We start from the raw sequence: 576,716 nt of genomic DNA on the forward strand, positions 1-576,716 counted from the left end.
TTTTCTTTTCTTCCCCTATTTCTCTCATTCTTTTCCTCCCTCCCTTCTTTTCTTTTTTCCTCCCTTCTTTTCTTCACTTAAAACGACAAAAATTAATTCTCTCACAGTTCTGAAAGCTAGACATCTGGAATCAAGGGGCATCAGCAGGCCCATATTCCCTCTGAAGCCTGTAGGGGAAAATTCTTCCTTGCTTTTTCCTAGTTTGGGGCCTCCCAGAAATCCTTAGTGCTTCTTGGCTTGTGGACTGCATTACTCCCATCTCTCCCTATATTGTCATATTTTCCTCCCTGTGTGTCTTCCCCTGATGTATCCAAGTTTTCCTCTTCTCTATTTATTCTGGTAAAGTATACAAAACATAAAATTTATCATTTTAACTATTTTAAGCATATGGTTCAGTGGCATTAAGTGCATTCATATTGTTGCCCAACCATCACCAAACTGATCTCCAGAATTCTTTCCATCTTGCATCACCAAAACTGTACCCCTTAACATTAATTCCCCATCTCCTCCTTCCTCAGCCCCTGACAGCCATCAGGGGAATCATACAGACCTTTAGCGGCTAGCTTATTTCACTTGCTATAACGTCATTTTATAGTATATGTCAGAATCTCCTTCCCTTTTAAGACTAAATAATATTCTGTTGCATGTTGTATTAGTTTTCTAGGGCTACTATTATACAATAATGCAGGCTGGAGGGTTTAAACAACAGAAATGTATGTTCTCATGGTTCCAGAAGTTAAAAATCCAAGATCAAGGTGTTAGCAGGTTTGAATTCTCCGTGAGGCCTATTTCCTTGACTTTCAGAAGGTCACCTTCTCACTATGCTCTCACATAGTTATCTGTCAGTCTGTGTTGTCATTGTGTTAATCTCTTTTCATAAGAACATTAGTTATGGGCAGCCCCTGTGGTGCAGCGGTTTAGCGTGGCCTGCAGCCTGGGGTGTGATCCTGGAGGCCCGGGATCGAGACCCACGTCAGGCTCCCTGCGTGGAGCCTGCTTCTCCCTCTGCCTGTGTCTCTGCCTCTCTCTCTGTGTCTCTATGAATAAATAAATAAAAATCTTAAAAAAATAAAGTTTAAAAAAAAAAGAACATTAGTTATATGGAATTAGGGCCCACCTATATGAACTCATTTTACCTTAATCACCTCTTTAAAGGTTCTATCCTCGTATGATCACATTCAGAGGTACTGAGGTGTTAGGATTTAGGATTTTTTTGAGGATGGGGGACACAATTCAGCCCAGAACACCCATGGTAGTGATCAAAACCAGGAAATTAATATTGGTACAATTCTATTAGGTATTTTACAGACCTTGTTCATATTTTGCCAGTTATCCCAGGTATGTCATCTCCTGACTGAGGATCCAAACCAGGATCATATACTGTATTTAGTTGTCTTGTCTGTTCAGTCTCTTTTGCTCTGGAACAGTTCCTCAGTCTTTCTGTCTTTCGTGATCTTAACATTTTGAAGAGTACTGTTCAGTTATTTTAGACAATGCCCCTTAATTTGTAGTATGTTTCCCTGTGATTAAATTCAGGTTATGAGTGTTTTTTAAGAATGCCACAGAAGTGATGTTGTGTCCCTCTCAGGGCATCATATTAGGAGGTATACAGTATTGATTTGACCCATTGATGATGGTGTTATCTTTGACTATTTGATAAAGGTGCTATCTGCTAGGCTCCTCCACTGTATTTTTTTCCTTTGTAGTAAATAAATATCTTATGGGGAGAAACTTTGAAACAATTATCTTTTTTCTCATCACACTTGTCTACTAATTTTAACTTCAATTGATGATTCTTGCCTAACAACTATTACTTTGATGTTTGTTAAATGATAATTTTCTATTTCCAGTATTCCTTCTACATTTATTATTTCTAGTCTAATTCAAGGGAGATATTTCTTTTCCCCACCCTTTGTGTATCCATTCAATTACTTATTTATATCTGTGTGGACTCACAGATTTTACTTTTTGAGTTATAAGCCAACATTATAATTATTTATTTTTATGGCCAAATTGTTCTGGATTTGGTCACTGGGAGCTCACTTCACTGGCTCCATCATCTTTTTGATATGAGCATTTTTCTCCTTTCATAATTTGAGCATATCCTAATCCCTGATCCCACAAGATGTTACAAGTTTATCTTATATTTTTCCTACCCAGGCCTTGAAATGTGACCTTTGTTTGAGGAGCCCTGGTTCCTGTTTTCAAGAGTGGTAGTTTATTTTTTTAATTTAATTTAATTTAATTTAAATTCAACTAATTAACATATAGTGTGTCATTATTTTCAGAGGTAGAGTTTAGTGATTCATCAGTTGTACGTAACACCCAGTGCTCATTACATCACATGCCCTCCTTAATGCCCATCTCCCCAACCCCCCCTTCCAGCAACCTTCAGTTTGTTTCCTATAGTTAAGAGTCTCTTCTGGTTTATATTCCTCTCTGATTTCATCTTATTTTATTTTTCCCTCCTTTTCCCTATGATCCTCTCTTTTCCTTTTGTTTGTTTCTTAAATTCCACAAATGAGTGAGATCATATAATTATCTTTCTCTGATTTATTTGGCTTAGAATAAAACCCTTCATTCCATCCTTGTCTTTGCAAATGGTAAGATTTCATTTTTGAAGACTAAGTAATATTCTATTGTGTGTATACCTATAGGTATTTGTATATCTATCTACGCATATACATTTGTAACTCCTTGAGCTTATACTGATGCCTCAAATTTCAGTCCAAGTCCACAAGAGTTATTCCAGCTTTCTTCCTTCCCTAATTCACAACCCCTTTCTCTGGCAAAGAGCAACCTAATTCTCATTATCCATAATATATTTGCTGGCTCATCACATACACATAAAGCAGTTTCAGAATAACCCGTAATCTGTGGGAAATAAACCTACTGATTAAAGTACAATATTTGTATTTTTTTCTTTTTTTTTTCATTCAGTCTTAGAGTATGTAGTCAAAGTTTTCCAAAGTAACTTTGGTTAGTTATTCACCACTACTACCCCTTCGGCGTGGTTATGTTATTAGTAACAGAGTTTGAGTCCTCCTTTACTTTGTACCTTGCATTTGGGGTCATTTTTCCAACCATTCATTTTAATTTATAGTTAATTCATAATTCTATTCTTTGAGTATGTGAGATATTAGCATCATTCTAAGTCGAAACCATATATACGTATATATACTTATATATGTAAATTTCTTTATTCAAGAAGTGTCACTCTCCTAATCCCTTCTACCACATTTCCGTTTCCACCAACTAGTATATTTTCTATACTAGAAAATCTTAGTATTTTCTGGTTTATCCTTTCTGTTTTCTTTTTTCATAAATGAGTACATTTATGTATATTTTCTTCTTTTTCTTCTTTTGCACTCAAAATAGCATACTGTAGACACTCTTATGAAGGTTGCTTCTATTGTCCTAATGCTATACCCTAAAATTTAGTCTATATTAGTTCACAAATAACTTCCTCATTCTTATTATTTATAGTATAAATATAGTATGCTATGCTATTTATAGTATTGCATTGGGTGGATGTACCATAGTTTATTCAACCACTTTGCTATATTTAAATTATTCCCAATATTGTGCAATTATAAATAATTCTGCAATGAATAATCTTCTGTATGCATATATTTTACACTGCTGAGAATGTATCTTTGAGATAAACTCCTCAAACTTCTAAAAATTGTTTTGGCTCTTTTGCTAGATCAATAGATAAATGCATATATATTTTTATTATATAATCTTAAATTCTCCTCTAAAAGAATTGTACGAGTTTGTATTCCCACCAACAGTATATGAGAGTATCTGTTTCTATATAGCATTACTAACAAAATATGAAGGGTTTCTTTTGATGTTGTTTGTTTTGTTTGTTCTCTTAGTTTTCACTAATATATAAGAGGAAGTATCTCAATATTATTTAATATGCATTAACTTAATTTTTATGAATTGTAATTGAGATTGAACATCTTTTCATATGTTTGAGGGCCATTTTAAGTATATTTTTTTGAATTGTCTATTTTACCTATCTTTTTATCAGATTTTTAGGCCTTCTATTCTTAATTTTTATGAATTGTTTACATATTATGGATGTTAGCTTTTATCTGTGATATGTCTTTCAAATATTTTCTTCTGGTTTACCAGTTTCCATAACTTAGGTTATGGTGGCTCTTGCCCTACAAATTCTTTTTTTGTACTCAAATTATCAGAAAGATAGATGGTTTCAAAACTTTGTCCAATGAGATGGTTGAGTTTCCAGCAAAGAGCCTGTGGTAGAGTATAATCACTAATTTTTATATATTTGAATGAATGCTATGTGAAAGAGGGGTAGACTTATTCTCTGTTTCTCTGAGGTTAAGAATTAGGTTAAATGACTTGAATATAAAGGAAGCAACCTTTGCCACAATGCAGCAAAGGACTGCCTGGTGATGCACACACCTTGCTTTCACAAGTGGCTTATTCTATATCACTAGAAGGTTAAACCAAAAGTTCCTGTCACAGTGTATGTTATTCCAAAGGTCAAATATTAGCCTTTGGTACAAAGTGAGATACCAAGTTAAGCTGGAGTAGTGAATCCAAACTGTTGTTAAGGCCAGCATTAGAGGAAATTTAACATGGAGTAACTGAGCCAAGCTAAGGTTGGAAAACCAAGGAAGTCAAGATTTACACAAAGCTAATCAGAATGTATAAACAAGAAAGGAATGTGGCCAGTTTTGAAATCGTAGATTAGTATCCTTAATGATTTTTATGAGTTCTTGTTACATGTTCAAAGTAAATTGAGTCAGCATAAACCATACCAATGAATACCTTGATTAATTTGCATGTTCTATAAATATTTATTGAGTTTGGGCCTTGACACTATCTAGGTGTTCCAAATATAGCAGAACAAAAAAGACATTTTCCTGATTTTACAAGGCACACAGTCTTGGCAGTTGTTCCTTGCCAGCTGTGACTGCTTACTGGAACTTTGTTCTAAGCCAAATTACTTTACCTAGCACATAAGAATATCAAGAAATATCATCTCTCTGAAATTCAGGCAACTTATTTGGCCAGGCTGAACTGAACCAATTATAATATTGCCCATATCTTTCCTTCCATATACTTACAACATTTTATACAATGTAATCATCATGACTGTCCTAGGAGAAGTGTTTTTAGTATCCCCATGGTAATTTCAGAGGGACAAATAGAAGTAATAAGGTAGAGAATGGGTGAATCAGCAAAGGTCCAAAGCAGGACAAAAGACCTAACTAACATTCTCAGAATCTCTACTCAGTGACTAGACCCCATAGCATGAAAATTTGGCGTTTTCATGCTTTTTTTGCCCTAACAACATACAAAGATCTCCATAAAATAGTAAAAAATTGCTTGAGATGTCAGGCTAAGGTTTACCCTAAATATTTGCTTTTCTCTCAAACCTTGAATCTAAGCTAGTGGACTTCTGCAGTGTGGAATAATTAGATGTCATAGATCCTTTCAACCTCAGAGCTAAAAGCTTCCTTGCAGTCAACCTATTTAAGCTCCCATACTACAATGACCTAGAGAGGTTAGGTCTTCCCACTATCACAGCTGGTTAATGGTTTTTTTTTGGGGGGCGGGTTGGTTTTTTTTTAATGTCTTCTACATCGTGGTTCCTGTGTACCTCATCTTCATCTAAGACTATTTCCCTGTTCTCTATACTCTAGTTGGTCTGAACTTCCTTTAATTTCTCATAGATATGATCGTCTTGCCTCTAAGCCTTTGCACTTGCTTTCCCCACTGTTTGGCTTAATTCTCCATTATCTTTCCCTGAAGAACTCTCAATTTTCTTTCTGAGCTTATCCCTCAGACTGAATAAAAGCCTTCTATGTTCCCATAGAACCCTTTATATCATCTGTGGGAATGCTTCTCACATTTGCAGTTACATATTTAATGCTTATTTTCCCCAATAAATTAGTAAGTTATACTTGTCTTATTTCCCACTATTATCTCCATATGCTAGCCCAGCATTTTGGGGCATAGTGGTTGCTCAATATATATCTACTGGATTAAATGGAAACCAGGGCTCAAATTTTATTTTTCTGGTTTCCAGGGTGACACTATTTCACATTATAGTCTTGCCTCCTGACTAAACATTATTTTCCTATGAAGATGTTAGGGGATCGAGTATTTTTTCTGAAGATCATATGATAACTTGTGGTATTTTAAAAGTATCTGATGAAATAAGGATATCTGAATGATTAGAGTAACTCAAACTAGATGGATGGAGCCCTATATGTGATAACAATGTCAGCAGGAAAATTTTTCAATTTATAGGACAAAAATACACATTTGGTTTGGTCAAATTCTATATCATGGCAAATTTTATCCTGGATTATCTAGCCAACAGAATCAGCTCATCGGTTCTGGTATTTAATGATGTGATAGTTTGCCTTTATAGCTAAGGGTTCTTGTGAATTCAAGAATACTTCGGGAAAGTCAAACAAAGTTTAATTTATTTATAGGAATAACAAATAAGTCAAATATTCTTGCCTAACACTAATAAATGGTTAAGCTAGACAATGAATTTTAAGTAGCATATTTATTAATATATTTTCCTATTTGTTTTTCAATTATATAGAAGTCATAAATGATGTAAATTAATAAGAATATATCTTAGAGATCATTTTTTCATTATGCATTTTATTTTTTTATGCATGCATTTTAAAGTAGATTGAAACAAGGTAAAAAAAAAAAAAAAGAAACAAGGTCCTGAATAATTAAGTAACTTTGCATATGGTCACATAGATAGTGGTCAAATTATGCTATTTGTCTTTTGCTTCAAAATGCTACCAGCGTGATGTGCTTGTGTGTGTAGGAATGTGAAGAAGGGCAAAATCTTAAAAAGGGAGTGTAACATTTAGATACATAGACACATACTCATACATGAAAAATAAATAGACAACATCTGTGGCTCCAGAATAACATGGGCCATTTGACTTGTCAGAATTATCAGAGAAAAAGCTAATGTCATAAATGGTGCTTTGTCACCCATTAGATTCTTTGGGAGAAATGTTCAAGTAACAAAATTGGGAAGCATAGCATGTTCAGGTTGGAAATTATGGTGGATTCTGTTTTCCTTAGGGAAAAAAAATCCACTTTATTTCCTTCCGAAATTTTTCTCAAAATGCTCTGATTAACTTGATTCTGCTAGGTTGGAGGCATGGAGAATTTTTATGACTCCCACAGGGAATCTTTCAGTCATACTGACAGTCATTGGCCCTAATCATAATTTAAATAATATTAAATATTTCCAAAAGGATTTTTTCAGGGATCCCAGGACTACATGGATTAGGAATTTGTTTCAACAAGCCCTGAGGTTTACCTTTGATTTACAAACTCTCCCTTCATGGAGAACATAATTCAAGAGTGCTAATAAGATTTCTGAGGGGGTATCAGTCCAGAAGTCAGGATAATCTGTTGATTTATTTTCATAGTACCATAAGCAGATAAATAATACAAATATTTTCAGTGTTGAGGAAGGTAGCATTGTTATTAAATTAGCAAAGATTCCCCTTGTCTCCAGATTTCTGCTATAGACACAAGTAGGACTGTGCTACCCATTGGCCACTTAATTGTTTAACTTTAGGCATTATTTCTAATTGACACTTAAACCTATAAAATTTGCCCTAATCCTTAGAAGCACCATTCTCCCCTCTATCTGGGCCTCCTGAGCCTTCATCTCATTTAGAAAATGACTGCCAAATTCACCGCAGAAGGGCTAGACCAGCACTGTTGAATAGAATCTTCTTTGATGAAGGAAATGTTTTATATCTTTACCATTTTGTATGATAGCCACTAGATTTAGGACTATTGAGCACTTGAAATACAGTGTGACTGAGAAACTGAATTTTTTAAAATTTAAACTTAGTGGTCATGAGGCACCGGAGTGGCTCAGTGGTTGAGCATCTTCCTTTGGCTCAGGACATTATCCAGGGTCCTGGGATTGAGTCCCACATCGGGCTCCCTGCGAGGAGCCTGCTTCTCCCTCTGCCTGTGACTCTGCCTCTCTGTGTGTGTCTCTCATGAAAAAATAAATAAAATCTTTACCTCATTGTGGTTTTGATTTGTATTTCCCTGAAGGCAAGTGATGCAGAGCATTTTCTCATGTGCGTGTTGGCCATGTCTATGTCTTCCTCTGTGAGATCAAAACCGCAATAAGATACCACCTCACACCAGTGAGAATGGGGAAAATTAACAAGGCAGGAAACCACAAATGTTGGAGAGGATGCGGAGAAAAGGGAACCCTCTTACACTGTTGGTGAGAATGTGAAATGGTGCAGCCCCTCTGGAAAACTGTGTGGAGGTTCCTCAAAGAGTTAAAAATAGACCTGCCCTACTACCCAGCAATTGCACTGTTGGGAATTTACCCCAAAGATTCAGATGCAATGAAACGCCGGGACACCTGCACCCCGATGTTTATAGCAGCAATGGCCACAAATAGCCAAACTGTGGAAGGAGCCTCGGTGTCCATCGAAAGATGAATGGATAAAGAAGATGTGGTTTATGTATACGATGGAATATTACTCAGCCATTAGAAACGACAAATACCCACCATTTGCTTCAACGTGGATGGAACTGGAGTGTATTATGCTGAGTGAAATAAGTCAGTCGGAGAAGGACAAACATTATATGTTCTCTTTCATTTGGGGAATATAAATAATAGTGAAAGGGAATAGAAGGGAAGGGAGAAGAAATGGGTAGGAAATATCAGAAAGGGAGACAGAACATGAAGACTCCTAACTCTGGGAAACGAACTAGGGGTGGTGGAAGGGGAGGAGGGCGGAGGGTGGGGGTGAATGGGTGACGGGCACTGAGGGGGGCACTTGACGGGATGAGCACTGGGTGTTATTCTGTATGTTGGCAAATTGAACACCAATAAAAAATAAATTTATTATTAAAAAACTAAATAAATAAAAATAAATAAATTTAGTGGTCATATTATCAGACAGCACAGAGGCTATGCATGATCACTTCTATCCACATCCCACTGGCCAGAACTCATTCTTATTGTTCCAGCCTAATTGCAAATTATACTGGGAAATGTAGTCTCCCATGGGCTCAAGAAGAAGAAAGCAGAATTGGTAAACATCTAGCAAGCCTATTCCATAGACTGTCCATCTCATCATAAAGGTCTTTTTCACTCTTGTTTTACATACAACACGTACTTACCACTCAAGGCTCCACTCAGTCCCTGCATCTTGCTTAAAGCTCAGAAACCCTGGAGTTGTGCAGTCTTTTCTGTCGCGTCTAGATAGCTTTTCTTAGCTTGGCAATTGATGAAATAAAAAGAAATATATGTTCTTCTCCTTGTCTGCCTTCCCTCCCCTCAGTAATATACATTGATGGAACAGGGCTGGGATAACCATGATGAATACCCCTTCAGAAATGAGAAGAGTGGAGACACTGTACAGACACCTCTCTGGAGCAGTTTTGGAATCCTATTTAGGTGGGTGTTATAAAGGCACCCATCCTTGAGGTGGGATGATTCCTTGATTATATCCTGGTTCTGGAAGCAGTTCTCTTATGCATTGTTCTCTGTGCCTCCTGGTTCCTCAAGGAACACCCCCCACCCCATGTGTAATTTTTCTTAATTATGCATGAAGTGTGTCTCTTTGGGAGAATTGTACAGCTTTTGAAGCCTGCCCTGCTCATGGAAATTTTAAGGATTGTTTTAAGTTTTGAACAGTCAAAGCTATTTTTTAGTCCAGATTCATGGTTTCTTAGGCAATATAATCGCCTCAAAAATGTAGTGGGTTCCTAATCTATTTTCAGTCTATTTCATATGCCAGTAACCACACCCACTTTCTTCTAACACTTTAGAGTTAGAAGCAGTCCGATTTTACAATCCTGCAAAGCCCTGAATTTCTGGATTCTCTATTCATTTCATTTCTGCTTACAAGCAAGCTGATTTTTTTTTCTGAATTTATCTCTTTCTTGTAATACCTTATCAAATGCAACCAATAGTTAGCCAGACATGCTACTAGCATCCTGCTTTCTGCATTCTTCCCCTAAAACTCTGAGGTCCTTAGCCATGTGATCTCTGACATCCAAGTTACAGGATTGTATTTCAAGTTCTAGTGTTTCATCAAAATCATAGAACTGTTTAATATGTATCGTGATCTTTTTGTAGCCTCCAACATTGGTTTGCTTGCCACTCAGTGCTGCTTTTTAGGCACTGGCATAAATTCTAGACTTTTGCTTTCAGCAGATTCCCAATTCAAGATACCAATTTCTGTGCTAGAAGAATTTCTGCTAGCTGCTCTAACCACCACTTGCAAGGCTCAGTAGCTCAGCATCACATAGGTTTATTTCTTGCTTACACCCTATGCAGTGCAGGTTAGCGACTCTCCTTGAGGGCTCTCTGTTTGTCAGTGACCCCGCGGTTCAGTATTCTTATAATCTGTGAAACTGTCATTTAAACATATGGCTTCCATGAGCACATTAAAAGGGAATAGAGAGAAGTGATAATTGTGCAGGGAATTTTATGGCCAAGACTGGGAGTGATGTGTGTCACTTCTACCTCACATCCTATTAGCCAGAATGTGGAGACCTCAATCTGATTTCAAAGGAGGCTTTTCTCTGTGCATAAGAAATTGGATTGATGATCATCTAGCCCACCTCTGCCACACTAAGGATGTTCTAGGCTCTTTATCATTGTTATCTCATTCACTCCTCACAGCAATCCTATGTGAAAGGTATCATTATCCCTGTTGTACAGGGAGAGATTGGAAAGAACTTTTAGTCACACCATATTGTGCTGCCACAAATTGAGTCCTCATCATAAAGCAGCATCAAGGAAGGTGATCTGACTGGCTGTCATTTAACCAGGTGATTTACCTCAGTGCAGGCTTTGGTCATCAGTTTTGAGCACCAGAAAGTGATTTTGGTTTACTGAGAGTGAGTTGGTTACTCAAGGTAGCTAAACTCACAGGAATTGCTGTGTTCATCATTTTGATAATTTACTAACTTATGAAAATATAATTGTCATGTGTACTAGAATTTCAGGTGGGTGTGATGTACTCATTTTAAAAAGTCTGGTGGTATTCAGGGATGGGTGACAGGTGTGGGGTATCAGGGATCACCTGGAGAGCATTTCAGTATATACATGGCTGCTTACCTTCTCCATCATGGTGTTCCCACACCTTGTAGAAAGTACACTAGGTGATTCTGAGATGATACTTCTATCCTCCAAGCTCTTTATCCTTGTGGACCACATCTATCATAAAGAAGCAGAGCTCTCTGGAAAGCTAAGTGCTTCAGGAACAGGTGAACAGAAAAAAAAGGCATTTATTTAGATAAGGTTCTACTCTCCATAAGAAGGCTTAAAATCCTTTAGTGACTATAGAAAGGATTTTACCAGTAAGGGCTTGAAAGTATACAGTTCTCTTACTGTATACTTTCTGCTATACACTTTTACGTAGTTTAAGTCATCCCTCTGAATCATCATTTTCTAAGGTTTTTTTTTTTTAACTGATCAATCCAATCATGACTGTTAAACGCTTTCTTGAGTTGTACTTATATATCCTTTTGGGTTACAGTCAAACTTTGCTATATTTTAAGATGATTTTGCATATCTCTCCTATAACCTATTATGCGCTGAGTCACAATTCTATAAGGCAAATTTGCTACCTTTCCAAATTCTGGATAGCGTCATATTTTTGCCTCTAAGTATCCCCTGTAAATTATAAAAGATAAAGTATGGCAGGAAAGAAGTAAACACATTCACTCTGCTTTAAGGTTTCTCCTTATTTCTTCTCCCTTAAAGCTGTATTAATTATCAAACCTAGGAAGACCCAAGAGAAGTGGATTCATTTAAGGGAAAGATGATAGATTTGTAGTATTAGCAGTCAGTTGCCTCTCCTGTGTCCATGGCAGGTGTCAGCCATGGATCATGGCTTCTGAACTTCACAACTTGCATGAAACTTTCCTATCTCTTTTTAAGTTTGTTGTAGTTGGTAAAGACATAAATTCTCAACATATTTAAGGAGTATCAGAGTCATAATTTTCCTTGGGTATTCCGTGATTATAGAAGATAGAGAAACTGAGTTAAAGAGTGAGAAAGAAATCTCTGAATTCAAGGGGATGTTGAGATTGAACTGTGGGGGAGACCACTGTCCTAGGTGGAAGGTAAGACTGTGATCCTCAAGAGCTCTTCCAACTCTGATGTTCTGGCAGCTTCAGGGTTCTTCTTAGGCTCCTCAGACACTATTTTTTAGGTCTGGAAGCTGCTCCAGGTTTTCTTTTTGCCACTGGACTCCCTGCACCTTCCACTGAAATTCCCTTCCCACTGAGAACTGGCTCTCACTTGGAATCTGTGTATATCATCTTAATAAATGTCCTAGGTGGAATAGCATCCTGAAATTTAGGAACTTTTTTTTTTTTTTGCATTTTATTGTTCTTATTCTCTTAGTGCTTCTATAGGAGATGTTATGTTTCTGAGTTGCCTATATAAAAATAATGGGCCAGGGGTCAAGAAGAGGATCACTCAAGGCTGTCTACTGTTTACTCAGACCATATAAGAATGGCCGGTGGTAAAACCTCAAGAGGACCTGAATGGGCTTTGTTAAAGAATTCCCTCTCCCTGCCCTCGGCTTAGTCAGTCCTAGGAACTCAGGGGTATATGAAAGTTGGTTGGCTTTGGCTCATGTAAACCAGTTGTTTGCTTCTTCATTTTTGAGTGTAGTTGACACACAATGTTATGTTAGTTGCAGGTGTGCAAGGTAGTGATTCAACATCTCTAGATGTTATGCTATGATCAACACAACTGTAGCTACCATCTGTCACCATACATATAATATCACTGACTACATTTTCTATGCTGTGCCTTTTATTTCAATGACTTATTCCATTCCATAACTGACCTGTATCTCCAACTCCTTCACCCATTTTGCTCCGCCCCCACCTCCTTTCCTTCTGGTAACCGTCAGTTCTCTGTATTCATAGGTCCAATTCTGCTTTTTGTTTATTCATCTGTTTTGTTTCTTAGATTCCATATATGAGTGAAATCATATGGTATGTGTCTTTCTCAGTCTGACTTATTTCATTTCCCCTCCAGGTGCATCCATGTCGTCACAAATGGCAAGCCAATTGTTCCTATCTTTTCCCAAGCCCCACATTCAGAAACTTCATATTGGTAGCTTGAAATTGGATATCGTGGGAATATATAAACCATGGAAATTGACAAATGCTACAAATTAAAGAGTTTGTTTTGTTTTTTCTTGAAGAGCCAGTTGATAAACATTTAGCACCAAACCATTGTCCAATGGTCATGGCATTGTGTTAGCTTAATGAGGTCAAAGGATACTGAGAATAGAGATCTAGTCACCTGTATATTTCAGGGAAAACTTAGAGCTTTTAAATTAAATCCCATTGTATTATAAGTGCATAATAATAATTGAGAATATAAGCATGGTCTAAATACAGTATTTATATACCATCCTTCTATATTCCTATGATATCTGTTTTTTAAACATTTTTAATATTTGAGATTTTATGAACTTTTAACACCAATTAAATAATTTATGAAACCTCTTTATTTTGGCCAGACATTTAAATAAAATGCCATTAACATAGTGGATGTTTAGGCTTCTCAAATTTCTGAAATGATATGTTAATTTTTTTCTTTAAATAAAATGTAACATAAGGGAGCTTCCACACCAAAGATCATAACAGTTGATTGTTATCAGAACATTGGCACTCCAGTTTTCATTAGAGAATCAGAAACTATATCTGCAACAACTAAGAAATAATGGGAAAATTGCAAAAATTATTTTTTAAGATCTCAGAGAAATGTGGAAGAGATAGGACTAGACAAACTAGATCAAAGATTCTGGAGGAAGAAGACCTCTCCCTGTGTGAGCTGATAATGGAATCATTTTATTTCCTGAGAGTATTTTACAAATCAGGAAAAGGACTAGGAATCAGGTTGAGCTCAGGCAGGGACTGGACACTGGGGAAAACTGAAACTGGTCTTTGGTCTTCAGCAGGTTAACTCTGTGTGCTTCAGTTGACTGTCTTTGTATTTATACTGTTTGGAGTTGGATTCCCAACCATTATCTCTCCATTTATCATTTCAGCCCCAATCTCTCCCCCTCCTTCTTCTGGGACTTATAAACATGCTATACCTTTATTTTTATTGTCTTTCAAGATTGACTGGTTGATTGATTTTAGAGAAAGAATGAAAGCATGGGGGAGGGGCAGAGGGAGAGAGAGAATCCCAAGCGGACTCCCCAGTGAGTTTAGAGCTGACATGCGCTTGATCTCAGGACCCTGAGGTCATGACCTGAGCTGAAACCAAGAGTTGGACACTCAACCAACTAAGCTACCCAGGCAGCCTGACATATTTTTATTTTAACCTATATTCCATGCATCTATTACTGTCTTCTTTTTAAAAAATCTTTTTAATTCTGCTTCTATTTTTTGAGTATTTTCTTCTGATATATCTTTACTTCACCAATTCTTTCTTCTCCATCCAGTCTGCTGTTGATACTGTTCTATGAGCTTTTAATTTCAATGAAGCTGAGGAGAAAAATAGAAGAAAATCTTTAATGGTTTGGTGGTAAAATACATATAATATAAAATTTACTATGTTAAGCAATTTTTAAGTGTACACTCAGTGGGATTAAGTATATTCTTATTGTGGTGCAAACATCAACACCACCAATGGAACTGTGTACATTAAACAATAACTCCTGATTACCTCTTCCTCCAGCCTCTGCAACCACCACTGTACTCTCTGTCTCTGATTGTGATGACTCCAAGTACCTCATGTAAATGGAATCATACAGTATTTATTTTTTGTGGCTGGCTTATTTCACTTAGGATAATGTACTCAAGGTTCATTCATGTGGTAGCACATGTCAGAATTTCTTTCCTTTTTAAGGCTGGATAACATTCTGTTGTATATACATATATGTCACATTTGGTTTATTCATTCATCTGTCAGTGGACACTTGGGTTGCTTCCACTTTTTAGCTTTTGTGAATATTGCTGTGAACATAGTATACATGTATCTCTTTGAGACCCCCCTTTTAATTATTTTGAGTATATACCCAAAAGTATAATTCCTGGATTTTATGGTAATTCTATTTTTAATTTTTTAAAGATCCACTATAATGTTTTCCACAGTGACTATAACCATTTTCCCTTCCATTGAACAGTGCACTTAGGATTCCAATTTTTCAAAATTCCAGTTGGTTAGTATATAGTGTAATGTCAGTTTCGGGAGTAGAGTTTACTGATTCATCACTTATGTATAGTACCCAGTGCTGGGGATCCCTGGGTGGCTCAGCGGTTTGGCGCCTGCCTTTGGCCCAGGGCGCGATCCTGGAGTTCCGGGACCGAGTCCCACGTCTGGCTCCCTGCGTGGAGCCTGCTTCTCCCTCTGCCTGTGTCTCTGCCACTCTCTCTCTCTCTCTATGCCTATCATGAATAAATAAATAAATAAATCTTTAAAAAAAAAACCCAGTTCTCATCACAACTGCCCTCCTTAGTACATTAGCCATTTAACCAATCCCCCTGCCCACATTCCCTCTGCAAACTCTCAGTTTGTTCTCTAGAGTTAAGAGTCTGTTTTATGGTTTGCCTCTCTCTTTTTTTTTCCCCTGCCATATGCATCTGTTTCATTTCTTAAGTTCCACATTTGAGTGAAATCATGAGTGTTTGTCTTTCTCGGACTTATTTTGCTTAACATAATACACTCTAGCTCCATCCATGTCATTGCAAATGGCAAGATTTCATTCTTTTTTATGATTAATATTCCATTGTGTGTGTGTGTGTATATATATCTATATATATGTATATATATATATGCATACTATAACTTCTTCATCCATTCTTCATTCATCAGTCAGTGGACATAATTTGGCTACTATAAATAATGCTGCTATGAACGTAAGGGTGTATATGTCCTTTCAAATCAGTATTTTTGTATCCTTTGGGTAAATACCTAGTAGTACAATTGCTGGATCATAAGGTATTTCTATCTTTTTAAAAAAGATTTTATTTATTTTTTCATGAGAGATGGGGGGAGGGAGAGAGAGAGAGAGAGAGACAGAGAGGGACTCTCCACAGGGAACCCGATGTGGGACTCGATCCCAGATCCCGGGATCACACCCTGAGCTGAAGGCAGATGCTCAACCACTGAGCCACCCAGGCATCCCGGGTATTTCTATTTCTAACTATTTGAGGAACATCCATACTGTTTTTCAGAGTGGCTCCACCAGTTTGCATTCCCACCAACAGTGCAAGAGTGTTCCCCTTTCTCTACATCTTCACCAACATCTGTTTTTTTTCCTACATTGTCAATTTTAGTCATTCTGACAGGTGTGAGGTGATCTCATTGTAGTTTTGATTTGTATTTCCCTGATAATGAGTGATATTGAGCATCTTTTCATGCTTCTGTTACCCATCTGGATGTCATCTTTAGAAAAATGTTCATTTCTTCTGCCCATTTCTTAACTGGATTATTTATTTTGGGGCTTTGAGTTTGATAAATTCTGTATAGGTTTTGAATACTAATCCTTTATCCAATATGCCATTTACAAATATCTTCTTCCATTCTGAAGGTTACCTTTTAGTTTTGTTGCTGTTTCCTTTGCTGTGCAGTCTTTTATCTTGATGAAGTCCTAATAGTTCATTTTTGCTTTTGTTTCCCTTGCCCCCAGAGACATGTCTAGTAAGAAGTTCCTATGATCGACATCAAATAGGTTGATGCCTATGTTCTCCTCTAGGATTTTGATGATTTCCTGTCTCACATTTAGGTCGTCCACTCATTTTGAATCTATTTTTGTGTATGGTGTAAGAAAGTGATCCAGTTTCATTTTTTTTAATGTTGCTGTCCAATTTTCCCAATGCCATTTGTTGAAGAGACTTTTTCCATAGAATATTCTTTCCTGCTTTGTTGAACGTTAGTTGACCATATAGCTGTAATTCCATTTCTGGGTTTTCTATTTTGTTCCATTGATCTATGTGTCTGTTTTTGTGCCAGTACCATATCGTCTTGATAACTACAGCCTTACAATATAGCTTGAAATCCAGAATTGTGAGGTCTCCAGCTTTGCTTTTCTTTTGCAAGATTTCTTTGGCTATTCAGGGTCTTTTGTGGTTCTATATAAATTTTAGGATTGCTTATTTTTGCTCTGTGAAAAATGGTGGTAATTTGATAGGAATTGGACTAAATGTGTAGTTTGTTTTGGGTAGTATAGACATTTTAGCAATATTTGTTCTTCTAATCTATGAGCATGGAATATTTTTCACTTTGTCATATTCAATTTCTTTCATAAGTGTTCTATAGTTTTCTGAGTAGACATCTTTTACCTCTTTTGTCAGGTTTATTCCTAGGTATCTTATGGTTTGGGGTACAATTGTAAATGGGATCAATTCCTTGATTTTTCTTTCTGCTGCTTCATTATTGGTATGCAGAAATGCAATAGATTGCTGTATGTTGATTTTGTATCCTGCAACTTTACTGAACTTGTGTATCAATTTTTGGTTGAGTCTTTCAGGTTTTCTACATACAGTATCATGTGATCTTCGAATAGTGAGTTTGACCTCTTCTTTGTCACTAAGATGCCTTTTTTTCTCTTTTTGTCTGACTGCCGAGGCAAGGACATCCAGTACTATGTTAATAACAATGATGAGAGTGGACATCCCTGTTTTGTTCCTGACTGCAGAGGAAAAGCTCTGTTTTTCCTCATTGAGGATGATATTAACTTTAGGTCTTTTGTGTATGGTCTTTATGACGTTGAGTTAATGTTCCAACTATATCTACTTTCTTAAGGGCTTTCATCAAGAATGGATGCTATACTTTGTCAAATGCTTTTTCTGCATCTATTGAGAGAATCATATGGTTCTTATCCTTTCTTTCATTAATGTGTATTGATTTGCAAACGATGAAACACTCTTGCGGCCCAGGAATAAATCCCACTTGATCATGGTGAATAATTCTTTTAATGTACTGTTGAACTCAATTTGCTAGTATCTTGTTGAGTTTTGCATCTGTGTTTATCAGGGATATTGGTCTGTAATTCTCCTTTTTAGTGGAGTCTTTGTTTGGTGTTGGAAGCAAGGTTATGCTGGCCTTGCAGAATGAGTTTGGAAGATTTCCTTCCGTTTCTATTTTTTGGAACAATTTGAGAGAAGTAGATATTAACTCTTCTCTAAATGTTTGGTAAAATTCCCCTGGGAAGCCATCTGGCCCTAGACTTTTATTTGTTGGGAGGTTTTTGATTACTATTCAATTTCTTTTCTGGTTATCAGTCTGTTTAAGTGTTCTATTTCTTCCTGTTTCATTTTTGGTGGTTTATATATTTCTAGGAATTTATTTATTTGTTCCAGATTTCCCAATTTTTTGGCATATAATTTTTCATAATATTCTCTTATCATTGTTTTCCTGGTGTTGGTTGTAAGCTCTCCTTTCTTACTCATGATTTTATTTATTTGGGTCCCCTGTCAAAAAGATAAGCCTGGATGGGGGTTATCAGTTTTATTAATTCTTTCAAAGAACTAACTTCTGGTTTCATTGATCTGTTATGGGTTATTTTTTGTTGTTGTTTCTATATAATATATTTCTGCTCTAATCTTTATTATTTCTCTTCTTCTGCTGGCTTTAAGCTTCATTAGTTGTTCTTTTTCTAGTTCTTTTAGGTGTAGCATTCGCTTATGTACTTGAGATTTTTCTTGCTTCTTGAGATAGGCTTGTATTGACATATACTTCCCTCTTATAACTGCTTTTGCTGCATCCCAAAGATTTTAGACCATCATGTTTTCATTTTCATTTGTTCCCATGTCTTTTTAAGTTCTTTAGTTTCCTGGTTGACCCATTCGTTCTTTAGTAGGATATTCTTTAACTTCTATGTATTAGTAGTCTTTCCAATTTTTTTCTTGTGGTTGACTTCAATTTCCATAGCATTGTGGTCAGAAAATAGACATGATATGATTGTAATCTTTTTGTATTTGTTGAGACATGATTTGTGACCTAGATGTGATCTGTTTTGGAGATCACAGGGATCTGTAATCTAGAAAAGAATCTGCACTAGAAAAGAATGAATATTCTGCTGTTTAGGATGAAATATTCTGAATATATTTGTTAAGTACATCTGGTCTAGTGTGCCATTCAATGACATTTTTTCCTTGTTGATATTTTGCTTAGATGATCTGTCCATTGTTTTAAGTGGGGTGTTAAAGTCCCCTACTATTGTATGAGTTTCTTTGTTTGTTATTAATTGTTTTATATATTTGGGTGCTCCCAAGTTGAGGGCATAAATATTTCCAATTATTAGATCTTCTTGTTAGATAGACCCCCTTTATTATAACATAGTGCCCTTTTTCATTTCCTGTTGCAGTCTTTGGCTTAGAATATATATATTAGCATGTTTATCTAGCTTTCTTTTGACACCCATTAGCATGATAAAGTCTTCTCCACTCCCTCACTTTCTTTTTTTTTTTTCTTTCTTTTTTTTATAATAAATTTATTTTTTATTGGTGTTCAATTTGCCAACATACAGAATAACACCCAGTGCTCATCCCGTCAAGGGCCCCCCTCAGTGCCCGTCACCCATTAACCCCCACCCCCCGCCCTCCTCCCCTTCCACCACCCCTAGTTCATTTCCCAGAGTTAGGAGTCTTCATGTTCTGTCTCCCTTTCTGATATTTCCCACACATTTCTTCTCCCTTCCCTTATATTCCCTTTCACTATTATTTATATTCCCCAAATGAATGAGAACATACAATGTTTGTCCTTCTCCAATTGACTTACTTCACTCAGCATAATACCCTCCAGTTCCATCCATGTTGAAGCAAATGGTGGGTATTTGTCATTTCTAATGGCTGAGTAATATTCCATTGTATACATAAACCACATCTTCTTTATCCATTCATCTTTCGATGGACACCGAGGCTCCTTCCACAGTTTGGCTATTGTGGACATTGCTGCTATAAACATCGGGGTGCAGGTGTCCCGGCGTTTCATTGCATCTGAATCTTTGGGGTAAATTCCCAACAGTGCAATTGCTGGGTAGTAGGGCAGGTCTATTTTTAACTCTTTGAGGAACCTCTACACAGTTGTCCAGAGTGGCTGCACCAGTTCACATTCCCACCAACAGTGTAAGAGGGTTTCCTTTTCTCCGCATCCTCTCCAACATTTGTGGTTTCCTGCCTTGTTAATTTTCCCCATTCTCACTGGTGTGAGGTGGTATCTCATTGTGGTTTTGATTTGTATTTACCTGATGGCAAGTGATACAGAGCATCTTCTCATGTGCATGTTGGCCATGTCTATGTCTTCCTCTGTGAGATTTCTCTTCATGTCTTTTGCCCATTTCATGATTGGATTGTTTCTTTCTTTGGTGTTGAGTTTAATAAGTTCTTTATAGATCTTGGAAACTAGCCCTTTATCTTATATGCCATTTGCAAATATCTTCTCCCATTCTGTAGGTTGTCTTTTAGTTTTGTTGACTGCATCCTTGACAAAATACAGCATCCATTCCTGATCAAAACTCTTCAGAGTGTAGGGATAGAGGGAACATTCCTCAACATCTTAAAAGCCATCTACGAAAAGCCCACAGCAAATATCATTTTCAATGGGGGAAGCACTGGGATCTTTTCCCCTAAGATCAGGAACAAGACAGGGATGTCCACTTTCACCACTGCTATTCAACATAGTACTGGAAGCCCTAACCTCAGCAATCAGACAACAAAAAGACATTAAAGGCATTCAAATTGGCAAAGAAGAAGTCAAACTCTCCCTCTTCGCCGATGACATGATACTCTACATAGAAAACCCAAAAGCCTCCACCCCAAGATTGCTAAAACTCATACAGCAATTTGGTGGCGTGGCAGGATACAAAATCAATGCCCAGAAGTCAGTGGCATTTCTATACACAAACAATGAGACTGAAGAAAGAGAAATTAAGGAGTCAATCCCATTTACAATTGCACCCAAAAGCATAAGATACCTAGGAATAAACCTAACCAAAGAGGTAAAGGATCTATACCCTAAAAACTACAGAACGCTTCTGAAAGAAATTGAGGAAGACACAAAGAGATGGAAAAATATTCCACGCTCATGGATTGGCAGAATTAATATTGTGAAAATGTCAATGTTACCCAGGGCAATTTACACGTTTAATGCAATCCCTATTAAAATACCATGGACTTTCTTCAGAGAGTTAGAACAAATTATTTTAAGATTTGTGTGGGATCAGAAAAGACCCTGAATAGCCATAGGAATTTTAAAAAATAAAACCATATCTGGGGGCATTACAATGCCAGATTTCAGGTTGTACTACAAAGCTGTGGTCATCAAGACAGTGTGGTACTGGTACAAAAACAGACACATAGATCAATGGAACAGAATAGAGAACCCAGAAGTGGACCCTGAACTTTATGGTCAACTAATATTCGATAAAGGAGGAAAGACTATCCATTGGAAGAAAGACAGTCTCTTCAATAAATGGTGCTGGGAAAATTGGACATCCACATGCAGAAGAATGAAACTAGACCACTCTCTTTCATCATAAACAAAGATAAATTTAAAATGGATGAAAGATCTAAATGTGAGACAAGATTCCATCAAAATCCTAGAGGAGAACACCGGCAACACCCTTTTTGAACTCAGCCACAGTAACTTCTTGCAAGATACATCCACGAAGGCAAAAGAAACAAAAGAAAAAATGAACTATTGGAACTTCATCAAGATAAGAAGCTTTTCCACTCCCTCACTTTCAATCTGGGGATCTTTTCAGTCTTTGCATCTAAAGTGAATCTCTCATAGGCAGCATATAGATGAGTCTTGTTTTGTTTTGTTTTTTATCCCTTCTGACACACTATATCTCTTGATTGGAGCATTTAGTCCATTTACATTCAGAGACATATTATTGATAGTCATGGATTTAGTGCCTTTGTATTACCAGGTAAGTAGTTGTTTCTGGAGATTTTCTCTGTCCTTTATAGTCATTGTCACTTTCAGTCTTTTTTTCCCACTCAAAGAGTCCCATTTAATATTTCTTGCAGGATTGGTTTAGTGGTCATGAACTCCTTTAGTTTTTGTTTGTCTGGGAAATTCTTTATTTATCCTTTTGTTCTCAATGACAGCTTTGCTGGATAGAGTATTTGTGGCTGTACATTTTCCCCATCCAGCACATTGTAAATATCATGACACTTTCTTCTGGCCTGCCAAGTTTCTATGGAGAGGTCTGCTGCTAACCTACTTTGTCTTCCCTTGTAACTTCGGGACTTCTTTTCTCTGGTTGCTTTTAGGGTTCTTTCCTTATCTCTATATTTTGCAAATTTAACTGTGATGTGTCTTGGCGTTGGTCTGCTTTTGTTGATTTTGATGGACATTCTCTGTGCCTCCTGGATTTGGATCCCTGCTTCCTTTCCCACATTCAGGATGTTTTCAGCTATAATTTCCTCAAATATACCTTGTGCCCCCTTTTCCCTCTCTTCTTCTTCTGGGACTCCTATGATATGGATGTTATTACACTTTATGGAGCCACTGAGTTTCCTAAGTCTGTATTTGTGACCCAATATTTTTCTTTCCCACATCTTTTCAGCTTCATTATGTTCCATAATTTTATATTCTATATCATTTATTTGTTCCTCTGCTTCTTCCATCCTTGTGGACACTACATCCAGTCATTTTCATATCTCAGTTATAGCATTTAAAAAATTTTTGGTCTGACTAGTTTTGGGGTCTTTTATCTCTCCAGTAAGGGACTCCCTCATGTCTTCTATGCTTTTTTCAAGCCCAGCTATTATCCTTGTGATTAATATTTTAAATTCTGGATCAGGCATATTATGTATATCTGTTTCAGTTAGATCCCTGGCTGTGATATTTTCTTGTTCTTTGTTTTGGGATGAGTTCCTCCATCTTGGCATTTTGTCTAAGACTCTGTCTTCTTCTCTGTGTTAGAAGAGTCTGTTATGTTTCCTGTTCCTGAGAGTAATGGCTTTATTAAGAAGAGGTCATATACTATCCAGGGTCTGGCACTTTAGGAAGTGTTTCTAGCCTATGCTGCATGTACTCTGCTACTGTGTTTTTGTTACTCTTTCCCTCAAGACAGTCCTCTTCAGTGTTTCTCCTTGCCTGCAGTGGGAAATGTTTGGACCTTGGCCAGGTGTGGCAAATTTTAAGTAGGCGTGCTCTGGTCTGCTTGTTAAAAGAGACTTGGTGCTATTTCCACTAGAGCTGAAGCTTTGCAGCACTCTGTGATCAGCATTCTTGATGTGTGTGTGGGGGGTGGGTTGTGCTTGTCTTCGGGGGAAGGGGTCACTTCTCTGGTTCTCAGGCACACTTGTCTTAATAAAGTAGCACCTACAGAATGTAGGGGGATGGAGCTTGGTGTAAGCAGTTTAGGACACCACTACTATTGGTGCTGTGCTCCTTACTGAAGTTAGTTTATGCTGAGTGGCTTGGGAGAGAAATGGTGCCAGTCCTTTCCCTCAACCCCAGAGAAGGGAGTTAGTGCCCACCACTGTCTGGGTAGCCCTCACAGAAGAGCAAACAATCTCCCCTCTACTTGTGTGTCCTAGACATGCCTCAGATCCCTGACTTCATCCTGTCTTCTGGACAATCTGCCTGACTGGCAGTGCAGTACACTTGTGTTTTATCCCAGGCTGGTTGGCTGAATTTTAAAGCTCCAAACATTAGGGACCTGTTGTGTGGACCTGTGGTGGTCCTCTGGGGGAGTATCTTGCTGGGCTGGAGCTGGTGAAAATGTATCCCAAAGTGCAGATGCTTGGAGTTTGGAGTAAAGCACAAGAAAAAGCCAGCATCTAGGTTAGCTGCCCTCAGCAGGTGTCTCTGTGCCTATGTTGAGGGACAGGGGAGGCTTATGCATCACCACTCTTTTGTCCCCCAAGAGGCAATACCACCTCTCCCCAGTGTGCTTCAAGAAGGAGGAACAGTCTCTCCCGGTGTGTCCCAGGGGATCCTAAGATAAAGTGGTCTGCTACCAGGTACCTGCCCTCCGCAGGAGCACTTCAGTGCCCACCAGACTCCACACTGCCCATGGCACAGCGTCTCTAAAACTCCAGTCTTTAAGCTATGCTTGTTGTAAAAACTGAGGATAATAAGCTCATCCTGGTTTCCCAGACAGTGACTTTGGGAAGTGTATTCCTTATATGATCTCTTTCCCTCTCTCCCTCCCTCTCTCCCTTCCTACCTCCCTTCCTTTCTCCCTTCCTCCCTCCTCTCTGTTATCAGGACTCTTTCCTCTCCAAACCAGTATAATCTCTTTCTCCCCTAAACCATGTCTCCACACCTCCTATCTTCCATTATGTGCCCTCTTCTCTTTTTCTAGTTGTATAGTTCTGTCAGTTCTCAGATTGATTTCTTAGGTGTTCAGAATGATTTGATATTTATCTAGCTGTGTCTGAGGGTTGAAGCAAGCCTAGGGTCCTCCTACTACTCCATCTCAGCTCCCCTATTTTGTTTTTCTAATATATATTAGCCATCCCAATGGGTATGAGGTGGTACCTCATTGCAGTTTTTATTTGCATTTCCCTAATGATTGATGATGTTTAGCATTTTTAACTATGCTTGTTGGCTCTTTGTATATCTTCTTTAGATAAATCTCTATTTAAGCAAGTCCTTTGCTTATTTCTCAATTGAGTTGTTTGCTTTTTGTTCTTAGGTTTTAAGAATTATCTATGCATTCTGGATATTAATCTCTTATCAGATATATAATTTGCAAATATTTTTCCATTCTGTGGATTGCCTATTTACTCTGTTGATAATATCTTTTGATGTCCAAAGTTTTAAAAGTTTTATGAGGTTCAATTTGACTATTTTGTTGTTTTTGTTGCCTACACCTTTGTTGCCATATATAAGAATCATTGCCAAATCTAATGTCATGAATCTTTTGCCCTATATTTTATTCTAAGAGTTTAATAATTTAAGGTCTACATTTTGGTCATTAATCCATTTTAAGTTAACTTTTGTATATGGTATTAGTTCAGGATTCAACTCCAGTCTTTTGATTGTGGATAACCACTTCTTCCAGAATCATTTGTTGAAAGATTGTCTTTTCCTCACTGAATGGTCATGGCACCCTTGTTGAAAATCATTTGACTAGGGCAGCCTGGGTAGCTCAACAGTTTAGCACTGCCTTCGGCCAGGCGTGATCCTGGAGACCCGGGATCAAGTCCCACATCGGGCCCCCTGCATGGAGCCTGCTTCTCCCTCTCCCTGAATCTCTGCCTCTCTCTTTCTCTCTGTGTCTCTTATGAGTGAATAGATCAAATATTTAATAAAAAAAGAAAATCATTTGACTATATATGCAAGGATGTATTTCTGGATTCTATATTTCATTGTTCTATATGTCTGAATTTAGACCAGTACCATAGTTTTGATTATCATAACCTTATAGTAAGTTTTGAAGTCAGGAAGTATGTCTTTATTTTTGTATTTTTCGAGCTTGTTTTGGCTATTTGGAGTCACTTAAGTTTCTATATATATTTTAGGATGGATTTTTCTATTTCTATTTCTATTTCTGAAAAAAGGCAGTGGGGGGGGGCCTTTGGGGTTTGATAGATATTGCATTAAATTTTGGATAGTATTGGCATATTAAGAACATTAAGTTTTCCAATCTATGAACATGGAATGTCTGTACATCTATTTATGTTGCCTTTAATTTCTTTCAGAAATTGTTTTGTTATTTTCATTCTCTCTTTAGTTAATTCCTAAGTATATTTTTGGAAGCTATTGTAAATGGAATTGTTTTCCTAATTTCCTTTTCAGATTATTCATTGTTGGCGTATAGAAATGCAACTGATTTTTTTGGTTGACTTTGTGTCCTGCTACATTGTTGAAATTGTTTCTCACTTCTAACAAATTTTTGGTGGAATTTTTAGTTTTCTCATATACGATCATATCATCTGCAAACAGAGATTATTTTACTTCTTCTTTCCAATTTACATGCATATTATTTCCTTTTCTCATCTAATTATTCTGGCTAGAACGTCCAGTACTAGGTTGAATGGAAGTGGCGAAAGTGAGCATCCTTGCCTCATTCCTGATCTTAAAGAAAAAGCTTAATTTTTGGCTTCAAATATGATATTTGCTGTGGGTTTTTAATATACATCCTTGCATTTTAGGAATAGGTCCCACTTGATCATGATGTATAATAGTTTTAATGTGCTGCTGAATTTTGTTTGCTTAGTATTTATTGGGTAATTTTGCATCAATTTCATAAGTATTGGTCTATAGTTTTCTTGTAATATCTGTCTGGTTTTGGTGTCAGGTTAATTCTCACTTCAGAGAATGAGTTAGTGTTCCAGTGTCTTAATTCTATTATTTTTTTTTAAGAAAAGCTTGAGAAAGATTAGTGTTAATTTTTTCAAAAAATATTTGGTAGAATTCACCAATGAATCCATCAGGTCCAGAATTCTTTTATTGTTGTTAGGACATTTTTGTTACTGAGTCAATCCCCTTAGTAGTTATAGGTCTATTTATACTTTCTATCTCTTCATGGTTTACTCTTGGTAGATTTTGTGTTTCTAGGAATTTTTCCATTTCATGTAGTTGTCCAATTTGTTGGCATATAATTGCTCATAATACTCTCTTATAATTCTTTTTATTTCTGCAGAATTGTGGTAATGTCCCCACCTTAATTTCTGATTTTAGTAGTCTTTTTTTTCTTGGTACATCTAGCTAAAGTTTATTTATTTTTATTTATATAATATTTTTATTTAAAGCTTATTTATTTTATTGATCTTTTTGAAGAGCTAAAGTTTATTTATTTTGTTGATCTTTTGGTTTCACTAAATTTTTTTCTGTTCTTGACTTAGTTTATCTCCTCCCTAATTTTTATTATGTCTTCCTTCTGCTAGCTGTGGATTTAATTATTTTCTTTCTAAAATCACTTAAGTAGGCTTCCTGCTCAGCATGGGACTTGAACTCACAACCCTGAGATCAAAAGTCACATGTTACACCTCCTGAGCCAGCCAAGCACCCTAGTTTTCTTTTTGTTTTTTAAGTTTCTTAGGTTGTGAAATTTGGTTGTAGAAATCTTTCTTGTTTTCTAATATAAGTTTTCTAGATGTAAATTTCCTCTTTAACATTGCTTTCACTGTGCTTTATAAATTTGGGGATCCTTTGATTTTGTTTCCATTCATCTCAAGTACTTTCTAATTTCTCTTGTGATTTCTTCTTTCACTCATTGGTTAAGAATGTGTTGTTAATTTCCATAAATATGTGAATTTTCTGTTTTTCTTCTGTTATTAATTTCTAACTTCGTCCTGTTGTGGTCAGAGAAGATATCATGAATGAATCCTTTCTTTTAAAATGTATTTGAGAAGAATGTGTATTCTACTGTTGGGTATAGTGTTTTGTGTATGTCTCTTAGACATAGTTAATTATATTGTCAAGTCCTCTATTTCCTTATCTTCTATTTGGATGTTCTATACATGGAGCGTAGGATATTGAACTTGTCAACAATTATTGTTGAACTGTGTTTCCCTTTAATCCTGCCAATGTTTTCATTACATAGTTTGATAAGCTGTTATTGGGTATTTATAGTCATATCCTTTTGCTGTCTTGAATTTGTTATTAATATATAATGTCCTTCTTTGCTTCACACAGTTTTTTAATTTAGTCTATTTAATATGGTATCAATAGAGCCACTCCTCTCTTTTGACTACTAGTAACATGGAATATCTTTTTAAGCCTTTCACTTTCAATCTATTTGTATCTGGATCTAAAGCAAGTCTCTGTGAGACAGCACATGCTTAGGTCATGTTTTTATCCATTTTGCCAATCTACCTTTTGTTATGAGAGTTTAATCCATTTACATTTAAGTAGTTACTACTAAGGAGGAGTCCACTTTGGTCATTTTGATATTTGTTTTCTATATGCCTATATGCCTTTATCTTTATTATTACTATTACTAATAATATCATCTTTTGTACTTAATTAACTCTTTTGTAATGAAACATTCAAATTCCTTTCTCATTTTCTTTTGTTTATATTCTTAGTTTCTATGCATTTCAACCTATAGGATCCCCATTAGCATTCTTCTTTTTTGCAGGAAAGGATATAGTGATAATAAACTCCTTCAGCTTTTGTTTATCTGAGAATAACTTAAATTTTCCTTGCTTTTGAAGGACAGTTTTGCCAGCTATAGGATTCTTGGTGGACATTTCCTGTCTTTTAGTACTTTGTACTAGCCTACTATCTTCTGGCCTCCAGAGTTTCATATGGGAAGTATGCTAATAATTTTATTGATGATCCCTTATATGTGACAAGTTGCTTCTCTTGCTGCTTTCAAAATTCTGCTTTTGGGTTTTTGACAGTTTGACTATAATATGTCTCACTATCAGTCTGAGTTCATTGTACTTGGAGTTTGTTGAGCTTCTTTTTTTTTTAAGGTTTAATTTATTTTAGAGAGAGAGAGAGACAGAGCATGGGTGTGAGGGGCAGAGAGAGAGAGAGAGACTCTCAAGCCGACTCCATGGAATCTACTGTGGAGCTCAATCCCAGTACCCTGAGATCATGACCTGAGCTGAAACCAAGACTCAGATGCTTAACCAATTGTGCCACCCAGGCACTCCAAGCTTCCTAATGTTTATATTTGTTTTCTCATCAAATTTGGGTAGTTTTCAGCCACTACTTTTTCAAATATTCTCTCTGCCCATTTCTCTTCTTCTAGGCCTCCCACCATGTGTATGCTGCTCCACTTGGTATCCCATAGGTCCCTGAGGCTCTGAATACTTTTTAAAAATATATCTTTTTTCTGTTCTTCAGACTCAATAATTTCATTATTCTATTATCAAATTTGTTGATTCTTTCTCCTGCCTGCTCAGATCTGCCTTTGAATCACTCTAGTACATTTTTTTTTTCATTTCAGTTGTTATACTTCTCAGTTCCAAAATATCTTCTTATATTTTTTTTAGGTTTTCTATCTTTCTCTTTATTTCCACTTTGTTCATCATTTTCTTCATTTTCTCCTTGTCATTTAATTATTTGAGCATCTTTAAGACAGTTATTTTAAAGTCTCTGTCTAGTAAATCAGTTCTTTTTCAGAGACACTTTGGTGTTGGTTTACTTTTTCCTTTAAATGGCCATGATATCCTGTTTCTTTATATGCCTGGATTTTTAGCTGGAAACTGGACACTTGAATCTAATAATGTGGTAACTGAAAATCTTATTTTCTCCCTTCTCCAGGATTTCCTGGTTTTCGTTGGTTCATTTGTTTTTAGTTTATTGTTATTATTGTTTTTTGTAGGCTATCTCTGTGCCAAGGATCACCTTGGGTATAAACTTAAGTTCTTAGGTCTTTTTTGAATCTATACCTTCCTCTGGGCATGCACAGTGACTTTCTAATTTCCACCATACATGTGGCTGCTTTTGAATGTCCTAGTCTTCAATTTCTAGCTCCAAAAAGTGAATAATGAAATAAAATGGTTCTGGCTCTTAACAAAATTATGCTGGCTCTTTAAATGCTGTAAAAGTCACTTTAGTCAGAGGGAGATAGGCTTACAAAAATTGGGAGAGATACAACATTAACTGCTACTTCTTTATTTGCACCTTTATGACCAGAATAAGCAGTCAGAGCACAGATCCCTAAAACTTGGAGGACAGGGTTCTTTTGCCTGCTCTGGTTCCTGCAAGCTGCGCCAGGAAAACATGCAGAGCTTCTTGTCATAATGAGGTTAAAGGGGTGGGAATGCATGGCTGCTACTGTGCTAAGAGCTGAAGTTGACTGAAATTAACTGCAATTTACTATCAGTCTTTCCCTGGAAGTTATAAGCCTTCAATCTATAGTGCAGAGTTCTAAAGTAGTTGCATCACATAGATTCTGCTAGCATAATTGTTGTCTAGGTGAGAAGATGTATTTCTGGTGCTTCCAACTCTGCCATCTTCCCAGAATCCTCCTGCATTGATTGATTTTTGCATGTTAAACCAAACTTGTATACCTAGAAACCCACCTTTGGTCATTCAATATTATTGTTTTTATATATTATCTAATGTCATTTGTTAAAATTTTGTATAGGACTTTTACAACTGTTTATAAGGGATATTGATGGTAATTCATCTCTTGTTTTTATCTTGTTTTGGTATCAGTTTAAGGATGGACTCATAGGATAATCTTGGGAGGACTCTGAAGGTTTTTAACTACAAATTTTATCTAAGTTATCAAATGTACTGCCATAAATGTATGTATAATATTTACTTATTAGCCTTTTTAGTATCTGTAATCTACATGAATCCCAATTTAGCTAGATGTTTATCACTTGATCTCAGAGAATCAGCTCCTGGTTGTGTTGATTTTTCTCTATTTTCCTGTTTTCTATTTATTCATTTATGCTCTGATATTTATTATTCCTTTTATTCTATTTCCTCCGAGTTTCATTGGCTCTTCTTTCTATAGTTGTCTAAAGTGGAAGCTAAAGTCATTCATATAAGGACTTTCTTCTAATATTAGCATTAATTCTATAAAATTATGACATCCCACAAATTTTTATGTGTAGTGTTTTCATTTTCATTAAGCTTTAAATATTTTCTAATTTCCTTTTTGATGTATTCTTTGATCTATAAGTAATTTAGAAGTGTGTTAGTTTCCAAATATTTTGGGATTTTCCAGAGATATTTCTGTTAATAGTTTTTAATTTAATTCCATAGTAATCAGACAGCATACTTCGTATGACTTGAATAATTTTAAGTTGCTTGAGGTATGTTTTATGATCTACAATATGGTCTATCTTGGTATCTATTGTTTGTACATTTGAAAATAATGTGTATTCTACTATTGTGTAGAATTTTCTGTGCTCTTAACTAGATCAAATTAATGAGAGCATTATTCAAGTATACTATATCATTATGGATTTGCTTGTTTAATCAATTATTGTGATAAGGGTATTAAAATGTCCAAAAATAACTGTGAATATATTTATTTATCCTTATTGTTGTCAGTTTTTATTTATGGGTTTTGAAATTCTGTTAAATGGTAACTAAATTTCTATGATTGTTATTTCTACTACATGCATTGACTCCTTTATATTTTGAAAAATCTTTATCAATTATTGGTAATAATTGCTCTGCATGGTAATATGTTTGTTCTGCATTTTATTTTATTTAATATTAGTACAGCCATTTCAGCTCTTTGTTTTCTACTATTATTAGAATTGTGTATTTTTTCATGCTTTTAATCTATTTGTATCTTTATATTTGAATTGTGTTTCTTATAGGTATCATAGAACTTAACCTTGCTTTTTTTTAGGTCAACCTGACAATTTTTGCCTTTAAATTGGGATCTTTAGACTATCATCTTACTATTTTTTGTTTGTCCAATGTGGCTTTCATTTCCTTCTCCTTTTTTCTTGGCTTATTTTGAATGTAATGAGCATATTTTATAATTCCATTTCATCTCATTTTTTATCTTATTCAGTGTAACTCTTCATTTTACAATTTTGGAGGTTGCATTACAGTTTATAGTATACATATTTAATTCATGACTTATCAGTTGTCTATTTTCAAGTGATATACCACTACTCATAAAATACAAGAGATTTATAATAGTATACTTTTTTTTTTTCAGCATTTGCATTTTTTATTTTTTTTATTTATTTATTTATTTATTTTTTTTATTATTATTATTTTTTTATTGGTGTTCAATTTACTAACATACAGAATAACACCCAGTGCCCGTCACCCATTCACTCCCACCCCCCGCCCTCCTCCCCTTCTACCACCCCTAGTTCGTTTCCCAGAGTTAGCAGTCTTTACGTTCTGTCTCCCTTTCTGATATTTCCCACACATTTCTTCTCCCTTCCCTTATTTTCCCTTTCACTATTATTTATATTCCCCAAATGAATGAGAACATATAATATACTTTTATTTCATCCCTCTTGACATTTGCCCTGTTAGTGTCATATATATTTTACTTTCACAGATATTATAAACCACAAAATACATTATTTTATTTAAACATTATATTTTAAAATATTTAAGTGATAAAAATATATTTATCCATGAGCTATTTCCATTGCTCTTTATTTCTTTTTACAGATTCATATTTCTATTTGATGTCATTTTCTTTCTGCCTGAAGGAGCTCATTCAACATTTCTTTTCATGGTTCTCTTCAGCTTTTGTGTATTGAAAAGAAACTTCATTTCACCTTTATCTTTAAGAGATATGTTTCCTGGGTATAGAATTCAAGGTTGAATTTTTAAATTTATTACTTCAAAAATGTTGTTCAAGTATCTTTTTTTATTGCATTGCTTCTGATAAAACAGCTTTCATCCTTTTGTTGTTATTCTGTGTATTGGTTTTTTATTGCTGCTCTAACAAATTATGATAACCTTAGTACCTTTTTTTAAAAGATTTTATTTATTCATCAGAGACACACAGAAAGAAATAGGCAGAGACACAGGCAGAGGGAGAAGCAGGCTCCATGCAGGGAGCCTGATGCGGGACTCGATGCCAGGACTCCAAGATCATGGCCTGAGCCGAAGGCAGGCACTAAACCGCTGAGCCACCCAGTGATCCCCTAACCTTAATATCTTAAAACAGTACATATTTATTATCTTATAGTTGTGGAATTATAGTTCTGGAAAAATATTCAAGTCTGAAATGGGTCTCACTGGGCTAAAATCAAGAATTGACAAGGCTGCATTCCTTTCTGGAAGCTACAGGCCATTATGCACTTTCTTGCCTTTTCCAGCTTTTAGAGACCTCTAGCATTTTTTGGCTTATGACCCCCGCCACACACACTTCTAAAGTCAGCAACCAAGTCCTTATCACACTGTCATCTCTCTGGTTCTCTCTTCTCTCTTTCTCTTTTGAGGACCTTTCTGATTACATTGGGTCCATTTATATAATCCAGGATAATCCTCCTGTCTTAAGGTTGTCTGATTAGTAAACTATATTCCGTCTTTTGCATTAATTCTTTTTGCCATGTGACCTAATGTATTTATAGATTCCAAGGATTAGAAAATGGACATACTCTTTGTGAGCCATTGATCTATCTTCCACACTCTGTGTATATCATGTTTTCCCCCTACCCTCTGGATGCTTTTAAGATTTTCTTATATCACTGGTTTTGAGCAATCTGATGTTGATATGCCTTAGATTGTTTTGTTGTTGTTTTTTATTCCTGTTTCTTTTGTGGTTCATCTAGATTTTTGGATCTATGAATTTGTAGTTTTTAATCAATTCTGGAAATTTTTCAATCATTATTTTTCAAATCACTTTTATGTAAGATTTTCAAAGATTCAAATTACATGTTTAGGCTGTCTGAGGTTGTCTTACAGATCACTGATGTTCTGTTTACATTTTAAAATTCTCTTATCTCTGTGTGTTGTTTTTTATTATGTCTTGAAACTTACTTCTCTTTAATATGCTATTAATATTTTCAGTTTTTCATCTCTATAAATGAAATTTTAGTGATTTTTTTATCTACCATGTCTCTTCTTAAGGTTTAGAATCTATGGAACACAGCTATAATAATTGTTTTAATGTTCTTGTCTGCTAATTCTAGTATCTGTGTCAGTTTCAATTAATTAAATTCCTCACTATGGTTTATATATTTCTGCTTCTTTGCATCCTGGTAATTTTTGATTAGATGTCAAACATTTTGAATTTTGCCTGTCAGGTGCTGGATATTTTTGTATTCCCATATCCTTGAGCTTTGTTCTGGATTGTAGTTGTATTATCCAAGAGCAGTTTGATCCTTTCAAGTTTTGTTGTTAAGATATATAAGGCAGGACTGGAATAGTTATCAATCTCTGGTTAATTATTCCCCATTACTGGGGCACCTGGGTGGCTCAGTGATTGAGCCTCTGCCTTGGGTTCAGGGCTTGATCCTGTTGTCCTGGGATCGAGTCCCACATCAGGCTCCCTGCATGGAGCCTGCTTCTCCCTCTTCCTGTGTCTCTGCCTCTCTCTCTCTGTCTCTTATGAATAAATAAATAGAATTTTAAAAAATATTTCCTGTTACTGAGGTAAAATCCTGTGTATAATCTACCCAATGCCTCCTTAATCTTCCGGTTTTCAGTATGTTGGGGAGAACACACAATGTTCTAAATTCCATCTAGTCACCAGGAACTGTTACCTCTAGGAATTGTTACTTCTAATTATTTCAAACAGTTCTTCCCCGGACGTGGGCAGTTTCCCAATATGCATGTGTTGATCAGTATGCAGCTTAATACCAAGGGTAGTCTTTGCATATCTCTAGAGTTCTCTTTCTGTGTAGTTCTTTGCTTTCTGACATTCTGTTCTACCAACTTGAACCTTGTAGTCTCCTACAAACTTTCCACTCTTCTCAGCATTAGAAGTTCATTGGGCTCCACATGGTCCTCCTCCCATGAGTCCTGCACTATGGCCTAGAAACTTTCTCAAAGTAGTAAAGTGGGACAATTACAGTGCTTCATCTTTCATAGGAATCATTGTGTTTCCTACCTTTCAAGGATCACTGTTAGAAGAGAGAGGAGGGCCATAAATGTATCCTCCAGAATGAGAAGCCACTTTAATGCAAAAACAAAACAAAACAAGCCACTGCATATTGTTTATACAGAGTTTCTTGCAGAGTAACTTATTGGCAGGGCAGATGGGCAGACAGAGATGATCCAGGGTACAATACAGGTATTCTTCACTCCTATCCAGACCTTAGTCCCCAGTTTTTATGGAGTGAGGGGCATGGTGAGGAGGCCAAAGCATAGTTATCTAACGTGGCACCATCTATGTGCCAGGAAGGCTAACAAGATGGAGGGCCAAAGGTGACATTTGAGTTGTTAGCATTCCTACAATTGCTCTCTTTTATTGCCTGCTATTCAGTGTCTTCAAACCATTGTTTCATATATTTGAATTTTTTTATTGTTTCAGACAGGACATTAAATATAGTCCCTATTATTCCATCTTGGGTGGAAGCAAAAGTCCCTAGAGCTTCATTTTTGAGAGTAGAATTGTTTTATATTGAAGGGAAGGAGAGAAATGTATTCATCATTAATTCATCCACTGAATAAATATTTATTGAGAATCTACTATGTGCCAGGCTAGTTGGTATTTTCACTCTCTTGGGTTTGTATGTATGTGTCTCTCTTGAGAATTTTACACCTTGTTACTCTTTGCTGTATCTAGAATTATGTATTTAATGTCAATCTCATCTGATTTGTGGGCTTATTTAATCTAAAGTCCTTGCCTTACTTAACATCTACATATCCCTCATAGCACTCAACACAGTTTCTAGAGTTTAGAAAAGTCTCAATAAGAGTTTTCCACCTGGAGCAAATTTGTAAATACATAATTGGATTTTTGGTTTTGACTATGTAGACATTTTTGGTTTTGACTTTGGTTAGACTATGTGTGTTCCTTACTACCTTGCAGCTTTCACAGAGAAAACCGTTTTCCAGAGACAATCTATTTCTTTCCAAAACTGAGTTCCAAAAACTCATCCTTTCACAGCAGTAACAGTTGCTGCTCTGCAAGTTTGATCAAAGCAAGGGAAGAGCTTTCCCAGAGACCCTGGTTGTTGAATTCAGAAGGAAAAGAGTTTTGTTTCTTATGAATATGAATATTTATAAGGGAATATGCTGGGATCAGTAATGCTAATAATTAACATCTACTGGACATAATCCTTTCTGTGGATATACTACAACTTCAGGCTGAGAAACAGGAAGGGTGGTCCAGAAATACACAGATAGTACCTGTTTCTCCCACTAGCTTTTAGTTCAGACTAAATGGTAAAAAATGAGAGTTTTTAAAGGAAAATTTTCAGCAGAGGTTATTTTCAGCTTTATTTAGACATTATTGATGTATTTATTTTGTTATTTTATAAATATTACCAGGGCTGGGAATTTACTTTTGGGTTCTGCCTTTATATACCCTTCGAACATTCAGGTGCTGTATCTATGGATCTTTTTTCTCTTATTCTTTCAGTCTTACAGGGAAGGCTGATCATCCTTCAGGATGAAAAGACTTTGGATAACACCAGAATAGGTTTATCACTTGTAACTAATCTTAAATCTACGGAGTTACAGGCTTGTATCAAAACGTCCATCAGGGCATGAAACTCCTTTTGCTTACCAGTTCAACCTACTTACTTTTAGAATCTGCATTATTTATCTAGAAGCCCATGAAAGGAAACTCAATATTTCCTTTTTATACTTTCAAAGCAATTCTAAAGATGATCAAAGTCAGATTTGGGTTAAAAGCTGAGGGACCTAAACTCACACTTGGCAAACTCACTCTTTCATCTCTTCTTTGCCTATCCTTTCTCTATTTACATTGTATATGAACTCTTCCTTTATGTGAATGATTCAAGGTGAAACCTTTAGTTTACATATAGAAACTGATTAAATAAAAAGTCTCTAACTGGACTTCTACTTAATGCCATAATGAAATAAAGAGGACTAGGGCAGACCTCCCGTCATAAACTGGAAAATTAGACAAAATATATGTGTCTTAGTACATTTGGGTTGTTGCAACAAATTTTGATAGGCTGGGTAGATAGTAACCAATAAGAATTTATTTTCTCATCATTCTGGAGGTTAGACGGTTCAAGATCAAGGCACTTGCAGATTTGGTGTCTGGTGAGAGCCACTTCCTGGCCATCTTTGTACTGTGTCCTCATATGGTAGAAGGGGTCAAGGACCTCTTTTATTAGAGCATTAATTCTATGTATGAGGGTCAACTCTCATGATCTAGTCACCTCCCAAAGTCTCCACCTCCAAATATTATCACACTGTACATTAGATTTCAACATATGAACTGGAAGGGGCGACATAAATACTCTATAGAAATTGAAACAACTGTTTTCAGACATTGTGCAACAGCCAATACATATTTATGACACCTGATTGCTAATGGATAGAAACAAGTAAGGTGAACTCCCTTATCAACTTGGATTTTTGCTTGGAGGCAATTTCTGGGCATAGTGGAGATGGGGTCAACTCAAGCAGGGCCTAGTGACCTTAAATGAATTCAGGAGATAGAATTTTCTAATATAGAAATAATCTAATATCAGATAGATATTTCTAACCTAGAAAATCAAAGCACAAGGAAGTTAAAGCTCTTGGATATTGCAGTGTAGAATTTCAGAAAAATGTGATGTGAGTTGAAAAAAAAACTCCAGAGACCTGAAAAAGGATCCTGAGTCTTTGCTTAGTATTAGACTGCATGTTCATAGAGGAAAATTTACAATGCCAGGCAGAAAATATCTACAGAATTATAATCAGAATAATCCCTAGAAGTTCACACAGGTTAGTGTGATGTTCATGCTGCGGGGAGGTGTTCAAACTGACCAGTCAGGTTGGAGAGCCATTGGTGATCCACTCCAGAGCATTCAGTGGAGACCCCACAGCTCAGTAGGAGAGCTGTGCTGTCATAGGGTGAAGACTATTGTAGATATGCTCTAGAAAAGTTCAGGCAAATCTTTAAAGGATTGAATATCTGCAAATTATTTAACTGCCCCCCCCCCACAACACTCTTTAAAGGAAGACAGTGTGAATCAACATTCAACAACATAATATTCACAAAGTGCCGTATTCAGTAAGAATTACTAGGCATCCCAAGAAAGAGGAAAATGTGATTCTTAATTAGTACAAAAATCAGTCAATAGGAACAGATGCAGAAATGACAGAAATGATAGAATTAGAAATGAGGATGTTAAAATAGTTACTGTAACTATGTTCAAATATTTAAAGTAAATGATGAACATAATGAGAAAATCAATGGCGATATAAAAATAATCAAATGAAGCTTCAGGCATGAGAAATAAAATATTTGAAGTTAAAATCTCACTGGATAGATGACATGATACTGTACCTAGAAAACACAAAAGACTCCACCCCAAGATTGCTAGAACTCATATAGCAATTCGGCAATGTGGCAGGATACAAAATCAAAGCCCAGAAGTCAGTGGCATTTCTATACACTAACAATGAGACTGAAGAAAGAGAAATTAAGGAGTCAATCCCATTTACAATTGCACTAAAAAGCATAAGATACCTAGGAATAAACCTAACCAAAGAGGAAAAGGATCTATACCCTAAAAACTCAGAACACTTCTGAAAGAAATTGAGGAAGACACAAAGAGATGGATAAATATCCATTTGTATGGTATATTTCTTTATCCCCTCACTTTCAATCTGCAGGTGTTTTTAGGTCTAAAATGAGTCTCTTTTAGGCAGCATATAGATGGATCTTATTTTTAATCCATTCTGTCACTCTATGTCTTTTGATTGGAGCATTTAGTCCATTTACATTCAAAGTAATTATTGATAGATCTGTATTTATTTCCACTTTATTTACTCATTTTGTGGTTGTTTCTGGAGGTTTTCTCTGTTCCTTTCTTTACTTTATCTCTTTTGTGGTTTGCTGGGGTTTTTTAATAGTATATTAGGATTTCTTTCTCTTTATTCTTTGCATATGTATTAGTGGTTTATGTTTTGTGTTTACCACTAAGTTTGTATATAACCTTTTCTGTATAAAGCAGTCTATATTAAGCTGATAGTTGTTTAACTTTGAACCCATTCTTTACTCCTTTCCTCTCCACATTTCAGGTATATGATGTCAAATTTTATATCCTTTTATTTTGTGAGTTCTTGGATTTTTTTACAGAAATATTAATTTTTACTGCATTTGTGTTTTCTACCCTCATAGTATCCCTTTTGATCTTTTCTTTCCCTTAGAGTCCCCTTTAATATTTCTCACAGGACTGGTTTAGTAGTTGTTAACTCCTTTATTTTTTGTTGGGGAAATTATTTTATTTTATTTTATTTTTCATTTGTTTTTATTGAAGTTTGATTTGCCAACGTATAGTATAACACCCAGTGATCATCCCATCAAGTGCCCTCCTCAGTGCCTGTTACCCAGTTACCCCAACCCCCCACCAGCCTCCCCTTCTGCAACCCTTTGTTCATTTCCCAGAGTTAGGAGTTCTTATGTTTTGTCTCCCTCTCTAATTTTTCCCAATCAATCCTCCTCCTTTCCCTTATAATCCCTTTCACTATTTCTTATATTTCCCATATGAGTGAAACCATATGATGATTGTCCTTCTCTGATTGACTTACTTCACTCAGCATAATACCCTCTAGTTCCATCCATGTCAAAGAAAGTGGTGGGTATTCCTGCTTTCTGATGGCTGAGTAATACTCCTATATATATATATATATATATAATATATATATATATATATATATATAAATTCTTCTTTATCAATTCATCTGTCAAAGGATATCATGGCTCCTTCCACAGTTTGGCTATTGTGGACATTGTTGTTATGAACATTGGGATGCAGATGTCCTGGCATTTCACTACATCTGTATCTTTGGGGTAAATACCAGTAGTGCAATTGCTGGGTAATAGGGTAGCTCTATTTTTAACTTTTTTTTTAACCTCCACACGGTTTTCCAGAGTGACTGTAGCAGTTCACATTCCCACCAACAGTGCAAGAATGTTCCCCTTCCTCCACATCCTCTCCAACATTTATTGTTTCCTGTCTTGTTAGTTTTCACTATTCTCACTGGTGTGAGGTAGTATCTCATTGTGGTTTTGATATCTCCACTTCTGTTCTGAATGGTAGCCTTGCTGGGAAGAGTATTCTTGGCTGCAGATTTTTCCCATTCAGCGCTTTAAACATATTATTTCCAGTCCCTTTGGCTCGGGAAGTATCTGTTGAAAAATCTCCTGAAAGCCTTATGGGGTTTCCCTTGTATGTTACTATTGTCTTTTGTCTTGCTGCTTTTAAAATGTTTTCCTTATCACTGTATTTTGCCAATTTAATTATAATATGTCTTGGTGTGGAACTTCTTTTGTTGATTTTGTTGGAGGTTCTCTGTGCCTCTTGGATCTTGATATCTGTTTCTTTTCACAAGGTTAGGGGAGTTTTCAGCTATTATTTCTTCAAATAAATTTTCTGCCCCTTTTCTCCCTCCTCCTCCTGCTCTTCTTCCTTCTTTAATTTTTATAATGAAAGTTGTTATATTATCACTGAATTCCCTAAGTCCTTTCTTGTTTTGCAAAATTCCTTTGTCTCTTTTGTTCAACTCCATTGCTTTCCATTATCCTTTCTTCTAGATCATTAATTTATTCCTCTGTTTCTTCCAACCTGCTATTCATTGCATCAAGTGTGTCCTACTCTCATTTATTGCATTCTCCATCTCTGATTGGTTCTTTTTTAATCTCTGTGTTAAGGATCTCACTGATATCTTCCATTCTTTTTTCAAGGCCAGTAAGTATCCTTATGATTGTCGCCTTAAATACTCCATAAGCATGTTACTTATATATGCTTTTCTTAGATCTCCAGCTATGGTCTTGTCCTCTATTTTCATTTGGGACAAATTTGTCTGTCTCTGTGCCTGTTTCTCTGTGTTAGGAAAGTCAGCTACATTTCTTTCATTGAAGTTAATGGCCTTATGGAGAAGAGGTTGTAGTGCCCTGCCATATAGTCTACCCTGTTCCCCAGGGCCTGGTACTTCTGAACATATCTCCAGTGTTTGCTGTGTATGCTCTACTGTTTTGTCCTTGCCACTTTATCCTTTGGGCCAATCATCTGCAGAGGCTCTCTTTGCCTATTGTGGCCATTGTTTCACCCCTGGTCTGAATGTGGTATGTTTTAACTATGTGTGCTCTGGTACACTTGTGAAATAAGACCTGTCACCACTGCTGCTGGAACCCACAAAATTCCCAGGTCAGAAGATGTGGTGTGGGTAGGATTTGGGGTGGTCTTGTGGGGAGGTGAGGCCTGTTGGGCCAGGACTGAGGCAAGTGTGACTGGGAAGGGCAGTTCCACTGGATCATGGGGTGGAGGTTGGCCTCGAGTAAGCAAATTAGGTAGCAAGTATTGGTACTATGTTTATTCCCACAGGTGGCCCTGGGCATATACTGAGGGGCAATAGAGGGAAATTTCACCTGCCTGTTCCCTTGTTCCTGGATGGTTTCTCTGTGAATGCTGTCTCTCTGGATCATGCTTCAAGATGAGCAAATAACCTCCCTGTTGTGTTCCCCAGCCACTCTTCAGATTGTTATTTCCATGCTGCACATCCACAGGCTGTTTGCCCTGCCTTCTCTCCAAATATGGCCCCAATGCCTATGGGCTATCTGTGAACCAAGCTTGCTGACCTTTAAAACTCCAGACCTTATGGACTGCTGATTGCAAGAGTTCATGAAATTCAGCCCCTCTCACTTTCCAAGCCAATTGCTGTAGGGACTCATTTTCCCAATGTGTTTCCCTTTGTGTTAGTGTGTCTCTCATCCATCTTCGTGACTACAGCTCCCTCCCAACTACAGTGGCCATGATTCCTTCCTCTCCCTAACCATGTTTCTGCACTTTCTACCTTCTTAGATGTGGCCCCTTTTCTACCTTTAGTTGTGGAGTTTGTTCTATTAGTCTTCAGGTCAATTTCTGGTGTATTAGGATGATTTGATAGTTATCTAATTGTATACGTGGGATGAGGTGAGCCTAGGGTCTTCCTACTGCACCAACAACTTCCCCTTTCCACTATAAGATTCTTTCTTTCTTTCTTTCTTTCTTTCTTTCTTTCTTTCTTTCTTTCTTTCTTTCTTTCTTTCTTCTTCTTCTTCTTCTTCTTCTTCTTTCTTTCTTTCTTTCTTTCTTTCTTTCTTTCTTTCTTTCTTTTTTAAGATATGTTAAGGTATAAAGACATGCATATGTTAAGGAAGAGATAATATGAATCCTACACAAACTTCAGGAAATAGTGGAAGAGGGAATACTTCCCAATTCATTTTATAAAGCTAGCATTAAGCTTATTCATAAATATTACAAAAAATAAAACTACAGACCAATATTCCTTATGAAAATAAATGTAAAAATTCCTGATAAAATGGTAGCAAATTGCACTCAGCAATTTATTTTTTTAAATTTTTTATTGGAGTTCAATTTGCCAACATTTAGCATAACACCCAGTGCTCATCCCACCAAGTGCCCCCCTCAGTGCCCCTCATCCAGTCACCCCAACCCCCCGCCACCTCCCTTTCCACTACCCCTTGTTCATTTCCCAGAGTTAGGTGTCTCTCATGTTTTGTCACCCTCACTGATATTTTCACTCATTTTCTCTCCTTTCCCTTTACTCCCTTTCGCTAATTTTTATATTCCCCAAATAAATGAGACCATATAATGTTTGTCCTTTTCCAATTGACTTATTTCACTAAGCGTAATACCCTCCAGTTCAATCCCCATCGAAGCAAATGGTAGGTATTTGTCATTTCTAATGGCTGAGTAATATTCCATTGTATACATAGACCACATCTTCTTTTTTTTTTTTTTTTTTAAATTTTTATTTATTTATGATAGTCACACAGAGAGAGAGAGAGGCGCAGAGACACAGGCAGAGGGAGAAGCAGGCTCCATGCACCGGGAGCCCGATGTGGGATTCGATCCCGGGTCTCCAGGATCGCGCCCTGGGCCAAAGGCAGGCGCCAAACCGCTGCGCCACCCAGGGATCCCAGACCACATCTTCTTTATCCATTCATCTTTTGATGGACACCAAGGCTCCTTCCACAGTTTGGCTATTGTGGACATTGCTGCTATAAACATTGGGGTGCAGGTGTCCTGGTGTTTCACTGCATCTGTATCTTTGGGGTAAATCCCCAGCAGTGCAATTGCTGGGTCATAGGGCAGGTCTATTTTTAACTCTTTGAGGAATCTTCACAGTTTTCCAGAGTGGCTGCCCAGTTTACATTCCCACCAACAGTGCAAGAGGGTTCCCCTTTCTCCACATCTTCTCCAACATTTGTTGTTTCCTGTCTTGTTAATTTTCCCCATTCTCACTGGTGTGAGGTGGTATCTCATTGTGGTTTCAATTTGTATTTCCCTGATGGCAAGTGATGCAGAGCATTTTCTCATGTGCTTGTTGGCCATGTCTATGTCTTCCTCTGTGAAATTTCTGTTCATGTCTTTTGCCCATTTCATGATTGGATTGTTTGTTTCTTTGCTGTTGAGTTTAATAAGTTCTGTATAGATCTTGGATACTAGCCCTTTGTCTGATGTGTCATTTGCAAATATCTTCTCCCATTCTGTAGGTTGTCTTTTAGTTAGGTTGACTGTTTCTTTTGCTGTGCAGAAACTTTTTATCTTGATGAAGTCTCAATAATTCATTTTTGCTTTTGTTTCTCTTGCCTTCATGGATGTATCTTGCAAGAAGTTGCTGTGGCCAAGTTCAAAAAGGATGTTGCCTGTGTTCTCCTCTAGGAGTTTTTTAAATGTTTTCTTTTCTTTTTTTTCTTAAAGATTTTATTTATTTATTCATGAGAGACATAGAGAGAGAGAAAGAGAGAGAGAGAGAGACAGAGACAGAGAGAGGCAGAGTCACAGGCAGAGGGAGAAGCAGGCTCCACGCAGGGAGCCCGATGTGGGACTCGATCCCGGGACTCCAGGACCACACCTTGGACCCAAGGTATGCACTAAACCGCTGAGCCATCCAGGGGTCCCCATCCTCTAGGATTTTGATGGAATCTTGTCTCACATTTAGATCTTTCATCCATTTTAAATTTATCTTTGTGTATGGTGTAAGAGAATGTTCTAGTTTCATTCTTCTGCATGTGGATGTCCAATTTTCCCAGCACCATTTATTGAAGAGACTGTCTTTCTTCCAATGGATAGTCTTTCCTCCTTTATCGAATATTAGTTGACCATAAAGTTGAGGGTCCACTTCTGGATTCTCTATTCTGTTCCATTGATCTATGTGTCTGTTTTTGTGCCAGTACCACACTGTCTTGATGACCACAGCTTTGTAGTACCTGAAATCTGGTATTGTGATACCCCCAGATATGGTTTTCTTTTTTAATATTCCCCTGGCTATTCAGGGTCTTTTCTGATTCCACACAAATCTTAAGATGATTTGTTCCAACTCTCCGAAGAAAGTCCATGGTATTTTGATAGGGATTGCATTAAATGTAAATTGCCCCGGGTAGCATTGACATTTTCACAATATTAATTCTGCCAATCCATGAGCATGGAATATTTTTCTATCTCTTTGTGTCTTCCTCAATTTCTTTCAGAAGCGTTCTGTAATTTTTAGGGTATAGATCCTTTACCTCTTTGATTAGGTTTATTCCTAGGTATCTTATGCTTTTAGGTGCAATTGTAAATGGGATTGACTCCTTAATTTCTCTTTCTTCAGTCTCATTGTTAGTGTATAGAAATGCCACTGACTTCTGGGCATTGATTTTGTATCCTGCCACACTGCCTAATTGCTGTATGAGTTCTAGCAATCTTGGGGTGAAGTCTTTTGGGTTTTCTATGTACAGTCATGTCATCTGTGAAGAGGGAGGGTTTGACTTCTTCTTTGCCAATTTGAATGTTTTTTATTTCTTTTTGTTGCCTGATTGCTGAGGCTAGGACTTCTAATACTATGTTGAATAGCAGTGGTGAGAGTGGACATCCCTGTCTTGTTCCTGATCTTAGTGGAAAGGCTCCCAGTGTTTCCCCATTGAGAACGATATTTGCTGTGGGCTTTTCATAGATGGCTTTTAAGATGCTGAGGAATGTTCCCTCTATCCCTACACTCTGAAGAGTTTTGATCAGAATGGATGCTGTATTTTGTCAAATGCTTTTTCTGCATCTATTGAGAGGATCATATGATTCTTGTTTTTTTTCTCTTGTTGATATGACCTATCACATTGATTGCTTTACGGAACTCAGCAATTTATAAAATCAATCCAGCAATGTATAAAAGGATTCAGTACAATCCCAATCATAATCCTAGCAGGCTATTGTTGAGGAAATTGACACGCTAATTCCAAAAATAATGCATAAATATAAAGTCTTAGAGTAGCCAAAACAATTTTGAAAAAGTTGAAAAACTGAAAAACTAACACTACCTGACTCTAGGATTTACTATAAAACTACTATAATCAAGACAAGCTAGCAATTGTGTAAATATAGACATCCAGAATAGTGGAATATTCAACGATTTCAGAAATAGACCTACATGTATATGGTCAATTGATTTTATCACAAAAATTCAATATAATTTAATGGGGAAAGGATAATTTTTGTATTTAATGGCTGCTGAAACAACTGGATATGCATATGAGGGGAAAATGAGTCTCAACCCTTAATTCAGTGCCATAAACAGCAACAAAAATACAAAATGTTTGTTCTACAAGAAAGCAAATGAGATAATCCTGAAAGGCTAGCATGTTTTTTACCCATAGTCACTTTATGCAAGGCAGATTAATGGTCCTCCCAAAATGTCCACATCCTAATCCATGGAACCTGTTTAATAGATTATAGGGTGTGCTATCATGATTTATAGTAAAATATATATTTTTTTGGTCTTCATACCTGTTTCTGGCACAGAGTTTTAAACACATTTGGAATTTAAGTGATGAGAATGATAAAGATGTCTTTTATTATGTTGATGAGGTGACTTTTAGAACTGTCCTGAATAACCTAAGGATGGGGCCTGGTAATTAGGGGAACCAACCTCAAATATAGTGTTGGAACTTTTAGTTCTATTCCGTATTTCTCGGGAGGGCTTAAAGGACAGGAGCTGGAGGGTGAATCAATCACCTATGGCCAATGACTTAATCATTTGTGCCTACCTAATAAAGTCTCCATAAAAATCCCAGAGTAGGGTACTTGGAGAGCTTTTGGGTTGGTGAACACATAGAGTTCAGAGAGAGTGTCATATTGGAGGAAGGCATGGAAACTCTGCACCCTTGTCCATACTTTGCCCTATATATCTCTTCCATCTGACTCTTCCTGAATTACATCATTTTATAATGAACTGGAAATCTAGTAAGTAAAAATGTTTCTCTGGTTTTCTGGAAAAATATATTTGGGAAAGATTTTCTAGGTAAAACAAAAGTGTGTGTTTGTGTTCTGAAGTAAGAGACTTAGTGTATACTATAATAAAGAAACCTAAAGGTCAGTGACTATCTTAGATTACTCTAGTATATTCTAAGTGAATCATTCATTTTTCAATAAAACATTTTCATGTCTATTGTGTACCGGGTACCATTCCAGGCACTGGCAAATTAGAATGAGAGCTAGTAGATTTCATTTTTAAGCCAAGAATTGCCAACTAATAGTTGTGTGAATTTGAGTAAGTTACTTCCCTGGGCTTCCTTTTATCCTTTGCATTCATCTTATTTTTATTTTTTATTGAAGTATAATTTACATATAATATTATATTAATTTCAGGTGTACAACATAATAATTTTACAGTTACATACATTACAAAGTTCTCAACATAATATTATTGACTATATACTGCACTTTTCATCCCATTACTTATTTTACAAATGGAAGTTTGTATCCCTTAATCCCTTTAACAATTTTACCCATCCTCCTACCTTACTGCCCTCTAGCAACTACCAGTTGCTTTTTGTATTTATGAGCCTATTTCTGTTCGTATTCTGAACAGAATTCCACATACAAATGAAATCCTATGATATTTGTCTTTTTTTCCCCTCTAAATTATTTCACTTAGCATAATACACTCTGGATCCATCCGTGTTATCTGAAATGGCAAGATTGTATTCTTTTTTTGATGGCTGAGTAATATACTATTGTGTGTGTGTATACACCACCTTTTCTTTATCCATTTATCTACTGATGGACCCTTAAATTGCTTCAATATCTTGGCTATTGTAAATAGTGCTACAGTAAACATAAGGGGTGCTTGTGTCTTTTCAAATTAGTGTTTTCATTTCTTTGGGCAAATATCCAGACTAGATTTATTGGTTGTATGGTACTTCCATTGTTAATGTTTCAAGGAACCTCCATACTTTTTTTCAAAGTGGCTGCATCAATTTGTATTCCAACCAATAGTACATGAGGGTTCCCTTTTCTCCACATTCTCACTAGTACTTGTTATTTTTTGTCTTTTTGATACCAGTCATTCTGACTCATGTGAGGTGATAACTCATTGTGGTTTTGATTTGCATTTCTCTGATAATTAACGATGTTGAGCATCTCTTCATGTATCTCTTGAGCAGGTGAGTTTCTTTTTTAGAAATATGCCTATTCAGATAATCTGCCCATTTTTAAATAAAATCTTTTGGGTTTTTCTTGGGGGGGGGTTATGCATATTTAGATTTTAACCCCTTATTGGATATATCATTTGTAAATATCTCCTCCCATTTAGTACATAGCCATTTCATTTTGTTGATGGTTTCCTTCACTATCCAAAGCTTTTTAGTTTGATATAGTCCTAATTGTTTTGTGCTTTTTTTTTTTTTTTTTTTTTACTTTTGTTTCTCTTTCCTGAGGGGACATGTCCAGAGAAATATCACTAAACATCCAGAAAAATCCTGATGTCCAGGAGATTACTGCCTATGTTTTCTTTTAGAAGTTTTATGTTTTTAGGTCTTACATTAATGTCTTTAATCTATTTTGAGTTTATTTTTGTGTGTGGTATAAGGAAGTGGTCCAGTTTCATGTAGCTTTGCATGTAGCTGTCCACTTTTCCCAATACCAATTGTTAAAGAGGCCATCTTTGTCCCATTTTATAGTCTTGCCTCTTTTGTTGTAGATTGACCGTAATAGTATGGCTTTATTTCTGGCCTCTCTAGTTTGTTCTGTTGGTTTATGTGTCATTTTTATGCCAGTACCATACTCTTTTGGGCGCTATAGTTTGCAGTATATCTTGATATCTAGAGTTGTGGTATCTCCAGTTTTGTTCTTCTTTCTCAAGACTGCTTTGAGTATTTGAGTTCCATGCAAATTTTAGGATTACTTGTTCTAGTTCTGTAAAAAAAAAAAATACTATTGGTATTTTTTTTTTTTTATGATAGTCACAGAGAGAGAGAGAGAGGCAGAGACACAGGCAGAGGGAGAAGCAGGCTCCATGCCCCTGGAGCCCAATGTGGGATTCGATCCCGGGTCTCCAGGATCGCGCCCTGGGCCAAAGGCAGGCGCCAAACCGCTGCGCCACCCAGGGATCCCACTATTGGTATTTTTATAGATATAGTGGTGAATCTGTATATCGCTTTGGGTAATGTGGACATTTTAACAATGTTAATTCTTCCAAACCATGAGTATGGTATATTTTCACATTTATTTGTCCATAGTTTCTTTCATTGATGCCTTACAGTTTTCAGAGTACAAGTCTTTCACCTCCTTGGTTAAAATTATTCCTAGGTATTTTATTCTTTTATGCAACTATAAATGGAATTGTTTTCTTAATTTATCTTTCTGATAGTTCAATATTAGTGTATAGAAATGCAACAGATCTGTATATTGATTTTGTATCCTGCAATTTTACTTGAATTCATTTATCTAAGGGGATTTTTTTTTTTTTGGTGGATCATTTAGGGTTTTCTATATAGAGAACCATGTCATCTTTAAATAGTGACAGTTTTACTTCTTGTTTATCAGACTTTTTTACTTCTCTCCCTCTCTCTCCCTATCTCCTTCTCTCTGTCTCTCTCCCGTTTGTCCAATTGCTGTGGCTTGAACTTCCAATATTATATTGAATAAAAATGATGAGAGTAAACATCCTGCTCTTGTTCCTTATTTTAGAGGAAACACTTTCCATTTTTCACCATTCATTGTAATCTTAGCTGTGGGTTTGTCATATATGGTCTTTATTATGTTGAGTTATATATTCTCTAAACCCACTCTGTTGAGAATTTATCATAAATGAATGTTGAATTTTGTCAAATGCTTTTTCTGAATCTATTGAGATGATCATATTCTTCATTTTGCTAATGTAATACATAACCTTGATTGATTTGGTGATATTAAACCATCCCTGGAATAAATCTCCTTGTTTGTGGTGAATGATTATTTATAGTATTGTTGAATTGGGTTTGCTAATATTTTGTTGAGAGATATTGGCTGTAGTTTTCTCTTTTTGTAGTGTCTGGTTTTGGTATCAAGGCTATGTAATGAATTGGAAAGTTTTCTTTTCTCCTCTCTCTCTCTCTCTCTCTCTCTCTCTCTCTATATATATATATATATATATATATATATATATATATTTTAGAATAGTTTGAGGAGAATAGATATCACTCTTCTTTAAATGTTTGGTAGAATTCACCTGTGAAGCCATCTGGTCCTAGACTTTTGTTTGTTGGGAGGTTTTTGTTTGTTTTTTTTACTGATTCAACTTACTAGGAATCTGATTGAGTATTCTATTTCCTTCTAATTCAGTTTTAGAAGATTGTATGCTTCTAGGAATTTATCCATTTTTTCTAGGGTGTTCAATTTGTTGGCATTGCAATAGTCTTTTATAATCCTTTGTATTTCTGTGGTGTCAGTTGTAACTTCTGTTTCATTTCTAATTTTATTTATTTGAGTTTCTTCTCCTTTTTTACTTCACAAATCTGGCTAAACGTTGACCAATTTTGTTTCTTTTTTCAAATAATCAGCTTTAGTTTCATTGATCTTTTCTACTTTTTTGCCTCTATTTCCTTTATTTACGCTCTGATTTTTATTATTTCCTTCCTTCTACTAACTTTGGGCTTTGTTTTATCTTCTTTTTCTAGTAATTTGGGTGTAAGTTTAGATTGTTTGAGATTTTTCTTGTTTCTCGAGGGAGGTTTTGTATCATTATAAACTTCCCTTTTTGAATTGCTTTTGCTGTGTCCCAAAGATTTTGAATCATTTTTTTCCCATTTTCATTTATCTTCAGGTATTTTTTATTTTCTTTTTAGTAGTGTGTAGTTTAGCCTCCGTGTGTTTGTGTTTTTCCCAGTTTTTTCCTTGTAATTGATTTATAGTGTCATACCATTGTGTTCGGGAAAGATGCTCAATATTATTTCAATCTTCTTAAATTTGTTGGGACTTGTTTTGTGTCCTAACATGTGATCTATCATGGTAATATTCCATGTGCACTTGAAAAAAACACATATTCTAGTGTGTGTAGATGGAATGTTTTGTATATATCTTGTAAGTGCATCTGGTCTAATGTGTCATTCAAAGCCAGTGTTTCCTTACTGATTTTGTCTGGATAATATATCCATTGATGTAAGTGGGGTGCTAATGTCCCCTATTATTATTGTATTGCTGTCTATTTCTCTCTTTATTCCATTAATATTTGCTTTATGTATTTAAGTGCTCCTATATGAGTGCATAGATGTTTACAGTTTTTTAAAAAGATTTATTTATTTATTCATGATAGACAGAGAAAGAGAGAGAGAGAGAGAGAGAGAGACAGAGACAGAGACACAGGAGGAATGAGAAGTAGGCTCATTGATCCTGGGACTCCAGAATCGCGCCCTGGGCCAAAGGCAGGCACCAAACCGCTGAGCCACCCAGGGATCCCGGATGTTTACAGTTTTATATCCTCTGTTGAAACAATCCCTTCATCATTATGTAGTGCCCTTCTTTGTCTTTGTTACAGTTTTTGTTTTAAAGTCTATTTTGTCTGATAGAGCTATTGGTACCCCAGGGTTTTTTTTTCCCCACTTCCTTCTGCATGAAAAATCTTTTTTTGCTTCTTTATTTATAGACTCTATGTGACTTTAGGTCTGAAGTGAGTCTATTGTAGGTGACATATAAATGGGACTTGTTTTTATCCATTTGGCATCTATGTATTTTAATTGGAACATGTAGACCATTTACATTTAATTATTGATATGTATGTACTTATTACCATTTTGTTCATTGTTTTCTGGTTGTTGGTTTTTTTTTTATAGTTCTTCTGTTTCTTCCTCCTCTTGCTCTCTTACCTTGTAATTGATGACTTTCTTTAGTTTTATTCTTGGATTCCTTTATCTTTTTGTGCATCTAATATAGGTGTTTGGTTATCAGAAGTTTAATTTATAATATCCTAAGTATATAGCACTCTATATTAAGTTAATGGTTGTTTAAATTCAAACACATTCTAAAAGCACTACATTTTTATTCCTCCTCTCTACATTTTCTATATGTAATGTCTTGTTTTACATATTTTTATGTAATATGTTTGCTTTTACCAGTGAAGTTTATCCCTTTCATAATTTTCTTCTAGTTAATGTCTTTTCTTTCCCACTTAAAGAAATCTCTTCAACATTTCTTGTAAGGTTAGTTTAGTGGTTATGAATGATTAGCATTTGTTTTCTGGGAAACTTTTTACTCTCTCCTTCAGTTCTAAATGATAAACTTGCTGAGTGGAGTTTTCTTGGCTTTACATTTTTCTCTTTTTGGTACTTTGAACATATCATGCCACTCTCTTGTAGCCTTTAAAGTTTCTTCAAAGTTTCAGCTGATAACCTTATGGGATTTTCCCTGTATAAAACTAGTTGCTTTTCTCTTGCTGCTTTTAAGATTTTATCTTTAATTTTTGACATTTTAATTATTATGTGTTTTATTGTGGGCCCCTTTGGTTCACCTGGCTTACAACTCTCTGTGCTTCCTGATCTAGATGTCTTTTTCCTTTCCCAGGGTAGGGAAGTTTTCAACTATTATTTCTTCAAATAAGTTTTCTGCCCTCTCTGTCTCTTCTCCTTTTGGGTACTCTATAATGTGACTGTTAGTATGCTTGATGTCATCCCAGAAGTCTCTTAACCTGTCCTCATATTTTTATCATATTTTTTCTTTTTGCCATTCACCCTGCGTGCTCTCTCATACCAAGTCTTCCAGATTTTGCTTATTTATTCTTCTGCATCCTCTAGTCTGCTGTTGTTTCCTTCTAGTGTATTTTTTATTTCACTTATTGTATTCTTTGACTCTTGTTTATATATACATATATATATACATATATATATACATATATATATATATATATATATATATATATATATATACTCTATCTCTTTGTTGAAGTTTCAATAAGTTCATCTCTTCTTCCTTTACATCTGTTGAGCATCTCTATGACCATTACTTTAAATTCTTTGTCAGGTAGATTGCTTACCCCCATTTCACTTAGTTCTTTTTCTGAATTTCTGTCTTATTCTTTCTTGTGGAGCATATTCCTTTGTCTCCTCATTCGTTTGACCTCTGTGCTTATCCCTCATGGACTAGACAAAACAATGACTTCTCCCAGTCTTTTTTTTTTGTAAAGATTTTTATTTATTAGAGACACAGAGAAAGAGAAAGAGAGAGAGAGAGAAGCAGGCTCCATGCAGGGACCACGACATGGAACTAGATCCCAGGTCTCCAGGATCACACCTTGGGCAGAAGGCAGTGCTAAACTGCTAAGCCACCAGGGCTGCCCAACTTCTCTCAGTCTTGAAGGAGTGTCCTTTTGTAGAAATATCTGCTATGTAGACCGAATGTTTCTGGCAGCTTTGCCTGGCATGCTGGAGCAGTGTGGGCATGGGCTGGGGGTTCTTGGGGTGTTCCATACCAGGGCAGCCTTAGTGGGATGGCTGGAACTGTGGCAAGTGTAGTCAGAGAGATGAACTGCTATGGGTGGATAGCTCGAGTGGTATGGTCTAGAAGCCCATGGCTATCTTTGGAAGCAGGCTTGTTAGAGCACCCAGACCTTGCTGTCATCTGATCTATCCATGTATGTGTGTGTGGGGGGACATAAACAGTGGAGCTTGCCAGCATCTCTCAATCGCAGAGAGAGTTTCAGCATTTCCCCTACAATTTGGCAGATGCCGTAGGGTTAGTAGATGAATTTCCTTTACTTACAGTCTAGTTGCCCTTTAAAACACTGAGTTTTGTGTTTGTTTTTCTTTGCTATAACCCAGTTCAGGCAAATCTGAGTGTGGGCTCTTTAGTGGTATCCTCCCTACTGCATTTCATAGCACCAGGGGTGGGGTTCTCATTGTTACTGTGTCTCCTTTCCCACCATTGTCTATACATTGTCTATATGGCCCCTCTATCCTTTGTTGTGCAGAAGCTATTCAATCAGCCCTCAGTTAATCTTCAGGAGGAATTGCTGTATATGTTGGTGTAGATTCAATATGCTACCATCTTTGACCCTACTTTTTTCCCCTATGCATTCATTAGATATGACTAGACCATCTAATTTTTCTTCCAAATAAAAAACCCAATAACCAATAATTTCACAGAGACTTTAATTCTATCCACAGACTCTCAATACATGTAGAACTGGTAGCATATTAGATATTCAAATACAATATCTCACAGTCCATATAATCATAAAAGGTTACACTTGTAGGTCAGTATACATAAGATTAACTTATATATACAATAATTAGGTTAGCAAGCACTCATGTAGAACCAAGCTCTGTTCTAAACACTTTGTATATTAATCTATTTAATTATTATAAGAACCATATGAGGTAGGAACAATTATTGTCTTCATTGTACAGATGGAAGTGACTCTCTCAAGGTCAGTCAATAAACGTGTATCCAGAATTTGAACTCAACTAATGTGGCCCCAAAGTTCTTCTTAGCCTCTATACAAAACTGTGAAATATATAATGTATTAATGTTGCACAACAGGGTCATTTATTCTCTAAGGAGTGCACTGTTTTGTTTTGACTTATTTTCGTCATTCCTTCATATTGAGTTCTTATAATATCCAGTACTTTACTAGAATGTTAAGTATCACTGCATATAGTGGATGTCTTATAAATGAGTGACAATAATTAGGAAGTTAATTGATTAGAATAATGTTTTAAATTTTATTATGTTTTTGGGGTGATGAAAATATCCTCAAACTGATTGTAGTGATAGTTGTACAACTCTGTAATAAAATAAAAACCATTGTATTGTAGCTATTAGTGGATGCATTATAACTATAATGTAAATCATATTTCACTAAAACTGTTAAATAAAAGACAAAACATAGAACTCTGAAATTCATGAATAAATAAGCAATGTTTGTTGATAAAAGAATACTATGCTTTTGCTTGGACTATGTGTAATCCAGCTTAGAGGAAAAAAGTTTAAGAAGTTGGTCATATCAACATTTTGAATGGAGTACTCACATCTCCACATAAATTCAATTTGTCACCACTGCTAAAGAACCCAGTCCATACCTGGCAGGTGGGAGGCATGAATGCTTTCTCCCTCTGTTCCTTGGTGAGTCTATTTTTCACAAACTCTTCTTAGTCTTGGAAACCTTCAAGTCTCCAACTGAGATGTGTTCCCTCCCTTTACCTTTTCCACCCAGTTCTAATGATGGATGCTGGTATGAAGGAAGAGGGTGGGACTGAGGAACTGGGTTCAGTTCTGGATGATATACTTTTAGAAGACAGCAGTGCTCTAGATTATACCTGGAGAAGAACAAAGCGTTTGGAAAAAGGACACCTAAATAAATTAGAGATGTTTAACCTGAAAAGTCTTGATTATTTTCTTCAAATATTTAAAGAACTGTCTTTTGGAAGAGAAATTAGACATAGGTAGCTCCAGAGGACAGGTCTATCGCAATAGATGAAAGTTACACACATAAGGAATGAAACAGCATAAAATGGGGCCTATCCCAAATTGCCACCTTTTTAGCCAGAACCACATTAAAATATTATTTTTGAAAGCTTACACTTTTATATTTAAAGATTGGTTCTACATGTTATGGGCAAACCAGAGAGGCACACTGACACAAAACATCCTGGGTACAGTTTCCAAGGTGAAAATTTGGGAGACTGGATTAAGATGTTTTTGTGTGTGTATGTATACTCCCAGATATCTTTGTAATTAACATCCTTTATCCTGGCTGAGTCACTGTGAGGTCTCAAATCCTTGTATACAAGAGCAGACTGGTTCAAAGCAGCTAATGCTTCTAAGAAACTCCTTAAGAAATGGAAACAAAACATTACATCTCTTTTCTTTGAAGCTAACATTACCTACTCACAAAGAAGGAATGCTAAAACCTATAAATATAGCTATCTCTAGTGAGTCTCAGTTTTCCTTTCTGTCAAATATTTTCTCATATGACATATTCTAGAAGGACAATGTAAATAGACTTTTATAAGAAAAAAAGAACTATAGCCTCAAATCCTATAAGTGAAAATAACCTTGGACTAGGAAGGGAGTGTGTTTTTGAGGTTTTATTTTAGATCAGGCTGTAACTGGCATATTGTATGGCCTCACAGAACAGATTTATCAATAATATGAGGCACTGCAATTAAATCCTTATTTTTCAAACATGGCTTCTTGGACCACTTGTAATTTGAATCATCTAGAGTGCAGCTAAGTTCATAAAACATCGAACTCCACTTCAGACCTCCGATTTAGTATTTTGGAGGTAAAATTCAGGAATCTGCATTTTTAACAAATAGTCCAATTGATTCGGATGCACACTGGATCACATGGTTACTAGTATCCCTTTCATCTTGAAAATTTTCTCATGCAATAAGTTCTATCCACAGTGAAGAACCTGGAGTATCTGTCAAGTAAAGATTTGGTCTTGGATTTTACCCTTTATAAAGAGGCCTATAGCTACCAATGGTTGGTTGGCCAGGACCCAGGTGATTCCCAGGATGCAAGCCTTTCAGGCAAATGGAAACCAGTTAATCACCCCACGAGGACCCAGCTATAATGGTTATTTATTTCACTTCAGTGACACACCAATCCACAAAGATACCAGGAACTCTTCTGTGCCAGCCACAACTACACAACTAGCTGGTATCATAGGTTCCTGGTGCTCTGTCAGCAAGGAGTCAGAGAATCTCTGTGCCCCTACTGCTGTGGGAATGGGTTCAGAAACCACTTTGCCGACTCTGCAGTCCATTTGCAGGGCTTCCAGTGAAATGGGGGTGGGGAGTTTTCCTCATTCTCCGGGGATTTGGCAGGAAGAATTCCACCAGCCATCTGTACAGCTTATAAGATGAGCAAACGTGAGTCATCTCTGCTTCATCAGTGCAAACCACCCATGGGGAGTTCGACCTCCGCCTATTTCTAGAGAGGCATTTAACGAAGACTGACCTAATTCAAGCAAAAATAGGTCTCGATTAGTGTGTGACTAACCTGCTGATTTTTCTAATTACAAAAGAACCTTTCTGCCATGTTTGGTGGTTAGATTGTGATGCTTGGTAATGATTAAGTTACACTTTGGTTATGTCAATACTACTTCTTCCTCTTTATCCCTCCTTTCTAAGAAATTTCTGCTGAAGTGACAAGACATGGTGCCTAAAAACCCTCTCTTCATCCCTCTGTCTGGCAGAGCAGCTGCCATTTGGAACTCTGATTATTGTCCCAGGTTAAAGCCACCACCTTTCAGCTCAGATCTGAGCAGCAGCTGCTTATGTCTCACAGAATCCAGCTCAGAATGCAGAGGTTGTACCACAGCCTGTCTCACTGGGGAGCCAAGTGGCCCATACAATGCCTGGGACCCTTATTAGTTCATTTACCTCTCCTTAGCATTTATCTGGGAAGGGTTTACTAATCCCTCCTCCCCCAAGAAGCACTTTGACTCCTGCAAGGTGACTTATTTTGAATTGAATCTAAGAAGTAAGGAATTATTTAAAACTTCACCAAAACTGTCCCCAGTATAATCTATTTATAAAGTCCCTTTCTTCCATTTTTACTAACAATCCCAGTTACAAATCAGTTACAAATCAAGGGAATGGGCCTACATTTAATAAACGTGATTAATAAAGAAAACATAGATTCTAAATACCTGGAAAATAAGAAAGAAGGGTGAGCTGATAGGTCTGGGGCAGAAATATACCAGGGAAATAGAGTCCCTGACAAAGGGACTTCATACCTTTATGTGAGGACTTCAAATGAAAACAAAGGGGAACCTCTGCAATGAGTTTGCTTCTCCAGAGACAAACATTTGAGATGTATTTGAGCTTTTGCTTAAGACATACTCCCGGAAATTGTTTATGAATCAATTTATCATGAAACTCAGTCATATTTTTAAATACATAAAGGGACCACTGTTGACCTTTAATGAAGCAATTAATGGTTTCATGGCATAAAACAAGCTTAATTTATTTCAACCACGGATTGTGATTCTAACAGAAGATTTTCTTATTAGAAAATGAGATGCTGGTATGACTTCTTTTGGTCCTTATCTTGCGCTATGAGAAATATTCTAAAAAAGCAGAACTTATGAGTGACAGAACTGTATGTGCTACTAAGGAAAACATGGAAATTATCCTAGCAAGAATCCTTTGGGTCTCTTTGAGCTGCAGACAATTGGAAAGGGAAGATCAGAAGGCTTAACTGTGCTGGTTAAGGCCGCTGCCTTCCATGAGGAGGTACAGATATGTGGAGCTGCTGTTGCTCAAATAAATGATGGTTAACTCTCTGTGGCTGAAAAATGCACCCCCCCTCCCAAATGTCCCTACCCTGGAGCTTGTGAATGTCACCATACCTGGCAAAAGAGAATTGACAGATGTGATGAATTACTCTTGAAATGGAGAAATTATCCTGGATTATCTGTGTAGACTTATGTAATCACAATATTTCTTATGTAAGGAGCTGCTCAGAGAAGGCAATGTGATTCTGGAAGCAGAGATCAGAGTGATACATTTTGAAGATGAAAGAAGGGGCCACAAGCCAAGGGATAGAGATGACCACTAGAAACTGAGAAAGGCAGGGAAAGGAAATCTGCCTTAGAGACTCCAGAAGGAACCAGCCCTGCCAGCACCTTGACCTTAGCTCACTGAAACTGACTCTGGACTTCTGATCTCCAGAACTACAAGAGAAGAAATTTGTATTGTTTTAAGCCACTAGTGTTTTGTTGTTATTCTGTTCTGTTTTGTAATTTGTTGCAGTAGCAAAAGGAAACTTAATATACCATATCAACTGACTCCCTCATTTATTGGAAACCATAGATTTAAATGTCAGTGAGACACACTAATCATCAAATCCTAGCTATTCTTCCCCTAAACTGACTTCTCAGTGGCGTCCACTTCTCTATACCTCTGCTGTCACTATCTGATCCCAGGCCCCTCTCACCGGCTCTACTATAATGGGTTTTCTTTTCTTTGAATCCCATTCTCCTCATTTCAGCTAAAATGTTTTTGTTTTATTCTTAAAAATCAAACCAGGTCATGCCTGTGCTTCCTTTGCCTTGGTGGCTGCTCACTTCCCTCAGGATAAAGCCTGGGGGATAAAGAGGGGCACAGGTGAGAGGGCTCCTCCCTACCGTGCTACATATAGGCAACTGGGAGTCTGGGCGCTGCTGGGTTCTGCAGCACTCAACTCAGGGATTTACTTGGGCTGGGGAGGGGCTGAGGTTGAGAGTGATAAATAATTAGGGTTCTGCTCTGCACAGGTCCCGTCACCATGGTGTGTCTTTGAGATTGATGAGGCAAGCCAGCTGAGATGCACCCTGGCACTTCTTCAGTTTAACCTACACTGTGAACAGCTTTGATGTCCTGTTTGTGAGTGGAACCTGGAGGAGAGAGTTAAGCCTCCATAGCACCTAATGTAACCTTCCCCCTCTCCCTCACATGATCATCTTCAACTGTGTACCTACATTGCCATGGGGATGGGGGAAAGAAGCTTGTGGATTGCAGGATGTCTTCGAGAATATTATTTCTCTGTGGTGTATACTGATGATGCTGATTTTCTTCTTTATCCTTTGGGTAAGCAAACCTGATTTGGCTTATTTCTGTGATACCTGTATCTAGTTTTCTCATGGTTTGATGCTTGCCATTGCCATTTGCCAACAAAGTGGATGCGTAAAGGTTAAACTCTGAACGTGGCTTATGAGCTCCTCCATTATGCTCCAAGCTTTTCCTTTAATAATACCTCTCAAAGCTCCACCTGGAACTGCAGCAAGCTTTTTTTCGCCCACAGCTCTACTTGACACTCTCTTCCCCTTCCTTGTGGCCCAGCTAACCCGTCATTCCTTAGGCCTCAGCTCAAACATCCTCTCAGGAAGCAATTTGTGACTCCCCAAGTCACTGCGAGGGGCTGGCACAGTACCATGAAAATTCCCTACTCCCCACCATTGGAGCAATGGTTGGTTTGTTGATGGAACTTCCATTAAGCTGTGGACAACTCAAGACTGCTATTTCACCTGGCTTGTTCATTACTGAAATCCCACCTAGCACTTGGCACCATAGTATGTGATTAATAAATACATTTAATGAATGAGTGAATGAGTTCATAATGATAAACAATAGGTTCATTGAATGTCTACTACATGATAGGTACCATACCAGGTACTCAATGTGTGTGTGTGTGTGTGTGTGTGTGTGTGTGTGCAGTTTCTTTTTTTTTTTAATTAAGTTTTAATCTTAATTCCAGGATAGTTGCTATATAGTGTTATATTAGTTTCAGTGTAGTGATTCAACAACTCTGTACATTAGCTGGTACTCATCACACGTGTACTCCTTAATCCCCATCACCTATTTAACCCATCCCCCATCCACCTCCCTTTAGTAACCAGCAGTTTGTTATCTATAGTTTAGAGTCTGTTCTCTCTCTCTCTCTCTTGCTCATTTGTTTTATTTCTTCAAGTTTGGGCAATGGATTTGGGCCTCTTCTGTGGGGGGTATGGAAACTGGATGTGGATTGATTCCTAGGCCAAGAATGGCCCCTTAATTCTGTGGAGCAGGAAGGGTTTCTGAGCTCTAGGAGGTGGCTGGGACCCACATGTGCCTCTGTTTCCTTCCTCCTTCTCTACAGAGTATCCAAGTCAAGAGATGGACATTGTCTTCCAGATTGATGGTTCTGGCAGCACTGATCAAAGTGACTCTAAGCAGATGAAGGATTTTGTGAGAGTTGTGATGGGATAGTTTGAGGGATCAACACCCTGGTGAAGACTGGGTCCCCAAGATCCAGGGAGTGGGGTGGAGGTGGGAGTTGCCTTGGGGAAGGCCAACCTGGAGGAGGCCTGGTATCACTGAGGGTTGGCTTCATGGACCTGTGCCATGATGAGGCTAGTGTCCTAATGCACTAGAGCTGATCTGAGCCCTGGCCTGAGGAAATTCCTGTGGTGTTTAATACATGCTCGCATGGCCTAGGAAATAATTTTTTATTGTTTAGAAGTATTGAAAGGATTATAAAAATAGTTTTGCTGGGAAATTAGATTGAAGGTAACTTGGCCAAATAATTAATGATTTCTTTATTATGTTTTTCATGTAAGTCATGATTTATCTTATTATTTTATTTTCCAATAATAAGTATGTATGTGTATAGAAATTCTTGAGAAGTGAAGACATATAGTCTACAAGTTGATTTCATGTATTATGAAATTTTTTAAAAATCCAAGTTTAAGAAATATTGCATTTGGCAAGGTTATTCCTTGCAAACTACAAAAGAAGCATTCTTTGGTTTTGATTTTCTGGTTTCTTTTGGGGCCAATTTTCCCCTGGATTTTAGTCTTAAAAACACATGGAAAGTGGTTTGTAAATCCAAAGTTATTCCAAAATAAAGTTTATTGAAGAATGACTCTTGAGCATTAGGGCCTTCCTCTTGTCCTTTGCCATTCTCCCTGATATAGTACTCCGACCTCCAGAAGATCCCCTTTGCCTTCACCCAATTCCAAAGCAGCTCCAGCTCTCAGAGCCTCTTGGATCCCATCATGTAACTGGATGGCCTCACGTTTACAGCCACGGGCATCCTCAGCGTGATGTAAGTCCCTCTTTCTGCCTCATGTTGATAGCTGCCACGCCACTTCCTCATGCTCGTCTGCACAGCCCTTCTCTAGGACTGTGGGAGCTCTGGACATAGGGGCTCAAAAGGAAAGTGAGGGAGGCTATAGGTGGAGACCTCCTTGGAGTGTTCCCCCAATATAGGGCAGGACTTCTCTGCAGTGTTTCCTCTTTGCCTCAGCTTGGATTGGCTGGAGCCTGATGCTACCTGGGGCAGCCAGAGCCATGGGCTTTGGTTCAGACACACTTGAGTTCTCATTCTGGCTCCCTGCTGGTGGCCTGGGAAACCCTGGGAGTTACTGACTCTTTCTGAGTCTCAGCAAACTATCTCATGATGATAAACTTACAACTTAGTTGTAAGGATTAAAGGAAATAATATTCATTCAATGCTTCTTCACAGGAAGCGCTAGATAAATGATTGGGGTTTTTTATTATTATTTAAATTCAATTTACCAACATATAACACCCAGTGCTCATCTCATCAAGTGCCCTCCTTAGTGCCTGTCACCCAGTTACCCCTCCCCCCACCCACCTCCCCTTCTGCAACCCTTTCTCAGAGTTAGGAGTCTCTCATGGTTTGTCTTCCTCTCTAGTTTTTCCCCACTCAGTTTCCCCTCCCCTTATGGTCCCTTGCACTATTTCTTATATTCCACATATGAGTGAAAACATATGATAATTATCTTTCTCCAATTGACTTATTTCACTCAGCGTAATACCCTCCGGTGTGTGTAATTTCTAATCCTAAATACAACTGCACACAGTTGGTCTTGTTATCCTAATTCTACATTCGAAAAAACCAAGGGTTAGAAGGTAAGTAATATGGCTGACCCTGGGGTCACACTATTCAGTGCACAGCTGGAATTTGGATCCAGGTCTGCCTAAATCTTTATGTCAGCACATTTACCAAGCTGTATTTGAGACAACTTTTCCCCCTCTCACCCCCTCTCCCAGCCATCCAAACTATATTCCCATTCAAGTCAACCCCTCTGATCTGGAGGCAGAGGAAAACAGTGTTTTTCACATGCCTGGGGACTGGGCCCGGATTCCACTCTGTATTTTCAGGCCTGATAGTTTGATCTGCTGCATCTCTTCCTTTGAATTCCTTTGGTGCAAGTTGCTTTGCTTGTGCCTGGTCTTTCCCTGATATTTCCTGGGACTGTTTCAGAGGTTATAAAAAGACTCTGAGGTAGGGCTGGGGGATGTGAAGACCCAGATTTCTTTGTAGTCTTTGCAAGGGAGAGGGTGTCTGTTAATTCTAGACACATGAGCCAAGGGCCTCCTGCAGTGTTTCTCTTATTTTCTTTTCTTGTTTTGTAGAAGGTTGTTCTAGGGTTGCTGGGGCCACCTCAAGAGCCTTCTGTGGCTGGCCACATTCACAGGAGAGCTCCTTGACCTCTGGAAAACACATATTAGGGTTTTTTTCTAAGTCTTAAGTCCCTTACATATGAAATAGATTAGGACAGATGCTGAGGCCCTTTCCTGCTCTAAAATTCTGGGCTCTGTGGTTCCTGTATGTTATAGAATCATAGAATCATTTAAATGTCAGCAGATGCAGACTATAGTTATTGTGTTTATGAGCACATGTGGTCTTGCATGTAAGCAGAGGCCAGAGATCTGGAAGCAATGCTCTGAGGCATGGGAGTTCCCATCCTGGACAGATTTGTAGTGGTTGGGTTTAGTCTTATGTTTCTCTGCCTTTGTGGTATCCTGACCATTCCCCCAGGAATTACCTGCACAGCATTGTATAATTTATTTATGTCCAGAGCTCATGCCTTATGAACTAATGGTTCTGATGAACTAATGAACTGACCTAATGGTTCTGATGAACTACTGAACTAATGAACTGACTAGGAATGTTTTTTTAAAAGGATAGATTTTAGGATCCCTGGGTGGTGCAGCGGTTTGGCGCCTGCCTTTGGCCCAGGGCGCGATCCTGGAGACCCGGGGTCGAATCCCACATCGGGCTCCCGGTGCATGGAGCCTGCTTCTCCCTCTGCCTGTGTCTCTGCCTCTTTCTCTCTCTCTCTGTGTGACTATCATAAATAAATAAAAATTTATTAAAAAAAATAAATAAAAGGATAGATTTTATTTTTTTTCCTTTTATTAAATTTTTTTTGCTTTACTATAGATGTAACCTCAGGATGTTTATTTTGTATAATTGAGTATTTTTTGTTTTCCAAGTAATGAGATCTTCAGAGAAGTATACTATTCTTTACAGATTAAGCGTTTTAACTTTTTTTAAAAAAGGATTACTTAAAAATCTTTTAAGATTTTTAAGATCTCTATGTCCAACATGGGGCTTGAACTCATGATCCTGAAATCAAGCGTTGCATGCTCCACCAACTGAGCCAGCAGGAGGCCCTAATTTTTTTATCCTTTTAATAGAGTCATAATCGGGGCACCAGGGTGGCTTAGTGGTTGAGCATCTGCCTTTGGCTCAGGTCGTGATCCTGGGATCAAGTCCCGCATCAGGCTCCCCACAGGGATCCCTATGCCTATGTCTCTGCCTCTTTCTCTGTGTCTCTCATAAATAAATAAATAGAATCTTCAAAAAAAATAGTCATAATAAGGCTATTGACACTTAATATATGATTCTCTCATGTGTGCTGTTAATTTGTGAGTTGCTTGATATTTCAAATTATCTTGAATATTGCTGTTTATATGTGTACAGTATTTTAATGTTGCCATTAACTTTATTGCTACTTTTACAATTAGTATCTCCCACTAATGTTTCCCTCATTTTGCTATTAAATGAATATGGAAATTAGAAGTGAAGAATAAGCAAATTAGGGCTTATTTCTGAGACAAGAGTGGAGGCATTATTTAAAAATAGATACATAATAATGATTTGGTTGCTTTTTAAAGTTAATTTATTCCCTTTTCCTTAGAAAACCGTCTGAGGATCAAATTGTCCTCTGTCTTTCACTAGCAGAAGGGGAACACACTTACCTGGCACACTCTTCTGGTTGGATTGTATCTCTAGGTAGGGTTCAGTTCCCTGGGTTTGGGAATGTATTCTTAAGTGACAGTATTGATGGCTACAATGATTGTACCAGACTTTTATCAAATGCCTCATGGGGCAGACACTAGCTGTTCTCTTCATGTGCAAAAACTCATTCACTCTGTACAGTAATCCTACAAGGACATTGCTACATTTGTTCCCATTGCAAAGATTAAGAAAGTGACTTTAAGTTTAAGTGGCTTGCTCAAGGACACACAACTAATGAGTGGTGGTACACAGATTTGAATTCAGTTGGATCTGGCCACAAAACTTGCATTTATAGCCTCTATTCTCTTCCTGCTCTTTGTTTTCTCATGTTTGTGGTGTTCTAGAACTATGTGAACTTGTGATTAGTCCCAACTTTCTGTGTTTAAGTGTCTACCAAACTGAAATCTTGGTCTCCGGTTTGAAAATTTTCTAGCTTATTTGCAAAAGAACATGGTATACTAGTAAAGACAAGTTTTGTAATGTCCTAGAGGCAAAATTTAGGTTAAGGGACATGTGCTAGGGAAACCAATAGATGCTCAGAAGCATAACACAGAATCACCAGAGAGAAGTTTAGAGTAGTGCCTATATATATATATATATATATATATATATATATATATACATCCTTTAGTACCATTAGCCTGGGGAATACTATGGACCTAAGGTCCAGATTAGAAAGAAACCAAAAAAACTCCTCAAGCAATGTAAGAAATTTCTTACAAAGCAACCTTTGCCTAAAGCAACTAGTCATCCCATAGAAATGTGCAATTAGGTAAAGATTGTTCTTTAAATTCTGTCTTTCCAACTTCAGTGGTGATGGAAGCCATGGGGAAGAAATTATGACTGGAAAATAAACTCAGAGTTGGCCAAGATATTAGAGATTACAATTTAGCCTCTAAGGGCTCTATTTGGCCAATTACCGTATTTTTGGATGGTTTAAATCCTGGTTTAAGTAAGGGTTTTCCCTTACTTAAAAAAAATGTATCTTAGGGCTTGAGAAGCCATTTTTGATAGAACTGCAGAAATAGAGGATTCATTCTAGAAGCTAGTTTCCATTAAATTAATTGAAGAATTATTCGGATTAAAACAATAAATAATAAATAAATAATAGGATTAGAAGATGGTGTTTCCCCAGGGAGTCTCAAAGGGACCACTGGATCTGAGGACTGCTGCTTCCTTTTCATTAAGTAATCCATTATGATTAAATAAAGAGTAATACAGGCAGAGGGAAAGAATAGACAGTGTCTCCTCAAAGTCTTGGGGTGTCTTCTCCTCCTTGACCCTGGCAGCTAAGTTAGTGTCCTCTTTCAAACTCGTCATGAAGCTCTGTGTTCCATAGATTCCCTCTACTTTTAAACTCCTTACCTACAGATAGAATTTCTCTGGTCATAAAGTAACTTTTGTTCTGGGATGCCTGGGTGGCTCAGTTGGTTAAGGGTCTGCCTATGGTTCAGGTCATGATCCTGGAGTCCTGGGTTGGAGCCCTGCAGCAGGCTCCTTGCTCAGCAGGGGGCTTCTCTCTCTCCCTCTACCCCTCCCCCAACTCAGTCTCTCTGTCTTGCTCTCAAATAAATAAATAAAATCTTGAAAAAATAAATAGAAAAGGAAACAACTTGTTCAGGGAAGCAGTTTGTCTGAAGCCTATTTTTTGTTTCCTCCAAGATAATACTTTTAACGAAAGGAAATCTTTCAGGGACAGGGTGTCCTTGAAACTTTGAGAAACTCTGGAATTCCTCCTAACTAGCTGAGCTGAGCAGATGTCAACCAACTGCACTGCCGAACCTGCTGCCCACTTACCCTGAGAGTTCTGGCAAGGCTTCACTCCCGAGACTTCCCTTTATAGGGACCAAAGAAACAGTGAGTGAGGGGAATCAGGCCGATTAATTCTTTACAACAAGGTTTTATTTATTCTTTTCTTTGACCCCCCCAAAAACATTAAAGTTGTTCATCTTTCTTTTATTTTTAATAATTTTCCTTTTGGATCCAAACGAGCATTTATATTACAGGATATCCACCTGGTCAACATGCAGTGCTGAACTCTGGCTTTAGGAAAGATGCACCGATACTCTGGGCGGGCCAGCACTGGCTGCCATTTAAACACCGTTCCTGAAGGGGTGTCAGGCTGGCACACCACAGTGGATGCTGCCCATAAGGAAGTATCTCAAGCGTCTTGACTCATGTGAGTTTTGTAATGCAGGTGGCAGCGTTTTAACAGCCTAAGGCAGAGCACCCAATTTCCCTCTTGATCCCATCGTACGGGCTCCTTCTCTAAAAGCAAATCAAGGTGGGAATGGCCTGACCTTGGGTCCTAAAGGACAGAGGGCATGGCCTGAGCCACCCATTGGTCTACTTTTCTGCAGCGATATCCTGTGAGGCTAGTACCGGTGCACCCTTCGTAGTGTGAAATCTCTTTCTGATAAAACTCATCTGTCCCACTCACCACCCCTCTCCCCTCCCGTGGCACTTGTACCACTAGGAAGGTCAGTGAAATCTCTCTGCTATTGGCACCACTCTATTGAAGAGTTGCTAAAGTCACAGAGATTGTCTTTGGGCTGCTTTAAAGCAAGAACCTCCCTTCTCCATCTCCCAGGTCTGGAAAAGTTGTTCAGGGCTCTACTAATTCTCTGAGGCCTTCAAACCCACTACCTTTGGTGAGTTTAGCAGAAACAACTGCTCTGAATCCAGTATCATGCTAACAAGTATATCAGTGATCTAATATAAGTGATTCTCTCAGATCACACACCTTCTTTTCCTGGGACTAGCTGATGTTTTCCACCTCAACCTTGTCTTTGTTCTATAGCTTGTCTTTTAGCCTCTGCCCACATTGCCCCAGCTACACAAATGCCAAGCATACTTGGTGCATTAGATTTTTCTCCTCCGTTTGTTTTTCTGGATGAGTTCCAAATTTTGGACTCAATTTGAGTGGAGTTGGACTGTTCTCTAATATCACCAAGAGGGAGGTTCCTCTGCAATTGCAGCACTTAGGGTGGCTTTGTATAAATTTTGGCTTGTTCACAAAACACCAGGATAGAAAAACACTGATTGAAGTTTGGCCTGCAGGCTAAGTATATATCCCCATTGGTAGCCATTAAAATTCAATGCCTATGTTTTTACTAAATTTGCTGGGATCTGCTTAATGTGATATAATTCCATATCAAATGTAGCTAAGACCAGAACTACTGTATACTTTAATTGGCAGTTAGTTTACATTGTTTAGCCCTCATTTCATATTACCTTTAGTTTTTTTTAATTGATTAATGGCACTTTGAAATTTTGGATTGTGTTTTTCCCGCTCATCCCTTATACGGATTTCTAATAGACTTGCTTTGAGCAGTGGGTTCCTGTGTGGTACAGGTTATCACCATAAGAAATCAGAGTACTGGAAAGAAAATTAAGTCACCAAATAAGGTCAAATTTGGATTTGGCAGCTTTGATTTAGTACCCTTTCAGTTTTGGGGCCCACCTGTGAGTGAACTGAGGAGGAAGTGGTAGTACTTAGTACAGAGTCTTCAGGTCTGGTTCCAGAATCTAGAGAGCAATCCCTTATCTCTGACAAATTGGCCGAACAAAAGAAGAGGTCTTCATGAAGATCCTAAGCATTAGAGAATGGTTATTTGACCTAAGACTGGCTGAACTATCCACAGAAAGAAGATTATGAAAACTCAACTCCTTTCCTGCATTAAAAAAAAAAAAAGTCTTGGGGTTTTTGTTTTGTTTTTTGTTTTTGTTTTAATTAGAGAGCTAAAAAGGGGAGGAAGTGAAAAAGGGAACAATAGATGGTGAAATTAAAGCAAATCTGGGATTCTGGTTCCATTAAATATGAAGTTTCTTCCAAAAAATGGAATGCTTATAGCAATGCCAAGAATTTCATAGGTCCTTAGTGGTATATAAGGAGAGAAGATTTTTCTAAGTTGATTTGTGGAGACTAAGTACTTTATATAATGCGATATTAATTTACTTACAAACACTTGACACACCTATGAATTAGCCAAGCATTAGTATTTCAATTTCCTAATGAGGGAAATAAAGCACGCAGATGCAATACCTTGCTGAAGGCACAAGTACAGAAGGCTGGGCTAGAATTATTTTTGACTCCCAATAATTTTCAGTTACCAGATTACCACGCTCTTAAAAATTTTATCTTCTCAGGATATAAACTTTTTGTTTATTGGTTAAAGATATCCTGAAAAAAAATCTATATCCATTCTATTATTTACTTGGCTTTCACTGAAGTTCTCAAGCTGTTTTACATTAGGTTGTATTTTAAGTCCCTGGAAACAAGAGACAGAGGCTGACTTAGAAGGAGAAGACAAAAGAAAGTAAACAAACCAAAAAAACCTACACCAAACCAAAAAACAAAGCCAAAAACCACCAGAGAGAGAAGATGGAACTGGTACTATATGACCTCAGATTTTTGGCTCAAATATATTGTTTGATAGAAATTAATTAGAAGGTGATTCAGAAACACTGCACACATTTATCCTTCATTGCTATTCTAGGGTTGGTCTGTTACAAAAAAAAAAAAAATCCAAACAAAAAGATCCCAAAGAAAAATAAACATAGATCCCCTTACCATTTTTTTAAAGTTGGATCTGCTCAACTCTTTCGCACCCCCCAGAAATAAGAATTCAAACTTCAATAATGTATTTACATAGTAGCATGGCTTATTATAAAATCTTTTTGCATTTATAAGGTCAAGATGCTAGTGGCCCCTTCCACCCCCCATTTTTAGCATGAGGGAAGGGATCAGAAGAAGACTACAAAAATAGAAGGGCAGTTTGGAGGTACCCTAGCCTTCCATATGCCTCTGCTAGGAGTCTCATTCAGATTGGCTTGAGTTTTGTTAAGGGAAGCTTTCCAGGCCCTTTGGATAGGTTGGGACAATCTATGAACCTGTTGTCTTTGGCTTATCTTTCTCTGGGATGCCTAAGCCTCAGAGGGTCAAAGCAGAAAGGATTTAAGGGAAGAAAAAGACAGCCATCAGAAACCAAGATGTTTTTTTTCTGCTCCTAGTCTTCTGTCCCCTCCAAGTGGTACATCTGCGTTCTTCTGGCTGAATGAGTGACAGCACATGATGCCTAACGGATCATGCCAGCAGTCTTTAGCTGAGCTCAGGGTTACAGAGCCAGAGAAGCCATCAGATGGGGCTCTGCTGGAGTAAATGGCTACAGTATACAGTTTTAACCAAAGAAAAAACAAGTCAGAGCTGCAGATATAGGCAGCACTCATAACATGGGATCTCTTCTGATCCTACCATGCCAAGGTTAGGTCCTAAGTCCTGAGTTAATTCTGTTTGGCTTTTGTAAAAATAAGAGTTTCAACATGGAGATCTATTTATTCAAAACTAGACCTGGTTCCTTATGGGGTTCTTGTCTGGAATTAAACCATCACACTCTGGCCACTTTCAGGGGGCCCACTTCTCTTTTTTCTTGACTTATAAAGTCTTACCTGAATCTCTTGGACAGTGTTCAGTGCCAGGGAATTCAGGTAGGAAAAATGGACAGGATGCAAGAATCTGCTGAGGAAGGAGCTACCCCAACGCATGGAAATGCCTCTCCTCACCATGATTCTTTGTGCACACTGGCAGCAGGCCTTTGAGGGTCTCAAACTTAACAGATATGAAACTGATAGCGATAGGGTGAAAATTCCCTAACCTTCATGTCTTACAAAATCCCAGCAAAGTAGATGACTATCTGCTCCCTGGCTCCTACACATGTACCTTTTCTTATTCCGATCTCATAATATTTATTATAGCTAGGTTGAGAAATTAAAGCATCTCAACCTATCCCTGGCTCAACCCACTAAATAAATACCCTGTCCAAAAACGAGACATCCAGAGCAGGCTTTAGAAAGAGGATGTAATGAAAAATTGAGAACGTTCTTTAAAAAAACAAAATAATTAAATTTTTGTTCCATTATGCCAGGAGAGACCTAATTTCCCTGAAGTGGGCTTTCATTGAGTATGCAGACATTCCATATCCCCCACTCACCCCAATAGTACCATACCTTATACTGTTTCAGATCACCTTGTGAATATTACCTGGTGAATTCCCAACTACTTTTATGAGAATGATGCATTCCCCACCAGCAGAGGCAGGCAGGTCAGCAAATAAGCTTGGACTGGGTGGATTTAAAATATCTCAGGAGCTGGGTCAATGAGAACATGCAGCAAAACAAGGGCTGGGAGGGGAGCACAGAAAGCAGGAGACACTGAGGCTCTAGGAGAGATGGAAGCGTGTATGGAAAGAAAACACTGGCTGAATGGTGGGATGTGGGATCGTCTTCTTTGTGGTTCCAGGATCAAAACAGGGCAGAACCCAGAACATCTGGATTTCAGCTTCGGAAAAATGTTACCTGATTTTAGTACCCCGTAGGGATGCTGAGTGGGGAGAAGTGAAGCCCAGAATAGAAATAGATTCCTCAGCCAGAAGAGTGGACAGACTGCCATTGGGCAGTCATGTTCATGGCTTGTGTTGACATGGGGTGGGGGTGGGGGGATGCTCATCTCTTCACAGTGTAGGCAACTCTATCCTGACCCTGGCTCACAGAGCATCTTGGCCCAGAGCTCTACCCCTATGTCTGAAAGCCTGCTGGCATTCTGCCCTCCTGGGGATCGAAAGAGGGAGACACGTGAGTACCCCACCGGAAGTCTGTCTGGAAGTGAAGAGAGGAGTATCTAAACACAGCCCAGTTAGAATGTCTCTCTACCTTGGTTTGTTTTCCTTTTCCTCCGCCTCTCTTTTCCCCCATCCCTCCCTCTTTGTTTTTAGGGGATGCCAAAGGCTGACATTAGCAAGGGAAACTGGACACAGAGCCAAACATTCCTCTGAAGGGACCTGAGTATCTCAAACTGTTTCCACTTTGCTCCACATTTCTTGAGATGCGGCCATACTTTTTAGTCCAAATAGCAGCACACATTTTGAGATCTCAAGGGGCCTCTTTTCAAGGGAGAAAGAGGCAGAATCTGACACGTAGGAAAGGATGTCCTGCTCAGCTATCAGAGGGAAGGTGAGAGGTCACATTTGTGAAGAGGTGGGAGGAAGCGGTCAGAAGAAGATCATGATAATGAGTTCCGTGACTTAACAGAAAACGGTCTTTTATTTTCTGGTCTTACTAGAAAGGTAAATGTAGGCTAAGGGATAAGAAACGCAATTTCTTGGTCAGGGGAAATTGAATCACAGAGTTCATAAGTTCACTAGTTCTAACAAGACCCCGACTGGCCGGGGGAAATGCATCTGCAGTGCTTCACACCACTTCATTCACGGCTCAAGTGCTTCTGTGTATGTGAGTGTAAGGAGTTCAGGTGTCCAGGAAGGTTTCCCGGCACAGTAAATTTAGTGTTCATAATGTGGTTTACAGGCAAATCCCATTTCTGGTAATTGCTCTGCCAGGCTAAATTCCTCCTACTGTTGAAATGGCCTAAGATATCACTTCAATTCCTTTTCTCCCAACACAATGCAATAGACTTGCTGACTCAGAATGGCGGTCCTGTGGTAGGCCTGTCCCTAGGGAAAGCTGCATTTCTGAGGTGGAAGAAAGCAATTTTGTGTGCAGAAAGCAGCCCACTGCAGCACTTTGGCATGAAATGACGCTGAGCAGAGGAAACCTTTAGCACAATACCAGGCCCAGCGTCTGAGTCTTATGTAAAGAGCACACCTGTGAGGATCAGGGTGTGACACACTCGCGTTCACATTGCCGGCCACTCCGGAGCGTGCAAGTGCTGAGTGGGAGAGGAAAGTGAGAACAGACACACGGTCTGAGAGGAGGAGGCTTTTGTTCTGACTCAGTGGCCTCCTGCCCTGGGACTACTTTGATTTGGCGGCTGTGGGTCATGAAGCTCCGTCAGTATCTAAAAGAGAAGGCAGGGCCATGAAATGATTCTGCAGCCACACAGTTGTATTTGGCTTTTCAGGGTTGATGCAACTTAGTTCTATTTCAACCAAAACAAACAGAAAAATTTCATAAGTAAAAAGAGGCTCCTTCTAAGAAAAATAACAGCCACTAACTTCTCCAACCCAAGAGGTGGAGTCTGTCTTGGCTGGAGGAGGATAAAAAGAGTGTCTAGCCACTGTGACCTCAGGCCGGGGGAGGGTCCTATGAGGCAAGCTCCACCTGCTCCTGGCTGAGAAGGGAAAGCCCTGCCTGGAATCCTTCTCCAGGAGGTCCCTCTGGCCACTGTGAGACCGGGGAGGAAGTTGAGGGAATGGTACATCTCCACCAGAGACAGAGTGACGTGTTTCCCTGGACGGACAATCTATACAAGATGAGCACTGATTAGCCAAGAAAGGCTCTCTTTTCCTCAATGCTTCTGAGTTTAGGGGGTTAAGAATGGCACAGTGGCCTGAGGCTGTCTGCTGTCCAGCTCTTACTCTGGGGAGAGGAAAAGCCCCGTCCTAGCTCCAGAAAATATTCAGGGCCATGGGGACCCTCATCTCATTACACTGTGTGATGAGACCCCATCAGAGCCTACTTGGCTAGGAGGAGCCGCCCAGGTCTCAGCTGAGGTATATTTACCAATTACCTTCAAAGTATCAGGACAAACTGACCCTCACACACCAACTGGCTGTGGAAGGGGCCCTCCTCCCAGGAGGTCCTCAGTAAACTCAGACGGATTCTCTCATGGAAGCTTCTCATTTCAGTCTGCCTGCCTTTCCTCTCTAGAAGCCTCTACTAGGTGATGTATGGCCCACCCTGGGTATGTGTGTGCTACCTTCTCAGGAAGTGGCAGGGAAGACTGAGCCTCTGGCTCGTGGCCTTGCTGCTTGGCAGAAAGGGCCACTACCTCCTGGACCACAGTCTAGGTTGACATTCGGCCATATGTGCTGTTCCACATTCTTCTATACTGGTTGGAAAACAGACTTTGCCTCAATTATACTCTCCACCCCCAACACTTACCCCACCCTCGAGGGATCCCTTTGGACCAGCGTTTGCAGAGCTAAGGCCTGGCAGAGCACTGGGCTCCAGCAGGAAGGCTGGACTGCTGCTCACGCCAGCTTGTGCTCTGGCCACGGGGGATGTTAAATGCTTTTAAAATATCACCCTTCCTGGAGCCTTAGGCACCTCGGTGGAGCCTGAGGGACCTCCCTGGCCTATCCTAACACAGCACCTACTGAGTAGGCCTCAGGCTTCAAAGAGACAGGACTGTCCCTCCCAGCACCACCCATCCTCTCCAGCTCTTGGAGCCTTTCCCCGTGGTCTGGGCTGCAGGACTATGGCTTTGCTCACCCAGACCAGCCCTTGCTGCTGCCACCACAGCCCCCCGGCCCCTTGTCCCACTTCAGCTTTTCCCTCCTGGCCTCCGCCCCGTGGCATCCGATGCTCCTGAACTTAGCCTGTGCTTCTCTGGGGGAAGCAAGCCAGAGGGGAATGCATGAGATGCTAGTGTGGTTGCCCTGACGGCAGTGGAGCTGAGGAGCAAGAGCTGGTGAGGGAGGAGACGCCTCTCCCGTGGTCTCCACGACTCCCCAGGTAAGAGCCAGAAAGTCTTGCAGGCTTTTCAGGGCGATGGGCGGAGAGACAGGCCAGCTCCATCCTTCCGCGGCTTGCAGAAAGGTGGGAAGGGGCAAGGGGAAGCAGAGCCCCCCTCACCACGTCCCTTCTGCCAGGGGAGTAACCCTGCACGTTCTCGTATTTCCTTTCCCCAGCAAAGAGGCAGAACTATGGCAGCGCCCATCTTGCAAAGGGAAGTGAAGCCACTTGGCGGGTCCCACTGGTTTTCCTGTTGTCCCTTCGTTGCCGTCAACGGATAATGCACGGTGTCCTTCTGTCTTCCTCCTCCCTCTTCCTCCCCCCCCGGGGCAGCACTGGCTTCCCAATTCGGTCTTGGTTTTCTCCGTGTGAGAGAGAAGAGCATGCATCGGAGGGGGGAGCAGCCTCTAGCACTTGTCGTCTTCTTCCGTGTCACTCAGGAGGTCGCTGACCGCCCCGCACATCACGCCCGGCCCCGGCCCCCCGCGCCGCCGCCGCCGATAGTGCCCGTTGGGCATCTGCCAGCTGTGCCGCAGCGGCGGGGCCGAGCCGATGGTGTTGGAGCGGCCCAGGCTGGTGGCCACGGCGGCCTCGAAGGTGAGCGTCTCCTCCTCGCCACAGTCCGACGCGTGGGAGTCTTCGTGCAGGGCCAGGTAGGGCTCGGAGATGTAGCGCTGCGGGGAGCAGTGCTGGCTCTGCTGCCCGTGCCCCTGCCCGTGCCCCTGCCCGTGCCCGTGCCGGGGGCCCGAGGGCTCCGCCAGGCCGGCCTCCGTGCTCTCCAGCGCCTGGGGGGTCAGCGGGGAGCCCCTCTCGCTTCCGTCGGCCGGCGGGGAGATGCTCCCGGAGTGTCGAATCAGGGAGCTGTAGGAGAGGAGGGGCCGAGGCTTTGGTGGGACGGGTGGGAGCTGCCGGCGACTTCGTCTTGGGGTGCTGGTGTCAGAGATGGAGGGGATGGAGCTCTCGCTCAGGGAGCCCGTGCCCTGTGCGGCGGGACAGACACGGCATGTTAGATCCCTGCTCGGGGCCCTGGTGAGCTCCCCTGACCCTTCTCACGGGCCCTTAGAGTCCGGGGCAGGGAGGTCAGAGCTGGGGTCCCAGCTGAGGGGCGGGATCCACTGAGGATGGAGGGACTGAGGAGGCCGATGGGTCTCCACCATGGAGACCAGGGCATGTTAACCTCAACTGCAGTTGTAGGCTCTGCAGGTGGTGGCGGGGGCGGGGGGGGGGGGGGCGAGGCTGAGACTCTGCATTTGCAACAGGCTCCCAGGTGCTGCTGGACGACGGAACACATGCTCAGAGGAGCAAGGATCTGGAAGCTCTATCTATGTAACATGAGAAACTATCACTGAGAAACTATGTAACACTGAGAACACTATCTATGCACTCTGAGAAAGCACTGAAACTTGGGAGAAGGACAATGGCATGAGTGAGGGTGAATAAATGCTGTCCGAGAGATAGTTCTTGGGAAGCGGATCTGAGGGAATGGCAACTCTCTTCCCTCATCTTCACTTTTTGCCTTCATGGGTTTAGTGGCTGGCTGAGGTTAACTCAGCTGCTCCACTCACAGGCTTAGCAGCTTGACCTGTTCATCTAGATCCAAGGGTTCCCAAATCCAGTGCTGGTACACGGACCTTCTGGAAGGTGTTTCTCAAGCTGTGTGTGGCCTCTGAACCACATGCTCAGAAGCTCCTAGGGAAGGAAGGGTCCTTTCACCCGCAGATTTATGCTTTTCCCTTTCTAGCTGGTTTTACTACTGAAGCAGAACCCTTTAGATCCCAGGAATATATGGTTATGACAGGCTTTCATGATTCTAGTCAATAAAATTTGAAAGCCACTGCTCTAGAAGAAACTTCTCAACTGCCTCTAAAAGTCCACTGTAATAGACCCTCCTCCTCCTCTCCTCTGCTCGCTGCTGGTGAGGGGGTCTCCCGTCTGGGCTCTGACAGCCTTGAGGAGAGGTAGGGCTGGGAGTGAAGAGGAAAACAGGGCGAGAGAATGTTTTCACACAGCTTTGATGGTAATTTCTGCAAGAAAGGAGTCGTCTTCTTGGGATTGGCTGGAAGCCAGGTAAACAAGGTTGAACGGATCCAACTTATAAATTCTGTGCTGAGAGATGAATCACCATCGTAACTAATACTAGGGATCATACAACTGGTCACAGAAACTTTTCTGGCCAAAGGTGTTCCTTTCCTCCTAGATCTGGCTGAGACATTTGTGTATTTGTTGTGACTTTGTACCTCTGGGTTCTGAGGACTGAGATGCAATAACTTCTAGATACCATTGTCTTTCTTGGGGGGAACCATCTTGTTTTCCATGAATTCCTATCCTTTCTGAGTACACAAGCATGAAGTAGCTAACGTCTGTGCACAATGGATATAGTTTCCTATGAAATCAAGGATTTCATTAGGTCCACATTTTGCACCTAATGTTAACAGACCACCCCTCCTTGTCTTTCTACAGGGGCTCCACTTCCTCTCCATGCTCACCTGTCTGTTGGGGGTCTGTGACCTGGCCTCACTGGGAGACCTGGACTGTTGGCGCTCTGGGGACTCCCAGTCGGCCTGGGTCCCTCGCTCCTCTGAGTTGCAGCGGGAGACATCAGGAGAGAGAAGATGCTTTCGCTCTTTCGATCGTCCCCGCTCTCTACCCCCTGAGCGGTGGGTGTCAGACTTGTGGCCTGAGAGAGACGACAAAAGCAACTGATCACCACTCCACCCATAGTAGCCTCTGAGCACAAAGAGATGTCATACAGCCTGGGTGGGACTGGGCCTCTGAAGAATCCTCACTTCTCCAGGCATGTCAACAGGTGATCTGAATGGGAGGCAGGAGGGAGAGGGTAGAAAATTCTCCTTTTGTAAAGAGATAAGTGTGCGAGCTGCCACTGGAAAGACACATAGGTCAAAGGATGCAACTGGTTCTCTTCGGTTTTTAGGTATGCTAGACATAAATAAGATAGAATCTTTGTCAACACTACGGCCCAGGAATTATCTATGTCCTAAACATGGGTATATAACCTTTTTTGGGGAAAGATAGCATCAGAAAAGGGATGGAGATCAAAGGGTTTCAGGTCCATTGAGGACTTCTAGTCCCATTTCTGCCATTTACTAGCTCTGTGATAAAGGCATCTCACTGCGTTTTGATCTCTGTTTCCTCATTTCGTAAAAGAGAAACCATTAGAATGCTTCAAACTCTATCAGTATGACCCTTTTCCTTAAAAAACAAAACAAAACTCCAAAAACCTAAAATGATTCCAGTATCACTATTGGGATTGAAGTGGAGTTGATGGTAAAAGCCCAGCCCTTGCCAGGAATGTATTAGAGGCCCCCTAAGGAACCCTAGTGTTTTTGCAGAAGGTCATTTGAAAATCACATTTTTATTATTGAGATATAATTAAAATATAAGATTATAGGAGTTTCAGGTGTACAACATAATTGAGTGAACAGTTCTATACATTTTAATGATTTCTATAGCCCTAATCTGAAAAAAATTCCAGCCTTTATGATGAATATAGAAGATGCTGTATTAGGATAAGTCAGAGAGGGAACTCTTTTCCTGGTGACAAGTGCTCTTCCTTCCCTCGTTCTCCTCAACCTGAATCCTGTTCCAGTGACTTGCAGTTCTTTTCAGAATTGGTCATCAGAGCAGGAGCCTGAAAAGAGGTGAACAGCAAAGACCCCCTCACCTGAGTCAGAATTCAGGCGATGAGCTGACAGTCTCAGGGAGGAGTGGTAACTCCGACGACGTGACTTGTAGGTGTTTTCACTGCTTCTCTCCATGGAGAATTCCTCCAACCAGGAGGAATTTGAACGCTTATCCCGAATAGTGGAAAATGAACGTCTCATGGAGCTAGTATCTGTCACCACCTGGAAATAGGAGCCCCCAGAGGAACACAAAATCTGGATTAATTACTGAAAGGGTCTAGAAGTAAGGAGGAAGTGAGATGGAGATTGTTGAAGATTGCCAACTGTAACCTCCCTGGAATCCCTCTTGCTGAGACGTCAGCTGGAGAAAAGGGTCCTGGGCTATATTAACATAGACACTAAGACTTATCTATGGTCTTTTCTTCATGTTCGAGGAAGCAAGCAGATGAGTGTATAGTGCAAGCTTCCCAGAGAGCCATCTAACGTAGGCACTTGGCCAGTGAACCTTGAGTCACCTTGAAATATTGTGAGGGCAATTGTCAAAAAGTCTGCACCATGAGAGAAGCATAGCTTTGCCTTTTATTTGTTGCCCTTGCCTTGCACTACCATGTAGCACAGGAGCCTAGGAGAGCTTGTAACTGAGCAGCATCTAAGAATGCATTGCTCTCTCTCATCCATAACCTCCCCCCATACCTATGCCCACCCCCTCCCCAGCCCCACCTTAAACTCTGGCATTTTGATTTGCCACAGATGTTAAACAGATTCACAAAAACTTCTTGTCTCTGTCAAAACTTGATGTAAGACAGACAGACAGAAAAAAGAAGCCAGGAAAACAGACAAAGAAATGAGGCGTGGCCTGCACTGGTTAGGACAGACGGTCCTGACACAGAGCTGTGTGTGTAAGTAACTGCATATGTGCTGGGGGATCCAGGAAAGGAGGAATGGGGGAAAAAAACACAAGGAAAATCCTGGAAAATATTTCTTGCATGGCTGGTTAAGTCTTGAGGATATTGAGCCCATCCAGAAGGAGTTACACCATTTTGCTGCCTAGCTTGTTATGGTTGGGGCTTCACTGAAAACACATCTTGGAGGAGCAGGCTCTATAGAGAAGGTCCATAAGCCAGACTTTGCCTATAGGGAAGGGAGGGGGCAAATCAAGGGCTCACCTGAAAATATCAGATGTTTTGTCATAACCCACCAATCCAATACAGCCCAGGATGCCACTACACATGGCAGGTGGTAATAGCTTTTTACCTGGGGATCCACAGTCAGGCGTGGCATAGAAGATGCCCTCCCAGATCCCGTATGCTCCTGGGTGTCCGAAGGAAGGTAGATGCCATGGTTAGAGGACTGCACGCTTTTTAATTCACTAACCTCTGGCTCCTGGAAATAAACACACAGCCAAGCTTGTGGGACTCGGTTCCATCTCATTGCTTCTCACCTCCAGTGGATGATTCGGCCTCCTCCATGACAAGAATGGCTTTTAGAAGAGAGACTTGCATCTCTGAGGTCTCAGTTGTATGTGTATATGTGGGTGCATCCGTGTGTGCACATGTGGTATACCAGATGTCCCAGATAGAAAGCTCTACTGGGAATAAAAAAGTAAAGATGGCCTTTTCTAGTCAAGTATCCTCTTATTTACCACAAAGCAGTGCTTCAGATTGGCTAGTTTTGTAAAACAGTATCACTCATAATAGTTCTTAGATATGTGAAGTTTACTTTCTGATAGTTGGTAGTGTTAGGATTCTTCTTTTAATGTGATGAAGTTATTTATCAAACAGAAACCACTGTTCTAAGGAAAGTCACTAATTTCTGGTGTCAAATACATCAGCTCATACCTTAAGCCACGTGATTTATTAGCTGAGAGCTTTCTTGTGATTAAAACCATTCAAAAAATGTGATAGATGGCCATCTGTCAGGGATGCTCTAGACTAGGGCAGTCCAATAAAAATATTACATGAACTACCTCTAATTTTAAATGTCCTAGTAACTACATTTTAAAAAGTCTTTAAAAACATCCAATGTAATATATTTTATTCAACCCAATATATTCAAATATTCTCATGTCAACATGTAATCAATCTAAAAATGGGGATGTTTCACTTTTTTTTCCCTCTACATCTTTGACATGGGCATGTATTTTCTACTTCTAGCACATCTCAATTTGGACTAGTCACATTTCAAGTGCTCAATGGCCACATGTGGGTGGTGGCTATTATATTCCACTGTGCCACCCGAGAACATTAGAAGGTTGGATTGGAAATCTCTAAGGTCCTACCAGCTCTTTTATGTGATTTTCCTGGTTAAAGAATATTAGTTTGGCAACTGTACATGATCTACACAGATAGCTACTGTCACTGCATAAGGGGTAGAGTTGCCTTAGAAATGTTTACATGGGACACCAAAGAGACCTAGAAATATCCTGGACATCTGGAGATTATACTAGAAAAAAGGCTATTTTATATTTAGGGAATGACACCCTAAAAACCTAGTTGTTTAAATAGGGGACTGCTGAAGGAAAGGGTGCTCAAGACCCTCCCCCTTAGTCTCCAAGATCATTTGGCCAGGTGGTTTCTGGTGCGCATGGGAGGACTGCCCATCTAGGACATGTGATATGTGCACTTCTTGAGGAAACTATAGTGTTTGCAGTACATGCTTTATAAAGCACACAGGTCCAACTTAAAACAGACGTGGTAACAACACTGCAGTTTGTGAGGTGTGAGAGGTGGTATAAGACACACGCACAAATCATGGCCACGCCTCCAGATGTGGAGCAGGGGCCCCGAGGATGGGCAGGAGTACACAGTGGTGAGTGTGTAGCACGGGCTGACACCTGAACTGAATTACAGACACCAGTACTGACAATGAGATGAACACAGATCCAAAAAGTCCTGGCACTATGGCTCAGCCCCGGGGAACCCACAGAAATAATGATGTAATGAAGCCTCCCTGTGAAAGAAAGGACACATTATTGAGATTTTCCCAGCCAGATGCAGCCAGATGCATCATCAGGCAGACAAGCTGTAAAATGCTGAGAGGCACTTTTAAGAATCAAACTATCTGTACCAATTAGTCCATGGTGCTAAGTTCCTCATAAAGGAAGGCAGGGAATTAGTCCAAGGATTCCTGCTTACCTTACCAAGAAAACCCACTCTGAGAGGGTCTGGTCTAGCAGTCTCCCACACATCTACACAGAATTCCCTGTCTCAGCAGTCGCAGGAGTTGGAATCACCTATTTGTCTGAGCTAGTGGAGGGTCTTGCCCTCCCTCTAAGGGTACCTATGCCAACAGACATGTACTCCATAAACAGGCCAGTCCCACACTCCACCCACATCATCCATCCAGGATGGCTCTGGGGTGCACGGTAGCAGTGGAGGGGGTCAGGAGAGAAGGGAAGAGAAAAAACACAGATGAATTATAATCAAAGTGACACAGAACTCAGGATAAACTGTCTAATATGGACTTTTGCAAATGTTGAGTTTTGTCTTTTCCTTTCCAGACTTGCGAACACTTGAGCTTTATTCTAAGCTCTGGAGGGAACTTGCTCTCACAACTCCTGAACTAAGGTTAATAGTAAAGTCTATTATCATTAAGAATCGCATTTTAGCTTTGCATTAGCAAAATCTAAAGTCAATGCTCCCCTCCCCCCAACCTGCCTTCTTCAAACTTCAACCTGATTCAATAGGTTTCTCAGGAATTTTACTATTTATGTTAATGAAAAACTCTAGGCCCTAGAGAGGGATTTTAGGGACCTCCTATATGAACTTGATTTATAGAATTGTGACCAAAAGGGACACAGAAAAAAGGTAAGAGATTCTTCTGTAACTCTTAGCAGATAGCTAAGTCACTCACATCTGATTCCCTGAGTTACCCAGGAGATGAGTACCTCCAAAGGGCTGGCATAGAGCATTCCTGTGTTTCCCAGAAACAGCACCTGGCTACAGTAAGCTGTCCATTTGGTTCCACTCATTCTGATGATTCATCCTAAGGCTCTGTATCAAAGGCAAGAATTTGTGACTCTTGCTTCTATATTTGCTGCTTGCAGGCATAAATTAAGAAGGTTTGGCCTGAAGCAATCGAAGTACCTGCAGCAGGTAAGGGGCCTCTGGGATTCTAAAACCCACAGAGGGAGCATTTGTCAGAGAACATGAGAAACTGAACCATGAAAGGAGGGACAGGAGGGTGGCTAACTGGCAGGGTTTTCCTGATAAACCCTTAGCTATGAAATAAAATTTGGAAATGACAGTGGGAGGGATCAGGAAACCAAGGATGTATTTGTGAGGTCATGTAACTCATTGATTCACCAGAGACTGATGTTCCTGGAACTGTCCATCATCGGCTGGATCCATACAAGCCAATTGGAATATTTCCTGGGGGGAGAGTGGACTCATCGAAGGGTATCCACTACGGCCACTCCTGAAAAGCAATGGCAAAGTAAGAGGTAACATGTTCATGAGAGAAAGAGAAAGTCATGTCATAGCTGCCGCTACTAATTCCCACCCCAGATAGGACTTCCTTCCCAGGCAAAGGGTGACACCTATCAGTACTAGCTGGCTTTGTAAGGCTGGTAACTGACAGGCTGGATCCTAGAATTAAAAAGTAAAAAAAAAAAAAAAAAAAAAAAAAAGCATTGGAAGGAGAAGCCACTGTTTTCAACCTGCATTTGGAACCATTCATCATTCTGCTGGTGACTAGACTATCTGTGACAAACGGCATTATTTGTCACACTCAGCCATATGGAAGACCAATGCTCAATTACAAACCTGTTTCTGCTCAGTTTCTCCCTTCAGCAGTAAAAAAAAAAATACTGTAGTTTAAACAGTGAACAGTTTGTTTAAATATTAAGCAGTCATGGTCTTTTAAATAATTTCCTCCAGTTTCAGTAGAAATACGGTTTTATTGTGCCAACATCCTTGGCCAAACTAAACAATTCAATGCCATGAGCATTTATCGAAGGATAGCTCTGTGCCAGACACTATGTCTGTTGGTTTAGGAACTAGGTGCAATGATCTCTGAGGTGGTGGTGCGGAGGTTGGTAACTTCTGGGTTGATGGCTATGGAGGAGGATACCTAAATGGTGATGAGGTAAGAGGCCTGTGAATGAAAGCTATGGTGAGCTGTCCCAGTGTGCCTGTTATTAAACCACTGCTTGGTATCTGTAGGCACTCTTAGCCAAATGGGATACTTAGGAGAAACAGAAGTAGCCAGTCTCTCCTGAGAAGATGGCTGTTGCTGCCATTCACTGCTACTAGCATAGTACCAGGTGCCCTCTGACCTCCTCAAAAATGCAGAGTAAGCTTCCTGGTGGTGGGAGGGACAGTGGTCAGGGACTGAGCCACAGCTCTCAAAAATGGTGGGGCCGGAGGGAGAGATGGGGCATGATCTCGTGCTCCAGGGACAGCCATTTCATCGTTGAGAGTATTGCACTCATGAATGCATCCACTGGAAAATGCGAGGCATGAACAAATTTACTTAAAAATTAATCCACAGGCACAATCTTACCTGGACTGGGATCACAGGGAGAGATCTGAAGAGCAGAGTCACCCCCACCTGTCCCCTTGCTGCCAGGAGGATGTTTGCTGAATTCTCACAACTGACACAGAGTGATCTGATATTTAAATGACCTGCTTACATGTCAGTCATCTTCCTCAGAGGCCTTCTGAGAACCTCGAGGAGCAAGATGAGCACTGCTCTATGAGAAATCCCAGAATCCCCCACAGGTAGAGAGGACCCTTGGGATTACCAAACAAGCTCATAGAGTTGAAGAACTTGAAGCGAGATGACATCCTTCCTACTTTAAAAACCTTGTCTGGTTCCTCATTGTCAGGATAAAGTCTGGAATATGGCCTCTCATGATCTAGTTCCTTTCTCTTGCCCTGTACCTCCTGCTCCTGAATTTCAGACACACTGGACTCTCCTAGTTCATTGAATGTGCCCACCCGGCTTCTCTCTGCCTCAAGATGTTAATACAGACTCTTCCCAGAGAGCAGAAAGCTTTTTTCCCAACCCAACTCTTTTCATATCATTTTGAATTCATTCTTTCAAATTTACCTTGTGAAGGAAATACGCTTTGATTTTTCCCCTTGCCAGAGCTCACATGGACTCAGATTGTGCCATGTTGTTTTCTTCCTCATACAAATCACAGAAAATGACAACTGTTCTTTCTAGCAATTCTGCTTCATGAGTAGCTTTCCAGCAGGTATAAGCTCAATGATGGCAGGAGGTCCTGAGGAACCAGCCTGCTCCTCCACCAGTGTCCCCCTTTCAGGAAACATGCCAACATCCCCCTTTCAGGAAACATGCCAACATCCACCCCAAGGTGTAGGCCAGAAACTTGGGAGTCATCTTTTATTTTTCCCTCTCCTTCACTCCCTGAGGCAAATCAATCATCAAATCCCACCCAGTCTCCCTACTGGAAATATTTCAGGTCTGAGCATCTCGCCTCATCTCCAGCCTGTTAGTCCAAGTCACAGTCATTAATGATTAGCACAATGGCAGTCACATACTAAAAGCAGTTCTATTGTCCAGACTGGTTTCAAGAATCATCTTTAAAAAGCCCTGTCTGGGGGATCCCTGGGTGGCGCAGCGGTTTGGCGCCTGCCTTTGGCCCAGGGCGCGATCCTGGAGACCCGGGATCGAATCCCACGTCGGGCTCCCGGTGCATGGAGCCTGCTTCTCCCTCTGCCTATGTGTCTGCCTCTCTCTCTCTCTCTCTCTCTCTCTCTGTGACTATCATAAATAAATAAAAAAATTAAAAAAAAAAAAATAAATAAATAAAAAGCCCTGTCTGATCATGTCCCACTGATGAGTAAAACCCCATGGCCCTTAGATCAACTCTCACTTCTGTATTCTGCTTATAATGCTTCCACCTGTTGGCCTCACTGAGCTCCCCGTGCTCCAGCCATTCTGACAGTTGTCAGGTTCCTGAGGCTTATCCCACTCTCCCCTGTCTTGAAGACCATGCCTCTGAGTCTCACTTTGCACAGGGAGGCCTCCCCAAACCCTCGAACCAGATGTGCTACTTCCCTTCAGTGGCATCGCAATAGGCTACCCTTCTGCATTTTAACCTTCGTTACTTTTGTAATTTTTTTTTCAGGATTCGTCTCCATGAGGGCTGTGATCAGTGAAATCCCGAGTGTCTGAGCCAGCTTTTCTATCATATAGGATTTTTAAAAAAATATTGGTCAAATCAAGGAGTAAATGAATCAATAAACATGGGAAGAAAGTGGTTTGATGCCATGGTGGGAGACATGTATGGTAAACTGGTGGGGTGAGGGAGATCTCGGTGGAGGGGTGCCCTCCTTTCTAAGCCAAAGTCCTTGAGAAAGACACTGGACTTCCACTGCTCCAGTCATACCTCCCTTCCTACACAGACCAAAGATAAACATCTCCTGGTTTTCTATAGACACGTGAAGCCATACCTTGCTTTTTTTTTTCATACCTTGCTATCTTATACCATCAAATATTTGTAAAGATCAATAATAGCTTTGATCATGATGTTGGTCCTTTGCTTCTCTTGCACATGTGTTACCTTGTGACCTCCGAGATCAGTGCTTTTCAAGCACAGGTGTCTAACACCACAGGCTGAAAGGGATTCATGGTGTGAGAAATTCCAAATGGCCTTCTGATCCAGGGTCTCATTCCCAGGCCCTGATTTCATTCCTCTGATAATTACTGAAGTTGTGGTATTTAGTGATTACTGGCTCCATGAGAACTAGGACTGGCTTAAATCCAACCACAAAAACTTCCTCATGTGAGGTAGAGGGACTCCTGCCCTTTGGATACTTGTACGTGTTTGCTGATGACAGAAAGATTGTGTTATTATAACGAGATATGTATGCCATAATACATCATTTAGGCTAACGACCAATGGAGGGGCTAAGAGTTGGCAACTTCCTTAACTGATGTTTTGTTTCCACTTCTAATACAGGCTTTTTTTTTTTTTCTTTTCCTTATCTACCATTCCTTTTGTTCATTACTGATAATAGTGCAGTGGGAATACTCTGGAGTTAAGGATAACAAACTTAACCTCAGTTCAGCTTCCTACTAGCCACATGACTTTGGGCAGCTTATTTAGTCTCCAGTTTCTTAGTTGTAGAGTGATGACACTAACATGTGCCCTTCCTTCTTTGTCCATTCACAGTGCTCTCTCTCTCTCTCTCTCTCTCTCTCTCTCTCTCTCTCTCTCGGGCTGGCCCCAGTGCCGAACTTGCTATTACCCTTGCTGAAGAACTGTTTTAAAATAAAAAATATATATATTGTTGTCTCAACCTCAGAGAAAGGATTGCTTGGCTCAGAACTATTATTTCTTAGGCGTTTCTGGGCCTGCATGATGGCACTGGTGATGGGATGCAAGCAGGCCAGCTGTGGACCTTTGGTAATACTCACAGGCCTGAAACGGGGTCCTGCTGGAGATAGGGCAGGGCTTTGGCATTAGCAATGATCTCCTGAGGCAGAGATGAGGGCTCCATTCGCTGGAACATGGGTGCATTTTTCTGTATTAAAAGTAGGAAAGAGGAACTCATGTGACTATGGGGTATGCTCATGGGGGGGGATGGGAAATACAAATCACTTGGGTAAGACAGGAGCATGCCTGATCCTCTGATCCCCTGAGTTTCTAATCTCCAACACTAGAAGGTTCCTGCATGCTGCACTCCTTCCTCTGCTTCTAGCGCTTGCAGGGCACCATGCCCCAGGGAGGCGCAGGCCTGTCCCTATAGGGGCCCTCCTGGGACTCCTCGTGGCCCACCGACTCCCAAGTTGTCCTTGACTCTCACCTGTTCCTCCAGCTGCTGCCTCTGTTTCTTCACCTTACTCTGTTTATAGTAGTCCATGATCATCATTGCTGCATAGATTTTGCCCACAGTCAGGTCAGAGGCTAAAACCACAAGTGTGGCATGGAAGGGAATAGGGAGAAGACAGGTGGCAGAGAGTGAGGACACCTCACAAGCTTTCCCACTCTCTGAAGTAGGTCTGCTCCCTCAGCCACCCATCTAGCCAACATTTATGGAGAGCGCCACAGGTGCCGGACCCTGGGAATACAAAGTGACGAGGTCCTGTATCTACCCTCAGGGAGCTTCCACAGCCACCCAGAGAGGGTAAGGATACTGATGATAAACCACGTATTAATAAGCATCAGCTCTGCTGATCTCCAGTGCTATCTCTAAGTCACAGCTGCATAGAATAAGTCACCTTATTCCCAACTGTGGGAGGGTTTGCTGAACACTATCATGTGCAGGGAGAGAGCTATGCACTCAAGAAGTTTTACCCACAACTACAGTGACCAATCTTGGAGGGGGTGGGGAGAAAACAAACAAAACCTTCCAATTCATGCAAAAGGGATTAAGAAGTGGGGGATCTGGATTTCCCCTAAGGATAAAAGAGCCACCTTTCCTTATCTCCTTGATCACTTCCTATTCCCCCCCTCCACCCGACAGATGTGACCTTGGCATGCTGAGCCCACAGCGACAACACTACCCAGGAGGAGACCCCACACCTTTGGGCATGGGCACAAGCAGGTCTAGCATCTTCTGGGACAGGTGAGGCCAGATGGCCAGGGTCTCCTTTTGCAGCTCCGAGTCTAGCTGCTGCCTGTCTGCACCACCTAGAATAAGAGAAATTTTAATAAATAGAACAGACACACAAATAACAAGGCTGGAGGGAATAGATGGGGGTGGGAGCTGAATCAGCATGGCACCTCATATCCTCAGAGGAAATCCTGGCACTTGGTGACAGTGGATCTTGTAATACCACGTCTTTCTGCTGAAGAAGCAGAACACATTTTGGCTCCCCTTTCTAGTGACTCAGAGATACCGTGTCACAGAGATCTGAGGCCCCAAGACCAAGAGCACCTTCCTCATTCATTTGAAACACCTCCCAGGTGCTTAATGTATCAGAGGACAAAATGAAAAGAGCCATAAGGAGCCTCCCCTGCCTCATTATACGTACATCAATTCTTCCAGCAAGTCTGACTCCATAGTCTGAGTGACCTGATTTTAAAGAGGATTTGGATCAGGCAAGAGCAGACAGGCTGGAGGTCTCTAGAAGTAGTGATCCTTTTTTCTCCTAAATCACTGAATCAGAAATTGAGAGGAGCAAAGGACTGCCCTGAGAGCACCCATCACACACCTTCCAGGGCATCATAGAGAAACCACATAAGAAAAAGACAAAATCAAAACTCATTTGTTCAATAAGCAAACACTTCTAAAATGCCTACTGTGTGCCAGCCACTGAAGAGCACATGCTGGTGAGCTGAAAGGAGCCACAGAGATTATCAAACCATTTTTCCAGGGAGAAATGACAAACATTTCTGAGTCAGAGGTGAAACTAGGACCCTGTAGCACATTTGCACATCGTGGCGCTATCAGACGGATGCAAGTTTGCACCTCTCCATCCTCTGCCACCTTGGGTGAGTTATTCTAGACTCCTGTTTTTCCATCCCCAGCTCACCTTTGGCGATTTTGATGTCCAGGGCTGTCCGGATCAGAGCCATCAGTGTGGAGGTGAAGTGGACTGTCATGTCCTCAGCTACTGGCATATTCATTAGGACCAACCTCTGTGCGAAAGAGAGAAAAGAAACAGCAGGAGGAAAAAAATATCGAAAGAAACCTCGGTGAGCAGAGAAGCAAATTACAGGGGTCAAATGCAGAGACAAAAAAGAAGGGCAAGGATTCCCTGTCCCCATTCCCACCTCCTCTCCTTGCCTCTCACTTAGGGTTCATTCACTGCTATGTAGTTATTGAGTTTGTTTTTTCCTAGCGGATGGTGCCGAATTCCAAAAGAAGGGGGACTGAGCATTCTGCAGGACTCCTCCATGGTCCTAGGAATGTCTTTGATAGGGGTGGAAAGTGATTTCTAAGAGAAATGGCTCAGAGAGAAGAGTCAGCTCTGGGAGGTGACTCCATTCCCTGATTCGAGGCTGTTCTGTTCCCCCTTGTCCCATGGATGCCCCCAAAATGCAAACGGAAAGAAAGGGATGGGGGAGATTCTGTTTTGCTTATTTGACTTGAAAGATGCATCCTGATGCCCCCTTTTTGAGTCTTTAAAAGGTGAAATTTGCCAGCACATGATTAAACATGCATAAGTCCAACTTATCCAAAAAGGATGAGGTGGAGCAGGATGGAAAAGGAAGAGAGTGCAAACAGGGTCTAGGGGAAGAAGGTTGGGGGAGCAGAGGAGAGAAAATGAGAGAAGGGTGACCAAGGCAGGAGCAGAGTGGGCAGGCCTTGTTCCCCTTACCCAGACGAAAGGATCAAACTGAAATGGCCAAATCCACTTTCCAGAGAGTATCTTGCTTTTGGAATCCTTTACCTCCCCCCACCCCATCCCGGCACCCTCTCTCCCTCCAAACTTCATCCCAGAAGTTCAAAGAACTCAATGCCACATTCCACCACCTGGTACTTTTGGATGTGGCCATCATGAGCAAAAAGGATGCCAGCCCATCAGCTGTGCATGGAGAGCCATGTGCTGGACCCTAAAGGGCCCTGTTCCAAGGAGATGCTCTCTGGAGCTGTACAACTTTGAGGTAGCAGCAGCAGAAGGTCCTCTGGCAGAACCACCAGCCTAGCAGGGAGGGATGTGTCTCTTCCCAAGGCAGGATCTCTAATGCGCCATTGGAACATCTCGCCTAATGTGATTCCACAGACATGGTGTCTTAGAGTGTAAAGTCAGTTTCTTGTTTGTTTCTGAGTTCCATCTCTCTCCCACTTCCTTAAGCTTCTAGACAAGTGGCACATTGCTGTGGTGTGTTCCTAGATGAAAGAGCTCCAGAGTTCTGGGTCAGCCTAAACACCATACAGGAACTATTACTAATGGGTGGAGAAAAAAAATTAGGCCCTAAAGCTCTGGGTACCCTAATGGCAGGTGACTTCCAATATATAATGCTGCTGAGCAAGCATGGGGAATCCACCTGTCACTATGGGGCCAGCCCCCGTCATCAGTGAGGCCAGTAATGCAAATCTAATGCTGAGCACAACTTGTGCCGTTGTCACCTTTTCTCTTGTACTGACAAGAGAACCTGGCAGCTGAGCTGATGGGGGAAGGGGGCCGGATCCTTCGTCATGTATCATAGAACTCATGTTCTTCTTTTTCTCCCGATATCTAGAAGGAACCATGCCACAGTTCCTTCCTATGTCAAAGAAGAAGAAATTTGTTAAGGATTTGCCTCTCTCCTACAAATTTCTGGAACCGCGTTTAGATACATTTCTGCATTATTTCCTTAGTTTGTCTAATCGAAGGTTTTTTTTTGTTTGTTTGTTCTTTTTAACAGGCTCTGATAGCGGTTTTGCTATAGGCTTCCTTCTTGTGCATATATGCTATCCTACCGGTCACCACTCTGCCTCCTCTGCGGAAACACGCTAGTTAACACCTCCTTCCTAGTAATCTGCTCACAAGAAGCCACACACTTATAGAAATGCAAAATCACACACAGAACGCCCCAAGGTGAAAAGTCTTGCCAACCATCCTCCACATTGTTTCAGGACTCTGTGCTTCCAGGAACCTTCCCTGCCCTTCCATCTCATCATTTCCTTCCCCCTTGGTTCCCTCCTCCACCTCCCCAGCCCAGCTTCCTCCCCATGTTCTGGCCTCCCCACAGCTGGGTCCCATTTCCTGCCAGTCTCTAGCCCAGAACAAAGGAAGGGGTGGTCTACCTTATATGCCACTTTGGAGGGACATCTCTTGCCGAGGCCTAGCGGTGGTGACATGAGAGTCAGCATTTCATACATCTCAGTATAATGGATGCGGCCACTGCTCATGGAGGGGTGGTAAGTGGGGACGGGGCGGGTCGGCGGGGAGGGTGGCAGGGGAAGGAACAGAAGTGGGGAGCAGGATGCAGACCGGGAGGAGAGGAGAACAGGCATTCCCAGAGAGCCGAAACAAAACAAACAAAATAATACAGAAAACAAAACAAAATGGACAAACAGAAAAAGAACAGGAAACCTGTTAATCAAGGCAAATCGTACATGTGACTCCATCCTGGTGCGGATTTATATCACGCCCCACACAGACCCGGGAACATTGAGGGCAACCTCTGGTCCCTCTGACCTTGGTGTGCAGTCCTGGGGACTCGTTTGCTCCTCCTGGATGGTCATGAGCCTACTGGGCTGTTCACTCTCTCCAACCCCCATTCAACAACACAAGCCGGTTTTCAATTCCCAGGGCTGTGTGTGAGCGGTATAAAACGGATAGACGGTGCTCCAGCCACGGGTTAGGATTTATGGCCCCAGCTGGGATGGGGCCCCGACCCAGAGGGAGGGCCTTTCTCCTCCTCTGAACCCACAGGCAAGAACGTCGTGTATCCCCCCTCCGTGAGTGTGTGCAGCAGGAGGCGGCAACTTGCACTGAAACTGTGGTGGGCTGCTTTCCCGAGTCGGCCCGTTGCTTCCACCTGGCTCTGCGGGGAGGAGTGCTCTTTACTCTAGGCATGCCCCAGGGTGATGGCATGCTGGGGACAGAAGAAACCAAACCAGAAGGAGGAAGAGCATCTCGCATGCCATGCTGCCCTCCCGGCTCTCCCCACATGCGGCTGCAGGTTTCACCGGGGTGGAGTTTAAAGAGTCTCAGCAGAGGCAGCTGTTTGGCCTCCTGGGGGCCGGGATCACTGTATCACCAACCCCCAAGCCAGCTCCTTCCCATTGCCATTGCCCGTGCAGGCATCTTCCTGGGCCTAAATCTTCTGCTGGCTGCCGGACCGTGCTACGCCCAGAGAGCCCACCCTTCCCTCCTGCAGCACCAGGAGAGGCTTCCTTCTCTAGCGGGCTTGGCCTTGGATGGAGGCTTGGCAGGGCCACTCCTCTTGAGCTCCCAGGGCCCGGAAGAGTTGAAGGGGCAAGGGGTCCTATGTGCTCCTGAACAACGTCCTTGGGCTCATAAATAAGCAGTGATGCGGCAGTTATGACAGACCCCTTCCTCCCCTCAGCAGTATATGGAGGATCCTAAGGGAAGAAATCTGCTTAGGAGCCCTCCGTCACCTACAAAGACCTTCCCAGACCCCCTGAGCTACTGCATTCTTCCACACGCCACCAAGGCTACCCTCTCTCGCCACTCTCACCTTTTGCTCTGATTCTTTATGGTTTCTCAGCTCCTTTCTATCCTCAAGATTTTACAATCTCTTCTGGCCAAACTACCCAGGAGCTGGAGGATGTGCAGGGATAGGGATGATGACTAGAATCACACTTTGCTACTTTACACATGGGAGGATGACACTATTTTTACCAAAAGGAGGCTCTCTGTTCTCCAGCGAAGGGAAACCAGTGAAGATGTCTACATTCTCTGGAGGACAGAGAGGTCCCTCTGGTGTAACCTACAGGTTAAGACGGAGTGGGGAGAGAGACAGAGTGTACGTGTGTGTGTGTGTGTGTGTGTGTATAATACACACGTGACGGAGTGTGTGCATGTGCTGAAAAGTGAGAGAGGTCAAATCGGCCTTCTGTATTAAGTCCTTTCTTCTGCCTTCCCCCCTCCCCAAATGTGCCCTTCTTCCTTATGTAACAGCTGCTGGTTCTGGGAGGGTTTGGACCTCTTTAAACTCAAAGGAAAGCAACATGAAGGTTCCCTCATGTGGCGCAGTGGTGGTGGAGCAGAACGGAGAGGAGGGTTCGAAGTTGCACCCCACGGCCTGTCACGGCTGGGGACTGGGAGGCAAACCTTGCAAGCCACCCTGTAGGGGCAGTTCTCTCCCAGGCCCAGAGGCGGCGAGATCACCCGCACTAATTTGTACATATCCTTATACGGGATCCTGCCGCTGTAAAGGAAGCACAGGCAGGTTAATATAGGACACTCAGAACAGGGTGGGAAAGACATGACAGTTTAGCCATGATGTCGACGGCTGGAAGAGGAAGAGCAGCTTTTTTTTTTTCCTGGGACCTGGCAAGGTCAGGCCAGGAGAAACTGAGAACAGTAAGCATCAGACAACCATCTCCTTGCTGAACTGCACTGCCCCTGGTTCTCTAAGGATATCCGAGCCCGCCCAGGCCCAAAGGGACTGCCAAATGACCAGGAGCACCCCGAGACACCTATCTGGCCCATACTCAGCCAGCTGCAGAAAATGAGTGGTGGCTTGAGCCAGGCCTTGAAGAATGCAGCTTGATGGTTCACAAATGCCTCAGACAGCTGTTGAGAGCAGGTGCCAGGCTGCCATGGAGTGGACTGCCTGTGTGCTTTTCACAGACGCTGATGACAGTCAGTGGCTCAGACCTGCTTGTCGGGGGCAGTGGGAAGTCAGTATCTCTTTGCAGCCCAGGAGAGACATATTTCCCGTTGGGCTAGTTAGCAAGACGCAGAGTTAGCATAAGGGGATTTGCACAGGGCTTTGCTTCTCGTGGTGACAGACTGTTTCCGAGTTCAGCCTGGGCCAGCTCTGCTCACTTCAGTGGGAGCCTGCCCGGATCTGTGCTCAGAGAGCAGCCTGGGAGGGTCCCATGGATGGTCTTCCTCTGCCTCTGCTCCTGCCAGCCCCCAGGCAACCTGGTCTGATCCAGCCAGAATTCCAGGAACAACGTGAGCTCTTATCACCCTTCTATCACAAGGGCCTGCTAGTGAGTCCTGGCTTTCTGCAGGAAGGACAGAATCAGCAATTGATTAGTTTCCAGTGGCTAATGCATCTGCTCCATCAGAGACCAGAACAAGGAAGCCACATCCTGGTATGGACCATGGTTTCTACCTGAAATCATGTCCACCTCTGAGGATCCAGTCCTAGTCAGCAGCCATGTGAGGCTCCGCCCCAGCTTTATTCTTTCCAGTCTTTTCTTGATTTTGGTGTTAATTCCTCCTCTTTTTCTAAATAGCAGCTCATCGGTACTTCAAGTCTCTTGATTCTTGAGAGGAAGTTCATTTAATCATTTGTTCTTTGTTTCTTGAGATGGGATGTGGGTGGGTTCATGCTTCCTATAAGCTGGTGTTCTCTGCGTTCTGTATCCGTCTTCCTTTTGAAGACATTGGCTCACGTTTTCCTTGTTAGTTCCCCCCACCCCACCCTGCAGCTCAAAGAGAAAGCCAAAGAAACTCTAACCAGACTATTACGCTGTGAATTCTGAAGCAGGAGAGGTTCTCCTTTCTATTTTTGTTCATAGCTCTTAGATCTAAGTCTCATGATTTTTTTTAGTTCTCATGGAATCCTTTCTTCCCAGCAGCTGGAGTGAGTGGGGAGGAGCATGTTTAATGCACAAGTTTTTTGGGTCCCAAGATAACACGAAAGCACAGGAAGCTGGGGTTTCCGAAAGCCAAGGATGCCTGACTGAGGCTAGGTGAGCAATGAGCTCCTCTGCTAGGAGTTCTCCTCTCTTAGGCAAGGGAAGATGTCCCTTCTCAGGCTCCCTGTCTCATGGCCATCCTTGCTTTACAAACGAATGTTCCATAATTTCTAGTTGCTTTCCAGTATGGTAATTGTCACTTGTGACACCAGTTACATATATGATCTAATATAATCCACATGGCCACCCTTCAAGGTAGGCAGGGCATCATCATCATCATCAACATTTTACAGATGAGGAGGCTGAGTGTGGTTATGTGACTTGTGCAAGGCCACAGGGCTGATTTGATGCAGGCCCTGGCTATATTCCCTCTAACACACCGCCAGTGGCTTCCTAAGCAGCCTATCTACTAAAAAGTAGGTCCAGAAAGTAAAAGCCATTGCACAGCCATGGCAACAGAAATGGATTTGGAGAACTCTGTGCTCTAAGTTGTTAATAATTACTGAGGGGAAGAGGAATTATGATTGACACTTCCAACACCTGACCCACATTCAACAGTGTCACAGGAGGGTAGATTTTAGGGAGTCTCAGATTATGCAGGGGCTCCAGGTGGAAGCAACGTGGGCCATTCCTGTGAAGGATGGCCTTTCTTGTAGTATTTTTAGAGGGGGACCAGAATGGGTAGATTGGTGAGATAAGGTCCTAAAACTAAAATGACATGGGATAGAAAAGTTCCTACGGAGTGAATGTGCCCAGAACGGTCACCCTGTCCTCAACGATGAAGGGCCAAAATGCTGCCTTCATACTCTAAAGCAGGGATCAACAAATTCTTTTCTGTCAACAGTCAGGTAATATTTTTGATTTTGAGGGTCACACTGTCTTTGTCACAACTATAGAACTCTGCCTTATAGTGTGAAAGCTGCCATAGATGATACATAAAAATGAGTGAGTATGGCTGTATTCTAATAAAGCTTTATTTACAAAAATAGGCAGTGGGCCATGTTTAGTCCTGAGGCTGTAGTTTGCCAATCCCTGCTCAAAAGCCCAAGAAGGTACATCACTGGAGAAATACTGGACCAGTGAAAGAAATCTGGGGAGGTTGTTCACATAAATTCCTGCCATTTAGTTCAATTCTATGCAATAAAAATCCTCAAGCATTTAAGGGATCATTTGGATGGATGACTTGCTTGTGTGTGTGTGTGTGTGTTTTTTTTTTTTTTTACATAATTTCAGAGTTATCTCAATAGTATCTTTTGAGAGGGATGAGAAATAAAATGCTATTGTCATAGACTGCGATGATCAGATGTTCATCTGGTCCAGAAAACCCTTGTCATCCCACCCCGACTCCCCACTCCGGTGATTCAAAGGAGCCCACTAACCACTGAAAGGGAAAGAAGAAAAAAAAAAAAAAAGAAAAGTAAAAGATTACTGGAAGGTCCTCTGGCAACCGAACCCAACCATTCTGAGGTACAGACTGTGTGATGAGATTGGCAAAGAAAAGGAAAGCCTGTCACAGAAGGAATGAGAGAGGAAGCGAAGATAAAGAAGCTACATTTTTGGTGACTGGCCTGATACCAGAGCCAATCTGAGGGCTTGGGCTCTTCCACAGGCCATGACTCAGAGGAATCTCCTCTCCTTCTGTCACAGGCAGGCATCCAGTTCCAACCCCTTCCTTGGGAACTCCAGAAGCCCTCGACACGGGCTCCCCGGGGATGGCCAAGAGGCCTACGCACCATGCAGCTCGGTCGTACTCTGCCCAGACGCGGACAAACTCATCCAAGTGGTGGGGCCCTAAGATGGAGGAGTCCCGAGTCAGGTACTCGAAGTTGTCCATGATGACGGCCACAAACAAGTTGAGCATCTGGAGGGCAAGGCGGGGAAGAGGAGTTAGGGGAAACCTAACACAGTAAAACAGCTTCAAGGTAAACCAAGAATTCAAAAGTGTGTGAGGATGAAGTTCCTAACTAAAGCACTGTTGATCTTGCTCAATGCAACATGTTTTCATTATAATTTCCACACATTTCATTGTGGAAGCCGCACTCTTCAATGCCACTTTATATTTGCAAAGAACTCCACAAAAAGAGTCATTTTGTTAGCTGTTCGATTAATGTGTTTTTGCAGCAGAGGAAGCAGCAACAGCGACAACATTCTCAAAGTCAAGGCCTGACACCCACCCTCCCTTCCTTCCTTCCACCCCCGCCCCTTACTCCACAAAAGGAGCCAACAAAAGAACTGGTAAGACATCTGAGAGCTCATCGCATGGCTTACTGTTTGATGACTTGGAAGCTGTTCGTGCCCCTAAGTGGCTTCTAAAACCCTGTTTTCTCACTTATTTATTCAACAACAGTTCTTGTGCACCCACTGTGTTATAGAGATCCAGGTGCTACGGAGAGGAAATAAGAAAGCTGTTGTCCAGAGATACATTCCTGTGCCAAGCTCCTTGCTTAAAACACAGCAGGCAGGGTGCCTGGGTGGCTCAGTAGTTGAGTGTCTGCCTTTGGCTCAAGTCATGATCCCAGGGTCCTGGGATCAAGCCCTGTGTCAAGCTCCTTATGGGGAGCCTGTTCTCCTTCTGCCTGCATCTCTGCTTCTCTCTGTGTGTCTCATGAATAAACACATAAAATCTTTAAACAAAACAAACAACAACAAACCACAGCAGGCCTTCACTACATATTGTTACTTGAATATTCTTAAAGTCTTACTTAGTATTTAGCAGAGACTGTGATGTATCAGGAACATACAAATGCTACATTTTTTTTTTAAGAGCCATGAAAGAAGTGTCCCCAGGTTTCACTGGGATCAGAAAAGAGTTTGGATGTGAATTTCATGTAATTTCCAGTTCATGAAATAGTATCCATCTTTTGGGTTTTTTTTCCTTAGCTATTTAAGAATGTAAAAACCTTTGGTAGCTCAGGGGCAATACAAAAAGAGGTGGCACACTGGATTTGGCCCATAGGCTTTAGTTTGCCCATTTCTGGTCTAAATTATGAGGACACAACAGAATCCCCCAAAAGGGTTTCAACTAGGAGAGAGACTAAGGTTTGTTTCATCCAGAAAGAACCCTTGGCAGCAGTCTGCGGAGCTCCTGGACCAAGCCAGCGGCAGGATAGCAGTGTTGATAGGAATGGAAACTTAAAGGGTGTGGAATGGACAGAACTTGAGTACAGTGAACAGCATTGTGTTCTTGCTTCCTGGCTGCCTCGTCCTCATTTATTGTATATCTGGTCTCTTGAAGACCCCACCCTCTGCCTATTCCCAGTTAACATGGTTCAGTGGGTGTCACACGTGACCCAGGCATCAGCCAGTCAGTCACTGACCTGTTCTCTGGGCCACAGTGATTGGTGATCCAATCAGGGCCAATAAAATGGTACTGAACCTTCTGGGTGATAGACTCGTTCTTCCCTGTCAGTCTTCAGTGTGTGAGGATTGGGGTTTAGAAATGCTGTTACAATCATCCTGGAGACACAGGCTGGGGGTGTTTGAGCAAAGAGCTCATGTGGAGGAGCCTGGAAGAAGAGATCCATAAATAGAGAAAGAAACCTGCTTGAGGGATGCCTGGGTGGTTGAGTGTCTGCCTTTGGCTCAGGGTGTGATCCCGGGGTCCTGGAATCGAGTCCCACATCAGGCTCCCCCAATGGAACCTGCTTCTCCCTCTGCCTGTGCCTGTGCCTGTCTCTCTCTGTGTCTCTCATGCATAAATAAATAAAATCTTAAAAACAAACAAACTTACTTGAGCCTCTCCTGCCCTAGGACTCTACATGTATATGTGCCTATAAAATCCCTTTCTGCTTAGGCCAGATGGAGCTGGGCCTTCTGTCACTCATGAGTGAAAGAAGCCTGACTAAGAGAGACAATGGTGGAGGGGGTGAGAGAGTAGGCTCTCTGTTGGTTCCTAGGTGGATGGAGGTGCCAGATATGCAGACAGCATACAAGGAGAAAGTCTGGAGACAGGGCGTGGTTGGAGTCTTCTCCTCAGAGAGTCTTTACTGAGAGACTGCTGCCTGCATCCTAACAACCCATCTTATGATGCCCTCCTGCCTACCTGCCTTCCTCTGTCCCAATGTCTAGGATATAAGAGGATTCCTGGAGGTCTAGCCCTTGGAGGTGATGTCTGGGGATGCTAACCACTCTGTAGAGCCACCATAAAAGGCCTGTATTGCCTTCACCCAGACTTTCCTGGCATGTGACGGAAATAAACACCTCTCTTGGTTAAGCCACTGTTATTCGGGGACTTCTGTCTCATGCTGCTGAACCTAATCCTAGCATGGGCTGGCCTTTCTTTCTGTCACTGAGATTGGAGGCACAGTGAATATATTCAATCACTGCCTGGGTTATAAAGGGGTTTCCACATATCCACACATGTTTTACACTCCTTTTAAAGTACTTATTAGTAATGTTAACAAAAACTGTTAGCATAATCACTGCTTTACATTTGTACAGTCTTCTACAGTGTGCTGTGCACACTCAACCCTATTATTTGTTACAATGCTGCTCTAACCTTGTGAGGCGGACTTAATTACCATTGGGCCTTCGAGGACACAAGTGCTTCCTAGACATATTTGTATTCTTAGCTCCAAGAGCACAGCCTGAACATCACAGTGTATCAGTAAATCTTTCCAGAGTGGTTGGCTGGAGTGAAGAAGCTGTGTGACTTGCCCAAGGTCACAAAGTCAATCTCATGTAGAGCTGAGATTTGAAAGCAGATCATCTCGTACTGAATATAGCCTCTTTAAAAATAACATTAATGTGAATTATGCAGCACCCTCTATCTCAAAATTCTCAAAGTACCTTTATAGTCTCTAATTAATTTTCCAGTTATATCTTTGGTTTCTTTTTAAATATTTATTATTAAACACTCACACTGTGTAGGATAAAACTGAGCTATCCACATGCCCTTCTTTTTTTTTTTAATTTTTATTTATTTATGATAGTCACACAGAGAGAGAGAGAGAGAGAGAGAGAGAGAGGCAGAGACACAGGCAGAGGGAGAAGCAGGCTCCATGCACCGGGAGCCTGACGTGGGATTCGATCCCAGGTCTCCAGGATCGCGCCCTGGGCCAAAGGCAGGCGCCAAACCGCTGCGCCACCCAGGGATCCCCTCCACATGCCCTTCTATGTGCTCCTCCATATCACCCTACAACAACCCCATCAACAAGCACTGATACCCCTATGTGCCTTCCTCCCTTTGACTCTGGTTGACAGAGAGACTGCTCACAGTTTTACCCTTGTGCCTCTGAGATGCTGCTTTGTGTTCTTTTTTTCATTGAAAAACCTTTCACACCCACAAGAAGGGAATGTATTAGAACACATGTACCCACTCACCATGCAAATAATACCCTTATTATCAAGTCATTTTTCCTCTCGTTTACAGAAGTTACAAAAGGGAAAGTGTTTTGACCATGCTAGGATAGCAGCAAAGCCAAGACCACAATGTAGGCTAACCACGTCTTCAGTTGACTCACTCCCTGCTAGGTTAACCTGCTGGCCACCCTCGAAAGTCTGCCTGCAAGCCACTCTTGAGAGCTTTTCCACACCAGAGAACTGGACACATGGCAAATCCCTCATGATCACTTTAGAGAGGCAGAAATGCCTGGGCAGGGCATAACTCATCACGGCTGTGAAGTTAACCACTTTTCAGTGGCACTGCTTTAGTTTTAGATCTTTGTACAGCCAGTGACATTAGCAGTGAAGCCAAGCTGAGGGATGTCAGGGTAGCCAGAGACACCAGATCGACGCTTTAATTGATCTAGTGGCACCTTGTTTATGATTGCACGGGGTAGAGATTTCTGGATGCCAGGGCACTGATTCATGCTTTCTCCCAAGGAAAGAATTAAGGCACTTAGGGCTTCTCACTATTTTATAAGTGGGTGTCCTACACATATGTCACTCAATATTTACAAATGCCCAAAGCAATCATTTCCTTTCATGTCTGTCAAGCTGGCCAACTGTCATCAAACATAGTGACATAAGAGAGACCGCATCTCTGACACTATATTGTCACTGCTCTACTCTTATTAATCCTATCACTTTACCTTTTCTGAGGCACCTTTTCTCAACCATTTGAAAGTCTCCCGAAAGAGAGAGAAGATATTCTTAGCCCTACCTGTAAGATAAAATACTTGAGGTACTGAGAAGAGAGATTTACTCTGGGTCACAACAGATTCAACACGAGGCTCAATAATTTATTCCCTAAACTCCACTCCACTTGTCATTCCTTCTCACAGCAATCCTTCCCTAGAGGCAACAAAAACTGTTCAGTGGCAGCCACGGGCAGTCACTCACCCAGGAGTCTGCTAAGCATCCGCCTTCAAGAGTTCCCTGGAGGTCGGGGTGGTGAAGGGGAGGGAAAGAGGAAGGGGGATAAAGTAGGCTGCATCTCCAGCCAAAGAACACAGGGTTTGCTCACCAAGAAAGAGCAGAAGAAGATGAAGGAGACAAAGTAAACATAGGCCAGATCGGTGCCACAGCGCTCATTCTCGTTCTGCCCCGATGGCGCAGTGGTGTCGGGCTCGCAGCCTTTCTCCCCGAGGCACGACAGCATTATCTCCTGCCAGGCCTCTCCCGTGGCACTCCTGAGCCCCAAAGACATTTTGGTTAGTAGTAGCCGGTCTGCACATCTCATGCTCTTTCTGGCCCTTCTTCCCAGCTGGCCCAGCCCTTTCAATCCTCTGTGACCAGTTAGTCTCCCGCTGGTGCTCTCCATCCTAGGGATGGAATGTGCCAAGGAGGTCTCTCTCAGGCTCTGCCACCTACCCCGCTGCTGCTCTGTTCTTTCTGGAGTCTCTGCCAACAGTGGTGGAGACAGTGGTGGGGCTCCCTACGGCCCCACGTGAACTGGCCCTCCAGGGTTTCCACCCATGCTACCTGGAATTTGATGTGCAGGAAATCGCCCTTGCTTTCCCCACTCAGAGTCCTGGCGCACATGCTCTAAACTTGCAATTTACAAATCACTGCCGAGTCAGAGATGCTGAGGAAACTTCCTGTTGTCATCAGAGCAGGTTTTCAGAGGCATTGCCTCCCCCCGCCCCTACCTCTACTCTAAGGTATGTCCTAACAGGAGCAAAGCAAGTGGAATAGAGACAAACAGGAGGGAAAGACAGACTAATTCTGTCCCCCTGGACAAGAGAGCTCCAGCTCCAGTGGTATGCATCCAGGTACCTGAAGAGTAACATGAGGGACCCAAAGAAACTCCGGAAGTTGTTGTGCCGGTTGATGTGACTCTCCTCATCTAATTTTATGTTTCCAAATACCTTGAAAAGAAAAATGACAAAAAACAACAACAACAACAAACAAACAAAGAGCATTACTGAGCTGTGTGATGTGCCCTGCACATGAATATTAGATGTGCCTCCATCTACGCGGGTTGGCCCATCTGTACACATGGCCCTTCCCCATGGCCTGATCCTGACGCAGATGACTCAGACCCACACAGGCTGGTGGATCCCATGCTCCCGGCCTGATATGAACAAGGAGTTACATTCTCCAGGGCAGCAAAAGGTACCAAGGACCATAGTAGGCAAGAGCTTTTTGAAGTCACGCCTGGTTGTAGTTCCTCTCACACCTAATTTGGTCTTTTTATTTCCATGGTACCTGTCACCATGGTATTCCAGCAGTCTGTCAAAGACATACTTCTTATAATAGAAGTATAAGGAAGGAACTACCCCCTCTCTTTCTGTCTCAGGTAGTAATGATGGGAGCACCCATATTTGCAGAAGATGTGATTTACGGCTTGGGTAGATGCTACCCTGGAAGTTGCAAGCTGTTTGGGTCAGAGAGGGGCATTTCGATCTTCCCTGGATAAATTTCTATCCAAAGTAAAAATTCAGAAGGTCAGTACATCTATAATCCAGAGTCCATGAGATTGAAGGCACATAAAGTCCAGGCCAATAGTATGAAGAAAGTCAGGATAACTGGATACTTAGAAAAGGAGAAAGAAAATGACTGAGCAGATCTGGCTAAGGAATGAGTAGTAAACTCAGCAGATTAGTAAAATCTGCTGTTGGTTGTAGAGCTGGGAATGTGGTCACCATGCAAATGTGTGTGAAAAAAGAGGGAAAACTCAGAGATACTTGTCCACAGATGGTGAATAATATTGAATTCTTAAGCCCTAAGACTCTTCAGATGAGAAGGGCATCCTTCCACATGTACACTCCTCCGAACCATGCTTCAGGTTTCAGGATCTAGTCTCACAAGTGAATGTTGGTACAACTGAAGGCCTGTGGGGTACTGTCCCAGCCATCTGAGACAATTTCCAGCCTATATATAACATCCTTTGGTTTATCTAATATATGCTAAATGGAACACATTTTTCCCCCTAACAGTTTTTAGAATGTGCAATTGAGGAACAATTTCTGCCCCCAGCTATTTTGCTCAAATAACTCCCACTGACACCTGCTTTGGGAATTTGTTCTCAACACTGTTTTTCAAAACCCAAATACTACTTGTCTCTCAGGGAGAATGGAAATGGCAAGTGAGGCAGCACTGGGGAAGAAGGGAAGGCGGAAGAGAAGAAGGTGGAAGGTCCACAAATAGACAAATAGTAGTGCTGAAAATGTCCCAATTACATTTAGTTCCAGGCACTCCAGGAGGAAACTGTCATACATCCTTGTCGATCTTCACATCACTGGCTCTCCTTTTCACTCTCTTAGTTCAGCATCCATGACTTATCCCCCATTCTTCACAACCACACACCTTACAGTGGTGGTTTTTTCTATGACAGTCCTGAAGCCATCATTAAGTATCCTTATTATTATTTTCTCAAACACCTTATCCAGTAATTAACTAGTTGGAAGGCATGCATCTACAAGTTAAAGACACTGAAGCTGTTTTGAATCTACTCTAATTTTTAAGCCAAAAATATATAAATGTAGATTTATTGTGAAGGCAGCCTTTAATTTTTTTTTTTTTTTTAGCTTTTCACTTGAAACCAAATTTCCTACACCCAAAGGGCATGAGAGAAAGGTTACCAAGACCTACCAGAAAAGTTAATGGCAGTATAAGCTTAAATCTACTTTCACTTGGCATCACAGAACTTTGGAACATAAAAGAACCTGTGAAGGCATTTGTCTAACTCCTCTCCTGTACTAGTGAGGGTGTTAAGGCCCAGAGAGACTCAGTGACTTGACCAAGTTTGCACAGCTGGTTGGTGGAGAAGCTGAGGCTGAAAGCCTCACCTCCTAAAGATCTGGCCCCAGGACTCTTCCCCATACCCAGCAAGTTACTCCTGCCTTCCATCTTCAGATTCCTCTGCAAAGCTCTCTTCTTCCAAGATGCCTGTGAAAGTTCAGAATAATGGTTCTTCCCATAGGTTCATCCTGCTCCTATTTATGTATTTCCTGCCTCTATGTCTTTCTGTTTGGGTGGATCCCTCTGTTTTGATATGACTTATACCAGATACAATTTCTCTAGTCACCAGCTAGGTATCTGCAATGTGCTTGAGGTGGGGTCTCTAACATGGACCAGAAGGAAGATGGCCACCTAAAGGCAAGTCACAGTGGGAAAACCATTTGTGTACCTGTGTAATGGAAATAGTGCTCTTATTCTTTGGAAAGAAGTCTAAGGGCAATAAAATATTAGGCATTGCAGTTACTGTAAAAATCACAATTTCATAACTGAACAGCTCCCACGTCCCACTAAAGGGTCACATAAATACTGGTATTTGCTTGTTGGTGGGAGGAGAGAACAGGCGGTAAAGTAAGAATATGGGCTGTGGAGCAGACAAAGCTAAATTTAAATCTCAACTCTCCCATTACTGAGACCTTGAGCAGGTTATAAGTTACTTAACTATGCTAAGTATCAATGGAGTCAATCAAACCTACCCATAAATATTTTCTCATCACTCCTGAATATGTTAGTCATGTATTGTGTGCATGCCTGCAGGTAGAGAGGAAGGATAGGGGTAAGAGCATACGTCAGTTCATAGAAGGCACATCCAGGAATTCAAGTAATGGTGAACAGCCTTATCATTATCCCCAATATCAATAACAGTCTAGTGCTAAAGATGGTGTTACTCTAGTTTATTTTGATTGAAGATGAAAAGGAGGTAAGAGCTATTTTAAGCATGAGCAAAAATTAATTAATTTGGTATTTGGCTGTTCAAGAACATTTATGTTCTAGAATCAAATACTTGAGAGTTAGAAGGGCCTTAAGAGACATCATCAAGCCAATCATAAAATTCAGTAGGGATTCCACTTACAACGCAGACCTGACACCATCATGACATCTCTCCTGAAATATCCTCATTGAGGGAGAATTCACTACTTCTCAACCAAGTCTCACACTCTTGACATTTGACATTCTGTTGTTTTTTTGGAGAACAAAAATCTCTCCGGTAATGGGGTTAGAAGATGAATAAAATTAAAAAGTGCATGCAAGAGAGAGGAGCAAAAGAAGAGACATTTCAGAGATGCTCTGGAAAAAGGCTGCTGACACAGCAAGACTGGGAGATGTGCACAGTGGCTCCAGATGGCAGGTACTATTGAGAAGACAGCTGGCAATCCAAAGGCAGCCAGACTGCCTGACTGCAGGAGACTGCCACTTGGCTGAATTTCCATGCTGAGGTTTAGTCTTAACATCTCCAAGTCAGAAAGCTAGCCTCCCAGAGACAAGCAGACAATCCAGTATTTCTTACTGGAGATAGGTTCATGGGATGAGCTGCTGGCTATTTCCAGGAGTCCACTTGCCACAAATGACAGTCACTTTAGAAAGGTCTTATGGCCTCTTCCACTTGCTGGACCTCTGGCTACCTGCATCACCTGATCCACCTCTCAACTCTGAAACTGGAAAAGATGTAACCCACGAGAACTGTCCAGGAAGCTGCCTGGCCCTTTGAGAAGAATCAGCAGGAACATGGCCCTTGGGTATCCCTAGGAGTAGGCAGGCTACTAGGAACTCTGGGAGTTGTTCCCAGTGGTAGGTCTTGGGGCATAAATCTCAGCTACTCAAGCCTTAAGTCAGACACATTTTGTGTTGCTGTATGCAAGAGAATAACCATCTGACTTTGTTTTAGGTCTAGCTCAAAAATTGGAGATCCTGAGAAATGGATCATCATGAGCCTCACCTTCCATCTTGCATGCTCAGGCTGGTAAGCCAGTGACAATCTGGGCAACAACTGTCCCCCACCAGGCCCCTGATACATGAGCTCACCTGCATCCCAATGATGGCATAGATGAAGAAAAGCATGGCAATCAAAAGGCAGACGTAGGGGAGGGCCTGGAAGGAAAGCAGAGACAGGACCATGAATTCAAAGGCAGATAGCTCCCAGGCTCCACAACCCAGTCATAGGCAGTACTGGAACTCTAGCCCTGAGGCTGATTTAAATGGAGGGCTGGGACTGTCTATGCCCTGGGGCTGTGCTGTTTTATAGTGCTATACTTTTGCAGATGTTCATTTCCTCTGATAGATATGTTAGCTGTTGCCCATAGAGAGGCCTGTCATTTACCTTATTTCATCAAGAATACTCACTCACCCAGAAGTGTGGCCCAGATCTCCAAGGAGAGCTGGGGAAATTTCCTGGGCTTGGGATCCATCCCACTTTGCATTGCAGAATATTAATAATCCTGGCAGTTGTGAGACAAACTACATAGTAAGCACCTAGTTTTGGCTCCCAGATCCCTGTATTACCCCTTCCCACTCCCTCACTCAACGCCAAGCCTGGAATGGAGAATCTGGGAGCAAAGAGAGAGTCTCAGTTGTTGATCAGTTTGTAGAAGGCACATTCATCTTCTGACAAAACATCTTTCTCCATGCTTCAGCCTCCTGACACTTCATTATGCATCATGCAAAATTCCAAAAAGCCCTTCAAGTGGTAGCCACTGTACACCCCTGTCATGAAGCCACGCGGCCCAAAATTCCATATAGTGCAAGCTAACTGCCATTCTGGGATGATAACATTTCAATTACAGAGGCAATGGGGCAAGAGAAGGAGATGTAAGGAAGGGAACTGCCCTCTGGCTGGGGGAGGATGTAGGGCAATTTGGTTTGGGGGTCAGGGTGGGCTGGTGTGATCTCAGTGTTGACATGGAAGCCTCTTTCTACCATCCAGTAAGCTCTCTGGAAGACAGCGCAACTAAGAATCTCCACTCTATCTTGCCTGTGTGCAGCGCGAATCCCAGGAGATCAATTGAAGGCTTTCCGACTACTGGGGCAGGGCTTATCAACAGAGCCAACTAAATGAGGAGCCTTGGGAGACTTTTACAACTTGAATAAAGGATAAAATTAAAATGCAACTCAAAGTTGCCAGGAGAATCCCCTCCCCAGTAAAGTGCTGACTCCCAAGATCTGTGAAGAGGAATGGCTGCATTTCAAGGGGCCGTGTGAAGATTCCATCTGCTGATAGAAGAGGGAAGAGAGACAGGTTTCTCATCCCTTGACGTGCGTTACCTTCTACCACCTTCTGCTTACTTCCTGCCCCTATTCTACCTTCCACACTCCAACATCTCTAGTCCCTAGTTCATCTCTCTCTACCCTCAGTTTCTGGGAAAAGATTAAAGATTCATTCTAATCTCCTTTCTTTCTTTTTTTTTTTTTCATTCTGATCTCCTTTCTTATCATATTATAAATTCTAACTCAAAATAAGGAAAAATCAGGAAGAATGAAGTAGGGGTCAATGGTGGAGAACTGGGGGCTACACTCACAACTGGCAGGGGGTGGCTTGGGCAGGCCATGGCAGTGCAGTTTATACCATGAGGCTCCCTGCTATGTATTTGTAGAGGCAGCCTTTGTTAAGCTGACTTTAAGAAAACAATTTCTATCTTGTGTCCTGGGACTGCTCCAAAAAGAAAACACCTATCCATCATGGTGTCACCTGGAGGCAGATTCACCTTGCCTTCACTGTTCTATATTCACTGCAATAAGCCAACCATTTGGCCATCAATTTTTGACATGTTTTTCTTTGCCCTCAATAGTATGCAGTTTCACAAAGAACTGGTGAGAATGATAACATGACAGGCTGACACATATTTCTTGAGAGCCTAACTGTAACTTGTATGGAAGGTCTCTAGCAAAAAGGTTTTAAGAGTATCTTGTGTATCAGATTCTAAATCCAAATTCACCTGAGACTCAGTAAATTCTTACTAAGGTTTGAGATTTCTCCTCTGTCATGTAGCTTTGGCAAAATTCTTTTCATTGAGGTGAAGCCTCTGTGGGAGTTATGACACCAGACAATTACTCTGGATATGATAAAAATGTCAAGGTTGCTTGCAGGAGCCTGAACATTCTTACAACTGGTCTCACATATCAAACCTGTAGGACCTCAATGGAGAATAAGTCAGTAGTGGTGGTGTGGAGTGAACGTTTTTGCAAATGATGAGAAACCATTGAATTTACTGGCTGACCCTCCAGTTCAGTTAAAATACATAAATAATTAAAGTAAAGGAGGCAGTTTGGTAAATTCATGATTTCTCATCTTTGAATCAATGTCATCAAATTTATTTTTAAAACACATTCACTGAACATATTTTTTTTAATAAAAGGAAAACTAGTAGGTATTTGAACAACACTTAGACCCCCAAAACTTTAAAAACAAACTATGATATCTACTAGAGCCTGAACACATTTAAATATGTTTGGAAAACTTGCTTTATAGGAAGTCTCTGTCATTAAAGTGGGTTTCATGTATCTTTTAAACTAGTTTTTCTTACACGTATACCTCTGTAAGGCCACACCAGACTATTCAAAGAAGCTCACTACATTAACCTTGCCCAAATATCCTATCAGATTGTAGGACAGAGAGGTGACCATTAGCATGCCATACATTCAGTGGTTTAGGAAACACACACTGACAAAGACAAGAATGGGATTGTATGAATCATCTTGCAATCAAACACAACTCAATGAGCCCTTTGAAAAACTGTTAATTGTTACTGTGAAATAAAGCCATCGGCAGGCCCGTGAAAATGCAGATGAATGACTCCCTGTATCTGGCTCTATACATGGATGGGATTGCTTGGAGCATTTTGGAATATCTAGAGAGGGAGCACACCTCATCAATGAAGCCCTGGCCTCAATGAACAGAGAAAATAACTGAGTTACAAAGTGGAGGTATTTTTCTAGAATGAGATTATATGCAGTTAGACACAGGCTGTGTAATGACACTGTGTGGCCTGGCTGAGCTCCAATGAGAGGAGGGGCTGGTGCCACGTACCTTAAAGGACTGCACGAAGGTCCAGAGTAAAATACGGATGGTGTAGCCCTGCCGCAGAAGCTTGATGAGGCGGGCGGCACGGAAGAGCTTCAGAAAGCTCATGTTGAAACCACTGGTGTTTACCAGCTGGTGGGCCAAAAGGAAGCTTATAATTAGTGACATTATGGCCATTCAGAAAAAAGCCAACCACTAGTATTTGCATATTTATCCCTCATTTGGATCATAAAATTAGACACAGGTTCTGTCTTGTGTTTTCAATCCCATCTCCAACTGATGGGCCAGTGAGGACCATCTCTCTAAGCCTTCCCAGGCCTGCCCTCTATTCCCAGGTAGAAGCGGATGGGTAGTACCTCAGAAGAGTATCCTGTGTATATTAGACAAAACCAGCCTCTCTAGTCTTTTAAGGGGCCCTAGTGGTCCTAACTGCACTTAGATGCCACAGAGGTGACTAAATAATCCCTCTGGCACATGCAATGGCTATGCCAACATTCATGAGAACTACAATGAGGTCTCCAAGTCTTTTCTAGGATAAATAATTTTAGGGAAACAGTTTAGGTCTAACAACTTTGAGGGCAATGATAATATACCTCTTTTGTATCTCCTAAAGAACCTAGCAGAACACTGTGCACACAAGCCCTTTTTTGGGACTGTCTGTTGCCCTTGCCCCATTAGGTGGCCACTATATGAGTCATGCAAATGAAACAAAAACCTTCCATGAGATCCAGTAACACTCCAATGTTTGCAGCTCCGGAGTGAAGAAATGTGCTCCCCATACTTAGAAGCTATGCATCTGGTTTGATGAGTTAAAAATAGACTGTATGGGGCACCTGGGTGGCTCCGTCCATTGAGTGTCTGCTTTTGGCTCAGGTCATGATCCCAGGGTCTTGGGATGGAGCCCAGCATTGGGATCCCTGTTCAGCAGGGAGTCTGCTTCTCCCTCTCCCCCACTCCCCTCTGCTTGTGCCCTTTCTCTCTCAACTAAATAATCTAAGAAATGAACTGTATGTACACAGGATTTTTTTTTAACCAAGGCCAAACTTAAAGACAAGGATGTACATAGAGCCACTCACCTTGCTGTCTGTCAGTATGATTTCTGTGATACTGCCAATCACAGTGATGAAGTCAAAGATGTTCCAGGTGTCTCGAAAGTAGTTCTGCCATGCGAATTCAGTCATGGAAGCACCAGAAAAAAGGAGGAAAAGAAAAAGAAATGGAGAAAAGACATCTTTCATTACATGTTTGTCACTTGGAATTATAACTCATCAATTCACATACAAGGTCATTCTAACTTTGGCTTTAGTTTCTGATTTCTAGCCAGAAATACTACTTTTTCTTTACTGATTTGGGAATCAATCTTATCACTACATGAAAACCTTATTTTTGAAGCTGTCACTAAAAACCTACATAACAAAAAATATGTAAGAAAGAGATTCATGGCCAAGAACATTATAAAGTCCAAAAAAGGAAAGATCATCATCACCTACAAGGCAATAAAATTATGTACAATATTACTCTAAAGTTTTCTACAATTTCTAAATTATCTGTATTATATCATGTGACCCTATAAATATACAGTTCTGACCTTCAACTATTAATAAAATTCACAGAGATGTCTTAAGTTAGAGATGTGCCAAAAATCTTCTCTTAACTACATAGGGCAATAGGATGAATGGACTTCATCCTTCCTCTCTTTCTCTGCACTGTTACACCTTTTGAGTAATAAAATGAGTGGGCTGAAGGAGACAGAGGAGACATAAAGGACCTGGAAAATGCACCAACCATGTAACACTCTGCTTAACAGAGAGAGTAGGCAGGCTCTGCTCCCAACTGCAGCGCTCAGGTGAACACAAACCCTGGACCATATTCCTTAAAAGAAACAGGACACTTGGGTTTCCAAGGTAACTGGCTTGTCCTTGGGCAGCACCTCCCATAAGAGACTCACAGAGCACTGCTGAAGTCAACCCCCAACCCTCACAATGAGCATTAGTGAATTTTACAATATGTGCCAGATAAGGGCTAGGCTCTTGGTGTTCTTTCATTTGTTTCTCACATGGATCCTATAGGTAGGTCATGATCAATACCCTATGTTCATAAAATACTCAGTGGTGGGTTTGGCAAGAAGGGTGGGCAGATACATGCAATAGTGAAAGGAAAGGAGTAAAGTGAGAGCAAAGCTACCTTTTTAAATTTTTATTTTATTTTATTTTATTTTATTTTTGAAAGAGAGAGAGAGAGGGAGTGGGGAGGAAGGGCAGAGGGAGATGGAGAGAGATAATCTCAAGCAGACTTCCTGTTGAGTGTGGAGCCCGACATGGGGCTCAATGTCATGAACCTGTATGTTGAGCCAAAATCAAGAGTTGGATGCTTAACCAACTGAGCCACCCAGGTGCCCCACAAAGCTATGTTTAATGACCACCTATTCAGGACCAGAGTCTTAGAGATCTTGGGTACATTGCCTAACTGAGTACACACAACAAACAGTGTCTAAGGTAATAATAAGGCAGCTACTGTGATCCTCATTTTGAATGACAAAACTAAGGCTTAGAGAGGCTTGTCTGATTCCAAAGTCAGTGGTCCCTACTGAGCATGCAGAGAAACAGGGCACACATCCTCAAAAACTCACTCTCCATGAAGAATATCTACTTCCTCAAGAATGGAACCAAGTCGAGTTTCTGAGTTTCTCGTTTCTCAGGCTCTCCTAGTCCCAATCTGGGCTAGGCTTCTTAATTCTTGGACAGGCCCCCATTCAGTAGAGAGAACTCGAATCTAGGTCTTAAAGGACAGGAGCTCTGGATTCTGGTTGAAGGGGCTTTACAATACAATATGGTTTAGAACAGCACAGTATAATAGTGTAGACTGGATTACCGTGGAGAGGCTGTGGGTTTCGAGTCAGATTAGACCAGAATCCGAATGCTGGGTCTGCCTCTTAGTAACCTTGAGCAAAATACTGAATCATCTTGAGCCCTAGCCCATCCATAAAAGAAACTGGTCATGTCTACCTAAATAGAGCTATTATGAAGCTAAAATGAGTAATATATAAAGAGTTTGGTACTTAATATGGCAACCAATGTTCATTCTCTCCCGCTTTTTTCCTTCTTCCTTTTTTATTCCCACCCTACTTTCCATTTCTACTGCCTTTTATTTTGTCATCTTTAAAAAGCTATACAACTTTACTGAACTTCAATTTCCTCATTTAAATTGACAACATCAACAATGATAATGATGGCACATGCCATGTGTGTTTCAGAGTCATTGAGAAGATCTAACAAAATAGTATACGTTAGGATATTCTGAAAACCTTGAGTGCCATATTAATGCAAAGACTGATTTGGGAATAGTGGTGTCTTTCATAGTGTGAAAATGCCTCTAGACCTTGAATGAAAAAGGAGGTGAGGGTGGGAAGGAGGCAGGCTTTGAGTCTAGTTAAGCTTGTAAGTATGTATTCAGCATTCACCCTAATTAACGCACAGTTGGGGACTTAAGTCACAGACAATGTCAACAGCATATGCAAGTAATCAAGATGCATAAAAAAAACTTTCCCTGTTGTGGCGCCACAGCGTCTCCCTCCTCCCTTGCTCTGCTCACCCTGCTTAGGGCTTTATTATAAAGGCATCTTTGTTGGTGGTGTTTCTTTTTACTTTTTTATTTCCCCAAGTCTCAAAATACTCAAAGGGGAGTCAAGCAAACAACAATACAGCCACCTGCAACGGGTTCTCTTCAACTCCCTTCCCCAAACCATCAAGTTAATGACTTTTCAAAGAACCATTAGGAGACCAAAAGCAACCCCCACAATCAACAGTCAAAATTATCAAGCCCAGCCCAGAGTCCCAGCTAAAGCTGCTACCAGACAAATCCTTATTCGAATAATAAGCAAAGTTTCTTTTCCTGCGGGGAAAACCACATACACACATAATTTGAAATGGTAGCTCACACACTAAATAAGTGTGAAACAGCTGTCAAGTGGGTTTATCTGCATCCCACTGATCTCACTGTAAACGCTGAAACAGGGAGGGGGGTGGCAGAGAGGATTATTTTGTTTATAGGACACTGAAGCAAAGGGCTAGGTTTGTTTAACACTGTTGAGAGAAGATGCAAGGATGTGCCAAGCAATTATAATTAATAGTTGAAGAGAAGTAAAAAACTCAACAAGAAAAATTCATCCCTACTCTCCTCAAACCTAATTCCAGTATACCTACCTACCAACCTACCTTTCTTTCCCTTTCTCTCTCTCTCTCACACACACACTTTAAAAGTCATCAGCCTTTGTAAGCTTAAGTAATAAACATTTATTTTTGTTAGCAGAAATTATGCTTCATGTAACTAATGTGAGGAGGGCAATTAAAATCTAACATCTGCTATGTTTGAGGTGACGAGGGACAGATACTTTCCCATTTGAATTATAAGATCTTATACCTTTTACCAGTAAATAAACATTCAAGGCTTCTTATTCCAATCTTTTGTTTTGCTCCCTATCAACAGATAAATTGCAGTTCTAGTAAGACCCAATGACTGTCACCTTCGACCGCTGACAGAACCTGACCAGAGTCGATGGCTGTGTGAGTATGGAGTAGGGGATCTGGTTTCCTTGCCCCTTCTCCTAATGCCCTCATGCATCATCTTGTCTCTGTGGCAGTTTATTGGGCAGTGGAAATAGGCCCACAATTAGGTCAGGTGTGCAAACCATTTCTGGAATAGCAGTAACCACTCCCCTTCCAACAAAGGCTGGGAATGCACCCAAAAGGAAGGGAAGACAAGTGTGATGCTGGGATAAATGCCATGACATACCAAGAAGCCAAAAGCGATGATCTTTAGGACACATTCCAGGGAAAACACCATGGTGAAGGCAATATTCAGGTACTTCAGGGCCAGTTCATAGGTACAGGGAGCAGAGTAGTACTGCCAAGAAGAGAAAAGAGGAGAAAAAGAATCAAACCCTTAAGGTGTGGGGGGGTATTCCACGTCACAGAGGCTGGCCATCTTTCATCCCTGTCCTGAGGGATACTGATAGTATGGGATGTAGGAGGCGAGACACACATCAAGTGCCGAAGAGGAGATCTATATTACCCATGATGCAGAACGAAACAGAATAGAGGAAAACAGAGACCATGCCCTGCTGTGGCTACTTATTAGCAAACAGCCAGTCTTCCAATCTAGCGATGAAGGTGGGTGGGGAAGAAATATTTTTGAGAGCTGATTATGTTACCATTTATTATTAAATAAGATCAAACCTCTTCCAACACTCCTTCAGAATCCCATGATCATCTAGACCTCCTGACATTTCCACTCCTGTCTGAATCTGTCTGCCATCAGCACCTTGAGTCCTGGGAGCTACAGGACTGCTACTCTATGTCTCACTGCATTTTGCCCAAAGGCCCAGAGGCTGGGCTGCTGAATGGGACAAGATCAAAAAGAGATTCCACAGTGGAAAGGATAAGGAGGGCAAGGAGGCATGAGACTCGAACACTGGAGTGTCTGTCTGGTGTCTCAAGTGCACAAGCCATTGCCCTGTGAGGGACCAGGTCCCAAGGTTCAGTCTGCTGAATGCCTCCCCAGCCACCACCATCTCACCTTCATCATCAGCACGACGGTGTTCAGGGCGATCATGGCCATGATGGTGTACTCAAAGGACGGAGACACCACGAAGTGCCAGACGCGGTACTGGAAGGTGTGCCTGTTCTGTGGCATGTAGCGGGTGAGAGGTTTGGCACTGATGGCGAAGTCAATGCACGCCCTCTGAAGGAAAGTCACAGCTATTAGCTCAAGTTCCCTAAGCCTTGCACATTGGCAGGCTTTCTGTTAGGCGGCTAGAAGAATGGGACAGTGTATGAAAACAAGGGGAGGGCTGGAAAAACAGAAGGAAAAATGGCAGCAAGAATTATGTGGACAAAACTACATGTGTGAAGTCACTTTAAGTGAATACACAGAACTGGGATGTCACATGGGATGTGGACTTAATGGTTATCAGCAATGTCCTTTACACAGTCTGTGGCTGAGATGATTAGGCAGGAAGCCTTACCTGCTGCCCTCGGTCAGAAGTAAAATTTATCTCCCTACGCATCCCCATAGCACTTTATTTGCATTTCTCTCATAGTCTCAAACAGTTTCTAGTTCCATTCCATTACAAAAATAATGAACCCTACAATGTGCCAGAACTCTGCTTATTACTAGAAAAGCAACAATAAGCAAGGCATATCCCCTGTCCTTACAGCACATACATGCCACAGAGGGACACAGCCAGGTAAGCAAATGTCTTAATGTTGTAATTTTGGTACACATCTTTTACTGCCACTTCTAGACTATTCGCTGCATAGAGGTAGGGACATCTTAACCCTTCCAGTTCTCTGTGCCTTATGCCTAGGTCTTAAAAGAGCAGATATTTAAAAAAATGTTTATTTAATGACTGAATAATTGATTTTTCTCATCTTCTGTCATTTTTAATAAAGTTAAGAAAATTCAGTCTTTCTTCCTACCACTGGTGTTCCAAGTGTCCTTTCTAGAGTCCCTGCAGTTGCATGCTCTAGACCACTTGTATTTTTACCTCGTTCTTCTCCAGGCTGCATTCCTCCATCATCTTGTCCCCTTGTTCCTGGAAGGTGATGATGATCAGAGCCACAAAGATATTGACAAAGAAGAAAGGGAAGACCACAAAGTAGACCACATAGAAGATGGACATCTCCATGCGGTTGCTGCGGCTTGGTCCTCGGTCTTCCTCTGTCACATCAACAGAATGCTGTAAGACTCTGTAGGGACAGAATGAAGGGCACGGATAGTAGATGGCAATCCTGGCAGTGGCTGTGACTTAAGGCTTTGTCAGGAGATGTGCCACCTATTATATTTTCTTATGACTTCCTTGACTTTGAATATCCACCATAATTTCTAGGGTCCAAGTTGATGAGGATCTACTCATCCCCAAACCACAGCGCTTTCTAGGCCGTGTCCCATCATACAGCCAACAGCTAAGCAATAAGAATGACATTATTTTATATCTTCGGTTGTCATATTCAAAACCAAGAGACTCCTGGATATCTGTTTGGCATTTTGCCAACTAGAGTATGCTGCCACCAGAAAGTGGGGTCTTAATAATTGCCTAGTCTCTGAAAAATTAGCCACCAGCAGCCTAAGAAACTGCATTCTAGGGGTGCCTGGGTAGCTCACTTGGTTAAGCATCCAACTCTTGACTTTGGCTCAGGTTGTGATCTCAGGGTCATGAGCCCACATTGGACTCCACCCTGGGCATAGAGCCTGCTTAAGATTCTTTGTCCTCTCCCCCACTCACATTCTCTCTCTCTCAAAAAGAAAAAAAGAAACTGCATTCTGTTGTCTTCTTCATAAGACAACAGAGAGGTATAATCAGAGAACGTATTTCTGAGTTCTTCTAGCTCATTTTTTTTTTTTAAAGTAGGTTCCATGCCTACCATGGAGCCCAACACAGGGCTTGAACTCATGACCCTGAGGGCAAGATCTGAGCTGATATTAAGAGTCAGAAGCTTAACCAACTGAACCAGTCAGGCACCTCTCTTCCAGCTCATTCTTAACCCTCAATCTTCAGGTAAAGGGCCAACTTGGAGGATGAATGTGTCTAAAACAGTCCCTAGGGACTAAAACAGTGAAAGTTTAAATTATTTCTGATTTTGTTATCTCCCTCTTGATTTTTGCCTTAAGGCTCTTCATTCTTCCTCTCTTCTACCTGTCTTACTCATGCATAACTATTTACCTTCCCTGGTATAATAACAAAGGGTTAGCCTCATTCATCCTGAATATGCTTCTCAAGGCAACCACGCGGCCCTATCTTAGCTCACACACAAGCATTCCAACTCAAACCCATCACTCACTGAGGCCATCCTTCCCCCGTGGAGACGGTGAAGAGGGTCAGCAGGGCCCAGATAATGTTGTCGTAGTGGAATTCATGGCGCTTCCATTCCCGGCCTTTCACCTCCATCTTGTTTTTTTCATGATCTACGTAGTTGCCTCTAAAACCAGAGTACAAATGAAATAGGGCCTCTTCACTATAGCTCATGGGAGAGTAAGGAAATTCTACAAACTTCAATAATGTGGCTAAGTAATAATCAGCATACAAAAACAAGGAAGAAAACACTATATTATCAAAGGCAGTCTATTACTATGGAATAGAAGTTGAATTTGGTGCCTAGCAGACATGGAAGATTAAATCCTAATCCTCTTACTAGTCACCTTGTCACCTTGAACAATGAAAACTTTCTGAGGCTCATCTTCCACATCTAGAATATATAAATGAAACCTCTCTCAAAAGGTCCTTGTGAAGATTTAAAATGAAAAACTGGATGTAGAATGCCATGTATCATGTCTGACACAAAAGAGGTGCTCAATAAAAGTTTAAAATGATCTATTTTGTCTTTTTCCTAAAAAGAGGAAGTGAGAGAGAGGTAAGAGAGAAAGAGAAGAGCTATCTGTGGAAGGTTGAGTGGGCTTCACCTGAATGTACATTAGCACAAAGTGAGTGCCATGTGCCGGTTGCACTTACATGCACTCCTTCTCTGTGTCCTTGGAACTGTCTGTGCAATAAAAGAATTTTCCCTTGAAGAGCTGAACCGCAATGACAGCAAAGATGAACATGAAGAGCTTATAGACGATGAGTATGTTGAAGACATTCTTCAAGGAGGTCACCACACAGTCAAAGACAGCCTGCAAAGAGGATTAAAGAGCCCTGTGAGTCCCCAGAATGGCCTGTGCTTTTGCCTTGAGCTGAGTTGGGGCCACATCACCGCCAGCCAGGCCGACTGAGAAGGTGCCCCATTAGATACCACCTTACTAAGAAGTGATACTCCTGGGATTTGGAGCTGGCTTCCAAGCTGGTCATGACAGCAAGGACCTACTACCTAGAAGGGCACACGTGCTCTGAATCTGAAAGTAAACCCAAAGCAGTAGAAACCAAATGGCATCAGGCAACAGAGTGAGTTCTCTGTGGAACCCCAAAACGTGTACTCCATTTAGTGGGAGGCAGAGAAATCTATTGCATAAAGGAATCTTTGAGGGCATTTAGCCCTTTCTGGCCATTAAATGGCTTGTCCTTAAACTTACATGTATTTGATGACATTCTCAGATTTGGTTTATATACTGAATATGTATTGTTTCCCCTTTACTTTTCTAAATGGATCAGAGAGTAAGGTTAATTACCACTTTTGTTTGTTTGTTTTAGATTTGAGAGAGAGTGGGCATGCATGAGAGAGCATGAGCAGTGGGGAGAGGAAGAAGCAGACTCCCCACTGAGCAGGGAACAGGACCCCGGGATCATGACCTGGGCTGAAGGCAGGCGCTTAACCAACTAAACCACCCAGGTGCCCCTCACTTTTATTCATTTCAATGATATTTTGGATAAATTCCTACATTTGCTCCAAAGATGTTCAACACTTCACATAAATGTTCTCTAGCTTCAAGCTGGCTGTACTGGAGATGAAGATTCAACAGGTCACGTGGGAGGGGCTGGGGAGCTGCCTTCCCATAGGGCAGAGGGGACGGGGTGGGCAGAACCAGAGACTTGCTCTTCTGTTACAGGCCATGGATGTCCCTCTGCAGAATCCATTGTAGGCCCTGAGCCATGAAGGGTGACACAGGAACTCAACACATCTCAAGCCATTTTTAGGTTATTTTCTAGGTTTTTAGGTTTGGCTCACTGGAGAGTCTAGCTGCATAGTGGCACTGCATTTGTGTGGATGCCACATTTGTGAGGTTGCTTCCTTGCAGTGCTGGGTGAATGTCGCTGGTTTAATTAGTTCAACACTACAGGGGATGTGAGCGACACACAGCCTTGTAGAATCATCAGAGCCACCTACACTTCCCTCAGGTTATGGAGCAGCAGAGAAAGCGAGAAGCCAGCACCTCCTAATTAAATGGAATTAACCAAGGGTGGGGTCACACTCTCCAGCCTGTTAACTGATTTCATCATGCTGTCTGCAGTCTCCTTAGGACCCCAACACAGCACACAAGAGAGGAGACCCCTGGAGCCCAGGCTGCAGCTAACAACAGTGGTGAGGGCCCCAGGCCCCAGGAGTTGGGGTGGGGCAGAAAGGACTTATGGTCAAGGATAAAGCCTGGCACTATGATGTGTCTATTAGCAGGTAGAGGGTTGTAATAAACGGTGTATGTAGCCCCTGAAGACCAGGCTCAGGCCTGGTGCTGTGGCTCACTCAGCTGGCCATGTGGCCTGGGCAGCAGTGAGTGGACCTCAGGACTGTGAACTGGGAGTTCTGGTCCCCTCCTTCAAGTGGCTGGCTCTTGCTCACAGGAATTCAGGAGGAAGAACTTTTCCCCCAGGACACTTCAGCTTCCATTAGTAGCAATTTATGTGTGGATGGAAGAGGGTCCAACAGGTCAGCAAACTAGATGTGAATGGTGAAGGACACCCTGAGGGCAGGAAGGTGTGGGCAGGGAAGCAGCCCCAGGAGGGTGGTACGGGGAGGGCCTGGGCCAGAAGAGAGGAGAACCAAAGTGATATACCTATGAAAGCACAGGTCCTGGCAACAGTAAGAACTTTAATTCATGTTAACTCACTTTCCCATTCTCTGCTTCTGCCAAAAAGGATTGTATTCTTGGGCAAGTTACCGACCAATCCGTGCCTTAAAAAGATGAAGGGTCAGCGCTAGAAAATCTTTTCCTTCTCTAGAATTACAAAGCATCCCAGGTTACTCAGCTCACAACACAGAGGACTCCTGCCACTTCTGTGCTGGTGTTCCTGTCCAACTTAATGACACAGGGTTCTTCCTGGATGACATGCCACAGCCAGAGTAGATATAAAGTATTACCTGGGTCTGGACTCAAGAAGCCAAAGCCCCCTTAGAGATCTCTTGGCACATTGATTCTTTTTCTTTGAGAAACAAACACCCTTAACTCAGGCAGACAAAAGAACACCAGTCTCTGAGCAAAAGGAATATTCCTGGAAGTGATTCTCCAAAAGTTGGCTGACCGTGGCTAAAGACAAGACAGGAGGAAGGGGACTTGGAAACTTTACCTTGAGTTTGGGCAAGCGCTTGATGGTCTTCAGTGGCCTCAGAACTCGGAGCACCCTCAGGGATTTGATGGTCTTGATGTCTCGCCCCTTGTTTGTTCTGCAGGGGACAGGTCCCCAGGGAATCGGCGGACGGGGGAGAAATGAAAGTGGCATTCACACTATTGCATTAACAGGGTGGTTAGGCAAGAGGCCAGAAATTGGGTCAGAGTAGATTCCCTTCAGGAAGACCCCAAAAACACTTTTTTCCCCCCAGGGAAAAGTTTCAATTCACTGTCTAGTGTGCACACGCTCCTATGCATGCACACCCATGCATATTCACACATAGGAACACACAAGCACACGCACAGAGGCTTCCATGCCGGTACGGTAATGAACACTTCCTCTCCCCAACAGCCAGAGTAACATGGCTCATTGCCACACTAGCAGAATGAAAATGGAAGATAACTAGGGAACATGACTGGTAGTCCACTCTGGATCCTCACTGTGCCTGGTCTAGTGCTTCTTCCCAAGCAGGCTCTCAAATGGTATCTGTTGAACGGACTAGGAACCCCAAGTCAAAAGCAAGTCTCCTCAGAGGACTTGACCTACTCCTTTCCTTGGCTCTAGGTGTTACCGCTGCAGAGTTCATTAGTTCAGGGGAGAACAGGGTGAGGAAGGGCAGTGGGGACAATCTTACTATGTTGGCTGCCGCTTCCAGAGAAGGCATGTTATGCAGGCTTCTTGCCAGGACCTTGGCTCACACCCCAATTACCTGTGTGTGGCTGGCTCTTTCTGCAGTCCCTTCCCATCTGAGGCACTCTATACCTAGCACAAGCTGCAGAGAGCCATAGAGTTGGAGAAGGCCCAAAATGCAGTCCCTGCCCACTTTATCCTTGCCCTTCAGCTAATGAGCTTCCCTACTCAGCCGCTTAGAAATATTTGCTCCTAATAGATAAACTGTGCTTCTCTTTTTATTTTCAGGAATGAAATGAATAAACCTGCAATTCTTTCTCCACCCTGCTGATCCCCTGAGATCTTTGCATTCAATTCAAACAATCGCAATTTGTAAAAGACACAGATGGTAGGAAATGAGACTCTAAAGAGTGTGCTCAGGCTCTGGTTCTTTCCTCATGTTTGTCCAGAGCACCATTACACCAGCAGCCTGAGGAAATGGGATCCAGAACATCACATGGGAACTACAAGGACTTCTGCTGGTTTTTTACCCTGTCCTTCCCACCATACCCACCACCCCCTCTGACGGGGAGATAAAAGATCACCTATTCTTCCATAGAAGGCAAGGTAGGAAGACATGTAATGTAATCCAAGGAATGTTGGCTTTGCCCAGAATATGAATTTAAGGATGCCTTTAATAACTGCAGGCCATTAAGACACTTTTATTCAGTTCAAGCTCTGAACATAGATATTCCAAAAGTACTACATTAAAAGGTCTTTGCCATCCAGGGATTTTGTATATTTTATAAACTCTTTTGCTGTATTATGTTTCTATATCTCCCTATCTATAAAAAGGCAGCTTCTAAGCCAAATAGATACCCAAACCAACACAAATGATCATTTCCCAAGAAGCCTTGGGGACTCCTAATTTTTGTTCTCTTGGATGTCAGTGAAAACTCAGCACTCATAGAAACTCCCCAGTCCTTTTCCACTGAGCAGGCTCCTTTTCCCAACCATACCTGTACCCTCCTCCAACCCACATCCCTTATTTTTTACTTCAAAGAAAAGAGAGAGCAATATTTACCCCAAAGCGTTCCTATGGAGGATCCAAGCAGAAAGCAGTTTTAAAAAAAAAAAAAAAAAAAAGGAGGAAGAGGGGTGGAGAGAAGGAAACAGTCAGAAAGCTTCAGGGAGAACAGGAAACCTTACAGTAACAGGGAATTGGACAAGCACAGGCCCAGGAGATCCCGCTCACAGCCTTGGCACTTGTAGAATCCACACGCTTTGTGAAAGGAAGGGCCAGCACGCCATTTGCTCCACACCCACCTCTCCAACCTGCAAAGGCAAAGGCCCTTTGCAAGCACCAGTGATGCTGCCTCTAACCTGATGGCATTCCCCACATTGTGCTTGATCTCATGGAGCCCAGTCTACTGACATTTTCTAAATATAGCCTTTTACTTCCATTTCCTTAGTAGTCTTCAGACAAACTCTATTTCCCATGAGTTTATACAAAACCAAGTTATAGATACAGGAATTATGCTTGCTCTAGGCCAGAAATTGTATGGGAAAGGGCACTTTGTGTCATAGTGGCATATCTATGCTTCCAAAGGATTTCATTTGCGGTAGGGCACACAACCACTCTGTTGGGGATAATGTGACATCTCTCAAAAGCACGGATAAACAACACCATAAAACCACCTCAAAATACGGGGGAAGGTATTGTGTATCGAGGTCCTGATGTCACACAAAGGGATGCCCTTTGATAAGTTAAATGACCAACTGTCTGTCATGAGCTGTTTACCATGCAGCTTGAAGAAAATTCATCCCAGCTCTATTTTGAGGCTTACCGATAACAAAAAGGGTGAGGACACAAATATGAAATATTTGAGATTAGAAATAATGAGAGCTAACTTTCTGCATATTTACTCTTGGCTAGACTCTATGCTAAGCCCTTTCACCACAACTCTATTTCACCACAACTTCTAATAATCTTAGGACACATAGATATGACTATCCTCATTTCACAAATGTGATTCAGAGAGATTAAGGAGTGCCTAGCATTAGCAGGGTGAGCTGGGCCTTGCAGCCATGCCTGTACGATGGCCAGAGCTCTTGCTCTGAACCACCAAGCCTTTGTAACAGCAGGTTTTGGTTCCAGGCTCTGTCAAACCAAATTCTAGGGCTGGAAAACATCCCTGAAATCCACTTAACTGCATCCTCAGAAAGATGTGCCTTGCATGAGATCACTCAATGAGTGAGCCACAGTGCCACTGGTGAACCTGCCTGTAGCCACGTAGAACCATCTAGAATTCAGGCTGTGGTGTGATTCTTAGTTGCTGATTGCTGGAAACATACTTTTTTTCTTCTTTTTAAAATTTTTTTCAACATATCACAAACCTACATTACACCACTATATGTCACAAAGACTTCTAATGATTATTTTTACTCAATGATCTCATATTCAAAATTACATTAATTTTCACAGTAATTGCCAAATTCATGGTGATTTGGGATTAAACCCAAGGCTTTATAAATCTTAAATCCCTCATATTTTGCCCTCTGAGTGTTCAGATGGCAGAGATAGTATTTTCCCGAGTTATAGCAGTGTCTTCCCATGCACAAGACTGGGCACGTGGTAGAGCAGCTGAACACACCTTTATCCACTCATATAACAGCACTGATGGAATCCTTAATATACCTCAGGCATTATTAGGTGTGGATATACCACTGTGAATAAAACAAATGAGGTCCCTCACTTCTTGAAACTTTAGTAGGGATGACAGACCTCAAGTTAACCAGTAAACAAATGTGAGTATAATTGCAAACGATGTGCCATGGGGAAAAGGTAATCATTGAATTGAAAATGTCACCAAAACAACTACATTGGTCACTTTCCTTTCCCCAGGCTACATTCATCTTGAGGACAAGCTTAGGGAGAACCTTCCATATCCCTAAAATGAGAGAACAGAGTAGGATCAATGGATGGGCAGGTGATTCAGGGTGACACACTCCAGGCTTTTACCTGTTGCTTAGCCCAGGTCCTCAACTCTGAGACCTTTATGTCCAGTAGCATCTGAACGGGTTCTCAGAGGTTCATACTCACAGATGCCCATTTTATGAAGGAAGGCCCCAAATTTCTTGCTCTTCCCACACACCTGGATAAAGGACAGAATTTGTTCTCTATAATTAATTTTGCCCCAGGATCCTAGTAAAATACTCTGCTATGGAACAAAGAGCATTTCTGACCCATCGCTTATATGATTAGTGTGTCCCTTTTTTTGGAAAGTGGGGTTCCTTAATAGCACATTCTGATCTTAAAAGCTGATTGTAGCTGCCAATACACAGTGGAGGTGGGGGCACATTTGTCCCATTCTGACTCCCACAAAGTTGAGCCAGGGATAGTAATAAGACAGAGGCCCAAAGCAAAATAAAGATTAGTCATTGCTCTGCACATTTTTCAAACAGGTCCCTCATAGCAGAGGAGCCACTGAAAAGCTATGATTCTGAGTGGTTGCAGAAAAGCACACTTGCTTCTCAGTTTTGTTAACATATGTTCAGCACTGATTTGAAAATTGCCATTTGAAATGAAAGGAACACTAGATAACAAAGCCTCACAGAGGAAAAGTCTTGACAAGTTAGCCCTAGTATTAATATTAATTAAAATATCTCATAATTTACACATATGCGAGGCCAAACTACCTTTCCCAAATCCATGCACAGAAGGGTTATTTAAGCCATTATCAAAGTCAACAAGACTGCAAGGGAAATGTTATCAAACCAAGAGGACAAACTCTTCAAAGCGCTTTAATTGAGGCACATTATTTTTGAAATGATTCATGTGCTTTTTACAAATCATTTATATATAATCATTTGATAACACTTTGTTAGTCTTTGCTACCCCATGTATAATCAGGATTTTTTACACTGCCTAGCTAATTAGTGAGACTCATCAGGTTTAAAAATTGACTCTAATGTTAAAATTTGAAGATAATTTCACATACTAGGATGTACTGGCCCCACTTTAATTGGGACTCAATTGGGCCATTCATTTTCCCATTTATTTCCTACTTATTTGGTAAGTTGCTGGCTGCTCTCCAGAAAAAAAAAAAAAGCCACATTTCTCTTATGTCTCATCAGGAAAAGATGAGAATTTTCCAGCTCAATTGTCAAACTGCCCTCCAGATCTTTCTTGTATAATCACTCATCATTCACTGTAATCTCGTACTTTAAACTTCCAGGTCCCCCCTTTCTCAAAGGTTCTCAAATTGATTTCTGCAGGGAACCAACTCCTTCCATGGTGGGCAGAGCAGGGACATCAGGTTCTGCAGAGCTCTTCCTTCCCTAAGTGGAATGGCCTTCTGCCCTCCCTAAGAGCCCCAGAGAAAACAGCCCAGCGATCTGAAGGGATCTCTTGCATTAGAAGGATTGACAGGTTTGTTGGAGTGTAAGGTGGGGAGAGGAGGTCACACTGTGAGGAGCCCTGAGCCTTGCTAAAATGTCTGGCCTATTATTTGGGAGACAATAATAATTTTAATATGCACTTGCTAAGTGTTTGGCACTGTATTGGACACTGAATATATTTTACCTCATTTAATTCTCACAAGACCAAAATATAGTTATTTTTAATTTCCACTTATGGATGAGGAAATGGAAGTTCAGAGAGTTAAGGCTGTAATAATTCAGAATACTGGGATACAGACCTAATTCAGGCTCTGAAATCTACGCCCTTACTTATGATGTGACAGTGCCTTTTCAGGTGGGAATCACAAGAGGGTTTTAACCAAAGGAGGAACAACAAAAGAAACCAGCAGTTCCCGAGCTCAAATATTGAGCTATCTATCGTCTTATCCTCAATCAGTCTAGGGTCTGTTGAGTGTTCATGGAAAGAAAAAGATACAGATGGAACAACAAGATGGACAAGGTCAGGGTGCCCTTCTCCACCTGGTCCATCGGTTTTGTCTGTCTCCAAGCACAGACAGTTATATCCGAAGGCTTAGGACAGATCCATTCCAAGCCACCAATTTGAGTTTACAGGGGTTAATGGGTTGGAACTAACTGCAACAACAGAGGTTGAAGGGAGTTTAATGTAACAGACAAAGCCCCTAAACATCAAGTAAAAAAATACCAGCTATTTAAGAACTGGTTTTGCTACTAGTAAAATGAGTCAAAATAATCAAAGAGTCAAGCAATCCACTTCTCAACTATAAACCAGGACTGTTGAGTGATAAATGAAATACTGTGAAAGTACTTCAAAAGTTCTAAAGACCCATGAAAATGAGAAGTTCTCTTTGCATCGGCACTGCTTGTCTCCAGAGGAAGTGTAGGACCTGTTGGTAAGGCTAGTTCATTGATTTTTGTATTTTTCTTCCTCTCCCATACCTTAGCATTGCTTGGGGTCTCCCATGAGCCCTAAATCCTTTGCAACTCTGCCAACTTCCTTTGCTCGGTGACCAGGGCATTATTAACTCTGTAATAAGTGATTAGTGCATAATCCTTTCCTTCTTGCAAATGCACCTCAATGAGCTTCCAGTACACATTCATCATTGCTTTTGAAAACTTTCTCCTTGGAAAACCACAGCACCATCTTCTAACTGGAAGGTCCAAGAACTAGGGAGCAGCAGAAGACAGCAAAGCACTTTTCTGTCTCCTAGCAGTTTTGTTATTCAGGCTGGGGAATAGTGACCTGATCTGTCTTGCTTCTTAGTCTTCATATTCTGAACATACCCAAGATCCCTCATCTGCTGATCTTTCCCAGAAGCCCTTGGCACTGGCTAAAGTCCAGCCAATACACTTCCCCAGCAGGAGACTAATTCATAATGCTAGGTTGTGGCTCTGTGAGTGCGGATTAAGCAGATGGCTTACAGGTCACATGATCTGAGCTCATCCTTCCCTAGTTCCATCATGAAATCTGCTCTGAGCTCCTCTAAAACTTACTTTTAAATATGGAGGACACTGTGGTGGATTTCTACTAATCCTGCAGGACTGAGCTCCTCCTACGTCTGTGAAGGCTTGCCTTATGTGCAGGGTGATTCTTGCATCCGAGGCTGGTTAGCCAAATTGTTGGCTAACATGTGAATGGGGCTGGCCTTAACTGGACCATTTTATTTTGCTTGGTTATGTGGCCACAGGCTGAGATCCCATTTATAATCAAGTATCTCCCAGAGTTGTGCTTGTTAATAAAGAGAAACGCTTGGGCATTCACACCCATTGCTTCCATATAATAAAGGTCTCCAAACGCACATTCCCTAGTAGCACCAATGGCATATACCACAGACAACGCACTTTCCAGTGTTCATCAAAAAACACGCACGCTGGGGCTTAATGCCAAGTTCTAAAGATCTTGAACTTATCGCTTTCTTTCGGGCACCCCTTCCATGTGGATCCCTCTCTGTCACTCCTGATTCATCTCCAAATCCATTTTCAAGGCAGCTCAGGTATAATACAGCAGTAGGCACCCCAAGTGTCCATGGCCATTAATCATCTTTAACGTCCCTGCCTGGGCACAAAAGTCTGGTAAAGTCACTCTTGAGGTGACTCTAAAGCTGGAGTCTCAAGAAACAACATCTTTCTATCTGCTCACTGCTGGAAATTTCCAATTCCAGCTCAGATAGCATCCTAAATCCACAGTTAATTGGCTACCTGATGGCTAAATTTAATTTTAATCCTTCATTCTCTTCCACAGAACAGTGGAACTGGATGACCTGTCTGGCTCAGTGGTAAATGGGTCTTCTTTGCATGAAGCAGGACTTTGTCCACTCTTTTTTTTTCTTCTCCAAGATTAATGTGTAGTCATAGCTTCCTTTGGGAGTCTCCCCTTTCAGTTCTGGAAGGATAGGGGGTTGTCAAGAAAGAAGTCCCACAGCAAAGCTTGAGATCTGAGGGGGACTGCTTCAGACACAGGCAGGCAATAAAGAAAAGGAAGGAGCCAGCTATGGGGGAGAATGTCTGTTTTATTGTTACTGTGCTCTGCTGAGTGTAAGTACATCCTAGCATTTCAGTTCTGAATAGTCACTCCTTTCTCAGAGCACACATTTGTACCATTACAAATACAAAACCAGAACTGGGGTACCATATTCTGTGTCTCCTTAGGGCCTTTCCAAATCTAAAATTGTCTATATCTACGTATTTCACTGAATAAATTCAGAACCAGCTCTGCCACCGCAGCTAGTTCTGAATGCATTCAAAAAGGCCTTATCCATCTTAAAGACTAGGGCAAAGTGTCAAGTGTCAGAAAAGCAACAAACTTCAATGAAAAGAATCTAATAAAAGCTAATGTGGGAATTCTGGTTCCTTCTGGCATCAAGAGGCAGATTGACTCATGTTTTTCCTTTCTGGCTAAGCACTGAATAATTAAAGGCCAAGTGCGGCTGTGATCCAGATCCCCTGCATGCCAGGGAGTTCTGACCTTACCTCATGCCCCACTAAGATGGCAAACAGCACAGGGAAGCTTTGGCCTCAGCTGCCAGAGAGCCTGCATGACTCTGACTGATGCACAGGCCCCAGATGGGGGAGGAGGTAAGAGCAGAATTGCTATTTTTCTTTTAAATTGTGTTGACAACCCATTATAAGCTGTGAGCTTACTAGTTAGAATCTAATCCAGGGTAGCTCACCTGGTGACTTAATTTGAGCTAGTCAAATAACATGCTGTAGAGGAATGAGAATGAAGAGGATGAGGGGCTTGGGTTGGAGTGCAGGATCACACACACACATCTACCCCAGTACTCTACTGCCTTTCCTCCAGAGACGTTGTCTCTGCCCAGCTGTCTGTCCAAATCCCTTCACTAGACATTTAAGATGCAAAACCCAAGGGCCAGATGGCACCATCATCACTGTGCACAGTCCCATAAGGCTCATGAACTCAACCTGACGTCGTGGCCACGTGGCTTCCCTATAAGGCAGCTGACTCTGGCAGAATGCCCCAAAGTGAGGGAATGTACCTGATGTGCAGATACCCAGAAATGCCAAGGCTGGAACCATCTTTGTTTTCCCACCCAGGAGGCTGGGAGGCAGACACGATGGCAACAGAGTATGAGGAAACTGGGAAAAGCAGCTGCTGGCCCTTCAGTGTAAAATAATTCTCAAACAGAAGAATCCCTCTTTTTCAGATAGAAAAAGATAAAAGAGAAAGGTTTCATAGATCCAGTCACTCACCAGACTTTTCTTGAAACCTCAAGGAGGAAAAGGCAGAGTCAGGACATTTATAGTTGGCAAACACTCTGTGTCTCCATATGGCCCAGAAAGTGGGGTGTTGTGAGAGCAGTGGAATGAGGGAGAAACATACCCAACTTCTGCCAAAACTCTGCCCATATCTCTATACAGGTATCTGGCTGAAGGCAGGAGACTTGAGTGTTCTTATAAATGCTTTATAATGTAAAAGTGTGCTGGGAGGAACAGGAAAGTTGCAATAGGAGTATCTTTCCATTTATTTCCTCATTTCCTGGTATGCTCATACTTAGAAAATAAATCCCCTTCCCTTCCTCCTCAAAAGTCAATAATAAAGTTCCCAAACAGAATTTGTCAGGTTTACATTATAAAGAATCCCTTCACTTGAGGTATGCAGCTATAGAAGAATAGAGAGTTCTCTTCAGCCACTACATAAACAACATATATGCTTATAGAAAACATACATGATGGCAGTGCAGATCTCTGCAGGAGGGCTCAGGGGACCACGCAGCTTTCTTTGAGAATTCAGCTACAGGCCATTCCCTCCCCTTGGTTAGGGGTATTGCTCTTGAGACTTGGGTTGGGTTCTGAGAAGATCCTGGCTGGTAGCGGTAAAAGGGATGCCAAGTCACCTCTGACTTCTGAGGCATCATACGAACATGTTACCATGACAATCATCAACAACTCTGCTCAAACTGAGCACCAGCCTGAGCAGAAGCCTCTGTAGTAGCCTCTCCTCAAAAGGAGGAGAGAGAGACAGGGCAGAAGGAATAAGGTCATCTCTGAATGGTAGGCATTCCCAGGGGTAAATATATGGGTTATAACGATGAAAGCTGCAACTGCAAGGAGGGAGGTCCTTGAAAAGCCTGCAGAAAACCCCACATTTGGCCTCTTGTTGGCTTGAGCCCCGTACCATGGCCCAGCAGTGCAACACAGGCTCCCTTCTGCTGTCTGCCCCAGGCCGGGCCCTCACTCTGCTGGCAGATGGGACCCTGGCCAACCCTACCAAAGTGATGGGAGAGCTGAATTCTCTGGTGCCCTTAATGAGGAAGGGGAGAGAAGAGAGTTAGGAAGCATGGTGCATGAGCGAGAGAAAGCATTACCTGGACCTCAGCAATGTGACAAAGGCCAGAGGACAGGGGTGTGAGCCTGTTCCATGAGCAGGAGAAAGGGGAGTGGAAATGTGCATGGCCAGCTTGGAAGGATGGTAACAAAAGAGTGGATGGAGAAGGGTGAGCAAGTACCATTTACATTTCCAGGGAAATTAAGAAAAAGTTCAGGAAGTGACATCACTAAAAGCAAGTGATGGATCATAACTCTCAATCCATCACATAAGTATGGACCCCAGAACCAGGGGATTCTTGGGGTTCCCTGCACTGTACCTGGTCTGAGGACCAACAGAGAGGCTTCGGTTCCGGGGCTGTTAAGGCTTCCCCTGCCACCAGCACCAAAGCCACCACCGCCATGTTTTCAAAGGGCACAAAAAAAGAACAAGATAGATGACAACCCTCCAGCCCACTGTTATCACTCTGGATCTGAGGAGAAACAGATGGGCTGTGGACATGGGGCAGGCATGCAGAGGCTTCCTCTAAAATGTACCTCCTCCCCATGGGCACCTACATACCTGCCTGGTTACCAGGGACAGGGTGTGTATGTGTGTGTATAAAACAACCAAGTCATGGAAACCAGCCTGCGTTCATCTTCAACTATTTGCACACATTATATATCAACATATACTTGGCTCCAATATTTGGACTTCAGGATGTGATGAGAGATCGGAAGGATAAGGAAGGGAATTAACATTTATTGATCATTCACACTGTACCAGGCTTATGTGCTAATTGCTCCACACACATAATTTCGACTCTATTTCATAAATGAAAACTGAGGTTAAGAGGGTTACTATTCTTGCTATGTTGCTCTAGGACATGGTGCAGGTAAGTAGAGTGGCTGTGATTCAAAGCAGGGCCTGCATGAGTCCATAGCCCACACCTGCCTCCCACTCTGCCCTGTTGCCCCCATGAGCTCTATTCTTCCTAAAGATGGGGAGGGTTCTTTCCCATATACTTCTCCATCCTTGTCTTTTGCTTCCTCAAAGAGAGACAAACTACTTTAAGGAGATCAAAATAAGAAAGAACAATATGGTGAATAATATATGCAAATGAATTGATAAAATGAGAAGGGAACTTGACCTTTTAAAAACTCCAGGATGATATTTATCCTTAACAAAGTAAGTAGGCCTCCTTGGGAAAAAAGACTTTAATGCTTTTTTCTAAGAAGGAGGAAGAGGAGCTGGGAGTCCCCTTGGTAGAGAGTCAGACTTGCCTTGATTTTTATCTTGAGGTGAGAATTTTTGGGAAAATATCATGCATTTGTGAAATTTCCTTGGAAATAGCTTAGCCGTGTCTAATAGGAGGCTTTCTTGTTGTAAGAGACACAGGTGATTCCATGTCACTCTAGTGGTGGGGGGTTAATATACTGGTGTCCATGGGGGACAAGGTATACTGAAACTGTCCTGCCAGCCCAGCCCACAGTCACCAGCCACATTCAACCTGGCTCTCCCCTTTGGAGGGTCCCCCATGACTGGGACAGTAATGCAAAGAGCCCACTTCTAGGTTCTGGAAGATCTTAAGTTCTGAGGACAGCTGGAGACCTTTCATCTCTCTACAGAGAGCTCCCCACCCACAGCCACTTGGGGAATATTCCTTCCTAACTTTCATCCCACTTCTTTCTCTGCCAGGATGGACAGAAACAGAAGCTAATGGGTGTTTGGGGAGGAGAGGGGGATGGATGAGTCCTTTCTGATCCCTCGGACCTGGGAAGGTCAAACTTATGCGGCAGTTTTGCTATCACTGACAACTCCAAAATGCTTTCCTTCTGCTTCCTTACAGTACAGCAGCCGGACCTGCTCAGATGCCTCAGCTCTCTCTTGTACTTGGAGAGGCTGCAGGGAAGTCGGCCATGCCACCTGGAAAAGGGTGAAACTCATCTAGCAGTGCAACGAGGTACAGAAAGAGCCCACACGACTGTTGTTCATCTTCTGGGCACTCTACACACCAGCTTAGGGAGAAGGCCCTGACCGTGCACATGTCCTAGCTCTACCCTGGAGGGCCATGACATCCCCTTCCTTGCCTGGATGCCACAGGAAATGTCAGAATGCAGTTGAAAACCTGCTACAGGTGGATCAATGTTTGGGAAAAAAAACTCCCCAAATGTAAGGAGCATGGTTTAGTCACCTGAATGGTTTAAGACTGTTTTCCTCAGTGCATTATATCAAGGAAGCTGCGAAAGTCTTACGTTCCTGAGTTAAACGTGTTAACATGGTCCTTAGGTCTAGAAAATACCTCTGGGATCCCGCTGCTCATGAGCAGAGAATCTTCTCATACTCAAGGTTCTGTAATCTCTACTTTGTTCTATCTTCTGCATTTGTCTTCCAAGCTGATCCTTTGTTTGACATAACCAAGAAATGAAAGGGTACATGAGCTGTCCCCTGGGTCCCTCCCTGAGCCCACGGAGGCACTGCCCACATGGGTGAGGACCTGCCTATGTTTATTCATCTCCAAGAAAGGAACTCCAGGGCCTCTCACTTCTCCCTAGGGATCACCCCCCACCCCCAGCTCCTCCAACACCAGTGCTACCACTTAGGGCTTGTGAGCTGAAGCTATAGGCTCCCAGGAGTACCACAGAGGGCAAGTGGGAAGCAGATTTCCAGGGCAGCTTTCTTTGGCACCACTTGGAGTGAACCTGGCCTTGAGAAGCCCTCAAATCAGTCAGAGTTTCAGGAAGAAGGGACAACAGGAAATTGAACAAGAAGAAAGAGTAACACTTACGCCAAAGCAAAGGCCACCAATGCACCAACCACCACCACAAAGTCCAGGATGTTCCACAGGTCTCGGAAGTAGGACCCATCCTGTAGGATCAAGCCCTGGTCTATCATCTGAAGAAGAAGGACATGAACAACCATGGATGAACCCACAGGTGCTGGCAACACACCCAGAGCTCATTGTTCCCCGGGACAATGCCTCTATTGCCAATGTCTCCACAATCAACCCTGCACAAGGACCTGAAGAGCAGGAGGACAGGTCCTACAGGCTCTCTCCACCTAACTATGAAGCCCAAGGCCCCTTGTCATAGCCACCAGGGTTCAACTAGACTCCTTGGCTCTCACAGAACCCTGCCACATTCCTCTTTCAATTAGTGGCTCAGAGCACCAGGCATCACCACATATGCATAGATGGGAAAACTCCAGATGGGAGAGGCTATGAACAAGACAGAATTGTGGGGTGTTAGGGCGGTGAGGACTGGACTGGTAAGCAATGACTGCAGACGGGACTACATGGAGTCGAGGAAGACCCATGTAGAGAAGACCTCTACCTGACCCTTTGCCTTGGCATAAACCAGGGAGTGCACTGGAGAGGCAAAGACCATCCCCACATCTGTCTGCACCCCTACTGCCTGCCTGAGAGCTGGCCTGGCTCCCCCTTGGGCCATACCCACAGATCTGCCCCAGTCCAAACATATCCACACAGTCACGCTGTGCCATGAAGTCTGGTCAGGACAAACTTCATTAAATTCTGAGGCCAGAAGAGGGGTTGCCAGAGGCCCTACCGAGGTCTGTCATTGGCTGGTAGGTGGCAGCACTGGGGAAGGACCCCATACTGAAGGGGCAGACCTAGGTCCCATCCAAACCCTGGAGAACCCAGCTTTTCTATGGAGGTTTTTACCTTTATAACCATCTCAAAGGTGAACACGCCAGTGAAAACATAGTCAAAATACCTCAGGACCTGTAAGACACATACGGTGAAGGGGAAGAGGATCACGTGTGGCCACCAGGCTATAGAGCCTTCTGCCTACCCACACACGTGCAGTCCTGCATCCCTGCCCCAGCTCATTTCTACCTCAGAACAGAAGCTTGGGATTGTAACTGCTAGTTGGGCACAGGGAGGAGAGGTGCCGTGTGTTCTGCTATAGCCTCAGGACCCGATGGCCAGTCCTTGGCTCTCCCCTCCCCCTTGGCCAGAACTTAATTCCTTGGGTCTCAATTACCCCACAAAATCTCTCCCTCACCTCAGGACCTGGAATCCTTGTCAGTTCCAATCCTCCCCAACTCCCTCATATCTCCTGACATATACCCTTGGGACCTCCAAGAGATGTCTCAGTTCCCTGGGGTAGGGCTTCAGCTCCCCCAAATTCAGGCACATCCCTCTTGACCATACATCAGACCAACCCCCATACAAACCCCGGGTGGCTGCAAAGACCAGCTTGCTCCGGATCTAGGGCGCACTGCTGAAGCATCAGCATGTGGCGTGGCTGGGGAGTGGGGAGTGGGGACAAGGGGCTGATCATGACGTGGTCCATACTTTGCCCCAAGGAACAGGAAGGGGCCACTTCTTAACCCTTCCTCATTTCCCCAGGAACCTTCCTTAGTTCACCTTTAATACCAGGATGGGAAGGGGCAGGGATGGGGGTGGGTACCAGGGCATTACGGAGGTTGGCAAACGGCTCCCGTGAACCCACTTTGTTGCGCTCCGAGTTGGTCAGGACGGGGTCCTCTGCTGCCAGGGCAATGCTGCTGGCGGCGATCACCAGGAGAATGCACATCTCAAAGTAGCGCAGGTTCACGATGTAGTGGCAGGCCCTGCGAATCCTGTGGGGTGCAGGAGCCAGCTGAGCTGCCTCGGCTTCCCTCCCATCCCTGTGCCTTAACTCTCCGCCCTCATGCACATCAGCCTCTTCCAGACAGCCAGGCCCTGGCCAGAGGAAGCCATGGGGAAAGCAATTTAATTTCTCAGGCACCACCCTTGATTTAAAGCTCCCGTGGGAGAAGGTAATCAGATTGGTTAGAGGCTGCACTATGCAAGCCAAGATACATTATCTGTAGGCACGTCTGAGCCATTGGAGCAGCCAGCATCAGACTGCACGCACTCGGCATAGATCCGTGGTACCCTCCACTGTATCTCAATGTCTACTCTCCCACCGTACAGAAACCGGAACATAGCAAGGAAATCAGAAGAACCCAGAAACATAAAAGTCAACCTTGATTTTAAGATTCCTAATGACAGCAGCAACATCTTTTCATGAGCCTCACATATTCTGATTAAAGTAATTATATTCTCTAGACTGTATTCTGGACTTGGGTGACCTGATATACCTTAGCCCAAATTCCTTCCTTCCCAGAGCCCTGCCTGAATACTGCCTGTGTGCTCAGTGAAAACCTTTTTGTCTTCCTAGCCTCAGAAGCCAGTCTATGTGTATATCTTGCTCATTTCCAGGGCAAAAGGAAGCTCTGTCTAACCTTCTAGAATCTTCTCTACCACCTCCTTCTTATGCCCTTACCTCTGCTTTGAAGAACATGCCTGTTTCAAAATCCACATATGCAGCAGTGGGACCAGTACTCTTAAACTCTAGTGAATGATCTATTTATTCTAGGCTCCGTATTCTCAGCTCTACCCACCACTGAAATATTTGGTGACATGTCCTGAGTAGGTTTCCTTCCTCCTACCCCGCTATCACACAACCTACTGACCAAATAAGAGGTACAAGGTCCTCTTCCAATGATATTTCTCACACTTTCCTGTCTTAAATTACTCTTCAGACTTAGTACAGAGCTCAGAGGCTGTTCAATCTCATGACCCCCCTCCACCAGTGAGCACCCTGCATGTTTCAGATGTCTGGCCACAGTCCACTAAGGAGGATCAGAAGGATGGATGGACCCTCATCTCTCCCTCTTGTCATCAACCTGCCCTGGCTCTAACCCTGGCACTGAAGGGGAAGCGATGGGAGGGTGCCTTACGGGTTGGTGGTGCTGAAGATGAACATAGAGCTGTGGGGCACCATGGCTTTGCCCGTCTCACGCTTCTCCTTCTTCTGCTGCTTCTTCTCCATTTCCTCCTCCTCCTCTTTGATCTCAGCCTCCTTCAAGGGACTGGCTTCTCCATCAGTTTTGTTGCTAACTACAAAAGGAACATGTTGAGATCATCAGAAACCTAGCCGCATGTGAGAATGGTGCCCTTTATTTTCCATGAGGATGGACAGAGAGGAGGGGAGGGGGTTGTAGGAATATGTCTAGCCGGGGACCCTGCAAACATTGGAGGTGTTGGCTATTGCACTGAGTTAAGCCCTTGCTCTCATTCTCGCCAGACCCTCACCCTCATTTTACATGGTATAACCTTTTGTGCCATATAAATAATGATCATGTTTCCCAGGGAACAGGATGATTGTTTCTGTTGTAAAGTTTGCAAAGTTTCCTTATATCTAAAATCTAGGCCCTTTGCCTATATTCACTTATTGAATGTTCACATCAATACACCCTGAGCAGCATGCATTCTGCCCATTATACAGACAGGAAAACTAAAGTTCAGGGAATTCAAGTACCTATCCTTACTTAGATCATAACAGCTAGTTCCCAAATCAAAATCCTGTATCCTTTTGGTGATATCACACTGCAATGGAAGATTTTAAGAAACCATTACTCTGTTTGCGGCTCACTTCCTGGCTGTGCTTGTTCCACTCATGATTAATGTTGAAATGGCAATGCAATATTCATGCCTATATGCGACCGTGACAGCATTCTAGGACGAGGAGGATGAAGGAACCAGGGGCTGCGTGGAGCTCTTGGGCCACCACCCTCAGTTTCCACAGGCAAGTCACAGTGTGGCATAAGTGGCAGAGAGGCAGAAAGTACCTGAGTGGGGCCAGGGATGCAGTCAACCTCTCCCACTGTTCTCTTTCAGCGAATGACTCTACCCTGGAGCCTTGCACAAGTGGCAAGCCTTTGAGGTTCCGGCCCCTTCTGGGTCCTTCCAAAAGGTAACTTCTCCAAAGCCCTCTGATCATACGCTCTTCCCTATGACCAAGGCTTTCGACCAGTCCCAGAATAGGAACAGAGGAAGGTCAAAACTTTTTAATGTTTCTCATAAGAGAGGGTCCAAAGCACTTATTAGAGCATAAAATTAAACAGACACCAAAAGAGGTTGTCTGAAATTGTGAGACATGCCCAAGTCAACCCCAGGAGCACTAGACATGGGAGATTTCACTTTCTAAAGTAGACCTGGCATTCCAAGTGTAGAGAAGGTGAAGGAATGGAGATGGAGCAGTGCAAGAAAGAAAAGCAGGAAACCACAAATGTTGGAGAGGATGTGGAGAAAGGGGAACCCTCTTGCACTGTTGGTGGGAATGTGAACTGGTGCAGCCACTCTGGAAAACTGTGTGGAGGTTCCTCAAAGAGTTAAAAATAGACCTGCCCTACGACCCAGCAATTGCACTGTTGGGGATTTACCCCAAAGAGGCAGATGCAATGAAACGCCGTGACACCTGCACCCCGATGTTTATAGCAGCAATGGCCACAATAGCCAAACTGTGGAAGGAGCCTCGGTGTCCATCGAACGATGAATGGATAAAGAAGATGTGGTCTGTGCATACAATGGAATATTACTCAGCCATTAGAAACGACAAATACCCACCATTTTCTTCGACGTGGATGGAACTAGAGGGTATTATGCTGAGTGAAATAAGTCAATCAGAGAAGGACACACATTATATAGTCTCATTCATTTGGGGAATATAAAAAATAGTGAAAGGGAATAAAGGGGAAAGGAGAAAAAATGAGTGGGAAATATCAGAAAGGGAGACAGAACATGAGAGACTCCTAACTCTGGGAGACGAACTGGGGGTGGTGGAAGGGGAGGTGGGCAGGGGGTGGGGGTGAATGGGTGACGGGCACTGAGGGGGGTACTTGACGGGATGAGCACTGGGTGTTGTTCTATATGCTGGCAAAATGAACAATGAAAAATAAATTTATTTAAAAATAATAATAAATTAAAAAAAGAAAAAGAAAAACAGGGAGGGTGACAAAACATGAGAGACTCCTAACTCTGGGAAATGAACAAGGGATAGTGGAAGGGGAGGCGGGTGGGGGAATGAGGTGACTGGGTGACGGGCACTGAAGGGAGCACTTAATGGGATGAGCACTTGGTGTTATACTATATGTTGGCAAGTCAAACTCCAATAAAAATATACATAAAAAAGAAAGAAAAACAAGGAAAGGAGAAGACTGTTCTATGCAAACAGTAAAATAAGGAAAAATTCAGGGAAGAAAAGAAGCAAGAAGCAAGAGTTGAATCCTGTGGTAACAGTTCTGTGGCCATGAGACAGAAGATGGGATTAATGCAGCAATAGGGGTGGGGTGAGGGTTAGAGAGGGAATAAGGCTGGGGAAGAAAGGGTGGGGGTAGGCTTAGGGCAGGAATAGGGTTAGGGCAGAAACAGGGGTGGAGATTAGGGTTAGGGCTGGGATAGGGGTGAGGTTAGGGTAGGAAAAGGAATGGAGTTGAAGCCAGGATCCCTCACCCAAGAGTGAGCTTGGGGTGGGGATGGGGAGGGTAGGTCCAGTGATTTTTGTCTTTTCCTTTTGAGGTCTGGAGATTAACATCTACTGCCGGAGGGATGTGGGATAAACACTAAATGAAAGCTCCTTGGAGAAAGGAGTAGATAAGAGTAATAGCTTCATAAACTGTTAGAGCTGAGAAAGACCTCAGGGATCACCCAACTCAATGCTTTCACTCTAGGGTTGACAAACTGAAGCCTTGGGAGAAACCGAGGTTTGTGGAAGCCACACACCAAGCAGATCTGGGCCATCACCTGCTCCACCAGAGGTTCCCTAAGTTGTCCGGGCGACAGGGCATGTGGAGGTCCTGGAGACCACCATCAAATATTTACACGGTAAGTTAAGGAGCTGAATAGATATCTGGGAACAAAACCACATGTGATCCCTCTGAAGTCTCTATGGTGGTCACAGGGGCCAAGGCTGAGAGAAATTTTATGGGTAAAGCTTAAGACAGGAGAAAATTCTAACTTATATTTGCCATAAACCGAGATAAATCTACTGCTATTGTTTACTTGCTGTAGAATGATTTCATCCTGCTCGTGGTGTTTCTCACGTAGTTCCACTGGGTGACTCCAGGGCCACCACTGTCCCCAGCCCTATATGGGATGGGTGGTGAGGGGGAAGGGAGTCAGGGACTGCATTCTCACTGTGAATCACAGTTGAGTCCATCAAGGGGCCCACATCAGGGATGGCGACGGTGACGCTGGTGCTGTCGGTGGTGGCCTTGTCTGTGTTGGCTGTGACGCAGGAGAGGTCAGGCTCACTCTGGCTGATGACCCTGCCAATGTCCAACTGCACATCCCCCAGCAGGGCCTGCTCGCTGCTGCCCTCCGGCTCCTGCTCCGTCAGCACCGTGTCCTTCCCCACTTCCAGATCGTGGTGGGGCAGGACTAGGGGTGTGTTGGCCTCATCAAGGGCTCCTGCCAGCCCAGAGCCTCTGGGCACCATCAGACTGTTCGTCCTATAGGAACAGAGGAGGGGACAGCTGGGGCTTAGATCTTAAGAAGCTATTCTAAAGTGGCTGGTGAGCCAGGCAAGAGGGAAGGGTGAGGGAAGCCCAAGGATCCTTGAGGGAGAGAGCATGGCAGCTGCTGCCTCCCACCTCTACCCATCCAGGCAGGGGGAGCTGAGACCCACAGGCAGTGTCCATGCCTTATGCCTGTCCATCCGTCCATGACCCGCTTCCAACAGGAGATGCCCTAGAAGAACAGACCCTGGTGTTCAAGGGGACAGAGTCCATGACCTTTCATATATACATACCTTATAAAGGGTGTATTAGCATCTTCTCCATTTTATAAAAGGAAAGAAAACTGAGGGTCAAATGGGGTTACACCGAAGAGTCCTTAACCCCAGCAGTGCTATAGGCCTCCAGGGCACTCCTGTGACCAGCTTACCTCCTTAAGTCTTGGCCTCTGTCTTCTTCTTGGATGGTGGGTTCTTTGCCTGCATGGCCGCCCCTGGGCTCTCGCTCCTTCTCCCCATCGGTGAGCACCCCCTCATCCAGACTCCGCTCCTGGCTGACAGACCTGCTCCGGGAGGTGGAGGAGAGCTCCTTGCCTTCCGTCCTGACACGACGGTGCCGGCTGCGCCGCTGGCTCTGCCTGTGCCTGGCCCGGTCCTCGAAGGTCACCACGGTCTCCCCTCCCCCAGCCTCCTGCTGGGTCGGATCACAGTTCCCATGACAGGGCCTGGCCAGCCATGGTGGCTCCCGTTTGCCCAGGGACAAAGGGCTCCTCTGGTTGTCCAGGGCACTCGACAGGTCCCCTCCGTCCCCCTTGAGGGACCCCCCGCGGCTGATGATGCGCTCCTCCTCACACTTCTCCAGGCCCAGGCCCAGGCCCTCAATAGGCCTAGGTCTCCGGTAGAGGCTGGGGTGGGCGTTGAGCGGGTTGAGGGGGCTCAGCGGGTTGAGGGGGTTGAGGGGGTTCATCGGTGGGGCCTCCTCTTTATTGAGGGCCTCCTGGCTGGACATCTGCATGTGCCTTCTCAGCTGGCTGGTGCGCTGCTCCCACACCGACATGTGGTGCCGGCGCCTCCGCTCCCTCCTGCCAAAGGGGAGACGGTGAGGACTAGGTCAGAACCCAACAGCTGAGGGCCAGGTAGGGAGCCACTGGGGTGTAGACCAGCCCTCAGCGGCCATGGGAAAGGGGCGGGACACATGGGGGGCAGGGCAGCAAACGGGAGAGCCCAGGACCTGCAGACAGGAAGCACAGAGAGATAGCAGAGTGGGCCACACGCAAGTAGGTGGTCGGACCAGTGCCTCCTAGCATGTGGGGCTTCCCACTCCAATCCCTGCTCTGCAGTAGTCGAGTGCTGGGGCAGGGGGTCAGCCCAGGACTCACCGGGTCTGCACACCCCTGTTCTCCTTTGTTCTGAGGGCATCCATCCACCTGCACCCACCCTGTATTCACGCTCACCACTGGCCCTTAATTCCAGGTCAGGGACCTTTCTTCCTCCTGTTCTCCCTGTCCTCTGCACCTCAGGTTACAGCTGGGGTAGCACAGGCTGGATCCTAGCAGAGGAGGGCTGGCGACAGCGACAAGCAGACCCACGTTGGCATCACCCTCAAAGAGCAAGAGCGCCATGGATCCCCAACAGCTAATAAAAACCTGAGAACTGCGTGTGCAGACACCAGCCGCTCATCCTCAAAACCACTGCTGAACATTTCAGCTCGGGGGCCTCAGTGGGCATTCACGTGGCAGCAGGCACACGCAAATGTGACACGCCCAGGAGAGCGCACGGGAGTGGGCTCACAGGGGCCGAGGGGCGGTCACCCTACACTTTCACTCACATGTGCCCACACGCATCCTCGCTGAGGCCCGTACGTGGGCCCACGTGAAAGGCACACCCACCGACACGAAGTACCCGCACCAACGCGTGCCCACTCACGGGCCGCACAGAGGAGTGAACGACACATGGGGTCACATACCTTAGACACACACATTGAAACAAGCACATGTTGAAAGGTGCAGAGTATAGCGTCCACAAACCATGTGCACGGAACACACGCACACACCGCGGCACGCGCTGACATGCACACCCGCTGCCACTTTGTCTGTGGCGAGAACAGAGACACGGTGTCCCTACACACACACACACACGGAACCACTCACAAACACGCAGACCGGTACACACATACAGGTGGCTGCTGCGTGGCTCCCACATCGACATGTGGTGTCTTCTCCTTCTGTCTCTTCTGGGAAAGAAAAACGAACAGGTTCAGTTCACCCCAACCTCTAGGAACCACAAGCCCCACAGCCACCAGCCAGTGTCCAAGAAGAGGCTCGGAGTCCTCTACGTGCCCGTACGCTCTCCACATGCCTGCTGCCCTCTGTAGGCTCCCAACCTTCAACTTGCCAAGGGAGTGACCTTTCGTTCCTTATTGTGTGCAAACATATGGATCCAGGGTTTGAAGCATACATGCAGACACAAAGGATATATCATGTCATGGGAGTATACAGCTTCAGGTGCTCCATCATCATGCCCCACTGGCACTCATACTGGCCCCTAAATAGCCTTCAGAGATCTATTCTGGAAACCCTATAAACTAGGACAAGAGTTGTATTTCCCCCAATTATGTCTAGGATATTCACATGGGTGGGATTCCCTGACTCATCACTCCAATCACTGTAGAACATGCAGGAACAAATGCCCCACCATGCACATCAAAGCCACAAAGCAGCCCATGGCCAGGGGCAGGGTCACCACTCCATGGGCTGCTGTCCATGTACTTCAGGATATGTGCGTGCCCCTGCAATTCTGCAACAGCGACCCTGGCCAGAGGCCTTCTGGGTTCTGTTCAGCCACGTAAAGCAAGCACAGAGTCGATCTTCTTAGCCATGCACAGGAAGAAAAAAATAAACCTTTCTACAGACACACACATGCTGTGCCCTTTTACTGACAAGGTCAGTAGAAGGTCAGACTGGCAGGGTATGGGCATCATCCACCAAGGCAAATGGGACTCCTAAAAATGAAGCTCTCAGTGCACAGTCAATGCTCAGGTAGAGGACAACACACACGGCACACTTGTGGAGCAAGCTTGCCCCAAGTCCTGGGCTGACAGACCCAGTGTGGCCCACTGGGACCCGCCTCGACCTGGGAGGTTAGCAAATGCTGTTCCCTCCCTGACCAATGGAGAATATGCTAGGCAAAGTATCACTGCCCTACCGCCATGCCCCACAGCCGCAGTGAAGCCTGATATATGGGTGGGCTGAGGGAGTAGAGGCAGCTGGTTGGAGCCTCACTTGGCATCTGGAAGAGGCACAATGTGTACAAGCATCCATGGAGTGGGTGCAGACATCACTGTGGAGACGCCTGTGAGCTCCCCAACTGTATGCACCCTTCAGCTCAGGCAGCTGTAATGCAATGAGGCACACGCAGTGTGGTGGTGCCAAGAAGCATGGATAGCATATAGAAATAGAAAGACACACTCTAGCCAGGCAGCATGCACACCCACTAGGGAAAGCAGATTCTACCGTCTATTTGCAGATCCTCAAACACTCAAATATCAGCTCTCCAGAAGCACATGTGTAAGAGTTTAAGTACATAGAAGAATTCTTTCTCATGAATGCACACGCACGCACGTGTGCGCGCGCACACACACACACACACACACACAGGCCAAGCAAAGAGAGACACAACTTTTAGCTCCCATACAAATCAGATACACACTTCAAACAGCACTTCTCCACTCACACATACAAATATCCAAAGTCAGACTGCATCATTAATATACCTTCATTCCCAAAATCACACAGAGAAGCATCAACATATCTCCAACTCATACGTATGTGACCTCACATACACCTTAGGTTAACCTTGTGGATCAGGAGTGGGCAGCTGGCATTCTTCCCATTTCAAAGATGGGGAAACAGAGATACTAGGATCCTAAGTGGTTCTCTCTCCAAGGACACGGAGCACAGGAGTGACAGAACCAGCCCTCAGACCTTCTGATTTGTAACAATGCTCTTTTCACACTTCTCTACGGAGTCCACATCCTTGGTTGTACCATAGTCTAGAAAGCAGCAGTCTTGCCCGCGCTCCTGAGCAACACACACCCACCCTGACATAGTTTCCACCAGCAGTACCCACCCTGCAGCACATGTACTATGACCAAAGCTGGATCCCTGCTCATCTTGGATGGTTACAGCACCTTCTTCCATCTCACTGGGCCCAGATACACACACAGCTCACTGCCTACAGACCTATGCCTACCAGCATTTCATTCATTCTTTCATTCCACAAATAGTGAGTTTCTACTCTGGGCCAAGCATCTTCCCAACTCACGTCTCCAAACCCACTCTTCCCCAGGCTTCCTCAACTCAGTAAATAGAACCACCCACTCCTAAGTGACAGCCAGCCCTACCCATCAGCATGTTTGCATACCTGTGTGTGTTTATTTTTAACCCAAACTCATGAGTGCAGGGAAGGTGGGATAGGAACTACTCAAGGCCCAGCGATTATTCCAGAGAGGAAAGAGTTCCTCTGCCTTTCTCCATCAATCTTTAACAAATTTTGAGGACAGTCTATTCTCACTTCCAGAGAAGGCGCTCAGGGCCAGCCTTTCAGTTTTGAAAGGTGAGGGCAGGATGATGACTGTTCCGGGGAGGCAGACCCCCACATAGAACTCTGGAATGCCTCTATAGGGGGTACTGATGACATTCAGAGCCCTTCCCATGACCACTTGGCAAAGGCGGCTCCTCCTTTTCCAGCTTCAAGTAATGGATTACAGGGTCTGGTTGTTAGGATAGAGGCGCACAGCCCAGGGGTCTCAAAACCTTCCCATTGAGCCACCCATACAGATCTCACAGAGGTTCAGAAACCATAGGGATTCTCAGCTCAATACCTTCGTCCAGCTCCACATAGCGCTCACACTTTGCTAGTCTAACCAGCAACCACAGGTCCAGGCTGGATCCTTCAAGTCTATACTCAACTGCTCCACTCTCTCACCTGCCATTCTCTCTCTAATCCACTCCAACTGGATTCTGTTCCCACCAAGCCACAGAAACTGAAGGTTGTAAACAACTTTCATTTTGCCAAACCCAATGGTCCCTGCTGTCTTCATTTTACGTGATATTTCAGTAGCATTTAGCTGCACTCCTTCCTTTTCTTTAGGCCTCCAGGTCATGACACTTCCCTGTTCTTTCTTCCTACTCCTAATCACTCCCCATCTCCTTGGTGGGTTTCTCCCCCTGCCAAATCTGGAGGCACAGGAGTGCCTTGGGCTTCTGTCCTGAGCAACTCTGTCTTCATTACAACTCCATATGAGCTCATCCGCAATGATAGCTTAAATCTGTCCAAACACAAATGGCTCCCCACAAATCTTTATTTCTAACCCTTACTTCTTCTAAGCTTCAGACTCATGTAATCAATGGCCTCTTGGGCATCTTTACTTGGATGTCCTCTAAGTATCTCAAATGTAACGTGGGAAAATGTACCTTGGATTTCTACTGTTCTCCAGACTATCAGAAAGTACCACCATCCTCTACCTAGTTGCTTAGGCATGAAGCCTTAAAGCATGCGGGAAATACTCTTTTATCTCTACCCCCTATATCATGTTTAATTCATCACCTTTTCCTTTGGTTCTGTCTACAAAGCACAGACTGAGTAGGATTATTTCTCACCTCCTTCCCTGCTACCACGGCCTCAACTACTACTACCTGTCACCTACTTTACTCTTAGTTAACACTATTTCTCTGCCTTTACCCTTGGCCCTTACAATCCATTCTTCATAGAGCAGAGTGACTTTTTAAAAGTATAAATCATATGGGGTTCCTGGGTGGCTCAGGTCATGATCCCAGGGTCCTGGGATGGAACCCTGTGTAGGGCTCCCTGCTCAGTGGGGAGTTTGCTTCTCTGTCTGCCTTTGCTCTGCCTCTGCCCCTCACCCTGCTCACACTCTCTTTCTCTCAAATAAATAAATAAAATCATTTTTTAAAAGTATACAGCAAGTAGTATCTATCCTTCTGCCTTAGACCCTCTAAGGTTGCAATTAGAATAAAAGCTAAAATCCTGGGCCTTCAGGATTCCCCTGACCTTATCTCCTTCTATTCCTCCTTGTTCCCTGCACACCAGCCACCCTGCACCTTGCTGGAGAATGATCCTCCTCTGTAATTTCATGTGACTGCCTTCTCTACATATAGATCTCTATTTGAATATCACCTCTTCAAAGAATCCCTCCCAGACTGCCTGTAAGTGCTCCGCCCAATTCACATTCCTCTGCATTTCTACCCTGTTTTATTTATCTTATAGCAATGATCTCCACCTAAAATTATTTATGTGTGTTTATTATCTATCTCTCTCACTGAAATAAAAACTCCATGAGAATAGAGACTCTGTCTTGCTCATTGCTGTATTCACAGGACATTTCCCAGCATGGAGTAGTCATCCTCCAATAATATACCATTTTGAGTTGATGAATAGGACATTTCCCAGCATGGAGTAGGCATCCTCCAATAATACACCATTTTGAGTTGATGAATTGGCTGTTAGCACAGGAGCCCAGGGGTCAGTGAAGTGGGGACAGCCAACTCACTCGATAGAAGGCATGTTGGGTGCAGACATCGGGCTGACCTCCTTGGCCTTCTGCAATGCATGTTTCTGGTTAAAAGCCTCCTCTTCTTCTTGTTCATCCTAGATACAAAGCAGAAATGGCTTTTCCTGGGATCCTCATGAAGGAGAATAGTGCCCTTGGCTCTCCCCACAAGTTCTAGAGACCAGGTGAAATGAGGAAGGCAGGTAAAGGTGTTAAACAAGGTAGTAGGACGGTGCGTTGGCTCACAGACCTCAAGTGGCCAGGCACCTTGGGAGACAGAAGCCTCATCAGCCCTGGAATGATCAGTAATTCTGGTCTCCACTCAGCCCCACGAGCTTCCCCACAATTTCTCAGGAAAGCCATCAGTTCTACCCCAAGCTCTAGCCCCTCAGTGGAGCCCATGGCTATGGAAGTCAGAAACTGAAGCTGACATCTCTCAGATATTCTGCAGTATCTGCAAGTTATAGAGCCAGGGCCCTTCCAGGTAGACCTACCCTAAAGGAAAACACTAGGACTGTGCCTTTACTCATACCCTCTCCCCTGCCCAGCTAAGTGGCCTCACCCCAGGTGATCAGGCAGGGACATCATCCCTTCTTTTTGATGACACTGGAAAAGCCAGTTCAGGTGAAATGACTACAGCTACTAAGAACATACATCTTAGCCTGCTCTGGTTTTCACATACATTATTTTACTTGACCTCAACAATAATCCTGTGAAGTATGCAAAGCAGATATATTATTCCCATGTTATAGAGGAAGTGCCTAATGGCACTACAGAATCATCAGAAATGCAGAAAATGCTTACCTTGGTCAGCTCTTGGGCATTGGCCAGATTGTCCACAGCAATGGCCAAGAACACATTCAGCAGTGTGTCTGGGGTGATGAGTTAAGGATGGGGAACTAAGAAAACCAAAAGGCTTTAGCAAGACTGAAGACGTCTCTAGGTCTTTGCTGCCTCGGATACCAGCAGGAGCAGAAGCTGCTCCATAGCAACAATTAAGCAGAGGTTATGCAGCCTTCCTTCCTTCCACATAGCTTCTCTTTGCACAAGACATAGAAATAGCTGAATCCAACCACTCAGGGGTCAAGTTGGAATAAGGAGGCCTTTAGACATGTGCGGCCTCCATTTATAGTGATACTGAATAGAGAATCACTGAACAACATGACAGTAAGGAGCTCAATGCAGGAGCTTGCCTCTCCTTTCTGGGAGGCTGGCATCGAAACCCACCTAGACCAAACATCCCACCTTGTTCTTAAAGATGAAAAGAAATGAGATTCCACAGACCCATCACTGACTGGTTCCCAATAATGAAACACTAGTTTTTATCCTTCTTATCCTTGGAGGCTTCCATATTTCATTTAGCAAAAATGTCACAGAGCACACAAGATCATTATGGAACCCACTTCTATTCCAAGCTCTAACCTCTGAGGTCCTAGTTTTCCAACTTCCTTTGAGGTCCATGTGTTGTGGAACATAGAACTGATTCCAGCATAGAAGTCCAGTCTGACTACCCTTAGAGAAACAGCATGCCACTGTGACAAACTGGCCTTCCAATTCTGTGATGTGCTGCATAGCTTTCTTTATGGGTTTCTCATGTTTGGTTCATAATCTGCTCTGGCCTCTAGAAATTTTCAGAGCAAAAAAGCTAAAGGGGTATCTCTTCTATGTGAGACTGAGGAAAAAAAAAAAAGTATAGCTATATCACCTGGCTCTCCCTTTTTTGCTCCACCACGGCCATTTCAAGGCAAGTCCCATTTCCCCAAAACATCTAGTGATTGTGTACAAGTGTGCAGTTTGTAAGGTGCATCCAGATAAATTATCTCATTTACTATTCACAACTAGCAAAAGGTTGGATGCTGTTATTCTCCTTACAGATGTGAAAACTAGAAGCACAGAGAGATTAAGGGACTTTCCCAAGGCCACACAGCTGGTAAGCAGAATTGCCAGGATTAAAACCTAAATCTTCCTAGACTAGATCCTGTGACCAGGTATGGGTTTAGGAATTGAAGGGACTTGATTTCCAGTCTCCCTTTGACTTCGGCTATTTCTTCTAAGTCTTAGAAGGTAAGGATTAGATCAAAGAGCGCCTGTAAAACACTTAGTGCAGGGTCTCATGTATAGCACAAATATAATAAATGTTGCCTATGCTTAATAGTATTAGCATTAATCATAATGCTGATATTTTTGAGATCTTAACTATGTAGCAGGTCCTGCTCTATATTAACATGTAATTAATTAGTAATGCAATGTGGCCACTATTTCAGCCTACAATGATCTTTGTCATCCATTTTCCCCAGATGACAGTATCTCCAACTATTCAGTATAAGAGCCTCATATGTTATTATTTGCGTATGCTGAAGATTTGGATAATACTTTATCTTCTTGTTTATATTTGTCTTCTTTACCCAACTAGAATACAATTTCCTTAAGATCAGAATCCTTGTTTCTCTTAGTACATCAAGCAATATCTACCCCAGAACTACCCTGACCCACCCTCCCCAACAAAAATAACCCCACCCACCTCTCTACCACCACCCTCCTCAAATGCTGGTTCAAGCAGGCAGGCAGGCAGCATGAAGAGGAGTATCTTAAAAAGGATACAGTTTCCAAACAAGGTGAGCACAATGAAATAGATAGCTGACCACATGCCTGAGCTAACTCCACCCTGGGAACGGATCCCATTGTACATCACCTCATTCCAGTCCTCACCTGTTAGGATCTATGCAAAGCAAATAATAAGCAAGTCAGAGACTTGGGTTGGTTGAGAAAATGGGGCCAATGAAAAAAGGAAAATTCTGGCCTGGGTCTTTCCATCTACCCCTTGCTTGGCCATTCTGCCAGGGAGAAAAATAAAGTCATTTTCATGAATAATTCTAAACTTTCTTCTGATAAGGACGATAATTTTAGGCACTGAAAATGGAAGGAGAGCATCAAAAGAAAGAGTCTATTCTGAGTTTGAATACAGACTCCCTCCACTTCCAGCTTTGTCAGGCCTAGGGGAATCAGAGAGACCAGATGGTCTGGTCACTACCAGTCTATCCCAAGGGAGCTAAGATACAGTACTTAGGATAGCAGCATTATTACAAATAGCCTCATAGGCTCCAGTTCCAGAGACCTGATTCTGGTTTAACCTAAGATTTTAGCTAAATAGTGTTTTCTTTAGCTCTCAGCATTATAGATTTTTGAGTTTCCCTCCATGATTTAAAAATATATTTTTTTTGTGGGACAGGGGGAGGTGGGGTGGGTGGAAAAATTAATTCATTAAATGGAATATGGGTCAGAAGATGTGTCCAATTTCAGAGAACCATAAATGTGATATGACAGTTTTACTTCTTCCTTACCAACTTGGATGACTTTTATTTCTTTTTCTTGTCTGATTGCTGTGGCTAGGACTTCCAGTACTATGTAGAATAAAAGTGGTGCAAGTAGACATCCTTGTCTTGTTCCTAGTCTTAGAGAAAAAGCTTTCAGCTTTTCACCATTGAGTATGATTTGGCTGTGGGTTTGTCATATATGGCTTTATTATGTCAAAGTAGGTTCCTTACATACTCATTTTGTTCAGAGTTTTATCATGAATTAATGTTAAATTTTGTTAAATTTTTTTTCTGCATCTATTAAAATAATATGATTTTTATCCTTTATTTTGTTAATGTGGTAGATCACATTGATTGATTTCTGGATACTGAACCATCCTTGCATTCCTGGAATAAAGCCCACTTGATGGTGGTCATAAATATCGTAAGTTACTAAGTGTCCCTACCTTAATATCTCTTGCAAACTCACAAGTATAGGGAAAAGGCCAATATGTAATCATAATAGAGCTCTTCCATACTGGTAAAAACATAGCTACAGAAATTCTAAGAATTATTGTGATGATAATTACTCAACAAGAGTCCCAGTTGCCTGGGATGAGCCTGGGAAGGAAAAATAGGATTCACCTAACATATCATTTTGCTGCATGAGCTCCAAAAGATCCTACATAACATTTTTAACTGCTACTTGGCCTCATACCTGGAATACAGTCATGATGGCTGCAGGGAAGGTATCAAAGTTTGCTGAAGGAGTCCCATCATTAAAGTTAAACCTGAAAAATGAAGTTCAGAGAGAAGGATGAAATGAAAATCTCACATACCAAGTTTTCCCTTCCTTCTCCATTACTTCTTTTACCCTTTCTCTATATACTCCTCTTCCCTAATTTCTCCCCATTCCATGTAATTACGAAGATGGTATTATGAATAACTACTACTGATGGACGGTGCACTTTGAAGGGTGTGGATAACAAGATAGAGTTTGGGATGATCTTGAATTTTAAGGCTCCATGCCATACATTTTAGGGACAGCTCCAAAGAGAGGGGTCTCCAAACCCAGAATTCTGTATGGTTTGAAAAGATTAAAAGCAGAGATATGTGTTTTATAGACACACACACACACACACACACACACACACACATACACACACACTTAGTGGTTGATGTGGACCAAAGCAAAAAGGATGGTAGCACAGTGATCAGATTAGAAACCCTGGTGCTTACAGGCTGAAGACTGAGTTTTGAGGCTCCTTTGAATGGGAAGTTCACTGATGCTTACCTGCCTCCAAACAGCTGCATTCCTAGGAGAGCAAAGACAACGATGAAGAGGAAGAGGAGGAAGAGCAAACTGATGATAGACTTCATAGAGCTCATCAAGGAGACCACCAAATTTCGCAGAGATGCCCAATACCTATAAAACCCAAACATTATAGCAGTGAACACTGAGTATAAAATTATCCCCAAATGCAGCAGGGCATCTGCCTGGTAGTCTATGAAATATGCTGTATTTGTATACTTGGGTGAAAGAGAGATGTCAGCAACAATGAGGTACCCCCTTGGGAATGTGGCATGGGATCTGGCATCCTAGATATTTTTCTGGTTTGATTTTTGGAGAAGGAGGAGCTGAAGAATGGAGTAGGGGATGTGGTAGGGAAGGGGAACATGTGGCCAAGGGGAATAGGGTACAGAAGGAAATACAATAAGTCAAAGAGAAGCTTCCACTCTCACAGGTGGCTAGGAAGAGTCTAGATTCTGATCACTTACTTGGTTATTTTAAATATTCTTAGAAGCCGGAGAGCCCGTAAGACACTGATTCCAAAAGATGTGCCAGGTCTGAAGATTGCCCAGACCACTTCAAAGATGCTGCCCACTGTGACCTAAAGAGCCAAACCCAGCCACAGTGAGGAGGAGGAGCAGGAGAGAAGAGCCTTCTAGCACTCAGCAGTCAATGCTTCTTACTGGGCTGTGGTGAAATTAAAACTCTACCCTCCCCACCCAGCACAGCTCCTACAGGATAACCCATCTGTGAAGGCTGCTGAAGGAAACAGAGGCTCTACTGCCTCCCTCCCCACTGCCCCCCATTCTCCCACCCTGACTTCACTCCTTCATACTGGAGACGAGTTCCCTGACTGCCGTTCTGTCCTCGGTGCAAACTACCAGAACCAGGCACTACTTCTCCACAGATCTGATAGCCACAACTGTCCTTACAGAATAACACCTTGAACAAACAGACGAAAGAGGGGTACTTGAGGCAAGGAAACAAGTTTGAGTTAATACAGGTTGCATTCCGATGTAAAAGCCTCAGAGGAGGTCCACATTCTCTCCCTGTCCTAGAATTTAGTGCTACCCAGAATGGTTCTGGTGCCTATATGTGAAATAGCTGTCACTCAGGTCCCATACACCCGTGTGACAGTACCACTTGGTGGCATAGAATTGACTGCTGTAGGAAGTAGCAATGTCAAATTAACACTCTGGTTTTCATTTCAATTCTATGTTCACTGGACATCTACTATATTCTACATGGTGCCCAAGGAGAGGTAACAAAAATGAATCCTCACTGCAAGGCTGCAAAGTATGTATATAGGGAATGGTCCTTCACTAGCTGCTGTGCCTGAAAATTGTCCATACCCAGAAGCATATGTTCCAAGTTAAAATGCAGACTGGCAAGGGCTCAAAATCGTTAGCACCTAACTGAAGATTTGGCAGGAACAGAAGTGGGTTTGGCAGAGAGAGAAGTGGTTCAGGAACCCAAAGGTTTGCACCCTAGTTCTGCTGCACTGGCCCTGTGAACTTGCACACGATGTTCTCTATTTCCTCATTGGCGAATGGGAAAGGTAACTCCTGATACATAGTAGAGTGGTTAGGAGTCCGGAAAGCAGTGCAGGACAAAAATGTCTGTCAAAGCACCTTGAAGACGGTTAGATAAGTACACATTTATATATCAACATTATTTAGGAAGTGAACACTGGATGAAACAGTCTATGTGGGAACTTGCTAATACAAGAGTGTGTGTCTGTGTGCATGTTTGCAGGAAAGTTCTATCTCAGTAATTTTCCCAATTTTAAGCTAAACTAAAAAACAAATATAAGCTTCTCTTTTTTTACTGAACCACCTTCTGGAATCAGTTCCTTTGTTCTCTCTCAGGCTTCCCCTAAGACAATAAGTGGTTAAAAACTTGCTATGGGTAGCTCCATCAAATTCACTCAGCTATACACGGAAGTGTACACCACAATATCCATGTTATACTTCAAAAAAAAAAACATTAAAAATAAAAGAGCTTTAAACAAACCAACCAACCCTAATATGGGAAGGACTCACTCATTCCTGACCTCCCTTTAGCTAACTTACTTATTCTCCTTTTATAAATTCTGATTTTAGTTCTTCATGCTGAGCAATAAAGCAAGCTGCTTATCTCACACGGTGGTATATCAACATGAAGCAGGAGGACAGGTAGGCTCCAAAGCACTTACCCCAAAATCAAAACAGTTGAATGAAGAGTGAAAATAAAGTCGAGGTCCCATGCCATACATCTTCAGGGACATCTCCAAGAGGAACAGTCCCAGAAACAAAAATTCTGCATAGTCTGAAAGCATCAAAAGCACATGTGTTTGTTGTGTAGACAGTATGGGCTCCGCACTCCTCAGCCCAACCCCTCACCTACAGAGGAGCCCTCAATGCCAACAGGCAAAACCTAATGATATCTGAATATACTCTCTGACCTGGGAGTCCCAGGCACACTCCATGTATCAGCTTTGCCATTTTTCAATGGATGTTAAATGATAAATGGCTCTTAGGAAAGAAAGAAAGGGCTTTGCCATGGCGCTGATGAAGGAGCCAGATTCATTCTACACACACACTCAGCTGTGACAGCTTCCTAGATCCTCATTTTCACCCAGTGGCAGCCTTACCCAGAGGTGACCTATAAATTCCCACCTTGGTCTACTGGAGGTAACCACTACCTAAGAACTTTCTCCCCAGGACTTAGGTGACCAAAATCCTCTATGCCATTGAGCCTCCTTAAGATACTAAATGAAGCCCTTAAAGTACCCAAGGCTAATGCCATTTCATTGACTTATCAGCAAAGATTTATCTGATTCAACAATCAATGCCTAGGGGAATGGTGGTGTGATATCCCAACGCCTTGAGGACAACTCTGGCCTCCCCCACACTACCCTGCCAGGACCAGCAGGACATATGCTCTCTTACTTTCACACCCAAATCTAGCTACACTGTTCACTTACAGAGGAGATGGGTGAGCCACTGGGGCTGGTTATGATGGACGATGGCCACACAGGCAGTGTTGAGAGCCACAAGGCTCAACACAATCCAGTAAAACACCTGGGATTTCACCATGTGGCGGATAGAGATGCGCAGAAGCCTTTCTTTGTGCCGGAAATAGGAGGCCCCATCCACCTTTGCACTTTTGATGCTGGCTCGGGCGAGAGGTGTGCCTAAGGGGAAAGAAGTAAGGAAGAAGAATGAGGCTGCACAACAGATCACCCTCCATGGGAAGGGCACAGTCAAAGGGGGAGGCAGACAGCTTTAATGCTGGGGCTAGGTGACCCCCACATTGTGGGCCCAGGGAATCCCAATGGTATGAGCTAGGTAGTTTCCATACCAGACATCCCTGCTTTTCCTCACCAGACATTCTCAGTTCTAGGAAATGGAAAGATTCCCTGGGCACAACACCAGACATATACCCAGCTTCCTGAATCTTAATAGTGTAGCGTTAATGTTTTTAACAGATTGGGCTTCTCTCTGGCCTTTCCTTTTAAATATGCTTCAGGCACTGAAATTGTTTTGCTGCATTTGTCATTATTTCTACCATGGGCAGGCTAAAGCAGCAATGAGTTCTGTATACCTCTTCTGCTTTTTAGGATGACGTGAAGGAGGAAGTAAAAATCTGCCATCAGCCAGCATGTCTAAGAGAACCTGGTATTGAAGAGTAATCATTTAAGAGTTGTCAGCAGGATTTGTTTAAATACCATGTGGAAGTAGGTGAATGCCACTGTGGTTAAGCAAATGATTGCAGGTCCTCAAATGGTGGTCACTAGAAGCCAAAGGTCCTCAGGATCCTCTGAACAATATCCCAAAGTGGGTTCTCATGATCACATCCAGGACAGAGAGAGAGAACATGTGTGTGTGTGTGTGTGTGTATGTGTATGCAAATGGCATACATTTGCCACACTTGAAGAGTATGGGTTTGATTCGATTCTTAGCCCTAAACCCTATGGTCCATTTTTCCCTGCAACTTACTGTCATCTAGATTAGATTTCCAAGTCCTTCCCTTAATTACATCCCTAAATTCTGGATTCTTTTGATTCTACTCCTCTTTGTGGCACTTCTCAAGAGACAGGATCTTTCTTTTTATGGGAGATCAGACTAGCAAAAGAAGATCTGACTGGTTCCACTCACCCACAGAGGAGATATCGACACAGTGTTCATCACTGGAGTCTCGAGTCATGGCCTCTGTCCGGCTCCTTTTGATGGTTGCCCTTCGAAGCACTATACCAGGGAAGGGGGAGGTCAGTGACGGAACACAAGAACAATCAGATCACTCTGGCCAAAGTTGAGAACTGTGTGCCAGGCTCCTGTGACCCAGGCAGCTGCCTTAAAGCACCTGAGCCATGGTTCTAGAAGCCACCAAAGGTCTATAGAAGCATGACTCCTGTGCTCAGCAACACCTCAGAAACACACAGGCTGCAGAATCCTCCTAGACCTTATCTACATGCAGTAGGTAAGCAGGCACTCCATATCTATTTGTTCTGGCTCTTCCTAAACAATGCCACTTCCTGCTAATGCAAATGGTCCTAAGATGAACCCTACAAATTTTCAAAGAAGATCCCTATACATGCCACTGGTGTGTGATGGTCTTTTCTTTGTACAGTATCAATCCCACGCCTTAGAACAAAGCAGCTCTTGGATTTCATTCCCATCACTTTAAAAAGCATTTAAATCCATGACTCAATTCCCTTCATTTTAAAGCATGAGAGATTTTATGACAGAGAGGCTTTCCTTTCAAATCCCAAAGCACTCCTCTTTTAGTTCTTTCTCCTTTTTTGATCAAGAGATTGCCAACAGCATAAGAAGGTGCAAAGGCAGTAAAGCACTGGAGCACTTTCTTACCTTCTAAGGCTGACGTCCCAGCATTTTTATTTTCTTCAGCAAGCATGACTTCCTCTATATGGAAATAAATGGTTTAGTAAATTATCTGTAAATGTCAAATTATTTTGCAAAATGAAAAATCCCCCAGGGATGGCTGTGGCTCTAGGGCGAGAAAGAAAGAGAGAAAGAGAGAGAGAAAGAGCAGAGTTCATAGCTCCACACAGGCACAAGCATCAGAAAGACATCAAGAGTCACAGAGGTAGCATCTGAGTGCAAATCAGAACAGAAAGGAAGTTCTGTAGGGAGGGGGCTCTTGGTGGTTGATTGGTAAAATTCAGCTCTGTGTCTAATAACACTTGTTGAGAGGAAGAACTGATCTTTTTAAACTAAAATCTCCTAAATTGATAGGAATGAAAGATTTCCATTTCTGTTTTTTTTTCCACCCAGGTTCTGTAAACTTTTTCTAGCAATAGGAGCTTCTCTGTTTTTCTTGTTTGCGGCACATACAAGGCATATCACGGCACAACACCTACCACCTCGTTCAGGAGATAAGATCACATTTTTGGGCTCCAGCCTGTCTACTTCTTGGAGGGGAGCAGAGGAAGATGCTAGTGGCCCAGAGGGGCAGGACCTGTGGGCTTGCCTCCTATCCCCATACCACAATCTGCCTTGCTTGAGTGAAAGAGGCAGAGTGAATTTGTCCCTTGATAGAACAAAACATAAATATTTGTTTTTTGTCTACCTTCTGGCACAGAGCTCTAAAACCCTTGGAATTTACTGTCCTCTGTGTGCTAACAAGATGACTCATTGTGGGGGAGGCCTGGAGGATCTGGACTGGTCACCAGAAAAACCAACCACAGGATTAGGCCGCATTCCTCCTCCTAACTCCCAGAATGGGAGAGGGGCTTGAGAATGTTCAATCGCCAATAGCCAGTGATTTAATCAAGCAGGTCTACGTAATGGAAACTTCAAAAGCAAAAACAAAAACCCGAGGTGATGGGGATCAGAAAGTTTCAGATTAGTGAACACATCAAGGGAGCATGGAGGCTCTGTGCCCCTCCTCCACTCCTCCACCCCTAGGTATCTCTTCTATTTGTCTGTTCCTGAGTTGAGTCCTTTTTAATAAACTGGCGACAATAAGTATAGTTTTCCTGAGTTCTGGAAGTCATTAGAAGAATTATCAAACCTGGAAGCCTCTAAATTTGCAGCCCAGCAGGCCAAAATGCAGGTCACCTGGGGACTCCACTCATGGATGCTGTGTGAAGTGAGGGCAGGCTCGTGGGGTTGAGTGCCTAACCTGTGGGATCTGCACTAACTTCCAGTGGTGTTTAGTGTCAGAACTGAACTGAATTGTTGGACACTCAGTGGAGAATTGAAGGACCAGCCAGTGTTTGGACAATGATGTGTCTGGTTCTTGGTATTTGGAAAAGAACAAATAGTTCCTTGGATTCTCCTCTTGACCTCCCCAGGAACAGTCCTGCATTCTGGGGAGGCGCCATCACCAGCGGGGTACTAGTTTCTAGTAAGACTTGTTTCAAATTAACCTCACTAGCCTCCCTCCAAACTTACAGACTAGCCCTTCTGTCCCATGTCTGGCAGGATTCTGAGTCCCCTTTGGGAGTCATGTGGATGAGTTTGGATCCCTGCCCCCACCTCAGCTGCAGGCGAGGACTCCAGAGGCCTTGAGCAATCATTCCCTAAGATCCCAGCTGCCGGAGAAAAGCCTGCAGCGGGCCCTATTTATTAAACGATGGTTTAATTTAAGCAATTGTAACAAGTAAAAGGACAAGCAGAAGAGGGTAGAGTCATTACCATAATTCCACCTGCATATAAAACTGAGAGTATGTAATGTATTTCCCAGGGAGGGGAACATTTTGCGGCTCCGAGGGTACCATGCCGGATGGCCATTATACCAACTCATAAATGTTTAGCTTTCTTTTTTTTAAGTACAGCCTCTGGCAAAACTCTAAGTTAACAGGTTAAGTGTTATTGGTGGGATGCTCCTTTATGCAGACATAGAGGGTTTTAAAGTCACTTACAGCCCATGTTGTTTGGAGGGCACCACCTAAAAATTAGGTACTCATTAAAATATGTCACAGTAACATGAAAGACCTCAGCCATGGAGTCACATCTGCTGTGTACAGTGCCTGGATGCCTGAGGTGGGCAGATCTGAGGACCCTCAAGGCAGATGGAGGGTGTGTGATGCTGCTGAGCATCTCTGAGAAGTGCTTGAGGGCTCTGGATATGCCGAGGCTGCCCCCTCCCCCGCCCCCACTGCCTTTTGCCAAGTTCTCTTTCGAACTTGAGAGTGTCTTTCCAGGGAAATGTAACCCATATGTCTCTGATTCACTCACACCCCATTTGCAAAGGGAAGGGCCAGGAAGCACAATTTGACGTTGCAGTGCGTCTTTTTTCTTAGAAGGAGAGAGCTGGCTTTGCCAACTGGAAGAAAGCGGAGCCTTGGAATTCTGCGTGTATCTGAAAAGCAGAGCCACAAAGAACAGCATCCTGTGCTGCCTGACCATGAGCGGGGTCACGGACAGGGCGGGGAAGGTTCTTTCCCAGTTCTGCTGCCAGCCTGCTCACTGGGGTGGTCTGTCAGATGGCTCCTCCACCCAGGGAGCCAAGGACAGTGGGGAACTTCAAGCTGCCTGCCAGACCTGGAGGCAAATCTGCTCAGTAAAGCTGAGTTACCATTCTGGAAAGGAGGAGGAGAGGTTCACATTCACCCCCACACGAGAGCCTCGGAGAAGAAAGGGCAAATTGGAAGTGCAGTCAGTGGGCACGGTGCATGCCTCCAGAGGCAGCAAAGAAATGCAGATAGTCCTAAATGGGAGGTGGTTTTTAGCTGGCTTTGAAATGGCACTTTTCATCACACACATACTCTCACCCCTGACAGATGATCACAAGTTGACTCCAGAGCTGAGAGAGAGCTTTTGTGTGTTGGTGGTTAGAACCAGAGTGCCATGGTGTCATTCCAAAGCTGCTAGAAAAGAATAAGGCTCAGGCAGCTAAGCATCAAATCATATTCCAAATTTTTCCTGAGAGACCTCACATTTGTGCTACGCTTTCTACCAGGAATAGAGGGGAAAAATGCTGTCATGTGTATTTTTTTTATTAAAATAAATTACTCTTTGCTCAGGATGAAAATACAGATATATAACAGCAATGCAATGCAATCTTTAAAATAATAAGGAAGGCAAATGCATCCATTTTACTGACAGATACGGAGTGATCGATACCCCTCATAAGCAGCTGAGCCACAGTCAAATTTGAATCTGGTGGCTCTGTGGATTAATAAAGTTGTGATAGGTTTGGACCTATCTTCAAGGTGGGGCAAGCACTGTTCTGATGCTGAGCCTCAGCAAGGGACTGGTGACAGCACAGGGAAAAGGGGAGAGCAGTTCTCACCATCAGCTATAACCCGGCTTACCCCAGTGGCCTCTTGGTGGACCCCCCCACACACACACACATACTGCTTCTGACCTTGCCCTTGCCCTTTTGCCCTCGACAGGCTATCTGGAGGCAGCAACCAAGTGCTTCCTCAAAATCTTCCATCAGACCATGTCCCACCTCAGCTCAAAACCCTCCTCCAATGGTTCTTGTCTCACTTTCAGGGAAGCTCCAAACTCCTACGGTGGCCCATGACGTCTGTCCCCTCCTCCCATTACTGCCTCCACCCTATCTTCCTGCTCCTCTCCCCTTACTCGTTCTTCCTTCTGTTCTAGGAATCTTCCTGGCTTACTTCCACACTGGAGCCTTGAGTTAAGATGCCTCCCCTCGGACATTCCCACCACCTCTGCAACTTTAAGTCTTTCACCAAATGGGTCTCTTTGACCTCCCTGTTTAAAATCACAACCTGCCCTACACCCCATAACCCTACCTTGATCTGTTTTCCATTGTACTTATCACCTTCTTACAAGTTACTTATTTATCTGCCTTCCCTGACGAGAGGGAATGAACTCTGCAAGAAAGGCTCCCTGGGGTGTATCCCAAGAATATAGACCAGGTGCTGGCACAAAGCAAAGCCCTCAATAAATACTTGTGGAATGAATGGAGTTTTGTTGCTGCTGCTGTTGTTATTGCTATTGTTGTTGTTGTTATTATTATTATTATTATTAGCAATAGTGTGAAATGTCACCCACCCAACCTCAGCTCCAGGATTGGGCTATGTCACCTTTCACTCAGTTCACCTCACTAAAATGCAGGCCTCATGAAGATGTTTGGTGGAAGAAGGGAGACAGGTAGACGCCAGAGGAAGAAAGAGGGACCAGCAGGGAGCCCACAAGGCCGGTGAGGCAACCAGAGCCTCTCTGTGCTCTGGCCAGCGCTGCCCCTATGAATGAAAGCAGTGGTGGGGGCCTGCGTGCCGCCAGGCTCACCTGCTTTGTCTATCCAGGCGCGGTACCCGTTCAGCTCCCGCTCAATCTGCTGCTGCCGCCGCAGTTTCATGAAAGCTCTCCGGTTCTCCACTCTCTCTCTCTCTTTGGCAAACTCCCTGTGGACAAGGAGGGGAAGATTCACGAGGAGTGGATTTGGGTTCAGCTCCACAACCGTGAGGGAGGGGGAAGCAAGGAGAAGCGAGAGGGTGTCTGAGCAGGTGCTCCACCACACCTTGCTCCCCTTTTGCACAGAAATGTTCCTCCTTGGGCCTCATGCAGGAAGCTTTCCCAGATTAGTTCTGTCCCCATCAGCACTAACATCCTCTGAGTGCTCTACTCCGAAAGGTACTTCCTTAATCAAGCGACAAACTATGGTTCAAAATGCTATGTTCTGTTTCCCCAGCTACAACCCAAGCCCTTGGCCCTCTGGGCAGGGGGCACACCTTCCCTTTATGCTTTTAATAACAACAGTGATTAATGTATATGGACCAATTATGTGTCAGCCCCGTATGCAGTGTTTCATACCCATGGACTCATTTAATTCATTCCAGTCACCCTACGAAGTAATAAGCACTATTAAAATGCCTATTTAACCGATGCGGAAACACCAAGGATCAGAGAAGGGAAGTAACTTGCTGGGATCTGAAGTCTAACCACAGCGCCATGCTTCCTCCAGCGTCCTGGATCCTGTGGCACTCCATAAGGGCTGCTACTGGGGACCAAGGGCATCAGTGCCTTGAGGGGCCAAGGGCTGTGTGCAGGTGGCTGGTGCAGGTTAAACAGAAAAGGGAAGGACTCAGAAAGAGGCCCTGGCTTCAACAGCAAGACAGTAGGGAAGATAGGAAGGGAGATAATGGGACAGAGGGAAAGCCAAGGTCAGGGTCAGGAGAAGACACAGTCCAGTGACAGGTGCAAGGGACCAGAGCCACAAGATGATCTAAAGCCTAAAGCTCCAGGGCTCCTGGGTGGCTCAGTGGATAAGCATCTGCCTGTTGGCTCAGGGCATGATTCAGGGGTCTGGGGATCAAGTCCTGCATCGGGCTCCCCACAGGGAGCCTGCTTCTCCCTCTGCCTATGTGTCTGCCTCTCTTTGTGTCTCTTATGAATAAAATCTTTAAAAAAAACGTCTAAAGCCCTATTGGGAAATGGAAGAGAGAAGAGACACAAGAGCTCTATAGCAGAAAGGAAGATGAAAAAATTCAATGGTTGAGCAGCTGGGGCTAAAGAAATACTCATTTGCTAATACGGCTCTCCAGCAACCACCTCTACCAATGCCCTTCTCATCACCAAACACCCTTCGAGGCTACAATGCCCCTTCCTAATGTAGCACTTCTCCGGCCAGGGCTCAGCCACACTCTCACTGTCCTGGATGATGCTGCACTTTTTCGAGGTGTTCCCCACCACTAAAGAGGCACAGCCTGAAGTTGAGGGAGCCCAGCACCCACTGTGCATCCTGTCGACTACTCCCTTGTTGTGTATTTGTTCAATAGGACTTCAAATCCACTTTCTTATGACTTAAGTGAAGTTGTTTTAATCCACTTGTATATGACAAAGAGGAAAAAAAAGTTGTATTTAGAATTGTTGTTTTTAAAGATTTTATTTATTATTTGAGAGAGAAAGAATGAATGAAACAGAGAGAGCAGAAGCAGGGGGAAAGGCAGAGGGAAAGAGAGAAGCAGAGCCCTCACTGAGTAGGGAGCCCAACACGGAACTCTATCCCAGGCCCCCAGGATCATGAGCTGAGCCCAAGGCAGATGCTTAACCAAATGAGCCACTCATGCACCCTTGGAAATAAAGTTGTTTTGATAGAAGAATGAATTAAGTTATGTCAGTATGTTACCATTTCATCTGTTCCTGCCCATCAGAACTCGGTGGCTCAGCTGCCGAGGGGCCACACCAGGGGCTTAACCATAAAGGCATATGTTCTCAGCGTGGCAAGAGAACATTAAACTGTGAACATGGAGTTTGTGAGGACCATCCAAGAGTACGCGGTCTGAGCAAGGCTACACTCTGCTATCTAAGACAGCTCCTTGAAGACCTTGGGGCAATGACCTCCAGCCTTTGTAAAGGGGACACTTTTTTTTCCTTTTACGATTTATTTTTTAAATTCCAGTTAGTCAATATACAATACTATATTAGTTTCAGGTGTACAATATAGTGATTCAACAGTTCTATACATTACTGGGTGCTCATCAAGATAAGCATACTCTTCTTCCTCTTCATCTACTTTACCCATCCCTCCCCCACTCCCCTCTGGTCACCATCTGTTTTTCTCTACAGTGAAAAGTCTATTTTGGGGTTTTTTTGGTCTCTTTTTTTTCTTTGTTCATTTGTTTTGTTTGTTTCTTAAATTCCAATATGAGTATTTGTCTTTATTTCCCTTGGCATTTTACTCTCTTGATCCATTTATGTTGTTGCAAAGGGCAAGATTTCATTCTTTTTATGACTGAATAATATTCCACTGTGTGTGTGTGTGTGTGTGTGTGTGTGTATATATATATTCTTCCTTATCTACTCATTAATGAATGGATATTTGTACTGCTTCCATAATTTGAATATTGTAAATAATACTGCAATAAACATAGGGGTGAATATATCTGTTCAAATTAGTGTTTTTCTATTCTTTGGGTAAATACCTAGTAGTGAAATGACTGGTAGTTTTTAAATTGTTTTGAGGAACCTCCATACTGTATTCCACAGTGGCTGTAACAGTCTGCATTCCCACCAATAGTGCATGAGTGTTCCTTTTCCTCCAGATCCTCCCCAACACTAATTTCTTGTGTTTTTGATTTCAGCCATTTTCTGACAAGTGTGAGGTGATATCTCATCGTGTTTTCCCTGATGAGTGATATTGAGCATCCTTTCATGTGTCTGTTGGCCATATGGATGTCTTCTTTGAAGAACTGTCTGTTCATATCTTCTGCCCATTTTTAAATTGGATTATTTCTTTTTTCAGGAGTAGAGTTGTATAAGTTCTTTATATATTTTGGATACTAACCCTTTATCAGATATGTTGTTTGCAAATATCTTTTCCCATTCCTTAGGGTTTTAGTTTTATTGTTTCTTTTGCTATGCAGATGCTTTTGTTTTGATGTGATCCCAGTATTTTTGCTATTGTTTCCCTTGCCTCAGAAAACTTATCTAGAAAGATGCTGGTTACGGCTGATGTCAGAGAAATTATTGCCTGTGCTCTTTCCTAGGACTTTTATGGTTTCAGTTCTCACATTTAGATCTTTTAATACATTTTGAGTTTATTTTTGTGTATGGTGTAAGAAAGTGGTCCAGTTTTATTCCTTTGCATGTAGTTGTCCAGTTTTCCCAACACCATTTGTTGAAGAGACTGTTTTTCCCATTGGATATTCTTGCCTCTTTTGCCAAAGACTGACTATATAATTGTGGGTTTATTTCTGGGCTACTGTTTTCCATTGATCTTTTGTACTAGTACCACGCTATTTTGATTATACAGGTTTGTAGTATATCTTGAAATCTGGGATTGTGATACCTGCAATTTTATTCTTAAGACTGCTTTGGCTATTTGGGGATCTTTTCCATTTCCATGCAAATTTTAGAATTGTTTGTTCTAGTTTTGTGAAAATTGTATTTTTGTAGGGATTTCACTAAATCTGTAGATTACTTTATAGACATTTTAAACAGTATTGGTTCTCCCAATCGACAAGCAAGGAGAATCTTTGCATTTCTATTTGTTGTCTTTAATTTCTTTCATCAGTGTTTTATAGTTTTCAGAGTACAGGCCTTTCACCTCGTTGGTTCAATCTATTCCTAGGTATATTGTTATTTCTGGTGCAATCATAAATGGAATTGTTTTCTTAATTTCTCTGCTACTTCATTATTTGTTTATAGAAATGCAATTTTCATATATTAATTTTGTATCCTGTGACTTTACTGAATTACTTTGACAGTTCTAAGGCAACCCGGGTGGCTCGGTGGTTTAGTGCCACCTCGGTGGTTTAGCGCCACCTTTCGCCCAGGGCATGATCCTGGAGACCCAGGATCAAGTCTCATGTCGGTCTCTCTGCATGAAGTCTGCCTCTCCCTGTGTCTCTGCCTCTCACTCTCTCTGGGTCTCTCATGAATGAATAAATAAATAAAATCTTTAAAAATAATAATAATTTGTCAGTTCTAGTAGTTTTTTGATGAAGTTTTTAGGGTTTTCTATATATAGTATCATATCATCCACAAATAGTGAAAATTTTACTTCTGCCTTAGCAATTTGGATGACCTTTATTTCTTTTCTTGTCTAGTTGCTGTGGCTAGGACCTCCAGTAACATATTGAATAAGAGTGGTGACCATGAATATCCATAAAGGTGACACAGGCAGTGGTGAAAGTCATACAGCAGCCCCATAGAGAACATCTTGCCCATCAACACCAGCACCCCTGTTCCCTAGAAACATACTCTAACAATACAGGACTTTTACTTTTGCACTGGTAGCTGGATATCAGCTCTCAGTTGGCTAAGCTGTCTCTCCCCAGGACCAACTTGTATAAAGGTACACCTCAACTAAATCTGTATTTTATTCACCTCCCTTTACCCGGAACAATAGTGTGATCAATCTGTTACTGATTTGGAGTATTTCTTTATTGGCTTATTAAGAGAAATTATCCTGTATACTATTGGCTTATAAAATTCCTGCAGTAATGTCCACAATAGCCAAACTGTGGAAGGAGCCTTGGTGTCCATCAAAAGATGAGTGGATAAAGAAGATGTGGTCTCTGTGTATACAATGGAATATTACTCAGCCATTAGAAATGACAAATACCCAACATTTGCTTCGGCGTGGATGGAACTAGAGGGTATTATGCTGAGTGAAATAAGTCAATTGGAGAAGGACAAACATTATATGGTCTCATTCATTTGGGGAATATAAAAATAGTGAAAGGGAATAAAGGGGAAAGGAGAAAAAATGAGTGGGAAATATCAGAAAGGGAGATAGAACATAAGAGACTCCTAACTCTGGGAAACGAACTAGAGGTGGTGGAAGGGGAGGTGGGTGGGGGGTAGGGGTGACTGGGTGACGGGCACTGAGGGGAGCACTTGATGGGATGAGCACTGGGTGTTATTCTATATGTTGGCAAATTGAACACCAATAAAAAATAAATTTATAAAAAAATTTAAAAAATAAAAATAAATAAAATTCCTGCAGTAAACGTATATTAAATTGCTGGAAAAGACGAACTCAGTCTCTGAGCATAATTTGCTTCCAAAATAAAATATCTCTCATATCCAGGGAGGAAGAAACAAGCCAGGGGTTAAGGGACATGTCCCCATGAGGGACTTTCCCCCCATGGCAGGGGAAGAGGAGGTTCCTCATTTAGCCTCTCCTGCCAAGATATATGGATTCCTTGGCACAGGCACCTTACCATGGTCATGGTCAGGCTGAGGGCATGAGAATAAGGCACATTAAAAGAAGAAATTCTGGGCTTGTCTTCAGGTTCAGCAGGCTCTACTAACAGTGTTGTGGGGGAACAGAGAGGGAGACAGTCAAAATGAAAAGTGCCAGGGCCAGTGAGAGTCAGAATAACAGAATGCATGCCCTGGGGCACCTCCTTTCCTTGCCTTCTTCTCTGGCTTGCAACAATTAGAAAGGCACAAGGGCTGGCTTGGTTCATGGCATTACCATCTATCAACGTTTTTACCTTTGGTTGTCTTCTTTCTATCCCTCCTGTCCACTTAGTGCCATGTTTTGTGGGTTCTATCCTCAAAACAGCACATGGATCTACCCTCCCTCTCTCCTCACTGCCTTGTCCAGGACCTCATCCTTTTCTACCTGGACTATTGCAATAGCGTTCCCATGGTCTCTCAACCACCTGTCTCTCTTCCCTTCATTTTATTCATTTCACACACGTTTCTAAAACACATACTAGATCTGATCACTTCCAAACCTAAAATAGTAACCACAGTAAGTACCATTTGAGGAGCACTTTCTAGTTTCCAAGCACCTTCCCACATTTTGCTCATAGTTTTTACAATCACTCTGGAAGAAGACATAACAGGTATTTTCATTCTCAATTTAAATGTTAAACAACTTGTTCAAAATCAAGTAAGAAACAGAGCCAGGATGGGACCCCAGGCCTGTCTGCTCTAAAAGCTCAAGCTTTTCATGCTCCGCATGTCTGCCTTGCCCGATGGCATATTTATATGCTGCTTGCTTTACTGTTTCATATGAATGTGACTGGATTTTTCAACTACACTCTAGGGATCCAGGAAGGCTTAACAGGGAGGTAATATTTTGAGGAAGACCTTGAAAAAAGGAGAATTTAAGCTGGCTATGAGTAGAAGGACAAAATAATCCTTTAGTGTCTAGGGTGAGCATCATCACTAACATCACCATTTTCTAGTTCAGAACACTGAATCTAAGGGGAGTTAAGGGGCCCTTTGAGAGAGCAAGTGTCCAAGGACACAGAGCCACTAAGAGGAACCATGACTCTTAGATCTTCTACATTCCATTTTCTCTCGCCACAACCTCCTCCATCTTTTGCTAAATGAAGTACAAACACCTAACATGACCTTCACAGTCTTTCACAGCCTGATACTAACCTTTCCTCCAAACTTCGCCTCCCATCATTCACACCCACCCACCTGCCTGCAGCCACCGTGGCTGATTCCAGCAGCTGAACCCTTCTCCTTTCTCTGGAGAATGCAGCACAGCTCTCAAGGTTTGGTCCATGGTTTCTCTGCCTGGAATCCCTTCTTAATTGCTCGAATCTGTCCAAATCTTTCTCCAAAGCCAGGCTGCAATGTCACTTCTGTTTAGCTTTCCCTCCTCTCCCTTCTCCTTCCCCAGTCTCCAGCCTCCATCCTTTCTTCTCTCTGTGTCTTTACAGCTCATCTCACAGCCACGCTTTACTGTGGTGAGCTGTACGTGTAACTGTTTCTCCCTCTATGTGAGCCTTTTGTGAAAATATTCCATGTCTTATTCAACTCTGTATCCTCTCAGACTAGATTATACCTGGCATATGGTAGTATGTCCAATAGTTTTTTTTTTTAATTAAAAATATCCAGGCTGACTTGGAGAACATATTGACAACTGTCTCCTGGTTCCCAAAGGCTTAAATGAAGGAATACTCCAACTCTGCACTGACCCAAAGGGAGCAGGTGAACTGGCCGGGGGGCAGCAGTTGCCAGCTAACTCCTGGACACTGCCACCACTTTCTCTTCGTTTGGCTCCACTAAAATCTCTGTAGAATTAGTCTATGAAATATGTGGTGTGCCACTTCTACAAGGCCCCTAGAATGACCACATAGCTTGATTTCTGGTGGGAGAGGCCAACAAACCCCAGTCTAGCCTCCCTGCATATTTGGAAGTTCAGCTTTCCCTTCCTCTTTCAACTTCTGGGTCTGGGTCTCATTGGCTGGCATCCCTGCTTTCCTCTACTGCCACTACAGGCCCCCGTGTACTCTCACCCTTCTGAGTGGCCTCTTAGCAGGGCTCAAGGGCCCAGAGCCTAACAAAACTGGCTTGTTCTTTTTTAAAAAATATATTTTATTTATTAATTCATGAGAGATACAGAGAGGGAGGGAGGCAGAGACATAGGCAGAGGGGGAAGCAGACTCCCTGAAAGGAGCCCGATGCAGGACTCGAACCAGGACCCCAGGATCATGACCTAAGCTGAAGCCAGATAGATGCTCAACCACTGAGCGACTCAGGCATCCCTGGCCTGCTCTTTTAAAGAAGCCTTTTGGCTAAAAGAAGTACTACAAAGAATATGCACCACTGGGGATACTTCCTGAGTAGCTCCTGTGTCAGTGGAGGAAGGGCTATGTAGGGAGGGGGCTCTGTATTATGTCTATCAAGAAGACTTTTCGGTTTTGTTTTTCCATTGGGAGCTTAGGGTTCAAAGTCTGGCACTATTGTCTTTCATTCCTATCACTCCTCCCTTGACATCATAACTGTGCTCAGGGCTTATTTCTCTGACTAGTCTGCAGGCTCCATGAAGCCAAGCAGAGCCTACATCGAATCACATTCCAACAAGGCCCAATTAAGTTGGATCCAAGGCTTGGTATTATAATAGATTCCACAGATTATGGAAATAACATATGAAGAACAGCTGATATTCACATAACACATTTGTGACATTTTTAATTTATGAATAGCTTTTATGTAAATGATTTCATTTATATTTGTAAAAACCCTGGGAGATTCAGAAAAATCTCTTGCCCAAGATCACCTCAGCAGCAGAAAGCAGAGACAGAATTCAAGCTAATATCTCCTGAAGCCAGGTTAAGTGCCATTTCTCCAATGCTTCAGCTGTCTTCCATGCTATCTAGATGTCAACATTTAAATTCAAAAGGGATTTAGTTTCAGCTCAAGGTCAAGGAAAATAAGGATCTAAAAACAGAGTTTTGTGGGTTTTTTTTTTTTCCCTAAAAGGACTATCTTTGCAATTGAGAGAACAGCACAAAAATGCATTGCTCTATGTTGGATTAATAGAGACCCAGTATAAAATTCATGGCATTAGTCAAGCTAGCAATGTACTCCTTGGTTTTGTGTCCATGGCATAGCCATCATTTATTTATATACATATTACATTCTAGAGAGAACAAGGACAGGCAGGATTCAATTCTAGTGCCTACCAAAAATAAGTGTCTATTTTAACCTTAGATCTAATAAGTCTACCATTCTCAGCATATATATGGCTGGCCCCGAGGAAAGGGAAGCATGTCTCATCATTGATCCCCTCTCTTCCCTGAAGACCTGAGTACTCTTTCCTTTTCACAGAGGGTCCAGATGATGATGTTTTTGCAAAGATAAAGCATATAGCTGCTACCTTACTGGGTCATCCAAATGACTACTGCCAAACTTCCTATTGAAAGGTACCTCAAAGACTGGCCTTCCAAATACTGCCCTTTATCCAATTCCCTTGGATCAAGAAACAGGAAAGTCTAAAAGGAGGAAATATGGTTTATAGTAAAAAATGTTCATGATCCCTCGGCTCCTTTTGCTTCAGTTATGGCCAAACATCTTTTGCTCCATCCAGTGTAGAAACACCCAGATGTAACAGAACTCAAGATGGGATGCATCCAGACTCTGGAAATCTAAACAGGCAAACAAAAATAAATCCCATGTGAAGTAGCAAAAATACTACCAGGTCTATTCTCAGAGCTAGGTATCCAGGTAGCTTCTGTGCTAAGAAACTGTGCTAAGTAACCTCTCTGTCTCCATTTCTCTGTCAATCATTAGAAGGACACAAAAAAAATCCTCTGCTCATAGCCCAGGACAGGAATAAATCTGGTTACTCTGGAAGTCCTGACTAGGTTCCTGTAAGAGAGACTGTATAATGGTAAAAATCCAAATTGTGTTTCACTGGAGATACTTCTTACTCATTTCTGCTATCCACAGTTTTATCTGTACCCCCTCCCCCCATCCCCTTCTACACCTTTTTAAAAATTTTTTTAAAATTTTTAAAAATTTTTTTATTTTTTGTCCAGGAAGGCTAACTTACAGTTCCCTCCCATGACAGAGTTCTCACATAGATGAAAGGAAAGTGAGTTGAGGCTAAGCATGGATGAGCCTCTAGTTGTCACTTAGGTATGCAAGGTCTGGGTTTCTAAGTTTCAGTTATGGAAATGAAGAAGAAAGCTGCTCTCCTTGCTCTGCTTGGTTAAGTATAATTTTCTTCTTTCAGACTAACTAGCGAATTTACATTTGTGACTGTCTGTGTTTTCTAGCAGTTTACATGAGAGGCATAATTTGTAAAAACCAACTATTCCTATACAGCCAATTATAAATTATTCACAATTAGATGAAGTGGAAGGATTATACAGATAATCTCAGACAAGACAGAACACCCAAAATATTTGTCATGTGTGCTGGTGGGAGGTGTATGGGGAGAAAGCGGAGTTGTCTTTCAAGTCATATTTAGGTAAATATTGAAATGGGTTTCTGTTTCATGAACTTATAGACCTATAAAGGGGCCACTGCCACAGATGATTCACCAAGTGCTAGTCTGTATATTAATATGTTAAAGTCACTGGTTTTGGTCCATGGGGTGATGATGTGAGGGTGTTTGGTCATTCATATTGCTGGAATTCATCATGAGGTGACTAAGTCATAGGGCCTAACTCTTGGGAGATTCAATGAAGAAGCCTTGCTCCCACCTGGAATACCTGCCCATGTTATGTCACCTTAGAGTCACAGGGCACCTAGACAGTTACCTCTACAGTTATCTAGTGAGGAAGATGTTCTGGTAGGTGTGCTGTGACAAGAAACGCTCTGTTGGAGGACTCTGGCTCCTCTTTTATAGCCTCTAGCTGCAAACCTCTCCCGATTCAGTACGCACAGGGAGCTTTGTTTACTGATGCAGAGGCCTTCGCTGCTGTCATGACAACCAAAAAGAAGACAAAGCCGGCCAGGATGGGCTGGCCTGTGTGACTCAAAGATCTGTTTACCCACACTCTTGTACACACTTGTACGCTTCATCACACACACATTGGCACAAATACACACATGCTCACACTGGTTCATAGAAGCATATGCAGACAGACTTTGCCAAGCACACAAATGGCCACATGGTCATATTCCTATTACTCTTTGGAGCCCACATTTCCAAAATGCTTCACTGCTCCCAGGGGAACTTTTCCAGTCTTCCTGTAAGATGTTTGCTTCAGGAAGGGGAGACATCAAGACAAATCAAGGTTAGACATCAAGACAAATCTCTTCAACCCTAAATATTCTGAAATGAAGAGAAATTGGGGGAAGTCAGCTAGGCAATTGTGTGATGGCTGTGATCTAGTTTCAGTCTCATTAGAACATAGGATAGGGGATGGAGGGTAAAATAGCTTTTCAGTTGTTCATTTGAGTCTGGGGAAGCTTTTCTCCCATTTTTCAGAGGAGCAAACATAGCCCAGAGAAGGTAAACACCTCACTGAAGGTCACACAGTTCAGCTGTATTATAGTTATTTACGTCTTATCCCTTGACTTGTTCCAGAAAGGATTTAAGGAGCCTTAGGTTGCTAATAAATAAAGGCCAGAACAGCACCCAATTCTCTAAATGCCATCCAGTGTTGACTCTAATAAGCAGGATGGATGGGAGTCCAAAAGGGTGGGTGATGCTTAACCCAGGCACTGTATCACACCATGTCACACTTCCTCAAGGATCAGGGGCTTTGCAAGGGCTCCTCCAATGAGAAGTCATCCTTCTCTAAGGCAGTTAAGGTAAATAAATAGCCTTATATGGAGTGCTGTATCCCACCCCTACTCCTCCAGCCTACACCCACAGCAATGAAAGAAAGGTCATGGGTCTCACAGACCAGAATATCCAGTAGGGGACACCTAACAAATCTCCAAGCTTCGCCTTTGACATGCAAGGAAACCAAGGCACAGCAGGTCAGATGGCTCGCTGGTCCAATGCTGACAGCATGTGGTGGCTGCCCAGAGCATAACTTGGATCTCTGGGTTCCAAAGTCAGTGCATTCCACATCTTCATGACATTTCAGTCATGAGAAGTCAAAGACACAGGTTCTTTGAGGATCTTGGGGAATGCATAACCTTTTTAATTTTTTTTTGTTCTTCTTGATATGGAGATTACATTTATTTGTACAGGGGAAGGACTAGCAATTAACACAAAGGGGATAATGAAGGATCTGGAATATGTTTCCTGTTTTGCTTTTTGCCTTTTAACCTTGAAATCAGTGTACTCCAGACTGTTAGAACATAATAATTAAAAGCTCTGAAGCCACACCAAACTGGATTTGAATCTTGTCTATATCAGGGTATGATCTGGGGCAAGTTAATATCTGAGTCTCGGTTTCCTCATTTATAAAATAAGAATAAACAGCATACCTGTCTCAAAGCATTGTGAGGATTAAATTAAATATGGAGAATGCCAAGTATAGTACCTAGGAGAGTAAGTGTTCCAAGTGCCCATTGTAAGTATCCCTCACACTCCTGAGAATGTATTAAAACATATTACCAAGGCCTTCATCTATTCACCTACCCATCTCTATATACTCATTCTGCCTCAAAAATATAATTAGTTGAGTACCTGCTGTGTGGTTGGCATTATTTTAGAATATGGGGATACAATAACAACCATAAAACCCAAAATCTTTGCCTTCATCTAACTTACATTCCTGTGGAGAAGACAGACCATAAAAAAGGTTTTTAAAATGCAGTATAAAATATGCTAGATACTTGTAAGTGCTAAGGGGAAACTAAAGCACTAAAGCATGCAAGAGAAACAGTAAGTATGGGAAGGAGGTCTGGGATTTGGGGAGAGAGTGCCAAGGGAAGTCCTGGCATGAAAAATGACTTGCAAAGTGTGAGGGAGTGAGCCATGCAGGTATCTGAGGGAGAGCATTCCAGGAGAGGCAACAGCTAGGGCAAAGCTGTGGGGCAGGAACATCCTAGAGGAGATTCCCAAGAACAGAAAGGGGCTAACATGGCTTTGAAATGGATTGAATGGACAGAAAACAGATAAGACAAGGTCAGAGTGGGTAACAGGCTGCATGGAGGTGGAGAACTAGACCATTCAGGGCTTTAGAGGCCCTCTAACAACCTGACTTTTCCTTGATGTGATCTGGACGCCACTGGTGGAGCCAAGGAGTCAATGACCCAAGTCTTCACAGAATGTCTCTGGTCACCCGGTTGGCAGCAGGCAGATGAGGGCTGAGGGTGGGAGCGGGGAGATCCTACAGATGATATCCAGATTATGGCTGCCTTGGCCAGAGTGGCAGGTGTGCAGATATTGAGAAATACCAGGGTTCTGGATACACTGTGAAGGTAGAGCTAAGAAAACATGATGACACTTTGAACATGGAGTGTAAGAGAGATCTGGGCCAAAGATGATCTCCAAGGTTTCTTAGCTTGAGCAGTGACAAGAATGGACTTAAATGAACTGAGATGGAAAAGACACTGTAAGAAGCAGAGGATCTGGGGGTGGGGGAATGGGGATCAAAAGATCAAACATCAGCTAGATATCCAGACACATTCATGTTAAAATCATTAGGCCTGATAGCACCAATTCGGTTACCCGTGTGGTATGGGCCAGCTGCTTCAAGGAGTACGTGCTGTGGAGTTGTCCTAGATGGTCTCTCTCTACCACCCCTTCTCTTTTTCCCCTGCTGTCATATGCTAGAAAGATGATGACTGATTTTTCAGGAAAATATAATCAATTTTTGTGGAATTTTTATGGCTATTGCTGCAAACAAAATTCAAAACAAAACACCACAAATATTCTTGAATGATGCATCATTCCATTCCAACTGCTTACCATCTCCTCCTGTTAGCAGGGAGGATCAAGGGATAGGATGTATTATGGACACAGGAGAGTGACATGTTCTCATGTGCTTGTCCTTACAAGCTTTTAAGATGGGAACTAGGAAATCGTACCTCTCTATTCGACAGATCAGAGAAGTAAAGACCCAAAGGGTCAATTGACTTACAGAAAGACACAGAGCTACCAAGTGGAATTCAGATCTCCCTACTCTGTGTAACCACCTACCAGTCTGCACCACCCACTGTAGCACGCAGATACCATCGAGGCATGAACTCAGGCACACATGTCACCTTCTCTCTCTCTCTCTCTGTGCATAGTAGTGTATGTTTCAGCCATGATATTTCAGTGGGTTCAAGACCCTATGGGAAGGAAGAATGAGCCGTGGGAATTAAGAATGAGCCATGGCAAGTAAGGGATTTCATATTCTTTCTCCCTCATTTTCATCCCCTCCTCACAGCACTCTAATTACAACAGGAAAGAGGCATCTTTGACAGTGAACAAATGGCTGTGTTCTCTTAAGAGACACTTTTTTGTGCTCTTCTGAGAAGCGGCAGCCATCAGCACCCCCCCACACACACACGTTTGGAGGCTTCTGAGGAACAGGTGTGGCTGCGTTCAAGGGAAAGACAGAGAGTTCATTACCAAGTTGAGTCATTATACATTTAACACTGTGTGGGTTTTCTCCCCCCTTGGTAAAAAGCTTTCAATTTCCCAGAATCCATTGTTCAACAGCCCCAGATAATTTAAACGTTATAGATTCCTCTCAGAGAGGTAAAATCTTCCCAGTTCAGCATCAAAAGATTCTTCCCTGTTAAAACAAGCCCTTTCTTCTGCTTTGGAATGGCCAAGCGGAACCAAAGAGAAGGTCCAGAACTGACAGAGAGGAGTGGTGGATAGTGAGGAGCAGAGCGGAAATCTGAAGGGAAAAATGGGTTGGAGAGAACAAGATGGGGAGAGAGTTCTGAGGGTGGTGAACAAGATTTGTAGACTTGTGTTGGCTAATGCACCAAATGTGAGCTTACCACACAGGAAGGCTGAATAGGCTTTTCTATTCATTATCCTTACAAACATCTCCATGATGGGCTAGGTAGGAGTCTGCACTCACATGTAGTCATTCATATCTTCAGGGTATATTAAACCTCAAAGTCAGACCCATTTTTCAGGCAGAAAAATCAAGGCTCAGTACAACTAAACTTGCCCAAATCACATAGTCTGTACTAGAAACAGCCACACGTCAAACATGTCTGTTCTTTATAAATTGTCTACTTGTTGATGGCCCTATTATGCTGTCAATTCTGTGAGGGCAGGGACCGTGGCAAATTGCTCTTGTTCTACATCACACTCATAGTCCCAGCACCGACTGGCTGCTTGGGAAACATTTGCTAAATGAATGAACTGCACCCCACCCCACAGGCAACCACTGGGCAAAGGGCGGTATAGGAGTTTGGAACAAAAGAAGAAAGCAGGTCTAGTAGCATATGCCCTGGACCTCAGTCCTGAAGATGTGTGGCTCCAGAATGTGCAGACTGTATGGGGTGAGAGGGGGTGGAGAAGGTGATGGCCCATGAGGATCTATGACTCCATGACTCCCACTTATTTTTCTAGGAGAGGGTTCTTCTCAATCTCCTTTGCTTCTCTTCCAAACATTGGCAATCCAGACCTGGGTGTTCTCCTTGAGCATTCTCCCTCTAGGTGGTCTCAGAGAGTCGTATGGAATCAACACCATCCTATGCTAAAGACCATATTTCTATCTCCCACCCCAACTCACCAGTGAACTCCAAAGCCATTAATGCAACTGTTTCCTTGATATCAACACTGTGGATTCCGCCAAAGCGGAACTTTTGATTTCTCCCCTGAACTGCTTCTCCTCTAGTCTTTCTCATCTCAGTAAATAAATAATACCACCCAGCCTAATAGTCATTTTCAATTCTTTTCTTTTTGTCATGCAAGCCCAATCCAATCTATAAGCAATTCCCAGCCATTCCATCTACTACCTTCTCTCCAACTCACTGCTACCACCTGAGCCCAGGTTACTCTGGTGTCTTGCCTGGATGCTTCCTACCCTCAGTAGACCACAATAATCTCACTGACTTCTTATTTCCACCTTTTTCTGAACATCTATTTCCTTCATGGAAGGGAAAAGTGGGGTGGGGGTAACTTGATATATATAAAATAGTCATGTTACCCCTTGTTTATGACCTTCCCCTGGCATCTCACTACTAAAATCCAAATTCTTTACTATAGTCTGTAAGACCTTACATGGGTCCAATCCTTGTCTATCTCTCTGACTTCAGAGGCCTTTCCTAATCACAGAACCAAAGTTAATAATCCCACTAGTTGTCATGCTGCTCTATGATATCAGGCTGTTTTATTTCATTGTCACTAAAACATGACTTTTTTTCACTATAATATGATTTTTTTGCCTGTTTTTTTTTTTTTTTTTTTTTTTGTCTTTCCACCAGAACATAACCTATATGAGGGAAGAATCTCTTCTCTAATATTCAACATTGTGTTCTCAGTGTCCAGATATTTAGAAGGAACTCAACAAAACTTGTCAAGTGAATGAATAAAGGTAACAGAACATTCAGAATTCTTGCATTTTTTTCTCCAGAGATAGGTTACCTTTATCAGCCATGATCACTGTAGATCCCATCTACCGGTTGTATGATCAGTCCTTCTACCTCCAGGAATTAATTCTCAACCAAGCCACTCTTAAAACAAGTTATACACCTTTTCTTTGACACTTTACATGAACTTTCAAAACTGTGCCAAAGCTGCAAAGTGTCATCACTTCAGGGAATTCTTTAGTACGTTCAGTTTAAATTTTTTTCTGCTGCCATTAACAGCTCATCCCTCTGCAGACTCAATTATGTTGATGGTTATTATATTTTATTTAGAGGTCTTTCTTAAATGGAAGATATTTAATAAATCACCAACTTCTTTAGCTTATCTTACAGTTAACCTAAGTTCTTTGATAAAATGCAATTTATTATTATCTCAGTGAAAATTTCAACGCTTATTAGAGACGAATGCTACAAAAGCAGTTGATATACAAGCAAAGACGTTCTCTGTCTGAAAGGCTAACATATGGTGGGCATCAGTGCTTAAGACTACTGTAGGCTTGGGACGCCTGGGTGGCTCAGTGGTTGGGTGGCTGCCTTCAGCTCAGGTCATGATCCCGGGATCTGGGATCAAGTCCCACATCAGGCTCCTGCAGAGAGCCTGCTTCTCCCTCTGCCTATGTCTCTGCCTCTCTCTCTCTCTCTCTCTCTGTGTGTCTCCCATAAATAAATAAATCTTAAAAAAAAAAAAGACTACCATAGGCTATGCACTTTCCAATGAGAATTCTGTAACAATAAATACACAACTAAATTAACAAGATGTCCTAAGAAAATAATTAAACATGTAGTATAGTGAAAAAAAGAAAAAGAACTGTATTTGGATTTGTTATACCTAGCTTTGAATCATAGACCACAGGCAAGTCATTTAACCTCTCTGAGGCTCAATTTCCTAATACATGTCACTGATAAAAATACCAAGCTGAACTCAGCTGTTGTGTCAATGGGCTTGTAAGAGCACCTAGCATAGTATATCTTAAATATATGTGAGTTGAATCTGGCCCAAAGCAGTTGGTACTCTCAAAGTCTAAAGTACTGTGGGTGGATGACTGCTGATACTTTATCACCTTGGGACATTAACTCAAAACAGACATCTGGGGGGTCAAGGATAATATAAATAAGGTAGCAAGAAATACTAAGAGGAAAGTGTATCTTCTTTTTTCTTTCTTAAGTAGGCCCCTGAACTCTGCCACAGGATATTTCTGCCCTGCCCTGTGCAGTTGAGAGGATGAAATCATACAGAGGCATTAAATTCACATTCTCATCGTGTGCAGGAAGTAGGAAATGCATATTGCCCTTTTATTATCAAACAGTAGTTAAGAGAAATGGGTTCTCATTAAAAGGACCAATTTTCAATAGCATAAATAATAGCCATATCCTTTTCCAAGTAAACATGCTCTGCTAATAAACACTGATCATTTTTTATCTATCCTACATCCAAATACTACGTTGGATTCTGAGTTAAAATATTACTTCTTTCCAGACCTTCTGTTCTTACCTGAAAATGAATCTTATTTGAAAACATTAAAAAAAGAAAACATGATCTGCGCATACACATGGTTTCACAATCATGAACAAGTACATACACATATGTGGGTACATACATACACGCATTTATTGCCAGAGCCCTCATACAGGAAGCTTAACACCTGAAAAGATCTATCGTGCCAACATTGTTCCCAGAAATTTACCTACTCCTTTGTAGATATGCCTCCTACCTGGCAAACTAGTAAGTATAGGCCTTACTTCATTTTTTTTTCCCCTGAAGTTTGGAATTTTATTTTATTTTAAAAATATTTTATTTATTTATTCATGAGAGACACACACACACAGAGGCAGAGACACAGGCAGAGGGAGAAGCAGACTCCCCCCAGGAGCCTGATTTGGAACTCGATCCCAGGACCCCGGGATCATGACCTAAGCCAAAGGCAGACACTCAACCACTGAGCCACCCAGGGGCCCATTTTTTATTTTATTTAAATTCAATTTGTCAACATATAACACCCACTCCTCATCTCATTGTGTACCCTTCTTAATGCCCATCACCCAGTTACCATATCCCCCCATCCACCTCCCCTTCTGCAACCCTTTGTTTGTGTCCCAGAGTTAGGAGTCTCTCATGGTTTGTCTTCCTCTCTAGTTTTTCCCCACTCAGTTTCCCCCTCTTCCCTTATGGTCCCTTTCACTATTTCTTATATTCCACATATGAGTGAAACCATATGATAATTGTCTTTCTCTGACTGACTTATTTCACTCAGCATCATACCCTCCAGTTCTATCCATGTCAATGTAAATGGTAGGTATTCATCTTTTCTGATGGCTGAGTAATATTCCATTGTGGATATAGATATAGATATAGATATAGATATAGATATAGATATAGATATAGATATAATCACATCTTTTTTATATATTCATCTGTTGAAGGACATCGTGGCTCCTTCCACAGTTTGGCTATTGTGGACATTGCTGCTATGAACATGGGGGTGCAGCTGTCCCATCGTTTCACTTCATCAGTATCTTTGGGGAAATAACTCAGTAGTGCAATTGCTGGTTCATAGAGTAGCTCTATTACTTCCAAAAGGAGGAACTAGATAAGATTGGCTACGTAATTCTGATTAAATGTGAAATAAGGTAGTCACTATGATGCTATAACTGTATTTCTCCCTAATGCTAATCAGAAAATGATTGCATTTTATAGAGAATCTGAAAAGTAAACGACAACAACAAAAAACCAAGAAACAAACAAACAAAACTGGCTTCTACTTCTGGCAGAATGATCCACCTAGTGTTCTGAAATTCCTTTTATACAAAATTCCCAGATGCTGAGTAAACTGCAAAAAGCATGGCAATTAATGCATTCTTAAGCTTAAGTAACAGAAATATTAAGTAATATTTTATAATATTTAATTAATTATAATTTAATTAATAATTTAATTAATTATTAATATAATATTTTAATAATAATAATTCTTAAGTAACAGAAATCTCCTCAGTCAAAAAAAATGAAAAGCAGGTATATGATATATAAATATTTCCTGCCATTCTGTGGCTTGTCTACATCCATTTTCTTAATGTTGCCTTTTGGATGAACAGATTTTTTTTATTTTTACAAAACCCAACTTAATGATTTTTTGTTTTATTGTTTGTGCTTTTTGTATTTTGTCCAAGAAATATTTGCCTGCCCTAAATCTCTGACATTCTCAAATTAGTATTTATCTACAGAGACAGATAGGGGTCTGGATTCACTTTTTCTTCCCCATACCAATATCCAGTAGATCTAACATGATTCATTAAAAACTTTCCTTTACTCATTAAACCAACTTGGCATTTTTGTCAAAAATCAACCAACCACATATATGAGGGGCTCTCTCTATTCTGTTTCCACTGATCTATTTCTCTATCATTGCACCAATACCCTATTGTCTTGATATAGTAGCATTATAGTAAATCTTAAAATCAAGTAGTGAAAGTCCTGAACTTTATTCTTCTTACCAAACTCTCTGGCTTCTCTAAAGCTTTTGCATTTACATGTTGATTTTTTTATCATCTTACTTATTTCTTCAAATTAGTCTGCTGAAATTTTGATAGGGAATATACTGAATCTATATACTGATTTAGAGGTAATAAATATCTTAATAACATTAAGTCTTTTATTTTTAAAGATTTTATTTAGGGACACCTGGGTGGCTCAGTGGTTGAGCATCTGCCTTCTGCTCAGGGTGTGATTCTGGGGTCCTGGGATCAAGTATCACATCAGGCTCTCCATAGGGAGCCTGCTTCTCCCTCTACCTCTGCCTCTTTCTCTGTGTCTCTCATGAATAAATAAATAAAAAATTTTAAAATTAAGAAATAAAGATTTTATTTATTTTATTGGAGAGACATAAAGAGAGCACATGAGCAGAGGGAGGGGCAGAGGGAAAAGCAGATTCCCTGCCGAGAGGGAAGCCTGACATGGGGCTTCATCCCAGGAACCTGGGATCATGACCTAAGCTGAAGGCAGAGCTTAACCAACTGAGCCACACAGGCATCTCTAAGTCTTTCAATCTATAAAGATGGTATATATCTCTCCATTTTTAAATGACTTTATATCAGCAATGTCCTATACTTTTCAGTATAAAGGTTTTACACAACTTTGGTTAGATTTATGCCTGGATATTTGATTTTATGTTCCATTAAAAAATTTTTGAATTCATTTTTCATTCACTTTGGCAATGATTATTGCAAGTATATAAAACCCAATTAATTTTTTGTATTTGACCTTATATCCTGTAATCTTGCTAAATTTGCTTATTAGCTCTAGTAGTTTATACATTCTCTTGTTAGTTTCAAAATGTATGATAGTATTATTTGTGAAAAAATTACAATTTTATTTCTTCCTTTCTGATACTCTTGCCATTTATTTCTTTTTCTTGCTTTATTAAAATGGCTCAGATCTACAGAGCAGTGTTAAGAAGTGCTGAAAATATAAATTTTTTGCCTATTTCCAGATCAGAGTGGGGAAGGGAATAATATTTTACCCATAAGTACGGTGCTAGTTTGTAAGTTTTTAGAGACTCTTTTATCAGATTGACAAAGTTCTCTCCTATCAATAGCTTACTGTGTCTTTTTATTATAAAAAAGAGTTGGGTTTTGTTGAATTCTTTTTGTGCATCTATCAAGATGTCATATGCTTTTTTCCCTTTTATGCTGACTGTTACCATGGCTTTTTATATTCATTTTCAAATGCTAAGCCAACCTTGTATTCATGGATTAAACATTACTTGGTAATAATGTATTATCTTTCTATGCTGTCAGATTTGATTAATAATATTTTATTTAGGAATTTTGCATCTATGTTCATGATGGATATTATTCTATAATTTTCTTGTAACATATTTGTCAGATTTACATACTGGGGTTATGCCTGCCACATCAAATGAGTTGGAAAGTGTTCTATATTACTCTATATTCTAAAGAAGTTCATGAAGATTGGTATTACACTTGGTAGAATTGACATGTGACCTGAAGTTTTGTTTTGTTCTTTAATGGAAAGGTTTTAGATCAATTCAGTTTCTTTAATCTTTAGACGATATGGGTTCATTTAGATTTTAAATTTTTCGTGTAAGTTCTGACATTCATGTTTTCAAGGAACTTGCTATTTTATCTAAGTTGTTGAATTTACTGGCATAAAATTGTTGATATTTTCTAATGCCTGTAGGACCTCTAGTGATAACCTTGTTTTTATTCCTCATGTCTATAATTTGTATTTTCTCTTTCTTTGAAATTAAAAATTCAAAAGTAAATTTCACAGCCAAACAGCATTGAATAAAAGGTCAGTGAACTGTGAAGTTTTATTTTTGTTTTTTTTGGGGGGAGGGAGGGAGGGTTGATTGTTTGTTTTTAAACACAGCACAATAAAATAAAGAGATGAGAAAAATGAAAGGGAGATTAATAAAAACACTGGATACAACGAAGGTCTTTAAGTTAAGTCAGAATTCCATAATAAGAGAGAAGACAGACTGAAGAGAGGAAGTATTTGAAAAGATAATACCTTAATTTCTTAGAATTGAGGAAATACTCAACTAATATAAGTATAGTAAGTACAACACATATAAGAGTAGGATAAATTTAGAACTCCATAACTAAAAACTTTAAAGTAAAACTATGCAACACCATAGACACAGTCTTTAACAGAGCCTAAGAAATAAGAAAAAAAAATTGATCACTTACTAAAGAATGACAATTAGCTCTCATCAGCAATGATGGAAGGCCAGGATACTGAGATTATTTCTTTAGAATGCTGAGACAAAATAATTGTCACCTTTGAATTATAAATCCTGACAAACATTAAGGATGTGGTCAAAATAAAGATATTTTTAGACAACTAAAAACCGAAGGAATTTTTACTGTCAAAGGAATCTCTGAAGAATGTACTTTAGAAATAAGGAAAACAGTCTAAAACAAAAAGTCTAAGATAGGGCAACCTGGGTGGCTCAGCAGTTTAACGCCGCCTTTGGCCCAGGGCGTGATCCTGGAGACCTGGGATGGAGTCCCACGTCAGCTCCCTGCTTGGAGCTTGCTTCTCCCTCTGCCTGTGTCTCTGCCTCTCTCTAATCTGTGTCTCTCATGAATAAATAAATAAAATCTTAAAAAAAAAAGTCTAAGATAGAAGAAAGAACAGTAGAAAAATAAGTAGGAAACTGAGTAAATCTAATAAAATATGTTTAAAACACTAAAGATTATGCTAAATCGTTCAGTTAAAAATATAAATTACAACTGCATTTTGGTCTAATAATCCCAAGACAGGATAATATGACTTACTGAGATTTTGTATTTTGTGGTAGGAGATATTAAATTTATAAAAGTTTCATCAATTGAAGAATGCCTGGGAAAAACTAATATTCAGCCATTGAAAGAACAGATACAGAATGCTAACTTCAAATCTGATAGAGGTGTAAGTAGAATAAAGTGAAAAAATATATAAAAGCCATGATTCTCTAATGATAAATATGTGTTGGAAGCCTCAAAATATGTAAATATAATTTAATATAATTAAAAGAGTATAACAACATCAATGAATAAAAATATCAATATCCAAAAATCAATTGAAACTCTAGACATAAGAACAATTAATAATAAAATATTAAACTAGCAACAAATGCCATGAAGTACTTATGAATAAATATAAGAAAAGATATGCAAGACCTTTCTGGACTTATAAAATTATGTTAAAAGACATTAAAGAAGGCACAAATAAATGGAGATGTCTATATGTTAATGGACAGACTTATTATAAACACCACTAAAAGGACGCCTAGGTGGCTCAGTGGTTGGGCATCTGCCTTTGACTCAGGGCATGATCCTGGTCGAGGATCAAGTCCCTCATTGGGCTCATTGCAGGCAGCCTGCTTCTCCCTCTGCCTATGTCTCTGCCTCTCTCTGTGTCACTCATGAATAAATAAAATCTTTTAAAAAAACACTAAATTATACTATAGGATAAAAAGCATTCTAATAAAAATCCTAACAGAAGTTTACTTGGAATCTGGTAAGGATTTTAAAACTCACATGGAAAAGAAAAGCCAAGAAGAGCTAAATATTTTCATACAGCATTCACTATCTATATGGAAAATAAATAGAAATGAGTCGCTATCCTAAACCATTCATACAAAAGAGTCTAAGTAAGTTATGACTTACAAAAGCAAAAAGCAAATACAAATGGGCAATAAACATTTGAAGATATTGCTCAACCTCAGTGGTAAACAAGAAGATGCACATTAAAACCACAAGGTGCTATTTACACACATCACACTGGCAAATTCAGAAGTCAAAAAGCTGAAGTCTGAACAAGAATGAGGAACAAGATCTCTGATACATGCTGGTGGTGAAAATGTAAATTGGTACAATCACTTTAAAATGTGATTTTAAAAGTGCAATTGGAAATTATCTTGTAGAGTTGAACATGCAAATATGCCCTATAACCTCAACAATTCACTTCCAGAATCTTCTGGCAGTATATTTGCATTAGCAAAAAACTAGAAGTATCAAAGGGGAGAAAGGGTACATAACTTGCAATACATTTATGGAGTGGAATTCTACACTGCAATAAAAGTGAGCAAACCAACAGGCATATAGCACTCAATGATTTATTGTGTAGGGAAATATATATAGGTAGTAAACTAATGAAAAGCAAAGGAATAATAAGCACTACTCTTAAAGGGGAGGTGGAGAGATACAGTTGGGGAAAGATCACTGGGTTTCACTGCTACTGGCAATATCTCCTCTCTGAAGCTTCATTGTGAGTATCCAGATATTTTATTTGTGTTATTATATCACATATATGGTACAAACCACATATAACATGTTATACACATATATATGTGTATATATATGTATATACATATACGCACACATACATATGCATGCGGGGAGTATATATGAAATACTTCAGAAAGAAGGTTTTTTGTAAGTCAATGAACCATGAGTCATGAAAACACATTGCTTCGTGGTTATGAGGGCGTTGAGTTACCTCAAAAAGTAAGAAAAAAAGGACCAGACTAGAAGAAGAACTGGTTTTTGGTTCCAGCTTTGACATACTCTAGTCACAGAATTCTGGGTAAGTCGCCAGAGGGCCTCAATTTCTTACAAAATGGATGATAATTTTTCTTGAAGTTATGGTCAGTTATACGGTTTTGTAAAAGAATAAAATATATACATAGGTGCTCTGGAAATTATATTAAACCATATACTATCATAGATGAATATAGAAAACCTAAAAACACAAAAAGGAAATAAATTTTTCTCCCAATTCAAGAAATTGTCTGCTGGCTGTATCTTTACAGTTGCCCCAATGGCCCTTCTATCAAAAATATATAAAAGCAGTCAGAACTCATCTTTAATTTTTACCCTCACCAAGTACAGGGGTGAGCCTCTGGTGCTCTCAAACCCCGATATCTTGTATTCACTTAAGTAGAACCTCAAGCCCCCTGATTTCCCATGCACACAACCACCCTCTCAAAGGGCAGAGCCAGACAGCTAGAGGTGAATTTGACAAACCAAAAGTGTGGTGAGGAACTCCTCCAACCCCCCAAGCCATTTAAATCAGTAAGTAACAAACCTGACATTCCAATGTATTTTGCTCTAGTGACACTCCACAGCATAAAGAGTCACAGATTCCAGTGATCATTAAGGGAAAACTAAAGGGTAGGGCAGAAAATAGAAAAATCCCAATAGAAGACTGTGAGGATCGGCAGCCATCTGTTCTGCTCCCTGCCCCCAACACCTGCTGCCCTAATAACTTCAGCATCCCTGTTTCCCTCTGACAACTGGAGGTTAGGTAGTGCTCCTCTCCCTTCAGTGGTAGATCTTCCACACCCCCACCAAGCATCTGTCTTGAAATCTGTGAATTAGGGGGAGGGAACCTGTTGAATCTTCTCCCCTATCTCATGTTCCCAAACAGGCCAATCACATTACTCTTGTCAAAGAGACAAGACACATCTATAGTACCAGTGTACATAACAATAAAAATTACCATCACAAGTCATTCCGGATCTCCACCTGTCTTTGAGTGAGCTAAAGGAAGTAGGATAAGAGTCTTTTTTAGAATTCTTTGTCCCTCACCCACAAGCCTGCTTCCCAAACAACTCTATACACAGAAACTCTTCACGTGAAAGTCCTGTTGCAACATCTCCTCCTTGGCTGTCCCCTGAACATGTCCCCACTGGATTAGAAGGGCCTTATTGTGACTACCAGTGGCAATTCAAGCTGCACTATCTAGATAGCAATAATGATTTAAAAAGGCTCATCATCTTTTACCAACCACAGCACATCATCCTCAAAGGCTGACACACACAGACAGGAAGCCATGACTTTGAAACCTGGGTTCTTGTTGGTCTCTGTAATCAATCTAATGAGGGATAGAAACCATGGTCTTGGCACCAAATCAAGAGAAAGGGATAACAAGGATCAAAGTCAGATATCCAAAGGTTCAGCTGGTAAGGACAGAGAACATAGAATAGAGCCAAGGGGCCTGGATTCTAGCCCTGCTCTACCACTCACCACCTCTGGGTCTTTTTCAAAACAATTTGGTTGCAGGGGTAGAGGGGAACTTTACCTCAGCCCTAAAGTATTCTCTAAGGGCCTTGCTAGCTTGGGCACTCTATGGTTATAACTCAAATGAAGCCCAATGTAAGTCACATCTGATTGCTCCCAGGGAGTAAAATTTAGAGAACAAAGAGGCAGGGCACAAAGGATGCAGGGGATGAAGAATATGAAAAAAAAAAGGCCATGTTACATAAAATGCAAAACAGTATATAAAATGAAGATTGGAAAGCAGGGGGTAATAAAACAATGGAATATAGGTGAATTATTCTAAATGGTCTTCTGGGCAAAGTGTGAGAGGGTCTCTTAAAAGTAGGTCTATGCATGCTACAGAACATAGCACCTGGCTCAGAGTAAGAACTATCTGCTTACTGAATGAAGGAGACCAGGACTGCTAAAGAGGGGTTTGTTGTGGTTTTTTACAACTGGAAATACCTGCCCCAAATATGGCAATTTGGAATATTATGAGAAAGACCTAGGATGCTTCCAGAAGTGTAAAAGAGGCACCCTAAAACTGTGAGTCAGTGGGGGGCAGTAGGGTGGTAAGGAGGCTGCTCTCCAAGAAGAAGGGTCGTACAATATACCTGCTATTGGTAGAAAACAGACTGCACTGGGTAAGTTACTTCCATTGTCCAGCCATTTCCCCTGGAGACCTGTACAAGGCCTTCAGAACACAGCACTTACTGACTCCAGAGGTAGAGTCCATGGCTACAAAACCACTTCTCATGAGGACAATGTGAAATAATCTGGGGGGAAAAAGCCTTCATCTGTTCATTAAATTCTGAGTATATACCAGGCATCAGATATGAGGCTGGACGTTAAGTATAATTTAATGTCATGATAGTAAATATAGTAAATATAATCCTTGTAACACTATGCTACCTTCCAGTTTGTAAAAAATTTTCATCAGAGTACCTTAAGAGTAATTCAGTATTTACAATACATTAATCCCCCAAAGCTATTTAGACCCCTTTCAAAGTCTGAGATTGCAAATTAGAATTAACTTATTTCTTGTAGCATGATCATTGAAAGGCAAAAATAAAAACAAAACATCTTTTGTTTTATGGAGAATGTCAGTCTTGAATGGGAATGTGGTATTATCACCAAACAAGAAACAACCAACCAAACAAAAGCAAGTTAGCAAGTCCAGTGGAGAACAGAGGGAAAAACGTCTGGTAAGAAAGAGTCTCTTAAACCCAAGCAGGAGAGCATAGGACACAGTTCTGTAAGGGATTTAAAAATTATAAGCTGAATAAAATTCAGTAGAAAATTAATAGGAACAAAAATTGAGAGTGTTAGGTTTTGGTACTGACTCTGCTACTGCCTGTGTGGCTATTGGAATTTTTTTCCCATTTTTTGCCACTAGACAAACTACCACTTGTTAGATTAGAAATACAGAGATGTAGAAGATACCATTCCTTATTTAAGTAAATCCAATATTCTCAGGAGACAGACATAGAAATCAATACAAAATGGCATATGCTATAAATGGGACATGGATGACATAAGGAGGAGAGGCTCTGATTCTATGGGAGGAACCAAGGAAGAGGTCTAGGAAAGAGGACATTGTGTTCCAAAGGATAAATAGACAACAGATGATGACACTAGCCACGGAGAAGACAGAGGCTGGATGGTGGGGCTTGCTGGAAGGGATGATGAGGGTTCAGAGATGGACATGTAGAGTCTAACACACGAGAGAACACAAAGTGAGGATGTCTAACTCTTCTTGGTCATTGAGTTTCCTCATCTGTGGTGAGGAGAACTGACCAAAAGATGGTTTCCATTCCCTCTGGTCAAAGCATCTTTGAGAATCAGTTTTTAATCCTCAAGTCCTTCATATACTTAAAGCATCCCATCCTCTTTTGAAGGAGGCTGAGAAAAACCTGACAAGTTTGACTAGCTAAGGGTCACACAGAGTCTGTGTGTCAGAGCTTGATCAGGCCAAGAGTCAATCTACAAGGCAAGGGTCTGAGGTAACCTCTATGGGACTATGGGGACTGCTCAAATAATATTTTGGGCTCTTTACCTTCTTACTCCCTGAGGTTGGATATGGACACATGACCAATTCTGGCAAGTAAGTTTGAGGCCAAATACTTCCTGCCAGAGTAAGAACCTTCAGAGCTTCTTTTTCCTCACCCCAGTGTGGGAAAGCATGGCTAAAGTACAGTGGGCCAGGATAGAGCAGGAGGTGATGAGATCAGAGAGTGGCTACTCCATCCAGTGGCCAGAGAGTGGCTACTCCTACCAGTGGCCAGGTTCTAGAGGGAACACAATAACAACTTGGCATGGAGCTCCCAGCCAAATGGATGATAGGCATGTAACATGAGCAAGAAATAAAACCACCCTGAGAGGCAGGTATTATTATCTTCTTTTTATAGATTGAAAAACTGAGAGTCAATGGGATTAAATAACTTACTCACAGCTAGTAGGTGGTAGACCAGGATTCAAATCCTTGTCTGGCTCTGTTCAAATACAACCCTGTTCCCCCAACGACTTGATGTAATTTAATTTATTCTGTGGGTCGCAGGAAATTCTCAAAGGTTTTTTCACAAGGGAGCAACATGATTAAATCTATTTTTAGGAAAATAGCTATGTTTGTGCTAAAGACTAAAGATGGGGGGGGGGCAATTTGACAGGCTATGACAGGAACCTGGGCCTCACATGATCAAGGGTGTTGAAAATGGAAAGGACGATGGACAGGTCAACAGAAATATCACAGAATAAAAAAGGAATTTGTAGACCAGATTAGAAGAGCCAGAAATTCCAAAGGCCCCCACGATGGCTAAGTGGGTGTGTTAGCAGAGAGAGGAGGTGGGGATTTTGGTATAGAAAGTTAATTTGGTTTGCAGCATGATGAGCTTGAAGTAATTCATTCAGATCTATCATACAGTTGAAAATATAGCTTACAGCACAGGAGAGAGGCAAAAGTTGGAGAAATAGACCAAGGGGTCATAAGGACACAGATGGCTTATAGCTACAGAAGTCAATGAGACCTCTCAGAAAGAGAAGGACAATATGGCTCAGACTGGCACCTTGTGGGAAACCAATGTTTCACCAGGACCTAGAGAAAAAGAAATCAGCAAAGACAGGTAAATACTACTGATAATTGCTCATACCTGGTTTTCCTCCACTTCAGACACATGGAAGACTGCTCTTTTCCCCTCTTGATGTTAGCAAGGCCATGCAACTAGTTATGACCAATGAAATGTGAGCAGGATTGCTGGGAGGCACTGCTGTGCCAAAGCACTTAACTGTCAGCCTGAGTTTCTGAGAGGCATCTATGATACAGAAGGTTGACCTTGAAGCTTGAGCAAAATATAAACCTCCGTTGTTTCAAGCTACTGAGATTTGGGGGTTGTTTCTGCAACATAGCCTAATCTATACTGACTATACTGAGAGGGCGTGGTCAGAAGCGTAGGAAGTGAAAAAGAGAAACTTAAGAGAAGGGTCTCAATGAAATCCTCATCTTATTCACACGCTTCAAGGAAGTGACAGGGCTTCAAGGTGGGAAGAGACGTGATTTGGTGACATGGGTTCACTGGGGATAACTGAGGGCAGTTATCAGGAGTGTGGTCAGCTTTGCTGTTGAGTGGACCTATGTATGGAAGTGTACATATCATTTTCTTGAGGTTTTCTTTTTTGGCTCTTCATTTCCGGAGGCAGAGAGCCTGAAAAGCAGGGTCGACTGGGCTGGCACTGGTTTGCATGTGAATTAGAGAAACACGTACTGGTGGAACATGCAGTTCCTTGACTCTTCTTGGCCCTGTTAGTTGGCAGCCTACACATTTCTCACTGTGGCAATTTTCACTCACTCAAGCACATTTGGTTGTCACATCCTTGGCTTGTGTTCTCACCCTAAATCACATCCCTCACCCCAAAGGTTGTAGGTTCATACATCATAGCACATCAGAACTGGTTCCTTGAAAAGTGTCCAGTCCACCTTCCCAAGGAAGACATAGGAACCACACTAAAAGCCAACTCCCTGCCCACAGAATACCTCCAGGGCCATCTCCCAATGCCCATGTTGATTTTCCTCACTCACTGCCTCCTTCGAAACCAATGGTTCCTCCATCCTATATCCTGACTCCTGTTTTCTGTCTAGCTCTCTAGATTGGGGACCTGCCTTCACTGTGACTTTAGTCTCCTTCTAGACATGGATTTGTCAATTCTGCACATTGCTATGACATGTAAAAAGTGGCCTGCCTATCCTATGCTCCCCAGGCCCCTGCCTAGTCAGGCCAGCTCATGCCCAGCCATTAACAGGGGAAGGATATTGAGCTGCCCCTCTCAGAACCCTGGTCCCTATAGCATTGTCCTGATCAGTCATGGGCCTTGGAAGTGTGGTCAGAGGTTCACCCTTTTGGTCTCCCTCAGACCAAATGAGTCCTATGGGATACTGGAAATAGAAATTGTGAAAGTATACCTTTCCTCCACCCTTCCCTCATTTCCCTGTTATCGGGAAATGTCTACCTCTTTCACATGTTTACATTGGGGTCTCTGGCACCATGTCCTTAGCCTCCCCCTGGCTTCCCCAGGATGCTTAACTTCTTCCAATAGGCATTGTTCTGTGCATTCTCTGAGGGCCAGCAGAATACAGGACAAAGCACAGAGGCTTTGGATGAAGAGAGAGATCTGAGTTCAAATCCCGGTCGTGGGCAAGTTACCTAATCTCTGATGGTCCATATTTCTCCATCTGTATGTGAGAACAACATGATCTACTTTACTGAGTTGTTATGAGGATTAAATAGACAATACACGAAATTGTTCCTACCATACTGTGGTTATTCAATACATTTTGTTAACTTGCCTCTTTTATTTTCCTTCAGATTTCTTCCTCTTTTATAACTCCATTCCTTAGCTATCAAAATGATTCCATCCTGCCTGTAACTCTCTCCCAAAGCTCCATCATTTTAAAGTGCTAATAAATGAACTGCACAAAGATGTTCAAGGAATATGAGGGTGAAAATGTGTAACTTTGATTAGATATCATATTTTTAGTTATTTAGAGGCTCTTCCAAAGCCTCAAGTCAAAGATACAATGGATGACAGAAAAATTATGAATCACAGGAGGCTATTAAGGAGGCCCTTAATAATAATAGCTAAACATTACTGAACATCTATTATGTGCCAGGCACTGTGCTAGTAAGTTTGTTACCTTAATTGGCTCACTTTCAACAAGAACAAGAACAACAAGTTTAGAAAAAAAATAACCATGAGTTTGAAGTATTATGACCCCCATTTTATAGACTGGGTAACTGAGACTGTATTATAGAGGTTGGAAAATCTCTATAATACATGGCCATATAACTAGTAAAATAAAGAGTCAAGAGTCAAGCTTGAGTCCTCCAATTCCCAAACCACCATGCTGGACTGTCTCCAACATTTGGTAAGGGGCCATTCCAAAGCCTTCCCATCAGGGGTTATCTTTTGTGTCTGTATTTATTCCCAGCATGTTAAAATCCTAACACCTGTTCAATATGCCCTTGTCAGAGACCTATATGTTAGAGATGCAGCAAACACAATAAGATAAGTTCCAGCATGCAGTAAACACTTTTATAGACAGTAGCTATTATTATTATTGTTATTACATATAGCCCTTTGCTATGGCTCCCAGATAGTGCTGTGTTTACAGATGAATAAGGACGATTATTTCTGCTTTTTCATTTATCAAAACAAATAAACACCTTTCTTATGAAAAATGCACATCATGATATCCAATCTCAAATCTCAAAGCCATGGTCTGGGTGGAATGAACACTCTCAGTCTTTTTAGAAGCAGCCCACATAACTTCTGTGCCAGGCACATCTCTCCACTGTTCAGAGTGGCTGACAGAGACACCCAGCCAGGTCCTCATGCAGGAGCAGCTCAGAGGAAGATTAAAGAGTTGAGGAGGTAGCAAAGGAAGTAGATAGGCAGGTGTCCTTGCATAGGACAGGTCTGCAAGTTAATCTTACTCAAATAATACGTTCCTCATGGTCATCCTGTATCCTCCATCTGGTACCCACAAGAACTCACCCACCTGCAGGCTCATGCCTAATCCCCTCTTTTGTGAGACTCTCCAAAATCCGGCCAGATCTCTCCAACTGATTCAACCTTGTTTGCCTGACTCCCAGATGCAATGTCCTCTCTATCCCATAAATAGATTAGCGCCTGCCTCAAAGCTGGTGCCAACCTCATGCTCCCACCTAAGGCTCCTTCCCTGAACTCCACACCATCCCTAGCTTAGGTAAATTTTAGGTACCCCTTAAAGCCCAGCTCAAATTCCACCTCATCTGTAAATCTGCTGTTATGATAGAAGCCACAGAATACTTAGCTGCAGTGATGCCCAATATGAAAAAATGGCAGATTTAAGCTTCCTGGGGAGGATGTGAGGCCTCAAGAGAAAGAACCAGTTCTTATACTTCTTTGGCATTCTCCTGTTTTTGGTGATCAGAAAGTCATGCCCTAATCAAGTGTGCTATAAAGATAATTTCTGTTCCCTGACTATTCTTTCCCAACTGACCTTCAGAATAAATAACTAAGGTACATGCACTGGAATTTCTAGATTCTTTGGATGAGAAGAAAATAACTTTGGAAACTATTCTATCATTGAAAATTCCATATTTAAAGGGAAAAAAGACTTTGTAATCAAGCATAACAATACTATGAGGATCAATACATTTATTCTCCTTTGGATGATGACACCAACTGAGAGAATCACAATATAGAGGAACCAGATAAATGAAGACAAAAAAACAGCATTATTTCTGATAAAGCCCATTGGAAAATGTGACATTAGTTCTATCACTAATGCGTAACTCAGTATTTTGAGTCACCTCATCATAGGCACAAGCACACGATCCCAGGCCTGTCCTATTCCAAGGCGCTGTTCCCATGAGCTAAGGACAAAGCAGAGGAGAGAGTATATACACCTGGAGGACAGGTCAGCTCTAAAAAAGAGGCAGAGAGAAGCATACCTGGGTCTTCTAAGTACATCAATTACAAGTCAGGAGCAATGAATGAAGAGCAGAGAGAGAAGACTAGTGTTTTCTAGAGGAAGTACCTCCATATGAAAACATGAAGGCAGGGAACAGGAGTTTCCTCTCACTAATAAATGGTTCTAAAGCAGGAAGTATTATGAAAACAATAATACTTTAACTGGATAATATCTGAAAGGTGCTAGATAATAGTTGATCCGTCTTTACTGATCTCCATGATTTGCTTATTTCCATAGAGGTGCTGCCCTCCTCAGGGGTAGCAGGTTTCTTACGTATATACCTATAAGCCATCTGTTGACCTGGACATGGATAATTGCCAAATAACCACTTGCTGGAGTCAAGCCAGAGCACATATAATAAAGAGGCCTTGATTCTTCAGCTGGAACCAAGCACTCATTCTATTTATTCAACAAACATATATAAAGTAATGATTGTGTGCCAGCTATTGTGCTTGGTGGTAGAGAGAGAATAATGTAGACTAGTGAGTACCACTATCAAGCACAAGGTGGCGGCAGCAGGATCCCCAAATTCACCATGTCCTAAGAACAAGTGTGTTAACTCAGATTGGTTCAAAATGCTGTAAAATAAATGCCGATTATATATGAGAAAAGGATATATATCGCAATGTCCATAGTTACTCTAACAAGGAAAAATGAACACCTTTGAATGAGAATAGGGAAGTACTGAGAGATTTATTAAATTATCTTTTTTTAAAAAAGATTATTTATTTATTCATGACAGAGAGAGAGAGAGAGAGAGAGAGAGAGAGGTGGCAGAAGGAGAAGCAGGCTCCGTGCAGGGAGCCTGAGGTGGGACTTGATCCCAGGTCTCCAGGATCACACCCCGGGCTGAAAGTGGCACTAAACCGCTGGGCCACCGGGGCAGCCACCCCGCTTTTTTTGAGTATACATTTCTCAGATGCCTTGGGTGCATTTCCAATTTGAGTGTAGTCAACAAACCATTACCTACAACTCTTTCTCAGCCTTCATATTTTATGCTTCTAAAAGCTGCTTGCTCTCTTTCTTAAACCCCATACAGCTCTGGGGCACTTGGCTGGGGGAGGAGAGCCTACCAGTTACAACGAAGGCCCAGCAATGGGGACTGTGCTCCCAACTGCTGTGGTCAAAGCGATACAGCACACATTGCCTCTTGGGCTGCAGTGAAATCCACTGGGACGACTAAGCTAGGCCATAAGGGAGTGAGTGCGCAGGTGGGAGGGAAGAAAGGAAGGAGAACAGGGCTGGAGGAGAGACTGGCTTTTAGAGGGCTCTCAGCACACTATGCCTCACACAATGCACGGAGGAGTTTCTTTTGTCAGCATCTCTCAGCTGCGCATCGCCCAGAGCCCAGGAGATTGTGAAAAGCATTCTGGCCTCCCCCCAACCCCCAACAGTAATCCCACTGTCGCTGCTGTGGTCAGCTGGGAACAAGTCGCTTTGGCAGCCCAGGTCCCCAGGGAATGGCAAGAAGTGGCTCTTCTGAGGTGTCTTTTGCGTCATGATCACTGTTTTATTATTTGTATTATTTTAATTCTTTCCTTCTGGGCTCCCCTGCTTTTCCATGCAAAACTAGTTCAGAGATACCACTTTTGGAGCTCATTATGTTGTCATGGCAACTAGAATTTTCAAAGTTTATTTCTTCTCTTCTCCCCTCCATGAACTCCCTTTCCCTATTCCCATCTCTTGTCACATACATGTTTTGCACAAGAAACAAAACATGGGAGAAATGAAGACCAAATCACCACCAGGTAAATTTCTCTAACACTCTACTCCAGCACAGCATGTCCCTCCTGGGTACTCGAAATTGCCACTGTTCTCTCTATATCCAATTAATATTCTTAGACTCCCAAATCCCCATGTTATTTGGGAGCAAGGCCTTGGGTAACAGCCATCAGCTTGCCTCCTTCTATTCTCCTGCAGAGAGAAGCAAATATATTCCTTCTTGCTTATATAAACCATGAACAAGCTGCATCTTATTTATCATTTGGTAGTCCAAGAAAACAGCATTTAAAAAAAACAACTGTAGACGAAGGAAAGTGAAAACACCTCAGATATACTTCACAGGGCATCTCTTGAGATAAGAGAAGCTACGGTTGCCAAAAGGAAAGGAAAGGAAATCCCCAAAGAAAATTTGCTAAATTGATTGTTTAATTATAATGTTAACCTTTGCTATCAGAAACCGGATGGAGATGGAGAGGCAAAGGAAACCAGAACAGGGCAGAGAGAGAGCCTGAAATTCCACTTGGCACACAAGCCACCTGAGAAAGGCCAGCACATGCTCTAATTTGCTTCATTCACTCACAGGGACGGGGCCCTTGTGCTCAGGGAGGCTGAGGGGATATCCACAGGTGACATGGTTGTTTGGTTTGTACAGCTGCCAATGGGCAGGTACCCTGAGGACCTCTGCTGTGGCTCTCTGGACTGGGGTCCAGGTGACCCAAGGCAGGTGGTTAGGACAGTCATGGGGATGGTGGCAGAGTCCCTTCTTCCTCCTGACAGCCTGCTTCTGCTCTCTCAACCCCTGAGGAAAGGGAACGGACAGGCTACAACACACAGGCAGGCTGGTGGGATGAGGTAGGGAAGCTGACTCATGGGACCAGACCCAGATAAAGGGACAGTGTCCAGAAATTCTAAGACAGAATTACCCTCTGGCTACTGAGACCCACTCTTTTTAATTTACAGACCTATTAAGTTTGATATGAGACTTCTGTGACATCAAATATGATGGATGAGTATTTTCATTGAGACTCTGCTTATTTATTATATCATTCATCATTGGTAACATAAGGAGATCCTCAATTGCTTAAGTCATAAAAGCTCCAGACTCTAGCATTGCTTAAATTGGTCCTTAACAGGATTAGCTGTGTAAATGGGGAACTGAGCAATAATAATGGGAGCACTGTACCTCATGGTAAGGAGGAGGGTAAAAAGGACAGGCAGGCCAAGCAGGACAAGTGCACACCGGGATAAAATGGAATGGTGGGTGTGTTGGGAGAGAAGGCAAAAGAGGAAAGGGTAATGACTTCAAGCTGGCATGGCAGGTGTCAGGGTATAGATGGCCAAATAGGCTTGGGAGGAGGAATCAGGCTATAGAAGAGGGGTAGGGTCATGCTGACCTGAACTTTCAGGTCTCTGATTGGCCTCGCAGGATTTGACAGGTGTGCTCTACCCAGCTCATGGCTTCTAAGCAGCATACTTATTCCCAGAGCACATCTGAGGGATGTCGTCATTCTGAGCAGTGGAACACCTGCTCCCCCAGGCTGCTCCATACCTTGGGTCTATTCTCACCCTGCTTCTTTTATTTTTTATTTTTATTTTTTTAAGAAGAATCCATGCCCAGCAGAGAGCCCAATGCAGGGCCTGAACTCATGCCCCTGAGATTGAGACCTGAGCTGAGATCAAGAGTCAGACTCTTAACCAACTGAGTCACCCAGGCATCCCTCACCCTGCTTCTTTTAATTCACCTGGAAACTCATCTCAGGAAAACTATTCTTGGCACACAGCAGGTGCTCAACAAGTGTTGAACAAATGAAATTCTCCTTGAATGGACAGCAAGCAGTGTATGCTCTGGATGCTCCACTTTGTATCCTCTCAGATCACCTCTGGGTTGTCCTCAAGCTGCAGTAGACAGATCCTCTGCACTTTGACAGATGTGACAGCTCCCACCTCAAGTGCCCACGTCTTTGTTTCTCTGCCTAAGGGATTTTTCCAGTGCCCTGGGAGCTTGCTCAGCTGGCAAGCAGGGCAACCCCAAAGTGTCATCACTCAAGGAGGGACAGGAATTAATCGAGATTATATATATCCCAGTTTCTCAAGTCTTGGGTGGGCAATTCTGAGGTATATTCTATATGGTTCCTTAGAAGGTTCCCAGGAGATGAAGCCTCAGCAATCCATACTAGTAACTCTCTCAATTAATATGTATTCTTTGGCTTCTCCCCCTTCTCTGTTTAAATTTCCCCACTTTTTTCCTTTTGCAGTTAAAGATCACCTGCCAAACAAACCACCTATACCCAACTCCATTCTTAGGGTCTTTTTTCAAGGGAAATCCAGGCACAAACACTCTATGTAAACTAGTGATTCCATCAAATCATTTTCCTTCTGGAGAATGGGGGGAAAGGAAGGAGTGACATTAAATAGGGAGAGAGAGACGGTGCATAATCAAATATGAACGCCACCTATTTCTCAGCTTTAGCCAGGAGCAAGTCTTGACCAGGGTTGAAAGACTAGATGGACAAGAAATTCCTAGAAAGAAGGGATAACCCGTGTTTTATTATCTGTGATAATGACCAGCACAGGCCAACCTAGACAGTTATTTGCTACTGCTTCTGAGGACAGCATTGAGGAAAGGGGCCAGAAATGAGTGATTGAATGAATAACACACCTCCTCTCTGGGGGGCTCCCAATCTGGGACACAACTTGGCCTTGAGGTACCCTCTGACCGTTTTAGGATTTTTTTTTTTCTATTCATGGGTGTCTGCACAGGGAAGGTAGAGGGTGGGGATGTTATTAACAGCATAGTCCTGGATCCAGCTCCTTATCTCTGGGAAGAATATGAAGTTGTTTTATCCACTAGGGCATCTTTCACCACTGGTTAACTCAGAGGCATCCTCTTGAACACCACTGAGCAAAGGACAGGACATGCCCCACATAGGTTAATTAATGCATTCAAGATACTGTTGCCTGGTTGTTTTTTTTTTGGTAGCCCAGTTGGGTGGGAAAGAGCATTTGCAGGATACCTGACACTGTCCCCTTGAGAAGAGCATGCAGCATTTCCCCTGTGGGGAACAGTGAGGAAGCAGTTGTGTCAGCTGAGAAAAGCATATCCACAGATTTGACATAGAGGTCAGACCCATGCAGGTCGTCAGAGAATAGTAGCTATTCTCTCAAGTCTGATTTTTTTTTCCATTTGAAGATGGAGTCAGAGCTGCTGTTCAAAGCCTGTTCATTTTCGTCATGACATTTACCATTAATATCACATTATTCATATGTTTGCTGGTTTTCTCTCTTCACTGTTAGAGTATGGAGCTCATGAGGGTGATGGACCTCATTTCACTCACTATCAAACAGAGTACCCAATATTCAGGTGCTTAATAAACATTTACTGGAAAAGGATTTTAATAAATGAGCAGATAAATGTTTCTTCTCTTTATCTACCTCTACTTAAATTATCTTGTGTCTTCTCCCCTCAGTTCTTGGTCTCAGATACCTGCTGGCAGAGGTACTAACATCTGCAAAGAAGGTCATCCCTCCCTCATGTTATATGGGATCACTGGGTACCCTGATCTTAGGGAAGAATCTGATATGAAAATGTAATGGCAAGGTGATGGCAGAGATACTGCCTGTGTGCAGCTTAGAAGGTCATGAGAGGAAAGAAGGATGATCACACTCCATTTTATTGCCATTTCAGTCAACTCTGGGGAAAGCTGGGGGGGCCTTCTCTGGTCTGGTGAATTTCAGCTTGTGGATGTGTCATCTGCTTAAACACATTAGTTATCAAGTTTAGTGTAATGTGGGTAATGGTAATGGGGACCTTTTAACGGTTTGGGGGTCTCTCTTATTCTTCCAAATGCTCTCACTTGCTGTTCATTTTCCTGGGTTCTCTGTGGAGATACTGTGGAACACAGTATCTCAATGTTCTCCCCACATATCAGAGTTTGCTTTTTCAAAGTATTTCAATATTTTTGCTAAATGAGGAATATTTTAGGATGCAATGATAATTAAGTGTTGAGAATGTAGTGATGCACTTGACATCAAGGGGAAAATAAAGAACTTTTAATTCAACTACAACTCTAACAGGATCCGAACTTAACAGCTAGAAATGCCAAGCACCCAGTATATAACCAAGTTGTAAAGACTGTGATTATCAACCGGGGAAATTGGGAGGTATTATTTCAGCCACCTCGGTGTGCACATGTCTGCAAGTACAGAGAAAACATGTCTAATTATAGAGGCTTGACTATGGGCTATAAGCTCAGAATGAAGTGAGGTTCTAAAACTATTACAAATTTCCATGTGGTGAAAGCAATTACTAGGAGATTCCACAGACCAGAAAAAGAGACATAGGTTCAAGCATAAAATTCTTTTCTAATCTTGAAAAGCATAAGATTTTGGCACAAAAGCTACAATGAAATGAGCATGTGAGATAAATTATGACAGCAAAGAAAAGCCATTTAAAAGCCTCTCAAATAGCAACAATTTGATTACACTGGGTCATGTCCCCCATACTGATAATGACAAATGTTCCCTCTTTCTCCCTGTAATGGAGAAGGTCTACACAGTTCTCAGAGTTGTCCCTCGACACTAGCAAAATAATGGAGTTCTATTACACTAATCTGTGTTCAGCCCTTCAACTAATATTAAACTTGGGTTTCAGGGGAATTATATCCACTGAGAACAATGCCCGAGATCTCAGGAAAATTTCTGACAAATACAGACATCCCACAAACAGGAAGATGGCCTTTGATTTGTTCACTGGAGGGCATTTACTGGGAGCCAACTGTGTGCCTACTAATTATGCATTCTAAGTGCTGGGGAAAGGAAGATAAACTCACCGTGCTACCTGCCTTCATACTTTTACGAAAGGGACAAGGATATCCTCAGAGAACTGTAAGACAAGTGCTCTAATAGAGGATTATACACAGTGCAGTGGAAACCCAGATCAGGAAACTTCAGGGAAATATGACCTTACAAGATGAGTCCTCAGTCAAATAAAGCAGGGAGCAGATGCAGGTTGAAGGGGTTGGTTATTTCTAGGCAAAGTGAACAAAGAAATGGAGGAATGTGTGTCTGGGGAACCCAGGAGCAGCAAGTGTGTGGCAGAGCTAAAGGCGAGGAAGGTAGGATCAAAGATGGAAAGGTAGGTGGCACTAAGCTTTGAGAGGTCGTGCAAGATAAGGGACATTAATTTGGATGCTTCAAAAAATTGATGATGAGAGAAGCCAGCAATTGAAGTGGTGTTTGTGATTACTCTGTCTGCCTTAAAGCCTTTAGCTGCTAAAATTGAAGGTTATTCATCTGTTCTACACAATGTTAGTTTTCTGTTTTTGTTTATTTTCTTTTTCTAAGGATTTACTGGTCCATAATATTAAAAACTGTCATTTATTTTGGGGAGCCTGGGTGGCTCAGTCGGTTAAGTGTCTGCCTTCAGCTCAAGTCATGATCTTGAGGTCCTAGGATCTAGCCCCACATCGGGCTCCCTGCTCAGTGGAGAGTCTGCTTTTCCCTCTCAGTCTGCCCCTTCCCCCTGCTCATGCTCACTCTCTCTCTCAAATAAATGAAAAATAAAATCTTAAAAAATATCACCTATTTAATAATCACTGGCCAACATTATATTGCCTTAAAATTTCAACATAAAGTTGAGATGCTTATTAATGTTCATTGTATACTACTTAATTATTTTTAAGCCAGCCAGTGAGGACATAGAAAAAAAAGAACTCTCATATATTGCTAGCAGGAATATAAAATGGCATAGCCATTCCAGAAGACAGATTGACAGTTTCTTATAGACTGAACATGCATTTACCATATGACCCAGCAATTTTACTCTTGAGCATTTATCCCAGAGAAAAGAAAACTTATTCACACAAAAATCTTTGCAGAAGTCTTCATGGAAACTTTATCTATAATAGCTCAAAACTGAAAACAACCCAAATGTTCTCCAAGAGGTGTATGGTTAAACAAACTGTGGTATACCTGTGCCATAGAATACTATTCAGAAAAAAAAAGGGGGGGGGGATGAACTATTGTTACATGGAACAATCTGCATAGATTTCAAGGAAATTATGCTGAGTGAAAATACTGCCCATTTCAAGATCTTACTGTCTAATTCTATTTAGATGACATTCTTAAAATGACAGAATTAGAGAGATGGAGAACAAATTAGTGGTTATCTGGGGGTGGCAGGGAGTGGGTAAGGGACAGTGGTTATAAAGGGAGAGCATTTGGGGTTTTCTCATTCCTTTTTGAAACCTTGTACTTCTTTGTTTTCTATGATGTGGTGCTTTCATGATCTCCTCTTGATCCATCTGGACATTCTAACTCTTTAATGGTTAAATTTTTGATAAATCTGTTTTTTCTTTTCTATATGCCTTCTATAGATAACCTTACTATTTTTACCAGTTTCTCTATCATTTCATGATAGTATGTCACATCTTTTCTCTCTCTGTTCTTAAAACACAGGTATTGGCTAATCCTATCTACTTATTTGGCCCTCATGGATCCCAAATTCTGTTTGATCTTGAATGTATCTCCCTCCTAGAACAAGAGGTTTTTTTCCTTTCCTCTCTTATTCGTCTCAGTAAATGGGACTAAAATTCTCCAAGACATTTACAATCAAATCTTGAGATACCTCTGCCATCCTTCCTCACCCATTACAGCCGATCGCTTACCACCATATCTTGATGATTTCATCCCCTAAAATCTTCACCTGTTTTCTCTCACCAGTGTTTGATATTCTCATTTTCTGTTTACAATCAGATATTTTTTATGGTCAGTCACCTTTTTTAAAAAATCATCTTCTCTAATCCTCTACAGACTCCATCTAAAACTCAAAACTAACTGAAGTTTTGTCTTTTGATTTTTATTAATGAATTTTGGTAGTGTATTTTTATTTTTACAAATTCAAATGTATCCATTGTTTCCTTAATGGCTTATTAATTTGCATCACACTTAGAAAAGCCTTCCGCCTTGAAGAATTTTAAATTGTGCATAATTTCTTTGAATACTTTTATGGTTTAATTTAAAAATATACACATTTTTATACTAGCTCTACCTGCAATTTATTATGATGTAAGATATGAAAACTGGGGATTTAATTCAATTTTCTTCATTGCAGGTGCTGGCCACTTAATAGTGCCATTTACTTAATAATTCATTTTTGCTAATTTGAAGTGACACATATATACTGTTATAACTTTATATATATATTTGAGTCTCCCTTTGGTCCTCCTATTCCTGCATCATACCATCCTATTTCAGAATGAAATTTTAGAATATAATTTTACTACTTGTAGAAAAAATCCCTGTTTCTCACTGTTCTAAGGAATGTCCTGGTTATTCTTATACACATAAGTGTTCAAATAAATTTCAATTTGGTAAAGTGAAAATCTTATTTGTGTTTATTAATATTACATTAAAGTTAAAGACCAAAATAGGGGAAAGAAACATCTCTGCCCTTTTTAAGAACAAGGTTTGCCTTTCAATTACTTAAATGAAAATATACAATTGTAATATGCTCATCTTGGAACTCAAGCTTCACAAGTGCAGGACTTTTTGTTTGTTTTGTTCTCTGCTATGTAGGCAGCATCTAGAACACTGGCTGGCACATAACAGAAGCTCAGTACCTATTTGTTGAAAAACTGAACAAGTGAAAACAAAAATGATTCCATTATTTAGGCAACAGGAAACCATTATAAATAGTTAAGATATACAAATCACATAATTAAATGTCTAGTTTAGAAAGACTGCTTTGGTGATGGACAGCAGGCTGGAGTAGAGTAAGGAGGGCATTTAAGGAGACAGTTGCTACAGTCCAGGATCTAGTTCAGGAAACCTTTCAAGGATGGAATCAATAGGTCTTGATAAGCAATTAGATGCAGAGAGTAAGTGAAAAGTATTAACTAAGATTATCGTCTTAGATAATGAATGTGATGCAAGGTAACAGATGGAGAGTATGGGGGGATAGTGAGTGGAGGGTAGGAGAATGAGAGAATGAATTCAGTTTAGAGCATCCTGAATTTGAGATGCCTAAGGGATACCCAAGAAAAGAGATACTGTTTGGAGCTCAGGGGTGGAAAATTAAATTAAATCCAGGTCTGTCTGTTAGCAAACCCATCTTCTTAAACATTGTTTCATATTACTCTATTTTTTAAATATTGTATTTATTTATCCATTAGAGACAGAGAGAGGCGAAGAGACATAAGCAGACGGAGAAGCAAGCTCCTCGCAGGGAGCCCTATGCAGAACTTGATCCTGGATCCTGGGATCATGTCTTGAGCTAAAGGCATACACTCAACTGCTGAGCCACCCAAGATGTCCCTCATATTACTCTATTAAGTAAACATATTAAATAAGCTCGTCTCTATTAAGTAAACTCATCCTCTGAAAAACAGATAAGTAAATGCGATTTTTAGATGGAAACATTCTTGAAATAGATCTACAATTTCAAGGTTTAAATATAGTGTACAAGTATGCAATATAGTGTATGCTGTGCAGGGTGAATTCAGAATGTATAGTCATCTGTAGCGACCATTAGCACTTCATGGAAGGACAAACACTACAGAATAGTGCATGCATGCATTAGAGTTGGAACATGAATACAAAGTATATGTTCATGTGTGAAAATATCAGTATGTATATAAATATGTATATATGTAGGGTGTGTAGAGATGTGGAGATATATATATATATATATATATATATATATATATATATATATATATAAAGGTATCAGAGTGTTAGAGGGTAAATCTATACTAAGCTAGTTAAGGTATGGCAGAGGAGATAACAGGATTGTTTTAGACACCTAAGAACTTGGCCAAGCAAAAATAACCATCAAAATCCTAGAGAAGAACACAGGCAGAAACCTCTTTGACCTCAGCTGTAGCAACTACTTACTAGACAACAGTGCCAGAGGCAAGGGAAACAATAGCAAAAATGAACTACTGGGACTTTATTTTTTTTATTTTTTATTTTTTTACTGGGACTTTATCAAGATAAAAAGCTTCTGCACAGCAAAGGAAACAATCAGCAAAAATAAAAGGCAGCTATGGAATGGGAAAATATATTTGCAAACAACATATCTGATAAAGGGCTAGTATCCAAAATCTATGAAGAATTTATCAAACAGCACCCCAAAAAACAAATAATCCAGTTTAGAAATAGGTAGAAGAAAAAAAAGAAAAAAAAGAAATGGGTAGAAGACATGAATAGACACTTTTCTGAAGAAGACATCTAGATGGCATAAAGACACATGAGCATCTACTCAATATCACTCATCATCAGGGAAATGCATATCAAAACCACAATGAGATACCACATCACACCTGTCAGAATGGCTAAAATCAATGACACAAGAAACAACAGGTGTTGGTGAGTATGTGGAGAAAGGGGAACCCTCTTATACTGCTGGTGGGAATGTATACTGGTGCAGCAACTCTGGAGAATGGTTTGGAGATTCCTCAAAACAGAACTACCTGATTATCCAGCAACTGCTCTACTAGGTAACCCGAAGGATACAAAAATACAGATCCGAAGGGTACATGCACCCTAATGTTTATAGCAGCATTATCAACTATAGAAGTAGTCCAAATATCCATTGACTGATTAGAGAGTATTACGCTATTGAAATAAGTCAATCAGAGGAAGACAAACACCATATGATCTCACTCATATGTGGAGCTTTTAAAGTTTTATTTAGATTCAATGAATTAACACAGTGTATCATTAGTTTCAGAAGTAGAGTTCAGTTCAGATTCATCAGTTGCATATAACACTCAATGCTCATTACATTAATAATACTCTAATGCCCATCACCCAGTTACCCCATCCCCTCACCCCCTGCTCTCCAACAACCCTCAGTTTGTTTCCTATAGTTAAGAGTCTCTTATGGTTTGTCTCCCTCTCTGATTTTGTCTTATCATATGTGGAATTTAAGACAGAAAACAAATGAACATAAGGGAAAGCGGAAAAGAAAAAAGGAGAGAGGAGAACAAGCATAAGTGACTCTTAATGATAGCAAACAAACTATCCTAGGGTTCCTAGAGGGAGGTGGGTGTGGAATGGACTAGATGGGTGATGGGCATTAAAGAGGGCACTTATGGGACAGCCAGGGTGGCTCAGCAGTTTAGCACTGCCTTCAGTCCAGGGCCTGATCCCGGAGACCCAGGATCGAGTCCCGTGTCGGGCTCCCAGCATGGGGCCTGCTTCTCTCTCTGCCTGTGTCTCTTCCTCTCTCTCTCTCTCTCTCTCTCTCTGTGTGTGTGTCTCTCATGAAAAAATAAATAAATAATCTAAAAAAAAAAAAGAGGGCACTTGTGATGAGCACTGTTACATGTCAAGTGATGAATCACTGAATTCTATTCCAGAAACCAATATTGTACTGTATGTTCACTAAGTAAAATTTAAAGTTAAAAAATCCCATGTGCAAAAAATTCTTCAAAAGATAATGGGGGCATTTTTATATTTGGTCATTGTCTCAACATCACCAAAAGGGCATCTAATGAAGTCCCAACATATTTGTTCAAATTTCTCTATAAAAAGGGTGAGTCTGTGTAGAACAGTACCTTGTCCTGATTATTTATCTTGATAGTCCTACTTACTGGTCTTTCTAATTCATTTCCGTTAGCACTTCAACACTGTCCCTCAAAGTTGATCTTTCTGGATATGACTGTTAGCTTCTATCACACCAGAACACCACATTTTCAGATTAATGACTTAGGGCATAATATTTATTTGCTTTTACTCTCCTTATTTGTAAAATAATGATAATATAGTTCCTACTACCATTTGTGAGAATCAAACAAATGAACACATATGGAATGCTTTCTAAATGAAGTGCCCTAAATTTAAAAGAATAACCATTTTAGTCTTTTTCTGCTTCCAACACACTTAGTTGCCCACAAGTCCCAATATGATGACAACTTTATCTTTTAAAAGCAATTATTTCCTAAATAGTGCTACACAGGATTTAAAAAGGCTAACATCTTTACAAATAGATCTACACAAATAGATTTTTCAAGTTCATACGAAAAAAAGATAAACATGCCAATAGGAAAGTGGGAAAAGGACATAATCAATAACTAAAAAAATATTAGTAGCAATAGCCATGTGAAAAAAAAATGTTCAGTGTAAAACAATTACTTGTCTTGAAGATGTAGGCAAGGGCCATCACTCTGTAGAGTAAACAGCCTCTCTGGGGCTTCCGCCTGGATTTCTAGGGCCAGCGATTTTGCTCCTTACATTTAAGATACCAGAGTCATCTTTAGTCTCTGCAACATTATTCCCCAGGAGGTCACAGGGAGCCTGGCATCCTCTAAGAGGGGCCTGGTGTTACGGGGTTTCCCTTCAATTCAGCAGTTATTTTACTCAACCCAGGAACAACGCACTAAGATGTTAGGAGAGATCCAGTTACATGGAAATCCATCTCTAGCATAAGAAACAAAACCTAGCAAGTGACAGGGACATTTGTAGTTCTGAAATACTCCCCTTACTAACTGTGCAGCCTTAGGCAAGACTCAAAGTCTCTCAACCTCCATTTCCTCATTTATAAACTGGAGTTATCAACAGTACCTAACTCATGAGGCTGTTATCAAAATTAATTGAAATAACGTATATAAAGTATTTGGCATAGTATCAGGCAGATGATGAGCTTTCAGTAAATGTTAGCTCTTCAGTATTATTAAATTCTATATCAAAACTGTCTGTTATTATGAGTAATAGGCTCTATAATGGATAGGCACATAGTGTTATGAGAGTATATGAGAGAAAGATTTTAATTCTCATTGAAGAACAGGAGGAGGCATATGGATCTGGAAAGATCTCATGAAAGAGATCAAGGTTGAAACAGATTGTGAGGACAAGAATTCAACAAAGAAACAAATAGGCCAGGGTCCTATTCTAGACCACAGGAGCAGAGGGCAGAAAGTCTAGGGCATTTCCAAGAAACTGTAAAAGGAAGAGTGTCTAAGGTGAAGGCCACACATGGGGCACAAGAATGTGGTCCACTAGTTTGTTACTACTCTTCCCTGCAGGGTGCCATAGTTGGTCAGCCCTACCGGTGGTATCCAAAACCATCTCAGCTCATGCTAATTGACTCAGTGGGGTTACTTGGTAGGTAAGAAGAATGACTCTTTCCCAGCTCCACTTACTGAGGTATAGACCAGGTTCTGGAGAGAAGAAATCTGCTACTAATAGCTAACATTGATTAAGTATTAACTTTCTTCCAGGTTCTAAACACTTAATATATGTGATCTGATTTAGTTTTCTCAGCAATCCCACATGGTAGATACTGTATCCTTGTTTGCAATTGGGTAATTAAGGGTATGGAAATGTGCAGTGACTTGTCTAAGGTCATAAGATGATAGAGATGGGATTCAAACCCAGATATACTGTATAGTTGTATTTTACTGCCATGATATACCTACTGTGCAGAGGAATGGTAATCTGGATAGGGAGCCAGAGAACCTAGGTTCCAGTCAAGATCTGCCACTAAATAGCTACCTATAACTTGGGCAAGTTGCTTCACTTTCTATTCTGGTTCCCTCAACTGTAACACAGAGGCCAGACATAAGCTTCTATAATGACACAGACATAGCTTCACTTATAGTCCCTTCTACCTCAAGCAATTTTTATCACACTCTAAGATACAACTCTGACAACTGATACACAAAACAGTGGCTTGGGGAAATTCAGATGCTTCCAAAAAGCTCTCATAGCTTTGTACGTGACTTTCATGATCACACGATTCATCCAGGACTGTCATCCTAGTAATGGAGGGACCATAAATACTATTCTAGTCAATACTGGCATTGAACATGAAATCTCTGTTGAAGGACCAGAAAGTTCTACATGTCTTGCCAGCCACCAAGGGTCCTTTCATTTCCCTCAAGATTTGCTGTGCTGGATGCTGGGTAATTTCCTTCCAAAAAGTACGTTTACTATATGCAGGATGTGTTTAATAGCACAGGTGTTGGGCCTGGCATACCATGGCATACCATATCCCAAATTCTGAACCTGCTATTTAACCACTTTGTGAGAGGCAAATTACAAATGTCCCTGTCAGTTGCCCTATTCATAAAAGAAAATAGTAATATCTCATAGGGTCATTAATGAGGATTAAATGGAACAATGTATGTCATGGCAGTGGCACAATCTTCAATGTATAGGACAATCTCAATAAATTATAGCCTAAAAAATCAACCTGAAACAAATCGTATGCTACTGCTGTAAAATAGCCAACAGATGTAAGGTGTGTTATGTTTTCTCAAACTCAACAGATCCAGAACCTAAACTCTTCTCCTCAAAAACTTTGTCCTGTGCTCTCCACTAGCCATGGAGTAGCTTAATTCAGAAATCTAGAAGTAGTCCAAGAGACTTCCCTCTTATTTCTATCCCTAGTCCACACTCAGACACACCCACACAGTAACCAAGTCTAACCAGCACCTCTTGGATCTGGCCCATCCTGTCTGCTACCACGCCACTGTACTCCTTTGGGGAGTACAGTTCACTGCTTCTCTGTTTCACTCCTCAAGTATCTCCCTGCCTCCAGGCTTGTTCCTGCAGGATGATCATCCTCAATTAAAAACTGGTCATTTTCCCTGCTTAACACCTGATAGCTTAACAAATCTATAATTTCCTTATTTATCTTTGTAACCTCAGTCTAGCAAAGTATCTTATGCATAGCAAATACTCAATAAACATTTGCTGAGTTGCACTAAATTATCAAACTCACTCAGCAAATGAGTCTGGTGGCAAAACAGACAGACAGCTGCTTGTCAGGTGAGCCACTCCACTCATATAAGAGATGCAACCAGAAGAATTCCTCCTCTAATATGGAAAGGTCACCATTCCCCCTTAGTCCTTAGGACAATAGGATCTGGACGGGGTTCTTAGCACTTTTCCACCTTGTACGTACCAGGTCACGTTATGTACATGAAGACCAATGTGTGTGAATAAGTGTGTGCATCCACACATGTACAGATTAAAACTTCTGCCAAAGTCTGTATGGACAGAATGATATCTGAGGCTAACCCTTGGCAGCCTTTCTCTAGTTGTGCCACATTGAGTGCTAGTATCCTTGGGTGGAGGCCAATTGGTATATTAAAAAAATACATGGAAGCAAAGGAGCTTTGAAACTATGATATGCTTGATATATATGAGGTTTCCAATTGCTCCCATGTGCATTTGTCAGCAGTCTCTGGCCTGGCTGTCCCTGTCCCAGTCTGGAGACAATGCAATTGCTCCCCTAAGCCTACCTTCCTCTTTCCAGAAGCCCAGGGAGCAATGGATAGAGGCAATGGGCTTGCTCAGGGTCATTTTCTGTTTGTGTGAGTTTTCTGCCCTGTAGCCCTGTGCTTCTGCAGTCCTGGTTTGTTTCCATGGAGACAGGAAGCTCTGCTTCTCTTCAAGCCTAAGCTAATAGTTTTCATCAAATCCCATTTCCTCTGAGACTAGTAAAAATGCTGCAGTGCTTCTATCCATACTTCCTCTTTAAATACACTGAAGCTGACAGCCCTCTTCTCACTGGATCCTGTGCCCCTGAAAGGGGTGCCTCGGCCATTTCCACACTTAGTATCCAGTGGACCATGAGCCCTGGTATAGGCCATCTGCTGTCCCCTCTCGCCCAGGCTCATCTTCTCACTTGCCCAACACAGGGGCTCCTCCTTCCACTGCCTTCTTTCTCTGCTTTCAGAAAGCCTTGGACACATAACATTCAAACTGTCTACAGGGCACAGGAAACATGTCCCCTGGAGACAAAACCTCTAGGGCTTTCCTCTGGCTTTCAAGTGCAACTCCCAACCAAACACTTACTCCAAAGAGAAAGCCAATATCCCCTCCAGAGACATGTGAGAACCAGACCAAGCAAAAGAGAGCATCCTTGGCCCCATTATACACAGAACTAGCTGCTGCTGAACTCTCTGCAGACGCCAGTAAAACTCCATATGTGTTGAGCATCAGAATGTGAAAAAGAAACCGGGACAGAAATATTTCAGTCCCAGCCTGTAAGGCCCCTATTGTTAACACTCCCTTAAATGTCAGAATTTATTCACGCCAGCTGTTCCCAGCTGCTGTTGTCACTTCCTAGGCTTTTCCAGAAGTACTAAGGAGACATATGCCATTCCAGGTCTGTTGCATCTCCCAACCTGAGGAGGCTGTCTCCCCATCAGAGAGAAGCTGATGGACTCAAGGCCAATTCAAGCCAAACATCACAGACTGCTACTCAGATGATAGCCACCTAGACCAAACAGGCAGAGAAAATGAACACCAGTACTATCAAAGGGTCTAAGAGCTAATGGCTGCTCCATGCCAGACCCTGGGCTAGGCCTCTGCCTATTAGAGACAACACTATCCCATTTCACAGAGGAGGAAGTGGGCTCAGAGGAACTGGTCCAAAGATACACTCCTAGTAAGTGGCAAGATAAGGTTCTCATTCATGACTGTCACATGCCAAAAATCATGCTTCCCCAATGTGTCACTCTTTCCCATCTGGAGAAGGATGCAGGAGAAAAGATGTAACTCCAAACCATAGAGAGCCCATCAGAGCAGATACAGTTAGATATAAGAATTTTGCTGGAGGGCAGTGCTCTGTCCTATGTCCAGCTCTGTTAAAATAGATCTTCAACCCATACTGAAGCTTCCTCCGGAACACCAATGATCTGTTAGCATAACATCTACTTTTCTCCTTCTTCAAATAGTAAGAACAGGTCTTGAATCTTCTGAATTAACACATGGACACCCTTTGGAAAGATGTAAGGATAAAGAACATCAAGTAAGATTACATAAGTAAGAGATTATCCCCTCTGTAGAAATACATGAAGAATGAAGTCTGTGGTCAGGCCCCTCTCATAGGGAATCCTTGAGACAAGAGAAAGCATCAGAGTCACATATACAGGCTATATGGAATGAATTACCTGGAGCAGTGCTTGTACATAAAGGATGGCCATAAATGCTCACTGAATGAGTACATATATAAGAAGTCCCATTAGGTCTTAGGACTTTCCACTCGAGATACACAGTATTAAGAATGCCTTCACAATGTCTCCTGCTTTTACTTCATAACCATTTCACAAGTCACCACAGGCTCTCCGTACCACTCACTTGGACTAGGATGGTTGTTTCTTCCTTAATCCTAGTGAATCTGGTCTCTCTATGCCAATCCTTCCCCCACTGATGCTACATGAATGGTCTTACACACTCCTTTCATCCTACACTTTTATGTAAGTGCAGCATTTTTACTTTGAACTTTTATTTCTATTTTTCTCAAAGTGATGCTTATTGAGTTTTAAAGTCAAATATTTTTAAGGGGGGAGGAGCAAGATGGCGGAAGAGTAGGGTCCCCAAATCACCTGTCTCCACCAAACTACCTAGAAAACCTTCAAATTATCCTGAAAATCTATGAATTCGGCCTGAGATTTAAAGAGAGACCAGCTGGAATGCTACAGTGAGAAGAGTTCGCGCTTCTATCAAGGTAGGAAGACGGGGAAAAAGAAGTAAAGAAACAAAGGCCTCCAAGGGGGAGGGGCCCGCGAGGAGCCGGGCTGAGGCCGGGGCGAGTGTCCCCAGGACAGGAGAGCCCCGTCCCGGAGGAGCAGGAGCTGCACAAACCCTCCCGGGTGGAAAGGGGCCCGCGGGGAGTTGGAGCAGGACCCAGGAGGGCGGGGATGCCCTCGGGCTCCCGGGGACAGTAACAGCAACTGCGCACCCAGGAGAGTGCGCCGAGCTCCCTAAGGGCTGCAGCGCGCACGGCGGGACCCGGCGGGACCCGGAGCAGCTGGAGGGGCTCGGGCGGCGGCTCCGCGGAGGGGGCTGCGCGGCCCCGGGAGCAGCTCGGAGGGGCTCGGGCAGAGGAAGAGGCTCCGTGCGGAGGGGGCTGCGCGGTTCCAGGAGCAGCTCGGAGGGGCTCGGGCGGCGGCTCCGCGGAGGGGGCTGCGCGGCCCGGGAGCGCGAATCCAACAGCGCAGGCTCCGGAGCACAGGGCGCCGGGACACAGCCCAGGATCCGGCCTCCCCCGGGACAGGCAGAGGCCGGGAGGGCCCAGGACAGCGAGGACGCTCCTGCCCCAGCTGAGCACATCAGCGGCCCCGCCCCGGAGCCTCCAGGCCCTGCAGACGGAGTTCCTGCCGGAGCTGAATCCAGGTTTCCAGAGCTGCCCCGCCACTGGGGCTGTTCCTCCTGCGGCCTCACGGGGTAAACAACCCCCACTGAGCCCTGCACCAGGCAGGGGCACAGCAGCTCCCCCAACTGCTAACACCTGAAAATCAGCACAACAGGCCCCTCCCCCAGAAGATCAGCTAGACGGACAACTTCCAGGAGAAGCCAAGGGACTTAAAGAACACAGAATCAGAAGATACTCCCCTGTGGTTCTTTTTTTTTTTTTTCTTGTTTGTTGTTTTGTTTTGCTTTTTGATTTGTTTCCTTCCCCCACCCCCTTTTTTTCTCCTTTCTTTTTCGTTCTCTTTTTCTTCTTTTTTTTTCTTTTTTCTCGTTTTTTTTTCTTTTCTTCCCTTTTTTTTTTCTCTTTCTCTTTTCTTTCCTTGTTTCTCTCCTCTCTTTTTCTCTTTTTCCCAATACAATTTGCTTTTGGCCACTCTGCACTGAGCAAAATGACTAGAAGGAAAACCTCACCTCAAAAGAAAGAATCAGAAACAGTCCTCTCTCCCACAGAGTTACAAAATCTGGATTACAATTCAATGTCAGAAAGCCAATTCAGAAGCACTATTATACAGCTACTGGTGGCTCTAGAAAAAAGTATAAAGGACTCAAGAGACTTCATGACTGCAGAATTTAGAGCTAATCAGGCAGAAATTAAAAATCAATTGAATGAGATGCAATCCAAACTAGAAGTCCTAACGACGAGGGTTAACGAGGTGGAAGAACGAGTGAGTGACCTAGAAGACAAGTTGATAGCAAAGAGGGAAACTGAGGAAAAAAGAGACAAACAATTAAAAGACCATGAAGATAGATTAAGGGAAATAAACGACAGCCTGAGGAAGAAAAACCTACGTTTAATTGGGGTTCCCGAGGGCGCCGAAAGGGACAGAGGGCCAGAATATGTATTTGAACAAATTCTAGCTGAAAACTTTCCTAATCTGGGAAGGGAAACAGGCATTCAGATCCAGGAAATAGAGAGATCCCCCCCTAAAATCAATAAAAACCGTTCAACACCTCGACATTTAATTGTGAAGCTTGCAAATTCCAAAGATAAGGAGAAGATCCTTAAAGCAGCAAGAGACAAGAAATCCCTGACTTTTATGGGGAGGAGTATTAGGGTAACAGCAGACCTCTCCACAGAGACCTGGCAGGCCAGAAAGGGCTGGCAGGATATATTCAGGGTCCTAAATGAGAAGAACATGCAACCAAGAATACTTTATCCAGCAAGGCTCTCATTCAAAATGGAAGGAGAGATAAAGAGCTTCCAAGACAAGCAGCAACTAAAAGAATATGTGACCTCCAAACCAGCTCTGCAAGAAATTTTAAGGGGGACTCTTAAAATTCCCCTTTAAGAAGAAGTTCAGTGGAACAGTCCACAAAAACAAAGACTGAATAGATATCATGATGACACTAAACTCATATCTCTCAATAGTAACTCTGAATGTGAACGGGCTTAATGACCCCATCAAAAGGCGCAGGGTTTCAGACTGGATAAAAAAGCAGGACCCATCTATTTGCTGTCTACAAGAGACTCATTTTAGACAGAAGGACACCTACAGCCTGAAAATAAAAGGTTGGAGAACCATTTACCATTCCAATGGTCCTCAAAAGAAAGCAGGGGTAGCCATCCTTATATCAGATAAACTAAAATTTACCCCAAAGACTGTAGTGAGAGATGAAGAGGGACACTATATCATACTTAAAGGATCTATTCAACAAGAGGACTTAACAATCCTCAATATATATGCTCCGAATGTGGGAGCTGCCAAATATATAAATCAATTATTAACCAAAGTGAAGAAATACTTAGATAATAATACACTTATACTTGGTGACTTCAATCTAGCTCTTTCTATACTCGATAGGTCTTCTAAGCACAACATCTCCAAAGAAACAAGAGCTTTAAATGATACACTGGACCAGATGGATTTCACAGATATCTACAGAACTTTACATCCAAACTCAACTGAATACACATTCTTCTCAAGCGCACATGGAACTTTCTCCAGAATAGACCACATATTGGGTCACAAATCGGGTCTGAACCGATACCAAAAGATTGGGATTGTCCCCTGCATATTCTCGGACCATAATGCCTTGAAATTAGAACTAAATCACAACAAGAAGTTTGGAAGGACCTCAAACACATGGAGGTTAAGGACCATCCTGCTAAAAGATAAAAGGGTCAACCAGGAAATTAAGGAAGAATTAAAAAGATTCATGGAAACTAATGAGAATGAAGATACAACCGTTCAAAATCTTTGGGATGCAGCAAAAGCAGTCCTAAGGGGGAAATACATCGCAATACAAGCATCCATTCAAAAACTGGAAAGAACTCAAATACAAAAGCTAACCTTACACATAAAGGAGCTAGAGAAAAAACAGCAAATAGATCCTACACCCAAGAGAAGAAGGGAGTTAATAAAGATTCGAGCAGAACTCAACGAAATCGAGACCAGAAGAACTGTGGAACAGATCAACAGAACCAGGAGTTGGTTCTTTGAAAGAATTAATAAGATAGATAAACCATTAGCCAGCCTTATTAAAAAGAAGAGAGAGAAGACTCAAATTAATAAAATCATGAATGAGAAAGGAGAGATCACTACCAACACCAAGGAAATACAAACGATTTTAAAAACATATTATGAACAGCTATACGCCAATAAATTAAGCAATCTAGAAGAAATGGACGCATTCCTGGAAAGCCACAAACTACCAAAACTGGAACAGGAAGAAATAGAAAACCTGAACAGGCCAATAACCAGGAAGGAAATTGAAGCAGTCATCAAAAACCTCCCAAGACACAAGAGTCCAGGGCCAGATGGCTTCCCAGGAGAATTTTATCAAACGTTTAAAGAAGAAATCATACTTATTCTCCTAAAGCTGTTTGGAAAGATAGAAAGAGATGGAGTACTTCCAAATTCGTTCTATGAAGCCAGCATCACCTTAATTCCAAAGCCAGACAAAGACCCCGCCAAAAAGGAGAATTACAGACCAATATCCCTGATGAACATGGATGCAAAAATTCTCAACAAGATACTGGCCAATAGGATCCAACAGTACATTAAGAAAATTATTCACCATGACCAAGTAGGATTTATCCCTGGGACACAAGGCTGGTTCAACACCCGTAAAACAATCAATGTGATTCATCATATCAGCAAGAGAAAAACCAAGAACCATATGATCCTCTCATTGGATGCAGAGAAAGCATTTGACAAAATACAGCATCCATTCCTGATCAAAACTCTTCAGAGTGTAGGGATAGAGGGAACATTCCTCGACATCTTAAAAGCCATCTACGAAAAGCCCACAGCAAATATCATTCTCAATGGGGAAGCACTGGGAGCCTTTCCCCTAAGATCAGGAACAAGACAGGGATGTCCACTCTCACCACTGCTATTCAACATAGTACTGGAAGTCCTAGCCTCAGCAATCAGACAACAAAAAGACATTAAAGGCATTCAAATTGGCAAAGAAGAAGTCAAACTCTCCCTCTTCGCCGATGACATGATACTCTACCTAGAAAACCCAAAAGTCTCCACCCCAAGATTGCTAGAACTCATACAGCAATTCGGTAGCGTGGCAGGATACAAAATCAATGCCCAGAAGTCAGTGGCATTTCTATACACTAACAATGAGACTGAAGAAAGAGAAATTAAGGAGTCAATCCCATTTACAATTGCACCCAAAAGCATAAGATACCTAGGAATAAACCTCACCAAAGATGTAAAGGATCTATACCCTCAAAACTATAGAACACTTCTGAAAGAAATTGAGGAAGACACAAAGAGATGGAAAAATATTCCATGCTCATGGATTGGCAGAATTAATATTGTGAAAATGTCAATGTTACCCAGGGCAATATACACGTTTAATGCAATCCCTATCAAAATACCATGGACTTTCTTCAGAGAGTTAGAACAAATTATTTTAAGATTTGTGTGGAATCAGAAAAGACCCCGAATAGCCAGGGGAATTTTAAAAAAGAAAACCATATCTGGGGGCATCACAATGCCAGATTTCAGGTTGTACTACAAAGCTGTGGTCATCAAGACAGTGTGGTACTGGCACAAAAACAGACACATAGATCAGTGGAACAGAATAGAGAATCCAGAAGTGGACCCTGAACTTTATGGGCAACTAATATTCGATAAAGGAGGAAAGACTATCCATTGGAAGAAAGACAGTCTCTTCAATAAATGGTGCTGGGAAAATTGGACATCCACATGCAGAAGAATGAAACTAGACCACTCTCTTTCACCATACACAAAGATAAACTCAAAATGGATGAAAGATCTAAATGTGAGACAAGATTCCATCAAAATCCTAGAGAAGAACACAGGCAACACCCTTTTTGAACTCGGCCATAGTAACTTCTTGCAAGATACATCCACGAAGGCAAAAGAAACAAAAGCAAAAATGAACTATTGGGACTTCATCAAGATAAGAAGCTTTTGCACAGCAAAGGATACAGTCAACAAAACTCAAAGACAACCTACAGAATGGGAGAAGATATTTGCAAATGACATATCAGATAAAGGGCTAGTTTCCAAGATCTATAAAGAACTTATTAAACTCAACACCAAAGAAACAAACAATCCAATCATGAAATGGGCAAAAGACATGAACAGAAATCTCACAGAGGAAGACATAGACATGGCCAACATGCATATGAGAAAATGCTCTGCATCACTTGCCATCAGGGAAATACAAATCAAAACTACAATGAGATACCACCTCACACCAGTGAGAATGGGGAAAATTAACAAGGCAGGAAACCACAAATGTTGGAGAGGATGCGGAGAAAAGGGAACCCTCTTACACTGTTGGTGGGAATGTGAACTGGTGCAGCCACTCTGGAAAACTGTGTGGAGGTTCCTCAAACAGTTAAAAATATACCTGCCCTACGACCCAGCAATTGCACTGTTGGGGATTTACCCCAAAGATACAAATGCAATGAAACGCCGGGACACCTGCACCCCGATGTTTCTAGCAGCAATGGCCACGATAGCCAAACTGTGGAAGGAGCCTCGGTGTCCAACGAAAGATGAATGGATAAAGAAGATGTGGTTTATGTATACAATGGAATATTACTCAGCTATTAGAAATGACAAATACCCACCATTTGCTTCAACGTGGATGGAACTGGAGGGTATTATGCTGAGTGAAGTAAGTCAGTCGGAGAAGGACAAACATTATATGTTCTCATTCATTTGGGGAATATAAATAATAGTGAAAGGGAAAATAAGGGAAGGGAGAAGAAATGTGTGGGAAATATCAGAAAGGGAGACAGAACGTAAAGACTGCTAACTCTGGGAAACGAACTAGGGGTGGTAGAAGGGGAGGAGGGTGGGGGGTGGGAGTGAATGGGTGACGGGCACTGGGTGTTATTCTGTATGATAGTAAATTGAACACCAATAAAAAAATAAATTAAAAAAAAAAAAAACAAATATTTTTAAAAAACTTATAATGAAGAGATAGCTGTCCACCTCCTACCTCACCCCTCCCGACCCCTGAATCACGCTCCCCAGAAACCACCACTTGTAATTTTTACCTGTATTTCCTCTAATATCCATTTCTAATTTTCTAGATATTATATTTACACAACTGCTATTTATCTTCCAACTTTAGATTCTGCTTAAAGACTGTTTTATTGTGGAACCTAGGATTTTAGCCTTTGACATTCCCTTCCCCTCCCCACATTTATCTTCTTCTCCCATCCTCTCAAGGCAGTTATAGCATTGTAAGGGACCATCTCACAATCCAGTACTCACAATGAAAATCTGATTGATGGCTGGGCTGGAAAACTTACTCTGCTTATGTTCCTTTAGTGGTAACCCTTTCTTATCTTGTGGAATTGCTTAAATGGAGGTGTGTGCATACAAATACATATATGAATATATAAGTTTATATGTAATGCAAACACATATTCATATATATTATATAAATGAATATATATAATCTTCACAGAACCATTAAACTTTTCTGAATACAATATACATCGGAGAATATACTTGTTTCATTCTTTCCTTAAAGCTGTTATTCTTAGAGATCTCTTTCATCCTATTCAAATCAGAACTTTCTGCTCTCTAGGCCTCTGACAGTTGTCATGCTAGCCTCCCCTTTATCATCATACTGGAATCCCTTTTGCTACTCTCCTCTGTTGAATGCCTTGTTTGCATGGTGTCATGTCCCTCTCATTCTTCAATTAATTCCTTATTTTTAGTAACTTGCATTCTCCAGTAACTTCTTCAGAAATAGTATCTTAAAAACTGCTATTCCATTGTCACAAATTACTGCTATTTTGGTGGTACAGAATTCTACCTTGGAAATTTTTTTTTCCTTCAGGAAGTTTTAGGAACTTCTCTGTTCTTTTCTAACTTTCAATATCACTGAAAAACCCAAAGCCACCCTAATTCCTGATTTTTTGTTGATAAAATATATCGCCTTCCCAATAACCAGAAGCTGTTAGAATATTATCTCCACTCAGATGCTCTGAAATTTTGTGATGACTTAGCTTGGTGTGGTCTCTTTTCAAATTTGTTGTATCAAGTGCTCTGTGGGCATTTTCATTATTAATTAAATTCATTTGTTTTCTTTTATCTCTATACCTGCCTCCTATCTCTCTGCCATACAAACTACCATTACGATATACAGGTTTTCCCCCTCTATCTTAAAGTTCATTTTACACCACTTCACTTTCATGAAAAACCCACATTAGTATCTATTTTTGATAACTGGAAAAAATCCAAAGAGCATTTTTGCTTTTACTAAATGGTAGTTGCTTCTTTGCTTTATACCATATTTGTTTACAGAAGGTCTCATAAGAATCCTCTACTTTCAATTCAACACCAAAAACATGCAGCCCCCCCAAAAAATTTATTTAAAAATGGACAGAGGACCTGAATAGACATTTATTGAAAGACAAGACAGACATATGAAAAGATGTTCAACATCAGTAAAAACAGAAATGAAAATCAAAAACACAATGAGATATCATATCACACTAGTAAGAATGGCTAGTAGCAAAAGGATAAGAAATATGTGTTGCCAAGGATGTAGAGAAAAGGAAACCTTCAGGCAGTATTGGTGGGAATGTAAGTTTTACCAACCACTGTGGAAACCTGTATGGAGGGTCCTCAAAATATTAAAAATAGAAATACCATATGATCTATTGATGCCATTACTAGATACTTATCCACAGAAAACAAAAATACTAATTTTAAAAAACATAAGCAACTCTATGTTTACTACAGAACTATTTGCAATAGCAAAGATATGGAAGCAACTCATGTCCATCCAGAGAGAAATAGATAAAGAAAATGTAGGGGCAGCCTGGCTGGCTCAGCGGTTTAGCACCTGCCTTCAGCCCAGGGTGTGATCCTGGAGTCCCTGGATTGAGTCCCACATCGGGCTCCCTGCATGGAGCCTCCTCCTCCCTCTGCCTGTGTCTCTGCCTCTCTCTCTCTCTCTCTCTCTCTCTCTGTTTCTCAAGAATAAATAAATAAAAATCTAAAAAAAAAGTGGTATACACAGATAATGGAATATTACTAGGACATACAAAGAATAAGATCTTGCCATTTGTGACAACATAGATGGACCTAGAGGGTATTATACTAATTGAAGTGAGACAGAGAAAGACAAATATGTGATTTCACTTATATGTGGAATACAAAACAAAATAAATGAACAAACAAACAAAAACCATATTCTTAAATACAGAGCACTGGTGGTTGCCAGAGAGGGCAGGGGAGTAGGGGGATGGGCAAAATAGATAAAAAGATTAAAAGTTCCAAACTTCAAGTTATAAAATAAACATGAAGCCAAATAGTACAGTTTAGGGAATATAATCAATAATATTGTAATAATGCTGTACGGTAACAGATGGTGACTATACTTATCATGGTAAGCACCAGGTAATGTATAGAATTGTCAAATCAATAGACTGTACATATGAAACTGATTTAACATTGCATGTTAATTATATTTCAATAAAAAACAAAGAATTCTTTACTTTCAGATAGCAAGAGAAACTTGTATTCAATGTATAGATTTTATTTGAATGTATTCTTATAAACTATGTATTGTGTGTGCATATATTTTTTATTTATGTAGATGGTATTTATTTCTTGTTTTTACTAAACTCTATGCTTTTAAGATACTCTGTGTTGCCACGTGTACATGGTATTTGTTGCTCCTAACTGCTGCACAGTATGTCATGGTATACATCCAACAGTTTACCTGTCCACCTTCCCAATTATGGATGCCCAGGTTCTCTCCAACTCCACATCACCAAAAACCAATGCTGGAAAGAATATCCTTGCACATGTTTCAACAGAACTTTTACTCTGGCAATCTGTGTTTATTGATTCTGGAAACATTTTTAGTATTTTTCTTTGTAAATTTCTCCCTCTCTATTTCCCTGTTCTCTTTATGGAACTCATTAGTTGAACGTTGGACCAACTCTTTGATTTTCTTGTTTTTGTTCTACTTTCTAGGCAATTTCATTAATTTTATATTCCAACCATTTACTACCTCATTATTTTCATTACATGTTTACATTTTTTACATTAATTCATGTTATATTAATGTAAATTCTATATTATTTTACATTAATTTTCAAAGCTCTTCTGAATGGTTAAATGTTCTTTTTTTTTACACAGCAATGTTATTTTGTGGATAAAATTATTTCTCTTCGATCTCTGCTGGCATCAATTATGTTTTTTAAGAGTTATCTTGTGCTCCCCGCATCATTCATATTCTCTCAAATTTCTTTTTTCTGTATATCACTTTTTTGTCTTTTGTTTTAGACATTTTCTTCAAATGCTGATAATCCCTAGTTGTGCATTAATATTTAAGAGCAAGACTCAAAAGAATTATTGGGAACTCTTGTGTTTATGGTAGAGCTTGCAGAATGATGAGTGTAGTGGGTTGAATGCCCCTGCAAAAAAAAAAAAAAAAAATGTCCACATTCTAATTCCTGGTTCCTATGAATGTTACCTTATTTGGAAAAAGAGTCCTTGTCATTGCAATTAAGGGTCTTGAGAAGAAGAAGTCATCCTGGCATATACAAGTGACCCTAAATCCAAGAACAAATATCCCAGGGAGATTTTTAGACAAAAAAAGAAAGAGGTAATGTGACCACAGAGGCAGAGACCAGGGTAACACAGCCACTAGCCAACAAATCCAGTGACTGGAAGAGGAAAGAAATAAATTCTTCCCTCAAGTCCTTGGAGGGAGTAATGCCCTGTCAGATTTTGGGCCTCTAGCCTCCAGAACTGTGAGAGATTTAATTTCTTTCACAGTGTGAAGCCACCTAGTTGCATTAATTTGTTGCAGCAGCCATAGGAAATTAACAGGAGCCTCACTGAGGGTGATGGGTGGGACCCATTTCTCTGACCATCTTCAGATATCAGTATACGTAAAATTCTTCTCTTAAGATGGACAGTTTCCCCACAGAGTAATTCTAACCCTTACCAGATTGATCCACTTCTGGGAATCAAGAGGAGATGTGGCTACATGTACAGTTTGTGAACTTTCACTGCAACATATCAACCCTACTCTCAAAAGCACCTGATGTTACCATTGCAAGTTTCTGATTCAGCCTCTACTGAGGAAGTCTTCTGACTTTGGCTGGAGTGAGGGGCTGGGTGGGGCAGATACCTGTCAGAAGAGTTTGGGGGTAGAGATCTAGGGTGTCGGGCAGAGGGCATCTAAGTGTTCCTTACAAGGACTTCTGACAATCCTCTTGTTTTTAGCGCCACCCATACCTCATCTCTCAGACGTACCTGTGGCCTTGAATTCCCAAGCCTTTCCAGGACTGTGGAAGGTCCTGAAGGACAATCATCTCGCCTTTTTATTGTCACTCCTCACCAAAGGCAATTAAATCTCAACTTTCGCACAATTAGATCAGCTACCATTTACTCTCTGCCTTCAAAACTTTGGTTGACATCTCTCATCTGTTATCATTTCCTCTCCTGTTCTGTCATTGTGCCCTTCTGAAAATTTATTTACTCTGTTAGTAGAGTTTCAAGACATGATGAACTTGGTTCAATCTGCTAAGTTGAAACAGAAGCACTACCATCTAATTTGCACTTGAAGAACTTATGCTACTCAAAGAAGAAATTAGGTTCTGTTTTGCTTAGAAAAATTTAAGATTATCTAAAGTGGACCCCTGCTGTAGCCCTATTCTATACTTTTCTTTTCCCAAAGTAAAATTTTTGCTCTAGATAGGTTAGGTTGCACAACAGTCTTTTCTCATTGCAAGATTAATCCCATTTCTTCAATTTTGCTTATGGTGTGGTGCTCTCCTTCCTGGAATGCTCATTCACATATATTTTATCTTATTACATATTATACATACACCCAAGCAAAACTTCAATCCTTCATGAAGTGATTCCTGATAACTTCAGACTATATAGATGATCTATATCTTATATTAGTCAGTAAGACTCCCACTCCCTGTGTCAAGTGTTTGTGTTATCTTGTCTATAAAACACAATTTTCTTTTTTTAAAATATTTTATTTATTTATTTATTTGAGAGAGAGAGAGAGAGAGAGAGAGAGAGAGAGAGAAGAGTGGGTGGGGAGGGAGAGGGAGAGAGAATCCCAAGCAGACTCCATGCTGAGCATGGAGCCCAATGCGGGGCTTGATTTCATGACCCTGAGATCATGACCTGACCTGAAATCAAGAGTCAGACACTTAACCAATTGGGCCACCCAGGTGCCCCCCAAAATATAATTTTCTGAAGTACAGGGACCATGCCTTAGACTTTGTATGCTCTCTGCAATGGTTACCATGGCACAGGACACAGAGTACTTGCTGCCTGATGTACACTAATCCAAGCTACAAATATGGGATTGGATATTCAATACATGATAGAATAATCATCTTTGAGGGTAAAGACTACATTTTATTTAACTTTATATTCTTACAACCAGCACAGTGTTTGACAAAGACAGGCTATGATTGTTAAATGACTGAATGAGAGGATGTATGGATAAATGAACTCTCACTAGATATCATGTTCAATGCTCTACATGGTTGAAATATTTTTTCACTCCTACAAAAAATAAACATGATTAGAACAATATTCACTACTGCATACACAGCATCTCAAATAGGACTTGGCATACTGGGGCTGTGCAATAGATGCCTCCTAAATGAACATTAAATGAATGAATTGGTGGGTAGTCAGGAGCATGAGTTTACAGTTGGAAAGAAGTTCAGAGGACAGAGGAACATCTGGCTTACCCGGAAAGCACTCCCAGAACTAGGTTGAGAACAAAGAAGGATCCAATGATGATGAGGGGGATGAAGTACAGCCAGTTCCAGGTGGCTCCTAAGGCATCATTGGTCTGAAAAACAGAAAAATGGTTCCTTAATATTTTACCAAAACCATCTGCCAGAAGAAGGCCTCCAACCCTGAAACCTCACATATAGGGTGAAATAACAACACAGGGCAATACAATTAAACACTGCCTACTTCATTCTCAATTTAGTGTTACTATGGATTAACTCATATTCCACATGTACATAGTAAAGAACACTGCATGAGCCTCACACAACATCCTTAGTAGGAATAGTCTAACACCCTCACCTAACAGCTGAGATAATGGAGTCTAGAGAGGTCAAGTACTCTTCCAAGATCATGCAAACAATTACTGGTTTTATAGTGTTTGGCGATGTCAGTTTCAAGCTTCTGCAGTCGAAATTGGACAAATTTTCAAAAAGTCAGAGGCAATCTGTGTCCATCACTCTATTCCATAGATGCTGACAAAAACCTTGACAGGAAAACAAAACAAAACAAAACAAAAAAACCTTGACAGGACTGCTGGGGAGACATTAGCATTGTCCACATTTTGCTCAGCCCTTGATCCTTGGCTCTGGCTTTCTTTCTTCCATTATAGTCCAATAGTATAGAGCTGGCTCAGATTTGGCCCCAGCAAGGCTCTGGACAGAACAAGGAATAAATCTAAAGAGTGATCCTTTTTACTCTCTCTAATGCTAACACACAATGAAGTGAAAAGTGCTTGGAAATCCATATTCTGGATTCTTATACTACAAGTGAGATGCAAGGCCCTTAAACGGTGGGGGGTTGGGGCAGATTACACCACTTGGCTTAGCAAAAGCAGCAACTCTTAGCAGGATGTCTAATTAGGACGTAGAAACAGTTTGGGAGCATTTTGAAAAGTCTTCTCTAACATTTGAGCCTCTCAACTAAACTTCACCTTGACTCTCTCTCCCAATAGTCAACCCCAAATCTTTCTAAATAGTCTCCTTGAACTGCATTTTGTACATGCAGGGCTTTGAAATCTCCTCATCCCCACACTGGCCCCTCACACGCAAACTTTAATTCTCATTTGAAACAGTTAAGAGGTAAAAAAAAAAAAGAAAAGAAACAGTTAAGAGGTATTTTATTTTCAATTCACTGGAGAAACAAGGCCATCAAACCCAAATGCCATGCCTAAAATTCACGGGCTAAATCAGTAACATTAAGATCTAAACTCAGAATTTCTATGGCAAAGTGCTTCTCTGTCCCTGTGATTTACCTTTTTTTCCCTCTCATTACTAAACTTTGCAAACATATTTTGATTCATTGTCCTTATGCTTCCTGTGGACTTCTAGGACATTCTATCTTTTCTCTCAAAATTATTTAATTTTCTTTCTGCCTCCTATTCAACTATGTCAGGCCACAGAATACAGCTCCCCACTGATCACAAAAGCTATCACTGCATAGTAGATTCTTCCATTAAAAATAGCTTTTAAGGCAACCTCTTTCACCAAACCTGTGCCTTTTGTTTTGCCCCCACACAGTTCAGAGACAGATGATTGCAAATGAAGCAGAACAGAAGTTAAAAACACCTTCTGAACTGGATGGGACGAATGTGGGGATCTGCCAGTTTCAGCGTGTAAGATCTAACTCTTTCATTCAACCAGGTCTGGTCACAATTAAATGCAAGCAGAGAAGATGCGGACCAGACCTCAGAGAAAACGTCTCTTGATTATCAGAAAGAAGATGCAGAAGAACAGATGTTGAAGGCCAGCCTCAAGGGATTTTAATGAACTTAGGAAACGATTTTTTTCTGAGACAGTTAAGACATGGTCCTCCCTGTAAACTTAAGGATGGATTATATGACCCATGTATAAATAGCTCTATCTTTATTCATGATTACAAAGGCAACATTTTGTAAAGACTGGTTAGCTTGGACAGCTCACCAGTGGTGCACCAGACTGACAAGTTTCATCTACTATATGCCTTAGCCAGTGCCCCCTCCCCACCAAGTATTCTTTGGGAGCAAGGACGGAGTCTGGTCCCAGCACCCAGATCAGGGCTCAGCTGCAATACACCTTAGCTGGTGCCAGCGATAGGAATGATGAAATTGTGCCGTGAAGGTATCTTTGGTCCCAGAAGTGACTGAGCTACAGTTTGAGGATGGCTAGAGCAATTTCAGTTGGGGGATGATTTGCCAGAGATGCTGTAGAGTGAAAAGCATTTCCCAAATAGTGTTCTTCTCATTGCTAGTCATCTGTAAGATGTTAATGTGTTCCGTGGAAAATAAGCTTCTGTAACCAAAGAAACTGAGGAAACACAACAGATTAAATTTTCCCCATAGCCTGTGAGAAGACTCATGAAAGAAACATTATTAACTTTAATATCATTTCATATACTTCCTTGATTATGAAACTCCCTGTTTTGAAGCAAATCTATTAACATATGAGGAAATACAGCCTATGAAATGCAGGGATAAAAGGACTCTCCTCATGGGCCTAACGTCTGGAACACACTTCCCAATTCTTCCAGAAAAAAACAATGACAGACAGCATCTTCTTATCCATGTGTTGTGCAAATGCTTTGACTTTGGTTTAACACACCTTAAGGCAAGAACCTTAACTGTCTGTTCATTTCTCTACCTGGTACCTAATGAAGTGATTGGCACACATAATATTTGACTCAACTAATCAACAGGCCACAATTTGAATAAGAGGATTCCTGTACTTAAAATGTAAACCCCCCACCCCACAATTTTTCATTCTGATATTCCCCTCCAGCTTTGTCTGAATTGTTTTTTTTTTTTTTTTAAGAAAAAATGTCATCCAGTATGGTACTAGGCCCTGTTTGATGAGAAAAAGAGGAGGAAGGGGAAGAGAAGAAGAAAGACCGGGAGGACACCACGGCCAGAGGCACCATGCCCTGCCGGTGATTACAGATAGCTGATGGCTTAAAGGTTCCTTTGGAGGAGGCAGCTTGACAGCTCTCTCAGATTATTCACAAACCTTTTAATAGACTTGCCACACCCTCTCTACACCTTTCTCCTCTCCCTCCTGGTTCTTCTCCTCCTATCTTTCCCTACCAGGAGGCCTCACCCTCACCTCACAAGCCTGTCAATGGATCAGTGACAAATCCAGTAGGACAAGGGGACATACCTCAGCAGGAAGTGGGCAAAGGGCTTCAAATTTTCTCCTCCAAAATGGCAAGGTGCTTTCTGATGCTAATTAGAACTTCAATCTCCTTCTGACTCATCATTAGGAAAACCTTAAAATTGTCCAGTGTAGGAGAGACGACTACTAAAGTGTCTTTTGAGACTAAAAGAGAAGAAAGTAATCGACAAGTCTCAAGTGAGCAAGTGCCCTGAAACCATGGGAGGTGGGAGTCAGGACCACCAAGGACAGTTGCCAGGGTGACCTCAGAGTTGTGACTGTGTTTTCTCTCAGGTGTCCATGTGTCTGTGTCACAGCAGGAGGGGGAAGAGAGGAGGAATACCGAGGTGAGGAGGAGACATTCTCTGCTGCTTTCTCCAAACCCTTCTGCTTCTGTGACTCTGACAAGCTGCATGTGGGACCATCACACTCTACTTTCCCCAGCAACAATTCCTTCAGGATTAGAGGGCAGCCACGCTGAGGGCTCTGAGCAAGATCCCGGGGGAAGAGACCCACAGTCTTTAGAACATGTTCTGCTGGATTCTGGCCCCTGAGTCTCACAATGGAACCTCCCCTACCCAGATGGCTGCTGTGGAGCAACTAAGTATAAACCAGGCTCCTCCCTTCAGAGATGGGTCTGCAAGCCGTGCCAGCGTCTTCATGCCCCACCACTCATGGAACACCTACTCGTTGTCAGCCATTACACAGAAGAGTGTTTTCCTCCGGGGCAACATCCTCTTAGTTAAGGCACTGATTATCCTTCCACCCAACCCAGCCAGGCCCCTCGACTGGCAGGCTGGCTGCTCTCCATCTCTCTCACTTGCTGATTCCCTGAGTGACACACACATACACGTGTGCATGATGGGGGTAATGACAGAGAAAGCAGTCGGGGGTGGCAGCCCACCTGCACAGGGAGTGCTCAGCAGGTACCAGTCCTGACACCGTGAAATGTGTTCCTTTGGGAACCTGCCTGGCTGGGGGTGGTGAATGCACCCACTCCCTGCGTAAACAGGCACACATGGCAATTATCACATTAATCTCTGGAGGACTGGGGGAAATGGTAGAAGGTGGGGTGGGAGGAACAGGATTGAAGAGAAAGATGAGGATGGAGACAGAAAGATGAAGGTGGGGGGGGGTCTTATGATTCTTCTGGACTGAAGCTATATCTATTAGGTTTCTAACAAGGTTCCATGGGGCTCTGTAAAAAATGACAAAGGGCCTCTTCTATGTATATACCTTGCACAGAGCAAATCTGACCAAGAAAGCTAAATGAGCTGGGACAGGGGAAAAGGAGGATACTGATTCTAGGGTTCTTTCAGGAAAAAAGGCTATCTCGGACACACCTGCTTCCCAGGCTGGAGACAGCCTCTGCGGGCAAGCCTGGGCTGGCCTATAGCAGGGTTTCTCAGCCAGGGCACTATTAGCATCTTGGGCTGGATAATTCTTTGTCATAGGGTAACCCTGGATAATTCTGTCCAGTGTGGTGCATTTGCAGGATCCCTAGCTTCTACTCACTAGATGCCAGTAGCACTCCCCCACCTGTAACAACCAAAAGTGTTTCTGGAATTGTCAAAAGTCCTGGGGGGTAAAAGCAATTTCTAGTTGAGAACCACAGGCTGAGAGGCTCTGTCCCAAGAAGAGTTCTTCGGAATCACCAACTGATCTCACTCAGGTCAAGACATGGTTGCAACCACCACCCTAGACTGCCAAAAAGACCAGCCATCCATCTCAGCAAAAGCATCCGTCCAAGACCTCTGCTAACCACCCCAGGAAGAGAAAGTTCAGGGAGGACAAGCATGGGGAAGGAGAGAGACAGAAGCCAAAGGCCAACTCCAGCAAATACCACGTTTCCTAAAGGCGGCACACCAGGTGTCCCCCAGCTAATGGCCCCTCCTTGATTCTGCTGCATTCCAGCACCGGAGGGTGACAGCTCCTCTTCCACCCTGAGGGACCTGGAATTCATGTTTCCAAGCTGAAATGCCATATTTTGTTCAACAGATTTGTGGATCACATTCAGCCTCGGGTCCTGGCCCTTGTGAAACACAGCCTAATGGGGGACCTGCATGAAACAGATCAGCACACACACGCACATATGCCCTTATGCCGTGTGCTGTGAAGGGGTCACGCTGCAGCAGGGATGCCAAGGGGCATCCGATCTGGTCCAGGTGGTCAGGAAAGGATTTGGCTGAGGCTTTCAGGGAAAAGAATCCCATGACGTCTAAGACACTACCTTGGCTGAGACGGCAGAGGCCAGAAAAGCAGAGAAAAGGTTCATTATGAAGGAGAAACAAAAAGGAGAAAAAAGTGAAAATTAAGGAGTGCCATGAAGTGGGGGACATATGAGAAGAAAAATAGGAGTCAGGGATGACCTCTCAGAACGAACTCCCACTGCTTTGTAATAGCAGCCCCCATGTTCCTATGTGGATGTTATATTGACAAAATCAATGAACTGATGTACAAAATTGGGCATCCCTTGATGGATTCATTTCAAAGTGTACCAAGCCGTATGAACAGCATCCAGATAACCCGGAGCTTCCCTCCTGTCCTGTCCTAGGCACCACCTCCTTTTCCTCCTCAAATATAACATTTTCCTGACTTCTATCATCATCAGTTATGTCGGCCTAATTGGACAGTCACTTCTGAACATTTCCTTGCATATGCTGAGCCATCCATGATCCCACTTTGCTCAGGACTGAACTGCACTCAGGCTTTTACATTCAGAATAGCCCTCTCCCACTCAGTTCCTAACCAGCTCCACTCTGGCTCTCACCAACCCGGATGTTGGTGAGATTCCCATCAGGAATCCTTTACTGCATCCTCCAACAGGTATGTCCATCCCCCAGCAGCTATGCGTGTTAGCAGCTAAGGGCTCACACCTGGGCCCTTCTCTGAAGTATGCCCTGGCTGAGAGACCTGCCTCACTTGGGAGTTTATGCATGCCCCTGGAGTGGCGATGACCTATAACCAATAATGAACTGATGTAAGGGTATCAGTGGCCCAGCCCCTTCTCTGGGTGGAACCACCCTGTGTTGCAGTTCACACTCTGGAGCTGCCTGTGGGATCAGGCTGAGGTTGAAATTTTTGAAACCACATCTCATGTTTTTCCCTGACTTCTCCTGCTTCGCTCATATCCTTACAGTTTTCTCTGGAAAACGGTCCCTTGATAAATCATTGCCACAAGAATCTGTCCCAAAGTCTGTTGACAGGGACTCTGACTGAAAGCATTATACATCTTTCTTATCAGGGCTTTGCCCAACCTTACAAAGCAGCAGCACCCAACCCCTGAGTCACAGAGTTGGATATTTCTAGGTGCAGAGCCATTTATACCCCTCTGACCATGCTCACATTTTAGAAAAAGGATACCAGGTACAGCCTGCCCTACAGCCATTGGGCAGTTAAAGGCATATGGACTATCCAACCTGGTTTCCTGCATACCAGGAACTCCATCCCTGGTCTTGGAAGAGTATGAGAACATACTATCCGATCCATCATTTGGTGGAAGAGGAAGCTGAGGCCCAAATAAGCAAGGTGACCTACAGTCACATTTTAGAACCATAAATGGTCAACTGCTTCCTAACTCTTGACTCTCCATATCACATTTACTCCCAGGTCTTTAAAAAGGCAATCTTATCCATACTATTACCACCTTCTGGGGGGAAAGCAAAAATAAATAGGAAAGCCAACACTAGGACCTGGCAGCCAGAAAGTAAGAATAGTCTTTCTCCCTCTCCCACCCCACAGGCAAGAAAGAAGGGTGGAGGAGCAGGTGGAAAGAGTGAGGACAGAGGGAGTTCCAAGTAAAACACAACCACCTGCTGCCACCCAGCAAGGAGGCTGAACCTGTCAGTCCTGAAGGCAAAGCATCTGATTATGTCTCAGCTCCCTGAGCATATTTAATCAACACTGCAAGTATCCCCATACAAACAAGCTCCAAAGGCAGCAGCTGGCTTAGCTAAAGGCCCCGTTACAAATAGTCAAGACTCTGTATACTTTCTGGCTGTTCCAAACCCCCCAGATTTGATGGCCAGCAGTACACACACACACACACACACCTGCCAGCAGGGAAAACTGCAGAACAGGTTTGGCAAAGAAAGCCAGAAAAAACCAGCAACCTCAGCCTAGTTCACAGGCAGCAGTAGGACGCCCAGGAGACCAGGGATAGGATGAGCTGCAAGCCAGGCAGCTCTGCTCAGGATCACAGGCAAGTATGGCCCCGTCCTGGACATGGGTGGTGATCACCACTGGCACTGAGCAGACAGGCACTGATGCATCAGTTGAAAATCCCTCTGCACTTATGGGAAGAGGACTCAAATGAACACCATCACCCCGAGAGAGGGTGAGCGGTGCCAGGAAGGCAGCCCTGACTGTCTGTGTCCATAGAAGCAAGGGCCTTAAAACCCACATGGCTCAGGGCCCTGTTATCCCTTAAATCTCTTTGGTTAAATCCTTATAATTTATCCTGATGCTTATCGTGTCGCCCCCCCCCCCCCCCCCCCCCCCGCTTCTGAGCTCTGGCCCAGAAGCGCAACATGGAGAGAACAGGTCATTTAAAGAAGGTAAGTGCTTACATCTACCAAAGCTGGGGCTGCATTGCACAGGGGCTCAATATTCTCTCCTCTCTAGTTTTGCAGGTGTTTGAACATTTCTATAATAAGAGGTTTTAAGTTGTCCCCAAATAAAATCAAACAGTTTATTTAAATAGTTCAGGGTTAATGAACAAATTTTAATAGAAAATCCTCTTTTGGTCAAAATAGTGAAAAATGTTATGGGGCAGGGAGAAATGACAGACTTTTCATTCTTTTCATCCTTTTCTATACTTTAGAACTTTTCCTGCAGTAACTTTTGTTTGTTTTTAATAATGAGAGAAGACAAAGACTATCGGGGGAAAAACAAGAAGGAGAGGGAGAGGGAGAGGGGGAGAGAGAGAGAGAGAGAGAGAGAAAGAGAGATCCTCCTGCACTGCGACCCAAGGTGCTAGGCAGGCAGACATCTTCAGAGCCACTGAGAAGCCAGGACAGAGGCAGCTGACCCCCTAGGCTAGGCCATCTGGGCTGGGATGCTGCTTTGCTCTGGGAGCAGGTGAGTGTGTTATTCTGACCGCAACCTATGCAAGCTGGCCAAAGTAGGTAACTGAAAGAGGAAATTAAAGAGGATGCCTCCTGTGATGATTAGCTAAAACACATCACCCCTTCACCCGTTCTACAGGCCTTACTGATGAGAGACTTGATGTACTTTTTCAAGAAATTCAGGAACCAGCAAATGAAAGAGGACCGAGTCTCAGAAGACTGTTCCTTTGAGGCTCAGGAACAAAAGGTACATGAGGCTGATAGACCCTGTACACTGGGAGAGCTTTGTGGAGGGTTCATTGCATTCCAGAAAGACTGTGCTGATGATATGAAAACAGGTCTTCCACCAGTCACTAGCTGATCTCCTTAGGGATCAATCCTTCTAGCTATCCTTATTTATTGCTCTTCCATTGGTCCCCTGTCCCCTCCAGCTAGCCAATCACGACTTTCCGTTCCGTGTAAGTACTCAAATCTTTATTATCTTGCAGATTACAGAGATAGGACTCACAGCATCTTGCACAAACCCCTCACTTCATAGGTGAAGAACTGAGGATCAAAGCCAGGTGACTCCAACCAGTTGGCTACAGAAATAGAACTGGGACCCAGGACTTAGAGCCCCCAGTTCACTCCACACAGCACTTCTACACCACTTGGTTCAGTACTAAAACTAGGTACACATGGCCCTGTGCCCTCTAGTTACTTTGTATATAATTAGTCTAGTCTCATGACCTCATATGGAAGCTACATCAGGTTGAAGACATTTTTGATGCTGTCTCTCACTTTTTCTGAACATTAAGAGCATGGAGTTCAGACCTATGAATACTCTTACCTGATTTAATGAAGAAAGGAGTGAGATCATGGAAGGCTTCCTGGACTCAAAGTAGGAGGAGAATTTAGATTGGCCAATCAATGGAGGAAGAGGGTCCAAGGAGAAAGAAAGGGGTGAGAATGATGAGGCCACAAAGCATTGTTCTTGGCAGAAGTTTGGAAGGACAGGTCATGGAAGACCCTGAATGGTGGCCTCAGTGTTCATTTGGATTTGCTCACTCCCTATGAGCTCTTCCTTCTCCCCTCTCCTTTCCCCTCCCTCTGCCAAACCATGAGTTTAAAACACTGCTCAACCTCTACAGGCTTCCCCTAAGCACATCACTGTACTTCACTCCAGAATTCCCTCCGCACTTAGGCACACCCCATAGTAGTATATTCATTCAACACTTTTGAGAGTGTACTCTGCACAAGATGAATGAGAATGGAAAACAGTCCTCACAAGCCTTGGTATCATAACGAAGGCTAACTCATGAGTAGAAATACCTATAATAGAAAAGAGAATATTAAGTGCTGCACTTGAGTTTTTATTTGTACTTATTTACAGACTTTTTAAAAAATATATTCTGTTTCTTTCACATATTGATTCTACCTTCCCGTTAGGGTTAAATGTTTCTCAAAAACAGAACTGTATCTTTTATTTCTCTGTTCACTCTGCTAATGCCTAGGATATTATTCTTCAAACAAGAGATTCTCATAATGTCATTGACTAATGGGAGACTATACCACCACTAGCATTCTTTTGCTTCACAGGCCAATAGAAGTTTCCTTCTCTGGAAATAAATACACCACCTGTAATAAAATGGTGTTTCTGTTGAAATGTAGCAAGTACACTTAGCTAACAAATATTTAGCACAGCACATAAGAGGAGACATTGAAGAAAAAAACGCTTCAAGTAATCATTTTTCTTGGCTTTCATTTTCCTCCACAATGGCTTCTAAGCAGGTGAACTGATTTATCATTGAACATTCCTATTTTAATTAATGATTGTGTGTAAAACACTATGCAAGGCTGGTAGGCTCAGTTGGATCCCTGAAGAAGCCCCAGGCCACTTTCATTTATTTTGTGGCCATAGGAAGCACTCCTACTGCCTAGTAAGAACAGCATGAAAGCAAGAAACCATGGCATTTAAGTCTTTGCATCTTCAGAATCCAAGACATAGCTCTGGAAAACATGCTCAGTAAATTTTTCTTGATATTAGTGACTATAATAAAGAAATATGCAGTCCTTTGTGCCTACTTATCATCTGAGGTCCTGTCCTGAGAGTATATGGGTAAGGTTCTCCACTCTGGTCCCTCTGGATTCAAGTTTCTTAAAGCACACTGTATTACAGGTGTACTCAGGGTATTGTTCTACTCAGCTGTCAGAGTCCCCAGGTTGGTCACCTTTACTTATAAGCAGCCTTATCCATTTACCCCAGTGTTATACAAATATTATTTTCTATGTGTGCCATGATGTGAAAAAAAATGGGAATAGCTGTGCAAGATTACCATCTGTTAGGGACATTGAGGAGGGAATTCCTCACTTGAGTAGGTGCCTACATCAGACAACAGATGTGAGAGCCCTTCCCACTCAGACCATATTCCTCACTTTGCTTCTCCTCTCTTTCTGGACTCTCATTTTCAGGTTCCAAGTCTACCACCCCCCAAACCCTTCTCTTTTCTCATCTCTTGATTTTTTACTGTCTGGTTCACTCTGCTGCTAGAAATTCTACTTGTTTTGCCCCTTTCCCCTAAGATACACAAAGTTCATTGCAATTGAGCATTCCCATTGGCTTTGGGGTATAATAAGGTTGAAATAGAATATGGACAATAAAACAATAATGTTCACTGTTTCCCTAATCTAGCAGTCACTGGAAAGAATCACTTTTTGCTTTCACCATTCTTTGCAGAACTTTCTTTGCTGTTCAGTAGGATGGAATGTCCTATGATTAATGACGATAGGTGACTAATACAAGAATGTGTATATAAGCTATTGAAGGGCAGATCCAACATGGACCCAGGGAGACCTATTTCTGGAAATATGAAGAGGATCTGATTAAAACATCCTCATCTAAATACTTTCCTATGACTTATATCCTCACACTCCAGTGTAACTGAGGAGGAAAAATAATCATGGCTTCCACATGTTAAGCATCTACTCTGTTGGATACTGAGCTAGGTACATAATATACATTAACTCTAATCTTCACAACCATGTGCAAGGGAGGTGCCATCTTAAATTTGCACATTAAAAACAAACAATAGCAACAAAATCCCAGCTTAGAAAGGCTAAGGGATTTGCTGAAGGTGCTTCAGTCGATATATTGTAGAACCAATATCCAAACCCTTGTTTGGCCTCTTCTCAAAATATTATGCTGTGTTGCTTCTTGCCTTGGGGGTGGGCAATAAAAATAACAATGTTGTTTTAATCTGGAACAGACTTGAGATCAGAGTTAGGATGCAGGTATTTACAACAGCAATGCCAGTAGAGGAAATAGTTTCCGACCAACTGCATGTCTTCATCCTATCCAAGTGTTCTATTGTTTCAACTCCTTTGATATGTTTCCCTTAGCTCAGGGGTTTCTTTTGGGCCTCAGACACTTGATATGGTTGCAAGACTGTCACAGCTAGTTCCCTGGTTAGTAGGCAACCGCCACTCCGTTGCCAGGGTGACCTTGTAAAGTAGGACAAGTGATTCTCAGCCACGCAGTTGGCTTCAGTCTTCAGAGCAGGAGAAAGGTGTTCTTTCTAACCAACATATCTTACTGTCTCTCCTCTGCTTAAAAACCTCCGATGGCTGCCCTTGCTAAGTCCCCTCCCAAGACCAATTCCAGCCTAACCATTCCAGTTCACCCCATGGCTGCTGCCTCTACCTACCAAGCCACATGACCATGCCCTGCTTCTTGTAATTCCCTCTATTTCATGTTCTTTCCTATCTCTCTGCTTTTGCTCATGTTCTCTATGGTGCTTAGAAACCCTCTCCATTTTTTCCACCTGGCAAGCCTCTGCACATACCCTGGTTAAGTGTTATCTCTGCCAGGGAAACCTTCCCAGAGTCGAGCATTCCCATCACTCCCTCCACTTAATGCTGTCATACTATCTAACTGTGGACTGTAATCAGTGCTTGCTCATATATCATTCTCCTCTGCAAAGCTTGATATCCCTTAAGAGCAAGGAATAGATCTCATTTGTCTAGGCATCTGCCCCAGAACCCAAATTATCTCTCAGTAGGTATGAAGCAAGTGTTTGTTGAATGAATAAATAAATGAATAAGTTAATAAGCTGAATGCATGGCTCTGATTAAATCCAAGGCAAGCAGAATGGAGAAAAGAAAAGATGAGGAGAAAGAAAATTTCTCAAAGAGTTAATTAAAGCCTAGAAGTCTCTTTCATTGCTAAAAGGGCAGAGTGAGTGGATAATTTGAGGGAGTTTATCAGGGATTATCACTTAATAAGCCCTTCCCAGGTGTATCTTCCAGGAAAGACTTCATCCTCTTATCCTCTCTGGAAGAAAACAGGCTGTCTCACTCTTAATTCTGATGAGCTCAGGAAAGAATTAAAACAAAACTGCTAAGACTCTGCCTTCCCATCCAGTTACAGTTTCAGCTATAAACTTAGGTCTGAGGGAGATAGAAAATTCAGACTGGACACTCAGCATGAATGGAGACTACAGTTCCTGGAGGGTCCCAAAGATTAGGGGAATACTCCCTGATCTTGGAATACCAACAGATAACCAGGTCTCTCAGGACTGGAGAGGGTATCTAAGAGGGGAGAGGACTTGGCTTCAGGGGATGCAATAGAAAGTGCAGCCTCTCTGGAGGACACACCCAGCTAATGCTGACAGCACCAGGCACATAGCATTTGGGCACGAACATGGTAGGGGGTAAAGCATCTCTCAGGGAAAGTGGATCCGCCCTCTCAATGGCAAAGCTAAGTTTCAAATTCTAGATCCTAGTTTGAGGGTCTTCCCTCTTAAACTTTGTGGAGTAGAGGTATTCTCTCTGCTGGGATTGCTTTTAAACCTCAATCTCGACAATTCCCCTTCATCATCTCCAAAAAAGAAGGAAGGAAGGAAGGAAGGAAGGAAGGAAGGAAGGAAGGAAGGAAGGAAGGAAGGAAGGAAGGAAGGAAGGAGAATAAGGAAAAAGGAAAGAAAAGGAAAGGAAAGGGAAAAGGGAAAGGGAAAGGAAAGGAGGAGAGAGGGAGAAGGAGAAGAGAGAGAGAGAGAGAGAGAGAGAGAGAGGGAGAGAAAAGGCACTTTGGTCAAAATCCTAGTCATCCTTCAAGGCCTTTCTTCTGCCCCATCTGGATGAAGTGATTCCCTGATTGCCCAGCTAGGGTTGCTTCCCCTGGCTGGTGCCCCAGGCTTGCTCAGGGGATCTTGCAACCCCCACATTCAGACCTACCTGCAAATCATTCTCTTGGCTAAATCCTGGTGATTTATTTAGTCTGGAGGGTACAAATTTCCCAGGCAGATTGTCTGATGCTCAGCATGAGGTTACAAAATATGGATAATAAGAGGCAACATCTTATTGCAAGTACTATGTTCCTTTTGCCCACACTGGCACCTTCAATCTTCTAAAAAAATCTTTTGAAGTGGATGCTAATAACAATAGTCTTTTTTCCCCCCAGTGAGGAAACTGAGGTACAGAATAGTTGAGTAACCCATCTGAGGTTGCACAGAGTATAAGTGACCAGGCTACAGCTAGCGGTCTGACCCCAGAAGTTTTCATCAATACATTCTGTACTTGGTACAGTTACTGAAACAGAGGAAATGTTCCACAAACATTAGATGTTAATGCTATTTAAATAGGTTAGCCTCAGCTCCCTTCCTTTAACCCTTGGAAAAGAGGGGGGGAAAAAAGAAAGAATCACTTTATATGAATGAATCAATTTGTATTCATCTCATCTAAATATTTTACTTCCCTTGTGCAAGGAGATTGGTGCCTACTTCCAAAACTTTTTCATTATTTGTGGGTTATTACAATATTTATCACACCATATAATAGTTATTTACTTGTCTTTCCCCCATACAAATCTGTGAATTCTTGGAGGACAAGGTTTTGTGTTTCTTTGTATAGAGAGTAACGGCCACAGTTCCCTGAATAGGTAGGTGCTCAATAAACATGTATGAATGGATGACTGAGCTAACCAAATCATTTAGAAACAAAACACAGGGGGAATATTCCAGCCATAACTAGTTCAACCTGGGCAAACATAGTCTAGAGCAATGGTTCTCACAGGGGGGCTCCTGACTCCACAGCATTAGTATTTTGAGGGGCCTTATGGGAAATGCATGTTCTTGGGTCCCTACGAAGATCTTCAAATCAGAACTCTGGGAATGAAGCTCAACGCTCAGCAACTGTGTTCTAGCGAGCTCTTCAGGAGACTCCTGCTAACATTTGAGAAACACTGGTCTAGGAAGATTAAAAAAAGAAGTCAGCCATGTGTAGCCTCAGTTGCTGAGGTATCCAGAAGTAAAAAGGAGAGAAGTATGAGGAAGGAGAAAGCCTGAGGTTGAGTAAGGGGGAGGAAAGATGACAGAAGGGTGTGGGGAGAGATGGAGAGAGAGCATGAAGGGAGTGGGTGAGGAGGAGAGACTGATTCACCTTGAAATCTCCTAGGAATGAAAGGGGTTCATGCTCTAAGCTAGGTGCTGCCATAGCAACGGGTACAGCGTCTCTCCCTTGTACCCCACCCCCAGGATGGCCAGGCATAGACACACCTACGCTGAGGCCTGAGCCCTGCAGAAGGATCTGAGCTTGAGTTGGAGAGATGCCGTGAGGGAAAAGCTTAAGGACAAAGCACCCCACATCAGCTCTGGTTCCCAGCTGGCTCCTGCAAAGGCTACTTCTTTGTAAGGGCGGAAGACAACGCAACGTAGAGGCGCTTGATTTGCTTTAGGCTCACAGTCTAACACAGCCTGGCTCAGGCGGATGGCTCGGCTGCCCTGTGGGACACTGTGAAAAAGAGGAGTGACTTAAGAGGAAAGGAAGGGAGCCCATCGAGCTCCAGGGTTGGAAGCAGAGGACAATGAAGCAGGGCTAAGAGAGGAGGCAGGGATTTGTCCAGAAGCCGGGAGAGGAGACCAAATGCGGAAAGGGCATATCAGCATAATGCACCTGAAGACTCAAGGCCACAGACTCTGGCGGAGAACAGAGGGATTAGGAGGAACGGCAGGCTCATGAGCTTGTCCCAGCTCTTTACTGGGAATGGCTGAGGCTTCCAGGGCACCCACAAACTGGCTTCCCTAAGGCAAGATGGAGGCTGCGGGAAGAGGACACTGAGATAAGCCAAACGCACAATGCTCCGTGCATTCGATGGAAATAACTTAGTAAAAGCGAGCTTAAAGCCAATTAGACATTAAAAGTAAGATATAATTGCTGTTGCTATGTTTGTTTCCAAGAAGAACTTTTATGATTAGACAAATGGGTAGCATTAGAATTCTGAGCAAACTGTGTGGAAGACTTAGCCTCGCTTTCTCTCTGTGTGATAGAAGAAAGTAAATGTCAAAAAGATAAATCAATAAGCCACTACTATGTTAAAGGAATCTGCCCTCAGAAAATCTTTGTGCAGCCTGAACCCCTTCTAGGGGGCAGGGAAGATGGGGAAGAATGTGCAGCCTGAACCCCTTCTAGGGGGCAGGGAAGATGGGGAAGAATGTGCTGAGAGATTTCTCACATCTGATTTAACCTTCAAAAGTCTGATGAAGTTGTCATTATTACCCCCATTTCATGGAGGACAAAACCAAACTCAGACAAATAGTAAAACAAAGAGCCAGGATTCAAACCCATGTCTGCCTGACTTCAAATACCATACTCATTTTTCTGCAACAAAGGACATGATTCTGTTTACAATAAAGGAGAGGGGAAAGAAGCAGTGGTCCATACATAACCCGAGGGCTGTGATGTCTATTCCAGCCAGAATGGGATGTCTTTCACTGGGCAGGTTACCTCTGTGAGACATTATAGGATAATGAGAAAACAGTGGCCTCATCTCTTATTAGTTGTGTGACAATGGGCAAAAATTATTTAAATGTTCAGTGCCTCAATTTATCAATTTGTATAATGGAGATGATAATCCCTATCATGGAACAGTGCAATTTGCAGAAATAAGAAGTACAGTCTGATAGTTAACAGTCCATCATGAGGGATCCCTGGGTGGCGCAGCGGTTTGGCGCCTGCCTTTGGCCCAGGGCGCGATCCTGGAGACCCGGGATCGAATCCCACATCGGGCTCCCGGTGCATGGAGCCTGCTTCTCCCTCTGCCTGTGTCTCTGCCTCTCTCTCTCTCTCTGTAACTATCATAAATAAATAAAAAAAAAAATTAAAAAAAAAAAAAAACAGTCCATCATGATATTAGCTGCCCAATCTTAGGTAAGTCACTCACTTTTTTGCCCTTCATTGGCTCACCTTTAAATTGCATGGATTGGAAATAATGTAGTTAAAACACTCCCTATTCTGCACGTGGATACTGTGTTCTTTTTCCCAGAGAGGACACACTCCCATCCCCTGCTGCTAGGAACTTCTGCCTGAGGCAGCTCACAGCTGCACCCAGCACTGGGACTGCCCTTGAACCACACATGCCTGGCTTGCTCTGCGGGTGTGGGTCAGTCCCTCCTCTGTTGAACTCTGACCTCCTGGCTTCCCCAAAGTACATTCTTTTTTTTTTTTTTTTTTTTTTTAAGATCTTGTCATTTATGAGAGATACACAGAGAGAGAGAGAGAGAGAGAGAGAGGCAGAGACACAGGCAGAGGGAGAAGCAGGCTCCATGCAGGGAGCCCGACTGGGACTCGATCCCGGGACTCCAGGATCATGCCCTGGGCCAAAGGCAGGCACCAAACCGCTGAGCCACCCAGGGATCCCCTCCAAAAGGGTATTCAATAAAAATTATGCCTGCAATTCTCTGGTGCAGAAATGGCTTCCAGGGACCTCGATCTAAGATAATATCTATATCTTAGACAGCGCTCAATAAAGAGTAATCGGTAATAGGATTATCATTGTAGCCTTCAAACTCAAAACACAGTGACAATGTATATGCAACTCCTGGAAGCTTTATAAAATTGTTGGCTGGACTGAATGTTTTTTGAGGAGAAGGACTGTGTCTTGAATGTCTTCACCTTTCCTCCAAGCACCCTGAAGACAGCAGATCCTTTAGGAACATATTTGACTTCTACAGCTATATTTCTATTCACCCCAGAATCAAATCAACCTGCATGGGTCCAGAAGGTACAAATTTCATTTCCACAATATTGACACACATGGCTCACAATGGTGGCACTCAGTCTCAGCAGCAAGGAACTTTATAAATGAAGTCCCTCTGGAAGAATAACTGTAAAAATGGGCCACACAAATCAAGCAGGGAGTGGATGATACAGACTATTACCATCGGCTCTTTAAAAGTTAAATATTAAACCAAGCTCATATCTGTAAAGATGGGTGTTGTGGACCTGATCCTCCGGTATCCCCCTGAGGCATATACTCGTTGGAGGACAGCTGATCCCAGCAGAACTGTCTCTCTGCCCCAGCTCCTGCCAAGGTGACAAAGAAAGCCCCTGACTGCACTCGGGATACACTCTCCCTGGGCTTGTGGAGTCAGACAAGGGGCCCGGCGAAAGGGGGTGTGGGTCAGGTGTTTTCTCCTGGGGGCCCAGCCAGAGCTACCAGGAATCACAAAAGGTGGGCAATGTAAGGTTCCTCAACTCTCTCCTTTCAGCTTGCAGTGAGTGGGGATGAAGTAGGCATTTTAAGAGGGGAGTTTTTGGCATGGTCCTTCAAAGCAGAGGATCTGGCTTCTCACCTGCTCTGGGATTCACTTCCCTCTGAGGAGCATCATCTAGCTGACAGGATGGTGGGAGTTCCTGGGCCAAGGGGTCCATCCTCACCATCCTCATCTGGTCTCTTCCAACCAGCCCCTGCCTCTGGGAACACAGCCCCAGGCATGCCCTAGGTCCTCCAGCACTTCAGGCATCTATCAGCTTCCTGAGCACCAATGAGACCCAAAACACTGTGCTGGAGGGAACAAATGTCTAGAGAATACCCCTGGTCTTGGTCAGCCTAACATCCAGTCAGGGAGATCAGAAAGTGCAATGACTGAAGGCATAAGAAAGGATATCCCCAAAATAGGACATTCAGGGAGGGGAGGATAGGTTCTGAGGGTCTAAGCAGTCCTACAAAACTTTCCCAAAAGAAAAGGAATCCTGGTAGAACTGGAGAACTGGAGGGTATGATGCCGAGTGAAATAAGTCAATCAGACAAAGACAATTATCATATGGTTTTACTCATATGTGGAATGTAAGAAATAGTGAAAGGGACCCTAAGGGAAGGAGGGAAACTGAATGGGGAAAAATTAGAGGAAGACAAACCCCAAGAGACTCCTAACTTTAGGAAAGGGTTGCTAGAGGGGAGGTAGGTGGGTGGGGGGATGGGGATGGGTGACAGGCACATGATGAGAGGAACACTGGGTGTTATATTGTATGCTGGCAAATTGAATTTAAATTAAGAAAAAAAAAAAGTCATCCTGGAACCTGAAATATTCGAGCTCCTTAGAGAGAAGTCCATTTGCAGCCTGAGGCCTCCCATGTCAGCCCAGGCTTATTAGCACACAGCCAGGCTGCAGGACCGCCATAATCACCTAATTAACCCAAAACTGTGCACCTGGCTGGCACCCTGCCACCATGGGCACCGAGCCCATGGAAATGTCCCTATTGTGCAGAGTCAGGCTCCGCTGGCTTGTTCTTGGAGAGTAGGCCTCCAAGGAGCAACACCCAGCTAAGGGTGACAAAAACCAAGCTCCTTCTAGTCAGGCCTTCCAGCTACCTGAGGGCAATTCCAGTAGGTGCTGGCCCATCTGGCCTAGGAAGAATTAGGTCAGAATTAGAAAAGAACACTACTACTGCCGAAGGTGTGTGGGGCTCAAAGCCAGTACAGGCAGAAAGCCTAGCACATAGTAGGCAATCTTCCTCCCTCCCTCCCTACCTACTAAAATAGAGAGATATACATACATATACACATATATTCATTTATTTACATATTTATTCAAATTTTAACTAAAGTGGCTTTGCACTCAGCAGGGAGTCTGCTTAAGACTCTCCCCCTCCTCCTTCTCTAACAAAGAAATATTTTTTTAAAAGATTTTATTTATTTATTCATGAGAGACAGAGAGAGAGGCAGAGACATGGGCAGAGGGAGAAGCAGGCTCCCTGCAAGGAGCCTGATGTGGGACTGGATCCGGGATCCCAGGATCACTCCCTGAGCCAGAGGCAGACGCTCAATTGCCGAGCCACTCAGGAGTCTCAAGAAATAATTTGTTTTTTAAATAAAATAATAAAAGTAAAAAAAGAGGGGTACCTGGGTGGTGCAGTTAGTTAAGCATCCAACTCTTAATTTTGGCTCAGGTCATGTTTTCAGGGTCCTGGCATTGAGCCCGCACCAGGCTCCTTGCTCAGTGGGGAGTCTGCTTAAGACTCTCTCTCCCCCTCCTTCTGCCCTTGTGCCCCCTCTCAAATAAATAAATAAATAAATCTTTAAAAAAATAAAGTCTAACAAATGTAAGAAATGGATGAATGAATAAATGTTAGAATCTAATAGTAGAGAAGCTAAAACAGGTATAGAGGGTAGTGTCGATTTTACTACTTTGTGCTGTGGGATGGTGAGGCAACAGGGAGTTCACCTTACTTGATATTGTGTAACTGTTTTCTAGCTGGTTTGCTCAACAGTAGCAACAAAGGTGTCCTGATCAGTTCTCAATTTTGATGCGCTGATGTCTGCTTTACCTGTGAAGTTTTAAATTGCAAAAGCAATGTGTGTGAGGAATAATTGATACACTACAAAAATGTGGGAAGAAAGAGTTTAGTCTCCCCTCACCTCCACTCTCATCCTGCTGTGTTTACATAAGTGTTTATAGCCTGATGTGGATGCTTCTCCCACCGATCCCCATCTATGCACATTCAAACTTACATATAGTGTCTTGCTATTTTTTTTAGATGGAATCATCTATATATGTTACTCTTAAGCTACAGCTTGCTTTTCTTATGTAAAAACATGAGGAATGTCCCTCCAGGACAAACACATAGATCAAATTCATTGAAATACATGCGCACACATATACCACACAGGCATGCACATATACAGAACCATAGCAATGGAATATTCTACTAATCTCACTACTGATCATGTTTGTTTGGTTTTGGTTTTGATGCTGTAAAACAAGGCTGAACTACTCTCCTTTATATATTATATCCTTGTCAACCAGCCTTCTTATTCAATAGGTGGAAGTCTCAACAATGGGTTTACTGAGTCAAAGGGAATATTAGTTTTCAATATTAATTCCCCTAAAGGTTGTAGTAATCCACCAAATACCAGACACCACCAAATCCACCAGAAATTCATGACTGCCTTTTCTTCCTCATGCTCACAGATGTTAGGAGCCTTAAATATCGGCCAATCACACAAAAAATAGACCCTATTTAATTTGTATTTTTCTGAAATTAGCATCATTTCAGGTGTTTATTACCACATAAATTTTCTTTTCTTTGAGTTGCTCGTTCATATGCACTATCCTTTTTTTCTAGGCAGTTATCTTTTTCTCATGAATTTGTAGAGGCTCTTTGTGATCAGTTATATTAGAAGCTTATTTTGGGACGCCTGAGTGGCTTAGTCAGGTGAGTGTCCAATTCTTGGTTTCAACTTAGGTTCATGATCTCGGGGGTCATGGGTTTAAGCCCCATGTCAGGATCTGCACTCAACAGGACATCTGTTTGAGGATCTCTCCCTCTTCCCCTCTCGCCAGTCATGCATGTGCACACACACACACTCTCTCTCTCTCAAATAAATAAATAAGTCTTTAAAAGTAAAGCAAGCTTGTTTTGTGTCATTTTTCTTAGTCTATCAAATATCTTGATATTATTTATGGTGGGTGTCCTCTGCCATTGAAAAAAACTGTAATATCTATATAATTATTTCTTAAAGTTACTGAATCAAAATTAGCATTCCTACTGGAAATTAAAAGATTCATATTCTTTTCCTTCTTGGTTTTATTTAGGGGTGCTCTGCTTCACGAATACTAAGATTTTGGTATTAGAGGCTGAATTTACAAACTGAAGTAAGGTAATGCATATTACAGAAACTTCACAGGTGTATTTGACAGAAAAGTTAGGAGAAAATAATTGTAAAATATCTCCTCCCAACCATTAGAGAAACAAAGGTTGGAAACAAATTTTCACCGATCTTCACTCCATGTAGAAGGCTAAGCAAAAACTATCCACTGCTGAATGCTTATCCCAATGCTGAAACTACTCAACACCAAAGTCCTTCCAGCCAGTGGATCCTAACCAGGCCTTTGATCTTGGTCATCTTTGGGTGTGCATCACCCAAGCCAGCTCCTCCTCCTATCTTTATCTCCTTCAGTGCTCCGCTCAAACACTTACCGTACCCTCATTTCTCTAGACAGAGGGACTCTGTGCTATCATGGGTCTCCCTGCATCCCCCAGCATTGCACTTACCTGTGGTTTGGTAATTATTTACCTGTCATGCATATTTATATTCCCAACACCTAGGGAAAGAGAGCAAAGCAAACGGGCAAGAAATCAAGAAAGAAGCACTAAACTCCAAAGCCGAATGTTCACAGTTAACTGCCAACTCAAGATCAATCAGGAAAGAATGTTAAACATTGCTGAAATTACAGGGTAAGTTAATGAAGAAAAAAAAAGATTCAATTTACAAAAAGCTGATTGACACACTAAATGTCAAGAACATGCCTGGTTCATAAAGAAAGGCCCACCTACGCTTCAGGGTTGCTGAACTGCCATTCTCCAGCTACCATGTTTCACTCTGGGACAAATGGTTTATGGTCAAGGATAAAGTCTAAATATTCATTTCTCAGACTTTTAATGAGTTTTGGAATGATGACTATCACTTAGCCCTGACTGCAGCCAATTTTCTCTGAGTTAATCTTTTTTTTTCTCTGAGTTAATCTTGACATCAACACCCCACCTAAAAGACTTTTCTATGATTAAAAAAAAAAAAAAATGATTCATGTGATAGCATTCACTTCAAGCTCACATCTTCCAGAAGCAACATATATTTAAATTGACTATAAGACTACAAAGAGGGCAGCCTGGGTTGGCTCAGTGGTTTAGCGCCACCTTCGGCCCAGGGCATGATCCTGGAGACCCAGGATCGAGTCCCACGTCGGGCTCCCTGCACGGAGCCTGCTTCTCCCTCTGCCTGTGTCTCTGCCTCTGTGTGTGTGTGTGTCTCTCATGAATAAATAAATAAAATCTAAAAAAAAAAAAAAAAAAAAAAAAGACTACAAAGAAGCCTGGCAAGGAGCTCCCAGGAGAAAGGATTTCCAATTTTTAATACAAGAAAATTATTTGGTTGCACAGAGGCCTTCTTTAGGAATAGAGCCCGTTTCCTCTATAATTGCTGTAGTCATTTACTTCCTTAGTCTCATGTTTTCTCTGAAAGTGTTTTCATTCCTGGGGGTTGCTAAAGAATCTAAGAAAAGGAAAGTTTCCTGAGCCACCCCCAATGATCAGAGCTGGACACACACCTTTATAGTAGGACAGCTGAGTTTTTCACCTAGAGCAGGTTCGAAGGTTATTGACATTGGCCAGTCATCTAAGGGACACAGACCAGCCCATCTTAACACTTCATCACTTCATCTAGCTTCTTGGTGATTTTTTTCTTTTCTAAAGAATATGACTTAATCAGTCTTATGATTCCGGCTTCCAGCATTACAGAATATGTCTAAATGATCTCAAATGTGAATTTCATAATACAGAAATAATTTAGTTCACTTTAGTACTAAAATGAATATGAACTAAATGTCAATAACAGGGTGGAAAAGGCTAGACAGAGAAAGCAGAGGTGGGTTGACAAGACATGACACTAAAACAATGAAATTATTGTATCATGATTCAGAAAAGTTTAGCAACCTTTAGCCTCACCCACTGGATAAGCATGTTAGTGACACAGCTTAAACCTTACGATTCCTAATTTCTAATAATTAGGAACGCTGTGGAGAAACCTGATGCTCCCAGAAGTATCTACCACCTTGAAAGGCCTTTTGCTAAACTCTGAAATCTCTAGACAGTATTCCCATATACCTGAACTACTGTGCTGGACTGATGGGTCCCCTCCAACCCATCCTGGGACCACAGTCCATTCTGCCAATCCATGGCTCTGTTACGGACTTCCTCCCCTCAGAACACTGCAGTGGTTACACTCTGCTCACCAGCTGGAGGCTGTGAGCACAGCCATCTGGGCCCAATGTACTTATCTCTCCCTACTCCCTAATAGGATCCCTGCTATACATCTGAACTTGACCTTTTACAGTCTCTGAATAACATATATTTTCTAGATACAGATGCTATTTCCTCCAATTGAGATATCCACCTTACAAATTCTATCCATTGCTAACTCTTCCCACAAGATATAAGAGTTCAAGAGCTGTGAATGGCTATCCATCTTGAGTCATAATTATTTGTAACCCTCGCAGAACTTGTAACACTGTAAATGCTAAATAAATGTTTACTGAATGAGATGGATAATGTTTGTTGCAAAGAGCTGAACTGAATTTTGAAATTTTTCATTGTTCTTTCACCCTGTTAGAATGTTAATTAATTTTTATAAGATTTTGTTCTTTTGGTCATAAAAGCAATACATGAACATTTGAAAAGAAAAGAATAAACAGAAAAATAAAAATTATCCACAATCATCACCTAGAGATAACCACTCTCATTATCCTCTTAATTGCACATTTTACATCAAAGCAATTAAATAAATTTACATATGGAAGTCCTACGCCCTGTGCATGTTTTCCTGAATTTAGATCAAGTCACATACTCTGTACTCATCCAGCATTTGGTTGACCAGAAATCTCTGCCAATGAGCACTCCTACATATCAACAGTACAATGCAAACAGATGTTCTTGGTGATGACTTTGGGCCCAGCAAGTTTCTGAAGTGCCTTCTCTGAATCACAAATTCATAGAACTTTATTTCTGAGAGTGACCTCAGAAAACATCTCTATTAATGTCACTTTCCCCTGTCCCAAGCATTTGGTAGACATAGATAATCATTCAAGCTACTCTTAAAGATGAGTTTGGACATGATCCAGAACCCTTCTCCAGGCAACTATGTCCATCGACTAAAAACTGTATGCAGTGTGAACCCTGGTTGTCATCTGAGATTCCATCCCTTAATTTCTGGATGCTAAAAGGTCCTGAGAGAAACTAACTTCCCAAGATCCAAAAGCTCATGAGGAGCAGAGCAGAAAGTAGAATTCTCTAGCTTTGCTTTAATGTCATTTGCTTCATATCACACACCTAAGAAAGATGAGATTAGTTTTATATTATTTGAGTTTAAAACATATTTTCCTTCAGCTTTTTTCAAAATTCATAATCTACAAAATCTATACAACAGTCTTAAGCACTATATTTGATTAAGCAGAAATTTGTAATTTATGAAACCAAAAAAATATCCCTGCTTCAGTCAAGTCTCCTAATCATTTAATCATTCAGCAAACATTTGAGAACATACTCTGTCTACCCTCTGCCAAACTCTGGCAGAAAAAATAATTAAAGGTTTAGGCTTTGTCCTTAAGGATCTTACTGTATAGTTTTTAAGCAACCACTTCAGATTCTACCCTTTTATCCTCTGGATCCAGGCTAAATGGACTCCCAGAAAAGGTGCTGGGGGAAGTGAAGAAAAGAGAAGGATAAAGTGTGGAGTAGGGAAGAGCTTCCCCACTGTTATGGGCTATACTGTGTCCCTCCAAAGTTTATTTGTTAAAGTCCTAACGACTAGCATGACCACATTTGACTGTATTTGAACACAGAATGCATTAGAGAGGTGATAACATTAAAAATGAGGCCATTAGGGTAGGCCCTAATTGAATCTTACTATAGACACATGAAGGAATACCAGGAATGCACACACACAGAGCAAAGACCACATGAGAACACAGTGAGAAGGTGGGCATCTGCAAGCCAAGGAGAGAAGCCTCGGGAGAATCCAAATCTGCCAACACCTTCATCTTAGATTTCTAGCCTCCAGAACAGGGAGAAAATAAATTTGTGTTGTTTAAGCCACACAACCTGTGGTGATTTTGGCTTCTCCAGCAAACTAATATACCTATCAGCTACTCTAACACTGCCCTCATAAACAAGGACAGTTCAATAATGAAAGAGCCTCGACTCCTTGAAAGAGAACAGCCCTTGACTGAGCCAAGAGCTGCCTTTCCAAGACACTGTGGAAGACTCTTGGGGAAAGGAAGTAGAGGATCTTACTTGGGATATGCCAAGCATAACTTGAGAGTGGAAACAGGCTTGAGGCAGCTCTGATGGATCAGTGCCAAGAAGAGTTGGTGGAGCCCTTGTCAACCAACACATCCAGGAGACAACAGTAGGGACTCTGACTCAAGGACAGTAATAATTAGGCTAGAGAGATCCTGTACTGAATGTCTTCGATCAGCAGGGTCTTGTATGCCCCTTGAGGAGGGCATATGCTCATGGTGGGCCTGGGCATGACCTCACCATGGCTGACAAAGTTGACTCTGAGAGTAGATGGTCCCTTACCAGACATTGTAGAAACACAGATTGATACAGGCAAGGGCTCTGAAAAGGTCAGGGCCCACCCCATGAAAAAGAGCTAGTAATGGAAAACATCCCTTTCCCTTCCTCCTCATATTACCAATACTTTCTGCAGGGTTTCCCATGGCCTCAGAAGACATACACAAAATGCAGCACAAGACAACATGAGAGCAGAAAAGCATCATGTCTGGAGAAATCGATTAAGAGCTTGAGACATGTCCTGCCACTAACAAGCTGGGTGGCAAAATTGGTTCTTCACACCCTCTCAGCATTTTGGTTTTTTACTGTAAGATGAAGATGATGATGCCAATCTCAGAGGGCTGTAGTGAGAATCAAGTGTGATAATATATGGTCATGTTTACAACCACTGAGGAGTTCCATAAATGCAGATATCCTAGCAATTATTAAATTTACTTTACTACATCTCTTTCTGCTCATCCAAGCTCTGTCATCTTATTTGAAGGTTGACTTGCAATGTGGACATGGATTTTATATTCAGCCAGACTTTGAGCCATTAAGGGAGAGAGCCCTCAATAGGTTCAAAATTTTTCCTGTTTCCCCTTTATAGGTGTCAGAGAACTGTGGGCTCAAGCAATGAAAGCACTTAACAAGCATCTATTTGGCTAATACACAGTCAATCTCTGGTCCCATGTCTTTCTGTTAACCCTAACAGATTAACACTCTCAACTCTTCTCCTTCCTTCACTTCACCACCAGTCCTCTCATAATCCAAGCCAAGATTGCACAGTGGTACCAAGACAGCTTCCTAGAATATTATTTTTAAGACACTCTCATATGTTAAAAAAAAAAAAAAAAGTTAGCTACTAACTGCCCATAGGACAAAGTTTCTAACTCCTTAGCTTGACATTCAAGGCCTCACATAATGCAATACACCAGGCAAACATTATTACCACTACCTTCCTGCATGAGTCTTCCACTATGGGGAGTGTGACCTGCTTGTTGATGCCAGACAAGAAGTTTATAGTGAACAAGAAGATAGGTGTTAGACAAGCATGAAACAAATGACCATATCATACCCAATTCTGCCTTTTTGCTTTTGTTCATATTTTGTCCCTCCTGGAGTGTCTCACTGTCTTGGGAGCACTGACTATGCACACAGTATATATATATATATATAGTGCTGGTTAGAGTTATGTACTGCCCATACAACCACATATGGGAGCTTTTCTCCCCCTTCTTTAACTTGAGTGTCTCCACTCCTTGGAGACCAGTTCAAGCCTCACTTCCTATGGGAACAAGACTTTTCTGACTTCATGACACTCAGAATTCTCTCTCTTCTCTGTGTTCCTCAGGACACAAATTGCCTTCACTGTGCCTTTGCTACTAGCATCCTCCAATTTGCATTTATCATTTGAATTTCTGTGTAAGCCCACTGGATAATAAGTCCTTTAAGAGAAGTCTGGGTCTTTTACCTCTTTGCACCTCTGGTACCCACCACATTGCTATGAATGCAATGCAACCCACTTGGGATTCCTTCCAAGGAAACACCCTCCGACAACAAATTGGGAGAAGCTATCCTCCCAGTTTCATGGGCAGTGCTGACCAGTCCTAGTATGCTTTGATCAGTCCCATCCGTGCTCACTCTGGCTCGTTTGTCAACTCTATATCAGTTTCACCTTGAGATGAATGAACCCTAAGAAAAATAAGAAATGAATTCAACTGCACATGTCAGCCATATCTCAACATGTGGATGAGGGGGTGTCAGCATGCTGAAATGACATTATCCAGGTGAGTTGTATCTGCATATCTGTCACAGCAATCAGGATATGCTCCCCTTCACAGCAAAGATGGTGTTGACAGCTGACTCACCACATGAGGCTGCTTTTCCAGTAGCGAGGCTGGCTTATGCCGATCTATTCCCCTGCTCTCACGAGGCTCACCTGTAGGGTTAACATGTACTTGTACTATACTATACAGCTGGCTTGGCTGGAGGCCCTGAAACGATTCAGTGCCCGCCACCCTCAAACAGGAAAACCTATCTGGGCCATATCCAAATGGAACTCATGACAGCTTTGTTCTCATCTAATTTTCATGGCCATCTATCTACTATAAGAATAATATGGTGACAATATGTATAAATAAAACAATATAAAAAATAGAACCATTTATATGCCATAATAACCCTGAAATATTTATGCTCACCACAAACCTCTTCTCTGAACTTCAGAGTCATATATCTCACTGCCTATTCAACTTCCTCCATGGATGGCCATCTCAAACTTAGCATGTCTTTATCTGAGTTCCTAATACTCCCCCTTGTAATGCAATTCTACTAGTTTTTCATGCCAAAACCCTTCAGATCACTCTTGACTCCCCTCTGTCAAAAATCAGTCTTTCCTTCAGAACCTTTGGGATTCCACTCCTCACCACCTGTACTACTGCCACCCTGGGCCAAGGCATCATCATCTCTTGCTTGGACTATGGCAATAGTTTCCTACCTGGGATGCTGCTTTCACCTTTGCCCTCTTCCATTCCACTCTCAACACAGCAGCCAGACTAATTCTATTAAAGTGCAAGCTGAATCACATCAATGCCTTCTTCAAAGCTCTCCAAAGGCTTCCTACCTTACCCCTCAAAACCTCATGACCTACAGGATCCCCCCATGATCTGACTCCCCATATCTAACTTCACTTCTACTTCCCCCCGTTGATAAGCTCCAAACATACTGTCCTCTTAGCTCTTCCTCTACCTCTCTAGATCTACTCTTACCTATCTGCTTTCATATGTACTGTTCCTTCTTAGAATGCTTGTTTCCTAAGTATACATAGGTCTCAACCCCTAGCTCTCTTCAGGTCTTATCCACAGGTCAACTTTCTCTTTGAGGCTTTCCTAACTATCCTATAGAAAATCACATTACTAGACCTTCCTACCAAACTTGCCCATGCCCCCAAGGATTGTATCTTCTTCTATCATACTATATATATATCATTTATTTATTTTGCTTTTTACATTATTTAGAATATAAGTTCCATGAAAGCAGGTATTTAGATTGTTTTGCTCCCTGCTATACCCCTATTACCTAGATCATTATTTGGTAGATGCCTAATAAAAATTTGTTCTAATTATAAACTAAAAGCCACTTATTTTATCTGTTATTCCTGTGTATCTGATTGAATCAAAAAACTTGATAACCTTGAAGTATTAGGACCTCAGGACCAGATTAAGCAGGTACTCTGAAGAACATGTTAAAGAGTAATCTTGAAGGAATTTTTACTATAGAAGCTATGTATTTGGTGTCTATTTAACAAACATTTATTGAGCACCTATTGGTCCTTCTTACTGATAGGTGCTAGGGATCCGATATTGATCACAGCAAATACAGCCTTTGACCCCTGAAACTTAGGATCTAGCAGAATCCAATTTTCACTTCTTTACCAAGTAATGGAATATCTCTGGATATCAGTTGTGTTGTCTATAAAATATGAACAAAGATACTTTACCTACCCAAAGACAGAGGATCCAACTGGATGATCATCTGATGTCCCCTCTACCACTGTGATTCTCATGTGCCACACCCACTTGTTACCCCCTCTCCAACATCTTCCTACTTTTCTCAAGAATGTTTCTCTCTTGTTCACCAGTCCCCCTGTTTCACATACCCACATAAACACAGACATACAGCCAATTCATACTTGGTTTACTTTTAACATTCAAAATAGCACTGTAGGCAAATTAAATGACATGCAGGGACCCACTGTCTGCATCTTTGGGCCTCAGGAGCAAAGCATAGAGGAAAAGTCATGTCAAGTTAAGAGTATTAAAAAAAAAAAAGAAGCTGCAGTGCAGATCCAAGAAGCTTTTCTTCTCACATTGAAATATATTCCCTAGGTTCTGGGGCTCACCCAGCTAAATGTGGACAAAGCAGCAATCACCCAGATGACATGAAAAGTCCTAATGACACTTCCAACGGAGTCATTGTGCTAATACCACATCACTCTGTCACTGTCACAACATTGTGCCCCTTAAAATACCCAGAGTCATTTGGCTCTTTTGTAATGGAGAGAGGAGTGGGAGGCAATCTTTCCTTAGGAGAACACTGACAAGGAGGGGCCCATGAGAATGTTAGCAAAGAATATGTTATATACTTAAGCCGGCAGCACTTCTCACTGTTATAATTGTGAGGTGGGGGGGGGGGGGAGAAGGGTAGCAGGAGTCCTTGAAGGGGAGCATTGGTATAAAAAAGATAAGCATGAAAACTGGGTCACAGAGAGTCAGAGAAGCAAATAAACACAGAACAAAGGTGCCCAAAGGAATTGTACCTTTCACTTGTGGCTGGACAAACTCAGGTCCCTGACTATCTCTGTCCCAAACCCCTGCTCTTCACAAAGAACTGGGTACCCATGCACTCATTCATTAAATATTTTCTGGTGAAACACTTATAATATGCCAAGTACTATTCCAGGTACAACTTACCATAATGAACAAAATTGACACCAAATGTGTCAATTAAAAGACAAAAATTGACTAAGGAAAACACACTTTAGTTATAAAGATAAAGAGAAAGGTTGGAACAGAATAGCATATTAAAACCCTAAAAATGAGAACAAAATAACAGAAATTAAAATAAAAATAAGTCTGCAATACAGAAAAATCAACAATATCAAGAACTGGTTCTTTGAAAAGGCTAATAAATTTGATAAACTGGGGCACCTGGGTGGCTCAGTAGTTTAAGCATCAGACTCTTGATTTTTGGATCAGTTCATGATCTCAGGGTCATGAGAGAAAGCCCTATACTGGGCTCCATGCTCAGTGGGGAATCTGCTTCAGATTCTCTATCCTCTCTCTACCATCCCTCCCACTCATACACATGTTCTCTCTAAAATAAATAAATCTTTTAAAAAATTTGATAAACCTCTATCAAGACTGATCAAAAAATAAAAGAGAGAAGGCATGGGATGCCTGGATAGTCAGCAGTAAAGCATCTGCCTTCAGCTTGGGTCATGATCCCACAGTCCCGGGATTGAGTCCCATATCAGGCTCCCTGCATGGAACCTGCTTCTCCCTCTGTCTCTGTCTCTGCCTCTCTCTCTGTGTGTCTCTCATGAATAAATAAGTAAAATTATTTACTTATTTACAAAAGGCAGAAATTACTAATATTGAGAATGGAAAAAATATTACTACATATCCTATAAACATCAAATAATAATTAACAACTTTATGCAACTAAATCTTAAAATTAAGATGCAATGTATAAATAATTTTTAAAATACAACTTAAAATAACCAACTCAAGAAGCAGGAAAGCTAAAAAGCTTGATGTCTAGCAAAGAAATTAAATCTGCACTTCTAAAACAATCATAAAAACAAAACTTAAACGTTATTAAATTTTCTATATTCATCATGTGTCCATTGATCACAACTTTTCTCCATTCTTTTGATATAGTGAATTACATTAATTAATTTTATACTGTTAAAACACAAATTTGGAAGTTGGATAAAGCCAAGATAAAGCTTAAAAAAAAAACTACAAGCCCAGATGATTTCATGGATGAATACTAAGGGGAAAAGTAACACTAATCCTTCAACCTTACAAATTCTTCCAAAGAATAAAGAGGGAACATATCTTGTTTCAGGAGGGAAACCTAACCTTGATATTAAAACCTAACATATTGGGGATCCCTGGGTGGCGCAGCGGTTTAGCGCCTGCCTTTGGCCCAGGGTGCGATCCTGGAGACTCGGGATCGAATCCCACGTCGGGCTCCTGGCACATGGAGCCTGCTTCTCCCTCTGCCCATGTCTCTGCCTCTCTCTCGTTCTCTCTCTCTCTCTCTGTGTGTGTGTGTGTGTGTGACTATCATAAATAAATAAAAATTAAAAAAAAACCTAACATATCAAGAAAAAGAAAATTATAGGCCAATCTCCATTATAAACATAGAGAATAAAATGTTAAACTAGAATAAATCAGATCAAGTGATATTAAAAACCATAGCACAAAAAAAGTTTGTGCTAGTCCAGTAATGAAAGTTTAACACTAGAAAACCAAGTGTAGGTGTGCCTGGGTGGCTCAGTCAGTTAAGTGTCTGCCTTTTTCTTAAGTCATTTCACAGGGTCTGAGGATCGAGCCTCGCATTGGGCTTTCTGCTCAGTGGGGAGCTTGCTTCTCCCTGTGCTCCACATCCTACTCATGTGCTTGCTCTCTCTCTCTCTCTCTCTCTCAAATAAAGAAAATCTTTAAAAAAAAAAAAGTGTAATTCACCATATTAAGATATAGACAAAAAAATAGGAGTGATCAATGCAATAAATAGAGAAAATGAATTTAAGGAAATTCAATCTCTGTTCAGGATTTTTAAAAAACCCAACTTTATCAATTTAGGAATAGAAGAAAATTTTCTTAGCCTAAAAAAGTATATATATATATGAAAAACCTACAGCAAACATTTAATGAGGAAATAATGAAATATTTTTTTCAGTGAGACTATAAATAAGAATATCGACTTGTACTACAGTTTATTTTGTACTAGGGGTCCTAGCCAGTGCAATAAGACAAGAAAGAGAAATAATGGTGTAAGGATTGGAAAGGAAGAAATAAAACTATCATTATCTGCAGCTGGCATGATTATGTATGTAGAAAATCCAAAAGGATTTTCTGATGCACTGTTAAAATACCTAAGTGAATTTAGCAAGATAGCCAGACAGAGAAGTTCAATAAACAAAACCCATTTGTATGTTGATATACTAGCAAGAAAATATTAGAAAACAAACTTAAAAAACACCAATTATAATAATAGCAAAAACATTAAGAAAGGATACATCAGACCTCTACACAACATACTATAAAACATTACTGAGCAAAATTAAAGTAGATATAATAAATATACTATGGGCATGAATTATATGGCTCTTTATTGTAAAGATGTCAATTCTCTCCCCAAGAATCTACAGGTTCAAAGCAGTTCTAGCAGGAAATTTTGTGATGGAAATTGAGAAGTTAATTCAAAAATATATATATGGAATTTCTAGGAGAAAAAAATAGTAGCCAAGACAAACCTGAAAAGGGAACACAAATTTGGTACATATCAAAATTTATTATAAATCTATAATTATTAAGAAATGGTGATATTAGGCACAAGCAAAGAGACATAATAGAACAGAATGCCCAGAAACAGACTCATATCCATATGGTCACTTGATTTATTATAAAAGTGATAATGATCAATAGCCTTTTCAATAAATTATGCTAGGTCAATTGGATGTCCACATGGAAAAAAAATTAATCTTAACTCCTATGAACATACATGAAAATCCATTATGGGTGCACTGAAAAACCAAATGTGAAATGTAAACCAATAAACCCTCTAAAAAATAAAGCAGGAAAATATCTTCATGACCTTGAGGTGGGAAAAGTTTCTCAATCAACTTGATAGTTTTGTGTATTTACAAAGTGAATTTCAGGGTTATCTTGCATGGAATCATAGATCATAGTAGCTATGCATGCAGAAAGAGCATTTTAAATGTAACCTGTATGTGTGTGTGTGTATGCACATCTACCCTACATGTGAGTGTCCCAACCAACTGCTACTGAAGAAGGCCCAGAGACTTGTGGCATCAAACCAGAAAAGGAACTATTGGGGTCATATGGACTTCTAGAAGGCCCCCAGTGATAAACTTCCCTGAGTAAACTCCATATGCTCCCAATTCTGGCCCTGAGAGCATGGGTTGCTACCAAACATAATTCATCCATCCCAATAACTGGTTTATTTCTCAGGTTAGACTCACCATCAGCAATATGTCCCATGACAGAACTATATACTAACTACAGACCACATGTGCTCAGGTTAACCCATCACCAACCCATTGGCTACTTGTGAAGCCAATCTATAATTGAAATAGATCTCAGAGCAAGTTGAGCCACGTGATTGGAAAGGTCAATGGCATTAGCCACTCTCCTCCAGGAGTAGAAACCCTAGATAGACCTGGAAATCTATTCCTTAGGCAGAGAACCTTCTGCCTTACAGATGCTGGGATGGATCCTACTTACGCTTTTCTCCAGGCTGCTTTTTTCCCTTGCTTCCACAGATGATCGTCATCCACTCTGAGGGCCATATTTTGTTTAAATATGTTAATCTATAAACAGAATTTTGATTTGTCCTGGGAGGGAGGCTGGAACATGATTTAGCAATATCTACTCTTAGCTTTGTACCCTGACATTCAGAAGGAGATCTTCTTTCTCTTATTTTTGTGTTTTTAATGGATGCCTCATTTTACCTCCTATATGCAATAAAGAAACAGTTTGTCCACAGCTAAAATTTTACCAAGGGTAATCAGAGTTGGCTGCATTCTAGAATGACCAGATACGAGTGATCCTCACTTAAGAATTGTAACATAAGCCAACTGCCCAATGAAAAATCTGCTAACCATTTAGCTCCACACTCACAATGTCGTGGCTTTTAATATACTAGAGCAATTATGTCAGTAAACATGACCCCACTGGTTCTTCCCAACACTGGGATAGGGCCAGAGGCTGAGGGCTGATTGAATTGACAGATCACCAGGTGAGATAGAGCCTCTGGAGGTAGATCCAACTCATGTGTGAATTCACGTCTGCATATCTCAAGTCTACATTATCCTTGAGGAAAGAAGGCTGTTGCCTGGTTTGACAGCATTGGTACAGCTGCCCAGAACATCTCACCATGTGCCTGCGGAAAACTGACAAGTTCTTCCATTCTCTGATTAGAAGTGTTTAGTATGAATTGTTTTCCAAGAGAAAATATGGATTTAAAATCAAGCAAAAGTGTAAGCAACTGAAATTATTACCTTTCCTTAAAGCAGTGCCCAAGAAGGTACCCAGTATAGGGAGCATAATACCTATTAGTATCAGCCAGTGGAATACATGAATGAATGAATGAATGAATGAATGAATGATGAAGAGAATTTGATAGGGGACGCACTGAGTGACCAAGTTGTGTGGCTGTGGTGATATGAGTGGGGAGTTTTACAAAAGGTCTATATGAGAAGAGAAAGGAAAGGAAGGGTGGAAGCTAGAAGACACACTTTAATGTCTTTCCAAGGCCTGATTCTACTGTTCATGACCATGGAAATGGATTAGCATAGGAACTATTCCCTATAGGAACTACTATGTAGCAGGATGCAGGTCTTTCATACCTGGGGAGAGTTAAGAATGTGGACTGCAGAAGCCTTGGACACACTTACTGCATTACCTTGGTAGTTACTAACCTCGCTAAATCTCAGCTCCCTCATCTTAAAAAAAAGGGGGGGGGTAATGATATTGCACAATAGTTGTAAGAGTTGGAAATAACAGATTTAAAGACCTAAAGACCTGGGATCCCTGGGTGGCGCAGTGGTTTGGCGCCTGCCTTTGGCCCAGGGCGCGATCCTGGAAACCCCGGATCGAGTCCCACGTCGGGCTCCCGGTGCATGGAGCCTGCTTCTCCCTCTGCCTATGTCTCTGCCTCTCTCTCTCTCTCTCTCTCTCTCTCTCTATGTGACTATCATAAATAAATAAAATTAAAAAAAAAAATTTAAAAAAAAAAAAAAAAAAGACCTAAAGACCTCAACATAGTGCCTATAGTACAGTAAAAGTTCAATGAATAAGAGTCATTTTACATAGTTGTTATTTACACCAGCACAAAGTTGCATGCCACCATATATGGGGCTGAGATGGCCTCAGAAAGGCTTCACTGGAATGGGCCAAGATGCCCCACTGAGTCTGGGGAGCTCACCACAAAATGGGGCCTTGTGAGCCTCAACACCAATGTTGATAGAGCTGCCTGAGCATGTGTCTTTGCAAATAAGACTTCAGATGATCAAGATCACAAGGCCTGCTTTCAACTTTATCAGTGATTTAAGTATGAGAAACAATGTTTGCACCAAAACATTTTGGTCAATTCCAAAGATGATTAAGAATATTTGGCATGTCAAGCTAAAAAACCAAAGGTACACAGTATTATACTCTAAGACTGGCTGTATTTTGTAGAATAGATGAGGTGGAATGTGCTATAGAAAAAGAAATGTCCTTGGTAGCTCCCAACAAATCCTATATATTCTATAGACTACACCCCCACATCAATTACTCAAAGATATATGGAAGGAGATTTCTCAACCTTATTTGCTTAGGTTACTGGTCTATGATTTGGGATAGGGGTGAGAGGAATGTCTGGAAAATTGATGTACAGGGACTGTGAAAGGGCTGGTCTTCAGGAAGTATGCCCAAGACACAGATCCTCCATGTGGTCCTGGAGCAAAAGGCTGGTTCCCGTCTTCTGATACAACATGGGGAACAAATAATCAGGTATTTTAGAGTAAGAAGATCTGTTCCAGGTCATGAAGATGTTTTCTACACAACAAACTGATGGGGCTTTTCCCAACCTTTCTTGACCATTTATCTAATGAACACTTGTGTTGGCATCTCTGGGCTAGCTCCAAGCACATGGAAGATGGATGTGGTAAGGGTGGAGATGCATTCTGTCCTACTAACTCTTTTTTTTAAACTCCATTCGAAACCAGTTAGGAGTTCTCGCTAAGGAACTACATCCAGGTGTAACAATCCCTTGAGAATACTGAGTTTGAGATCCACTTGTGCCACTTATCAGCTGTGTGGCCTCAGGCAAGATACTCAACTTTCGGCCTGTTTTGTTACCTATAAACTAAAGCTAATAGTTCTATTCGCAGAACTGTTATGAGAATCAAATAAGATAATGCATAAAGGAGCTAAACCAGTGCTTAATGACATAATGAATACATGATTAGAATGTATTTGGGCTCATTAGCAATTTTCTTACAACCTACATATGAGTTCTCAGGCAAAGCCCTCACCAACTCCTCACTTTTTCCCAGAACCCCTTCTACCAACATGCTGCTTCTGATGTTTATTTGCCCACTCAGTTCCTCTCTTTCCTGTCTGCTACATTTGGAGCTATTATTCCTAAGGCTTCCCCATCATACCTGCCTGTTTTCTGCTTCACAAACCCTCTGAAGGCCCATCCTTTCCATACATCTTGCCTCCATTCAGTTACCCTTGACAAAAACCACAAACATATTTCAATAAGACCTTTCCTTAAGGGAAAGGAGAGTAGAAGGGGCCAGAGCCTGAAAGCCAGTCAGCAAGTCCCACTGCCATTCTTTCTCCTGAGCCCTCATGTCCTGGGGTTATGTTTTACTTCCTTGTTTGTCCTAATTCAAGCCTAAACCCAAGGAGCACCTCCAGTCTTTCACTTTGTTTCCATGTGGCCTGATGTGCCTTTTGTGCTTGGTGGATGTTAAGTAAGAACTGGCATTACAACAAAGGAATGGCACCGGATAGATGGGCAGGAGGTGGCCCTGCTGGGCAAACCATCCTTTCAGGTGCTACGGAGAAAGCCAGGAAAGGAAAATATTCCCTCTTCGTTTCCTCTTTCTGAGCTTCCCACACCCTGGGGGCCCATGTCTGGGTGTGGCTGTCTCCACAGAGTCTAAAACCACAGGCCTGGTTCAGGCTGCTGCACAAGGGCTGGAATAGGGTCAGGAGACACCATGGCCCCAGCCCTGCAGGCACGAGGCCTCAGGCCATCGTTCTTGAGCCTTACAGTAATAACATGTGATCAGAGATGGGGAAGGAGCCCCTAGAAACAAGAAGGCAGGCAGCTACAGTAGTGATGCTCTAAGGAAAAGAAGAGAAAAGCACTGGTCACAAGAGACCCCTGGCATGGGGCCAGCAGAGAAGGGAAGGAGGTAAAGGGACAAGTGAGGGATCCCGCCCACAAATGCCACGACTTCGGGAGGGGGGCTCTCTGTGCCCCCAGATGTCCTGTGGACACATTCGCTAACTGACAGCCTCCACATCCAAGTCTCACCCGTCTCCTGTGGTTCCTCATGTTTGTCAGGCACTTTCTATTCTCACTTGGCGATCATTCAGTCTGGGCACCCTGTGCCCTCACAACAGCCCCTATTACAACAGCCCTCCAGCCACTCCTTACTTCTCTAAACCCAATCCATATACCTCTGCCTGAAACATTTCTTCAAATATAGTTTTAAAAATGGGCCTTTCCTATTGAAACATTTTTCAGAACTTCCATGATCAGCAGGATAAAACCCAGCCTTCCACGCCTGACCACAGCCTTTGTGGTATGGTGGAAGCTACCTACTTAAATCCTATTTCCCATTGGTTTCTTCAGCTGCCCCATAAGTATCTTCCAGCCTTTCTGCTTTTCTCACCCCATCATCCTCACCCAGACATGGTCACAGTTCTTGCTCCTGTCTCCCTCAACTACAAGCATCTGTGCTGCCTCTGTTCTCTGCCCTTTTCTCTCTGATTTGACAGAGTGGCCCAGATAACTGGCTTCTTATCTCTTGCTTCTCACAGGAAAGCAGTCCATCCTCCTGCTCTTGAGTCTCACCAGCCTCTGATAACCCCCTTTTCTCCCTTTGCTCCTTCAGACCCAGGAATGGAAATGACACCCCACTGTAGCTGGTCCCTGGGATCTGAACGTCCCTAGTTGGCCCTGTCCACATCTCTTAAGTACTCCTGTCATTAAATCCTCTCCAAACACTTCCTGTTCCCCATCAGGATCTGCCTGAAACCCCACTTTCCAGCCTTATTCCAAATCCCACCTCCTCCAAGAAACTTTCTTTTCCACTGTTGTTAAGAGTGATTGCTCATCTCTCATCCTCCCCGACATTCTTACTTAATTCCAGCACTCTTATGGAGCTGTATGGTTTTCAAAGTATTTGACATAAATGAACTCATCTTTTCCTCACAACAACCCTGAAAGATAGACAAGGTATTATTACCATTAATAATCTCATTCGCATTTTGCAGAGAGCTGAAGCTTCTAGAGAATAAGAACCATGGCAGAGAACACGCAGTTATTAGGTTGTCATAATGCAGGTGGTTTGGGCTACAGGATGAACTGAAATCCCACAGATTCAGGCTAGTGTGGAAGGGGAGGATGCATCTTCCTATGCATCCTATGCATTCCTATGCATTCTATGTATAGTCGAGATTCAAGAAGATAAAACCCACTGCCTGGATGACCAGAGAGTGGAAGACACAGTCCTCAAGAAATACAGAAGCTTTATTTGGGGGGGGGGGGGGAGTACATATGCACACAGGCTGATAGTATAACATAGAACAGAACAGAGCCAGGTAGAAAGGGGCCTTAGGGCCAAGGACTCTTCGTTACACCTTTCTGAACATCCTGCCCCACCCCCACTCTGCACTTGAATCAGAACACCTTGAACATAGGTGTTCAAGACAGATTCATCCACTTGTTCAGCCTCTACAATCAAAGCCATATCCCAGAGACACTACAGTGAACAGGACATCTCGGCCTCCCTCTCATGGAGCTCATGGTTAGTAGGAGGAATGGTAATGTGTAACACTATACAAATAACTGGAATAGTACAATGATGGTAAGTGCTCCAAAGGAAAATAGAGTCATGAGTATGATGTCCTGGAGAGCTGACTTTGTATAGGGCCAGTGCTCAGAAAACCTTTTTCTCGGGGTATGTCCTTTAAATTGGGACCTAAAAGATGAGTAGGAGTTTAACCAGAAAGATATTCCAACTCTCTGAGGATGCTGAAGCTGGGAGGCATGTGACTCTGACAAAGGCCAGCGTGCCCACAGTACCAAAAGCAAGTGCCAGAGACGCTGGAAAGGCTGGCAGAGGCCACATGTCTTGCTGATCATGGGCCATTACAGACTTCTATCTATGCTTCAAGTGTGACAGGAACCCAAGAAAGCATTTGAGAAGGGAGGTGACACAGGAAATGGGCCTTGTCTAAAAAACCATTCCGGCTACAGGGTAGACAGTGGATGAAGAGGCACAAGAGAGAAAACTGGGGTGGCCATCTAGAGGTGCCTGCCGTGACCTGCGAAACAGGATGGTCACTGGACCAGAGTCTCTGCAGGGGAGACAGAGACCTGGAGACTGGGACCTATTTTGCCAGAAGCATCCATAAGACTGTCTGATGGGGAAACAAGATGAAGAGGTGGGAGGAAACATGGATGACAAGAAGACTTTTTGGCTCATGTAATTAAACAAGAGGTGGGGCTCTTATACTGGGATGGGGGAGACTAGAAAGTGGGATGTCAGGAAGATCAAGACTTCTGTCGAAGGCTGGTTAATCTGAGGTATTTAGCAATGGTGCCAGCAGTAGGTAATTAGCTATATATGCCTGGAGCTCAGACGAGAGTTCTGGGCTAGAAATATAAAATCAAGTCATCAGCGTATAGTCAAGGGACTTTCAAGAGTATCCTAAAGGGAAAGAGTGTGTGGGAAGACATGAGAGTTCAGAGGAGAAGAAGCAACCAGAAAAATGGCAGGAACAGGCCAGCATGATGGCCCCAAAGCCAGGAGCTTCCAAAGGGAGGGACAGAGCCGCAGTGTTGGATGTCACTGACAGGTAAAGTAGGGTGGACTGATTTATACCCATAAACTGAAGGGAACACGGCCGAGGTTTAAATGCTCACATTACAAGTTTATATCCAGCACACCCGGACAACAGTCCATGCTGAAATCTTCACCTGAAATACCTACTAGGTAAAGTCTGAAACCTCCCTATGCTGGAAGCTTCCCAAGGTCACCCTGTCTTCCTCTACACGCTACCCGGCCAGGCCAGGGGATCCCAGGCCCATCTTGCAGAGCCTGGGTGATGGCAGATGCAGCCCCAAGGGCCCCCTCTGGGTGACAGAAATAGATGCATGGATGATAAAATCCGTACTTGCTCCCAAACTGCTGGGAATGCTGGGTGTTGATTAAATTTTCATACCTCTATGACAGACTTTTTTCCCTGCCTTTTAAATTTTTTCCTGTTTCCTTTCCAGTTGTTATTCCTGTTTCAAAAACACCAAGAAAACACAACAGAAGGAATTCTGAGATGTAAGTGCTGCCGGGGGCGGGGTAGGGGGAGGCAAGGCTCAGGCTGACAGGAGGAGCGGTGCCCCAGCATCTGGGGAACAGCTTGCAGACCCCAGTCCCAGCCCCCATGGCCGCTGCCCATTTGTTCCTCCTCTCCTGGCTTCTCTCTCTCTCTCTTCCCCCTGTCCACTGCCTCCTCAGGCAGCCTATTGTCTACATTCCGCCTCTTTCACTCCACCTCTGTCTTCTTCCTGCTTGGTCTTATTTCCCTCTGTTTCCTCCTCAGTTGCATCCTCAGTTTTGTACGTGACCATGCAAACACTCAAGATTGACTTTTTTTTCTTTCCCTCTCTTCCCTCAGTCTCTGGACAGTTCTCCTCCTTTCCATTACTTTTTTTTTTTTTTAAGATTTTATTATTCATGAAAGACCGAGAGAGAGAGAGAGAGAGAGAGAGAGAGAGGCAGAGACATAGGTAGAGGGAGAAACAGGCTCCTTGTAGGGAGCCTGATGCAGAACTCAATCCAGGACCCTGGGATCATGACCTGAGCCAAAGGCAGACACTCAACTACTGAGCCACCCAGGTGTCCCTCCTCCTTTCCATTCTCAGAGAAGAGCTAGCAACTGGATGGAGATCACGGCTTTCTGGGAGAAGACAAATAATTGTGCGTTCCTTCCTCCACATTCAGAATGACAATGGGGCCTTTCTCATCTCTCCCACACTCAGAGGGTATTAGGGTCACAGTCTACATCTCATTCTATAAATTGGGACTTACAAAGGGATAAAAGATTCACTTTGACCTCTGTTAAGAAACTCCGTGTTAGGTTAAGGGAGGCATTCCCGGGCTAGCCCCCACCCCAAGGAGATTAGAGTGGCCCAGAGAGGCATCCTCTCCTCCCTTTAGCTGGGATGTGGGATCAGAGCCAGTCGGAGATTAAAGTAGGGCAAGGTGTATAGTAAGCACAGTTCTACCACAGTCCCATAGGAATGGTGACAAGTGACCTAATTTCATCTCAAGTGACTTGGCAGCAGCCTCACCCTTGTCAGCAGAAAGTGGCATTAGGAGCCTAATTACAGGGATCCCTGGGTGGCGCAGCAGTTTAGGGCCTGCCTTTGGCCCAGGGCACGATCCTGGAGACCCAGGATCGAATCCCACGTTGGGCTCCCTGCATGGGGCCTGCTTCTCCCTCTGCCTCTGTCTCTGCCTCTCTCTCTCTCTCTCTCTGTGTGTGTGTGACTATCATAAATAAATAAAAATTTTTTTTAAAAAAGGAGCCTAATTACAGGAGCATGAGGCGTGGCACTATACAAAGAGAACCTGCTTAACAGCCCTGATGTAAACACTGCCTCCAGGGGCCAACTCCCACCTCTCCATCTCTTCCCACTTCCCAGTCTTATCCAAGGGAAGTGTGGCCAACCTCCACTCCTATTCCCAAACAATTCCATGGCAGCTCCTTTCCATGAAAATAATTATCTCAAGCCAGCTGGAAGAAAGGTGGGAAGTTCTATGTGTTGTAAAGATTGCAGTAGGGTCTGAGGGTGCTGATTATTCCCCCAAAAGGAAGACCAACCAAGGGAGCAAGTTCCCCAATGCCCACAATCTGGCAGTAGATGGGATCTAAGTCTGAGAAGGGTGAGGGTGGAACTACTCAACTACCACTTGCGTCAGAGGGCAATGACACTTGGTTTGGACATGCGGGCACCACTCATGGGAGTCAACAAGATCTTTCCTCTCAAGTCAGGTTAAGTCCAGCAAATATAGCCTGGCTCTTCTCTTAAAATCAGTGCTTCCAGGATGATACTAGCTTCCCAGCTCTGTCCCACCAGAGGAGGGCCAAGTGGGAAGGGGGATGGGTCAGAGGGCCAGTTGCAAGCTTCAGGTCAGCTAAGTGCCGAACATCTTTGACTATCACTGTCTCCCTGAGCTGCCTTCAGAGGTCCCTAAGGTGGGCACCCGATGGTGAGCCAGCTCACAGCACCAGAGACATAAAGGCAAGCAGGCAGAGGCAAAAACTGGAGAGGATAAGAAACAGGATCCTCTAATCACTATAGAATTCTTTATGGTAACCAAAAATTCCTTAGTACAGATGATCAAGGGTGAAAAATGCTTACTAGCATCTGACCAGTCTTCAAGTGTCCCAAACCCTCCAGGACTTTCATCAAAGGGACAGCCCTACTTTAACATTCTCTCTTAGGAATATAATGGAAAGAAGAAAAGAAAAGAAAAAGAAGAAAGAAAAGAAGAAAGAAAGAAAAGAAAGAAAGAAAGAAAGAAAGAAAGAAAGAAAGAAAGAAAGAAAGAAAGAAAGAAAGAAAGAAAGAAAGAGAAAGAAAAGACAAAAAAAAAGATGTGTCATGAGCAAACTCTCCAGCTAGGCGCAGTGGGGTAAAAAAACCTGTTCTCTCTTAGAAATACTAATTACAGTGTTCACACATGCACGCCTCATTAAAAAGTCAGTTTTCACACACAGCCACTCCCTACAACAATATAAAAATAAAAATACAACACATAAGCATATTAAACAAGTTGTCTATTCCCCTAAATGGCCCTTCAGCAACACTTATTTTGAAATAGTTGGTAGCATAATGGTTAAGAGCACAGACTCCAGGCACAGCCAGCCTTGGTTTTCCCAACTGTAAAATGGGGATGTGACACTCCAATTGGAAAGAGGTGCTGAGAAAATTAACTGAATTTATATTTATAGGATGCTTAGAACATCATCTGGCATACAATATGTGCTATATGAGGGTGTGCCATGCATGATTCCTCACCCTGGATCTTTCCCCAGACTAAATATACCCAAGGATATAAACAAGAGGTCTTCCAAATCTTAAGGTCAATAGGTTTCCCTTCCTGATTTTAAGATTCAAGTATCTCTAATTCATTGACAGATTCAAACTCTAGCCAGTGGTGTTGGAAGCTCACTACAGCACCAGCTGTGAATCTGGATGAAGGCTTCCTGAGGACTCCCCTGGGAATTCTGATTTCTTCTCCATCCCCTAGTCAGAGATCCCATAGTTATTTTCATGCATAAATATGAATATTGTGGACCCTCAAATAAATCACTATTTCTTTGGTTAATATGGCTTCAATAAGTCCCTTTGTGGACTCATCTAAGCTCAAATGTGGGATGGACAGTTTGCTAATAACTCGGTTTGCTAAGTACATCTTGGTGAAGGTGAATGGTTCAATGCTGTGGAGGCCACTTGACTTCTTGCATTGGAATCCTGATCTGAGAACATCAATCAGGTCCTTTATGACAGCCAGCTGTCTCACAAAAGTACTCCAAAGGTCACCAGGGGGTCAGGTGTAGTAGCCACAGAGTAATAGCCAATGCATTGACCAGGCCACCTGCCATGAACTCATATTCTGTAATTTAATCATTCAGCAAATATTACTAAGAACTTACCTGGTGCCAATGCATTATGAATAGTGAGTAAGACAAAACTCCTATGCTCACAGGGCTTATACTCTAGTGTGATGAGTGAGCCTACAGACAGAATAAGTGGGTAAAATATACACTGTGGCAAATTCCCTGGAAATAAAGGAAACAGGAAGGGGGATGCTGAATTTTCAGTAGGATGGTCATGGAAGGGGTCATTGAGGAGGGAAGAGAGTGAGCCCACTATGGTAACTGAGGAAGAATGGTTTCAAGTCTGGATAGCTCCAGTGTCTACTGATGAATGATGTAAGAGTATATGAATGATGTAACATGTAAACAAGTCAAGAGGAGCTGGGAGAATCAGGAGAGGACACTGAGGGCAATACAGGAATGGTGAGAAGAACCCTGTGTTTGTAGAGGGAGCATAGTGTCCAGCATGCAGGAGGCCCTCAATGAAAGTATGCTGAATGAAAAGAGGTACAGTTACGGAAATAAAATTCAAGCTTTACGAACAGTACCTTCTTGGGGGAAAATATAATTTTTATAGGAGAGGAGGCATAGATGAAAGGAAAATGAACCAAACTGGAACAGACTCAAATTGAAGCACTCCCTCTGAACCTGAAATTCTATATGCCCTAAACCCATAGCCAACTCATTGGTGGGTAATGAGAACTCCTATTTCCCTTCCCCAGGGCAAAGAAGTTCCCCTCATAATCAAGAAACTGGCCCTAGAGCATGTTATTACACTGATAACTTCCTAAGAGGAGTAAAATTTGGGTGAAATTCTAGAAGAAATAACTCCAAGAGGAAAACCCCAAGTTCTCAGGGGCTTAGTAACAGGCCAATTGCTGTCCTAATACACAGTAAGTTGTGGTTTCTCAGAGCTCAGTCCTTGGCTCTTGTGTTTAGGAATATCTTCCCCATATGGGACATCAGCCAGTCAATCCCATGATTCTAATATGATTAATAAGCTGATGCTTCTTAAATCTGTATGTCCTGCCTTAACTTTCCTCTGAACTCTAGACTTATCTCTTCAACCACTCACTCATCATGATATCTCCAACTCTATCCAATAGGCATCAAATAGGCACCTCCATTTTAACATGCCCCTGACTAGACTCTTAACCCTGCCTAACTATCTACTTCTCTAGGTCTCCCTATCTTGGTAAATGGCACCACTCTTAATTCATTAGTGTTGCCAAAGAGCCATCATTGGCCCCTGCCTATCTCTTGAATCCTACAGTAAGTCCATCTGCAAATCCTATCTGCTCCACTTTCAAAACACATCTTAATCTGACCACTCACTGCTCCTCACCACCAGCATGACCATCCCAGACTTCACCACCATTGCCTGCTAACCACCTCTACTTTTGCCCCACTATGACCAGTTCTCCACACAGTAATCAGGGTGATCTTTCAACATATATCAGATCGTATCATTCATCTGCTCAAAATACTCCAATGACTTCCCATTAAATAAGAAACAAAATCCAACCAGCCCCAAGTCTGTGATCTGGCCCCAAGTCTCACTTTTGCTCACCTTGGAGCACTCTGGCATTCTTGCTATTCTTTGAACCCGCCAAGCAACCACTTTGCTATGCAAGACACTGTAAGGTTTCTCTACAAAGCTTTTCTTGACCACTTCAGGTAGAACATGGCTGCCATCTTTATGACCCTACAGCACCTGGTCCCCAGTGCTAAAAATGATTAAACACTTTATCATGGCATCCATTTAGCAGTCTATCTTTCTTCTCTGAGGGCAGGAACAAAATCTCTTTTACTCTCCAATACCTAGCATGGGTCCCGGCAATTAGTAGGTCCTCTAATGTTTGTTGTTTTAATTCAATTGAATTGAATTCCCCTCCTATCCACCATTCTGTCTCTCATGCTGCTCTAACAAATGGCAGCAGGGACTAGTGGAAAGAATCTGGGCTTCTCTAAAACTAAGTTCCAACCTAGGCTTTCCACTTAATAGCTGTGCGACCTTGGCAGATCACTCACCCTTTCTGTGCCTCAGCTGCCTCATTTGTAAAACAAGGAATGACAAGAGTCAATTTCAAGGCCACTGTAAGAATTAGAGGTCACTAATTACATGTAGTACAGTGCCTGGCACAGTGCTTGGCACATAGGAAGGTATAAGATAAATGCTGGCTAGTATGATCATCCACATGGTTCCTATCTTTCATCTCTCCTTTCTGACTCACCTATTGTTCAAAGAGATCCCAACAAAGTGTGTTTTGTCCTGAGACAGGAGAGGTAACACAATGAGAAAGACACAAAGGTATATAAATAGGAGGAGAGGCTTTGCTCCCCTTCCATGGAAGGGGAAGTGGTAGACTGAAGCCTTGGGAAGCAAGATGACTGGCAATACCAAGATATTTCCTTTCTCCCCTCCAGCCAGCCTCTGTTTTACTGAATTGACCGTGACTGCAAAAGCCACAGAGAATCCAAGTCCCCATGGAGGTCATAGCTCTTCTGAGTGCCAGGGTGGGTCTCATAAAAGAGACTGGTTGCCAGAGCAGAAAGGGATATCCAGGCTCTTCCAAATTAGAACAGGAATTTAATTAAACCAGGAGAGAAATGAGAGATGAGGAGATGATGAAGGCCCCAAGATATATCCTTCCTTTGAGAAGGAGGGGAGGAGGCAGGGCAGGGCTAGAGGTCACCCTGCTCACCACCTGTCCCTCTCCTCCCTCTGCCCCTCAATCCGTCTTCTCCCACCCCTTATTCCTGACTCCTCCTTGGCATCCTTCTTCCTCCTTTTTTGGAGACCAAGGCCCCTACCCCAAAACCAGCCTCGTACAAAGCTCTCCCTCAAGACATATGTGCTGCTGACTCATTCTCCAGCTTGAAACAAAGCTTAAAACTTTTAATTCCCCAGTTATTATCTTTTCTTGCTCTTTCTACTTCATCTTGCTGCATGTTATGAATTATGTACAGTACTTTTGGTACTCGAGAAAGACCCTTTATCAAATCTGTACAAAAGAGAATTCATGAGTGATTTTGATCGACCAAGAGTCTCTTGAAATGACAGAGCTACCCAGGCCTGCAGAGAAGTGGGGAGGGAACCATGTTATCCTGTGGAGACGAGACCCCCAAATCCCTATTTGGATCCAGCGACTAAAATATACCCTAAGGACATTCACCCTCATGTGTGCACCCTGTGGCAGGCTGTACAAAGTCAGGGTACACCGGATCCAGATATGATCACGTTAGGTGGAAACCTACCTTTCCAGTGGGGAATCTCACTGCAAGATGTTATGCCATCTGCAATGCTAGGCAATGCCTTAGTCTTATTTATAAATTATAAATCAATTTAAGTCCACTGGAAGCTGCTTCCCAAGTGCCCGAGACAGAATGTTCTTCAAGACCCTCCAGCAAAGGGGCTGTGTGTGTAATGAGCTGCAGCTCACATGCCTTATCCTACTGAAAGGAGGGGGAAAGCCTCATTATGCTTCTTTGGCCCCTCTGAATCTCCTCTGCCCCATCTCCTGTCCTTCTCTCTTCTCACCTCACCGCCCACTTCCCCACTTGCAAAGGCACCCAAGATCCAGTTTAAATAACCTACTTCCCAGTTTATTTAGCTCTAAATGGAAGTTGTAAGACAAATGGAATAAATAACTTGGGCACAAAAGAGAGGCACGTGCCCTCCCTGCCACTCCATCACACACATGCACACACTGACTAAGCATGGGCAATTACTCTCTGTGCTAACCCTTCCCAGGCACAGGGTGCCAAGAGTCACAGCTGCTCCCAGTAGCGCAGGATGGCAGGCAAGGTTTGTGTTCCCAGGCAGACTAAGGTCCTAGAGGGTAAAGTAAAACTGCTGGTTCAATGAAGCAATCCCATGGACTGGAGCCATGGTACCCACCTCTTTTGGGAGCATGATCCAGATGACTTGGCCAGCCACTGGTGCCTCTGCTATTTCTTCCCAACTTGCCAGGTGGCATATTTAGGGGGAAGGTGCTACCAAGAACTTGAAAGTACCCGTGACTGGTGGTGAAAGAGGTGTGACCACCTGGGTGGGTATGCACCTGCTGCCCTTTGAATCCTACCTCTCTTGCCAAATTATTAAGGGCAACCTCTCTGGTTCAACAGGACAGTTATAACTAGCAGCACCCATAGCAGCAGGTGGGGGTGCACTGCAATCATTCAGATAAAGATGGGGTCATCTGGGGAAGAACTCACATTCCCATGCTCCCTTTCCTTTCTGCTTCATCTAGAAAACTGCTGTTCTTATACAAAATACTTGGGGAGTGGCAGCTTTGTTTTACATCATCAAAGAAACAGTTGAAAAAGGTCATGATATTATGATGCATTGTGCACAAAGTAATGAGAAAGATGGTAACAATATTTTGAATATATATTCTACCTTCATTCCAAGGAATCCCATTGACCATATCTGTCAAAACACATTGAAATATTATATGCGAAAAATCTTCACTGTAAAGCTAAATAGTAGAAATCCTCCTAACATAACTCTTCATAACCTTTAAGTATTTTAATAATACCTTAAATTATAAAGCAGATCTCAGTGCACAAAAAATTTTCACACACACATTCTTACTTAATTCTTTACATCCATAATATAAACTAAGGACTGAATTGGTATGATTTAACAGAAGAGTAAAATGAGTCTCATCGAGGTCATGTGACTTGCCTAAATCATGATTGAGGGGAGCAGGGAATTGATAAGAAATAAAACCTGGAATTGGACCCAAGCCTTCTGAGCAGAAGCCAAAGTCTAGTACCACCTTATTCCTTATGGCATTCACTACACCAGCCTAACTGGTTTTCTAAGATGTTCATTCTTCAATGACATCACACAAGCAACTACTAACTTCTGTCAAAGTAGAAAGCTCAGTGTCACTAGAATAGAAAACCTAAGTACAAAGCTGCCAATAGCAATACTGTACATTCACAGTAAATTATTTCTATCAATATATTAGTAGATTAATCTATGATATAGATAAAATCTATATTACCATTGTCTTTCTAATTCGCAGATCAGAGAATTTTCACAAAACAAAAACAAAAGAATATGAGCTTGCAATAGGGTTAACATTTATTTTGCCATGAAAAGCCATTAACATTATAAATTTTTAAATTCAAATTCAAGTTGAACAAGTTCAGTTTCATGAAAAACTATAGAACCATTATCGTCTCATTCTGCTAGACTGGTAAGAACTTTACCAAGGGCTCAGCCCCAGACCAATCAGAAGCTTTGCTATGGGTCAAGTTTAGGCCTGCCCTACACTAATAAGACATCAAAAGTCCTGAAGCCCATTATAACTTGATGGCCATGTCACATCAGCATTTCCCCATTATTCAGAGGTTAATACAGGTTAGCAAGAACTGGTATGAATGCTTCAAATGCATTCAGAAATCATTTTTCAAAAAAAAAAAAAGAAATCATTTTTCACCAAATGCAGGTACAGTTTTCCATATATTATGTTTCCATAATATAAACAACACTGTATTTCTAAGCCAAAATGCAGGACATGAGAGCATCCAAGTACACAAAGCAGAGACTCAAAAAGCAAACAGATGCAAAGGAAGAGAAAAACATGATGGGAGAATTCACCTTACATGCCCTAGAAGCAATGAGACACTCCCTTTGAATAAACAAAATAAAAAATAAATAAATATGTAGCTTATTTAGTAAAACAGTTTATAAGTACACAGCTCATACAACCAAAAACTCACGAGAAGAGCACTCGTATGGCAAAGTATTTTTCGAAGTACTTTCCTATGTTTTATCTCATGTCATTGTCAGAAGACTCTTTTGAAGTAGGAACATCAGGTCTTAGTACCTCCATATTACTAGTGAGAAGACTAATGCACATTTATTTATTCATCTACTCAAAAGTGAGGTAAGTGTTTTGCCTGCAATTACAGGGCTCCTGGCAGGAGGGGATCCAGTGGCTATGCTCCTACTCTCAGTTAAGTATCAAATCCCAAACTGATTTTCATGAAAGTACAAAAAAAAAAAAAAAAAAAAGGAGCTTGTAAAACGTTCAAGTCAAAGCTGAATTCAGTAACAGAAACTGATTCAAACAAAATTGTGTATGTGTGTGTCTATATGTGTGTCTCTGTGTATGTATAAGGCATCTTCAATGTGGGGGCTGTTCTTGGTCACATTTCATCACAAAAGGCAGAGCATACTCTCTCTCTTTGTTATGTTTCAAAACCTAAGCATCTCTCAGACTGCCTAGGTATGGGTCTCTTTAAGAGCCTTTCAGAACCAGGTTCCAAGCCAGGATGCCAACTGTGTCATGGAAATAAACTGCTAATTACATGCAAACCCTCTGTAAACACTCAAATTACCGTCCCCCTACTTTTTACTATGCTTTTTTCCTCTACCTGCCACTGGGGTAGATAGCAGGGAGCTGAGCAGGAGTGAAGCAGGAAGAGCAGACTGTCCTGGTGGGGTGGTGGTGGTGACAGCCCACTGCGGAGCATCAGCACTGCCCCCTCTGGCACCCACCTTTGCCGCATAGGCTGATAGTCTGGGCAGTCTGGAAGCCGAGGCACCTTCTGTGGGTTCACACGGACACTGTCAAATCAGTCCATCAGTGGGTATTTACTGAATATTTAACTACGTGTGGGGAATTGTGATTGATGCCAGAAGATAGAAGGATATTCCAATAGGGAAAGGGGGGCAGAGACACTTAAAAGAGAAGTCAAAATAGGGGAATCTGGGGCAGCCTGGGTGGTTCAGCGGTTTAGCGCCACCTTCAGCCCAGGGCCTGGTCCTGGAGTCCCGGGTTCAAGTCCCACGTCAGGCTCCCTGCATGGAGCCTGCTTCTCCCTTTGCCTGTGTCTCTGCCCCTCTCTCTCTCTTTCTCTCTGTGTCTCTCATGAATAAATGATTGAAATCTTAAAAAAAAAAAGAAAGAAAACAGTAGGAGAATCTGTAAAAAGCACCAAATAAATGCTACTCACATTTAGGTCTGGGCGAGACAGCTCAGAGGAAAGATCCCCTCTCCTTTGAATGTCTCAGAGATAGTCAGAGAAGGCTCTCTAGAGGAGATGGCACCAAATCTTGCAGGGAAAGCATGGATGCAAGATTGGCAAAGGTGCAAATAGAAGGTAAAAAGTTGCTAGGCTGAAGAATAGGAAGGAGCAGATCCACACTCTGCATGGCAGGCAGCAGGAGAAGATGTTCTGTCCATTTACTCTGGGCGCATGGTTTTCACATGATGCTCTAAGTTATAGTGTATCACCATAGTGCTTCCTATGTGCTAGGCAGGTGCCCAAGGTTTTAACCTGATTTCACTCAATTCTCACAACTCTACAAGGCAGGTCCCCTAATTAACCTGACTTCACAGGTAAGAAATCTAAGACACAGAGGTTAAAGTAGTTGCCCAGATCCCACAGGCATAAAGTGGGCTTCCGCTGTTACATCACCTCTAGCATTGAAAATCATCTTTTTCGAGGGGGAGCGGCGCCTGCTGGCGGGTGCCCTCCCCACAAAAAAAAAAAAAAAAAAAAAGAAAATCATCTTTTTCAAATAAGATCTTCATCAGAACATCAGTGCTGAAAACTTACCTCCAAAAAAGGACACCTCGCGACATAAAAGCATTTTGTCTACTTTATCTATTTATGATAGAAAACATGTATTTCTTAAGAAATCAATCACTAAAAAAATGAGACCATTTTTTTAGGAAGATACAAATTCCAAGTCAGGGCTACAGATGACAGTTGCAGTCTTGAATCAGCATTGGCATCCAGTTTACTTCTGTATTTTGTTTTCATTTCACAGTATTGAGAAAATCCTGAATCATACAGAAAAGTAATAGTGTGCTCACTTATATCACTTTATATGAGCAAACAAGCTGAGGCCTGAATTTTTTAAAAAGGCTAACCCAGACTACAAGCTCTCTAATCAACATTTACACAAAGTTCAAATGAATGCAGAAGATGGCACAGTGAGCTTTCCTCCAAGGTCTGCACAAAACAGAACTGTGCCAGTATGACCATGGGTGGTCTCCAAGTGTGAAAATTTGGTCTATAATGCACTGATTATGTGTGGCTTTTTAAATTAGTTTTTTTTCCATAATTTCCTACCTATTCAACTCTAATATACCTTTCTTCACAGTTGAAGGTTATGAAATTCAAAATATATGAATATGTAACATAAAGAATGTAGTGGGCTCCTACATTCCACCATGAAATGCTGTTATTAAGTTTTTAGCAGGTCTTACAATCAATGGTATGTATCTTGAATTCAAGGAAATATGGTAGTTAAAAGATGTATTTTTTAAAACTTTTATTTGACACAGAGAGGGAGAGGACCCAAGCAGGGGGAGCAGTAGGCAGAGGGAGAGGGGGAAGCAGGCTCCCCATGGAGCAGGGAGCCTGGTGTGGGGCTCAATCCCAGGACCCTGGGATCATGAGCTGAGCCAAAGGCAGACACTTACCAAATGACCCAACTAGGTACCCCAAAAAATGCATTTTAAAAACAAAATTTGAAACCATTTTGTAAAAGCCATCAAAGTCTATCTACAGATCTTGGCTGATAAGTCCCTAGTCCACAGCAATGGACAAGACACTGAGCCCCAGAGGGCAGGGGAAAGAGGCATCTGGCAAAGCTCTCTCAGGAAGATGGTGATGCCAACAGTCCTCCTCTCCTCTGACCATCACTGGTTGCTGTGACTGCCCTACTCCTAGGGCTGAGGCTGCTGCTTCTCAAGAGGAAGGAAACTAAGAGAGGCTGGGAGGGATAAATTCAAAAGGTTATCCCAGGTCTGCTCTCATCTCTGTGGCTTCTTCATTTTATTGCAAGTGTTGTAATTTCCCAGAAGATCAGACATATTCATATGCAGATGATAAACCAAAACTAACTTACTAGTCAAGTATAAAATCTACTTCTTGTGACAGATTCCACTCTCCTTCCTCTCCATGAGTACAGGGAATCCTTTATTTTCTCTTTAGACAGATAATGGGAGCCCATGGCATGGGGAGGAAGGTGGTGGATGGTGGGGTTTCTCAGGAGTGCCTTTAAAAGGACACCAATATGGGTGTCCCAAGGGCACCCAGATGGCTCAGTCGGTTAAGCCTGTGACCCTTGATCTCAGCTCAGGTCTTGATCTCAAGGTCTCAAGGTCATGAGTTCAAGCTCCATGTTGGGCACCACACTGGGCATGGAATCTGCTTAAAAAAAAAAAAAAAGTTCCTGGAAGTATAAAATGGGGCCTCATGATACCCAGTACTTTGGAGGAAAGAAGCTCTTGTTCAGGCCTTCCCTCTCTTTGGGAGACAAGCAAGATGTGACTGAGGCAGGAGTATAGGTCAACAGGAAAACCATCAGCTGGAACAGAACACCGAAAAAAAGCTGAGATATGCAAAGCTGAGAAGAGGGCAAAGGTATATAAACTCAGTGTAGTGTTTTTAACAGACATGAAGTGAGGAAGAGCTAAAGAGAGGGTCCTTAAGAGAAAGTTCTCCCACGGCAGCCCACAATTTAAAAGTCAGTTCTGAAGTGTTATCTCTGAAAGAAAGCAAAAATGCAAAATAGCTTCTCAGTGCACAGGAGGCAGGTGATGCCCCTGGTTGACTTTTAGTAGCTCTGACTTCCTTGTCCAGCAGTCTATCCAATGGCTAGAGTTCACTGGCTCTCCCTGAGTTCCCTCGCCCTTGAAACTAGGCGCCATCTACACAGGCTCCCTGAGGGTCCCTGGAAATGAGCCACTCCCTCTTCAGTCCTTCCACACACCTTTGCTTAGATATGTCCCAACCATTGACTCAATTCCATTGGCCTTGTTACAAGAACGTGTTTCTGTGCACATCACAGATCACCCCTTTTAGGCTCAAATCGATACATTAACTCTTTTCCTGAGAGCCCACTGTGTGTCAATCACATTATGCCAGATAAATACTGAATAAAGCATGAACTCATGGAAATCCATCAAGTGAGGGAGATAGGTGGAAGGCTTCTCATTCAGAATCTCCTACTTTGCACCCCATTCTACCCTCCCCTGCCTAGCAATTACACTCATATGGAACAGTGCTTCTCAGACTTCAGTGTGGCCTCACAAGCATGAGAGAACTTGTTCGAAATACAGATTCCTTCTTCCTACCTCTGGAGCTGCTGGTTCAACAGATCTGAGGTGGAGGGAGCCTCCAGAGTCTGCAGTTATAATAACTGCTCCCAGGTCATTCTAAGATATACCACACTCTGAGGGATAACAAAGGAAAGTGTTCAATAAATACTTTTCCAGTGAATGATAAGGAAAAAAATAAGAAACCTCTTGGCTAGTCCAGTGTACCAGAGACTGGCCCTGCACCATCCTTGTTTGGCTAAGATTTCATAAAGATTTGGGCTCTGGAATGATCCAGTGGAAAGCCTCTGAAACAGCCACTGAGCCACTAATGCACCGCCCTGCGTTAATTTCTGCCCCTTAGTCCTAAAGCTTCACGTGGCCTCGGAAGGGAGAGATCATAGCCTAAGGCTGCATCACACATCAGGCACTTGAAGCCTCTGGCCTTGGATCAGAAATTAAGCTGTATATTAGGAGCAGGCTAAAAGAAAGGAAAGAAACCATGAGCCAGCCTAATGGCTTTATACAAACAAAAGATCTGGAAGCTAGCCGGGTGCATGGTGTGAAATTCAGGCACCCGATCAGGAGGCAAACTTGGCGTATTTGGAATAAACCCCAAACACTGGCATCTCTGGATCGAGAAATTATTAAGAAAGAAAGATGGATATGAGAGAATAGGGATAATTTCAGGATGCAGGCAGCTATGGATGAGAATATGTGGCTATGAGGGAAAAAGAGAAAATCACAGCTTCTTTCCATGGAGGGGGCCAGGGAGTGAAGCACTTGTAGACCTCAGGCTCCAGCGCAGCAGGCAGGGTACAAGAGGAAGGCATTGCAAGGTTTAGAGAGAGGACAAGCAATCAGCATGGAGAATAGGCTGCCAAAGGCACCAGCAGGAGCAGCAAACATGATGTTTCAAAAAAGAGTGAGACACACTCTGAGGAAGAAAACTAGATTTCAGAGCAAAGTGCTAGTGAGGAAGGTTGGAGGCCCTGTGGTATGGGGTCCCCAAAAGTCCCCCTAAGTCAATGTTTTGAATCGGGCTGAAGCAGGTCCTAGGAATCAAGTCAGAGGGCTCAGGAAGTGTGCCTAAACTTCTAGTTGCAGCTTACCCAGCACACGGGCACACACACACCTCACTCACATAGACACGCATGCACTCCTTCTCTCTCTACTGGGGGTAGAGCACCAAATTAGAAATCAGAACATTTGGTTTCAAAACTCACTTCCTACTTCCTCTGTGCAATGAGACAGGTTTTGAAACTTATTCCACAGACTGAATATGTCCAGCAGATTGAAGAGGAACATTTCAAATCACATTTGAATATATATATTATGTATATTCCATTATTCTGTAATCCATTATTCTACTCCCCTTTCAGGCTTTCCACCACCCCTAACCTCCCTGCTTAGCTCAAATTCCACTACCATGCTAAAATCACTCTCTTGACCTTCTTGTTTTATGTCACTCACCTGGCAAAACTATCCAGGTAGAAGTCAATGGTCTACCTACTTCTTGCCTGAACCTCAGTGACCAGAGGAAAACCTACACGTTCACTGGTCTCACTTAACCTCATCACCACTAACCCCAAGTGGGTCTTGGATGCTGTCCATAATCAGAGCCCCACTCCATTCACTCTCGACTCTCCCAGAAGACTTTGTTATACCTTCTCCTCCAACCCTTTCCTCCTCCTACCCTCTGCTGATGACCTGACTTCTTATTTCATTAAGAAAACAGAAGCAACAGAAGAATTTCCATAAGCTTCCATCACCTCATCTACCCAGATGGCAGCCCCTGAGTCTTCCCTTCTAGGACTGTGAATGAACCATCAGAGCATGAGCCACGCAGAACCCTCGCCACCTGTGCTCTGAGCCCATTCTCTCAGCTGTGGTAGGACATTCCACCAAGAGTCTTCCCTCTTCTACATCAGCAATGATTTTTATCTTGGCTAGATCATTCTCATCAGCAAAGAAATGGGCTTTCTTCCACCCACCCTACCCTCTGCTTCCCTCTCAAACAAAACCCACAATGGTCTAGACTCACAGTGTCCAATCTTCTCCTCAGCCTTCTCCAATCATGCTTTCACAGTTTTCACTTCACTCAAACTTCCTCAGCCCTCATCTTAATCTCTGAGCAGTATTTGACTCAGCTGGCCCCCTTCCTTTCCTCTTGCTTGAAGCAATCCCTCAATGTGGCCTCCAGGGCACCATACCCCCTGATTTCCATCTTTCCTCCTGACTGTTGCTACTTACTCTTTTTGCTGCTACCTCCTCAACTCATCAGCATCTTAACATTGGAACTCAGTTCTGGAACCTCTGCTCTATAACCTATAGTTAGAGAGATTTATCTGTTGTGACTTAAATATCATTTATACACTGAAAACTCCCAACTTTCCATCTCCAGCCCTGACCTCATCTATCCCTCTTATACCACCATGTCACATAAGCATCATAAAGTCTCAGTTCATGTGCAAACTCAATTCTTAACTTTCCTCCCAACCTACTTCACCTATAGTCTTCCCCAAATTAATGTCAACTCTACTTTTCTTATCGTCTTTCCTCATACATCCAGTCCACTAGAGAATACCATGGGGTTAATCTAACCACTTTTACCTCCTCCACTGCTACCTCCCTATCCCAAGCCTCCCTCATCCTTGTCTTAGATCACTGTCACCTTTTGTGTCTCTGCTTTGGGCCTTGCTCCTTTATGGTCTGTTCTTGGCAAAGCAGCTGGAATGATCCTTTTAAAAACATAACTCAAGACATGTCCTTCTTCTCCCCCAAATCCTCCTATAGCTTCCATATCACTTGGAGTACCAACCAAAGTATTTACAAGGCCTATAATGTTCCAAACTATCTGGCTGGCTATTGTGTCTCCTCCTGACCTGATAATCTCCTACTTTATTCCTTACTCACTACACTCCAAACCACTGGCCTCTTTGCTGTTCTTTAAATATACACAGAACCCACCCATCTCAGCATCTGTAGTGGCTATCCCATCTACCTGGAACACTCTGCCCCCAGTTCACTCCCTCACTTGTGACAAATCTTTGCTCAAATGCCATCTTCTCAACATGGCCCTTCTTGACATTTCAACTTAAAATTGCAACCAACTTCCTCCTTCCCCACTTTATTTTTCTCCATAGCACCTATCACTAGCAGATACCCCACATGTTCTAGCTATGTATTCTGCATGTATTTCCCCATAGAATGTAATGGGGAAGTCCCTCCACAAGAGCAGGGAATAAATAATGAGTTAATGAATGAATCCATGAATGTAAATAGAGAAAATGCAAGTAGAGAAAAGGTGGATATTTAGAAGACTGCTTTGAATTCAGGAAATAACTTTCTACTTCCTCTGCTCTTTCCTCTCCCTGAAGAGCCTGGCAAGGAATATGCCCTGCCAAAGTGCTTGGGTAGAATTAGGGGGAAAAAGGAATAAAGAATTATATAGTTCCTTATAAGCACACATATCCTGGCTCTAGTCTTAACAGAAAAGGAGACAGACTAACTTCTAGCATCCATTTATCAACCTCTCTGTGGATAAGACAAATCACAGGTGAACAGACTAGTATCAGATTCCAAGTGTCATCTGTATTACAAGGTCTCAGATCCCTGCAAGGACATAGGAACAGGACAATGCAGACAGTGATATGGCGGGGGGGGGGGGGGAGGGCTCTACAAACAACATATTGCAAAGCATAACTGATCCTGGATAAAGGCATCTACAACTTGTATCAACTATATACATGATCGGAGGTCAGCTGGTGAACCTTTTCACTCTAGCACCACTAGATGATGGCAGACTCCTGCCCACTCTTTGTCAAATGAGTTTTGAGTACGTTCTGCTCCCGGGGCATGTACAGGAGGTGGTGGGGAAGACTGAAGCAAAGATGAGTAGGTACATTTCCTAGTTTCATGGACCCTAGAACCAAAAATGTTCTCTGTAGATCCCATAAAATCAGAGAAACTTTAGGAATTTGGTGAATGACAGTTTTTCATCAACCCTTGGATATGATGATATTCTTTCAATGTGCTTGGTGTTTAAAAGGAAAGTTTTAGAAGGAAAAAAAAGGAAAGAAAGGAAGAAAAAGAAACAACATTCTCCAAATGGAGTCACCTGTGCTAATCTCCACAGCAGCAAACAAAGTTTGACATCTATTCTAGTTGTAGTTTCAGCCTCTCCCAGGAATGTAACCTTTAAGCAGCACATCTGGAATTACCTGATCAGCACTAGCAAGGTTATCTGCCTGAAAGAGCCCTGTCCTTCCCAAAAGGAAGGTGACCTTGCTTGCAACAGTCCATTCTTTGTTAGAAACTTCTTTTTTCTGCTCCCGTATGCCTATAAAAAGCCTTTTATTTCCTATGGCAACTTGGGGCTTCTTTCTATTTACTAGATAGGCTACGGCTTGATTCATGAATCACTGAATAAAGCCAATTTGATCTTCAAATTTACTCAGCTGAATTCTGTTCTTTAACAGATTTGGTGGCAGTGATAGGATCCAAAATGAACTTCTGAGCACCTCGGGGACAACAAGAAACACAGGCATGGTGCCTGCAGACCCTTTTGTTCTCTTTCTCACCCTTTCTGAGGGCTGTGGGTAAGGGCCCCTTGGTTCTGAGCTCCAATAGCTTCCCATCAAGCTCTAGATCTAATTAGCTTTCAAAACATTTCCATGTTGGAAACTGATGGTTCAGACTGCAATTCTCATTAATTGGTGGAAACTCCCAGCCCTTGATTTTATGCCACAATCTGCATGGAATAGATAGTGGCAGTTCACAGCTCTCCATTTACATGGAGCTCCCAAGTCTGCAGTCCTCATGTGTTGAGGCCTTCTAGTTCAGTTCTTTCCCCAATCCTTTCACGGTAGGAACTGATGATAGTGTGCACAGAACCTTCTCATGGCCATGATGCAGTAACATCTTTTCATTACCCCCAGTATCTTAAGATACACATATTTGTTTGTCTTATCTTGTGTAGACTAAGTCTATTGATAATGGGAATCTCAGAAGCAGCTGATGAATTGGTGGTGATAGGTCAAGCATTTAAAAGCTATTGGGGGTCCTAGCACATAACCCCAAAACTCCTATTAGGATAGGCTCATCCTAGGGACAGGATAGAAAGACACAAGGTAACCTGCCAACCTCAAAACAATTTCTGTGCAACAAGGTACACAGTGAAACACAACACAATCCCCAACCCAGTAATACATCCTTTTAGGTATTAGTTAGACTACAAGAGCCCAAAGGCTTAGCTTAAAAATAAACAAAATAAATACTAAAAATGGTATCCTTAAATTCTGAAGAGTTAAATGTGGCACTTTCCAGAACACTTGCTCATTTTATATCTAAAAACTATTATATCCCAAAATATAAATAGCTACGAAAATGGCAAAACCTTACTAAAGACCACCTAGAATTACAATGGCCATTAGGGGGAACATTCTAATTAGACAAGACTGTTCATTTAAGAAGTGCACTTGAAAGTCAGGGTTCCTGAATTAAACAGACTGTGGACCTATTTTAATTGCTATACAAAAGACTCCAAAGGATTCAAGATTCTAAAATTGCTTCATTAAAAAATTTGTTGCAAAGGCTAATGAAAAATTAAAGACACAGGAGGTACTTAAAATAAGACTTGCTCCCCTCTAGCCTCCTTTTACCTGAGTACAGTCTAATAATCCTCCATCTGAATTGCCTTTCCATTCTGAAGAGGCTATAAGACCATAAACAAAAGTCTGCTGAGTTAGTGGTCTCATAGATAGCCTTCATGTACTCTTGAAGGAGAGCCCCCATAGGGTCCTTTCCAAGGTTTTTCTGGTAAAGGAATTTTCTGGTAAGCTGCTTTGATATTTTCTTAAACAGCTAAGAGAACCTAAATTAAAATTAATAAAAAACCTTGCCAAATTCTGCTAGGTATTGGAGCCGACAGAGGGGATCTTAGGAAAGCTGGCAGAAGCCAGCTAAGCATAAAAACTCTTACCAGAGTCAGCTTTCTTAGATCTCTGTCTGTAGGGCCCAGCTGAAAAAGGAGGATAAAATTTCACTTTGTCTCTTCCTTTCCAAATCCAGACTTATTGGTTATTGATCCTTTCTCTTCTAAGGATGACTGCCTTCTTGTCTTGTTTTACATCCTAAGAGTTTAGCTTGGCTTTCTGCCTGCCTGGGACAAGCAGGTTATCAGTCCTTTCTTTTGACTATCTTTGGGAGTAGCTGTAGATATTGTGAAGACTGCATCTTTTGCACCCTCTTTGAGGACACCTCTTGGGTCCATGAAGTTGTTTAATACTGCCAGAAGTGTTTACCGTTTACTGAAACCTGCTAAGATATTTGAAAGGCATTAATAATTCTATGATCAGAAATTTGGCCAAATCGGAAGATGCTCCTCAGAGACTAAGAGCAATATTCTTAGGCCCTCTTCCCTAAACTAATATATTCAGAGGGAAAGAAAAATATTCCAACATCAGTGAGTAGGTGTGTCAGTCCTGTCATAAGCAACTAATTTCATCTATTCACCTCAAAAGGCTTGTAGGTATTATAAAATTCTGGCCATAGGAAACAAAAGTTCCTCTTGGAGGAACTTGTGTTCTTTCCCTAACCTTTGAGGTGCAAGTGTCCTTCCTACCTGGTCTTCTTCAAGAACTCTTATGTAGGCCATCCCTTTGAAATGCAAACTTCAGGGAGGTAATTCAGAACTGAAAGGGGAGAGGTTATTTTAAGACTTAGGCAAATAAAAACCTTAAGTGTCTTCTCCAAAATATTAATAAAAAGCATTAGTCATCTGAGCAGGTAATTTTAAATTATTCCATCTGCCAGAAAGGTATTTTGGATCCAACCTCTTTTATAGGTACTTGATTCATGGCTAAAATTTGTAAATGGAAGGCATAAGGTTTTTCTGCAACTATTTATGTGTATCTACATATACATGTTGTACATGTATGATAATTCTCTTTCCCTGGATAGTATTACCAAAATCAATTTGTAAGAGAGCTCTATTTAATTGGCCTAGAGATAATTAATTGCTTATATGAATCACCTATTCACAAAATTCTTAGAATTATAATGAAAACTAATCCAAATGCTTTTCAGGTTCCCATGATCTCAGATAATCTTTAGTAATTAACATCTAGCTTAACTTTATTAGCTTAATTAAAATAGACATGTCTTTAAAGTTATCAAAATTAAAAATAATGCCGACATACAACTTTTATCCTACCTAGGTTTACTAGTCAAACAAATTCACATCATCTCTGTTACAAAATTTGTCAACAAGGAGCAGCCCGTATGGCTCAGTGGTTTGGCGCTTTCAGCCCAGGGCGTAATCCTGGAGACCCGGGATTGAGTCCCACGTTGGGCTCCATACGTGGGGCCTGCTTCTCCCTCTACCTGTGTCTCTGCCTCTCTCTCTCTTTCAGGAATAAATAAATAAAATCTTAAAAAAAAAAAAAAGAGCTACTTAAAAAAAAACTTGTCAACAAGAAAAAAATAGCTTTTATGATGAAATTTTTGTTACTGCTCTAAATATGATTATTAATAATTAAATAGATGTAAGTGGGATAAAAGTCTTAAGATCTTTTTTTTAAGATCTTTTTAATAGTTTCCCCAAATCTTTTGGGTAACCTGAAACCATAAGGTTTTGCCAAGTTAAATTAAATTATAGATAGTCATTATATGAAACATTAATTACTGAATATAAGTTTATCCACTTTTGGCTTGCTTTTGTAGAGGAACTAAAGATATGTGGGCCTATTAGTTTTGTGCTATGCTGAAAATTTTACTATTAGAAAGCATGTGTTTCTAGAAGTTATAAAAAGTCTGCCAATCCATGGAATGCTAGTGTAAGAGACAGCTCATAATTGTTTACTTCTTTATTCTTACTAAAAGGTAAGATTTTTAAGGGTTAAAAATTCTAACATATGTAATTAAAGCCACTAAGGTTTGTAGAATAAGAATCTTTGGAAAGGAATTTTATGCATGGTCAGGACTTGCTAAGATTGGAATGAATTTAATTAAGTGAATGTGTTTTAATATCAAAAGTAAGCTGGTGCGAAATTAGAATTTGGTTTTCTCTCTGTTAAAAGAACAAATTTTTATTGGACTATTGGTCTGCTCTTGATAAGACACTGTGAAAAGTTTTTCTTTACTTTTTAAGTAATATGGATGAACAGTAAAGATTTTGTGTCTTACCAAAATAAATTGCTGTCCTTCATGTTATCTTTATAACATGTCAGGTCATTGATTACTTAAAGAAAACTGAGTCTTCTCTATTTAAAAAGTTGTTTGTTTTTTTTTTAACTACTTAACTTCCTGTATTTGCCTACAAAGTCTCTAATTGTCACTGTGGTTAAATATATAACTAGGTATTATTTTCCATTGACTTATAACCCAACTTGACTAAGTGTTTTAAACTTCTGATATTTTTGACAAATTTCCTAAAGTTAAATCCAAAATAAAGTCTTTTTGCCTTAGAACTATCTTTGGGATTTTTCAGAGAGTCCCTGGAACATCTCAAAAGATTGATTTCTTTCCTTATAAAAAGTGAGATATTCAACTAATTAGGTTTATTTGATATGTTAAATAACATGGGAGGCATTGTCAAATAAGAATACTAAGTCTTTTTGTTGTATTTGCATAGGGAAATCTTATTAATGTTCTAGAAATTGTATGAAATTCCTAGAAATCTGGTATGTCCTAATTTATTATGTTATCAGTCATAATTTTAAAATGCTGTGTGAAATAAGAAATAACCAAATTTCTTTGTCAATTCCATTGTGACAAACTCTTATCAGATCCTTAACAATGAATACTGTTTAAGTCTTTTGTCATTTACAGGCAGTTATTGTTTTTACTCAGATGTTTTCGCAAAAATGTTCCAGAAAGTGTTTCATCTTCAAGAAGATTCATAGGAAGGATTTTGGCAGGCATGTTCTGATAACCTTAGGATAATAAAACTGAGCTGAGTAAGAATTTCCAGGACTAATGAAAAAACTGGATTCAGGCAGAACAAGTATTAACTACATGGGACTGAATAAGCTAAGGGGGATAATTATAATTCCTTATGATTTTTATTTGAAACATTGCTGGTTCTTTAATACTTTGTTTTTCTAGATATAAAAAAACTCTTTCTTAACCTATCTATGACTTATAGCAGTTTGGTAAAGTATATCTTTGCAAATAAAGATGAAACATTTACTTTTACTCCCTACCCAATTCCTCCAGAAATTGGAAACTTTTTAGCATTCTTTCCACAGCAATATAATTAGTTATGTGCATAAGCACAACAAGAATCCATTCTCCTTGTAATAGAATACAATGGAAACATTAGCAAAATCACCAAGGCTTTGACTATAATATCATATTTGAAAGAGATGTGCATAGACTCAGATATGACCAAATAGCTTAAATAGCTACTTAGAAAGATCATACTGATACCTTGCTGGCAGTCTTATGAGGTATGGAAGGAAGGTCACTGCCTGGTAGACCCAGAAACATCAAGATATTTTGAGGGACCTCGAGAAGGAATTCTCGAGGAATTCAGCCAAACTATAGGTGTTACAGGCAAAATCTATGGCAGGCCCTTGCCTTAGCTTCTTGGCCTCAGAGAATTTTAAGAGCTCAATCTGAGATTCTCTATTAAAAGTTCCAGCAAAGCAGTCTTTAAAAAGAGCTTATACAGTCAATCACTATTTTTGCTGCATTTATGTAAATAATCAGGCCATGTTTAATGCAAACATATGAGCATTACTATAATTATCTTTGGTTAAAAAAATGGGGGTTATTGTAGAGAAAAAAAATTATGTTTGCACCTTTGTAGGTATTAGATTATAGTCCTATTAATTGTCTTTGAGGGATTTGGACCTTGTGTATATATATCTCAGAGCTTAAGAAGGCCCCACCTGACATATGTCCTGTACACCAGCTGGAGACTTCAAAATCAAATTAATGAGGAAGAAAAGTAGCTGATACTTAAGTAGACTACTTCCACCCAAGATCCTGGATCAAGGACTTTAACTAAACATAAAATTCTTCTTTCTTTTCTTTGTTCTGGCATTGGCCTGGAAAGATAGTGCCATATCTGTTATCTCCTAGACTATTGCTAAGACATTTCAGACTGCTATATTTGTCATAAAAAACTCTGATCTGTCCATTAACCGTACCTCCTTAGTGGGAGTGGTTTGTGCCCTAACAGAATTTATCTTTGTCTGTGGTAGTTCTTGGGTCTATGAATGCCTAGATGGCTGGCATACAACTGAGCAACGTCTCTTATGCTATCTAACTGCACTCCTACATTTTCACAGATAGTTTGTGCTGCTTCATTGGTTAATTCCCCTGAATATACAACACTGAGTTAGAAAAGACCTACCAGGCAGTATTTCATGAATCAGGATTTGCTTCCTTTGTCAGGTTTCTGCTTCCCTGTTTAGGAGTGAATACAAATTAGGCTCTGATCAAGAAACTCTCCTTAACTCTCGAGAGCATTGCAGAATCTGCTGGTAAAGCAACAGCTGCCCAACAAAGGTCCTTAGACTCTCTGGCCAAAGCTCTTCTCAATAATAGGACACCCCTCTACTATCTTAGCTGAACAAGAAGGTGTCTGTGCTGTTGCTTGTTATACCAACTATACCTGAATTAACACTTCTAGGAAAGTTGAAATTAAGCTACATAATGTCACTGCATTGGCTTAAGAAAAGGACTTCTTCAACAGGGTCTTTGATTGTATTGGATATTGATTGGTTTGGGTCTTGAGGACAATGGCTCTGAAGTATATTCTAGACATTGGGAATTATCCTACTTATAATAATGATCTTAGTAGTCTCCCTGGCACACTATATTCTCTCAAGAGCTTTAAATGCATGTTCCTAGCCACTAATCACCAAGCAAATAATCTCTCTAGGACTGGAATGCCAGAAAAGAAATGAAGAAAATGAATGACTAAAAAATTGTGCGCTTGAAGTTTTGACCTGTAAATAGCACAGAGATTCAGAAACAAATGAACAAACAAACAAAAAACACCTTATCACAACCTGTAAGCATAGCATAGAGGATCAGTAAAACCTGTAAGAACTTCAGAGAAGTAGCTGTGAAAGGCACTTAATGCCTTAAATTTTGCTCACATCTGGGCAGCCCAGTGACTCAGCAGTTTAGTGCCGCCTTCAGCCCAGGGCATGATCCTGGAGACCCAGGATTGAGTCCTGCATCGGGCTCCCCGCATGGAGCCTGCTTCTCCCTCTGCCTCTCTGTGTGTGTGTGTGTGTGTGTGAGTCTTTCATGAATGAATAAATAAATAAATAAATAAATAAATAAATAAATCTTAAAAAATTTTTTTTGATCAGATCTTTCAGTGAAGCTGAGATTCTGAACCAAAAGTGGAGATTACAGGAGGAGGAGAAGGAGAAGGAGGAGGAGATGACACCTGGGTGGCTCAGTGGTTGAGTGTCTGCCTTCAGCTCAGGTCATGATCCCAGGGCCCTGGGACTGAGTCCCACACTGGGTTCCCCGCAGGGAGCCTGCTTCTCCCTCTACCTCTCTCTCTCTGTGTCTCTCATGAATAAATAAATAAAATATTTAAAAAATAAAGAAGAAGAAAGAAACAACAGGTGTCAAATAGAGTCACTTGTGCTGAGCTCCACATCAGGAAACAAGACTTAAAATCTAATTGTAGTTTCAGCCTCTCCCAGGAATACGACCTTTAACCAGCACATCTGGAATTATCTGATCAGAACGAGTGAGCTAATTTGCCTCAAAGAGCTCTGCCCTTACGAAAAGGAAGGTGACCTTGCCTGCAACAATCCACTCTTTATTAGAAACTTCCCTTTTACACTCCTATCTGCCTATAAAAGCCTTCCATTTTATACAGCTCTTAGGAGCTCCTTTTTATTTGCTAGATGGGATACTACCCAACTCATGAATCATTGAAAAAGCCAACTTGATCTTCAAATTTACTCAGTTGAATTTTCTTTTTTAACACTGGGCATGACACACTTGAGCAAAATCTTAAAGCAAAAAGTGAATAACTGTCAGCTATTTAACAAATATTGACTATATGCCTCTGAGAGAAGGCAACTTAAGACAGAGCCATAGGCACTGTTACAGACCAAAGAATTGAAAAGTGAGGAAGACTCAAAAAACAACCAGACTACAAGTTGCCTCATACAAAAAACCAGTAAAGTCTGTAAAAATCTCTTCCTCCACAGCAGCAAAGCTGGTATACCAGGAGAAAGGGCACGCCTCTGAAAAATTTGCACACCTGCATGAGTTTATCAATACCAAGTGAGAAGAGAAATGGTTCAAGCCTTAGAAATACTGATGAAAAAATGATGGGCTTTAAGAGCAGAGGTTTGAGTGACAGCAGACAGAGACTGGGCACATCTGCAATCTGCATGTGCATCCTGATAACATAAACAGCAGATAACACAATACCAGAATAAAAACAGGGAAATAAGATAGACCCAAAGCAGCACAGAACCAATTCTCAGAACCACATGCAGTCCTGGTGACCCCAACTGGAAGTTAACATGAGAGCCACAGTAACATTTATAGAGTGAACCACACTGATCACAGGCAAAACGTATTTGTACTGAAGAAGGAACATCTATCCAGGTTAGGAGAAATAACACGAATTAAACGAGCAAGAATAGGGGAAGATTTGCAAGTTGAGGAGACCTTCAGAGAGACAGTCAAAACAGGAAGCAGCAGCCAGCAGAACTGTAGACTGCTTTGCATTCTTTCTACCACAAGAGGGAGGGAAGCCAAGAATACAGTTGGAGTTTGACCAAGCAGAATTGGAATTTGGGTTGAGAATAAATGGAATAAGCATGACTGCTGGTTGCCCCCACCAGGAGAACCCTCCCTGCCCCTTACAAGAATGTATTCTAATGTGGAAAGCCACATGCAAATGAAGTTAAAAGTAACCCAGAGTGGAGCAAAATCCCAGGAGGCATTCATGGAGAGTCTGGATAGCAGAAAAGGGATGCAAACAGGAGGGAAGAGTTTAAATTGAACATGAAAAGGTTAAAACTAAGTCTGCATGCTTGAGAGAGTTTCTGCGGTGTAAACCTGAAGGTTCTCCTACTGGTTTGAGCACAGCTGCACCAGTATATCGTATATATTTGTTGCCACCACTGAACAGAAGAGGTGCTGGCCTGGAAAATGGGAGCTCCCCTTTCCCTGGTGGCCTGTGTGAGGACATACAGCAGCTGGGTGAATTGAGCCTTCCCTGAATGAGTGGTAGGAAGAGAAACCAACAGTTATATTTGCATCTTATTGGTGATGGTGGTGACAATGGCAAAGTGAGAGATTCTCTATATGCAGAAACATACATATATGCATATCCGTATTGATAATACTGAGTTTTACTAGTTGTTCATGGTTAATACCATGATGTGCAATCAGTTCTAATACATATGTAAAATTTTGTCATTATCAAGTCTTGAGTTAAAAGAAAGGGAAGAAAAAATGCTCAGGAATTGTTGAATTGGCTATCAGAATCCCATTTTTCAGCCATCCTCTTTCTTAGGCATCTCTCATTTCAATGTTCATTGAAAGGAATATTGAAAGGAACGATAAATGAATTAGCCTGTACAATTTAAATTATTGTCCTTTCTCCCTGACCCTCTCTTCCTTTCCAAGCTTTATGGTTGGATTTGGGTAAAGTGTGTGTGTATATATATATATGATGTAACTCCACCATATATTGCAAGCCCTACCCCCAGCAGTATGAGGAATCGGCTACTCTGAACCTGCTCTTTCAATAGCAGACAACCCTAACTCCAGGATGTGCAACCAGCTTCTGTAACATGGGTCATGCTTCATGCCCCAGTTCCCCGCTCAAATGAAGCCTAGCCTTTGCTGGCTCTTTCTTCCTAGGGAGCCAGACTTTATCCTTGTTCCACTGGCTGAAAAATGAGTGTCTTTTTCATCCAACTTCTCCCAAATCAAGGTGTAATTATCCACCTATAACTATTACCTCTACCTGTGGATTCCTGGCTCCCTGCCCCTAGATCCAATGTTTTGGTAAGTGACATCATCTCAAAGTAGACGTAAGTTCATTCATGAGCTGCCAGCTATGTTTTAGAAACCAGCCTTACAGCTCAACTAATTCCCTCAACCCTGGATTCAGCCACAAGGATAGCAGTAAACTGAAGTTAACTGAAGTTTGAGAGCAATCAGGCTGGAAGCCAGAGGAAGTTTGAGTCTGTGGCCCTGGGAGCCCATGCAATGAAAGGTTTCAGAGGATCAGCAGCTTGACCTCTTCTCCTCCCTGCTTCCTCGTTGGAGCAAAACTAGAGGCAAGAAGAGGGCAAGATCACTGTCTGTGTGACCTCTATACCTACGTTAAATAGATAACTGGAGAGAAATGGGAATTTAAAAAGAGCACCATGAAAGCAAGAATCATGGCACCTTTTTCCCCCTTCACATTGCCCTAGTTCCTCGCAAAGTGCTTGGCATATACTAGATGCTCACTTAATCTTTGTTGAGTGAATGAATGAATGAATGAATGAACAAAGGAACTAATGCACATGCTGGGTGATTTTTCAGCTGTGTTCCTACTTGTCTCAGCACCATCTGAGCCCTGGCTCAGGAGGACCAACAGATCACGCCTGTATGTTCAAACGCAACACCTCTCCTTTCAGGCTTTCAAATGCGTTTATCACATCACTTAGGTGAGTCTACACATTTAATTGAAATACATCACTCTCAAAGCCCCATGAATGACACCAGCCGTTTTGGGGCCAGTGCTGTAATTTCCAGAGATGCCTGGCTAATCTGAGTGACATGGCTTCAAGACATCTCAAATAAGGAACAACTACACTCATCAGTCTTGCCTCCCTTCCCTCCCTCCTGCTACCCCCCACAACTGGTGAGAATCTCACAACGTCCTCAAGGTGTTTCCAGGTCACAAGTAAGCCTTGGGCTTACTGTGCACAAGTTGGTCCTTGGGACTTCCTCACTGCCCTTTAGAGCTTCAGCATAATAGCCTGTGGTTCTTTCCACAAAGCTGACTTGCTCACTCATATGGAAATGGATCCAGGTTAGTAATGGGCATTTACTAAACAGCTCTTGTGCAGGCCTTATACAAATCCTGGCTCTTCGGGCATTACTATCTGGTTGAGTTTCTCCTCAACTTTCTTTCCTCCAGTGCAGCTTATATACAGAGTTCCTTCTAAAGAGTGCTTTGTGTAAGCTACCCTGTGCCGCATCCATTAAGTTTGCTACAGATAGAACCAGGTTTAAAGGAAACACAGGGCACTTTAGGGTGAAGGCAGCCTGTGAGAGTACAGATAAGAGGCACAATCATTCCAAAGTATCTACTTTAGGGTGGGCTGGCTAGATGCATCTGAGAACACAGACCATTCTTAGCCCCTATATAAAGGCAATTTGTCCAAACCGTTTTGCCCACTTAGGGTCCCTTTGCATCAAAGCACATACCTCCCAGACCCTTGCCATTTTAGAACTTGGGCTCTACTCATGCCTTTCATAACTTGCTAAAATCAGACTCTGGGAGGCAGAAGATACTTCCAGGGTCACCCTGTCCAACTTGTGTCCCCATGCAGCAATCCCTTAACATCCCCTGACAGTCAGACAGCCCTATCTTGTGTACCAACTCAGAACCTTCCAAACATGCCTGATCATACAGATCACCAGAAGCACTTGCAAAAAGTATAGCCCACTAACTATCTGAAGCTACACAAATTCAAAACCTGCTCAGAAAGGGCCTGTGAACCCAAATTTTTAACAAGCATCCATCATGAGTCCTATAATTAAGCATGTTTCTTATATGCATGGAATGCAGTGGTTCTTGACAGTAGCTGCATATTAGAATCAGCCAGGAAGCTTTTAAAAAAATCACTGGCAGGCCTTTACCCCTAGCCAGTCCTACTAAATTTGTCTGGAGTGGAGCCCAGGAGGTGTAAATTTTTAAAGCTACTAGCTGATTCTAATCTGCACCAAGGTTGAGAATTACTGTAGTATCTTCCAACCCAATGGTAAGCTCTTTGAAGCTGGCAACCAAGAAATCTATGCCTCTCAGTACCCCTTACTGAACCCCACCACCATGTGGGGCCCACCATAAAATATACTCTATCTCTACTAAGTTGATTTCATTTAATTGGCTTTGTTCACCCATCCAATGGGATGTAATTTCCTAACTCTATTAAGAAGCTGTGTGTACTTCCACTCCACAAGAGGCCAGACGATAGATAGAAGGATATGACATGCTACTACTTTTCCCAGTTGAGTCTGTACACACACACACACACACACACACACACACCCCTATGCTTAGCCCTCCCCATGGCCCCAGAATAAGCAGCTCAAACAATGCCAGAAGCCTCAGTGTACGATTCCTCCTCTTGCCCCAGTCCCCTGCCATCTCTACTCACATTGTACAGCACGGTGGTCCATCCTTCCATGGTGATGCATTGGAAGACAGTCAGCACAGCAAAAAGGATGTTATCAAACTGGGTGATCCCATCATTGGGGCCAATCCAGTCCCGGCATTCGTAGCCAGCTGGGCAGCCCTGCACACCACATGGGTGAGGGGGGTCAAATCCTTCCAGAATACCTGCAGATACATTTGGAGGGTAGGTGTTTAGTGTGAGTTGGAAATGGTTCCAGGAAGCCACAAACAATTCTATTTCCTGAAGAAAGGTGTGTCCTTCTTTGTTTCCAATGACCAGAGGAGAGAGGAAGGGAAGAAGGAGAAGGTAAGAAAAAATGACCCTACCTGAATTGTTCGTGAAACATGCTCGGTGCAACTTCCCACTGTAGAACTCTAAGCCAATGATAGCAAACATCAAGATGGCAAAGAAGAGCAGGAGACCAATTTGCAGAAGAGGCACCATGGCCTTCATGATAGACTTCAACACGATCTGCAGGCCTGGAAGGAAAGGAAGAGAATGACAGATGGAGCCTCCCTGAGCACCATTTGATACAACAGACATCCTTTACCTTCTTCTAAGAGGAAAAGGATGAGTCTTTGAGGGACAAGAAACACCAGTCCCGAAATGATGAAGACAATTTGCAAACAGACAACCAGAATACATCAAGACAAAGACTGCCATCACTACTTCCCCTGGAATCAATCTCATGTTCTTTCTCACCATTCTCTGATCATCTATCTTTCCTATTTCTCCTCCTTTATTTGTTTCATCCATGTCACTTTCTGCTTATCTCTTATAAACTTATTAGAACATACTTCTTTTCTAAAGGATATCAAGCCTGGCCTTGCTAGGCTCTAAGTTCTATGAGAGCAAGGACAAAATTACCTCCCTCACTACTCTATCTGAAAACTGGTTTCTCCTCCACTGTTGTGGGATCATAATTAGCACAATCACTATTCATAAAGTACCATATACCTTGACCCAGAAATTGTACTTCTAGGATTCTAGCCTAAGAAAATAATCAGAGATTTGAATAAGATTTAAGTAAAAGGATGTATGTTGCTGCACTATTTCTATTTAGAAAAAAATGAAAATATCTAATGTCCAACAACATAGAAATGACTAAATAACTAAATAAGTCATCCTGAATAAGATGGGCTATTATACCAGACTTTTTAAATCATATTTTTGGAGAACTTTTAATGTCAGGAACATCAAATGCTTATATGACAGGTTCCCAAAGTATGTACACAGTTATCACAATTACATTAAAGTGCACAGGGAAAAAGTGAATTAAAAACATAGGAAAATGAATGTTTTTTTCTTTGCATTTTATAACAATTTTTTTTTTACTTTGCAAATATTCTACAAAGATCTTTCACTATCTTTAAAATCTGGGGGAAAAAAGTTGCTAAATTTTAAAGCAAAATGTTCTGCCAGATTGCCGTGTCCCCGCTCTTTATTCCCACTAGAGACGTGGTTTCTTGTGTATCCCAAATTCCTTCAGCCTCAGATCCAGTGGGGACCTATCAGTAAAGCTTAGCAGAGGAGAAAGAAGGAAGGCAAGTGCTCACTAGGAATCCCTGACACGAGCTTCAGGGGTCTCAGGACACGCACAGCCCGGAGGGTCCTCAGGTCCACGTGTGTGTTGAAGTGAGTCCCCGCAGTGGCCAGGATGCTGCAGATGGAGACAGAAGGTCAAGGTTACCACAACCTGGCTTTGTCCCCCTGTTCCATGGGAGAAGCTGGGTTGAAGAAGGCTCAGCCTGGAAAGCACACAGAGCTGATGCCAGCTGCATGTGGGCGCACCTGAGCTTGGGTGAATCATCGGTGGTTCTGACTGGAATTAAATTTAGCCACATCTGGGTTTTACTTTGCAAAGAAGGAAAACTTATCATCACACCAGAATCCCAGTTCCAAATCATGAGTGAAAGACAAGCCCCCTAGCATCTGTCCCATTCCTGCCTCCAAATCTTGTCCTCTACCTTCCTCCTCCCTATCCCTTCACCAACCTCCTCTCCCACTTTCTAATCTACCAAGACCCCTGGATTTTATATTTCATAATTTTCTTAGATTCCCGTCTTCTTACTCCTTCAGGGAATTTCTCTGGATCAGTTGCAGCAAAGGAGTAACTCGTTCTTCTCCACCTTGGCACTTAAGAGTTTTTACCAAACAAATCAATCACACTCATGCTTATAATTAGGGAACAGCTTCACTGGTCCTCATACGGCACTTTTATAATTGCCCTGAATCACTGTATTAACTTGGATTTGGTTTCTTCACTTCTATTTTTACACTTCCGCAGCCAGACACACACACACACACACACACACACAGAATCCATAACAATCCTATTAGATTGTGTATACCAAGTACCTTGTTTTGAGGAGACAATTTATTGCATATAATCCCATGACACTGCAGGTACTGTGGATAGTCAATGACACTTAGTATTAATGAAAGACACAGCAGAGTTGTGTCCTGACTTAAGCACTTGAGAACTGAGTGATTTGAGGCAAGTTACACACACTAGCAGCCTTACTACCCTCATCTACAAAATGGGCGAAGTACCATGACCTCGTTCTAAAAATGAAATGACATAGTATTGAATATTAACAGTGTTCTAGAAGTGATAATGTGCAAATGAGATATTACGTCCAACACAAATATTAATAATACTGGTTTTGTAATTTTGTCTAATTTTAGTCTTCTTTCTGTGGAATAGTACTTGTCCTCCCTCAAAACCTCTCCATGACAATTTCAGCTATCTGGAGCCACTGGCGAATGAGTCACTCAGAACACTGAGTTTTCCATACAGTCAAAGGACAGCGGGAATAGTTTCTGTCATTTAATTATTTTGGATGAAACATTTCCTTCAACACCTGAAATCGAATGGACGGTCTAGGCATATCTCTAGAAAGCAGATATAGAATCAAAAGGTACAAATTGCACAGATCCACAACATTAGATCACGAGCAATAACTTTGAAATACGCAGTGCTGGCCAAGAACAAAATGGACTGCTTCACATGGTAGTACACTTCCTAACATTAAACATACTCAGGCCTAGACTGTAGGAATATCTATTAGGAAGTTAAAAGTGTTCCAACACTGGTTGAAGGTTATCTAAATAACCAGAAGAGATTTCTCTCAACTTTAAGACTCTATAATTCTATGTTAACCCAACCTCAAAACAAGAACCAGAAAGAAATTTGACTCTCATAAAGGGTCTCAAGACCTCGGCAAGTTCTAAGATCTCCTCTACCTCTCCTCTTTCTATATTGTCTCTGAAAAAGAGAGATGTAGAAGAGCAAGTGTTCTGATGCTACTTTTGACTCACTCTGCCCAAACTAAAGAGAGAAATTAGGAAGGGGAGTGATGTCATTTCTAATAAGCAGGGAGAACCTGAAAAGGGAGCAGGGAGAAACATGGAAAATAGGACTGAAAAATAAAACAGACATAGAAACAAAGGCAAGAGGAGAAAGGGAAGGCTCAAGGATAGTGCAGTGGTGGAGAACCAGAACTCCAGGAAAATGGGGGTCACTGTTTGGCTGAATCTGCTAACAGAGGAAGAAGCACTGGACTGTCTTCTGAGGCGCAGTGCCCACGGGAGGTGGTTTCTCCCTCTGGCTACACACACATGGTGGAGAGAATATGCCCTGTTCAGAAATCAGAGCTGTTTCCTAGGATACCCAGGTACACTTGAGATACTCTTTCATATCATAAGAAAGAACTATTTCTTTCAGGAATATTTCCTGCCCAACCCTGAGTGGAAGGAGGTATATTTCAGAACATGGATGTGAGGGCCAAAGGACAAAATTAAAAAGCAAGAAGGTATAAGTGCAGAGAGAAAGAAAAATGGTAGAGTGGAAGGAGGAGGAGAGGATAGGGAAGCGAATGGTGAAATGAAACATGGAGATGAAAACAGGAAAGAAATCAGAAGAAATAAGAGCTGGCAGAGAAGCAAATGTGAGAGAAATAAGAATTCTCACGTGGGAAAGAGAACAGAAGTGAAGCTAATTTGAAGGAGAGAAGCCAAAATACGGCACTTGTGGCCGGGGCCTCACACAGTGAGCCACAAGACATATCCATGCTCTTTTCACCAACCTGTCCTCTGAGTTATCCAAGCCACCCCAAACTTCACCCAGAACCATGTCACTTGGGGCCCCATGTTCCCCCATCCCCAGAATTTTCTGTTCCTTCATCCCGTGCAGAATGGCTGTCAATTGGATCTTTAGCTCATGCACATTGGCCACTGGCTGCTCCCTAGTGTTCAAATCATGTTTGAGGGAGTCCCCATCCACTTGCTGGAAGCAAGAGCAGTGAAATTCTTGGGGAGGGAGAGATATTTGAGGGAAAGAACCCTGCTGTGTACCCCGCATAAAACTCTGCGCCCATTGCCATCACTGCCCTGACCACAACTTAGAAGAATTCTCTGTTTTTCTCTGGTTTCTCATATGTCTTTCCCACAGGATCCGGAACACGCACTGTGGAGTTGCTGTCTTCTGCATCTCTACATCCCCCACACCTAGCCCAGGGTCTGGCAAGTAAAAGGTGTTCAGTGAATGCTTGATGGATCGAATTGCACTGATGAACATAGTAAATGTGTTGAAGCAGAAACCAAACGGACAGAAAGATCACAGGAACCCTAGAATTTACCAATGAAAAGGGCAGGTGGCACAGCCAGGATGCTACTCAAACACATGCCTGTTTGAGCTCACAGGAACGTACTAGGAATCTGCCCTCAGACATTTTAGAGTCTAAGGTGGCTCTTCCAAAATAGTGTAGGGCTTCTGCTCTCAAGCAGATCTCATAGGACAGGGTCTGCCCAGTATTCAGTAGGAGAGTTAGGGAGAGGGAGGGGAAAAGGAAGACAAAATGCAAAGCCTTGTCCTTTAGCAAAGTCTCAGTGCTGAAGCCTGTATAGCTCAGCAACACTCTGAGCCTCCCATGTAACAGGCCCTGTGCAGGAGGCTCAAGGCAAGTACACAGCAGGAAAGGGCCCAGGTCCTCAATCCCACGGATGCAGCAGACAAAGAAATGAAATAATTATGATTCACTATGAAGAATGTCATAACAGAGATGCTTACAAAGTGCTCCGAGAATGGGAAACACTGCAGGATCACGAACAGGGCTTACTATCTGCTAGCATTTTCACAGAAGTTATTTCATTAAATCCCCAAGCGCATCCTGATATAACTACTGTTTCCATCTCCTAGGAGAGGAAATCGGGACTTAGAAAAAATTAAACTGCTGATACATGGCAAGACCAGGCATTAAAGTCTCTCCTCTTCTGGTATCGAAGTCAAGCCTTTCCCCCACTCTGCCATCGAGCCCTGCAATGTCTTTGTCAGTACTGCGCAGCTCCACTGTTCTTAGTCCAGCGTATTGCTAAAAATACCAAGGTCACAGTGTTCAGCCTCCCAACAAGCCAGTGAGCTTGGTTCGCTTTATCCCCAAACCACAAATCACTAAGGCTCTCCAGACCAGAAGGTCGGAGGCTCCTTGCACTTGAGGTGATGGCTGCTGTAATACTATCTATACACACACATGCGCGCGTGCACACACACACACACACACGTGCCATGGAATCAGAGTGTGGCCACCATGCACAACTCCAACTCTGAGTTAATACAAAGCTAAGCTCTGCCCCATTCCATGCCGCATTCATGTATATTCTTCAGAAACGGGGGCTTTTTTCCAGTTCTTTTGTCCCCATGAGCACAGGGCCTGGGTAGGGAGCTCTGTACACAGAGGGGCACTTAATTCCTACCTTACTCCCAAAGCAGAGGGTACCTGTGACCACCACCAGCACAGACGCAGGGTTCAGTGGACTATAAATGTACAAAAACTGTTTCCTAATGGATGTCATGGTTCAGCCCTACCTCTAATGCTTCTGCTCTTAGCTCTGAGCAGGTAAGAGGAACCTAGAGCCTGATATGATCCTGAGGGTGTGGTGACCATCACTTCAGTGGCAGGAGATGGAAGGCATGGTCTGAGCATTCACAATCAAATGGTCTTTCCCCAAGTCAATCACCCCAAGAATTCTCCCACCCAAAGAATTCCTTTTGACCTTGGGGTTCATTCATAGCCTCCTCATCAATCCAAGTCTAACAGTCTCTTTTCACACTTCTATGGCTAAAAATTCCCTGAAGCATTATACAAATATTACACCAAAAAATTATCTGTTGCTTATCTGCAATTCAAATTTAACTGGGCATCCTTTATTTTTATTTGCTAAATCTGGCAACTCTATTCAAGGGATGACCAGGTAAATAGCTTCCCTCCCAGTTGTTGCCCTAGCTCTAAACAAATGTGTAAGTTCTCTTTTGAAGAAGAGACACAAACCGGGGGCCTCCTACGCTTAGGCCCAGGAGTTCTACTCTGAGCTCCAAAAATTACCTCTTTGCTTCTGCCCGTATACATCCGAAAGGCAAGTTATTCATTAGCATCTGTGCAAAAAGGCTGATTAACAGGAGCAAAGGGTGTTAGGTGCTTTACCAGCCCATATTATAGGAGACCAAGAGGAGACATGGAGGGATCTAATTCAAGTTGGATTCCCTATACAAATTTGAGCCAGGATATCATTTCCAGGGATAATCCACCAAAATGAGTTGCTGTGTCCACTTAGAAGTGTTTTAAAGGTGGTTGGTTCCTTCTTCTCTCCTACTATTTCACCTCCAAGGAGGCACCAAAGTCTAACATATCCTTCCTCTAACACATCTCTTGGATTCACCTCTTATTCTCCAGCCTCCTTCTTGCCTGGAGTGCCCACCCCCTTGCCTTCTTTCTCTGCCTAAATAATATGATCCAGACTTCAGAGCCAGATGGCATCCTACCTCCTCCTTGGAAAAGATCTACAGTCAAAAGAGACTTGAACTAGGATTATGAGGAAGTGGTAAAGCACATACTCTCCTGTCATACTGGCTGATTTCAAATGCCAGTTCCCTCACTTACACTAGCTGTCTGGCCTTAAACAATTGCCTTCCTGAGCTATAGTGTTCTTATCTGTAAAATGGGGACAATATCCTCCTAAGAGGGTTGATGTAAGAATTTAAAAAGATAAGATGCTTATAAACTTCTTCACATAGTGCTGACTTTAAAAGATATCAAGAGCTCATAGAATTAAAGGGATATTGGAAGAGCAGGCTGGAAAAAACCAGGGAAGTAGAAATCTTGGTGTGGTAGGCTGAATAACAGATTTAAAGATATCCAGATCCTAATCCTTAGAACCTGTGAACATTACCTGATATGGCAAAACTGACTTTGCAGATGTGATTAAGGATTTTGAAATGGGGAGATTTTTCTGGATTATCTGCGTGGGCCCTGAATGCAATCACAAGTGCCTTATAAGAAGGAGGCACAGGAAGATTTGGCTAGAAAGAAGGCAATGTGATGACTGAAGCAAGAGGCGATGCTGCTGGCTTTGAAGATGGAGGAAGGATGCAAGGAATACAGCTCTAGAAGCTGGGAAAGGCAAAGAAATGCCTTCCCCATGCTAAAGCCTCAAGTGAGAGAGCACAGCCCTCCTGATAACTGATACAGCCCAGGGAGTCTAATTTTGGAGTTTTGACCTCTAGAACTGTAAGAGAATAAATTTTCTTTATTTTTTAAAGATTTTTTTATTTGTTTATTTATTCATGAGACACAGAGAGAGAGAGAGAGAGAGGGAGAGAGAGAGAGAGAGGCAGAGACACAGGCAGAGGGAGAGGCAGGCTCCATGCTCGGAGCCCAACGTGGGACTCGATCCCGAGTGTCCAGGATCAGGTCCTGGGCTGAAGGTGGCGCTAAACCGCTGAGCCACCCAGGCTGCCCTAAATTTTCTTTAAAGCTACCAAGTTTGTCACAATTTGTTGCCACAGGAATAGGAAACTAATATGCTTGGCAAAGGTCAGCAATTCCAGGAATCTGATTCTTAGGCCACTGCGGGTATCACGAGACATATCATTGCCAACTCTACTAATATCATAGTGTTGATAGCTTAAGAGTCATGGAGGAAAAAGCATGTGTTGGAGCTTAAGTCACATGTCCCTTTACATGCCATCTGGCTGCACTGGGACAGTCCTCTAGCACTTCCAAAGTGGGCAAGACTCCCACCGAGAACACACACACTAACGGAGTCTCCCAAAAGGGAGATTGGAGACCATTGGGGAATCTGGGACATGGAAGAGCTAAAAAAACTATGTCTACTAAGCTAGACTCCTAGAAAATACTTAGTAAATAGGTGTCATGGAGGAAGATGAGAAAGAATATATCTGGGGTTTTGTTTGTTTTAGTCTCTAAAATAAACGGATCAGATAAAGGAACTTCTCAAGTTCCTCCTGGCTCTAAGACTGAGCCAAAACCTGTCCAGAAAGTGCTACACCACTCCAGCTCACACAATCTCCCCTTTCTCTGAATGTCTTGAAAGCTGCACAACATTTAACACCTGATTGCACACCCTTCTTATGTCTTAGAACTAAGGTCTTAGCGTTAATGATAATTAGCTGGATCTTCATAACTCAGTTCAAAGCCAGCTCCTTGATGGCAGAAAGTGCCACATTTCCATCTACTATGGTCCCTTCTCTAACAATATGCAACAGTATTGCCCAAGAAATATCCTTGACTCGGTGATAAATGGGTGTTAATACATCCCCAACTGAGGCAGATTGGATGGACTTGTCCATGGAGCTGTGAATGAGCCCACAGGCTTGATATAATTAGATAACCAAACTGAAGGAGATTTAACCACATATGAAAATAATGATGATCTATCAAAAGTCTACTAAATTATATCTAATGTTTGGCTCTCCATTTCTTTTAAGTAAATTACTAAAAGTCTAATTTGATTTAGGAATCAATTCCTAAAGATTTTACTTCATTTTATCAAAAACAAAACAAAACAAAAAGTCCCTGTGTATTAAATTGTGCTATAGAGACAAACTCCCTTGCCCCCCCCCAAAAAAAATTTAACTTGCCAAAATATATCTGAGAATGTATTTGAGAGCTTGGATGAGGATGAGGATGAGGCTGGGAGAGGGAAAAGTGGTGTCAGGTCTGACCCGGTGCCCAGTCTCTGTAAGCTGCTCCCTACTCCTCCAGACCCTATGCTAGGGTCCTCTATCCCATTCAGGCTTAGCTCAATCTAAGAACCCAGAACCCAGAACCCATCTACAATGAGCTGATAACTACTGAACATATGCTCTGCAGTAGACACTGGCATGACAAAGGAGAATAGGATGAGATGGTGGCTGTCCTCATGACACTTAGTGAAAAAGACATTACACAGACCATAATTATAGTAAGTGGAAGGTCAGGAAAGGATGCCTCCCCTATGGAAATGGCACATGAGCTCAAAGGTGAAGCATGAGTAGGCCAGAGGAAACCACGTGGGAAGAGCATCCCAGAGGCAGGAGAAGGCAGGCGTAGAAGGGACGGAGGTAGAAAGGAGACTGGTATACTTGAAAAATTCAAACAAAGGGCTGGTGTGACCAGAACCTATTGAAATCCAGGGAAGAATAGAGAACAGAGAGGCTGGAGAGCATGGGAAAAAATCAAAGAAAGAAAACTTCACAGACTTATTTTAGAGATAGGACCAAGCCTGGTAGTGCTCAAAATCCAGGCTTACACCCAGTAATGGAACATTGGATACCCACACTGACTCCAAGCTCCAAAGCAATTCCCTGATTAAACACTGGTCTCTAACCTTCTTCCCAAACCCCAGCCCCAGCCGCTAACAATGCGTATCCTATAATCATGCCAACTAGGAAGGCTGGGTCCCTCTCCAGCCCAGAGAGACTGAATCTACATTATCCTCAGCAAATCACCCATTGTCCTGAATAGTGAATGGTTTAGGGATAAACAGGTGATGGAACTTAGGCCTTTGAGTTTAAGGGAAAATATGCTGTGTTGCTTCAGTTCACTCATTTTCTTAGAACAAAAGTAAAAGCATATATAAAGCAATGATTTTCAAACTTTTTTTGAACATAGCCTGCAGTACAAAATATATTTTATATCACAATCCAGGATAAATGTATGCGTGTGTGTGTGTGTGTGTGTGTGTGTGTGTAAAATTGCATAGTGCCTCATAAAATAATACTCCTTCTATGTGTGATATATTTTCTCTTTCATTCTTCCTTGCTATCCTTTGTCTCACACTGGTTGCAACCAATTAAGTTGATGTCATAACTAATGTGGTCAACCTACAGTTTGAAAAACTCAGATGTAGAGAGTAGCTAATATACATATTCATTCTAAGGAGATTATTCTAAAGAGGACAAGATAGACTAATATGAACTAACTGCTGCTTCAATAGCACCACGTGGTTTCTTGGTGTTTTCCAAGAATGATGAAATAGTTTGCCTTGAAAAGTTTTATTGTGTTTTTCTAAGAACTGCAGACACAGCAGTCTAGGGGAGACCCTATTCCCTCCTCTGTTACCAGAAATAGGAACAGAATCTTGCTGCCCTTCAGAATGGGCAGTCTTAATGAGAAACCACTACCTTCAAAACTATCATGGGGCAGCTATTTCTAGGGTTTGGTTGGTTGGTTAGTTGGTGGACTGTTATTTATTTAGGCTTGGATCCAAGATAATTTATGACCAAGGCTTTCTTCCAAGTAAGAAGTTATAATATTTCTTAAGAGGATGAAGACAGTAGGGTCACATTGTTCCTTTCTAAAAGACAAGGTTTGTGCCATTTCCAGAAGAGACAAGTGGTTCTGTATTTAACAAAGGTAAGGCTACCCTTTCTGGAATTTAAAATGGGGCTCCTAATTAAATTTCATATGAATCTTTGCAGCTATGAAGTGGTCCCAAAATATTCTTTTTGATGAGCAGAAAAAGCATGGCCTAAAAATCCTCTTTCCTTGCCCACCAAAAGAAAGTTCAACAATCAAACAATGTCATGCCAAGGAGAGGAGTTTGTATTGACATTTGAGACCAGATAATTATTTGCTGTAGGGAGCTATTCTGTGTATTGTAGTATCTTCAATGGCATTCCCCCACCTCTGCCCACTATGTGCCAGTAGCAGTTCCTTCTCCAACCTCCTCCCCGCAAACCGCCACCAGGTTGTGACAACCAAAAATGACTAGACATTGTCACGTGTCCTCTGCAGGGACAGCCCTGGTTGGGAACCACTACTGATGGGGAACCTCTCAGATAGTGTGATTCCTTCCAACTGAGGAGTAGCTTGATTAAAGGTAATGTGTGCTGGAGGGTATTATGTTGAGTGAAGTAAGTCAGTCGGAGAAGGACAAACATTATATGTTCTCATTCATTTGGGGAATATAAATAATAGTGAAAGGGAATATAAGGGAAGGGAGAAGAAATGTGTGGGAAATATCAGAAAGGGAGACAGAACGTAAAGACTGCTAACTCTGGGAAACGAACTAGGGGTGGTAGAAGGGGAGGAGGGCGGGGGGTGGGAGTGAATGGGTGACGGGCACTGGGGGTTATTCTGTATGTTAGTAAATTGAACACCAATAAAAAATAAATTTAAAAAAATAAATAAATAAAGGTAATGTGTGTGTTTCACAACTAGTCTTCATCCACTCTTGAAGAAGCACACATAGCCTCTCTCAGGCAGACATGAAGATGCTCCCAGGGTGACCCCCAGCCACACACAAGTCATAATTTGGATGAAAATGAACTGATGCTGTCATTGATAAAAATGCCCTCTGCTTTCTTCTTTAAACATCTCCTAGTGGCTACATGAAGCTTAATCCCAGTGTGTCTACAAAGGAAGCTTGAACCCAAATTTTCCCCAAATCATGCAAAGTAAAGAACACAATAAAAAGGAGGGTTTTATTTACTTAACCTTAGTGTAATGGATGCAAACGTCAGGTTCCTACCAATGGTCCTGGGTTTTTTCCTTTAAAAAAAATCCTTGATGTATTCATTCAGACACAGCAAGGAGAAATGCCAAGCAATGGGTTGAAACTCCGTAAGTGTCATTCAAGTCCAGGTAATGATGGTGATGGTGATGATGATGATGATGATGATAATTTTTAAATGCCTTGCTGTTTCACAGTTAATGTAACCCTGTCCCATAAAGATACCATTATTCTTGATTTTGTCAGTTTGAGAATTAAGGCAGAGAGAGAGAAACTGGCTAGCCCAAGATCACGGAGATAGTAAATGGTCAAACTGAGACCCAAACCCAGAAATTTAGATTCCAAATTTGGACTGCTTTCAGTAGCTACAAAAGATAATGGCTAATAGCTAGAAACATATCCCAAAGGTAGATACATTCAACAAATGTCTTCTCTAGGACAACTACAGAGCTGCCTCTCTGCAGAGCCTTAGGTGTCCTGTGATTGCAGGATCATATGAATGTTACCAAAACTGTACTTCAGAGAGCTGGCAAAGACAGAGAATTGCTGTAGAGGGAAATCCCACATTATAAGAGCTCGCTAACATAAATACATGTTCTTTCAGTTGTTTTTCTAGTAGTGGTGAGGGATTTCTGTTGATCTACCTCCCACACACTTTCTCTCACCAGGTCTCCCTTAGGTCCAGAGACAAGCACTTGTGAGATGGCTAGCCTGGGATAGAGCAGAAGCCAGCTGAGCAACAGAATGCAGCTAATTATCCATGTAGGGACCAAGCCCCTAATGCTGGCCTCCTTAGAAGGCTGCACTAGTGACCTCCAGTATCACATTACAGAGACCAGTTGTATAATCCTATACTGCCCACACGCAGTGGCCACCTACTGTTTGAACTTCCAGGACCTCCTTTACCTCTAACAGCGACACTCTACCCCTACAGTTCTTTTCAGAAACTGCAATGCTCGTACATGCCACTGCTGACCAGTTACATTGCTCCCTGGGAATGTTTGGATTTAGGACCAGAGTTCGGGTAATCTCTCCTGAAGCAGCTAAAGCCCTAAAATGGAAGGCTTCAGGAGTTGTCATTGTTCTCACAGAACAAAGCTGGCTGCAGTGAGAGAGAAGAATAAAGATGACCCTGGAGATAAGAGATATGAAAAAAAGTAGGAATTCCTCTGGAGCTAGCACCCTGATCCTACAGTTCCTGAGGCCCAGCTACCTCCTGATATTTCTGCAACTTAGTGGTTCCATGAGACACATCTTCCTTGAAAACCCTTGGTTTCCATCATACACAATAACCCACTCACTTATTCTGTCCAGATAAATACCACCTGGATAAGAAACTAAAGTGAAAGTTGATATAACTGGCCTGACCAGACAAGACTAAGTAAGATACACGAAAAACAAGGAAAAACGCAGAAGCATGCCTCTGTCATGAAGCTAATATACCAATCAGAGAATGTGCAAGCTTTTTTCTTAATGTCATTTTAGCAAGTGGCTTAATTCCTAAGATACTAAAACACTGCTCCCTCTTTGGGAAGACTGAAAAATTATACACATTCATGATGCTGGGGAAAGCCAGAGTCCTCTTGTCAAGACATCAGATGTGGTTGAGTGCAGGTTAACACTAGGTGGTTGGCTGACTAAAGGGATACTTCAAAGTAGGAGGAAAAGAAAAACCTAAGTAATAAAACTCTACCTTTAATAGTGTATTGGGTTAGGAGACAATTTTTTTTCCTTTTCTTTTTTTTTCTTTTCTTTTTTTTTTTTTTTTTGGATGTCTGAGGAATATCTAGCTGAAAGAATCTGAGTTTATAAAACCCTTTCAAATCATTGACTCTTTCAGAAAAATCATGGATCTATAAATTTTAGAGAAAACATATTTGTCCATTGTTCTACCTTCCTAGTTCTGCCTACAATGCCTAAGAGATTGATTTGTGTGACAGGCATATGCCATCTGTCTTCTAGGATGACAAGTATTTAAAAAAATACCCAGATAATTTCCCATACTTGCATAGCAGACAAACCTACAATTACAGTGCATGATGAAGAGGCAGCCATAAAGTTGTTATAAAATATCAACTGTCTATAGAGCCCCCAAATAAACTAGAGCTATTTGTCAGAGAAAACAAAGTGCTTTTTACTTTTTAGACTCATTAAACCAAAATTCATTCTCGTACTTCTGAGTCATATCACATCCCATATTACCTATTTACAAGTGATTCTAATAATTAAATGGAATTTTGCCTATATACAGGAACTCTTTAATTGTTACCCAAAACTATTTGATAGAGATATGTAAGCAGAAAGTAAGTGGTTTTAATTGTACTTTCATTGTGAATAAATAAAATGCTGAATTGTTGGAAGAATCAAGAGGTTACTCTCCCAGCAAAAGAGCTAAGAGGCATGGCCATTTTCTCAGAAAGGAATTTAAAAGAGCACCTTTTTTTTTCTATTTATAAGGAACAATGGAGTATGTTTATTAATAATGGAGTCTAGACCAAGGGACTGCTGCCCCCTGTCGAATTGCTGGCACCCCGGGTCCAAGTTTAACTCAATGGAAATGATCTTTCTTTTCAGCTCTGAAGTTATTTTTACCTTGCCAGTTATGCAAATTAGCCCATGGCCTTGGAGCATGAAAGAAACCAGGCTGAGACCAGGTTAATATTTTATGAAAAAATGAAAATACTCTAAACCACTGATCCTGGCACTGATCTTCATATACTCTGTAACTACCCTGTATAGATATCACCATGGCAAATTTCTGTGCCAATCTAGCATCAAAAAAAGGCAAGCTATAAACAATTCATAAAAGAAGAAACATAGAATATTTAAGGATTATATGAAAAATTTCCATAGCATTATAGTCAAAGAAATTCAAATTAAAACAACACAATAGCCTGTCCCGCTGTCAAGTTGTCACCACTAGAAAGAAAGCATATTGGCACTTTGCAAAGCTATTGGACATTTGTATAGAAGGTCACATAAGATGTTCATTCTCTTTGATCTAGTAGGTTTAGGAAATTAGTTTAAGTCCATACTCCAAAATGAGAGCAAAGTTTTACATACAATGCTGTTCAGTGAAGAATTTTTATGATAGTAAAAAAATTTTAATTACCTATAATTGAATTAAAAAAAAACAAACAATCCAATTAACATGAAGAAAAGAAGTGAATAGACATTTCATCAAAAAGAGATGTGGGTGACAAATAAGCAGCACCATTATTAATCACTATGGTAATACATATTAAAATCATAATAGTTATTACTACACACCTACCAGAAAGCTAAAACAGAAATGAAACCAAGCAATAAAAAGCCTGACAATACCATATACTGGTAAGAATGGAGCAGCTGGAACGTTCCTGTATTGCTAGGGGGAATACAAAACAGTACAACCATTTTAGAAGACAGTTTTGCAACAGATGCTTAGAATTAAACATATGCTTGCTATATGACCTAACCATGAATAGTGATTTATCACAGGTAGATTCATTATTGCCCCAAACCCAGAACAATCTGAGTATCTCTCAAATGTGAATAAACAAATTGTGATATACCCATCCAACTGCTAGGCAACAAAAAGAAAAACTGCTGATCCACGCAACAACATAGGTGGCTCTCAAAGGTATTATGCTACATGCAAGAAGCCTGAATCAAAAGGCTACATCCTATCTGATTCCATGTATGTGACATTTTGCAAAACGCAAGACTATAAGAACAGAATAGCAATTTACAAAAGCCTGGGGACTGGGAGAGGAGACTGGCTAGAAAGGATCCTCAGGGAACTTTGAGAGTGAAAAAATTATTCTTGTCTTGATTATGGTGGTGGTTAGTCAGCTGTATCCATTTGTCAGGGTCCTTGGTGTTTTTTACTCATTGTCATAAAATATACATCCAATTTACCATCATAACCATTTTTAAGTATACAGTTCAGTAGCATTAAGTACATTCCCACTGCTGTGCAACCACCACCACCATCCATCCCTGTAACTCTTTTCATCTTGTAAAAGTGAAACTCTATACCCATTAAATACTAATCTTCCATCATCTCCTTCCTGCAGCTTCTGGTAAATGCCAATCTTTCTGCCTCTGTGAATTTAACTACTCTGGATAACTTAAATAAGTGGAGTCACAATGTTTGCCCTTTTATGACTGGTTTATTTCATTCAGTATGTCCTTAAGGTTCACCCACGTTTGTAACATGGGTTAGGATTTCCTCCCTTTCTAGGGATGAAAAATATTCCATTATAAGTATCTACCATGTTTTGTTTCTCCTTTCACTCATCAATAGACACTTGGAGCACTTCTACCTTTTGGCTACTGTGAATAATGCACAATAAACATTGGTGTACAAATATCTGTTCATGTTCCTGCTTTCAGTTCTTTTGGGTATTTCCGCAGTAGAATTGCTGAATAATATGTTTATTCCTTGTTTCATTTTTTGAGGAACTCCCATACCATTTTCCACAGAGAGACTTAGTGTTTCAACAACACGGGAATGGGTTGAGTATACTGCATTAAATGAAATATTATGCAACCTTTAAAATGCTATTCCTATATTACTTTTAATTACATGGAAAAAGTCATCACATAGTTTTAAGGGGAAAATATAATTTTAAAGGGAAACTATTTTATGTACAATTAAATTCAACAATATGAAATGTGTAAAAGAAGAAAAAAATACTGGAAGGAAAAATACCCAAAGAATAACAGTAAAAGATTACAGGTTATCTGGTTATCTGTATTTTCTTTACATTACTCTGTACTTTTCAAAGTTTCTTTAATGAGAATGAATTCCCTCTAGAAGCCAAAAAATGCAACTATAAAAAAAAAAGGGGGGGGGGGAGAGAGAGATTGATTGGAATAGCTCCCTAGCCTGAACTCAGCACCACTGAAAGCAACTCCTACGCTTTTCATGAAACCACTCTTCATGGCTCTGTCCAGGAGGGCCACTGAACTGATGGGGATTTTTTACATTCATATTAAGAATCAAAGACATGTTTTAATTGCTGAACTTCAAATCTGACTAGAATTCAACAAATGTAGAAAAAAATTTCCATGATTATTAGGTCCCTACTTAAAACGAGCAAAAAAACTTCTGATACCAATACGGACTGAGCAGAGGTGAGGTTCCTCATGTTGTAGACCAGGCTTCATCTGATGCCCTCCCCGCACCCCACACCCTCAGGGGATCTGTGCTCTGAGGCCCTCCCTCTTATTCCTTCAACTCCTTACTCTCTACCTGCTGACACAGCTTTTTCCTGGATGCGTGAGTTGTCCCTCTTCGCCATCTTCATGTCACCAACCAGCTTCTGAAGCTGGTATGCGCTTGCAACTAACTCCACCTCCTTGGTCCACTGCCATCTGGGTTCTGCCCTCACTTCTCTATGGAAATGACTTCCGCTAAGGGTCATCAGTGACCTCCAGGTCTCCAAATCCAATACGTACTTGTTGGTATTCATGTTCTAGTATTTTATAATTCTGTAGTATTTGGTGCCCTTGTTTTGAAATTCTTCCCTTTCACCCTGAGTTACTTACTATTCTTCCTCTGGCCACTCCTCTTCCTCTACCCTCCTTTAAAAACAGTGTTTCATACTTGCACACACATCCCCCTTTTCCCCAATCCACACATTCTCCCTAAATGGCCGCACTGAAACCAAGCTTCCAACTATCACTTGAAAGCAAATGACTCCTCAGCCTTTATCTCCACTGTGGACCTCTCTCCTTGCATATCCGGTACCCTGCTGAGCATTGCTACTCTATGGTCCAAGTGCCTTCCACAGGACTTTTGGCCTACATGTACCCTCTACTGTGTATTCTTCACACAGCAGAATGAACTCACCAAAGCATAAATCAGATCAATTTGCTTAAAATGCTCTAGCTTCTCATCACGCAACAATATCCCAAACCTTTCATACAAATAAGGTCCTGTGTGATCTGGGTCCTGCCTCTGCCTCTCACCTCATCTCCCTCACTATCTTCAGCACTCTCTGTTAGCCAGCCATACCAGTCTCCTCTCTGTTTCTTGAACATTCTAGGTTTATTTGTTTCCAGGGCTTTGCTGATCCTTTGGTTTATAACTCTGTCTCACCTCTTCACATGACTGTTTCCTTCTCAGCACTTAGGTTTCAACTCAAACATCACTTCTTTTTTTTCCAGAGACTGTTATAGCAACTCCTATAGCTTAGTCTCTGTTAATATCTCTGTCCCTCTATCTCTGTTGCCAATGTCCTCATCATGTTCCATGGGACTACCTGCTGGTTTCTCTCTGACTTCCTGCTCCCTTCTTTCACAGTCTCTCCAGATCATTATTGGAATGATCTTTGTAAAAAAATTCAGGTCAGATATGTAGCATCTTGGCTCAAATCTTCTAGTACCTCCACGTGAACTTTAGAATCAGGCCATAAAAGCCTAGACTCTCATCACACTGACCCCCTCCAATCACCTTGTCAGAGTTTCCTACAGGTGCCAGGATCCCATACATCAGTGCTTCTGTACATGATATACCTTACTTAGGTATAGCCTGCCCCTCTAAAATACTTCCCTCAGAGCTCTGAGTGGTGTGAGTTCCAGATCAGCCTTCCCCTGATGATCTATCTTAAAATTCATTTTTTCTTATCTATCTCCCCTACTAGGCTGAATTCTCTGAGGCCAAGGCCAGTGCCATATTTCTAGTACAATACAGAAGAAGGCACGTCCTAGTCCATTGGGAATGTTATAACAAAATGCCACAGACTGGGTGGCTAACACCATAGAAATTTATTTTCCACGGTTCTGGAGGCTGGGATGTCCAAGGTCAAGGTGCCAACAGATTGATGTCTGATGAGAACCTGATTTCTGGTTCACAGATAGCCATCTTCCCACTGTGTCTGCTCATGGACAAAAGGGCAAGGGAACTGCCTTGGGGTCTCTTCTTATAAGAGCATTAATCCCATGAATTAATCAACTCCCAAAGGCTCACCTCTAAACTTCATCACACTGGGGATTAGGTTTCAACCTATGAGTTCTGCGGGCAACATGAACTATGACAAGTTGTCCATGGGAAGTATCTGGCACATAGTAATTAATATAGAAATGGATGCTGCAGGAACAGAGTGAGTAGTTCAGCCTCAAGCTGGAAATGATCTTAGAAAACACTACCTCTATAACAAGCTCCATGCCTCTATGTAGTGCTCTCAGGTCATTCCAGCCTCTACTTCATCCCTTAGAGGGATGGGCAGCTCACATTCTTCCAAGACAGCCTGTCCCTGACCTCGGAGTTATACAAAGTAACCTCCTCATAACATAGCTGTGAGACTGCCCTTCACATGTTAAAAGATAAGCATGACTTAATCCTTGAATTATTCTCTTCCCCAGGCTCACATCTTTATGTCTCCTCCCATTTCCCCGTAACTTTTCTTTAATCAAACCTAGTCATTCTGGACAGTTTTATCTGGAACCACTCCTGTTTGCCACATCAAAGGTAGCACCCATTTCAAAAACCGGGACTGAGTTTAAAAGCAGGCTGGTCTGAATCTTGTTTGGGGACCCTAAACTCTTCCAGCAGCAGGTCCAGACAGCATCATCACTTTCAGCAGCCATTCTATCTTAACATACTGTGAATCATTTCAGCTGAGGACACCTGAGGGGATAGCCACCCCACCCTGAGTGGATTCCCACACCCTGGTCCAGCCCTCACCAATGCCTCTGTTCCCCAGCCCAGGAGGGGTGCACCCAGCACCCGGTTCTCGCACCATGTGAGGCTGCATGTCTGCTCATCTCACCGTTTCTGACATATTTAAAAGAAATGGGCAGGGGACTGAAAATTCTGTGTGAACCATGAGAAAAATTGTGAACTAGCAGGTTCTCTGCTACTCCTTCCAAACTCTGGTTCTACACCTCTCTCTGGGAGCAGCAGTGGTGCCTCACACACTCTGGCCTCAGGAGCCCCTCGGAACCTGAAGCTTTAGCATTTCATTACCTCAATATGGCCCAGTGCCACCTCATGCCCCCTCACATTCTTCCCATCAGCCCCAAAATGTAGCCTGAGCCCATGTACCTGGTACTATTGTGGGAAGGGGTGGACTCAAAAGACCAGTGCCCACAGGGATCCTCTGGGGCTGAGATGTCCCTGGGCCATAAGCCAACCTGCTCCAACTTCTTGCCTCCACCACCCACATGCATCCCCCTCACTCCCGAACCCCTTCCAGCAGTTCAGATTTACTGTGATCGTGAAGGGAGCTAGAACTTTAGCTTCTTATATTCTTGCTTTAGTGGTGGCTATTACAGGGACATGAAGAGACAAGAGTCTCTATCTCAAGGGTATTGTGGAATAAAAATGTATGAGAATTCACTATCCTGGGATCAGCAGTATTTAGTGCAAATCTGCACTCCCTCCATCCCAGAGGGATAAGCAGTGTCACCACCGTGCTGCAAGTCCAGTAGGAAGAAGCCTGGGCCACTCCAGTATAGAACCATATCTGAAAGCAGAAAACCCATCCCATATCCTTCTGCAGTGTCCTTTGCTGATGACAGCAACTGGACAACCAAGCACACCTGCATCACTCCAAAATCACTGGCTATTCTAGGCCCCTGCTTCCAGCAATCTCAGAACATTGACATTCTTTTTGACAGAGGTAAAGAATAAAGATTGGTGGAGACTTTCTGAGGACCTTCTTTCTGGGCTTCCTCTTCATAAAGCTTAAGGGCAGCAGGTTGCTCTGACTTGCAGGAGCCACAGTTCCTACAGAAAAGAATTCTCGCCTCATTTATTCATTCCTTTATTCTTGTAAGCCCATATGCTTACATTTCACATGTATGAGGTACCAGACCATGTGAGGAACTAAGATGTAATGGCAAGGCAGTCATGGTCCTGCCCGCTCAGAGTTTCAAATCCAGAAGACCAAGACCAAGACCAAGGACAGGGTAGAACAGGGTATCACGACACCATGGAAATCCTTGCCCATTCTTTAATGCCTTAGCTTTTCCAATGAGAAAATGAGGCTGCGGGTGCCACAGGGGTAAAAAGGTGGTTGCTTATATATGCAGCCATCCCCACCACAGTAACACCAGGAGAACTGCAGGGGGCACCAGATTATCCTGTGGACAGTGGGGGAGGGTGGAAGGAAAGATAAGAAAAGGAGAACCAATGTATATGGCACCCTTCTTCTAGGACCAATGTGGTTTGCTTCTTTGAGGACTTTTGCTATTTAGTGGCAGATAGGGAAGCTTTTATTCTGGACAAAAGATTTCTAAAGAGATACACTCTCCCTCCTCAAGTCTGCAACCCCATTTCTCCAACTTCAAGCACAAATCAGTGGGGAGAAGGCAGGTGGGTATCTTTCTGTGCCTGGTGACTGATATTTGGCCATATACCTCTGTGTGTCTTATAAATATATAAAATAGCTTCATAAAGATAAGATAAATTCTTTTAAAAGAAAAGTGAAAAAAATAGGAGATAATAGGAACTACTTAACCATTTTAAATAAATAACAGTGGCTCAAATATGTCTGAAACTTCAAAATATTCTCCCACGAGCATCTCAACATCCCTAGAAATATTCTTTGAAGGAATTATTGCCCATTTAAAAAATGAGAAGACCAAAATTCAAGAAGGCTGAGTGATTTGCTGTTAGTCCCACAGATAAAAAGTCATAGTAGTACCAGTCTCCAGCTCCCAAGTTCAATGCTCCTTCACACTCAGCACTGAAAACAGAACAAAACACCCAAATTAAGAGAGAACTTGTGAGAAACTAAAGATAAAATCAAGGGCCTTAGAAACCTAAAGTAACCTAAACCCAAAAAACATCTTGATTTAAAAAAAAAATCTAGGGCACCTGAGTGGCTCAGTCAGTTAAATGTCTTCCTTGGCTCAGGTCATGATCCCAGGATCCTGGGATTGAGTCCTGCAGCCCCTGCTCAGCGGGGAGCCTGCTTCTCCCTCCACCACTTCCCCCTGCTTCTGCACATGCGCGTGCACTCTCTCTCTCTCCCTCTCTCTCTCCCTCTCCCTCCCTCTCTCTCTCTCTCTCTCTTTTTCAAATAAATAAAATCTTTTTAAAGAAATCTAGAATAATAACCAGTGAGCTCATTGTCAATCCCAGAAGAATTTGGCAATGCATGGCTAGTTTGTGAGGAATTTTGAGAAAACAACTTGGTCAAACACTGACTGGGAAAGCTTAGCTCAGTGCCTGGCCTGGCACAGGTGAGGGCTCAGTAAATGTGAGGACTGTTAACTATCACTATTATCACTGTTTCTTATTATCTGGAATTAGCAAGAGATTGCTTGGAACAAACCCATCCAAGCTAACCTTGTTTCTTTTTTTTAATAAGGTTATTGGAAGAACAGATCAGGCGAATGCTGAAGATTTGGTGTTCCTGTGTTTCCACAGCCCTTGACAAAATCTCTTAGGCTTTCCGAATGGTGGAGAGTACCACTGGATCAGAGTTGCCGACATTTGAAAAATCTTGCTCAAATTATATTATCAGTGAGTGAAAGATGGAATTCAAATACCAACTTTGCTATCTAGAGCCTGTGAGAGCTTGGGCAACTTACCTAACCTCTCTGTGCTTCCACTTCTCCATCATTAATAATAATAATAACAACAACAACCATCCTAAAAGGACAGTGATAGATTAGATAGATACAGCACAAATGTTAGCTGTTAATGTAATTATATCCATTAGGGAAGTTCCTAGAGGTAGGCTGCTGAGTTTTATCACCATTTCTGTCCTTTTCAACATATTTATCAACAGCTTAGATGTAAACAACAAAAATGTAGAGAACCAGAGGGCATAGAGAACTATGTAGAGAACTGTATATGAAAGATGTGAGACTGGCAATCACAAGTTTCATATCAGCCAACGATGTGATGGAGATAAGCAATAAGCTCAGACTGTTCGCAGATGTATTGTATCATCTGAAAGTACATAACTCTGACCACTGGAGTACTATGTTCAGTTCTAGGTGTCCTATTTTAAGAACATTACTGAGAAATTTGGGGGTTGAGGTTAGCACAATGGGTCTTGAGGTGATGTCAGGTGAGAAATAGTTGAGAAAGATATTACCGTTTTGTTTGGCAGCAAGTGGTTGTCATTTGGATGCAGATTTACAATGCTTTTCTTCTTGGCATAATTTAAGCCAGTAGATCAAATTAGAAGGGGCCAGATTTGGAAAGAAAGACAGACAGACAGAGAGGGAAGGAGGGAAGAAAACCTAGGAGCTATCCAACAACAGAATGGTATGCATTGCCCAGGTATGAACTCTCCAACATAGGAAGAGTCCAAGCTGGGGCTTAGCGACCAGCTGTCAGGAATATTGTTGAGGAGATTGATGAACTAGATGATCTTAAAGGTCCTTTGCAATTTTCAGAAACTATGATCCCCACCCTCTGCCCTGCTCACAACTTTCTTCCATATTCCCCTTCCCCCACCAAGGTCACCGTGGAGCTCCCAACCATGAACATATACAAAATTAGCCTATGAGATGCATATTCAATGGTGAAGGATACAGCTGGATAAACTGCCCTGTCTGAAGATTTCAACACCGCAGCAAGTGACCCTCTGGAATCCCAAATGAATTGTGAGAGCATCAGCAGCCTTGGCTCCAAGCAGCCTGCATTGGGGACCTCAGCCACACAGGCCAAATGCTGCATCACCAGCTCCCCCCAACCGCCCACCATCACCATAGCAACCACTGGGACTGACTACCTCACAAGGCATTTCAATTCAGGCAGAGGGAGGCCCAGTTTTTCCTGCAATTTCCCAAAGTAGTGAGCCCTAAGGGGATGCAGGTAGGAGGACTGGAGAGGGAGAGTTTTCCTCTCCTTCCCCAACAGGCTGCCCTGAGGCTACCTCGAGACATAGCCCATCATCCATAAAATCCATAGTTTGACCTTCGCATTCTCTTACTCTAACCACCAAAAAAAAAAAAAAAAAAGAAAAGAAAAAACAAAAAACAGGAGAGAGAGAGAGACACTGGGGAATTTCATTATTTTTAGAAGCAAAATCACTTAGCAACCTAAACGTCCCATTCTTCCCCACCCCTCCAAAAGCCAGAGAAATAAATACAGTATTAAGGACTCCAGTGTTTGGCTCTGATACAGTGTGAGGATATAATAATAATAATACTTTCTATTTACGTAGAAATAAAGCTTGCCTTCCAAGGAGCTCAGACAGTCTTGCTAAAATTGAGGAGCTCATCCTTCACACCCAACCCCCTGCCTCTCACTGCAAACTGCAAGAGTTCTCTGCTTTTTGACAAAAGCCTAGAACCAAAGGGACTTTATGTATGGAATCGAAGACCCCAACCCATTATAATTCCACCCCATAGGGGCAAGGCCCTATACATCGTTGCCTGTCATAAAGAAAAAGCACTTATTTCCAGCAAGAGAGCAGAAAAAAGTCTGAGTTTCTCAGACAAATGCCAGCAGTGGGTTTTTCCCAAACATTTGACCCTGTTAACCATTCCCTTCTTCTAGAAACTCTTCATTTCCCAGTTTATCGTCTCCATCAATCTGCCTCCCCAGCCCTTCCTGCTGCACCTCAGGCTCCTTTTCAGCTCCCCCGTATTTTCCCCTGGAATCTACCTCTGGCCTCCTCTCTCTCTGCCTCTCCCCTCTCCTGGGCAATCTGACCCATGTCTTTGGTCTCAACTGCCAACCACACACTGATAAACTGCAGATATTCACACAGACCCCTGGGCTGAGCTCCACACCCAGTGGTCCAGAGAGCATATCCAACCCAAGAAAGACAGAAGCATCATGACCCCTCCAGACTACTCCTCATCCAGTGTGTTATCTCTCAAGGAAGGAACTCCATCCACCAAACCTAGATTCGTCTTTGATTTTTCCCTTTCCCTCATAATTCAAATTTGAAGATTCCCAATGTCGTTATCTGTCCTCTTCGCTCTGGTCTCACTAACAATCCAGGTTCCTCATTCTTCCTCTAGAGAGTAAAGCATGTAAAGGATAGCCGCCTAACTGGTCCTTGGGACTCCAGTCTGACTTCTTCCTCACTAATCATCACCACCACACACGTGCGCCACAAGGATCCCAACCTCTGAAAGGTGGAAGGTCTACCCATCCAGTGCTTCTACCCCTCTCTTGCTTTAAACCCTTTAATAACCCCATACTGCCTTCATAATAAAATTCCAAAGATGATATCATGGCACACAGACCCCACGGTTCCTGCCTGGCTGCTCAGCTGCATCTGGAACCATCCTCCCTCGTGCTGCCCACACTGCAGCCCTGCACACTGTACACATGCCATTCTCCAGGGTGGCATGTCTGCTCTCTCCTCTGTGCCTTTGCTTGTGTTCCCTCTCTGTGGCTTTCTGCTCCACGCCTTCTGAATAAGTCTCAACTCCAGCAACAGCTCCTCTGCATGATTTCCTTCCTTGACTCCTCCCAGCAGACCTCAATGCTTCCTCCGTCATGCTCCCTGAGCATACTGTATTTTCTTCTCTTACAGCCTTATCACCCTTACTGGAATGGCTAGATTGCAGTCCAATTTCCCAAGACACTCTGAATCCTGTAGGAAGGGTTTATTGCTCACTAAGTAAACACTCAGAATTACCAAAAAGGTGCTCCAGTTTCCAGAGCCCCACAATATCCTGCCATTGTCCTCTGAGGGCATCCCAGATGGTCAGCATCCCTTATACAGCATGACCTTTGAATTAGCACATCATTTACACGAGAGTGAAGCCAAGAGAACACATGTATTACTACTATCTTTTATCTTGACCCTACAGTTCTACCAACAGAAATTAATATAATATTAGTTAAACCATAAAAACACAAATCTTATGGGAATTGCTGGAGAGCCACAGCTCTGCTATCTGGTTCATGGGTTATTCAATTATAAAACCCTAATTTGGGACTTTATAATTTCCCCCTTTAATTCTATTACTTATTTAGGACTATAGATCTACTTAATTAGAGACCTGGGGACAACTAATCATTATTATCCACTCTCTCCCCCTACCAGAAAACATGCATCCAGCCTCACAGGGCTCCACTTATCTACAGCTCCTCCAGAAAGTATGTTGGGACCCCAAGGGCAACTCCCTTCCTCCTTCCTTCTCCTCTGGACAGATTAACTCCACAGAAGTTTTTTTTCAAAAAGTTCTAAACTTAAGGGAATATCATTATAAGGGAAAGAGATCACTGAATGTGGAGGCAGCCTGGAGGTGAACTGTTGTATCATACCTCCCTACATCTGACAATTTGCAGCATGACTGTGGCCTCCCCTTATTCACCTCATCCCTTTTTCTAGAGAAGGAAGTCATGCTGAATTAACAGCAAATACTCCTAGCCCCTCTCTTTTCAGACCTCCCACCTCCGACACTTCTCTCTCGAGCCTCTCAGCCATCCCCTGCACTCCTATCCTAATCCATTCATTTCTATCCCTTTCTTAAGACCCTCAAAGCATGGCCTGACCATCTAGTCATGTGACATTTCTCCTAACCACTTGATGGAACTATGGGGTTAGTCAGACAAGCAGGCCAGTGGCTCAGAAGTACCCATTCCTCCTGCTAATCCTCACCCACATCTGCATACCAGTGACTTTAGACTGGCATTGCTTCTATTTCTTTATTCACAAAATCTCTTGGAGTTGGAGCCAATAAAGAAGGACTCCTCTTTCTGCCTAGCTTTTCCTTTCTGTTTCCCCCAGATACACCTTTCCTCCCCAGAGTGTATCAGTTTAGGTATTTGGTAAATGCTGCATGTGTCCTGTTACCTGGGAACTTGCTTTATTTTCTGTGCCCTAGAGTAAACAATCAAGATGTCATCTCTTCATTATCTGGGCTGATAAAGGGAGGAAGAGACCTAGCCAACTAACCATAATGGATAAAACCAAAGTAATTTATTGTATATTTGACTTTGAAAGGCGGTTAGAGACATACTCAGAGACATACAAGTATCTCTGCTCATCTGGAAAGCATCCCAAACCTTCCCAGCCTGGCCTTCATCCCAGCTTGGGGTTTGGCCACAGTGTGGAAAGAGGCCCTGGGCTGTGCAAATAGACCACATGTGGATAAGATGGTGTTGACTATGTCATTACTCATAACATTTAATTTAACAACCATGTATGGAGCACGACCATGTGCAAGAAACTGTGTGGCCTAAGAAATCTATTGGCCATACAGAGAAAGACTTCTTATTGCCCCTGGAAACTGAGAATCCAGAAAGGGGCAGGGCTTTGTTCATACTTATCCATGTGATCTGAGCAACAATCAAGGCACTAATAAAGTGCTATGCGAACAAAGGGGAGGGGAAGTACCTAATTCTAACCAGGTAGTTCTGGCGAGCTCAGAGCCACCAGTGTGGGGAGGCAGGTCCCCATCATAACTAATAGTTGACATGTGAGCCTGGCCTGCAACTGTCCTTGAACACCAGCGAATCAACAAATAGATAGTGAGCTCTATTATATGCCTGGATCTGTGGTAAATCCTTTGGGCTACAGGATATATTCAAGACAGTTTTGTCTCCTGAGCATAAAGTAATTAGTGAACAAGACAGTGTTATATTCTGATTTAAAAGGGCTCAATGTGTGGAAGTGACAATAAGAATGAGATCAGGCTATAATAAGACTCTAATTGCACAGCAAAGACAATGAATAAGAAATCCTCCACAAATATTGTTATTTACTTCCACTGCATCTCTGTTGCTGTGGATGGCAATGTCCCAGTTAGCTATGGGTGAGGATACTTCCTCTACAGCTTCAGGCTGCATGTAATGAAAGCAGCGCTGGACAGGGGCTGAGGGACCTGGTCCAGGAAGCAGCTGGTATGTACTCACAGGCAGGTGACTTTCTCTGTTGGGGCCTCTAGAGAGCAGCAGGATTCAAGGATCTCAGAGATCCCTTCTAATTCCAGTAGGGTTCTGAATGCAGAAGAACCAGGTGACATCATGGGGCAAGGCTTTGAGGGGGACAAAGGATGCACAGGAGGAGGAAGGAGGGATGACAGAAGGAATCCAGATGAGGGTGGATCCTGAGCAGGGATGTGAAAGTCAGAATGGAAGCATGTGTAAGAGAACAAAGCTGAGCTGGTGGCTTCAGAATCGGGGGCAGGATGGAGAGAGCATCACCAACTGAGAAAGGTTTCAGAGGCCATGTGGAAGAAGTCACACCTAAGGCAACAGGAAGTAGGCAGTTGTTTTAGGTTCCCACTTGGGGTCATGCCTTGCTGCGGAAGGGGCGTGAAGGAGGTCTGACAGCCAACAGAACCTGGGGAGGAAGTGAAGGCAAGAAGTCAACCAAGGAGCCACTAAACCATCTGTATCACTGAGGTGATGAGAATGCAGGCTGGTGGCTGGGAGTAGGACACTGAAGGGAAGCACCCAGGCTGATTCTCCAAGGACAGACATGACTTGGGAATCACAGGTGTGAAGAATGCCCAGACATGATGAGTCCAGGGCCAATCTCCTCACTTCTGACCGCAGATTAACAGTCAACACCAAATCCCAGGAAGGTGAAGTAGCCCAATGTCAACAGCTTGGGCTCTGTGAGATGAGGCAGGACATGAGCTGACATCAAGAGGCAGGAGAGCAGCTGGTGGGCATGCACTGGCACCACAGCCTACTCCACATTGTGTTTCCGACGGCAGCTAGCACAGTGCTTGACACTGAATGGGTGGCCAGCACTTGTCTTCATGGAGAGCTCTCCTACCCCAAACCCTACATAACCCCTCATGTAGTTTGAGAAAGCCTAAGTGGCCTGACACCTAGAAGAGGGCAGGTCCGGGATGGAAAAGGGGATGACCTGAGACAGAAACAGAGGGCTTGGCCTCCACAGGGGCTTCTATGGAGAGACAAAGGGTAGCAGGAAAGGGTGGGGGTTAGGTTGGCAGAGGCAAGGCCTTGGAGCAGCTGTAGGGTTATAAGTCAGCAGGTTACCAAATGCCTGACAGTAGTGGTAGTGTCATCACCTCCGCCAGGCAGACGGGGAGCATTGCTTGCTCTCAGACCTGAGGCCACAGGTTCAGGGAAAGAAGAAGCTGGCAAGAGCCTGAATATCAGTCCTCAGGCCAGAGCACTCTCTGCCAGGCCTCCCTCTTCTCCTCAGGGATGGCACACGCTGGCCAGCTTCCCAACTGGCCTGACACTCCTTCAGAACTCGATGACTTGGTGTACCTCTGCCTTCCAGCCAGGCTTTGTGTCTTCTGGCTGTGAACTCTCCAGTTATCCAACTGTCTGAACTGGTCTGCTGCATCCCCACGGCCTGCACCTGCTTCTCTCCCACAGAAGCTGGCCAGCCCAGCACCCTGGAGCCATTGCCAGGCCTCTGCCTACACCCCAATGTGGGGTTCAGAGCCTCACTGCTGACAAGGTGGTCACTTCATCTGCACATCAGTGGATGGTTATGTCAAAGGGGACCAAGGAAAGAACACACATAAGGAAAACTGTAAACAAAGAGGTTGAACCGGGGATGGAGGGATGGTCCCTGTGATAGCCTTCAACCAAGAAATAAAAACTCCTCTCTCCTGGAGATGGGGGGGAAAAGGTAGGGATCTCGAAACCCTTGAGAGTAAAGGAAGGAAAGTGATAACAATGGTGATCTCCATATGGAATCCTCTCCAATTCCAGAAACTGGCAGGGACTAAGCTGCCTGGGACCAAGCAGGTAGGCTGTGGTTTCCTGGTTCCTCCTCTTTTTCCTGTTTTGTCAGGAAAAATTCTATCCCCCAGCTTCTAGAGCTCCTGCAACCTGTCCTGATGGAGCCTGTGTGCAGCTGGGAGGAGCTGCAACGGTGCCCTGCATATAGAAGGCAGAAGTGAGAGGAGAGGGATGGGGTCAGACCCACCAGTGGCCTTTCCAGGTGAGAGCTGCCATCACTGACAGCCCTACTGGAAACACGGAGCCCAAGGTGATAGTCTCTGAAAGGGTCCTAAGACCTAAAATTCTAAAAATGATAAAATACTATATTTCTTTGGAGATATTTCAGAAATGCAGAAAATAAAACAGAAGACACACATACAGGTCGTGCATAGCCCCCTATTTATCAGGGGTTTATCATTTTGGGATATTTGCTTCAAATAACTTTTTTAAAAATATGTGAACATATCAGATACAGCTAAGACTCCACCCCAACCCAGTTTGTCCTCCATCTTCCCAGAGTAATCACTGTCCTGGGATGGTTGCATGGGTTATATATAGATTTATATACTTTCCCAATATTGCTAAGTGTTCTCTGGATCAACAGAGTCAATGAACCACCTGCTTCGGAGTTATCTGGGTGCCTGCGTAACACGCAGATTCCTGACCCTCTTGGAGTAAGGCCAAAATTCTGCTTTTTTAAATAACTCCAAATGTTTTTAATGCACACTAAAGCTTCAAGAGCCACTCTTCTAGCTTAAGATGTTAAGCCTTTTTTTTTTTTCCTGAGAGAGAAAGAGAGAGAGCTTGCAGGTTAAAGGGATGGCAGAAGGAAAGAGAGAATCTTCAGCAGACTCCACACCCAGCCTGGAGCTCTAACGACCCTGAGATCATGACCTGAGCTGAAATCAAGAGCGATGCTTAACTGATAGAGCCACCCAGGTGCCCCATGACATTAAAGTTCTCTTAGAACACATAACAAACAACAAGAAAGTCCAAAACAAACCAACTGACCCTGGTAAAGTTACCCTTCAGACTGCTGTCATTTACTGCTCCTTGTAAATGACAGATGAGAGGCAGGTTTTGTACTCTGTCCAATGACCAAACTATCCAGGGACAGCCTGCTGCTTCCCCATCACTTCCACAGCTCACATAGAGCCACCAGAAAACAATAAACATTTATTATCTTCACAGGACAGAGGGAGAGAAGAGAGCTAAAAGGCCCCCCATATCTAAGTGTCCTATTCATATCAGCCTACTACTGCCACCGCGGGTAGCAGGTCTCTGGCACCTTATAGATTACAACAGAGTAACAATGGATGCTGTAATTAGATATTTGTATTTTTTTTTTGCTCTCTTAATTTAGAAGCTATGCATGTTCTTTTTTAATAGGAGCTTTATTAAGTTTGTTTACAACCACAAAATTCTCCCATTTACGGTGGTTTTCTCCCATGGGGCAGCTGGGTGGCTCAGTCAGTTAAGCATCTGACTTGAGTTCGGCTCAGGTTATGATCTCAGGGTTATGAGATTGAGCCCCACATCTAGCTCTGTGCTGAGTGTAGAGCCTGCTTAAGATTCTCTCTCTCCTTCTGCCTCAGCCCCTACCCCCTACTGGCACTCTCTGTCTCTAAAAAAAAAAATAATAAATAATAATAATAATAATAATAATAATAATAAAGTGGTTTTCCTCCATCCAGTAGTTTTTAGTATATTCAAAGAGTTGTCCAACCATCACTGCTATATAATTCCAGGAATTTTCATCACTTCAAAAAGAAACCCTGTACCCATTATAAGTCACTCTCCAGCCAGCCTCCCCCAAGCCTTTGGTAACCACTATTCTACTTTCTGTGTCTACAGAATTGCCTATCCTGAACTTTTCATATAAATGGAATCATGCAGTAAATAGCCTTTTGTGAAGGACTTCTTCCACTCAGCACATTTTTCAAGGTTTGTTCATATTGTAGCAAGAATCAGTATTTCCTTTTCATCATCAAATAGTATTCCATTATATAATAAATCATAGTTTGTTTATCTACTTATTAGCAAATGCACACCTGGGTGCTTAGTAACTTTTCATATAATGAATAATGATGTGAAAGACATTCAGGTACAACTGCCCAACACCTGCTAATGCCTCTTTTTTTTATTATAATAATTCCAGTGGATGTGAAGAGGTACCCCCTTTAGCTTTGATTCGCATTTCTTTAATGGCTAATAATGCATCCTTTTCTGTGTTTATTGGCCTTTTGCATACTCATTCGTTAAAGCTTTTACCAAAGAACCTGGAACCTTATTAAACAGTGGTTCCCAAGGTATGGCCCACTCCCCTCACACGCGTGCAGACACCAGAAGCATCACCATCACCAGAGTCCTTACTAGAAATGCAAATTCCCAGGCCCTACCCCAAATCTCCTGAATCATAAATCTGGGAGTGGGGCCCAGCAATGAGTGCTTATAAAATCTCCAAGTGATTCTGATGTAGGCTTAGGTCTGAAAATCAGTGCTACAGAATAATGTTTCTTACAGGTGCTCCACAGCATTTTACCATGTGATATTTGATAGAGAAATTTCTAAGTGATACAAGTTTGAGAAATATTGGGCTAATCAAAAAATCCTTTACTCAGGAGTTCTCAGATTCTTTAATATGTTTATGAACATGTGGATCTCTAAGAAGGAGATCTAATGTACAGCATTGCCCAGTGTTATATAAGCTTGAAACCCCTTTTACATGAAGCATCTTGTAGGTCTAGTGTTCCATAGAAGCTACTTTCAGAAACATTACTTTAAAAATATTCTGTAAAAGAAATTAAAAGGATATGCTACTATTTATCAAATTAAATCTATTATTAACACATATACTTTAAACTAGTTCTTTACAAAGTCTTTTTCTTAAGTTGTCTATTGCAGCAGAGCAAAATGTAGTGGCTTAAAGAGCAATAAGCATTTATTATCTCACATAGTAGGACAGGAATCTGTCCTGAGAGTGGCTTAGTTGAATGATTCTTGCTCAGGATGTCTCATGATCTGGCAGTCAAGATGTCACCAAGGGCTGCAATTATCTGAAGGCTTGACCCTGATTCTGGATTTCCAAGAAGGCTCACTCACACCGCATTGGCAGGAGTGCCCAGTTCTTCACTATGTGACCTTCTGTAGAGCTCACTGAGTGTCCTCATAACATGGCAGCTGGCTTCTCCCACAGCAAGTGATCCAAGAGAGCAAGTCAGAAGTGGCAAAGTCTTATGACTCAGCCCCAAAAGTTACACCCTCACTTCACCATGTTCTCTTGGTCACACAAATGAGCCCTGACACAATGTGGAAGAGAACTATACGAGGCCATGAGGGCCAGTGCATAAGCATCATTCTGCTAGTAAACAACTGGGCTGTGACTTGACTCCAGGCAACCTGGCTTGAGTCCAGGCTACCATGTTCTGTGTCTGTTATTCTTACTAACCACACTTTCTGATATTCCTTTAAGAATGGGCAACACAAAAAGGCCAAACTTTGCAGGTCAGAACTCAGCATGTGTTCTTCTGCTTGGTGTCAGCATGTCCACACACTTTGCAGCTGCTGCTAAGCACAGCAGCTTGCCCAGAAACCAAGCTTTTCAGAATATAGGACTGGAACTGTTCATTAGCTAATTAGGCTGATCTTAACTAATCTGGGAGATGAGTATCAATTCACTTCTCTTTGTGCTCTCAATAATCCAGCTACTGCTAAAGTATAAATCACACCCTCTGTGTCTTTTTTCTTTTATTATTCACTTACCTAATTGGGAAACTCATAACTCCCAGCATTTCTAGCTCCCAAAATCCCATTCCTTAGAAATTACTTACATCCTTTTTTGAGTGAGTCTTTAACTGCTATTATTATGGAGGTAGACTGTTGAGTACAAAGCCTCAGTTTCTTTCCAAATGTAAATAATATTTTTGCCTAAAATCATGTTAAATCCTAGGACTCCTAGGACTTTATTATTTTTAAAGATTTATTTATTTATTTTAGAAGAGGGCAGAGAGAGAGAGAGAAACTCAAACAGACTCCCCAGTGAGTGTGTAATCTGATGCTGGGCTCAATGTGGGGCTCGATCTCACAACACTAGATCATGACCCAAGCCAAAATCAAGAATTGGATGCTTAACCAACTGAGCTATGCAGGGGCCTCAAGACTCCTAGGACTTTAAGAACACTCTAAAAACACTTGCCTCCCCTTCTTAAATTCTACTCCTTCACATATCTGCCATTCATCCATTAGCTTGTTCAATATTTATCAAATATCGCTGAATGACTACTAACTGCTAGGCACACAGAGAATAAAAACTACTATATATAAATTCATATAATACATCATTTACCTTAGCATATGGAGACTATGGCAGTGAACCTAAGAGAAATCAGATGAGGATACACAGGAAATCCCTGATGATGAGAGACCTAACAAAATACTCTGATGTTTGTTATTTATGTATACATGTAATTAAGACAAAAAGCATGTTGGAAACATGGTTACCTGAATGTGGATTCTGTGAAGATCTTCCATTTCCCTCATTATAACTGGGCTCTACCTGTGTATTGCATCACCAGCACACAACAGGACATCACACACAAACAGTAGGTGCTTGTTGACTATCTACTGATGGTAGAAATGAGGATAGAAATCAAAGCAGGACAAATAGGAAACAACTTCTGTAGGAAAGATTTGTTATCAGACAGGGACCTAAAATCAGAGATCCTGGTGTCTGATTTTACCTATGTCCAATTTTAACTTAAGACCTCCTGATCAAATAACAGCTTCACTATATACCACTTCATAAACAATAAAACTGAGAACAAACTCTAGACTCTGCCTTCTATGGAGAAAAAGTGAATTTTAATGGGAGTTTTATCCATTAAATAATGTAATAGTTTTATATCTAATATTCAGAGATTATTGTTCTGAAGAAGGATTTCTACTAACTAAGAAAAAAACCTTATCAGTTTTTTTCCAGTTGCTTTTCCTCAGCTCAAGGAAGGCTTTACTGGGGCTCAGACAATGTAGGACACGTGGGAATGAAGGGCTCATATGCAGCATCAGTAATGGTAAAAAGGACCATTAGAGAAGAGGGAAGGAATAGAAGACAAGGAATGATACACCCTTCCTCCCATGAAGGTAATCCTTGGACATAGATTGGATCAGCCTCGCACTTCTTTGGCCTTAAGGATGTCCTTGAAACATTTTGCCTGCCTTCCTGAATTCTCTCTATCATATCTGCCATTCCTTAATTTATTCATTAGCTTGTTCATTAATTTGTTTTTCAGTAGTTATTTGCTGAAAGATTACTAAATGCCAGGTACACAAGGAATTCAAATAAGAAGATATAACCCTGCCCTCGAGCCCCCTAGCAAGTAACTTATCTAGTAAAGGAGACACCAAAGTCAACCATAGGAGTAAAGTTCAGAGAGAACTTGGCCAGGAAGGAAGGGAAGATGGAGGGAAATAAGGAATTAGCTAAAGGGATGGCAAGGATGGCGTAAGAGCAGACAAAGAGCATATTCAAAAGGGAAGAGGCATAAAATAGCACAAAAATTCAAGGAACTACAAAGTAACCCAGGATAGCTAAAGGGCAGGCTGCATGTGGTCAAGTCAGGAAAGATCATGAATGGCTCTTATACTTGGCCACTGACAACAGCGAACCACTGAAGCCTTTAGGTGAAGAAGTGCATAATTATATTTCATTTTCATTTTGAAAATCTATGGTTATCATCTTTTATAAGAATTTTTTTTCAAAATTCAACAGAAGTCTTTTTAGATTACCATGATATCATTGAACAGATTTTACTTTGTAAATTCGCTGGATTTTGCAATTCACTTTGTTTTATATTGGGTGATATCCTCCACTTGCCCTTATTGAATGCCCTTCCCCACATTCTCCACGGCAATCCTTTACCCATGCTCAAAATGCAGCTAAAACAAACTTCACCTCCCCGTGAGTTTTTTTCCTCAAATATAGTCACCTTTTTCCTCCTCCAAGCTCCCAGGATACATTCTATAGAACATTACTGTGGTGATGGATTCTAATTACTTTCTACAAGTCTTTCTGTGCTGTTATACTATGGATCCCATGAAGGCAGAGACATGCATTCTAATTTACATATACATGCTCATTTACTCAGCAGTACTTTATCGAACACCTGCTCTCTTCCAGACATTGTGCTAGACACTGATTTTCAATATGATACTACTAAAAGAAACTATTCTTGTACAGTATATGTAAATGCGTATAATATATATGTATATGGAAATTGGAGTGTAAGTTTCCTTAAAGCAAAAGTTAGTATTTTTTTCAGTACTCTGAACATGAGAAATGAAATGCAATTGATTTTTCAGAGCTATCCTAGAACACAGCCACTGCACTACTGGGTATTTACGCAAAAGATACAAACACAGTGATCCAAAGGGGCACATGCTCCCAAAAATTCACAAAAGCAATGTCCACAATAGCCAAAATAGGGAAAGAGCCCAGACGCCCATCAGCAGATGAATGGGTAAAGAAGATGTGGTATATATATCATGGAATATTACTCAACCATCAAAAAGAATGAAATCTTGCCATTTGCAATGATGTGGGTTGAACTAGAGCGTATATTATGTTAAGCAAAATAAGTCAATCAGAGAAAGACAAGTACCATATGATTTCACTCATATGTGGAAATTAAGAAACAAAACAGAAGATCATAAGGGAAGGGAGGAGAAAATAAGATGAAATCGGAGAGGGAAACAAACCATAAGAGACTCTTAACTATAGGAAACAAACTTAGGGTCGCTGGAGGGATGTGGGGTAGGGGGATGGAGTGACCAGGCATTAAGGAGGGCATGTGATGGCATGAGCACCAGGTGTTATATACAACTGATGAATCACTGACCTCTACCTTTGAAACTAATACATTACATGTTAATTTAATATAAATTTAAAAATACTTTATTACTAAATAAAATAAAATGGAGAAATAAAGAAGAAAAAAAGAAAAGCAACTGATTTTTAAAAGTGAAGTAACATAATAAAAAAGAAAGAAAAGAAAAATGAAGTAAGTCAATCAGAGAAGGACAATGATCCTATGGTTTCACTCATACGGGGAATATAAGAAATAGTGAAAGGGATTATACGGGAAAGGATGGAAACTGAGTGAGAAAAATTAGAGAGGGAGACAAACCATGAAAGACTCCTAACTCTGGGAAACGAAAAGGTTACAGAAGGGGAGGTGGGTGGGGGGATGGGGTGACTGGGTGACAGGCACTGAGGAGGGCACTTGACGGGATGACACTGGGTGTTATACTGTATGTTGGCAAATCAAACTCCAATAAAAAATATACAGAATATATATATACAAAAAGAAGAAACACACACACAAAATAACAAAAAATTTATTAACTAAATTATAAGTTAGTCATACCACATGATGAAAACAGAAAAAGTTAAAATAGTTTCAAGACCCAAGAACTCAATACCTAAAAATCTAAACTGTTCAATTGGTAGAGTGGGAATCAAAGGATCAATGTCCAAAAACCCAGTTTATTTTCATTACATAAGAAAACACTCGGACAGGACTTGCTGTCCAACTTCCATATGACCTGCAAACCAAGTAGACTATAACTTTTTGGTGTCTCTTCATTCATTTACCATATATTTTATTAGTTTTCAGCCAGCTCTCTTCAACCAGCTCCGGCTGGCACTGAGAAAAATAACAGCCATTTTTGTAGTTTTAATCTGTTTCAAGCAGCATGTTAAGTGCTTCATATGCATTTATCCAATAATCCTCAAAGGAGCCCTATGAAGTAGGTAGCCATTTCTTTGGGTAAATTACTTAAATTCTCTATGCCTCGGTTTCTTCATCTATAAAATGGCAATCATACATAACACAGGGTTGCTGAGGAATTAGATGAGTTCGCACATGTAAAGCATGAACTTAGAATAATGCCTGAAACATATCATACTTTTATTTTTTTATTTTTTTAAAGATTTTATTTATTCATTCATGAGAGACAGACAGAGAGAGAGAGAGAGAGAGAGAGAGAGAGGCAGAGGGAGAAGCAGGCTCCACGCAGGGAGCCCAATGTAGGACTTGATCTCGGGAACTCAGGATCGCGCCCTGGGCCGAAGACAGGCGCCAAACTGCTGAACCACCCAGGGATCCCCATATCATACTTTTAAATGTTAGCTAAGTATCACCACCACCACCACCACCACCACCACCACCGACACTTCATTTTGAACACAAGAAAACTGAGATTCAGTGAGGTTAGAGGAAGTTGCCCTGTCTTCTCTCGGACAGGCAGCATGAGCACATACTGCGGCCTCATCGCCCCCCAAGTTCCTAAAAATCATTTTTCAAATACAAACAATATCCACACTGAAAAGCGAGAAGGGAAACAATGCCTTGGTAGATTAATGATTGTGATGAATGCCCTTAGGACAGAAGGTGGATGCAATCTGATGTCTGAAAGGAAACCACAGTCCCCAGTCCCCAGACGAGGATGTAATTGCCATAAATATGAGCTGGCTCCTGCCTGCAGATGGTAAACAATGGGGTCTTGAGAGATTCAGGGATGACCAACACAGTGATAGCCAAGGTGCAGTAGCAGAAAGATCAGGCAAGCACTCTATGCTCTCCTCCTTACACTCCTTGGAGCATCTGCCCATAAGCGAGGGCAATGGACATAGAAGTCGGGTGAGAATTAGGGCAGTATCCTTTGCCTTTCTATGTCTGAGAGGAGCAGGTGACTGGCCACCATAGTGAGGTCTCATCCCACCCATACTCTCATTAGACTGCTAAGCTCAAAGCCTAAAGTCCCATTAAGCAGTTTGCACAAACAGATATGACAAATGATATTACAATCAAGAATCACCCAGTGCTTGAGGAAATTCAATACCATAAAGAGAGGAAACAAAGGGAACCATCAAAGAACTTACAATCAGCAAGAAGAATACATACAAATACTAGCTCAGGGGAAAGTGTGAGAATATCGCAACCTTTTTTTTTTTAATTAGCTCTAGATACTACTCATGAAAATTTGGATAACTGAAAATTTTTAAAATGACTAAATAGATTGAATGGCCAAAGAAATAGCTGAATTAGAGACCCAGAAGATGAAACTGAGCAATGTTTCCAGAAATCAACACAGAGCAATAAAGAGCAGAGTTAAAAGACAGAGGGTATATAGAAATGACCCAACATCACAGATAATGAATGCTAGAAGTAAAGAATAGATAAAGGGAGAGAAAGCAATATTTAAAAAAGAAAGGAGGGAGCCATTTGAATAGCTAATATCATGTGGTATTAGAATTGCCATCAACCATAAAAGATAAAAGACAGTAAGTAGTAAAGATAATTGTGTGTGTGTATGCGTGTTGAAATAGTATTAAATTTTCTATAAAGAATAAATTTTGGTTGCATTTTGTTCAAAACCAGTTGGAAGCCTCTTTAGTAGTTAGCCTTCAATATTTAACATTTATCCTGACAACAAGAAAGACTCATAATTTTTCCATCTTCTTGAATCATTTTTTTTTAAAGAATCATTTTCTTTTTATCAGAGTAAAATGTCATCATTGTCCCCTTTAATGCTTTCACCTTAATGTTTTTAGCACCTGTCATATCCACTTTCTTTTGGTTGGCATTGGTCTAGCACATCTTTTACCATCTCTTCTATTTTCAATTTTCTAATATCATTTTTATTTAGATTTATTTATATTTATTTAAATTTTATTTAGATTTATTTAAATCTTTCCAATATAAGGTTAAAATAAAATCACAGCATCTGTATTTTTATAAAAGTTTAATCTATTTACATTTAGTCTGATTGATATTAAGTTAGGGCTGTTTCTACATTCATATTTTCTATTTGCCTTACCAATTGATTCTTTTCTCTTGCTTTTTACTTTTTTAATATATATATTTTTATTGAAGTTCGATTTGCCAACATATAGTATAATACCCAGTGCTCATCCCGTCAAGTGCCCCCCTCAGTGCCCTTTACTTTTTTGATGGACTTTCTGAATTTTGTTACCTTTTTTTCTTTACAGGTTCTACTTTCGACAGCTTCTGTATCAACATGTGGAATATCAGACCTTGTTGGCTATGAATTGTGTAACCATCACTACCTCATTGATTTCCATTCCATTGGTTTCTTAATTTAGTAAAAACCTTGTTTATACAAAGCACCATATTGCATCAAAATTGTATGCATATTAGCTTCCAAAAATAAGTTTATTGTTAATGTTAAACTTTTAAATTGACTTTTCTATAGCATTCACAATAATTTCAATGTTTAACCTTCTACAGAATGAACTCCCCAAAACTTTGAATTTATAAGTTAAATGAAAATATTAAGCTATTCATAAAACTAATTTAACTGTAATACTTTAGTGACTTTAGAAAAGGTATCTACCATAAAATTATAACAAACAGCTCTCTTAATGCAGAAAATTTTAAAATATTTTCTTTAATATCAAAAATAAGATCTGAAAGCCTTCTACTACTGCCATTAATCAACACTGTCCTAGAAATTCTAGTTGGTACAAGAAAAAATATATATAGTGGGTGAATTGGAAAGACAGAAATACAATGACAGTTATTTTCAGGTGATGTTAATTTTCTATATAGATAACCTAAAAAACCCACAAATAAATGATTTCATTGCTGGCTATAATTTCAACAAACAAAAACAGTAACATTCTTATCCATTAGCAATGTTTAATAAGAAGCACAAAAAATACTAATTCCTTTGTAAGAGCAATAAAATTACAAAGATACACAGAAATAACCCTAATGAAAGATATGCAATATCTTTGCAATGAATATCTAAATGGAGAAATCTCCCACACTCTTATAAGACCTAAAATAAAAAAAAAAAGACCTAAAATATATCTCAAATAAATGAAGTGATACTGGTTAGATTTAGTATTATGAAAATGTCAGGTCTCCCAAAATTAGTCAGTAAACACAGCATTTCTATTTGGGGTTTATTTTTGTGTATTGTGTAAGTTGGTGGTACAATTTCATTCTTTTGCATGGAGCTATCCAGTTTCTCAACACCATTTGTTGAAGAGACTGTCCTTTTCCCATTATATATTCTTGCCTCCTTTGTTGCAGACTAACTTACATAAAAGTATGGATTTATTTCTGGATCCTTTATTCTGTTCCACTGACCTCTGCGTCAATAAAGTACCATATTGTTTTGATTACTACAGCTTTGTAGTGTATCTTGAACTTTGAGGTTGTTATACCTCCAGCTTTATTCTTTCTCAAGACTGCTCTAGCTATGGGGGTCTTTTGTGGCTCCATACAAATTTTAGGATTATTTTCTCTAGTTCTGTGAAAAATGTTGTTGGTATTGTGATAGGGATGCATTAAATCTGTAGATTGTTCTGGGTAGTATGAGCTTTTTAACAATATTGGTTCTTCCCACCCATGAATGTGGAATATCTTTCCATTTGTTTGTGTCAACTTCAGTTTATTTTATCAGTGCTTTATAGTTTTTAGAGTACAGATTTTTCATCTTTTTGGTTAAGTTTCTTCCTAGGTATTTTGTTATTCTTGGTGCAATTGTAAATGGGGTTATTTTCTTAATTTCTCTTTCTATGACTCCATGATTAGTGTATTTCCTAAGAAGATCTTAAGATTTTAGCAAATTAATTCTAAATTCATACGAAACCAAAATGCCCAAGGTTAGCCAATTTTGAAGACAAATGGAGAGAGGATTATACGATCGGTTACCAAAAACCTTTATAAAAATGTAATCATTACTAGAATAGATAAATAATAATTAGTGAGATAGAACAGAGAGCCTAAAAACATATGGGAACTTTGTGTGTGAACAGAAGTGACATTACAAATCAGTGGACAAAAGATGTACTATTCATGAAATGGAGTTGGGAACTTAGAAATATATAGGCATATTCATTCATACCTCACATAACACACAAAAATAAATTTGAAAAGGATTAGGACCTAAATAGGAAAAGCATAATTTTAAAATTATACTAGAAAATATGAAGAAATAATCTTTAGCCTTCCTGAGAAAACAAACTGAATAACCAATAAACAGGCTGCCATATCATCATCCCACCCTTGCATTTTACTCATATATTGCATCTATCTCAACTTCCTGTAATAAAACGTGGAATCTGACTGCCTAAGAGACAATGAACTCTGTTCAGATAACAACATTATATTCTCTTAACTGGCTTCCAAAGACCAGAGCAATATTCAGGGGTCCCAATTCTTCCCTACAAAATGACTAAAATTGGAAGTGTTTGTAGACAGGGAATGTCACTCTTCTATAATATAAGCTGGGCATCAATCCCATTTTTCCCAAGCACACAAGTATTTCATAACACTTTTTAGGGATGAAAAAAGCTGTAAAATGAATGGTAATCAGATGTTCTCCCTCTCTAATGAAGGAGATATACAGGGAAACCAAGTTAATGTAGTAGCAGGGAGTATAGAGGTTAAGGCTCTAGGTTAAGAAAAAAAGTCCCCTAACTAGGAAGGTCTGAAATATTGTAATGCCAAGGGAAAAAACCAATATGCCCCCTTTCCCCAATTGGTTTGAAAATCAAATTAGCCATTCATCTGGGGGAGGGTGAAGAGCTAGTTTAAAGGGGATAAACTCCCATTCATGGATTAATTGAACAAAAAACAGAACCACCGATGAAGAAGAATTGAAATGTATATACTCATGGAGAATCTTGCTTTCCTAGAAGAAGCTCCAACCCTCTTGCCTTTGATAGAGTACAGACAGAAAGACCATGTGTGACCTTCTCAGCTCCTGAGGAGTGGTCTGCACCAGCCTTCCACTGAGCAAGGGAGAATCCTCCGACCTTTTGTATGAGGTGCTGGACACACACACACACACACACACACACACACACACACACATCCTGTTGTCTTACCATATGCACCATGAATCATTCACAAAGATTCTGAATCAATTATTCATCCAAACCAAAGACCAAACGCTTTGCTAATTGTCCAGGAAGGAGGGGTGGAGGGGGAAAAGAGGTTGATGGAAGGAAAAGGAATCGTGCCAATTTGACAATTGGCAGTATTAATACTCCATTTATTTTAAACAAACAACAACTGAAAAGCACAAAGAAAGAAAATAGCCTCTTCTAAGTTAATTGGATAACTAAGAAGGGATACAGACTGCCTCTGAAGCAGGAGGGGAGAGACACACTGCCTTCCCCCAGAGTCCTAATCAAAGCATCCCACTCCATGGCATCCCATTCTCTGCTTTTAGCCTCACCACCCTCAGCTGGACTGGGAGGTCAATACCCATATACACATGGCTACTCGGTCTACAGTTGGATCATGGCCCACGTTTTTACTCCCACTATGTGGGCTGAGAGCTGGGAAATACACCTGGACAGACTGTAGGTACAATGGAGTACAAAGCTTAACTGGGTCCGTGATTCCCACTCCCTCCTCAGCTCCATGCGCACTGACCCTTGTTTTTCCCCTCTTTATTCATTCCACATTTGTTGGGCATCTATGATAGGCCTGAGAAAAACCCAAGTCACCCTAGAGAAGAAGGAAAGGAGAACATGATACTCTTGTCTCTTAGAGACAAGAAGGTAACAAGAGTAAACAGAGAAGAGGCACAGTGCTTGCTAATAAAGGACCAACCCAGGTAAGTGCTGAGGAAGTCCAGGGAAGGAAGGCTATCTTCCTGAGGGGTTGGGTCTTGAGCTGGTTCCCAGAGATAGATCATCATGGCATGAACTGGGAAAAGGCAGGCAGGATATAAACAAGATAGGGCGACAGCAAGTGAACACAGGGAGAAGCTTTGAGATGAGAAAGGCACACAGTCTGGCCCTGCTGGGGTGAAGAAACCATCTGTGACACCAATGATACAAGTCAAGCAATGGACATGAGGACAGGGAGCAGGGGATGCAGTGGACACACATCTGGGATGCCAGGCTACAGTTTCTTTTCCACATCAAAGATTAAAGAAACATGTGTCCACAGGTCCTGATCATAACAGAGATATGAAAAGAGAAATGATTCAGTTACACACGTAATGATGGACTAGGGCAGAGACAAACTTGAGGCTGGAAGTCAAGTTATGATGCTCTTGCAGAGAACAGATCCACTGATGACAATCTCAGCGAGGGGAGAGATGGAAACAGCCAGAGAGAAAAATAAGGTCTTGAATTGACAAAGACATCAAACATAAGAAAAAAGTCTACATGACAGGAAGGGTAATAAAACCCACATAAATTCTCAAACTTGTAGGTTCCTTAGAGATCATTTAACAGAATAGTCCTGAAAAGTGGGTCACAGGCTCCTTTGATAAAATCTATGGACCCTTTCCCTGGGGGAAAATACTCATATATACCAACTTTTAATAGCATTTCAAACAACTCAAGATTCCCTAAAGTCCATCCATCCAAAGCTTCCAGACTGCAGGTGAGTAAATTGCAACCCAAGTTGTCCCTCAGAAGGGACTGGCAGAACCTGGAACAGATCCTCGTATTTCTGACACACCCAAAGGTCTTGTCCTCATAACCGCAGAGACTAGTGACACCACTGGTAGAAACAGTGATGTTAGAAAGCATGCCATTTTATAAGAAAGGATTCCCTGTTCAAAGAGAAAAATCAAGGGGATAGAAAAAAAATGAAATAAAAAACTATAGTTAGAGAAGTTACCCTCCTGGAATGCCTCTGTGTGCTTACTTTTAAAAAGTCACCCTTTTGTAATCTCTTGACTTTTTGGTTTTGCTTTTGTTTTTAACATACAGTTAATTTTAGGAAGGGTTTGCCTTTCAAAAATCATAAAGCAAATCTTCTGTTCTCCCTCTCTTCACATAAATACCGAGAAGACAATCTCAGTGTGCCCTGCTGGGAAATGGGTCTGCCTCCAAACAGCAGGCGGGATCATAAGTAAAATTAGAGTTGAGTTTCTGTCCTTGCTATGGCAAATTCACTTCCGAATGTCTATTCAGGCTGAGGATTTGCATTCCAGTACTGGTGACCTGGGAGAGTTTATCCCCAGTAAATTCTTAAGGTTGGGTTCCAGCAAAAACAAGACCTAACTGGTCAGAGTCAGGAGCTGGGGATGCTAAGGTGGAGAGAAGAAGAGATTCCCTTGGAACAGTTCACAGAAGGGCATGGGAACCCAGGCCTAGATCTGTTCATAGAAGCAAGCTATGGTCTCTCTGAATTAAAGAAAAGGCTTTTAATCCTTTTAACATAATCACTGATAAAGAAAGCAAGCTGCTAAGGGAACACAATGCCATGCTGTCTGCATTTTAGAGTTCTGCTTACCATAATGTATGGTGTGGAGGATACAGATGAAAGTCTAGATGCAGATATACTTTGCTGCAACCTCAGGCAAGAATATGTACGACCCATCAGCAAGCACACAGACGGACAGAACATCAACTATAAGCCTGTGCCTATCTTCTTCAAGAGCTGTAGAATTTCTTATTTTTACTCGTACTTCTTATCCTTTCTCCTCTCTTCTACCTCACCTCTCTAGCTTGGCAGCTGCCATGGACACCATTAAACTGCATGGACTCCCTTCTCTGCAGCATCATAGCCTGAATACAGATAACTGCCTCAGGTGCCTCTATGACTCCTTCTACTCATGGGTGTGAGGCATGGAAGAAGGCAAGCAGAGAAAGGTACCAGCAGTAGGGCAGGTAGGTCCCAAACACTCTCAGATATGCCATGCCTTGTAATCTCATCTCTTCTAGAAGACCAGTATTTCAGTGTCTTTTTGTAGAGCAGAAAATTAAGGCTCAGGAAGGTGAAGCAACTAGCCTACAGTCATACCACCAATAAGGACCAGTATCAGTACCTGATCAGTTCAGGCCTGGATGGGTGTTCTACTACAACACACAATATCTCACTGGGATTGACTGAGTCTGACCACCAAATTTTCAATTATGCATAAGTATTCAAAATCTATTATAAATTCAGGATTAAGCTTAGAACTGTATGTGTATACTTGCTTACAGCCTGCCAAGAAGCGGGGAAGGGGCCAGAAACTAAAACAAAAAAGATAAAAAATAGATTCTCCATCATAAGAATTTAATAATTAAGCTGATAATTATAAGCAACTGATTTACAACATTCTGAGCAAGACATGAAAAATAAGAATAAAAATGAAAAAAAATCTAATGAATAGTAAGTATATAAATGAAAGACATGAAAACAAATCATCTATTACAATAAATATTAATGTGTATATTCTCTCAAAAGAGGAAGATTCAGGTGTGTAACTGGAGAACACCACAAAGAAACAACTATCATAGGATTTTGATTATTTAAGTAGGAAAGGATAGGAAGCAAACAAGGAACTAGAGAAGAAATAAGATGGACTAGTTTCTTAGAGCAAATAAATTTAAAACCAAAACTGGAAAGAGAATTTTTTTGAAAAGGGTAAGGAGAAAAAAAGGACACACGCATCAGCCTAGCATGGCCATTGTTCATAGCCAACTGCCAGTGTGCTTTGTTTGGTACAGGTCTGCCTTATTATTATCAGTTATTCTTCTATAACTTGAAACCCCCATCCTAAGTAAACTAAGACTTGTGAATACAGATCAAATACGAAGGATTCTGGGACCCTAAAGCCCACCCAAGATTCAGGACATTGTAGAGGATAGTCTGACCCAGGGCAAGTAGCAACAGACTAGAAACATAGGGACACAACTTCATCTCTGCTATATCACGCATTTCTGTGGGGCTTAGAGTAACTCAAGAAATATATTTACTCCTTTTGTGCCTCTCTTTCTTCATCCATAAAATAGGGAATAGTAACAGATACCATTTATTAAAAACCTACTATGTGCAAAGCACTGTGCCAAGTGCTTTACAGACCTCATATCATAATGCTCATAAAATACTCAGAAATACCCTGAATCCTTAATTCAGGGAAACTGAGGCTAACAATAACTTGCTCAGTCATAGAACCATACTTAGACTTCCAATACAGAACAACATAATACCATAGCCTTTGTTCTTCTCAACTTGCCAGGCTGTCCTGCATTGTAACACTAACCTATTTTAAAGAACTAAATGGAATACCTATCCAAACTGATTTCAAGATCAAAGTGATATCAAAAACCCAATAATCTGTTATCCTTTTAATCCCTTTTAATGAAAGACATTTTCCTAGCAACTAAAACCAAGCAGTGAGTTTCATATTCCCCTGGATGGATTTTGACTTAATAATACATACATCCCTTTACCTTTGTTAGCTACAATGCATCAAGAGTAAAAAAATCCAAAGCAGGCAGCCCCCACAATATATTATATGAGGAAGACAGTATAGTATCATGGCTAATGATATGGGCTCTGAAATCAGACTACCTCATTTAGATCCTGATTCCACCAACCAGTAGCAGTGTGATAAGGGGAAAATAATGGAGTCCAGTGAAGCCCTGGTTTCCTTATCCAATAGTGATAATAATAGTATCTACTCCATAGGGTGGTTGTAAGAATTAAAGGAGAAAACGCTTTAAAATGTTTAATTCGATGCTTGGCACGGATCATCAGCTGATAACTAAGTCAGCAGTCTGGGGTAACTGGGTAATCCCAGGTCTCTATCCATTCTTCTCTCCCTGCTTCCTGATCTGTGGCAAAGGCCAGCTGGTGAATGAAAAAGCCCTCTTTCAGAGTTAGGTATAGCAGACTGAATAATCTGGGCAATTCCATTTTGAAGCTCCTTTCCTTAAGTTCATGAACTTGGAACCAAACTGGCCTCTTCCTTTCAAAAGAGACAGCTCTTCTAGTTTCAGTTACAGAATCCTCTTCACAGAAGGCATGTTATATGCTGCAGCAAAGAGCAACATAATTAACATCCCCAGGGACCCTTCCAATACTGGCCAAAATAATAAATCCTTCCTCAAAGACCCGCCACAACCATTTACTTGTTATCGACTCCCCAATTTATTTGTTGTAGATGTATGTGAACTCAAATTCTAACTTCTCAACCTTGTTTGTGCAAACTAAGGATAGAAAAGATATTAGTGAACTGACAAGCTGGTTTTCCCTCTGAAACTGGCTTCGGATCCTCCGCCCCCCTGGCTACACAGTTTGGAGTCTGACAGACGTTAACCAGCAGCAATATCCAGACCTACAGGGATATTTTATAAACAGCTCACCTGGCTGACTGCCTCTGGGCTTTGTCATCTTAAAGAGGAAAATGCCAATACAAAAATTAAATGAAATAAAATAAACTACCTGCTTCTCAATCTTATCCTTAGAGCCTGATCAAAAGAGGTGGCAGAAAGAGTTCAGAGGCTACTTATACTGGCATCTGGTGTAAATGTCAACAAAGCAAAATGACATCAAATTCCCAATGACCTCCCATCTCCTCATTTAACTCCACTGCTGTGCCTCTTACTACTCACGAGGTAGTAAGTACCTCGTACAAGACTCAACGAGGTCTTGTACATGTTAAACAGTTAATAAAGGTGAGTAGATGCATAGATAGAAGGATAAATGGACAGAACAAATTTATTTTCAGTCTTTCCTCCTGATCAAATGGTGCTGAGTTCAAATTCAAACCATCTACTTACATATACCATCTCTAGATCAGACCAAAAGCTGTTTGAGGGCAGATATCTTATAATTTATCTTTTTAGCTCCAATACTTAGCAAAATGTTTTGTACATGTGTTGTAAATATTCCTTGAATCAATAAATATTACTAGTAATTAGAAGAAGACATTGATTGTATATCTGCTACAGATCAGACAATTTACATGCGTTTTCTTATTTAACCCTTATATAGACAATAAGGTGTTCACTACCTGTCCTCTAAAATTAATGGTCTCTTTTCCACAGTGTGGGGCTGTTGCTGGGAAACAGCCACACAATTAGAGATGAGATCCCCTGGTCTCCTTTGCATCTATGTTGAGTCATGAGGTTGGACCTTGCCAATGCGATGTTAGTAGAAATTATATGTGTCACTTCTATGCCAAAAATATGTAAAAAATGAGTATGCCTTCTTCATACTCTCTACTCCTACTGAGGAGATGTAAACCATGGGAACCTTAAAGATGGCAGAGCCACCAGATAGAAGGGGGCAGAAAGTGATGGAAAGCCAAGACCACACTGGCCTGTTCAAGGGAAAAGACATAAACCTAACCCACTACAATCTGAGGGATTGTTTCTGACAGCATCGAGTGCTACTCAATCTAGTACATAAAATCTTGCAAACAGGGTAGTTTAGATTTGAAAAACAAGGTTATTGGGATGCCTGGGTGGCACAGCGGTTGAGCGTCTGCCTTTGGCTCAGGGTGTGATCCCGGAATCCTGGGATCGAGTCCCATATCGGGCTCCCTGCATGGAGCCTGCTTCTCCCTCTGCCTGTGTGTGTGTGTGTGTGTGTGTGTGTGTGTGTGTGTGTCTCATGAATAAATAAAATCTTTTTAAAAACTTAAAAAGAAAAACAAGGTTATTTACCCAAAGCAACATCTCAGTGGCAAAGCTGAAGTTCAAGCTCAGCTCTGCCTAATACTAAAGTCCTTAGTCTTTCCACTATGTTGTACTATTAGGGTGATTTGATGTTGGTAACGGATGGATACACACCTATGAAACCACTAGTTCCCCCACTATCAAGTGCAGTTCAGGCTGTATCAGACTAAGCTTCCTTACTCCTCCCTAAACCTGAACTAATGGTAAGATCCATGTGAGCAAGGAGTATAACGGTTACATTACCGATATATTCAGCATCCAATACAGTGCTGGGAATTCCATACACACTTAAATAACAAATGATAGTTTTTTAGATGGATGGGTGGATAATTGGATAGATAAACAGACAATGGGGGAGGGAGGGGGGAATAAAGGAGTGTCACTAGAATAAATATGATGAAAAAGGGCAAACTACCTTGTCCACTATCCCACATCCTCCTACAGCATAAAGATCTAATATCGTTCTCCTCTACCAAGTAGTAATCAAATCAAGATCTATATTCAGGGCCCCTGGGTGGCTCAATCGGTTTAACATCTGCCTTTGGCTCAGGTCATAATCCCAGGGTCTTGGAACCCAGCCCTACATCAGGTTCCCTGCTCAGCAGAGAGCCTGCTTCTCCCTCTCCCTTTGTTGCTCCCACTGTTTGTACACTCGCTTTCTCTCACTCTCTCTCTCTCAAATAAATAAATAAAATCTTATTTAAAAATATCTATATTCAAACCAAAAAGTCTTGAGAAAAACATATATTTTCTTTTAGGACAGAAAAACAAGATATATACACACACAGGGTGAAGGAAAATAGGCATGCAACTAAAGAGAGAGCTAAAAGAGAGTTAACTATCCAAGAAGGCATTTCTGATCAATGATAAAAGACAAAGAATCCAAAGGCTGACCATAGAATACCTAACCCCAGAGAGAGATCTAGGTGTCTCTGGCCCAACTTATATCACTTCTAGCCTGCCCTAGAGACTGGATCACCCAGCCCTAGACTATGTCCTGTTTATACCATACCTAGCTACTATATATATATATATATATATATATATATATATATATATATATATATATATATATATATATATATTGGCTATACATATATGTACATATAGTATTCCAACCAGCCAGTTCCATTCATGGGTGTGAGCACTGTGTCTAACTTCTACTTCTTCCCCCACCACACCTTCATAGGACTACATACCAAAAATCCGTAAGCTTGACTAAAACCAGGCTTTAGCTTCAGGTAATCTCCAATCAGAGACAGGAGTACCAGGCATTCATTGGTTCCTCTCTGGGCCTCAACCCCTTCATCTATAACAATGGGTCACACTGGATCAGTTCTTACCCTTTTAAGCATGAAGCTCCCTTTATTAATGTCAAAATATAAGACCCACTTTACTCCCTGGAGGAATTATTTCATTAGGATAGCCCCATAACAACTTTATTAAATAAATGTCATTATCCATCACTACCACCACCTTCTTTTTTATAAAGATGTGCTACAAAATGTCCTCTAGACCTTAAAGCTTTCAGAAGCTGGGTTACTTGCCTACAACCACTGAGCTACTAAAAAGCAAAGCAGAAATATGAACTCATCTTTGCTTGTCTACAAAGGCCAAATTGTTAACACTATGCTATTGACCAAATAAAACAAAAAGCCGCTATTTATTCAACAATGCTTTTAAATACATTTACATTTTATAAATAACAATGGCACCTACACACTTTAGAAAAATGATACTGTGGTACGTATTTATAGGAGACATTGTTCAGAAAACAGCCAGTGCTGGGTGTGGCCATGGATCTGCACATCCACTGCAATAATTCCAGGGATCTCCAGAGTCCCAGAGCCCACAGACTGAAAACTGCTGGAATAGCTAGGTGACACTTTAGGTACATTCCTGCCTTAACTTTCTATCTACAGTTCTAAAATTTGAATTTCTAGATGACCCTTTTTTTTTTTTCAAAGAGTTTACTGATTTATTTGACACAGAGAGATAGCACAAGCAGAGGGAGCAGCAGGCAGAGGGAGAGGGAAAGTAGGCTTGGCAGGGAGCCTGATGTGTGACTCAATCCCAGAACCTGGGATCATGACCTGAACCGAAGGCAGCCGCTCAACCTACTGAGCCACTCAGGCATCTCTCTGGGGGACTTCTTGGTACATAGCTTCAGTCTGGGTTCCGGTCAGGCATAGCTCAGGGGAGTTGAAGTCAGGGAAATCCCTTCTTTCTTATTTGCAGTAGTACCCTGTCAAATCTTTGAGTTATCATATTCCTTATAGGGAGAATGCACCCCAAACTTGGATTTATTGGAAGAGAGAGGCTGGATGTCAAAGTCACTCTAACAGGACTTTAAGAAGGAGGCAGAGGGAATTGTCATCACACACACACATACACACACACACCATCTTCCATAGCACCTGCCTAGTCTACCCTACCCAATCTTTTATTTTGATAAGTGTGAAAAATAAAAACAGAGAAGAGCTAGGGAGAGTCAGGAGAGGACAAAGAAAGAATGAGAGGAGGAAGCCGAAACATTCAGGAGCTGAAGAGAGGATGTGGAATTAAGTCATCATCAGGAAAGACTGGGATAAGCAGTGAGCACCTCCCCATCTCCCTCAACAGAGCCTAGATGTAGAGCATCCATCTGGGCGACCTGTTTCTAGAACAGAGAATATAACACTTACCCAGAAAGGGAACCAGGAGGAGGCCTCCATTTCCCTTTTCCAAATGGGAAGTGAGTAGAGAGTGAAGTACAGAGTGCCATGAGCTCTCACCAGATGGGGCCCCTAAATCACACAATATTGTGTTTATGGTGGTTATTAACCAGAGTTCAATTAGGATCCAGATCCAGCATCATGACGTGTCATAGGCTTAGAGAGCAGGGAGAAAGTGAAACATCCCATAAACAAGCATGTGGGTTGGCTTGATCTTTTGACTATTGTTCTATCAGAAAAATAAAAATCTCAATAATCATATAGTAATGTTCTCATAAGAGCATTTTTAAAATAATTTCTCTGTTGAATATCAAAAATAAAAGCCCACACAACTCATCAATTCTACCCATTATTTGAATCAGTAGGAGATGCTCAGACTGTGAACCCAGAAGGCAGGACTATGTCTCTGCTCTGGGCAGGATTAACAGATCTTTAGCATATAATGAGCTAGATTATAAGATCTACAGACTGGGTGTTGGTACAACTCCAAAAGGTTAAACAAAATTATAGTTGAGGGCCAGTGTTGGAAGGAGGAGGCAAGACAGAAAAGAGGGACTCTTTGAGGACACTAATTCTATGTACCAAATTTTGAGCAGACACAGAGTGACTCAGGAAGCTGTTCTATCTTCTCCTCGGCAAGCACTGTCCCATCCCCATTCATCTTCTGCGAATCTATCTACTTCCCTACTTCACACCATGTAGTGGCATCCCACGGAACATCCCTGGTGATGCCAATGTGGCCCTGACCTGCACCACACCCCCCGCCCCTCTGCCGCCAGCCTCCCTCAGCTTACCCCCACTTCAGTCACAACACAACAGGCCCATTTGGCCTTCTGTCTGCTTCCCACACCTGGCAGGCTCTCTCCCATCCCTAACCCTTCACACCAGCTTTCTCCTCTGCCTGTACTCTCTTCATCCCACCCCCTTCCCTCTCATCTTCTTTTTCCAGCCAAATCCTGCCCAGTCTCCAGGCTTCCACATCAACAGCAACTTCTTGAGCATCCTCCCTCAGATTAGGTTAGGCTTCCAACTTAAAACCCTCCCAGCGTCCTAACATGTCTCCTTTGTAGCACCTTAAATATCATTAAATTTATTTAACATCTGTCTTCTCTGCTAGGTAGCAAGCACTAAGACAACAGAAATGGCCAGATCCCTCATACTCAGCACAGCGTTCAGAACACAGAAGGTGCTCAACTGATACTGGCTGCTTCCATCCTTCCTTCCTTCCTGTCTTCTTCTACTGGCCTCTCCAGTGTCTTCTCCACCCCATCATTCAGGGTTTCAGATGTGGGTGCTAGGCCCACCCAGCCTACAGTGGGCTAGGCTGGAAGACATCATCCTGGTCATCCCTCTTCATCCAGATTTTTGATTCAGACTCAACAGCAAGGTCATGCCACCCCAGTCCATTTCATTTTGGTTCCCCCGTGGCCAGTTACATGGCCCTGGGCTAAGGACCAACTCCTTACACCTGGCTTGGCTCCATGGGGGTGGGAGGAAAAGGTGAGATGTATGGGACCCCACAGTGATGTAATTCATGGGACTTCAAGGCAAATGCCATCTCAAGTGTGAAGCAGCCACACCTGTCACTCAGCCTCCCAGTTGCTGTCCCAGAGTTAGAGGCCAGGGAAAAAGGCATGGCCTTGAGCTCCTCTCCTAACCACCGTGTGTCACCAAGGCCCAGGCTGTTGACAGAAGAGTGGCAGCCGAGACAGAAGGAAATGAAAGACAAGGGTTGGAGGCCACTGGCACTCAGCTCTCCCTGTCAACTCTCCTCAGCGCGATAACTAGGGCTCTTGGATGGGACATTCCTCCTGAGGGAAGAGGGGCATTCTCGTCAACCTTCCTTTGTAACAACCAGACCCCTCTGACCTATATATCATATATGTGATATATATGATATACCATATATATATCTGTATGAAGTAGGGAGGAGAGTGGAGGGCCAGAAGACAAAGCCCACCTCCCTGTGTGCACCTCCCTGTGCAGCCCACTTAGAGCAGAGAGGATGAGTCCAAGACAGGTCTGTAAACTCCTGCCAGGCTCCCTGGCATGAAGAAGCTATACAAATACCAAGTAAATCAATCAATCAATTAATCAATATATCAATAAAGGCAGGGGTGAGGAAGTCTGGGTGATGCAGTATTTTCATTGTCAATAAGATTAAAAATGAAGGCCTTTGTTTCAGCTGATACTCTTAGACTTTCTTTGTTGTTGATAATCATTGTGGAAGGACGTGACCATATCTGACAAGATTGGATATACAACCAAAAGGAAGAAACAGGCTGTGTTCAAGTTGTAGTAAACTTCTGTCTTGAAACAAAATGACAACTAATGGGAATTTTTTAATTAGCCCTAGTTTTGGAACTTGCAATAGATCCTAGCAAAACGTGTCTTTGTGGCTGCAAATTTTATGGAGATAAATGACTATTCTGAATGAGCACTACCGAACCAGAGTATTTTGAATGCTTTCAATTGTTTACACATCTTTTTTTCAAAGGTGCTTTCTGTGTATTTTAACATTTATCTTCATAGCATCACTGTCCTGGGGGAAGGTATCACTGCTCACTGATTTGGTATTTTGCTTCGTTATCTTTCAAAATACTTTTTCTGAGGCAGCTGTGTGTACGGTGGATATAGCATGGGCTTTGGAATTGTTGGTAATAGAATTAAAATGGCATTCCCTCCCCGTAGTAACTATTTGGCCTTGAGCATATTAGCCTCTGAGTTTTGGTTTCCTCATCTGAGAAATGGAGATAGTTCTCTGCTTTGCTGCATTTCTATATTTAAAATGATCTGTGCAAGGGCTGAGATGGTCTATGAAGCCTTTTCCATTTAAAATAAGACATGTGGGATCCCTGGGTGGCGCAGTGGTTTGGCGCCTGCCTTTGGCCCAGGGCGCGATCCTGGAGACCTGGGATCGAATCCCACGTCAGGCTCCCGGTGCATGGAGCCTGCTTCTCCCTCTGCCTGTGTCTCTGCCTCTCTCTCTCTCTCTCTGTGACTATCATAAATAAATAAAAATTAAAAAAAAAATTTAAAAAAAAAAAATAAAAAAAAATAAAATAAAATAAAATAAGACATGTGAGCTCCTGGTAAAACAGGAACCATCACCATCAACATCAGCATCATCATTATTTTACTTGCTCGTCACAAGAGAAGCTAAAGCTAAAGGTAAAGAAGCTAGGGCAGATGTTATCTTCTCTTTATAAAGCAAACTGAGGCTGAGATCACTGATGTGTCTGTCACCTGGCATCATGGAGAAAATGCCTATGAGGGTCAGCACCAGAGCCCAGGACCCCCAAAACATTTAGTCCACTAGATTAAACTGTTTCCATAGAAGTTCCACATGTATGTTCCAGTTAACTAGCAAAAAAAAAAAAAATGTATTTGTTTCCTACCATCCCAGCTTGATGGCCTGAGCACAGTCAAGCAGCAGCTTCTCACTGTCAGGGATAGTGGGGCACAACTGCAACCGGGTTCTGGATGTGGAGTCAGCAAACCAGGCCCCGGGTCCCTGCTCACCACATGCCAGCTACGAGACCCTTGACCAGTCGCTTGGCCACTGGGGCCTCGGTTTTCTCTTCTGTGACAAACAATAAATAAGGGAAAGCCGGAGGTATTTAGCATCCTCCTAAATCTAAAATTTAGTGATTAAGCTTTAGTAACATAAACTTCCCTTTCCTTATATGTCCTCTTCTAAGACCAGTACACCTTCTTTCTCCTTTCAACATCTGTAATGCTGCACCTTACCCCCTCCTAGGGGCAACCACTGCACTCATCACCTCTGCTATTTCCTGACTTCGGTGATACATACGGTAACTAGCGCTGCTAAATTTCACATTTCACACTGACGCATTTGTACTTCACTGTGAACTATATTTACAACACAGGCACAAGTGCACGAATCTCTGCCCAAGTGAAGACACATGTATCATCCACAGAATGGAAATGTAAACACTCTGTTTAATTCTGAAGTCTATCTTGTAAATCTATAGCACGAACATTTCTGCTAGATCCATCTCCGCTTTGCAAACATGCCCTGGAATTCTCGCCCTGTCACTCTCTTCCACACACACTCATGCATACATGTGAGAGTGCACGCCCTGAAATGCCCTAAGACGGACACGGTGGTCTGATTTAGAAAGCAACCTGCCATGATTGTTTTCCTATGCTATTCTGAATGGACGTAAAGCCAGAAAAATAGCCCCAAACCCATCTGCCCATGGATCCTAAAGGCTCCTCCACTCCCCCTCCCACTTCTTCCTTATTAACACCACGGCCAATCCAGGCCTCACTCAGTTCTCTCCAGTTTGAGCTTCTGTGGAGGAGGCAAGCAGCAGCCTTTCAGGAAAGAGAAACCATGCCAATACCAATGCTTTACACCCAGAACATAGTAGCTACTCAATAAATATCTTTTGAGTGAGTCAAAAATGATTCTAACATAGAAAAAATGCAGACTTCATATATGAGAAGAAATTAGCTACCACCCACGGAGTAACCCCAAGTCCCCTACCTGTCAACTACTACCTGGGATTCTCTTCCAGGGTCCCCCTGCAGGAACTGGCTTTCTCATTAGCATAGAGCTGAGAGGACACCTCTAAACTCCACATTTTGCCTTTTGTCCCCTTCTCCCCTGAACCAAAATTCCTAAGTCTAACTCCACCCTTCACCCATCTGGAGGAAAATGCATTTAAAATAAAATAACATCCTGATGAAAGGAGATGCCCCAAGCAACAGCTGTGTAGCCCCAGTGTGGAGCTGGAAATGAAAAAGGAGCCACTGAGGAGGTGGAGGCCTCTGGGTGAGCAGCCACTGACCCTGCTGGGAGCGAGCACCTGGGAAGCCATCCAGCCTGAGGGCTCATGGAGCACCCCACCACCAGCCTTCAGGCACCAGAGACCATCCCCCTCTACTGACTCAGCTCCTCTAGAGCCAAGCCCCTCATGTCTCCTCACTCGGCCTCAGTTTCCCCATCTCCCCATGACAAGCTCCCATACCCTGTTCCTTCCTTCCTTGCTGCCCACCTCCCTGTGCCACCCACTTAGAGCAGAGAGGATGAGTCGAAGACAGATCTGTAAACTCCTGCCAGGCTCCCTGGCATGAAGAAGCTATACAAATACCAAGTGTTACCGTACTATTACCACCGAGATGTACATTGGGCTGGGGGCCTCGGCACTGCGCTTGCAACGCCTCCCCCACATTCTCGGCACTGGAGAGACAGGGCTCTTCGGGAACACTGTGCTTTCCTCGATCTTTAGCTGCTCAGGAAATTCGTGTATTAGGGCGGCCTCCTTACAGAAGCCCTCTAAAAATACCTATCAATGTATATTTAGCTCCAGATATCGTCTTCCTACCAACAGGCGTCAGGCTGCACCACTGTGCGTGTGCCACTGGTGACAAGCTGGGGACCTGCACTGGCAGCCCCCCGCATTTCTTCTATAGCATTTGCTCAGGCTTTTCTCTTTCCTGTTCCCCCTTCCTTTGTCTTTCCTCTCTCCGCCTGGTTATGCATATCCTCCCATCCTGCAGCCACAGACGACGTGGCGATGGCTGCCTTCTCCTCTCTGTGCTGATTCCTCAGAGTGGACCAGGTCCAAGATAAAGAAGTCTTGCACAGCATCCAGAACAGAGTCAGAACAAATCATCCCGGCCCTGCCCAAAGCCTTCAGTGGCTCCCCAGTGCCCTCCAGCTAAAGTACAAGCTCCCAAGCCAGGCCGGCATGGCCCCTGCTGACCTCCAGACTCAGCGCTCAGACTCCACTGGCCACTGCCCCAGAACTGTCCTGCGTGCTCTCACTCTCTCACCCTGAAAGATCTGGATGTAGCATTCTTTCCCCAGAAAACCTTTTCTCCTTCCTTGTCCAAGTTCCACATGCCCATCTTCAATCCCAATTTGAATGCTACTTCCTGCAGAAAGTTTGCTCCAACCCCCCATAGCTAGGTTGGGTGCTCTTCTTCTGAGTTTTCGTGACATGTGGTTCCTCGCAGGGGACACTCAGCCCCATCCCACCCACACTTAGCACTGTGCCTGGCACATTGTGAATATTCAACCACAATTCCTTCCTTTCTGAAGGAAGGCAGTTGGGTGGGGACAGGTGATCACAAGGGCCTTATTAGAAAAAAGAGGAAAAGCTCCAAGCTCAGATACACCTTCCCATTCTCCAGAGCTTACACACATGTACTCACAGTTAAGGGAAGAATCAAAACAAGTTGTCCCCCCAGCCAGGCTGGCAAAGTGTTGGCACAGCATGTTCTGAGCAGTAACATACATACATACATACATACATACATACATACATACATACGTGTGTGTGTATTTTACAGTGTTCAGCATATAGCTTAATAAATGGCAGCTTTCATTGGACAGCAAGTGCCAGGTGATCCTATCCTGTTGCTTTCTCCTTACCACTCCCTTTCACTACCTCTAGAAGGCTGGGTCTTTAATACTCAGCCCTGACACTGCTATCACCCCCAACACCCACAGTTAACCTAAAGGTAACACTGAGAACCCTGTAAATAAGCCCAAATGACTGGAAATCCATACTACTCAATAACCTAGAGACTGAATTCTCACCTTTCTTTTCTCTAACAAAGTGATAAGGATGGGAGCAAGCTGGGGTGAGTCCTAGCTCCATGAGAGAGATGCTGTAGATCAAGGGGAAGGACTGGGAATAGACAACCCTTCCCCACTCCTGGTCCCAGGCTTTCCTCAGTACTCTCTTCTATCCCATAGGTAACAAGAGATTCTGGGATGAAGCAAGTGATTTGATTCAAGTAGCATTTACTACATGTACTATCTACTACAATCCATGCTCTGGGGCTACAGAGATGAACAAAGTTGAAAGACAGTCCTTGCCCTTACTTCCCTGTTTTCAGCAATGGTTTAGGCACATCTTTGAGTTCCCATCCTCCTCGATCGCTTGCCCATCATTTCCAGGTGCTATGATTATTAAAAAGTCTAATACAGAATAATGACTTCAAATAATTTAGAATTTTCCAAGTGGCCTAACAACTGTTTAGAAATAGCATGTCCTGAATTGTGACCAATACGAGAGATCCCAAGTTATATAAGATAATAGGTTGTTAAAGGAATGGAATTTGTCATTCCATTCTACTGTCTTTTATAGGAGACATGAGAATATATTCACTTTGGTGTATCTTAGTCCCAGCATCTGCTTGAGTATTCCACAATACAAGTTTGTTAAAAAAAATGAATAGATAAATGAGTGAATGAACCAACACACCAATTAACGAAGTCGTGATTCAGTTTTTATACATTAAGCCCACGAGAGCTAAGTAACATGCCTTCTTAACCACAGAGCAGGGAGTTTTATTCCAAGCCCACAGACACAAGTCTTAGGATGGACAAATGGGACTCTGGTCCTCCTCAAGTCAACAAGGAAAGCCTCAGCTTTAGGTTGGGGATATTTGCCAAATTATGCCCCTCCCTGCCCATCCCACACTGCATCAAGGGAACTGAAAGACATGCAATCACGCTGCTTTGGAACCACAGAGTCCCGGAGCCCAGGAGGTTGGCAGGTGGCTGACAGTGTGGGAAAATGAGTAGGAAGAAGGACCTTGGTGCCAAAAGATGAGGGCCAAAGTCCTGGATCAAGTGCCTCCTAGTTAGGCACATACCCTCTCTGAACCTGTCTCTTTGTCTCTAAACTGAGGATAATAAGATCTCATTTGTGGGATTCTGAGGATTAGATGAATAAAGCACATATATTAACTTTCTAAATCATGAGCTCTCTCAATTTACAGACCTAAGAATACCAGAGGTTGGAAGGTCAGAGGTACAGGCAATACGGAGTGGCCCCAGCTCCCCATTCCTTAGCAAAGGTCACTGATAGAAGGTCTTTCACAGAACCAGCTGACACCTCAGCACCCCCATCCCACGCCCTCCACCCCGGTCACACACAGAGCTGAGAAGTTGTGCAGCCTCAGCCTGAGGCACCATATCATACGCCAGCACCTGTCATTACCCCTGTACATGAGAGGAGAATGTGAGGTGACACCTGGAGCTGAGCTGGGAACGAGGAGCTGCCAGCAGCAACTGCTGCAGAGGCAGATGGCAAGAAGCCTGAGGAGGGGGCTGTCCCAGGCGAAGTACCAGCCCTAGGTCAAAGGGCACAGTTCCAACTCCTGGATCTGAGATCAAGAAGCAGTTGATCTTGGGCTGAGCACTTAACCTGAGTACTAGATGATTCACAGCAAAAGCCTGATCTGCCGTCTCCCTGGGTTTCACTGCTTCTGAGACCCCAAGAGTTGTAAGATGCCCCCTGATTTCCTTCTTAGTAAAGACAGAAAGGAAAATGCTGTCAATGAAACTATATAACATCATTATTGTAAGACACAGGCTGATGTTGAAGATGCTAGAGCTTGAGAAATGCACACCATAGAAGCCCTGCAATGTGGTGCATGAAGGCACTGTGTGAACATAACACTAAATTTGAGTATCTATTCCTGTGGTATCAAACTGCAACCCTCAGCACCAATCTCAAGAGTGCCAAGCCCTTTCCCTGGAGTACATCTGCATGGGAATTAAGGAGAGAGAAAAATCAGGGATGAGGAACAGGGATGAAGTCCTATTGGTTCAGATGGACAGTGGTGGCCTTTCAGCAAAATCTGAAGAGCCACAAAGAGTGGGAGGCTGGAAGGCTGAGTAGGGGGAGAACAAAGAGGATAAGTGACTTGGCCTAAGGGTCACCACTTTTGCCCACTCGTGTGCACCCCCATACATGTAGGCGAGGACACGGAGGGCCTTCCTGGCTGGGCAACAGCCCCTGGTGACTCCTCCAAATCTGCTCCTCGAGCCATGTGGCAACCCTTATGAGAAGATAGTGCTTCCAGCTTCCAGCAGTCTTGTCTCATCGTGTCAAAGGGTCCAGTTCCACCATCTTACCTCATACATCCTAGCTCCCAGACCCCACACCAGAATGGCAGAGTCACCTGTATTAGTACTTCTACCCACCATAATGCCTCTTAAAATGTGATATCCTAAAGATGTACATCAGAACACTTTTAGTAATTAATCAGAGAAGCCCAAACCAGAAGGCAGATCTTGGTATCAAATAATCGTAAAAATGGAAAAGTACACATCTTCTGTGTATATCCATTTAATAAGCTGCTGGTCAAGCATTATAGACTGTTACCAAAATATGGAGTAATATGTACTATGCCCATTCTATATTGAGAAAAGGCAGCAAAATGTTAAGCATTGAAAAGAAAGCTTCCTTAGCATTAAAAGGGCTGGAAGGAAATACCACCAATAGTTATGAGTTCTTCTTGATCAGTGAATTGTTTTTTCTCTTTTGACTTTCCCATATTTTCTTTAATGTACACATAATAGTTTAAAATAAAAATAAATGGATGAGGGGTGCCTGGATGGTTCAGTTGGTTAAGCGTCCAATTCTTGATTTCAGCTCAGGTCATGATCTCAGGGTTGTGAGATCAAGCCCCACATCAGGTTCTGTGCTGGGCATAGAGCCTGCTTAAGAGTCTCTCTCCCAGAGTTCGCAGTCTTTACGTTCTGTCTCCCTTTCTGATATTTCCCACACATTTCTTCTCCCTTCCCTTATATTCCCTCCCCCTCACCTTCTGCCCCTCCCCCCCACTCTCTAAACAAACAAACAAACAAACAAACAGATGAGAAATTTCAAATGGCCTCTGACACATAGAACTCAGCAGGACCAACAATTCACAGAATCCTTTTTTTTAAGATTTTATTTATTTATTCATGAGAGACACAGAGAGAAGGCAGAGACATAGGCAGAGGGAGAAGCAGGCTCCTCACATCAGAGCCCAATGTGGGACTCGATCCCGGAACTCCGGGATCACACCCTGGACCAAAGGCAGACAGACACTCAACCACTGAGCCACCCAGGGATCCCCACAGAATCTTAACATATAATATACATATAGTACTTTTGTCCCAGAAAGAATCACAATATTTCTAAATGACTCAGAGTCTCATTTAGGCCTTTCACTCTATAGTAGACTTTACTTATTCTAGGGACACCTAAAACATCACCAAGCTATTATCAAAAAAGTCAGAAGATAATACACTTTGGTGAGGATGAAGAGAAAAGGGAACCCCCATGCACTGTTGGCGGGAATGTAAATTGGCACCGTCACCGTGGAAAACAGCATAGAGGTTCCTAAAAAATTTACCATAAATCCAGCATTTCCACTTCTGAGTATATATCCAAAGGCAATAAAATCACTGTCTTGAAGAGAGACTTACACCTCCACGTTCACTGTGGCTTCATTCACAATAGTCAAGATATGAAAACAACCTAAATGTCCATTGGTAGATGAATGGAGAAAGAAATACACACACACACACACACACGGGAATATTATTTAGCCTTAAAAAAAGAAGGAAATCCTGCCATTTGCAATAAAACAGATAAACTTGAAGGGCATTATGCGAAGTGAAATAACCCAAGCACTGAAAAGAAAGAGACTGCGTGATCTCATTTATACATAGAGTCTTTAAAAAAATATTGAACTCCTGTGTGGTCTCATTTATCGGAGAAGGACAAACATTATATGTTCTCATTCATTTGGGGAATATAAATAATAGTGAAAGGGAATATAAGGGAAGGGAGAAGAAATGTGTGGGAAATATCAGAAAGGGAGACAGAATGTAAAGACTGCTAACTCTGGGAAACGAACTAGGGGTGGTAGAAGGGGAGGAGGGCGGGGGGTGGGAGTGATTGGGTGACGGGCACTGGGGGTTATTCTGTATGTTGGTAAATTGAACACCAATAAAAATAAAATAAAAAAAAATACTGAATAAAAAAATATTGAACTCATAGTAACAGAGAAATGAATGGGACTTACTAGGTATTGCGGGTGAGGGATAAGCTGGTCAAAGAGTACAAACAATCAGCTACAGATGACTAAGTCCTGGAGACCAGCATGGTGACTATAGTTAATAATAGTGTACCGTACGCTTGAAATTTGCTGACAGTAGAGCTCAAGTGTTCTCACCACACACACAAAACAGGTAACTATGTGAGATGATAGATATGTTAATTAGCTTGATTGTGGTAATCATTTTGCGATGTATACCTAAACATCGCATTGCACACCTTAAATATATACAATTTATATCTGTCAATCATACCTCAATAAAGCTGAAAAAATAAAACATGAAAAAAAACTGCCCAGGTGTGCGGCATTGTCTACAACCATGCACTTCTGAAATACTATGTACAAATTATCTCTATAGACTAAATCATATTTAAAATTCAGTAGAATTTTCTTTTACAAGAATAATGTTCAGAAAATCCTTTTATAAGGCAACAGATGTTTTTAAACATCGTCTTCTCTATTTACCGGTTCCCTATATTGAGGGGTTGGTTGCTTACAAGCTCCATCTGAACATTCCAGTCCTTTACACCTTCAACTTCTTTTTCACTTACTCACCACTGGTGTGAAGGTTAAAAGTATGAGTATTATGTGTATTCCACAAGATAATGAGTAGACATGAATATTATAAGCTCTTATTTTCCTCAGGCTTTATCTACCTCCAGTCCTCTGTTTCCTGAAAGAAATATCCTCTTTGTCCTCCTCTCCTCTGGGCAATCATAATGGTGATTCCTCATTCCCCCTCCTCATTTTTCTACTATATTCTCCTCTTTTCCACACAGGTTTGAACTACTGTCTGGCAAGCAACTGGGTATGGGAATTTCCATGTCACACCCCTTCCTGCCATACCCACACAGGACAGGGGCGTTCCCGCAAGGCCTGGACCCCTACCCTCCCATGCAGGTACGAAAGTCATCTGACAGAAACAACAACAAGAAACCACAAGAACCCAGAGAGGCATGCCCATTATCACAAGCCTGAAGGACCATCACATATGTGGCTAACAGCACTGGATAGGCCCCAATAGAGGCAGACTGTATTCATTTTCCAAAAAAAAGATTTATAAAATATTTAAATAAATCTACTGCCAATAAATATATGCTGCCTATGACACTGCATCAGCAACCATTTAGTATTACTTATCAAACATTTGAATGTGACTCAGTTTTATTACCTCTTCATGTTAATAAATCCGCAAATCAATAAAAAATTCTGTTGTCAGGACACAAGCCTCAATGATCAGTTACGAAAATATCTTTGGGAGTCTTTCCAACATTCAAAGAAACACTGCACCTTATAGCATTTGGGGCCATCTGTGGTGGGTGCCCCTCAGGCTAGGGAAAGCTGATGGCTTTAGTGAAAAGACTCACTGGGATGTGTGTGTCCAGCACTAGCCAAACATGAAATGGAAAACCAGAAGACTGCAAACCACACACCTTGGTTCTGTAACCTCTACAGAAGGCCGCATGCATCTCCACAGACCCATATCCCCCTGCAGGTGGATCACCTACAGTCTGGCCCCATGAGAAATCTTGTCCTCAGTCCCTCTGCCTTCCCACTCCTGGGTTCCTTGCACCAGTCACTTTGTGACAACACAGGCATGTCCCCTCACACAAAAAAAGGAGAGACACAGGAAGAAGACTCACCCACTGAGGACCACGATGAAGTCCATGACATTCCAGCCATTGCGGAGGTACGAGCCCTTATGAAAGATGAACCCCAGGGCCACAATTTTGATACCGGCTTCAAAGCAAAAGATCCCAATGAAATACGGCTCTGTCTTCTCCTGCAGGATGAGGAGCAGAGGTACCGGTAAGGGAGGGAATATGCTGCATCAGATGCAGACAAAGACACCCCAGCCACCCTCTCCACTCTGATCATTCCTCTCTCCTACATGACACCTGGACATCTGCATGGGGCCAGCCGCAGGCACAGGTGGGAAGTGAGTACACTCACTGAACGACTCAGGGAGCCTCAGGGGAGCCAGCCACAGAGATGGATGGGTGTGGGGGGATCACACCCAAGCCAGACTTCTTCCCAGGTTGGATGACTGATATTTCTGGCTTGCCTTGGAGGAGGTGGCTTTTCCATCGCTGGCCTTCACTTACCCTGGAAGCTTAAGGGTTCTCACCTGCAGGTAATCAGGCTGGAACTGCTAATCCACACATTTGGATTTTAAGCAATTAGTTTGCCCTCTCTAGGGAGAACACACTGCACATGTGGTTCATTGCTTTAAGGAGAATATGGGCATAACATCTACGAAGTTCATCATCATGAATGCACATAAGCTTTGAGCATCCTTATCTCTTACTTCCAAAGTTCCTTAGGAAGGGAAGCGAAGTGGATGGCCCCTGTGCCTCCCCTTTCTTCTTGTCTGGCTGCCAAGTAATGTATACACAAGTGTTTGTGATGCCCTCAGAACTTCCAGGGAGTAGGAGTTAAAAAGGTCTTATCCTTATGAATCCCAATGAGGCTTGTCACCTGTCTATCCCTCAGCAAAGAAAAACTCCTCACAGAAACGTAGGGAAGGGTGAAAGGAAGGGGGCCAGGTGATAAAGCAAAGGAGAAGGGAACCAGGGAAGAGAAAGGACCAGGGTAAAGATGAGATGGAAGGAGGCACATACCAGTCTGCGGGACATCGGGGTCTTGTCATCCTCAGGAAGATGCTGTTCCAGGGCCAAGACAATGCAGTTGGCAATGATGGTTGCCAAAATCATGTACTCAAACGGCGTAGGAAAGATGAAGTTAAGGAACAGATTCACCAAAGAGAGGAATGCAGCCTCCAAGATGGCCATGCACATAAATCCGCAAACTTCATCAAAACCCATACGATGTCTGTGCAGGATGCATGATCTCTCTCGGCAAGCAGGCAGGCCGGGCAGTGGAGGGTCCTCAGCATGAGGAACTATAACCATTTCTGATGGGGCTCTCAACACAAAGCACTTTCTCCAAGAAAAGGAGGAATGTAGCCAACAAATGGTATAGTTAGAGATCTGGCTGGCACTCCAGATACTTAGGGAATTCAATGGCATAGCCGGGAGTAAGCAGGGCTGAAAACAAATGGAAAGAAGGAAGGGACACTGATGCAGTGGCAGGCAGGCTCCCGTTCTTCCCTGGCTTCGACTGCGGTGCTGGACGAGGACGCTTCAGCCAGAATCCAGCTGTGGCTGGCTGCTGCTGCCTCTGGGAATCACGGCGGGGGTCTCCTCCCCTAGAACCCCTGTTCAACTGAGTAGAAGAACCCTTGGAAAAAGAAGAATTCTCTCCATGTGAGCTCTCTTCTATTTCAATATCCAATTCAGAAAAATATTTCATGGGGTCAGGAGAAGCCTGCCTTGCCTCCCTCATTTTCTCCTAAGCTTCTTCACAGAGAGCAGAGAGACACATCAGAAGACTTAGTCCAGGACAGAAAACTCAGAGCGTCTAAGAACCAAACTACAAATGAACGGATAATGAATCCAGGCTTTTTTCCCATTGCATTTTTCTGCAGACAGATGAGGGGGCTCCCTGAGCCTTTCTGAACAACAGGACTGTGATTCAAGTGCCTGCATCCTGACCCCTGGAGGAAGGGGGTGCCACGAGCCCAGGGTGGGGGAGCAGGAGTGGGGAACTGTTAATAGAGGAGAGGGAATCACTGGTTTCCAGAGTCAAGTCATTCTGCATGGTGGCTTTCATTCCGTAGCTACTGCTGTGACAAACACAAGTGAGCTGATGCCACTGGTCTTGCCAAGCAACCTATGCTCTGGCAGCTTCTGGAAGCCAGGCAGGAGAAAAGAGTAGATCTGGCCAAGTGGAGGGAAGGCAAGGGACCATCCTCCCGGTCTCCCTGATATATCCAGGCCTGCTGTGTAGCCTGTAGGGCCTAGAGTTTTCCCCAGGGAGTACAAATCCTAATCAGGCCCCTGAGGCCTCCCCATCCCCATCATGGTATTGGCGTCAGTGGGAAGTGGGCATTCAGTGCATCTCTGCGGAAGGGCAGGGCACAGGGCACCTACATGCAGAGGTGGCATGTAGGAGATGTGAGCTGCCCCTCTGTTGCTCGGGCCCTGGTGCTGGAATGAGAGGCTGCAGCGGGTGAGACGGGAGCTGCACCGGAGCCTCCAGAGCATTTCATTCTCACTCCTCGGTGCCTGGTGCCGTCTCCTCCCCCTCACCATGCACCCACTCTCCTGCATGCTGCCCATCCTTCCTTCCCACACAGCCCCGGTGTTCACCCAGGACACACGCCCTAGGGACAGCTCTGCTGGCTTCTGCTGCTCTGTAAACGGGATGGGCTCAGAGGACTTCAGAGCCGACTCCCTGCCTCCACGCCCCACTGTGCTTGTTTAAACCATCCCAGTCAGAGGAGACTCTAAACACATGGATAGTCCCTCAGTATGCCCAGCCGTTCCTCCTCCTGCAGTCTCTCTAGGTACCAAACTAGGCCCCTGAGAGCTAAACATGCCAGCAGACACGCTCCACAGAGGCCCCTCTAGCATGCATGCCCACTTTCTTGGGACAAGCCCCTACCCACGACCCACCCAGGGCCACCAGCACCCACTGATCACAGAGGGTGGTTCCCCTCCTTCTCATCATTAGCCCTGGCCAAGTGTAGAGTGACCAGGGACCACACCAGAACCTGGTGTCCCATAGCCCTCAGATACCCAGAATCCCCCAGACCCAAATGGGAGCATGGAAGAAGTGGTGGCCCAGGCATCCAGCCATTTCCTGAGAACATGCCGACCAGCCACTGACAAATAGCAACAGAAGTAGAGGGCATTTAGGCACTGTTCCTAAAATGCAGGCCATGGGATGCTAGTACTATAGGAATTTGCAATCAAATAAATGGGGGAGAGCTGGAATTCAGGAAAGTGAGCAGGTTTCTCCCAGCAGGACTTCCTGCAGCCTTTAGTACTACTGTAAACAGTGCACAAGGCCTCCCACCAAAGGGTGTGGGAGTGATACACAGCATTCCCTAACTCACTTCACCGTATCATCCTCTTATCAGAACACCTCTCCTGGGCAAGGAATCAGAGGAACGTTATTTGGGAAGCTCTGATACAAAGGCCAGATGTCACTGCTGGCCCCAAGGTGTGGAAGGAGGGCTGGTGCTCTGGCAGGAGGGAATCTAGTGCCTGAGCCACCTCTTGCCTCATCCTTACTCCTGGCAAAACTATTCACAGAGTGTGGGGCTCAGCTGCCCTTTGCCAAGGCTGAAGGTACCCGCCCCAAGTGAGTTCAGAGGAGCTGCTCAGTGGGTCTGACAAACCTAGCATGTGGCCTGGGAACCAGCATGAATGCTCTCGTACAAGTGGCAAACATCATGAGCTCTCATTGGTCTGCTCAGGTTCTAGGGTTGCTTTCTGGGGTTCAGGTTTCTTCCCCTGAAAACCTTCAAGTAATAACCACCAACTTCAAAGTTAACAGCTCATAGCTGCTGACTTGCAGGCATGACAGGTCATGGTAGCTGTATGCCCCCCAGGCCTTTCTCCCTCACATGCCTGCTTGAACTGTTGCAGCCCCTCTGAGGCATCTACTCCTTGCTCGCACTCCCACACCCGCATCTCCCTAGCCAGATCACTGAAGCATCCAACTCCCTACAAGGACCCGTCAGCTCACCTACTCAAGAATGTCCAGGGCTAGCTTCAGGAAGGTGTGGCCAGCACCACTGCTGGGGGGCTCAGGGCAGGTGAAAGACTCCTGGCCCCAGGTGCTAATGAACCCAACTTCCTGTGACTGGCCAGACATCCGCATGGCTGAGAATTCATGAGGTCTCAATGAATGGCACTGTCTAAAGCCCTGGAGGCCACGACTGAAAAGTGAGGGTTTGGTAACTCAGAGGTTCTGAGAAGAACCCACTGCCATGTCTTTCCCAACCCGAATCCTCTGCCTAAGGTCTGGTGTCTAAGGACCCATGCAGAGCAGCTGTCCCCAGGCTTGGAATTTGGAACCTGTTTAAACACACATATCCTTGGGAGGCATGTCCCTTTAGACCTTACAGCTCATCTCCACCTCAGGATGAATTCGCGTTTGGGGCAATGAAGAATGTGAGGTGAGATTTCGCTGCAGAAGAAGAGGTGAGACTATGGGAATCCGATGTATCTGTGGACTAGACGACAAAAAGGATGGTCACTGGGAAATCTTGGGAGAGGACATCCATTTCTGGCTGGAGCCCAACCACTCTCCCTTCCAGCCCTTTCCCTCCCCCCTCATCTCCTTCTCTTTCTGAAGAGAGTATGAAGAATGGGTGCCAACATCTTGGCACTTTTGCCTCTACCTGCCATGGGCTTTCTTGCTCTTTTCTGGTCGTATGTCAAGAGCACACTAAAACATCACCTCTGTGAAGGTTTCTCCCTGTGTCCCAGAGCTCTTTACATTGTACAATTTTATTATTTCTCCTCATTTGTCTCCCCCAAGAAACTATAGCTCAAAAGCAAGGATGTGTTCATGCTCATCTCTCCAATGGTGGTGCTTACCAGAGCCCCTGATACATGGTAGGAGCTGACTCAATGTTCACTGCAGGTGTGAATGAATGGGAGGCATCCCCTAGCAGCAGCTCCACTGAGGAGCCATCACAAGGGCTGCCCCATAATCACTCGCTCTGGCTCGGGCCTTGGGCTCCCGCCCCCCACCCCACCCTTGGGAGCTGACTCAAAGGTGCCACTCCCATTTCTTCTCATCTACCCTCATAACTTCAAGCTAAATGAACTTGGCTCTAAGGCTTGTGGCTCCACTATATCTCCCAAGGGAAGAGACTGGACTGCAAATAATGGCCCAGGGGCCAAGGGAATCCACCTCAGACTAGACAAAAGATGTGACCTGGAAAGGTCAAAGGAAGCTCCACGTTGCCAAGGCCTCAAAGGACAAGGCCCTTTGAGAGATGGTAATGGAAGACTGTCCAGGACTCTGATTCCTTCTGCCCAGGAATTCAGTGGTTCCCATTACATTCTGTGCCGGACACCAAACACATTTTGGAGACCTGTATCTCTCCTTGATGTCCAGACTGTAGTCGGAGATCTTGAATAAACAGAACTAGCAGGGCAGTGAGTGTGGGAGCCTAAGGGCAAGGGCTTTGCCTGTCCTATTCACCTCTGGACCCCTTATGTCCATCACACAATAGGAACCCAATAATTATCTCCTAATTAATGAATCAATTGATCGATAAGTGAATTGCATAGAGAAACCAGAGTCAGAGGTATCCTTGCAAAGGTATCTCATATTTTCTCCACACTGTGCACCCACTTGAACTTTTTGTACTAGACTTTGTGTACGCACATTAGCTATTCAAAAATAGAAACCAGCATGCATAGAAGATCCCTTTAACGTAAAAAAGATTTTTGAGAAAGGAGCAAAGGAAAAAAAATCTGTCATGCTAGAAGGATAATGCATTTTCTTGGGATAGTAGGGTTACTTTCACTTTCTTTTCTACTCCTTTATGCATTGGCTTGAATGTTATAACAAGTATGTATTAATTTATAATTATAAAATCAATTAAAGCTATATGTTTTTGAAAAAACATAAACCAACACAATAAAACCATCCCATCCTGTGGGTCATGGAAAGCAGCACAAGGTTTCTGAGAGGACCTTATGCAGGAGAACAAAGGGACCAGACCCAAGGAGGAAATGGCCACGGAAATGCTTTGAAACCTGCCAAGACGCCTCCTCTCCCATATCTGTCTCACTATCTGCTCACTCGGGGCCTCATTTCATCCACTTTCCTGGCAATCTCCCCAAACACCCCTTCACTCCTCTCTCTCCCTCTGAGCCGGTTAATGAGGACCTGTGTCGCTCCATCTCTCCCCTTCCCGTCTAGCAGCTTCAAGACAATCATTAGGGAAATGACAAAAATAGGTTCGCTTATTGATTTATCTCTTTTACCCGATGCTCCTTCCTTCCAACGGTTGACTTGTTTCCTTAGCAACACAGCTAATTTGAGCAGCACTACTTGGCCTGCACACCTGCCATTTGTTCATTTCCTTCCTGAAGCACAGAAAGCCAGGGCAAGGAAGAGGGCTGCCCTATAGGCCACAGTTGTGGTGCTGGCTCTGCTTGTCAATGAAGCCCTGGGGACCTGCCTGGGAGAGGAGCCCTCCTCATGCCCAGACCGGCAGAGCCTTACCTGCCAACACCTCTCAGGGGTAGATCTGCAGGCACAGGGATGGGATAGATTTAGGCCTCGAGCAGCACTCCTAGGATACTCCAGGAGAAACATGCATCTTCACTACCACCAGGATGCTGATCCTAGATCCCTTCTGCTCTCAGCTGTGTCTTCTCAGAGCTGTGACATCAGAGCACACTAAGGAGATGGAATGTACTCAGAGAGGCTGAAAGGCCACCAGGGAGAGAATGCTGTGCTCTCTCTGACTCCAGGCCTAATGGAGAATCCACTTTTGTGGGGAACAGCCTGTGGCCACTTCACACACTTCCTGAAAACTCCTGGGGGAGTCTAGAATAGCCCACAGTCTCAGGGAAGGCTTGGCTCAGCCTCCTTTACCTATTTCCATCCCTCAGCCCTGGGCCAGAACACTCTCTCCCTGCAAGATCTATCTCCCTTCCTCTCCTTCCATCCCAGCTGCCTATATTTGGGGGGTCTAATTCTAAAAGATGAAAGAGTCCTCAGAAGTTGGCCTGGGCCATTCTGACAAGTGGGATGTTACTTCAAAGACAGTCAGAGGGAAGGGGCCCTGCCTAATCTGTGATTTCCTCGAGCACCACACTAGAGAGACATTTTAAATATGAACGATAATGAAATGCAGCCATCCAAGGCTTCCACACTACTTTTTTTTCTATGAGAAAAACCAGAATCTTCCCAGAGACCTACAATGCAATGGAGAAATGTAGACTGGTAATGGTAAACCAGAGCTAGGGTTCCCACTGCAAAATGTGCCCCAACATGGCACTCAAGGCAGGGAAAAGCATTGCCATCCATTCCCACAGAACCAAATACGAAATACAGAAGGTTCAAAGTCTAGAATGACCCATGAATATAAAGTCCTTCGAAAACCATAAGGTGCTATACAAATACACAGTCATTTTTATTATTCTACCAAATTACTCTTTAAGCATCTGCTGTGACTCTAAGCTTTGGGATAAGCAACTGTTAGTGGTCACAGCCTCTGGGAGGGGGCTGGCTGGCTGCAACCGAGAGCTGACACTGAAGAGACCCACTGCAATAAAGAATTTAAAAAATATAAATATGGTAATGGGCCTCCAGGAAGACAGCAAAGACATTTGGCCCCAGAACCCCTAGGGAACATGGAAAGCACATCCAAATACCAGTCCCCAGGGGAGGATTTATGAAGCTGATGGCTCTGATGCAATCTCTCCCAGTGATTAGAAGGGGCATTAATCACACCCAAGGCCAGGGCTAAGAACAGGAGGGATTGAACCATCACAGAAGTCCGGCTCCAGCTCCTACAGACCCTGATGGAAATGCAGTGAGATCATGCTGGTGAGATCACATCCTCCTTGCCTGGGTTGCTAAGAACGATACATCTGTCCTGGAGGGACCAATAACATTGAAGAGACAAGCCCTTGTGCCTCAAACCCAGACGTGGCCAGAGCCACCACTATGATTTCCACCAAGTTGTCTGCACCCCTCCTCACCTTCTTTACCCTTCCTAGAGGCAGGAATAGCTGTCTCCTGGCCTGCTCATACAGGCCACGCATGCAGGTCTTCAACCCTTCAGATCAAAAAGAAAATTTAAACTGCACCCTGTTAAAACAGACCTGGGGCCAGCTCTCCTTCCTGCAGGGATGCCTTACTTTTTGTTCAGGTCATGGTATGGAAGTGAAAGCAAGTATGAGATAAAAAGATGAAGATCTAAGAGGGCCCCCTAATGCCTCTCCAGAAGCCTTCTCCTGCTCACCCCAACCCGCCCAGGTGAAAGGCCAGGTTAAGAGCTAAGCTGAGGTGCAAGGAACCTGGCTCAGAGGCTAATGTGCTCCTGGATGGGCTCCTTCCAGACTTCTTTGCACTTGCTCCTGCAGCTGACCTAGCAGAACAACGTAGCCCAAAGACTAATCCAGAAAAGGGAATAGACTGAAGGGTTGGCGTTCTGAGAGACTACAGATGAATTTTTCAATTTCCTGAAAGACAATGTTAATCATCTCAACTTATCAATGCATGAACCACTCTCATATCTGGAGCCAGTCACACCCTCGATTCCATTTCCTTCTCTTGTCTCAGTCCTTAATTTTAGGTTTCCGGCCTCTGTCCTGGACTGATCAGCAGAGGCTGGACCACACATCCCCACCGAAGGTCAGGAGGACTCAACACCTGTGCTTCTCCACATGACAGAGAGCAGTGCAAAGGGTGAAAATCTGGAAATTCACGCAGTATCTCCTCCTCCCGCTCTGCCCCCATGACAGGAAAATGCACTGTTACCAAGCAGAGGAGAATGTGGTAGAAGGCTCTGCAGACTTCATGCTGTCCCATTTCACTAGCTCACCGCTTTCCTTATCACATTTTTTTCTTGCCACCCAACTTCGTCTTTAAAAAAAAAAGATCAGATTGAAAAACCAAACCCCTTTTCTTTTTTTAAAACAAAACAAAACAAAACAAAAATGTATCATGTGACTTCCAGCCTTAACATCAGTTTTTTAACTTTGGTTTCCATGGTGGTGGGATGCAACCTGCCATCACCATGACAACAGCTGCTTCTGTTCAAATTCACCATCTGACAGGCAGTCCTGAACACACATACACACCTCTCCCATTCTCTCTCTCGCTCGCTCTCTGTCAAGAAGATGGAAATGCCATTACACCTACTCCTAAAGACTTAAATCCTATGAATGAAAGACAAAGAAAGCAATATTGAGAATATAGCAAAGAGGCAAAGACCTCCCCTCCCCCAAAAGGCTCTCTCTTGCTTGCACAGGCCCACTGTTCTCCTATGGAAGTCAATAGACTCAGTTACTCAACAAAAAAGATCCCTAGCATTATCCTTTTAACGTTGGTTGTGAAGGAAGCCACATTCAACCTTCCACTGACTGCTATCAGACCAAAAAACTTTCCTAACTCCCATATCCCCGACTCTATACAAGATGATCGAAAAGAAGCTCACATTATTGTGAATTTGGCTAACCAATCCTGAGCTCAGCTCCAGACTCATCTGAGCTCCAATTCCAAGAGAATGGGGAGTGGCAGTCCTGAGGAACTAACAGCACCAGCCTTCTTCCTTCTTCTGCCTCAGTTTCAGTCAGGTGGATACGTCTTAACAAATCTACTTGGTACATGTCTGATTCAGTCCCAGGCTCAGAATACTGTCATTCAATACACAGTTTTGGTGATCAGGGGACAGATGATTGAACACTACAGCAAAGGGAAGAAAGAAAGTGGTAATATTAAAAGCCTCTGGAAGAAAACAAAATAGCAGCAGGAAAATGACCTGTTTCAGAAACCACAATCTGTGTTTTGATGCTACTCTGACAAATTCGAGCCCATCAAGAGTGCTGGCAGCAGCGCACATTGTAGGGAAAGAAGAATGTGGGCTGCCACCAGCAACCACACCCAAGACTATCCACTAACTTCACATCCACACTTGCTTCGTGGGGTGACACATAGTACCCGAATGTACAAAGAAAATGAAAAGGCTTTTATGCAAGAGTCCACAGATCATCTGTGAGAGAATTTTTGTTTTCCTTTGAAAACCCAGCAAGTGTACCCCAGTGTTCAAAGACACCCACTGAGCTTCCAAACCATATGAGAAAATGTTAAAGGCACTAAGGATATACAGCTTGGGAAGGGAAATTTTGAGAGAGATGGCATAGCTGTTTTCAAATATCTGAAGGACTAGCTTATAGTGTGGGCTAGGCACTAAGTCATCCTGGAGGGTAAGATCAAAGGGGAGAACAGCCACCCACAGGCAGATGTGTGGGGAGACAGAAGAGCAGCTTCACTCTTCCACAAGGGAATGGACGAGTTTGTTAAGAAGTCAGCTGAATGTTGTACTAATAAATGTTTAACAACCAGTCTCTCTAAAGGATGGGAAGCCCTGGTGTATAGCATTTGCCAGTTTCTGGAGTATAAATACTCCCTCCACAACTAATTTTAAGCTCCCAACTTGACAGTGTTGCAAAGATACACATAAGGAGCACGTAAGAGCTAGCCCTAGCCAGTTCCAACACACCACTTACTGCAAGTTCTATGTCTCCAGGAGACTTTTAAGGATATCGAGGAGGAGATTCTTGTATTTGATCACTGAACTGGATGAACACTTGTTCTAATGAAGAGTTAACAAATGGATAGGAAGCAACTTCAACGAGTCTTCAGTCGCTTGTTCAAGGGCCTTCTGGGTCACCATGACTCACTCTGTCCCTCACCTTCAAGCTGTCCACTTAGCTAGACCTGCATTCATGAAGTCTGAGCATCACCCTGATCAAAGAAGGCTGGCACCTGTGCAGCTGGATATGTGCCAGAAACAGCACAGGTGAATGGTTTGCCAGTGTCATGAGTCATGATACTTGATTAATCACCTCAATCTCTCAGGTTGAAGTCTGGGATACCCAGGGGCTCCTGCTATTTCACCATGGCCTGCAAAAGAACTGAGAGGAATCGGCCAATACACACGATGAAAGCATAAGAGACAAAAACATATGGGAGAACATAGGACATATGAGAAAGCATAAGAGAACAAAAACATATTAAGAGCTGAGCTTTTTACCTGAAGGAGGTAAAATCTCACCTCTCATTCTAGAAGATCATTGGATCTCGGCCTTGGCTGCACACAGAATGACCTGGGAAGCTTTTAAAAATTAAGGATATGGGTATCCTATCTCTAGAAATTCTGATTTGTCTCAGGTACCATCTGGGCACTAGCATTTCTAGAAGTTCCCACACTGATTCTAATGCAGCAAGGGTAAAGAATACTGCCAGAGATGCTGGAGGCCATGAAACCTAATGGTATCCTCAACTCAAGTGAGATAACAAAAGGAGAAACTAGACTCCAGGAAGCACAGAGGTAAGAACCGGAAGATGCCTTAGAGTTCTATTAACAGTCCCATTACTTTCATTTCACAGATGTAGATAACTGAGCTCTGAGGTGGAGGGAGACTTTTCCAGAGCCAGGACTACAAACCTTTCTGGATTCATAGTCCCACACCCTGAAAAGCTTAGGAATCTATTATCAGAACAGTCAATTAAACTCCCCGGTTTCTTGACTTGAACTGAGTATTCTAAAGGAAAAGGATCTTTTTATTTGAATTTACTTCCTCCATCTGCAAACTACTCAATTGTTCTCAAGAGCATATTTCTTAAGGTAGAGTCTGGATAGGAAGGGAACTTTCCTAAGGCCACTTAAGAGTCCAGAAAACATTCCAAGATAAGCGCTTGTGGGAGCATCCATTCTTCCATATGCTAAGACATGGCCTTGGTTTTTGACTGGGGAGAAGTCCATTACCTACTGAGTACAGTATTATCAATTCATAAAGTTGTCCAGCAACTCATAAAGGATTCTCTATAGCAACAATTTTTGGGAAAGGAGAACATTAACCATTGTTCTGAATCACTGCTTCCCATTCTCGTTGGATTAGTGCTGGTTGGCCTCTCTTGAATTAACCTTCTCTTATCCATTCCCACTCCTTAATTAAGTCTGTTCTTATTAATCACAATCCCTATGTCTAGCCTCCTATGCCCCAATCCAAGACAAACACAAAACACATACTTACTAATAAAATGATGAGAAGGGGCTAGAAGGAAGATGACTAAGCAGAGAAAGGGTACCAAGGAAAGAAAAAAGGAAATGTGATCAAAAGATCCCTGGACTTAAGAGTCAGGAGCCCCAGGTCCTAGTTCCTGCATTGCCATTTACTAAGAGTTTCTCTTGGGTCACTGTTACTACAATAAACTATTATTCTGTGGTGCTAACAGACAATAAGATGGGAAAATAGTAAAGAATAAAAGAGGAGTTATCTATTACTACAATTGAGAGAAGCCATCTTCAGTGAAGCTATTAAAGAGGAAATCTAACAATAACATCCAAAATGGAACTCCTGGCACACCTAGGAATACCTTGAAAGTGTCCAAAACCAATGGAAATGTTTCTATATGTTCAAGGAGCTCCATTGCAAGCTGAGTTGGCCAAAAATTTCACTAAAAGATAGCTAGAATCTTCATAATGGTGGCCGGGGGTGAATGTAAAGCTGCTTTTCTATAAGCCCATTGTAAGCCTTTTCTACACTCTCTGTAAGAGTCTGAGAGTCTTCCATTGCCTTCCTGTCCTCCCAACTCCCATTTCCTTAAAAATCTGCAAAGGCAGAAGCATTCAGTAAGATGAAAGTTCAAGAAAGAGTCATTAAAGTTGACTCGTCCACATAATAACTTATGGGCATCCCAGGAAACAAGAGACTTCTTTGAGGGCTGGAAAAAAAAAAGAAAATTGACTTTACATGCTAATATCGAAAGGAGAGGAAGAATTGGCATTTCCAAATCAAAGGTCCTCTGCAGAATGATGAAGTATGGCGGTGGAGCTTTTGGTGAAGGGAAAACAAAACAGCAAAATGCCCCAATTCCAACCCAAGCTCGCATTTCTACGATACACGGCAAGATGTCTCAGATCCATTTAATGATGACCATGATGATGAATCTCTGCACTTCTCCCATCTATTGATCCTTTACTCTTCCATGGGTTTAGCTTCATGCCCAGTGGGTGCTACAGATACAGGCAAGCAGTTCACAGTCATCCTAAAAAGATGCTTTGTTAGAGAAGAGTGCCTGCCTGTCTCTGGTATGACCTGAGGCAGGCAGTGTGCAACAATGGAAAGAGAGCAACCAGTAGAACTGGTGAGATCACATCTACCTGTAACCTTGGACTAATCATCTGTAGTATGAGAACAACAATGTCCACTTCAGACGGAACTAAAGGATACATACGTCTCTAAAACACATACAGAATGTCACACAACAGGCATTTATTAAAACCATACTGAGGAATAGATTACTCTCATATTATACAAAAAATATATATATATGAAGGTAACAGAAAGGAAAGATGACAAGCGTTATGACTATGCAGGATTGTTCTGAAACCAGCCTCTTTCACAGTGGAAGTGTGTATAGCTGTTGGGACAGTTCTCATTTCCCACAATCTATTCCTTTGCTTTGCCCTTTTGAGCTTGTCTACTGATATTTGTAACAGTCTAAATGAGCTCAGGCTTTGTGAGCCTTTGCATTCAGGGGTGGGCATCTGTTACTCTATAATCATCACCAGGGAAAGAGGTTACTCAGAAAATATGTAACATCTTCACCTTGGGTGGGGGGGAGGCAGACAGTGATCCCCAAAATAAATAAATATATACATACATAACTCTCTTTGAGAAGGGAGTGCTATTTTGCCAAAAGGCTCAGATCCTCTAAATGTATATGGGCCCATATTCCCCAGACCTGCTCCCTCCTTGTGTTACCACACCCACCCACCCATCCCACCTCCAGACAAGCCCACGCCCTTCAACTGCTCCTCATATCAACAGATCAGGAGAACACATGCATCCTTGTAACATCCATATGGCTCAGTTATTCACAAACACATGCAAACACAATCCAAAGTTAGCAGAGACAAGAGGCAATTCCTTTAATATTTTTTAGGTTCACTCCTTAATTTCTTTCAAATCTTTCACCTGGTTTCCAGAAGCCAAGTAGTAAATCATAGTTCTCCACTCCCATCCACAGCTGTAGCCAGTGCCCTCAGGGAAGACGTCCTCCAGTATCCTATCTGACTAGGATAGGATACCTTCATCATAATACCTTCATCAAACTCATTAGGCACCAACTCATGGAGGTTCCTCCTCCCTCACATCCCTCTAACTCTTATAGAATCTTCTTCCACAGTTGATGGAGTTCAATCCTTCTCTAACAGAACAGAGATGGAGACCCAGAATACTCAGAAACCCAAACAGATCAGGAGTAGTTTGCCAGAAGGCCAACAACCCCTGAGAAGGAAATCTGCTCAGAGGCCAAGGTGGGACTCTAGGACAGATCCTTCCTCATGCCATCAATCTGGCCATCTGAAACTCATGGCTATCATTTTTGTACAAACAAAAATGAAATTCGCTGTGTTTATTTAAGGCTGAGGGTTCTGAAGATCTGATCTGCTTTTATGAAAAGTTTCCTGGGAGAATCCCACATCTTATTGCTCCTGAAGATACCTTTTCTGGGTTATAAATCCAGATGTATCCTTGGGGATAACATCAGTGTAAAATTGGTATTAGAAATATACAAAGAAAGACAAATTTTGATGCAGATATTTTAAAAACTTAACTTTTTAAAATTTTTTATGATAGTCACACACAGAGAGAGGCAGAGACACAGGCAGAGGGAGAAGCAGGCTCCATACACCGGGAGCCTGACGTGGGATTCGATCCCGTGTCTTCAGGATCGCGCCCTGGGCCAAAGGCAGGTGCTAAACCGCTGCACCACCCAGGGATCCCCTTTTAAAAACTTATCTTAGAGAAAAGGTAAACTCAGTAACTTTGAGATGGGAAATGAGGCTCCCGGGAAGACCATCTAGCTGCAGTGGTTGAGAGCCCAAGCTCTGAGCCAGGCTTCCAGCTTTCACTTGCTGTGTAGGTGGGCAAGGGAGTTAACCTCTCTACACTGTAATCCCCACACCGTGGATGTGGAAAAAAGAACACATACTTAACTTTATAGAACTGCCACAAGGAATCAAGGCAATAATCTGTGGGACAAACTAAGCACAGTAATCTGGCACCTCATAAATACTCAATAAATGTTAGATATATCAACACTAAGGCTTAGCATTAACATTTATCATGTTTACAAACAGCTTCCAAATACATTATTCTTGCAAGATAGGTGAACAGAGAAGGTGATTTCCCCCTCACACCTGAAATCTCTGAGGCTCACAGAGGTTGCAAAACCAACACAAAGTCACTTACATGGTACTGACGGTGCTCAGGTTAAAACCTGACAAGAGTCAGAAAAAAGGATGGGGCACCTGGGTGGCTCAGTGGTGGAGCATCTGCCTTTGGCCAGGTTGTGATCCCAGGGTCCTGGGATCGAATCCCACATTAGGTTCCCCCCAGGGAGCCTGCTTCTCCCTCTGCCTATGTCTCTGCCTCTGTGTGTCTCCCATGAATAAATAAATAAAATCTTTTTTAAAAAACGAGTCAGAAGAAAGGAGATGGTGTTATTAGAAGAATGCTTAACTGCAGAGATTTAATGTTGATTGACCCAGAGTTAACCAAATCCTAACAACTAAGCTGTAGTCACGGCTTATTACATGCCAACATTGTTCTAACATTTTATGTGTGCTATCCCATCTCATCTCAAAAATGTTATATAATACACCTTATAGGTAAAATTCCTATTTCCATTTTATGTTTGAGAAATCTGAAGCACAGCAAGGTTAAATAGTTTCCCTGAGGCACACAGCTAAAAGTTGTGGAAATGGCACCAAGATTTGAATCCAGAGACCAGCTTCTTAACCTTGACACTCTAATGCTTCCAAGCAGGGACTGGTACATCCCAACAGTAAGGTGAAGATTTCACCAGCCGGGCAATGGACTAGATGATGTCTAATATCCCTTTGCCTGCCGAGATTCTAGGCTTCGACACTTCTATTTTCTAGTAAAGAAATAAAATAGTGTCTAAGTGAGTCTCTGAAAATGATATTTTAGTGTGGACTTTGGAGAAAGTGGAACACTATATCCTAGCCTAAAATAGACATGAAATAGTCATAAAAGCATGTATTGATTCAGCAAAGCATGTGACAAGGATATCTTGCATAAAATTCTTACTGAATAAAGAAATATAAGCTGGCTAAAGAATAGTGCAGAAAAGCTGAACAGTCATTGAGCACTGACCAATGCACTAATGACAAGCGGAAGGGAGATCCCCAATCCTAACCACATTTTTATCAGTTACTCAAATGGAAGTATAAAGCACATGCTTATCCAGTCTGCAGATGATGTGGAGCTCTGGATAGAGAGCTCACTCATTCAACAGCAGAGTCTGAAGACACCATATAGTAGAAATCACTTAAATCTTGAAGTTAAACCATTCGGGTTCGAGCTCACTAGTGGTGACCTTTGGCAAGTGATTTAATTTTCTATAGTCTCAGTTTTTCTATATTTTAAATGTGGATATTATTTATCTCACTGGATTATTGTTTTATTTAAATGCAGAGAGTCTTGGGGCACCTGGGTGGCTCAGTCAGTTGGGCCTCCAATTCTTGATTTGGGCTCAGGTCATGATCTCAGGATTGTAAGATTCAGTCCCACATTGGTCTGTGCACTGAGCATGCAGGCTGTTTGGTATTCTCTCTCTCCCTCTCCTTCCCCCGCCCCTCTACCCCCGCTGCTCTTATATACACATACACATACACACACATACACACACACACACACACACACACTCTGGCATACACTCTCTCAGATAGATAGATAGAGAGATGGATGGATGGATGGATGGATGGATGGATAGATAGATAGATAGACAGACATATAGAATGCAGAGAGTCTGAAGTTTGGTGAATACTCAATGAAAGTTAGTTCCCTGTCCCCACTTGCAAAGGATCTCTATAGGAAGGACTGTTGCACCAAAAGGAGATAAAATGTACTTGAAATAAACACTGAGTCCTGAATTTAGACTCAAAAATTAAATTGAGAACAGAGTGAAAGAAAACTAACTCTGTCATCAGTTTATATAAAAGATTCAGGGTTTATAGCTGACTATGAGAGATCTCAAGTCAGACATATAATGCCACTTCTTTAAAGAAAAAAAGCTAAAAAATGTTTTTTAATTTAAACAAAATGTATTAAATGCCAGTGTTAATAAGCACTGATCTATGTTCTAGTAATTTAAAAACTAATAGATACTGTCCACTGCCTTCCAGGGATTTAAAACCAGTACTAAAGCTAAGTGGTAAGTGTCAGAATAAAGTAATAAACCAGGTGCCATATGAGAGCCCAGAGGAGGGAGTTGGTCTTACTCTGCCAAGAGAAATCAAGGAAGGCTTCAGGAAGGAAGTGACTAATGAGTATAGTCTTGAAGCCAGGAAGTCAGGGGGAGAGAGAAAGCACAGAATCTGGTGCCTTTGGACATTAGTAGCCCATTGGAACAGTTGAAAAGAAAGTGATTATTGTGGTTCAGGCAGTTTGCTACCATGTGTAGAGTAGAGCATGAGAAGCCCTGGACACCAAGGTAGGGAAACCTTGCCCAATTACAAAGCAAACAAATTACAGAGCTCAGACAGGAACTTAGGCTTCTTGACTCATTATCTATTCTTTCTACCTCTCCTGTCCTATACTGTAGACACTAGCTATAGTATGTAGCTATTTAATTTAAATTAATTAAAATTACGGGATGAGTACTGGGTGTTATTCTGTATGTTGACAAATTGAACACCAATAAAAAATAAATTTATTAAAAAAATAATAATAAAATAAAAATAAAAATTAATTAATTAATTAATTAAAATTAAATACAATTTAAAATTTAGTACTCAATCACAAAAGCCACCTATGAAGTGCTTAAAAGCCACATGGGGCTACAGGCTACTATATTAGCACAGATAAAAACATATCCATCATCACAGAAAGTTCTGGTCTATGGCACTACTCAAAGCCATAGGACCTTAAGTTAATGAGAAGTGGACTGGGTTTGTATTGCTTTACAGAACAGAAACAGGAAAAAAAAAAAACCAAGCAGGTGGAAGCTATAAGGAAGACTATTTCAATGTCCTACACCTTAACAACAAGAGTACCCCATCACTGGAAGCTTGATGGCCACCCATCAGGCTAATGTAGAAAGAGCTCCTGTATTGAATTAATGCTCTTTGGATAGAATGCTTGCATTTTACCATGGCAGTCTGGCTGATGCACTAGTGCAAACACATCTCACTAGCTCCTTCACACAGAGTTCCTGTCATACTTGTATCTAAGGGATATGATGCTGGATTGGGAGTAACTATGCCTGATGGTTCAGCATTTCAACATCCCAGAATGTGAGAATTTTCTCTTTTTAAAAGATTTTATTTATTTATTCATGAGAGACACACAGAGAGAGGCAGAGACATAGGCAGTGGGAAAAGCAGGCTCCCTGTGGGGAGCCTGATGCAGGACTCGATCCCAGAACCCTGGGACCACGACCTGAGCCATAGGCAGATGTTCAACTGCTGAGCCACCCAGTTGTCCCTAGAATGTGGGAGTTTTCCATCATAATCAGCATGGCAATCTAGGGACCCCCCGAAAATGAATCCAAATTATATGTGTATTTTTTTCAGGAAAGATGGGTGCCCAGCACCAATCAGATTTCAATAAGATTTGTGATCTCAATATAGAAAACAAATAAACTGTACTGGAGGGACCTGGCAATCCCTGTACTCTAAAAAAAGTCATCTGGATCATTGAGATGGCCACTCAGGTCATCCCTGACTCTAAGGTTCCATAGCGGAAGCATCTAAAGACAATCACCCTGCAACAGAACAGTTTCAACTCAAGCATCTCCTGACCTTGATCACTGAGAAAATAGATGGGACAGGTATAAAAGGACATGGAAACAACCCAAGGCACTAAAGTTGCAGAATTCAGTCAGGTCGGGAAAGAAAGAAGAGAATCTGTCAAACTCTTCCTGAGATGACCATTGGTAACTCTCTTGTAAATCTTAACGGCTCATTTTCAGTGACAGCCAACAGAAACAAGCACACCCAGTCAGATGTGATACCAGTTTGCCAGCTGGAGAATTTGCCCAGCAAATCCAAAGTTTGCTGAGCTATCAATCCATCTTAAAAATTATGACTTTGTTCTAATCACCACCTGGCAATGCGACAACTGTCCAGAATTCATCTCCAGGTCCTAGAGTATTTCTAAAGCTAAAAGGACTGATTTCTAGAACAATGCAGGGATTCTTTGGTTATCTGGTGTAGCTAGCTTTGATTAATTTGACAAAATTTAACAAAAAAAGTGATAACTATTCTAAATAATCGATGTGGATTATAATTTGTAAACACTCTGAACACAAGAAAATGCACACACCATTCAAATCATGTCAAACACAGTGTAATGAATCCTTCATTGGTGATATTCAGAAAACACTATGGCATTTTGTGGTGCCTAGGGGCCACTGGAACCAATCTGAATTGTTATTACACTACAGATCTCTGGATGCCAATTAATAAAGAATTATGTATAATAAAATGCCAGAAAACAAATACTGTGTGCTTTTTTCACTATCTGTGTTGGGTAATACAGAAACTGGAGTGAACCATAGCATGATCGTGAAATAGATCATGGTTGTTTTTTACAACTTCCAAATTCCCATGCAATGACCCCACCAGCCACCCAGTGTCCTCACTACCTCCTCGCAGCCTCCTCTCCCCACCCCACAGCTACCCCTGGTCCTATAGGTCCAGGTCAGTGCAACCCTAGGCATATAAGAGATACTTCACTGATGCTTTCCGTTGACCAATAGTAACCACTTAATTAAATCATCTAAAAAAAATTGTACCGGATACTCAGTGTGAGCCAGTATTGCACTAGGTGTGGAAATTAATTAGGGGCATGTCCTATGCCGGTTCTCGGAGGAGGCTGCTTTCAATTATACGGTGTTAATGCCACGTAGTAGCTATGATATCCCTGCTCCCAATATCATCTGCATTTTGACAGAGAAATCCTGAAGCCTCACTACCTGAACCCAAAGATAACAGCAAGACTTCAGGCTGAGAGATGAGAGAAATTTGGGTTGGAGACTCTCCTCAGTGATTTGCAAAACCGGCCTTCTCTGAAGGCACTGCTGGGCAGATAATGAAATCATGCCCAACAGTGGTTCTCGGAGTATGGTTTCGAGGACGGCAGCATCAGCATCACCTTGGAGCTTGTGACAAATGCAAATTCCCAGGCCCTGCTTCAGACCTACTGAATCTGAAACTCTGGCAGTAGGGTCCAGAACTCTGTATTTAATAAGTCCATTCCGTAGATTCTGAGACCCACTAAGCTTCAAAGAACCAGTGATGTAGATGAAATGGGCAGTGCATATGTATGACTTCAGCACAAAGAAACTGAGGAATTAGCCTTGATGCTGATGTTCCTTCCAGTCACCTGCTAGAAGGAACAGTCACTGACAAAATAGTAGCAAAACAATTCCCAACAGCACACAGCTGGAAATTGCCAGGACGCTGGTGAGTGACTGTTGAAAATCCATTTCATGCTTTTTGACTCTGACCAGCCCCATGAGACGATGGTGTGGAAATTGAGAAAGAGGCACCGAAAGTTTGAAACACTTCAAACATACAGCCACATCGAAGATTGAGAAAAGCTTATGAGGGCTAGTTTTCCTTCCCGTCCCGGTTTTCAGAGCCTCTTCTCTGGGTGGATGAGCCACACACAGTGCCTTGCATCTCAGCCACAGAAATTACCAGAGTCTGATTACCACAAACCTCAGTTCTTGACATTAACCAGAGCGTTTCTTCCTTTCCCCTATCATCTGCTACCCACTGGTCAGTCACATCCTCTTCATCCCTTCTCTAAAGGGAAGGGGATTATACAGACACCCTGCTCTAGGCTTTAATGGCAGAAGCCTTTAGAAAGTGAAGGCATATATCTGACACAGGCTCTCCAAATTCTCCAGGGATGGGGGGGAACAGATGCAGCACAAATGCAGCACGACCAAATACAGCAAAAAATACAGCCTCAAAATTATGCAGAGTTGTAATGGTAATTCAAAGCAACTACCCACAGGCAAAAGACCACACTTGGCACAGGTGGCACACAGGGCCTCTCCCTGAAGCCCTTCACTGGCTGGACCACAGGATCCTGTAGCTGGAGGCCAGCCTGGAGTCAACCACATTCCCAAGCCCCGCCCACCTGCCTTGGGGATCAACTACCACTTTAAAGATGAGGTTTTTTTTTTTTTTTTCTTTTTTGGAAATATTCAAGAGGACTAAGAGTGGAACTGCTTAGTCTTACAAATTTGGAACCCAAAGTACAATAAAAAAAGACACTCTGAAGAAGTACCCACTGCTCTGCCAGTGTCTTGGATAACTGACACTTTTGAGTCATTCAGTGTGGTTCTCCTTAACCTGGCCCATTTCTCGCTCTTAAGGACACATGTCCTGGCCGCTCCTCGCTTTCCAGAAATGGTGACGTAGTGGAGGTGGAGGAGGGGGTAGGGTTCATCAGAGTGGACAGCCAAACACACCAAAGATACAGGGAATGGAAAATCAAGTAAACGTACCTGGGCTATTCAGTAAGCAAAAATACTCCATGGACATCTCCCTAATGTAGGACTAACACATAAGAGGCCACCAGGCTGGAGAAGCCTGAAAACTCAGTGCTGTACTTTCTGTCCTTAAATGAGAGTGATGCTGGAAACATGCTGGTGAGCCTACACACAAGCCCTTGCTGTTCAGGTTCAGAATGCCTGGGAGGGGAAGTGCTCCCACGGGTCACTGGCATCTTTTTCCCTCCTTGAAGGAGACTGCTTTAAAAGCCACATCATGGTGATGATGTCAGAGGTGATTGGGGAGTGGTACACATTCACTTCAGGGGCTGCTCAGTCCTTCGAATTCCTAAGTGGATTCCCACTGAAATTTGAAAAGAATTATAGAAGCCTCCTTAGCACTGTGGTTCAGCATTTATGAGCATGAAGACCTGCAATGACAAGAGCAGCCAGGCCGACAAGTACTCGCGGACATAAATATCTTCAGTTAACCATGTTCTCTGAAGAGAGGGGAGTAGCTGCATATTGATGGGGCACCCAAATGTAACAGGACTGGGTAGGTGGCAGTCATTATAAAAGCAGCAAGAAACAGCATGTTAGAAGAGAGCTTTCCCCCTCCCCCGCTACCTTTCTCTTGCGTCCCAGTCCCACTGCAAAACACAGAAGATGTAGTGGGAAAAGTCCATCTGTGAAGCTGGTTCACGGCAAGAGACCTTGCTTATATCGAGAGGTAGATAAATAACCTTCCTTTTCTGAAAATCCTTGGGAAAACCCACACATATAATGAATTATTCACAAAGGCTGAACCTAAAAATGAGAGAGAGAGAGAGATACAGAAAGATGGAAAAGGGACAGTGAAAAAGAAAAAGTTTCTCTCCTTTAATAAAAAAGTATTCATCACAGTCACGTCCAGGCTCTTCCTGTCACATCTGTGCAGTCAGTGATAAGCCGCGCTCGACCAGCAGCATGGCCTCTGCCGGCTGGCTTCCGGGCACTGGAAACCTGCAGCTTCCTGGGCAGCCCTGCAAACAGAAGGGAGGGCCACTGGGCTGCTGGTGGAAGCCAAGGAGTCAAGGGTTTGCAGGAGTTCTGACAGCTTAGCAAATCTTGGCTCTGTTCTATTTTAACTAAGGACATGAAGATGGAAGGAAACCAGATGTTCCTATAAAGAGGGGGAAAAGCGGCAGAGTTTGAGAGGGGGGAAAAACCCTACATTTTATACAGCAACAGCCAAAAAGAGATCAGCAATTCTGGATGGAGCAAATCATTCCAAACTCTGGATCCTTCAGAAGAGAAAAAAGACCTGTTCTCATTATTTCCCTCCTCCTCCTTTAACTCATGGTGTGCATTCCACCTATTGTGGGGAAAGCAAGGGAAGGGAAGTAGAGGAATGGTGACATGCAAACCAACAGACAAAACTATCACGTCCAAGATATTTTCGTCTCCATCCTCCAGTCATTTCATTTCTGTCAAACTCCTTCACTCCAGCTTGCTTTCCAGGCTACATCCCAATTACAACTGGTCCCCACAACAAGTCAAAAGCCTGGTTTCAGGAGGAAACATTACCCACAACTCATTTCAAAGACAAAGTCCATGGACAATGTGGAGACAGTCCTGGGAGGCTCAGAAAGTGAAGAGCTTTCTCTAGCAGCCGCAAGGCCAGTTACAGTCACTACCCACTTCATATCGTCTGCATCTGTGCCCAGGTACATGGAAGATGCGAAGTCTTTCTGTATTATGTTATCATAGGATATAATTACAGACTTTGTCCTTGTTAGCTGCCACCCTCTGCCCTAATCGAGGCACTCTGACTCATGATCCATTAGTGTTACATCAAACCTGAAATTCTTGCCAAGATTACAGTCTACTATCCTGCAAGGTGCTGTATATTTATAGGCAACCAGAGCAGGAGAAAAGTTTATGCCAAAATGGGAGATGGGAGAACTAAAGCTTTCAGTAATCTTCATGGAAACCCTCCAAAAGAAATAGGCAATTTACAGTGGGAAATTTACCACAATAAAGCACATAACCTCCAACCCAGAGCTAGAGTTTTTTGAGGTTACAGTAAAATTCTCTGCAACAAGAAATCATAGAAGAATATCTACAAGTTCATTATAATGAGCTTTCAACCTTTTGACGTCTTAGCAGCTGCAAACACGTTTGATCTTCCTACTTTAGATCCCCTACATTTCTGCATGAAACATGGGATCCCTTGCTGAGATGACCCACGCCATGAATGGGGGAAAAAATCTCCCACTGCCCATCAATGGCACAGATTCACCAACTCAGACATCTCATTTCTTCCCCTCATCCTCTGGACCTAAAAAAGGGGAAGGAAGTATGGGACATCTCACAAACCATGAGGGAGACCTTGTGTGTGTCCACAGAGTAACTGAGCCTGGGCATGGAAGGGTGAGAGCTGGTAAGCATATGGCACAGTGAACGTGCGATGACATTCAGAGCAGGCAATTCCCTGAGAAAGAATCCTTTTGTTCCATCTATTAGATGAGCAAAAAAGGAATGGAGGAATCATATAAAATGTAATATCACATTTTAAATCAGATTAGCATTTTCAAAAAGGTTATGGTATCCACTGCAGAGAAGAGTGCCATAAGAAAATAAAATTATCTCCCTATGCAGATGTAGCTTCCAAGAAAAATGAAACACATTCAGAGTGGGCTGTAACTTACCACCATCTTTCATGCCAAATCTGGGTTATCTTGGGCATTTCTTTCCATAGGAACTAGACTTTCCCTATTAAATAACTGGAAAAGATTACCGCAACCACCCACCGAAGTCAGAGGGTCCTACAAGTATAAATTAAATAATTCCTTTCCCTTAACTGATCTTTTCAGGACAATTTGTTACAGACCAGTACTATGCAGCGTGAAGAGAAGCTAACACAGCACAAAGAAGTGCTCATTTCCTCCTAGCTCCACAGTGACTTTCTGCAGCCCATAAAAGATGTGTATGTCTCAAAGACTAGTGCACAAATAATCAAAGTCTTCAAGTATATTACATGTTTGTAAATCAGTTCAAAGCAAGAGGTCTTAACCCATTTTCTGAACAATCTTCCTTCCCCCCCCCCCCAACAATACCTGGCCCTTACAAACAGTAGAGAAGCACTTCTTAAACTTTAATATGCATACTAACTACCTGGGGATCTTATTAAAATGCAGATTCTGATTCAGTAAATCTGAAGTGGGGCTCAGGGTTCCGAATTTTTAACAGGCCCCCAGGTGATGGGGATGTTGCTCTTTGCTCTGAGAGGCAAAAATCTAGAAGATTTCCTTCACCTAAAACTAAGACCTCTCTCTCCCTTCTGGGAGAATTTTGCTGAAATTTCTGAAGGACCCCATTAAACATTATATGGTCCCATTCATTTGGGGAATGTAAATAATAGTGAAAGGGAATAGAAGGGAAGGGAGAAGAAACGGGTAGGAAATATCAGAAAGGGAGACAGAACATGAAGACTCCTAACTCTGGGAAACAAACTAGGGGTGGTGAAAGGGGAAGAGGGCGGAGGGTGGGGGTGAATGGGTGACGGGCACTGAAGGGGGCACTTGACGGGATGAGCACTGGGTGTTATTCTGTATGTTGGCAAATTGAACACCAATAAAAAATAAATTTATTATTAAAAAAATAATAAATAAATAAAACAATCCCCCAATAATAGCAGAAAAAAAAATACAGCTAGCGCTTACTGGGTAATTAGGCAGTGTTGCAGGAACCTGACGTATGTAACCTCATTTAATTCTCCCACTAACTCAGGATTATCAACCTCATTTTACAGATTAGGAAACTGAGTCACAAAGTAAGGAAGTAACTTTTCAAGGTCACGGAGCCGGTGAAAGGAACGGGGTTTGAACGCAGCCTGGCTCCCAAGTTTTCAGGTAACCACTGCTCACACTGACTGCCGATAAGAAAAAGGGAGAGACTTCCCGAAGCTGGATGTCTAGGTCGTCAGGAAAGTGAGACTAGGCTCTCAGATGCAGTATTGGAGAAAACGCAGGACACACAGAAGCGCAATGTTGCCACATGTCACCACCAGAGGGAATATATATATTTGTCAGTCACGTTGCACAGCCAAGAGAGAAAAAGCAAACGTGGTGCATTTTAAATTTTCCAACCGGGCTCCTCTACACACCTTAGCAGATGTTCTCTGAACACTGTTAGAACAGCCTACATGCTGTAGAACCACTGCGAAACTTCCAACTACGAGGACAGAAGAGCCCACTGGGACCCGGCCGTCAGCCAAGGCACGGAGTCCCGCTGCTGAAATCAACTCGCTATTCTCTCCTTTGACTCTCTCTGGTCCATCTTGGCCCAAGACGAGGGAAGGGCGGGGTAAAAGCCGCTGTCGCACCTTGCACGCTCGCTCGCAACGCCTGGTAGAAAGGCGGTGTCTTTGCAACGGAAGAGAAAGCGTGAATAGCACCAGCCGCGTGGTCTAGGGACCCTGCTTGGTTTCCCAGCCCCGGAGCCCGGGCCCCGCCGGAGGTGCCCGAGGTGCTGAACCCGGCCGGGCGGAGCCACGGACGCCTGGGGAGTTCCAGTGGCGCTGTCCTAGGTGCCAGCGATGGCTGCTGGCACACGGTGCCACCCGCGGCGCGGCCGGGTGGCTTTGTCTAAGGCCAGGAAACTGAAGGGCGCCTGTCTGAGTAAACATGCCCCTGAGAGAGGGGCACAGTAAAGCAGCACCTGGAGGGTGGGGAATTCTAGAGAACTGTAGAAGGCGGACGGCGGGGGAGCCGGGCCCCGCTGGGGAAATCAGTAGAGATCTGCCTAGAGAAGGGTCTGCAGCCGCAGCACGCAACATAAGGGGATGTGTCCGCTTTGTGCAGCGCACCGGCAGGCGGGACTTCGGGGACCGGACCCTTCCTCCTCCCCGATACCCCCACCCTGGAGACGTTTAACTCTGGGACCGAATGACCCCGAATCACTCTGGGGGGGTGGAAGGAGGGTGGAAGGAGAAGGAGAGTGCAGAGAGGAGGAGAGAGGAAGCCCAGCCAGGGGTGGTTGTGGGAGGATTTGAGCAGCAGCAGCAGCCGAAGAATATCTGCTTAGAGATGCTCCTCCGTTTCTAATGAGGGGTGCTGCCTAGAAGCACCAAGCGCCAGCCAATCGCAGTGCTGCTGAGGCAGGGAACTAGGGGAGGAAGGAGGGGAAGGCCAGAGACTGGGGTGGGGGGTAGTAGGGAGATGCCCAGGCCCTGGGGGAAGCGAGCCACGTGCCTCACTGATACTAGAGACCCAATGCAGCTCCAGCTGCCTCACTGCTGCACACCTGGAGGGTGGGGGTGGGGAGAGAGGAGGACAGAGAAGAGGAGGAGCCTCCTTTGCAGGTGCATCCGTCCCAAGAAATCTCTTAACACAAGCATCAAAGTCCCACGTCTCCAAGCCTACCCCCATATTAACACCACCCCCCTGGCTTGCTTCCTACCAAGCACCCTCCCCACCCCCACCAACCCGCAATTCCTAAAGACCTTGCCAGATGCCCAAATTCTTAGTGAAGAACAAGGCAGCGAGATGCCTAATCAGCAGCCTGCATTTGGTGCACTTGATTAAACCGGCAAAGAAGCTCCTTCCATGCCTGTTCACCCTGACACGGCCACTGTCAGAGACGCCCCCACCAGCTCTTTGTGAAGAGCAGTTCCCCTGGAGGCAGGGAGAGACAGATTGCTTGCACACCTCTGGGCTCAGTGGCTGAAGCCCTTAGCGGAAGAATTCAGGCCCAGCAGATTAACCTGCATCTTGGGCACTGGGAGAGCACTCAGCTGGGTCACGCATTCAGAGGCAGGCGGGGGGGGGGGGGGGGGGGGGAGCACCCAACCCCAGACTAAGGAAACCATGAGCTCCGATGAGCTGTTCTTCTCTGGCTGAGAAGAGGACTCCAACTCTGAGCTGTCTGGGCTGTATCATTAGAGATTACCTCCGCTGACACATTCATTCACTCCACTCACACTGGAACTTAAACTGAGTCCCCAGAGTTAGCTGGATCCCCAGCCAAATGGCTGTTTTATTTATCCATTTGTCTGTCTACAGGATTTTGGCCCAGACTCTTACAGCTTCTGAACTGATAAGTCCCTCAGGGAGCCTTGACTTTCCCCACAGGCAGATAGTGCGGGTGTCTCCCCAGCTGGTAGGGATGGGGGCCAGAGGGGGTGGCTTTAACAGAGGAAAAGGGGAGTATGAAAGAAAATTGTGAGATTAGGGGCAACCCATTCTATATGAAGGGCCCGGGGGGGGGGGGGGGGGGCGGGGGTGCTGAGAATCAGACAAAGCCCAGCCCAGAAATGGGCAGCCACAGGAATACCATGCACCCAGGGACGCTAGAGATTTCCACATAGGAAAAATCAAAAACCAAAAGTCTTACCTTGAAAAGCACTAGTGCCCACACTGGCCTCTACAGCACCAAGCTTGCCCCTTAGGTACAGGGAAGTAAAGACTGCACTTCCAACAAAGGGGCAAATTGGCACCAGGAGAGGGATGGGGGATGAATTCCAAGCTAGATTTCCACCCTTACCCAAAGAAACGCAAAGGGGGAGAGGGGAGTTATGGTGGGCAAGAAAGGATATGGCCAGTCGATGAGCTTCTTGGCGTATTTCCTGACAATGTTATCTTCTCCGAAGATGAACAGGGATCTGTTGACGGTGAAACAGTTCTGCCGGACGGGAATGGGGTTGTACAAAGCCATAGTCCGCGCCCTCTGCGCTTTCGACTGCTTGTAGGCGGCCGCCGGCCCCGAGGCCGGCACCGGGGTTCCTTGCCGGTTCCTGCTCTGGTCCGAGTCTCCATCGCCCGACCCCGGCCTGCCGACCACCGCCTCCCCGAAGCGAGCCATCCTGAAGTTTAAACAGACAGAAGACACACAAAGGTGATCGCGGCCCAACACCCGCACACAGCAACAAGCAGAAAGACACACGGAGACTCAGAGCCGCATCCAGACGGAGCCCGGGGACCACCGCCTCCGGGGAGCCTCCGGGGAGCCTCGCGAGCTCTTGGAAGAGGCGGCAGCGGCAGCAGCAGCCCCGCCGCTCTGAACTGTTGAATCTAAATACAACCTCTGCGAAGCTCCATTCCTCAAGGAGGAAAAAAAAAAAAAAAAAAAAAAAAAGCAGGGGGAGGGCTTGGGGGTGCTCAGTTTCTGGAGGCAATTTTTTTTTTCAAAATGCCAGTGTGTGGTGGCATTCGGGGACTGAAGAGGAGAGGGGTGGAGTAGGCTGCTCTTCAAACATAGCTCCTCTTCTGGCAGACGCACCACCTAGTTCTGGGAGAGAGGCAGGCACCGGCCCGCTAGGTAACAGTTTGGTGATTTATTGGGGGTGGGGGTTGGGGAGGAAGAGAAAAATGAAAACAAAAGAACTTTAAAAAAAAAAAAAAAAGACAAGGACCGGGTTATGGTGACATGCTTTATAACGCGAGCCCCGGCAAGTCCATCTAAGAAATTCCACAGCCAAGACTTGGGTCTTTAAATCTGCCAGCACAGACGCATCCAAAGGTTGACAGAGAGGGAGGGGGGAGAGCGATATTGAGGTTCCTGCGCAAACCGCAACGCCCAAAATATCAAAATAAGAAGTCAATCCAACCGGAGAGGGACAAACGACTTCAAAGCTCCTGCGGCTGGGAGAGAAGTTGAGCAGCATCCAGAGAGCAGCGAAGCCCGAGTGCCAGCATCCTGCCCGAGCGCTCGCCGCCGCCGCCGCCGCCTCCCCGGATCAGCATGCAACAGCGATCCGCGGCTGCGCCGGGGCGAGGGCGGGAGCGGGAGCGGGAGCGGGAGCGGGAGCGGGCGGGCGGGCGCTGGGGCGAGGGAGGAACAGGTTGCAGGCGAGCCCGCGGTGGCCTGGCCCGGGAGTTGCCCAAGGGCCGAACTTCCTCCTGAACCGCTCGCTTTCTCCTGCCCCCCGGACGGCCGCACTCCGGGGAGCCGAGGGGGATGAGGGGGAAGGAGAGGGGAAGGCGCGGAGGGGCGAGCCAGCCGAGCGCAGAGGCGCAGCGAGGCGCGCGCCGGAGCGCCGGGAGGAGCGGGGGCGGGGCCGGCGGGGACGGGAGGGGCGGGGATGGAGCCGGAAGGACCCCGGCGCGCCGCGGCTGCGGGGGCCTGGGGAGCGAGGCTGGTCCGGCCTATTGGTCTGTTGAGCCAGGGGGTAGCGGGCCGCCGCCGCAGCGGCCCAGCAAGAGTCGCTCTCCCCGAGCGACGGCGAGAGGAGGGAGGCGGGCGCAGCTGGCGGCGCGGCCCCGTCCCCGCAGGAGCGCCGAGCCCAGGCCCGGCGGGGGCGCACACGCACGCGCACGCGCACACGCACTCGCGCCTGCCGTCCCCGCCGAGGCGTCCGCGGGAGCCGGGCCCGCGCGGTGCCCGCCCGGGAGGGCGGTGGGAGCCTGGGCGCCCCGCGCGCCGCGCACCGGGGCCCCCGCGCTGCTCCTCCTCGCCTCCCAGTCTCCAAGGAGCGCTGCCCGGGGAGCAGCGGAGAAGACAGCACCCTCTCCCCATCGCCCCACTCGGCAACCCGCGGGCCCGGGGAGGCACGCTAGGACCTCTGGGGGCTCCGCGCTCTGCTGTCGGTGCCGGCTCCCCTTGGGAGCTTCTGGCCTCCCCCTGCAAAGGCGATCTGGGGAGGCCTCTTGGGTTCCGTTTCAGCGGAGCCCTGCGCATCCATTTCTGGAAGACTGGTCCGGTTATTGGGGCCATCGATGGCGAGTTTGGGGCTAACACTACCTTTCTCAAAGTCTTAACAATCAGGGGGATCCACCCACCCCTACTTTTACCCACAGGTCAGCTCCGCTGACTTCCTCAAACCCACCTCATTAAAGGAAGAATAAAACAGTATCTGAGCTGCGTAAGTGGGAAAGGTGGGCTCCAAGACCCTGAGAAAGAGTCCCTAGGTTTAGCAACCAAGCCCTTCTCCACAGGTAGACTCTGGTTTGAATTGAGCACAGGACCAGTTGTCTCCTTCCATGTCTACACTAGCTGGAACACACTTTGATCTCCTTTTTGCAACCTCAGCCTCAAAACACACCCAGCTCTATCCACATCCTCGCCACCTGAGCAATGCCAGAGAAGGGGAGGTGAGGCTGATGAAGGAAACAAAGAGGCTGACCAAAACCCAGAGGTTGGAATCCGTGGGTGAGTGTGGCTTCATGTGTATGAAAGGCAGTGTCCCGGTGAGTGAAACAGACTGATGGGAAGGGTGATGACATCCAAGGGAGAGGCACACGTGTACCTATGTGTGTGTGTCTATGTGTGGCCAGGCCATGGGCGCATTGACATAGGTCTCTGTGAGAACATAGGTGACTATATGTGTGAAGGGACAGTCCCGGGGTACTGGAAATCCAAAGGAATGGTGTCAGTGCTGCCCTTGGGACAGCGTGCTGACCTTTTGATTCAGGGTAGCCCATTTCAGGCCAGATTTACTATTCAAGGTGTGTACATTCTAATGATATTTTGATTTCACGTTACTGCCTTACACTGCACTCTCCCAGCCTTCACTGGAGGGCACCATTCTTTCTGGAGACCTAGTCAGAAGTGAAAGGGGGAAGTGGTGCTGTGAACCACAAACCATCAGACGGTTTAGTCATGCACAACGGTCACAAGTGGCTGTCTCAGTAACCCTGTAAGCTGCAGATGAGAAAGGGCTTTCAGAAGTGGTCAAACCCATGCTTTCAGGCAGGGCCGTGAATCCATAGCACAAAATTCATTCAAATCAATCATCTGATAAATATTTTTGAGTACCAGGTACTGTTGGCACTGAGGATATGATAATGGACAAAATAGATGACCCCCCCCTCAAAAAAAATGTGTCCTTTTCTTGAATCTAAATAAATAAATAAATAAATAAATAAATAAATAAGGTTCTATAGCCCTACTGGCCAGAATGCTTGCTAGACCTCATCCTCACATTACAACTTCACCTCTTTTCTCTGGGTCCTGGCCTTAGCAGGCTTCAGGGTGGTATGCCTGTCTGTTCATGCTCAGAGGAAGCAGCGCTCTCTAAGCTTTACCTCCTAGAAGAGGTTCTTAGAAGACCTGGAGCCTCCAGATCTGGTTCTTCAATGTCACCCACTCAGCAGAGAGGCAGTACTAATTCCTTTTCCTCTCTCAACAATGTCCTGGGTTCCCTGTGGCTGCTATAATTCTTTAGAGACCTAGGTTCCCAAGACAGAATACTATAGTTGGAAATGTGAAGACCCAGTGAAGTTGGCACTTGCCTCCCTGCCTTCTGAGAAGATAGGATCACAAATGCATGGGTTGGGAATAATGTTGACTATGCTGGAGTATGAACACCTCTGCAGGGAAGTTATAAATGGGGACTTCATTGCGGGGGGAGAGGGGTATAGGGGAAAGAAGCAAACATGCTGGCCTAAAAGTCTTTAGGAATGGACTTGACCTAAGGGCAGTAATGGTGGGAGGGAGGCATACTCTCATACTCTACCACCACCACCACCACCACCACCACTATCCACCCCACAGTCACACCTCCTCAGACCTTTGAGATCTATGAACGTCTCCAATGCCCCCATTCGCCTAGCTCCCAGAGAGCTAGAATTTCAATGGCTAAACATATTTTATGTGTGTTTAATAGTTTTCAGGTTACATAAGCCTCACAACAAATCTCGGAGATCAGCCTGGCAACCCACGTATTATGACCCTGATTTGGTGGACAAATTACCAGAGTTTCAGAAACCTTAAGTAATTTTCCCTGGGCTTTAACACATCTTTGGACTTCTACTTTATGGCTCTTTCTAACATCTAGTCTAATCTCTTGTGGATGGTAATAGTATAATTCCAAAGCATTCATTGTCATGAGAAGAAACTATTCAATCACACTAAGCCCATGGGAATTCTATGCTTCCCATCCTCAAATTGAATTGGATCAGTAGCCACATGCTCCTGTCCTGGGGCCTTGCTGGGAAGATGCTAGCCTAGGAACGCATGTACTGCCCTTAAGATCCAGTGGAATCCATAGAAAAAAACCTGAGGTCAGGTCATTGCCATAATGTTCTTTATAAGGGAACCTGGTGCCTATTTTCCTTCCCATGTCCCTCCTTCCAATGTCTTCTTAAAGACCCACATATGGAAATGTAGAAAATCAGCATTTGGTCGGAACTGACTGGAAACCGGTTTCCTAAAATCCCTTTCCAGCCCGCGGAGGGACGGTAGCCATATTTCCCTGTTGTTCGAGCACCATCTACTGGTCATTTGTGAGCACATCGCTGTGAGCCTAGCACCTGGCAGCCCAACACCCTTAGCACACCTCTCTCTGAACTTAGAACCCCAGCCCTCTACCCCTCTGTGGGACTTTGTTGAGGTCCAAGCTCCAAATTTTACCACAATGCAACCATCCCATATCACAGTACTTGGAAAGTACAGCCCCACACACTGGACACGAGGTCAACATGCTGCAAGTATACATGTGTGCACACACATATACACACATGGTTAACGTGGAGCAACCAAATGTTTTTCTGCATGCATATTTTTCTGAAACCAGTGACCTGCAAACTCGAATCCCAAAAAGATCTGAGAAAGCAAGTGAAAAACTTTCCTAGATTAATCCCATATAGATGGTTTAATATGAAAGCTTTCACCCTGTAGCCCCTCAACTCCAGTGTACCATCCAAAATCCAAACAAGAGGGAAGGCGACTTGTAGAGAGTATCTCGAGTCTCCTTTGGAAAAGGAATGAAACCAGTGGGCTGAACTCTCCCAGACCAGGAAGGCCTTGGGAGTTTGTACTAACATGGATAATCATGAGCAGCATGAGTGGAGAAGTACTTATCCTATTCCCCTCATTCATAAAGCTCCTCCAAGATCTGTCAGGCCTTGGGCCATCTTCGCGTGAGATTTCAGCCCATCACTGCAGAGTCTGCAAATCTAGCCTCATCCAAAAAGCATGTGCCCCTCCCACCAGCCTGGCTTCCTCATTCCTTCCTCCCCCACTGCCAGTTACACTCAGATAGTTTATGGTTAAGCTATCAGAGCCCCTTTTGTTCTATTTTCCCCCTGTTGAGCTTTTCCAAGAAATAGACTCTTATGCAAAGCAGTACTCTGAGGAACATAATGCAGAGAGGATTTGGGAGTGGGTTCTTAAGAAAAAAGTTGGCAGGCGACCATGTGCAAATTCATTGCAGAGCAGAGGAGCATTATGGCAACGCAGACATCTTAGGAATCTGGTGGCTTCCACAATACCTTACAGCCCTTACTTGGGTGAAACATAACTTTACATCCTTATGTAATGTCCATCCCTAGAAGCAGCATTTCTCAAACCTATGCCTGAGAAACCCCACAGCTCTAACACTCTACCAGCTAACTATAGATGTGCAAATTTCGCTTAAAAAATGTTTTAAAAACCATTCATTTATGACAACTCAATAGTCCCTGGGTGCCAACTGTGATAATGTTATCTCACTGCATCTTTGCTGCAGGACTGTGAGGCATATTCTATTATCTGAGGCACAAAGGGTCAAGAATTTGTCCAAGGGCATAGAGGTAGGAAACAGCAGAGCTGGATTTCCTGATAATAAGTTCAGGACTCTTTACAATCTGTAGCTACTATTAATACACTGTATGTCAAAATAATTCTTTCCTTGCTTGAGAGTCCAGTTATAGGCAGGATCTTGGACCTTGGAGAGGCGAGGCATGAACCTGAGCTAGAAATCCTCCCAAAGGGTTAAATTTCTAAGAAAGCATGCCACCTGTCTCAGGGCTTTCATGAAGATTAAGTTAATTTGTGTAAAGCTCTTAGAGGAGTACCTGGCACACAAGTGCTATGTATGTATCTGTTAAATACATTTCAGCAGTGGTAGCTGTGGCCACAGTAACACGGAGCAAACCATGCATCTAGCAGCTTTCTGTTTCTGGGAGCAGACTGCAGAAGTGCAGCCCGGGGATGACTTTGGTGTGTATGGGGTGGAGAGAGGAGCAGAGAAATTTAAGTGCCTGGGACTTGATCAGAGAGATAAATAGGGGAAAAGAGAGAAGAAGGAAAAACATTAGAGACCACAGTTCCAAAGAGCCCAAAGACCTTGGTACCTGGTAGAGCTACGTGTTTGTTTACTTATTCATTCATACATAAGCCCATTTCACGAATACTTATTAAACCCCTTTAATGTGCCAGGCATTTTTCTCGAGATTCTGAGGCTCAAGGATAAATTAGACATGGTCAACGCCTTTGAGAGCTTACATCTGAAGAGAGGGGAAGGGCTCTACACAAGGCAGAATGTAATGTGTGCGCCATAGCAGTGTGTACAATGAGAGTGAGAACAGAGAAGGGAGATACACCTCTGGCTGGACGCAGGCAGGAAAAGGAAAGAATAGGGGAGATCCTTTGAAAGACGTATCACTGGAGGTGGGGAGAAGCAATGTGGAACGGTAGCATGGAACAAGAACGCCTGAGCTGTGGAGGGAACGTCACATGCATGGAACTGATTAACCAGTCAGTATGTTTATTGTTTCAGTGAATCTAGGATCATAAAAATGTTAGTATTATACTTGAGTCCTTTTTCTCCACCCTAAGATAAAGTCACTTTCAGCCTGGACAAAAGTGAAATATATTCAACCTAACAAACATTAACCCTTATTGGGAAAGTCCTTTTGGAGCTTCAATGTTTAGCCCCAGATGTCCAAGGATCCTTGCCCCTTTAGTGAACCTCAACACCCATCCTCTGGGCCCAGCCTTGCATCCTGATCAAGGCAAAGTGCACGTGGATGGAACTGGAGGGTATTATGCTGAGTGAAATAAGTCAATCAGAGAAGGACAATCATCATATGGTTTCACTTATATGTGGAATATAAGAAATAGTGAAAGGGATTATAAGGGAAAGGAGGGAACTGAGTGAGAAAAATTAGAGAGGGTGACAAACCATGAGAGACTCCTAACTCTGGGAAACAAAGGGTTGCGGATGGGGAGTTGTGTGATGGGATGGGGTAACTGGGTGACGGGCACTGAGGAGGGCACTTGATGGGATGAGCACTGGGTGTTACTACATGTTGGCAAATTGAATTTAAATTTTAAAAATGTAAAAATAATTAATTAATTAATTTTTTAAAAAGACAAAGTGCAGCAGGACGACTCTGCAGAGCACCAGCTCTGACCGCTTGGGGTGAGTGGAGGATGCATTGGTATCTAAGGGTGAGAACAACCGGCGGAAGCACGCCCATCCATCCGCCCCCTTGGCCTCTTGACTCAGAAAACAAAATACAGCCCACACATTGTAAAGCTTGCTCAGCCTGGGTGGTTCAGTCTGATTCATTCATTCAGCAAACATAAAATGAACACCTTCCCTGTGTCAGGCATGATGTCAGGTGCTAGAGCAAAGGAGGCAGTGCCCAGGATGAGAAGGCGCCTGAGCTATAACCTGAACTTGCTGGTCTTAATCCCTTCCCCACACTTCACTCTTAAAGACAGTATCCCATCCCACTAGCAGGAAAAGCAGCTCATAGCTGAAACAAAGCCTAGAGGAACCCTAAAGGCCCAGAGAAGGGAACTCAATTCCACCACACCCACCAGTCTTGCCTCTTACAGGACTCTTCGGGTTGGAATCATCAGCAGATTAAGCCACCACCTGTCCATCACCACACCCTTTCTCTCCCACTCTCTCCTACACTGAGCAGCTGGTTACACCCACCTGGTATAAAATAATCAGAGTGAATAAGGCATTCCCATATGATATGGACTTAAGGCCAGTTTTGAAACGTGCACCTGGGCAGGCCATGTGCTGGTTCTGCCCCTTCCACTCCCCTAAAACTGCACTAAGACCTCCACTGGCCTCTAATGACCCTTGTTTCTGCACCCCCCTCTTTTTTTCCTTGACTGCTCTGCAGCATCTGGCACACTGACCTCCCCTCCTTCTCAGAGTTTCCCTCTCTTAACATCCCACCTCCCAGGTTCTCACTGTCTTTTTCCTTCTCTTGCTCCTTTTATTCCCCTCTTTATTGTGGGAGTACCCCCATAGGGCTGTTCTTAATCCCTGCATCTTCTCTGACATCTTTCCTTTCAGGGTCAAATCCTTACCCACACTCCCAACTATCCCCTCTGCTTCCACACCTAGTCTCAGCCTTCCTTTTCCACCTCTTTTCCAGATCCAAATGCCCATTTAAGGAAACTGGTATGTCCATATGGACTGTCCGACATCTCAAATTCAACGTGTTTAAAAGTGAATTCATTGTAATTCCTTCGAAACATGCTCCCCTTCAAAAAATTCTAGTTCCTACTGAAGTGACATCATTCTCCCTGTCAATCACTTAACTTCAGTGGTTCCTTGTTGCCTGAAAAATGGCCAAATTCCTTAGCCTGACAGTTCAAGACAATTTGCGTTCAACCTACCGTTCCAACACCATCCTCCCATGTACCATAGTATCAACAAAGTTATAACATATCATGGCCACTCCTGCCTCAAAACTCTTGCTTCAGAGCACCTGATTCAGACTGACCCAAGAACATCCTTCCTCTTTTCTGCTTCTCCAACTCCTAGGTATCCTTCAAGGTGTGGTCTGGTTCAATTCTGCCTCCTTCATGAAGCCTTCCATAACCTCTCCAATTCTATCTGTGATATCTACCTCCTATAAACTCACAGAACTTCGTTTCATTCATATAGTACCTTGTTTACTTACTCTCATTGTTGATGGGTAAAACTTTACCACTAAATTCCTATTTAATTTTTCAATCATATATGCCTTGTCTTCTTCACTATGGTGTAAGCTTCTCAAGTGTAAAGGACATATCTTCCCCTTCACTGCGTTACCTAGATGCCTGCATCATGTTATACTCATTGCAGGCCTTTACTAAATATATCATCAATGAATGAATCATTGAGTCTCCTGCAACTCTTTTTGGCAAAAAAGAGTTTCAGCATTAACTGGTTAGCTGGTTTCCTGTCTGAGGGGTTGCCTTTCCCCTAACATATTCTGGCCCTAACTCTGAGTCTCTGCTCTGTTTTCACCTGTTTCCAGCTGTTTTTCTCTGGGTTAAATGTTCATCCTCCCCTTGATACCAAGAAATGATGCCTTCCTCTCCTGTAGGAGATCAGCTGACTCTAACTCAGGATCTTTACCAGCACAATAACAACCCCACCCTCATTTTATCAATAATCAAAATACAGGGTTCATTCCCTTATGAGGAATATATTCTGCTTTTTGAAAATATGGTTGTAATAAGATTTGGGGAATCACCTATTAAAAAAAGACATTCAGACCCCCACAGAAAGAATATTATCAGATCTCTTTCCATTGAATATAAAACATAGAAGAATAAACTTCTGCTTCAAAAAAAATGAACTATAGTCTTAAACTGGTTCTATCTCTTCTCTCTATGAAAAGACAAATGTCATCATCAGGCTTATTTCCCTTATAAAGAATTACAGTGGAAGAGACACACACACACTTTTGCCTATGTGCTAAGACACACACTCAACTCTGATCTGATCTCAAGTTCTGCCAGCCAACTGTATAAACATATAAAGTAATCTTCCCATGCTGTTGGGAGCTTTCAGACAGGCCGAATACATTATATTTAAATGGGAAGAACTACAGAATCCTTTGAAGATTTCTAAATATTCCTAATGTGCCATTTAAAAATGAGAGAGGTGGAAATGTAATTCTCAATCAAAAGATAAGATTTCCAAAATACTCCTAAGACCTTTAACAAGCCAACTCCTTGGACATAAGCACACACAGATGCACTCATAATATAGCTCTTTCCCTTAGATACTTGTTCTTGATTTTTTTTACGTAATCCTCCATCACTCAGTCACAGTCTGCAGAAAACTTCTGCCAGATGTGAAGCAGTCAAGCATTATTAATATAATAACCCAAAGCTTCCTATTATACTATTTTTCTTTTGTTAAAATCGTCCCTATTTTCCAGTAGGTCATGGCTTGACATTGTAAATTCCAGGACTATTAAAAAAAAAAAAGAGGAAAAATGGACATGCATCAAGCAAATAATAATTACATAGAAAAGTATAGGCAATTTCAACTTCATTAATAATATTAATTATAATTGGGTATTAAATACTTATTATTTAATAATAAGGCACTGCACTAAGCCCTTTACTTTCCTTATTTCTGAGAATAATCCCGTGTGGTAAGTACTATTATAATCAACATTCCGCAGATAAGAAAAGCAAAATTGAAAGAAACTAAATAATTTTCCTCAAGGTTGGATAGGTGGTAAATGACATAGCAGAAAGTCAACCATAGGTCTATTCGACTCCAAAATCCATTATCTTAACCACCACAGTGCAGGGCTTCTCATTGATACAATTAATAGAGACTTGGGCTAGTTACTTTATTTCATGCTACAGTTCCAAGATGTAAGAAAATGTCCAGACATTACACAGCAGGTGCCGGGGGGGTCTCAGGATAAGTGAGTCAGGAGAGCACGTGAGACAAGACTTGCCCCACAGTCCTGGCTGGGTTTATGACTGCATGTGCAAAAATCCCAGCAGTAATGCCTGCCCTCTGAATCTCAGGAGCCTATTGATAGACCAACTGGGACAACAGATTCCCAAGTGCACCATGTTCCAATATGTGCTGGTGTTATTAGTCCGACCTGCAGTCCCACATTGCAATGTCCCAGAGCAGCACGGGCCATGCCAAGGAGAACCGAGTCTTACTTCAAAAACTGTTTAAGCTTTTCAAAACTGCTTAAAATCCAAAGGGTATATTATTGTACACAATTTACTCATGATGAACATGGTTTTACACACCATTTGCTTGTTTTTCAATGAATGGCCAAATCTACCCAAAATGCCCCAGGGCCTAAGCTCCCTGGTGGGTCAGTCTCAGGCAGCAATCTGGGAAAGCTATCAGCCAAACTCTGGAGGGGTCAGTAAGGGAGGGAAGAAAAAGAGGAGAGATGGTGTTCAGCAGCAGAAAAGGAGGGTTTGCTCTGCTGCAGGCCCAAATATTAGCCAGTGTTCTGTGTTCAGCAAACCCAAGGGTGGCACTCTTCCTACCATTCAGGAATATCGATCCTGATTAATAGGTATGGTTTTCATTTTTTCTATGAAAACTGCTGCTGCCAACGCGTGCCACTAAAGGATTCAGCAGATTTAAATCCTCCTGCCTCTCAACTTGTTTTCCTGCCTGCACTCCAGCAGGTAAGACACCCACAGACTCACAGTGCTCCGGGCTGTAGAATTCACAGGAGTCTATAATGTTCGGGTTATTTTTAAACTTTCAGGCCACTTTCCCTCCCCACGAACAGCAGGCCTGCCATTTAGAACAGTGTTTAACCCACACCCCACCTGCTTTGAAACTTTAGCTCTTTGTGTTAAAAGAAAAGAAGCAATCCTTCAAGCGTGCGCTCATGCGCATGCGTGCCCTCACACACACGTGCACCTCAAACCCAGTGACAGCCACCAGCTTGCTGGGGTGAAAGACCCAGCTTCCCAAACGATGTTGAGATTGTGAAGACTGTGTGTGTGAAAATGCTTTGTAAACTTAGATTGTCATACCACCATGGGTGGTATCATTGTTATATTTACAGGGGCAGACACCAGGCATTATAGGTGATGTCAAAAGACAGCTCCCTGTTTGCAAAAGGAAATTAGACCAGAACAATCAAAGCACTCAAGACCCTTCATAGGTCTCCAGACAGGAGCTGGCTAATGGGTGTTAGGCATCAATTTTCCTCAAATTAAATACTTGTATAAAAGGTGGGAAACACGGGGAGAAAGGGAAAAGAATTCTGAAAATAGTTCAACAGAAAAATAAAAGAGTTCCCAAACAGAAACAACAACTAATGCTTGTGGGGCACACTTGTGTTACACTTGTACAAAGCACTGTGTACATGTTACCTCATTTGATCTGCACAAGAATCCTATAAGGTAGGTAGGTATGTTTAGCTTCAGTCACTTTTCAGCTGAGGCAACTGGGATCAGAGAAACGAAATCGCTAAACCAAGATCACACAGCGAGTAAGTGGCACAGCTAGACCTGGAGCCTGGTTCTCCCTAAGGCCAGAGGTTGCATCCTACAACTACACCTCCTCACAAGAGACAAGCTGAAGGACAAAGTATGGCCTGGACCCTGAGACTAGACAGGGATGTCTGCATGGGCTCATGGTGGAAGAGCAGAGAGTCATTCCGGAGTCAGTAAGGATCAAGCCCTGGCCAGAGAGTCCCTTCCACAGCCGCACATGAAAAGATGAAAAATCCCTTTACCTGGAAACCATAGGCTTTGCATGAGCTACAAACCCCAGTGCAGCCGCTTGACCATCCAGGATGGCACAGATAAACTCAATCCTGGACAGTCCTCCAATGTCTTCCCCCTGGTGGCATACTTCTCAGGGGCAAAAGCTATAGCTTCTAAAGTCCTATGGTTGCCACAGTGCTCCAGGAATCTATTATAAAAGAAGTCAAGCAGCTTTGTCTTGCAGCAAACCTTTTAACCAAAACTCCTAACACACATGAAGGATGAGTCACTGGAGAACCTCCTCCTCTCCCTCTCCCTCCTCACCCTCTGGCTGAGGCATCAAGAAGTGATAAAATGATCAGGTGGCTCAACACTTTTACAGCTAAATGCATCCAAGGGATTTTTAAAACCAGAGTCTGTTTCCCTGGAGGCTATTAGGGTGTGTACACATTCTGCTGCATCCGGACTCAGCAGGACTTGGCTTCCCTTCCTCCCTGCTTCCCCCTCAGGAGCATTTCCAATCTATTTTCTATCCCCACCTCCCTAACTGCCCCTTCATCTTCTTCTTCACCTTTTCTTCTTCCACCTCCTAAATGTATGCAATCCTCAGAACCTGTTTCTACCTTTTCTCTAAGTATAAAAACTCTCTCCGGGTGATCTTGTCCATCTGGATGGCTGCAGCTAAAGCTAATATCTGAGAGGTGCCCAAATCTTTCTCTTTGGGCCTATTCTTTTTAAAGCCAGGTACCACATTCACCACTGCCCAAATGCGCTCCCCCACCTGGACAACCTGAATCAATTAGCTGGTTTAAAAACACATGTTCCTTCCCTCCAAACTAGCACCTTCACGGGTCTCTCATTCTCTTTGCAGCATCACAGACTCCCTGTTACTCAGGAACAAAACTTTGGATGCATCTTTGATTCTTCCTCCTGCCCTCTTCCCACAGCCACCATCCCTCACGCCCTGTCGATTTTATTTTCTTTATTCCACTTTCATAATCTTCCTTTCTTTTCCATTTGCAAATTCAGGACTTTATGCCTCCTTCTCCTCAGAAGAGAAGGGTGTCCTGAGCCTTCTTTCTCTTCCAGGTCCTACCTGCTTCAACAGTTGGTTGCATAGCCCAACTCTGAACGTGGTCTAACCCTTCAGTGTAATAAAATTTGGGAGCATATTCATTGTTGTATTGCCTGGTGAAAGGTCATTAAATAAATGTATTTATTGAATAAAGACTTTCCTAATGCCTATCAAAGATCACTATAATAATCAGGAGATCTTATAATCTTCTAATCTTAGGGTTAAAAGCAAACTTAAATGTCATCCAATCTAAGTCCTTATTTTAAGGACCAGGAGTGAACAAAATGCTCCACCCTATGTTCCCAGCGATATCTCAGCACTTTGCAGTACACACTGCCTGCTTCAATGAACACTGCAGGACTGCTCACCATTCTACGAATGTACCTTGAAGTAATCCTTCTGCATTTCATGTCTCCTTCTGTCTCCCTCCCCTCCCCCTCCCATATCCACCTGTCATAAAACTAGATAGACTTCGGTTGCCTGGGTGGCTCAGTCAGTTAAGCCTCCAACTCTTGATTTTGGCTCGGGTCATGATCTTAGTGTTGAGAGATTGAGCCCCGCTTCAGGCTCCACGATGGGTGTCCAGCTTGCTTAAGATTATTCTCTCTCCCTCTCCCTCTTTGCCCCTCCCCCTCACTCAGTTCATGTGCTCTCTATCTCTCCAAAAAAAAAAAAAAAGAGGGAAGTAAAGAAAAAACACTTAGATAGAATTAAAAGCCCAGTTCATACAGTATCTCTTTTATAAAGCATTTTGTGATCATACAACAAACATGAACTCTCTCTTAAAGAAACTCTGGTGCTTTATGCCCCCACTACCTCAGCTACTTTGGGGTATGGATCTCTTCTCCTCCACCTCAGTGTGAGGAGCTTGACTTATATATATATCCTTATGCTCTCCACAGCAACCAAGGTCTGTGCACTATGGGTACTGAATACATGTTTACAGAATGAATGAATGAATGAATGATAACTATATACAAAGCCGAATAGATATAAACAGGATATGGATGTCTTAGGACCTGCACCGGATTGGGAAATTTATGCGGGGAAAAGCTAGAAGTGATAAACCTGTTCTAAAGACAACCAGTTCAGCTTAAAGAAGATGGTTCTCAACCCTTTCCTCACAAGTATAAGTGCAATTTGCAAACATAACATGATAAGATGAATGACCCAGGGCATGGAGGCAAATGTAGTGGTCACTGTGAACTTGCAAAGCTCACAGCATTTGGAGTACAAGATTTTGTTCTTTGGTAGAAAAGGGTGGGATTGTTTTTAACTCATTTCATTTGATTCATGTTTCTGTGGATGTGATGTGAGCAGAAGTGTTCTGTGTTAGATAGACAGGTAATTTGGATATTGAGCCTACCTAATCCAGCTACACACATATCAACCTCCTCTTCTAACCCCTGCATTTTATAGATAAGAAAAGACACGTGGATCAGGGTTTCTCAATCTCAGGACTATTGAAGTTTCTGAATCAAATAATTCTTTGCAATGGTGGGCTGTCCTATGCACTGAAGGATATCTAGCAGCATTCCTGGCCTTTTACCACTAGATGCCAGATGCACCCCCTACTTGTGACAATCAAAAATGTTTCCATATTGCCAAATGTCCTTTAAGGGAACAAAAAAATGCCCCTGGTCGAGACCACTGGTGCAGAATAACTAACTGAGTTGCTCAAGATCATACAATTCATCAGTAATCTCACGAAGAATGTAGGAACTTCCAGGGGACTGCTCTGGCCAGACCATGCACTACCTTCCCTTCTCTCTCTTTTTTTTTTAATTTAAATTCAATTTGCCAACATATAACATAACACCCAGGGCTCATCACTACCTTCTCTTCTATGCCTTCTATCTGGTAAGACACAGCCTTTGGGAGCTGGAGTGAACTTGGAATGGCACCTCTGGTTTTCTAAGGCCTCATAGCCCTACATGGGGTTCCACAGCTCAGTATAAAAGAGACATATTCTTAGCAGAGGCTGAAGGAAAAACTCAGGCCAAAAATACAAGAGTGATCACAACCCAACATCATCTGCTTAAGGCTCAGCAACGGGACCTCAGACAAGCAGCTTTTTTCCTGATTCTTTGGATACTAAAAAATGTGGTCACAAGGCCTCACTGAGAATAGGTTCTCCCCCTCAAATCAGCTTTGTCTTCAGGTAAAACTCCTACACTCATGTTTTCAACTCAATTATTTACACCCTTTACCCCCTGCTTCTCCTTTAGTTTACTTCTCCTTCTATATTGTAAAAACCTTCTTTTACCAAAATCCTCTGTGGTCCCCACTTTGCTTCTAGAATTTGTCTTCACTAGAACTTGAGGATCATCTTCTGTTTCCATATTCTGATCTTGAATTTCCTAAAAAGACCCAATCATTTCAGGCAAGCTATTTTTAGGAGCTGTTGGAAGGACTAATCAATCATCACTTTTCTAAGTGAATTGCTTAGCTAAGTACTTATGCAACATCTAAGGTGGCATAAAATAACTGTCCATTAATGCACTGCTCTTTTTCCACAACCTCCTTCCTCAAGCCTTCCCTCATGCTCAGTCCAGCACTCTGACTAACCTCTCCATTAGGAACATCATACTTACAAGTCCTAGAGGATTTTGTGCATCCCCCAGGAAATATCTTAGCTTTTCCTATTTTAGAGTATTCTCTTTGAAAGAGACATTCAAGGATCTAATACTAGCAAGATGGCAGAATAAGAGAAACCTCCTGCTACAAATTTCTAGAAAACTAGATAAAGTATAGGACTGCATTTTCTTTTTTTCCATTTGTTTTTATTGAAGTTTGATTTGCCAGCATATAGTATAACATTCAGTGCTCATTTCATCAAGTGCCCTCCTCAAGGACTGCATTTTCAAATAGATTTTAAAATATACATTGCTAGACTTGCAAAATATGAAACTCCCAGGAAGAAATTTAAAAAAAAAACATAAAAGTAAGTATGTGGACTAACACTGCAGCTATCCCATAGACAACGATTAGTTCTGGCAAGCTAGAGGAATTAATGGATGGGTTTTAATGCCCATTCAAAAGCAAGAGATAAAATCTTAGGAGTGTTTGTGAACAGAAGTGAAAATTAAAACTCTGCATTAAGCTGGAACACTTGAAAGACTATACTCTGAATTAAACAATGAACTGCAGAAAAATGAACTCTGCAGCAAAAGAAGATAATGAGGAAACTTATATCTGAGTGAATGAAAAGCAAAACCCTGAGAAATCAAAACCCAAGATTGCATGTTCTATGGATTTACAAGCTGAATTCACATTATGTGTTCAGGAGGGTTTAGAAACCCTCAAGCCCAAAAATAATGTGAAAACTAGTCCCTATAACTTCCCAGGGTGAAGTAAGAGAACAAACAGAAACATTCTATGAGGCTACTCTCACAACACTGACTATATTTTCCCATAGGAAAAATAAGCATCACTAGACATGAGTTTGCAATCAAAACTTTTTCATCATGTAAGGAAACAATTCACTGTAAAGAAAAGTTAGTTGATACAATAAACAAGAGAATTAGAGCACTAAGCTTGAAATAATAGAAAATGTACATAAGGAAATAGGATACAATGAAAAATATTAAGTAGCAAATACAATTTCTTGTAACAAAAAATGTATTCATTGAAATTAAAGGCAACAGGTAAGTTAACTCTTATGTTAGACACAACTCTTATGTTAGCTACAACTAGTGAACAGGTAGACACATATGAGAAATGTCCCCAGTATAAGCCAGAGAGATAAAGAGATGGAAAATACAAAGTTAAGAAACAGGGAGAACGGACTGAAAAATCCAAAATATATCTCATGGAGTTCTAGAAACAGAAAGGAAACAAAGTAGAGAGAGAATATTTTAAGAGATAAAGAATAAATTTCCCAGGGTTAATGAAAGATATAAATCCTTCAATGAGTTCTAAGCAAGATGAAGAAAAATAAATGCATCCTATATGCATCCCAGTGAAATATCAAAAAATCTAAATTTATGAAGAGAAATTCCTAAAAGCATTCTGAGAAAAAAGATTATCTATAAGGAATCAAATCGATGATTTGATTACCAGCTATAACAATAGAGACCAGAAGATAATGGAATAATATCTTCCAGGATTAAAAATACTCACTTAAATTACTTCTCAAACCTAAGGTTAAAATAAAGGCTCCTCAGAAAAATAAAGAAAAGTTTACTACTCAGCCTTAGGTGAAATAAGTACTCTACAGTATTCATCAAGCAGGAAATTTAGATGGATGAAAAGAATGGCTTGCAAGAAAATGGCATGATGAGCAAAAGATAATGGTAAATATGAGGACAAATCTACAATAAAGATAAATGATTAGATAGATGATTAGATACGTAGATAGATTGTTTAACTTTGAATACACACACACAAGATGGAGCTATAGCACTAGACAACAGGCCGCGTAAGATGGAAAGGGTGATCAGAGGTAAGGTACCACGCAGGAAGAGGACAGACTTGCAGATAAGCAAGTAAAGGAAGGTATGTGACTAGGATACTTACTAAAACTGTTTCTATTCAACTGCAAGTGAAGTACTAGTCAATGTAATCAACAAAGTAAAAAAGAAAAAAAAGGCATATAGACTATAAAGAAAAAAACAAAGCTGTCATTAACACTGTTAATGCTGTCTACATACCAACTGTAAGGGAGTCAATACAAAAAGAAAATCGAGGTAATAAAAGAGTTCTACAAGGATACTGGATATGAAATCAACATACAAACATGCAGGTTCTCATACAACTACAGCAAAGAATCAGAAAATACAAGAATAAAAAGATACCATGCAATAGATTCAAAACTATATGTGTGTGAAAACAAAATTTAATAAAAGAATGCAATAAAACATGTAGGGAAAAAATTTAAACTCTCTTGAGGGATTTTAAGGAAGATCTAAGCATAGGAAGAAATATGTCATGTTGGGGGATGGAAAAATAAAAGAGCTTAAAGATAGCAATCCTCCCCCAAATAAATCCATAAGTTCAGTTATAATCAAAATCCCATTTTTAAAATGCAATGTGACAAACTGATCCTAAAAGTTATACGAATGAATAAAGGGCCAATATCCAAGATAATTTGGCAGAGGTGTGGAGAGAATTTATTTTAATGCATCAAAACTATATAGCCATAAAAACTAAATTAGCGAAACATGGCTTAAAGGGAATATACAATTAGACCAGTGGAATAAAATAAAGTGCCCAGAAACAGTAGAAAGCTATTGACTAGTCACAAAAGGGTGTTGGGACAAAAGACTAATCATAGGGAGGATAAAAGAATAAATTAGGGCCTACCTCATACTATATACAAAAATTAATTATGGGTGAAATGAAAGAGACAAATATGATAAGCAAAATGGAAAAAAAAGAAGTTTAATAAAAATAACATCTTCTTTATCTCAGTATGTGGAAAATTTTTTAAACAAGACAAAATAGCTAAAATCATAAAAAAGTAGATAAATTTTACCACACTAAAATTAATAACTCTGTATGACAAAAAGCACCATAAATAAAGTGAAAGAGACAAGGCACTTGAGGGAGAAGATATTTATAACCCATAAATCATATCTAGAATGCTTATAAGAACCCTAATAAATCAAACAAAAAAACACAAACTACCTAGTAGAAATACAGGAAAAAGATAGGAAACTACAACTCACATAAGAAGAAATCCAAATGGCCAATAAACATATTGTTTATAATATGTTTATTAACATATGTAACACATTCAATTTCATTTGTAATCAGGGAAAATGCAATAATTGGATTTCATTTCACACTTATCAGATTGTCAAACTTTAATAATTTTGATCATCTGAAGTGTTGTGGAAGACATACAGAAATGAGGACTCTGCATACGGCAGGAGTATAGATGGCAGTCACTTTGGAAAGCAATGCAGTGATACCTAAAAAAGTTGGAAATATGCATTCCAAAACTCAACAATTCCACTTTTTAGGCATCTATCCCAGAGAAAATCTCACTTCCTTGCCCACGGAGACATGGGCAAGGATGATCATTTTAACATTACTTACAACAGGCAGAAGAATTGGAGTCGCCTGGCTCCCTTCGGAAGGGGAGTAAATGAACAACCTGCAATGTATTCATACAATGTAGGCCTATGCAGAAAGTGAAATAATGAAGTAAGTGTGCATGAAATAACACTGGTTAATCTTAAAAATTAATGTTCACTTTGCTGCAAAAGGACACATTTCATGTATTATTTATATAAAATTTTAAAACGAAAAAATCACATACATACTTTATTAATGCATATACATGTAGTAAAATTACCAAAATGCAGACGATAATGAAATTTTAATTTCAGAGAAGTAGTGACTTCTGGAAAGAAGGATAAGGGATGAGGGTGCATAAATGCATCTGTAATATTTTATTCCTTTAAGAAAAAATGAGTGGGAAATATCAGAAAGGGAGACAGAACACGAGAGACTCCTAACTCCTAACTCTGGGAAACGAACAAGGGGTGGTAGAAAGGGATGTAGGCGGGGGTGGGGGTGACTGGGTGTGGGGCACTGAGGGGGGCACTTGATGGGATGAGCACTGGGTGTTATTCTATATGTTGGCAAATTGAACACCAATAAAAAATAAATTAAAAAATATTTTCTCCCTTTAAAAATGGGAACTAGATGAAGCAAATATGACAAATATTATGATTTATTTAATCTTAATGGTGCTGTATGGGTGTTTCTTAATTGTTTTTTATATTAAATGTTTGAAATATATCATAATTCAAAGAAATATTTAAGAGAGATTCAGGAGATATTATTACTAATTAAAGTACACAGAGTTGGCAAAGATGGGGGCAATCTCATCCACCACTGGCAAGGGATATAATTAGGACAAACTCTCCTGAGGGAGACTGGGCAATGGTTCTAAAGAGTCATACGTATATACATAGCCTTCGCCCCAATAATTCTAATTCTAAAAATTTGTCTTTATGAGATCACTGAATTTACACAAAGATGCATTTATAAAATTGCCCACTGGATTATTAATTTGAATATTAAAAACTACAATCCAAATAAACAATAATAAAGTATTGGTTGACATATTATATATATAGTCATATAATGGAGTATTTTACAATTTTTAAAAATCATATGCTAAAATAAATTATATGGTAATATGACAGGACACTATTCACAGTATACTATTAATTAGTAAAGCAGGTTACAAATGCAACATGTGCAGACCATAATCCCCATTTAATAAAACTATATGTAGGTATGGAGATGTAATTGTACACATACATGCATGCGAGGGGATGAGAAATCCTATAAATAGTTATCCAATGTTAGTGATTAATTTTATATGATGGGAGTATAGATAACTTAGATTTTCTTCTGTGTGCTTTTTCATATTTTATAAAATAAACATAAAATGCTTTTATAATTAAGAAAACACATTTTTCTATCTAAGATGGGTCCAAGGTTCATAAGAGTTGTTCACATCAGTGACTGTTAACAACTGATCATTTATTCTGTAAGAACTGGCGTTATTCGAACTAGGAGTGGGGGAAGGAGAGGTGGACGGGGGGTGGGGGCGACTGGGTGATGGGCACTGAGGGGGGCACTTGATGGGATGAGCACTGGGGTTATTCTATATGTTGGCAAATTGACCACCAATAAAAAATAAATTTACAAAAAAAATAAAAGAACTGGCATTATTTTTAGTTGAGCTAGTGAAGAAGACAGCATCGAGGGGAAAATGCCTTAGCATTTGATTGCAAAGGCACAACTGCCTGAAGTATTAGAATCTTCCATCCATAAAATGGATTGAACAACACTTGTCTCAAACTATCTCACAGGGGCACCATCAAAGTAATTCATAGATAGATGTTGCGTTGAGCCTCTTGAAAGAAGAGGCTAGATTCCAGCCTCCTAAATGTCTCCAGAAGAACACTTGGTAAGGATCTATTACCACCACCACCACCCCTCTTTTAATGGCACAAACTCCAGAATCTCCAGGGTCAACCCTGGAAAGAGGTCTGCCAAATGAGGACAAAGGCTGAACCAACCTCAGTTCAACCCCACTGAATTTAACCTTCCATGGGTTTATTTGTAATGGGTGTAGGGCATAGTCAGGGGATAGAAAGAGCATGTATCAAGCACTTTATACATCTAAATCATTTAATTTTCACAGCTCCAAGCAGTTGGTATTATCAATCTTCACACTGTAGATAAGAAACTTAGACCAAGGCCATATAACTAGGGACTTCTCAGTCTGAAATTGAAACTCATAATTATCCGAATCTGAGATTTAGTCTGGATTAAGCTAAATTACTTTTCATTAATGGAAGCAGTATTTCCTTAAATTTTTAGCCATGCAGCTTTTTCTGCAAAAGAAATAGTACTGGTAACTGTAAATTAATTAAGGAGATAACTGCAGAAGGCTACTCTGATTCAGCTGAGAGTGAAAAACCCAAACTCCTTTCCCCTGAGCAAGCAACAGTTTGGATAATGCTGATCTGAGGTTATTGTAAAGGTCTTCAGTTCACCCTGGCAGTGTCCAAGGGGAAGCTTCTCTATTGCAACATAGATGAAGGTCAGGGCAGGTTGTAATTTGTCATCTTGCTGAACCAGGTATTTGAATTCCAAGCATAAAGGCAGCTGTGCAGAGGTGAGCCCATTACTGAGAACAACCGGGCCCACTACCCAGCATCCGTGTCAGTGCCGCCTTGATTTATGATTGCCGTTGTCAGACGCACATGCTCCTCCTCATTTGGGCTATCATTCATCTCTCTCACCTGAACCATGGTAATAGCCTCCCCACCACTCAGCCTGCTTCCACTCCTGCCTCCCTTCAAACTATTCTCCCAAAGTCATCTTTTTAAAAAGTCAGATCAACAATCCCCTGTTTAATACTCTCTAACCACCTCCCCTAATTCTCAGAAGGAAATGCAAATGCCCTACCATTTCCTACAAAACCTACTTCACCTAATGCCTACCTATTTGTCTTAGCTCAACTTCCCAGGAAGCAGAGCCTGAGGCAGGGATTTAGATTCCTTTATTGTGGCGTGCAATCACACGAAAGCAGGAGTGAGGGGAAAGGGAAGTACAGCAGGGGAAAAGGGAGAGCCAATACAAGTATGTATGACCACACCGGCCACCCTAAAACCCCAAGTAACTGCATCTTTGGATAGTCCATCAGAGGAAACCGAAGAAATTTATCTGCTGAATAGGTGTATTGGTCAAAGTTCATCACTCAGGGAGTTAATTTCCTTCTCCAACTTGCAGTTGCTCCAAGAGTCCTGAATATCTCATGGGCCAGTGTCAACAGAGAAGCTCCAGGGTAAAAGGTGGGAGATGCAAAGCATTAAGTGAGGAGCTGTCAGGATTTACATGCATGGAACCAGTGAATCATTGCAGTGGTGGCTGGGCTCAAACAAATGGCCAGAAGTCTCAGAGACAGATGAGGCCAAGAGGCTCTGAAATAGCCCATGTATGATCCAATGACTTTCTGATCTGACCAAATCTTCTACCTCCCTGTAACTCATTTATTCCACTCATACTGATGTTGCTATTTCTCAAACACATAAGCTCGCTTCTGCCTTCAGGCATCTAAGCTAGTTATTTCCAGCACTGGAATGTTCTTTCCACATCTTCACCTTGTGGCTAGTTCCCAGGGCCCTGATCTCAAGTTAATATGCTACCTTGTCAGAGGCCTTCCTAAATCACCCACCCAGACACCCTCTATGACCTCACCCTTAAAAAGTGTTAATCTTCCACTTTTTATTATCTGGCATTTTCTTGTTTATTCATTGTTGATCTGTCCCAAAAGAATGTAAACTACATGAGAGCAGAGACTGTCAGGATTGTTCACTGATGTATCCCCATAGTTGAATCAGTACAAAGTTGTAGTGGGTACTCAATTATTTCTTGAATATTTGTTGGATAAATGGATGGATGGAAAAATGGATGGATGGATATAGATGGATAAATGGCTGGCTGGCTGGCTGGCTGTGTAAATAAATTATTTAAGATGTATCTCGTCTTGTGAAAACCAGCCATGACATTGATAGAAAGTCTGGATGAAAGCTAAAAAGACTAACATGTGGTGATGCAAGGCCCAGAAGTCACAAGACCCTCAGAAGTGAAGTCAAGAATCCATAAGAAAATGTCTATATTCACAGGTTGGAAAGTCCCAGGTGGGCTGTTTAGCTCAGATGTCAAGGGCCCACTACACATCAGATTATGCATGTTTCTTAGAAATGGCTTTTCATAGGCTAAATCCTGGCTCTCTCTTTCCACTGTCTCCTTTTCTCCTCTGAGCCATGGATGGGACAAGTCAGTTCTGGCTATTTCTGAAATGGACAGAACAACAACAAATGTTACTATTGTTCCTTCCCCTGCTTTTGCCTTTTGGTAGTCACAGATTGTCGGAACTTTAGGGAGCTGGAGGCCAGGGCAGAGAGACAAGGAGGGGTCTCATAGCACACAGAGTTCCAGAAGCACAAGCCCCAGATCACCTGTGTCTTCTGCTTCCATGCTTTGCCAGTAGGATACCCCCTGTTAGCTGGAGACCCCTAGTCAGCTACCATGGCAACAAGAGGACAAATTGAGGCAAGAGAAAATTATGACACATAGCTTAAAAGAGCAGTTTAAAGAACAGAAACAGGCTTTCTGGTAAATGGCTGAAAAGGCAGGAAAAGGCAGCAAGAGGAGTAAGTGGGGGAGGGCATCTGGCCCCTTGTGGGGAGCCAGCTCACAGACACAGATGGACTCACACCACGTCCAGAACCTACGTGGGGTGTCATCCCTACCCACTCCCAACTTTGAGATTCCTTTTTCATCCCTACCCCCATCTTCCTTGCATGTCCTTTCCCCCAGCATTCCCTGGAAAATCTCCCTTCCCATTGCAGGAACATATCAAGTCTTAGAGTATCACCAGTTATCCATTTTTCCGTCATCCACAAACCATGTTGTGCTGAGGCAGTTCTCCTATTCATGGCCTCAGACATTTGTTCCACTTACTATATATGCTTGATTCCTGATAGGCGAGCAGTTGAATACTCAGCCTGAGTCAGCACCAGGCAGTAGGCTTGGAGGGAACTTGCCCTTTGTGCATATTCCCAGGGGGTAGAGAACAGTGACATGCCCAGTCATGTAAAGCCTCATAGCCCCCTCCCAGAGGTTGTCTGTGCTGCTAGCACCATGTGAGACCAGTCACGGTAATACCTGTGACTCTGTCATCCAGTCCCAAATTCTGGAGTCATTCACCTCGTAAGGAATAGTGTCCCTTGGCTGGCAGCTACTCCCCCTCCCAGGTTGCCCAGTAGCTGACTCAATTTCCAGGCCTCTCCCACAAGCCCTTTGCTCACCAAATTCAGCTTCCTTGCTTGCCTTTTAGTAGGCAAGCTAACTCAAGACCCCCTGACTCTTCCCTGCAATCTCTGAATTCTCAATCAGGCAGTCTTGAAGATTACAATTTTTCCCATTTTCAAACCTCGAGGGAAAGACAGGTGGAGGAGGAAGGGAGAAAAAAGTCTCCACCTCCAGCTGTCACATCCCACGGCCCCACAGCTAATGCTGCAGGTAAGTATTAGCTCCCGTTGGAGTTGAAGAATACCAGAGAAAGTGTGAGAGAAAGGGAAAGGGGAGAGGGTGAATATGAATTTCTGCTGCTTAGCACCTTCCTGGCAGCGTGGGAAGCTGGTTGAATAAGCAAAACATAGGCTCTCAACTCCAGGCACATAAATAAGCTCAAACAGATCCACTGCTTTTAGCAGCCCGTGAGGGAGGCCTGAAGGATGGCCCCTTTGGCTCCTACCCTCGCTGGGCCCTCCAGCCATTCACTTCCTAGAAACAAGGACTTCTCTACCTTGAGAAGGAGTAGGAGGCAGGGAAAGGTGTTAAGACACCAAAGCAAAGGAGGTAGAGGTTTGTGCCAAGAGAATACCTCAGATCACACCCAGGCTCGTAAAACAAGCATGCGTCTCGCTCACCCTCTGGCTGCTCATCTATAGTGAAACATGCCTTCTAGTCCAGAAAGTATGGGTCCTTGCCAAGATTCAAGTTTATGGTCTAAGTTAGTGATTTCCCTCATCCTGTCCCCACTAGGCTCCCCAGCCTTCTGCCCATCTGCCCAGTCCCTCCGGCATGCACTTCTGGCCTTCGTGTGAGGTTACGCTTTTTCAGCCTCCTTCTCCCTGGGTTCACTTGGACCTGAAGAAGCACTGCATTCCCTCTATAAAAGTTCTTGATCATGAATACTTCTTGGCTCCAAATGGACCTGGTCTTTCTCCTCCAGCCTCCATTTATTTCCCTTCCCATCCTTCAGCTCAACAACTCTGAAACCAAATACTTTCTCTCCTCTGAATAGGCTCTTCCCAGGGCAGTCAATGGTGACCATTCCAGCCTCAGATGCCCAGGTCACCAGTTCCTCCCTTTCTGCCTAGACACATGTCCTGTTGAGCCTTTTTCTATTCTCTCCAGTCACATCTGCAATGCATCCTGCATGCTACTGCTCACTGCACCTTCCTCAGGAGCTGGGACTAACTCATCAAGGGTACTGTCCTCAAGGGCATGGCCTAGGCTGTACATCTCATCTCAGGACACGGCCAGAATGAGCAAGGTCAGTTTAACCCAATAATGAGGATGGAAGTGAGAGGTCAGATCTGAAAATGAGATACGACTCACTGCATTTGAGTGTCCAAGCACGGTCAAAAGTTGGCACTGTGAGAGAGGAGGCCAGAACTGGAATACAAGGTGGACTGGGTCACTGACTCATTTATTGGGGCCAGTGGTTCAAGACACTGACTTTGGTTATTTCCAGGAAGTCAGAGATCTGTTTTTACTGTGATAACAGCAGGGTGATTTTTTTTTTTTTATGGGCACAGCAGGTAAATGGATAAGGCTTCCATACTTTTCTCTCTATGACCCTAAATAAACCCTCCAATTTTATCCCCAAAGCTCTTTTCACATTATTCAGTAAGGGGAAGGCTCCCTATACCTCTTTGCTGTAGCAAAGCCTTCCATCCTTGCTACTTATTATCAGTGTCTGTCCTTGTCCTAAACACTCTACTACTCCATATTTGCTCCTCCCCTTGACTCCAGACATTTGTGCACACCAGTGGTTCCTTTGCTTTTGGCTTTCAAGGATGAGCACAATTTCAAAGGGAACCAATATAATGTGGCCAGCTTTTTATTTTCTAAGTATGGGTTTTCAAAAATAGCCACCACTATTTATACCCCATCATTTTAAAAAAGAAAGGGCACTCTAGCACTAAAACATTGGAGGGATATAATCTCAGAAAATCCTATAAAACAAATAAATTTAGCCCTATGAGATAATCACTACTTGCCCTATTTTCCTCTCATTTCACAGCAAACTGATGAAAATGTCATCAACAAGCACCAACCCATAAATTAGCATTTGGGAACCACAGATCTAGATTTCTCATTTGACACTTAATCATATAGTGCCTTGCATGTTTTGTTCACTTTTTTCCCCCTCTCATACTGTTTACCCAACTTTTCAACTACACATGTCTTCCCTACACACTAGATAGTAAGAACCTTCAGGTCAAGGTCTGTCTTATGTTTCTTTGTATCTCTCATAGTACTCATTATACATGGAATAAATACCAAGTAACTGAATGCCAGATCAAAGTGAGGAAATACTTAAGGAACCAAAGGTAAGGAGGGAACTAAGCAATGAAAAAAGTTGGGGAGGAGAGCACATTTCCACCACCATCTAATACTACATTTATTCTTTGAATCCTTGAATGATGCTGATGAAAACAGATATGTCTTAATAAATTGTACCAATTTGGGTGGTCCATCCCAAGGGATCATTCGTTCATGATGCGTGAACTAATCCTCCCAAACCCCTGAGCTGTCACCAGTTTTAGGAGCAACTATGTAGAGGAGGTACATTATGACGAAAGTCAAGACAGGAGTACCTTCTTGCTTTGCCTTCAGGGTGTCATTTTATCTCCTCTAGTTTTAGCTTCCTGTCCTGTTAAATGCCCTTATTTTACATTTTTACTGGAAGATCCTTTACAATTCAGAATTCTGCGACTTTTTTTTTCACTCCCATTTTATTAGTATATAAACAGGAACAGCCCATAGAGAGGGTTAACAGGTTTATCTCAGTTCTTGCAGAGGCTCTGGAGAGGAACCTGATCTCTAGACCCTCAACCCACTACACAGCATGGCCATCCTGACCACTTGTAAGACTAAAGGCTAACATCTGTGCTAGGTCACCACAGCCTTGTGTGCCTTATTCCCTTGACGAAGCTACTGGATCCATAGTAAAAGTAATGAGGTACTTTTTCGCATCTAAAAGGCACTCAATAAGTATTTATTTATATGCCAAGTACTTTTCCCTGCACCATCTCTCAACCTCTCAACTGAACCCAGCAAGGTAGTTATTAGTTCCCTTTTGCACCATAAGAAAACTGAGGCAAGAGTAGTTAAGCAGCCAACAGAGTGGAAAAGGATAGCAGGAACTTGAATCCAGGTATCTGATGCCAGAGCCTGCTGGGTGAGCTGCCCCAGAGTGTGGTTCCTCCAGAGCTTCAGTCTGTTAGGGACTACAAAATCAAGAGCTACTGATGGTAATGTGGATCTTCAAAAACACACAATTGAAATCTCTTGAATTTACCCCAGCGTTAGAATTTTACTTGAGACCAGATATCCCCACCAGCATTTGCAACTGATTTACCAGTGTCAGTTCTCCTCTGCAGGTCCTTTCCTTCTCTCTGTCTCCAGGGGCTCTCAGCCATCAACCCCCACACTTCTGGAGCCTGTCACCTGTCAAATCACCAACATTCTAAAACTGGGAACCTAGAGATAGACTGTTTACTTGCATTTTCATTTCATAGCAAACTGATGAAAATGTCCCCTCAGCACTCACCCTATTCAACTCTCCCTGCTTCTCCTTGTATTATTTAAGTGCATGCTGGGATCCTAAACTCCTTGGAGGGCAGAAACCATTCCTTAAAATCTCTGTATCCTCTACAGAGACTAGTCTCTGCAGTCTCAACAACCTTATTTTACATTCTAGACTCTGTACATTCTATAGAGACTAGAACTAAGTTTTGCATCTATTCAATAAGTATTTGAGAAAAAGAAAAAGGCTTAAGCCTGTTTTTCACAAATTGTGTGTTAGAAAGTTGCACTAAATTCTAGGCAGTTCTCAGAAATGGAAACCAAAGAAATACTAACTCTTAATTTTGCTGTATAATTAGGAAGTCAAATGATTTTCTTTGCCTCTGGGCCCTTTCTCTTTACCCTCTAACTCACAACCACTGGTGCATCAAGGCAAACTGCAGCCTTTTAAAGAAAATTTTAATGGAAAAGGGCTTGTTTTAATGAAGATACAATTTCTGAGAATACAGGAATCGGTTCATTGAGATGCTTGAGATGCAATGGTTTCAGGAAAACACTGCCAGTGAAGCGTCCAAATACAAGTCCATCAAGATCTGAAGATACTAAAACTGGCCTGCTGGTGGTCACAGGGTCAGCAACAATGCACATTCAGGAAAGAATCCAAATGGTAATTTTTTTATATTCCCTCTTAGTGTCTGGAGTGCCAGGAATCCACAGGAGGGAGTGGAAGGCAGCCATCTTGCTGAGAAGAACCAACACATAGAGCATGGTCCAGACAGAAGAGGCTGGAGCAGGAGCCGAAGGGTTAGGGTTAAAACAAAAGACATGGCTTACTAGGTCTCGTGTGTAATAAATACAGGAACCAACACCAACTTTGGAGAATGGTTTAATCAGGCCTAACTAGAAAAGTCTGGAAGACAGGATAGGTTTCCCACACTGGGAAGTACTTTCCTGGAAGAATATGTCCCAAGAAGCCTGATAGGGAAAACTGACAAATACCAGACAGCCCTGGCTGAGGCAGGTTTGGAGCTGAGCCCAAACACCTGCAAACCAAGGCAATCCCTTACGTGCACCAAGGATTATGGTCTGTAAACCACTGGAGAAGCATGAATGTACCAACCTTTGGATCTAAATACCCAGATGTGAAGGCTGGTTCCATAACCCATAAGTTAACTCCAAATTTCTCTGTGTCTCCGCTCCTCATCTCTTCCATATCCTCTATAACTTACCTGTTGAAGGGATAAAATGAGTTAACATACATCAAAGGGTCTTGTAAACTCCAAAGTGCCATACAAAAGCATTTCCTTTTATTAAGATCCCTTCCTGCTTATTCAAGAATCTAGGCTTTGACAGGGAACTCAGAAGTCATCTAATCCTAAGGAACCACTTTACTATTCCTATTGAGGATTCCGACAAAGGCAAAGTGATGGACTAAGTCCTCAGCTGACCTTAACCACCAGGGTAAGGAAGATTCTTCCCACGGGGGCCTCTGGGCCACGCTGTGGGACAGAACTACTTACTGTGAGACAATGCTACTCATCTGCTACTGAGGGATCACATGCAGTGAGCCAGTTCCTTTCCAACGGGCAGTATTTATCTCACCTATCCCAATCAGAGCAGTAGTTCCATGAGGGCAACCCTTTCAGACTTCTTTGGTATTCTTCTTAGGCCTCAGGGTTCCACCAGTTGTTTCATGCCCCTGCTTAAAATACTTTATTGGCTCTTCACTTCCTGTAGGATCAAATCCAAATTTCTTAGCCCTAGGCCCTCACTTCTTATTCTATATACTCTTTCTGAGGACTTTCAGCCACTCCAAGGCTTCAACTTTCAGGCTGATGGCTTGAAATAGAGTATTTGTAGCCATGACCTTTTTTCTCCTAAGCTCTTGCTTTTTAAAACCAACTGCCTGCAGGACACTTAGCAGTCTCCAAGGGGAGATGTTAAAAATGTTGAACTGTGATGGCAAGGGCACTAACCAGTCAGAACAGATATCCTGCTATGCTACACACTATCCACCTTTCCAGATCTTGGGAAGGTCTTAGTGACCGGGTAAGTGAGGGCAAGCAAGGCAGTGAAAGAGGAACATGGATGAGGGGCTTCTCAGGGCAGTGTTTCTTTATCAAAAGTATAAAGGTATTTTGATATTTCAATAACCAACCCAGGCACATGACTCAGGACCAACTCAAACTCAATCCTGGCTACCCCACAGCCCCTCAGATTCAACATGTGCCTGCTACATTCATCTTTTCCACCCCAGCCTCCCACACCTGTTCTGCCTTTTATGCACTGAAAGGATAAGTGGCTCTACTATCCAGCCAGTTGCCTAAGGCAGAAATCTGGGTGTTCTCACTGCCACTTCTTCTCCCTGAACCCCACTGAATCAATCAGCAGTAAGTCCTATCCTTTGCAATTCCTAAATAGTTCCCAAATACACCCACTTTCTCCAGCCCAACCCCTAATCCTGGCCGCTGCTTTTTTCACTGAAGAGTGATTCGGTGAGTCTCCCTGATTCTGGTGCTGCCTCCTCCAAGTCACCCTCCACATCCCAGCTCACGGCATTTATTCTGTTTAGAGCTCTTCTTCACTTCTACTTGAACTAACTCACTCTCTCTCTCTCTCTCTCTCTCTCTCTACCCCCCCCCTCACCTGAAGGTCTGCAATTTGTCTTCAGGTCTAATATGTATGTTTATGCCTTAAGAAAGCTTTTCCTGGGGGATCCCTGGGTGGCTTTAGCACCCGCCTTTGGCCCAGGGCGCGATCCTGGGGTCCTGGGATCGAGTCCCGCGTCGGGCTCCCGGCATGGAGCCTGCTTCTCCTCCTCCTGTGTCTCTGCCTCTATCTCTTTCTCTGTATGTCTATCATAATAAATAAATAAATCTTTAAAAGAAGAAAGAAAGAAAAGAAAGAAAGAAAGAAAGAAGAAGAAGAAGAAAGAAAGAAAGAGAAAGAAAGAAAGAAAGAAAGAAAGAAAGAAAGAAAGAAAGAAAGAAAGAAAGAAAGAAAGAAGAAAGAAAGAAAGAAAGAAAAAGAAAAGAAAGAAAGAAAGCTTTTCCTGCCCATCCACTGACAAGAGTGGGTTTCACACCTTCCTATGTGCCCCCATAATACCCTATACTTCCCTGCCCCCCATCACATTTATAACACTCTATTGCACTTGCCTTTTTAATTGAGGGAGAGGTTTGTCACTTTTTATCTTTGAATATGCAAAGTAGAGGTTTAATCGGTATTTGCTAAAATGAAACAAAGGATCCTGCAGCCCAGCACCTTCATGCCCAGGTGATTTGTGGGTAGGAATTGGTCATCACCAGAAAGAGGCCCCAACATCAAGAAGTGTCTGCTCACCCAGGCTTCTGCCCTTCTGGATGCAAACAGATAGACACTGACACCAGTTCATGCCATGCTCCTGCCTCTCTGTACAGAAGCTGAGAGGGAGAAAAGACTTGGGAAGACATTATAAATTCCTCAGCAGCCAGGGCCCAAAAGCAAGTTAGCAACTTGTAATCCTGATCTGTCAGAGTTGTTTTAATCAACATGCAAAGACAGAATCATGGTGCCCTGCCAGCCTGTCAGAGCAGTACCAAAATTGGAAGAGAAAAACAAGAATACTGAAGCAGGACATAAGCTGATCACAGTATTTAAAGTGTGTACGTGAGTGGACATATGTGCATACCAGAGACAAATAACTGCAGCCCGCCTGAGCCATTACTGTGGCCAGCATCTCAAGGATGGGACTGCATACCTCTGAGGATCTTTCTAATTGGTGCAGAAACCAAGTAACTCTGACTTGAACCAGTGAGCTTCCAAAATGCCACAGCACCAACAGTCTCCCCATATTCTAACGAAGTGCAGCTGCAGGACATCAAGAATCACATCATGGAGGTATTTTACAGAACTGGAGGCTTCCAGATGCAACCTAGCACACCCTTCTGCCCCACCCTGTCTCCTTTGTCTCTGCATTTCCTGGAAGGATTTTCCCTGCAGAGCTCCTGCAGCCCTCATACCTGTAGCAAGATGACCCCAGACCTCTCATTTCTGGTCAACGGAGAAGGCAGGTGCTGCTCACCCAAGGCCAGCTTCCTGCAGAGCCCCAGGTGAGCTGAGATGAGCAGAACAGAGAAGAGCTTCAAGCAGCTTTCCAATACCTAAGGTCGGGCATTGTAGGGACAAGATGCCACTCAAGTAACTGAGCTTGGCCCAGCCAAAGCCCCAGACACAGTTTCCTCACTTCTTCCACTGCCCTCCTTGCCCCAATCTAAGTAACATAAAATTGGTCCTGCTGCTTACGAGAGACCAAAAGGGAGGGAAATTGGTGATCTGCACTCCACCTGTAGCTCAGGCCTCAAATATACTGAAGTTAACCTAGAGAAAATATTTATCCTTAAACAAACCATCAATTCTGAGGCTCTTGGTTAACATCCCAAGAGAAATGCTATGATGAGGTAGAAAGAGCAGGATTGGGACCTTGGAGTCTTACCCCCTTGGGCTCTAATCCTGGCTCTGTCATTTACTGACTTTTGGATCTTAGGCAAGTTACTTAATTTCTACAAATTTTAGTTAAACCATTGGCAAGATGAGGGTAGTATTTACCTACTGTACATAATGCATATGCAGGTCTAGCTTGACACTTGGCCTACAGTAGGTGCTCAATGAACATCAATTTCCCTCCTCCCTACTGTAACCTCTAAAAGTTAAATTAAATGCACTGTGGGCTTTGTCAAGACACTATATGCAGTAGGCAGAATAATGTCCCTCCCAGAGATGTCTACATCCTAATCCTCAGGACCTATAAATTAGGAGAATTAAGGCTGTAGGTGGAATAAAAGTTGTTATCAGCTGACCTTAAAATGGAGAGATTCTCCTGGATTATCATGGTCTCATCTACCTATTTACACAATATCTAATCATATGAGTTCTTAAAGTAGAAGAGGAAGACAAAAAAGTGGGTCAGCAATGCTGCATGAGAAAAGGTCCCCCCTTCTCGCTGGCTTCGAAGATGGGAGAAGGAGGTCACAAGTCAAAGAATGCAGCAGCCTCCAGAAGGAGGCACCTCTCTGGTTACAACCAGCAAGAGAATGGAGACCACAACCCTAAAGCTGCAAAGAAAGGAATTCTTCCAACAACCAGACCAGGAAACAAATTCTCCCCTAGAGCCTCCAGAAGGGAACATTCTGCTGACACCTTGATTTTAGTCCAGTGAGACCCATACCAGACTTCTGCTGCACAGAACTGGAAGATAATAAACCTGTGGGTTTTTCAGGTACTAAACTAGCAGGAATTTATTATGGCAGCAATAGAAAATATGATATGCTATACTATGTAACATAGATTTAACATTTTAATAGATTCTATTTTGATAGAAAAAAAATCCTCAAAAAGAGTACCAATCGGGTTTGTTTTGTTTTGTTTTGTTTTATTCAGTTAACCACTCCAAGAGAAGCCAGGGTATTTGAGCCCTGAGGCTCTAATACAGGCTGCTTCCTCCTGGTGTGTCCACTAATGAAACGAAATACAACATCTGGCAAGAACTTGACAGCCTTGGGATAACAGCCTTACTGAATCACCCTACAATGCAGGACAACATCACAAGCTTAAAATGCAATGGACCAGATTATTCTGGGGTTAAGAAAGGCTCCAACAGGTGAAGTCCCAAAGAACAACATTTTAGGAATGGTACCACATGGGTACCTGGAAATAAGAATGATCCAATAGGTGCTACAGCCCCGCCTGCCACCAGAAGAGCTTTCCTGGTAACACGCATGGCACATTTCATGATATCTCCTATCATGTTAAAATGTGCTCCACAACTGAATGACAATGCAAGGTCTCCGAGGGACTTGCTACAAAAGAATAATCGGAGTAAGCAGAGAGGGCACAGGGAGACCAAGACAAATTCTTAGTTTTCAGTCCTGAGTACTTCTAGACTTAGCCCAAGCCAAGAAGCTGTAGACATTAATTCAGCATGGCATTTGATCATCTTATTAAATGCCTCTGAATCTCTGTCTAGTGCCTTAGCCACCCGAACGCCAGGAACAAGAAGAAGCTGATGGCAGTAACTCCAAGCATCGTGCGCTGATGAGAGCCTGCAGCCCCCATAATAAAACAGCGGTCTGCTGTATTAATTAGATCATTTATAATAGCTTTATCCATTAGGCCCACTGTATTCTGACGTGCTCAGAATGCAACACTTGGCAGCAAGCAATCCTGGGCTCTCTGGCAGGGAGATTCACTGCCTCTTCTAGTGCAGGCAGAAACAGAATCTAGACTGTGCTACAGAGCCAGAGGCACCTGTATGGTAACCTCACAGATGCTGGAAAACTCCAGACTGGCCCTTGCCATATGTCTCTCCCAGTCCTGGAAGTCCCCCCAGAGAACACCACAGTTTAGCAAGGTACTTAAGACAGTCCCATGCCCTAGACTCAGGTAGCCCTGCTGGGAGCCTATAAGGAGTCAGTCCAGAAACAGGATACTATTTTACCTTGAGAACTGCCAAGTGTGCTCCAAGATGACTTTGCAACAGTCATTTGCAGAAAGAATGTGCATGCATCCTTATATTCTTCCTCCATGAAGGCTAGAGGGTGCTCAGTGTGGTGGGCTGTGACAACAGCCACCTCACAAAATTGGGGTTGCTGAGGATTCTCTTTGAGCCAGGGGGAATTCGGGAGCCATATGCAAAGATACAAAGATGCCTTCCCTACTCTGGTATCTCCCTTTTTGAAACTTGAATAATCTTTGCTGCATAACCAATTAATTTAGTAAGTACAGTGAGGCTGAGACCAGATTTGTCAAATGCTATGAACTTTAACTCTCTAACTTAGAATGTTTTCAGCTGCTACCTGTGTGTCAGGCTTATCCCTTTGGCTCCAGGAAGCCAGGACCCCTATGGTTGTACCACACGCCTCTGGTGTCCATCAAGCAGAGAGCAGGTATGCAACCGACATGTGGGTGGGCTGAGAAAAACTCACCCACCAGCCAGTCACACCAAGAACTTCCTCCAGCCTGAGAACTGCCATTCTTCTTCATCCACACCACCCATCCTTCATCCTCTCAAACCCTGAAATCTATATGCAGAAGCAGGTGAAATTCCTTCAAGGCTTCAAGTCTTCTAAAGTGTTCATATTCCCCTCATATTTGATCAAACTCATGCTAACCACAGAAGAGGCACTCAGAAATAGTGTTGAATTGAAAATACAGTGGGGGGGGAGACAAATCTTGCGTTGGAGATGATGTGTTACATTTTTATCCTTTTTTTAAGTTTATAAAAGAAGTATAATACAATTTCCTAAAAACTAAGTTTCTCAGTGCCTATAAGAAAATAATCAGTCAGTGTTTGGGAACAAAAGGATGAATAAGCCACTTTTCCTGCCCTCAAGAAGTTCAAAGTCAGAAAGAGAATGAGCCAGGAAAACTACTGTAGGAAAGTTGATCAAGAGAACAGTCCAAGTGCATGTCTCCCTTTTTTTCCCTCCGGTTTGTCTTATTTTGTTTTGTTTAAGAATATGTCTACAACTAGCAATAGAAAACAAAAATGCCATCAGCAAGAAATTTCTAAACGATCAAAAGCCAATGGGTACAAACTGACAGAGGTGACTAAGGAACCACAGCAGGAAAAAAAAAAGGTAACCCCAGAGGTGGCAGCAGTTCCAGGGGGCTCCAGGCAGAGTCGAGGGTCCCAGGAGCACTCATGGCCAGGAACTGTGGAATTATGTTCTGAGCTCTTGAGCCAGCCACTCCCATCTCCCTAGCTGGTGCTGAGATGATCCAGGGCTAAAGCTAGGAGAGCATCTGCTAGGGCCAGACAGGTGGGACAGTGTCCCAAGTCAAGAACAAGGACCCTACATTCTGAAAATACAGCATTTTCCCTAAACTATTTTCCTCCCACTCATCTCAAATTTGTTTTTGTTCCAGAATTCTCCACCACATTCTACCCTTTTGCTGAGGCCAAAATTCTTCCCTACTCTCTCTTTCTTATAACCACCAAAGTCCTATAATGCTACCTTTCAATGTCTCATAGTAGTCTCCTCCTCTCTTTCCCCACTGGCCTTCCAGTAGCTTACACCTTCTCTGCAAGCTGACTCTCCTTCTTCATACTCTCACACATGAAACAACATGGAGAAAAATCCTATATTTTTAACAGCATAGTTTCCTACCACCAGAGGACAGCAGCTCTGTTAGGTGAGTACTTTGATAAGCCACTTGGGGACATGCTAGAATAACTGCAGATGCTCACTGGATTGCTCTCAAAGGATGTCAGCTCCAATAAGTACAGAAATTCTGCTTGGCTGCCTGTGCACGGCAGCCAGGGTAGGCAAGGAATTGCTTGGAACTATGGAGGGAGTACCAAGGGGCCAAAGGAAAAAAGAGGGAGAGGAAAGGCATGGACCAACCCTAAAAGTGAAGCTGAGATAAAAATCATTAGGGAGAACAGAGGTCTTAAAAATGAATTCAAGGGGATGCCTGGGTGGCTCAGTGGTTGAGCATCTGCCTTTGGCTCAGGGAGTGATCCCGGGTTCGGGGATCGAGCCCCACATTGGGCTCCCTGCAAGGACCCTGCTTCTCCCTCTGCCTATGTCTCTGCCTCTCTCTCACTCTCTCTGTCTCTCATGAATAAATAAATTTTAAAAAAATGAATTCAAGAAAGGTTTTCTAGATGATGTACAATGCAAAATATCTTCCTCATCTGACCAGGAAAATCTTCAGTAAAAGCTCCACTCCTCATCAGTGTGCTTTGAAGCTAGATTGATTTTGCAGATTCATCGAAGTTCTAAGGCCTGCTTTGAGCTATTTTGGAGGAGCAGGATGAGAGCTGTCATATCTAGATCATACGCACAGTCAGCATTATGCTGCAGTGCAAAGAGGGTGGATTCTGGAGCTTGACAGGCTTCGGACCAAATCCTATCTTCACGACTTACCACTAGAGTAAGCTCTGTCTGTTCACAAAGGATCAGTTTTCTTTTTTTTTTTTTTATGATCGTCACACAGAGAGAGAGAGAGGCAGAGACACAGGCAGAGGGAGAAGCAGGCTCCATGCACTGGGAGCCCGACGTGGGATTTGATCCCGGGTCTCCAGGATCACGCCCTGGGTCAAAGGCAGGCGCCAAACCGCTGCGCCACCCAGGGATCCCAAGGATCAGTTTTCTTATCCACAAAAGAGGGATACAAATCCCTGCCGGCACACCCCATCTCAGAACCTGTTGTCCTTAAGAATGTGTAGTGACATGATAAGACTGGTGGTCCAGCTTGCAAAGGCTACCTGCCTCTTTTTTTTTTAATATAAATTTATTTTTTATTGATGTTCAATTTGCCAACATATAGAAAAACACCCAGTGCTCATCCCGTCAAGTGCCCCCCTCAGTGCCCGTCACCCAGTTACCCCCACTCCCCACCCACCTCTCCTTCCACTCCCCCCCCAAGTTCGTTTCCCAGAGTTAGGAGTCTCTCATGTTCTGTCTCCCTTTCTGATATTTCCCACTCATTTTTTTCTCCTTTCCCCTTTATTCCCTTTCACTATTCTTTATATTCCCCTAATGAATGAGACCATATAATGTTTGTCCTTTTTAAACCTGCAGCAAACACCCCTTGTACTTTTCCTTAGCAACTGACTTTGTTTTAAAGTGTCAAGACTCAAAATATGTTTAAGTCATTTTCTTAATCAACTTCAGTATCTTAGAGACAAGAAGAGCACATTTTCTTTTCTTTTCTTTTTTTTTTTTTGGAAAAAAAATGCTTTATTATTAAAAATGCGGTAGTTAAAATGTTAAAGTTTGATCTTCTACTCCAGGAACAGTGATTTCTCAACTCTGGTGACTGAAGAGTGCATTTTCTAACCTCTCTCCTGTCAGTGGGCAAATCAAGGGAAGAGACAGCCATGAAATGTGAGGTCAAGATTGGGGCAATGAGAAAGAAGTGAAAGGCCTGGATTTTGAAAACTATAAGAACACTTATGAAAGAAACTGAAAATGACACAAAGAAATGGGAAGGCATTTCCTGTTCATGGATTGGAAAAAACAGTTAACATTAATATGTCTATACTATCAAAGCAATCTATACGTTTAGTGCAATCAAAATACGAACAGCATTGTTCATAGAGCTAAAACAAACAATCCTAAAATTTGCATGGAACCACAAAAGCCCCAAATAGCCAAAGTAATCTTTAAAAAGAAAAACAAAGGCATCACAATTCTAGACTTCAAGTCATATTACAAAGTTATAGTAATCAAAACAGTATGGTATTGGCACAAAAAATAGACACATAGATCAATGTAATGGAGTCAAAAACCCAGAAATGAACCCACAATGATATGGTCAATTAATCTTCAACAAAACAGGAAAGAATATCCAGTGGGAAAAAGAATGTTTCTTCAACAAAGGGTGCTGGGAAAACTGGACAGCAACATGCAAAAGAATGAAACTGGACCACCTTCTTACACCATACACAAAAATAAATTCAAAATGGATTAAAGACTTAAATATGAGACCTAAAACCGTAAAAATCCTGGAAGAGGACACAGGCAACAGGTTCTTTGACACTAGCCTTACCACTTCTTTCTAGATGTGTCTCCTGAGGCAAAAGAAACGAAACCAAAATAAACTATTGGGACGACATTGAGATAAAAAGCTTCTGCACAGTGAAGGAAACAATTAACCAAAACTAAAAGGCAACCTATGGAATGGGAGAAGATATTTGCAAATGACATATCTGATAAGGGCTTAGTAGCCAAAAATGAATAATCCAACTAAAATGGGCAGAAGACATGAATAGACATTTCTCTAAAGAAGATATACAGATGGCCAAAAGACACAGGAAAAGATGTTCAACATCACTCCTCATCAGGGAAAGGCAAATCAGAACAGCAATGAGCTATCATCTCACACCTGTCAGAATGGCTAAAATCAACAACACAAGAAATAACAGATCTTGGTGAGGATGTGAAGAAAGGAGGAACCCTCTTGCACTGTTGGTGGAAGTGCAAATTGGTACAGCCGCTCTGGAAAACAATATGGAGGTTCCTCAAAAAGTTAAAAATAGGATTTCTCTATGATCAACAATCACACTACTAGGTATTTACTCAGAGAATACAAAAATACTAATTCAAAGAGATACATTCATACTAATTCAAAAGGATACTAATTCAAAGGCCTGAATGCTCAGGCCCATTCACACTGATGTTTATATTAGCATTATCCACAATTGCCAAATTATGGAAACAGCCCAAGTGTCCATGGATAAATAAGATGTGAGATGTGTAACTCAGCCATAAAAAAGAATGAAATTGAACCATTTGCAATGACACGGAGGAAACTAGAGAGTATTATGCCAAGCAAGCAAAAAAAGTCAAAGAAAAATACCGTATGATTTCACTCATATGTGGAATTTAAGAAACAAAACAAGCAAAGGGGGATAAAGAAGAAAGAGGCAAACCAAGAGGTTGAATCTTAACCACAGAGAATAAACTGATGGTCACCAGAAGGGTGGTGAGTGGGGAGATGGGTTAAATAGGTAATGGGGATTAAGGAGTGCACTTGTCATGATGAGCACTGGGTGATATATGGGGATGCTTAATTACTATAATGCACCCCTGAAACTAATATTACACTGTACGCTAACTAACTGGAACTTAAATAAAATTTTGTAAAAGATTGGGGCAATGGAATAGACATTGCATGTCTACACATGGCAGACTGAGGATTGTACCTGGAGCCCTCCCTGGTTGAGAAGCCTGAGGCTGCCTAATCCTGTCCAGTACCTTACGTTCCTCTAGTATTTAATATTTTGCAAAGTGCTTCTGCACAATTTATATATGAATTCTGTAAGGCAGAGGAAGCAGAAATGTTCTTCAGAGGAAGGAACTGAGTCTAAAAAGTGAAGTGACTCAAGCAAACTGCCATAGTTTGCAAAGCCAGGTAGGACCGGAACCCATTTTTCATGTTTCCTATCATATTATCTGCCCTTTGCACTCGGCCAGCTCATGGATGTTGGTGCTTCTCTTCTCCTTGGCTTACAAGCATTCTGTTCTGCCCCCTCTGAGCCAAGAGAAAGGAAAAAAAAGTCACAATGAGCCAGAGGGGTTAGGGTGAGCAAGGTAAGTCCCAGGGGTAGGGCAGGTCTGCAGAAACAGATCCTCCACTGCGGGAGTGGCCCAAGAGTGCCGTAGGTGGGCACAGCGGTACTGAGACACTTGCTCTCGAGAGGGTAAAACATTACTAGTTGACCTGTTGGCCCAACACATTCACCACTTTCTGGGGGGGGGGGGGGTGGAAGAAAGCAAGGGCACAGAAGCGTGGGAAGGATTGAAAATTAGGAGTTTCTGTTTGATGGGATGAGCACTCGGTGTTATACTATATATTGGCAAATTGAATTTAAATTAAAAATAAAAGAAAATTAGGAGTTTTGGTTTTTCTGAAGACTAAGAACCAAGATGTGGTCATGCCCTCACACTCCTTCTGGGATCTTCTAGAATGAGGACATTCTGAAGCTAGATGAGGCCTTTGGTGCCCCCTGCCATCTGGATGACAGGCAGCTGGCCTGCTTCCAACAGAGGAAGTGGGAGATGGGCCACTGAGAAGTTCTTTTTGAGCAGCTAGAAAGAAAAGGCTTAAGAAAATGAGGAGAAAAGATGAATCCCTGTGCCCTTAATACCTCTGCTCTTCTTTCCTAAACCCAGACCCTCCTTCCCCGTGTGCCCCAGGGAAACAGGAAGAATCACTGCTATTCTTACATCCAGTACAGCACCTGCCAGAGTCCAAGGTCCACATGGGCTCTAAGATGCTGTAACTGCACTGATGGTACTACATGCAGATGAGTAAACGTTGCCACTACTGATTTGGGCTATCAGATGAAATGAATCAAGGCTTCCCTAACCCTCCCCACCTGACTTCCCTCATTCTCTCCCAAGCTGCCTCATGGGCCCAGAACAGAGGCTCCCCTAACACCAGCCTCTTTCTCTGGTCCCTTTCCTACTGTGTTCTGCAGAACCAGGCTAAGAACACACAGCCCAAACACACTTTTGGCTGCCCACAAATTCTACTTCCATGCAAACCCAGCAAGGCAGACAGAGAAAAGCAGGGGCAGTGCTTGCTTGATAGGTTGCTTTAAGACCCAGGAGTCAATGAGTTCCTCCCCATCCAGCAGGATGTCTTTTAAGTTCTGAGCACCAGCACACACAGTGACCCATGTGTCTGCATTGATCAGATGCCACAACAGAGCACACTCCGCATTTCTAACTTGGGTAGGGAAGAAATAGAATGACCAAGGCCATTGTGTTCTTTTTTTTTAATATTTATTTATTCATGATAGACAGAGAGAGAGAGGCAGAGACACAGGCAGAGGGAGAAGCAGGCTCCACCCAGAGAGCTGGACGTGGGACTCGATCCCAGGACTCCAGGATCGCGCTCTGGGTCAAAGGCAGGCGCTAAACTGCTGAGCCACCCAGGGATCCCCGGCCATTGTGTTCTTAAGCCAAGCAGCCACCCAGCAGCACTTTGTTGATATCAACAAACAAGTGTTAAAAGCACTGACCCATTAAATTAGCCAATTGAAAATAATAATGGCAAAATGAGGCCCTTGCCACCCATTGTAGAACATAGATTCAACATATTCCGTGGGGCCAGGAAGCCTGCCTTTCCAGACTCTAGAAAGAGCAGAGCATCTTCTGTTAAGAATTCGGAGTCACTGAAGTCATCCAACAAGTTATGTCAACTTTTTCAGTAACTATCACCACCCCCTTTTGCCTCTGCCTACCCTGCAGGTGTGAACACAGGCCAATCCCTCGCCCAAATTTGGGGGTGTTTCAGCTCCCTATTGTTCTTTGGCTGATTGACAGTTTTTTTGGCACACATACAACTTCAAGTCCACCTCCCTTGGTCCACCCCTGCCCGGAACCTTTGTGCTATGCAGTATATATGTGTATTTTAAAAACTGAAGTGAATTAGAATTAATTTCCTTTGAAAAATTTCAAGACACCCCTGGGGAATCAATAAGCAGGGCTGGGAATCACTGATGTAAGGTTTCACCCCTAGGGATGGGAAACTTTTCAGTCTTGGCTCCTTCATCTCCTTCTATGGAAGCACATGACAATTGACTCTTTCCCCCGCACACTCACGCAACCCAAAAAGTAGGATGCCCAATGCTGGAGACCATTTTCCACAGAAAATACCTACCTGATCACAGGTACTGCCTGAGACTGTGGTCGCCAAACCATGCTGAGATAATTGACATGCAAGTACTTTGGAAAGGTATAAAGCATTCTATAAATGTAAGACCTTATTATTTCCCATTATTCCTACTATTGTATAAAGGATTGTACTCGATGTACCACACTCTATTTACTGCTCATTCTAGAGCATTCTGGTCATCTCACTGGAACTGCCCCCCTAGGGTTCTGTTCCCTTGCACTTAGTAGGCATTCAATATATATTTGTGAGGTTGAACGAACTCGAACAGAACTCCACAAAGGTACTTCTTACATGGAAAAGATGTTATCTCCTTGTGGGAACAGATCTGGACATCATTCAGGAAAACCCATTTTTATGTTTTTTATTTATTTTTAAAGCATTTTTTGGCAGTAATATATTTTTAAGTTAAGGCATATACATTATTTTTATTTTTTTATATTTCATTGGAAATTTTTTATTTTTTACATGTATATTTTTTATTGGAGTTCGATTTGCCAACACCCAGTGCTCATCCCATCAAGTGCCCCCCTCAGTGCCCGTCACCCAGTCACCTCATCCCCCCCACCCACCTCCCCTTCCACTACCCCTTGTGCATTTCCCAGAGTTAAGAGTCTCATGTTTTGTCACCCTCTCTAATTTTTCCCGCTCATTTTCTCTCCTTTCCCCTATAATCCTTTACACTATTTTTTATATTCCCCATATGAGTGAAACTATATCATGATTGTCCTTTTTATGCTTTCAGACCTGTGACCAGATGACAGGTTATGCTCCTAGTAGATAGTACCATACTGTCTCTCTCTCTGTGAGACTTGCCTTTTGGGGTGGAGGGCAGGAGGAAAACTTTGATAAGCCACTTGGGAGACAACTGGCTAGCAAAGTTGCCAATGAAGTGATGCAATTAAAAGTAGTAAGCAGTGCTGATAGCCTATTCACTGCCAATCAGTAGGTAGGTACTGGGGACGCTGAAGTGAATGGGTGAGGTCTCTGTCCTTAAGTGCTCAATGTCTAGACAACAGAGTGACTGACTACGCAGAGTGGTTTTACATTCTCTGCACCGTGGAGCAGTTTGGGGCAGAAAGAGACAAAGCCCACCCCTAACTGCCATTAGCACAAGCATGGCCTATTCAGCCCTGGCCTGGAGTTTGCTAGATGGTTCTTAAAAGAAAAGATACCACATTTGGGAAATATAAATCTAGCTTTCTGAAATTCATGATTGAAATATCTCAAATCTGAACTTCCTGTCTTTGATTTTAGACAGGTTGTTATTGCCTGTTCCTAAAATGGCTCAGAGGGCAACAGGGCATTTCATTCTTTATCCCTAACAAGCCGTTTCAAGCACTTCCCCCAGCATGGGTACCCTCTCTGACACATTTAACACATAATCTTAAATATCTGTTTATCTTTTTTTAAGATTTTGTATATTTATTCATGAGAGACAGAGAGAGAGAGAGACAGAGACAGAGACAGAGAGAGAGACAGAGGGAGAAGCAGGCTCCATGCAGGGAGCCTGACGTGGGACTCAATCCCAGGTCTCCAGGATCAGGCCCTGGACTGAAGGCAGCGCTAAACCACTGAGCCACCCGGGCTGCCCTCCATTTATCTTTATAACATATAAGATGTTGGGATGTTTTTCACTTACCTAAAGTCATATTAGGTTATGAATTTCACTTGGTTTCTATTTTTGTTCACTCAACAATGTCTTTAAAACCTATCCATGTTGCTGCACGTAGGCACTTGCTTGTCTACTGAATGTCCCTTACCTGTTTCCACCACACTTTACTTATCTATTCCCTTTGGAATGGAAACTTATGTTGCCATTAATTCCCTGCTATTAGAAGTGATACAATAATGAAATTTCTGTGCATGTCCTTCCTTTCGGACCTAATGTAAAGAATTTCTCTAGGATATATATACCTGAGTGGGACTTCTAGACTGTAGGTCATACACATTCATTTTTCTAGATTCAGCCAAATTACTTTCCAGAATCATTGTACTAGTTGTGTCCTTGCCAGTGGTACATGAAAGTTCCCATCCTCCCACCTCAGTACCAACATGGGTATTATCCAAATTTCTGAATTTTGTCATTCTGAGGAATATAAAGAAGTTTCTCATAATTGTTTATATTTGCATTTCCCTGGGGATTTCTAGCTTAAAATACGATCTGACTGACAGTCTTTGATATAGACTCCCCACCAAAATACACATGATGGTAAGGAAAAAAGGACAAAAACAAATAACATTTTTTTTAAAGCTGAGAATGGAATTGGAACAGAACAAACAAACCCACTGGCCTGAAAGAATTTTCATAAATGCCCCATCCATCACCCACAATTCCTGCTCCATATCACAGGAATCCAGGGATTGCACTACCCAGAAAACCAGGAGGTCAATCTTCTCTTACATGGGTATAACTTTTGAGTAGATTGAATGCCATTGCCCACTCAAGCCTTCATGCCTCTGCTTCTAGAGCCATTATGAGTCTAAAACTCCTAAGAAGGGAAAGGAAGTGGGAGTGGTGGGTGGGTAGAACTGGCTGCACACACTGCGTTCTGAAACATCTACTACAAAATGAGGAGAGTCAGATTGGAGAAAGGACACGTCCTGGTAACAGCACCCCTGGAGAACATAGCTGTTCCTCCCACCACACGCCTTCCTTAACTCTTTAACACAAGCTGGGATTGGAGCCATACTATAGATGGTGGTGTCATTTATCAAACAGGCGAGACACAGGGGAAGAATAGATTGGAAGACAGGATAAGCTGAAAGTTTTGGTTTGGACACGTCAAGGTGAAGATGCCTACTAGATTCCTGAGTTACAGTGTCAAGGAGGCAGTTAGTTTTGGAGCTCAGAGGAGAGATGAAGGCTGAATCTATAAATGGGGAAGTCATCTGCATATAGATGTACGTAAACCCACAAGAATGGATGAGCTCCTGGGGCGTAGTATGGGCAGAGAAGAGAAGGCCAGAACCCAGCTCTGGGGCACACCATTAGGCGTACAGCAGAGAGGAACTGCCAGCAACAGAGACTATCAGGAACAGCAACAGAGTTAGGGGGGAAACTATAGAAGAGCATGCTATCCCAAAGGCCAAGAGAAGTAAATATTTCAAGAATGAGAGAGAAGTCAGCTGTACCAAATAAAAAGTCAAGTAAAATAAAGTCAGAGAAGGAACATAAGAATGCACCACTAAGGACCTAAACAAGTGCAGGTGTAGCAAACTCAAGCCTACTGGAGCAGCTCGAGAATGGAACAGCAGATGAGAGAACCAGGACAGCTACTGACAACTCTTGATAAGTTCTGCTATAGAGAAGAGCAGAGAAACACAATAGTAGATAAAGAGAGGTATGAGGTCAAAAAAACATTGTTTTTTTTTTCAAATGTGAGATTCTATAGCATGCACTTACACTGATGGAAGTGGTCTAGTAGAGAGAGACACACTGAGAGCACAGGGAGGGGAAGGACCAAGCCTGAAAACAGATACAGAAGTGACACTACACCCACCAGCCACGTCGTGAGAAGGGAAGATCATGGTGATAGGAGGCCACACATGGTGCATGTGATGGGGCTCTACTGGTCAGAGATGCCACTGGTGAGTACCCAGGGAATACTGGCAGTCTCTCGCAATCATGTGGTCACCACAAGTTCCTCGTTGTTCATGTGTTAATTGGTAACAGATGCTTAGCTGTGTTTCATTGCATAATATTTTGTTATCAATCACAGCATTCTCTGGACTGCACATACCCCAACTCCAGAAATATCATGAAGCCGGAATAAGCCAATCCCAGACATTCCAAGTATAAGAATTCCTTTGACTCCAAGAGAATTAATTTGAGAGCTCAAAAAGGTAGCCAGATGCATTTATTTACTCCAAGAACATACACTGAGAGCCTATGAGGTAACAGATACTGTCCTGGGCAGTGAGGATAATCAATAAATGGCCAGAGTTCTTGCAAATCAGTAATGACAGGGTGATTAGGGTAATCAGGAAAGTCCTCTGGGAGGAGATGACAGGTGAGCCCAGACTTGAAGGATAAAAAGGAATTATCTGCAGAGAGAAGAGACTGGGAAGTCCGAGAGGAACAGACCATGCAAAATGGTAAAACAAAGAGCGTAGGGTGTTGGAGGAGATCAGAGAAAACCAGGGGGCCCAGAGAACAGAAAACAGAGAAGCAGCAGGAGATGGAGCTGGAGGGCAGATGGTGCCAGATCAAGCAGTGGTGTATATGTCCTGGAAGTTTAGATTTCACTGGGACACAAATACGTGTGCAACATACATAAACAAAATTATAACTTGCCGACATGCCAGCAATAACATGTCAGGGAAAAAAGTATGCTACTCAAACTTTGTTGGGGGCGGGGGCAGGCGGGGTCCCTTAACAAGATACATAGAAACAGGATTTGTCTAAAAGAAGGAAATTGGAAATTACAATATTTGACTGTAAAAGGTAAAAGAGCCTCAATAGATACCAATTCCAAGATGTCCTTTCTATAAATGTCCTTCCTAACTAAACCAATAAAAAGCTGTTGCAATTCCCAGCGAAATTCTAATTCTTTTATATTATCGCAAAGTGATTCTAAAGTGTACTAAAGGGGATGTTGCCTTGTTGCCTTATCAAATATTCTAATATAAAGCTAAAAATTAAAACAGCATGATCATGAGGAAATAATAGATTAGTGGAACTAAACAGAGACAGAAACAACCTTACTATACACAAAACAGTAGATGATGACACAGGTAACATTAAAAATCAGTGGAGAAAGAAATATGTATTCAATAACTAGTGCTGGGAAAATTGGTAAGCCATTTAGAATAAAATGAATTGAATTATTACCTAAGATCTTAAACCAAAATCAATTCCAGATGGATTAAAGATGTATTTTTAAGAAAACATAAGTAAAACATAAATGAATATTCCTCTGACCTCAAAATGCAGAAAAGTTTTTTAAACATGAAAGCACTGGGAGAAACAATATAAATTTTATTCCATACAAATGTAAAACTTCTTTTTTTTTTTTTAATTTTTTTTTTCATTTATTTATGATAGTCACACAGAGAGAGAGAGAGAGAGAGAGGCAGAGACACAGGCAGAGGGAGAAGCAGGCTCCATGCAGGGAGCCCGACGTGGGATTCGATCCGGGGTCTCCAGGATCGCGCCCTGGGCCAAAGGCAGGCGCTAAACCGCTGCGCCACCCAGGGATCCCTGTAAAACTTCTATATACTGAAAAATTAAGAATTAACTAAGGAAAATATTTGCAACATAATGGCAAAAAAAGTATTATTTTTAATGCATTATTGACAAACCAATAAAAAAATATAAACAATGTTTTTATAATGGAGTTTAGGACACAGATAAATAATTCTATAAAGAAACATACAAATGATCAATAAACATCTAAACATTCATAATCAAACAGGACACCATTATCTAAAACGTTTAGTTTTTTTTCTTTTTCTTTTTTCTTGCTAGTGCTCAGTATCAATAAGGGTACAAGAAAATTGTCTCTCATGTTGGTGGAAATATAAATTGGTGAAAACTTCCTGTAGAGAGCAGTAAGATAATTTTATGCAGTCATTTCACTTCTAGTAATTTCTCCTAAGGAAATATTCACAACTGCAGTCAAAACAGTATGTTCAAGAATGTTCATTGATGTATTACTTCCATATAATTCATTCTCCATGGAGCAGCTAAAGAGTTAAGACCTACATCAGCTTGTTCCAGTGGTGTGCTGGTAAACGTTTAACAACTGGCTCTCTGAAAGATGAAAGCCCTGATTTGTAGCATCTGCTACAAATTTTTGTGATATAAATACTCTCACCATGACTGTTTCAAGTTATCAGCATGTGATATCACAAAACAATTAGTTGGGGAAAGATAGGTATAACTGGCTCTCACGAGTCCACGAGAGCCAGGTCCAGCACATCACTCAACATGTGTCACTCCCCTGCACAAAACACTCTGGAGGGTGTCTTCACACTTTGCAATGAAGTCCACCCGGCTCACCCTATCCTCCAAAGCTCTTTATGACAAGCTAGACCCTGCCCACCTCCCAGACCCATTCCCCCCAATCCTTTTGCTCACTGACTACTCCTGAATTTTGAATGAACTCCCCATGTTCACTCTCACTTGAGGTCTTTCAAGGTGACCTTTCCCAGATTTTCTCCTTGTCATTCATGTCACCTATTCAGAAAGGTCCCCCTGACCACTCTACCAGAAGTTGCCACCCCTTAGTTCACTACATTACCTTGTACGGCCCCTGTCACTACCTGAACTTACCTCCTTTATTTATTATGCCCCTCCACTAAAATTTAGACTCCACAAGGTCAGACACCTGTCCTGGTTATCCCATGTAATTCCCAGCATTTAGGAAATACTTGGCACACAGTAAGTACTTGATACCTATCTGTTGAATACTGACATGTTGATTAGTTTAAAATAGTGAAGAATGTTTAAATCCCAGAAATGCCCAATGATAGGGAAATAGTTAAACTAACATTTGTTGATTATTTATGACCCACCAGGTACTGTGATAAGCACATGATATGTTCACCTCACTTAATCTGTACCTAACTCTGGAGTGAGTCCTCTGGTTATCCTCATTCTACAGATGAAGAAATGCCCACAGAGGTTAAGAAATCTGCCCAAAGCCACAGGGAGCCAAGTAAGTCAAGTCCAAATCCGTTTCATAGGCCCACCTAGAAAGATCATCTAAGATTCCAGGGACTGGGATTAAGCTTTACTTAGACCAATGACCACAGAAACGTGGAACTGCTGATTTCAGGTGCTCACTGAGCTATTAATAAAGCAGTTCCTTATTTCTCAGTTGACTCCTGCTCTCATATTTGTAGTTCCCTTGGTCAAGAGTTCTTTGCAGAGGAAGAATAAGAAGCAGAGCAGGAAATAAGTTTATCAGAGTCCCTAGCTTAAAAGCAGCATAATAGTACCAAAATCTCTACCTGAACATCACCGGTTAACCATTAAAATCAGGTTTTCAAACAGTATTTCATATCATTATAATGCTCACAATATAATAAAAAAAGTATAAGCAGCAGAATAGAAAACTATGTGTTCTGTAAAGGTTCAATTTTGGGGAAAACAAAGAAATCGAAAACACATTTATATGTATATACAATGCTTACAAAAAGAGCACAGGGAAAAACACACCAAATGTTAGCAGTGTTTGAACTGAAGTGATTGGACTGTGAGCGGTTTTTATATTCTTCTTTACGCCTTTCCCTATTTTCTAATTGTTGTCTTTTGTAATGAGAAAGAAGAAAATCTATATCATCGCATTTTTTCAAATGGGCAAAGATTTTAAAAGCAATGGAAAGCAAAACTCAGAGAATGTCAAACGGCCCAGATAAAGCAGGGTTGGGAGACTGCAAATTGGGTTTTCCGGGACCGGGCTAAGACCATATGTGTGGGGAAAATCTTCACACACTTAACCTGAGAAAAATCAGCAAGGGAAGTAGTTATAAATGAGGCAAGCAGCAAACAGAGAGGTGAAGGTAAGATGAGGCAAGCACCTCACAGGATGGAGGTGCAGGTGAAGAAAGAGGACAGGCAGGTTTTACTTGAAGGTTGGTCCCCTCCCTCATAACACTGGAAGGGAAGTAAGTGTCATGTCAGGGCCATCTTCTTGATTCCTAGACAAGATTCCAACAATTCTCGGGATACCAGCTGGGTGTCCTACTATTCAACTCACTTCTGACATTATGAACCCAGAGAATATGTCAGATTCCACAGGCTAAGGGATCAATCCTTCAAGACTGCCATCTTGGGACACACTTCAGATGCCAACTGCAAAGCAAGGTTGTTAACCTGTGTTTCTGACCTGTTGGTTATAAATCACAGGTTCCCAGGATCTCCTCTTTGTATTCAATTAATTTTCTAGAGCAGCTCACAAGACCCAGAGTAATAAATTACTTACTAGATTACTGGTTGATTATAAAAGGATATAATTCAGGAATGGCCAGAGGGGAGAGATGCATGGTGGGGGAGGTATGGAGGAAAGGGTGGGAAGTTTCTATGTCCTCTCCAAGAGCACCAATTCTCCCCAGTCTCCAAGGGTTCACCAAACCAGAAGCTTTCCCAACACTGTCCTTCTGGGTCTATTACACAGACATGATTGATTAACTCATTGGCCACAGATGACTGATTTAATCTCTAGCCCCTCCTCTCCTAGGGAGGTTGGGGTGAGAGTGAAAGATCCAACCCTCTGATGGCATGGTTGGTTCTCCTGGCAAACAGCCCCCATCCTTGGGTGCTTTCCAAAAGTCACTCCATTAACATAACATGTGACACCATTATCACTCTCATCATTTAGGAAATTCCAAGGGTTTCAGGAGCTGACTTAGGAACTAGACAAAGACCAATAGTTATAGATTTTGGTCATCCAAATGACCAAATATATACTTTTCTTATAAATCAAAATATCACAGGTAGGATGGCCATCCGGGAGAGGAGCTGTGACACCTGGGGACTGGGTGAGGAAGGACAGTAAGGATATTCTAGGATAGAAAGAATACTCTAAACTTGAGTACCTAAGTGTGGAATCTCCAAGGGTCAGACGGAAAGAAACTGGAGCTCATTCAGAGCAGTGGAGTTCAAAAACAGTAGCCAGTACCCGTGCATACTACAAGCATTTGAAATGTGGCTCATCCACCATTGGTGGCTATACACCAATTTCAAAGACTTGGTATGAAAAAAATGTAAAATACCTCAAGTTTTTATTGACTACATGTTGAAATGACAATATATTTGATATGTTGGATTAATAAAACATATTATTAATTTCACCTGTTTCTTTTTACTTTTTTAACATAGCTACTAAAAATCTTAAAACTACACAGGTGGCCTGCATTTGTGGCTCAAATATTTCAACAGAACATGATCTAGACTGGCCCTTTCATTTAAGAGATGACCAACTTGAAGCTAGAAAGGGTAAGTGGTTAGAGCTATTTAATGAACTCCACACAGCTAATAAGAGAAAGAAGTGAGACCAAATCTCAGAGTTCTTATCACCCAGTCTAGTCCTCTTGCCCCTTGACCCAACATACATATCACATGCTTAATTCCAGGGACATATAAATGGTGTACTTTATTTCTATAGACAACTGAGGTTATTGTCATCTGACAATAACCCAGTTTGGGAAACTTAGAACAACCAAGGATTTTCTTCCCCAACGTCCTTTCTGTTACTTAAAAAACTGTCTTTGTGAAAACATTCTTAAAATGCTTTCCTTCATGTATTGCTTCAACCCAAGCAAGTGTAGGGTGGTGTGGGACATTCTACAGACCACCAGGTAGAGTCCAGTCCAAACCATCACCACGGAATGAGGTCTGGAAGAGTTTTTCACTGATAAAAATTAAACTAGATCCTGCCATTTTTTTTAGGGACATATTCTTTGTTTACACTGGATCTAACTTAAGTTGGAAAATCACAATAAGACAAAGCTTGCATTTGTTTTTATTTTTCTTTTATTGCCAAACATAAAGAGGCAAGGCAAGGATACACTCTTCCTTGCTTTATATGGTTCTTATAGCTGATAACTGCCCACCCAGTAGCCTTTTACTCCTTTCTTCCTAAAAGAAACTGATTCTGTAAGAAACAGCTAGGTCCTCCACTAATAAAACTACACTTCCCATTCCCCTTTTCACCTAAAGAAAATCATGGGATACAGATCAGGCCAAGGTGATACAATCAGAAGTTATGAGGTAGAGGCTATGGGGAAAGTTCTTCTGGAAGGGGCTGACTCCAATATCCTGCTTCCTTTTGCCTTTTCTTTTCTATGAATTCTCCACAGTGCTGGACACAGATCTACTGCTTGGGACGGTAAGGCAACAAGGCCATGCTACAGATGGCTGAGTGGAAAGACCCTGATGACATCACAGAACTGCCCCACCAGCTCCAGCCTGCCTCCCACAGACTTATTGTAATGAGAAAAATAAGACCTCAATATGTTCCTCAGGTCACTGTACTCAAAAGTCAAACTCATTTTCTAAAACAGCAGGCCACAAATACATCTTACATGTGTCCCGTCACACAGTATGAAATGATTTTATAAGAGCATTCTATTTTAAAAAGCAGAACATTGCCAAATCTCAGGTGCCCTAAAGCAAAAACCTCATCCTGAAAAATCCTATAGATGGCCAAATAAAAGAGGACAAATGCAGCTGCAGAGACCTCCCCTGAAGACACGTGCCCTGGAAACAACTGAGTTGCTTTGTGGCTTGGTGCAGAGAGAAAAAAAATGGCAGCAATGCTCCTATCAAGTAACATCAAGCACCCAGGGTCATTGGTATTTCTGTCAGATACCTGAAGCAAGTCATAAAGGGACTCCCTCTACCAGTTTTCTTCAACTTACAACTATCTGAAACTCCCAGTTCTAGCCACTGAGTCAATCTCTGGTTTCAATGGTTTGGAACATGTCAATGCCGTCTCCAAAGAATCCCTATTTGGGGAGCCCCTTTTGGAAACTTGAAGAGTTGTGATGTCTTCAAAATGATGTGGTTACACACCTCTGAGTTTCAGGGTCAATATTTGTTTGCCATCAAAACCAAGTCAAAAGCAGCTAGTGAGCAAAGATACATCCTGATGCATCCAAAATCACTCCACAATTTTGGCTCCTTATTCAAAGCAAATGACAACAATCTTCTATTGAAAGTTACTTTAAGGCAGCACTTAAATAGGTCTTTTGTTTTACTTACACAATTTAATTTTTTTTTAGCAAGTGATCGTGTATTACTACATGAAAAAATTGGGAGGCATAATTCTTTAGAATGTCATTTTTCTACTTTGTGTATATAAAATACATTAATAAAATGAATTAAGGGTAAAATTGTTCCTGATAGTTGTATATGTATGAGTGTGTGTTTCCAAAGTGCAGAGAGCTCCACAGATCTTGGATACTTGAAGGGACCCGCAAGCTTGATGAGGTCACCACAATTCCAGGGTTAATAACTGTTGAACCTATAGAAAGAAAAGTGTTAAGTAAACTGTGTAACAGTCTCTTAGTCCCCAAACCATCTGTGATTTTACTTATTTAGAGTCATATAGCATTGCAATGTCCATCTTCTGAATAGTAGCACGATAAATGAAAAGGTGGCTTCAATTGTAGCTCTAGCTGTGTGATCTTGGCTAAGCTAGTTAATCTCCCTGAGCCTTTTCTTTGATCCATATCAACTCATCAGATCATTACAAACTCAATTACACGAGGTAGTGAATGCTGCTCTCAATGTTCTAAAAATGTAATATTACTACCATAAAGTACATACTTTCCTACAGATGAGGAAGGTGAGGTTCAGGAAGGCTCAGTGGTTTTCCTAAGATCAGGCAACTAACTCAGAATTACTGGATTCAAACTGGACTCAAATCCAGGTAAGACTTCTTGCATCCCATTAAGCCCAAGACTCAGCCTGAGGGATGTAAGTCATCATTTAGTGAGCCCTGTCCCCTTATTTTACAGGTACAGAGATCCAGAACCTCTCAGAGAAGTTCTAATTACCTTCTAGAAAACCCAGAAGAACAGCCTCGTCCCAGAAAAGAATATGTGGAGGTCACCAGGAGATAGTCTCGAACAACCTGCTGTATCCCAGGGTAGCCACAGTGGGACTCACTCCTAACAGAGGCTGGGCAAAGGTGCCTTCCCACCTTGGAACCACAGATATTGAATGATCACTAGTTCTCAACCCTGACTGCACCTTAGAATCACCTGAAGAACTATAAAATATTTATTTATTTATTTATTTATTTATTTATTTATTTATACACAATATAGACATACCTATCAATGCTAAGACTCCAACCAGGAAGACCTGAATGTGAATCTTTCGGAGTTGGAATCTAGACACCTGTATTTTTTAAAGTAAAGTGGGAAGGGAGACATATGGGGTTACTGGGTGGCTTACTGTGTAAGTGGTTATTCTGCTTCCCAGCCACAGCCTAGGGGAACCAGGACAAAGACACTCCAGTGGACTAAATGTGTTTCCCTGAAATTCCTATGTTGAAATCCTAATCCAAATGGGATAGTATTTGGTGAGGCCCTTGGGAGGTAAGTAAGTCATGAGGGTGGAACCTCTCTGAATAGTTCTGGGGCCCTTACAAGAAGAAGCCAGATACCTCACTCTCTATCTACCCTCTGAGGGAGGACACAGCAAGAAGCCAGCCATCTGCAACTGAAGAGGGTTCCCACCAGAACCTGACTGTGCTGGCATCCTGATCTCAGACTTCCAGCCTCCAGAACTGTGAGGAATACATTTCTGTTGTTTATAAGCCACCTGTCTGTGGCACTTTGTTACAGCAGCCCAAATGAACAAGGACAAAGACTAATAATAAACAATAGTAAAAATGATGCTAAGAACATCCCAAGGGCATAAGAACATAGGAGACTCGTCAGTAAAGGTAAATACACAGACAAAAACAACGCTGAGATGTTGTCCTCAATCCTGTGAAAACTAAGAGACATGTGAGGATATTGAGCAACAGACCAGGTTTACTCAATTCCAGAGACTTTCAGCTTCTACTAAGCTCTGCTGCCAGAAACATCTGAAAGGAGCCTGAGACACAGAGCCATGCAGGCATGGATGCTGAGGTGAGAAAAGACTCAGACACTCAACTGAGAGAGTCCAACCATCCCCACAGGTGTGAAGAGAGGTCAGAGCAGAGGTATGTACCCACAACAGAAGAGCACCCTCGAGACAGCAGGGCCTGGCTGGTGTTCCAGAAGGTTCTGGCCAGCCCCTGTGCCTCTGCTCAGAGGCAAGACTGGGCTGTACATATGGTGAGCCACAAAGCCATCCTTCTACATGGTACAGGAGCTGCCAGGCCAACAGCCCCTACAACAGCTCCGTGGGTACTGCAATGTGGCCCCACCTCCCTGTAGGATTATAGGCCCTATCCCCTGTGGCTGTCGGCCAGCCTCAGCAACTGCCTCAGCTAACGCTGGCTTCCTGGATCAATATGATCAAAAGGTATCAAAATGATACCTTCCTGGGCCAGTCTGCATCCCATGACTGGTCAGTGAGGGAAGAGAAAAGCCTGGCCTTTCTGCCCCAACTCAGGAAGACCCCACCCCCACCCCATGAGGCCACCTGAGGCCTTTGTTGAGACACATCTCAGCCTGACTTCTTTCCACCTAGTCCTGCAGCCTTCCCTCCCTTTCCCAGGTGTGGATCCTAAGCACCCCCATAAACTCCCTGAATATTAATCGACATTTCAGAGCCTGCTTCCTGGACCCCAGTCTGCAACAAGCAGCCTCACCCTCCCTGCAGCAGCTTGGGGACAGAGGCCCCAGGGTGAAGTAAGAGAGCATGCGGCCTAGAGTGGAAAGCGAGAGGATGGCTTGCCAGAGCCTGGCCTCACCAAGCAGAGAAGGACACCAGGCTTGCATCCTTGCCAGAGGCTGTGGTTCTATCTTTGCTTCCATGGCCCCAAAGTGGCTCCACAGCCTGCCTGGGAAGATGGGGAGTGGGGGGCATTGGGAAGGAGGTGGGCTGAATCCCGACCAGGTGGCCAAAAACATTTCATCTGGAATCCATCTGTCCAATAGCTTACAAACAAAATCTTATTTTCATCAGCCTGGGGTTCACCTCAGTATCAAAGTAAAATTAGCCATATGTTCAAGGGATGAAGGGACAGAAACCCAGAGAGGTGAAGTGACCTACCCAAGGCCACCCAGTTTCCCAGTGCTAGAGCCAGGACCAAAAACAGGCAGTCTGCCCTATGATTCGTGCTCAACCATTGGGCCACACTGCCTCAGACAGCAAAGGGGGCTACCCCTAAGCCACATTATGAACAGCCAGAGAGGTGAACGGGCTCAGCCAGGGTCACTTAGCTTCCTGGTGGCAGCTTCCTTTACAGAAACATTCCTCAAGCAAGCCGATGAGGGCCTGGCACTGCGCCAGGGCCAGATTTAATGTTAGACCACCTGACAGTATATGTGTTGTGAAAGAAGAAGAGAGTCAGAATTGTATTTATGCTGAAGCAACATTTCTGGGCCTCCTCCCCCTTGAGGGAGCCTATGGTTTGGAGGCAGGGCTCCTCTAAAGACAACTAAACGCAACACAGCTCAGCAACTGTCACTTACCTTTAACAGAACCAGAGCCACAAACCCGCCACATGGCCCCTAAGTACAGCCCACATCAGTCGGCACTACCTGGACACTACCCGCCTCCCCAACCCTCTCAACTATGCCTCTCTCCTTCCCTCCACCAGGAGGCTCACAGGGTTCCCTGAAGGAACTTCCAAATTCAGCAAGCCTCTTCCAAGGTTACCATCAAGCCACCCAGGAAGGTTCCAGGGTCCCCCCTCTGCGCAGGATGCGACAAGCTGAGCCATAAGCCTCCCCAAAGTATTGCTCTGGCTCTGGATAAAACCAGAGCTGTAGGCGTGCTAATTAGCAACTAAGAGAGCTTGGGCACACTGACTATTAATGACTCCATCTCTCTGTTTCCTGCTGGCCTATTATTAATTCATGGGGCCTCTCCAGTAGGGCCAGAGAGATAACACAGAATGCAAAAGTTCACATTTCAGTTTGAGGCTGAGACGGGAGGAGCGATGTTGGGGAGAAGCATCAGTCCTCCAGGAGCAAGGGCACAGTGTGGGAAACCTCCTCCACAGACTGGCTTCTAGTTCTCACTGCAGCAGAAATGGAAGTGCACGTCATAAAGGCACAAACCTAGAGGATCATTGCAGCACTGCTCCTAACCGCCAAGTGACCAGAGACTCCTATGCTAGGGAATACTATGCAGCATTCAAGAGACATTATGGACAGCTTTCTAGAAAATTGCCAAGGGACAGGCCCATGATCTAGTGTGAATTTTTAAAAAGCAAAAAATCAAAGGCAAAAAATGCAGACCTCTGTATATCCTATGACTCCGTTTTCATGCCAGGAAGAGAGGGACAAATTTTACCCAGCTGAAGCACAGGAATGAGGAGAGTAAGTAAGCACAATCAATGGATGGCACCTGGAGCAGGGTTAAGATGCCCAGGGTAGGGAGTGAGCCTGATGTACCCAAACCAGGGGCGTCAAGCCAGCCCCACCCCCAAAAGCATGGTCCCCAGTAAGTCTTTCTGTGTATTATCTCTCCACTCTAAGAACAGAGAGGGAATTTACCTGATTCCTCCCTGTATTCTTCATAAATCTGGGAAGGGATGTGGACTTCCCATCACTGAGGTCAGTAGGTAACAAAGCCACAGTCCGACAAGAGCAGTGCGGCTCGGTGGTGGGATGTGTGCACTGCTACAGAGTCTGCACAGAGGTTCCCAGGTAAGACGTGGAGGGAAGGAAGAGAGGGGGAAGAAAAGGACTCTGACCCTGCATTTACCATTCCTCCTCATTCTGGGTTTTGGAGAGCAAGGGAGGAAGAAGGAGGTGGCGAGAGGGGCCAAGGACAGAGCAGAGGTGGAGGAGGGGGACCGTGAGGTAGGAGGAGGCTACGGAGCAAGCCTCAGACTAAGGGCAGGTGCTGCCACTCAAACAGCAGCATCTAAAGGTCAGACAGACTGGCTGCCTGGCCCAGGGCGATGCACTTTGTTCCATGTGCCTCTGCTTTCTCACCCGAACATTAAATAAATGTGAAATTATGGGAGATGATGTTTCTAAAGGTCTTGTTTATCGCAATGCCTGGAATACTGTAGTATTGTGTGTGTGTGTGTGTGTGTGTGTGTGCACATGTGTGTGCACGTGCACATGCTCAGACTTTAATTCTTCAGCATCAAGTATTTCATCTTCTACAAGCAGCTTCATCCTACCACATCCACGAGAAAAACACCCTTGACTCATCTGCAGCTATGTGTGCAGGTGAGCTCTTACTGGATGGAAAGGCCAGGCAGGAAGGTGAGAGAGATGGTAGTGCTGGCCTGGAACCAGAATCCTCAGGGCTCTCACCCTGCTCTGTCTTCAGGCTTCAGTGTCCCTACCTGTGATATGACGGTGACCACCAGGCTGCTCCAGCCCACTCCAGCCGCACAGCGTTCTGCAACGCTTCCGAGAGACCGTGGCTGCAGTACACAGAACTGACCACTCGGGGGCATCATAGAACAGGAAACAAGTATCTCAAGAAAGGGAGTGTGATGAATCGTGCAGCTGGCACTAGAGGGCATTGTTTTTCCCATTTTCTTCAAAAGGGTGACTCAGGCAGGAGGCAGTACTGTTCAGATCTTAACAGTTCAGGACGCTGAACAGTCTCCTTTTGAAGACACTCAGGCATGGCCCATGCCAGCATAGTGGAGGTGGTCAAGACTGGGGTAGCAGGGGGAGACTGGCTCACCGGCATCCCCATCCCCAAAACGGGGACAAGACTGATGGAGCTGGAAAAGGAAGCACGGGCATCAAATGAACCCCCCCGGGCACAGCCAGGACTGAAAACCAGGCTGCAAAGTCACACTAAATCTCCTATGAGTCCTCCTTTCTGGCTTGGCCTGCAAGGGAAGAGCTGGGACAGCAGAGAAACATTTGACCCCCCCCCCCCCCAAGCCCTGATTTCAGACATCACTGGAGAAGGTGAAAGGATCCTGTTTTCTCTTGGGGCATCCAGTGGCTTTGGCCAAGAGGCAGAGATGTCATGTCTTCATTCCCTTTGAGAGGTGGGCATCACCAGGCACTGAGCGAGGGGCTGGGCACCTGCATAGCAACCGCACTGCTCCGGCTCACCACTCACCACCCAGCGTATCCCCGTAGCCTAATTCTCTAGGGGAAGTGTTTAGAGAACTGCAGGAGGAAAAATGTAGGAAAAGAAAAGTCATTAGAGACCATACATAGAAAGAGACCCTTATTTTCAAATCTCTGGAGGGCAGACCAAAAAAATTTCAAGGATGTGTGTTGACATTTCCCCAAAGGGCCCATCTTAAATTTCTATGCATTCACCCAAATTGTGTCAATTCCCAGGAGGAGCCCAGTCTCTGGATTCTCAGCAGCTTCCTGTTCTGCTCAGAATTCCAAGGCAGGGTACATGCTATAGGTCCTTACTTGGCTTGTGGTCCTCAAGCTTATTGTTGGCTAGTGACAGCACAGGGTGTGAAATTTCGTGATTTTTGTATTCCGTTGGCACTATGCTCTGGTTTCTGTGAGTCTGTGATACTACAACCCTACAAGCCTGAAATGCTTCCTCTTTGAGTACAGAGGTGAGATTCAGCGACACTACAAACTCAGGTGCCCTCAGTCAAGACGGTCGGTCATCTAGTAAGTGAACTTACTTGTCTAAGGCAAGGGGGAGTGGTGGGTACTGCAGTGGCCTCAAGAATTCCAGCCCCTCCTAAGAGCATACAAGTTTAAATGGTATTAAAATACCAGATCAGTCAACAACGCTTTCCTATTTAACTGAACAAACTCTGCCCATGCGCCTTTCTGGCAGTGACATTCCTTATAGACACTAGCATTCAGGCAAACCAAATGATGCCTGCTTTTACCAGCAAGTGGCCGCCTGTGGAATGAGGAGCCCATTCAGCCTGATTGGATCTGCATGGGGTTAGCTGCCTTTCAAAGAGCTCAGAGCAAAACTGGTGCCCACTGGCTTCTTTTTTCTTTCTTTTAAAGAGCTATTTAGTCATGAAAGACACAGACTGGGAGAGAGAGAGGCAGAGACACAGGCAGAGGGAGAAGCAGGCTCCTCAAAGGGAGGCTGATGCGGGACTCGATCCTGGATCCTGGGATCAATACTTTAGCCGAAGGCAGGCGCCCAACCACTGAGCCACCCAAGTATCCCGTTTTTTCTTTTAGATCTTATCTATTTATTCATGAGAAACGGAGAGAGAGGCAGAGACATAGGCAGAGGGAGAAGTGGGCTCCCTGCAGGGAGCCTGATGCGGGACTTGATCCCAGGACCCTGGGATCACAACCTGAGCCAAAGGCATATGCTCAACCATATGAGTCACCCAGGTGCCCCATCCACTGGTTTTTAAAACCCAATGGGAAAGCTTCAAGGTTGGGACATGTGTTTCCAAAAGAATTGGCCTGCAACATTGGGTGTGGCATGAAAGCTGGTGAGGATGTGGTTAGACACTTGAGTTATTGACCCTGCTGGCCCGCAGGGTGGCGGGACACAGGAGAGAACAAGGTGTGGCTTCTAGGGCTGGTTCCTCAGAGCCTGTCACTCCCTGCAGCCCTCTGAGCTTACAATCAGCAGAACAACTCGTGCAAAGCACCAACAGTCACTCAGCCCTGTGGGCCCTCATGCCCTCTTCTGTAAAGAAGGCAGCTACTCTAGATGATGATAGTTAGTGGTAGTGGTAATAACAGTAATAATACCAATAATACCAACAATGGCTGATGTGTCCTGTCTCCATACCACGTGTCAGGACCATATGTTTCCTCATCTCATCGCCGGAGGGGTGCCTGACATACACAGTTGACGGCAACCCTGGCTACAGCCTGTGCACCAACAGGTGTTAGCAAACAGATGTTCTGCTATGGACAGCAAGTGATGGGCTCCTGAAGGTGAAGAATCAGACACAAGGGGGAAAAAACAACCCAACACTGGACTAAGTACTCTCTGTGCTCATCACAAGTCAGAAAGGTGACTATCCACAGTCTAGCAAAGGAGGAAAATGAGGTTGAATCTGAGGTTTAGAAAGGTTGAGTATTTTTCCCAAGGCGAATAACACATGGTTTGGGGGTGTGAAGGAAGACAGCACCCCCAACAACCTGCAATCTAACCAGCCTGGGTTTTCACAGCCCATGAGGCTCGATGCTACAGGGGCTGACCCAGTCGAGATCTACAGCCCCTGGTGTCCTGAGCTCCCTAGACTATATAGACTGGTGCTATCAGAGGCAAGGGAAGCATCCAGATCATAATTTACCATACCAACTGTTCCTTGGGCATTCATTCATTCATTCATTCACTGACAAATATTCGCTGAAAGCCTAGATGGCAGGCATTGCTCCCGGAACTGAGGCTATGGAATAGACACAGCAGTGTGTCACTTCCACTCTTGTTGTGGAGAGGCAGTCAACAGTCACCATGCAGGGTGATGGGACCCAGACTTACAAGATGTCTATTTTAAACTATGTGGTGAAGACTAACCTCTTTGAGGAGGCATCAGTTAAGCTGAGGTCTAGAGGACAAGAATGGACCAACCTTACAAAAATGTGGAGAGAGAACACTGCAGGCTGGGGGACAAGGCAGAAACATAGAAGGCATTGGCTTGGCCTGAAAGTGGGCAGGAGAGTAAGGAACAAGGGAACGAGTTGTCATGATGAGGTCAGGAGCCACCCAAGGCCAGGTGCTACAAGGCTTTACAAGCCAGGGAGAGGGGCTCAGATTCTATTCTGAGTGCAGAAGGAAGTTACATCACAGAAGCATGATTTGGTTTACATCCTTTTAAAATGCCCTTGTCTGTTATGTGAACAGCCACATTCCTGATCACAGAAAAACAAAGATATAAGGAGAGAGGCCAATTAGGAGGCCCTGGCAATGGCCCAAGTGACAGTTGCTCGGAAGAGATTGGTAACACCAGGGACACAGAAGTGTTCAGATTTGGAAAATGTTTGGGAGACACGTTGACAGGGCTTACCAACTAATTGGAAGTGGAAGAAAAGGGAAAGAGAGTAATAAAAGGACAATAGAAGTTTCTGGCTTGAGCAATTGGGTAGATGTGGTGCCACCTACTGAGAATGGGGGGGTCTGGGTTGGGTCAGGAGAGAATCAAGACTTTTGCTTTAGCCATGTTAAGTTTTAGATGCTGATTAGACGATAATGTAAAGCTGCCAGCCTCCCCTTTGGCTACAAGAGTCAAAGGTTCTTAGGAAATCTATATTTGGGGATCATCTTCAGGTATGTGGACCTGGTTGAGGTTACCCAGGGAGACCGTGTAGACAGAGTAGAGTCCAGGAATAACCCTGGGGTTCACCAGTATTTTGAGGATCCACAGCAGCATACATAATCTAGTAAACATGGTCCAAATTCACAACAGACCTGCAAGGTATTATTACTCATTTTCACTCTAAAAATGCAGAGAAGTTACAGCCTGGCCAGGTCCCATAGTTTACAAGTAGCATGGCAAGAATCAGCCCTAAATAGTATAATTAGGTTCCTGTCACTTGTCTACCACTGTGTAAAGACCACAGGTGGATACTATTATGGGCAGAAGGCATCAATGAAATGAGGTAGGCACTGAAGTCAGAGGGCCTGGGGTGAACTGAACCCTCACTAGCTATGTGATGTTGGGTAAGGCACATAACCTCATCAAGCCAGTTATCTGGTGTATAAAATCATGAGGGTTTTTTTTTTTCATTTTTCAAATATCTATTAAGTGTCTCTTGTGTGCTGGACACTGCGCCAAGTGATGAGAGACCCACTGGAAGCAGACAGACTTCTGTGCTTTACAGTCTAGTGGGGGATACGGACATGTAAATAGGCAATTAGAATATAGTGTGATAAGTACTATGATTATGGAAATACTGCTTCCCTCTTTTTAGAGTATGTTGTACCAACCTACGCAGACTTAAGTTACACATAATTTCCTTTCTTCCAAATCCATATGCAATAATAGTCCCATATGAAATGTTTCTACTCTTTATAATAGTACCTATGATTTTCATTAGAATAAATAATACATGCAAAGCACCTAGCACATAGCCAGTGCTCAACAAATGGTGACAGTCATTATTAAGACATGGGTTTTTTTACCTAGCACCACTTTGGACTTTGGGACTCATTTTTCTCCTCCATAAATTAAGAATAATAATAGCTAGTCCAGGGGCGCCGGGGTGGCTCATTCAGTGAAGCATCTGACTCTTGATGTTGACTCAGGTCATGATCTCAGGGTTGTAAGATTGAGCCCCTTGTCGGGCTCCGTGTTGGGTGTGGAGCCTGATTATGATTCTTTCTCTCCCTCTCCCTCAGCCCCCCAACTCCTTTTTTTCTCTTAAAAGAATAATAACAATCGCTAGTCCACAGGGTCCTTGTGAGGGTCAGATGAGATAGTATACATGAAAACATTTGATAAGCTGGGAGGAATTCTTTTAAAGTATGAGTAAAACATGCTTTCATGCCTTTATAAAGCTACAAAATTCAGTCCACGAGGAATAGTTAGCATTGCCCAAGAGGTCCTCGTAGCCCTTACACTAGGCCTGAGCAAACCTTTTAATAGGTTCTTTGGAAAACAGAATTCTGCACAAGAAATTCTGCTTCATTTGAATCACCTATCCTCTGTCCCCTTCCTTGAGGTCTTCTCTGCCCTCTCAACTCCTCCCCCTACCACATTTGGTTCACCCAGCCAAAGGCAAAAAAATCTGGAAACCTCCCAGGCTGGTTTCTAGTCAGCTTCGTGCATCACTAGGCTCCTGAGTCAGTGCCAAGAAGGCAGGATTTGTAAAGCTGCTATGTGTGCCATAGGCTGTCAGCTGTGTGGGCGGTGGACAAGGCCTTGCAGGGGGAGGCTGGAGCTGAGGGAGGAGCAGGAAGTGCAGGGCTCCCGACAGAGAAACCTTCCTGACTTCCTATTGTAGCAAACCCATTTCTTGACAAAGGACTAGGCTGCCCCGGTCTTAGTGTCAGGATGATTCTATGTAAGTCAGGAGAAGACAGAGGCCTGAGACAGAAAGAAGGCTCCATCTCTCCAAGATGCACTAAGTAGACACAGTGTCCTGAGCAGGAGGGCAGAGAACAGACTCCCCACTTCCTCTGCTGACTATTCAACTGGAGGGCCGTGGGCAGTCAACAACCTGCAGAACCACACAGCTAACCCAGGGAACTCAGCTACCTCTTTCCCCAGAAGCTAGTGGACTGGAATGGGTATCAATTCCCCTCAGTGCATTTACTTCCTCATTCATTCAACTAATACTTATTGTGAGCCAACTACATACAAGACATTGTCTTATACTCTTAAGATTAAATAAAGTCCCTCCTTTCAAGAAGCCTACACTTCAGTGGAGGGAGATAGATTACTATATATGTGATATATATATGTGATGTAATATATGTATTACATTATATATATATGTGATATATATATAATGTATTTGTGTGTGTCTTTATGTGCATGTGTGTGTGTGTGTGTGTATGTATAACAACAGGAAGGGCTGTGATAAAAAAAAAAAGGAGAATAAACAGAGAAAGAGAGTGACAGTGGGGGAATGCTATGCTACCTAGGGTGATCAGAAAGGTTTCTCTGAGCAGAGACCTAGTTGAAGTGAGTGGGAGTCATGCAAGTCTTCTGTGGGGAAAGAACATTCCAGGTGGAGGGAACAGCAAAAGCAAAAGCAAACAGCAAAAATATTCCCTGAGATGGGAATGATCTGAACACATTCAAGGAATGGCACAGAACCAGTGCAGGTGGAGCAGAATGAGTGGGGAAGAGATTAAGGAACATAGCCAAAGATACCTGTGCATGTTTGGGGGTGGGGGGAGGTCCAAATGGTAGAGGAAGGGATCATGTAAAGCCTTAAAGACCATGCTAAGGACTTCATCTGTGGGACACGGGGAGCCACTAGAGGGCTTGAGCAGAGGACTGATGTGATAAATTTCTGAAGACTCTATTATGGAGAGTTCATGTATACTATCTTTCCAATTCCTTTGTAAATCTTTAAAAAAAAAAAAAGACAAAGAAAAATCCTTAGCTTCAGTGGGGTAAGGAGACTCTAGCAGGGAGGCTAGTTAGTTAAGAGTGGCTACAGTTGGGAATCCCTGGGTGGCTCAGCAGTTTAGCACCTGCCTTTGGCCCAGGGCATGATCCTGGAGCCCTGGGATCGAGTCCCACATCAGGCTCCCTGCATAGAGCCTGCTTCTCTCTTTCTCTCTCTGTCTTTCATGAATAAATAAATAAAAATTAAAAAAAAGAGTGGCTACAGTAATCATCTTGGACAAGTTACTCAAACTCTCTGTGCCCCAACTGTTAATATGAGGATAATAATAATACTGGTCTCATTCAATTGTGACAAGGATTAAATAAATTAAAGAATTATGAATAGTGCTGGGTAGGGGTGCCTAGATGGCACAGTTGGTTGAGCATCCCATTTTTTAAAGATTTTTTTTTATTTATTCATGAGAGACAGAGAGAGAGAGAGAGAGAGAGAGAGAGGCAGAGACACAGGCAGAGGGAGAAGCAGGCTCTATGCAGGGAGCCTGATGTGGGAGTCGATCCTGGGATAGACTGAGCATCCAATTCTTGATTTTGACTCAGCTCATGATCTCAGGGTCATGAGATCAAGCCCCATATCAGGCTCCTTGATCAATGCAGAGTCAGCTTAAGATTCTCTCTCCCTCTCTCTCTGCTCACTTCCCATGCTCACTGTCTCTCTCAAATAAAATAAATCTCTAAGAAAAAAAGAATAGTGTTGGGTATCCAGTAAGTACCATATAAGTGTCTACCATTTAAGTGTCTATTAAAAATACATATCAAAGGTGACTCAGATGACAGAGATAGTGGCAAAAGTGATAAAATGTGATCTGACACATTTCAAAGAGAAAACTGATGGGGATTGGCAAGAATTGGATGTCAGTATGAGAGAAATCAGGATGATGCCAATGCTTCTGGCCCCAGCAACAGAAAGAATGAATGTAGCTTCCATTTACTGAGAAAGAGAAGACCAAAGGAAAAGCAGATTTTGAGGAAAATTGGTATTTTGCTGTTGGACAGATTTTGCTTGAGATACCTATGGATGTGAAAGTAAAGGTGCTGATTAAGTATGTGGCATCTAAAATTCAGGGAAGAGGTCTTGGCCAGAGATACAAATTTGGGAGTCACCAATCTGCACTGGTTTCTAAAGGTTTGGGACTGAGTGAGGTCACCAGGAAGTAAGTGTTGGTGAGAGATGGTAGATGGAGCCTTGGGCCCCCCAATGTTTGGGGATTGGAAAAAGGAAGAGGAAACCAGCAAAAGAGGTGAAAGGAAGATATTTGCTTTACTGGGACAAAGGCCTGATTTCAATCCATTCCAGAGGGAACCAGAGACAGAGAATGTAGACAAAAGGGCTCATCACACTCTACCTCTAGACCTCCACATGGAGCATGATGAGTAGTTGGTCCACAGAAACTGAAGGAAAGGCCTGGAATAGGGATACAGATGCAGTGGATGGCCAATACAGTGGTTGGAACACCTGAAAGCTTCTTTGACTTCTGCTCTTTTCCCAGTAAAGTAGGAAGGCAGTTGCAGTTATGAGCTCAGAAAAGGCTGGCTGGAGATATTGGGGTTTGAGAATTAAGAGGAAAGTATCTCTAAATTTAGTAATCTCTAAAAGAGTGTGAGGGTGAATGGAAAGGTGAAAAGTAGCAGGATTTCTGAGCAAGACCAAGGGACAACTTGAGGTATGGGGTCACGGATTTATAGCGAGACCAGTAAGCATAGCTGCGAGATTTTCTACATCAATGTTCTACTGCTCAAGTGCAAGGGAAGAATAGGTAGCAAGTGGGATTTAAGCACAGTTGGAGTCCAGCTAGACCAGTATAATGGAGCTACGGAGGGGCAAGGATGTTGAGGTGTAAACAAGGATGAGGAAGCATGAAGTAGAGACAAGAGCAGCTTGGGAGGCATCCAGCATTCTTGCCCCTGGCTGATGACTGGCTCTGAGAACTTGGCTGGAGAAAGGGTTGGGAGGGTAAGAGGAGACCTCAAGACTGACATCACCATTTTGCTCTGGAAAGTATTTTTGGTGCTTACAGTGGAATTTAATTTGATAAGATGAGAAGTGAGGACATGACTGAGGAGGGGAGTAGCAAAAAAAGTAATACGATCGCTGTTTTGTGGATGCCAGTGAGGTTAAAGAATCTTGGGAACTAATTATTAGAGGGAGTGAACTGGACAAAGAGGTGGTGGTCAGAGAGTAGGATGCTTGAAACTGAGATTATGGAGCAGGGCAGTTACAAGGTCTGGGCAGGTCATGGAAGTAAGGTCTCAGCTGCAAAGATGGAGGCAAAACCATGAAGGAGAAGAATTTAAGCCTCTAAGAGGCCAGTGTCTAGGAGAGGTCATTTAAGTGGATATGAAAATCACTAAGACTGATGGCAAGAGGAGAGATGGGAGACAGGCAATAAACCAAGAGCTAAAGTCTTCTGGAATAAAGAGGACTGGCCTAGGAGTCTGCAGATAGCTACAAAAAGAAGCAGCAGGTGCTATTGCATGATGCCATAAGCTCCAAAGTTGCTATTTTAGAACAGGCATGAGGAATAATGGTCCAGAAGCAATAATGAGGAGACACCTACCCCAGCTTCAGGCTCAAGAGTGTGAGGAAGTTTGGGAGGGAAGGCGGCTACCATATAAGGCAGCTGCCGATCAAGCCATGCTCTTGGGGGAGATGCACGTACCAAGGACATGAAGGGAATGTCCGAGAAGGTTAGAAAAACGTAGAGGATTTTTCTGATGATGGAACAAGAGTTCCAGACAGTAAAATATTAGGGTTTGGGAGCTAGCAAGGAGCAGGAAGTGGGTCTGATTAAGGCATGTAGAGCCATATGAGGATGGAGTTTAGATGGGCAAGGAAAAAGGCATGACGTTATTAACCATGGAGGTCTCCATAAGGGCTGCAGTGATAAGGCTGTGAGCATTAAGAGGCAGGCAGTGGGGCAGCATTGTCTCTATCACCTCTCATTTTCTCTTCACCCATTCCAATTGGGCCCTGGCCCCATAATCCTACTGAACTGCAACCTTTACGGTCACCTCCATATTGCTGAAATCAGTGATCCCTTCTCCATCCTCATTTTATTTGACCTCTCAACAACCTCTTCTATAGAAGATGACTCCTTCCTTCTGAACAGATACTTCTCTTTACTTCTTTGTCTCTTCACTCTCTGGCTTTCTCTTTTTTAAGATCTTAATTATTTATTTGAGAGAGAGAGAGAGAGAGCGCACCATGAGTGGAGGGAGAGGCAGAGGGAGAAACAACTTTCTGCTGAGCAAGGAGCCAGACATGGGCTCGATCCCAGGACCCTGAAATCATGACCTGAGCCAAAGGCAGATGCTTAACCAACTGAGCCACCCAGGTACCCCACACTATGGCTTTCTTCCTACTTCCCTGGTATCTCCTCCTTAATTCTTCCACAACCACACTCAGGAAAGCTGACAACCCCTCCCCCACCACCCAGCCACTGATGTATCTGCTCTGTTTCACCTCCTCGTGGACCTTCCTAGGTGAAAGCATAGTCTCTCAACCAACCCCACCATGACTCCTAGAAGGTCGCTGCTACTAGACTTTTATACCTCCCAACTAGCAAAAGTTTAACTTAGAGAAAGATAAAGAGTTACGTATGCATTGCTTGTCATGGTGAAGCTAGTTTTTCAGTGAGTGTTGTAGGAATTCTTGAGTTAGGCCATATGACAGGCACTGAGTGACACGAAAAATGTGTAAGATAGTCTCTGGCCTGGAGTTGTTCAGAATCCTCTCAGGAAAACAAGACGGAGGTGCAGAGAAATACAGTACTTCTGAATACAAAGAAATACTATCGGAGCCATGTGATATTCAAATGGCCACCTCCTCATTTTTTGAAGCCATGAGGTGACTTATTCAATGTCATACCACTAACTAGATTCAACATCATACCACTATTTAGATCACCCTGGGAATTAGACCCAAATGTCTCAACCTCTAAGCCAGTGCTCTTGTCATGGCATCTCAATTGGTGGTTGAGATAGACTTTAAGTACTGTGAGAATTGGAAAGAAAGGCACTGTGCCATTGTGAATAGAAGCATGGATTCTAGAACCAGACTGCCAGAGTCCAAATCATCAAATCACAGTAACAACATAGTTATTATTGGAATGATTTTGGGAAAGTCACCTATCTTCTCTGTGCCTCACTGGTTAAATCTGGATAATAACTGTATCTACCTCATAACTTATGTTAAGGATTAACATAAGTTAATATGGGTGCTTAGGATGTTGCCTGGCTTTTAGAGCTATGTAGGATTTTAAAGACTAACAGTACTTGGACGCGAACAACAGGAGAGAAGGTTGATTGCCAGATGCCTGACTCCTCTCTGAATCCCAGGAGCCTGGCACACATCAGGGCCCGCTGAATGAATGAATGAATGAATGGATGGATGACGAACCAGTAAACATTGTGACATCCATAGGAAAAGACCTCCAGAGATCAGCTAATCCACCCCACTTTGCACCACCCAGAATGTCTAATGAGGCCAGAGAGGTAAACTCTACCATAACCACCGCCATAAAAAAAACATCTATTATTAGTCTTTTTGCACTTAATGACATCCAACAACTCAACAACCTAAAGACATACAGACCACAAGACATGCAAACATGCAGAACATACACTGACATCCAAAAATATGAAACAAAGCCCCTAGGTGGGGTATACACGTGGAGCACCAAATGAGAATCAGATGCAATATGCTCTTCCTTTAACGTAGGACACTGGAATAAGGCGCAACTTCTCCATAGGCGTGAATTGAGTTAAAGGCAGTCTAAGACAGATTGCTCTACCCTAAAGGATCAGACATAAAGCTATGGGGGCCATGAGCTCTTCCACCACTGAAGACTTGCCCCCAAAATGTAATCATCACCCCAAGGATGACATTAGCAAGCGTACGTTTAGCTACAATTCCAGAATTAAGATGAGGCTGATGATTCGTGTTTTGGTGGCTTCTCCATGGTTTTACAGAACCCCTCTTTCCAGGGAGGCTCAGAGTGTGGAACAGACCACAGCTCCTTCCCCAGGTCTTAGCAAACTACGGATGTTTTGGAGGGGAAGGCGGGTTGCGGCCTTTTGATGGAGGTAGGCCTCAGGGCGGTGGGACGCAGCCTACAGCTGGTTGGCGAGGTCCCGGCTCACCCCAGGGGCCTCGTTCGAGGGGTCAAGCGCCTCTTGAGCGGCAGCAGCGACAAAGGCACCGACCCCCGGGCCACCCTCCCCGCCCCGGGCGCCCGCGGGCCGCCTTCCCGTACTCACTCCCACTCCTTGCGCCGCGCCTGCGGGGTGCTCTGCATCTTGTGCGCCTCGTGGGCCTTGATGATGTCGCGCTGCTCGATGAGGCCCCCGCGCCGCCGCTTCATCACCTCGGGGCTCACCGGGAGGAAGGGGCCGGCGCCGGCGTCCAGGGCCGCACCGCCCTCCCAGCCCGCGCCCTCGCCCTCCTGCACCGGGAAGAAGTTGTCGACGCCGGAGGCGGCGGCGCGCGGGGAGGCCGGCAGCATGCCCACCTCGTCCGAGGCGTCGGCCTCGAGCAGGGAGCACTGCTGGGGCCTCCATGCCTCCTCCTCAGGCAGGGCCAGGACGTGGCGGCGGCGGCCCGCGGCCCAGGGCTCAGGGCTCCCGGCCGCGGCGGGGCAGGGGGCGGGCTCGGGCAGCCTGCGGCCTGGGCTCGGTCCACGCATCTCGGGCACCATCCCAGAACATTGCTCTGCGCGGGGTGGGGGAGGGGAGCACGAGAGAAAGAGAGAAAAGCAAGAGGTTAATGACGTCAAAGCTTGGGGCTGCCCCACAGCTCCGTCCCAGGTCCCAGGTCCCAGGTCCGGCCCAGAAGCTGGCTCACAGCAGGCACCCCGCAAATGATCGCTGAGCTCAGGAGCATCCGCTGTGGACCAGGCTGAGCGCCAAGTGCTGAGTATCCAGAGGTAAGTTAGGTAAAATAGACTTGATTTTTGCCCCATGAACTTCACAGTCCAGTGCAGAAGACAGAGGTTAAACAAATGATTAGATGCAACGTCATGAATGGCCCCGGGTACCGCTACAAGGAGAGGAGAACTCCAAAGGCTATCTTTCTGGGCCCCAGCCGCAGACACCTTAGCTGGCTGTTCTCTCCCAGTTTTCTCCCATTCGGGTGAAAGAATCTTACCCATTCCTCAGTGTCCTGACTCCTCTGGAGAAATGCCACCCACCACCTGCTGCCCTGATTCTCGCACTCTCTCCCCAGGATCAGCCACAGGCTGCCTATCTTTGAGAACTGGGACCCCTGTATAGGCCCCTTCCTCCTTTCCTAATGCATGCATCCAGCGCAGGATCTGGGAAACAAGTGTGGAATCAGGTGCCTCTGCTAGCGTCCTTGAGCCTCATTTCCTTTTCCATGCCAAGGAGGATGTGGCCAGATTTCCCTGTGAAAGACACACTCATTCAGTCAATACTGAGAGCTTACCATGTGCCAGGCACTGTGCCAGGCACGGGGTACACTGCAATGCGCTGGATTCAGTCCACATCCTCCTCATGGGAGAAACAGGAAAAGCATCAGTTCTGACCATGCAACACGATAGGCTGTGATTGAGGTAGGCCCCATTGCTGTGTGAGCTTACAGTAGGGGCACCAAAGCCCATCTGGGAGCTGGAAGGGCTTTGTGGAGGAGATGAGTATTATGCTGCATTTATTTAAGCAGTACTTGCCAGGTGAGGAAAGGGAGCAGATTATGGACAAAAGGAAGAGCATGTGCAGAGAGGATTTGGGGGACTAAAGAATCCAAAACAGTTCCCATGGCAAGTCTGAGGTCTGGGGGACAGACTGTCCAATGTGAGAGGGCCCAAACCTACCACCTTTTTGAGATATCTGCTCACTGTCTCTCTTCCAGCCATGACTCCCAACACCTGAATCCCTGGCCTCCTCCCCACCCACGTTCCAAACCACACCCCTAGTGACCACAAGTGGCACACACATGCCCCCTTGGCACTGAGCAGTGTCACATGCTCAGAGAAACCCTTGCATCCAGATCACTCAATCGGTGCTTCATGAGCACCCGCTATGCACTGGGGTCTGTGCCAGGTGCCCAGGGGAGGCATCTTCCCAGAATGCTACCCTCCAGATGCCACCACTGGCCCCCCTGGTCTGAACTGAAAGTCATTACAGCAAAGAATACTCAAATGGGTAGGAATCTTAATGGTATAGCCATGCCATTTTATAGGTGAGGAAGCTGAGGTACAGAGATGTAGAGAGTTGCCCAGGGCCACACCACCACTCAAAGTCAGAGCTGGGAGACAGCTCAGGTTTCAAATCCTGGCTTATGATTTTTTTTCCATTATACTGACCACACTATCACTATCACATGAAGCAGAATAAATAGATGCCTCTCCCAGCCCCCTCCGCATCACACCAAGACAGCAGGTGGACAAGAAAAGGCCAGGATGATCTTTCTGGGTATGTAATAAAGCCCCATGTGAACACTGAATAGATCCTGACTTCCCTGGAAAGCAGGTCATTCAAAATCCTCCTCATTTGTCCCCTCCTGTATTTCTAGCACCTGGCCTGGTCTTCCCAGCCCTACCCACACCACACCCCAAAGCATCAGTGATGCTGGGCTGGAGGCTCTGGGGACACACTGGTCAGTGCTAGGTATGCAGCCATCAAGCGTGGGTCAGAGGAGCAGAGGAAGGAAGTTAAAGGTCCAGGATAAGCTTGGAAGGGAGGAGAAATGAAGGGAAAAATACATTTCAAAATCTGCAAACAGTTGGGTGGGTCCCTAGAAAGAGTGATTCATGTTCTTCACGTTGTCATTCTGTCTCAACTCTGCTTGATGGATTTTAAATTTATCCTTCATTCCTACGATGTTTAAATGTCTCTCCCTCACCACACACATGCACGCACCCGTCCCCGGGGTGCTCCCACTCCCTCCACAGGCTTCAGCACTACCAGAAACTCAAGCACTCTCGGGTTCTCCCAGCCGCAGCCTCCTCTCCCTCGTGCTCCTCCATGGCCAAGGCTCCCGGGCCACTGTCCCGACTCTCACCGGGCCACCAGGACCTGGCTCCTGGCCTCTGCTTCCTGGCCCAGCCAGCTCTCGCTCTCCTCCCTGGATTTCCCCTTCCCAGACACTTTGCCAATCTGAATCACATCTTTGCCAAAATTACAGCACAATAATATGCACTGCAGAGCTCTGCTTCAACAGAATCAATTTTACGAATATCAAAACATGAAATTATCTCATCTTTCTTTTAAGAATTCCTGTTAAACAACCCTTCTATTATTGATATAAATGTTCATCAGGGGAATCTGTCGCCCCCACTGCCTGCCAAGCCGGCCAGTCCCCAGGTCTGGCTATCATCAAACTGAGACAACATCTTCTATCTTAAGCAATTTAGACGAAACAGTCTACATATTCCAAGGAAGGACACTTGAATCTACTCTATAGTTAGCCTTCCTCCTGCCCAGCCCCCAAATTCTGGCATTCCTTGAAGTCCTTGATATCAGGGATTTTGGCTTATGTTTCTATATCTAGCACTCAGTCTTGAGGTCAACACATAGTAGGCTGTTGTGGTGGTCATTAGTAGGGTTTGCCAAATAGTCTGGTCATCCCCCACCCTGGGCACATAGTAGGATGCACTTCATGGCATCCTGTGGTCCAGTGGGGTCATGTGAACATTTCGGCCAATGAGTTGTGAGTAGAGTGCTATGTGTCCCTTCGAAGCTAAGCATTTAAATGCAGTGTGAGATCTCTAGATCTAGAGGAGCTGGCAAATCCTTCTGTAAAAAAAACATAATATTTCAGATGTTGTAGGCCATGTGATTTTTTGTTGCAAGTACTCAAATTCTGCTGTTATAACATGAAAACACTCAGACAATATGCAAATAAATGTGTGTGACTGTGTCCTGGTAAAACTTTATAAACTTGTGTGAACTTTTTTTTTTATTGGAGTTCAATTTGCCAACATATAGCATAACACCCAGTGCTCATCCCATCAAGTGCCCCCCTCAGTGCCCGTCACCCAGTCACCCCCACCCCCGCCCACCTCCCTTTCCACGACCCCTTGTTCATTTCCCAGAGTTAGGAGTCTCTCATATTCTGTCTCCCTCTCTGATATTTCTCACTCATTTTCTCTCCTTTCCCCTTTATTCCCTTTCACTATTTTTTATATTCCCCAAATGAATGAGACCATATAATGTTTGTCCTTCTCTGATTGACTTATTTCACTGTGTGAACTTTGCTTTTTTAAATGCATCTCTCGGACTCCATCATTATTACTCAGTCTATGTCCATGGGTCAGGTTCTGCAGCAGTAGGCCAAAAGAGGAAATGGAAACCCATAAAATAGAATCAAGGGTGGACATACCAAATTAGAAGCTTCCTAAAAAAAATCAAGAAATAAAATAATAAAATAAAATTAAATTAAATTAAATAATAAAATAAAATAAGAAGCTTCCTGAGGGCCAAGTTGCTATCCTATGGCCCTCACCCCTAGTCCGTAATTGAAGGAAAACAGGCCTTGTGGCTCTGAGATACTGGCCCAAAAATTAGCTAATGAAATCTCCAAGGGCACCTGTCTTTTTCCTCTAACCCTTACTTTCTACCAACCTCTCTTCTTATTCTTTATTTCTATTTTTGGCTAATGGGCAGGGGATGGGATTTTTTAAATACAGGTGTCCTGAGGAGGGAAAATTACTTATTTGAAACCCAGCAGCCCCATTAAGAACTCTTTCCTTGCTTGCCAGTCCACATGGAGCAGCAGGGTAAGGAAATCTTTACTCCTCTTACCCTCCCAGAGTTGGAACTGAGATCTGCCTCCACAGAGGAATATTTTGTCATTTGTGTGATCCTTCTCTTTTTACCCTATCAAGAGTGTTAAGTTTTATTCTATTTTTGATTGCTTAAGAAATAATGGCCCATGCATCCTGTTGGCTTGTCTGTACTTCTTAGGCCCAGGGGGGGGAGTCCACTGTACCAAGGACATGTATCCTCTCATTGGGTTCCTGCCCTTCTGACTCCCACCCCTTCACTGCTCATTTTCTCATTCCTCCAGATTATGTGAATCCTTCAGTCACCTTCTGAATAGTAGATATACCAGGAAGTCAACAAAGCTTATGCTCTTGTGAGTGTACCATCTTCATATCTTGAAAGTCTTGAGTTCAGCAAGGAAGAGGAAGTCTCCATTGTATACATCACCAAGTAGCATGGGCTGGGAGATAGGTGGTGAGTGGAAATGGGACTAAAAGGTAAGTGGTGGCCCTGACACTCTCCTGGCTCTGCTCCCTCTGCCTGTCCTGCACAAGAAGAGAGCAGAAGGGTTCCCATCCCCAACTGCTGGAAATGAAAAATCACAAAAAGGAAACTGTTTTTAAAATATGATACTACACAACTTAGATGCCATGCTGAGTCCTCCTCTAAAAAGGATTCTCTAGAGAAGAGGACTCATAGAGTTCATAGGTTTTCTGTCCAGCAAAGGGGAAGGCAGAGAATGACGCTATTCAGAGTCCTCACCCACCTGTTCAGAGAGGAGACATTCCTGGCACAGAAATATTTATCCAGGGATTTTTCTTTTCTGAGTTAGCTCACTAGCCAACCACAAGGGAGGAACAAAATTATTTTTATTTGCTGTGACCTCCTAAGGCTGTGGTTCTCAAGCTTTATTGTACATCGGAATCATCTACACTGCTGGTTTTCTAAAATGCAGATTCCTGGGACCTCCCTCCAGAGATTCTCATATGATAGATCTTGGGTGCACTCAGGAATCTGTAGTTTTAACAAGCATCTCCGCCCCCAATCATGTCTTAAGAAACACTGTCCTAAAAGCACCATATAGTTACAAGAAGTTGTGCTAAGTTGGTAAGCGGTGTCATCCTGGATGAAATGCGATAATAAAGGCTCCTAGGACAGTGTCCCTCTCACCCATCCTCAGTCTGTATCTACATACCCAGAGGAGTTCCTTGACCCACCCCCACTCCTTGCAAAACTCTATCCTCCCCTAGACTGGCATCAGTTTTTGCCCATCCCACATTCTTCTCCATATGTCTATGTTGTTATGGTGACTGTTCAAGGATGGGCTAATGTCCAACTGCAATTTGACAGGCTGGTGCATTTTGAATGTAAAGGAAGGCACTCTGCTTCAAATATGGAGTAATCACCAAGTCCACCAGAGTCCCTGTGGTGGAGTCAAAAGATCCCATGATCTGGTGTCAGAATCTCTGGGTTTGGTTCTTCCACTTGCTAGTCAAGTAACCTTTGGCAATACGCTTCTCTTCTCTTCTCTGGGTCAATTTCCTCACCTGAACAATAAGGATAAAAATACAACCTGCCCTATAGAAATCTGTGGTGGGAATCAAATAGGAAAGCATCTGGGAAAGAACCTGCAGACTGTTAAGTCATATAAATATGGGGGGAAAAAGAGAAGAGATTAAAGCCTGCATGCTGGAGCCAGGCTGCCTGGGTATGAATCTAAGCTTCCCTCTCACCAACTGAATCCGTGAGCAAATCATATAGCCTTCCATTATTCATCTGTAGAAGGGTCATTAAGAGTAGATACTTCATAAGGCTGTTGTGAGAAGTGAATACAGAAGCATAAAACAGTATGTGATAAAAATGCCCAATAGATATTAGCTGTCATTTTTATTATGTAAAATGTCTTATTTTTTAACTAAATAATGCTAGTAACCAACCTCAAAATACCTGGGGCTTAAGAAAGTCAAGGTTTCTTTCTTTGTCATATCTCCATATAATAATACAAACTGGCCTGGAATATGGGAAAGATGGGCTCTGCTCCACTCAGGGACTTAGGTTTATCTCATTCAAGTGGCTCTGTTATCCCCTAAGGATGGCAAATTTCTTCCTTTCAGGCCAGATAGTAAATATTTCAGACTTTGTAGGCCATGAGGTCTCAGTGGCAACTATTCAGCCCTGTCCTTGTAGTATAAAAGTGCCATAGATAATACATTTTTTTAAAAAATGGATGTGGGCAGCCAGATGGCTCAGCGGTTTAGCACCGCCTTCAGCCCAGGGCCTAATCCTGGGGACCCGAGATCGAGTCCCGCATCAGGCTCCTTGCGTGGAGCCTGCTTCTCCCTCTGCCTGTATCTCTGCCTCTCTGTGTGTGTGTGTGTGTGTGTGTGTGTGTCTCATGAATGAATAAAATCTTTTTAAAAAATGAACGTGGCTGTGTTTCAATAAAACTTTATTTACAAAGGCTGGCATCTGACACCCAGACTTAGAGCCTCAGAGTCCTCCACTAGACTTTTTGTCTCTAGCCTGGAGACAAAGAAGAAAAGCTTGGAGGACCTTACAAGAGGTCTAGAGGCTATAAGTGGTGTGTAGCACTTACACCATATTTCATTAGCCAGAACTCTGTGACCCACTTAACTGAAGGAATGCAGAAATATAGTCTACCTGTGTGCAAAGTAAGAAGAGAAGAAAACCAATAATAATAATCACTAACAATCCCCATTATACTATTATTATTTGTATTGTGATATAACCACAAAAATAAATGCAAATGTAAATATTTACAAATACATCAAATACATTGAATATTGGCCAGTCTAATGATATATTAATGAATTGCTAAAAATTAGCCATATTATATATAATGTGTACAGAGATAGATAAACAAATTTATTAAAAGAAAAAGGAGAGGGGCACCTGGGTGGCTCAGTGGTTGAGTGTTTGCCTTTCGCTCAGGTTGTGACTCCGGGGTCCTGGAATTGAGTCCTACAGGGAGCCTGCTTCTCTCTGCCTGTCTCGGCCTCTGTGTGTCTCTCATGAATTAATAAATAAAATCTTAAAAAAAAGAAAAAGGAGAAACCCTAAACATGACAAACAATCAATTCACCAAAGGATCTGATGATTTGGAAAGCAAAACCTCAAAACTGTAAAATGTGGGTGGGTCCTAATGAATTACAGAGAGGGCTCACATCACAGACATATCTCTACAGTCTCTTGATTATGACACCTCCTCGCACACACTAGCCTTTTAGCTACATGAAGGCAGAAACCACACTTGCTTTGTTCACCACTGTATCCCTAGCACCCAGCCCTGATAGGCATTGAGTAAATATTTATGAAAGGAAAGAATACATAGGAGGAGAGAGAGAGCAGGGGCAGGAAGCAGAGAGAAAAGACGTCGCTCTGCAGTTTTCCCATACTATAATTTTGTTATTGTGGTAAATTAGTCCCCTTTAAGAGTTACCTTCCATAGAAATCCAAGAACACTTGAGTGGATAGAAGTGGTTTTAAGGGGCCGTTACTTGCAACTTTCCAATTTGCTTAAATAGTCATCTTTATTATTCGGCTTTAGAAGCTGCTTCAAGCCTCCACAGGATCTGCCTGCCTTAAAGAAGGGGAAAAAAAAACTATTTAATAAGGAAAGGGGCCTTAAAATATGTATGCAGAAATCATCAGAGAAAAAGACAAGAGATTCATTTAACAAGCATTTACTGAGCACCTACTATGTATTGGGGATGGAGAAAAGCACTGGAAACTTTATGAGACCACAACAAGAGCCCAGGAAGAAACCCAAGGGGTTAGGTCCAGTAAAGTTCATTTGTTGTTGCTGTTGTTGAGCTTCATTTTAGCACAGTAACTTTTTAATGTAAAGCAAGAATTATTTCTGTAAGACACTTTGAGATTACTTGAGCATTTGTGACTTTTCTTCTTCTCTTACTCCTTCCACCTCCCTAAAGCACCCAGACATAAACAGACAAAGATAAAAAGAGAGGTATATTGGGACGCTTGAGTGGCTCAGTGGTTGAGCGTCTGCCTTTGGCTCAGGGCATAATCCCAGGACTCTGGGATCGAGTCCCACATCGGGTTTCCTGCATGAAGCCTGCTTCTCCCTCTGCCTATGTCTCTGTGTCTCTCTGTCTCTCTCTCTCTCTGTCTGTCTCTCATGAATAAATAAAATCTTTTAAAAAAATAAAAATAAAAAAGAGAGGTATACTTTTCCTGAGGACCCAAAGGGGAGTAGAAAACGAAGAACAGAATACCACTTCTCAGAGAGTCTCTGGAAGAAAAGCTCACCAGGAATCAGTAACAGTTGCAGCTGGAGATAAAACAAATGCCTCCACTCCTTGGACTTGCAGAAACAGAGTGGAGGTCCCACAGCTGCCTGACTGGGAACAAAGGTGGCCCAGTGGGCAAACATCTGGGAGACCACAGGTACGCCCAGAAAGGTCCAAACCACTGCATCATTAGGCTCAGAAAACAGAGTGCTGCAGAAACTTCTCCAAGAGCCTCTTTTCCATCAAAACATTTCTCAAGTATCAGTCCCAGGAGCACCAAGGATCTCCAACTAGAGCCTGATAATATCCTTCCCACCCACACAGACCCAGATTACTTGAATTGATTTCCTTGGAAGCCCTGTTTTAAAGAGTAAGCTACTGCCGCAGTAAAGTAATGAGGGGGAGACAGCAGTGTTGGTGCCTGCAGCCAGGTGGAATCTCCTCTCTGCTCGGGGTCCTGATACCAGTGCAGGCTTTCAAAGGCACCAGCACAGCAGCCCCCCTTCTCTGCAGCTCTCAGCAAAGAATGCTGTTAGAAGTGCCACATAAAGAAACAGGTACAAAGCCCTGAGCCTGGCATTCAGGGCCTCTACAATGTGGCTCCAGGAAGAAGGACAAGCCTATAATCCAAGGGCTTTGCATTTTTAACCATCCAGGAGCTTTGGTGGTGGTGGCCGTCCATCTGTCGGCCAGTACTGGCAACTGCTGGGAGTCAAATCCAGATGTCAGATCTGTCTCAGAACCCAGCCTCTGTCCAGCCACCTTTTCAGCCGTGATCCAAGACATGGAAGTTACAAAGAAGCTTGCCACCAAGTAGAAAGATGACAACTTGTGAGCTGTGGAAATAGAAGAAGGACATACTGATGCCTCCAAAGCATATCTGGTCTCTGAAAGTTTTTAGACTCTTTTAGACTCTTTCCTTCATCTCACCCTCATCTCTGTACTCTCTGTTCATTTTTATGCATTTTCTTTCTGGTCATTTATTGTGTATTTCACCACATAATTACAAATAATGATATAATTAACCTGTGTAAGCCAAGAATTCATTGAGAACAAAATTTGCATTTCCAGGGATAATATGACCTGAAGGATTTTTGCTCAATAAACACACACAGAGTACAATGTGCGCAATCCTAGGTATGCAAACTCAGACTGGTCTCCCTGGAGTTGGGCAATATGACACAGAGCACTTAGAAGATTAGACCAACAATTACAACCCAATTGAAAGTGCCTGCATACCTCCAACAAGCTAGAAAGAAAACTCGAAGAAAACATTATGGTCACATCTTTAGGACCCTTCCATTCCCTACCCTTGTGCCATATCTAGACACTCTGGGCGATGGGCTCCATCTAGCTCCAGGGTGGATTCTAATTAGATTAAGCCAGTCAGGATAATCTCATCCTTTAACTAATGGTTAATTAAGAAGAGGGCACATGACCCATTTAAGGCCAGTAAAGTATGAGGTAAAGCTTACTGGGGTTTTTAAGAAAATTCTCCCAACTTTTAAAGGAAGCTGTTAAGGGAACTGCCTCTGGACACTGTCCTACACAGACATAAATGGTGAAACTGCTGCCACCACCCCACCACCAACCTAAGGATGAAACTGCCACATGCAGGAAAAAAGGGCCAAAAGAATCCCAGGCAATGGAGATAAAACCACCCCGCCTCTGTACCACTAGCAATATGAGGCAATACAGCTCCTGATGGCTGAAGTCCATTTATTTAAGTTACATTTTCTGTTACTTCCATCCCAAAGCATACTAATTGCAGAAGCCCCCACATCCTCCATACAATAAGAGTTACTACTCCACAAACCCACAAAACCATTTAATTGTTTTGGTTACATCTGGGGGAAAGTCTCCTTGCACTCTTCTATGGTTTTTTTTTTTTTTTTGGTTGTAATTCATCTTTTTTAATTATTCATGAAAGACACAGAGAGAGAGAGGCAGAGACACAGGCAAAGGGAGAAGCAGGCTCCATGCAAGGAGCCGGACGTGGGATTCGATGCAGGGACCCCAGGATCACGCCCCAGGCCGAAGGCAGGCGCCAAACTGCTTAGCCACCCAGGTGTCCCTAATTCATATTTTAAACATAGACACTGGGACTTGCATAAAATTCTTGAAGATTCTAAGAATCATTTATTGTGGATTCTTAGAATCTTTTGTATAATGGTTAATGACTCAACCCAAACTGGAATCAAGTTAAATTCAATTGAGTGAGCAGTAAGTTTTAAGTAGAGAAGGAAACACTGCAATTGGATTACATGGAAAAGATCTTATTGCAATTAAAGACAGTATAAAAAGATTTAGTGGTCATAGTAAACACTACCACCACCACCATCATCATCAAAAAATAATGGCTTATATTGAATTTTTATTTTATGCTAGATATGTGCCTTTCATATAATAAATCTGAAGAATTTGTGTAATTCTTGAAAAAAATCTTATGAAACCACTATTATTATTATTATCTCAGTTTTACAAATGAGAAAACTGAGACTTAAACGGGTTATCCCCAATGTTAGGATCACACCATCATGAAGCAGTAGAGCATCTGATCCATGTCTGACTGACTTTGTGCTGTCACCACTACACCACATTGGGTGCTAATAACAGTAGTACTATGACAATAATAATAGTAAGGATAACTTTCACTTATTGAGCTCAGACTCAGAACCAGAAATTCATGTTTATTAACCACCCTAGAAGATAAATATTATTACTATTCTCATTTAATAATGGAAACTTATTCAAGGTCACCCAGCTAGTAAACACTGAATCTAGACCTCAGTATCTCATTCCTCACCCAATTGTCTCTCTGGAAAGCTGTATTTTGAAAGTGGATGGGGGATCTCAAATGGTCCTATTCCTTGGATACAAGACCATTTGTGTGTTTCTTTTCTTTTTCTTTTCTTTTTTTTTTTTTGAAGATCTGTGTGTTTTAGTGACTGTGTGTACCATGTACATATATGTGTAGGGGGTAATAAGTCCCACATATTTGTGACAGATTCTACCCACAGGCCTGGCTTTGTGTCTTTACGAGGTCTGTGCAGAAGATGAAGAGCCATGGTCAGTGGCTCTCTAAATAAGCACAGCACTGGATAGAGGTAGAGCATGCTCCTGCCTTGGCACATTGTCTCAGGCCTCCCCATGCAGCACCATCCAGGATGATCACAGGACTGCTCAGACTTATAGAAAAGGAGGAGTGACATTGAGATCATGTCATCACCTGACAAGAATCAAGGCACTGATCTGCTCTGGGATGAAACAAGGAGGAAACAAAATAAGTCTTGGGATCTTTCCACCTCCTTTCCTGGTCCCTGGACTCTCTCTTGCCACCTTACACCTGCACCCTCCAGCTACCAGGGTCCTTACACTGCCCTCTGGTTGTTGCCAAATTCCTGCCTGTCACCATAATGTTCTAAAAAAAATGATTATGGCAAATTGTATCCAAAAATTAAAACTGCTCTGAAAAAATTTCTTTCTGATTTGCCAAGTTTTATATAGACAGAATGTCTCATATAGTGACCTGTGCTGGAAAAAATAGAATTCTATGCAACTGGGAGGCATCAGAAAGGCTGATAGTAGACCAGGTAGTCACCATACATGCTCCAAGGTATTTCTTTCTTTTTTTTTTTTTCTTTTTTTTTTTTTTTTTTTTTTTTTTTTTGCTCCAAGGTATTTCATCCTTTCTTCTACCTCTTTTTCCCACTCCACACTTAAGTTCCCCCAACACCAAAGCTCTCAGTTGGAGATGAAATCAAAATCACCTAAATGCATTAGCAGGTTCTAAGGTGCCAGTGCTCCAGAGAGGTGGGTAAGTACTTTGACAGCCAGGCAGTGATAACAGGAAGAGAGGCAAGAGTGGAGCCTCTGCTTGTCGCCCTGTATGAGAATGTCCTGATACTGTGAAAACAGAGGACTGCCCCTTCCATCCAACTATGTTTTCCATGCATTTTAGTCTGATTTCTCCTATATAAAATCAGTGCCTTTTCACTGGGGCTAGCTGAACTCTGGAAAATATGGAAGTTCTGTGGCAAGAAGTCCTTCCTTATCACATAAATTATAATTATATATTACCATATTACCTCTTTTTGGACCAAGCACCATACTGAAGGCTTTACAAGCTTTCTAGGTAATCTTCTCAGCAGTCTTTAATTTTTTTTTTTAGTGAACTGAATCATTCACTCATTCATCCAATCACTTATTTATTCAACACACTTATGGTGAGCACCTATTACATGCCAACCATTGCACTAACATTAGGGCCAAAACAGACCCATAGACAAATGCTGACAGGCCACTGTGATAAGTGCTCAAATGGAACCAAAAAATAAGGTGCTTTGGGAGTCCATAGAGGGCACTGGAGAGTTGGACAGATTGCTTGAAGGATAGGATATTTAAGCTGAGAATGTACATTATGTAAGAATAGGCCTGGCAGAGAGGGTGGGAGTTGGGGTGAGTTGCAATTTAAACAGCATGGTCCGGGAGGCCTCATTGAGAAAGTGACATTGAATGTGATAGATCATATCAACAAGAGAAAAAAACCAAGAACCATATGATCCTCTCAATAGATGCAGAGAAAGCATTTGACAAAATACAGCATCCATTCCTGATCAAAACTCTTCAGAGTGTAGGCATAGAGGGAACATTCCTCAGCATCTTAAAAGCCATCTACAAAAAGCCCACAGCAAATATCATTCTCAATGGGGAAACACTGAAAGCCTTTCCCCTAAGATCAGGAACAAGACAAGGATGTCCACTCTCACCACTGCTATTCAACATAGTACTAGAAGTCCTAGCCTCAGCAATCAGACAACAAAAAGAAATAAAAGGCATTCAAAATGGCAAAAAAATAAGTCAAACTCTCCCTCTTTGCAGATGACATGATACTGTACGTAGAAAACCCAAAAGACTCCAACCTTAGACTGCTAAAATTCATACAGCAATTAGGCAATGTGGCAGGATACAAAATCAATGCCCAGAAATCAGTGGCATTTCTATACAGTAACAATGAGACTGAAGAAAGAGAAATTAAGGAATCAATCCCATTCACAATTGCACCCAAAAGCATAAGATACCTAGGAATAAACCTAACCAAAGAGGTAAAAGATCTATACCCTAAAAACTACAGAACACTTCTGAAAGAAATTGAGGAAGACACAAAGAGATGGAAAATGTTCCATGCTCATGGATTGGAAGAATTAGTATTGTGAAAATGTCAATGCTACCCGGGGCAATTTACACATTCAATGCAATTCCTATCAAAATACCATGGACTTTCTTCAGAGAGTTGGAACAAATAATCTTAAGATTTGTGTGGGATCAAAAAAGACCCTGAATAGCCAGGGAAATATTGAAAAAGAAAACCAGAGCCAGGGGAATCACAATGCCAGATTTCAAGTTGTACTACAAAGCTGTGATCATCAAGACAGTGTGGTACTGGCACAAAAACAGGCACATAGATCAATGGAACAGAATAGAGAACCCAGAAATGAGCCCTCAACTCTATGGTCAACTAATATTTGACAAAGCAGCAGAGACTATCCACTGGAAAAAGGACAGTCTCTTAAAAAAATGGTGCTGGAAAAATTGGACAGCCACGTCCAGAGGAATGAAATGAGACCACTCTCTTACACCATATACAAAGATAAACTCAAAATGGATGAAAGATCTAAATTTGAGACAAGAATCCATCAAAATCCTAGAACACAGGCAACACCCTTTTTGAACTTGGCCACAGCAACTTCTTGCAAAATATATCTATGAAGGCAAGGGAAACAAAAGCAAAAATGAACTATTGGTATTTAATCAAGGTAAAAAGCTTCTGGACAGCAAAAGAAACAGCCAACAAAAGTAGAAGACAACCTACAGAATGGGAGAAGATATTTGCAAATGCCATATCAGATAAAGGGCTAGTATCCAAGATCTATAAAGAACTTATTAAACTCAACAGCAAAGAAACAATCAAATAATGAACTGGGCAAAAGACATTAATAGAAATTTCACCAAAGACGACATCCACATGGGCAACAAGTACATGAGAAAATGCTCCGCATCACTTGCCATCACGGGAATACAAATCAAAACTACAAGATAACATCTCACACCAGTGAGAATGGTGAAAATTAACAAGAGGGGAAACAACAAATGTTGGAGAGGATGTGGAGGAAGGGGAATCCTCTTGCACTGTTGGTGGGAATGTGAACTGGTGCAGCCACTCTGGAAAACTGTGTGGAGGTTCCTCAAAGAGTTAAAAATAGAGCTACCCTATGACCCAGCAATTGCACTGCTGGGGATTTACCCCAAAGATACAGTGAAAAACTGAGACACCTGCACCCCAATGTTTATAGTAGCAATGTCCACAATAGCCAAACTGTGGAAGGAGCCTCGATGTCCATCAGAAGATGAATAGATAAAGAAGCTGTGGTCTATGTATACAATGGAATATTACTCAGCCATTAGGAATGACGAATACCCACCATTTGCTTCAACGTGGATGGAACTGGAGGGTATTATGCTGAGTGAAGCAAGTCAATCGGAGAAGGACAAACATATGGTTTCATTCATTCGGGGAATATAAAAAATAGTGAAAAGGATTAAAGGGAAAAGGAGAGAAAATGAGTAGGAAATATCAGTGACAAAACATGAGAGACTCCTAACTCTGGGAAACGAACAAGGGGTAGTGGAAAGGGAGGTGGGCGGGGAGATGGGGTGACTGGGTGATGGGCACTGAGGAGGGCACTTGATGAGATGAGCACTGGGTGTTATACTATATGTTGGCAAATCGAACTCCAATAAATATATAAATATACATATATATATTTATATGAAAACAGTATGGAGGTTTCTCAAAAAATTAAAAATAGTACTATCGTATGCTCCAACAATCTTTTTTTTGTATATTTTTATTGGAGTTCAAGAATATACCAAAAATATACCAAATATTTTTGGTATAAAAAAATACCAAATAAATAAATAAAAAGAGAAAGTGACACTTGAGCCTGATGCCCTGCCCCAGTATAAGGCCAAGTAACCTCCAAGAAAGAAGGGGTGGAGACAACATATTAGTTAACTATGCCTGGCTGGCTCAGTCAGTAGAGCATAAAGCTCTTGATCTTGGAGTAGTGAGTTTGAGCCCCACACTGGGTGTAGAGACTGCTTTAAAAAATCTATTTATTTTTTAAAAAAGAATGACAAATCATGAGTTAACTAGAAAACCTTTGATTAGAACTAAGGAAAAACATGGATTTGTAAAAATCAAGTTGTTTTCCATTAATGTGGCTAGGAAATCAAACAAGCTTCTAGAAATTAAGGATAGCTACATTTTTATAACCTGAGTTTTGTGGCCATGCAAATTCAAATCTGTTTCATAATGTATCGCCAAAAAGCAATGAGATATAGCATAGAAATACGATAGATATGATTCCATATTATTTATCTGGATCATCTGAACTATTCATTCTTTGGAATACTAGGACTAAAATTCAGCAGTGAAGGTTTTAACTATTCAAGGCCCTGTCTTAGGACTCCACCTGTAATTTGTGTAGTCTTAATGTGGGTTACCATGGCATTGATTGTCTTAGCTTCATCCTAGGCAATGATATATATAAAATCATGATCTGATATGCTAATTATATTTTCACTATTTTTTTCAGTTTTTTAAAAAGACTATTTTTCAGAGCAGTTTTAGGTTCAAAGAAAAATTGAGAGAAAAGCAAAATTCCCATATACTTCCTGTCCTCACACATCCACCATCTTCCTCCATTGTCAACAACCCCTACCAGAGTGGTAGGTACATTTGTTACAACTGATGAACCTGCATTGACACATCATCATCCCCTACAGTCTAGAGTTTACAATAGGGTTCATTCTAGGTGTCCTGTATTCTGTACGTTTGGACAAATGTATAATGACACAATTCAACCACTATAGCGTTATACAGAATATTTTCACTGCCTTAAAAATCCTCTGCGTCCTGCCTACTCATCCCTTCCTAACCCCCACAATCCCTGACAACCACTTAATCTTTTGTACCACCCCCATAGTTTTGCCTTTTCCAGAACGTCATATAGTTGGAATTAATACAGTATTTAGCCTTTTTGGATTGACTTCTGTCATTTAGTAACATGCAATTAAGATCCCTCCATGTCTTTTCATGGCTTGATAGCTCATTTCTTTTTGGCACTGAATAACATTCCATTGTCTGATTACCACAGTTTATCCATTTACCTACTGAAAAATATCTTGCTTCCAAGTTTTGGCAATTATGAATAAAGCTGCTAACAACTTCTGTGTGCAGGCTTTTGTATGGACATAAGTTTTCAGCTCCTTTGGGTAAATACCAAGAAGCCTGATTGTTGGATCACATGGTAACAGTATATTTAGTTTTGTAAGAAATTGCCAAACTATCTTGCAAAGTGAATATATCATTTTGTATTCCCACCAGCAATGAAAGAGAGAGTTCCTGTTGCTCCAATTCTTGCCAGCATTTGGTGTTGTCAGTGTTTTGGATTTTTACCATTATAACGGGTATATAATGGTATCTTATTGTTGTTTTACACTTTTCCTGTTTTTAACAGTAAATCCTCACCAGTGAAAATCATCTAGTATACCACCATGTGGGAAATATTGTCCTGGGTGACATACAGGCTCTACCTAAAGTGAGTAAGTCATGTTAAACATGAAATAGAGGACACTAACGATTACCTAAGCTATGCTCCCAGTCATTGCTTGAGTCAGCTCTAAATATCCCCTGCACAGGCATTCAGCCTATGTTTGAACACCTCCATTGACAGGGATCCCACAGCCCCCAAGGCAACCATTCCAACTTTAGATAACTCTATTAGGATGTGCTTTCTTATTCTGAGCTGAAATCAATGTGTGTCAACACAAAAATCAATGAACTGTGAGGAAAAGTAATTCATTTGCCTCTGCCCACTGCTGACACTCTAGAAAAAGAGGATGTAATCAACAATAAAAACAATGAAGAGAAGCCAAAAATCAATGTGTCTCCTATCGAAATAGCTCTGCACTGAAATAATTCAGTGTTTTCTCAATTGACTCAGAAGACCACAGATTTTTTCCAGTGGCTTCTTTTCCTTCCTCCACCTCTTCCTTTAAAAAAAAAAAAATCTCTTTGAGCTTTTTTTTCCACCAATGAAAAGCTAATTGTAACTTTCCTGCAAGCCATCACTTTTTGACTCAGGTTATTTTGGGAAGAGTCAACCCCCACAACTTCAGAAGAAGGGCAGAAAGGGCACAATATGAAGATGAATGTTTAAGGGATTCGGGAGGCGGCCTGAGGGGACTCACTGAAAGATCAAGGTTCACCTAGAATCTGCAGAGGAGATGCTCCCTCACATTCACGCCCTCACAGTAGACAATTTCTGAAGTGACATTCTGCACAGCAGGACCACCTGGAAGGAATAGAGTTCTGTTTCTAGTTGTCTCTCTGTTGCTTTTTGCCCTTTCATCAAGCTAAAAGGCTGATCTGTAGGGATGGGGCTACAGATGTCAAAGAGGTGCTTGGTTTTGCTTGACAAAGCGGAAGTCCTCAGAAACTAATACAAGAGTAGGTCCATCCGTGCTGTTCAGACATCTTCCCTGAAAATGAGACAGAATGCAAACTTGTCACAGTGAAAGGTGACCCAGCTTGACTGTGGGGAGGCAGAGGTGTTAGCGCTCCATGGAGCTCCAGTCTCCCTCAGGGAGGTCCAATGAAGAAGGACAGCACTCTCCACCCTGCCAGGCTCCAGCTACCAGGAGGACTTCTCTCCAGAATTCACCTTTGCTTTCGATGGCCCTCTCTGCCCCTTCTGCCCCTTCCATCATCCCTAGCTTTGTTGTTTACCAGCTTAACGTCAGTGAGCAAGTCAGCCCCCTCTCTGGACCTCAGTTCCTCCATCTGTAAAATGGAGATAACTCCCCTTGTTTCCAACAGATTTATCATGAGGACCAAATAAGATAAATGTGAGAAAGCATATTTTAAGCAGGAAAGTGTTATTATCACCTAAAACAAAGCATTAACATGTCTTTTTCCTGTTTCTCAGGAAATTGGGAAGAAAAGAATAGCTGGAATGGGAATTAAGCTACCCCTCCCCTCCGCTGAAGCATCTGGGCAGAGCCCATGGTCTTCATAGGTGCTGAAGCTGGAGCATTTTACAATTGACTTTAGAATGAAGACAGGTTAAGAGTCAGTCCTCTGCAGGAACCCTGTGGCCTGTGCATCCCCCACAGAAGTCTGGGGTTGAAGCAACAATGGAAAACCGAGCACCAGAGCAAGGAAAGGAGACAAAGGAAGAAGAACTGGTTCTCCTGAGCCAAGTGCCATTTATAAGGCAATATTAGCACACTAGCATCAGGCTGGCTAATTGATTTGTTCCTGTTACCAGAGCACCTGTCTCTGCAAAAATGAGTTGCCCACCAGCTCGGTCGTGGTTGCTAGGAGAGTATCCAGGATCTCCAGGGTTACTTTGCCTCAGCCAATTGGGTAAGGGCTTTTCAAGAGCCAGGACAGTACCCATGGGAACTGCCTGCAGGACAAGAGGGGCAAGTGTTGACCTGGTGGTCAGGCCTGCACGTGGAGGTCCCTGGGCTGAGGAGCTGGATAAGATACAGGAAGGACAAGATGACAGAGGGAGGGATGCCAGGTCCTGAAAATGGATTCTAAGCATCACAGATACAGCCCTTTCAAAAGCCTTTCTCACTCCACTCCCTCTCTGGAGCCTTCCTAGTGGACTCAAGAGGAGACTAAGTCACCTGGCCCTGGCAGGAAGCTGAGCAGCTTAGAGATCCACCGCTATTTATTCTAGGGAGACTCAGTAAGCATAAAGGAAGCGTTAGGAGGCACTGAGGTAAGGCTATGCTCCTGCCTCTTCCAGAAACATTCTGAGAGCCCCCAGGTCCCTGCCTTTTTCCCTGTGCAAGCTGTTTAGTCAGGCGTTTAATTCCCCCATCCATAGACAGAAAGCCCCAAACGACCCTAAAAAGTCCCAGCCATTCCATTTGTAAGGTTGACTACAGAGGTTTTCAGACCTGGCATCTTTTGCAGGCTGAACAGGTATGTTCTACTCCTGAAATAGAGTCCATTCTTCTCCCAATTCCTAGAAGAAAAATCAGTTAATGGAAAAGATTTTCTCAATATCTTGTTTGTATAAGAATATGATAGGTGGTTTTGTTTTAGCACAAACTTTTAAACATTTTTATTGAAAAATAACTGAAATACAATATTATATTAGTTTCAGTTATATAACACATTTGATATTTATACACATTATGAAATACCCAATAAAATAAGTTTAGTTATATCACCACACAATGTTGTTATAATTTTACTGACTATATTCCCTATGCTGTATATTGCATCCCATGTCTCATTTATTTTATAACTGGAACACTGTATTTCTTGATCCCCTTCACCTGTTTCACCCATTCCTCCACTACTCTCCCCGCTGGCAACCATTAGTTTTCTTCTCTGTATCTATGAGTCTATTTATCTTTTGTTTTTTTTTTTAAATTCATTTATTTTATTTTTCAGATTCTATATGTAAGTGAAATCTTACAGTATTGGCCTTTCTCTGATTTATTTTACTTAGTATACTACTTTCTATGCCCATCCATATTGCCATGCATGGCAAGAATTCTCATATTTTATGGCTAAGTAACATTCCTCTGTGTATGTGTGTGTGTCTATGTTAATTGTGTGTGGTGTCACCTTTAGCCATTCATCTAAACTGCTTCTATATCTTGGCTATTATAAATATAATGCTGCAATGAACATAGGGGTATGTAAGTATTTTCAAATTAATGTTGTTTTCTTCATATAAATACCTAAAAGTGGACTTGCTGGATTGTATGGTAATTTTATTTTTATTTTTTCAAGAAACCTCCATATTGTCTTCCATAGTGGCTATGCCAATTTACATTCCTACCAACAATGTGCAACTGTTCCCTTTTCTCTGCATCCTTTCCAGTGCTTGTTACTTCTTGTCTTTTGGTAACAGCCATTTTAACAGGAGTGAGGTGATAGCTCATTGTGGTTTTCATTTGCATTTCCCTCATGAATAGTTATGTTGAACATCTTTTCATGTGTCTGTTGGCCACCTCCATGTCTTCTTTGGAAAAATGTCTCTTCGGGTCCTCTGCCCCTTTTTTATAAAGATTTATTTATTCATTTGAGAGAGAAAGTTCAAGTAGGGGGAGGGGCAGAGGGCATGGGTGAGAGAGAATCCTCAAGCACACTCTCCGCTGAGCATGGAGCCTGACTTGGGGCTCGATCCCAGAAGCCTAGATCACAACCTGAGCTGAAATCTAGAGTGGGTGGTATAATCAACTGAACCACTCAGGCACCCCAGCTCTGACCTTTTTTTTATTTTGAGTTGTATGAGTTCTTTATGTATTTGGGATTTTAATCCTTTCTCAGATATATCATTTGCAAATATCTTTTGTCATTCAGTAGGCTGCTTTCTCATTTTGTTAATGGTTTTTGTCACTGTGCAAATGGGTTTTGGTTTTGGTTTTGGTTTTGGTTTGATGTAGTTCCACTTAATTATTTTTGCTTTTGTCCCTGAGGTGACAAATCCAATTGAAAGCATGAAGACCAATGTTAAAAAGCTTACTGTCTATGTTTTCTTCCAGGAATTTTATGGTTTCAGGTCTTACATTAAGTCTTTTATTCATTTTTATTCATTTTGAGCTTATTTTTGTAAGAGGTACAAGAAAGTGGTCCAGTTTCATTCTTTTACATGCAGCTGTCCAGTTTTCCCACTCATTTAAAGTCACTGTCTTTCTCCTATTGTATATTTTTGCTCCCTTTGGTGTAGCCTAATTGGTCATATAAGTGTGGGTTTATTTCTAGGCTCTCTATTCTGTCCCATTTATCTATGTCTCTATTTTGGTGCCAGTACCATACTGCTTTGGTTACTCTAGTTTTGTAGTACGGTTTTAAGTCTGATAGCATTATACCTCCAGCTCTATTCTTCTTTCTAAAGATAACTTTTGCTATTTGGGGTCTTTTATAGTTCCATACACAATTTAGGATTATTCTGAAATGTCATTGATATTTTCATGTGGATGCACTGAATCATAGATTTAGGGGGGGTAGTATGGACATTTTAACAATACTGATTCTTGCGGTCACTGAGCAGAGTATATCTTTCCATTTATTTGTTTTGTCTTCAGTTTCTTTCATCAATGTCTTAGATCTTTCAGAGTGCAGGTTTTTCACCTCCTTGGTTAAATTTATTCCTAGGTAATTTCTTTTTGATACAATTGTAAATGGGATTATTTTCTTAATTTAGCTTTCTGATAGTTCATTATTACTGCATAGAAATGCAAATATTTCTGTATACTGATTATTCCTGCAACTTTACTGAGTTCATTTCTTAGTTCTATTAGGTTTTGGGTGTATGCATTACAGTTTTTTATGTATAGTATCATGCCATCTGCAAATAGTGAGTTTTACTTCAACCTTTCCAATATAAATGCCTTTTATTTCTTTTTCTTCCCTAATTGCTGTGGCTAGGATTTCCAATACTATGTTGTGTAAAAGTGGCAAGAGGTGATATCCTTGTCCTGTTTACAATCTTAGAAGAAAATTTTTCAGCTTTTCACCACTAAATATATAACTCCTTCTATATCCACTTTGTTGAGCGTTTTTATCATAAATCATTGTCGAATTTTGTCAAATGCTCCTTTTGCATCTATTGATATGATCATACGATTTTTATCTCTTATTTTGCTAATGTATATCACATTGATTATGTGTATATCACATCAATTGATTTACAGATACTGAACCATACTTACATCCCTAGAATAAATCCCACTTGATCATGGCATATGATCCTTTTAATGTATTGTTGAATCCAGCTTGTTAATATTCGGTTGAAAATTTTTGTATCTATGTTCATCAGGGATATTGACCTGTAGTTTTGGGCAGGGGGTTACGATGTTTTAGAATAAACTATTTAGTTTGGGTTAAATAGATCCTTTGTCTCCATTTTGTTACAAAGACTACCATGAATTGCAGATGCCTCACCATCTGAACAAATTATGAAAAGTTGTATCTTTTAACTTAAAGGAAAAGGAATCTTGTGGAGGTGCTTTTACTGTGACCACCATCATCAAAGTTACCAAAGGTATCAAAAAAAAGTTACCAAAGGTATTAAAGCCATGATTTTAAAAAATATATAACAGCTGATGGCATTGATTCTCACTTTCCTAAGAAAAATAGAGTAATCAGAAGATAATTCCACAAACTCCTATAACCATATCTTCCCACATATCACATAGTTTATCTTCCCCAATAATACTGTAGATGAATCCAGCATGCCTCTATTTAAAGTCAACCCGTCCTTTTTGACACAAGTTCTTATCTCTCCTACTCAAGGACAATGCTTCAGTAATTTTCTTTCTCTTCTACATCATCAATTTTTCACTCTCTGTTGGACTATTCCCATTAACATACAAACATAGGGTTATTTCCCTCATCTCAGAAATAACACTTTATTCACCATCTATTACCCTTTCCTTTGCTCCTCTCTGCAGAAAACTCCTCAAGAGTTGTCTATACTCATTTTTTCAGTACTCCTCCTCCTAATATTTCCTACACCTTACTTTAATCAAACATTTCTCTTCACAATTTTTCTTAGGGTCGCCAATAACCTCCATAATGCTATAACCAATGGTCAATTCTTCTTGTCATACTTGGTGTGGTAATAAACTTCTAAAATGACCTTCTCCCTCCTGGGATTCATGCATCTGTGTAGTCTCTTTCCAAGAATACCTAGAGCTGATGGCATAAAACTTCCAAAATTAGGTTACAGAAGACTGTGACTACCTTTTCAAGCACTCTCTTATACTCTCTTTCTCTTGAATCACATGAGAAGCTTCTACCATGTCAAGAGGGCACCCAGAGAGCCTGTGGAAGAGCCCACATGGTAAGGAACTGAGCATTTCCAAAAACCCCAAGAATTTGGAGTAGGATTCTCCAGCCCCAGTCAAGACTTGAGATGACTACAGCTCCAACTGACAGCTTGACCACAACCTTGGAAGGGATCTTGAGTCAGAGGCACCCACCATAGCACTCCCAGGTTCCTGACCCTCAGAAATTTTGTGAGATAGTGTCTTTTACTTTAAACTACTAAGTTTTGTAGTAATTTGTTACACAATAGGTTACTAATATACCTGATCTGTCACATTATTTGACACAGTTGATCACTCCTTCCTCCTTCTTAGTTTGGCTTCCATTAAACCATTCTTTCTTGGTTTTCCTTCTACCACATGGATCATTTGCCCTCAACTTTCTTTGTTGATTCTTGCACTTATGCTCAACTTTTTTAAGTTGGAGGCCCAGAAGTGGCCCTTGCTACTCTTCTCTTCTATGTCTACTCTCCCTTTTGGTGACTCCATCCAGCTTCATGACTTTAATCATTACCAACTATTTGTTGTCAATTCCCAAATTTATATCTCAGCTCATATCTCCTCTCCCAAACTTCTGACTCATTTAACCAACTGTCAACATGACTTTTCCCCTTGGATAATTAATATTCAGCTCCAATTCACATAGTCAAATGTAAACTCCTAATTTCCAACCCCAAACCTGTTCCATATTCTTCTGAATTGATGGCATCCTCCTAGTTGCTCAGATAATCCATGATTCCTATCTTTCTCTTATACCCCAAACCCAATCATCAATGAACCCTATCGACTCTACCTTCACGAATATAAGATCCAGTTGCTACTCACCTACCACTGTGACCATTCTGGTTCAAGCCATCATCATCTCTCAACGGGACACAGCAATAGCCTTCTAACTGGTCTCCCTGTTTCCATCATTGCCTTTCTGCAGTCAGTTTTGGACACAGTATGCAATGTAATTCCCTTAAGCAGGCAGATTTTATCATTCTTCTATACTTGACATCCTGTGATATAACTTCATTTCATTTAGAGTTAGAGCCAAAGCTCTCCCAATGGCCAGCAAAGCCCTAGATGGTCTGGCTCCCTTCCTATTCCCCTGACTTCATCTCCTTCTATTTTCCCCTTACTCTGTTCTGGCCACAGTGACCTCCATGCTGTTCTTGGAATACGCCAGGCACATTCCCACAGCATTTGCACTGCTCTTTCTTCTGCATAGAATGCTCTTCCCCTAAATATCATTATGACTCAGTTCCTCATTTTCTTCAAGTCTTTGCTCAAATACCACCTTCTCAATGAAGCATGTCTTGGCCATCCTATTTAATACTGCACCCTGTCCCTACCCCTAGCACTCCCAAGCCTCCTTATCCTACTTTCATTTTTCTATTTTTTCCATAGAATTTAGCATCTTATAACATGCTAGAAAGTTTATTCGTTAGTTTATTGTCTATCTTCCCTTGCTAAAATTTAAACTACAAAAGTGCAAGTATCTTTGTCTGCTTTATTCACTGATAAGTCCTAAGCCCTAAGACAATGCCTGACATTAAAAAAATGCTGAGTAAATGAGTTTATAACTATTATCTATAATTATTATGAAAATTCCCCTATTTTCTTTTACCATCCACATTTATAGATGAGGAAACTGAGGGAAAAGGAAGTAACATTTCTCAGTCTTACTATGTGCCAGACATTTGATATACATTATCTTACGTATTCCTCCTGTGTTCCAAGGCTCAAAGAAGTTAAGTTGCTTCCTAAAGTCACACAAGTGGTGAGGAGTCAAACCCTGATATGAATCCAGGTCTGATTGGCACTAAAGCCCCTAGGGATTCCCCCACCACTCTCTCCTTTTTTCCTCAAATACCCACCACACCCTGGACTTGTCAGAAATTAAATAAAAGTCACCTGAAACAACTATCTTTGTCCCAGAGAATCCAACACATCACACTTTCATGGCATCCCTTAAGGGTCCCATCTGAAAACCAGCAGCCAAATTCTACTTTTCTTCCTGTCCCTGGAAAGTCCCACCTGCAACACATGGTGACCTACAGTCACACAAACAGCTCCAGCCCCTCAAACCCACAAACCTGGGAAGAGATTCTTCATATTCACCTTTCAAAACCTGCAAACATTCACCAAATATTTGAAATAGCAGGGTTTTCAAAGCTTTTGAGGCTAGATGAGTACACATTAGTCCACAACTTCTTACTGCCTCCACCAGAAAAGACCACTAGCCCTTCAGCAGTGCCATCCTCAAAGACTTGAAGACAGCATAAAATCAGTCACAACACTGACAACCAATTGTAATAATAACTAACACTGTAGTATCTCTTACAACATGATAGACATTCCTGAAGGCTTCTATATATTACACCTCATTTAAACTTTACAACAACACTATAAGGAAGGTACTATTATTAACCCCCATTTTACAGATGATAAAAACTGAGGCATGGAGGATCTCAGTAACATTCCCAAGGTACCAAAAGTAGTAAACAGGAGAGCCAGAATTTGAACCCAAACAGTCTACCTCCACAGCTTGTACTTAACAGATACACTACACTTCAGCAGGAAAGCAAGTGGAACATGTAAACACCACCTGCAGCATTTGAAGGCTCCAGCACTTCACAGAATAAATCCATTCATACTCACAGATAACATCTAAATGGGAAGCAGATTGATGTTTCTTCTAATATAGCTATTGACATTTAACTCCTTTATCATTTCACAGACCCCATCCCTACCTTTCTAAAGAACCAGCCCTACATTTTCCACGACATCAGTCATCTATTATTCATTGCTAAACATGACATTTCACAATTGCCACCATCACACACTATCTTCACACTAAGCTCTCTCAGTCGGCTCCACATATCAGCCGCTCTCACCACTATTTTTTTTTTTTTTTTGCCTGCTACCCATTAATTAAGGGCAGCCTCCTTTTGCTCCAAAAGCCACAATTTCATATTTGCTTCCAATGATTGTATTGCTCTGTCTTATTGCTAAAGCACTCCCTTTGAGGGGCTCACTAATCACTAATAACACACATTTCTACCTGCCTAGACTTTTCTTCTTTTGAAACACTGACTGCTTGATTTTTAGGACCACATAAATTTCCACTCACTGGATGCTGGTCTGTTATCCACTCTGTGCCTGCATACAGTAGTGACATCTTTGAAATATCTCTCTTTTAAAAAGCTATGATTTAACCAAGAAGAGAAAGTAATTTCAAACCTTTTAAGATTTCTAAAGAGAGAAAGATCCTTGTGGGCTGAAAGGATTAGAAGGGCCTCATGGAGAAGGTGAGGATTTAGCTGGCGTGTTTCTGTTTTTTCAGTGTTTTGTTTTGTTTTGTTTTGTTTTGTTTTGTTTTGTTTAGAAACAGAATAAAGTGGGGAGGGAAGAGGCAGGGGGAGAGGGAGAGAGAATCGCAAGCAGACTCCATGGCCAACATCACAAGGCTCAATGAGTCTCATGACCTCAAGAGTGACCTGAGTCAGATGCCCAACCAACTGAGCCACCCAGGCACTCCAGATTGAGCTGTCCTGAAGAATAGAAATAATAGGAAGATAATAATTTGGCCAAAGGAATCTTATATGAAAAGGTAAGGAAGTTGAGATATAAGGTTTAATCGAGCATCAGAAAAAAAGATTTCCAGTGGAGAAACAATAGGAGATAAGATCAGAGGAAATTCTAAAAAGTTTTAATGCCAAATGAAAAGACACTCAGATTGTACTATGGAAGCACTAAACTGCCTGTGCTTTAACACCCTCTGTGCTGATCTTCATAGAATTCTCTTAAAAATAATACTGTATGCTTATCATCCCAGGGTCAACAAGAGGCCAAGAAAGGACTCTTCTTCATTGACCCAGCCCTTGGTTCAGATCTGTCCCTTCACTATACACACATACACACACTTGGAATCACTGACCAGATTCCTGGGCTATGGCACTTTTTGACACAGAATTTCAGCAGCTTTCCGTTCCAACCAAGAGTCAAACCAATTTTGCATATATTATTCAAACAGAGTCCGAAGATATTCCATAAGCCAAGAGTTTATTGCATTCTATTTTCCAGATATAGCTCAGCTCACAGGCCAACTGCCTTGGCCCCCTGCCCCACATGTGTCCCAACCCCTACAAGATGTTTCAGAATACTAGGGGGAGCTTGGTTCACCTGTGACTCAACCCCTGAGAGACAGGGTCTCCAGGTTCGGGTCTCCTCAGTTTTCATCGACATGGTGAGTTCTAAACTTAGCTGGTCCTCATAAACGACACCTCAGGATACAATTCACAATCCACAAAGTGGGATTCTGAAATCAGTCTACTGGGTCTCAGCTCTAGACCTCTGGACCCTGCCAGAGAACATTTCTGGGGCTGTGTCATTATGACTCCTGCCATGGGCTGTATTTGCCCTCCTCCAGTTCATATGATGAAGCCCTATCCCCCAATGTTACTACATTTGGAGACAGGGCCATTAGGAGATAATTAAGGTAGTCATACAGGATAAAGTCATAAAGTGGAGTGCTGGTCTGATAGGACTAGGGCCCTTTTAAGAAGAGATATAAGAGAGAGTGCTCTCTCTCTCTTCCCTTTCATTCTTTCTCTCACACATACACACACTTTCTCTCTCTTTCTCCCTCTCTCTCTGCCATGGAAAGAAGGCAGCTATCTGCAGGCCAGTAAGAGAGCTCTCACCAGATGCCAACTCTGCCAGCACCTTCATCCTGGACTTCCATCTCCAGAACTCTGAGAAATACAGGTATGTTGTTTAAGACACCCAGCCTAAGGCATTTTGTTCTGGCAGCCCAAGAAGACTAAGACAACTCCTATTTCCAGAGTTGCATCCACATTATAGACATGGGGCTGCAAATGCTCAAAGCCCTAATGTAATAATGCTGGAAATAAGTGGCCCAGTACCAGGTGAAGAGCCAGCAATTTCCCTTTTGCTTCCTTCCATTGAGGACTCCACATGTCCCAGATTCTTCTGGATTTCCATCTCCATCCTCCTTCTCTGGAAATACAACCACCCTCCTTATCCTAATTCCTTGGTGCTTCCTATGACTGTCCCTCAGCTGATTCACTTAACCATGCTAATGCAACAGCTAATAGGCTCCCCTTCTCAACACATACAGCCAGGAGTCTGCAAAAATGCAAGGCTATAACCCAAAGTAAAAACATCTTACATCTTACCTAGTAATTTTAGGCACTTGATAAGCTAATGGGTCCTTAGGAAACCCCAAATCACAGTCCACAGAACCTTGCCCTGAAAATCTATGGGTGGTCACCCCAATAGGGGGGTGAGTAATCAGATCATTAGGAATATATTGGTTTTTCCAGTCTCTCTCATGGGGTTCTCTGAGCCAACCCTATTGGGCTCTTTCCCCAGCTTGGAAAGAGAAAGGTCAGGGTTTACAACCAGCAACATGAGTCCCCCAGAGTTTCCCAGGTGCCTCTGCAGCCAGATCTCAGCAAGAAAGGGTATCAGTAGCTACCCTGGTATGAGCTGGTGGGCCACAAATGAGTTGTCATCATAGCTGCCAACTTGCCAAGCCTCCCTGTGGCTACTCTTTATCCCACCCCTATGTGCATCCTAGACCAGGTTGAGTGGGAATAAATTGACCCTGCTCTATTATCCTGATCCTGCCTTCCTCCATTTCTCCCTACAAATAGACAGATTGCCCTTTGAAGCATGTCAGTACCAGCTCCCAGCCACAAACATCCAACCTGTCCCATCCCCAGTGCCTAACTCCTAGCCTCCATCCCTGCCCCCAAACAAAGGGAGCCAGTGGAAGTGGGAAAGCTGCCTCAAAGAGAAGAGAATGAAAAGGCTTGTGGAAACTATCATCCCTAATGACTATTTTTGGTATTTTTTTCATTGTGGTAAAATAGACATACATAAAATTCACCATTTTAAAGTATACAATTCAAGAGCATGAAGCATATGCACAATGTTGTAGAACTATTATCACTCTCCAGTTTCAGAACTTTTTCATCACTTCAAAGAAAACTCGACTCATTAAGCAGTCTCTTGCCAATCCCCCTCACTCAGCTCCTGGCAACCACTAATCTACTTTCTATCTCTATGGATTTGCCTATTTTGGATATTTTATATAAATAGAATTATACAATATGTGTCCTTTTACCTTTGGTTTCCCTGATGATATTTTAAATCAGTCCTTATGCGTGTTGATGATCTTGGGGGTCTAGGCTCTAAGGATGATCTTGAGGGTCTAGGGTCTTGGCTCTGATAGACCCAAACATCAGCCATAGAGAACCTTGGGAAACACGGCCCACCTGCCTCTAGACATAGAAAGTGAGCACCTCTCACTCAAGGTACCACAGTCAAGGCCCTGTGAAGCCTCGAGAGATCTCAATCAGAGGTGAAGCCACAGCTTTCCCAAATGAAAGTATTCAGCTTAAAGGAAATGACAGGAAAGCAAAGGAAAGGCCTGGGACAGTCCAGGGAGGCTTCCTGGAAGGATCAGCATGGACTTTGGTCCTGGAAAGATGGTCCTGCCACCTTATTGTGACACTTCCAAATGCCTACCTCTACCTTTGACTTTGTCCCTGAACTCCTGACTTGTGCATCCAGCTGCCCACAAAGCATCTCCACTTGGGTGTCTGATAGGCCTCTCCAAATTAAAATTTTTGACTTCCCTGCCCTCTATATTCTTACAAATCTGTTTTTCCATCGGTGTCTCTTGTCTCAGTAAATGGCAACACTGTTCATTCACCCAGATACTTAAGTTAAAAACCTTGGGAATCATCCTTGACTTCTCTCTTTCCCTAACACACACATTCAATCCAACAGCTAACTTACTGGCTCCATCTTCAAAACATATTTGGAATCTGACCATTTTTCACCAACAGCATCACTGCTAAGCTGCACCAAGCCACCACAATCTCTCACCTACACTACTTCAACAGCCTCAGGGCAGCCCTGGTGGCGCAGTGGTTTAGCGCCACCTGCAGCCCAGGGCGTGATCCTGGAGACCCTGGATCGAGTCCCCCGTCAGGCTCTCTGCGGAGCCTGCTTCTCCCTCTGCCTTATCTCTGCCTCTCTCTCTCTCTGTGTCTCTATGAATAAGTACATAAAATCTTAAAAAAAAAAAGAAAATTATGTTTGGGATCCCTGGGTGGCGCAGCGGTTTGGCGCCTGCCTTTGGCCCAGGGCGCGATCCTGGAGACCCGGGATCGAATCCCACGTCGGGCTCCCGGTGCATGGAGCCTGCTTCTCCCTCTGCCTGTGTCTCTGCCTCTCTCTCTCTCTCTCTCTCTCTGTGACTATCGTAAATAAAAAAAAAAAAAAAAAAAAAAACAGCCTCCTAACTCATCTCTTGGCTTCCACCTCTGCCCCATTACAGGCTATTTCTCACAAACAATTAGCATGATTCTTTTACAATGCATTATTCAAAACCTACCAATGACTTCTCATCACATTTAGAATAAAATCTATAACATTGTGTGTCACCTGCAAGCCCACCATGATTTGTCCCTAATTGCTTCCTCCACTCCTATCCCTTTTCCTTTATTCACTGTACTCCAGCTGCACAGTCCTCCAGCTCTTCCTGAAACATCTCCTGCCTCAGGCCCTTTAACCTTGATGCTTTCTCTGACTGAAACACTCCTCCCCATCATATTCATATGGCTTGCTCCTCACTTCAGATCTTTGGCATATGTCGCTTCCACAGAACAGAAAGACCTTCCATAACCTAAACACTCTCTCTCATCACATTATATTTCCTTACACAAATTTTATTTTTCCTAGAATAAATAATTTGGCAAAAAATGTACACATACCCATGTTTTCACAGAATTAATCATTACAAATAAACACACACGGTATGTACATACACACATTATATGTATGCATCTTTTCCACTAGACTATAAACTCCATAAGGGCAGCTTGTTTACCTTTCCTTTTTTAATATTTCTTTAATGTACCCATTCATTAGAAACATAGACAGAGAGGCAGAGACAAAGGCAGAAGAAGAAGCAGGGTCCCGGCGGGGAGCCTGATGCAGGATTCGACCCCCTGACCCCGGGATCAGGACCTGAGCCAAAGGCAGATTCAAGCACTGAACACCCAGGTACCCTCATTTACCTTATTCACCACATCATCTTCAATGCATAGAACAGTGGTGGCATATAATAGAAACTTATTAAATATTTTCTTAAAAATGAATGTGAATAAGTATAAATTGGGTGTATCAGGGCCACAAAGAGAGCATTTCTAGTATAAGCAGAAGTCAGGGAGTGGTAGGAAACAGACCTCTTCTTCAAACTCCTTGCCTTACAGTGGTGAAATAAGGTCTTTATTACCTGGCCCCTCACATTTCATCACATCCAATCCATGGTGCCCTGCGCACCCTCCCACCGCATTATACTCTGCCCACAGAGCTGCTGCTTCCTGTTCTTCAGGTAGCCATGCTCTTGTACCCCTCTGCATTTTATACTGCTCCTCTTGTTTTGCTTTGCTTTTTGTTTTGTTTCATGAATAAAGCTTTTAATCTCAGCATTGTTAATAATTGAAAAATTAGAATCTCGGCCATGGAACAAAGGTTAAATGGAAATTTATATGACTGAATATTTTGAATTCATTAAAAGTTTGTTTTCAAAAACATTCAATCATGTAAGAAAATTCAAAACTTCGATGTAAATATAACACAGGATATGTTTCTTCTGGGAAGATGCTGGACTTTTCTCACTGTAAAATATTCCTTGACTGAACATCCCTCCACCAGGCCATGAGAGATTAAGAAGATGCTAACAGATCTCTATATTTTTATATAGATATTTTATATCTCTGTTTTCATTTCCCTTCACGTTTTTGTTCACCTGCCATTGTCTGCTCACCTTCCAAGCCTAGCCTAGGATGTGGGCAGCCCTCCTGACAGCCCCAGGCATTGCTGGCTGCTCCCCATGCCCTGCCCCAGCCCCTGGTACACAGAATTCTGTTAGTACATGTCACACTACATTGTAATAACCTTTTTACAGGTTTGCCTCCCTTATTAGACAGTAAGCTCAAAGGAAGGGACCCTGTTTTTTACATTTACATTAATATCCTGATTTACATTTAAATGTCTCTTCCCGTGCACAGAACTGGGTTGATACCAGGTACTCCAATCCTTGATGACTAACTTATTCCACCAATTAACCAAACTAGAATTTCTCTTAAGTTCACTAGTCTAAACCAATTATGACTCTTGGATAGCCACAAAATTGTCAATTGGTATTAAAGTGAGATAAAGCTGTAGAAACACTCTATGCATCTTTCAAGCACAGTCTGAATATTTTATGACCCTGCTCAAAAACTTTCCACAGCTCCCTATATCCTAATTTAACAAACTTAAAGGTCTTCATGATCTGGCCTCAACCTGCCTCTCATAACTCCTACTTAACATTCATCATGGTCTTTACATTTCAACCAACCAAAGTTCTCATCTTTCCCAAAATGTACACTTTCTAATATCTCTACTTTTATTTCTGTTCTTCCATTGTTTGAGAATCTTCTTTCTTCTCTCATATCACGGCTTTTTGAGATTCTACTCAACCTCAACACTATTTATTCATTCATGCCACAGGTATTCACTAAATGTGTGTGATGTCTGGCATCATTCTAAATGCTAGGGATGGTCACAACAGTTCACTCAGCTGCATGGGACACATAAAGTTCCTTCTTCATGGAGCTTTTCCTTCAAGTGAACAAGGTCAACAAGCTGCCTTTCATAGAGTTTATGATCTAGTAGGAATAAAAACGTATGTGGGGGGCAGTGGGAGGGTGGAAAAGTGTGTTTGCCAACCAATGACTACTTATATAAAAAGAATAATAACAAAGCTGTGTAATGAAATAGAACATGAGGGGAAAGGGGCACTCCTTAACTCCTTGATTGGTCATAGAGGGCCTTTCCAGGAAGGTGATATTTCACCTGAATGAAGAGACCTGAATGAAGTAAGGAAAGACAAATAATAAATAACAAACAAATAAGTGTTGATATAAGTGCCACAATAAAATGCCAGGGAGATATCACATAGTAGCCATCAGTAAGGTGAAGTTACTTTAGATAGGGTAGTCAGGGAAGGCCCCCTGAGAAGTGAGCTAAGAATGAAGGATGCAAGAAGGACACAGCCATGAAAGCAGCCAAGGTATGGCTATTCCAGAAAGAGAGAGCATTGTCCAAAGAAGTGGGGAAGGAAGAGCCTGAGGTACTCCAGGATCAGAAAGGAAACTGACAAAGCAGGCCTACTAGCAGGAAGGCAGGTTGATATAAGGCAAGAGTGAACAGGTGGCCAGAAGCAGATCATAGGAGGCAATGTCAGAGAGCTGAGAGTATGCCAGTCTTTGCCTCCTTGCTGTCAATCTGTTTCTACCATTCAGCATTTCCCAGGCTCCCTTGACAATGGAAGACTAGAAGACAGAAAGAAGAGAGAGGCCAGAATATTGCTCCCTTCTTGGTTCTAGGTAGCACTTTATGACAATGGTAGCATCTCCTTTGTTCTTGTAGCTTCCCACCAGACAGTCCCTCCTCTCAGGTTGCAGCTCCCACCAGGCACAGCCCATCATGGCTTAGCAGCTTCTGACTTCTGGGGCTTGAGTCCCTCCAACCTTGAGGTGGAAGTAGTTTCCTGCTCTAGTTGCCTCCTATCCTCTATTTGTATCTATGCAACAAAATCTTGTATTAACATTCCTTGTTTGAAATACCTATAGTTGTTCCTCTTTCCCAAGGAACAGGTGGCAACAGCTTTTGCAGCCATGGCCAAGATTAAAGCTCAAGACCTTCACAGCAAGAAGGGGCAGGGGACGTGCTGAAACAGCTAGAAATCCTGAAGGTGGAGCTGTCCCAGCTGTGTGTCACCAAGTAACAGGGCAGGCAACTTGCCAAATCTCCAAGTTGTTTGCAAATTCATTGCCCATAATCTGTCATTAACCAGACTCAGAAAGGGAACCTCAGGAAATTATACAAGGGTAAGAAGTAATAAGTTCCTGGCTCTGCAGCCCAAGGAGACATGTGCCAGGTATTGCCAGCTGAACAAGTGCAAAGAGAACATGAAGACCAAGCAGCAGCAGTAGGAGAGGCTGTCCCCACTGTGGGAGTATGCAGTAGAGGCCTAAGCATTGGTATCAATGAAATACAAACAAACTGGGGTGAAAAGTACCTAAAGTTGCTTTGCTAATACAATAAGCCACAAAGGTTTTTTGAGCAGAAGGGTGGCAGGATCTTGAATTACATTTTAGGGAGATTACTCCAGCTTCTGTAAAAATTGTTGATGAGATAAGATGATGAGTAGAATTTTTAAACCACCTAGAAAGTTCTTTTGACAGTCTCAGCAACATGTAGTTGTGTCCAGGGCCTCAACAGTGGCAGTAAGTAAAGAGTGAGATGGACAGAATCAAGCTCTATACTGGAGACAGATGCTAAGGAAACTGGTAACTGATAGCATGTCAGGGATAGGAAAAAAGAGAAGTACCAGTAATGACTCCTCTAGATTTTTGGCTTGACCAACTGAGTGGCAAGTACACAGATGGGAAGATAAAGGCAGAGGCAGTTTGGGGGTCAAGTAGCATATCAAATTGTCTCCTGCTTCATGGAGCCTCCCGCAACTCTTCCAGTAGGAAGCAATTTCTCCCTCCTCTATAATCACAGCATAGTGAAATAATATTATAATTACATAGCTACATGTCCATTTGACTTACTTCCCCTGCTAAATGATAATTTCATGTGGCTTACCATTTCTTGTTCATCTTTGTGACCTCCACAGCACTTGGACCCCTATACGTGGAGCCTTAGGGCCAGCCCAGTACTGAGGTGGCAGCCTAACAGAATCACCTCTAGGTGATTGTCTGTCCACAGACACCAAGTTCTAGTCTCTAATTATACAAGAGGGCATGGCTTTCCACACCCACTTTGAGCCCTTACTAAGTCTCTGATGTACCTCGCCGCCTAATAAATGAAACCCACTCCCCTGTTGATGGGAAGCTGTCCCTGACCTACATGCCCATATGCCCATATTCCTTCTCTGCCCAGCCTGTGACTCTATTCTTTCCAGCGGGAAAGACACACAGAGAGTCAACAAATATCTACTGAATTGAATCAAAGTGGCATCAAACATCATGAACAGCATGTCTTCTTTTAAAAGCTCCCCCAACTTTCTCCAGTTTCCTAACCTCTCATTTCTGGCCATCACTGCATTCATTGCCACCACTCCCCATGAGGTCAGTGACAGTAGGTACCCTGGGTCCATCACAGATCCTGTTCCCTTGGGAAGGCGAGGCAAATCCCCTGGGTCCTTTGCTCATCTGAACAATGGACGTAACAGCCCTGCCCTGTCCCAGGGCACCATTGTGAGAAATGGCCATCACTCACACGGAAGGGAAGGCCACAGGAAGGAAAGTCTCCTAGGGAAATGGAAAAACAAGCCTTCTGCTTCTCACCATTCCCATCCCAACACAGAGTATACCTCTTCTAACATCAGCTTTCTTATGGCTGCAGCCACTTCAATCTCTTCCTTCAGCTCCTTCCACTGCCTCTTCATTTATTTTTTGAATTAATCCTGAGCTCTGTGTCCTCACTTGAAGTGCCTCTTAGATCCTACATGCGACCCGTTTCATTTTCCCCTCTCCCTGGGTACCCCCTGCTCAGAAGCAGCACTCATATCTCCCACGGCCCAACACAAATATTCACCAAGTGCTCACTCTGGATGAGACACTGTGCCAGACAGCATCAATGCAAGTGAGAGGCATGTCTTCTCATGGCTGAGTCTATCTGAGGACACAGGACAAAAAGTAAGACCTCCTCCCCTCACTGTAAAGGCACAACCACTACTTTGGACCTCCCTGTGATACATGCTTGCACAAGATTTCATGCCATCTCTGCCCAGGACACTTATTCTCCATAGATCTGCATAAAGTGGACCTTTTTTTCTGGGTGCTCCAGTCTGGGGAGAAACTAAAGACTGTCAGTCAAGATACCATGGGGCCTGGTACCTCATCCTCCAAGAAATCAATAAAGGAACTCTGAGTACCTACTGGACAAGGGGAGACTGGCTTATCAGCAAATACCCAGGGGTGTTCATGTGAAGGAAGGATGAAGAGACTGGGCCTATCGGGTCCCCTGGAAAAGGCTAGGATCCAGGAGTGAAAGTTACCATGGGCAGATTTTAGCTCAGCCCAGTGAAGTATGTTCCAGTAGTCAGAAGGGCCTGAGGACAGGAGGTAAGTAGTAATGTGGCCCCTCACGTGGTAATGAGGCCCCTGTCACTGCAGGTGACAACAAAGTGGTCTCTGTGAAAATATAAGCACTGCCTAAATGTTATTTGAGACAATCTGTTATTCCATGAAAATAAATTCCCCAAGTGAGAACTAAGACTCTGCCAGGGCAAAAATCCCCATTTCATCATTAAAATTACCATGTCTCTTGTCTTCTGTGTACTCTAAAAATGGGGCAATGCTATCAGTACTTCCAGAAAGAGGAGAATCCGCCTTGGGGTAATCACGTGAGAGAACTCAGATGAGAGCTTCAACATCTTTGGCTCTGATGACTGAGGGAAGTGAGAAAACTGGTGGATTGTTGATTATCCCCAAATTGATTGAGAGCATAAGAATATTTCCTCTCATGCCTCAAGCTGAGCTGAAAACAGAAGCATAGAAATAAGATCCTTTTCCAATCAGTTTTCAACCGTAAATCTCAGCAAGAAAGCGACTTGACTGTCAAGAGAAAACATAGGAATGGAAAGAAAGCTCCCCATCACCATAAGACTTTCAGAAGAGCAACTCAACAGTTCTTCTAGGTGGCAACAAGGGGCCATGAGATGACATCTCACCTTTCTATGAAGAACCAAAGAATCCCTCTACCTCATTTCATTCACAGCACTAAAGGGCCCAAGGGGTAGACAGATGAGAGCAGGGCTCCCAGAGGCTATGCAGGTGGCTTCTCTGGCAAATGCCCCTGTGCTTCCGGAGGCTGGAACACACAGATCTACTGGGAGTGCACATAGGCCAAGCTGCTGTCTGCATCCTTGAGCTTTCTACCCATCATCAACCCAAAAGGAAAACAGAAGTCAATCCTGAAACAAAAATTACTCAAGGAACAGAGGTTGTATGGCCTGCCACAGGATGAAAACAAAACCTGAGAGGAGTCCTCACTCTGAGAGTGTGACGAGTCAATGAGGAGGAAGCGGGGACACAGATAAAAACTTGTAGAAAGTTGCTATCCAGTTAGCTGAGAGAGTCAGTTGGTACCACAGGCCTCAGTGGTTGGGAAAGGCTTCAAAGGAGCAGGAGCCCACATTGGGGTGCTGTGCAGAAAACATGTGATTATAATTCTGGATATGATTTAAACAGATGATTCACATATGCACTGTCCAATGATTTGAACAGATGACTCAGATATGCACTGTCCAATCAGGTAGATTCTAGCCATATGTAGCCATTTAAACTTAAATAAAATAAAGTAATAAAATGAAATTTAAAACTCAGTTCCTTAGTCACAATAGTCCACATTTCAAGTGTGCAATAGTTACTGTGACTAGTTGCTACCATATTGGCCAGAACAGAATTTCCACCATCACAGAAAGTTCTATTGGACAGTTCTGACCCAAAATGTCCTTACCCCCACCCCCTTCACTGGTCTTTAAACGCCCTGAATAAACTTGAAATCACTGCTGTGACTTAAATGTCCCTCATGGATAGGTCCCTGCCTGGCTCTCAGGCCTTATTTTTGTCTCTCTGGACCCACATACTATATGCACCACCTGTAGTGAGTAAACGTTCTTTCCTTCTCACAAGCTCTCCCTCTAGTGGCTAGCTGAACCACTTCCCTTTACCCTTTAGGCTGGCCTAATTGCTTCTCTTCTTGCTGGGCCAAAGCATCCCTTTTCTGGGGACCCTCTGGACCCTTTAGATAAGACAAGGTCACCTGCTTTGCAATTTCAGAGAAGGCTGTGCTATGTTGTTCACTGATGTATCTGAAGTCTGTAGAACAGTGCCTGGCTCAGAGTAGGCTCCTTTAATTATTTGTTGACTGGACAAATAACTCTTTGTCAGAATTCCTTGTATTATTGTCAATCATTAGTTTGCAATTACGCAAGGGCAGGGAACTCATTTCTCTCCAGTCTCTTTAATAGAAAAGATTATCAAAATTATTAGGGAATGATGGCAAAAGAAAGGCAGAAAAAAGGAAGGGGATATAAGAAAAGAGGGATAGAGAGAAGGAGAAAGGAAGGGAGGGAGATTGAGCTAAAAGGAAAATAAAAGGAAGAAGCAGGTGAGTAAATGATGAATGCGAAGCTTATGCCTAGGAGATGGGGAAAATGATGGTGTTATTGAGAAATAGAATAGCTGGGGAACTAATGGCACCAAGCAGTCAAGCTTTGTCTGTAACAATGCTGGAACAATCATTTCCCATCACCAACTCAAGGACAAGCTTATAAAGACTCTGTGAATAGCCCCAATCCTTGCCACCCCCTCTTCTCAACCCACTGGAATGAGAAATAGAAGTGCAAATTAAGCTTTTTATTACAATTAGCAGCCTAACGTCGGCATCACCTGTCTTACTGAAATGTGATATTTCATCTGAGACACTCATAATCATAGCCCAATGGGGGAGCCTGTAAATCAATTCACTACCTATTTTTCAACAGCTTTACATGAAATGATTTTAATTCTTTACACTTGCTAGTTATCCCCAAGGAATTCAAGGCAATTTATAAACTTTTAATTCTCCTGACATTCTGGGAGTAAAAAAGGTAAAAGTCTAGAATATACAAATGGAGAGAGAAAAGCCATCAGGATTAAGTACCCAGACAGGGAAGACTCACGTGTCCCCCGAGTCTACCATTTTGGAGTTGAACAGAAGGGCATTATAGTGGTATTCCTAAAAGGCATCTCAGCAGAGAGATTGGGGTGGAAATGAGCCTGGAGAGGCTGAAGGTGAGTGAGGTATGAAGGCAGTAGTATTACCAGGTGTGGGCATAATCAATGATAAAGAGAAAACACAGGAAGGCATGAAGTCAGAGGCACAGAATAAAACTTGGAAGGGCCTGGAGGGCTCCAGTCAGGAGCACTGGGAGTGACAGTCATCCCTTCAAAGAAGAAGAAACAGAGGATGCAGAAGAGAGCACATATTTGAAAGAAGCATTAAAAAAACCCCAAATCTAGAAATTGCAATTTTATAGGTAATGAAGGCAACAAGAGAAAACAATGTGACTTGTGCAAGCCTACACAGTGAGCTAGATAGACAAGAAACCAAACCCCTGAGCAATTTCTTCTACTCCAGGTGGGAAAAGGAGGTAATACTTCCCTCATGGCCTGTTGTTCACCACCATCCTCCAGTAAAATAGAGTGGGAGCAGGGGGCAAAATTGGGAGCTTAGGAGAGGTAAAAGAAGATTAGATTATCTATCTAGGAATTACACTAGATAAACGGGTTTCATATTAGATAATTGGGTTTGTCCAGCCACATTTTTGTCCAACTGAAAATGTGAGCCATATGAATTTTTAGTGTAGGTGGATCATCAAGTGTCCCCTCATTTTATGGAACAGATATTACATCTCAGTGTCTTAACACAGTAAATATGTATTTCTCATGCATTTTACCATGCAGTGCAGATAGACCAAGAACTCTGCTCCATCCAGTCAAGGACCAGACTCCTTCTATAGAAAGCTGTGCTATCCAAGATGGTAGCTGCTAGCCATTTGTGGCAATTCAAAATTAAATGAAATTTAAAATTTAGTTCCCAAGTCCTGATAGCTACATTTCAATGTTCCATGAGTTCTATTGGATAGTGCTGCTCTAGACTGAATCTCAGGCATTCAGCAGCAGGCAAAGAGGAAAAACTTGAATGATGATATAGGAAGTTTAATGGGCCAGGCCTAGAGGTGCCAGACATCAATTTTGCCCATATTCCACTGGCCAGGGCTCCATGTTACAGCCACATCTAACTGCAAAGGAGAAGGGAGAACAAGAAATGTAGTCAAGCTATATGCCCAGAAAGAAAAGGAAATAAGACTAGTGAGTATTTACCAGTTTCTGCCATGGATATATTCTGGTAAGTTCCTAAAATGAAAAATTAATTTCCCAACTGAGCCCTGTAATAAAATAGGAATGATGATCCTAAAAAGAGAATATTTCCCCATAGATTGTTTTAAATTTTAAACAAGGAAGAGTTAAAATGGTGGTTAGGCTCATACTCAGAGTTGTAGTTCTCTAAGGGCATTTTGCCACAGACATACTTTCCTAATTCTAAGCACTCCCAGGTGCTCCATTTATTCCCTTTATTTCCTTTCTGTCCCCACCTCCAGCCCTACTCCATCATTTATACCTAGGTAGAGATACTATAATCAACATTCACAGGGGAGGCAACAAAACAAAAATAAACAAGTGGGACTATATCACAATAAAATGCTTCTGCACGGCAAAGAATACCACCAACAAAATGAAAAGGCAGCCTACTGAACAGGAGAAAATATTCACATATCTGATGAGGGGTTAGTATCAAAAATATACAAAAAACTCATACAACTCAAAAGGGAAAAAAACTAACCAAAAAATGAGCAGGGATCTAAATAAGAATTTTTCCAAAGGAGATATACAAAATGGCCAACAAGTACATGAGGAGGTGCTCAACCTCACTAATCATTAGGGAAATATAAATCAAAATCACAATGTTATCACTTCATAGCTGTTAAAATGGTTATCCTAGAATTATGACAAAAAATAACAAGTGTTAGTAAGCTTGTGGAGAAAAGGGAATCCTTGTACAATGTTGGTGGGAATATAAATTGGTGCAACCACCATGGAAAACAGTATGGCGGTTCTTCAAAATATTAAAAATAGAATTACCATATGATCTAGTAATTCCATTACTGGGTATTTATCCCAAAGAAATGAAATCACTATATTAAAAAGATATCTACACCTCCATGTTCACTGCAGCATTGTATACAATAGCCAAGATACGGAAATAACCTAAGTGTCCATCAACAGATGAATGAATAAAGAAAATATTGATAAACCCTGAACTCACCTTCTCCATAGACACACCAAATCTACATCTATTTATAGAACAGGTTCTCTTAAAGAGAACAAAGGACTGACTGAATGGCTTCTGCACAACAAAAGATAGAGAGACTACAGAGAGAATAGCAGAAGAGACAAGAGACACAGTTAACAGAGGAAACCTTCATCCCTGACACTGCAAAATGCAGTGGAGAGGGGTGGAGAGGGATAATACTAAGAGAATAAGACCATAAACAGATTCACTCGCCCCAGGGCTCAGAAAAAAAAAGTGCTGTGATTTGAATATAAGAAATGAAACAGATGGGGTGCCTGGGTGGCTCAGCCAGTTAAGTATCTGCCTTAGGCTCAGGTCATGATCCTGAGGCCTTGGATCAAGCCCCACATTAAGCTCTCTGCTAAGCAGGAAGCCTTCTTCTCCTTCTCCCTGCCTCCTCCACTTGTGCTCTCTCAAAATAAATAAATAAATAAATAAAATCTTTAACAAAAAAAAGAAATAAAACAGATGAACATAGGGAGAAAAGAGAGAGGAAAATCAGAAAACAAACTCTTCACAATAAAGAACAAACTGAGGATTACTGGAGGTTAAGGTGGGTAAGGAGATGAGTTAAATTGGTGATGGGTATTAAGGACAGTACTTGAGATGAGCACTGGGTATTGTATGTATGTGCTGAATCACTAAATTCTACACCTGAAACCAGTATTATGCTGTATGTTAACTAAATTGAACTTAAATAAAAATTTGGAAAAATTTTAAAAATAAAAATAAAAGGGCAACTAGAATATAAAGGAACCACTCCTAAACTCTGCCAAATGGTGGGGTAGCTGCTAGAACTCTCTCCAGGTTGGAGAAGCTGTTGAGAGCCATAGTTTACTTTCCCCCTCTACCACAACAGCACGGATGGGAGCAAGATCCAGGTGCCCTAGCTCCTACCACCTCAGTGAGCCCCAGGCCCCTAGCCCATATCAACCCAAGCTACTCTACCACAGCAAACCCAGTGCAAGAAACCCCCGGTCAGTGCTCCCTACAGCTCCAGGCATCTCACCAAGGTGACAGAGGCACAAAGCATTCCAGAACCTTCCAGGCCCACACCACTTCAGCTCCAGACAACTATCTAGGACACCCCCAGTGCAGAGTGCCAGGACCCCTCAAACCACACCCCATATCAGCTCCAGCTACCCTTACCAGGGCACCCCCTGTATGGAGTGACACACAATACCCTCACTTGTACCCCCTGAAGCTTCAACTATCCTGCCAGGACACCTTCTACATGGAGAGCCCAGCATACCACCAGCTTATACCCACTTCCAGCTTCAGCTATCCTACCAGAGCGCCCTCTAGAAGGAGAGCTTCAGGACCACCCTGGCCTACAAACATTTAAACTCCAACCATCCTACCAAGACAACCACAGCATGGAGTGGCCCTGGACCCACCACCCATGCCCATCACAACTCCAGCCAGTCAGTCAACATCACCAGGCACACAGTCTACACAGAGGGTAACTATACATAGACCAATTTTTTAAGTTTAGGGGAAGTAGCTGTCCTGCCTAATTAATAGAAACAAACAGAAAGTCAAGAAAAACAAGGCAGAAGAATATGTTCCAAATGAAAGAAGACAAAAACCTCAGAAATCAAGCTAAATGGAGATAACCTACCTAATAAAGAGTTCAAAGTAATGGTCATAAAGCTGCTCACTGAGTGGAAAGAAGAGTAGATGAACATAGTGAGAACTTCAAAAAAGAGATTTAAAAAATACACTGAAAAAGAATCATAGTTGAAGGACACAAAAATTGAAATGAAAAATAAACTAAAGGGAATCAAAGTAGATTCGAGGATGCAGATCAGTGATCTGGAAGACACAGTAATAAGCATCCAAGCTGAACAGCAAAAGGAAAAAAGAATAAAATGAGGCTAGATCTCTGAACAACATCAAGCAAACAAGCATTTATATTATAGATTTCCCAAAGGAAAAATAAAAAGTGGCAAAAAATTTTTTTCATTAAAAAACAACAGCTGGGGATCCCTGGGTGGCGCAGCGGTTTGGCGCCTGCCTTTGGCCCAGGGCGCGATCCTGGAGACCCGGGATCGAATCCCACATCAGGCTCCCGGTGCATGGAGCCTGCTTCTCCCTCTGCCTATGTCTCTGCCTCTCTCTCTCTCTGTGACTATCATAAATAAATAAAAAAAAAATTAAAAAAAAAAAAAAAAAAAAAAAAAAAAAAAAACAACAGCTGGAAAAAAAAAAAAAAACAGCTGAAAACCTCTCTAACCTGGGGGAAAAAAAACAAAAATGTAGCTTCACTAAATACAGAGAGTTCCAAACAATATGAACCTAAGGTCCACACCACAACACATAATAATTAAAATGTCAAAGATTAAAGAGAATGTTTAAAGCATTAAGAGAAAAGCAACTTGTAAACTATAAAGAAAAATCTATGACTATCAGCTGATTTTTTTAAAAGATTTTATTTATTTATTCATGAGAGACACACATACAGAGACAGCAGAGACACAGGCAGAGGGAGAAGCAGGCTCCATGCAGGGAGCCTCATGTGAGACTTGATCCCAGGTCTACAGATCACACCCTGGGCTGAAGGTGGCACTAAACCCCTGAGCCACCCAGATCACTGTCCTATCAGCTGATTTTTTAGCAGAAACTTTGCAGGCCAGAAGAAAGTACCATGATCTATTCAAAGTACTAAAAAGAAAAAAACCTACAACCAAGAATACTCTACCTGACAAGGTTGTCATTGTCAATTGAAGGAGAAATAAAGATTTTCCCAAACAAAAGTTAAAGGAGTTCATCACCACTAAACTGGCCTTACAGGAAATGTTAAGGAGACTTCTTTAAGTGGTAAGGAAAAGGCCATAATTAGAAGAAAATTATAAAAGGTAAAAATCTCATGAGTAAAAGCAAATATACACTTAGGGTAATAGAGCAATCACTTATAAAACTAGTATGAAAATCAATTATGTAAAAAAATAGTTAAGGGTACTCACAAAAAGATTTGAAATATGACATATATTATATGTTATATATAATGGGGGTATAAAACACAAGTTCTTTTATAATGTGTTCAAATTTTAAATCATCAACCTAATACAAATAGCTATATACTTAGGATATTATATACAAACCTTATGGTAACCATAAACTAAATACCTATAGTAGATACACAAAAAATAAAGAGAAAGAAGCCAAGAATAACATTAAGGAAAGTCATCAATCATGGAGAGAGCAAGAGAAAAAGAAAGGAAAAGAGAAGAACTACAAAAACAACCAGAAAACAATTAACAAAACGGCAATCAGTATATATCTATCAATAATTACTTTATTTTTTTAAAGATTTATTTATTTATGATAGACATAGAGAGAGAGAGGCAGAGACACAGGAGGAGGGAGAGGTAGGCTCCATGCTGGGAGCCGGATGTGGGACTCAATCCCGGGACTCCAGGATTGCGCCCTAGGCCAAAGGCAGACGCTAAACCGATGAGCCACCCAGGGATCCCCTCAATAATTACTTTAAAAATAAACAGTCTAAATGCTCCAATCAAAATACACAGGGTAACTGAATGGATTTAAAAAAAAAAAAAAACAGGACCTATCTATATTCTGCCTACAAAAAACTCACTTCAGACCTAAAGACACACACAGACTTAAAGTGAAGGGATGGAAAAAGATAGCTGATGCAAATGCAAGTAGAAAAATGCTGGGGTAGCAATACTTAGATTAGACAAAATAGACTTTAAAACAAAGACTGTAACAATAGATGAAGAAGGGCAATACATAATGATAAAGGGATCAACTCAACAAGAGGATATAGCATTATAAATACCTATATACCCAACACTGGAGTACTTAAACACATAAAGCAAATATTAACAATCATAAAGAGAAAAATTGACAGTATTACAGTAATAGTAGGAAACTTTAACTCACATCAATGGATATATCATTCAGGCAGAAAATCAATAAGGAAACAGTGTCTGTATATATCACATTAGACAAAGTGGACTTCACAGACATATATAAAATATTATATCCCAAAACAACAGAATACACATTCTTTACAAGTGTACAGGAAACATTCACCAGAACAGATCATATGTTAGGCCACAAAACAAGTCTCAATAAATTTAAGATTGAAATCATATCACACAGTTTTTCAGTTACAGTGATATGAAACTAGGAATTAATTATAAGAAAAAACCTGGAAAAAACACAAACACATGAAAGCTAAACAACATGCTACTAAACAACCAGTGAGTCAATGAAGAAATCAAAGAAGAAATCAAAAAATACATGGAGACAAATGAAAATGAAAATAGCATAGTCCAAAATCTTTGGGACACAATGAAAGTAGTTCTAAGACAAAAATGTGTAATGATGCAGGCCTACCTCAAGAAACAAGAAAAATCTCAAACAATCTAACTTTACACCTAAAGTAACTAGAAAAAGAACATACAAAGACCTAAGTTAGTTGAAGGAAGGAAGTAATAAATATCAGAGCAAAAATAAATGAAATGGAGATTTAAAAGACAACAGAAAAGATCAATGAAACCAAGACCTGGTTCTTTGAAAAAATAAAATTAATAAATCTTTAGCCAGACTCATCAAGAAAAAAGGTAGAGGACCCAAATAAATCAAATCAGAAACAAAAGAGGAGAAATAACCAATACCACAGAAATAGAAAGGATTATGAAATTACTATGAAAAATTATATGCCAACAAATTGGACAACCTAGAAGAAATGGATAATGTCCTACAAACATACAATCTTCCAAAGCTGAATCAAAAGAAATAGCAAGTATGAACAGACCAATTACTGGTAACAAAATTGAACTGGTAATCAAAAAACTCCCAGCAAACAACATTCCAGGACCAGAGAGATTCATGGGTAAATTCTACCAAATGTTTAAAGAAGAGTCAATATCTGTTCTCTTCAAACTATTCCAAGATATAGAAACAGAAGGAAAGTTTCCAAATCATTCTATAAGGCCAGCAGTACCCTGATACCAAACAAAAACACTATTAAAAAAAGAAAACTACAGGCCAATATCCCTGATGAACATAGATGCAAAAGTCCTCAAAAATATTAGCAAATTACATTTAACAAATATATTAAAAGGACCATTCACACAATCAAGTGGGATTTATTTCAGGGATGCAAGAATGATTTAATATCCACAAATCAATCAATATGATACACATTAACAAGATGAAAGATAAAATCTTATGATCATATAAATAGATGCAGAAAAAGCATTTGACAAAATTCAACATCTGTTCATGGTAAGAGCTCTCAACAAAGTGGATTTAGAGGGAACATACTTCAACATAATAAAGGCCATATATGACAAATTCAGCTAACATACTCAGCAGTGAGAACCTAAGAGCTTTTCCTCTAAAATCAGGAACAAGATAAAGATGTCCATTCTCATCACTTCTATTCTACATAGTACTGGAAGTCCTAGTCACAGCCATCTGACAAGAAAAAGAAATAAAAGGAATCCAGATTGGAAAGGAAGAAGTTAAACTGTCACTATTTTGCAGATGACATGATTCTACATATAGGAAACTCTAAAGTCTCTATCAAAAAACAAAAACTATTAAAAGTAATAAATCAATTTAGCCAAGTTGCAGGATATAAAATTAATGTACAGAAATTTATTATTTTTCCATATACTAATAACAAAGTAGCAGAAAGATAAATTAAGAAAGCAATTCCATTTAAAGTTGCGCCAGAAAGAGCAAAATCAGGAATAAGATTAACCAAGGAAATGAAAGACCTGTACTCTTAAAACTATAAAATATTGATGAAAGACCTTAAGGATGTTATAAACAAATGGAGATATATACCATGTCCATGGATCAGAATACCTAATATTGTCAAAATGTCCATACTACCCAAAGCAATCTACAGATCCAATGCATTCTCTATCAAAACAAAACTGTTTTCACAGAACTAGAAAAAATAATCCTAAAATTTCTATGGAACCACAAAAGCAAGTCAATCTTGAGAAAGAAGACCAAAATCTTCACAATCCCAGATTCCAGTATATGCTGCAAACTTTAGTGATCAAAAAAGGATGGTACTGACAAAAATAGACATATATATGAATGAGACAGAACAGAGAACAGAGAAAGGAACCCAAGCTTATTTGGTCAATTAATCTATGGCAAAAGAGACAAGAATATACAATGGGGAAAAGATTCAATAAATGGTGCTGGAAAAACTGAAGTGCTACATGCAAAAGAATGAGACTGGACCACTCATGCACCATACACAAAAATAAACTCAAAATGAATTAAAGCCCTAATTGTGGACATGAAACCATAAAACTCCTAGAAGAAAACCTAGGCAGTAATCTCTTTGACATTAGCCTTAGCAACATTTTTCTATATATGTCTTCTCAGGCAAGGGAAATAAAGCAAAAATAAACTATTGGGACTACACCAAAATAAAAAGCTTTTGCATAGGGAGGGAAACCACCAACAAATTGAAAGGGCAACCTAGTGAATGGGAGAATGTATTTGCTAATGATATATCTGATATAGGATTAGTTCCAAAATACATAAATATCTTATACAGCTCAACATCAAATACATATGTATATGTATATGTATACACACAAATATGGTTTTAAAATGGACGGAGGATCTAAACAGACATTTTTCCATAAAAGGTATACAGATGGCCAACAGACACATGACAAAATGCTGAACATCATTAATCATCAGGGAAATGAAAATCAAAACCACAATAAGATATTATCTCACACCAGTTAGAATGGCTATCATCAAATGACAGGAAATAATAAATGTTGGTGAGAATGTGGGAAAAAAAGGAATTCTCCATGTGCTATTGGCGGGAATATAAATTGGTGCAGTCATTGTGGAAAATAGTATGGAGGCTCCTCAAAAATTAAAAATATAAATACTATATGATCTAGTAATTCCACTACTGGATATTTACCCAAAGAAAATTAAAACATTAATTTGAAAAGACATATGCAACCCTATGTTTATTGCAGCATTATTTACAATAGCCAAGATATGGAAGCAACCCCAATGTCCATCAATAGACGAATGGATCAAGAAGCTATGAGGTGTGGACCTAAAGTAGTTATGCTAAGTGAAATAGGTCAAAGAAAGACAGATTGTCATATGATTTGCCTATCTATGAAATCTAAAAAACAAAACAAACAAACAAAAGCAGAAATAGGCCCATAAATACAGAGAACAAACTGATGGTAACCAGAGAGGAGAGGGCAGGGGGATGGGCAAAATGGATGAAGGTGATAGGAGATATAGGCTTCTAGTTAAGGAATGAGTTAAGTCCACAGGGATAAAAGGTATAGCATAGAAATATAGTCAATAATATTATAATAGCATTGTATGGTGATAGATGGTAGCTACACTTGTGGTGAGCACAGCATAATTTTGTCAAATCAGTACGTTGTACCCCTGAAACTAATTTAACATTGTCAACTATACTTCAATAAAAAAAGAAAATGCTGTATTCATATATAATGGGATATTATTCAGCCATCAAAAAAATATCCTGCCATTTGCAACAATAAGGGTGGAACTTGAGAGCATTAAGCTAAGTGAAATAAGTCAGAGAAAGACAAATGCTATATGATTTCACTTATATGTGGCTCTAAAACAAAACAAAAAAACTAACCCATAGACACACAGAATAGACCCCGTGGTTGCTGGGGTGGGGATAGGGAGATGTGAAATGGATGAAGGTGGTGTGAAAGTACAAACTTCCACTTTTAAGACAAATAAGTCTTGGGAATATAATGTATAGTGTGATGACTACAGTTACCAATATTGTACTGTATATTTGAAAGTTGTTAAAAGAATAGATCTTAAAAAGTCTCATCTCCAGAAAAAGAAAAATTGTAACTATGTATGATGATAGTAACTAAATGTACTGTGGTAACCATTTTGCAATATATAGATACAGCAAATCATTATGTTGTACATATAAAAGTATTACAATGTTACATGTCAATGATGTCTCAATTAGAAAAACTTTGATTAAAAAATAAGCATTCACATGAGAATCTTAGCTCCCTTCTAACTTCTGTGTACCTACCATCTGAAGCATGTATTTGAACTTAAATGGGTTCAATTCCACCACCTTTGCTAGGCCTGTGCTCTATGCACGAGCTATATGCAGTAAAGGGCATAGAGCCTAAAAGAGTAAAAGACATGGAGCATTAAAGAGTAGAAGACACACAATAACTCAGGGAAAGTTTGAAATAATTATAACACATTGAACTGAGACAAATGTCCAAAAAAGTGTCCCTACAAAAGTGAGGGTTCAAAAAAATGTGAGATGACAACAGGTAAGGGAAGCAGGGAAAGATTCCCTGGAAGAGAAGACAATATAGCATGAATTCTGAATGCTGAGCCTGATTTCAATAGGTTGGGATGTGAGGAGGAGCTTCCAAGAAGAGAGAGAGAGGCTGTGCTGGCCTTGCTCTGAGGACACGATGGCCGGCTATTTACTTGGAGTCAGTCTCTGGAAAGGAGTTCCTTCCCAAAGCTTCTATCCCATCATCTATATTCCCTACCCTTCCCCAAGTTCCACTTTATAACACAAGAACCACCATTCCCTGCACCTGAGTACCAAGATATGACCAAATTGGCTAGCACAGAACACTGAAGCAACAAGCTGAGATAAAGGAAAGGTAGAGCCATGTCCTTGAAAGAAACACTATAGGACCACACAAATGTGCAAGATAATTATAGCTATAAGCTAAGGTATTTGTACAGAGCAGAGTGGGAAATAGGGTAGTTGGCTCCAGGAGTTCTACTGGGAAATCCTTAATACCACTTCCAATTCTAAAATCTAAGGCCCAATGGTTTTTCATTAGTAAGATTCTTGAGCACCTTCATTTTTATCAAGTTCTGATCTTTCTACCTTAAATCCATCCACTCCACAATGATCCTAGTCCAAGACACCACCATACCCCACCTCAACTACTGAAAGAACCTCTTTCACTAATCTCTCTGCTTCTGCTCTTGCCATCTCCACAAGTATTTATCCACCTGCAACCAGAATGGCCTTTCCAGAAATCCATTGTGGCTCCCTATTACGCTGAAGATAAAATCTAAACTCACTGCAGCCTACCAGCCTAACCAAGTCTTATACTATCTTCTTCCTCCCTTATCAACTCTAGCCACACTGGCCTTCTAAACAGTTCCTAAAACACATCAAGGTGTTTCCCATCTCAAGGTCTCCCTGGTTGCTGTTTCTCGATCTGGAACTCTCTTCCTTTTGATCTCCACATGGCTAGCTCAGCTCCAATGTCACCATTTCAGATGATCTCTAATTTCCCTATACTAAGCAGCCCCCCATTACTATTACTATTACAAAATCTGCTGGGAGTGTCCCCAGACTTCAACTCTTCCCTTGCCCCATGCTACCCCCCCAGACATCTCCTCCACTCTCCTGCTTCCAGCCTCATCTCTTGCCCATTTGCACCTATTTGTGCCAGCACTCACCTCTCTGTAGCTGCAATTCCACATTCCCAACTAGCTACTGGATGTTCCACTTATATGTCACAGTTTGGAAAACAGAATCTCTATCTTTTGCAAATCAGTTCCTATCCCTAATTTCTGTTATTCCTACCACCATCCTTACAATTTCCTAACCTTACGATCACATAGTCATCTTTAATTCCTAATGTATAATTAATAACTAACTTTTCTGTAGCACTATATAGTATATGAAGAGCTTTCACACAGTAACTTCTTAATCATTCAGGTTGTCATTATTTTTTAAAAGCTCTACTGAAGTTGAAGAAAATATCAGACCAAAATCAAGAATGAACATATCCATTAACCCAAATGATTTCCTTGTGCCCATTGGTAATCTCTCTCTCACCAACCCCCTCCCAACTTCTCCATTCTCTCCTGGAAGGCACTTATCTGTTTTCTGCCACTATACATTAGCGTGTATTTCCTAGAGTTTTACATAAATAGAATCATACATTACGTACTCATTACGTACTCATTTACATAATAGAATCATACATTACGTATTCATTACGTACTCATTTTCCACTCAGCACAGTTATTTTGAGATTGATCGCATGTTGTAGCTTATGTCAATAGTTTGCTCCTTTTTATTACTGAGTAGTATCCCATTGTATTAATACAAGTTTGTACATTCTTTAGATAATGGAAATTTGGGTTGTTTCCAGTTTTTGACTATTACAAATAAAGCTTCTATGAACATTTGTGTACAAGTCATTATATGAACATATGCTTTTTCTGCTCTTGGGTGGGTAACTAGGGGTGAAATGCTTGCATCATATTACAGAGAAATGTTAAGCATTTTAAAAAACTGTTAAACTTTTTCAATGTGGTGTACCATTTTGCATTCCCATCACCAGCATTTAGGAGTTCCAGTTCTTCCACAGAACTTTTAATACTTCATATCATCAGTCTTTTTAATTTTAGCCCCCACTAAAGTTTTAATTTGCCTTTCCTGAATAACTGATGTTGTTGAGCATAGTTTCAAGGACTTAGCTGCCACCTGTTTGAATTCAGTTTGCTAAAATTTTGTTCAGAATTTTGACAACTATGTCCATGAGGAATAATGGTCTGTAGTGTTCTTATCTTGTAATATTTTTGTCTGATTTTGGTTATCACTGCAATGCTGGCCTTATAAAACTAGTTGGAAAATATTCTTCAATTTTCTTCAAGAGTTTGTGTAGATTTCCTATTTAAATGTTTGGTAGAGGGATGCCTGGGTAGCTCAGTGGTTGAGTGTCTACCTTTGGCTCAGGGCATGATCCCGGGTCTGGGAATCAAGTCCCGTATCAGGCTCCCTGTGAGGAGCCTACTTCTCCCTCTGTCTCTGTCTCTGTGTGTCTCCCATGAATAAATAAATAAAATCTTTTTTAAAAATAAATAAATGTTTGGTAGAATTTACTGATGATGTTATCTGGCCCTGGAGTTGTCTTTGTAGAAAGGGTTTCAACTAAAACTTACGTATTTTAATATATATGCAATTATTCTGGCTATCCATAGCTTCTATCTTTAAGAAATTTGTCAGTTAGATCTAAATTGTTGAATTTATTGGCATAAAATTATTCATAATATTATCTTCATTGTCTTTTTAATATCTGTAAAGTCTGTAGTGATGTCACCTCTCTCATTCCAGATACTGATAATTTGTATCTTCTCTCATTTTTTTCCTGGTCAGCCTGACTAGAGGTTTAGCAATTCTACTGACCTTCTCAAAGAACTAGCTTTTGGTTTCATTAATTTTTCTCTATTTTTCTGTTTTCTAATTGGGTTCTGCTCTGATCTTTTTTTTCCCTCTATTTACTTTGGGTCTACTTTGCTCTTTCTAGCTTCTTAGGATGGAATCTGAGTGATCTGAGATTTTCTCTTTTTTCTAATATAGGTGTTTAGTGCTATAAAGTTTGTGTCTTTATATTCAGTGTGTTTCTTACTGGCAGCATATATAGCTCTTATCCAATCTGACAATCTCTATTGTTTAATTGGGGTATTTGTTGATATGGTTGCATTGAATCTATTGTCTTTTTATTTTTTCCTATTTGTCCAGTCTAGTAGTTCTTTCCCTCTTCTTTTTCTGCCTCATTTTATTTTTTTTCTGCCTCATTTTAGATAAGTTGAGTATTTGTATGATTTTATTTTATTTCCTTTTATACACAGCTTATTCTATAACTCCATTTTGTTATTTTAGTGGTTGCTTTAGGATTTACAGTATACATATTTGCCTTATACGGTAAAATGATAGCAGACCACTTCATATTGTACAAGAACCTCATAATACTACATTTCCATTTTTTCTCTCCTGACCTTTGTTCTGTTACTGTCATGTCAACTATTACTTATACTACAAACCCCACACTGTACTATTACTGTTTTTGTTTAAACAGTTTATTTTCTCTTAAAGAGATTTAAATAATGTTTGTCTTTTCTATATCCAAAAAATATTTTTTCATCATCTTTGAAAGATACATTCTTTGGGCATATAATTCTAGGTTGACAGGGGTGTTTGTCTTCCAGGAATTTTTCCCTTCTTTTGCATTGGTTCCAAAAAAAAAATCTGTCATCTTCATCTTTGTCCCAATTCTGTACACGTGTCTTTTTCCTCTGGCTGCTTTTCAGATTTCTTTTTACTGATGGTTTGGAACAATTTGCTTATGATGTGAGTTGGTATAGTTTTGTGGGGTTTTGGTATATTTTTTATTGGATTTCAATTTGCCAACATATAGTATAACACCCAGTGCTCATCCTGTGAACTGCCCCCCTCAGTGCCCATCACCATGTCACCTCATCCCCATGCCCACCTCCCCTTCCACTATGTCTTGTTCATTTCCCAGAGTTAGGAGTCTCATATTCTGTCACCCTCTCTGATATTTTCTTCAGGTTCTTGTGCTTGAGGTTTGTGAACTCCCTGGAGTTGTGGATTTATAGTTTTCATCAAATTTAGAAATCTTACTCATTATTTCTTCCAATTTTTTTGTGTTCCTTCTCTCTCCTCTCCTTTGTAAACTCAAATTACATGTATATTAGGCCACTTAATGTTGCCTCACAGCTTACTAATGTTCTGTTCTTTTTTAAAATTCTCCCTTATTCCTGTTTCCTTTTAAAAAAAAAAAAATTCTGTTGCTATGTCACCACACTTTCCTTCTGCAAAGTCTCACCTACCATTAGTCTCATCCAATGTATTTATTCTTCATGCCACACACTGTAATTCTCATTTTTAAAATTTGGATATGGCCTTTTATTATCTTCCATGTCTCTACTTAACTTTTGAACATATAGGATACAGTTGTAACTCTTTTTAATGGCCTTGTCTGCTAATTCTAACACCTGGGTCAATTCCCATCAGTTTCAAGTTGACTGGATTATGTCATTATAGGCTGTATTTTCTTGTTTCTTTGCATGGCTGATAATTTTTGGTTGGCTAGCTAACACTGTAAATTTTACCTTACTAGATGCTAAACAAATTTTCCCAAGTTTTTGTGATCTTTGTTCTGGATGCAGTTCTTTGGAAATAGTTCAATTCCTTTGTGTTCTGTTTTTAAAAATTTGTTATGCAGAACCAGAGAAGTATCTAATCTAATGAGCTCTGAAAAGCTCATTCATTCCCAGTACTGAAGAAAACACTTCCGTGTACTCCACTCAGTGCTCTGAACCTTAAGGCTTCTGGTCTGGCTATTAAGAACAGGCACCATTTCTGACTCTGTGTAAGGGCTGTTACCTCTAATCCTTTCAGGTAGTTCCTTGTCCAGCTTTCGGTAGTTCTCTTTCTCTCTCTCTCTCTCTCTCTCTCTCTCTCTCTCTCTCTCACACACACACACACACACACACTCATAAGTACTCATCTGAATACTCAGAAAGGATCTTCTACAAATCTCTGGAGTTCTATGTGCAACTCTCTCCTCTCTGCTACTTTATCCTGAGAACTTTAACTGACTTGGTTTTCCAGACTCTCAGCTTTGTCTCCTCAATTCAGGAAGTCTTCTGGGATCTATTTGATTTTTCCTTTCCTGCAGTATGACCCGGAAACTCTCAAGAAAATAAGCTGGGACAAACATAGAGTTCACTTCATGTAAACTCTTAAAGATTGCTATGAGGTTTAAGAACACTTACAATTTGGATTCTTGAGCTGACTTTTTCTTCAATTTACTTTTCTGAAATATGGGTGTAATAAAAAGGACAGAGATTTGGTTTCTGGCCAATATGAAATAAAAGAGAGCATATTTAAATTACCATTTGAAATGCCAAAAATCAGACACAGCATATGAAATAGTTTGTAAGACGCTGGACATCTGGCAAAAAAGGACGGTAATCTTTAAGAGTTGTATCTCAAAGAGATACAGAATATTCTGTGAATTATTCCATATCTGTTACCATAATCATAGTTCAAGACTTAATTATGATCTGAACTATCCAAATAATTACCTCTCAACTAAGTGATGAAGAACAAAACTATGTGTGTTTTATTTACACGATATGTTTCTAGCAGCTCCTTGCATATTGCTTGGGTTCACAAAATATAGGTAAAATGTATCATGCAGTATAAAGAGTATGTAATGCTGGAGCCACACTGCCTGAATATAGTTCCTGTCTAAATAACCTTGGACAAGTCGCCTAAACTTCTTGTACATTCATTTTCTTGGTGATAACACAGAGATAATGAGAGTATCAAACTCAGAGGATTGCGGGATCCCTGGGTGGCGCAGCGGTTTGGCGCCTGCCTTTGGCCTGGGGCGCGATCCTAGAGACCCGGGATCGAATCCCATGTCGGGCTCCTGGTGCATGGAGCCTGCTTCTCCCTCTGCCTGTGTCTCTGCCTCTCTCTCTCTCTCACTGTGTGCCTATCATAAATAAATAAAAATTAAAAAAAAAAATTACAAACTCAGAGGATTGCTGTGAAGATTAAATGTTTAATATATGTGAAATGCATAAAACAATGTCTGTTACACAGTAAGTACTGTGTAAGTGGTAGCTAGTATTCTTTTTTAAGTTTTTATCTAAATTCTAGTTAATATATAGTGTGATATTAGTTTCAGGAGCTGAATTTAGTGATTCATCACTTACATATAACACTCAGTGCTCATCATAACAAGTGCCCTCCTTAATACCCATCACCCATCTAGCCCATCCCCTACTCAGCTCCCTCCATTACCCCTAAGTTTGTTCTTTATTGTTCAGAGCCTCTTATGGTTTGCTTCCCTCTTTTTTCCCTTCCCATATGTTCATCTGTTTTGTTTACTGAATTTCACATAAGTGAAATCACATATGTGTCTTTCACTGACTGACTTATATTGCTTAGCAAAATACACTCTAGCCCCATCCACATCCAAAAAATGGCAAGAATTCATCCTTTTGATGACTGAGTAATATTCCATTGTCTATGGATATCATGTCTTCTTCATCTAGTCATCGGTCAATAGATACTTGGACTCTTTCATAGTTTGGCTCTTGTTGATAATGCTGCTATTAACTTCAAGGTGCATGTAACCCTTCAAATCTGTATGTTTGTATCCTTTGGGTAAACACCTAGTAGTGCAATTGCTGGATTGTGGCATAATTCTATTTTTAACTTTTTGAGGAACCATTTCTTGAATTGAAGTGGTCTCTTTGGTTTCAGTGTCTCCTCCCTTTAATTTATCCTTCAGGAGATAGTTCTTTTAAAAGATGCTTCCTAAAATCAAAATTTTATCTATTACATCCCTACTGTAAAACCTTCTGCAACCCCCCATGTAACCTCCAAACTGCTCATACTGTTTAGCCCCAGCTTTCATTTCTAAATTCATCTTCCTACCACCAGCAGCACATAAGCCTTTTCAATACTGATCCATTTGCCAGATCCCCAAATATGTCTTTTTTCTCACCTGTGCTCACAAAATCATCTCCACCTGGAATTCCATTTTATAGCCTCCTTCCACCCAAATCAACACCACAGTCACCTTGGTGTTCATTGAAAGATGAATGGATAAAGAAGATGTGGTCTATGTATACAATGAAATATTGCTCAGCCATTAGAAATGACAAATACCCACTATTTGCTTCGATGTGAAGGGACCTGGAGGGTATTGTGCTGAGTGAAATAAGTCGATCAGAAAAGGACAAACATTATATGGTCTCATTCATTTGGGGAATATAAAAATTAGTGAAAGGGAATAAAGGGAAAGGAGAGAAAATGAGTGAAAATGTCAGTGAGAGTGACAAAACATGAGAGACACCTAACTCTGGGAAATGAACAAGGGGTAGTGGAAGGGGAAGTGGGCAGGGGGTTGGGGTGACTGGGTGGTGGCACTGAGGGGGGCACTTGGCGGGATGAGTGCTGGGTGTTATGCTGTATGTTGGCAAATTGAACTCCAATAAAAAAATTATAATAAATAAACACCAGAGTCAAAATCCTACCCATCCTTAAAATTCCAATTCAAACTCTACCATCTTATAAAGCCCATACTGATCACTTTCAACACTATATCCCCTCGACGCCCTTAAAAACAATTATCCATAATTTTCATGTGACCCCTGTTATTTCCTTTATTAGTACTTATTATCATAGACCTATGCACCTAATAGGCACTCAACAAACATCTGCTGGATGAACAGATTAACTTGACTCAGAGGGACATTCAAGACAAAGAACCATCAGTAAATTCTTTCCTTAGCCAGTTCTTCCTGGGTGAAGATGAACTCCTCATCATGCAAATGGAAGGAAGATCTGAGCCTGAAACAGCCACATTATCCCTGGCAGCCTCAGGGGTACAGAAGTAGCAAAGGCTACAGAGCTCCAGTTGCCAGTTTCCAGGCTCTTGAACTTGTCTAATTAACACAGCCTCACTGAGTCAAATGTGCCAAAGAGAAGCAGAACATCCCACCAAATATAGACTCAGCCGCCATGCTCCCTGGAAATAGAAACTGGGAGGCAGCAGAAGCTCAGGACGCAAAGGAAGATTGACATGGTGTCACAGGATGAGAACCAGCCTATTCCTGCCAGCCCTGCAGCAAGTAAGAGAGAAACCAGGGATGGGAGCCACTCCCCACCCTCATCCACCCTGATCTGAGGAGTCTTCCCAAAAGGCTGGGAAAGGAGAGAACAAATAAGGCACATCAACAAGCCACCTCTCACCATGAAGTCTTCTCTGCCTCTGTCTCCCAGAGACTGAGGGTGGAAAAGAGAATTAGGATATAAAAACGCATCCTTGCAGGGCCTGTGCCTCTAACCTGGCTCAGGAAACATCTGATAGGCCAACATTGCCCCCCCAAAAATGCAAATTGGCACTGTCTAACCTCCTTGCCTATTTCTTGTCTCTGCCTCAGAAAAGTAAACAGCTTACCTGCCTGGGTGGGCAATCATAGTCAAGGTTTATTTTAAAGCAAACAGCAACAATAACAAACATATCCACACAGATGACCTGATTTGTAGAAAGTTTGTCCCAAACATCTCCAAACCCCACTCCCGCCTCTCTGCCACCTAGGTTCCTACCATACATTCTTCATGTAGTTCAGGCCCTTTCCTGACTGTACTGACTCAATGAATATTTAATGAGTGCCCTCTGTGTGCCAAATTCTTGCACTAGTGATCAAATAGTAGGAAAATGCACACAGTTTCTGCCCCTTTGGAGACTGCCATCTCCTGGAAGAAGCAGACATTAAACAAACAATTCCACAGATAAGTGTGTAATTACGCACCATGGCAAGTTCTAACAAAGAAAACACACAGTGCTATTGGAGCATACCACCAGGAAAACCAGCCTTGTCTGGGTCTCAGAAGAGGTCACTCAGAGGACACAAGAAGGATGAGGTGCTTCATTGATTGACATCACTTACCAGCAAGGTGACCCAGGACATGATGCTTAATTGTTTTGTGCCTCAGTTTCCCCATTAGTTAAAATGAGGATCATACTAGTACCTCCTTCACAGAGCTGTTGTGAGGATTAAAATGAGTTAATTCAACACATGGTATATGCAGAGTGTTTAGAATGATTCCTGAAAAAGTAAGTACCAAGTGCTTGCTATTGTTCTTGCGGTGGTTCTAGGTTCTTCAGGAAGCAGCTTGGGTTTCTTCTCTCAGTGGACCTTCCTCGACTCCCTCTGTAAGAGTCACATGTCTCCAGAAATCTCGGTTCACACATCTGTAACAGCACCCACCATGCTCTACTCTGAGTTGAGGTTCTAGAAAGCCTTAACAACATCTGACTTTCACCTGGGTGTTCTCAGTGCCTCTCCTAGGAGCTGGCACAAATAAGTGCTAATAAATATTTAAGGAACAAATGAATGAATTTCTTTGCAGTTTCATAGAGATGCCTATTAAAATCTTAGCACCAGACAAGACTATTCATGAGCTACAAAGCCAACTGACATGAATATGATTTCTAATGAAACCTCTTTTGCCAGAATGGCTTTTCAGATTCATGCCCCCAGTGTGCACTGACAAGCCTCCAGGAAACAACCACCTGAAACTCCACCAGACTGCAAGCTCTGGGAGGGCAGGGCCTGAGTCTTATCCATTGTTTCATCCCCTGCACCTGGCATGGTGAGCACATTGTGCACACTCGACAAAGATTGGCTGAGTGAAGTAACATATGCCCACCGTATCACCCAGCACCTCTGGGCTCTCCATCTTTGGTGTCTGGAAACCTTCTCCAAAGCACTATTTTTCTTTCACCTTATGAAAACGTGACACCTGGTACTAATTGTGCTTTTCTTCTTGTTCCAGCTGCAAAGGAGCTCAGAGCCAAATCTCAAATCCATCTTATACCTGTGAAGGCATTTATAATACACAGTGTGCCAGCTTTTTGTTTGGCCTTAACTATGTTGTATTAGTTTCCCTTCACTGTGGTCGTCCTTTCATGTCTTTTATCTTTATGACTTGATATACCTAGAGGTGCAAAAGTTATATTTACAACTCGGACATGTAAAAACATACCTTTCTTTTTTAAAAACCAAATGCAAAGATTTTTATTTTGGAGCTTCAATTCCTTGGGTAGTAGGAGGGGGAGGCTAACCTTGCTGTTTAAAGTTATTTTAGACTCTACTAACCTAAAAGACTTTCTTTTAGATTACCTCTGGCCTTTAGGGGCAAAAATGGAATCAATTCAGAGCTGAGTTTCCTACCAAGGCTATTTCTACTAATCGAGTGATGTTAAAGCTTCAGGAGACACTCAGGACTCGTGAAGGCATTGAAGAAACGACCACAGTCTTCACAGGTCCTTCACGGTCCATCCAGCCTGGCCCTGGGGATCTGAAACTTCTCAGCTCTTATGGGGGTTGTGTTTCCTACCAGCACCAATTTCTAAGGAAGTGGCTCCAGGCATGAGGTCCCCATCTTTGAGGCCTGTCTATTGGAACTACAGGATGACTTTCAGAAATCCACTTAAGAGGAAATTCTGTGATTGTGGCATGTCCCAGAACACTTCAGTTAAGAAGTGTGGAGAGTTATCTTTGCTCTGAGGGGAACTTTGACTGATAGAGCAAGGTTTATGACACAACAAACATTCACTTTCCCCTGTGGACCAATCAGACCAGGAAACAGAGACTGAAGAAGTCTGCCATTAAAAAAGACTTGGTAGCAAGCCAGGTAATTTCTCTAGTTTTCAACCCCCACACTGCATTTTGTGCAAGGCTGGAATTAGTGGAAATTTTCAAGCTAGAAATACCTTAGAGTCAACTAGCTTTGAGATGTTGACATGCAACTATTCACTGGTGTGCTTGCCATCCTGCATAATTAAGTGAGGAAATGTCCCAGCCTGAACTAGTGGAGTCACTTAGATAAAGGAATCCACCCTCTTCTATAGCATGTGCTTTGGCCCTCCTTGGTTATGCTGCTTTCGATATAGAGCCATCCTCTTGATAAATCAGCATCAATACAAATCCTGGTGGTAATTTAATATGAACCTACCAGACACTGAGTGCTTACACATATGATCTTTGCTCCTTTAAGAATCCACAGGGAGGGCATTATAAGATCCACTTTACAGCTGTGGAACTGAGCAGTCTGACTCCAAAACCTGAGCCCGTTCACACTGACTGACTGCCTCTCACATATCTCATCACACCCCCCCTCTTGGAAAGTTGAAAACAAATTCAGTGTAAATAGAAAATTTTTTTTAAATCTCTCTCTCTCTCTCTCTCTCTCTCTCTCTCTCTTGCTTTATACAAAATTTTTTTCCAAAATGAGTTCCATGGCCACTTGTATTAAGGCTGAGTGTGGGCAAAGCACTGCCATCCCCCTCAATGGTCCTATCCTCTACCCCCATCTGCTTTTCTCTCTCCTCACGAGACAAAAGAGAGAAAATGTCAGATGTAAATTTTGAAAAGCAGCTTTACTAAAGCTCCATAAGGATGCCTGAGTTGTTTCTGCTACACAACCGAGCCACTTTTTTCTCATTCACACTGATATTCTTATTTAGGCTAATTTTGATTTTTCAGCTGCTTTTATTATTTCTAATTCAGATGTCTTTAATAACTTTTTAGAGATCCTTTCAATAACAAAATTTGTGCTACAGGTTCTTTGTGGAGATAGCTTTAATTTGTCACCTAGTTATAAATATCTTCATTTCAGTTATTCTGGTAGATCTGTGATGCATTTTCTCTTGGCCGAGTACTTTACATGGCTATCTATCAAAAAGATTGGTAAGGTTATTCTGAACGCCGTATAAGAAAGAAGCATCATTTTCAGGGAAAGCAGAATAAATTGTTGGCATATTTCTCATGGTTCTGGAACAAAATTATATATGTTACATTGGAAGATAATTAAAAATATATAAAAGTTAATTTACCATATCTTACTCATTTCTTATGAAATAATCTTTTAAGTGGTCTACTAGTTACTCTGTTGTTTTCACTTGTAACTAAAAACATAAAGATAATTATTAACCCAAATCAAGTTCATCTGGAAAGCTTCAAGCTTCTATTTTTTTATTAATTTTTTTCTACAACTGTGAATTCCACACCCCTTGTGGGGAGGCAAGCTTCCTAAATGGTTTTTTCAGGATTGTGGTGCACAACAAAAATGAATGTCCAGTTGGCCCTGGGGCAAACTAAGAAAGTAATTCCTGAGGCCCAAGATGGGAAAAAGAGAACTTAAAAGGAGAGAGGAGAAGGTGCCAATTCAATTTAAAAAGTAAGTAAGTAAATAAATAAGAGCTTCTTAAGCAGCACTTTGGATTAGGCACCAAGCCAAAGATCTTTGACAAACTATAAATAAATTGTGCTAAAAATCTGCCTTGATTCTGAGGAGCAGTAGGGTCCCCAAATGTAAAAGGTGCTATGACAATACTCTTGAATGGCAACTCTCCCAGGATGGGGGAGCAGAAGTTGCAAAGCTGTCCCAGGAACCTGGAGTGTCCAAGGCTTAATTGAGGTCCACTCCTGTTGTGGCCCCAAAAGGAGCTAATAAGAAATGTGAGGCAGGAGGAAACCTCCTTCAAAACAGACATAGGATCACATAACAGAAAGAGGAGCAAGTTTTAAAGGAGGCAAGCCTCCCAGACATTGTCCTTTCATTTATAAACTGAGCTAAAAGTATCTCAGATGGCTGTTGTGAGGATTATAGATCATACAAGCAAGGAACTGGTATAAAACGGACCTCAAGGGATGATAGCTACCACCTACTATTAATACTGGTCTATCATCTCTCCAGTTAACTGACATAAAGGCATTGGTTTCCTCTTCCATTTTTGGAGAAAAGTCTAAGGTTCAGAGAAGTGAAGCACATTGTTTGGGGTCACAGAGCAAATGGGTGGCAGGGTCAGGGCTCACATTGTTGCTCATCGAATTTGCAGCCTGCCACTTAGCCCATCCATGTGCCAGGATGCTCTCTTTCTGTAGCAGCTCCAGTGAACACCATCCCAGTAGGCTTGGACTTGTCTTGACAGGCTGATGGCTCACCTCTCAGGTAATCAGGAAAAAAAGGTACTAATGGGGAAAGCAAAGGCAAATGACTAGATTACACTAAGGAACCCTCCCTGTAGTGAGAAATGGGGGAAGTGGAAGGGAGTGTGTGTGAGGTACATCAATCCTTTCCTCCAGCCCTGAAACAGGAGGTGTAAGATGAGAATAGCCACCTAAAGAGGAGAATCAGGTGACAACCAAGTCCCTGAGAGGGGGGACCTGTCCTCTGGGGCCCCAATCTCAAAAGGCTGTCCTTTTGACAGCCTATCTCCAGCTCTCTCCAGCCTATGGATGTGGAGGTAGAGGAACAAATTAATAAAACCAAGTTCACAGGCCCTGGCAGGCCTCCCCGGTCACTGGGGAAGATCTCCAAAGGGCCAAATCACCTGTGCTCACCAGCCCGTCTCCACAGGGCATCTGCCCCAATCTTCCTCTCCTGCACTGCCCACCCTCCCCCAATTCCTTGCAAGATGCTGGTGGCTGCTCACAAACAGGCTGCCCTGTGCTTGGTGTGGCACTTCCTGCTAAATGTCAGGAGGCGAGAGCTGGCTCGGAGCCCACGGACACAGGGGGAAAGCCCTTTCCTGCCCACCACGGCAAATACAACTGCTGGAGCTCCAGCTTCTGCCCAAAGCGCAATTCCCAGTGCTGCCCAGATCACGTGTCCCTGCGTTAGGGGCAGGAAGGGAGAAGTGCCCGTCCCCACCCAGGTCCTCCCTTGCTATGTCTTCAGCGCAACAACAGAACCTGCCAACAGGCTGCAGCCAGCCCATCCCGGCTGCTCAGATTTCCCCTGGCTGCTTCTGAACTCCAGGTAGCTCTCCGGGCTAGGATCCCCATCACAGTAGGGCTGTCCCCACCCTCCTCCACACAAGCATGAGCACTATTAAGGTGGCTTTCCCTCCCTAAAGTGCAAGCTCAGTGCGGCTACCCAATCCATGCCAGGAGTAAATGAAACCCACCCGGGGCCACTCAGTGGAAACAGCAAAGCTTGGCTGATGGACGTATGCCAAGGCCTTTGTGCAGAGGGAAGGCAGGCCTGGGGAACCACTCATCATCCTAGCAGCCCTTTCAGCAGGAAGGAGGCCACAGGCAGCAGAGCAGGAAAAGCCTCCCGTCTGCTCCCACTGTGCCACCTGGCCTTCCCAGCCACAGGCGTCAGACTCGGGCCCAAATGGATCAGAGAACAGATCCTTCCCTCTCCCACACCCCACTGCCCCCTCAAGCAAAAATCTGCTCCCTGGAACCTCGCTGTGGTGGATTCTTCCAACACGCTGCTCCACCTAGAATTCTGTCCTCGGGGTACCGCTACTCAGCAATGACACAGCATCATCCTGCTTTTTCCCTTATCCAGATCTTCATGATCCTTCCTGGGCCCTCCTTCCACTCAACCGAATCAATCCACAGGTGTGGACCCCACCCATCCCCATTGCTTCATTCCTCAAATATCCTTGAGGTCCATGCCTTCCTGTCAAGCTCCTTCCTACCTCGGGCCCTCAGGGATCCACTATATGAAACATCTGCTGCATGCCGGCCGCGGGCCAGCCACCGCTGGCCCACGCAAGATGGATCAGTGAGCAAAATGGACAGCCCTGCCCACACGGAGCTCCCATTTTCTAAGCAGGAGAGACAACTAACAAGAATTGTAATAAGCAGGTAAGTTATAAAGTATGTTGGAAACTGGTATGGCTATAGAAAAAGGAAAATGCAGAGCAGGATAAAGGGGATCAGGAGTGTGGGGTGCAGGGAGGGGCCAGCACAGGATTCAGGGGAAGGGGCAGGGCAGGCTTCAGTGAGATGAAATATGAACAAAATCCCAAAGGAAGTGAGGGAGTTCACCAGTCTCATCCATGGGGAAAGAATATTCCAGGCACTGGGGGAAAGCCAGTGCAAAGGCCCTGATGGGAGGTGATGCCTGGCCTGCCCAGCCTCTAGGCCCTGCCCACCTCCAGTCCCCCTTAGGGTTTCCCTGTTGGGTTAATCTCTGCTTCCCTTGTGCCAATCATCTATGCAGGAATTTAGAAGGGCTAATAGTTGAACAGAGGACCCAGTCTGGACTTTTAACCCTGGTACTGAAGACGCCTGTACCCTGGCCCCACTTCTCTATCTGTAGTGAGCACTGTTGGCCTCTGTACCTGGACTTCTCTCACCACTACTGTGCACTGCCCTGCATTCTGTGTGCCTTATTTCTGACCACTGGCGCCTGGCACCTTATTGAGAGCCCTGCCACTGCAGAGAGCCAGAAGTACCTGGAGTCTGTGTCTCCCACCCTGTAGCAGCCTACAGACACCAAGCAGGAATATAAAAGCCTCTCCTAGAGGTTGGACAAAGTCAGCCGTGTCATCTATGCTCCAGAATTCCTTGGGGGGAGCAGGCTGAGGCTGGAACATCACCTGGAATGTCACTGTTGCTTTGTGTCTTCTCTGTCCTGCCTGTCCTGCTCACCCTGGTCCCTTACTGGTTTCTCCTGGAAGCACTTCCTTAATAAGTCACTTGCATACTAGTCTTTCTTTCAGGGTCTGCTTCCAGGAAAGTGACCTAAGACACTGTCCCAATTTAGTTCCCACTGTTGCCAAACACAGATTCTCTCCTTCCTCCCTTAGCCATTCTGGCAGCACTCTCTGCATTATTATAGCAATAGACATCTCACACACATTTTGGCAAGTGTTCACAAAGGGGTTGATCTGGGTTTGGGTTTGCCAATGATTCTCATATATCTGTTCCTTCTTAGCTTCCTAATAAGATTGTGAGTACTCTGAGAGCAGTGACAGATTTTTTTTTTTTTTGGCTTCTTTATAACCTTCCACACCAGATGAGGCACAAATATGCCCTTAACACCTACGAACGAAACCTGAAATGAATGCGTGCCTGTCTCCTGTATGCAGCCCAGCAACCTGGAACAAGGACATTCGTAGAAGGCAATGACAGGCGGCCACCTGCACCACGCACCTGGTCTTGGAAACGCAGCTTCATCCCCCAGGAGATCGTGCCAATGGGGTTCTGGGGGGACCTGTAAGAGGCATGATGTCAGAGATGGTATGGAAGGTTTATACCCTTTCAGTCTGCCCTCCAGCCTCTCCAGGGGACTCCTACTTGGGTTCCTGATGATGCCTCAGGGTACGGGGTCCAGCAGAAGGACTGGGTCAGCCAGAGACAAAGTGTAAGGTCAAAAGATCTGTCTCCTCTTTCACATTCCTCCCTACTCCCCAGTTTCCTTTCCTTGATGTGCATGTCTAAATCATATTCCCATGCTTTGCTCTCATTCCTACTGATACAAGGCCTTTGAGTGAGCCGCCTCTTGAAGATATTTGTGTTTCAAGGGGGCTGGCAAAACTTTAGGTAGTCAGGGAGTCTGGAATCATAATCCCTTACAACTAGGCAGCACTTTACAAAGTACTTTTCATGTTCATCATTCCATTAGGTACCAGTAACAACAATCCTATAAGATGGGCAGGGCAAATAGTATCATTATCCCATTCTACAGATAAGGAAACTGAGGTCTGGAGAGGTGGAGTGCCTCATCCAAGACCATATACCTGCTAAGCAACAAAGCCAAGGCTAGATAAGGAGCACACCCACATCAGGAACAGCAACAAAAGCAAAGGCTTCTCCCCATAATGAGGAAACCCTGCTGTCAGCCAGAGCAAACATAATCACGATCGAACCCATTCTTCTATCTCTGCATGCAAAGGGAAAATCCATAGGGCTCTGGGCCTCTGGAAAAAAAGAGAGTCAGAGTAAAACAGATCCAGAGCTGTGAGGTCATGATGGGGACAAAGTACTTCCCCTTGTGGTCTCTGATGAGGAAGGACCACAGGGGCTGGAGAAAACATGAAAAATGGGCAGATTACGGTTTATCTAACAGCAGCCTACTGCACACCAGATGTCAGCACATAGCTAGTCTTCAAAACAGCCCTCTGGAGGTAACAGCAGCCCCACCTGACCAAAGAGAAGACAAGCTCAGAAAAGAGTGACTATCCAGATCACACATCTACTAATAACAGCCAGTGTGGTCTCAGCCATTTATGGAGCTCCTGCCTCATGCCAGGCACTGTACTGAGGAATACATGCACTTAATAATCTTAATAATCCTTCATTTGAGGACTGAAGGCTGAACACATTAAGTTATCCTATCACTGTTCACAGATGTGGAAATGACAGATGTGGAAACTGAGTCTCATCACTTTTCTCAAGGTCACGCGGTTTGTGGGTAGCAGAGCCATCCTGAGGGTTTTGAGACCAGGCTGCGTCCCCTTCCCCGTAACGTCCTCAGATATGTGATGGAGTAGTGGTTGGTCAGAGGCTGACCTGAGTGCTCCAAGGCATGCATCTGTGGGAGCTGGGGGATGAGCAGCTGGGAAGCCACAGACAGGTGACAGGGGAGGACAGGGGTACTCAGAGGCCCCTTTTCATGCTGTCTTCATCTGGGGCAAGTCCCTCACTTTGAATGACAGTCCTCCAACGTTCCCAGGAGGTTCTGGGGAAAAGGAGTCACTCAGGCAAACTTCCAGGCCCATGAAACTGCTGAGACCTTCTCCGCAACTGAGGGAAGAGGACCTGGACAAAGCAGAAGGTTGGGCTGCATGAGATAGGATAATATTTTGAAATTCCCAAACGCAAGTTTCCAAATCCACTTCCATGGTTCAGTCCTTCCCACTCTGGGTCTGCCAGGAGTCTGTGTGCACTGCCTCAGGGAGGATGCTCCAGAAGAACAGCAGAGAAGGAAAAAGAATTAGTTCCCTGCTTGTGGTTTTCAGAGTCCAGCCGGGAGGAAAGAGTGCAGAGGATTCAGTGCCTGGACCACAGACCAAGGAGGCTCCTGGAAGCAGCAGCTCAGAGCCTGTCACCCTAGGGAGCGAGGAGCAAAGAGACAGCAGTGGTGAAGCAGGGAGTGGAAAGGTGTGGTGAGCCTCTGAGAAAAAGGAATGTTGTGCCCTGTCCCCTCACCCCTGGAGGGCACTAGGGCCACCCTCCTCACAGGTTTAGGGGGGCTGAGCCCTGGGGGTCCTTGCCTTCTCCTCTCTCAGGTAGAGCCCCAGAGACACAAGATCCCAGAGAATAGTTGTGTGGTGTGTTCAGAGACATAGTAGGGTTTTCTTTTTTGGCCATCTTCCAAACAGAGTCATAATTCACATCACATAATATTCATGGTTTAAAAGTGTATATATCTGCAGAATACAGGACCAGAAGGCTTCATGGGAGGGCAAGCCTGTGTTCCTTCAAATGGCCAAATGGACCCATTTTAGCTGGTTTCCGGCTTCCTCTCCAGCATCACCCCCCTTTCAGTCCCCCTGGACAGCTTGCTATTCCCCACATCCTTGCACATTCAAGTGCACACTTGAACCTCTGTGTCCTTCTTTGCCCATACTGTTCTTTCTGCCTTCCCCTTTTAAAGCCAAATGCAAATATCTCTTCCTTTAATGAGTTGTTTCCTGACCCTCTCGGGCAGAATTAACCCATCTCTCATCTATGCCCCTTAGCATGCTACACGCTTGGCATTGTAATTTGTTACAGTGTCTGTCTCTGTGTTTTGTCCAAAGCTGGAGCCCCTCCGGCTAAAGAGCTATATCTTATTTGACTACGTCCCTGCTTTTTAGCCCATAGCTGGTGTTCCATAAATACCTATTGAGTAAAATAATCAGGCCAAGCCTCTATTATATAAATAATAGAAAAATCAGAGAATTATCAAGGATTTCAACAATTAGTGTGTGGCTAAGCCGGTGCTTGAACCCAGCATACCCAGGGTGCTTTCTAAGGTATGGGCAGAAGTTGCATCCAAATAAATATTCTAGAGATGGCTGGGTGGCTTAGTCAGTTAAGCTTCTGCCTTCAGTTCAGGTCATGATCTCAGAGTCTGGGCTCCCTGCTCCCCGGGGAGTCTGCTTCTCCCTCTCCCTCTGTACCTCCTCTCCCTCATGTGCACGATCTCTCTCTCTCTCTCTCTCAAATAAATAAATAAATAAATAAATAAATAAATAAATAAAATCTTAAAAATAAATAGATAAGTAAATATTCTAGTGTCATTCCAATTCCTGTTGGTCCCACAACTGCTTTCCTGAGTTTCTGATAAAATGATAAAAGTAGGAATGTTACAAGTGGTGAACATTGCTGGCATATGCATTAGACTGGTATTTGAGGAAGAGACATATGGGGGAAAATGTTAAAAGGACATTATGTAGTGTGCTGGGTGTACTTCTGAGGGAGGACAGTTTCTAGAAGTCTGCTTTACATTGATGTAAAATGATAGTTCATGATGAATAATCAGCCATAACGCACAGCTCGGCAATGGCCAGATTCCCCACTCACCAACACTCCTCCTGCAAAACAGAATATTCACATTCACCCATTGCAAAAAAGCAGCTGTCCAGGCTTTTCTGAGAAATCTCAGTGGAAGGACAAGCTTTCATGTTCCTTAGTTCATTGGATCACAAGCCAACAACAAAGCTCCTTCTACTATCCAAAATAAATACCCCTGAAACCTTGTAAAGAAACTCTTATAAGATTACACATTGAATAAGATTTCGCCGAATACTCTTAAAATGTCCCTTTACAAACTGGAAGAGAAATCATTACAAACCCCATTGTTGCATCTTGCGGCAAAACGAAGCTGAGTTGTTTTTGCATGCTTTCAAGGTCTCAGCTAAGTCTCCAGAAATAGCTCCTGGCCACAGAACAGGAGTAGTTGGTAAAATTCACGCATTCCAAAATGAAAAAAAGGCTACTTCTACCTGGTCCCCTCAAACTCTGAGGTGTGTAAGACTGCTCTGGACACTGCACTGAAGAAGACACAGTACTTGCCACACAGACAAGACACAGTCTAGTCGTTTCTGCAGCCAGCACCCTCCTGTTCTCTTGAAAGGTGTGTCAGCCCCCTCTCATCTATCTGCTTCCCCTACATCTATCAGATTATCAGACCTCCTGCTTTGTGATACAGACAATCCTCCACCAGCAAATCTCTCACTTCCTTCCATGGCAAACGTCAGTAACCCACCACACTTTCCTCCGCCCACCATGAGCAGCAAAAACATACCCTTCAGGGAGTGGAAGTGACCTCCCTGCTGCCCTCATTCCCAACACTAAGAGGCAAAGATTACAGGGATGGTGTCCAACCAGTGTGGGCTCCCCAGGCTACTTCAGGGGCTGAGCATCCACAGCTTCTAGATAATAAATGTCATTCAGATGTTTGAGCGTTTATCCATATAGCTCTGAAATTTAGGGAAAAACCAGATACTCCTTTATTTGTCTCAAACTGGTTAGGCAGGGTTGAATTTCCCTGGAGAGCAGGGGGAAGGTTTCCTTGGGACAATGCCCAGGCAATCCTATCCATGAATTATCACCATTGGCCTACTCTAACTAAGCTCATCCTTTATTTCAAAATGAGAAAAATAAAAACAAGGACATGAGAACAGGAGTCTGTGCCCACTACAGAAGCTAGTAGCCCAGAACAGGGGCAGAAGAACCAGTTCTGCCCCCCAGGGATCATGACAAGAGTCAGAATTATGCATCCACTTCAGTTTTCTCATATGGAAATGGGAATAAATAGTGGTTTCCTTGTTTAAAAGCCCCCAAAGTGCCTGAGGACTTCCGAGCATGGCAATGTGCAGTCCTGCCTGTTCCTAGGGGTTATGAGCCACGAAGGAGTGGGCTCCACCTCCATCAGCCAGGGCTCCCAGAGACTTGCCCCAGCCCATCTTTCTGTTCAGTGAACTGTTGGGGTTCATCCAAGAACAAGAACAAGAGTAAAGACTCCTTTCGAACAGTGGGTGGGTGAGGAAGCAGCAGGTGGAAAGGGAGGGGAACAGCTTCAATAGAAACAATTGCATTTGCTGCTAAAACAAACAGAGGTGCAGGGGATGCCTGGGAGAGAGCAGGTCCAATTACTGGTAAAATAATCAGAAATAAATTGTCGTTTATCCAAGTACAACTTCTCCATACCCTCTAGCTGAGCCTCTTTGCTGCGCTGGTTATATTTAGAACCTATTTGGGCAACCCATTATTTTGTCCCTAGAGTCAAAGGAGACTCTAAGGGCTCCTACCAGGGCTTAGGAGTGAGGAGGAGGAAGGGACAAGGGTGTAGAGAAGCTAGCTTCCCCACACTTCAAGCCTCAGGAGGAAGAAACCGCCCCCCCCCCCTCCAGGGTACAGCAAAAACCCATCTTGGTAGTAACGGAGCACAGCAGTGGAGCCTGGAACAGCTCCGGGGATGGCTCTGTCTCTGAAGCTGGTAGCAGAAAGTGCTAAACAAGGCTGAGGCCTGCAGGCCCCAGGTCTCCTCTCCCAGCAAGGTCTGGCAGCAATAATGCAGAGGCCAGGGCATGCATGTCTTCTAAGGGAGAACAGGGTGCTGGAGTGGGTTCAGCCGCTAAAGCACCAAGAGTCTATTCATGCATCTTTGTGTGCCAAGCACTAGGCACAAAGTCCTGTGTTAAACTAGGGGAAGAGGAGATGCTATGGGTTAGAGAGAAAGCAAATAGATGATATAGAGCCACTTCTACGATGTCACAATCAACCTGGACACATGCATGTATGTACCCACGCACATACTCACAATTAGAAAGCAACAGCCAGAGAATAGGGTGGATAGAGAGAGGTCTGCTACTGTCTCCATCCCTGTGTCCTCATGCTCTATTTCCCTACAGTTCAAGGAAAGTAGCTCTGCCAGAGAACCCCCAAGTCATCTAGGACATTCCCCATATATCTGTCCACAGGAGCACATCCACATGAGTCAAGGAAGTCACCTTTTGGCTACAAACCAAGAACAACCAGGCATTTTTAACATGCCTGCTCCCACTGGCACCAGGCACCCCGCAGGCCTGGGGATGCAAAGGTGAGAAGACTTTCACAGCCTTGGCATTTTACAGCATGGCCACCCTGCTCGCACCCAGAGTTTGCCCATTTAGCTAGAGACCCAAGCTTAAGATTCCTGTCCCAAGTTCCCACTTTGCTTTTCCCAGCGCACCTTTTAAAATAACCACTTAGAACTGAGAAAAGTTAGTGACTTCCACCTCCACCTCTTTTAAGTACCAGATGCTTGCTAGTCTGTTCTCTAACTCCTGCTCACTCTTGACCCTGGATAGAGGGCTGCCCTGCTCCCCAGGTCATTGTACCCCCCACCCCCTGGTTTCTGGGATCTGTAAGTAACAAATCTTCTGACCTGACTTCCTTTGTATGGGTGTACTGAAACTACACCTTCAATCAAACCACCCTAGAGGGTTTTCACTTTCCCCAAGTAAGACCTTGGATGCTGAGTTACCTGCCTACCCTGGGTGGGTTGCTTGTGCCCTCTCCTGTGGCAGGACATAATCTTCATATTCTTTTCCTTTTATAATCTTCATATTCTTAATTTAATACCATCTCTGGCTTCTCAACACATCTACCGGTACATGTTTTTGTGGGGCTCACAGTCTGGCAGGATGTCCTAAAAGCATTATCTTAACCACAATACAGCTAGTTAGGCTCAGATGCTCAGTCCACATCTCACCAGAAGCACCAGCAAGCTGTTGCCACATTGGGTATTATGTCATAGGACCCCAACCCAGGGAGCTGAGGACCACCTGGCTGCACAGGTGCCTCAGCTCATCAATAAATGGGTTCCTGAAAAGTGGGCTGTGGGAGGTATTAGTAAACCAGAAAAGTGGGATGCAGACAAGGGCACATATAAGGATCTCATTTTTATCAGACAATGACAGTAACTATTCTGTGTATCCCTACATTTTTAAAAGAGAACATGACAGACAGAAGGGCACAAAGTGATGTATAGCCAGTTGTGAACACAGATAGAATATGCCCTGTGGGCACCAACATAAGTTAAAAGTTTAAAGAGTTTAAAGAGTTAAAAGTGAAAAAAAAAAAAAGGCAAGGGGGAAATAAACCACTTAAAACAACTCAGCATACATGACATGAAATTTTGGGTCACAAAGTAGTGTGCAAATTGTATAATAAAGCGGGTCTCAGTGCTCTGCTGGTTTGCCCCAGAGTCTCAGAGATGCTTCACTCCTGTCTCTGATGCCTCCATACTTAACAATGCCTTCTGTCAACTTACCTTTAACCTCCTCCATTCTCTAGCAACTGTCAAGCAGTAACTGATCTATAAACAAGGATTGTGGTTGAGAGCTCTCTTTTAAAGGAGACTTTAAATTGGATTTTATTTCTAATCATCAGTAAAATAAGCACTTAATCCACAAGATCCCTAGGGTTAATAACTCTCCATACTATGCCACCCTGTGAGGCAGGTCTTGTTATTTTTCCACATTTTTCAGATGAGGAAACTGACATGGAAAGGGGAAACAATCTTACCTAAGGTCACCAGTTGTTGTGTCGCAGGGTGGGGATTCGAACCCAGGCAGTCAGGGCCTGGTCCACCACCCATTGGATTCTTTCTCCTAGGGACTGTTCTACTCTATAGCGTGTATCCCTTCCCTGTGGTTTTTCCCCAAGTAGGGCTCGTTCCTCCTCGTGGAGCCACCATCGGACCCTGGTCCTCTTCGGTTTCTTCACACAACTGAACACAGCTCCTGGGAGTCTTGCACAAGAGGTCATAAGATCCAGAACCTCATTCGTTTATACCATTCACCAGGCAAGGGGTTGGCCATTTTAATTTTTCTGTTTTGGGTTATTCATTAGCAAATCCTACTTTCTCCCCTCTTCCCTCTTGCTCTTTCCACAAAGGAACTTGAGCTCCCCTGCTCTCCCACACGTGATTAGGCCTTCTCCTCTCCAGAACCTTGTCAGGCAGCCAGAGCCTTCCATCTCTTCCCTTCTCCCTCTATGGAAACCTGCTCTTGGGGCAGATTCAGCTGCATCTCCCACAGCGAACTCTAACAATACCTGTCACTCAGTGATCCTCTAAAAGAACGGGCTGAGGTACAGAAAACCCAAACCACAGGAAGGGGTCTCTACTTGTCACCTTTCTGGCCCAGGAACTAGAGAGAAAGGTCTGGATTTTGATAAGGTAGGTTCCCAGTGCCCCAAACCTACTGTGTAAGCTTGTTCATTCATTCCTTCAGATCTTCTCGCAAAATTTACCTTCTCCGGGCACCTGGGTGGCTCAGTAGTTGAGCCTTTGGCTCAGGATGTGATCCAGGGGTCCTGGGATCGAGTCCCACATCAGGCTCCCAGTGAGGAGCCTGCTTCTCCCTCTGCCTATGTCTCTGCCACTCTCTGTGTCTCTTCATGAATAAATAATTTTTTAATTGATCTTCTCATTGAGGACTTCCCTGAGAGCCCAATTTAAATAGCAACTCCTCCCTAGTGCTCCCTGTACTCCTGCCTGGGTTTTCTCCACACTTCCCAACATCTGACATACTGAAGATCTCATCCATTTTGTTTATTATCTCTCTCTATGCCCAGGATGTGACTGGTACATGGTTGATACTCAATACATACTTGTTCTACTCATTTATTCATTGAGCAAGCATGGACTGAGTGCCTACTATGTGGAAACCACTATTACAATAGACATTGGTTTTTTAAAAAAAAAGTCCTCTGCCCCTTTTCATCTTACAGTCTGATATGGAGATAAATATTAAATGTAAATAATAAAAAATAAAGCAAAATTCCAATGTGTGTATGCAGGGGAAAGACCAAGTCATCCAGGGCAGTTAGCACTCATGAGCTCAGGGAAGTGGCTATTTATCAAATATATAAAGTGATATTTCATTTTGACAACCCAATATAGCAGTATTGGAGCATACCAATTAATTATCAACTAATAGTCAAGGAATCTCTTCTAATTTCTTGCCTGTAAATGAAGATAGCCTTGCCTCCTACAGCCTTCTCTTGCCTTCTTTCCTCAGTATGATGCCACAAATTTGACAAATGTGACACTCTGCATATCAAGACACAGTCTCCACCCCCAGTGCTTGCATCTTAGTGGGTGGTTCTGTGACTGCTTTTGATCAATAGAATGCACTGGAAATAACACAGTGCCAGTCTCTGAGCCTATGCCTCAAGAAACTGACAGTTTCTAATTCCTCTTTCCTGGAATACTCCATCTGGAAATCTTGAGATCCCAAAGAGGAAGTTCTGCCACCTTGAGACAGCCTTGATGGAGAGTCTCAGCTGAGCCTGGACTTCCAGCCATCTCCACCAAGGTGGCAGATGTGTGAATGAAAGCTTCTCAGGTTCTCTAGAGCAGCCCATCTGCCAGTCAAATACAACTACCCACCTGACTCAACCCCACACAGAACAGAAGAACTACCCAGCTGAGCTGTGGCAAATTCGTGACCCACAAAACAGCAAAATAGAATACAGATTGTTGTTCTAAGCTACAAGTTTGAAGCTCATTTGTTATGCAACAATAGATGACTGGAACATGATGGACCTCATCTCTCCTCAGTGCTATTTCTGGAAGCTCTCGCCTCTCCCTTGGCTTAAGTTACCATCTATGTACTAAGGATCCAATTTTGCATCTTCTGTCCTGCTTTGCCTCACGTGTTGAGAACAGTATCATCTCCTCTAGAATATCCCACAAGCCTCTCAGTATCTTTCCTGAAAGTCTGCTGCACCTCTTGTGTTTTCTCTCTGAGTAAATGAAACCATTTTGTTGCCCAAAAATGAAGCCTGAGTGTTAGTCTCTATTCCTCCTTTTCCCTCACTCTCCACAACCTCCAAGGCCTGTCACTTCTACTCTTTTAATATTTCAAATAAATTCTCTCCATCCCTACTGCTAAGACCTTAGTCTATCCCACTGATGCCCATTGTCCAGATGACTACAATAGCCACTGAACTGGAGTCTCTACTAAAGAATCCTAATCCCACCCCATATCATCCTCCATATTGCAGCCAGAGCTATTTTTCTAAAATAATAGTAAGTGCAAATCTGATATCACTCCCACATTTAAAACCATTCATGACCCATTGTCCTAACATTCCATCCAAAGAGCCTAGGCTTGATCCACCTCCATCTCTTCCCACCTGCATCCCTCACCCACCATTACAATCATGCCAAACTTCTTTTGGCTCCCCAAACACAATCTTGCTCACTCTCTCTCTCTCCAGAGCTTATTCATATGTTATTCTGTCTATATGAAATGTTCTCCTCTTCCTTTTATGTGGCTAATGCCAAATTATCTTTCAGACTTCAGAGTAGGCATGACTTCCCCCAGAAAGCCACCCTTGATTCTCAAGACCAGGTTTTATGCTCTCAGATTACACTGCACTCAGGCCTATAGCAACCTGTATTCCACTCTACTACAATTTCCTGTTCTTATCTGTTTTTCCCACCAGAAAAAAGCTACTTAGGCCAAGCCTGTACCATGCCTTGTAGTATCCCCAGAGCCTGACCCATAGTAAACTCCCATTAAATGTTTGTGGGATATAAAAATGAAGGTCTCTTGCAGGACCCCAGAGAAATGATACCCCACATACCCTTCAAGGTTAATGGAGGAAATCATCAGTTCATCAGAAACCAAGCAGTGGCCATCTCATTTATTCCCAATATGTATAGCTGACAATGATCTGCATTGGACACAGCAGGCAGTGGTACAACCAACAATCAGAAATTGTCCAGAAGCCAAGGCAGCATGATAGAAGACCCAGAGACCACTCTGAAAGGGGCATTGAGGGTCAATCCAAGCCCCTGTCACACCCTCCCTAGGATCAGAGCAGTGCCTGTTAATCCTGTATGGTACAAACCCATCGGCTCATTTCTCACAGCCTAAAATTAGCCCCACTCCCCATCCCAATCAGAAAGAAAGTCTTATTTTAAAGGGTTAGTATCCAAGATCTATAAAGAATGTATCAAACTCAACACCCAAGAAACAAAAAATCCAATCATCAAATGGGCAGAAGACATGAACAGAAATTTCTCCAAAGAAGACACAGACATGGCCAACAAGCACATGAGAAAATGCTCCGCATCACTTGCCATCAGGGAAATACAAATCAAAACCACAATGAGATTCCACCTCACACCAGTGAGAATGGCAAAAATTAACAAGACAGGAAACAACAAATGTTATAAAGGATGTGGAGAAAGGGGAGCCCTCTTGCACTGTTGATGGGAATGCAAATTGGTATAGCCACTCTGGAAAACAGTGTGGAAGTTCCTCAAGAACTTAAAAATACCCTATGACCCAGCAATTGTACTACTGGGTATTTACCCCAAAGACACTGATATAGTGAAACGCTGGGACAGCTGTATCCCAATGTTCATAGCAGCAATGTCCACAATAGCCAAACTGTGGAAGGAGCCACAATGTCCTTTGACAGATGAATGGATAAAGAAAATGTTTTATTTTTTTTTTTTTTTTTTTTTTTTTTTTTTTTGTTGTGTGAATTTTTTTTTTTTATTTATTTTTATTGGTGTTCAATTTACTAACATACAGAATAACACCCAGTGCCCGTCACCCATTCACTCCCACCCCCCGCCCTCCTCCCCTTCTACCACCCCTAGTTCGTTTCCCAGAGTTAGCAGTCTTTACGTTCTGTCTCCCTCTCTGATATTTCCCACACATTTCTTCTCCCTTCCCTTATTTTCCCTTTCACTATTATTTATATTCCCCAAATGAATGAGAACATATAATGTTTGTCCTTCTCCGACTGACTTACTTCACTCAGCATAATACCCTCCAGTTCCATCCACGTTGAAGCAAATGGTGGGTATTTGTCATTTCTAATAGCTGAGTAATATTCCATTGTATACATAAACCACATCTTCTTGATCCATTCATCTTTCGTTGGACACCGAGGCTCCTTCCACAGTTTGGCTATCGTGGCCATTGCTGCTAGAAACATCGGGGTGCAGGTGTCCCGGCGTTTCATTGCATTTGTATCTTTGGGGTAAATCCCCAACAGTGCAATTGCTGGGTCGTAGGGCAGGTCTATTTTTAACTGTTTGAGGAACCTCCACACAGTTTTCCAGAGTGGCTGCACCAGTTCACAGTCCCACCAACAGTGTAAGAGGGTTCCCTTTTCTCCGCATCCTCTCCAACATTTGTTGTTTCCTGCCTTGTTAATTTTCCCCATTCTCACTGGTGTGAGGTGGTATCTCATTGTAGTTTTGATTTGTATTTCCCTGATGGCAAGTGATGCAGAGCATTTTCTCATATGCATGTTGGCCATGTCTATGTCTTCCTCTGTGAGATTTCTCTTCATGTCTTTTGCCCATTTCATGATTGGATTGTTTGTTTCTTTGGTGTTGAGTTTAATAAGTTCTTTATAGATCTTGGAAACTAGCCCTTTATCTGATATGTCATTTGCAAATATCTTCTCCCATTCTGTAGGTTGTCTTTGAGTTTTGTTGACTGTATCCTTTGCTGTGCAAAAGCTTCTTATCTTGATGAAGTCCCAATAGTTCATTTTTGCTTTTGTTTCTTTTGCCTTCGTGGATGTATCTTGCAAGAAGTTACTATGGCCGAGTTCAAAAAGGGTGTTGCCTGTGTTCTTCTCTAGGATTTTGATGGAATCTTGTCTCACATTTAGATCTTTCATCCATTTTGAGTTTATCTTTGTGTATGGTGAAAGAGAGTGGTCTAGTTTCATTCTTCTGCATGTGGATGTCCAATTTTCCCAGCACCATTTATTGAAGAGACTGTCTTTCTTCCAATGGATAGTCTTTCCTCCTTTATCGAATATTAGTTGCCCATAAAGTTCAGGGTCCACTTCTGGATTCTCTATTCTGTTCCACTGATCTATGTGTCTGTTTTTGTGCCAGTACCACGCTGTCTTGATGACCACAGCTTTGTAGTACAACCTGAAATCTGGCATTGTGATGCCCCCAGATATGGTTTTCTTTTTTAAAATTCCCCTGGCTATTCGGGGTCTTTTCTGATTCCACACAAATCTTAAAATAATTTGTTCTAACTCTCTGAAGAAAGTCCATGGTATTTTGATAGGGATTGCATTAAACGTGTATATTGCCCTGGGTAACATTGACATTTTCACAATATTAATTCTGCCAATCCATGAGCATGGAATATTTTTCCATCTCTTTGTGTCTTCCTCAATTTCTTTCAGAAGTGTTCTATAGTTTTGAGGGTATAGATCCTTTACATCTTTGGTGAGGTTTATTCCTAGGTATCTTATGTTTTTGGGTGCAATTGTAAATGGGATTGACTCCTTAATTTCTCTTTCTTCAGTCTCATTGTTAGTGTATAGAAATGCCACTGACTTCTGGGCATTGATTTTGTATCCTGCCACGCTACCGAATTGCTGTATGAGTTCTAGCAATCTTGGGGTGGAGACTTTTGGGTTTTCTATGTAGAGTATCATGTCATCGGCGAAGAGGGAGAGTTTGACTTCTTCTTTGCCAATTTGAATGCCTTTAATGTCTTTTTGTTGTCTGATTGCTGAGGCTAGGACTTCCAGTACTATGTTGAACAGCAGTGGTGAGAGTGGACATCCCTGTCTTGTTCCTGATCTTAGGGGAAAGGCTCCTAGTGCTTCCCCATTGAGAATGATATTTGCTGTGGGCTTTTCATAGATGGCTTTTAAGATGTCGAGGAATGTTCCCTCTATCCCTACACTCTGAAGAGTTTTGATCAGGAATGGATGCTGTATTTTGTCAAATGCTTTCTCTGCATCCAATGAGAGGATCATATGGTTCTTGGTTTTTCTCTTGCTGATATGATGAATCACATTGATTGTTTTACGGGTGTTGAACCAGCCTTGTGTCCCAGGGATAAATCCTACTTGGTCATGGTGAATAATTTTCTTAATGTACTGTTGGATCCTATTGGCCAGTATCTTGTTGAGAATTTTTGCATCCATGTTCATCAGGGATATTGGTCTGTAATTCTCCTTTTTGACGGGGTCTTTGTCTGGCTTTGGAATTAAGGTGATGCTGGCTTCATAGAACGAATTTGGAAGTACTCCATCTCTTTCTATCTTTCCAAACAGCTTTAGGAGAATAGGTATGGTTTCTTCTTTAAACGTTTGATAAAATTCCCCTGGGAAGCCATCTGGCCCTGGACTCTTGTGTCTTGGGAGGTTTTTGATGACTGCTTCAATTTCCTCCCTGGTTATTGGTCTGTTCAGGTTTTCTATTTCTTCCTGTTCCAGTTTTGGTAGTTTGTGGCTTTCCAGGAATGCGTCCATTTCTTCCAGATTGCCTAATTTATTGGCGTATAGCTGTTCATAATATGTTTTTAAAATCGTTTGTATTTCCTTGGTGTTGGTAGTGATCTCTCCTTTCTCATTCATGATTTTATTAATTTGAGTCTTCTCTCTCTTCTTTTTAATAAGGCTGGCTAATGGTTTATCTATCTTGTTAATTCTTTCAAAGAACCAACTCCTGGTTTTGTTGATCTGTTCCACAGTTCTTCTGGTCTCGATTTCGTTGAGTTCTGCTCGAATCTTTATTAACTCCCTTCTTCTCTTGGGTGTAGGATCTATTTGCTGTTTTTTCTCTAGCTCCTTTATGTGTAAGGTGAGCTTTTGTATTTGAGTTCTTTCCAGTTTTTGAATGGATGCTTGTATTGCGATGTATTTCCCCCTTAGGACTGCTTTTGCTGCATCCCAAAGATTTTGAACGGTTGTATCTTCATTCTCATTAGTTTCCATGAATCTTTTTAATTCTTCCTTAATTTCCTGGTTGACCCTTTTATCTTTTAGCAGGATGGTCCTTAACCTCCACGTGTTTGAGGTCCTTCCAAACTTCTTGTTGTGATTTAGTTCTAATTTCAAGGCATTATGGTCTGAGAATATGCAGGGGACAATCCCAATCTTTTGGTATCGGTTCAGACCCGATTTGTGACCCAATATGTGGTCTATTCTGGAGAAAGTTCCATGTGCGCTTGAGAAGAATGTGTATTCAGTTGAGTTTGGATGTAAAGTTCTGTAGATATCTGTGAAATCCATCTGGTCCAGTGTATCATTTAAAGCTCTCGTTTCTTTGGAGATGTTTTGCTTAGAAGACCTATCGAGTATAGAAAGAGCTAGATTGAAGTCACCAAGTATAAGTGTATTATTATCTAAGTATTTCTTCACTTTGGTTAATAATTGATTTATATATTTGGCAGCTCCCACATTCGGAGCATATATATTGAGGATTGTTAAGTCCTCTTGTTGAATAGATCCTTTAAGTATGATATAGTGTCCCTCTTCATCTCTCACTACAGTCTTTGGGGTAAATTTTAGTTTATCTGATATAAGGATGGCTACCCCTGCTTTCTTTTGAGGACCATTCGAATGGTAAATGGTTCTCCAACCTTTTATTTTCAGGCTGTAGGTGTCCTTCTGTCTAAAATGAGTCTCTTGTAGACAGCAAATAGATGGGTCCTGCTTTTTTATCCAGTCTGAAACCCTGCGCCTTTTGATGGGGTCATTAAGCCCGTTCACATTCAGAGTTACTATTGAGAGATATGAGTTTAGTGTCATCATGATATCTATTCAGTCTTTGTTTTTGTGGACTATTCCACTGAACTTCTTCTTAAAGGGGAATTTTAAGAGTCCCCCTTAAAATTTCTTGCAGAGCTGGTTTGGAGGTCACATATTCTTTTAGTTGCTGCCTGTCTTGGAAGCTCTTTATCTCTCCTTCCATTTTGAATGAGAGCCTTGCTGGATAAAGTATTCTTGGTTGCATGTTCTTCTCCTTTAGGACCCTGAATATATCCTGCCAGCCCTTTCTGGCCTGCCAGGTCTCTGTGGAGAGGTCTGCTGTTACCCTAATACTCCTCCCCATAAAAGTCAGGGATTTCTTGTCTCTTGCTGCTTTAAGGATCTTCTCCTTATCTTTGGAATTTGCAAGCTTCACAATTAAATGTCGAGGTGTTGAACGGTTTTTATTGATTTTAGGGGGGGATCTCTCTATTTCCTGGATCTGAATGCCTGTTTCCCTTCCCAGATTAGGAAAGTTTTCAGCTAGAATTTGTTCAAATACATATTCTGGCCCTCTGTCCCTTTCGGCGCCCTCGGGAACCCCAATTAAACGTAGGTTTTTCTTCCTCAGGCTGTCGTTTATTTCCCTTAATCTATCTTCATGGTCTTTTAATTGTTTGTCTCTTTTTTCCTCAGTTTCCCTCTTTGCTATCAACTTGTCTTCTATGTCACTCACTCGTTCTTCCACCTCGTTAACCCTCGTCGTTAGGACTTCTAGTTTGGATTGCATCTCATTCAATTGATTTTTAATTTCTGCCTGATTAGCTCTAAATTCTGCAGTCATGAAGTCTCTTGAGTCCTTTATACTTTTTTCTAGAGCCACCAGTAGCTGAATAATAGTGCTTCTGAATTGGCTTTCTGACATTGAATTGTAATCCAGATTTTGTAACTCTTTGGGAGAGAGGACTGTTTCTGATTCTTTCTTTTGAGGTGAGGTTTTCCTTCTAGTCATTTTGCTCAGTGCAGAGTGGCCAAAAGCAAATTGTATTGGGAAAAAGAGAAAAAGAGAGGAGAGAAAGAAGGAAAGAAAGGAGAAAGAGAAGAAAAAAAAAAAAGGGAAGAAAAAGAGAAAAAAAACGGAAAAAAAAAAGGAAGAAAAAGAGAAAGAAAAAGAAAGGAGAAAAAAGGGGGTGGGGGAAGGAAACAAATCAAAAAGCAAAACAAAAACAAAACAAAACAAAACAAAAAAAAAAAAAAAAAAAGAACCACCGGGGAGTATCTTCTGATTCTGTGTTCTTTAAGACCCTTGGCTTCTCCTGGAAGTTGTCAGTCTAGCTGATCTTCTGGGGGAGGGGCCTGTTGTGCTGATTTTCAGGTGTTAGCAGTTGGGGGAGCTGCTGTGCCCCTGCCTGGTGCAGGGCTCGGTGGGGGTTGTTTACCCCGTGAGGCCGCAGGAGGAACAGCCCCAGTGGCGGGGCAGCTCTGGAAACCTGGATTCAGCTCCGGCAGGAACTCCGTCTGCAGGGCCTGGAGGCTCCGGGGCGGGGCCGCTGATGTGCTCAGCTGGGGCAGGAGCGTCCTTGCTGTCCTGGGCCCTCCCGGCCTCTGCCTGTCCCGGGGGAGGCGGGATCCTGGGCTGTGTCCCGGCGCCCTGTGCTCCGGAGCCTGCGCTGGTGGATTCGCGCTCCCGGGCCGCGCAGCCCCCTCCGCGGAGCCACCGCCCGAGCCCCTCCGAGCTGCTCCTGGAACCGCGCAGGCCCCTCTGCACGGAGCCTCTTCCTCTGCCCGAGCCCCTCCGAGCTGCTCCCGCCCCGCAGCCCCCTCCGCGGAGCTGCCGCCCGAGCCCCTCCGAGCTGCTCCGGGTCCCGCCGGGTCCCGCCGTGCGCGCTGCAGCCCTTAGGGAGCTCGGCGCACTCTCCTGGGCGCGCAGTTGCTGTTACTGTCCCGGGGAGCCCGAGGAGATCCTCGCCCTCCTGGGTCCTGCTCCACCTCCCCGCGAGCCCCTTTCCGCCCGGGAAGGTCGGTGCAGCTCCTGCTCCTCCGGGACGGGGCTCTCCTGTCCTGGGGACACTCGCCCCGGCCTCAGCCCGGCTCCTCGCGGGGCCCCTCCCCCTTGGAGGCCTTTGTTCCTTTACTTCTTTTTCCCCGTCTTCCTACCTTGATAGATGCGCGAACTCTTCTCACTGTTGCATTCCAGCTGGTCTCTCTTTAAATCTCAGGCCGAATTCATAGATTTTCAGGATAATTTGAAGGTTTTCTAGGTAGTTTGGTGGAGACAGGTGATTTGGAGACCCTACTCTTCCGCCATCTTGCTCCTCCCCCTCAAGAAAATGTTTTATATATATAAATATATATATGGAATATTACTCAGCCATCAGAAGAGACGAATACCCGCCATTTGCTTCAACATGGATGGAACCAGAGGGTATTATGCTGAGTGAAATGAGTCAGTCAGAGAAGGACAATCGCCATATGGTTTCACTCATTCAGGGAATATAAGAAATAGTGAAATGGATTATAGTGGGAAGGAGGGAAAATGAGTGGGAAAAATTAGAGAAGGAGACAAATCATGAGAGACTCCTAACTCTGGGAAACAAAAGGTTACAGAAGGGGAGGGAGGTGGGAGGATGGGGTAACTGAGTGATGGGCAATGAGGAGGGCACTTGATGGGATGAGCACTAGGTGTTATATGTTGGCAAAAAAACTGAATTTAAATTTTAAAAATGTAAAAAGAAAATTGAAGTGCTCACCAACCCAAGTTCTCTATTGAGACAGATCAGTGAGAGCAGACACTGGCATGGTCCCCCAGAAGCTTACAGCCAGGACCCCTCACCTTCCAATCATAACCACTACATCCACCCACAGCCAAGCGAGTGTGATTTAGCTGATGCCTACAAATTGTACTGCCACATCTTTGATCTATTTCTTTCCTCTCATCACCTTAAGATTATATAGATGCTAACAAGTGGTAGAGGAGGCGGTGAAGAGAGAGACCAATGCATTAATTATTCAAATTTATTCCTGTTTAACTTCAGAAATAATAAAAAGAAATTCAATATTTCTGGAAAGACTGTCTAGGTAGGAGACCTCAATGTTTCTTTGACAGATCTAGGAAATACAGTATTCTCTTGTTTACTTAATCTTGTCTTGTGTAATTATTTAAGTCCATAAATTCTTAAAATCTAACCATAAGTAATTCAGAACTGAAGTCAGCCAAGGACCCTGTTAATGCCAATGGAAGCTCCACACCTTCTGCCACCCTCCTCTGATCCCACTCACTTGGACACCATCAATTTCCTCTGCTCTGTGCACTTTAACTCTGTGTCAGGAGGCTTTTTATTAAAAACACAAAGAGTTGACGCAGCTGAAAGGCCTACGGCTTCTGCCACCCAAAACTTCTCATTCTTCCTTCCTGCTGGTCAAATCCTCCCCTAGGAATAACAGGATTAATGAATACAATGAAAAGTTAAAATATCATAACTGGAGATATATTCAAGTGTTCTTACCAATGTTTGCTGGGACTCCAACCAAGCCCAAAGCATCATCTACTCCAGATACTGGTGCTTGGATCTTGCCTCACTCCTCCCTCCTCTTTACAAGCACATCTATGGTAGGTTGAATAGTAGCCCCCAGATATGTCCACACTCTAATATTCCCAGAACCTGTGGACATTACCTTATATGGCAAAAAGAACTCTGCAGATGTGATTATGGATCTTGAGATGGGGCGATTATCCTGAATTATCTGGGTAGGCCCCAGTGCAATGATAAGTGTTCCTATAAGAAAGAGAAAGGGATATTGGACACAGAAGAAGAAAGCAATGTGACCACCAAGGTGGAAATGGGGGTAATGCAACCACCAGCCAAAGAATGCCAGGAGCCACCAAAACTGGCACAGGCAAGGAACAGATTCTCCCTAGAGCTTCCAGAGGGAGCTCGGCTCTGACAACACCTTGATTTCAGCTCAATGATACTGAGTTCTGACTTCTTCCAAAACTGTAAGAGATTAAATTTCTATTGCTTTAAGCCACCAAGTGTGTGGTAACTGGCTTGTAGCTGCCATAGAAAAAAGATACAACATCCAAACCATTTTCTCTCCATGGTAGAAACACAAAGTTCTACAACTCCCAGGAACCTGCAGCCATACTCCTCAGTCTTGAAGAGTCCAGGGTACCCACCATGTTCCATGACACACCCATGGACCCTGAGCACTTCTTACGGGCCTTGGGACTCCAGCACTGGGAGCTGTCCCGGCTGAAACTCAGTGCTTCGCTCACTCCTGTATAAATCACCAACCCACCCCACCACCCTATCTTAATTTCATCACTGTTCACAAGTGAGGAATCCAGATACACCATACCTCCTTCAGTTATTCTGATGTTCCCTGACATTCCTTCTAGCTGGAATTCTGCTCCTCCTGCTCTTCAAGTGGCTGGTTCCTTCCTCAGATCTAAACTTAAATGTCATCTCTTAGAGAATCCTTTCCTAATGCAGCATCAAAAAGAGTTCTCCTGTTTTTACTCTGCCAGCTTCCTGCTTGCTTTCTTCACAGGATTTACCATCATTTATCATTATTTATTTGCTTGATTACTTGCTGCTGTTTTTTTTAATTTGGTGTTGTCTTCCTCCCACAGTGCAGAGACTGCCTTTGTCTTGTTCCCTCCCCTCCTGTATTCTCAGCCACCAACACAGTGCCTAGTAAATGGTAGGCACTTAATACTTGTCAAATTAATTAGTTAATCCCTTAACTTAGAGTTTGTGGATGAGAAAAATGGGGATATATGAGGCAAAGGATGTGGGGGGACATATCTAACCATTTCCAAGTTTGAGTCATGGGGCATGACCCTGTTGAGACAGAAGCCCAGTCTGAATGGCTAAAGGGGTATGTGCTCAGTGACTTGTTTGCATGCTTGTTCTCTGATTGTGCCTTTCTCTACTTCCCCTCTCCCCTCTCCACCATCCTTCAAGGCCCATCAGCCCCCAACTCCTCCAGCCCCTTCAACTTGACTCCTATAACCTCAGCCATGCCTGGACTATAATAGAACAAGAAAGATCCCAGCAGCTTCATCCCCCAAGGAATGGGGCGGGGGGCATCGTAAGACCAAGGATTTACATGCCCAAGGTTGGCCTCATATGCTCTCTGGACTGGAAGCCTATCCTCACCCTTCACTGGATTTGCATAGTTCTTAAGGCTCCCTCCACTTCCTGATTTGCATGTTAGCCCCTGTCCTGCGATAATCCAGACAACTGTCCAACTACAGGAGCCACAGCATCTGTACATACTTACCCCTACTGGATAAGCATGGCTATGACCTAGAAACTCTTGCTGCAATGCCCCCATTCATCAGATGTAAGTGGACCCAGGTCAGAACCAAGGTCATCATACCCCTTTGGACACTGATGTGAAATGTTGATCACTTCCACTCCAGAACCGAGGAGTGTTTTCAGCCTAACTAATGAAAGATCAAGAGAAGAAGAATATCATATACATGAGCTTTCCAAAATTAAAATGGAAAATAGGGCCTTTGGGAAGGCTGCCTGGATAATTAAAGCATTAATTCAGGCTCTGGTTTGTCTGAGAGCAATGGGCTCCTGAGAGCTCCATTAAATTTCTCCCAATAAATACTAGTGCCTCCAAGGCAGTCTCCTGGCCAGGTTGCACAGTCATAAAAGATACCCTTCCTCCAGCTCCCCTACCTTCACCTCAGGGAAATATCCAGAGATGATAAAGTCAGGGAGTTGAGGGTCTGCACTCAAAATGTCTCTCTCATAAGCTAGAGCTGCATAAGGTCTGGAAAGAGCCATATACTAGGAAAGGTAGGTACAAAAAGGAAGTGACTTGCTTGAGGTCACACAGCTGTTGGTAAGAGTGGAGACCAGAATTCAAATGTCTTCATATCATGATATACCTTTTCCAAATTTGTTTCATCACATGCTTCTTGGAGCCTCGTCCATAACGCCCCCATACACATGCACACAGACATGCGTCATAAACATGCACACGCACACACATGTGAATCCTTTCTACACAAGCCTGTCTACTCATTGTCACTCAAGAACTACATGCTTTTGTCTGAAATGCTCCCCAACCCATCAACCCTCACATGTTCACTGCCTCTCCAATTTCACCCACCCCTGAGGCTTTAGTTCAAGACTATTCTTCTCCATCATCTTCCCTTGTAATACCCTTCATTCCCTTCTTTGAACAACTCCAACACTTGGAGTTTAGCCTGAATTCTATCCTGTCTCCATGGTAGGGAGCTCTTTTGCTTCATCTTCTGAAAAGACTGCAAATTCCTCTCAGTAGCCCCTTACCTGAACCTTCTCAATCCTGGATAAGGACATATTGGGAGCATCTTCAATGCTTGCACCTTGGAAATCAGAGATTCAAGGCCAGTCCAGGTTTTGGTGATTTCTGCAGCCTTGGACAAGCCCCATAGTAGACCTATGCCTCCACCGCCACCCCAAATCATGGACATATACCCAACCAAGGACCAACTTTATTAACACTGTCATGTCTCTTTGTACCTTCTGACAAGAGCCAGCCCACTCCTGCCACAGCCCTGCTCTCCCTACATGTCCCCCGAAGCACCCCAAGGATACCACTATCTGAGGAACTGCATGACAGCATGTTCAACAACTGCCTTGCTCTCTCCACCCATATTCTGTGTTCTCTAGACTTGCCCTGGTGATGAAGAGAACAACGTGACTGGTGGGAAAAGCACTGGATGGGGAGCTCTGGACTGAGTCCCGGATTTTGATCCGCTCCCTATCCATGCCTGCCTGACTCTGGGACCAGTGCCACATGCCCTTGTTCACTCACTGCAGGCTCTTGTCTGTTAAATGAGGGTGTTACAGTTCACTGCTGCTCCCTAAAGGCTCACTGCCCTGTCCTTTTTAAGGTCTTAAGTAGACATCAATGTCTCTGTACACAAATGAAAAGCATAGCAGCTGAAAGCACCATGAAGCCTAAAGAGTCTGGAGCATGTAAGAGGAGAAGGAGGAAAATTAGCCCTCTTCCTGGAAATCTGACTTGCATTTCCCAAAAGTGAATGTGCAATAAACACTAGAAGGCATGAAAACCTCTTAGACAACAATACACCCACCTGACACACACACACACAGTCGATCACCACCACACACAGCTTCCCAGGAGTGTGGCAATGGTTAATTAGATCTGTGGCCCTGCAACTTCTATCAAGGCTCAGCATTAAGACAATAACAAGCAGAACTGTCATTAAGCAAACCATATTGGCCCTCTAAGTTAGCTCCTCAGATCACAGATGTTTTCTTTGACTGTGAAAGGAGGGATGAACTACATGTGGGAAAACCCACCTATGATAGGCAGACATCAGGCTTGGAAGCCCCACATTATATGTGACCCTTTCTTTCCTCTGTTGACCAACTATGCCCAACTATGACCTTTTGTCTCCTTTGAAAGGCCATTCTGTCTGCCTAGACCCCAGGATAGCTCAGTGCTGGGGCACAACTGGCATGAACATCCCCACTTCCAAAACAAATGACTTCAAGGAACAGGACTGAGTCCATTGCTACAACTGTCAATGCCAACTGGCTACTTTAAAACTACAGGCCACCAGGTAGCAGGCATCTAGAGAAGATGACCCTGCCTACCTCCTTCCCAACACCCATAGACTTCTATAACAATGGCACATGATGGCAATTAAAAGGAGTGATCTAGCAGAAAGTCGGCCCATTTCAACAGTGCCTAAGTGTCACCTGCCAGTCACTTGAAGAGGTGAGGGCGTGGAGCCTAGCTCACATCCTGGCCCAGCCTAGCCCTGAATAGGCTCTCCTAGGATTGCCTTTGTGTTCCTGGCTGTTAAGGGGAGCAGCCACCTCTGGACTGGCACCCTGAGGTTAGCTGTTGTGCAGTGTCAATAATTAACACTATGCAAAGTGCCTTTTATGCCTCCAGCTGAGATATTATTTCTTGATAGGAAGCAAAAATATTTACCATCTTAAGGCACTTCTGACTAGAATCCCCACAGAGCACAATAAGGGGGAAAACCCTTTGTGGTAAAGGGGCCACTTCCAGCCCCACTCAACAGGCTAAGGCCCATTTGCCATCACCAACTCTGTCATCAGGGAGAACAGACACAGTCACTGAGTTAGGACTGCCACTGGCCCCACAAATGACTAAAGCAAGGAATATGAATAAAGGCCTGGGCTGGAAGACCCAGAATCATGGGTAGAAGAGAAAAAGGTGCAGAAGTAGGTACAGATCCTCTTACCCATCATCCCTGAACCTATGAGCCTTTAGTTTGGGATTAGAGATAGAAAGAGGGCTCTGAAGCTTTTTGGATAGGAGCCTTCTTGAAGAGGAAACCTGTCTGCCTTACCATGCATAGACAAGCCACATACTGATTTGTGGGCAAAAACACCAAACAACCATCTGGAGATGGGAGGAATGAAGGCAAGGAAAGGAAGAATTTCAAATACCTTCCTATTTTATTATTTCACTTCTCATTTTCTATCTCTTCAGCTTAGGAAGATTCTTGGCACTTTCTGGCTCCATGAACAATCGAGCTTTACAGATAATTAGACCAGTCCTAAGAGAAATCAGGTTAGAGCTAAAATAAATAAACCTTTGAGACAAGCCTTCGGGACTTCATTTCCGTGACCCTGGTAAATGAAGAAGGCAGTGGCCATTCTTCAATAAAGGAATGTGGGAGAATAAAGATTTCCTTATTCCTAACTAAGCAATTCCCTTATTCCAGTAAAGCAATACTGGGATTTTCCCATTAAGAGCTGTGGTCCACCTTGAGTAGCTCAGGACCAACAAATATTTCTTGGGTGCCTGGCTCTGTTCTCAGCAAGTCTATAAGGAATTCAGTATGCCAAGTGCAGGGCAGGTTGCCCTCAGAGTGCACTGCCCAGGGTTTGCTTCTATAAAATGACTACCATGAGGTCCAAACAATGGCAGGTGAGGACAACAAGCACTGCCTCTCAGCATAAGAGGCAACCCCTAGAGGCCTGGGGTCAAGTGGGCCCAGTCCCTGACCCTGATACCTGGATTCCCTTTGCATAAAGGGAATATGGCCCCAAGAGCCTTCTATTAAAAGCTAATAGAAGGTAAAGGCATGAACCCACACCTCAGACTGGCTGACTCCCCATGGGGAAGTGTCCTGGGGAAATAGAACCCTGCCCAGAGAGCTGTAAGGGGGGCATTTAGGAAAGGTTAGAGTAACTTGCACTAATTAGGGAGAACAGGCAGGCACAGTTGGTGACCCCATGGTGGCCCTCTCCCTCCCACTGGGGATCATCCAGCACCTTGGCCGATAGTAACAAATCAGAATGAGATCCCTGTCTTCCTATTGCCTGCTTCTAATGAGGGATACATACAATATCCAAGATTTTTTTAGAAGTACAACAAATGGCTCTTTAGGGTTAAGGAGGAAAAATAACATAGGGAGACATACAGGCTTAAATTTTTAGCAAAAATGACCAAGGAAGATCTTGTAGAAAAAGTTACTTCTGACTAAAGATCTGAAGGGCATGGAGTATGGAACCATGGAGGTTTCTGAGTGAGTTCATTCCAGACAAAGGGAAGAGCTGCACAGGTGCTCTGAGAGAGCAGAGCTGGGAGAGAGGTGAGGGACAGGAACAGAGGGAAGGTCAGGGAGAGCTAAGTGATGTGTCAGGGAGGCTGAGTTCATGGCCCCACTGACCTTCAGTGCCCCTCCTCCCAGCTCTCTGGATGCCCACTGTAGCCATGCAGGTGTCTCCATTACACACCCGACCAGAGCTTGCCTACTTTGGGTAAAGCCCCAGGCTTAGCCTTCCATGTCCAACTGCCCATATGAAATGTCGGGAACATCTGGTCCTGTATGAGCGAGCAAGGTGATGAGACATCTAGCCTCGCCCAGATGTGGGGCAGGTGAAGCCTGCCCTCCATGCCTGCAGCCCCTCCTCCAGCAGCATTCACTGGCCCAGGAGCCCACTCCTCCCTCTGTCAGACCTGGAAAGTGTTGAGAGGGCCCATGGCGAGGAGGAAGATCTAATAAGCTCATAAGTCATCAGACTTTCTGGTCTCGGTTTGTTCATTGTAAAAGGAGGACATTGCCCAGCTCATCTCTAATACCTCTTCTAGCCCTGGGTGAGCCCTGACCTCTGCCAATAAACTCCTCCTGGCCAATGTGTTCATCTGAGTCTCCTCTCAGGCCAGGAGCCAAAAGACTAACAGTGGCCCGATCATGTGGCCATTTGCCGAAGGGAGGCTCTGAAGCCAGCAGGCAGTGGAGCTTTCATTTTAGGCCTATGACCTTCTCAGTGGCCCCTCACAGCAGAGGCTCAGCTGCCTCACCCAGCGCCTCAGCATGTGGCCACGCCAAACAATGGGGAGAAATGAAGCGATTTCATGGACGGCAGCTTGACGGCAGCTTTTCATCAGCCAGCGTTTTCATTGCCAAGGCTCACACTGACTGTAAAAGACTCCAATCCCAGGGTCTGTGGCGTGCTTGTGAAAAGGCTTTACAAGAAAATGAGCCACCAGCACTCCAAGGCAATCATCGTCAATCAGCATGGCAGGTGATCGCTCACCCTGCAAGGCAGCTTCACCACAGCTCCACATACTGGAAGCTGAGCAGCTGAGTCTGCAGTCTGGGCGGTCCAGGCTGAGGCAGGGGGCTCCCTGCCCAGGCACCTCTGCTGAAGTGGGTAATAGGGAGCTAGCTGCCACTATGACAGCCCCACTCCACTGTCTTTCTCTCCAGGGTCTGGGGTGGCTTGCTTTTATCTCATAGGGATTAAATTCAGTTTATCATACCCAGGCGACCTATGGATAGCAGATAGCAGTGGAACAGGAAGAGAGGTGTGATATGAATGCAAGAATGATCCCCAATGGCTAAATCCCTAAGCTGACTTGGCCAATGTAAACTCTGGAAGCAACCAGGGCTCTGCCTAGTGGTTCTTTAAAAAAAAGAAAAGAAAAAAAAAAAAAGACTTCAAGTTCCCAAACAGCAAGTCCAGAAACCTGACCACCATCAGCCCACAGAAGGCAACCCTCTATTGCACTCTTGTGTGGCTCTTCTATTTAACGACTCCTGCAGAATGAAGGCTAAATGGAAGTGGGGGTGTTAGCAGGGAAGATATACTTAATATAATTCAACCGGCCTTGCTAGAGGACAAACAGCGTTTTCAACCACTTAGACCCAGGTTTTTCCCCCTCTGAGGCAATTTTTCAATCATTCTGTCTGGGAGGACACCAGAAAAGCTGAGTTCTGTTCTCCCCCTGTCTTCTTCGCAGCTGCTCCAATAACATCTTTGCCTCCCCCTTGGGGACCTTCTAAACCCTTAGGCAGAAAAGCATCTGCACTCGTAGAAGACTTTGGGGGATGGCATCAAGCTCCTGGTGTTCTCTCCATGAAGGTCTGCCTTGGAGCCTTATGGCAGACTTTCAGGATGGCAGCAATATGAATTGTGCCTTGGTGAGGAGACAGTCCAAAAGGAAGATTTGCTGGTATAAGGGAAAGACCACATGCCTGGAATGTATGTGGGGCAGGGTGTGTATTAGACACTAATTTGTCAAGAGGTATTTGTTGAGAGTTTGCCTTAACAGGTGTGGTGCAGCAGTTTGGGACACAATTGTGAATAAGACCCGTCATTGCCCTTAAGTAGCTTGTAGGAATACAAAAAAGAAAAAGAAAGGATACTTGCACGTGGTAGAATGACTGCTAACAGAAGTGCTAGCTGAAGTCGGGGTTGGGAGCACACTGGAGGGCACCTCACTCAGTCCTAGGGGCTAATAAGCACTGAAAAGCTTCCTGGGGGAACAAGAATTCTAGCTGAGACTTAGAATGAGTCCCAGCCCCCCATCACTCACCTGGATGTCTGCAGTCACCTAGGTGACAGATGAATAGCATGGGAAGAAGCTGCAGATAAAGAAGACAACACATGGAAAAGTCTGCTGTCCTTGCATACAGCCCAACTGGGGTGACAGGGGAGTAGCTGGAAGAGACAAAGCTGGAGAGCCAGGACCTAGTCAGGCATAGACTTGGGGCAATAATGAGCAATTCAGCCTCTAACCATTCAGCAACAGTCATGGGGCTGTGGATCAGGGGGTTGAAATGAGAAGCATCATCCCAGATTTACTTTTTGGATGTACCACCTGAACCATGGGCTCAAGAATACGATGAAACCAGCAATGTGGAGTCTGACTATCCACTTAGGAAGCTGGTGCCTACTGGATTTCTCTACTTAAATGCACAGAAGCATCTCAAGCTTGATAGAACCAAAGCAGAATTCTTTATCTCTCCTTCAAGCCTGCCCCTCCCAAGCCTTCTCTTTCCAGTAAATGGTACCAGACATTCAAGCCAAACACCCAGGAGTCATCCTGATTGTTGTTTCCCTCATCACCACCATTTACTGCATCCAATCCACTGGCAAGCCCTATGGACCTCACCTCCAAAATACATCCTAAACCCAATCCATCAAAACTAGCACAGTCCCAGCCTCCTCACAACCCACCTGGATGTCTGCAGTCACCTAAGTGATGTCTTCCTTTCACTCTTCATTCTCCTCAACCCACTTGCCACATGGCAGCCAAAAAGGAGATTTTCACACGTTATTATTGTGAAATATAACACACATGCACAAAAGTACAAAAAACAAATGTATAACTCAATAGTTTATCACAAAGTAAACATACAGGTAATCATCTCCAAGGTCAAGGAATAAAACATTACCAGTTGTACCCCTGAAGCCCTCCTTGTCCTGTCTCCCTATCACTGCTCCTCCTCCCCTGCCAAAGGCCACTACTACCCTGGCTTTTACGGGGATCACTTCTTTGGCTTTCCTTACAGTTTACTATCTTAGCATGAATTCTAAAAGCTATGGTTTAGATTTTGGCTAATGTTTGAACTCTATATAAATGGAATAATAGTGTATGTATTATTTTGTGCGGCACTTCTTTCACTCAGCATTATATTTACGAGATTCGTCCACATTGTATACATAGCTCTAGTTGGCTTATTTTTACTGTTTTTACGACAGTCCATTACTTATCTGTCCTACTGTTCATGAGCATTTGGGTTTCTTCTTGGTGTTTTGTTTGTTTTTTTAAGATGTATTTATTTGTTTTGAGAGACAGCATGAGAGCAAGCATGAGGGGAGGGGGAGGGCAGAAGGAGAGAAACTCAAGCAGACTCCCTGAGTGTGGTGCCTGGCCAGAACTCCATCTCATGACCCTGAGATCATGACCTGACCTGAACCAAAACCAAGAGTCGGACACTCGACTGACTGAGCCACCCAGGTGTCCTGCTTATGTTTCTTTTTTAATTGAAGTATAATTGACACACAATGTTACATTCGTTTCAGGTGTATAACAAAATGGTAATTCAACAACTCTATCTGTTGTGCTGTGCTCTTCACAAGTGTAGCTACCATCTGTCACCACACAATGCTATTACAACACCATTTACTATGTTCCCTATGCTGTGCCTTTTATTCCTGTGACTTATTCATTCCATAACTGGAATCCTGTACCTCCTACTTCCCTTCACCCATTGGACTGCTTCTATTTTTTCAGCTAATATGAATAATGTTGCTAGGAACAGTTTGATATTTGTTTCTCGGTGCCAGAATAGTCTTAAAACATGGATCAGACCACATCAACTCCTCTATTTAAAACTCTCCAAAAAAAAAAAAAAAAAAAAAACTCTCCAAAATCTTCCTGCCATACTTAAAAGCCAAATTCCTTATTATGACTTTACAAGGCCTTCCCTCTCTGATGTCTTCTCTCCCTCTCTCCTCCTTGCTCACAGTGTTCCCACCTCATTAGTCTTTCTATTGCTGGAACACACTACACTTGCATCTACCTCAGGGCCTTTACACTTGCTCTTCCCTCTGTCTAAATGCAGATCTTGGTATAGCCAGCTTCTTAACATTCAAGTTTTGAGTCAAATATCAACTCTTCAGACAATTCCTTTGACCATTTAATTTGAAAGAGATCCCCAAAGTGCTCTCTCTCACATCCCCTTGATTTGTTTTCCTAATGGTACTCTTTACTATGCCTGATTAATTGCTCATTGTTTATCTCTTCCAACCTCCTTGAGCTCAGAGACACTGTCTCATTCAATGCTGGATCCTCTGCATCTGGAACTGTTCCTGACATAGAGCAAGCATTCAAGAAAAGCTTGTTGGATCAATGAATGAATGATAGATGTCATCATAACCAAATCTAGTGGTGGTTAGAGGTGGGAAGCAAAGTAGAGAGCAATGAATACTTTTGAAACTAGTGGAGGAAGAATAAAGAAAGGAAGGGAGGCAGGAGGTTAAAATGACTGAAACTCTGCTCTGTGCAGTAGGCTGAGGATTTCCCCTTTGCCCCCTGCAGGCCTGGTCTCTGGTGTACTGGAAGGTCCCTTGCAGTCTAGCAGATTGCAGCCTGGGTTAAGGTTCTCTGTGAAGAAGGGAACACTGAACCTCCTTCAGAGCATAATCCAAACCCTTGTGAAGATGAAAAGTGAAGCTGCCTTTAATCCTCATCTAGACAAGAGAAGAAGATGGGAGTGTTTCATTATTCTGAATCAATACAGCAGTATGAGACAATTCAGGCTGTTGGCCTGCCAGTGCAACCTCTGGGAATGGCAAACTTTCCCAACTACTGCTTCAGTAAACATTGACAGAGCAACAAAAGCTATCACCATATCCCCATATTTCTCAGCTGGGCTGTGGGGTGTGCTCCGAGTACCTTTCAGCCCATCCCTACACACATGCAGAGCAGCAAGTTGTGGACTTCAGGGGGAAAGGATTGGGATAGGGAGCAATCCTGGAAGAAGAGATAAAGAAAGGCTCCTCCTGAAGATGGGATAAGAGCATTGGGCTATGGGGAAAGGAGAGTGATGATAAAAACCTGAACTAGAATATAGAGAGGCTTGAGTTCTGGCCCAGCCTATCTCTACTTCTGTGGTCTCAGGTGGGCTTCTTAATCTGTCCAAGCAAAACTTAATTTCTCCTTAAAATGGACATGAATGAATACCCTCAAAAACCTTAACATGTCAAGATTGTTGTAAGAATTAAATGAAATCACATACATCAAAGAGCTTTTCAGGAAACAGGAGATGATAATAATGAGCCTGACACAGACCCATTACTCAGAAAATCAAACAGATGGTAAATCATTGAATAAGTTTGGAATAAGTAGCAATGTTTGAGAGGATTTTTTTCTTTAGAGACATGTAGCACCCTGGGCCAGGAGAGTGGGAAAATTCTAGTGACTATGTCCCTAAGAGCACCTGTTGTAGTTAAGTAACTGTTAACTACTTTAACCTCAGTTAACTCAGGTTAACTGAGACCTGTTGTAGTTAGTGTATGGACACTTACCATAACAAATGAAAATAAAACTAAAGCCCTAGGAATTAATTTAACAATTAGTATGCAAGAGAATAAAGAAATGTTTAATGGAAAACATCATTTAAGGACACAAGAAATGGAAAAATTGGACAAATGGAATGTCATACCATGTTCATGGATTTTAAAAAATTTACCACCACAAAGATGTAAATTCTCCTAAAGTTGATTTATAAACTAAATGTATTCTCAACAAAATTACCAATAAATTTTGGGGAGAGCTAGATAAATTTAATCTAAAATTCATATGGGACAACAAATAAGCAATAATATCCAGAAAAATTCTGACAAAGAAATGTTACGAGAGATAACTAGCCCTACCACATATTAAGGCATGTTATTAAACTGGATTAATTAAAACATGCATTCTAGAATTTAACCAGACAAATGGATCAATAGAAAATAATAAATGCAGAAAAAGACCTAGAAACCCTATGAAAAATACTGCATTTTAGATCATTGAGGAGAGCTGGAGGGTATTATGCTGAGTGAAATGAGTCAATCGGAGAAGGACAAACATTATATGTTCTCATTCATTTGGGGAATATAAATAATAGTGAAAGGGAATAGAAGGGAAGGGAGAAGAAATGGGTAAGAAATATCAGAAAGGGAGACAGAACATAAAGTCTCCTAACTCTGGGAAACGAACGAGGGGTGGTGGAAGGGGAGGAGGGCGGGGGGCGGGGGTGAATGGGTGACAGGCACTGAGGGGGGCACTTGACAGGATGAGCACCGGGTGTTATTCTGTATGTTGGCAAATTGAACACCAATAAAAAATAAATAAATAAATTATCAATGAATCAAAGATCTAAATGAGACCATAAAAATTCTAAAAGAAAAAAAATGTATAATTTTTGTAGTTGTGAAGGCCTTTGTTAGCATAATACAAAACCAAAATGCATATCAGTGAGGGTGACAGAACATGAGAGACTCCTAACTCTGGGAAACAAACAAGGGGTAGCAGAAAGGGAGGTGGGTGGGGGGATGGGGTGACTGAGTGACAGGCACTGAGGGGAGCACTTGATGGGATGAGCACTGGGTGTTACGCTATGTGTTGGCATATCGAACTCCAATTAAAAAAATAAACAAAAAAAAGCAGTAATAAAAAGACTGATACATTCAATTACATAAAAATGTAAAAACTGTCATAAAAACTAACTTCAACTAACTTTCTGAATCTATTCTAGAGACAAAGGACTAATTTTCTTAATATATAAAGAACTTCTACAAATCAATAAGAACATACTTAAAGCATACAAACAATCAATTCACAGAAAGGGAAATCTCAATGACTCTAATTTATTTGAAAAGATGTTGGGGCACCTGGGTGGCTCAGTGGTTGAGCAGTTGTCTTTGGCTCAGGTTGTGATCCCAGTGTTCTGGGATTGAGTCCCATATCAGGCTCCCCACAGAGAGACTGCTTCTCCCTCTGCCTATGTCTCTGCCTCTCTCTGTGTATATCTCATGAATAAATAAATATTTTTTAAAAGATGTTTATTCTCACAATAAAAGAAATACACATTCAAACTAGGAGATACTACTTTCATCTCTTAGATAATCAATGACCAGAAAGCTTAATGAACACTACGTTGGCAAAAATGCCAGGAAACAGGCACTATACCACTAGATTGATAAATTGGTAAAAATTCCATGAGGTAATTGGGGCTACACTGAAAAATTTTAAACTTACTCCTTGGCTCCACAATTCTACTTTTAGGAAATATTCTAACACATATATTTGCATGTGTGCAAATGGAATTTTTATATGTTTATTCATTGAAGCATTAATAGCAAAATATTACAAAAAAAAGAAACATTGTATGCCCATTAAACAGGTATCAGCTAAATAAACTATGGAATGTATATAGTTTTTTAAAATATTAAGGCAAATCTCAGTGCCCAATTTGGAAGGATCTCCAAGATCAATTATTAAGTGGAAAAATAAGCGCGGAACAGTTATGTATGTTACTATTTGGTTTTGAAGACTCTATATGTTATAATTTTATTTATATATCTAGAAATGGAAGGATACAGAAGAAATGGTTAACAGTGCTTATCTTCTAGGAGGGGAGCTAAGTAACTAAGGGAAATTTTTTTAAATAAAGAGAAATTTTAAGAATAAAGACAATGAAAACTACAAAACACTGATTAAAGAAATTAAAGAAGATAGTAATAAATAGAAAGATATCCTGTGTTCCTCAACTAGAAGACTTAATATTCTTAAGATGTCAATATCACCCAAAATAACCTACAAATTCAATGCAATCCCTGTCAAAATTCCAACTACAGCTTTTGCAGAAATAGAAAAACTAGGCTTAAAATTCATATGGAAACTCAAGAGACCAGAAATAGCCAAAACAATCTTTAGAAAGAACAAAGTTAGAGGTCTCACAGTTCCTAATTTCAAAGCTTATGTAGACTTGCATAAAAACAGGCAAAAAGATTAATGGAATAGATTAAACGCCCCAGAAATAAACCCTAGCATATATGGTCAAATGATTTTCACGAGGGTCCCAAGACCATTCAAAGGAGAAAAGGACAGTCTCTTCAAATGGTATTAGGAAAACTGATAATTCGCATGCAAAAGAAAAATTTGGAACCTTATCTTATACCATATAAAAATTAACTCAAAGTACACTTGACGGGATGAGCCCTGGGTTGTAATACTATATGTTGGCAAATCGAACTCCAATAAAAAAAATATACCAAAAGAATTAACTCAAAATAAATCAAAGACCTAAATGTAAGAGCTAAAATGATAAAACTCTTAGAAGAAAACATAAGAGAAAAATTTGATGATGGGCCTGGGTAGCTCAGCGGTTGAGCATCTGCCTTTAGCTCAGGGCACGATCCTGGGTCGGAGGATCAAGTCCAGTATCAGGCTCCTTGCAGGGAGGCTTCTCTCTCTGCCTATGTCTCTCCCTCCCTCTCTCTCATGAATAAATAAATAAATATTTAAAAAAAAGAAAAACTTGATGAAACTGGATTTTACAATGATTTCTTAGATATGACACAAAAAACACAGGCAACAAATGAAAAATAGAAAAAGTGAACATCACAATTTAAAACTATTGTGCATCAAGGAATAGTACCAATGAAGTCAAAAGGCAATCTACAGAATGGAAAAAAATATTTGCAAACCATACATCTAATATGGGATTAACATCCAAAATATGTAAAGAACTCCTATAACTCAAAAACAACAAAAAAACTATTTGAAAATGGGCAAAGAACTTGAATAAACATTTCTACAAAGAAGATATGCAAATGACCACTAAGCACCTGGAAAGATTCTCAATATCACTAATCATTAGGGAAATACAAATCAAAACCACAATGAGATACCATTTCATACCCATTATTATGATCAATAAATAGAAGTTGTAGAGAACTTGGTACATTGCCAGTGGGAATGATGTTGCAGCCACTGTGGAAAACAGTATGAGAGTTCCTCAAAACATAAACATAGAATTACCATATAATTCAGCAATTCAACTTCTGGGTATATACCCAAAAGAACTGAAGCTGGGACTCAAACAGCTATTTGTACATCCATATTCATAGCAGTATCATTCACAACAGCCAAAAGGGGGAAGCAATCCAAATGTCCACCAATGGATAAATGCATAATCAAAATGTGGTATATATATACAATACATATTATTTAGTCTTAAAAAGGAAGGAAATCTGGACTATGGATGAACCTTGAGGACATTATGCTACATAAAATAAGCCAGTCATAAAAGGACAAGTCTTACATGAATTTATTTATAAGTATGAGGTACCTCATGTCATCAAATTGATAAGGACAGAAAGCAGAAGGATATTTAGCTGAGCTGGGAGAGGGAGAAGAATGGGGAGTGGTTGTTTAGTGGGAATGAAGTTCCAGTTTGGAAAGATGAAAAAGTTCTAGAGGACTTTATGATTGCACAATAGTGTGAATATACTGAATGCCCCTAAACTGTACACTTAAATGTGGGAAACAAAATAAATCTTATGTTATATATATTTTACCACAATTAAAAAAGAAAGAGAAAGAAAGAAAGAAACCTTAAATAATACAATGAAGAACATAGATTCTAGCATCAGCAACCTGGGTTTGAGGTCTCCCTTTCACAGCTCTGTCACACTAGCTTAACACACATGGTTAAGTAGGCCATGTGTTGGAGGGCCAACACACTTGGCCCTCCTATACTTCAGTTTCCTCAACCATAAAATGATAATAGTACCACTGCCTACGTGCTGGGTTGGTTTGAGGAACATAGAGGGCCACATTGTAAGTGCCTCATAAGTAGTGGTTCCTCGCTCACTATTATCTTTAACAAATATTTATTGCATTCCTATTATATTCAGGCACAATGCCAAGTGCTGGGAATACAGAGACCAATAGGATGGGTTCCTGCCTTTAAGAATATCGCCACGAGTAAATGGGTTCTTAACTGATTCTATCTTCACTTAAGCCCTCGCTTTAGGAATAAGTGTTGAAAGAATCATTACTGGTAGTATCCCTTCAAGAAGATAAACAGGAGACTCAATTAGGTTGAAGGTCTAAATTGTTTTCCAGTGATTAGACTTATCTTAAAATAGAATGGGCTATTTTTAAAAGCAGCGAGTAGTCTAGGTAGCTACTTAGCAGACATGTTGCAGAAGAGATTCAGGGGGTTAAACTAGGTGATCACTATGGCCCCATCTGGTTCAGAGACTGTGATCTATAAGGTGAGGGCTAAGGAATGGACTATGAGCAGCTTGGCTGGGGAAAGGCTCCAGGGTATCAGCCTTGCAGACATATCTGTTTCATGACATCATCCAAGTTCCCCCCAGCAGGGACCAGATTTCTCCATATGTCCAGTGTGGACTCAAAATCAAAATGACAGACACGATTTTCACATAGATGAATGGAAACAAACCAAGGCACGATCATCCCCGGAAGACAGAGTGAAGGAAGGAAAGCCCCTGAGAGGGGGCCACCCCAGACTTTCTCTGGGCCCACTTAAGCTCCAGGATCCAGGCCTTGGAATAACATATTGAAACAGAAGTCACAGTGAAGACCTAGAAGAAAACACTCCAAGGCTGGCTGTGAATCCAAAGAGGGTACCTCCACATAAGCCCCAAGCTCTGGGAACCACAGCTAATCCAGCAGCAACCCAGAGTATTCTGAGAGCTTATGTTTTAAGGAAAGCGGAAAAGGTCTCTTTCTGGGGTTTCCTGCATGGAGAGAGAGAGAGAGAGAGAGAGAGAGATCAGCATGACTCCCCTTTTAGTCTTGAAGTTTCATTAGCAGTTCAGACTTCAACTTAGGGAAGTCCTCACTGATAAGGTGACACTCCAGCAAAGACCTGAAGGTGGTAAGGGACAAGCCAAGTTAATATCTGCAGAAGAGCTTTCCAAGCAGAGGAAACAGCAAATGCAAGGAGCCTGAGACAAATAGTTGCCTCCTGTATCAAGAGCTTGTGTGATGGGAGCACAAAGATACATGAGGAGTTACAAAACAGGAGGTTGGAGAGATAAGGGATGGCAATGGCTTTTAGACCCTTGAGGGTTCTGTACACCATTTTAGGGATTCAGGCTTCTACTCTTAAGGAGTAAGAAACCACTGGACACATTTGAGCAGAAGAATGAGAAATACTGACATAGTTTTCAAAAGGGGCCTAGAGCTGCTAGGTTGAGAATTTACTCCAAGTAGGGAAGCACGAGCACCGGACCACCCTCAGTAAGGAGTAGTAGCCTACTGCAATAGTCCTGGAGGGGCGTGACAATAGCTTGAACCAGGTGGATAGCCTGGTGAGAAAGTGGATATATTTGACGATTTAACCAAGTGGATTTGCTGACAGACTGGATATGCAGAGTGAAAGAAAGAGAGATATTGAGAATGATGCTCATATTTTTTTTTTTGGCTGAAGCTACTAGAATGATGGAGTTATTAACTGAGACACAGAAGACTAAAGAAGGAGTGGGTTTTATGGAGAAGGTCAAGAATCCATAGTTGAACAAGTAAGGTTTGACATGCCTCTTTAGACATCTATGTGGAAATATCTCATGGGCAACTGCATGTGGTGTTCAGAGAGAAGGCTGGGCTAGAGGTATATATTTAATGTCCTTTTAAATATGATATTTAATATACACATGTTTGTAGCTAGATGTGTGCATGTTTCAAAGCCATCTACAAGTAGGGTCCTGGATAAAAGATTGTAGATAAAGAAGAGGTCTGAGAATTGAGCCTAGGGTATCCAACACTCAAATTTGGCTGATGAGGAAAAATCTAACAAACTCACTGAGAAAGAATGACCAATAGCATGGAAAGAACACTGGGAGTGATGTACATCCTGAACACCAAGTGAAGCATGTCAAGAAAGAAGCGGTGATCAGCAAGGTCAGATGCTGCTGTTAGTCCAAGCATCTGCAGATGAGAACTGAAAATTAACCAGTGGATGTAGCAACAGGATGGTCACTGATGATCTTAGAACAATTTTGGTGGAATAGGGAAAAGTGGAGCCTCATTTAAAGAGAATTCAAAAAGAACAGAGGGAGAAATCTCTCTTTATAAGTTATTCTAACTAATAAACGAAAAAGGAATGACAGGATTAGAATATCAACATTTTGCAAGCCCCTAATGAAACAAAGAATCCAGGCAGGGGTCAGCAAACCATGGACCTTGGGCTGTATCTTACCCGCTTGTTCTTGTAGATAAAGTTTTATTGGAACTCATAGATGCCCATTCATTTATGGATTGGCCATGGCTGCTGCTGCACCACAGCAGCAGTTTTAAGAAGTTGTGATAGAGACTGCATGGCCCACAAACTAAAAGATTTACCGTCTGGCCTGCACAGAGGTTTGCCAACCCTAATCTAGGTAATGATCTTCGGTGGCTGCTAATGTCATCATAAGAGAGACAACCAGACATTATGTGCCTCTGATGGAAGTACACACCTCTCCCTAGGAAGCCTACTTACAAAACAATAAAAAATCAAATCTGAGTCAGATGGAGCTAAGTACCAGTTTATAGGAAATACAGGTAACAAAAACATTCAACAATACAATGGAGATGCAACCAGCAAAATCCAGAGTATGGGAAAATCTACAGAAAAGACAACCAGGCTTCGTCAACAAACTCTAGGGCCAAAAACAAAGCAGGGGAAGAAACCTACAGATTCTGACTCAAGACACCTTTCAGTCAAATATAACCTGTAGCCTTTATTTGAATTCTGATTCCAAAAAACTGCTAAAAATTTTTAAAAATAATAACAAGATACAATTTGGGAACTTTGAATACCACCTGGATACCTGGAGATACTAAGAAAATACTATGATTTTTAAGGAATGTAATAATGCTATTATGGTTCTTTTTCTAGTCCATTATCTTTTGAAGACTGGTACCTAAATATTTATGGATTGGATTATGGAATGACAGGGATTTACTTCCAAATAATCCAGTGGGGAGGTAAAGTAGGGAGATTTAGGTGAAAAAAAAACTGGTCAGGAATCAATAATTATTGAAGTTGGGTGGTAACTATTTGAGGGGTTCATTATACTGTTCTCTCTAGTATATGTTTCAAACTTTCCACAATAAAAAGCTAATTTCAAAAGAAGAGAATACACGTATTGTAATGAACAGAGTATCACACAGAATCGTTGAATCACTATATTGTACATCTGAAACTAATTTGACACTGTGTGCTAGTTATACTTCAATTTTAAAAAAAAGAACTAAAAAAGGAGGAAGAAGAGGAAAAAACAAAGGGAGAGTATCTGGACCTGCCAACTACAATCAACTCTTTGGAGGAATAGTACTGCATTGAGAAGAGAAATGGAGCCATTTCTGGGGGTGGAAAGAGGAGTTTTAAAAACACAGTCATCTCCAGCAGACTCGCCCTTCACAGTCCCTGCAGCTGTCACAGGAGCTCTATTGCTTCTCCTGGCTGCTCTTCTAAATAACAGATTTGACGTCTTCTTAAACTTCCCACTCTGAACCTCCAGGTAGCCAGGTGGAAGGTGTAGTCTCTGACCTTGAGAACCTGCCCTTGGGTCACCTGGGTGACTCAGTGTTGAGCATCTGCCCTAGGCTCAAGTCGTGATTCCGGGCTCCTGGGATCAAGTCCCACATCAGACTCCCCGCAAGGACCCTGCTTCTCCCTCTGCCCATGTCTCAGCCTCTCTCTCTGTTTCTCTCATGAATAAATACATAAAATCTTAAAAAAAAAAAAAAAAAAAGAACTTACCCTCTAACTGCATAGCCAAGTCCTACAGCTGAAAGGTTAACCAAAAAAGACAAGCAGTCTGGGAGCACATGGCACAGAGGGATGGGAGGGCCATAATGATACTAGGGTTCACAGCAGTGATGGAAGGGGGGCACCTGGGAGAGACACCGAAGGCTTCCTAGAGGAGGTGAGAGGAAGAGGAAGATGATCAGAGAGGAGAGACTAGAGGAAGATGGTCAGAGAGGAGAGACTAGGGCATCTTAGGAAGGAAAGCCCCTTCTACGGGCTTTTTACAGAGTTCATGTTGAAAGGAACCAAGAAATGATGTCATCCACCCTCCAGACCACCCTCTGCTATGTCACTATGGATCGCTTCCTGTGGGCCAAGCTGACGCACAGCCAGCCTTCTGGATGGCATCAGGGCCCACAGTTGCCGAAGGGAGCCCCTGTTCCTGGGAGGGGCAGGAGGCATCCTCAGGGAGGGTGAGTTTGCATGCTGAGGATGGAAACGTCGCTGCATGAGTCCTGTACACCAGAAGCTCCAGTGAGGGCAAACCCCAGACCTGCCTCTCCACCTGGCATCTCTGTCCTCTAAGCTCTGCCCAGTCCTCTTGTGGCTGATTCATGATGCTAAGAATATTCTCAACCTGCAGTGATCCACCCAGGCTCCAAATAGGGTGTGCTTTATGAGGTTCTCGGGTCCCCTGATATTATATGAATATTTAGGATGTATATTTCACCAGGTTGAGTCCACAGACTTCACCAAGTTTTTGAAGGATTCTATGACTTCTTAAGCTTAAGAATCACTGTAGTAAAGGCTTGATCACTTTTTGATGTACAGGATTTGGGATGAGGCCCAGAGTATAATTACATCTGCTAGGGCTCCCTCAAAGGTCCTTCTACCCCTCAAAATAGAAGATTGTTTCAGGATCAGTGAAAACAAAAAATAAAATGCTTCAATTTTCAACTGCAATCCTTCAATGGTAGGCTAACAGCAATGCAAACCTCAAGCATCCTCTACCTTTACAGGCTGAACAAAACAGCAAAATTATCAGGAGTTATTTCCCACATAACTACTGACATTATACATATTTTTCAAGCCCTACAGTTTACAGGGCAAATTATTTCACTGGCACTTGATATTTGGACTTTGAAAATTTTGCTATGAAACTTTAAAAAGCAGAGTGAAGGAATAAAATAGGGGTGCAATCTGTATTTTTAAATTGAATTGTGTTTATGTTAATGGTTGGAATGGCCTTTACAAATGAGCATCCCCCAAATCCCCACAACTTTACATGACTACAAAAGCCATGCCTAGCAGGATGAGATCCAAGGCAACCCACACTGTCTGCCTCCCTCAAATATCTTACATGCTCATTTAGTCAGGGTTATACCTATCGAGCTCGAGGCTCTGAGATGCTATAGGACAGCAGATTAAGAGGGTGGCCCCAGTGCACTATAGCATGCCCAGCCAGATCTCCCTGCCATTGTCCCTCCTCTCACCTCCCCTGAGAGATCAGCACCATCCTCTGACCCAAAACAAGTCTCCATAATCTCTAGCTAATATCTGTTAATTGCTTATACTGACTCAAATGGCATATAAATCCCTTAAGGCAGGTACTACTCCTACACACATTCAAGGAAGCTGAGATTCAAAGAAAATAAGTCCTGCACAGAGTCACTTAGGACTGAATGGGAGAGCCAGAACCCTGACAGCCGCCTGCCCCCAGGACTTGTGCTCTAAGTCCTCTACCACAGAACCGAGTCCCAATTTGCTAGGTTATTGCTTGTTTGACACTTCTGTGGATTCACCCACCCACTAGGAAAGCCTGTCACAGGGACCTAGGCAGCTTTATGTTCCAGCAACAGAGCTTCAACAACAATTCTAGGATGCCAGCAAGCCTTGCCCCCACTGCATAGGGAAGAGAGCCTGACAACAGCTGGGGGCAGAGCTATGCAGCCACACATTCAGACTGTGTTTGCCTGGTTCCCCGGGCACCTTCCCCAGGTTCGCCTGACCAGGCAGCACTAGGTTCTGCTCACTCCCTGGGTGACCAGCCTCTCACCAAGATGACTAACACCTGTTCTGACATTCTGGGGGATGTTCTGACCTTCAGCTTCAGCCATCATGAATTGGACACAGGCAGAGAAGAGGGGAAGATAGAGGGTTGGGAAGAGGTGGCCATGGTAGAAAGAAATAGTGGGTAATAGCTAGAGGAAGCTAGAATGCAGACTTAGGACTAGGAGACCCTCACAGGTCAGAGGGGAGGCTAATAAATGGGCCCCAGCTTCTCTGGGCCATCTCAGATAGCTGATTAGCACTACCCCTTCGGGAGCTGGTGGTTCACCTTAGAGGCATCCTCAGTCCAGTAATGAGAGAGATAGGGGCAGAGTGGAGGACGAGGGAGGAAGGCAAGCAGTGTGCAGGGAGAAACAGAGCTGAGTCCTGACAATTTTCCCTTATAGGATCTCACATTCTAGAATCAGAGCATTCAATTCCTCTTGGGCAACCCAGGTCCTTCTCAACCCTTAGCCAGGGACAGGGAGGGGCGAATCACCATAAGACCCAATCTCCCCTACTTACTTCTTCACTTGTCCATGTGCCAGGACTGTGCTGAGCTCTGGGGCACAGCAGTGGACAGCAGTGGACAATAGGGCCCAATCCTCAAGAAATTTTCTACCTTAGGGACACAGATACTAAACATACACAATCAACTGGGGTGAGTTCTATAAACATGTAGGATACTATAAAAGAGTGCAATGAAAGAGCCTAAACTAGGCTGCTGGGGAAGATGGCTGTCTGGGAAGGTCTCACTGAAGAAATGACATCAAATTGAGAATGGAATGATGAGTAGGCAGTCACCAGGGAAGTAGAGAGTTAGAGGCTGGAAGAATTATAGAGAGGGAACAGCATATACAAAGGCCCTGTGGTGAGAAAGAGCTGGGCACATTCTAAAGGAGTCTAGGCTAACAACAGGCTGGTAAGTAAAGGAGAGAGATGTAGAGTTGAAGCTGAAGACAGGAGAAAGCTAGAACACGCATGGCATATAGGCTATTGCTAACAACTTGGATTTCAAACAGAAGTGGCCTGTTCAGCATTATGTAAGACAGCAGATAGAGCACCGAGCTGTAACGGGGACCAGACAGAAAGTAGAGAGATCAGTTAGGAGGCTGTTATGGCTTTCTACGTAAAAGATGATGGTGGCTTGCTCTGGGTGGTGGCAGTGGGAGTGGAGAAGAATACAGGGTCAAGCCGTTAGTCTGGCAGGATTTCATAATAGCTTGTCTAAGGGCACGGAGAGGTACAAGCATCAACAGTGACCCCTGGATTACTGGGTGGATTAAGGCACCATCCACCAAGATAAAGAAAGCTGGAGGAGAAGCATTTGGTCGTAAAGATCAAGAGTTGAGTCTGATCCTAAGTTTGAGACGCCTCTGAGACAGCCAAGTGGAGACCTTAAGAAAGCTGTTGGATAAAGAGGTCTAGAGTTTATAAGAGAGGTCTGAGCTACAAGTGTAAATTTGGAACATATGAAAAACTGTTTTGAGTAATGGTCTGGCAACAGCCTTATAGCATACCTGGCAGACATGTAACATTTATTCCCCCTAAATAAATTTTTTAAACTATTAATCCTAAAAAGGATCCCCCAACAGAGCACTTAATTTACCAAGAGACCCAGCTTTGGACTCTGAAACCCATCACTGCATTTGTACAGACGGAGCAGAACAGACACACTAAGGCAGGCTCACTCCTGGGAGACATGAAACCCACTTGATGGCTGACTTTAGTCCAAGGGCTTCCCAACAGCCTTGCTGAGCATCTGTAGATTGCACAGCAGGCTGACACCCTTGCACCCACCTTCTTTCCCTCTATCACTCAGGGTCAGATTTGCATAGTGCCCTGGTAGCTCTTGCAGCCTTTCCTGGCTCCCTCCGCATTACCTTTGATAGGTATTTCCCCTAATAAAGTCCTTGCACATTTAATCCCATCTTAGTGTCTGCTTCTTGGAGGAGCTTTGCACACTGCATCTGAGCTTGGCCCTGTGACTTGGTTTAGCCAATGAAACAATAACAAATGTGACACAAGTAGAAGACAAGATATGGCAGATGATAGAGGGCTCAGTTTGGGACAAGGGAAGTCTGAGATACTACGAAATGATGAAGGAGAAATGTCCAGTAGTCAGCAGGAAATGCTGGAACTCAAAAGATAATCCTGGGTTGGAAACAAATTTAGAAGTCATCAGTATACAGATAATGGCTGAAGAAAGGGAGGGGAGGAAATCTCTCTGGGAGACTGAGTACCATAAGAAGTGGAAAGGGCCAGGGTTGGGACGAGAAGGCACCTGCATTTAAGGATCAGCCCCTCAGTTCCCATCCGGAAGAAGAACCCCTCCAAAGCTAATCAGGGGCGAAATGACCAAGCAGTGAAAGCACCCGGGAAATAACCACTGACACCTGGCTTGCTCCAGGTCTCATCTCAGAAGACTACTGTAATGAGCCCTAAGGTGTTAACGAGCACCAGGTGTTAATGGTTAGTAACAGAAGTCTCTAGAAATATTTGTATTTTAATTAAGCATCTCAATCTTATAGTAATCCCAGCTTTCGGGCCAATCTGGGCTCCAGCAGCTCCTGTGATCTTGAATTCTGGGGGCTTTTGTTTGCTCTTATAAAACAAAAATAACAATTCCTGGGGCCCCTGAGTGGCTCAGTTAAGTGTCTAACTCCTGATTTTGGCTCAGGTCATGATCTCAGGGTCCCTGTGTTGGGCTCCCCACTCAGTGCAGAGTCAGCTTGTCCCTCTCCCACTGCAACCCCCCCCGACTCTGCTCCACCCCTGCCCCGTTTGTTCTCTCTCTCAAATAAATAAATAAAGCAAGAATAACAATTCCTATATCCCAAACAGGTGTAAGATATACCATGTTTCTGTACATACCTTCATCAATGCTTCTAACGCTGTTTCTCAAACTTTAACACCCATCAGACTCACCTGGAAGGTTCGCCCCAACCCAAGTTTGTGATTCAGGATGCCCAAATGATGCTGATGTTGTTGGTCCAGGAACTGCACTTTGGGACAGGATGTTCTACACGTACCCCAACAACTGGTCTCATGGCCCTAGAGCTGGGCTGTGGGATTGGAGCTCTAGGTTCTAGAGCAGGAAGCATGATAAAGCAACAGCAAGGTGAGGGACAGGGACAGGCACAGTCTTCTCCCTCAGCTGTCACCCAAGACATCTCAAGGGCTACAAGTTGAGTGATTCATACCTAGGTGTTTGAAAAACCATGACTCACTGGATGCAGTAGGTGGGCTACATTGACTCAACCCTCAGGATGGTAGGGAGGGGAACAGGTCTACAGAGTCACAGCCAACAATCAGCAGAATGGACTGAGGGCTTCTGGACAGCTGATGAGCCAGGTTCCAGGACCAGAGGAAGACAAAGGCTGCAGAAGTACGGGAAAGGGAGACTCCCCACCCGCCCCCCGCCAGATATGGCGGGCAAATGTGAGCCTATAGCATCTTTGCCCAATTTCAGAGAAGCTAGCCTCTGCACTAGGTCAAGAAGACCCTGAAAAGCAAGAAAAGCAATATGGGATTTCCTCGGGAAGTCTACTTCCTCTGTATTTCTCATCCCACTCCGACCCACTCTGCCCTGGTGACGCCCTTCTCTGAGAACCTCTCCACTCTCCCCAGGGCAGTGTATATACAAATCTCCAGGAAAAACCAGTAGTGCCAAGAGTGAAAAGCATATTCTTTTAACAGAGACCTGCCACAGACCCCATCTTATTTTATTTCTTAAAAATCCCCTCTGAACTCCCAATTTTATAAACCTAATTTTTTTTCAACCCACATCCACTACCGTGCTAGGTACTGAGATCGCAAATATTAACTAATAACAATGCCTGCCCTCAAGGAATTTTGCCTAATGAAATATAAAATGTGCTGTGTTTATTTTATAGTCTACAAAACACTTTCTTGGGCAATTGTACTTGTTCCTCATAATGGCTATAGAGAATTGGTGCTACGGATCTTATTTCATTTTTTGCCATTCTGATCTTCCACTTAACTATTACTTCCTCAAATGCCTTCCCTGACACCCCAATCTAAAGAGCTACCCTAGTCACTGCCACGTCACCCTAATTTCTTGAGTGACATTTATCACAGTCATTTTTTTTCTTACAAATTGACTTGTCTATTTATTGTCTCTCTCTCCCTGTAATAGAATATAAATTTCACAAAGGTAGGAAATTTTTCTGCCTTGTGCACTGCTGTATTCCCAGAACCCAAATCACTGCCTGGCTCAGGAACTGGCACTCAGGATATATCATTTGCAGAAGGAACAAGGGCAGGGAAAGAGAAGGGAAAGAGGGAGCAAGCAGGGAGAGGCTGTGATTTTTCCATTGAGTAACAGAGCTGAGGCTTCATCTGGGGCTTTACCTCCCAGCCCAGACTCCTTCTCCTCCACACACCTTGGGGACCGCTCCAGGCCAGTGCCCAGGTTCTGAGGTTGGCAGGCTGACTTTCCTTGCCTGGGTACAGAAGCAGACGTACCCAGGACTCAGACTTCAGTGCTGAACAGCTCATTAACCCAGAGTCTGAGATGCAAGAAAAAGAGAAGCAGGTTGTTGGATATGTGTTCACCTGTCATTGCAAATCTCTTCACTAAAGAAGGCATGAAACTTTGTCTGTATGGAGGATCATTATACTCGAGAAAACATCAATCAAGAACCAAATAAGTCAAGAGAGAGTCAATTTACTTTCTTTTAAGCAGAAATATAAAATGTTCTTCACCACTTTTTAAATTAAAGAAAAAGAATAAAATTCTTGTTCAGTAAATAGAGAAAACAAAAAAGGAATTTTCTCATATGACAAGGTAAGAGGGAGAGACAAAGAACAAAAAGAGGGGGAGAAAAAGGATGAGACAAAACCATGGAACAGTCATCGCTCTTAGAATGGGAAGGAATCTCAAGCAACAATAGGCTCCAGGCCCCTGCTCTGTAAGATAGGGGCTTGGGCCTGGGTGTTGATAACACAGCTGAGGCCCAGGGGGTTAAGTGGTCTGTCTGTGGTTTACAGCCAGTAAGGACCAGAGCAAGACCAGATCCACTATGTCATGGTCAGATAACATATAATTTGGTAAAAGAAAGACTTCTCCAATGTACTGTACTGGGAGCTAGAAACCAATTACTTGAGAGTGAGAACCATGTCATTTTCATCTTTATTTTCCCATTCCTCCTAGAAAAAGGCCACATACATATGTGGTTCACAAGAAAGGGAGGACCCCCTCAAAGATATATGAGAGAAGCATAAACACAGATCGCCTCTACAGTATAGGAGACACAAAGAACTACCTGGACATCAGGACAACTGTTGCATTTTTGCAACAATAGTGATACTTCCACCATTAAAAGGTGCACCCATCCGTGTAGCTCTAGATTCTGTTACCCAGTTTAGAAATTGTATAAAAACCCATGGGGATGGAGTCACTGCCCTGCCACAGGTGTGGTACCTGGCCCTTGCCCAAGACAGCGTCACACCTTCCCCCTGCTGCTCCCGGGTTCTCTGCCCTTACCCAATGTCCACACAGCTGCTGCTGCCAATACTAACCCTAGGTTGATAATCCAGGGCATTCCCTCTTTACCTCAATCCCAGGCTAGCATTTATAGCGGGAAAATTTCTTTTCCAAGTGTGATCAGTGTAGTTGCAGAGGCTCTGTGATTCCGTATGATGAATTTTTCCAAAGAATACCATATAACATTTATGTTTATTTATATAAACATAAATGGGAAGGCCTTCTCTTGGAAAGCCCAATCCTGTTCTAGAACCTCATTCACTGCAATTCTTCCATGCACAGCTTGGAAGAACCCTTTAGAACCCTTTAGAATCCCATATGTCCATGCACGGCTTGGAAGAACCCTTTAGAATCTTCATGTGAGAGATGAGGATTATAGCCCCAGTATAAGTTTTCCAGATGACAGTGAGAAAGACCCCACACACTTTTGTTTCTGCCAGGAAGGCACTGGATAACCAACTCTCTACCATAATGAGCCTTTTGGTTCCAGATGGCTTTATGGCTTGTCACATGTATATTTCTTCCCATGGCCCAGACCCAGGCTCCCCAACACATTGCAAGTGCCATGAAAAAAAGACTGTGTCCCTTCCCCCTTTTTCTTATAGACCACCTTCTCCCAGCATCCTACCTCCCATCCCACCCCTTCTCTGGGGCTTACGTCATCCTTCAGGGTATATAGCAGATGTTGGTAGCAGAGTATTGTACTTACTGGGGGTGCAAGGTAACAAGAGGCAGAAGCAAAGTCTCCCCCCTGGTCAGATAAACCACTTCATTTTTCCAGACACAAATGGACTGAAGCCTACCCATAGGAGGCTAAGGGCAGTCAGTGCTCCTCCCTGGAATGCCTCTTTCATGGTCCCTCCATCTAATGCCTACCCATCAGCCCAGGTGCCCCCCTAGCCTCACCAAAAGAGGGGAGGGTTTGCAGAGCACAGAGTACAAAGCTACCTGGAACTGGGGGATCTTAGACTGCTAAACTGGGACATTCCTGGGAAGCATCTGCCCAACCTCCATTTTCAGGCAAGATAAAAAGGGCCCAAGAAAGTGAATGACTTGCTCAAGGCCACATGGCTACTTAATGGGGCTGAGCTAGGGCTAGAAGTCAAGTAAGTCTTCCAGGGCAATGCTCTGATATCTACCCCACCCCACCCTGATAATGCCCTCTTTCCCCCTAAGCACGCTGCTGTTCTTGGTCTGGCTGATTACGGTGCTACAGGGTAAAGAGGAATGATAAATAGGTGTAAACAATGTCTGGGATTATCTACTTAACAGTCTGTTTTCACCTATATGATAAAGAATCTGAGGTACCCAGCCAACATACTGCCAGTTGGGTTTGGTCAGCTTCCCTTGCTAACCTACAGAATTACTTCTGGGTAGGGATGGTCTCTCCAAGTTCAGGTCATAGTCAGTCTCTGAAACAACTGGATTCACTCCTTGGTGATCTTGTGAGAGACAAGCTTCAATAACTAAGGTGTAGACAGATACTAAAAACCATACCGTAACATATGCTCTGTGTTTCCAAGAAAGAATCCTACCACCCCAGGTAATCATAAGTTCCCTGGAGTAGGATCCAGGAAAGAGACCCCTACAGTGATGGTCTAAGCAGCAGGGCAGGGAAGGAGAGATTCAAACCTCATGGACATCAAGAAAGGGCAATGCTGACAGAAAGGACAGAGGCAACATGAGCCAAGAACTGGGCAGGCATGAACAAGTGGACTGCCCAATCCACCCCACTCTAGAACTATCCATCACCCCCAGACCTCCAAACAGGTGGGATTAATTTTGTGAGCCAAACACTGACCACATCAACTTCAGCACGAAAAACACCACTGCATGGAGAGACTCAGCTAGCCTTGGGTCTGAATCCCAGCTCTTTCCCCTACCATGTGGGTGAATTTGAGAAGTTACTAACTTTTCTGAGCTTCAATTTCCTTATCTATTACATGGGGAAACCTACTTAACAGGGTTGGCTAAAGATCAATTATGACAAAGTCTAAAAACTGCTTGGTATCATATCTGGAAAATAGTAAACAATCAATGGTAGCTAAATTTTTGAAGCCCTGCAGGGACTTGGCTGCCTGACAGACCCACGGGCTCCCAGGGGAATGAAGGTATGACCCACCGATACATCCCCGAAGAACCCTCAGCACTCCTGCACACCAGCGAGGGAATAAAAGCCAGGTATTTCCCTGCAATAGGATGACCCTTGAACATGAGTTTATCAGTTTTAAACCAAGACAAACATACCTCACCCCCAGCCACAAGACAGCCAAGGAGGTATGAGAGCAGTAATCCAATAACTCAACTGTGTGACTGTGAGGGTCACTACATATCACACTGCCATCAACACAATACTTGAATTCCTGGCAGACGACCGTCTCCCAGGAGCCCCATGCTCATAAATACCGCAGAGAAGCAGACAGCTCCATGTAAATCACCCTCTGCTTGTAATCCCTGCAGTCGGAGCACAAAGTCCCATTCTGGGAATGGGATTTTGGGAGGGATTGGTGGAGCTGGGGAAAGAGTTCATCAAGGGAAAGAGATTTATATTCAGAGCTGGATTCTCAGAGGGAAGTGAAATAAAGTCCATCTGAGATCTGAGTCAGAAAGAATGATGCTAGGAAGGAAGATGCAAGACCCAAATGATATGCACGTAACATTCGTTGCCTCGTGAACTGTCCCTACCTCTGACCCTATAGTCACTCTTGGGGCAATCATTCATCCCTGTTTGGACAGCCTTTATTGTACCTGTGTAATTATTGCTTGTGTCTCTGTCCACTCACAAAAGTGTCCTGGCTAGCACAATAAATTACATGATTACTCAGTCCTACGAAGTGGTAGAAAACAAACAACAGCAAAAAAACAAAAACAAACAAACAACAAAAAACACCTCTTAGCTGGCCAGAGATTTCGCATGTGAGAAAAGAGTAGAATGGAATCAAACATCAAAGAAAAACTGCCTTCTTCTAGGCTCTGGAGATGGCTGCACAGTCCTACAGGACGTACACATTTGCACAAGAGGAACTTCCACATTTTCCATTAGTAATTGCTCTTGAAACTGTCAACAGGAAGTTTTCCCCTGGAGGTGTCTACTCTAATTTCCAGCTGAGTTAAGAGAGCCTCTTTTCTCTGGCTCTGATGTCAGTGAAGATAAAGCCATGCTTTTTCTTTTTTTCTTTTTCTTTTTTTTCTTTCTTTTTTTTTTTTTTTTTAGCCATGCTCCTAAGCATCACAAACATCCTATCCTTTCAGGAAAACACCTCCCTGGATTAAGCCATCCTGGCTCTCTCCATCCAGCCTTTCTTCCAAGGATGATGTCTAGTGACATAGGGCAGCTCTGGGTCCCCCAAGAGTAAGTAAGAATCCACCACCACAGCCTCCAAAGGCAGGGCATCATTACAAGCCCCCAGAGGTTGGCCACCCGCCCACCCACTCAGCCTGAATGGCACACCCTGAGGGGCCCCAGAGTCACAACCCCAGGGTGAAGGAGAATCCCCTCTTGGGCAAGTGGCCAAACTGCCACCTCTGTCCTCAGGGTTGAGGTGGATGCCTCAATCTCGGGGCGGCGGGGGGGGGGGGGTTCGAAGGGTTCCCATCATTCTCTCCCAGGCAAGTGCACAAAGCAAAGAGGCGCAAAGAACTGGGAGTTCCATCCCAGGAAAAGGACGCACAACCACCCTCACATTTGGGGGACCCAAATTCTGTCAAAAAGCAAGTCACTCTAAGTAGGCTGGCTTCTTCTCCGCACTCCCGCCCGTCTCCTTGCTCTGGGCCCAACTGTCGGTCCCCTCCCGGAACTGGGGCCCCTGGCCACCCGCTGGACCCGCGCCTCCAGACTCCCAGCCTACCGTTCCCGGGACGCCTCCAAGGGCGCACGCAGCATCCTTCACAGAAACTTCGCTGGAAGCCCAGTCCCTGCTCAGCGAGCCCTCCCCTCGAGGGGTCCTCCCCCCCCACCCCACCCCACCCCCACCCCGCGCAAAAGTGCCCGGTGCGGGAGGCTGGCGCACGGGCGTGGGGGGGCCTCCCCGAGGCTCGCGCGAGCCTCCCTTGCTGCGGGCTGGGCCAGGGCGCACCCAGGAGCGAGACGCCGGCCAGGGCGCCGGGCCAGGGCACGCCACTCACCGCGGAAGGCCGGACGGCACCGGCTTTCTCACGCCCGGGGGCCGCCACCGAAGTTGCGGGGCGAGGGCCGCGCTCGGAGAGGCGAGGCTGGCGGAGAGCCGGCTTCCGAGAAGCGCAGGGCAAACTAGGAGTCCCCGCCGCCCATCACGCCCCAACAGGTAGCAGCGCGGGCACCGAGGCGCGGCGCCAGACCCGGGCTTACCTGGGATTCACGCAGGGCCCGCGCTCGGCTGAATGGGGACGGCGTGCTAGGATTCCCGAGGCATCCCTGAATTATTTTAAAAGAGCAAAAGGGTGGGGGGGAGGGGCACGGAGAGTGGGGAGGAAAGATGGTGAAATGGAAGGGGGGGTGGAGGAGCAACCCAAGGAAGGCGGGGGGAAGGAAGGCAACAGGGGGTCGGGGTGGGGGGGGCAGAAAATGAATAAAACAGAAGGAAGACAGTTAAAAGGGGGGAAAATCTGCCTCCTGCCCACACAGTGGAAAAGAAATTTCTGACAGTCAGCAAGACGACTCGCGCACAGGCCCCGCGGAGGGGGCAGCGGGGCAGGACGCGGGCGCGGGGCGGCGGGAGGCGGCTCTCCAGCGGGCGGCGGCGGTCCCGGCTCGGGCAGCGCGCGCGGGTCGGCGAGGGAGCGGCGGGAGGCGCGGGGACGGCGCCGGCGGGCGCGCGCACTCCGGGGCTGCGGGCGGGGCCGGGGGAGTAAACAGCTCCGGGGCGAGACGCGCGCGTCCGGGTTCCTGCGGGAAGTTCCGCGACCTCGGACCACCCCCCCCACCCACCCCGGGCGATTGCAGTGCAGGTCCCTCCCCGAGGTCCTGCTCGGGCGCCTCACCCAGGCTCGGGGCTCCGGGGTCTCAGCCGCTGGCCTCGCCGTCGGGCATGGGGGAACAGTGATGCGAGAGAGCATGATTATACGAAGAAGAAACAGAAGCGAATTGGGGGAATTGTTGCCCGGCTCCTTTTAAGGAGTCAGGGAGAGAAGGAAGTGGAGGGGGGGGGGGACCAGTCCCTGAGCTAGATGCTGCCCAAGGACAGGGGGCCCCAGCTGCGGTGGGGAGTCTCTCTGCTGCCTCTGGAGGGACCAAGAGGTTCTCTGTGGGTGCTGCCAGGGGCCAGGTGTGGCCTCTAAGGGAGACCCTGTTCCCTGCAGGGGCAGTTAAGGAACACACAAATTAAACAGCCCTAAAAACCAAGTCGAACTGTCCCTCTGGAAGGCTCTCTCAGAGGGCTCCCTCCTCCACCACTTCTCTGGATCTTTGCATATCCTTCCCCAAGAACAGCAGAAATACCTCCCAGAGCCATTGCTGGTGAAACCTTGAGCTTCACCAGCTCATCTCTCCAGTCCAAGTAGGTCCCCAGAGGGGCTTTGCCAGCAGATGCCCGCCCTCCACCAAAAGCTCAAATCAGGGCACAGAAATGCCCCAGAATGAGAGGAGGAGGCAGCAGTAGGATTGAGGAAGAAGCAGGGGAGGAAGAGAAAGAGGATGGTTCCCCTCCCCCCCTCACCGCTCTTGTTCTTTAGGCTTGGCCAGATGGGGCATGTCCTCTGAAGCTTGGTTTGAGAGTTGCCCAAGTCCAATAAGGGCCCACAGCCATTGCCACTTAACTAGGAGCTTCCCGTGGCCCAGAGCAGGGATTCTATTTAGCCAACTTTGCACCCGTTACACCCCCGCCAAGGGCCTGGCGCATCTTAGAAGACTACATTGAAGGGAACTACATAGCCACAAGGAAAATGACCCCTGTCTCTCTGCTCTGGGTTTAGGGTAGGGGAAGGAAGGGAAGACCAAGGGCTGGGCCACCTCCCTGGCTAGTTCTCACTCCTCACCCCTTCTGAAGGTCTGTTTGAGAGGGTCATCCTATGAGGATCCAGGACTTTTGACCCCAGGCTCAGATAAGCCCTGAAAATTGTCACCAACACTGAAAAAGAAGTGAGTCTGGTCTCTACAAACTAGACTTTTAGAAAGCCAGGAATTTAGCCCTGATGTTAAAAACTGCTCATGCTGGGCATTAGGGAGAAAAAAAAACAAAATCAGGGCAATGTATCAGTTGTTCCGAGGCTGATAAATTCTGGAAAAGTCTTACACATCTAGTTTCCCCCCCATTAAGAATTTTATTTTGGGGGTACCTGCATGGCTCAATAGGTTAAGCTTCTGACTCGATTTTGGCTCAGGTCGTGATCTCAGGTTTGTGAGATTGAGCCCCACCTCAGGCTCTACACTCATTGGGAAGTCTGCTTGAGATTCTCTCCCCGTCCCTCTCCCTCTGCCCCTCCCCTGCATGTGTGTTCTCTCGCTCTCTCAAATAGATAAATATTTTAAAACAAACCAAAAAAAAAAAAAAGAAGCAACAACAACAAAAATATTATTTTCTTTTTCAGTTCAATCATCAGAGTAGAGTGGGAGCCCTTCTTGTGGAGGAGGTCTTGGGCCCTGCACAAAGGGAGGTCAGAATCCTAGGGCCTGTGGAATCAGCAGTTCCCCTCTCCAGGGAGAAAAAACACAAGTGGAGGGGAAGAGAGAGAGATTGTCCCAGTCTAGGAAATTAACCTCAGAATCTATTGAACCCATTAGAGGGAAGGAGAATGACTCCATTAACTCCAAATGTACTCTTCATGCCCCCCCGCCCTACCCCAGCAGATGCATATAGAGAAGGCAGGTACTAGTCACTGAGACCCTTCTTCCATTAGTCCATAAGCAGGAGCATTGACACTACAATGTTTGGGTCTCTTTTTGTAATGAAAAAGTTTAAAAAGCTAGGATACCAGAAGGCTGATGGTTTTCCTGGCTTGAAATCTCCTTAAGAGAAGAGCATCCATATTTACCGCCCCCCCTCCATCATCAAAACAAACAACAATTGTTCCCACAAACAAGATTCTCCTCGATGGCCCATTCATACTACTAGGATAAGGCCACATCCACCAACTGGATAGTTCCATGACAGATTTCCTTAACCTATCCAAGGAGGCATCACAAACCCAGATGCTCAAGTATGACCCTTTGGATACACCTGCCATTTTATTTTGTGCCTCTCTGGCTACAAGTAACAACTAATTAGAACAATATGGTGTCATTTCAAACATAACAAAAATACTGGCTTTGGTTCTTATCCCATTAGAATGAGTTGTGGCTGTTGCCCGGCGCCTTTTGCTCTAGTCAGAGCAGGTGGGGGAAGTAGTCTGGGATGCAGGGATTCAGTTCTGCACACAACGCCTGTCTCCCCTGTCTCTGTCTGACTCCTCACCCCGGCAGATGCACCTTCTTCCCACTCCCAAGCCTCTGTGATGGCCAGCAGGGGGTAAGAGTTCGGTGCTCAAGACACACACTGTCCTCTCTCTGAGGCAGACCAGCAAGAGAGCACTCTAGTCCGGGCACAAACCTATGCCCCATACTGCGCCCCCTAATGGTACTTCACATAGGGGCCTTGGCTTCAAAGACAAGACCCTGGTTTAATAATTCAGCCTGCTTGAATGCCATTTAGTAGCCATGGCAACCAGTTCCCTGACATCTAGTTTGTAGGCAGGATGTGGTTGGAAGGAAAAAGAGGGAGAGAAAGAGGAAGAAGGAAAAGGAAAAAGGAAAAGAAAGAAACCCAGCTCAGATCTCATCTAAACTTTCCCTGCATTCACCCAGGTAATCCTGACAGTGCGACACCAGTGAATATGGTGTCTCCATGCCACTCCCTAGGTCTCTCAGCTGCATCTCTGACTTCCCTATCTCCCCATCTCATCCTGCTCTAGCTCTTTCTCTCTCAAACCTACTAGAAGCTGATTCTAGTTTCCTGACTTGGCATTCAGACTCTGGCAAATGACTTTCTTTGCCTCAGTTTCCCTATCTGTAAATTGACGGGCTCGTGGACAATCACCATGGTTCTTTCCAGTTCTTACAATCCATGGGTCTCTGAGCCTCCCTCTGCCTCTGTCATCTGTCCACCTCTCAGCATTTCCTATCTGTCCACCTGACTCTGTTTCTCCATCTCTTTGCCTCTTTGTTTCCTATGCCTCTTTCTCTCTTTCCCTGTCCGCCCCCTCATCCTATTTTTCTCTCTTGTGGATACTATTTGCCATGAGGTTTCACTTGTGAAGCAGCTATTTTTTTTTTGATAAATATTTCCCTCCATCTTGCTTGAAACAGTACCATCACTTCCCCCGTTACCGAGCTAACTTCCCGCCATCCTTAGGTTGCAAATCAGACATCATTTCTCTAAGAAGCCTCCCTGCCCCACCTTTCTGTGCTCTGGGTTAATCCCTGTTGTACCCTGTCTCACCTCTGAGGGGAAGGTTGCTACCTCTACACAGGTGAGCTTGCTAAGAGTCAAAATAGTGCCTCCTTCATTGCTGTATCCCCAGTGGCTGCTACTTGGAAGGCATTTAACAAGTACTGGTTGGATGACAGGACAAAAAAACTCAAACCACAGGTTTCTGAATCACTGAGATTCAGAGTGAGGCTCAACACACCCCTAAAAGGGCATGAGGTAGGGATGCCAGAGGGGGAGCCCATTCAAGTCCCAGCCTTCCCTGTACTACATGCATGGGGTGAAGGAGACTTTCTTCCCCAACTGTTCCGGTAAGGTGGTGAGTCAAAAGCAATGGCTCTTTATGTCATTTTGGTGAAGATGATCCCTTATGGAAATAGCTCCTGGAGGCACTGAAATGGGCCCCAGCAGGAGTGGGGAAAGTGAACAACGCCAAATGGGTGGGTCCCTTTGGCCCATCTCTGAGGGTGCCGTGTGCCACCGTTTGGGCCAACTCAACTATTAACTCAGCCCATGCAGGAATAGAAGATCCCTCCAAGGTATCAGAGATTTGGTCAACTGCCTGACATCCAATATCTTGCAGCCTTTTCATCTGACTCCTTCTGGGAGTAGGACTATGAAGAAAGCAGACGGAGGCTGAGATGGTGCTGCCAGAGGCACATGGGCCACGGGCTGAAGAGTTAGGGAGGAGATGGGCAGCATTTCAGGACCCTGCTGGGAGATGCCAGCATGGATTTCTGTCATCCAGGAAGTAGCTATTTTCAAAGGAGAAAAGAAAACATTCTTTTGATTGCCATTTCTTGGTGGACAAACAAGACCTCTCCATTTGGGAACCCTTCGCTGTCAATGTGAATGAAAGGCAAGAATTCGAAAGACAAAGGTTTCTTCTCAGTGCCCCTAATGAATGATCTTTTGGTCAAACATAACGTAAAGAAGGGACAGAGCTGATAAACACATGGATATGCAAGCTCTCTTGTGTCCCCAGAGCTCCGTTAAGTTGAGACAGCCTCAAGCATGGGGCCAGTTTTTGCACAGTAGGCCGTCCTCATTCACAACTCAGAAACCCAGGCATGCCTTTCTGAAGCCCCAGCCTTCATATTGCTTTTCCCCCAAATAATCCTTAATCCAGATGGAGCTGCCTTACCCTCAGAGATCTGCCAAGTGACACACAAATTTCTTGATATCATGCACATACTGAATGACACATTTCATTAGCGAACTTCCATGAGTTATCCTCACCACCCCCTCCCCAAGTGTCACATTCTCATACTCCTCTTGCCATAAGCAGGCTAGCCCAAGCCTCAGAAAAAGGGAAAGGTTTAGGAAGAAAGTTAGAAGAGAATAAAGACCAGCACATACCCTGAAAAAAAAAAAAAAAAAAGACACCGTTTCCCAAACCTGAATTTGCATCCACACTAGATTGTTTGAGCAGCCCAATATGGATCCACGCTGTTTTCCCATTCTGGGGGAATAATTCGTCCCAGCTGGTGAAAAATCCACCTCCTGTATACTTTTGTGCAATGGAAACTGATATGAGAAAAATAAGTTAAAAACCTTCCTGGATGCCCAAATCATGCCGCTACAGCACCCTCCACTGAGTTGAAAATGCACATCCTGTAGGCTGCTCCAAGTGTACCACCCAAACATTAGGAAAAACCTACGCTCTTCCACCACCCCTGAAAGCAGAACCGGAAAGCATGCAGCAGCAAACGCCCATGCTAATTCCATTGGATACACACACACACAAACTGTCAAGGCATCACACAAACACACCCCACATACAGAGTAAGTAAAACATAAGAACATGCATACAGAGTTATAGTCCCGGGGCATGCGTGTGTGTATGTGAGTGTGTGTGTTTGTGTGTGTGTTCTGCTTGGAGACTGGTGATGCTTTGGATTATGAGGTTTCCATGGTTACCTTCTGTGGAGGGAACTGGGGTAATTGAACTCTTGGGGTTCACCATTCAACAGATGCAGCTTGCTCACTCCTGCATGCTCACTCGCTCACTGGCTTGCTCTGTCTGCATTCTAGCACCATTGAAAACTGTGACTTTCAACATACAGGTGACCCTTAAAAAGTCTCAAAGTAGCATCTAGGGACAGCCAAGGTCACAAACACCCACCCTTTCTTCTCTATATAGGAAAGACAACCACTCCAGAATGGGTGAGAAAAGCCATGTCTACTAATTCGTAATAAACTCTAAGAGAACAAAATCTAAGGACCCAGGCCAGCATTAACCACAGGAATAGGGGCAGGGCTCCAACACAGATATTTTCTCTTCATGACCCTTTCCAAGAGGCCCCTATAAAATGGTTATCTTATATCAATTTGGGGCAAAATAATTTCTCAGGATAATGTTAGCCTCAGACATGGTCCTTTCTTTCTATCTATCTATCTATCTATCTATCTATCTATCTATCTATCTGGAACTGTCCAAATTGAATTGTCAAATAAAATACTTCAACACACTTCACATGCTAATATCTCATTTCCTCGATGAACCTAACAAGACAAACAGAACCAGGAACCTACTGGGAAGTAATTGCCAGACTCTTCTTCAGACTTTGATGACTTAAAGGAGTAAAGAAAAAAAACATAATTTAATTTAATCAATGGAGTAATACAATAAGGCTCAATCATGGACAAGAAGAGGGAAACTCATTTGGTGGCATAAATGGGAACCTAAATTCCTGTCTCAGTTCAGCCATTTAGCCAGCCTGGAGGCCACGAGCAATGCTCTTAACTTCCCTCAGCTTCAGCATCTTATGTTACTATGATTTCTGGTTTTAAAGTTCCTTAATGGGGACACCTGGGTGGCTTAGCAGTTGAATGTCTGCCTTTGGCTCAGGGTGTGATCCCAGGGTCCTGTGATCGAGTCCCACATTGGGCTCACTGTGGGGAGCCTGCTTCTCCCTCTGCCTATGTCTCTGCCTCTCTGTGTCTCTCAGAAATAAATAAATAAAATATTTAAATAGATGAAGGTTACATATGGGAGAAACCCTTTGGCCTGATAATTCAACATGTGATATAGGGCAGAAAGGACCCAACTCAAGTGCTAAGGGGGCACCTAAATGGTAAGTAAAGAGAGAAAAGAATACTTCTCCAAATGTCTATACTCTTTTGTCT

The 576,716-nt window shown here is 42.6% G+C and overlaps 1 protein-coding gene and 1 long non-coding RNA gene across 12 annotated transcripts; one reads left to right on the forward strand and one right to left on the reverse strand.

Moving 5' to 3' along the window:
• Nucleotides 1-65,196: 65,196 nt before the first annotated feature.
• Nucleotides 65,197-453,091, reverse strand: CACNA1E (calcium voltage-gated channel subunit alpha1 E). Of its 11 annotated transcripts, none has more exons than XM_072831009.1 (48): nucleotides 452,730-453,091; nucleotides 382,222-382,488; nucleotides 355,115-355,220; nucleotides 354,137-354,276; nucleotides 291,634-291,737; nucleotides 290,404-290,556; nucleotides 290,060-290,241; nucleotides 219,801-219,904; nucleotides 157,267-157,382; nucleotides 152,905-152,958; nucleotides 152,194-152,283; nucleotides 151,020-151,229; nucleotides 150,249-150,361; nucleotides 148,543-148,655; nucleotides 148,058-148,189; nucleotides 147,482-147,554; nucleotides 146,072-146,189; nucleotides 144,275-144,342; nucleotides 143,471-143,568; nucleotides 139,076-139,132; nucleotides 137,331-137,981; nucleotides 136,584-136,897; nucleotides 133,346-133,505; nucleotides 132,028-132,199; nucleotides 131,277-131,336; nucleotides 130,383-130,489; nucleotides 117,739-117,835; nucleotides 115,255-115,415; nucleotides 114,587-114,724; nucleotides 113,293-113,494; nucleotides 112,323-112,487; nucleotides 111,540-111,650; nucleotides 107,825-107,908; nucleotides 106,755-106,880; nucleotides 103,757-103,822; nucleotides 99,770-99,861; nucleotides 99,018-99,183; nucleotides 94,345-94,472; nucleotides 91,068-91,164; nucleotides 86,871-86,976; nucleotides 85,918-86,025; nucleotides 85,199-85,299; nucleotides 84,810-84,916; nucleotides 80,726-80,837; nucleotides 77,676-77,804; nucleotides 76,463-76,643; nucleotides 75,267-75,457; nucleotides 65,197-73,760 (listed from the first exon to the last, which is right to left on the reverse strand). In XM_072831009.1, exons 1-48 carry the CDS (start codon nucleotides 452,972-452,974, stop codon nucleotides 73,188-73,190), a joined length of 7,248 nt encoding a protein of 2,415 aa, XP_072687110.1. In that variant the 5' UTR covers nucleotides 452,975-453,091; the 3' UTR covers nucleotides 65,197-73,187. The 11 variants fall into 11 exon arrangements, with proteins under 11 accessions (XP_072687110.1, XP_072687109.1, XP_072687111.1 ...); XM_072831008.1 differs by lacking the exon at nucleotides 91,068-91,164 and adding an exon at nucleotides 89,072-89,168 and having other exon boundaries at nucleotides 452,730-453,003; XM_072831010.1 differs by lacking the exon at nucleotides 91,068-91,164 and adding an exon at nucleotides 89,072-89,168 and having other exon boundaries at nucleotides 132,070-132,199; nucleotides 452,730-452,997.
• On the forward strand, nucleotides 224,022-245,829 carry LOC140635814 (uncharacterized). Its single transcript, XR_012033137.1, has 4 exons — nucleotides 224,022-225,794; nucleotides 228,174-228,281; nucleotides 241,397-241,525; nucleotides 245,553-245,829. It is a non-coding gene; the product is annotated as an uncharacterized lncRNA (long non-coding RNA).
• Nucleotides 453,092-576,716: the final 123,625 nt, after the last annotated feature.

Source organism: Canis lupus, chromosome 6, assembly GCF_048164855.1.
Source record: "Canis lupus baileyi chromosome 6, mCanLup2.hap1, whole genome shotgun sequence".
Classification (NCBI taxonomy): domain Eukaryota; kingdom Metazoa; phylum Chordata; class Mammalia; order Carnivora; family Canidae; genus Canis; species Canis lupus.

What these genes read in the sequence shown, in the direction of transcription:
- CACNA1E (XM_072831009.1), bottom strand. Translation starts at nt 452,974, where the DNA reads ATGCTGCCGGCCTCCCCGCGCGCCGCCGCCTCCGGCGTCGACAACTTC. An exon ending in AGAATATTTAAAATAACCAA is followed by an intron (nt 148,190 to 148,542) that starts GTAAGTGATCAG and finishes TGGGTTTTATAG; the next exon opens with GTATTGGGCATCTCTGCGAA. An exon ending in TCATACTGACAGACAGCAAG is followed by an intron (nt 106,881 to 107,824) that starts GTGAGTGGCTCT and finishes TTGGCCCACCAG; the next exon opens with CTGGTAAACACCAGTGGTTT.